This window comes from Trachypithecus francoisi, unplaced genomic scaffold (genome assembly GCF_009764315.1).
Source record: "Trachypithecus francoisi isolate TF-2019V2 unplaced genomic scaffold, Tfra_2.0 Lachesis_group4, whole genome shotgun sequence".
In the NCBI taxonomy this organism is placed as follows: Eukaryota; Metazoa; Chordata; class Mammalia; order Primates; family Cercopithecidae; genus Trachypithecus; species Trachypithecus francoisi.
The window spans coordinates 7,378,252-7,889,199 of record NW_022681469.1 but is presented as its reverse complement, the minus strand read 5'-3'; the positions used below and the strand labels follow the sequence as shown (position 1 = coordinate 7,889,199).

The window sequence follows — 510,948 nt, the reverse complement described above, 5'->3', positions numbered from 1 at the left end:
TGGGCTCCAGAGAGTTTCTTCTATTGTGGTGCAGGAAAAAAAGAACTTCTATCTTAAACATTTTTCTTTAAAAACAAAAAAATTGAGCTTTGCTACTTTGGGAAGCCAAGACGGGCGGATCACAAGGTCAGGAGATTGAGACCATCCTGGCTAACCCAGTGAAACCCCGTCTCTACTAAAAAATACAAAACAAAAAACTAGCCGGGCGAGGTGGCAGGCACCTGTAGTCCCAGCTACTCGGGAGGCTGAAGCAGGAGAATGGCGTAAACCCGGGAGGTAGAGCTTGCAGTGAGCTGAGATCCGGCCACTGCACTCCAGCCTGGGTGACAGAGCGAGACTCCATCTCAAAAAAAAAAAAAAAATCGAGCTTTGCTAATATGTAATATATGGACTGACCACAGCACTCTCAGTCTGTGTGGTGGATGGTGGCATGTGATGACTGGTACATGTATCACAACAGAGAGGCATTAGCACCATTGCCTTGAGTGTTTAGTGTTGAGAATTTTTTTTTTTTTTTTTTTTTTTTTGAGACGGAGTCTCGCTCTATCGCCCAGGCTGGAGTGCAGTGGCCGGATCTCAGCTCACTGCAAGCTCCGCCTCCCGGGTTTACACCATTCTCCTGCCTCAGCCTCCCAAGTAGCTGGGACTACAGGCACCCGCCACCTCGCCCGGCTAGTTTTTTTTTGTATTTTTTTTTTTAGTAGAGACGGGGTTTCACGGTGTTAGCCAGGATGGTCTCAATCTCCTGACCTTGTGATCCGCCCGTCTCGGCCTCCCAAAGTGCTGGGATTACAGGCTTGAGCCACGGCGCCTGGCCGAGAATTTTATAATCTATTGCTTGTCACATGCTTGGTTATGAGGAACTACAGAATACATTACTTAATTTCTGCTAAATTAAACCAAACCTCACAAAACAGCCATTGGCCTAAAAGATTACTTTCAAAGAGACCATGAATTAATGAGAATAAACATGCAACATAAGCATATACTAAGAAAAATGGCAGAGCTGCCACGTCTTCCTGTGTGAGCTCTTTGTAGCTACATTAAAGGTAAACATGATGGTCTAATCATATCTGACAAGAAAATCACCAAAAAAGTGAAATATGACAAGAGCATTTAAAATATGAATTCACATCCACTATTTCTGATGACTAAGTGTAGCTACACTTTGAGATACTTGCTAATGATATAGTGTCTCTTACAAATAGCAAGATGTTTAAAAACTAAGCCTCCAAAACATGAAGACAGACATGATATACACATTTTACTGCCGCCCTTTTTTTTAAAAAAAAAAATGCATATCAAAACCATATTAGTGCAATAAGCTGCTGCACCCATCACCTGCTTCAATATTTACTGAATCACAGACAATCCTGTTTTTTTGTTTGTTTGGTTAGTTGGTTGATTTTTTTTTTTTTTTTTGAGATGGAGTCTCACTCTGTCGCCCAGGCTGGAGTGCAGTGGTGCGATCTTGGCTCACCGCAACCTCCGCCTCCCAGGTTCAAGCGATTCTTCTGCCTCAGCCTCTCAGGTAGCTGGAATTACAGTCATGTGCCACTGCACCTAGCTAATTTTTTGTGTTTTTAGTAGAGATGGGGTTTCACTGTGTTGGCCAGACTGGTCTTGAACTCCTGACCTTAAGTGATCCATCCACCTCAGCCTCCCAAAGTGCTGGGATTACAGGCATGAGGCACTGCACCTGGCCAACAATCCAGTTTCTTCTTCATTTGTACCCTACCCATTTCCCCATCCACACATGGATTGTGTTTAGTTATATTTTTTAATTTTTTTTTTTTTTTTTTGGAGACAGAGTCTTGCTTTGTTGCCTAGACTGGAGGGCAGTGGCATGATCTTGGCTCACTGCAACCTCCGCTTTTCAGGTTCAAGTGATTCTCTTGCCTCAGCCTCCCAAGTAGCTAGGCTTACAGACACGTGCCACCATGCCCAGCTAATTTTTGTATTTTTAGTAGAGATGGGGTTTTACCATGTTGGCCAGGCTGGTCTCGAACTCCTGGCCTCAAGTGATCCACCCACCTCGGCCTCCCAGAGTGCTGGGATTACAAGTGTGAGCCACCATACCCATGCCGAAGATTGTTTTGAAGCAAATCCTAAATATTATATTTCATTCATAAATATTTCAGTATTTTCTTAAAGATGACTTTAAAACCATAATATCCATGTTTACATGGAAAACAAAACCAGGTAAGGAATGCTTTTTTTTTTCTTTTTCACCATGGACAGCACACTGGACTTTTTTTTTCTTTCTTTAGAAAAATGTATTTTATTTTTAGTAGAGACAAGGTCTCACTATGTTGTCCAGGCTGGTCTCAAACTCCTGACCTCAAGCAATCCTCCCTGCTCAGCCTCTGAAAGTTCGGGGATTACAGGCATGGGCCACCAAGACCAGCTAAGGAGTCCTTAAATACCATCAAATATCCAAACTATTCACATTTCTCCTAATGTGTTTAATTTTTATTTATTTATTTATTTATTTACGTATTTATTTATTTATTGAGATGGAGTCTTGCTCTCTCACCCAGGCTGGAGTGCAGTGGCACCATCTCAGCACACTGCAACCTCTGCCTCCCGGGTTCAAGTGATTCTCCTGCCTCAGCCTCCTGAGTACCTAGGACTACAGGTGCGTGCCACCACGCCTGGCTAATTTTTTTGTATTTTTAGTAGAGATGTTGTTTCACTGTTATTAGCCAGCATGGTCTCGATCTCCTGACCTCGTGATCCACCCTCCTCCGCCTCCCAAAGTGCTGGGATTACAGGCCTGAGCCACCACTCCCAGCCTTTTAATAATGTTTTTAACATAAATAGAGATGGGGTCTCATTATGTTGCCCAGGCTGGTCTTGAACTCCTGGACACAAGCCATCCTCCCACCTCAGCCTCCCAGAGTGCTGAGATTATAGGCGTGAGCTGCCACACCAAATTTCTCCTAACGTATCACAGTTTTGTTTTCTTTTTTTTTTTAATTGAGACGGAGTCTCTCTGGGTCACCCAGGCTGGAGCGCAGTGGCACGATCTAGGCTCACTGCAACCTCCGCCGCCCAGGTTCAAGCAATTTTTGTGCCTCAGCCTCCCAAGTAGCTGGGACTACGGGCGTCCGCCACCATGCAAAGCTAATTTTTATATTTTTAATAGAAATGAGGTTTCACCATGTTTGCCAGGCTGGTCTCAAAGTTCTGACCTCAGGTAATCTGCCCACCTTGGCCTCCCAGAGTGCTGGGATTACAGGTGTGAGGCACCACGCCCAGCCAGGTTTCATAGTTTTCTTTACAATTTGTTTGTTCAATTCAGGATCCAAATAAGATCCATATATTGCAACTGTTTGCTATGTCATTTAAGTTTCTTTGTTATTTTTAATAAATTTTATTTTTTGGAACACTTTTAGATAGATATACAGAAAAATTGCAAAGCTAGTAGACAGAGTTCTTATATACCGTGCATCCAGTTTCACCCATCATTGACACCTTTCGTTAATGCGGTACATTCGCTATAATTAATTAACCAATACTGATGTTATTGTTCACTAAAGTTCATACATTATTCAGATCTTCTCCATCTTCCCTGATTTCCTTTATTTGCCCAGGATCCCATCCAGAACACCCCTTTACATTTAATGGTCCTGCCTCAGGCTCCTCTTGACTGATAGTTTCTCAGACTTTTTTTTTTTTTTTTTTTTTTTGTTGAGACGGAGTCTCGCTCTGTCGCCCAGGCTGGAGCGCAGTGGCCGGATCTCAGCTCACTGCAAGCTCCGCCTCCCAGGTTTACGCCATTCTCCTGCCTCAGCCTCCCGAGTAGCTGGGACTACCGGCGCCCGCCACCACGCCTGGCTAGTTTTTTTTTTTTTTTTTGTATTTTTTAGTAGGGACGGGGTTTCACCATGTTCGCCAGGATGGTCTCGATCTCCTGACCTCGTGATCCGCCCGTCTCGGCCTCCCAAAGTCTGGGATTACAGGCTTGAGCCACCGCGCCCGGCCGAATTTTTTTTTTTTTTTGAGACAGAGTCTCGCTCTGTCGCCCAGGCTGGAGTGCAGTGGTGGGTCATCTCGGCTCACTGCAAGCTCCGCCTCCTGGCTTCACACCATTCTCCTGCCTCAGCCTCCCGAGTAGCTGGGACTACAGGCGCCCACCACCATGCCTGGCTAATTTTTTGTGTTTTTAGTAGAGACGGGGTTTCACCGTGTTAGCCAGGATGGTCTCGATTTCCTGACCTCATGATCCACCTGCCTCAGCCTCCCAAAGTGCTGAGATTACAGGCAGGAGTCACCACGCCTGGCCTTGATGTTTTTTTTTTTAGGTCTAGACCAGGATGGGAATATTTTCTGGGAGGGGAAGATCCCAGAGGTGGAGTTCCATTTTCATCACACCGTCTCAAGGGTACGCTGTCAACAACCGTATTACTATTGATAGTAACCTTGATCATCTGGCTGAGGTAGTGTTTGCCAGATTTCTCCACTGTAAATACACTCTTTTATACTCTTTTTCCATAGCGTCCTCTTGGGCAGGAAGTCTTCCACAGCCCTCACATAAAGAACAGGGACTTATGCCTTCTGTACCCCTTTTACCTTCTGCCTGACGTTTCCCTTAGTCTTGTAGTTTCCTGGAAACAAGTTCAGCATTTATTTATCTGCAAGTGTCTTTATTTCATTTCTTTAACTTTTTGTTTTAAAGATTATAGATTAATAGGTAGTTTCAAAAATATTATAGAAAGGTGCTGTGAACCATTCCCAATGGTAACATCTTACATACATACAGTACAATTTCAAAACCGAGATTGAAATTGATCTTACTCAGACTTCACCAGCTTTACATGTACTCACTTGTGTGCATATGTATATGTAGTTCTGTTCAATTTTATTACATGTGTAGATTTGTGTAACCAAAACCACAACCAAGATACAGAGCTGTTCTAGCTGGGCACAGTGGCTCATGCCTGTAATCCCAGCACTTTGGGAGGCCAAGGCAGTCAGATTGCTTGAGTCCAGAAGTTCGGGACCAGCCTGGGCAACATGGTGAAACCCCGTCTCTACAAAAAATATGAAAATTTTGCTGGAGATAGTGGTGCATGCCTGTAGTCCCAGCTACTCTGGAGGCTGAGGTGGGAGGATTGCTTGAGCCTGAGAGGCAGAGGTTGCAGAGCCTGTCTCGAAAAAAAAAAAACACAGTACTGCTCCATCACCACAAAATCTTCCTCATGCTACCCTTTTATTCCTCTTCACTTTTAAACTTTTTAAACTTTTTAAAATTTTAATTATTATGGTTGTATATATTTATGGGGTACATGTGATGTTTTGGTGCAGGCATACAGTGTGTAATGATCAAATCAGGGCAGTTGGGGTATCCATAACCTTATGCATTTATCATTTCTTTATGTTAGGGTTTTTGCTGGATTTAGAATTGTAGGTAGACAGTATCTGTGTGTGTGTGTGTGTGTGTGTGTGTTTACTTTTTCTTTTTATTTTATTTTTAATTAAAAAAATTTTTTTTGAGACAGAGTCTCGCTCTATCGCCCAGGCTGGAGTGCAGTGGCACGATCTTGGCTCACTGCAAGCTCTGCCTCCCGGGTTCACGCCATTCTCCTGCCTCAGCCTCCTGAGTAGCTGGGACTACAGGTGCCCGCCACTACGCCTGGCTAATTTTTTGTATTTTTAGTAGAGACGGGGTTTCACCGTGTTAGCCAGGATGGTGTCGATCTCCTGACCTTGTGATCCGCCCGCCTCAGCCTCCCAAAGTGCTGGGATTACAGGCGTGAACCACCACGCCTGGCCTTTTTATTTTTTTTGAGATGGGATCTTGCTGTATTGCCCAGGCTGAGGTGCAGTGGTGCAGTCATGGCTCACTGCAGCCTTGACCTCTCCAGCTCAAGCAACCCTCCCACCTCAGCTTCCAGAATAGCTGGGACTACAGGTGCACACCACCATGCCTTCGTTTTTCCTAGTGAGAAATCAGCTATCATCGTATTGTTGTTCCCTTACTGTGTTTCTTCCCACTCTGACTGGTTTTAAGGTTTTCTCTTTATCTTCAGTGTTCAGCAATCTGACCATAATGTGACTGGGTGTAGTTTTCTTTGCTGTTATGCTGTTTGAGGTTTACTGGCCTTCTAAGTTTGTAAGTTACTGGGGTTTTTTATACAATTTAGAAAACTTTCCAGTCAGTATTTCTTCAAGTGTGTTTTTCTGCTTATATTCTCTCTTCTCATCTGGGGGCTCCAATGTCATGTATGTTAGACAGTTTGATAGCATTCCACCAGCCACTGAGGCTCGTTCATTTATTTCCTCAATACTTTTTCTCAATGTTTAAAAGTTCAGTAATGTTTAAAAAATTAGGATAATGTATTTTTCAATTCTGGGATTTCCACTTGGTTTTCTTTTATATTAATAGTTTTCATATCTCTCCTGAAATTCTCACATCTACACCCAATATACCCATATTTTCTATAGATTTTATAACATAGTTAAAGCCCTTATCTGCTCATTGTAATGTCTGAATCATCATAGGTCTGCTTTTATTGAATGGCTTTTCTCTTGACTATACGTATCTAGTAATTTTTATTGCATAGTGGACATTATGAATGATATGTTGTGGAAATTCTGAATTCTGTATTTTCTGACAATTGTTGAGGTTTATTCTGAGTTAGTATTTGTATGTGGTAAAAGTATGGATTGAAGTTCTTTTTTTTGTATATGAATATCTAATTGTTCCACCACCATTTGTTGAAAAGACTCTGATTTCTCCACTGAATTGCTTTAGCACCTTTGTCAAAATTCAGTTGCCCATGTATGTATGGGTATGTTTCTGGGCTCTCTTGTGTCTCATTGATTTATTTGTCTGTCTTTATATCAACACTACACTGTGTTGATTACTGTAGTTTTATAATAAATCTTGAAATTAGACCAGGTGTATTAGTCTATTCTCATGCTGCTATAAAGAAATACTCGAGACTGGGTAATTTATAAAGAAAAGAAGTTTAATTGACTCTCAGTTCTGCATGGATAGGGAGGCCTCAGGAAACTCCCAATCATGGCAGAAGGCATCTCTTTACAGGGTGGCAGGAGAGAGACTGAGTGCAAGCAGGGGAAATGCCAGACCCTTATATTAATAAAATCATCAGATATCATGAGACTCATTCATTATCATGAGAACAACATGGGGGAAACTGCCCCCATGATTCAGTTACCTCCACCTGGTTCCATCCTTGACACATGGGGCATTATGGGCATTACAATTCAAGGTGAGATTTGGGTGGGGACACAGAGCTGAACCATATCATTCAGACTCTGGCCCCTCCCAAATTTCATGTCCTCACATTTCAAAACACAATCATACCCTTCCAATAGTCCCCCACAATCTTAACCATTCCAGCATTAACCCAAAAGTCCAAGTCCAAAGTGTTATCTGAGACAAAGCAAGTCCCTTCTGCCTAGGAGCCTGTAAAATCAATATCAAGTTAGTTACTTCCTAGATACGATAGGGTTACAGGCATTGGGTAAATACACCCATTCCAAATGGGAGAAATTGGCAAAAACAAATGGGCTGCAGGCCCTATGCAAATCCAAAATACAAGAGAGCAGTCATTAAACCTTAAAGTTCTAAAGTGATCTTCTTTGACTCCATGTCTCACATCCAGGTCATGCTGATGCAAGAGATGGACTCCCACGGCCTTGGGCAGCTTTGCCCCTGGGGCTTTGCAGGGTACAGCCTCCTCCCAGCTGCTTTCACAGGCTGGCGTTGAGTGTCTGTGGCATTTCCAGGTGCATGGTGTAAGCTGTCAGTGGATCTACCATTCTGAGGTCTGGAGGATGGTGGCCCTCTTCCCACAGTTCCACTAGGCAGTGCCCCAGTGGAGACTCAGTGTGGGGGCTCTGACCCCACATTTCCCTTCTGCATTGACCTAGCACAGGTTCTCCATGAGGGTCCTGCCCCTGCAGCAAACTTCTGCCAGAACATCCAGGCATTTCCCTACATCCTCTGAAATCTAGGCAGGGGTTCCCAAACCTTAATTCTTGACTTCTGTGCACCCACAGGCTCAATACCATGTGGAAGCCAAGAAGGATTGGGGCTTGTACCCTCTGAAGCAATGGTCTGAGCTGTACCTTTGCCCCTCTTAGCATGGCTGGAGCTGAACCAGCAGGGATGTAGGGCAGCATGTCTTGAGGCTGCACAGAAGAGGGCACTCTGGGCCCAGCCTACGTTAACTGTTTTTCCCTCTTAGACCACTGGGCCTGTGATGAGAGGGGCTGCCTTGAAGGTCTCTGACATGCCCTGGAGACATTTTCCCCATTATCTTGGTGATTAACATTCGGTTCCTCATTATGCAAATGTCTGCAGTGGGCTTGAATTTCTCCCCAGAAGATGAGTTTTTCTTTTCTATTTTTTTTTTTTTTTTGAGACGGAGTCTCGCTCTGTCGCCCAGGCTGGAGTGCAGTGGCCGGATCTCAGCTCACTGCAACCTCCGCCTCCGGGTTCTCGCCATTCTACTGCCTCAGCCTCCGGAGTAGCTGGGACTACAGGCGCCCGCCACATCGCCCGGCTAGTTTTTGTATTTTTAGTAGAGACGGGGTTTCACCATGTTAGCCAGGATGGTCTCGATCTCCTGACCTCGTGATCCGCCCGTCTCGGCCTCCCAAAGTGCTGGGATACAGGCTTGAGCCACCGCGCCCGGCCCGAGTTTTTCTTTTCTATCACATCGTCAGGCTGCAACTTTTCCAAACTTTTATGCTCTGCTTCTTCTTGAATGCTTTGCCACTTAGAAATTGCTTCTTGGCTGGGTGCGGTGGCTCACACTTGTAATCCCAACACTTTGGGAGGCTGAGATGGATGGCTCTCTTGAGGTTAGGAGTTCGAGACCAGCCTGACTAACATTAGTGAAAGCCTGTGTGTACTGAAAATACAAAAACTAGCTGGGCATGGTGGCGAGCACCTGTAGTCCCAGCTACTTGGGAGGCTGAGACAGGTGAATTGCTTGAACCCAGGAGGTGGAGGTTGCAGTGAGCCGAGATTGTGCCACTGCACTCCAGCCTGGGTGACAGAGAAAAAAAAGAAATTTCTTCTGCCAGATAGCCTAAATCATCTTTCCAGTTCGAAGTTCCACAGATCTCTAAGAGCACAGGCACAAAGCTGCCCGTCTCCTTGCTAAAGCACAGCAAGAGTGACCTTTGCTCCAGTTCCCAAGAAGTTCCTCATCTCTATCTGAGACCACCTCAGCCTGGACTTTATTGTCCAGATCATTATCAGCATTTTGGTCAAAACCATTCAACAAGTCTCTAGGAAGTTCTGAAGGTTCCCATATCTTTCTATCTTCTTTTGAGCCCTCCAAACTGTTCCAACCTCTGCCTGTTACCCAGTTCCAAAGTCGTTTCCACATTTTCAAGTATCCTTATAGCAGCTCGCCACTCCTGGTAGCAATTTACTGTATTAATCTGTTCTCACCCTGCTATGAAGAAATACCTGAGACTGGTTTTTTTTGTTTTGTTTTGTTTTGTTTGTTTTGTTTTGTTCTGTTTTGTTTGAGATGGAGTTTCGCTCTTGTTGCCCAGGCTGGAGTGCAATGGTGTGTCTCGGCTCAGTGCAACCTCCGCCTGCCAGGTTCAAACGATTCTCCTGCCTCAGCCTCCCGAGTAGTTGGGACTACAGGCTCCCACCACCACGTCCGGCTAGTTTGTTGCATTTTTAGTAGAGATAGGGTTTCACCATGTTGGCCAGGCTGGTCTCGAACCCCTGATGTCAGGTGATCCACCTGCCTCGTCCTTCCAAAGTGCTGGGATTTCAGGCGTGAGCCACCGTGTCCAGCTGGTCCTTTACATTTTCATGTGAATTTTGGAATCTGCCTGTCACTTTCTATTAAAAACAAAAGTCTGCTGGGATTTTAATTGGCATTGTTTTGAATCTATAAATTAATTTTGGGAGGATTTACATTTTAACACTATTCAGTCTTCTGACCCATGAATGAGGTATATCAGTCCATTTATTTAGTTCTTCTTTAATTTCCCTCAGCAATATTGAGTACTTTTCAGTGTATAGGTTTTTATATGTATAGACAGATTTATCCCTAAATATTTCATATTTTGATGGTATTATAAATTGGATTTACTTTTTTTTTCAGTATTTGTTTGCTTGTTGTTAATATATAGAAATTCAATTGGTGGCTGGGTGTGGTAGCTCGTGCCTACAATCCCAGCAATTTGGGAGGCTGAGGCGGGCAGATCACTTGAGCCCAGTTGTTCGAGACCAGCCTGGGTAACAGAGGGAGACCCCATCTCTGCAATAAACATGAAAAATTAGCCAGGTGATGTGGTTTGGCTCTGTGTCTCCACACAAATCTCATCTCGAATTGTAATCCCCATGTGTGGAAGAGGGGACCTGATGGGAGGTGACTGGATCATGGGAGCAGTTTTCCCCATGCTGTTCTTGTGATAGTGAGTGAGTTCTCATGAGATCTGATGGTTTAAAGGTGTTTGACACTTCCCCCACTACCCCTTCTGCCACCATGTGAAACGTACTTTACTTCCCGTTAGCCGTCTGCCATGGTTGTAAGTTTCCTGAGGCCTCCCCACCCTTGTAGAACTGTGAGTCAATTAAATATCTTTTCTTTATAAACTACTCAGTCTCAGGTAGTTTTTTTTTTTTTTTTTAAGATGGAGTCTCACTCTGTCGCCCGCCTAGGCTGGAGTGCAATGGCGCGATCTCGGATCACTGCAACCTCCACTTCCTGGGTTCAAGTGATTCTCCTGCCTCAGCCTCTTGAGTAGCTGGGATCACAGGCATATGCCACCATATCCAGCTCATTTTTTTGTATTTTTAATAGAGATGAAGTTTCACCATATTGGCCAGGCTGGTCTTGAACTCCTGACCTCATGATCTGCCCACCTCAGCCTCCCAAAGTGTTGGGATTACAGGCATGAGCCTTGTGCCTGGCCAGGTAGTTCTTTATAGCAGTGTGAAAGCAACCTAATACATCGGGAGTGGTGGCATACCTATAATCCTGTCTACTTGGGAGGCTTAGGCAGGAGAAGGAGGATCGCTTGAACCCAGGAGGTTGAGCCTGTAGTGAGCTACAATCTCGCCATTGCATTCTATCCTGGGTGACAGAGCAAGACCCTGTATGAAAGAAAGAGAGTGAGAGAGAGAAGAAAGAGAAAGAAAGAGAGAGAAAGAAAGAGAGAAAGAGAGAAAGAAAGAAAAAGAAAGAAAGAAAGAAAGAAGAGAGGAAAGAAGAAGAGAAAGAACAAAAGAGAGAAAGAAAGAAATGAAAGAGAGAAAGAAGGAAAGAAAACGCTTTTCTTTGAAAAGGTAATGGATTTCATATGTGGATGTAACATAGAGCTAAGTTACACTTTAACACTGAATATAGTCAAATGGTCATAAAAACAAATACCATTTCTTTGGTCTTTATTATGGACTGAATGTGTCCCCCCAAATTCATATGCTGAAATCGAATCCTCAGTGTGATGGTATTTGAAGGTGGGCCCTTTGGGAGGTGATTAGGTCATGAGGGTGGGATTAGTGCCCTTAAAAAAGGCCTGAGAGCTAACTCACCTGCTTTCCACGATGGGAGGATACAAGGAGAAATCGGCCATCTGCAACCCAGAAGAGGGCCCTCATCAGAACCAGCCAAGCTGGCACTCTGGACTTCTAGCCTCCAGAACTGTGAGAAATACATTTCTGTGGTTTATAAGCTACCCAGTCATGGTACTTTGTTACAGTGCCCAAAGAGGCTAAAATAGTCTTAAACATGAACTTCCATTTCTTTGCAAATATGGTCATATCCGTCTCAGAAGTTGGTGTTTCTGACCTTGTTCTTTTCTCATGGTGTGACGCTTGTACTGGTCCATCTGATCCTGATACTTACTGGATTGATAAGTAGGTAATTGTCCCTGGAAAAATGGCAAGGTGGGGTAAACATGCCTGAATGTATAAAACATTTCAGAAGAGGAACAACATCTCTTCAGAATCCTTTTTTTTTCTAAGGCAGGGTCTTGCCCTGTCACCCAGGCTGGAGTGCAGTGGTGTAATCATGGTTCACTGCAGCCTCAACCTCTCAGGCTCAAGCAATCTTCCTGCCTCAGCACCTGCCCCCCATTAGCTGAGACTACAGGCACACACCACCATGCCCTGTTAATTTAAAAATAGTTTGTAGAGACGTGGTTTCACTGTGTTGCCCAGACTGGTCTTGAACTCCTGGGCTCAAGCAATCTGCCTAGCTTGGCCTCCCAAAGTGTTGGCATTACAGGTGTGAGCCACTGCACCCAGCCAGAACCCTATCTTTTTATAAAAGGTTTTTGCACATTTGATGACTAACTGCCAATCTTGCTGCTTTGCCTAATTTGGAAGGGGGATGGTATCCACCACAAGGACAAGATATACAATTGGCTCGGTCTCTCAGACTTTAGCAAGGGAGGTTTGTGCCTTAAATCATTAGGAGAAAAGAAAAGCTGACGGATATGCCAGTTTTATTCCAGAAATGGCATCTCACCAAGGAAGTGACTTCAGTTTAGAAACAGAACCCCTGGGTTTGAATTCCTGCTCTGCCATTTAGATCTACATAGCTTTGGACAAGACACTCCACTTTGCCATGCCTCAGGGCCACTCTGAGACAGAGGGCACTCACCCACAGGGAGGGGTGTCCTGCCTGCAGTCTTCTCCCATCCCTTGCCTGGTCTCCGTCTCTTTTGGGACTGGATTTAGTGTTTGATTCTGTCCTCAGTGTGACATACAGTATGTGATATGACACTGAATATGAAGTTTCCTTTCAACTTGTCTTCAAATTATTCTATGATATTTACTTTCCCCTGAATTCTTTCATAACAGTAGTTCCTTTCTTGTTACTTGTTCTTTAATGTGGTTTTTGTTCAAGTTTTCATTCCCCAGCAAAGACCAACTTTCCTTTGATTTTGGTGGAGGAAAGATTAGCTACATAAATCATTTGAAATTAAAGCAAACCAAACACAATACAAACATGAAAGGAATATCAAATGCTTCCCCGAATTAAAAGGGTTCCAATCCCAGCACCTCTGAAGTTGGGCAGCGTCTTTACTACTTGACCTGAAAGAGGTAACCCAGAAGAAAAAAGAACTTGAGTTGTTAAGAGAAGAGAGAACAGCCAGCTGGAGAGGAACCAATGAGAAGCATTAGAGGCAGCTCTTGGCTGGAGGAAGAAAGCAGTCTGCCTCCAGCATCTCGTACAAAAGTCTCCTGGTGCACTGTGCAGAGCCAGGCTGGATTTAAAGTCTCTATTGTTAGTCAGATGTCAGCACGACCAGGGTCAGGGTCAAACAGGGAACTCACAAAATGAGTTGAATATTAAAAAAATAAAAATAAAAATAAAAAACTACAAGAAAAAAAGCCATCTTTAATTGATGAATAAGAAATGTCAGCTGTTAATTTCCATGAGGATTACAAATGTTAAGATTACTGCAAGCATAAAATTAGCCAACTGTCTATAGCTCAAGAAAATTTGCCATTCAGTATGCCACATATTAAACAGTAAAAATATTCAAACAGGACACTTTTGAAAATAAGCTTCATGCCCTGGTGGAAGAATGGATTATCTCAGAGAACTGAGCTCAGCAGTACATAAATTCTTACATGAAATATCCAATCCTTATTTGGGAGTGTAGCTTTATCTTAGTGTTTGCTGAGATACAGAAGTTCATTAGTAACTTGCCAGCTGATGTAAGATACAGAGAGGCCACGACCTTAGCATACTGTGTCTGTATCGATAGTTTTATTTCCGGTGGTACTGAGATCAAGCACCCTGCTTGCTGGTTAGTTATACGGCTTTTTTTTTTTTTTTTCCTGGGGAAATTTTAGAAGGCTTTTTGTGCCCTAAGGGTCCCTCTGGGGTTTTCCTGCTGCAGATTGTCATGTTCTGTGCAATGTGACTCTGAGATCCTGGTCCACAGCTGATTGGGTCAGAGAGCTGCACGTGACCCTAGGGCAGCCAGTTTCTAAGCTGGCCTGTGGCCGACTCAGAGCTCTGTTCAAAAGAGCCATCTATTCTGTGTGGTGATTGGCTCGCTCAGCCAGAGGATGTTTGAATATAAGATGCGAGAGTCTGCAGTCAGAAGCAGGGTGGAGGCTGAAGGACACCCAGGGAGACTGGAACCACAAGGCAGCAGAAGCCACGAAGCAGAGCGAGCAACCATGGATGCCGGGATCACGGAGGAGTGGGGTGATGGGGAGCAACCACTGCCCACAGTTGCTCTTGGGGTGATGGCAGAAACAGCAGCAGAGCAGGGCTGTCTCCCCAGCAGGGTTCCTGTTCTACGCACATTTGTGTGCGAGAGGCTGGCTGTGCAGCTGTCTGACCGTTCTCTGTTTCTTTTCAGTACAACCCTGTCACTAAGGTAACCAGACTATAGCTTTTCCTAGGGAGCTAGGATACCAAGCAAAGCCTTCGTTTATCAAACTGACTCGTTCTCACTAGGGGCTCTCAGAGTCTCTGAGTGAGTTCGGCCAAGTGCTGGTCTTTGCATGTCGGTATTCAGCCAGAATACAGGCAAAGGGAGAGAAGGGTAGGCCAGCTAGTAAGGCAACCAAGAGAAGTATTAGGGAGTAGATAATTCAATTCTATGAAATCGAAGGATATGTCTTAGAAAGTATTTATGTATTTATTTCTGAAACAGGGTCTTGCTCTGTCACCCAGGCCGGAGTGCAGTGGCACAATCATAGCTCACTGTGACCAAACTCCTAGGCTCAAGGGATCCTCCTGCCTCAGCTTCCCAAGTAGATGGAACTACTGGTGTGGGCCACCACACCTGCCTAATGGTTTTATTTTCAGTAGAGACAAGGTCTCACTATGTTGCCCAGGCTGGTCTTGAATTCTTGGGCTCAAGCGCTTCTCCTGCCTCAGCTTCCTAAAGTGCTGGGGTTACAGGCGTGAGTCACTGCGCCTGACTTGTCTTAGAATTTATGGTAAATGACTACAGTAGCCCTCCCTTAACCGCAGTTTTGCTCTCTGTGGTTTCAGTTACCCATGGGTGACCCTGGTCCAAAAATATTAAAAGAAAAATTCCAGAAACAATTCATAAGTTTTAAGTTGCATGCCGTCCCTGAGTCGCGTGATGAAATCTTGCTCCATCCTGCTTTGTCCGGCCCAGATGTGAATCAGATATCCCTTTCTCCAGGTACCCGCACTGTACACACTACCTGTCCTTTAGTGACTTGGCAGCCATCCCAGTTATCACATAAGAAAAACATAGTCTATATAGGACTCAGTACTACTCATGGTTTCAGGCATCCACTGGGGGTCTTGGAACACATTTCCTGTGGATAAGGGGGAACTACTGTTCTTTTACAATTTGGGATTGTATAAACTGGGCACAGTGGTTCACCTCTTGTAATCCCAGTGCTTTGGGAGGCTGAAATGGAAGGATTGCTTGAGGCCAGGAGTTTGAGACCAGCCTGGGCAACATAGGGAGAACCTGTCTTTCCAAAAAAGCAAAAAAAAAAAAAAAAAAAAAAAATTAGCTGGGCGTGGTGGTACACATCTGTAGTCCCAGCTACTCAGGAGGCTGATGGCTTGAGCCCAGGAGTTCAAGGCTGCAATGAGCTATGATGTTACCACTGCACTTCAGACTGGGCAACAGAGTGAGACCCTGTCTCTAAAAACAAAATTTTAAAAATCTTGGGATTGTGTAAATAAATTTCCATTAAACAAGGATTGTTGATTATAACAATGGCCAACATTTCATCTTTTTAGTTTTGTGGCTTTTCTACTCTTGAAACCTCTTTTTGCATTTAAATAATTTTGCTTCAAATAGGGTAAAGTATTAGCAGAGACAACAAAGACTACTCTCAGTTACCAGTAGATCCATGCAACCAAAGCTTCCTGAAGAGTCAGGTTTTTTCTTAAGGCACTCACTGGTAAAGTTATTATTATTATTATTATTTTGAGATGAATTCTTGCTCTGTCCTCCAGGCTCGAGTGTAGTGGCGCAATCTCGGCTCACTGCAACCTCTACCTCCCAGGATCAAGCGATTCTCCTGCCTCAGCCTCCTGAGTAGCTGGGATTACAGATGTGCACCACCACACCTGGCTTATTTTTTTATTTTATTTTATTTTTTAGTAGAGACAGGATTTCACTATGTTGGCCAGGCTGGTCTTGAACTCCTGACCTCAAGTGATCCACCCACCTCAGCCTCCCAAAGTGCTGGGATTACAGGCGTTACAGGCGTGAGCCACCATGCCTGGTCAAAAAATTATTATTTTGTATGCAGGTGTAATAAAATGCATAAAAGAAATCATATTTAAAAATCTCTTGAAAATCTATTATCCAGAGGAAACTGCTATTAAAACTAGACTTTTTCTAATCACGTTTCTATGTATTTAGAGCCAACAAAAATGAAATCATACTGTCCATACCTTTAATGCCATCTGTTTGGCAAATATGCATCTATCCGCAGCACAATTTTGAATGTCTGTGTAGTATTCCATTATATGGAATACTACATAAGCTACTCCAACGATAATAGCAATCTATGGAGCTTTTACTTGGATTCAAGTGCTTTCTATGCATGACCTCGACTAACCCTCACACTGACTCTAAGAGGATAGGTGTGATTTAGTGTCTCCATTTAACAAGCAAAAACCTGAGGTTTAGGGCTGCTGGCCTGCCCAGTCGCTCCCGTCACGTGGCAATGGCAAGGCAGGCTCACTGGCTCCAGAGCATGCACCCTGACAACCACTTTTGTGCTTCCTATTGTTAGACACTCTGGAAACCACTTTGGTGGTTTCCAAGGAGCTACATGCCAATTGTTATTTTGGTATAAATATCATTTTTTAAATTAAACCAGATAATCATATAATATGATAAATGTCATAAAATATGTTTGAAAAGTAAAAGCAGTCCATTTTTATACCTTTCTCACTAATGTTTAACTAACTCAAATGACAACTTACACTAATTCTATTCTTAGAGACATTAATGAAATTGCTGTGTTCATTCCCTCCATTCCTCTCCTGCGGGTCAAACCGCCCCAGACAGGGACACCACGTGGTTTAGAGAGGCCTCTGGCTGAGCTCCTCACCTGCTGGCAGCTTCTCGTCCTCCCCAGACCCAGCCAAATGAGAAGCCACAGCCTGGAGACAGGAAGGACACAGTGCCTCTCCTCCCCGCAGTTCTGTTCCTAGGACTTCTACCATGCCCTATCCTCATGTTTTGTCCCCATGCTGAAGGCTGGGGATTAAATTAAAGAGCATCTCTACACATGTTGCATAAGACCCACTCGGTACATATTTCCCCAATAGGAAAGCAGCACTGTACCTTTCCTTACAAAGGCTATTTCTAGAAACTGCTTGCTAGGTGTAACTTGAACCTGATACTGGTCAATACTTCTCCTGGAAGCAGAGTGAGCTCATGAGCTGAGGGAGGGCTGACTTTCAACTTTATTAGATTGTGATGCCCAGTGAGGTTGGCAGATATTTTCCAATTTGATTCAGATGTTCTCTGAGAAATGGTCAGTTTAATCTGGATTTCCTAGGAGGAAGCTCTTGGCACCTCATTCAGTCTTCTATATGGTTACATGCAGGGCTAGAGTCCAGGAGATGTACTCAGAAGAGGCACAGATGGATTCTAGTCTCCTGTGGGATCAGGACACATTTAAAGAATTCAAGGTCTTCAAAGAGGAACACAGGTGCCCCGGGAGTATGAAAAGCTGTCCAAGAGGCTGGGCGCAGTGACTCACCTCTTAATCCCAGCACCCTGGGAGGCCGAGGCAGGAGAATCAGTTGAGGTCAGGAGTTTGACGCCAGCCTGCCCAACATGGCAAAACCCATCTCTACTAAAAATACAAAAGTTAGCCAGGTGTGGTGGTACATGCTTGTAGTCCCAGCTACTCAGGAGGCTGAGGCAGGAGAATCACTTGAACCCAGGAGGCAGAGGTTGCAAAGAGCTGAGATCACACCACTGCATTCCAGTCTGGGCGACAGAGCAAGACTCTGTCTCAAAAACAACAACAACAACAACAACAACAGCAGCAGCAGCAGCAGCAGCAGCAACAAAAAACTGTCCAAGAGCTACACAGGAACAGGCAATGGAAAGAGAATCAATTTCCAGGTTTTCAACTGACATGGACATGCCCTTTCCTAGATGGGTCTGCCTGGAATGCATCTGAGTTTGTTGTGGCTCTTTTCCTACCCAGAAAAGAAAGGTAGACCCCTCGCCAGTCCTAAGTCCCGCTAGGTCTCATTGTTCCTGGTGCACCGAGCACGGGGACACCACATCAGGGAGCACTCCTTTAGTGCTCCACGGGAACATCACAAGCCCTAATGCTTCCTGTGCTCTTCCTTCTCATTCACATTTACCTTCAGGCTGCAGCCTGCACACTTACAAGTGTGGTATTGAGTTGGGAAGTCCAGAATTCAGAAGCGGGGCAGAGAGGGGTGGTGAGAAGAGCACTTTTCATGGACTCCCCTCTTCCATCCCTGGACTGTTGCCAATAAATCTCAGTTTTTTTTTTTTTTTTTTTTTTGAGACGGAGTCTTGCTCTGTCGCCCAGGCTGGAGTGCAGTGGCCGGATCTCAGCTCACTGCAAGCTCCGCCTCCCAGGTTCTCGCCATTCTCCTGCCTCAGCCTCCCGAGTAGCTGGGACTACAGGCGCCCGCCACCTCGCCCGGCTAGTTTTTTGTATTTTTTAGTAGAGACGGGGTTTCACCGTGTTAGCCAGGATGGTCTCGATCTCCTGACCTCGTGATCCGCCCGTCTCGGCCTCCCAAAGTGCTGGGATTACAGGCTTGAGCCACCGCGCCCGGCCTAAATCTCAGTTTTGAACAAGAGTTTCATGAGAGCAAAACAAAGAGGACATTGAAAAGAAATAATGTATCTGTATATGACAACCACTTTTTTTTTTTAACAGAGACAGGGTCTCACTGTGTCACCCCGGGCGAAAGTGCAGTGGCACAACCATAGCTCACTGTAGCCTCAACCTCCTGGCCTCAAGCAATCCTCCCACCTTAGCCTTCCAAAATGCTGGGATTACAGCACTGAGCCACTGCAACTCGTCTAAAAACTACTTATTAAAAATAGTTATCAGAACATAATTCTTTTCCACTGCTGTCTCTTAAAACTCCCTCTCCAGCATGCATTGTTAACTGGAAAGAAAAGAACTTCATTTTATTATTTTATTTTTGAGACAGGGTCTTGCTCTGTTGCCCAGGCTAGAGTGCAGTGGTGCAATCTCGGCTCACTGCAACCTCCACCTCTGGGTTCAAGTGATCCTCCTACCCCAGCCTTCCCAGTAGCTTGGACTGCAGGTGCGTGTCACCAGACCCAGCTAACCTGTATGTTTTTAGAAGAGATGGGGGTCTCACCATGTTGGCCAGGCTGGTCTCAAGCTCCTGACCTCAGGTGATCCACCCGCCTTGGCCTCCCAATATGCCAGGGTTACAGGTGTGAACCAACACACCCAGCCCAAAAGAACTTTAAATAACCAAAGCAGTATATGATGATTAAGCTAATTCTATTTATGCAAAATAAGTTAAGCAAAACTCAACAGAACTGAAAAGACAAGTAGAAATCATGTGGCAACTTTTAATACTCTTCTCTCGGTAATTGGTAGATTAAGTAGTTTTTGAAAATCAGTAAGGATAGGGAAGATTTGATAACAAAGTCATCAAACTTGTTAACACACACCTATAGAACATTGCACTCAACAAATGGAGAATACACATTCTTTCCAAGCATATATAAACCACTTATGAAAATTGGCCCTGCAATGGGTCAGAAAGCAAGTCTAGACACATTTCCAAGAGTTTCTCACATCGATCATGTTCTGTGACCACAATGCAAATGAGTTAGAAGTCCATAACAAAAACCTTACCTAGAAAAGAGAACTCTACACTTCTGGAAAACAAAAAGTTCACATCTACATAATTCATGGGTCGAAAAATCAGAAAGAAAATTAGAAAATATTTAGAACTGAATAAGAAAAATGCTACAAATGAGCACTACAAGTCAAAATTTATGAGATGCCATAAAAGGGAAAATTTTAAGCTTAAATGCTTACTTTAGGGGGAAAAAGGACTGAACGTTAAACAACTTCGTAACCTATTTTATAAGTTAGGACTGGGCACGTCTGCTCACGCCTGTGGTCCCAGCACTTTGGGAGGCTGAGGAGGGCAGATTGCTTGAGCTCAGGAGTTTGAGACCAGCCTGGGCAACATGGCAAAACCCCGTCTCTACAAGAAATTAGCTGGGTGTGGTGGCATGCGCCTGAAGTCTCAGCCACTCAGGAGGCTGAGGCAGGAAGATCACCTGAGCCTGGGAGGTTGAGGCTGCAGTGAGCTGTGATCGTGCCACTGCACGTCAGCCTGGGCGACAGAGTGAGACCCTGTCTCAAAACAACAGCAGCAAAAAATTAGGACAAAGGATAAACTCAAGGAAAGCAGAAAGGAGAGAAAAGAAAGAGCAGAAACCGAAGATACCGAAAACATAAGTTAAGTATCCATAAGGCAAAGTGTTGCTTTTGTTTTTATTTTTGTTTTGAGTAAGAGTCTCACTCTTCTCCCAGGCTGGAGTGCAGCGGCACCATCTTGGCTCACTGCAACCTCCACCTCCGGGTTTCAAGCACTTCTCCTGCCTCAGCCTCCCGAGTAGCTGGGATTACAGGTGCCTGCCACCATGCCTGGCTAATTTTTGTATTTTTAGTAGAGATGGGGTTTCACCCTGTTGGCAGGGCTGGTCTCGAATGATCTGCCCACCTCGGCCTCCCCAAGTGCTGGGATCACAGGCGTGAGCCACCGCACCTGATGGCAAAATGTTGTTTTCAGAAAGAACTAATCAAATTGGCCAGCCTCTGGCTGGGCAGCAGGTCTAGAAAAGTCATTCATCCAGATGGAAGCAGGAGGATGGGAAGGTGCAGGAGGGAGGTCTCTGAGAAGAAGAGAAACACAAAGTACCTGAGGTGCAACTCACTGTGAGGAGACGAACGGGTTTCTAAAAAATTTCCATCGCAGCTGTGCCATTTTGCTTTTCTACCAACAGTGTACAGGGTTCCCTTTTCCCCCACGCTCTTGCCAACTCTTGTTGCCTTAGGTCTTGACAACAGCCATCCTAACAGTAGTGGGGTGATGCCTCACTGTGGCTTTGACTTGCATTTCTCTCGTGGTTAGTGATGCTGGGCCTTTTGTATATCTTCTTTGGAGAAATGTCTATTCACGTCCTTAGCCCATTTTTGAATCAGGTTGTTAGTTTTTTTTGCCATTGAGTTGTAGGAATTCCTTTTGTATTTTGTTATTAACCCTTTATCGGATGTATGGCTTACAAATATTTTCTTGTATTGCATCGTTGCCTCTTCACTCTGTTGGTTGTGTCCTCTGATGTGTGGACGCTTTTTCGTTTGTTGTAATCCCATTTGTACAGTTTTGCTCTTGTGGTTGTGCTTGTGGTGTCATATCCAAGAAATCATTGCCAGGACCAAGGTCAAGGACCTTTTTCCTTATGTTTTCTTCTAAGAGTTCTGGGGGATGAATTAGTGATAGAACACGAATGGAACACTAAGCAAATGAAAAAGTGATTGCTGAGGTCATCTAGGGATAGGGGCTTTTCAGGTGAAGAGGAGCACAGGGCGGTTGATGATGTTGGCCACAAACATTGGAATCTGAAGTAGAAGGAAGGGAGGGAAGCCAGCGAGTGTTCGGAAAAGGAGGGGTTGTGGGTTGGCCGTCTCCTTTGGGACTTGAGCAAGGGGGCTGGAGAAGGAGGAGTTTGCCCTCAAGATCAGCGCGTTCTTTCCTTCGACTTTCACACACTTGAAATTAACGGTGGACAGGCAGGGGTGCGAGGCTGCCACCCTGCCTGTCATTTCACTTTCCAAGAACGTGCTCCCTGGATCCTCAGACAATCATTTAGTTTCACAAACAGAGGAAGGGGCATTTGTTCTCTAAGATACTTTGCAAATAAGAGAAGAAAGTGCACCTTATTTTCTTTTTTAAAAGGGTTTACACTTCCTAAAAAACACTGTATTTTTTTAAAAAAGCATTTGGGTCAACTAATTTATAGCGTAAATAGGACTTTATGGGGGGAAGTATTATGAGCACATCAAAAATATTCATCACTATGTGTTATGCTAAGATGCCTGAAATCTATAATATGGTTACTTTAAGTGAGTTTCCTTTCAATGCGCTAATAATAGTAGCATGCCCTATTTCTAATGAATGCATTTTAAAGTACCAGGAAATGAATCTCTGTTGCCATTTGAAAAATCTCAAGTGCCTGTTTTTAACTCTCAGCCATATTTTTCCTATCAGATACATTTTAATTTTAATATGTCTCAATTAAGATACAGTTACTTTAAAAGGAAAGAAAATGGTTTACTTTTCTAAAAAAATGTTATAATCATTTAGTAACAACTTTTTATTATGGAACATTTCAAACACATAGTCAGCACTTAGCTCTGTCACACTAATCAATGCCTGGCCAATCTTGTTACTTCTGTCCCCCAGGCCACTCTCCCACCTCTATTCCTCTGATTGATTCTAAAGCAAATCCCAAACATTATATTAGTTCACGGGTAAATGTTGCAGTGTATGTCTCTAGCAGATGATAACTTTTTTTTTTTTTTTTGAGACAGGGTCTCACTCTGTTGCTCAGGCTGGAGTGCAATGGCATGATCTCAGCTCACTGCAGCCTCGTCCTCCTGGGCTCAAGGGATCCTTCCACCTCAGCCTCCTGTGTAGCTGGGACTCCAGGGGCATGCCACCATGCCCTGGCTAATTCTTTGATTTATTTGTAGAGATGAGGGTTCACTGTTGTCCAGGCTGGTCTCGAACTCCTGGACTCAAGCGATCTTCCTGTCTTATCCTTCCAAAGTACTGGGATTACAGGTAGGAGCCACTGTGTCCAGCTAAGGACTGAGGAGGGGGGACTCATGTTTTAAAAGGACAAAACCGTATCCATAATACCATGATCCTACCTAAAGAAATCCTGGAATTCCTCAGTGTTGCCAACTACTCAGTCGCTATTCAACTCTCTCAATTATGAAATCATTTTAAAAAGGGTCTCCACATTGAATTCGGCCCATGTAATTGCATTCACTCCCCCTGCCCCTACTTTGTTTCCTTACAAAAAATTGGTTGAGGAATATGGGTTTTGTGGATTTTGCCCATTGTGGGCTCATTGCTTGGGTTCCTCTGTCTGCATTTCCTGTACACGAATAGTTAGACCTAAGTGGCTTGATCTGATTCAAGTTTGATTTTTTTTTTTAAGGAGACAGGATAGGTTTGACCACTGTTTGATCTGAGGTCTTTCTTTCTTCCTTTCTTCCTTCTTTCTTTCTTTCTTCCTTTAAAAACATTAAATAGAAGGCATACGGGAGGAATCTACTGTGGGAAAGCCTCGCAGAACGATTCGCATCTCCCAGGAGCAAGGCCACATCCAGCTTGGGGAGTGGCAGTGAACATCTCTGTTGATTGTGTCCTTGGTTGTGCAGAAGCTTTGTATTTTGATGCAGTCCACTTGTCTACTTTTGCTTTTGCTGCTTGTCCATCTGTTTTATTTACATGATCTCACTGAACATAAGTGTTTTTATGTGCCAAGTGTTTTACTTACATTATTTCACTTAAGCCTCCCAAATGCCTTCACAAGAAGGTGCTCTTATTCCCATTTTACAGATCTGGAAATTGAGATCCAGAGAAGTGAAGAACCAGTTTTGAGGCTAGAGGTATAGAAGGGAAGGATCAGGGGCAGCCCATGCTCATCACGGCGACTGCACATCCACTGACCTCTAGGATGCACCTGGAGATCGGCTGCCCCCCGCTTTAGCAGTCAGCCCAAAGGGCAAACATAAGAAATGTTTTGGGAGGGAACAAGGGCCTCTGTCCTTTCCTGTGTGGGGCTGTTGCTCTTTTAGCTTGACATGCATCCCCTTGTCTTCTTGATGAAGCATTTAAGATGGACACACTCAAAGTGACACGTTCTGCTCCCAACGAGGAATCTCTTCTCTCCCTCAGGGCTCCCTCTGGGAGGAGACGGGCTCCTAAGTTGTTACCTTGGGTGTCCTTTGTGCTTCCTAGGTCTAGTCTCTCTGTAATTAAGATTGAGGCTTTGATCTCACCTAATGGTGAAAAAAGGTAAAAATGTCAAAACTTGTATTGAAGAAAAAAAAAAAAATCAGTAAAATAGGGTGCAAAGAGAGGCATTTGTATTAACTTCCTGGGGCTGCCTTAGCAAAGTGTCACAAACTGGCTGGCTTAAAACAAGGGACATATATTCTCTCACAGTTTTGGAGGCCAGAAGCTGAAATCAAAGTGTTGCAGGGCCACGCTCCCTCTGAAGGCTCTAGGGAGGATCTGTTCCACGCTTCCTTAGCTTTCGGGGTTATGCCAATCCTCGGTGTTCCTTAGTTTGTGCATGTGTCACTCCAACCTCTGCCTCCAATGTCACATGCTGTTCTCTTTGCGGATCTGCTGTGATTCAAAATATCCCCTAAAGTTCATGAGTCAGAAGCCTAATCCCCAGTGTAACAGCACTGAGAGGTAGGACATTTAAGGGGAAGAATGGAACGGATTAATGTCTTTATGGTGATAGTGGGTTTGTTATAAAAGCAAGTTTGGGGCAGGCGTGGTGGCTCAGGCCTATAACCCTAGCACTCTGGGGGGCCGAGGCGGGTGAATCACCTGAGGTTGGGAGTTCGAGACCAGCCTGGCCAACATGGCAAAACACTGTCCCTACTAAAAATACAAAAAAATTAGCTGGGGGTGATGGTGGGCGCCTATAATCCCAGCTACTAGGGAGGTCGAGGCAGGAGAATTTCTTGAACCTGGGAGGCGGATGTTGCAGTGAGCCAAGATCACGCCACTGTACTCCAGCCTGGGTGACAGAGTCAGATCCATCTCAAAAAAAAAGCAAGTGTGGGCTCCCTCTTGCCTTGTGATGCCATTGGCCATGCTATGACTCAGCAAGAAGGCCCCCACCAGATATGGCCCCTTGATTTTGGACTTCCCAGCCTCTAGAACCATGAGCCAAATAAACTTCTCTTGTTTATAAATGATGCACTCTGTGGTTTTCTGTGATAGCAGCACAGAATGGACTGAAATAGCATCTGTGTCCAAATTGCCCTCTTCTTCTAAGGACATCGGTCACAGTGGATTAAAGCCCACCCTAACGGCTTCATCTTAACTTGATTATATTTACAAAGACACAATTTCCAATAAGGTCACATGCATAAGTAACCAGGGGTGACAATGACATTATATATTTTGGGAGGGACACAGTTTAGCTCACAGCAGCCATTTGGAACCGGGATTAAGAGCATAGGCTATGGCCAGGTGCAGTAGCTCATGCCTGTAGTCCCAGCACTTTGGGAGGCCAAGGCGGGAGGATTGCTTGAGCCCAGGAATTTGAGACCAGCTTGGGCAACATAGGGAGACCACATCTCTACAAAGAAGAAAAAACACACACACACACACATTAGCTGGGCATGGTGGCACATGGCTGTAGTCCCTGCTACTCAGGAGGCTGGGCTGAGAGGATCGCTTAAGCCCAGGAGGTCAAGTCTGCAGTGAGCTGTGATTCCACCACTGCACTCCAGCCTGGGTGATAGCGAGCTCGTTTCCAAAAAAAAAAACAAAACAAAACATACATACACACACACACACACACGCACGCACACACACACAAAACAACCAAAAAACGAGCAAAAGGATTTGGTATTAGACTCTTTCAAAGGTCTCAAATTTGGCATGGTATGAACTTTGCCAAATTAGTTAACATTTCTGGGATAATAAAGACCACCTCATGATATTGTGTGAAGATTAAAAAAGATCATGTGTAGAAAGCACGTGGCTGAGTGCCTGGCAGGTCTCCTCCCCTTATTTTTCTTTGCATTATTGCTATTGGCAGTAGTAGTAATTATTAACAGTCTGTGGTCTAAGCAGGCCTCATCATGAGGGTGAGGTTTCAGCAGGACTTGAAGGAGGCAGGGGAGCTGGCCCAGCTGGTATTTGGAGAAAATATTCCAGGGAGAGGAAACAGCTGTAGCAAAGCTTCCAGATCCTTCTTACATTGCTCTGCTTTATAATATTTTTTTCTTTTTCCTTTCTTCCCCCACACTAGAATGCAAGCCCTTGAGCATGAGTTTACTGCCTCCTAGATGAGTCCTAAGCCCCCAGAACAGTGCCTGGTGTGGAGCAGGGCACTCTGTGCACAGTGTAACAGTTGTTAAAGAAATCAGTATTGGAGCCCAGAGGGATTGGGGATGAAACATCTCTTTTGTGTCTTTTTTTTGAGACAGAGTCTCGCTCTGTCGCCCAGGCTGGAGTGCAGTGGTGCAATCTCGGCTCACTGCAAGCTCTGCCTCCTGGGTTCACACCATTCTCCTGCCTCAGCCTCCTGAGTAGCTGGGACTACAGGCATCTGCCACTATGCCTGGCTAATTTTTTTGTATTTTTAGTAGAGATAGGGTTTCACCATGTTAGCCAGGATGGTCTCAATCTCCTGACCTCGTGATCCACCTGCCTCGGCCTCCCAAAGTGCTGGGATTACAGGCGTGAGCCACCGTGCCTGGCCTCTTTTGTGAAGTTCTAAAAAGTCATGAGATGATGTGGACTGTGAGCCTCATGAGAGCCCCCTCATTGCAGGCCAGTTTGTTGGTGCCTGTTTTTGAGAGACTCCTCCAAACCAGGAGTACCACCTCCCCCTCTTTCCACCGGACACTTCTGATTAGAACTTATTCCAGGGGCTGGTCCTAAAGCAGTATTTTTAAATTAAATTAAATTATTTATTTAAAGACAGAGTCTTGCTCTGTAATGCAGGCTGGAGTGCAGTGGCACGATCTCGACTCACTGCAACCTCCGCCTCCCAGGTTCAAATGATTCTCCTGCATAAGCCTCAGCCTCCCTAGTAGCTGGGATTACAGGTGTGTGCCACCACAACTGGCTAATTTTTGTATTTTTAGTAGAGACAGAGTTTCACCATGTTGGCCAGGCTGGTCCCAAACTCCTGACCTCAAATGATTGCCTGCCTCAGCCTCCCAAAGTGTTGGAATTACAGGCATAAGCCACTGCGACCGGCCTACTGTTTGTTTGTTTGTTTTTTTTAACAGACAGGATCTTGCTCTGTCACCTAGACTGGAGTGCAGTGGCGCCATCTCAGCTCACTGCAGCATCGATCTTCTTGGGCTCAACTGATCCTCCCACCTTAGACTCCGGTGTGGTTGGGACCACAGGCACACATCACTACAGCAGTTATTTTTTTATTTTTTGTAGAGACGGGGTCTCACTGTGTTGCCCAGGCTGGTCTTGAACTCCTAGCTTCAAGTGATCCTCCTCCCTTGGTCTCCCAAACTGCTGGGATTAGAGGTATGAGTCACAGCAGCTGGCCCCTAAAACAGTACTTTAAAAAAGTTTCTGGAAATTGTTTCATCTGGCAAAAGTAAGACAAGGACCAGCGATGGTACAGGAAATTCTCGAAACATCATGGAATCGCAGGTTTGGATTTCAAGAGGCCCAGGAATGAGCCCATCAAATGTCTCCCTCAGTGGAGGTGAGGCGCAGTCTTTTGTACTTCTGGCTCCTGGAGCCAGCCTTGCTTTTCTTTCTGAGCAGGCACTGGGACACTTTCCTCCCTTCTCCTAAAAGGCAAGGGGGGCTCCCTCCACACACGGCTACATCGTGTTCCTTGTGCACGGTTGGTCTGTGCACTTGGCCACCTCTGGATTTGTCTGTAACGCTGCAGATTATGTGGCATCTCTCTAACTTTATCAAGTCAACTGGCAATCTAGAGGGAAAAGCTTTGTGCGATGGGGACATTGCACCAGCGCCAAAATCCACGTAGATGTGCTGGCCTTCACCAGTCACTGTCGACTCTGAACAGACATCAGTCGAGCACCTGCCACATGCCGGATCCTTGCCAGAGCTCAGAGCATCGAGATGAACAGGTCACCCTCCTCAAAGGACTCAGGGGACTACCGTGTCAACTGCTACTAACATTTATATGGTCCTTTAGAGCTGCAAAGTGCTGTTGCCTATAAACAACTTGCCAGGTGAGAAAAACCAGTCTAAGCAAGGTAAGGGATTGCACAACAGCTTTCTGGCAGTGACAGCAGTGCTGGGTAGCAAACCCTCCTCTGACTCCAGATGCCAGCTGCTTTCAACCACTGCTCTCCACTGGCCAGGAGGGAGTGAGGGTAGGGTAGGGACAGTGACTTACAATAAACACAGCTGTGTGCGTGTGGCGGGTCTTGTGCAGCACAGAGGGAGGGGGCCTCTGTTTGCTGGGGAGGGTCACAGCAGAAGTCGTATTTGATTCAGGCCTTGAGAGATGAACAGAATTGCTCTAGATGGAGAATCTGGAGACAGGGGGCAGGCAGGCAGGTGTGGAAGCTGGGGATCCTTCTGGAGTGCAGGGGAGTGCATCAGAGTGGGCAGAGGCCAGTGAGGGTCTCCATCTCCCAGCTCAGGAGATAAGGCTGGATTCTCTAGGCAGTCAGGGCTTCCCAGCACTGAAGTGATTCAATTTTGGTTTAAAAATGCAGCCAGGCATAGTGGCCATAATTTGGAAGGGACACCTCTTAAGGCTTACAACTCGAATGCATTCAAAGCTGGAAATGCTGCCCTCTTAGAGGTCTTTTCAAACGGGTGGGGAGGAGGATTTAAAAATGCACAGAAAACGAGGAGGTTCCTAGCTTTTCTGCTTTGTGTGTGGAGGAGCAGAGGTGAAGGAGGCTGTGTTGGAAACAGGAGTGAGGTGCCCAGGGGCAGGGCTGTAGACAGAGGTGAGTGCTCGTCTGCCACCCTCTCCCCTTGCCTGGCGGGTGAGTGAGGCCCCTGGGGGAGCATCGCTCCGTGTCTCCTCTGTTCTCTGCAGCTCAGACAAGTCGGCCACAAGCGCAGGGCTGGCTCTGGTCGCTTCTTCCCCACTGGCCCAAAGGGCACAGGTGAGGAGAGGGACAGTAGGAAAGGAAGGAAGCTGCTTGGAGTGCAGCGCCAGCCTGGCTGAGAGCCCGCCGCTGTGTGCCTGGGACAGCTCCCATCCAGTCTTTTGCCCCCCAGTGCCTGCCAGGCCCAGGAGGTGGCTTGAATGAGCGAGCTAGGGGGCCTCGGCATGGGCAGAGGAGCAGGGCCTGGCCCATCGCAGCCCCCTCTCCCCACCGGGAGTTGTGACAACTGAAGATGTTTCTACATTGCCAAATGCCCCCCGGGGAACGGAACCTCCCCTGACCGTGAAGACTGTCTGCTTCCCTGAGTTTAGAACACTAAACCCTCCTAAGAAATGTTCTAGGAAATTCTATCAGTTCAATACATTTACATTATAAACTCTTCTTAGAGATTAGAATGCGAAACAGAACCAACGTCCTTGATTTGTGACATGCACCTGCCCTTATCCACCACCCAGGTGACATTCAGGACAATCCTCTCAAGTGCTCTCAGCTCTGCCTCAGGGCGGGGGTGGGACAGCACAGGGAGCCAGTGCCCACAGGGTCCCTGCGAGCCTCACCATGACGAGGTCAGGGCAGACACCTGGGGGTCAGCCAGCAAGGGTTTCTCTATCTAGAACTACTTAAAACGTATTCCCTTCAAATCTCTCCTTCAATACATATTTACCAATGCGTGGCCTTTAACTAGGCTTGGCCTCTTTCAGGGCCACTTTCCCTTATTCCTACAAAGGCACCGAGCAGGAGGAGCACACTCCCCACAGCCAGGTCTTCCCCATGTGCGAGGCACAAATGCCAGCCCTTCGTTGGAAGAGGGTACAGGCCTTTCTTAGTTGTAGTCTGACAACAGGAAGAGAATTCTTCAAGGCCAAGCCCCAGCAAGAGGCCTGTGGTGAGCCATGCTGTGCCTGGTGCCTCTGCGCCACTCAGGAGCCGGGAACAAGTTGGCTTGAGGGAGACCAAGCTCTGCTGAACGAGCCTCGCGGGAATAGGAATCGCAAGGACCTTTCTATTGGCCCAAAACCCTTTTCTAAAACAAAACATGCTGTGTCACCTACACATCTAGATAAAGGCCACATCATCTGTGTAACTATGCACATAGTTTTGCTTCCCCATGGGAATGCACTGAGAAATGTGTTGTTAGGTGATTTCATTTTTTTTTTTTTTAGATGAAGTCTAGCTCATCACCCAGGCTGGAGTGCAGTGATGCGATCTCAGCTCATTGCAACCTCTGTTTCCCATGTTCAAGCGATTCTCCTGCCTCAGCCTCCCAAGTAGCTGGGATTACAGGCGCCCACCACCATGCCTGCCTAATTTTTGTATTTTTAGTAGAGATGGGGTTTCACCATGTTGGCCAGGCTGGTCTCGAATTCCTGACCTCAGGTGATCCACCTGCCTCGGCCTCCCAAAGTGCTGGGATTACGGGCGTGACCACCGCGCCCGGCCTAGGTGATTTCATCTTTGTGTGAACATCATGGAGTGTACTTGCACAAACCTAGATGGTGCAGCCCACTACACGCCTGGGTTATACGGTATGGCCTATGGCTCCCAGGCTACCAAACTGTACAGCATGTTACTGTAGAGAGTTGTAACACGGTGGTATTTGTGCATCTAAACATAGAAAAGGTACAGTAAAAAGATGGTGTTATAATCTTGTGGGGCCACTGTAGCATATGCAGTCTGTCCTTGACTGAAGCACCTGTCCACGGCCCATGGCTGGACCTGTGTGTGTACCACATCACTTGTATATAGATATGTAGTCTGCACACACACTCGTGTTGGGCACACAAACAAGGAACAGATTGATACATTCTTTGAGTTTCAAAATTGTGTTGTTTTGGCAACTTTGTGACTTTTTCCTCTCTCCCAAATATTACCATTAGCTTAAATCATAACCACTATCGTTTCTGTGGGGAAAACATATACATTTGCTGTCTCTCTCATATTTGGCCTACTAGGAAATGAAAAAACTGACAACTTAGCACACATGCAAAAACCGTGTGTGGCAATTTTAAATTAAACATATTCATACTCGGCTGGGTGCGGTGCCTCATGTCTGTAATCCCAGCACTCTGGGAGGCTGAGACGGGTGGATCGCCTGAAGTCAGAAGTTTGAGATCAGCCTGGACAACATGGTGAAACCCCATTTCTACTAAAAATACAATTAAAAAAAAAAAATTAGCTGGGCGTGGTGGTACACACCTGTGATCCCAGCTGCTTGGGAGGCTAAGGCAGGAGAATCGCTGGAACCCGGGAGGCAGAGGTTGCAGTGAGCCAAGATCGTGCCACTGCACTCCAGCCTGGGCGACACAGCAAGACTCTGTCTCAAAAAAAAAAAAAAAATATATTCATACTTAACAGTGGAAAGAGATAGTTTACGAATTAAACCCTGACTCTTTTTCCTGATAACGGAAAAGAGATGAAATTCATGTACTTCTTTATTTGGGGAGAAATAGCTAAGGGAAAACTGCACGTAGAATTTTAATTGATAAATGCTGAAATACAAGGCATTTAAAATAACTTAACAAAATGGTAGATAGTAGGATTTATTTTAATTTTTCAATCTGAAAAAAAAACCCCAAAACAAAAAAAACCCCAAACTATCCTCATATATATATATACAGTGTCAACATTTTCAGAGCACTTACATTAGGAAACATTGTTTCTCTTCAACTGTATGACGATACTGTATATGCCACAATAAAATTTACAAAAACATCGCATCAGCAGTCATACAAACATCATGATTTTACATTTTAATACACAAGAAAAAAATAGACATCTTCCCGGCACTTGGCTCCTGCCTGACGGCAACGTCTCCTACACATTTTGAGAGACCTCAGCTTTGAAAACCCAGCAGCGGCTGTTTCAGAAGTCATGTCCTTTCCAGATCTAAACTTAAATAATGAGAAATTTGCCATTTCAAAATAACTGAGAGTTTATTCATGGATGTGGTGAAGTTTACCCCACCAAAAGATGTGTAAAAAAATGGCATGAACGTAAAAATAAATAAAGCTGTGGTAAAGCAGCCTCGTTTACACGGTAGCCCAGAACAAAACACTTACGTGTAAAAGTGTCATTACAGTTTTAAAGTAATTAGTTATATTCAAATGACAACTTTTTGACAACTCTAATGAAAACAAACTGATTTGGTGAAAGGTTCAAAGACTTCCACATTCAAGCTCGGTGTGGCTTCGCACGCGCGTCCCGGCTGCGGAGGTGACGTATTGCTGTATTTGGACATAAGGCACTGTGATCTGAACATGCCGCGCACTCACCTTATGTCGCACCACCTGTTCCATACCAGTGAACTCTTTGAAATGAAAAATAATGAAAACTTCAGGACACAGTGCACTTTAATGACATACAGCATTTAAAACCCGTCAGACAAAGGTCTGAAAACAGTCTTTTAATGCAAGCCTGAATCTTCAAGCACATAAACCTCTTTCTTTTTTAAGCTTAATTCCAACATCACTGGAAGAAATACCCATCATTAAACCCTGATATACATTCTTAACCACGTGCAGCCAGTGTTCATGAGGCAAAACGTGACCCAGAAACTTTGTTCAAGTTCTCCTCCTAGGGCGTCTACATTCATGGCGGTCACTCTGTTTCCGTCTCCTTTTGTTTGGCACCTGTCAGTGGATGGAAGATGAAAGTTTCAAAGCTCATGGTAATAGCAGGGTTCTCTCCCCCAGGGGTTTCTACCTGTGCCTGGCAGTGCCTTAGGAGGATGATCCAGAGGCTTCAGAGGAGGGCAACGTGGGAAGGAGCAGGTGGCCCAAGCTCCCATCTCCCACCCAATCGTTCCTGCAGCTTGGATCCATGTAACATCTTGTCATTTTAAATATGTTAGATTTAATTTGGAAAAAAAAAAAAAGAGTTCCACTCCTAAAAAAATTTACTAAGATATATGTAGGTGTGTTTTAGTGAAGGTGTGAAGTATTTCAGTTGTGCACACTTACAAATATGTGTTAAAAAAAGCTTAGGCCAGGCGCGGTGGCTCACATCTATAATCCCAGCACTTTGGGAGGCCAAGGCGGGCGGATCACCTGAGGTCAGGAGTTCAAGACCAGCCTGGTCAACATGGTGAAACCCTGTCTCTACTAAAAAGACAAAAATTAGCTGGGCGTAGTGGTGGGCACCTGTAATCCTAGCTACTTGAGAGGCTGAGGCAGGAGAATTGCTTGAATCCGGAGGCAGAGGTTGCAGTGAGCCGAGACTATACCATTGCACTCCAGCCTGGGTGACAAGAGTGAAACTCCGTCTCAAAGTAAAACAATAAATGAAATAAAATAAAATAAAAGCTTTATAGTATTCCTAAGGATAACTTCACCTAACAAGTATCTGGCTAGGACATTCCACAGTGGATTGGCAGGAGAGCTACTATTTTTCTCATCACAGGAGTTTCTCTCCTATTTTTTCACCAGATGCTAGACCCCTGAAAGACATCGGCAATCTATTAGAATATGTGGCTAAAACATCGTAGTTCCTAGCATCAGACTGCCCACGCACTGGATGCACGCACACACAGGTTCCTTCGGGCAGTCTAAGTTTGACAATGAACTATTGCTAAAAACTTTCTGAAAAAGAGAAAACGTTATTGTGTTGAACCAGCATCCCTATGGGGAACGGTGGCCATTGCCTAGTGGAAAGAGTCACCACTAGTACCTTTCAATCGAGTAACAGCAGACGCTTCATCAAATTGCCTCTTACTGACTCTTCCACGCACAACCACCTAACAGTGCTGGTCCTGGGCACCGCGCTCATCGCACACACATGGCTTTCATGCACGGCTTTCAGCTTTTCTCATAGCATCCTAGGAGGGAGACTGGCCTGTATCAGCCCGCTCCTTCTCCACTGAAGAAATTGAGGCTGAAGGAGGTGAAGTGACTTGCTTACGTTCAGACAGTGCTCGGGTGGGACGGCTGGGACATGGCCTCACAGTGGGGGCCTCCTCGTTCACTGCTTGTAGCCGGCTGTCTCCCGCACACGGAAGCACGTCAGCGACTGTTGATCAGATGCAGGCGTCCCACTCCAAAAGTTCACATGCAATCCAGTTATTAGTAATGTGGAATATTTTCCTCAACGAATCGTGTTGTATACACTGCATCATAAGGAATTCCAATCCAGCTACCCCCATCTTCACGGCACCATTTCTATGGTAACATACATTCCAAATTCCAGCTGGAAATAGATTCCTCCCTGCGCCAGCAGGGATGGGAGGGGCATTGCAATGACTTAGAATTTTTGAAATACCAAATCTGGATGGAAATTTGAACTCATCCAGTACAACCGGCTCATTCTTATGGGTTGAGATATCAAGAAACAGAGAGGATGAATCACTTAACTTGTTTACTCTTTTTGTAATGTCCAGAGACAGCCAAGAGCGGACATTCAGCCTGACCCTGCTGGGCAGACTGTGTCCCTTGGTCCAGGGCTGGAAACGGGCTTTTTCTGAAGGTGCTAAGTTATATACCTGTGGGGATAAATCTGCCCAAAGAGGACTTTTTCTAGTGAGCACGAATGTGCTGTGCAGTTATGCCAGCTTGGAAATTTATATGAATTTAATACGATGGTCTGGGTGAGTCGGGTTCCCTCTGTTCAGTGTTGCCTGTGAGATTCCTCCACAGCTGCACTCTGTTCGTTTTCAATGCTGTGTCGTATTCCATCGAATGAATGTGACACAATTTATCCATTCTTCTTTTCAAAGATATTTGGATTATTTCCAGTTTTATGGCGTTGACATGCATTTAGTTCTTAATATTTCATGATTATAAAGAGTACTGTGAGATTCAGGTCTTTCAAACACTTGAAGTTTGCAAGTGACTGCACCAGGCCCCATTTCTAGAGTTTCTGATTCAGTGGATTCGGGGCGGGGCCCCAACGTGAACATTTCCTAAGAAATTCCAGGTGGCGGTGATGACGCCTGGCCTGAGGACCACCTCTGAAAAATCACTGCCGTCCTGGAATTTCTCTTGGTGTTCTCATTTAGCGAATGAGACATGTTTCTTGCAGGTGGTGAAGATTCCTTTAGGGTAGGTATTTTTGGGTTACAGACTGTAGAAACTAGTCTTAGCTGAAATTTCTGAACTAAAGAGAAATCAATACTGTAGCACACACACCATTTAATATTTGATTCTGAGAGTTCAAAGGGCATGCTGTTTGCTCCCACACTGGGTCCATGTGGCCCTGACAAAGGCTGGGTTGTTCATATTTGACTGGGCTGGGGAGGTGCAGGGATGGGAAGAGGAGGAAGAGCGAAGGGAGGGCTGGGGTTTTAAGAACTCTGAAGCCCACCTCTTACTACTGAGTGTGTGAAATGAGAGGAAGGCCAGCTCCTCTTGTCTAAAGCCCTCTCCTCCTCTCTTTGCTCCTCGCTGTCTGAGACCCTGGGGGCTTGCTCAAAGTCAATCTGTCAGAAAATGAGTTGAACCACACTCTACTTGAAAGTGAATGTAATTTCTGTACAATATTCATGAATAAAAGTTTGTGTAAGTATTCTGTTTTATCCACTCAAAATATAAGGTTTTTTTTTTTTTCTCTTTAAGGAAAGATGAAGTTATCAGTAGAAGCCAATGACATTCGCTCTATGTTTCCTATGTTTCACTAGTTCTCCCACAAAGCACAACTGAAGAGGTCTTTTCAGTGGAAAAGGTTATGATGAACATGGCAATGGCTCCCAAGTCATTTAGGGGCCACTGGACCTTGATAGGATGCTCTTAACTTAGAATACGTTCTATACGCTTTCCTCACTCACGCAGAACACTTAAACTTCCCAACTGAAAAGAAAACGAAAACGGTTTACAAAGTAATATAGTCAAAGCCTTGATCTGTAGGTGGGTGGTGGAGAAATGATGGTTTACATGCTGCACTTCCTGTTCTGCCCCCCACCCTTCCTAGATGCCGATGGCAAAGCTCAGAAACCAGCATTTTACCTGCTGGTGTGAGGATCAGGGCTTGCAGAATATCCGACAGGGAAATAATACCCACGATACTATCTGCTTCATTGACCACCACCAGCCGATGGACCTGCGAAGAGAAAAGCAGGACACGTGAAAATTAACATTTAAAAAAAGTTTAAAATGGACATTAGGAAAAAATGTCAGGTCATGTTTTTATATGATAAACACATCCCTCCAGCCTGGGGAACATAGTGCGACATCATCTTTTAAAAAATTAGACAGCGGCTGGGTCTGCTGGTGCGCACCTGTGGTCCCAGTTACTTGGGAGGCTGAGGTGGGAGGATTGCTTGAGCCCGGGAAGTGGAGGGTGCAGTGGGCCAAGATCACACCACTGCACTCCAGTCTGGGTGACAGAGTGAAACCTTGTCTCGAAAAAAGCAACACACACACATACACATCCCATAAATGAATAAATGAGGGAAAGTAGCAGCAGACAGACCCATACGATGACGCTGGGCTCTAATATTCAATGTATTACTGTCTGATTACTTGGAAGACCCACTCCATACCCAACAGTCACAGCCCTGGTGGAAAACAGGAACACAGGCAGGAGAAGGAAAGAGGGGAAAACTATCTATCTACCGTCTCTAATGATACTGATTTGTCTCTAATTCAAGCTGATTTGCTTGATTACTTTTAAGAAAAAAGAGCTAGCTATACCCTGCTGAGTTTTCAATTTTCAAAATATTAATATAGAAAAGACACCTCAAAACACGAAGCACAATGTAGCTATAACATGCTCTTAAACATAACAGTTTTAATTTCTAAAAGTTGTATGTCAGTTTCTAATAACTATCAGGTACTTGTCTTATGAATACATGGGAAGGAAGTCCAGATGATGACGGAAATGAAGAAACAAGGTTGTGGCTCTTACAAGGGTTTTATTTTCTGCAGTGTCTTTTCTCTGTGAAGTTCATATGTTAAGAATCACATTCAAGAGGATAAACGAGCTATAATGAAGTGGGATAGATTGCGTTCATCTCTAGTTTTCTACTCTGAAATCTCTGATGAGTGACTGTAGAGTGTTTTGCGATGTTTCCGTAACAGGCATTTTATCCACAGGAAGGGAGCAGCGTCGCTATTCTCTTAAAAACTTCAGAACGGCTGGGAGCGGTGGCTCACGCCTGTAATCACAGCACTTTGGGAGGCCGAGGTGGGCAGATCACAAGATCAGGTGCTCAAGACCAGCCAAACATGGTGAAACCCAGTCTCTACTAAAAATACAAAAAAATTAGCCGGGCATGGTGGTACATGCCTGCAATCCCAGCTACTCAGGAGGCTGAGGCAGGAGAATTGCTTGAACCTGGGGGGTGGAGGTTGCAGTGAGCTGAGATCGTGTCATTGCACACTCCAGCCTGGGCAACAGAGTGAGACTGTGTCTCAAAAAAAAAAAAACCAAAAAAACAGACGTTGGAACTTGGGCCGGTCGCGGTGGCTCACGCCTGTCATACCAACACTTTGGGAGGCGGAGGTGGGCAGATTACAAGATCAGGTGCTCGAGACCAGCCTGACCAACATACAAAAATTAGCCGGGCGTGGTGGTGCATGCCTGTAATCCCAGCTACTCAGGAGGCTGAGGCAGGAGAATCGCTTGAATCTGGGAGGTGGAGGTTGCAGTGAGCCAAGATTGCGCCATTGCACTCCAGCCTGGGCAACAGAGTGAGACTTCATCTCAAAAAAAAAAAAAAAGGGCTTCAGAACTTGGGCCAAGGCAGCTCTGTGCCAGCTGTGCCCTGGGAGACCCTCTCTGTATTGAACAGCGATACCCTGGTAGAAAACAGGGACACAGAAAGGAGATAGGAAGAGGGGGAAATCCAGTTTTTATATTTTGTCTCAAATAATACTGTGTTGGTGATGTTTCTGTTATAGCTTGCTTTAGGTAAATAATAATAATAATGGCTTGGTCATCTTTCTCATGGCAGTCAACATAAATTTCTTTTAAACGTTTCTCTAAAAAAGCTTTTAGGTTCATCAGTAATCCTGTGATATAACACAGCACAATTATTTGCTAACTATAATCACACATTAAAATGATAGTTCACATTTGTCTTCTACACTGAATACATTTTATTGGTTACATTCAATAGTGGATATTAAACAGTTATCTCTTGAACTCTGAAGGTCAAGGGAAACCATCTCACCCAGAGAATCAAGTTAGTTCTTTCAGATTGAAAGGACTTCCCAAATATTTTCTTGTCATCTGCTGCTGAGTCAAACTTATGTATGTCCCTTGTTGGAGGTACCTAAAAGTTAGTGCTCTATTTATGTCATATAAATAAATGGAATCATCACTGATACTGTACACCCTTCTCCTAGCTACATTAAAGCTAAAAACTTATTTTTTTGGTCCTTCTGTGTGGAGTCATCTTGTGAAGGAATTTTTTTTTAGATGGAGTCTTTTATTTAGAGTGTTACACAAAGTATATTTTAAAATCCTATAAGCATTAAAGTCTAAGGAAATCGGACTGCTGAGGTGCAGGAACCTGGGAGTTACTAGATTACTTGCTATTTATCTAATTGAGGAAAAAGAGATACTGGTGGGAAGAGAGAAAAAAGTTTTATTGATTTATCATTCACTTTGTTAAAATATACATTTCGCACTTTAGATTTTGAATTCATAAATACTCAAATGGAACTTAAAGCTTCCGGGACAACTTTTGTTTTCTCAAAACAAAATGTATCTATAGATATAGATACACAGATCTATTTAGAGACAGGGTCTGGCTCTGTTGCCAAGACTGGAGTGCAGTGGCACCACCACGGCTCGCTGAAATCTCAAGCTCTTGGATTCAAGTGATCCTCCTTCCTCAGCTTCCCTATTAGCTATGACTACAGGTCCAAGCCACCATGCCCGGCTAATTTATTTTTATTTTTAGTAGAGACAAGGTCTTCTTATGTTGTCCAGGCTGTCAAACCTATATAGTTTAAACTATGAATGTATCTTACCAGTTTATTTGATTCAGCTATGATATCATGACTCTTCAATTCAATTCAACAAATCTTTAGAGATTGCCTATGTGCCACTAGTGTGCCAGGTTCTGGGACAGGAGAGAATCCCATCCGACTGAACTTGGAGGCTGCCTCGCTGGGCCCTTCCTGAGAGTCAGGCTTCCGGAGGCACCATTCACTACTGGGGACTTGTTGCAGTGGCCTTCGGGGGAGCAGGACTGGGAAAGCCGTCTCACCTCAGCTCTCACTATTCTGTCCACAATGGTCTCCAGTATTTCCAGCTTATTGCACTTCACAACACCTTCAAAATACTGTGAACGGTGCTGAAGAGCCTGGGTCACTGTGATATCTAGGTTATTGTACGTTTTCTCAGCAGCAAGATTCTGTAATGAAGCAAGAGAATAAATGATATCCTTTCATTTCAGTTCACTTCAATGACCAAAATTAGTGAGCTTAGGACAGCCTGATTTCTAAACACTTTCATGCTTATCTGCATGTAGTACCTGCATACACCAGACGCTCGTTCTGGCTTACAACATACCATTGGCACTGTTATTTCATCCATGTATCAATCACAGTTAAAGATCATCATGTTACGAGGTCTACCTTCCTGACGAAGCAACATTGTTAAACTTTGATAGCATATCCTGCCAAAGATTGCCCCCCATTTTTACCCTCTAATGCTCTCTACCATGCACGGATAAAATCTCTGGCAAGGTGGGCTGACACCTGTAAAGGGTGGTGAGTGCCACAGGACTGGAGATGCTGCAGCAATGGACCTTCTCAATGAGCTCCCTGGGGAAACAAGGTTTCTGCTGGGAAGAATTCGGGGGGCTCAGGGGGATCAAGCAACCATGGAGGAAGAACAGGCTTGACGAGCCCCATGGATCCAAATGGCTGCATGGGGCTCTCATTCATTTTAGTGGGTCCCACTCAACCAAAATGCCCATCAGCATATTTCTCGGTGACTATTATGTTTAACATAACAGAATAGTGTGAAGCAAAGGGTTTGAGACGGCTGCAAAAGAATGTTCAATGTGCGGTCAGCATTGTGGCAAAAAACGGCATGCATGTTTGGGGCTATGAAGTGTCAGTCCCCTTTTCTTCTTTAGAACAGTGGCTCCCAATCAGTAAGCAATGGGATGTGCCCGACAAAGGAGTCATGAGTCCACGTGTGCACTAGGCCTAGGGCGAGTAAATCAGGCCTCCTTCTGGGAAACAAGAACATTGAAAATACATACACACACAGCAGTGCATAAAATATGCACATAAAATACATAAAATATGTATTGTAAAGACGAGGAATTATAAAATGCTGCTAATATATAACTAATTGCTAAACCAATGCATATTAAAAGTACGATTACTATAGAAGGTCTATAAAATTCTGATAATATCCTCACACCCCAAAAGGTTAGAAATTATTAAATTAAGAAACAAAAGAAAAACATAAAAACACATTACATGAATGTTTAAAATGCATTCTAGGTGACAGATCGAACAAAATTAAAATACTTACAATTACATCAAATTTGGAATAAATATCTACAACTTTTCCTAAAAATGAAAAATATATGTTAGAAAAATGTCTTAAAAAAGAAACTCATTTAAAATCAGTTTTAATGACATAACTACTAAAAGTTAAACGCTGATAAATAACCTTGTCTATTTTTAAATGGAAACTTAGATATAAAATCATATTTTAATGGACATATGAAAATAAACCAATTAAACATTTGTATGATCCTTTGTGCCCCTTGGTGCTGAATTTATTCACCATATCCAAGTTTTCGTTTTCCCCACGTATCTCCTGTGCCAGGTCATCTCACAATAATTGCACCCTGAGATAAACAATTATTTCTGTCTGTCAGCGCCAAACACACAAACCTGACTCATCCACAACAGGCAGAGCTGATATTCGTCTTTCCACAAATATGTTCAAGGCTTTAATGATGGGAGTGTCTGGATGTATGAAGGCAATGTTGTGGTATGTCCCTATTCCAAGCTCATCCAGGTTCTGCTTCATGAAGGCAGGCTTTGGCATATCAGACATCTAAACAGGAAGATAAGCGCAAATGCTCTAGACTCAGAACACACCCTTTTCATGTTCAAATGTCCAGATTTGAATGAAAAAGTATGTTCAACAAATTCAAGTTAGTTTTTTCTAAGTCTACCTGGATGCCTGAATTCACATGAGAAATTACAAAGAACTGTATCTTTTGTTTGAACCAGTCTGCATGTCTATGCTTATATTTAACCACTCACAAACTCTTGCAAAGCATGAACACTGTAACATTTTTCCATCTCTCCTTCACTCACTAAAAACATGCATAGAACCAGGGAAGAACAGGTCTATTTGGGATATTAAGACCTGTAAGCCACCAAGAATTGAATCCTTTATTCTTTATTGTTCATGTTAAATTTCTGGTCCTGCTGTCAGGATTAAGTAATATTTATTAAGAACCCGCACATTTCCAAACCCAAAGCATTTGACAGCAGCTGTCTGAGCCACTGCTAAGCTAGTCCTCACGCCACCCGCCTCTACATCCTGAATTCTCCTTGGAGAGCTCCAATTTTTATCTACTAGGAACAAAGAAGCCAGCTGAACAGAATTAAAAGAATCTTTAAAAATTAACTTTTCTTTTTGGGGGCTGTTTTAAAGGAGGAGGGATATGGCAGGAGAGAAAAGTCTAGGATCATGTTTGAGTATAACAAAATAAGGTCTATGGTTTCAAAAATCCACCTTTTATAAAGGGTATAGTTGATTCCATCCTCCTGGTGTACCTTATAATTATCAGGAAAAGATGAACAATTAGAAGAAACAAAATGTTCAAGTCAAAGAGTTCATCAACATTCAAATCATGAGACTCCTAGAAATTTAGAGAAAAAAAAAGAAAGACCTATTAGGTCATCTAGTCCGTGTCAATACAGCTAATCCCCTGTTGCATACTACATGCTTAGGCTAATTTTCAAATGTCTTGAAGGAAAATGCTCCTTTTTTTTTTCTCAGAAAATGATCTCATAATTCAGTAAAAAACAGGCTCTGAAATTTCTTTAAGTTCTCTATTTTTATCTGAAAACCTTTAGTTAGCTGAATATTCTGGTAGCATGATTCTAATTACCATATTGGCCCAAATATGAGGCAGTACTGGGCAGAGGCAACTTCCTCTCCTTTTTATAGAAGATAAAAATCTAAAGCAGCTCTGCGAAAGAATGATCTCACGCTTTGACTCCCTCTTGTGCAACAGCACACTAGCAGAAATAGTTTGGGCTTGGGAGTCGGAGAGACTCCTGGGTTTGAAATCTACCACTTAATATCCACGTAACTTGGGGCAGGTTTCCCAGCCAGGTGTTCTGTGTATGCAAGGTGTGCAAACACCTCCCTCCCACGGCCCCTGCATGGAGGAAAGCGTCAGGAGTGAGGAACGCTTGGCGGGGATGCTGGCTCTACCGCTCCCTAGCCACGCAACCTTGGCAAAGCTACTTAACCTCTCTCAGCTGCATCCCTATAAAATAGGATTAATAAAAATACCTACCTGATAGGGTAGCAGCAAGGATGAGATTATGTAAAGTACTTAGAACAGTGTTGGACATACAGTAATCAGCTCTCATGATTAATATTATTTAAAAATGACTCTAAGGATTAAGTGAGTTGCGGGCCTGGCACATGGGGGCCCTGAATACATCCTTCCCACTCCATGCTCCCTCTGTTCCTATGAAACTTCAACTACTAACGCGGCTGCATTCCCAGATGTACGGTATGATAATGTGGATGCATCCCTAATCCTTTTTTCCTAGATTATCGCCTTTATTAAACTTCAAACTTTAGTTTTTCGTAAATTATTCTTCCCTACCTTATTTCTTAGCATAGCATGGTTAAATAAGTTATTTATATATGTAAATGATTAAAATATAACACTGGGTTGATTGACAAGGTATTTCTCTCAATCACTAAGCCCTCTGTGCTTCTGTAAGCAAAAGGGGTCCCTCCAGCTGCCTCCAGGGCAGGGGCTTCAGCTCCTTCACACTGCACCGGAACGCTATTTTTTAGGTCCTTAGGTGAAGCCATGGGGAGGAAAATGGGAAAGCTAATTTGAAGTACATTTTTAATATCTGTTACATTCTTTAAAAAACAACTCTTCAAATTACCTCTTTAGAACCACTAAGACCTTCTACTGGTTCTATTTGACTGATTACTTATAACCTCAAATTCCGTACGTGTAATTAAAAGGAAAACATAAAAAAACCTCTTATAAACTCTCTGTTCTTCCTGAGTCTCTTTTAATGTTTCCAACCAAACAGGCTCCAAGTTCTGGATGACTATGAAGGCAGCTCGTTTCAAGTAGCTGAGAAAACCTGCAGGTAATACAGGCCTTATTTGGGCCAACATGGTATTCTTGTGTCAAAATTTTATTTGCTTTGGGTTTTTCTATCACTGCTGCAGTTTATTATAAGATAATCTTGAGGACAGTATTTTTTTTGGAACATGTTTCTAACACTGTGACACCAATAAAAGCAACATAAAGCAATTTTTACTCTAAATATTAGTTCAATTTATCTTGTACAACAGTCCTTAATTCGACTGACTTGCAGATTGCCTTCTTTCCCCATGTTGGTGATAAATGTTTAATTTAAAGAGAGAATGCCGAGTTTTGTTTTTAAAGTTATTTTGATACTTGCACTAAAAGGTGATTGCCTTTAAATTGGAATCAACTTTAAGAAAGTACAATTCAGATAGTAGTAAGTTGAGAAACTGAAGTTTAGAAAGGGAGATCTCAAAACTAACAATTTCCTCTATTGAGGGTAACAGGAGCCAATTTACTTGAAGTACATTATTTAATAAGTAAATGCAATTATGTCTTTAGAAACGCTAAAAACAACTTACAAAAAGCTGGAGGAACTTGAGGATTCTTTTGTGGGTGAGTATATAAAGTGCATTCCCACTGATAGGGTCAATAACTGGCAATCTGTGGATTTTATTTTTGATCAAGGAGTATACAGCATCGAAGAGGCTGTGGGAAAAGTCATTAAAGTTGTTAGGAGGCTTTCAATACAAATCAGAACATTTGGACTACTCCTGCCTTAAAGCACTTCCAGTGTTTCTATCATTACAATAATTACAGTGTTTTGGAAGAGTTTTAAATTAGAGATCTCAGCAAATTTTTCATTTTTCACAATCTATGTTAACATATCTCAAATACAAGTGCAAGCTACAAATCTCTAGAAGAGGAGATTTTTTTTTTGGTTTGTTTTTTTGAGACAGGGTCTTGCTCTGTTGCCTGCTGTCATGGCTCACTGCAGCCTTGACCTCCCGGGTTCAGGTGATCCTCCCACCTCAGCCTCTGGAGTAGCTGGGACCACTGGCATGCTCCACCTTTATTTTTTGTAGACATGGGGTTTTGCCGTGTTGCACAGGCTGCTCTCGAACTCCTGAGCCCAAGCAATCCACCGACCACGGCCTCCCATAGTGCTGGGATTACAGGCATGAGCCCTTGCACCCAGCCAGGAAGAGGAGTTTTTTTAAAGAGTGTATTTAGTGATTTTATTTGAAAGACAATATAACCTAAAGCCTTAGAAAAGCAAACAGATGCATCATATTAGCAAGGGAGCAAAGGCTGTAGCAGCAAGCCCCCTGCATTGGTGAGTGGGCAAACTGGCTCTACCCTGGGCCGGCCTGGCTAGTAGATATTGTAGGGCCAACACTTCTGTTCTACTTGGTGCCTTTCCTGGGACTGCCAGTAAGAAGGTTGTTACATCTTTTTGTTAGGACTTGTAAATAAAATGAAAGTAAATGCGTTAATCTTTCTCTGTACTGGATTTGAGTTTGAAAGATGCTTTTACACAAATGTGGAAATGTATCACAGCCAAACCAGAATAAAAAAGGATGGGCCAGATGACTACACAGAAGGCAGCTCACGCTCTAACCCATCTGAACCGACATCTCACATACACTGATGTTTAAACACTAGTGTGGAGCTGAATTGCCACGGGAGTTGTTTAAACGCATATTCCCGGGCCCTATCCTGATGGAGCAGGTCAGGGGTAAAAGCTCAAGAATCTGCAATTTCAACACCCCCCCCCCAGATTGGCCGAGATCTTCATGATGGTTCAGTATGACCCTATTACTAGCCCATTATCCATCCTTAGCAACAGCAGTGGCTGTGATTTTTCTAGTGCTGCTAGGTTTACTGAATGCATACGGTGTAGTTGGAACGAAGGAGGCCATGGGCCCTGTTTAGAATGAACAACATGTTTGTTCTTTCTTTCTTTCTATCATGGTGATAAAACACATACATCTGAATCAATGTTTTCAAAGGAAAAAAAAGTTTACCTTGCATCTGGAGATATATTCACTAAAGGCTTAAATGTTTCTTGTAAATAAAGCTCTGTATTTATAGAAAGAAAATATGAAGTTAGTAACACATTTGCTGTTTGCAGTTATTACATAAATTCAAATACCCTTCAGTTTACAGTTAATAGAAGGATTAAAAACAAATAAAAAGAAATTTAATTTGCCTAAAACTCCTGCATTAATGACAGTTATGGCTATTTTAAACAACTGCCAAACTGTTTCCAGGATGTTGCATTTGAAGAAAAATGAAATATTAAAAGCCATTTGACAGCAGGGGTTCCTAAAACCAGGAGAGAAGAAATCTGATAAAAGAGCAGTGCCAGCAGAGGCCACCAGAATGCTATCCGGCTCATATTACTCTCAAGAAATGAAGCAATGATGAAATTAAAAAAAACTAATTTCCGTAAGTTATAAGAGAAAATCAGTTATAACAAACTTTGTTCGTTAAATATTCTTAAGTATGATACCAAATTAATGCTCAAAACCTACTGCATTGTGGGCACCTTTCCAGCATATAAAAACTTTTTTTCTAAAGATATCAACTGCAATTAATTTGCTTTTCCAAAGTTTCTTTTTTTTTTCTGAGACAGAGTCTCACTCTGTCGCTCAGGCTGAAGTGCAGTGACATGATCTGGGTTCACTGCAATCTCTGCCTCCCAGGTTCAAGCGATTCTCCCACCTCAGCCTCCCAAGTAGCCGGGACTAAAGGTGCACGTCACTACACCTGGCTAATTTGTTTTGTATTTTTAGTAGAGAGGGGGTTTCACGATGTTGGCGAGGCTGGTCTCGCACTCCCGACCTCAAGTGATCCACCTACTTCGGCCTCCCAAAGTGCTGGGATTACAGGTGTGAGCCACCACGCCCGGCCTTGCTTTACCAAGGTTTCTATACAGAAGGTGTTTAAGAAGATTTTGGCATTATTATTACTACCAAATACTATGTAATGTCAAAATGTAAATATACTTAAACCTTGGTCTAACAGTACTTGTACAGTAGAACTGGATAAGAAGTATCTATCTTGGTGTTATACAATCTCTATACAACAGGCCGTACAGATCCCATGACAAATTTGTTTAGCTTGGTTTGACAAAGCCGTAATAAACCAAATCCATCACTCAGTGAAACTTCTAAATCACATGGATTTGAAAAGGCCCCTGGGGTGTAAGAGAACTCCAAGAAGAGTTCTGATTTCACAGCCAGTTACAAAGCTTGCTTCTCCTATCAAGCATATTATGGGAAACACAGAACCAAACTCTTCAATTTTGAATTCAAAATGTTCCTGTAGTTGGTCCCTCCATTTCTACCAGTGTTTCCTTGAGCACCCTGCAGACTGGCTCTGCCTTGATTCCTACCCCCGGTCCTCTCCACCAACCCACCATGACAAGTCTCAGTGAGACCACCACCGTCACAATCATGAAATGCAAATTTAAGAAATGGTTCCATGGCAGAAAAGAGTATTATGATTTTATAGGGTGAATGTCAATGTGACAAAGAAAAGAACATGGTCTTCAAATTACTTCCATGCTATTTGCTCCAAGCCATCTAGTGTGAGTTCATTTGTCCTAAGTTTCTCCATAATTTGTAAAGAAACAATTATTAGGTTTAAATAAGAACAGATGCTTGCTTTGGTTCAAGTTAGGCACGCCTCGGATGCATTTCTTAATACCAAGGCAAATGTCTGAGGGTTGGACTTAGTAGTGAACGGCGGCCCCACTGTGGGCAGCGAGGTGGAGCTTGGTTAGCTCATTCATCTTCACATTCCCGGCCCTAGGATAAGGCCCTGCCTGTTGTAGGTGTCCTATACATGTCTATAAACAGAATGGACAATACTTGTATTGTTCAGCTTTAGTACAGTAGCATACTAACAAGATTAAGACAGAAATAAAGAGAATGTTTTAAATAACATTTTATGATGGCCAGTGATGATGAGCATTTTTTCATGTGTCTGTTGGCTGCATAAATGTCTTCTTTTGAGAAGTGTCTGTTTGTATCCTTTGCCCACTTTTGGTGGGGTTGTTTTTTCCTTGTAAATTTGTTTGAGTTCTTTGTAGATTCTGGATATTAGCCCTTTGTCAGATGAGTAGATTGCAAAAATTTTTTCCCATTCTGTAGGTTGCCCGTTCACTCTGATGGTAGTTTCTTTTGCTGTGCAGAAGCTCTTTAGTTTAATTAGATCCCATTTGTCAGTTTTGGCTTTTGTTGCCATTGCTTTTGGTGTTTTAGTCATGAAGTCTTTGCACATACCTATGTCCTGAATGGTACTACCTAGATTTTCTTCTAGGGTTTTTATGGTTTTAGGTCTAACATTTAAGTCTTTAATTCATCTTGAATTAATTTTTGTATAAGGTGTATGGCAGGGATCCAGTTTCAGCTCTCTACATATGGCTAGCCAGTTTTCCCAGCACCATTTATTAAATAGGGAACCCTTTCCCCATTTCTTGTTTTTGTCAGGTTAGTCAAAGATCAGATGGTTGTAGATATGTGGTATTATTTCTGAGAACTCTGTTCTGTTCTGTTGGTCTATAGCTCTGTTTTGGTACCAGTACCATGCTGTTTTGGTTACTGTAGCCTTGTGGTATAGTTTGAAGTCAGATAGCATGATGCCTCCAGCTTTGTTCTTTTGGCTTAGGATTGACTTGGCAATGTGGGCTCTTTTTTGGCTCCATATGAACTTTAAAGTAGTTTTTTCCAATTCTGTGAAGAAAGTCATTGGTAGTTTGATGGGGATGGCACTGAATCTATAAATTACCTTGCGCAGTATGGCCATTTTCACAATATTGATTCTTCCTATCCGTAAGCATGGAATGTTCTTCCATTTGTTTGTGTCCTCTTTCACTAGCCATCAGAAAAATGCAAATCAAAACCACAATGAGATACCATCTCATGGCGGTTAGAATGGCGATCATTAAAACGTCAGGAAACAACAGGTGCTGGAGAGGATGTGGAGAAACAGGAACACTTTTACACTGCTGATGGGGCTGTAAACTAGTTCAACCATTGTGGAAGACAGTGTGGTGATTCCTCAAGGATCTAGAACTAGAAATACCATTTGACCCAACCATCCCATTACTGGGTATATACCCAAAGGATTATAAATCATGCTGCTAGAAAGACACATGCACACGTATGTTTATTGCGGCACTATTCACAATAGCAAAGACTTGGAATCAACCCAAATGTCCATCAATGATAGACTGGATTAAGAAAATGTGGCACATATACATCATGGAATACTATGCAGCCATAAAAAAGGGATAGGTTCATGTTCTTTGTAGGGACGTGGATGAAGCTGGAAACCATCATTCTCAGCAAACTATTGCAAGGATAAAAAACCAAACACCGCACATTCTCACTCATAGGTGGGAACTGAACAATGAGAACACTTGGACACAGGAAGGGGAACATCACACACTAGGGCCTCTTGTGGGGTGGGGGGAAGGGAGGGGGGGAGGAATAGCATTAGGAGATATACCTAATGTAAATGACGAATTAGTGGGTGCAGCACACCAACGTGGCACATGTATACATATGTAACAAACCTGCACGTTGTGCACATGTACCCTAGAACTTAAAGTGTATATATACATATAAAGTATGTATGACCACACACACTGCAGTCTTTCCTGCTACAATTATGATTCTCAATGGAGAATAATGTCAGCACATCAAAGAAGTTGTATTATGGCTGGGTGGCACATGCCTGTAATCCCAGCGCTTTGGAAGGCTGAGGCAGGTGGGTCACCTGAGGTCAGGAGTTCAAGACCAGCCTGGCCAAGATGGTGAAACACCATCTCTACTAAAAATACAAATATTAGCCAGGCATGGTGGCAAGCACCTGTAATCCCAGCCACTTGGAAGTGTGAGGCAGGAGAATCACTTGAACTCAGGAGGAGGAGGTTGCAGTGAGCCGAGATCGCGCGACTGCCCTCCAGCCTGGGCTACAAGAGTGAAACTCTGTCTCAAAAAAAAAAAAAAAAAAAAGGAAGTTTTATTAATAAATCAAGTTCATACCATTTTACTTTTTTGTACTATAATGTAACAGCAATTGAATACAAAGTACATTAGATCAACTAAATGCAGAAAACCAGGAGAAATCGTGTTTTTCATGGCTCCGTTTAACCACGTCTTCTGGTTTGAAAGTGCTTAAAGAGTGTTACTCCCTGGTCTTTGTTCATTTTGTTCTTTTCTCCATAACTTTACAGTCTCAACTCTCTCTCATACCCCCATTCCATCAGGACACGTTTGTCTTTTTTAGGTAAAATCTTTTACTTTTAAAATTTTTAAATTATCATTAAAACAACTTTTAAATGTTCAAAAAAAATAACATTTTATGGAGCAGAGAGAAAAGGATCTGCAAAATTAAAACACACTTTTCATACTAAGCATAGCTTTCCTGACACTAAAAGATTTTAAACGTCCAATAGTGCTTACCCCTCCAGGTTTCAATTTTATGTTCCTCTAATTCATAAATCTGTACCTGCAAATAAAAAAATTCTTATTTATAAATATATATATACAACATAGAAAAAATATTTGGAAAATGAAACAAAACATAGCTTTCATAATAGCATTTTCTATTCACAATTAGAAAATGAGGTGGCCAGGTACGGCTGCTCACGCCTGTAATCTTAGCACTTTGGGAGACCAAGGTGGGCAGATCACCTGAGGTCAGGAGTTCGAGACCAGCCTGGTCAACATGGTGAGACCTCATCTGTACTAAAAATACAAAAATTAGCCAGGCACAGTGGTGGGTGTCTAGAGTCCCAGCTACTCGGGAGGCTGAGGCAGGAGAATTGCTTGAACCCAGGAGGCAGAGGTTGCAGTGAGCCGAGATGGCACCACTGCATTCCAGCCTGGGCAACAGAATGAGACTCTCTCTCAAAAAAAAAAAAAAAAAAAAAAAAAGAAAGAAAGAAAATGAGGTGAGATATAGAGAAAAAAATGTATCTGCAAGTTTTTCTTTTTTTTGAGATGGAGTCTTGCTCTGTCACCCAGGCTGGAGTGCAGTGGTGCGATCTCCACTCACTGCAAGCTCTGCCTCCCGGGTTCACGCCATTCTCCTGCCTCAGCCTCCCGAGTAGCTGGGACTACAGGCGCCCGCCACCACACCCAGCTAATTTTTGTATTTTTAGTAGAGACGGGGTTTCACTGTGTTAGCCAGGATGGTCTCGATCTTCTGACCTCATGATCCACCCGTCTTGGCCTCCCAGAGTGCTGGGATTACAGGCGTTAGCCACCGCGCCTGGCCTTTTTTTTTTTTTTTTGAGACAAAGTCTTACTCTGTCACCCAGTCTCACTCTGTCACCCGGGCTGGAGTACACAAGTGTGATCATGACTTACTGCAGTCTCAACCTCCCAGGCTTAAGTAATCCTCTCAACTCAGCCTCCTGAGTAGCTTGGACTACAGATGCACACCACCATGCCTAGCTAATTTTTGCGTGTGTGTGTCTGTGTGTGTTTTGTAGAGATGGGGTTTCACCATGTTGCCCCACTGGTCTCAAACTCCTGGGCTCAAGTGATCCACTCTTCTTGGCTTTCCAAAGTACTGGGAATATAGGCGTGAGCCATGCCTGGCCTGTATCTACAGATATTAGAAAAACTTTGGGCTGCATATTTAGATATAACTGCTTTTTTGCATTTTTGATATCATAATCTACTGCTGAGATTTCTTATATGGGATTTGATGCATGTCATAGAAATCTATCTATTCAAAAATCATACTTGTGCTGATTTTGCTAGTTCAAAAGCAGAGGTATGACCATTATAAGGAAAGCCAGTATTCACTTGCATTGGTAATATTTAAGAAATAATAGATTTCATGGGAAATAAATACAAGATATTTACAAAATCTTCAGTAAAACTTCCTAAGAGTATGGTTTTTTGTTTTGTTTTGTTTTTCGGAGACGTAGTGTCACTCCGTCGTCCAGGCTGGAGTGCAGTGGGCACGATCTTGGCTCGCTGCAACCTCCACCTCCAGGGTTCAAGTGATTCTTGTGCCTCAGCCTCCTGAATAGCTGGGATTACAGGTGCCCGCTGCCACACCCAGCTAATTTTTGTATTTTTAGTAGAGACAGGGTTTCACTATGTTGGCCAGGTTGATCTCAAACTCCTGACCTCAAGTGATCCACTGGCCTCGGCCTCCCAAAGTGTTGGGATTATAGGCATGAGCCACTGTGCCCGGCAAGAATATGTTTTATGAAGAAACTCATTTTTGTATTTTATGTAAGAATTTAAATTGGATAATACTGAGCATTATGCATAAAGCAGTATTAATTGAATTAACTTATACCTTTTAAGCACCCCAAATAGGGCCAGTTAAATAGAGTATGCAATTCTGTCCTTCCCCCCACCCTCATGAACAAACAAACAGAAACTAAAAACACAAAACCAAGCAGGCCGAATCTCAGATACCACCAAGTTAGATGAAGGACAAAAGCGGTTTTGAAGCTACGCTCTTCCAGAACCACTGTACCAGGGACCAGAGAGTTCTGCTACTAAAATTAGCCAGTAGCTGTCTTTTCCTAATTAGCAGGAAAATGTCAAAACTGAATTTCATTTTAATGACTCATTTTTTCTTCTTTAAAATCACAAAGTACATAGAATTCTTGTTCTGCAATTGCTGGGATAACGGAATTAAGCTCTACCACATCAACAGGCCTGTAGAGATAAGCAAAACGTACAGAACGTCTAGCTAATAAATAGAATTCTGCTAAGCCGAGGAATTCTGAAAGCTGAATAAAGAATCTATTTCCTTTTATTTTTCCTGAGAATCCCTTCTCTGAGTTTCATATATATGACTTACGGTAAAGATAGTTTTATACTGAAGTTCCCTGCACGTTATATATATTTGGAAAATCAACCACCACCAGCACTCCATACCAAAAAAGAAAACACTGAAAACATTAAAAATCTTAAAATACACACATATACCTATACACATACATAGATATGTACAGCTCCAACTACTGACATAGGAACTGGTGCCACTTACCATAGGCGATTTATAGTATCTATGTAGTATATTTATGAAATCTGTAATTGTTAGCATTCCTGGAACAAAGAATTATATGTTAAAAACAAAGCTATGAAAACATTTTAAAAAATTCCAAATGACAAGTGAGCTTAGAATATATACTAGAAGAGCTTATAAAATACATTTTGAAGATATCAAGCAGAGTTTAATATATTATTTAAAACTATTGATGTGTTAATTGTGCATACCAAACTGGATATACAAATTTAGCTGAAATTAAACCTGACAGTAAGTACTAGGGAACTAACCACAGAATTTGGAAATTGATGAGAGAAAACTTATTAATTGATATAAATTTGAAAAAAGAATTGCAGTTACATGTAAATAATTTAAAATACTTTAAGATAAAGTATTCCATAAGCTTTAGAAACGTGACAATTCTGGGTACTTGGATTGTTTCCCAAGAAGTGTTCTAAACACAATGGTTTTAACAAACAGGTGCCATCTACTGAGTGCTTTTGATGTGCTAGACACCAGGATGACAGGGATGAAAAAGACATGAACTTCCTCCCTGATGAAATTAAAACCTAGAAGCAGGCAATCATTTCAAAATCATGTGAAGAATACTAAGAGAGACAATGGCATTGTCTGCTGTGATTCATAGGATAAGTAACGATGGCATTTAGATAGCTGTAAGTTACACAACAGTTTTAATAGTATAACAATGGTCTGGCAGAGACATCAGTCATGTTTACAGCATCTAATTTGCCCTGCCAAAAAGGTGTGCACCAGCGAGATGAGTGTGAGGCCCAGGGATGCTGTATGCCATGTACGGCCCAAAGTGGGGCGGCTGGCTCACATCTGACTGTGGCGTCCTACGCGGGGTTTGTTCGTTGGGCTGGTAAAGACATATAAGCTCTTCAGAGAGCTAAAAAGTTGCTAAATTAAAAGAAATTCAACAACAACAAAAGCTCCATAAAAATTACAACAGTGTGTATTCTCAATGAGGAAGCAAAGAAAAAAAGGACAACCGTGTTTGGACCTTACTAGCAGTTCCACCTTCTTACCCAGTACGTAAAAGCAAGGATTTGTGTGTGTGTGTGTGTGTTTGTTGTTGTTGTTTTTTGACAGGGTCTTGTTCCGTCACCCAGGCTGGAGTACAGTGCAGTGATCATGGCCTCGACCTCCTGGGCTCAAGTGATCCTCCCACCTCGGCCTCCTGAGTAGCTAATTTTTGTATGTTTTTGTAGAGGTGAGGTCTTGCTATGTTGCCCAGGCTGGCCTTGAACTGCTGGGCTCAAGCGATCTCCCTGCCTTGGCCTCCCAAAGTGCTGAGATTATAGGCATGGGCCACTGCACCCTGCCAGCAAGAAAGTTCTTTAACTTGGAAACATGTTTACTAGGTTGAATTCCAAACTGGCATCTATTAAAATACTTCAGGCTTTCTGCTTTCAAGGTTTCCATTTTCGGTTTTCCTCAGGCCCACATTGCTTACCTACAAAACTTTGCTTTTTACTCTCCCACAGTGGCGCTGCTCGGACACCGTTGGCTACCAAAGCAAAGAAGGCCTTTTTAACCTGAAGAAGAAGAGGAGAAACAAAACACACTTTCAAAGTCCAGGAAGAAAAATATCTTTTTTTTTAGACAAGGTTTCACACTGTTGCCCAGGCTGGAGTACACTAGCACGATCTTGGCTCACAGTAACCTCTGCTTCCTGGGTTTAATCAAATCTCTCACCTCAGGCTCCCGAGTAGCTGGGATTACAGGCATGCACCACCATGCCTGGCTAACTTTTGTATTTTTGGTAGAAACAGGGTTTCACCATGTTGGCCAGGCTCGTCTCGAACTCATGACCTCAAGTAATCCACCCACCTTGGCCTCCCAAAGTGCTGGGATTACAGGCGTGAACCACCGCACCTGGCCAGAAAAATACCCTTAACTAACACATTTGACCAAGTCTTACCAGTTATCTTCCACAGTAAGTTTTGTAAGTTTAATAAGCTAAAAATAACGGAATTTACTAACATTACACCTAAAGGCATACAGGGATTAGAAACTATTTTTTGAAACTGAAATAATGCAATTAACTTCCATTTTTTTCTTATTGTATCTGAAGACTCTTGTCTGCATAGATACTTTATATAATTAAAACCATACAAAAGAATTAAACTTCAGGGTCTAATATCTCTTATAAGTGGTTATTAATTCATCTGAAACACTGAAATTGTATAAAATTACCTGAAATAAAAATTTTATTAATTAATTTTCAGCTCAGTGCTGAAAATGATCCTGTAAATTCAGACAGCAAATAAGTACAGGGAAAATGTCCAACCTTATTAATAACCCAAGAAATGCAAATTAAAACAAAGTATCATTTGTAGATGCTAAATAAGCCAATATTTTAAAGTTGTAGCTCCTAATACAAGGGCTACTATAAAACCACTGGTGGCACTGAACATTGAGAAAATATTTTTTCTAACACAGCTTGTGTCAAGAATCCCAAAAGTATTCATATTGCTTGTGCAACAGCTTTTTCTCTTTGAATTATTTTAGGAGTGGGATTCCTGAATCAACAATGTTCCATGTGACATTACTTCTAATCTTGAAAACTGAAAAAAAATCCACCTCCCAAACAAAAGAAAACATATCAAGTGCTAGCATACCAATGAGAAAAAAATCAAATAATTAACATAATTATGATGTTTTCATAACTATATCAAGAAAGGTCAATGACAATAAAAATATAACTGTAAAATTATACATTATGATACTTATAAAAATAACGTCTTTAAATGGAAACAATGAGAAATGGGCAAAAAAAAAATTAAACTGATATATTAAGAAGCTGGGATGGTAAACTGTTTCTTTAAAAAAAGTGTTACATTACGGTATGGTATAGTTTTTTTTTAACTAAAAGTAAATTATTCTCTTCTCACTCACTACTTAAAAAAAACTCTTGTTGGCCAGGCATGGTGGCCCACGCCTATAATCCTAGCACTTTGGGAAGCCACTCAGGCAGATCACCTGAGGCCAGGAATTTGAGACCAGCCTGGCCAACATGGTGAAACCTCGTGTCCACTAAAAATACAAAAATCAGCTGGGCATGGTGGTGCACACCTGTAATTCCAGCTACTTGGGAGGCTAAGGCACAAGAATCACTTGAACCTGGGGGGTGGAGGCTGTAGTGAACCAAGATCACACCATTGCACTCCAGCCTGAGTGACAGAGTGAGACTCTGTCTCAAACAAACAAACAAACAAACGGACAAACAGAACAAACAAAACCCTTGTTAACTTAATAATGAAAACAATTGCAGGAACCTGGGGCAGATGACTTTAGGACTAATAACTTAGTACCTATTTATTCCCTTATTGTGATACACTTTGCCTTATGTGGAACTACTCATGATGTATCTAGTTCACCTACACAAGAATATAAGGACTACTGGTGCATCAGGGGAGCTCATCGATTATTTCATGCATTTATTTTAATCCATCCAGCACTGAGTCCTGAATATATACAACAGGGATTCTATATATTAGTCAAATGAACCACAAGAGAACAAAGACGGGGAAATGAGCAGAGCCAGCCCAGGGATGTGGGAGAGCAACAGTAACTGAGTGGCATCCAGAAACTCATCAACTGTTTCTGAATCACACCTTTATCAAAAAGGCACAAACATACACTGTTTCTGTAACTAAATGGCATCCAGGAAAGGTGTGCCCATTTGAATGGTTTGCTATTTGTACCCTGGGCATCTCTGATTGTGGTCCTAGAATATATTACAGAAGAATATAGTGGAGAAGTCGCATGTAAATAGACTTTAAAACACACTGAATATCTGGTACGTTTGCTAAACTGGCTGGAATAGAATGGGAATGGGGGCACCTTTTATGTTTTATTTGTATTTTATTTTTTTTTGGGGGACGGGGTCTCACTTTGTCACCCAGGCTGGAGTATAGTGGTGTGACCTTGGCTCACTGTAGTCTCACCGCCCCCTGCCCGCCCCCGCCGGGCTCAAGTGATTCTCCCACCTCAGCCTTCCAAGAAGCTGGGACCACAGGCACATGCCACCATGTCCAGATAATTTTTTTCTTGTAAAGGCAGGATCTTGCTCTGTTGCCCAGACTGGTCTCACACTCCTGGGCTTAAGTGATCCTCCTGCCTCAGCCTCCCAAAGTGTTAGGATTACAGGCATGAGCCACTGCGCCTGGCCAGGGGCATCTTTTAAAAGCACAAATTGCTTACCGTTTCCTTCAAAATGACAGATTTAGCAGAGAAAATAAATGTTAAAAAACATTCATGAGGATCATTCATGAAACCCTAAGTAGCCATAGGTATTGAAAAGCTATTCCAGAAAGTTCCGAGTTTGGCATAATGAAACAGTTGAAAACAACTATACAAGCTGTACAAAAGCCAGGAAACACTATTTGAAGGCTCTGGAGGGCATCAACGCAGGGAGGATTCTGGGAGCCACAATTCTTGAAAGAAAAGAAGGCTATGAATTGAGCACCACATTCATTCTGCAATTTTTCTGAGGGCTTTTCCCACATCATCTTCACACAGGTGAATTTCAACAAGAAGCTGAAATTTATCAAGAAGAATCAAACAAATCCCAGGTAAGATAAACACAAAGAAAACCATAACTAAGCATGTCATAGACAAGATGCTAAAAACCAAAGGTAAAGGGAAAATCAGCCAGAGGGAAAAAGACATATTGACTTTCAAAAGGGTAACAATCAGGCTGACGGCTGACTTTCCAGCAGAAACTGTGAAGGTCAGAAGACAACAGAAAGAAAACTTTAAGATGCTAAAAGAAAAAACCCGCCAAGCTAGGTCAGAGCATACATCCAGTGAACACATCCTTTAGAAAGGATTGGCAAAACAAGGTTTCTCGGATAAACAAAAGCAGAGAAAATTGTCACCAACCAACCAGCATTAAGAAATACTTAAGGGAGGCCAGGTGCAGTGGCTCATGTCTGTAATCCCAGCACTTTGGGAGGCTGAGGCGGGTGGATCACTTGAGGTCAGGAGTTCAAGACCAGCCTGGCCAACATGGTGAAAAAACCCCGTCTATACCAAAAATACAAAAATTAGTCAGGTGTGGTAGTGCGCGCCTGTAATCCCAGCTACTTGGGAAGCTGAGGCAGGAGAATCGCTTGAACCCAGGAGGTGGAGGTTGCAATGAGCTGAGGCCATGCCACTGCACTCCAGCCTGGGTGACAGAGTGAGACTCCGTCTCAAAAAAATAAAAAGAAATACTTAAGGGGGTCCTTTGCACTGAAGGAAAGATTCTAGACCTGCACAGAACTGTAGGAGGGAACAAAGAGCACAAGAGAGGGCAGAGATGTAGGTAAACATAAATCAATACTGTGTAAAGCCAGAGTAACGATATCCTGTGGGATTCATAACTTATATAGAAGCAAAATATACAACAATAGCACTTGGGGTAGGAGAGGGTTTAACTTTTGTATACATTTTTTTGCATTGTTTGGGAGATGGCAAATTATTAAAAAAAGATGAAGAGTAGTAAGTCAAAGATGCTATGTAATCTGTAAGATAGCCTCTGAAAGATTAACAAAAGAATGTATAACTAAATTCACATGTTCTCATTCATTTGTGGGAGCTAAAAATTAAAACAACTGAGCTTATGGAGATAGAGAGTAGAATGACGATTACCACAGGCCGGGAAGGGTAGTAGGGGTGGGGGGGTGGGCAGGAAGTAGGGACAGTTCGTCGATAAAAAATTATAGTCGGGCCGGGCGCGGTGGCTCAAGCCTGTAATCCCAGCACTTTGGGAGGCCAAGACGGGCGGATCACGAGGTCAGGAGATCGAGACCATCCTGGCTAACACGGTGAAACCCCGTCTCTACTAAAAAATACAAAAGCTAGCCGGGCAAGGTGGCGGGCGCCTGTAGTCCCAGCTACTCGGGAGGCTGAGGCAGGAGAATGGCGTGAACCCGGGAGGCGGAGCTTGCCGTGAGCTGAGATCCGGCCACTGCACTCCAGCCTGGGCGACAGAGCGAGACTCCGTCTCAAAAAAAAAAAAAATTATAGTCAGCATGAATACGATCTAGCATTTGATGGCACAACAGGGTGACTACAGTCAACAATTATTTATTGTACATTTAAAAATAACCAATAATTGGGATGTATGTAATGTAAATAAATGATAAATGCTTGAGGTTATGGACACCCCATTTATCCTGATGTGATTATTACACATTGTATGCCTGTATCAAATTATTTCATGCACCCCTTAAGTATATACATATGATGTACCCACAAAAATGAAAAAAGAATGTATAACTAAAAAGCTAGCAGAGGAGAAAAATGGGTTAAACATAGTTTGTTAAATCGAGCGAAGACGGAAAAAAAGAACACATCAATAGAAAACATAAAAAACGCATAGCAAAATGGTAGACAAACCTAACTATAGCAGTAATTGCATGAAATGAAAATGGACTAAACAGTAATTAAATGTTATTCTAGGCATTTATCGTATCGTTTAATTGCAATTGTTAATATAGAAAGTAAATGAACCTTGTAGATGACCTAAGTCCTGGGATCCTATCAAGGACTGCCTTTCTCTAACAAGGGCGGATGAGTCCAATGGATCTAAACCATAGATGAGACCATGTAAGAGCCAAACAAGAGGCCTTCCTTTAGTGGACACATTTCTAGAAGCTTCTGGAAGAGACTATTGTATCCAGCTTCAAGACATAAATGACTGAGCACAGTGGACATCTACAATCAAAAATCTCTGGTCAAATGATGTAGTAATTTAAAAAACCCAAGAATAAATATTGTTATTAGCTTAGTTTGTGAATATTTTGATATTTTGATATTTAATGTTTACACCTTGTACAAATGATCACATGTAGATCCAACAGATTTTAATGGACATTTTTACACTACAGTGAGACTCATCACACCTCAAGCTTAAAAGAATGATACCAACAAAAGCAGGGGTTTAATTTTAACACTCAAATATGATGACTGTTACTTCAGACTCAGAAAAAAACACCCTGCTTCCCCATGATAAATTCTCAGACTAATCTGCTACGAAAACGTTTAGCCCCCCAAATGCTGCAGTTACTGTTTACAGTGAGGCCACTGTGAACACCACAAACAGGAAATAACTGCATAACACCAATTCTTAAGGTGGCAAATATATGTATGGAAACTATACGGGGTAATAATACGGATGTTAGACACTGATCACGCATGCTGAACCAAGTTAATTCTGAGATGAAAGACACTGATGCTGCATGGCCAATGGCAAGGAGGGATGGAGGGATGGAGGGAGGAATTAATTTCAGACAGTATCAGTCCAATAGAGGGATCGATGTATGTATGTATGAATGACAGGGTTGCCCAGGCTGGAGTGCAGTGGCAGGAACATGTCTCAATGCAGTCTCAACCTCCTGGGTTCAAGTGATTCTCCCGCCTCAGCCTCCTGAGTAGCTAGCTGAGACCACAGGTACACACCACCACAGCCAGCTTTTTATTTTGTTATTTTTTGTAGAGACAGGGTCCCGCTATGTTGCCTAGGCTGGTCGTGAACTCAAGTGATCCTCCTGCCTCTGCCTCCCAAAGTGCTGGGGGATTCCAGAGGCAAGCCACTTCACCCAGCCCAATGGCAAGGTTTATAGAGAGAAAAGTCCCAGCAGTTCAATGGCAAAGAGAATGTTAAGAATTTAATGTGAAAAGTGGTATCTCTTCTGCAACAGAAGGTAAAACAACCAGGGCTCACGGAAGCACGTGGAGGGAACTAAGAGGCCATCCTGCTGCTTGTCAATGAGCTAAGGTGCTACTGGACTTCAGCTTCTCGTTTTCCACATAAAATGCATATTTCTACAGAACAGGGACACTGCTTCCTTTCTCAAACTGAAATCACACGCACAGCAGCTCACTTCATTTTCCTGATGGCCTCAAGCACCAAGGCTTTCCCGCAGGCCCCTTGGCCCGCCAGCTGGGTGGTGGCCACTCAGTCACTTAACCCTCTGTGAGCCTCAACATTCTGTTATAAAATGGGGCTCATGGCTATTTCCTCACAGGTGTAGGGTGTGGATTGAATGGACTAGTATTTGAAGATATTCAGTATAGTACTCAGCACTAACAGCCAAGAAGAACAAACGCTTAAAATTTCCACCCTATACTGACCAAACCAGAAGCCAACAGAAATTTATTTATTTATTTTTCATTTTGGAGACAGGCTCTTACTCTGTTGCCCAGGCTTGAGTATAGTGGTATGATCACAGCTCACTGCAAACTCAACCTCGTAGGCTCAAGTGATCCTTCTGCCTCAGCCTCCTGAGTAGCTGGGCTCACAGGCATATGCCACCATGCTTGGCTAATTTTTAAATCTTTTTGTAGATATGGGGTCTTGCCATGTGCCCAGGTTGGTCCCAAACTCTAGGCCTCAAGTGATCCTCCTGCTTTGGCCTCCCAAAGTGCTGGGATGAAAGATTTATTCTTTTAATTTCACCCACATACACCACTGACCTGTCTGCAGGTCACTGAGGAAGTCTCAATTCCATCCTTCAAAGACCTCATATAATATTCCAAATGGACAAGATACTCATACAATGCACTGAAAAGCAGTGTCCTGGGCGAGCTCGTGAGGGGCCTGACACTTCTGTGGTTTTGCTGACCACCTTTGCAATAATGAAACCTTCTAAAATTTGGCTTTCTTAAGAACACATGCATGGAGCCATTTATAAAGCAATTTAAAATTACACTTGGAAAATTCTCCATAATTACAGATGGCACAGGGTGTTCCAATTAACCAATAAACAGGATACAAAGAGGACTAATACAATCTGGTTCTAATTTGTAGGAAAAAACCTGTCAGGGGTCTCAAGTACCTTTGAAAAGTTCTTTCCTTTTAACTGATATGCAATTTGCTCAAACTATGATTAATTTTAAAATTTACATTTTAATAGGATTTTCAAACAAGCAAATGTGATAATTAGGTAAGAAAAGATGGGAAATACAATTTTCATAGAGAGGTAAGTTTTTAGAATAGTGAGCAGGCCCGAGCTGCTCTAAGGGACTCTGGCAGTCTCTACCAAGGTGCACGTCTGTGTTCCCCAGAATGGGAAGCCGGTTCCTCTGATGCCTCACTGCTTTCTACACAGCTTCACGCTGATTTTCAGTAATTAAGTTGATTGTGAAGCTTTTAAAATTAATGCTGATATCTACTGCATCAAGAAGGGTCCAGCTTCTGAAATATGGTCCTCGAGACTCTTCTCCGTCCAGGCCCAGCCCTCCCTTGCCAGCTGCATGACTCCTTCCTCCCTGAACTCATCTTCCGTGCCCCTCCATGCCCCAGTACGCCTTCAGCTTCAGAGGAACAGCTGTCCACCATCGTCATGGAAGGACTGTTTTCTGGAGGAAATGAACAGCTCCAGAAATAAAACAGACAGGAACATGGGGCCTCCAGTGAAAAAGACGGCTGGCCTACTGCTCTTCAGTGAAGCCCACCAAGCAAGAAGCCCACGTGTGAACTCGGTGCGTCCATGCCAACTGTGAGCGGTCACTCTTAATTATGAATGAATGGGCAGCCATCTGACAGGGCCTTGAATGCTGAAGTCACACAAGTTCCAGTTTTATACAGATCTCACTAGAATGGTGAGGGGAAAAAAAAATCTTCCAAAAAGTGGAACAGAAAGAAAAATGGAAAAAACGATGGGAAAAGAGTATTAAAGACCAACTCAGGGGGTCTCAGAGCTGCTCACTGAAGTTCCAGAGAAAAGCAAGCACTGGGAAGAAAATGATTGAGGAAAGAATGTAAGGAAGGCTAGGCACGGTGACTCTGGGAGGCCGCAGTGCTGAGGATCGCTTGAGCCTAGGGGTTCAAGACCCATCAGGGCAACATAGCGAAACCCAGCTTCTACACAAAATAATTAACTGAATGTGGTGGTGCACGCCTGTAGTCTCAGCGACTTGGGAGGCTGTGGCAGGAGGATCACTTGAGCCCAGGAACTGGGGGCTGCAGTGGGCTGTGACTGTACTACCATACTCCAGCCTGGATAACACAGTGAAACTCTATCTCTAAAATACATAAATAAATAAAAAATTTAAAAAAGAAACAATGCAAGACTTAGGCCTGGATACTAAGAGTGTCAGGTTCCAGCGGGAAGTCACCTGCCTGGCACCATGAACTGACCACAAGACACATGATGATGGAATTTTAGGGTACCAGGTAGAAAGCGAGAGCCACAAAAGCTTCAGGGGGGAAAAATAATCACATATAAAGGTTGGGAATTTTAATAAAACAACAGATTTCTCTTTATCGGCACTGGTAGCTAGAAGGAATGGAATGATATTAGTATCTTCTAAATTCTTAAAAATGATTTCTGTTATGGAATTCTAGCTGTAGCAGTCTACAGGTTGAACATAAGTGATATATAAAATTTCAAGTAATACATTCCCACACATCTTTTCTTGGGAGCTTTTATGGACTCAGTGTGTTTGGTTCAACGGCTCAACGGGTTTTTTCTGTGGAATATGACAAGAGTAAGTAAGGCACAGGAGCAAGAGACTACGTCTTCATTGTCAGTTTTTTGGTACCACTTGACAGATATTATTAATACTGCTTGGAAAAACTCTCAGCCACTAGCCTGCTCTGCTCCAGCACATTCCTGAGCCCGAGCCCATGCGTGGCAGGGCCTGCCATTCTCCCTCCCTGGTTCTCAGCCAGTTTTCATCTTTTCTAGAATATTCACATGCTCTCATTTCTTCTGTCCTTGATGTCATATCAAGTGATCCTATGTACAATTTTGCATACTGAGGAATCTTTCTGCATTTCCATTACTATCAGTTATCCCACCTGGTTTCAAGTCATCTGTAAATTAGATGATGCCATCAACAAAATCAATATTCAAGTCATTGTTCCAAAGCTGAAGAGCGTGGGGCACAAGAAAGCTCTGGCGTACCCCTAGTTTCTCAGCTGGGGCTCCCCAGAAGGCAGAGTGTATTTGGGAATGTGATGCCAGGGAGCAGAAGTGCAGGAAGGGAGGAAGGAGACAGGTGGGCGGGTGAGTCAGTGCAGGACGCGTTCCTGAGCCACCGCCGCGGGGCCCACTGATGCTGATGCCAGTGAGATCTTCCTAGGACTGCATGTAGCTGCTGGCTCCCGTCCTCCCCTGGCGGAGGAAGCTGGGGCACATGGCATGGTCCCGAGCTGAGGGCCGCCCCACTGGCCCTGCACAGAGTGAGGAGCACTGGACTATGAGGTGATGTGAATGGATTTGGAAACGGCCCACGAGAGGCATCCAACACAATTAGAAACCTTGCTCCAGGTTGACTGAGATTTAAACATTAATTGATTTGCTTGGCTGCCAAGCTGCAGCTCTGCATCTCATCCTCTGGGACCTTGTGCCAGGCTCTGCCAGCCTAGTCTAGCTGGAATCCAGACGTGCCTGTTGTGCACGGTCATCTATGCAATAGCCACAAAAGAAAGGCAGGTGAATCTCCTGTGAATTTTATTTTGGTCAATTCATGACAGATTGCATTCATTCATAAATCTCAGCTGGGATTGAGACTACATTCCCCAGCCTCTGCTTTTTGAGAAATCTATCTGCTCTTTCATCTCTGGCCTCCGAATCAGATCTCTTCTCCGCAATTCCTCCAACACCACGGACATCAGGAATCTCCTTTGTGAGTTCCCTTTAACGCTAGAATGAGATTCATCTGGAGCAGAAATGAGACAGGGTTTGTGCTGACAGGTGCTCTCCACAACTATTGTGGGCTTTAGTTTCCTCAAATCACTATTACTTTATCTCTACCACTTTGAAGATCATTTTCCTTGATAATGAACACAGTATAATTTGAGCTGAACAGTTCTGTTTTCTCTTTGTTGACATCAGCAGCATCAACCTGGAACAATAGGACCGGGGCTCCTCTTTCCTTCTTGCTTTTAAAATAATCAAGCACCCCTTCCCTCTGTGCCTCTTAAGTTTAACACTAAACTAGGATTGTCCTGGGCAGCTCCCTCCTATTCAAGCCCTCCTTTTACTTTACTTTTGATCATGTGCTCTGCATTCTATATTCTCTACTCATTCTTTGAGGTGGGTGGATCACTTGAGGTCAGGAGTTCGAGACCAGCCTGGCCAACATGGTGAAACCAAGCCTTTACTAAAAATACAAAAATTAGCTAGGCATGGTGGTGCCCGCCTGTAATCCCAGCTACTCTGGAGGCTGAGGTGGGAGAATTGCTTCAAGTGAGCCGAGATTGTGCCACTGCACTCCAGTCTGGGCGACAGAGCAAGACTCTGTCTCCAAAAAAAAAAAAAAAAAAAGTGCTTGGCAAACAGCCACTTATTTGGATACCTGCTTGGTTTTTATTATTGGCATTATTCAAAATCACATTGCCTGGAATAATGTAAGCAACAAAATGAATTTGTTCTGGATTATAACTCAAAGTATAAAATAAATATCCATAAATCCATACTGAAATAAATGACTGAATAAATAACTAGATGGAGAAGAGACAAATCTCCCTTGCAGAAAAATCCCAGTGAACTCATGGAGCTGCTCAGCCCTCATGGAGGTGCAGTGTCACTCCCCACTGGCTAAGTGTGGGCTGTAGGTGGCGACTTCTTTCTTGGGACTACGGCATGGAAAGGAGCAAGAAGAAGAATCTCATGGTGGAAAAATCTGGCACACCTCAGCCAGGTAATGGAGAGTGGTAAGTCCCGCAGGCAGTAAGCACCCTGGAGATGGTGTGATGAAAAGGGCACTTTACCGCTCTCTGGTCTTCCTCCTCCAAAGCCACATTCCCAGTCTAATCATGATAAATCATGCAAATCTCAATAGAGGGCATTCTAGAAAATACCTGACTGACACTCCTCAAAACCATCAAGGTGTCAAACACAGGGAGCGTCTGTCTGAGAAGTTGTCTCACCTAAGGAGGCATGATGATGATGAGACGTGATGGGGTAACCTAGATGGGATCCTCCAACAGAAACGGCATTATGTAAAAATTAAGGAAATCTGAAGAAAGCATGGACTTTAGCAAATAATCATGTATCAATACTGGTTCATTAACTGGGACAAATATAGACCCACACTAACGCAAGATGTCAAAATTAAACTGGGTGTGGGGTATATGCAAACTCTCTGTACTAGCTTTGCCATGTTTCTGTAAATCTACAACTCTTATGAAATAAAACATTTGTTAAAAAAAATAAAGCTATCATTTGGCCGGACGCGGTGGCTCACGCCTGTAATCCCAGCACTTTGGGAGGCCGAGGCGGGCGGATCACGAGGTCAGGAGATCGAGACCATCCTGGCGAATGTGGTGAAACCCCGTCTCTACTGAAAATACAAAAAAAAAATTAGCCGGGCATGGTGGCGGGCGCGGTGGCAGGCGCCTGTAGTCCCAGCTTCTCGGGAGGCTGAGGCAGGAGAATGGCGTGAACCTGGGAGGCGACGGAGCTTGCAGTGAGCGGAGATCGTGCCACTGCACTCCAGCCTGAGAGGCAGAGCGAGACTTCGTCTCAAAAAATAAAAAATAAAAAATAAAAAAAATAAAGCTGGCCAGGCGCGATGGCTCAAGCCTGTAATCCCAGCACTTTGGGAGGCCGAGGTGGGCGGATCACAAGGTCAGGAGATCGAGACCATCCTGGCTAACACGGTGAAACCCCGTCTCTACTAAAAAATACAAAAAAAAACTAGCCGGGCGAGGTGGCGGGCGCCTGTAGTCCCAGCTACTCGGGAGGCTGAGGCAGGAGGATGGCGTGAACCCAGGAGGCGGAGCTTGCAGTGAGCTGAGATCTGGCCAGTGCACTCCAGCTTGGGTGACAGAGCGAGACTCCGTCTCAAAAAATAAAATAAAATAAAATAAAGCTATCATTTGTAGAGTGTTACTAAAAGAAGTCACAATGCCACTGTGAGGAAAAGCCTAGATCGTTCCTAATGCTTCCCTCACCAATCCTAGGGTGTGAGAATTCCATTATGAAATTTTATTTATTTTTGGGCCTCTCATAATTCTCAAGGTGTCATCTTTTGGAATCACTAACTGATGTGGTTTGGCCGTGTCCCCACCCAAATCTCATCTTGAATTGAAACTCCCCTAATTCCCACGTGTGGTGGGAGGGACCCAGTGGGAGGTAACTGAATCATGGGGGAAGTCTTTCCCATGCTGTTCTCGTGGTAGCAAGTCTCAAAAGATCTGATTTTTTTTTTTTCAAGACAGATTTTTGCTCTGTTGCCCAGGTTGGGGTGCAGTCGTGCAATCTTGGCTCACTGAAACCTCTGCCTTCTGGGTTCAAGCTATTCTCCTACCTCAGCCTCCCGAATAGCTGGGACCACAGGTACCCACCATCAAGCCCAGCTAATTTTCGTATTTTTAGTAGACAGGGTTTTGCCATGTTGGTCAGGCTGGTCTCAAACTCCTGGTCTCAAGTGATCCACCCGCCTCGGCCTCCCAGAGTGCTGGTATTACAGGTGTGAGACACCACACCCAGCGATCTGATGGTTTCATAAAGAGGAGTTCCCCTGCACAAGCTCTCTCTCTCTGCTTGCCACCATCCATGTAAGACATGACTTGCTTCTCCTTGCCTTCTACCTTGATTGTGAGGCCTCCCCAGTCACATGGAACTGTGAGTCCATTAAACCTGTTTTCCTTTATAAATTACCCAGTCTCAGGTATGTCTTTATTGGCAGCATGAAAATGGGCTAATATACTGATACCTCTCTTTCTCTGAATTCCTGGGCTTGTCTGGAAGGGAATGGGATGTCCCCCCCTCTACTGTGCCAGTCATTAAGTTACTGTCTCTCGGTTCCATGGCCACCCCTCTAACTTGGCTCGGTGATGCTGCGACTTTGCAGGCCCTGTTTCAGTGTTGCTAGGTGGCTCTATTTCAGGCTCTGACAATAAAGGAGTCTAGGGAGGGACTCAAAGCTGGAGCAGGAGGGAGCTTGCTCCTCCCGTCAGCGGCCAGCAGGGTTCCTGTCTGCCTGCAGCTCCCGTGAGCTCCACCCAGCCAATGCCTTACCTGGGCACTGTAGGAGCAGCAGCTGAATACAGTTTGTTGTTTTCCCATTTTGTGTGAAATGAGCTTCCTCAAGCCCCACTCCCACTCAGAGACACAAGCACCAGCTAGAAGGCACATGCCAGGACGCCCTTTCCTCCACGATACTGTAGAGTACACCAGACTCAGCATCATGGTAAAACATGGGTCACTAAGCCTCATCCCCCCATTTCAGATTCGGGTCTGAGACTGGGTCCGATGAACTGCGTTTTTATAAGTTCCAGTTGATGCTGAAGCTACTGGTCTGGGAACCAGACTTTAAGAACACTGTCTTAGAGGTCTTTATTTATCCTTTCAGTTACAAGTTAACTTAGATCCAGTTACCATTTGCTTATGTTCTTTTTCTGTTCAAATAACTGGTGTGGCTTCTGTCTCCTGACTAAACCTTGACTGATCAAGAACTGGCACCATGGCCGGGCACGGTGGCTTATAACTGTAGTCCCAGCACTTTGGGAGGCTGAGGCAGACAGGTCAAGAAGCCAGAAGTTTGAGGCCAGCCTGGCCAACAGGGTGAAACCCCGCCACCTCTACTAAAAATACAAAAAATTAGCCAGGTGTGGTGGCGGGTGCCTGGAATCCCAGCTACTCGGGTGGTTGAGACACAAGAATTGCTTGAACCTGGGAGGCGGAGGTTGCAGTGAGCCAAGATCATACCACTGTACTTCAGCCTGGGTGACAGAGTGAGACCCTGTCTTAAAAAAAAAAAAAAAAAAAAAAGAGGAAGAAAAAAGAAAAGAAACTGCCAAGACTGGTTCCTAGAAACAGAGGACTTGGAATCGGTTTCCCATCAGTGGGTTTAACACAGTGTTGAGGTCTTTGTCAGTGGGAAATCAGATTCCTGTAATCCAGGGCAGGCCATGGCACTGTGATTAAACAAGTCATCATCTGTGACTGTGGTGACATACGGGTGCCAGGGCCCACATGGCCACTGCACCGGCCACTGAGGCAGAAGCCAGGACCAAAGGACTCAGTGTGAGAGCCTCCTGTGAGTGCACTGGGGCCTCTGAGAAAACCACAAGCCCAGGTACGGGACCTGCACTCACAGACAGAGAACCCAACAGCTTCTATGGCAGTCCCCAGAGAATCTATTTCTTGTAGCTACAGGGCTGTTTCCAAAATCAAACACAAAGCATAACTCTGCGGGGTGTGGATGCACAGGCAGAATTGGCGGCATCTTTGGGTTTGATGGGAAAGCCGGGCATGGATCTGGAAGGAGCGGGACCCCGGCACCGGACAGAGGGACATCTGACTGGACTCAGATGAAGGTGAAATTCCAGATCCGGAGCCTCCCATGGCAGTGGGAAAGGCTGGCTCTCCAGTGTCTGAGAATCACCTTTCTTTACTGGAAAGCCTAGTGACAGGCTTTCCTGGGGCAGATGCCTAGTGCAGGCCTCTCACCCTCCCAAAGAAAACCCCAGCCGGCCACTGCCGCCCCTTGACCTGTAACTGGGGACAGGTTTCTGTATGCTGCACGGGACGAAACCACTTATACGCCAAACAAACTGTGAGATCTTGCCATTTCACAGTTGCAGAAACCCAGGAGGTATGTATGGGAACAGTGCTAGTAATGTCAGGACAAAGATGAGAAATTTAACACCCGTTTGGTGGGACTGATTGCTATGAGTGGTCTTACCAGTAATTGTTTGTTAACATTTTGCGCAGGCAGCCGGCAGTGGCTCTAACCGCTCACTTGGTTGACTGCCTGAAGAGCGGGGCCCTGCTGAGTCTGTGTTTAATAAGGCTGAGATGCCAGGCTTCTGTGGCACAGTGAACTATACAGAAGGAATCCACAGGCTTAGGGAGACAGGGGCACTGGCATGGATTTGTCACGTGCCACCTGCACATTCCATATCCAGAGGACACTCCTCCTGGAGCCCCTGAGGAACATATAGGTGAGGGACCCCTTCAATCGGAGAAGTGAACTTGTCACTGCAGCAGGTGTTCCCAATGTAGTATCTTGGGGGACCTACAGCCCCTGCCTGGGCACATACTCCTTTTTCTATACCAATCTACAAGGACCCCTAGACAGAGTCTGCTTTACCTGGCAACAGGACACTTTCACCCATGTGTCTCAAGGCTGCAGCACTCCCGCTCTCTACCTTATTATGGTCTGCAGAGAAGCTGGCCATCTTCACACTGCACATTGCCACACTGGCCCATGCGCTGATGGCAGTGTGGGCTGGACTGGACAGGCAGGAAGTAGCAGAGCTCTAGGTGCCTCTGTGAGATATGTGCAGGGCAGAGCGTGAGGGACAGACCCCAAAGAACCAGCGGTCTCACACCCCAGAATGGCCTGAAACACTGGAGACACCCCTCCAATGGGAGCTTCAAGTTGTCACTCCACACTCCACCTGCCACTGCAACCACCAGGCAGGTGTTTTGGAGGCAACGTGCAGCACATGTGTGCGTGCTACTCTGACACAGGTACTGAGGGACACTAAAAGCTGTTTTCAGAGAGGCCCGGGGCAAGATCAGGCATGTGGCAAGTCCAGGTTGCTCTTCTGTGTGGCCTTAGGACCCAGCAAGGTTGGTATTAGGGATGCTGTAGGAAGCCTCCACCAAAAGGAAATTTATAGAGTAGACATTGAGGGTTTTGAGGGAAGATTAACCCCAAAACAACCATGTCTTCTCCTGCAGATGACTTTCCCGCTGAGAAAGAGTTCCTGCGCCAGGCCCTTGCAGAGACTGAACAAGCTAACTATGAGACGCGGAGACCACGCAACCTGAGCTCCCCATTGCGAACGAGGAACTACCAGGCCCTCCAAGCCGAATGCTGAGGGTGCACAGCGACCCTCTCTCGCCAGGCAGAGACGGGGCTTGCCCAGGCCTGTGAGGTACACGGATGCTGCACGGGTACATGAGGCAGCTGCTCTGCCACTGGTGCCTCCCCTATCTCGATCCACACGCAGACTCAGGGGAGCTCCTTATGAGGCCCTGACTGATGGAGAAAAAGCAGGGCTTGGTTCATAGGTGCTTCTCCTGCTGGGCTGGTCGCTGCGGGCACTGCAGAGCGCGGCTCTTGAGGACAGTGGGGATTACATCCCCCAGCAGGCAGACCTCCCAGCTGGACATCTGATTTCCATTTTATCAGGGCTGAGACGGCCAGGACATATCTACACGGATCCCCAGGTGATTCCAGCATTAAACCAGGGGAATTTCACGGAACCCAACTGCAGGCAGTCCAGCCGGCCTCTCAAGAGACTGAAGATGGAAACAGAAGAGCCAAGCCCGAGACTGCTCGTCCCCCTCATTCTGGCGGCACACCCTCCCATTCTGCTCTCCTCTCGCCGGCTCTGTTCTACTCCTGTCTGCACACACTCTTTCAGCTTCCCTGCGAGTGGCTCGCCTGGGTCCCCAGAGCAGTTATGGCTCTGAGGATGTCGCACCCTCAGAGTAACGTGGTCATTTTGAGTACTGTTCTGCAGCTTACTTTTTTTTCCTAATAAATGAATATACTGTTGACAAACATTTTCTGCGGTATGCAGTATTCTGTTATACGCCTATGCGAGGATTTATTTAATCTCTTAGGTTGTTTTGGGTATGCGGCTATTTTCTGTTTGCTTTCTTAGCTCTTGAGGGTGTGTCAATAACTATTACTGCAGCCTGTGTCTAGAAAATACTCAAATCACCCCTTTTCAAATATATCTTTTACTGTGACTTAACCAATGCCAAACAACTTTCTCCCCCTATTTCCATGGTAATGCATCTCAGCTCCTCTCAAACTCAGAGCCTCACAGGATAAACGACTTCCTGGAGATGATGCTCACAGCTCCTGTTAATTAGGGAAGTGATATTTACTGGATCAGTGATCTTGGACATCCATAAGGTATCGCATTTTTCATGTATTGCTCATTCGACTTTCTTTAGGGTTTAGCCAAAACGATTAATACGTGGAAAGCTGGGTAAAAGTCAAACCAGCTGTTACTTGTTACTGTTATTTTTTGAGAGTCTTGCTTTGTTGGAGTCTCACTCTGTCATCCAGGCTGGAGTGCAGTGGCACGATCTCGGCTCACTGCAGCCTCCGCCTCCTGGGTTGAAGCGATCCTCCCGCGTCAGCCTCCTGAGTAGCTGGGACTACAGGTGCCTGCCACCACACCCAGCTAATTTTAATTTTTGTATTCTTAGTAGAGACGGGGTTTCGCCATGTTGGCCAGGGTGATCTTGAACTCCTGACCTCAAGTGCTCTGCCCGCCTCGGCCTCCCCAAGTGCTGGGATTACAGGTGTGAGCCACTGTGCCCGGCCCACTGTCACTTATTTTTATGTTGGTAGAAATGCCGGTGGTCAGAAGATCTGGTATTTTACAAAGTAAACCTCCTGGGGGATGGGGGTGAGGCTGAAATCGGCTGGGCCAGTAGTTCCTTTATCTTGGGAATTCAGAACTTCTCATTATTTTGTTATTGAAACACGTGGTCACAGTTCTCCAGACCGCATCTCTTAAAACGACTGCCTACCATTTTCCCTACTATAAGATCGTATTTGCATGCTTCCCTCTTTGTGTCAAATCATCAGAGAATCTTAGGGTTTTAATAGTGGCTCTGAAGGTCACCTGGTCCAAAGTGAACTCAGCAAAGACAAAGGATATAAAGCCAATTTGCAAAGATCAATTGTATTTCCATATGTTAACACGAAACAATTGGGAAATGAAATTAAACGAAAGCAACATCATTTCTGGTCATCCTGTAAGTCCTGGGTGGCAGGCACAGAATACAGGTAAGGGGCTCCAAGAACCCGGGGAGCCCTCTGAGGACGCATGGCAGGTGTGGGGCGTGGGAACAGAAGCAGGCCACACCTGGGGGTTCCTGGGGCGGTCTAAAGGGCCTGGTGGAGCAGGGAAGAGCCTGGGAGGATCACCTGCGGCAGGGCTATGGGAGGGGCTGGACACGCTCAGGGCACCTTTCAGCTGGAGCTCCCGAGGGCTCAGGCTGAGGCCGCCCTTGCAGGGCCCTTGCTGGGTGTCTTCCCCTGCCCTGCTCTTCCTCTGATCCCTTCACGCTTCCTCCTGGGAGTGCATCCTTCATAAACCACTTGCCCATGAACTCTTGGGTTAGCATTTACTTCTGAGGAACTCGACTGAGGACAATCCTACTTGGAAAGTATTTATATAGAAACAATACACTAAATGTATATGCACAGATATGTGGGTAGACACACATTTGATTACATTGAATGTAGTTTGATCACTGTATTGAGTGTACTATTTAGGACTTTTCATATGTGATTATAAGTTACATTGACATAAAGTAAGTTGCAACAAGCATAATTTTAATACCAAAATGTTAAGATTCAAATTTTCTGTGAAAAGAGATTGGTAAGGTTCTTCTCTCAAGAGATCGCCCATTTTAGTGATTTTCTTCTTTTTCACCATCATTATTTCAAATTTATGTATCATATGTTCAACTACATAACTAAGAAAGACCATGAGGATATACTGAGTGAGGCTATACAGTTTAATAATGAACAGCTTAGGTTCTAACACACACTAGACAGCCCTGTGTTCAAAACCCCATCTTGTACTAGCTCTGTGGATTAGGTCCTTAAATTCCACAACAACAACTTGTGGACTAAGCTTGCTTTCTTTCTGTCTTTTTTTTTTGAGATGGAGTCTCGCTCTGTTGTCAGGCTGGAGTGCAGTGGCATAATCTCGGCTCACTGCAACCTCTGCCTCCTGGGTTCAAGCGATTCTCCTGCCTCAGGGTCCTGAGTAGCTGGGACTACAGGCATGCACCACTGCACCCGGTTAATTTTGTATTTTTAGTAGAGATGGGGTTTCATCACGTTAGCCAGGCTGGTCTCCAACTCCCGACCCTCAGGTGATCTGCCAGCCTTGGCCTCAGAAAGTGCTGGGATTACAGGCATGAGCCACTGCACCTGGCCAAAGCTTTCTGACTTAAGTTCTTAAACTCTATAATTTGAGCTTCCCCGTCCTCAGGAAGAAGACAGTAATAGCACATGTCTTACAAGGTTGCCACAGATGTTGAGAATTCAGATAAAAGCTCTGCACAGTGCCTGATAGTGCAAAGGACTCAATAAACGTTTGCAGGCATTGCTGGTTTTAAATGACTGCATAAAGCAGTAGCCATCCAAAAGTGAAACAAAAAATTCATGAAAACTGAGTACACTTACTTGTAATGTAGTATCAAAGACGACAAGCTTTGAACTGGTTGGAACGATGTCATAACACTTGTGTGACCTCATGAATCGCATGTAAACACCACTTTCTGAGTCTTCTGCTATAAGAAAAAAAGGCAAAACATCAGTAATAATAAAGAACACCCTCAATCGGATGAAGAGCATATACATAAACCTACCACTAACAGACTTAATGGTAAAATATGAAATGTTTTCCCAATATGACTCAACGGCCAGAAAGGATGCTCACTCTCACTAATTCTATGAACACTGTACTGGAGGTCCCAGATGGTACAATAAGGCAAGAGAAAAAAATGAAAGGCATACATGTTGAAAAGGAAAAAGCAAAACTGTCTTTACTTGCACACTGTATGATTTTCTACACAGGAAATACCAAAGAATCTAGAAAAAGTTCCTAGATTTAAAAAGAATGAGTTTAGCAGGGTCACAGAATTAAACACGGGGTTAATAAAACAAAGACAAAGCTAATCGAATGGGGAAAAGTTGGAAGCTTTCCCTTCAAGATCTGGAACAAGGCTGGGTGCGGTGGCTCACACCTGTAACCCCAGAACTTTGGGAGGCTGAGGTGGAAGGGTCACTTGAGCCCACGAGTTCAAGACCAGCCTGGGTGGCAGAACAAGGCCCAGTTTCTACAAAAATAATAAAATAAAATAAATATAAAAATAAAGGGGGGGAGAAAAAAAAAGACCAGGAACAAGACAAGAATGCCTGCTCTTGCTACTCTGTTCAATGTAGTACTGGAAGTACTTGTCAGAGCAGTTAGGCAAGACAAAGAAATAAAAGGCATCCAAATATGGAAACAAGGAAGTTAAACTGTCCCTGTCTGCAGATGACATAATCTTATATATGGAAAACCCTAAAGACTCCATCAAGAAACTGTCAAAACTAATAAATTTGGTAAAGTTACGAGATATAAACTCAACATAAAAAATCAGTAGTATTTCTATACACTAATAGACAACTATCTGAAATAGAAATTTTTTAAAATCCCATTTACAAAAGCTACAAAAAACCAAAATACTCAGGATTTAATTTAACCCAGGAGGTGAAAGATCTCTACAGTGAAAACTATAAAACACTGATGAAAGAACTGAAGCAGGCCAGGTGTGGTGGCATGTGCCTGTAATCCTAGCACTTTGGGAGGCTGAGGTAGGCAGATCACCTGAGATCAGGAGTTTGAGGCCAGCCTGGCCAACATGGAGAAACCCCATCTCTACTAAAAATACAAAAATTAGCTGGGCATGATGGCACGGGCCTGTAATCCCAGCTTCTCAGGAGGCTGAGGCACGAGAATTGCTTGAACCTGGGAGGCGGAGGTTGTAGTGAGCTGAGATTGCGGCACTGCACTCCAACTTGGGTTACAAAGTGAGACTATCAAAAAATAAAAACAAAAAAAAAGGAAGAATTGAAGAAGATACACATAAATGGGAAGATATCTTGTTTTCATGGATTGGAAGAATATTGTTAAAATGACCATACTACCCACTGTGATCTACAGATTCAATGCATGCCTATCAAAATACCAATTCTTCTCAGGACAAGAAGAAAAAAATTCTAATATTTGTATAGAACCACAAAAGACCCCAAATAGCCAAAAGAATTTCGAGCAAAAAGAACAAAGGTGCCCCGGCGCGGTGGCTCAAGCCTGTAATCCCAGCACTTTGGGAGGCCGAGACGGGCGGATCACGAGGTCAGGAGATCGAGACCATCCTGGCTAACACAGTGAAACCCCGTCTCTACTAAAATATACAAAAAATTAGCCGGGCGAGATGGCGGGCGCCTGTAGTCCCAGCTACTCGGGAGGCTGAGGCGAGAGAATGGCGTAAACCCGGGAGGCGGAGCTTGCAGTGAGCTGAGATCCGGCCACTGCACTCCAGCCTGGGTGACAGAGCGAGACTCCGTCTCAAAAAAAAAAAAAAAAAAAAAAGAACAAAGGTGAAGATATCACACTACTTGACTTCTAAATATACTACAAAGCTATAATAACCAAAACAGCATGATGCTGGCATAAAAACAGACACACAGACAAAGAGAATCAGAAAGCCCAGAAATAAATCCACACATTACAGTCAAATGATTTTTGACAAAGGTTCCAAGAATACACACTGGGCAAAGCGTGGTCTCTTCCATAAATGGTGCTGGGAAACTTAGATATCCACATGCAGAAAAATGAAGCTGGACTCCTGTCTCTCATCAGATACAAAAATCAATGGAAAATAGATTAAAGATTGAAAAATCTAAGACCCAAACTATGAAACTACTAGAAGAAAACAGGGGAAATGCTTCATGACTTTGGTCTGGGCAAATATTTTATGGATAAAACTTCAAAAGCACATGGAACAAAAGCAAAAATGGACAAATGGGATTATATCAAACTAAAAAGCTTCTATCCTGCAAAGGAAATAATCAACAGAGTGAAGAGACAACCTACAGAATGAGAGAAAATATTGGCAAACTATACATCTGATAAAGAGTTAATATCCAAAATAGATTAGGAATTCAAACAATTCAACAGCAGGAAAACAACAACAACAACAACAAAAAACAAATAATCTGATTAAAAATGGGCAAAAGAACTGAATACACATTTCTTTTTTTTTTTTTTTTTTTTTTTTGAGGCGGAGTCTCGCTTTGTCGCCCGGACTGGAGTGCAGTGGCCGGATCTCAGCTCACTGCAAGCTCCGCCTCCCGGGTTTACGCCATTCTCCTGCCTCAGCCTCCTGAGTAGCTGGGACTACAGGCGCCCGCCACCTCGTCCGGCTAGTTTTTGTATTTTTAGTAGAGACGGGGTTTCACCGTGTTAGCCAGGATGGTCTCGATCTCCTGACCTCGTGATCCGCCCGTCTCGGCCTCCCAAAGTGCTGGGATTACAGGCTTGAGCCACCGCGCCCGGCCCTGAATACACATTTCTCAAAGAAGACATACAAATGGTCAACGGGTATATGGAAAAATGTCCACCATCGCTAGTCACTGGAGAAATGCAAATCAAAACCACAATGAGATATCACCTCACTCCAGTTAGAATGGCTATAATAAACAAAACAAAACAAAACAAAACAAAAGATGAGTGTTGCTGAGGATATGGAGAAAAGGAAGCCCCCCTCCCCCGCTTTTTTTTGAACTATTGGTGGGAATGAAATATAAATTAGTATAGCCATTATAGAAAACAGTACAGAGGTTCCTCAAAAAAATAAAAATAGAATTACCCCATGATCCAGCAATCCCACTACTGGGTATATACCCAAAGGAAATGAAATCAGAGTGTTAATGACACATCTGCACTGCCATGTTGAGTGCAGCACTATTCACAATAGCCAAGACATGGAATCCACCTAAGTGTCGCCAAAAGATGAATGGATAAAGAAATGTGGTACCCATGCACAAGGGAGTACTATTCAACCATAAAAAAGAATGAAATGCTGACATCTGTGACCACAGGATGAACCTAGAGGACACTGTGCTACATGAAATAAACCAGGCATGGAAAGGCAAATACCATCTCAATCATCTGTGGAATCTAAACAAGTTGATCTCACAGGAGTAGAAAGTAGAGAGTGGTTATCAGAGGCTGGGGAGGGAATAGGGTGGTGGTATGAGAGGTTGGTCAGTTACAGTCAGACAGGAGGAATGCATTCTGGTGTTCTATTGCACAGTGGGGTGACTACAGTTAACAATAACGTATTGTATATTTCAAAATAGCTAGAAGAGAGGATTTTGAATGTTCCTGCCACAAATGATATATGTTTTAGGTGACAGATACACTAATTATCCTGATTCTATCAGTACACTATACATATATTAAAACATCAAACTGTATCCCATAAATATGTACAATTATGTGTCAACAAAAAAACAAAAAAAGTACAATAAAGCACATGCAAATAGAAAAAAAGGCTACTATATTTGTATCTACTAACTCATTGCTAGCAGACAGAAATTTAAAAAAATTTTAAAGGTACTATTACATAAATGCTGTATGGAAATACGGACCTACACAGGGAACACAGAGCACTGAAAATGGTAACGATGTGGACAAATACATAAATGCTTTCAAAAATTATTTAAATCTCTCTAAAAGCTAATTGGCAATTTATTTTTTATTTTTATTTTTTTTGAGATGGAGTTTAGCTCTTGTCACCTAACCTGGAGTGCAGTGGCTCAATCTTGGCTCACTGCAACCTCCGCCTCCAAGGTTCAAGGGATTCTCCTGCCTCAGCCTCCTGAGTAGCTGGGATTACAGGTGCGTGCCACCACGCCTGGCTAACATTTGTATTTTTAGTAGAGATGGTGTTTCACCATGTTGGCCAGCCTGGTCTTGAACTCCTGACCTCAGGTGATCTGCATGGCTTGGCCTCCCAAAGTGCTGGGATTACAGGAGTGAGGCACCGCACCCGGCCCTAACTGACAATTTAAACCAAAATAATGACAATGTATTGTGGGGTTGATACCATGCTGATAAGGAAAAGGCAACACTGTCTAACTGATGATGGAAATGTGGGAGTCATCCTCGCCATTGTCCTCTTGTCACCCTAACCAACTTATCATGATGCCTTGATTTTACACCCCAGATCCCTCAAATCCACTCATTTCTCTGCCTCCATGGCCACCCCACTAGATATCCTAACTTCCTCACCAATCCTTCTGCCCCCGTATCTTCACAGCTGTCCACACTGCATCCAGGAAGATTTTGCTAGATGCAAATATAATCTAATCCAGCTGCTTTAGAATAAAGGCAAAACCCTTGAAGTCACCTACAACAGCAGTCCTAGGACTGGTTTTGCGGAAGACAATTTTTCCACGGGGGTGGCAGTGGGTGATTTCAGGATGAAACTGTTCCACCTCAGATCATCAGGCACCAGATTCTCATCAGGAACACACAACCTAGATCCCTCATGGACACAGTTCGCAACCGGGTTTGGCCTCCTATGAGACACTAAAGCTGTCCCTGATCTGAGAGGATGCACAGCTCAGGCCATAATGCTGGCTCACCCACACCTCGCCTCCTGCTGTGCAGCCCATTTCCTAACAGGCCAGGGAACAGTACTGGTTCATGGCCCCGGGATTGGGGACACCTGACCTATAAGACCTGGGAGGCCTGGCCCCCCCCCTCCCACCTCCCTGCCTCTTGTACTAAACACTACCACTTTGTATTTTCTCCAACCCCTATTTTTTTTTCCAGTCCTCCATCAGTGCTCTGCTGTCTCTTCCACAGGGCCTGACACTACTGCATCCTCTTTCTGAAATACTTTCTCCATCTCTTTGTGGCCCAGTGAACTCCTTTATTAGACCTTGGCCCAAGGATATGACTGGTGAGTCATGGAACCTGAATTTGAACTTGAAGCCTCTGGATTCCAAAGCTATGTTCTTAGCCAAGCTGATCCCCCTCCTTCCCTCAGCCTGCCACGACTGCTTTCCCTGTTCTGTCGAAATCCTTCCCTATCTTCACGGGTCAGTTCAAATGATGCCATCTGCAACACACATCCTTGACAGCTCCATTCAGCCCACACCGATCTGTGTATTTTAGGAAGATCTCAACTACAAGGGAAATATCTGAGGAGAAAAAATTGTAGTGTATAAGCTAATTAGCAAAACAAGTGCTAAGCAAGTGATACTAACCAAGCTCCTTGGCTGTGGAAAGGAGCCCCACAATTCTGTGTATTTCCTACTGTGGACATCCATGCAGCTGGTTTGCCAATTTCATGACAAATGATGTGGACCACTCCCAAGTCTATTTTCATTCTGACCTCTCTTTGGGATATTCCAGTTTATAATGCAGAGTTTTGTCACTGCAACTGCCTCCTCGATATTTCCCTCTCAAATGTCTCCCTCCTGATGTGGAATAAAGTCCAGATGCCTCTGTGTTTCATTCATGAATCTCCACGTCTGGCTTCTCCGCAGCCCTTATTTCCCACCTCCTGGTTTCACGTCTAGGCAGATGGGCCCCCTATCAGTCTCCTGTAGCCTTTGACCTCTCCCTTGTTCACTCATGTTACCTTAAACATCCTCCTCCTTGACTTTTCCTTGTTCAATTTCAACCCAGCCTCAACTGACATCTTTTCTCACAAAAGAAGGGAACATCTGAGTGCTCATTATGGACCAGGTACCACAATAAATCACCTCACTTAACTGATGTAACAACCTTAAGGAATACAGCTTCATGTTTTTTCTTTTACCTCTGAGGAAACTGAGGCTAGGAGAAGCTGTGTCACAAGGCCCAAATCAGATGGTGAAGAAGTGACCCAAGCAGGATTTGAAGCTCTGTCCCAGGCTCCAGTAGCTCCTTATTAAGCTCACTTTACTGACTCAATGGTGCACTCATCTGAGCGCACCTGGGGAGGACCCGTGTCCTGGGCCCTGTCCTGGGGTCACTCACAGGGGGACACAATGAGCGGTTCTCCACCCTCAAAGCTTATGCATCAGCCCAGGGTGAGCACTGGATCACCTGAGATCACACAGGTGGGTCACCAGCCCTGACCTGGAAAGGGTAAGGAAATCTAAAATGACTTCTTCCCCTGAACGCTAATGGCATTTTGCTTCTGTCTCATCAGTTATCGCCTTCTATCTCGTTAACAGTGACTGTGTATTTCTAATATTTTTTCCTTCCTGGGTGATAATTTATTTGAATGATCAGTATCTTACCCAAGTAATCCATAAATTAATTCAGTCTATAAATATTTATTGCATATTGTCTTAGTCTACATTCCTCCCAAAGCTGATCCCAAGACCAGGGAAAGTTAGGGGAGGAAAAATTCAAAAGAAAGGGTGCCCAGTAAGCAGGTTACACCTTCATGACCCTGGAGTGAAGCTACAAGGGAGGATGCTCTGAGGCTGTACAGACCTCAGAGCTGTCTCGGGGGAGGACCACTCCTGCCCTGCCTGGGTTCCAGGTAATTCCTGGGACATGACCCCTGGCATTTCTACCCACAAGCCCAGTTGCCAAAGAATGTCCTGGGGCACAGATGTTGAAATATGAGAACTTGGGTGTGACAGGAGGATTCTGGTGAGGCGCCCGCGGCATCCACTGTGTGAGAGGTGGGAAGACAACAACCACAACCCTTGCCCTCACAGACACTGCAAACCAATGGAGGGGACACTGACTGTCATCACACTGCCACCAGCACTACCAAGGACAAGCTCGGCGTTAGTGAATGAATAGCAGCGGCTATTAGGGAGGGAACGGATGGATGGATGATTCCCATATTTCTCAAAACACTGATAGACTAGACAGTGAGGGCCCTGCTAAAGAAAGGCCTGAAACAGCAAGCTCTCATCAGAGCGGCGCAGAGAGCTCTGGTCTGGGTCGGCCATCGCCGCTAAGGATGATCCTCCCTACGCAGCCGCATGCGCAGTCTCCTCACGCCTACTGAATGTGGGATTTGTGAAATGCAAAAACCAAAGATCAGGGCAGTCAAGCATACATTCAACCAGTATTTAAGTTACAAATTGCCTGCCAAATCTATCATCCTAAAATTCAAAAGCAAGAAGTCAAGAGGGAGGCTAAGTATAGCAAAATGTAACAAACCATCTCCCAGAAAGGAAACCTCTGAAGATATTTTGTTAATTAAATCAAGAATTTTCACAAAAGAGGTACACATATTATAGACATATTATACATGTTATTACTATATGAATATGTGAAATAAAAATGGAAAATAATATAGGATTGTTCAAAGTTACAGAATTTTTGAAAATTTAAGTTTGGTGTTAGATTATATTTTTAGTATACCATTTTAATGTATTGATTTCTAAATTATTTCAATGAACATTGTATTTTGAATAAATGTATGTTCCAGATTTACAAAAAAGTTGCAAAGCTGGAACAGTTCCTATATACTCCATATCAGGCTCCTCCAAGTTTATCATCTTACATTATTGATACGGTTTGGCTTTGTGTCCCCACCCAAACCTCATTTTTTTTTTTTTTTTTTTTGAGACGGAGTCTCGCTGTGTCGCCCAGGCTGGAGTGCAGTGGCGCGATCTCGGCTCACTGCAAGCTCCGCCTCCCGGGTTTACGCCATTCTCCTGCCTCAGCCTCCGAGTAGCTGGGACTACAGGCGCCCGCCACCGCGCCCGGCTAGTTTTTTGTATTTTTAGTAGAGACGGGGTTTCACCGTGTTAGCCAGGAGGGTCTCGATCTCCTGACCTCGTGATCCACCCGCCTCGGCCTCCCAAAGTGCTGGGATTACAGGCTTGAGCCACCGCGCCCGGCCCCAAATCTCATTTTGAATTGTAGTTCCCATAATCCCCACGTGCCCAAGGGCAGGACCTAATGGGAGCTGACTGGATCATGGGGGCAGTTTCCTCCAGGCCGTCCTTGTGATAGTGCCTGAGTTTTCAGGAGATCTGAGGGCTTTATAAGGCCGTTTTCTCTGCCCTTGCTCTCTGTTGCCTGCTGCCACGAAAGACATGCCTCTTCCCGTTCCGCCATGATTGCAAGTTTCCTGAGGCCCCTCTAGCCATGCAGAACTGGGAGTCAATTAAACCTCTTTCCTTTATAAATTATCCGCCCAGTCTCAGGTAGTCTATTTAAAGCAGTGTGAGAACAAACACACGGTTTTTCTCAATCTTTGGGTTACGCAGTTTCGTTCTCATCATCACATGGAGGAACACGCTCCATCCTCTTCACACACGGAGGGACACGCTCCATTCTTGACACACGCTCCGTCCTCACCACGCAGGGAGGGACACGCTCCGGCCTCACCACGCAGGGAGGGACACGCTCCGGCCTCACCACGCAGGGAGGGACACGCTCCGGCCTCACCACGCAGGGAGGGACACGCTCCGGCCTCACCACGCAGGGAGGGACACGCTCCGGCCTCACCACGCAGGGAGGGACACGCTCCGGCCTCATCACACGCGGAGGGACACGCTCCGGCCTCATCACACGCGGAGGGACACGCTCCGGCCTCATCACACGCGGAGGCACACGCTCCGTCCTCATCATCACAGGAAGGGACACGCTCCATCCTCAGCATATTGAGGGTACACATGCCTTCTCATCCCATCCTATCTAGGGTATCTAAAATCAACATTACTCATCACCTTAATCACCTGAGTGAAGTCATATTTGTCACGTTTCTCCAAGTAGAGGTACTTTTTCCTTCTTTATGTACAGTAACCTTTTTCATAAGGTCACTAGGACCCCCCACTTAATGGCCAGGAGTTATGCGCTACCTCCTTGTTTAAAATAATTATGTACAGGAGAGTTATTTATTCATTTATCTGATCATTTATTCATGTCAGTGTAGACTCATGGGTATTTATTTAAAACTCTGAGTTATAATCCAATCCTAGGTTAGGAGTGGTCAGAGGCTGTGCCCCCGCCAATTAGGCCCCCACCTGTGGCTGACAGACCTGTGGGTGGCTTGTGGAGCCATCTCCTAGTTAAGACAGTTTCCAAGCCTGCTGTGGCTTGGACTTTCTAGCAGGTCCTCCAGCACTGCCTTCACACACAGGCAGCCCCCTAGTTGGCTGGGGAGCTGTGGGAGTGCGGCTTGGGGCTTCCTGCGTGGGCTTCCTCCGTCATCCAGGGAGGTGTGGAGAGCTGGGCTCTTGTGCCTGTCCTGCATGCACACAGCCTCCAGAGCAGCTGGAAATGTGTTTCCCCATCATCAACATCTTGCATTAGCATGGTGCAGTAGTTACAGTTAACTAACCAAGAAAATAATAATGAATGTGTCCAGGCACAGTGGCTCCCAACTGTAATTCCAGCACTTTGGGAGGCTGAGGCAGGAGGAGCCCTTGAGGCTAGGAGTTTGAGACCAGCCTGGGCAACACAGTGAGACCCCATTTCTACAAAACATAAAAAAATTAGCCAGGTGTGGTGGTGCACACCTATGGCCCCAGCCTACTCAGGAGGCTGAGGTGGGAGGGTCTCTTGAGCCAGGAGGCTAAGGCTGCAGTGAGCTGTGACTGTGCCACTGCCCTCCAGCCTGGGTGACAGAGCAAGACTCTGTCACACACACACACACAAAATAAAACCAACAATGTATTAACAAAAGTCTCCACATTATTCAGATTTCCTTATTTTTTCCTTAATGTCCTGTGTCTGTCCCAGGATCCTGTTCAGGATTCCACATGATGGTCGGGAGCATCTCCTTGGGCTCCTCCTGGCTGCCACGGTTTTTCAGACCCTCCTTGTTGTGATGGCCTTGGAAGCTTTGAAGTTCTGATCAGGCACTTTGGAGGATGCCCATTGGCTGGAAGAGGTCTCATGCTTTTCTCAAGATTAGAACCTCTGTAACTGGGTTCCAGGTTTGGGGGAGGATCTACAACATTTTTAAAAAAATATAAAGCACTTGACTACAGTAAAATTAATTAATTAATTAATTAATTTTGGAGACAGGGTCTCGCTCTGTCACCCAGGCTGGAGTGCAGTGGCACAATCTCAGCTCATTGTAACCTCTATCTCCCGGGTTCAAGCAATTCTTGTTCCTTAGCCTCCCGAGTAGCTGGGATTATAGGCGTGGGAAACCAAGCCTGGCTAATCTTTGTCTTTTCAGTAGAGACAGGGTTTCACCATATTGGCCAGGCTGGTCTCAAACTCCTGACCTCAAGTGATCTGCCTGCCTCCCAAAGTGCTGGGATTACAGGTGTGAGCCACCACACTCAGCTGTAAAATGTTAAATATTTAAATTGTAATAAATCCTCTTTGAATGTCTCAAACTAGTTAAAAATAATTTAAAAAACAAATAAAAATAAAATTTATAATAAAATTTCTTTAAAAAGATTTTTTAAAATTAAATTTTATGACTGGGTGCAGTGGCTCACGCCTGTAATCCCAGCACTTTGGGAGGCCAAGGTGGGTGGACTGCTTGAGAAGCCAGGAGTTTGAGACCATCTTGGGCAACATGGTGAATACAAAAATTAGCTGGGCATAGTGGCGCATGCCTGTAATCCCAGCTACTTGGCAGGCTGAGGCACAAGAATTGCTTCAGGCCAGGCGCGGTGGCTCATGCCTGTGATCCCAGCACTTTGGGAGGCCAAGGTGGGTGGATCACAAGGTCATGAGATTGAGACCATCCTGGCCAATATGGTGAAACCCTATTTCTACTAAAAATACAAAAATTAGCCGGGCATGGTAGCACACACCTGTAATCCCAGCTACTCGGGAAGCTGAGGCAGGAGAATCGCTTGAACCCTGGAGGCGGAGGTTGCGAGGATGCAGTGAGCTGAGATCACGCCACTGAACTCCAGCCTGGGGGACAGAACAGTACTCTGCCTCAGAAAAAGAAAAATAATAATTAATTTTAAATAGAGATGAAGTCTCACTATGTTGCCTAAGCTGGTCTCCAACTCCCAGGCTCAAGTGATCCACCTGCCTTGGCTTCCCAAACTGCTGGGATTACAGGTATAAGCCACCTACAAATTATAATAAAATTTTTGTTTAGTGGGACTAAGGACAGATTACTACTAATGTAATAAAACAACATCAATCACAACAAAAGTATAAGGTTTTTAAGTTAGGAAAAGAAAGTAAAATATAAAATGTTCCTTTTTAATGTTGCTTTTCTACTTTTAGTATAAACTTTACGATTATAGGTGGCACCATCTGTGTTAGTTACATTATGATGAAGTTTCACATTGTACTTGGAGAAGAAATATATTGAAACAGAGTGAAAATGAGTGTCATTTGGAGTTACACAACAACAACAACAAAACTCACCCAAATTATTCAACAACAGGCTGTTTAAAATATATTCTCAAAATTCCTTGGCCGGGTGCTGTGGCTCACGCCTGTAATCCCAGTATTTTGGGAGGCTGAGCTGGATGGATCACCTGAGGTCAGGAATTCGAGACCAGCCTGGTCAACATGGTGAATCCCCATCTCTATTAAAAATACAAAAGTTAGCCAGGTGTGGTGATGTGCGCCTGTAATCCCAGCTACCTGGGAGGCTGAGGCAGGAGAATGGCTGGAACCCGGAAGGCGGGGGCTGCAGTGAGCCCAGATACTACCACTGCACTCTAGTCTGTGCAACAGAGCAAGACTGTCTCAAAAAATAAATAAATAAAATAAAATATATTATCAAAATTCCTGAGAGGGCAAGAAGTTCCAACTCCATATTCAAAAGCTAACTGGGGTTAAGATATTAACACAATGCTCCCTTCTTGCTTTTGATATTTTCAGTGTTATAGGATAGAAGCATAATTACAGAGTATCACACTGGGACTTGAGTTACTGCTCTACAAAAGGAAGAAACCTGCTTGCGGACTGACGTTAAATCTTACTACTCTTTAAATCGATGACAACCCAACATTATTATGCAAGGGAGTTGCTAAAGAATATCAATAAGTAGCAAGTTTATATTAAAGTGTTTCATTCATAAAGGTTAATAGCAAACGTCCACAAATGCAACATCTAAGTTTAAATGCAAGCAATTATAAACACTAAATTGAAATACTGGAAGTATTTCTCCTATTAAAAACAAATCTGATTACATAATACACTTGCTCAGTACCGTGGTTTGTTTTTTTGAGACAGGGTCTCACTCTGCCACCCAGGATGGAGTGCAGTGGTGCAATCACGGCTCACTGCAGCCTTGAACTCTTGGGCTCAACCAATCCTAGTAGCTGAGACTACAGATGCATGCCATTACATCTGGCTATTTTATTCTGTATTTTTTTTTGTAGTGATGGGGTCTCATTATGTCATCCAGGCTGGTCTTGCACTTTTGGCCTCGAGCCTCAGCCTTCCAAAGCACTGTGGTTACAACCATGAGTCACCGTGCCTGGCTGCTGGGGAACTTCTGACATGTCCTTTCTACCTACACAATATACCCTGTATCATTCAAGGTTCTAGAAATCGAACTCTAACCTACCTTTCCAGCCTCATCTCCTATCACATCCCCTAGGAATCTCATACTCTAGGATCATTTCAACACATCCTTTTCAAAGGAAGGGTTTGAACTGTGGGAAATCCAATTTTGAGAACGTGTTCCCCATGCTTCTGTTCTGTGCCTCTGCACACACTATTCTTTCTTCCTCAACAGTGCCTTCCCTGTTCTCCTATGGTCTCCTGCCATCCTGCTTGTCTTTCTGCAGTGGGCTGAACAGTGGCCCCCGCAAAAAGACAGATCCACTGGAAACGTCAGAATGAAACCTTATGTGCAATAAGGGTCTCTGCAGGTGTAACTAAGGTGAGGATCTGGAGATGAGGTTATCCTGGATTAGGGTGGGCTCTAAATCCAGTGACAAGTGTCCTTATAAGAGAGAGAGAAGATGCAGAGAGGCACAAAGGGGAGGGCCACGTGAAGACAGGTGGAGGCTGGGGCGATGCAGTGGTGAGCCAAGGATGCCAAGGACTGCCAGCAACAGCAGGAGCTGAGGGCAGCATGGTGTGGATTCTCCCTCAGCCTCTGGAAGGAACCACCCCTGCTGATGACTTACAGAATTCTGGCCTCCAGACTAGAAGGAAATAAACTTCTGTTGTCTAAGCCACCAAGTCGTGGCAGCCTGGGAAACTAATAGACCTTCAAAGTTCAGTTCAAAGGCTACTTCCTCCCATAAAACCTTCCGTTTGAGCCCCTCAGGTTGGAATTAACTGTTCCAGTTTTGACATGCCTTAATGCTTTGTGAGTCACACACACCTTCTACTGAAGTTACAGGTCTGTTCTTCCCTTAGACATGTGCTCCTGGGGCAGTGGATGCCCCTTGCTCTTCTCTATAATCCCAGGCCCCCGAAGGGTTCCTTGTAGATATCAGGCATGAGTAACGCCTGGTACCTTGCAAGTCACTGAAAGACGCACAGATCAAATTCGAGAGGGGCAAGTATGGATCTGAGACAACTATATTACGTTCCTGTCCTCAGAAAGGAAACGTCAGCAAATGAAGCACGCAGGTTTCAAAGAACACTGGTGAATCTAGATTTAATAACCAGTAAAAACACAAAACAAAACAAAAATTTTATTTATATACCTTTATAAGATTAAAGGATTAGACTTTTTTTTTTTTTTAAGAGAAATAACGCACCTATGGAAGTGCCTCATGTGATTTTTTTCTCTTTCTTTTTTTTTTTCTTTTCAAGATGGGGTTGCACACTATGTTGCCCAGGCTGGCCTCAAACTCCTCGGCTCACGGGATTCTCCCACCTCAGCCTCTCACATAGCTGGGACTATAGTCATACACCACTGCAGTATTTGTTTTTAAGTGAAACAGCATTGATCTAAATAAAGCTTTAAAATGTTCCCAAGTATATTTTATATTGAAGCTATTTTCTAACTCTATTAAGCAAAAAAATGCAGTTGAATAAGATTGCAGAAGACCTTCAAGCGTTCATTCAACCATATACGTTTTAAAAACATCTGCAAATACGGCAAACAACTGGACAAGCATGTTTCAGAGATAAGCACTACAGTCACCAATTACTTCTTCTGAAACCCATTTACATAGAATTTTAATTTTGAAAGAATTTGTAAAAAAAAAAAAAAAAGTGTTATAAGACGATGTGATTCTTTGCTCTTCTTGGCCTTAATTCTATGAAAATGGACAAGACAGACTATCACTAATCATTTATTAGTCAGGCAAAAATACTAAAGGATAATTTAACAGACAGATACCAGTATGAAATTCGTTTCACTATACACCTTAATCAAACTAAGAGCAGGACAGTAGATGAGACAATGACTCAAAATGGATTTCAAGGTGTCCTATTTATAAAGATAACAACTGCTAAAAGAATCCACTACTAACCAGACAGTTACTATCAATCTGCCCGTCCCAGGTTCTCTCCCCACTGATACTGGAAACACCCACACAGTGAGGGAACTGGACGCCCTAAGAAGCAGAGCTTAAGGACTCACCTCCCACCCTCAAGTTCCACATTTCTTTTGGTCCAGTCCTGTAACTCTTGTTTAGTCTAAAAGGAGGCTCATCCCATCACTCCTGGGAATGGTTACTCCAATTTCAGAAGGGGTTGGCCTCAACTAGAAAGGGAAGCTTCTAACGTGAAAAGAAAAAAAGACCTTCTGAGAAAACAGTCCATGCTTAGTGGTTCCGTGCCCACCATTCGGGGCTCCCCCGCCACACAATCTGGGTGACTGACTGCAGACACACCTCTCCCGTCACGAGCAGCCCGAACTTGCTGACCTAGCCCTATCACCTGTGTAGCTCGCTCTATCCTGAAGGCTGCCAGCGCCACCTTTATCTCCTGCTCCACATTTTCAAATGTCAACATACACAGGGACTGCTGCTCAATCTCCAGACTATAAAAACCTTAGTGTGGCTCACGTCTGTAATCCCAGCACTTTGGGAGGCCAAGGCGGGCGAATCACGAGGTCAGGAGATGGAAACCATCCTGGCTAACACGATGAAACCCCATCTCTACTAAAAATACAAAAACAAAACCAGCCGGGCGTGGTGGCGGGCGCCTGTAGTCCCAGCTACTCAGGAGGCTAAGACGGGAGAATGGAGTGAACCTGGGAGGTGGAGCTTGCAGTGAGCTGAGATTGCACCACTGCATAAACAAACAAACATCTCCAAACAAACAAACATCTTAGTGTGGGCTGGGCATGGTGGCTCACGCCTGCAATCCCAGCACTTTGGGAGACCGAGGCAGGCAGATCATGAGGTCAAGAGATCAAGACCATCCTGACCAACATGGTGAAACCCTGTCTCAACTGAAAATACAAAAATTAGCTGGGAGTGGTGGCGTGCACCTGTAGTCCCACCTACTCGGGAGGCTGAGGCAGGAGAATCGCTTGAACCCAGGAAGTGGAGCTTGCATTGAGCCGATATCGCACCACTGCACTACAGCCTGGGTGACAGAGAGAAACTCTATCTCAAAAACAAAAAACGAAACCTTAGTTAGCACATTACAGATATTTTTTCTTTTCTTTTTTTTTTTTGAGATGGAGTCTTGCTCTGTTGCCCAGGCTGCAGTACAGTGGCTCGATCTTGGCTCACTGCAACCTCCATCTCCCAGGTTCAAATGATTCTCCTGCCTCAGCCTCCAGAGTAGCTGGGATTTTAGGTGCTCACCACCATGCCCGGCTAATTTTTGTATTTTTTTTGGTAGAGATGGGGTTTTACCACATTGGCCAGGCTGGTCTTGAACCTCTGACCTCAGGGGATCCACCCACCTTGGCCTCCCAAAATGCTGGGATTACAGGCCTGAGCCACCATGCCCACCCAATATTTTCAATTCAAAGTTGTGAGAATGGCCACAGGGACCTGTAAATAAGTCATTTTTGATATTCTCTGCTTTTAAGTTAAAAGAAGGAACAGAGAAGAGATGCCTGCAGGGTGGGAGCAGAGCGCACCGGGGTCAGAATGCCAAGGAGGAGTTCCTCATCTGGAACCCACACACTGAGGGCAGGGGAGTGCTCATCAATGGTTACACCCCTCAGCATCTTCCTCTTTGTATTCTATACCATGGCAAAAATTTTGTCCACAGAACCACCTTCATTACTAAGCAATGCTTGCTGCAGTTTCAAAGGTGCTCAGATCCAGGGCAGTGCAGTGCTTGCCAGAGGGCGCCCTGTTCCAGGATCCATTCCTCAGCTTCATGCTTAATTTTGTAACCATCAGTCTTCTAGAGACTTGGTGATTCAAGCTAAATAAATCAGTAAGTGATGAGGAAACTGCAATATCAATTAGATGATACAGAGATGGAGGCCAGGTTACTAAGCACAGACGGAAAAAGGAATGATCTGATCCATGAGTGAGGCATGGATCCCGCAGAGTGGAGCCCACCCCATCCCACCAGGACAAGCAGTGGGAACTGCAGGGAAGGCTGGCAACACAACAGCTTTCTTAGAAGAGACACTGGCGCACTTCTTGGGGTGGTCTAGATCTCACACTCATCATCTGAGATGACATTAAAATGGTAAAAAAGCAGTCTTGGGCCGGGCACGGTGGCCCATACCTGTAACCCCAGCACTTTGGGAAGACGAGGCGGGCAGATCACTTGAGGTCAGGAGTTTGAGACCAGCCTGGCCGACACGAAACCTCAGCTCAAATACAAAAATTAGCTAGGCGTAGGGGTGCACACCTGTGATCCCAGTTACTTGAGAGGCTGGGGCTTGAGAATGTCTTGAACCTGGGAGGCGAAGGACGCAGTGAGTCGAGGTCATGCCACCGCACTCCAGCCTGGATGACAGAGTGAGTCTCTGTCAGCACCAATGTTTTACTCCCTTCAGCACTTTCTGTGCTCCCTTTTGTGGGAGGACAGCGACACCAGCATCACTAAAGGAGATGAATTAAATGCATTGCTTTTGACTTTGGACTTATGTGTAAAGAGAAAGAGGAGAGAGGAATAACACACTCAGCACGCCTCTCCCCAGGGTGCCCAGCCTCTGCTGAACCTGCCTTCAGGTTTGGGAGCCGCTGAGTGCGCTGCAGAGTGAACGTCAGCTAGCAGAGTCCCTTCTTGCAGGGTGTTCCTACTTTAATCCTTACCTGTATTTGTGAAACGGAAGAGAGCTTTTAGGTATAAGGCTTGTCAACTCTAAAATCACACTGCAGAGACCTGGAGTGTGCCTCTCCCCCACTGACCTACACAGGTAGGGGACAAAGCCAGAGACCCCAAGCACAGAGCCCTGCCTAGGCAGGACACTGCCACTGCTGCTCACTGTGAAGCAACCTGGGCACCCCCCTGCTTCTACCTGTTCTGTCCCATCAGCAGGCGCAGGGGCTGCTGCTATGGTCTGGTTCTGACCCCCATCACTCCAACTCTGTGCACTGCCTGGCAGTTGTCACCAGTCCAGGGGTCTGACCAGCATACCCACCTCTGCCTGCTCAACTTCATGGTGTGCAGTCCCATTTCTAAGAGGATGCTCAGCGAGTGACTGTCTATGGGACCGTTCCCAAAGGCACAGGTGCACAGGGAACCCCAAGAAATAGTGCAGTAGCCTGAAGCTGTTACCAGTCCTAGACCTGGGGTGAGGAACAGTTACAAAACCCAGAAGGAGAGAGAATCAGGTAGAGCCAGTCCCCTTGGGTGGGGCAGCGACCTTCATTCGAGGAGTCCAGCCCGGCAGAGGCAGCCTCCCAGGATGAAGGAGCCGCAGGAGTAACCACCTGCCTCTTCTGGGGGCTCCCCACTGGCTAAGCTCAACAGGACCCCAGAGTATGGAAGCCCAGCCAACGTGTCCTACACTCAGCCTCCCTGGTGAGAAAGATGGGTGAGGTAGGTGAAAATGGGACCTGGGGGCAAACAGGAGCTACCTGGGGTGCTCTAAGACTGGGCAGATGGAAGAAAGACAGTTGGGGTTGATGCAGTATCTTCTACAATAACGCCTGAAATAATTTAAACTTTGTTTTCAGAAATTATTATCTGAAATAGCAGTAAGAGGCATGAACACGTTTTCTAAAAATAACAACAGTGATATATACAGGTTGAGTATCCCAAATCTGAAAGCCTGAAATCTGAAATGCTCCAAAATCCACAACGTTTTGAGCATCAATACAACACTCAAGGGAAAAGCTCATCAGAGCATTTTGGATTTTGGATTTTTGGATTAGGAATGGTGGACTGGTATGTGTGATGCAAATACTCAAAAATCTGAAAAAAATGCGAAATCTGAAACATTCCCGGTCCCAAGCATTTTGGTTTTTATTTTATCTTTTATTTTTTTGAGACGGAGTCTTGTTCTGTCACCCAGGCTAGAGTGCAGTGGCGGGATGTCAGCTCATTGCAACCTCTGGCTTCCGGGATCAAGCGATTCTCCCGACTCAGCCTCCCGAGCAGCTGGGATTACAGGTACCTGCCACCACACCCGGCTAATTTTTGTATTTTTAGTAGTGATGGGGTTTCACCATGTTGGCCAGGCTGGTCTTGAACTCCTGATCTCAGGTGATCTGCCCAGCTTGGCCTCCCAAAGTGCTTACAGGCGTGAGCCACCGTGTCCGGCAGCAGTCCCAAGCATTTTTTGTTTGCTTGTTTGTTTTCTGAGATGGAGTCTCGCTCTGTTGCCCAGGCCTGAGTGTAGTGGCACCATCTCGGATCACTGCAACCTCTATCTCCCAGGTTTAAGCCTCAGCCTCCCGAGTAGCTGGGATTACAGGCGCACACCACCACTCCTGGCTAAGTCTTGTATTTTTGGGGGTTTTGCCATGTTGGTCAGGCTGGTCTTGAACTCCTGACCTCAGGTGATCCACCTTACCTCCAACTCAGACACCCCCGCTCCAGTGACCAACTCTCTGGTCTCACTGGAGCCGACTAGGAGGCGCCCTGTTCCCACAGCTCTGCCGAGCGCTCTGGCCAGCACCCCAACACGGCCTCTCAGGGAAGGTGACGCTGTCTCCAGCTGTATCTTGAAGGCAGGAAAAGGGATTCCAGGCAGATGCCTGAGCCCCTCAGATCTGAGTGTGTCCTTAGGAGCTGGCAGGGGACACGGGGGCAGGGGCTGGCACCCTACGGCGATGGGGTAGCAGCAGCGGGGTAGCAGCAGCAGGGCAGCAGGGAGGCCGTGGGGTCAGTTACGTGGGGCGCTTGGCATGTGCTCTGTACTTTATCCTGGAGGTGACCAGGAGCCATGCAGGGGCTCACACAGGAGGCTGAAAAAATCAGGGCTGCGTGGACACTGGGTCAGAGGAGGAAAGAGGCAGCGCAGTCAGTGGATGACTCTGAGAACGCTGCTCCCTCCATCGTGACTCTCCGTCCCATCCCTGTGTGCTCTCCTTCACCTCTGCCCCTCACCAGCTTGCTTCCTGCTCTCTCTCCATCTCCACTTGACCTTGTGGTGGCTCACTCCACTCCACTGCCTTTCTTTCAGAGTAAACAGCTTGCAGTGATGATCTGTGACCCTGAGCCCACTTTGCCAGGACCAATCCAGTTCAGCGCCATGGAATGGAACTCCACCTGGGCCCCCTGATCCCCCATCACCAGCAACCGCCTGGCACTAATCACAGTGGCTTTTCCACAATCTCCTTGCCGACCACCAATCGCTTGGCACTGGGCTCTCAGCCCCAGTCTCCTCACCTTTACATTGGAACAAAAGATGCCTCAAAGGGGTCATGTGGATCCAGAGGGAACCGCCAGAGAGGAGCTGTGTGGATCCAGAGAGGACCCTGAGAAAGGAGCTGTGTTTTTTTTTTTTTTTTTCCCTTTTATTAGTTTGCTAAAGACAATGGCTTCCAGCTCCACCCATGTTCCTGGAAAGGGCATGATCTCATTCTTTTTTTTATGCCTATATAGTATTCCATGGTGCATATTTACCACATTTTCTTTATCCAATCCACCACTGATGGGCATTTAGTTTGATTCCATGTCTTTACTATTGTGAATAGTGCTACAATGAACACACACATGCATGTGCCTTTATGGTAGAACAATTTATATTCCTTTGGGCATCAACCCAGTAATAGGATTGCTAGGTCAAATGGTAGGATTAAAGACTTAAATGTAAAATTGAAAATTATAATAACCTGGAAGACGACCTAGGAAATACTATTCTGGACATACAAATGGGCACAGATTTCATGACGAAGATGCCAAAAACAATTGCAACAAAAGCAAAAATTGACAAGTGGGATCTAAGTAAACTTAAGAGCTTCTGCACGGCAAACTATCAACAGAGTGAAGAGGCAACCTACAGAATGGGAGAAAATATTTACAAAGGATACATCCAACATAGGTCCAATATCCAGGATCAATAAGGAACTTAAACAAATTGACAAGAAAAAAATCAAACAACCCAGTTAAAAAGTGGGCAAAGGACATGAATGGACATTTTTCGAAAGAAGACATACACATAGCTAACAAGAATATGAAAAAAACCTCAACACTACTGCTCATTAGAGAAATGCAAATCAAAACCCTTGATTCTCTAATGATGTTGCTGTACCTTCAACACCACTGGCAACTCTGCCTGTTGCAAGCCAAATGCCCCCGTCTACCACTCACACACCAGCAGGATAAACACAGAGCAGGATCAGAGCCTCTGTGTATAGAGGAGAGTAACTGCTCACTCACACCAGCTCCTGTAGTTGTGGGGCCCTGACTTAGTCCATTACTGACGTCCTCCTTGGCAAGCAGATTTTGCCACTGGTCAGAGGGTTCACTTTAATAGTGCTGTGGGTGGTGGAGGTGTGAAGACCAGGCGGAATGTATGTGTGCCTTGCAGGGCGCAGTGGCTTCTCCTCAGGGTGGGCTTTTGGAGCTGCAGTCCAGCTACCACAAGAGAGAAGCTCGCTTGGCCAGAGCAGGCAACGAGGTCCGGAGGAAGCAGGTCCATGTGCATGTACACACACACACGCACACAGATAGGCACACACACACATGCACACAGACAGGCACACACACACACCCACACAGACAGGCACACACACGCACACATGCACAGACAGGCACACATCCACACACATGCACACATGCACACACACTCATACACCTGATAACAAGTTAAACCTCCACCTCTTTTATCACTACCACTGACTATTGTATTTTAAAACACATATTCAAGGGAAAATAGTGGATAGGAAGCAGGACTGGGTTGCAGCTCCCACTCGGATGGACAGAGCAGTGTGTGGAAACTTGCACTGTGAACTTTTGGTCCAGAACTACTGCAGGAATAGACCAGGAAAGCTGAGAGAATCCACAGACTCTTGAAGAAGGCAGATTGCTTCTGCAGGACCCAGGAGACACCCCAAATACTGCCCCATGGCAGGCTGGTCCCCGCCCTGCAGGAGTGTTTGGACTGTGCAGTGTGATAAGCACTGTGGGTGAAGTACTGCAAAGCGCTACAGGAACACACACAGGAGGAGCCAGAGAAGCCTTCACGGCCAAGGGGATGTGAGCTGGATCCTGCGAGGAAGTGTTTGAGAGAGAAGAGAAGAAGAAACATTCTAGGAAGATGCAATAGCACATACAAAGACAGAGGTCCTAAAGAGCATGGCATGTTTGAAGAATGATGTAGCCGTATCTTAGTCTGAAACAGCTGCCGTCTAGCACTCATGGGATGTGGCTGCAGATGCGACAGGAAAGTTACTCAGGACCAGACCGCCAAGGGCCTTTAGAAATGCACACTACTAGGCTGGGCGCGGTGGTTCACGCTTCTAATCCCAGCACTTTGTACACCTGAGGTCAGGAGTACAAGACCAGCCTGACCAATGTGGAGAAACCCTGTCTCTACTCAACAAAGGCAAAATTAGCCGGGCGTGGTGGTGGGTGCCTGTAATTCCAGCTACTCGGGGAGGCTGAAGTAGGAAAATCGCTTGAACCCGGAGGCAGAGGGTGCAGTGAGCCAAGATCATGCCATTGCATCCCAGCCTGGCAACAAGAGCGAGGGAGGGCGGGCGGGCAGGCACACTGCTTCGTGAAGCACCACTGGACCTGGGATTCACCTGCAAATAATCCGAGCGTGGGGGCGCGGGTGAGGGTGTTGATGAAACAAGGCTGTCCCAAGAACTGATGTGTTGAAGGTGGACGGTGGCTATTTGGAATGCACTGAACCATTCTCTCTACCATTGAACCATTCTCTCTACCATTGAACCATTCTCTCTACCATTGAACCATTCTCTCTACCATTGAACCATTCTCTCTACCATTGAACCATTCTCTCTACCATTTCACAGGTTTAGAACTTTTCATAATACAATTTTGAAACAAAAAATATCATCTTATGCAAGGACATTCTTTGATGTTATGTAATATTAGAATATTTTTGTTGTTATTGTTGTTAATAGCATTGTTGAGTTTTTTTAAAAGAATCATGTTAACAGAAAAAAAAGCACATATTCATTAATCACAGGTCATAGTAAAAGATTCAAAATTTGTCTTAAAGACTAAGTGCATAAGAATAAAATGCATTTTAAAACAAAATTTACACACTGTCCCAAACTTCACTTAAAAACTCCCCAAACCAAAAAAAAAAGCAAAAAAAACCCCGATTCCTTATTCACAATTTTAACTTAATATACTGAATTTCACTGTAATTCCAAAAAAATTATCAATGTTAAAATGTATCTTTATACTTTATTCTGCATTTAGAAATACAAGTTTACTATATTCATATAGTATTTTCTCTTTTTAGAAAACTGTTAAAAATATCTGAGTAAGAAATAAGCAAAGAAGAGGAATGTGAAAGTCAGAAGTATATGGAAGAGAAAAAATTAAACTCATAAGTTGGCTGGGTGTGGTGGCTCATGGTTGTAATCTTAGCACTTTGGGAAGCCAAGGTGGGAGGATCACTTGAGCTCAGGAGTTCAAGACCAGCCTAGGCAACACAGTTAAACCTCATCTCTATTAAAAAATATAAGGCCAGGCACGGCGGCTCATGCCTATAATTCCAGCACTTTGGGAGGCCGAGGTAGGCAGATCACTTGAGGTCAGGAGTTCGAGACCAGCCTGGCCAACATGGCGAAACCCCATCTCTACTAAAAGTACAAAAATTAGCCGGGCATCTACTGCCTGTAATCCCAGCTACTCAGGAACCTGAGGCAGGAGAATCGCTTGAACCCAGGAGGTGGAGGTTGCAGTGAGCCGAGCCCATGCCACTGCACTCTAGCCTGGGTGATAAGAGCAAGACTCTGTCTCAAAATAAATAAAAATAAAATAAAATAAAGTAAAATAGGCGAGGTGTGGTGGCTCATGCTTGTAATCCCAGCACTTTGGGAGGCCGAAGCAGGTGGGTCATTTGAGGTTGGGAGTTTGAAACCAGCCTGGTCAACATGGTGAAACCCCGTATCTAGTAAAAATACAAAAATTAGCCAGGCATGGTGGTGGGCACCTGTAATTCCAGCTACTTGGGAGACTGAGGCAGAAGAATTGCTTGAACCCAGGAGGTGGAGGTTGCAGTGAGCTGAGATCGCACCATTGCACTCCAGCCTGGGCAACAGAGCGAGACTCCATCCCAAAAAATAAAGTAAAAGTCCATAAGTTTTTCTAAGGTGCCTAGAAACATGAACAGAAACAAAGGCAAATCTTAAACATAATTTTACAGGATTTACAATTATAAGGTAGCAGAGTAAATGAAGTCTGTTAGTATTTTTCCCCTTTCCATGCTTTTTGCATTTGGCTTTGTGTGTGTAGGCAAATGTGTACATGGCAAGAAAACACACACACTCTTCTAAATAAGGGAGCAGTAGAAGAGTTATCAGGAAAGAAGAAAAAGCACAGGCAGGATCAAGGCAGAGTTTGCCCAATTAGTTCAAAGTGAGTTGCAATCAATGCCAAAGGAAAGTCAAGGACAAAGCAATGACCTTGAAATTATATGTGGCTCCCGTCAGAGTTTTAAAATGGCTTTGCATAGACTTCTAGGAACTACTAATACATAATTGAAGCATCTACTATAGCCAATGATCCCTTTCTCAGGGAAGAGAACCCAGTGATGAAGCTGGAGCAATGGTGATGGCCAAGGAGAGCTCACAGGGATGAAGCAGCAAGCACCAGCCAGGCCAGGAGAGTGAGAATCACCTTGGCAGGTACAGTGGAGCATCCATAATCCAAAAACGTAAAATCCCAAATGCTCCAAAACGCAAAACTTTCCGAGCGCCAACACGATGCCATAAGTTACCCTCAACACATCGGTTTTTCACTGTATTTATCAGTAGCATATAAATTCAGAGTCAGGAACCATGGTGATGCCAGACTGTTCACAGGGGTGGCTGAGACAGTGGCACCTTTGCTTTCTGATGGTTCAATCTATACAAACTTTGTTTCATGCACAAAGTTATTAAAGACTTGTATAAAATAACCTTCACACTATGTATATAAGGTATATATGAAACATGAATTTCGTGTGTAAAATTGAGTCCTCATCCCCAAGGTATCTCATTATGTGTATGCAAATATTCCAAAATCTGAAAAAAATCAGAAAACCTGCTAGACGCGGTGGCTTACGCCTGTAATCCTAGCACTTTGGGGGACCAAGGTGGGCAGATCAGCTGAGGTCAGGAGTTCAAGACCAGCCTGGCCAACATGGCGAAACCCCATCTCTACTAAAAATACAAAAATTAGCTGGGCGTGGTGGCACATGCCTGTAATCCCAGCTATTCGGGAGGCTGAGACAGGAGAATCACTTGAACCCAGGAGGAGGCAGAGGTTGCAGTGAGCCGAGATCACGCCACTGTATGCTAGCCTGGGTGACAGAGCGAGACTCTGTCTCAAAAAAAAAATTAGAAAACCTAAACATTTCCGGTCCATGAATCTGGGAGACTCCACCTGCACCAGGAATTAGACAGCTGCTGCCCCTGCTGGCTGTCAGCAGGTATACCTTTAGCAACTTAAAGAAGTTTCCTCATATCCCTGGTTTATTAAGGATTTTTAAGAAGGAACATATGTTGAATTTTATTAATTGCTACTTCAGTATCTACTGAGATTACTACCAGTTTCTCTCCTTTATCAATGACATTAATTCCTTAAGCAATTTATTCTTTTTCTTTCTCTCTCTCATTCTTTCTTTAGAGATAGGGTCACATTATAATGCCCAGGCTGGCCTCAAACTCAAGAGATCCTCCTACCACGGCATCCCAAGAAGCTGGGACTAGATTTCTTTGGTTTTTTTTTTTTTTTTTTTTTTTTGAGACAAAGTCTCACTCTGTCACCCAGGCTACAGTGCAGTGGCATGATCATTGCTCACCGCCATCTCAAACTGCCAGGCTCAAACAATCCTCCTGCCTCAGCCTCCTGAGTGGCTGGGACTGCAGGCATCTGCCACCATACCTGGCGAATTTTTTTTTTTTAATTGTTTGTAGAGATGGGAGTCTTGCTATGTTGTCCAGGCTGGTCTTGAACTCCTGGCTTCAAGCAATCCTTTCACCTTGGCCTCCCAAAGTGTTGGGATTACAGGTGTTAGCCACCACATCCAGCTCCTTAATAGATTTTTTAAAAATTATTTTTTAATTAAAAAAAATTAAAGACGGGGTTTTGCCATGTTGCCCAGGTTGGTCTCGAACTCCTGGGCTCAAGTGATTCACCCACCTTGGCCTCCCAAAGGCCTGGGATGATTACCTGATCCGCCCATCTTGACCTCCCAAAGAGCTAGGATTACCTGAGCTGCCCACCTTGGCCTCCCAAAGGCCTGGAATTACCGGCATGAGCTACCTCACCCAGCCTAGGTTTCTTAATCTACAGAAGAATACTTGTATTTCTAAGATAAGCCTTACCTGACCACAATATATTAGACTTTTAATACTGCATACCTAGTGTTTGTTTAGGAGCTTTGCCCACATTTTAAATCTAAGACTGATCACCTGTTTTCTTCTTCGTGTGCTATCTTCTTCTGGCTTTGATTTCAGGATCAAGCTAGCCTTACAGAAGGAGCTGGGAAGCTTTCCGTATTTCCCTATGTTCTAAAATAATTTAAATAAGGCATTAACTGTTCCTGAAAAGGTTTACAGAATTCATCCATAAACAGGCTGAATAGAATAGCATGCTTTTCTGTAGCAGAAGAAGAATAAGACCTTTCAATTACCTTATTTAAAAAACAGCTTTATTGGGGCTGGGTGCAATAGCTCATGCCTGTAATCCTAGCACTTTGGGAGGCTCATGTGGAAGGATGGCTTGAGCTCAGGAGTTGGAGACAGCCTGGGTGACAGACAGACACAGACACAGACACACACACACAAAACCTACAAAAATAGTTTGACATATAATTCACATTCATAGAGTTTGCCAATTTAAAGTGTACCATCTCTGTTGCTCTGTGCAGTGATGTGGTCTTGGCTCACTGCCACCTCCACCTCCTGGGCTCAAGCTATCCTCCCACCTCAGCGTCCCAAGTAGCTGGGACCACAGGCGTGCATCAGGACACCCGGATAGTTTTCATATTGTTTTTGTCGAGGCGGGGTTTTCCCATGGTGCCCAGGCTGGTCTTGAACTGCTGGGCTCAAGGGATCCTCCTACTTCGGCCTCTAAAAGTGCTAGGATTACAGGCGTGAACCACCATGCCCGGCCAGTGTGCTTTGATCAACATTACTTTTTTTTTTTTTTTTTTTTTTTGAGACGGAGTCTCGCTCTGTCACCCAGGCTGGAGTGCAGTGGTGCGATCTCGGCTCACTGCAAGCTCCGCCTCCCGGGCTCCCGCCTTTCTCCTGCCTCCGCCTCCTGAGTAGCCGGGACTACAGGCACCGCCACCACACCCGGTAATTTTTTGTATTTTTGGTAGAGACGGGGTTTCACCGTGTTCGCCAGGATGGTCTGGATCTCCTGACATTGTGATCCGCCCGCCTCGGCCTCCCAAAGTGCTGGGATTACAGGCGTGAGCCACCGCGCCCAGCGATCAACATTACTTTTAAAGATCTCTGCATTTATAGTTAAGAAGCTTCTCTTCTTTCTAAAGCTTTGCATTTTCACCCATTTTTTCCTGAACAGACTTGACAAAGGTTTATCCACTTTGACTTCTCCAAAAACTAAGTTTTTGTTTGTATTAAGCATCACTACCTTTGTAATTGATTTCATTGATCTATGTCATTTCAGCAGACTTTAGGAGGGAAGAGAGGTAAGTGAATGTATTTAGCAAACCACCGAGTCACAAGAGTGGCAGAGCAATTCGGTGAATTTATTCTGAGGAATTCAAGATGGGCAATTCATCCAAGTCCCCACAAGAGTCCTGAAGTTTGAGGCTCTGACAAAAGGCTATCCTAACTCATAATGAAACACTGGAGTTCCGCAGAGATTACACATATGTCCATAAATGTGTGCACCTTTGGGATTTTGCAGTACGACGGATCTTTCTGTTGTGCGTCCTCTGGCGGTTTCTACCATGGCGTGCCATTGTTTTTACAATGTGTGACAGCACTGACAAGAATTACTACTGCAAATCAAAACACGAAAAAAACCACTGGCAGAGCCATTACAATAAGTCACCGATAGATGTCAGGTAGCAAGCCAGTGTTCACCAAGGGGGACTACCGAAGGTACTCCGAGTTCAAATGGGAGGCAATGGAGAAGACAGACAGAAGCATCTAGACCAACCCTAGATCAGAACTCTTACTGCCCTTCTTGTGAGTTTGAGCAAATTAATACCCTTGAGCCTGAATTTCTTCATTTGTAAAATGGTGACACATCATTTTTCCTGAGGGCATTTCTCAGGAATAGGGATAAGCACAAATACCCAATCGCAAAAGCTGCCAACTGTATGTGGCATACACACCTGTGTTCACACGGGGCAAAGTCTGACAGTGCAGAGGAACAGAATCGCTGGAATCACTGAAAAATTTTGCTCGGTTTCTTCTTGTCTTCCTAGTCATCATCATAGTTACTGCTGACGGAGACTGTACTACATCCCAGGCCCTCTACTGCAGTGGTCCCCAATCTTTTTGGCAGGGACCGGTTTCGTGGAAGTCAATTTTTCGATGGATGGGGGAGCGGGGGAGATGGTTTCAGGATGAAATTGTTCCACCTCAGATCATTTGACATGAGTTAGAGTCTCATAAGGAAGGCCGGGCACAGTGGCTCACGCCTATAATCCCAGCACTTTGGGAGGCTGAGGCGGGCGGATCACGATGTCAGGAGTTCGAGACCAGCCTGGCCAACATGGTAAAACCCCGTCTCTACAAAAATACAAAAATTAGTTGGGCATGGTGGCAAGCACCTGTAATCCCAGCTACTTGGGAGGCTGAGGCAGGAGAATCGCTGGAACCTGGGAGGTGGAGGTTGCAGTGAACCAAGATTTCACCACTGCACTCCAGCCTGGGTGACAAAGCAAGACTCTGCCTCAAAAAAAAAAAAAAAAAAAAGAAAAGCTCATAAAGAGTGTGCAGCCTAGATCCCTCGCTTGTGCAGTTCCCAGTAGGGTTCGTGCTCCTATGACAATCTAATGCTGCTGCTGCTCTGACAGGAGGCCGAGCTCAGGAGGTGATGCTTGCTTGCCTGCTGCTCACCTGCTGTGTGGGCCGCTTCCTAACAGTAGTGGTGTGTGGCTAGGGGGTTGGGGACCCCTGCTCTAGTGGATGTCATGCCCATGTTATTTAATCCACATATAATCCTCCTGGCTATGTACTATTATGTCCAAGTTACACATGAAGAAACCAAAGCTTTAAGTACCTTACTAAAGGTTTCACTTTAAGTAACTTACTAAAGGTGTCATTAGGCAGAAGAAACGAGACTCTAAGGTGAATCCGACTCATGCTCTGAATTGCTATGGCTCTAATTACACATGCATTAAAAAAGGGGGTACATTGTATGTATAAGCTTCAAAGCTAGAGAAATCAACGTGAAGAGTGAGAGTCAAGAAAAGGGGGTAAATAAGCGTGTTAGAATGCGCATGTGTGTCCTGGGGAGGAGGTCCTGATGGAGCAATGAAACATTCCACTTCCAAGAAAATGTGGAAAAGGATTCATAAAATAACAATGTATTGCTAGCAACTTCCTGTTAGTTACAAATGACCAAAGTACAACCTAAAATAAAATGAATCAGTTACCATGATATTCACAATCTTTATTGATGTTATATAAATTCAGATACGTGGGAAACAGCTCCAAGTGGGACAGAAGGCAGTGTGTGTGTGTGTGTGTGTGTGTGTGTGTGTGTGTGTATTTTTTGAGACAAGGTCTCGCTCTGTTGCCTCAGCTAGAATGCAGTGATGTCATTATGGTTCAGTGCAGCCTCAACCTCCTGAACTCAGGTGATCTTCCCACCTCCCGTGCCTGGCTAATTTTTTGTATTATTTATTTATTTTTATAGAGACAGGGTTTCACCATGTTGCCGAGGCCAATCTCAAACTCCTGGACTCAAAAGATCCATCCACCTTGGCCTCCCAAAGTGCTGGGATTACAGGGTGAGCCACAGCACTCGGCCAAGGCAGCATATTAAACAGATTAAAAAGTGACTAAAATTTAGCCAGAAGGTTCCCAGACGAGTTCCCTTCCCCAAAATCGCGCTTCCCTTTTCATATCAGAGATGAACCTGACTCTGTTTCCCCTAACCTTAGCACGGCCATGAAAGGAAGGTGTCAAGGTGCTTTCCTTGGATGCCAGATTCCGCAGGCGAGCCGTCCCCCTCTACCCACTTGCTACTGCCTTCGAGTTACTCAGCTGTCAACGTCACAAGCCCTGACGTCACCGTTGGGTGGAGAAGGCTTCCACATCTCCGGAGTTCACTCAGTCATTTCACTTCCTCTGTTGCTCCGCCCTCACTGCTCTTTGATTCGTGCACTGTCAACATGGCAAATGCATTCTCTCTCATTTCTCCAATGCCTCAAATAGAAATGCCTTAGATCTTTGTAAGAAATAACATTAACCACCTGAAGTATGGCAAGCCTAGGTGCCAGAGTAAAAGCATAAGCTCCAAAATATATACGTTCATTTGTGTGACAAGTGTTTACTGAAAACCAAGTTTCACTCATTCCGGTAGCCTCAAGACCTGGCAAATACTAAGTTTTCAGTCTCCATCCTCACAGAGCTTACCATGTAATGGCAAAGAAATAGGAGGAGTTAGTGGGAAATACAAAGAAGTGCATCCCCCCAACAGCACCTATCAATTGTGAGGGATCATGAGATAGCCCGGGAAGTCCTCATCGGGGCTTCTGGGAAGGCTTCCCTGAGGAAGTGACATCTAACCTGAGACTTGGAGCAAAAGAGAGGAAGGAACGATCCAGAGAGCAGGCGCTGTCTGTGTAAAGTCTGGCAGGCCTGGAGAAGCAAGGCAGTTTGAGGAAGCTGACAAAGGCCAGAGTAGCTGGAGGGAAATGCAAGGACAGAGGCACCAGGTGAGGCTGGGGAGGGAGAAGAAGGGGGCAAGGAGGGCGTGCCGGGAAGTGCGGACTCCTACAGGCGAAGGAGAAGTACCGGAGGCGACGGGATTAGAAATATGTTTGAAGGAAATATCTCCAACAGCAGCACGGCAAATTAATTGGAGGGGACAGAGCAGGCGCTGGGAGAGCTCGGCTGCTAGAATGGTTCATAGGAAGATGACACTGGCTGGGAGTGAGGGAGAGAGGTGAACAAGCCAGGAGCAGCAGCAAGGAGCTGTTCTCTTGGACCTGGAGTCAAACAGCTTTCCTGTTAGAACAGCTGGGAGGATGCGGGCATTTATGGAATCAGCCTGGTTAAAAAGAAAGAAAACAAACCGAAGAAGGAAGGGGAGGGAAGGAGATGGGCACAGAAAGATCAGTGTCAGGGGAATCCGAGCCCTGAAGGAGAGCACAACGTCCAGGGTGAGGGCACAAGATGAGATGCGGGCCTTGGACAGGACAGCGAGAGGTCCATACCCAGCGCTGCAGGAGGAAAGGGAATCACATGGGATGTGAGTTGTATCACAGGGGTCCGAAGCGTGGGTAAGGACTCAGCTCAGCTGGCTGTGGGGTCGGAGCTGAGCAGCAGTAGAGGCAAGAGGCCATTCTTCAACACATCCACCAGGAAGCAGAGAAAGTTCTGAGATGGGAGGTTTTGTGGCCCTAAAGCAATGGCCAGAGGTGCTCAATGCCCTGGGCCCTGATGATTTTCCAGCTGGTTCCAGTTACCTGTGAAGCCTGGTGGCGAGGCCCACTTACAGATACCCCCGAATCCTCCCAGCATTGTCCTCTGCTTAAAGTAGTCGGGGATCTTCTGGCGACAAAACCTCTATCTACTCCAAGACAACTACCCTACCTCACCAAGTTGGAGACACCACCAAATGTGAAGTCACATCCTGACTTCAGAGATACTGAAATGTGTACCTAGACCCTACGGAATAGGGCAATATGTTACACACAGGGCCAGCTCCAGAGGAACAACTTTAATTACAGGGATGTCATACAATTGTAACTACTCATAATCCAGAAACAATAAGTCTCTTATCTACCAAGAGTGTGTGAACTCAGCAGGGAAGGGTAGAGTTTGGAAAGCAGATAATCACCTGAGCCTTCTCGTGTCCTAAGTAATGATCAGCAAGTACCAGGCTGAGCCCACACATCTGCCACTTTGGTATCTCCACCAGCAGAGGTCAGTGCCCCACAGCAGAGTCAAGAAACTTGCAAGTTGACTCTTGTCTGTGAGAGCCAAGAGACAAGGGAATAATTCAATAGATGACCACAAATACAGACAGGCAATTCTCCCTTTAAGCAAGTTCCAGCAGCTTCTAAGCCTTGTTTTCACTATGCTCCCCGCCCCGAGTCTTTTTTATACATTCTCCCCCTAACTGTCCTACCCCCATGACATTTTAATAGCACAGATATACAGGGTATTTATTCACGTACCGTGGCCCTTCGGGTGGCCAAAACCCACTGTGACAGCTGCAATGTTTTTGTCTCCCAACAAGAACCGATCTTCGCTTACTCAGGGTTTTATGCACTCCAGTTGAGAGTGAATGAGTTTTGAGTGAACACACATTTTTGTTTTGTTTATTTATAAAGAGTGATTATTGGTTGCTTTGAGGTCTGATTTTGGAGCTAGAGAGAAAAGCAAAAGATCAGCGCATGCCGGCCCCCTGGGTTTACAGAGAAAGCTCTTAATGACAGCAGCAACAACAGAACAAAGCCCCGAGACCTCACCAGTTGTCCAGGAAATACAGGCACTTTATCACAGATCTGGGCCTGAATCCCGAGATGCCTCACTGAAAAACAACGCTTCCTTTCCCTCCTACGAAACGTGGCCCTACTTTTACCTATTTTGATCACTATAGGTGAGGTTGACCAGTTTTGCTAGAAACAAGCAAGACTGGCTGGGTGCAGTGTCACACCTCTATAATCCCAGCACTTTGGGAGGCTGAGGCAGGCAGATCACTTGAGGCCAGGAGTTCAAGACCAGCCTGGGCACCATGGTGAAACCCCATCTCTACTAAAAATACAAAACTTAGTCAGGCATGGTGGCGCATGCTTATAATCCTAGCTACTCAGGAGGCTGAGGCATGAGAATTACTTGAGCCTGAGAGGTGGAGGTTGCAGTGAACCAAGATTGTACCACTGTACTCCAGCCTGGGCAACACAGCGAGACTGTGTCAAAAAAAAAAAAAAAAAAAGAAGGCAAGATTGAGGCAAGTTCTGGAAAGAGGATTCTACTTCATTGTTGTTGTTGTTTGAGACACGAAATTACTCCGGGCTGAAGTACAGTGGTGCAACCATCGGGTGATCCTCCCATCTCAGCCTCCCGAGTAGCTGGAACCCCAGGTGTGCACCACCATGCCTAGCTAATTTTAAAAAATTTTTAGAGTCTCATCATGTTGTCCAGGCTGGTCTTGAACTCCCCGCCTTAAGCAATCTTCCTGCCTCTGTCACCCAAAGTGCTGGGACTACAATGGTGAGCCACCACGCCCAGCCTGGATTCCACTTTGGAAAATCTTTGCAAGTGAAGAAGAATAGGACAGAATGGCTGAAGTGGGATGAAATAAGTGGCAAATGAGGAGGAAGAGGAGAGACAGTCAGTCTGGTAAGACACTCTCTGCTAAGAAGCAGGTAAAACCGCCACAGCAAGTTATCAAAAACTTGGAATAGCCCAACTCCTACGGCAGCTGGGAGAGAATGCAGACAGCTCTGAAGAGGCTGCAGACTTCGTGAAGTGGTGCCAGAGTAGAGCAGGTTTATTAATCATAGATAAAACTGCTGAATAATTACCTATTTCAAAAAGCATTCGTGAGTTGTGTTTAGGTGCTTACAAAGTACTCTGTGCTTGGTCCTGGCCAGTAAGTTAGTTCAAGGCAGTTAATACAGATAAACACAAACACAGCGAAGATGGGGTTGGTGTAACAATCACAAACGTAAAAAGCAAACACAGAAAGGGATTGCTGGCTGGGCACCATGGCTCATGCCTGTAGGTCCCAGTAGTTTGGGAGGCTGCAGCGGCCAGATCAGTTGAGCCCAGGAGTTTGAGATCAGCTTGGCCATCATAGTAAAACCCCATCTCTACTAAAGTACAAAAATTAGCCAGGCGTGGTGGCATAAGCCTGAAGTCCCAGTTACTTGGGAGGCGGAAGCACTACTTGAACCCAGGAGGTTGAGGCTGCAGTGAACTGAGATCGCAGCCCTGTACTTCACCCTAGGTAAGAGTGAGACCCTGAGGGAGGGAGGGAGCAAAAAAAAAGGGGCGGGGGATTGCTACGGGCAAGGCTTCTCATACACAGAACCATTTCCTCCCCCAATATCCCCACAAAGTAACTACAAACACTTAATGAAATCATTGAGATCCGAAGCACTGCTGAGAACTTGCTATGTGCCAGCTGCAGCAGCAGGCACGGGGGAGAGAAAGGTGAACGCCAGAGAAGTACAGAGGTTATTCAGGGAAGGCCTCGGAGACCAGATAAGACTTGAGCTGCGCCCTGAAGTCTTACTAAGATCGGTGTGGCACGGAAAGCATGCAGCCCTACTCACGTGCCACCTCCTAAGGCACAGACACAGTGAAGGAAACACAGAGCAGGAGGCCGGCACACTATGAGGGCCAAATCTGGGTTTTGGTAAAGAAGTTTTCCTGGAGCCCAGCCCCGCCCATTGGATTGTGTTAGCTGCTTTCTGCTTTCTTGCTACAAGGGTAAATTGAGTGGTTGCGACAGAAACTGAGACCATAACACCCGCAAAGGCTAAAATCTTTACTATCTGGCCCTTTACAGAAAAAGTTGGCCAGCCCATGTCCTGTTATTCCAAGAGGGGTCTGTGAACCGGCAGCAGCAGCAGCCCCTGTGTTGGGCATGTCCCACCCCAGACCTAGAGAACTGAATCGGCCTTTTAAAAAGATCTCTGGCTATTCTTATGCACAGAGAAGGAGGGGCACTGAGCCTGCGGAGTAAGAGAAGTCTGCACATAACAGATATACAGACAGAGGAACTTGGTCAAGACTTTCCCATAGAGCAGTGAGGTCATTAAACCCACCCTTACTTACAACGTCCCTCTTGTGGTAAGAAGAGTTGACAGCAGAAAAGGGATGGCAGCTCCTGTCATAACCCAGGCCAAAGACGACCCAGCTAGGTAGGGTAGAACTCAATCTTTCTTCCTAACTTCACCAGTGCTTCCAAGATGTTTCTAACAAATACAGTATCAGTTATAACTTCTTAGGAAACAGAAAAATCTTGGTAACGAAAATATGAATAATCATGTGTTTCCGCGTACAGGGAATATATCTTGGTTGAAGCAATGCCTCCAGACATCAATGCATACATGAAGACATTAATAGGGTATGACGGATGCTGAAAGATGAAATGAGGATCTCATCAAGGGCTCTCTATTATGTAGGCTATTTAGAGGTGTAATATCTTACTGTTGGGACTTTTGTCCCTGCTAAATAAGTGTGAGATTCTGCTTGATACTCAATTTTCCTGTATTTTGGATGAATAAGCAATTTAAAGTTCAAAAGAAACAAAGCAGCATTTGGACTACCACGCCAACACTGTTCTTTCTTCTAGCTCAGCTCAGCTTCCAACTCACTGGTTAACATTCTGCCTCCTTAAGAATCTAGAAAAGTTTGACAGGGTTATTCGTGGGATTCAGTGTGCTTCAAAGGAATGACAGACAGCAATACAGATAAAAATAGATGGGTGAAGAGGGGAAATTCCTTTCTTAGATGCTTAGGTTTAATACTTTACATTCATTACATTGGCAGACACAATGCAAAAGAAAAAAAAGAGTATATATCTGCTTAGAGAAATGCATAATTAAATTAATAAATCTCAAGTAAGAAGAAGAAAAGGGACAGGACACCAAATCTGTGTTGAGAAAAATCTCTTGTGTTGAGATTCATTACTAAAAGTCTTAAAAAGCTCATGAATTCAGTACAAGCTTAATGGCACTTAAGCAATAATAATAACTAACATTTATGAAGTACTCACTATGGGTTTGCACTGTTTTTAAATGCCATGATACGGATTGTCTCATTTAATCCTCAAAACCCTGATATTAGCTCTATTTTAGATATGAGAAAATCAAGGCACAGAGAGGTTAAGTAACTTGTCCAAGGTCACATAGCTAAATAAGTAGTAGAGGTTCCTCTCGAACAGAAGCTGCTCTCTAGTCTCTTCTTGCCTCCCTGTTAACATGCAAAAATTGTAAATGTAAAAGACTGTCATTCTTACTAACATAAGAGACAAAACCCTGGTGATTTAGACATTCAAAGTCTTATGGAACGGGCACACCATTCTACCCTGTGGACAGTGGCCAAGATTTGGCCTGCAATACAATAAAACTGAGGAATAGTGAGATGGGTTCGAATGAAGACCCTGGATTATTTTTCTGTAGGATGAAATGCAAATTAAGTCCAGTAAAATTCTGAAATGCATCATTTGTTACCAATAAATATGGACAAACACTTTTAATGACAATGACTATGAATGTATTCTCTTCCAGCTAACATGTTTGTGAAATGCTGCAGTGAATCTAAAAGATAACAGGCACCCGGCTATTTCTATTGGGTTAACACGTCCATGCTGGCTGTGCAGGCTTATTTAAGTAATTGCCTGACTGTGAATGAACAGAGGTATTAAAGTAAAGTTGGCACAAGGGACAGCATCCACATGGCACATTCTTTGTTTCGAGAGCTTTATTCTATCCATACTCCCGGAAAAAAGAGAAGTTGCTAAATAAATAATGGAAGCACACAAGATAGTGTGAAGAAGGCCTTTTCAAGTCCTCGAATTGTCAAGCATCTTATATAAAGTTCTTTCCCGACTTTGAGCTCATCACATTTCATTTTACATATTAATTTCGCATAAGAGCAAGCTCATCCCCTTCAAATGTTAACAGCTTCAAAATAAGATCCCGGTGAAAGCTCATCACATTCCATTTTAAATATTAATTTTGCCAAAGAACGACCTTGTGCCTTTCAAATGTTGACAGCCTCAAAATAAGATCCAAGTCATTTACCTGTAAGACACAAGAAGACAGGAGAGGGAAAGAAACAACCGAGAGGAGAGGCGACAGAAATGATGGAGTGAGAGGGTCGCCTGAACTCAACACCGATTCAATAAGCCTCTTCAGGTTTTCCTATTTAACTTTCCCCATTAAAAAAGAAGACACACCCTGCCGGTGGTATCTTCACAGGCACAGATAAGGGCACCAGTCTACGATTAAGGATCTGGACTGTGGGTATGATTCGGGGTTGCCTCCCAATGCATGGTGACAAGCACAAACAATTAGCGCTCCCTGACACCTTGCTCTAATTCGAGTTCTGCGAGTAAGGACAAAAGGGCCGCCCATCCGTGCGCATGCCGGGCTGCGGGCTGCGCTCTGGGAGCCCGGCTCGCGTCCCCTCCGCGGACGCCCGGTACCCCGCAGCCCGAGCTCGCCGGCGCCCGCCTCCCGGCCTTGGTCCCTGCCCCGGCCCCCGGGCTTCCGCAGAACGCAACTCGCCATGGGGCTGCGCCAGAGACCGGGCGCGGGGTCCCTGGGGGTCCAGGTCCTCGGGCGGCCGGGCCGTGGGAGCGCCGGGCCGGCGGCGGGCGGGGCGCACTCACCTTCGTCCTCGAACTCCAGCTTCTCCAGCATGCCGGCTTCCGCGGGTCCCGGGGCCGCCGCCAGCGCCGCCTGAGGGGGAGGAGGAGGACAGCGATCAGCATGAGCTGCGGCGCTCGTCCCCGGCCCGGCGGGCTCGCGGCCGGCCGAGCTCTCGGGCCTGGCTCTGCCGCGCCGCCGGGAGGAGGGGCCTGGAGAGGGACGCGGGCGGCGGGGGCCGGGGGCGGAGCGGGCGCGCGGCCCCCACCCGCCCGAGGCCGCCGCCGCCGCCGCCGCCGCCGCAGGTGGCGCGGCCGCGGCCCGCGTGCCCCTCCGCGAGTGGGACACGCCGCTCCCCCCCGCGCCTTGGTACGGCCCGCCCGGGAGGAAGCGTGGGAAGGGACCCGGGAGCCCGAGGGCGGTCGCGCCTAGGCCCGGGGCGCCCCCTTCCGGACGCGGCCCGCGTCCTCCCCACCGCGCGGCCATTGGGAGAGGCCCGCGGGCCGCCCCCCCGCTCCCACGCCCCCCAGTGCCGCTCACCTTCTCAGCACCGGCGGCCGCGCAGGCTCCACCTGCGCAGGTGTGGGCTCTGCGGCGCGGGGGCGGGGAGAGGGGCTGGAGGCTGCAGGACGCCCCGGGGCGCCAGCTAGGGAAGCCTTTCTCGCTTTCCTCTTCCCTTTCCAAATTTTAGATATAACTGCCCATCCCTGGCCCCCTTAACAAAAATCGTTCCGTTGGCTGCACCTACTGTAGATGCACTTTGTCGCTATCCATTTTTTTTTTCCCCCAACATGAAACTCTTAACTCGCGTCCTCTCTTCGCAGCCGAGTGTCTTCTCGGTTGGGGAACCGCTGCCAAAAGCGTACACACCCTGAATCTGGCCCTGGCCGCTCAGGAGCTGGGTATCTGAGTCTCTACTATGGCCAACTCAGGTTGGCAGGCGGCGCGGCCAGCAGCCACTAGCTGCCTGGAAGGGCAGGACAGGCCCAGAGGGGACCGAGGTCCCTGACCCCACGGCCCATCCCTGCAGAGTGCACTGGAGCCGCGAATGCGATTAGCTCCAGCACCGATTAGGGCTGAAAGGAGCTTGGCCCTAGCGCTCTTGGAAGCCGGGCCTGAAAGAGGAAGTCCTGAAAATGCCTCTTGTTTTGCTTTGTCATCTTACTTGCGCCAATCCCTAAGTCTTAAACCCCTTTAAATAAGAAAAGGGGTGGGGAGAGAAAAAGAAAACAAAGCTAAGATGTTTCATGGTAAAAAGCTACAGCAGACATCATCCTTCATAGTGCAAGACTGCTTTCCCTATGAGGTTCAGAAACCAGGCCAAGGTGTCTGCTCTCACTAATCCTATTCAACATGGTTCTAGAAGTACTAGGCCCTGCAATAAGGCAAGAAAAGGAAAGAAAACGCATACAGATTGGAAAGGAAGAAAAACACCTATGCAGATAACATAAGTTATCTACATACAAAATCCCAAAGAATCTACAAAAGAAAGAAAAAACTCTCCTGGAACTAGTGAGTTTGGTAAGATCATAGCATACAGGATAAACACAGAAAAATCAATCACATTTCTATAAACTAACAATGAACACATGGAAAAATATTTAAAACAATATCACTTATTAATACAATCACTTCAAAGAAAATTAATACTTAGGCATAAACTCAAGAAACCATATATAGTAGCTGTATGCTGAAAATCACAAAATATAATGAGAGAAGAGCTAATAAATGGAGAGACATTCCTGAGTTGGAAGCCCTAACATAGTAAAAATGACAGTTCCCCAGATTAATCTTTTGGTTTAATGCAATTGCTGCCAAATTCGTTTTTTTTCTTTTAACATAAATAAGCTTATTCTAAAATATATATGGAAAGGTGCAAGCTCTGGAATTCTTTCCTTTATTTATTTATTTATTATTATTTTTTTGAGACGGAGTCTCGCTCTGTCACCCAGGCTGGAGTGCAGTGGCGTGACCTCAGCTCACTGCAAGCTCTGCCTTCTGGGTTCACGCTGTTCTCCCTCCTCAGCCTCCTGAATAGCTGGGACTACAGGAGAATGCTTTAATCTTGAAATAGCTCAATATTAAAGCAAACTATATAGATACAGCAATCAAGACAATGGTATTGGCAGAAGAATAGATTTAATAATCAATAGAAATAAATAGAAAACTCAGAAAAAGACCCATGCAAACATGGCAAACCAATCTTTGATGGAGGTGTAAAAGCAATAGAACTGCAGTAATTGGATATCAAAAGGTAAAAAGACAAAAACAAACCTCAGCCTAAGCCTTGCGTTTTACACAAAAATGAGCTCACATTAGATCGTGAACTTAAAATTATGAAACTTTTTGGAGAAAATCTTTGGGAACTGGGGCTAGGCAAAAGTTAGACTTGACACCAAAAACAGAGTCCATAAAAGGAAAAACTGATAAATGGACCTCATTAAAATTAAGAACTTTTGCTCTGCAAAAGACCCTGTTAAGAGGATGAAAAGAAAAGCTACACAGTAGGAGAAAATACTTGCAATCCACATAGCCAACAAATTACTAGCACACTGCCTATGGGTTAGCCCTGCTTTCTAATAAATAGCAAAAATAAAATTAAAATGTCTGGAATACATAAACACTATCAATATTAAACAGAAAAAGGAGAAAATAATCAAATTAGAACATAGGCAAATGACACAGAGCTATTTCACCAAAAACGATACACAGATGGCAAATTAGTGTATGAAAAGATGTTCAAAGTCATTGATCATTATATAAATGTAAATTAAAACCACAATGAGATACTACTACACAACTGTTAAAATGGCTAAAATCTTAACAGTAACAACACCAAATGCTGGTGAGGATGTGGAGAGACGGGATCACTTCTACACTGCTGGTGGGAATGCAAAATGGAACCATTGCTTTTTTTTTTTTTTGAGACAGGGTCTACCTCTGTGGCCCAGGCTGGAGCACAGTGGAATGATCTCAGCTCACTGCAACCTCCGCCTCCCAGGTTCAAGCAATTTTCTTGCCTCAGCACAGGTCAGCTAATTTTTGTATTTTTAGTAGAGATGAGGTTTCACCATATTGGTCAGGCTTGTCTCGAACTCCTGACCTCAGGTGATCTGCCTGCCTTGCCCTCCCAAAGTGCTGGGATTATAGGCATGAGCCATTGTGACCTGTTAGGAACCACCACTCTTAAAAACAATTTGGCAGTTTTTTATAAAACTAACCATGCAACTACCATATAACACATCAGTTATACTCTTGGGCATTTATCCCAGGGAAATGAAAATTTACATTTACACAAAAACTTGTACATGAATGTTCATAGCAGCTTTATTTGCAACAGCGCGAACTGGAAATAACAGATGTCGTTCAATGCGTGAATGGTGAAGCAGGCTGCGGTAGGTCCATCTATACCATAAACTACTACTCAGCAAGAAAAAGGAAGCAACTATTGACACATACAACAACTTGGATAGATCTCCAGGGAATTATGCTGAGGGGGAAAAGCCAATCCTAAAAGGTTACATACTGTATGATTCCATTTATATTATAGTCTTGAAATAAAATGGTCAAAATGGAGAACAGATTAGTGGATGCCGAGGATCAGGGGCTGGGGTAGAGGGCCAGAGGTGCGTATGGCTGTAAGAGGATAATGTAAGAGATCTTTGTGGTGACTGAACTGTTCTACATCTTGACTGTATCAATGTCAATATCCTGCTTGTGATATCACCCTGTATTTTTCCCTATGAGCCAGGCCAAACTGATTTAATTCTATGGAGGAAATGACAAAAAAATCTTTTTTTTTTTTGGAGACGGAGTCTCACTCTGTTGCCCAGGCTGGAGTGCAGTGGTGCAATGTTGGCTCACTGCCAGCTCTGCCTCCCAAGTTCACGCCATTCTCCTGTCTCAGCCTCCCGAGTAGCTGGGACTACAGGTGCCCACCACCACGCCCGGCTGATGTTTTGTATTTTTTTTTTTTTTTTTAGTAGAGATGGGCTTTCACCGTGTTAGCCAGGGTGGTCTTGATCTCCTGACCTCAAGTGATCCACCTGCCTCAGCCTCCCAAAGTGCTGGGATTACAGGCGTGAGCCACTGTGCCTGGCCAAAAAGTCTTTATTAAAATATAATTCACATACCATAAAATAACTCACCATTTAAAGTGTACAGTCCAATGATTTTCAGAATTTTCAGAATTGTGCAACTATCTAAGTTTACATTTTCATCATCCCAAAGAGACAGCTTGTACCCATTAGCAGTCACTTCCCATTACCTGCTCAACCCCGACACCCATCCCTAGACAACCATTTCCTGTCTCTATGGATTTGCCAATGCTGGGCATTTCTCATCAATGGGATCATACCATAGGTGGTCTTTTGTGACCAGCTTCTGCTTAATGTCAGGGCCCGTTCACATGGTAACACGGATCAGCACTTCATTTCTGTTTACTGCTGAAAGATACTCTGTTGTGTGGACACACCTGTTGTTTATCCTTTTGTCACTGATGGCCACTCAGGTGATTTCCACTTTTTGGCTATGGTGAAAATGCTCCTATGGACATTCCTGTGCAAGTGTTTGTGTGGACACATGTTTCATTTCACATACACAGGAGTGGAATTGCTGGGCCATAGGGTAACCTTATGTTTTATATATATATATATATATATTTTTTTTTTTCATTTATTTTTGAAATGGAGTCTCACTCTGTCCCCCAGACTGGAATGCAGTGGTGCGATCTCAGCTCACTGCAACCTCTGTCTCCTGGGTTCAAGTGATTCTCCTGCCTCAGCCTCCTGAGTAGGTGGAACTACAGGTGCGCACAACCATGCTTAGCTAATTTTCGTATTTTTAGCAGATATGGGGTTTCACCATGTTGGCCAGGCTGGTCTCAAACTCCTGACCTCGAGTAATCCACCCACTTCAGCCTCCTAAAGTGCAGGTGTGAGCCACCACACCCAGCCTCTCTACGTTTAATATTTTGAGGAACTGCTGAACTGTTTTCCAAGGTGGCTGTACCATTTTACATTTTGACCAGCAATGTATGAGGGTTCCAGTTTCTCTTGTACTGTTTAGTTTTGCAAGATGTTACCACTGCAGGGAACTAGGTAAAGGGTACACAGGACCTCTCTGCATTATTTCTTACAACTATATGTGAATATACAGTTATCTCAGAATAAAAAGTTTAATTTTTAAAAAGTTTGGTGGCACACAGGAAGTATCTCTTGTTCTATTTTTAAGTCTATGGTTTTGTTTCTTGCAATAATTTTAGTATAATTTTAAAAAATTCTTATCGGTGTTTATGATAAGCACCATCAATTTCACCTGTAATCGTGATGGGTTGTTTTTTGGGAGGCAGAAATGGGCAGCAAGTGGCAGTATGTCAGGAGGACTGCAAAAGTGGTTCACAGACTGAAAAGACCTATAAACCATCACTACGAGGTTGGTAGAGAGTAGAAATTGAAACAATTAATGTTTTATGCAATTCCACTTGATAATGGGTGTACAGGAGTAGCCTAAAATAAAAACGTTTGTATATAATGTGCTAGTGGGATTGAATTTATTTCCACAGGTTTTTCACTTAATAAGACATCTCATGTTTTCTTCCTTAGAAAGGAGGCTAGTCATAGAACAACAGAAAAAGTCATGAGTTTTTTTTTTTTTTTAACACACTAAGTCAATTTCAGGAATTTGAGGGCTTTTACTTTTTAGGTATGTACATTAACGTGCAGAGTCAAAAGACAGATGGATTTGTCAGCACACAGAACTTGAAGCTGGTGGTCGTCAGTTGCCCTTTTATGGCAATGTTTTCTTAAAGTCTTAACAGACTTATGCCAGACTTAATTTTAGCTATTTCAGGCAGGCAGGGAAAGCCGGGAGAAGAGGCGAAGGGAGGGGAAGGGCGTGGGCAATGTCATGCAAGCAAAGAGAAGGGGCTTGCACTTGTGACACCAACTCATGTCTCAAGCCATCAGCATCAGGGATGTTTGATGTAGCAAAAACAGACCAAATCCACCACCCAAACCCTCCTGATAGTACAGACCGATGTCTCCAGGGAGAACAAAATGGGCCTACCATGGCAGGGAGGCACCGGGTTCTGCTAACAGCCTGGCGCAGTTCCACCACAGGGAACATTTCTATTTGGATAACATCAGCCAGTCTGAGGTTACTGGACTTTAGTGTGGTGGGAGGGAACAGAGGGACCCAAGTTGGACTTTATTGAGAGAATGTCTGAGAAACAGGAGCCACTACAAGTGTGACTTCTTGGTTGGTAAAAAATGCTAAATTATTGGCCGGGCACGGTGGCTCATGCCTATAACCCCAGCACTTTGGGAGGCCGAGGCGGGCAGATCACAAGGTCAGGAGATTGAGACCATCCTGGCTAACATGGTGAAACCCTGTCTCTACTAAAAATACAAAATTTAGCGGGGTGTGGTTGCACGCACCTGTAGTCCCAGCTACTCAGGAGCCTGAGGCAGGAGAATCACTTGAACCCGGGAGGCGGAGCTTGCAGTGAGCCGAGATCGCACCACTGCACTCCAGCCTGGCGACAGAGTGAGACTCTGTCTCAAAAAAAAAAAAAAAAAAAGAAAAGAAAAAAACATCTAAATTATTAAGGTGTGTCTCACATAATTGTGCCCAGGTGCAGCAAAACACTGTATTTTGAATGACTATCAGAAGGGAAAACTTCAGCCTGAAAACTTAATCATAAAACGACTGCCAAAAAAGCACTCCTTTATGCACAGAGGTCGGATATGAGTTTGCTTTGCCTCTTAAAAAGAAGTCTTAAATAGCTCCTGCAAGAAATAAATCAACCTCAAATATTGGGTAAGGAGCTCCTGAATAATTTAGCGTACAAAACTCTCAGTTTCTGTGCATCCTGCTGTCTTCCTTGAGCTCCACTCTGCTCTGCAAGGGTGTCCTCCAAAGGGGAAGGAAGGACGTGAAACCCCCTGGATGCTGGACAGAAGCTGCACATGCACTCTGCTCCCATTCCCACTGGGCATTCTCCAAGCATCTCCAACCCACCACTGTGCCTGACACGTCCAGGTCTCAGTCCCAGCCTAGCGCTCTCCTGAGCTCCACACTGCCTCCTGCTCCATCTCCACAGGAGTTTTCTACACCAACGCAGATGCAGTTCATCTAAAACTGTGCCCCAGTCCTCTTGTCTTGTCGTCTTGGTTTCTTTTAAGGCAATCCACTTGTCTCTATCCCCACTACACCTACCCTGGTTCAGGCTTCCATTTTCTCAGGCTTGGCCAGCGGGGCAGCTTTAACTCCTCCAGTCTTGCCCCCTTTCCAGTCTATTTGCTTCTGTGTAGCCAGAGTGCCTATGATAGTTAAATTTGAATCCAGTCATCTTTACTGGATTAAGGAACCCCTAGAGAACTGGTAAAGCATTATTTCTGGGTGTGTCCCTGCAGGAGTTTCCAGAGACTGGCATGTGGGTCAGTGGACTGAGTGGGGAAGATCTGCCCTCAATGTGGGCGGGCACCATCTAATTAGCTGGGGGCCTGGAGAGAACAATAAAGGTGACAGAGGATTTCCTTGCTCTTTCTCCTGGAGCTGGGACACTTTCCTCTTCCTGCTCTTGGGCATCAGAACTCCAGGCTCTCCTGTCTTGACACTGGGACTTAACAGCAACAGCCTCCTGGTTCTCAGGCCTTTGGCCTTGGACTAAGAATTACACCACTGGCTTCTCTGGTTCTGAGGCTTTCAGACTTGGACTGAGCCATGCTACCATTACCTGCATCCCAGGGACTCCAGCTTGGAGATGGCCTGCCATGGGACTTCTCAGCCTCCATAACTGCATGAGGCAATTCCCCCAGTAAATCCCCTCTCACCTATCTATCAATCAATTTATCTATCAATCATCTATTATCTATCTAGCTACCTACATACCTATCATCTATCACCTGTTGGCTCTGTCTCTCTGAAGAACCCTGACTGATAGAGTGACCTTTTAAAAATGCAGTCTTGGCCAGGCATGGTGGCTCACACGTATAATCCCAGCACTTTGGGAGGCCAAGGTGGGTGGATCACCTGAGATCAGGAGTTCAAGACCAGCCTGGGCAACATGGTGAAACCATGTCTCTGTCTCTACAAAAAAAAAAAAAAAAATAGCCGGGTGTGGGGCATGCACCTATAATTCCAGCTACTCGGGCGGCTGAGACACAAGAATTGTTCGAATCTGGGGAGGCGGAGGTTGCAGTAAACTGAGATCATGCCACTGCACTCTTGCCTGGGTGATAGAGTGAGACTCTGTCTCAAAAAATAAAAACAAAAACAAAACAGACTTATTATTCTCTCACTTAGAACCATTCAACGGCTCTCAGCAATCTTTAGGATTTTCTTGGCAAACTCCTGAGCTGGGGGGAAGGGCCTGATTATTTATTCACCTTCTCTTGCCATGTCCCTCTGTGCACCCCACACCTGAACCTTAAGGCATTGTCCTGGAATAGACCATACACTCACTGCTGTAAGGGTTTCTGAGCATTCTGGCCTCCCCCTGTTACTTCCTCCATTCCTTGGCTAGCTCTTACTATTTTAAAAGATTCAGCTCAATCTTTCCCTGAAAGCCTTCCCTGATTCTTTTCTTTTACTCTTCTTTTCCTCCCTCCCTCCGCTTCCTTCCTTCCCTGATTCACGACCTTTTCTCACAACTTGCCTGGTTAATTACTTCTCTGAACCCACATGCTTCCATATGGCATTTAACACACTGGCTTGGGATTTACTTTTCTGTTTCCTCTTAAGTCCCACATTGCTCTCTGAAGGGAAAGAATGACTCATCATCTTTGTATTGCCTGTGTGTGACACATAGTAGGCACTCAAAAAATATTTGAGTGAAATGAATTGTTCATTCAGACATCCATTAAAACTTGGTAGGAAAACAGTTGAGTTTAGTAGCATAAATGGGTTTAGAAGTTACTTCACTGAATTTACTCATGTTTCCCTTGGACCTCATTCCTGTTTGGAAATCATTATAGTCACTTTCCGTTTAGTGTTGGAATTAACATTTTGAAGGAAAAAAAGTGACTGTGCTAAGAAATGATGGCAGGACAGTTTTTATTGTAATAGATTCTATCTGAGGACCAAAGTTCGCTGGCGGTATGAGATCCTGGCATGGATACTGGCTGAGAGATTTGCCAGCTCTTGCCACCACCCTACAATTTCAATTTCCTTGTTTCCTTCTTTCTTCTCTCTCTCTCTCTCTCTTTTTTTGTTTTTTAGATGGAGTCTCCCTCTGTTGTCAGGCTGGAGTGCAGTGGCACGATCTTGGCTCACTACAATCTCCGCCTCCCTGGTTCAAGTGATTCCCCTGCCTCAGCCTCCCAAGTAGCTGGGACTACAGGCACGCACCACCACACCCAGCTAATTTTTTATATTTGAGTAGAGACGAGGTTTCACCATGTTGGCCAGGCTGGTCTCAAACTCTTGACCTCAAGTGATCCACCCACCTCAGCCTCCCAAAGTGCTGGGATTACAGGCGTGAGCCACCAGACCTGGCCCTTTCTTTCTTTTTTAAGAGACTGGATCTTGCTCTGTCATCTAGGCTGCAGTGCAGTGGGGCAATCATAGCTCACTGGAATCTTGAACTCCTGGGTTCAAGTGATTTTCCCATCTCAGCCTCCCAAGTAACTGGGAGTGCAGGTACGTGCCAACATAACCGGCTAGTGTTGCCCAAGCTGCTCTCAAACTCCAGGGCTCAAGCAATCCTCTTGCCTCAGGCTCCCAAAGCACTGGGATTATAGGCATGAGTGACGTCACCTGGCCAACTTTAGTTTCTGTTAAGGGAAGACAATTGATTTTTAAAAGTAGTGTAGAAATTTGAAAAAAATCTCAAATATATATTCAACACTATAAGCATTAATTCTTGGCCAGATGCAGTAGCTCATGTCTGTAATCCTAGCACATTGGGAGGTTGAGGTGGGAGGATCACTTGAGCCCAGGAGTTTGAGACCAGCCTGGGCAACATAGGGAGACCCAATCTTTTAAAAAAGGCCGGGCGCGGTGGCTCAAGCCTGTAATCCCAGCACTTTGGGAGGCCGAGACGGGCGGATCACGAGGTCAGGAGATCGAGACCATCCTGGCTAACACAGTGAAACCCCGTCTCTACTAAAAATACAAAAACTAGCCGGGTGAGGTGGCGGGCGCCTGTAGTCTCAGCTACTCGGGAGGCTGAGGCAGGAGAATGGCGTAACCCGGGAGGCGGAGCTTGCAGTGAGCTGAGATCCGGCCACTGCACTCCAGTCGGGCGACAGAGCGAGACTCTGCCTCAAAAAAAAAAAAAAAAAAAAAAAAAAAAGGGGGGGGGCTGGGCACGGTGGCTCACGTCTGTAATCCCAGCACTTCGGGAGGCCAAGGCGGGCGGATCACAAGGTTAGGAGATCAAGACCATCCTGGCTAACATGGTGAAACACCATCTCTATTAAAAATACACATACACATACACACACACACACACACACACACACACACAATTAGCCAGGCGTGGTGGCAGGCACCTATAGTCCCAGCTACTCAGGAGGCTGAGGCAGGAGAATGGCATCAACCCAGGAGGCGGAGCTTGCAGTGAGCCGAGATCGCCACTGAACTCCAGTCTGGGCGACAAAGCAAGACTCCATCTCAAAAAAACAAACAAAAAACAAAACAAAACAAAATGTAGCTGGGCATAGTGGCTCATGCCTGTAGTCCCAGCTAGCTACATAGGATACTGAGGTGGGAGGACTGCTTGAGTCCAGGAGTTCAAGGCTGCAGTGAGCTGTGATCACGCCACTGCCCTCCAGCCTGGGCAACAAAGTGAGACCACCCCACTCCCCAGAAAGAAATGTATTAATTCTGCTGATTGTTTTTAATCAATATATTTGGAGAAAAGGTTTTGGTCATTTTGATACCTTTCTAAATAACAATTTCAGATGCTATAAAAATTAGTTCCTCCCTAACATTTATTTATGATTTTCTTTAAAGATAATTTATTCCACAGTATCTTTTCAGAGAGAGTGGCAACCACTTTGTACAGCTCAAGTCAGCTGAAAACATGTTTCAAAGGAAGTGTTATTAAACAAAAGGTGAAGAAAATTGATTAACGTAAAAAGTCCTTTGTCTGGATTCTCTATGTTAAATTATCTTCGAATTTCCAAAATAGGAGACAATGGTAAGCTTCTGAAGACAGTCATTCATTCAGCACTTACTTACTTAATATGGGCTATGTGCCAGGAACCAGGGTAATTGGTTAATAAAATAACTGTTGAACGAACATGCCCTGGCATGCCTAGAAACTGGCATAGAAGATATCAAGAAGGAGCTCGACAAACATGGAGGATCAGCATCATTGGCTTGCTACCCTTCAAATTCATTTGTTACAGTCTGAAATGTATACATCTCTTGCCTTTCACAAATAAATCCTTTTTTTTTTTGCCAATCAAAATATTTTATTGTTAGCTTTGTGTTTAACATGACTTATTGGGAGGTGAATACTTATATTCTCTTAGAGGTTGATAACTCTTAGTCTTATAATACTTCGCAAATAGAAAAATAAGTATTGCTCACCAAGTTCACCTAACCTTTCAATTCTTAATGCAGCTAAGTCACAAACTTTGAAATATGTTGTATTTATATTAGAATGCAACGCACAGAACGATATAGTGTCACAAGGCAGTCTCTCTTCTCTATTCTCTACTCCCTCCCCTGCAACTGACCTATTATTCATTAACCCTTTCCAGAACAGATTACTGTTAACTGTTTTTCAGTCCCTTTAAATCCCATATTGGGTGGAAGCTCTATTCCTAAATTGGTGAAAAATTACAAACATGATTGAGACAGAATACTTCCACTTCGGTTCTGCTCTACATAACGTGATCAAAAGGAAGTACAATATTCCAGCTGAAATTAAAGGGACCTCCTGATGCCTCCACCACATCTTCTACATTCTGGAGACTTCTGTGGTCTTCATTTACTATCCAGTGTTACGTAGCTACTTACGGTGGATTAGAGTGAACTGCGGACACAGAGCCAAGGAAATGGAGAAGCAGGATCTTCATACCTCATAATGTAAATCCTTTAAAGAATGACTTGTAGTGTCCCTTTTCATTGTGGTGCAATTTACCTATAATAAACGATTTCTATTCCAAGTGTACAATTTGATGAGCTAGGATGAAATCACCAGTATACGTATATGATGGAATACTATTCAGTCATAAAAAACAATAAATTAACAGCATTTGCAATGATCTGGATGAGACTGGAGATTATTATTCTAAGTTAAGTAACTCAAGAATGGAAAAGCAAACATTGTATGTTCTCACTGATATGTGGGAAGCTAAGCTATGAAGACGCAAAGGCATAAGAATGATACAATAGACTGTGGAGACTTGGAGGGAAGAAAGGAAGAGGGGCGAGGGATGAAAGACTACAAATATGGTGCAGAGTATAGTGCTCAGGTGATGGGTGCACCAGGATCTCACAAATCTCCACTAAATAACTTACTCATGTAACCAAATACCACCTGTATCCCAATAACTTACGGAAAAATAAAATTTAAAAAGTAAATATTAAAGAGAAAATTAAAAAAATAAAATATAGAGAAAAAAACATTTTTTATCACTCCAAAAGTTTGCTTATGCTCCTTTGTGCTTCATCCCTTCTTCTAGGCAACCACTGATCTACTTTTTATCACTATGTCACTATAAATATTTCCTAGAATTTTGTGTATATGGAATCATACAGTATATGTGCTTTTGTTCTGGGATTATTTAACCTAGCATAATGATTTTGAGATTCATGTTGCTCAGTATACCAGTATTTTGTTCATTTCTATTGCTAAGTAGCATCCCATTCTATAGTTAGACTCCATTTTGTCTATTCATTCACCTGTTGATGGACATGTGGGATATTTTCACTTTTTGACCATTGGGAATAAGGCTCTGAACATTTGTGGTCAAATCTTTGTAGGAACATGCTTTCATTTCTCTTGGGCAAATACCAAGGAGTAGAATGGCTGAGTCATTTGGTAGGTGTGTGTTTAACATGACAAACCGCCCATTTCGCAGACTAGCTGTACCATTTTACATTTCTGCCCACAGTGGTCAAGAGTTCCAGTTGCTCCATGTCCTCATCAACGCTTGGTATGGTCTTTTAACATTTTTTGTCATTTTAGTCATTCTAGTGGGTGTATAGGTTTCTTGCTATGGGTTTAATTTGCATTCCCTTGAGGACGATGATATATTTTTGTGTTTATTGGTAATTCATGTGTTTTCTTTTGTGAAGTGACCGTACACATCTTTTGTGTATTTATTTATTAGAGGTTTTGTTCTTATTGAGTTGTATGAATATGGCAAGCAGACTCTGAGATGGCCCCCAATGAATGATCCCCACCTCCTGGCATTCATGTACTTGTGTATCCCTCTTCTTGAGTGTGAGCAGGACCTAGCGACTTACTTCTAGCCAACAGAATTCAGCACAGGTGATGGGACACCACTTCCATTATTAAGTTTCTGTCTATAAGACTGTGGCTTGTCTTTCTAGCAGATCACTCTCTTGCGGGCTTTGGTGAAGCAAGCTGCCATGCAGGAGAGGCCCATGTCGATGAACTAAGGCTCTCAGTCCAACAGCTTGCAAGGAACTGAACCCTGCCATTAACTACATGAGCTTGGAAATGGATCCTTCACCAGCTGAGCCTTCAGCTGAGACCCTGGTCCTGGCCAACATCTTGACTGCAAGCTTCACAAAAGAGCCTGAAGCGGAGGACTCAACTAAGCTGTGCCTGAACTTTTGACCCACAGAAACTATGAGATAATCAATGCATGATTTCAGCCACTAAGTTTGTGGTAATCTGTTACACAACTGGATAATACAATGGGTTTTAAAAAATGCATTTAGGATGTAAGTCCTTTGTCAGATACATGTACTGTGAATAGTGAATATCTTCTCCCCTTCTGTGGCTTGCCTTTTCATATCCCTAATCATGTCTTTCAAAGAGCAAAAGTTTTTAATTTTGAAAAGATCCCATTTATTATTTTATGACTCATGCTTTTTGTGTCCTATCTAACAAATCTTCGCCTCCTCTCCTTTCAAGGTTGTGAAAATTGTCTCAAATGTTTCCTTCTAGAAGTTTTACATTTTCCTTTTACATTAGGCCTAGGATCCATTTTGATTTAATTTTTAAGTTATGATATGTGGCAAGGATTGAGGTTCATATTTTCCACACTGAAATCCAATTGTTCCACATTGCTTGTTGAAAAGATTTTACTGCCTCATTGGATTCCCTTGGTACCTTTATTTAAAATCAATTGACCATATATGGGGATCTATTTCTGGATTCTCTATTTTATTCATTGATTTATATCTATACTTTCATCATGACCACACTGTTTTGATTACTGTAGCTCTATAATAGGCCTTAAAATCAGGGAGTGGACATTCTCCAACTTTGTTCTTCATTTAAGAAATGGCTGTGAGTCCTTTAAGTTCCTTATGTTTCTATATACATTACAGAATTTAAAACAAAATCTACTGAAATCTTGGCTGGGGCTGCATTTGATCTACAGATCAATTTGGCAAGAAATGACAACAGTATTAAGTGTTCCAATCCATGACCATGGAATATCTTTCCATTTGTTTAGCCCTTTGATTTCTCTCAGCAATCTTTTGTAGTTTTCACCATAGAGGTCTTAGATATCTTTTGTTAAATTTATTCCTATTTATTTTTTGACATTCCCATAAATGAAATTGCTTATAAAATTTCATTTCCCAATTGTTTGCTGTTAGCATAAAAAGATACAGTTGATTTTTATACATTAACCTTGTATCCTGTGACCTTGCTAAATTCACTTGTAAGTTCTAGTGGTTGTTTTGTAGATTTCTTAGGATTTTTCTGCATAAGTAATCACATCATCTAGTGCCTCTTAAATTATTTTGCAGTTCCCCGATACTGTATAATTTTAGCTATGTGTTTAGTGTATTACATATAACTCTGATTCTTATCTAAATGTATCATTTCAGTTATTCCTCAGCTCATACATATAAAATATGTACTATATGTTACACATATATGTAATATTACAGATTACCTATGTCATATTACACATGGATAGATGGATATTTGCCGCTTTCGGCTCGCCTGTGTAACCTCAGTAGTGGTATCTACCATTTGACGTGTGCACACTGGAGCCAGTTGGACTGGGTACTCATGGCTGCCTACTTGGCATCTATTCCTCTTCCTCTACCTTCCTTCCTAGAATAACCCAAATGCTGTTGCAGCATATACGCTTTCATGATAGTGACAAGCTCTCTTGAGCTACCCTGGGCTACCAGGGAGGACTCAGGGTTGGAGACAGCCAGGTCCCATATGCATGTGTGCACAGCCCCCTCCATTCCCTGTTCTTGCCACAAGCAAGCATGCAGCCCCGACTGCTATTGAGAAATAGTCTTCCGATGAAGCCACTGCAGACAGAGAGAAGAATGTGGGTCCTAGGTAATAGCATTGAGAAGGGCTGTGTCTCACCTTGCCTGGGGCCTAGCCTGCTTCTGTACCTGTATAAATGATGCAGTAGATGTCCTTATCCTTCAAGCCAGTTTGAGTTGGAGTTCTCTGCTGCTTTGCAGCCAGAAACATCCTAGGTAACATTTGGGTATCCAATGAGATACAGGGTCTGCCTACAGAAGATTATATTCTAATTAGGTGACAGCTATAACTGGGGAAACCAGATTTCTGCAGATATCACACTGTAAAAAATTACAAAGTAATATAAATAATAAAAAACTATAACAACTGCATAGTGGGCACCAATGCTGAGGAAATCTTGAGAGGAAGGCTTCCCATAGAGATGTGCAGAGGCAGATTTTGAAGGGAGCAAGGAAAGGTGGGCATTCGGGTGGCGGCTGTGGCAGAGGAAGAGCCTGAAGGTGAGGATGTGCCGATGGCCTTTATCTGAGAGTGGAGCATTCTTGTAGAGAAGTGAAAGAAAGATTGGAGGAGACCACTGGGAGTGAAAGGAATGGAATTGGATTTCGTAGGATTGCATGTAAGAAGTGAATGTAGATATTCTCAAATCGTTTTTGGCAATATAAAAAAATCGTAATATCTGCATACAGTAGAGAGGGTTGGCTGCGGGAGAGCCTGGAGTCAGTGGGGATATTGAAGACGTCTTTACAATGAATGTAAAAATTAAGTGAGCAGGTCAGAGGTACTGCAGAGATAAGAACAGCTTCAACTTTGTGGATTAGAAAGTAAATACGAAAGAGATTGGGAATGTCAGGGAACAGGGATGGAATGGGCCTGTGTGAGGTAAGAATAAAGGAGGAATGCTGCAATAAATCTGTTAAACTTCAGATATTACTTGGCTGTCCAAAAAAAGTACCTTTGGTGTGTAACCAGAGTAGCTTCCAGCGTCATTTGGCGGAGAGGAGGGGTGGGTGGTGTGGATCATGCTGAGGAAGAATGACAGAGGTTTTTGATTCATCAGCTATGCCTCCCAAACTTTGGGCAGTTGTCATTCTATCATATCCCCATACAACCTACAATTATTTAAATTGACTTTAAAAAACCCCCAAGTCTTCCCTTAGGCAACAATTCCATGAAATCATAGGTTTTGAGGTTCTAGATGTATTTTTCCATGATATACAAAAACGTCGCTATGAAAACATTTATCCTTATACTGCCTGAAAGCATCCTGCATCCCACCGTGGTCCTCATGCCCCCTGCTTTGGGAAAACTGGTGTGTGAGAACGAGCAGAGTCAGCACGAAGGGCTGGGGGCACCCGGGAAAAGTGCGGAGACATTGCTAGGAGGGGCCGGTGTCTTCTCGAAGGGTAAAAGGGAAGAGACATCAATTTAACAAGCAACCCCAGTAACTGCAACAAAAAGACATTTGCTATAATTGGAATGAGAAACCAGGCTTTAGGGAATGAAAATCTCAACCAGTGTTTTTAAAACTGTAAACTGTGACCCACTCATGGGTCATGAAATCAATTCGAGTCAAGTACTGTAAAATAATAGTTTACTTTAAAATGAAATGTAATAGAGGGCTGGGTGCAATGGTCCGTGTGTGTAGTCCCAGCTACATTGGTGGGTGAGGCAGGAGGATGGCTGGAACCCAGGAGTTTTAATCCAGGGCAACACAGTGAGACCCCTATCTCTTAAAAAAAAAAAAAAAAACAGAAAGAAAGGGGGAAAATCAGGTATGTGAGTAGAGGGCCAGGATTTTTTTCTTTTTTTTTTTCCTTTTTATGATCAGAGACTAGATAATAAGAAATAGAGGGTATATCTTCTGATGCCCCTTGCCTGAAAGACGTAGTCATTCATATGGGATATGAGTTAAAGGAATGTTCTTGTCACTAAATGTGCTCAAATTTCCCTTCACCCGAAGAGCAAGTAGCCAGCTTCTGTACTAAGTTAGGCCTGAGGGAAGGAATGATTTAAACCATTTATTTTATTTTACTTTATTTTACTTTAATTTTTATTTTATTTTATTTTGAGACAGAGTCTCATTCTGTTGCCCAGATTAGAGTGCAATGGTGTGATCTTGGCTCACTGCAACCTCCATCTCCCAGATTCAAATGATTCTCCCACCTCAGCCTCCTGAGTAGCTGGGATTGCAGGCGCCTACCACCACACCTGGCTAATTTTTGTATTTCCAGCAGAGATGGAGTTTCACCATGTTGTCTAGGCTGGTCTCGAACTCCTGATCTCAAGTGATCTGCCCACCTTGGCCTCCCAAAGTGTTGGAATTATAGGTGTGAGCCACCGTGCCTGGCCAAGACTGCATTTTTAAGTTGCAAGTAATATGATGAAAAATTAGTGTGTACCAACTTTTGTCACGTTGGTTGTGCTTGATATGGTTTGGATCTGTGTCCCCACCCAAATCTCACACCCCACTGTAATCTCCATTGTTGGATGTGGGGCTGGTAGGTGACTGGATCATGGGGGTGGTTTCTCATGAATGGTTTAGCACCATCCCCTCAGTGCTGTCCTTGTGATAGTGACTTTCCATGAGAGCTGGTTGCTGAAAAGCATGCAGCGCCTCCCCTCCTTCTTGCTCCTACTCCCGCCACATGAGGTATGTGTGGCCCCTTCACCTCGCCATGATGATAAGTTTCCTGAAGCCTCCAGAGAAGCCGAGCAGATACCAACATCATGCTTCCTGTACAACCTGTGGAACTGTGAGCCAATTAAACCTCTTTTCTTTATCAATTACCCTGTCTCAGGTATTTATAGCCGCGAGAGAATGGACTCATACAGTGCTTTTTAAAGGTATATGTAGGTATCTAATTCTACATATCTGGAGGAAGTGTGCCCCCCCAACACACATCCCCATATGGGAGTGGCAAAGCGTAATGACTACTTGGTATTTCTATTTTTTTTAAATAGCAAAAATTAAAAAAAAAATAAGTTAGCCAGACATGGTGGCACACGCCTGTAGTCCCAGCTACTCAGGAGCCTGAGGCGGGAGGATTGCCCGGGAGGTGGAGGCTGCAGTGAGCCGTGATCACATCACTGCACTCCAGCCTGAGTGATAGAGTGAGACCCTGTCTTAAAAAAAAAAAAAAGTCTAAAAGAAAAATGGTAATGGTTGACTATTTTCCTGCTGAGAAGTGGGCCTGGGTGACAGCGAGACCCAGTCTCAAAAAAAAAAGTTTAGAAGAAAAATGGCAATGGTTAATGATTTTTCTGCTGAGAAGTGGGCAATTAAGCAAACTTTACCTCTAGGGAATGGTTTGCATGTTAAGACTGGAACCACAGCAGGGGGAGGGGTTATGGTCATAAATCCCACCAAATTCAGCAGTTCCTGTCTCTGTGTTCCTAAAGATCTGTGGATGACAGTAATGCTTGACAACAGTGACATACACTGACACGCTACACTAGCAGTTTGAAAAGTGGCCAGAGGACTCCTGAGGTCCATGAAACCTTTTCAGGGAGTCTACAGCTGGAAACTTCTTGTGCCAACACTAAGGCGTCATTTGCTTTTTACCCACCATTGCTTTTCCCCATCAATGTCAGCACCGTGGCAAATTCTGGTGCCTTAATTCACATCAAGGCAGTGGCAAACTGTGACAGCCTCCTACTCCAGGGGAGAAGGCCAGTGTCATTTAAGAAGGTCTTTGATAATGCCATACATTTATTCATTTTATTAAATCTCAGCTCTTGAGTATGCGTCTTTTTAATATTCTGTGTGACGAAATGAGTGGTGCACATAAAACATTCCCATTGCAACCTATGATGATGTTCTTGAGGAAAACACGTGCAACTGAGCTGCTTTTAAAACCCTGAAAAATTGTAGTTATTTGGACCTGAGTATTTGGTAGACAGTTTTTTCCAAAATGAATAAACTGAGCCTGTCACTGCAAGGAAAATAACTGACATATTTGTGGTCAAAGTTTGAGTTTTCAAGCAAAAAGTAGAATTTTGGAAACCTACTTGACAATGAGCTTGACAACTTCCCCATACTTAGAGATTTCTCTGGGGAGATAAATGGTGTTATTAAGAAATGCTTCGTAGTTATTGTGTAATAAAATGTGTTCCTATTTGGAAGATCTGCATTAGTCAGTGATCCAGTATTTTCTAAATGACTAACGCATGGTATTACAAAATCATGCACGGGTGAAAGATCCATTCGAAATACAAGATAGGATTAGGCATGGTGGTTCATGCCTGTAATTCCAGTACTATGGGAGGCCAAGGTGGGCGGATCACTTGAGGTCAGGAGTTTGAGACCAGCCTGGCCAACATAGTGAAAACCCATCTCTACTAAAAATACAAAAATTAGCTGGGCTTGGTGGCAGGTGCATGTAATCCCAGCTACTTGGGAGGCTGAGGTGGGAGAATCTCTTGAATCCAGGAGGTGGAGGTTGCAGTGAGCTGAGATTGCGCCACTGCATTCCAGCCTAGGCAACCGAGCAGGACTCCACCTAAAAACAAACAAACAAAAAACCCAAAATGCAGGATAGATGGACAGATTCTAACATAACAGACTCTAGTAACCAGGCTCCGAAAAGCTCATTGATATGGTGTCAGATTTCACATTGCTGCTAACCTTCAAGGAACTACCACTTGTCCTCTGGGTTCATCCATGTTGTCACAGATGACATCATGCTAAGTGAAAGAAAGACAAATACTGCATGAGCTCACTTGTATATTATCAACAGTGAAACTCATAAAGGCAGCGAGTAGAATGGAGGTTCCAGAGACTGGGGGTGGGGGTGGATGGGGAAAGGTGGGAGGTTGGCCAAAGTGTACAAAGTTTCAGTTTCATGGGAGAAATAAGTTCTCTTGGATTACACAACACTGTGACTACAGTTAATAATAAAAAGTGCTAAGTGTAGATTTTAAGTGTTCCCACCACAAAGAAATGATAGGTATGTGAGGTGACAGATACGTTAATTAGCTTGGTTTAATCATTCTGCATTGTAGACACATATCATAGCATCACAGTGTACCCCATAATTATATACGATTGTTATTTAGCAGTTAAATATTTAAAAAACCCTACCGCTTGTCAAGAAGGCTATCCACAATTATCTGAAGAGGTAACCAAAACACTCCTCTTTTTTTCCAACTGCCTATCTGCCTGAGGCTTGATTTTCTTCATGTACTTCAACCAAAACAACATATGGCAACAGACTGGGTGCCGAAGCAGATCTGAGAATCCCACCGAATTCTTCTACCCTAGACATTCAAAAGCTTTGTAGCAATGAAAAAGGAGTTCGTTTTCATAAAGATATATTTATGCTAATATGTAACGAGTTTATTATTGATCTTTTCACAATAATATTTAAAAACAGTTTTAATTTATAATATGGTAATTTTTTTTGTTTTGCTAATCTTCTCTGTATCATTCCAATTTTAGTATATGTGCTGTCAAAGCAGCACATAATATGGTAAATATTAGTAGATGGAATCCATACCCCCAAAAATCCCACTGGGGCTCTCTTTTTTCTTTTTGACATCGGGTCACCCAGGCTAGAGTACAAGGGCATGATCAGGGCTCACTGAAACCTCTTCATCCCCAGGCTCCAGTGGTCCTCCTCACCAGAGGCTGGGACTACAGATGCGAGCCACCACACCTGGCTAATTTTTTTTTGTAGAGATGGGGTTTCACCATGTTGTCCAGGCTGGTCCTGGACTCCTGGGCTCAAGTGATCTGCCCACCTCAGCCTCCCAGAGTGTTAGGATTACAGGTGTGAGCCACCACACCTGGCTTGTTTAGGTCTCAATAATCCTGAGTACACAGGGTTCCTGAAACCAACTGATTTGATAACGACTGAACTGCCATACAGCAAGACCTCAAGCTCAGAAATAACTCAGGCGCTGATAAAAGGTAAAGGAAATACCCCTTGCCTCCTTTCCTCCGAATGTACAGCCATAGAATTGTGTTAGGTAGGCACTTCTTTCCATTTTTATTGAAACGGAAATCTCACTTTGATTATTAACAGAAAAAACTTTAATTTTAATCATCACAGTAGAGCCCAGCACAGCTATAATCCAAATTTCTACTACCTTTTATAAACCAAGAGGTCCTGTTCCCTTTATCTCAACCACAGCATTAGTAGCGTTTTCAATGTGAAAAAATTATCATTAAATTTGCTCGTTAAAAAAAAAATACAGGCCGGGCGCGGTGGCTCAAGCCTGTAGTCCCAGCACTTTGGGAGGCCGAGACGGGCGGATCACGAGGTCAGGAGATCGAGACCATCCTGGCTAACACGGTGAAATCCCGTCTCTACTAAAAAATACAAAAAACTAGCCGGGCGAAGTGGCAGCGCCTGTAGTCCCAGCTACTCGGGAGGCTCACTGAGGCAGGAGAATGGCGTAAACCCGGGAGGCGGAGCTTGCAGTGAGCTGAGATCCGGCCACTGCACTCCAGCCTGGGCGAGGAAGCGAGACTCCGTCTCAAAAAAAAAAAAAACCAAAAAAAAACACATTAGCTTTTTTGCCTAAATACTTTACCACATACATATCTTAAAGTGCAAGGGGTTTTATTTAGACTATTCTAGTGCTGATTAATATAGCTTCAGTCCCCTTTAGATCGAAAACAGGAAAAAAAATTGCCCTTATGAGTTCTGGGTAATTAACAAAATGTACATAATTCAGTTATTCCCACCCACCGATACGACAACCTGGATAACCTCAGGCTACCAGAATCTGAATCATGGGTTGGAATGCAACAGAGAAGCAAACAGGAATGGGTTGAAAATTCTTTTTTAACATCTTACAGACTTGGGGCTGGGTGCGGTGGCTCATGCCTCTGATTCCAGCACCTTGTGAGTCTGAGGCGGGCGGATCACCTGAGGTTAGGAGTTTGAGATCAGGCTGACCAACATGGTGAAACCGAGTTGCTACTAAAAATACAAAAATTAGCCAGGCATGGTGATGGGTACCTGTAATCCTAGCTACTCGGGAGGCTGAGGCAGGCGAATCACTTGAACCCTGGAGCTGGAGGCTGCAGTGAGCTGAAGTTGTGTCACTGCACTCCAGCGTAAGTGACAGAGCGAGACTCCATCTCAAAACAAACAAACAAAAATCATATAGACTTGGTATATGTCTCACTGCAGATGAGCCCAATCCTTTCATGTACTCATAATGACAGAAATCTGTCAAATTTCTATTCCTCAAGAGACTGAACCCTACTTAAGTTGATAAATACCTTTATATGCAATATAATTTCACTTGTTTAAAAATTATCATAATTATTTTAGATGTTTTAAATCATGATGTTTTCAAAATGAGGATAATTTCTTTGTGGTTTATAGATACTGGGGTTTTCTTTATCTGTTGCTAGAGAGACAAACCCATCATTTTGAAATAGTCATACAGTGCTCATTGGCTGATCATGGATACGCCAACCAGGAAAGCCTTTCTTCCATTTAACTTTGCCTTCAAAGAAATATGTCTACAGGATGTCCCATGGTGAAGGGTGAGGGCGAAGCTTGTAGCAAGCCATCCCCCAGCCTGCCTTCTTGCAGTCTTCTTGCACCCCAGACACAATCACAGCATTGCTAGCTTCTCCTCCTTAACTCATGCGGCTCACTGATGTTAGTCATTTCTATTTTTTTCCCTATGCCAATCAAGATTACCACTCTCGAATGCACCTTGCCCCCAAACCCTTCCTCCCACTGTCCATACAGTTATGACTTCTTTTGCTACGTCAATATTCAGGGTTTCGACTTATTACGACTATGCAACTACTACTGACACCTGAGCCAAACCATACAGTGTACTATAATTCATTCTCCTTTTTGTCATCTTTCTCCTGTGATTTTACTATGCTCAGTCTGATACTGGAGAAAGTGCCAGAGACAGTAAATGGAGACAAAGTAGAGGAGGATGAGAAATGTCAAAGTATCTCAGGATATGCTGGATTTTTTTTTTTTTTTTTTTTTTTGAGACAGAGTCTTGCTCTATGGCCGAGGCTGGGGTGCAGTGGTATGATCTCGGCTTGCTGCAACCTCTACCTCCTGGATTCCAGCTAGTCTCATGCCCCAGCTTCCCAAGTAGTTGGGACTACAGGCGTGCGCCACCACGCCTGGCTGATTTTTGTATTTTTAGTATAGACGGGGTTTTGCCATGTTGGCCAGGCTGGCCTCGAAATCCTGGCCTCAAGTAATCCATCCACCTTGGTCTCTCAAACTGCTGGGATTACAGGCATGAGCCACCATGTCCGGCTGGGATATGTTGTTGTTGTTGTTGAATTCACTCTTGAAAATGAAATATTCCCAAATTTAACCTGAGGAGAGGGACTCAAACTGCAAGTATTACTCAGGAAATATGTGAACAAGTCATTATATTTGTATTTTTTTACTTGTTATTTCTTGGGTATTCTTTCAGAAAGAAACAGCAACATTTTGTATCCTTGAAGGACATCAAATCAGAGAAATGAAAGAGTGTGCCATCTCTGGACAGACAGCCCTGCAATGCCATTCAAAGGTATTCGGCCCAAAAGTACTCTGTGAGGCATTGCTTTTTCCATTTTCCTCTTCAAAATAGCCTATTAGATACGAGCCGATCGCCCCTAAGAATCGTGAGTCCTCCTTAATCTCTCTGCTGCTGGACCCTAACACAGCCCATGCAGGATCACCTGTGTGCGAAGTCGCACCCTGGGCAAGAAGCCCACAGCCGCTTGGTGGCTTGGCAGCGTCTCTGGGACTAAAACTCAGTTTCCAAGGGTAGTTCAGCAATGGTAAGGAGTGTGGATTCTGGACATACTACTTGGGCTTAACCCTGGCTTGAGCAATGTATTAAATTGCTCCAGGACTGGCTACATAATTTGCCAGGTCCAGAGTAAAAAGAAAATGAGAGGTCCCTTGTTCAAAAATTGGGAATTTCAAGACTATGACAATAGAGCATTAAATCAAGGATGGGACTCATCTAAACACAGGGCCCCGTGTGCTGTGAAACATCCATGAAGCTGCCTGTGCCTCAGTTTCCTCATCTGTAAAATGGGATCGTAGCAACACCTACCTCACAGAGCGGTAAGGAATATGCGAGTTAATGACACAGAAAGCACTTATAAGAGTGCCAGCACTTAGTAAGAGCTCAGTAAATTACTGTCACACCCCACATAGCCTACACTTTCAGTCAGCCCATCTCGAACATACTACCCAAATCTGGTGAAAATTCATTTAGTTATTTCTCTGTGACATGGTAAAAGTCAAACAGGCAAACTTAATTTATAAATTTCATTAACAGCAATACAGCTGTTTGAAACCCTGGAATTTTTATCAGTAAACAAAAACTCAGTCTAATTTTTTAAACCTGAAACCTGAGTAGCACTATATTGTGCTTTATTATAGTTAAGTTTTAAAAATTTTAAGTACATAATCATTTATTATAACCATTGATAACTATAAGTTTGTTATCTAATGAGTCAAGAAAAACTGGAAATAACTAAAAATTTTAAAAAGATGACAATACAAACTACACTTCATGACAATAAGAAAACCCAGAATTTGGCCGGGCATGGTGGCTCATGCCTGTGATCCCAGCACTTTGGGAGGTTGAGGAGGGTGAATCACCTGAGTCAGGAGTTCAAGACGAGCCTGGCCAACATGGTGAAACCCCATCTCTACTAAAAATACAAAAATTAGTTGCACATGGTGGTAGGCAGCTCTAATCCCAGCTACTTGGGAGGCTGAGGCAGAAGAATTGCTTGAATCCAGGAGGTGGAGGTTACGGTGAGCCAAGACTGTGCCACTGCCCTCAAGCCTGGGCAACAGCAAGACTGCATCTCAAAACAACAACAACAACAACAAACCCTAGGATTTATTCCATATGCAAATATCTTAATCCAACAACACATTTAGCTAAACATAAACCTTTGAAGGATTGAATCCATTTGTTAGGATGTAGGTAGAGGGATGCCAATGTCTTAGGTAGCATGTGTAAATAAATCAAAAATGTGTTTCCTCTTTTGATGTTGTTGTTTCCTGATTTGAGAATGAAAGGTAACTTGATTATATTGGATCAGTAGTTTGATTCAAGTAACATTGTGGAATTCAAAAGTGCAAAGGTAAAATCTCAAAAGCATATTTAGGCCAGGCTCGGGGGCTCAAGCCTGTAATTCCAGCACTTTGGGAGGCCAAAGCAGGTGGATCACTTGAGGTCAGGAGTTCGAGACCAGCCTGGCCAACATGGTGAAACCCTGTCTCTATTAAAAATACAAAAATGAGCGGGGCATGGTGGCACACGCCTGGAATCTCAGTTACTCGGGAGGCTGAGACAGGAGGATGGTTTGAACCTGGGAGGCAGAAGTTGCAGTGAGCTGAGATTGCGCCACTGCACTCTAGCCTGGGTGACACAGCGAGACTCCATCTCAAAAAAAAAAAAAAAAAAAAAATGGTGTGGGAGGGTATTCATCAGCTGTTAACTGATTTTAATTAAGATTTTGAAGAATATTCTCAAAGTCAAATCATGTGACCAGAGCGTATATAAAATGAAGAAAGCAAACAGTGCCTATGGAAGAAGACATAGGTTGGGCTCAAAGCTCGTACCTTTCCTCTCTCAACAGTTCTGGCTCTGAGTCCCAGCTACGCCAATGACTCACTGCTGGACTGTTCTATGTGTCAGTCTCTGAGCCTCGTGCCAATGTCTACTGTGTGCCTGGTATAGGTCTTGGCTCAGGCTAGGTGGCAGGCAATAAATGCTTTTCTTGGTTTGGGGGTGGAGGGTGCCATTTGGTAAAGTGAAAAGAATGTGGATTTCAAAGGTAGGTCTCAATTTGAATCCTATCTCTATCATTTACTACATACAATCTCCAGTAGATTTTATTTTTCTAAGCCTTGGTTCTTAACTTGCAAAATGGAGGTAATAACATCTCCTTTGCAGGACTGTCGTGAGAATGAACTGAACTTGTGTATGGCTGGCCCATAACAGGCACCAACAAGTGGGTTTGAATCCAGGCCCCTACCTTCATAGTCTAGACACCAGACAGAAGAGACTAACTGCATTGGGCTGTGAGGATGAGACAGAAAAGCAGCTCCATCTACTTTGAGAAGTCAAATGTGTCAAATGCTTGTTTTTATTTGTACAGTAAGACACATAAACAATACTGTGTTTAAAGAATGATGGAGGCTGGGCTCAGTGGCTCACACCTGTAATCCCAGCACTTTGGGAGGCCAAGGAGGGTGGATCACCTGAGGTGAAGAGTTTGAGACCAGCCTGGTGAACATGGTGAAACCCCGTCTCTACTGAAAATACAAAAATTAGCCAGGCAGTGGTGGCAGGGACCTGTAGTCCCAGCTACTCTGGAGGCTGAGGCAGGAGAAGCACTTGAACCCAGGAGGCAGAGATTGCAGTGAGCCGAGATTGCGCCACTGTACTCCAGTCTGGTGACAGAACAAGAGTCCATCTCAAAACAAATAAATAAATAAAAATAAATAAATAAGAACAATGGGGCTGGGTGCGGTGGCTCATGCCTGTAATCCCAGCACTTTGGGAGGCCGAGGTGGGTGGATCATGAGATCAGGAGTTTGAGACCAGGCTGACCAACATGGTGAAACCCCATCTCTACTAAAAATACAAAATTAGCTGGGCATGGTGGTGCATGCCTGTAATCTCAGCTACTTGGGAGGCTGAGGCAGAAGAATCGCTTGAACCTGGGAGGCAGAGGTTGCAGTAAGCCAAGATTGCGCCATTGCACTCTAGCCTGGGTGATAGAGCGAGACTGTCAAAACAAAACAAAACAAAACAAAACAAAACAAAACAGATGGAAAAATGTATTCCATAGATCCCAGAGCACCTATAAAGCAAGAGTTGTTCTATGCATTTGCCAAGTCCATTGAAAATTATTTTAAGGCTGAAAATGACATTTTCAAAAATTATTTGCCACCAAATATGCCTGATCTAATTCAGTATTGGGGTGCGAACACACACCGAAACAGTACAAAATAAGCTTATCCCAAGCACATTAATGAAGAACATGTTATAAGATGATTTTAAAATAACCTACAGCTCTATCACTAAGCATCTAGCAGAACACATTATACGTGTTCTATCAGGTTATTTCTGGTGTAGACAAATGAAAAGCCAGTGTCTATTATTTGACTGGTGCCCATTTATATTAAAGGACTAAGCTGGAAATGAGGCAAAGAATTTCCTAATTACCGATGACGATGATCTGCTGAGTCAACTCGGAATGTAATTCAGTAAGATTGGAGGGGAGGGAATGAAATATAACGGATGGGGACAGTATTGCTGGTACCGTGTTGAGCTGCGGGAAGATTTTGCTGACTTTCTTGAGAAGTGAGGGGATCCGATGCCTGAGCAATCAACCATGATTCAGAGTAACTTGTGACAGTGCTGTTTGAACAGAAATAAAATTTGATCTTTTTCTATCCACCAAGCCACTCAGTGAAATATATTTGTAAATACAATTCCATCTTCTGACATTTGATCTAGGTGGATTATTTAAAAAGCTGTGTCTTTATGATTTTGTTTTGCACAGACTTAAAAAAATTATTTGTGTTTGTTTTATCCAGGCCATAGATTCCTGTTCTACTGCTCTTTCTGCCTCCTGCTTCTGTTTCTCAGAAAAATAGAAAATTGACTTTGCTTTGTTCAGGGGAGTCCATGGCATGTACACCACTCCCATTTAAGTCAGGTTAACAGGGTAAATGTTCATGATGTTCTGAGTCTACTGGTTCTAAAAGCCCTTTGTATTTGCTTTTACCACCTTATAAAAGGGCATGGATCAGTATTTGTGTTGACTTTGAAGCTTTTCTTCTCACACCACACAGATATCTTAACACAGGGGTTCGCACATGGTGACTGGGCAGACAGATGCGTGTGAAACTATTGTGTAGACTAAATGCAATATATAGTTAATGCCTGATGGGAAATAGAATTTTTCTTTAATTGGTCATTTGTGAGATTGAATAAGTAGGCAGGCAGGCTGTAAACACAGTCCCATCTATAGACATGTGTCCTGGGAACAGAAAGGATCACACATTCTTAAGCTAAGACAAAGGCTTTAGTTTGAAGACAATGTCTGTGATTATTTCAGCACGGAGTGCTATTATAGATATCCTCTTGGAGGCTATACTAGAAAAAATTCTGAATGAATTAAGTATATATTTTCCCACTAGCTGCGTCTGAACATATCACCCTTGGCTCATGAAAATTATTTCTCTGCCAGGCATGGTAGTGCATGCTAGTATTCCCAGCTACTTGGGAGGCTGAGGCAGGAGGACTGCTTGAGGCTGGGAGTTCGAGGTTACAGTGAGCTCTGATCATGCCACTGTACTCCAGCCTGGGTGACAGAGTGAGACCCTGTCTCAAAAAAAAATTATTTCCACAATTCATTCCTACATTCTGGAAAAGAATAAACCATATTAATACCACATCCCAATGCTAGTATTATTAGATCTGAGTAGTGAACACATAGACTGGTATTCAGAGATTCCCCAAATCAATCTTTAATTGTTAGACATAATAAAAGTGAAAGGGCAGATTCAAGTCCAGGAACATGGACAGATCTTAAGAAGGAAAATCTCCTTTCTTTCAATCTCCCAGCTTCTCAAACTGGCAGCTGAGTCTTGGGCAGGCAAATGACTCAGAAACTTTTACAGCCTCCCTGGTACTGAAGTACTATATACTTAGTTTTTTTTTTGGAGACGGAGTTTCCCTCTGTTGCCCAGGCTGGAGTGCAGTGGCCGAATCTCAGCTCGCTGCAAGGTCCGCCTCCCGGGTTTATGCCATTCTCCTGCCTCAGCCTCCCAAGTAACTGGGACTACAGGCGCCTGCCACCTCGCACAGCTAGTTTTTTTTTTTTTTTTGTATTTTTTAGTAGAGACAGGGTTTCACCGTGTTAGCCAGGATGGTCTCGATCTCCTGACCTTGTGATCCGCCCGTCTCGGCCTTCCAAAGTGCTGGGATTACAGGCTTGAGCCACCACGCCCGGCCTTTAGTTTCTTAAAAGAATCTGATTCATAGTGAACCATTCCACTGAAATTGCACGATTTTTATCCAAATAGCAATACAATCTCTATCCAATGGTTTTGGTATACAATAAATGCTCTCCAGGCTATATGTAACATTTGTTGTTTACTATATTAGACCCAGTAGTTTGCTTTATAATTTGAATTGTATGGAGCAGTACTTATACTGTGTTGCCTACTAGATTTTATGAAAATAATACTTTAAAAAATGACATTCCTCCAACAATGAAACCATGTAAATTGAAGACAGGGACCTGATTATACTATTAAGTGAAAAGCTAAATTGCTAAACAGTCTCTAGCAGGGTCTACATCTGTTATCTGTCCATTTCTATATTTGTGTATTACAGAACAACAAAAGCTGGGCAAAAATGTGACACCGGAATTTATCTATTTGACTCAAAGTGGCGGAATTCCAGGAAGTTTTAATTTTCTTTTTTGTGTTTTTCGTTTTATAATCAGAGGAAGGTCATTTTTAAAAAGTTTGAGTTGTGGTGTAATACACAGAGCATAATTTGCCATCTTAACCATTCTCCAGTAGACAGTCAGTAGTATTAAGTATGCTCACACTGTGGTGTAACCAATCTCCAGAACTTCTTCATCTTAGAGGAATGTTGTTTTTAAAAGAGAGAACCAAATACTTCTCTAGACGTCTGTGATTTGAAAAAATCAAATGCAAAGTAAGTAATGGCTTAATCAGACCAAACCATCATAATTGAATAGCCTGACCAATTTGTGAAAGAACTAGCCATGGGCTTTTTTCACTGTCTTTTTTTTTTTTGAGATGGAGTCTTGCTCTGTCGCCCAGGCTGGAGTGCAGTGGTGCAATCTTGGCTCATTGCAACCTCCGCCTCCTGGGTTCAAGCAATTCTCCTGCCTCAGCCTCCCGAGTAGCTGGGACTACAGGTGCACGCCACCACACCTGGCTAATTTTTGTGTTTTTGGTAGAGACGGGGTTTCACCATATTGGACAGGCTGGTCTTGAACTCCCGACCTCTTATGATCCATCCCTGTGGCCTCCCAAAGGGCTTTTGATTCAGCATGTGAAGAGGAAATCATGGGCAGAGCTGCAGAAATCATATTAGAATTTCATCTGTGTAGTTCCTTGGAAAGCTTTTTATTGAACCACCTGTTTCAATTTCCATTTTTTAAAACATAAAATATACCACTGTCTGTAATCATGCCATGATGAGCAGCTGACATTCTTACTCAGGACTTAGAATAACAATGCTTTAGAGTCCTGCACAAAGCCTCCAAAAGGGTGGAAAAAATACACAACCCTTTGAAACAGGTTTACTCAAGCACGGTGAGAGAGGCTGGGCGGTCATTTATTAACAGGGCATGCGTTCCTTCTCAGAGAGATGGCAAAGGAAGCTTGTTCTAAACTTTTCCACCATTTCAATGGCTACTTTCTCCTGAGTCATTAAGGGAACACTGGTATTAGGTTTTGTGTCACAGTCATACCAAGGATACCTCGCCAGCAAAGTTAATGCTTTTCTAAGCTTATGAGTTAGGGGACAGTCCCGGTTCTGAGCTGAAGGAATTCTCATCTAAATGCAAATCAAGACAAGCCCGTCTAGGATGCATAAATAGGTACAGTAATTTTTCCACCATTTAATGTTCAGCCCCCCAAATGCATTTTCACACAACCCTATTGGTAAAGAAGTGTCCCTTATTAGAATTAAACGACATTTGTTTTCTTCCCCACACCGGCAGTTATACAGGTAGAAAGTGTTCAGTCTTTTTTTTTTTTTTTAGACGGAGTCTCGCTCTGCCGCCCAGGCTGGAGTGCGGTGGCCGGATCTCAGCTCACTGCAAGCTCCGCCTCCCGGGTTCACGCCATTCTCCTGCCTCAGCCTCCCAAGTAGCTGGGACTACAGGCGCCCGCCTCGTTGCCTGGCTAGTTTTTTGTATTTTTTAGTAGAGACAGGGTTTCACCGTGTTAGCCAGGATGGTCTCGATCTCCTGACCTCGTGATCCACCGTCTCAGCCTCCCAAAGTGCTGGGATTACAGGCTTGAGCCACCGCGCCCGGCCAAAAGTGTTCAGTCTTGATTTGGTTAATTTAACGCATGGGAAATAAAATGGACGAAGAGAATCATTTTTCTAACCTCGACTTCTCCACACCAGACTCCTAAACCCACGTCCCTGCCATTTCTATTTGATGTCCCAAAGGAATGAAAGAAAATGTGCCCCAAATGGAACTTAGGTTTCATCCCAGCTCTACTTCTCCTTTCAGTGTTTTTCTAATTTAATGACACTGTCATCCTTCCTTTCATGCCAGAAACTGGAGAGTCCCCCTCGAGTCCTCTTCCCACACACCACATACCCAGGCTGCACTTTTATAATGAATCCCTTCCTCTAAATCTCCACTCCTGTGACTTTAATTCAGCCTTTTGTCACCTCTCACTGGGCTACTGCAGCACTTTACTGGTTTTCTGGTTTAGTCTTTTCCCCATAAATTCCAGCCTCTAGCCTGTTACTGGAGTAATCATTCCATAAAATGCAAGTCTGATGCTGGGCGTGGTGGCTTCCAGCACTTTGGGAGGCCAAGGAAGGAGGATGGCTTCAGCCCAGAAGTTCAAGACCAGCTTGGAAAACATAGGGAGAACCTACCTCTTCAACAATATAAGAAAACGTAGGCGGGCATGGTGGTGTCTGCTGGTAATCCCAGCTACTCAAAAGGCTACTCAGGATAACTTGAGCCCAGGAGTTTGAGGCTGCAGTGAGCTATGATTGTTCTCTAGCATGAGTGACAGAGGGAGAGTCTATCTCTAAAAACAAACAAATACATAAAACACAAGTCTGGGCTAGGCACAGTGGCTCATGCTTGTAATCCCTTTGGATTTGGGATTACTTTGGGAATCTTTGGGAGGCTGAGGTGGGTGGATCACCTGAGGTCAGGAGTTCGAGACCAGCCTGGCCAACATGGCAAAACCCTGGTCTCTTCTAAAATTTAAAAAACAAAACAAAACAAAAGACACAAGTTTGAACAAGTCACTCCTCTGGAAACCATGGCAAGAGAGGCAAGGGCAAGTTTATGATGTTCGTCTGTGCCGCTTCAAATGTGCAGCCCTTCCTTACTCAAGGAGGTTAAGGGGAAGAACAAAGACCCTTCCACCTTAACCTTATGCTACTTCAAATCTCCTCAATCAGCCCAAAAGCAGAGTGTATAATTTTATAATGCACTGAGGGTGAGGAGTATAATCTTCAAGTCCCAACTCTGCTGGATTATTTACCACTTTGCCAACATTTTTTGTTGCTGTTGCTTTTGTTTTTCAAACAGGGTCTCAGTCCTATCGCCCAGGCACAATCATGGCTCACTGTAGCCTCGACCTTCCAGGCTCAGATGATTCTCCCACCTCAGCCTCCCAAGTAGCTGGGACTACAGGTGTGCACCACCAGCCCAGCTAATTTTTTGTAATTTTAATAGAGATGGGGTTTGGCCATGCTGAGGCTGGTCTTGAACAACTGGACTCAAGTGATCTGCCCACCTCGGCCTCCCAGACTGCTGGGATTACAGGCGTGAGCCACCACGTCTGGCCCACTTTGCCAGCTTAGTGGCCAGTCTGGTTTCTGGTCCTCATTAAGGGCAAGACCAATGACTAATTCCACTGCCCTCTCCAGTGGAACGCACTCCACGTCTTTAGGGAGGCAAAGCACTACTGCTTGTGCCTTGCCTTTCTGGGGATGAGACTCAATCTGCCCCTTTGCATTGGATGTTCCAACAAGCAATCGGCTAGCAGTATAAAGAGAAGCTCTGGCACAGATTAGTCACGGATTGGCAAACTTTCTGAAAAAAGCCCAGATAGAAATATTTCGGCTTTATGAGCCATACAGTCTCTGTTGCAGCAACTCACTCTGCCATTGCAGCATGAAAACGGCGTGGACAATACATAGATGAATGCATGCGGCTGTGTGCCAATAATACTTTAATCACACAACCAGGTGGTGGGCCAGACTTGGCCCATGAGACACTATGTGCCAACCCCCTAATCAGGTATATGAGCTAAGATGCTGCATCAACCTTGGATCAGCTGAGAATCTCGGACCTCCCCAGAGGTGATAGACAACCATGCTGAGAACGTGGGTTCTGGAGCCCAGCTGCCTTGGTTCAAATCTTGGCTTTAGCGTTTGCTAGCTGTTGAGCCTTTGGGGGAGTAACTTTACACGATTGTCTCATTTGAGCCTCACAGCAACCCTGTGAGATAAATCCGATATTCCCATTTAACAGAGGCCTGGGTGCAGTGGGATCCAAGGTTCAGGAACTTCCCATCAGCACAGGAACATGCTGAGTCACTCTCATCTTTTAAAAGAGGTGCCCTCCCTGGGTCCCCTCCTCCTCCAGCCAAGCCCTCACTCACATCTCCTCTTCACACCAAGCTTCTTGATAAAGCTGTCCACATCCTCCACCCATACTTTGTTATCTCACACTCACTTTGCAACCCTCTGCAACTGGCTTCTGCCCCTGGCTTTGAAACTGGTGACAGTTTTATCATGATGGTTTCTTAAACAAGAAATACACATATTTAATGTCTACTGCATACCTAGGCTATGTCCTTTATCGACATTGCCAGCCCAAGTTAGGGAAAAAGATAATCACGGTGCACTCTGCCTCCCAGTAGAGGTGCTATATGTAGGTTACCTGTGATTCACTTTAGTGAACATCCCAACTCTGCAACACCAATATTTGAGCCCCAGCCTCATCCAGGTGAAGGCAGGGTTGCCTCTCTAGGGGGGAAAAATTCAAGATGAATCCTAAAGTGGCCATTGTCATGATTAAGGGATGCAGATTTTATCTTGAGAACTCTATCAACCAAGAGAGTGAGATAATACACTACTGGACATCTCTATTTTTCACTCTACACTTACATCCCTGTGACCAAAACGATGCTAATCCAAGGCCATGCGACCTGTGGATCTGTAGGAGTAGATATTTCGTCTGTTAGTTTTGCTGCCCAGTGAGCGAAGTGGCAGGATGCACCCCCTCAATGGCTTTAGCTCCAGGGTTCTGCTGCGACAGGATGTACCCTCTTCTTGCTGGGGAGACTCTCAAGGACAGGGATGATCTCAACTGTCTCTGAGTGCTCAGTGCCTAGGACAATGCCAGGCAGATAATAAGTTGTTAGGAAATGACGGCTGAACAAGTGAGTCCCCTCATGGGTGGGAGATGACAGAGGCAGGGTGTTTACCACATTAAAAAGATCCAACATCTTTTCTTTGGAGCTTGGCTACCCTGGGGAACAGAATGAATAAGAATCCCAAAGAACCCGGTCACTGCTCAGAAAAAAGGGCCACGCTCCCAGTCGTGTGTGTCTCTCTCTCTGCCTTCTTTCTGTTCATTGAGTCATGATTCCAACAGTGCAGGAACATAGGAAGAATGCCAATTATAATATTTTTTTGACAGCTGGGAGGATAGACACTCTGCCTGTCTCTTCAGCACACAGGCAGCACTTGTCTAAGTGCCAGCTCTCGTGATAAGCAATCCCACTGAGAATCAGTTCTCTCTGTAGCTCCTACTCCTTGACCCAATGTGAAATTTTTCCAAACTATTTTTAAAGTATCTAATCTGCTGTGAGTCACAGACTATGGAGCTGCTAGTTTACCATTTCTGGGCAGAGAGCTTTAACATCAAGACCTTATGAGGTTGTAACTTGCTATTTAAAATGGCAGACAGGAATATAAGAACAAAGTAGTGCATATAAAATCTTTAACTGTTCCTTTATGTCAAGAGATTTGAGATATTTATAGATTTTTAAAGTGCCTATCTTTGAAAGAAAAGGTAATTATTTCACATAACAACTTTGAAAGACTGGTCAGTGATCGTCTCCCAAATTTTCATAATAGGAGAACTAGGGGTCTTGGAGATTGACTGAATGGCAAAAGACAGTCCATTTTTAAAAACAACCCAAAGTTCTTGAGTTTGTTACCCATGGCTCAATTCACTGAGTTATGCTACCTCCCCTCACACCGGATGAAACAAGTATTAGTTATCTCCTGATCCATAACAATTCACCTAAAACTCAGTGGCTTAAGACAACAATAATTTATTATCTGTTATGGACTGAATTTATGTGTTATGTGTTTCCCCAAAATTCATACGGTGGATCCCTAACCTCCAATGTGACTGTATTTGCAGTCAGAGCCTTTAAAGAAGTAATTAAGTTTAAGTGAGGCCATAGGGTTGGCCCTAGTCCAATAGGACTTGTGTCCTCATAAGAAGGGGAGGAGACACCAAGGATGAGTGCACACAGAGAAATGGCCACATGAGAGCACAGTGATGCCTCTGTAAGCCAAGGAGAGAGGCCTCAGGAGAAACCAAACCTGCCAACGCCTTGATCTTGGACTTCCAGCCTCCAGAACTGTGACACATCAACTTCCATTGTTTAAGCCGCCCTTTTTCTCTGAGCAATGGCTGGGGTCTTTGGGATTCTTATTCATTCTGTTCCCAGGGTAGCCAAGCTCCAAAGAAAAGATGTTGGATCTTTTTAATGTGGTAAACACCCTGCCTCTGTCATCTCCCACCCATGAGGGGACTCACTTGTTCAGCCGTCATTTCCTAACAACTTATTATCTGCCTGGCATTGTCCTAGGCACTGAGCACTCAGAGACAGTTGAGATCATTCCTGTCCTTGAGAGTCTCCCCAGCAAGAAGAGGGTACATCCTGTCGCAGCAGAACCCTGGAGCTGAAGCCATTGAGGGGGTGCATCCTGCCGCTTCCCTCACAGGGCAGCAAAACTAACAGATGAAATATCTACTCCTACAGATCCACAGGTCGCATGGCCTTGGATTAGCATCGTTTTGGTCACAGGGATGTAAGTGTAGAGTGAAAAATAGAGATGTCCAGTAGTGTATTATCTCACTCTCTTGGTTGATAGAGTTCTCAAGATAAAATCTGCATCCCTTAATCATGACAATGGCCATTTTAGGATTCATCTTGAATTTTTCCCCCTTAGAGAGGCAACCCTGCCTTCACCTGGATGAGGCCGGGGCTCAAATATTGGTGTTGTAGAGTTGGGATGTTCACTAGAATAAATCACAGGTAACCTACATATAGTACCTCTGCTGGGAGGCAACAAACTAATATAGTATCTCTTATGGTTTCCATGGTTCAGGAATTCATGACCAGTTCAGTTGGACAGTCCTGGTTCATGGTCTTTCATGAGGTCTCAGTTAGGTATGGCTGGGGCTGCCTAATCTGAAGGCTCGATTGGGGCTGAATGATCCACTTCCATGGTATGCTCTCCCATCGCTGGCAAGCTAGTGATGGCTGTTGGCAAGGGGCCTTAGTTCCTCCCTGCCTGGGTCTAATGAAACTTCTTCATTCAGTCCTAACCAACCATCCTGCAGCCTTCCCTTTAGTTTAGTTATATATTAAATATATAATAGGAAGAGAAATAGGACAGCCCTTATTTTCTCCTATCAGGATTTTGGTATCATAAATTTAAAAATGAAGGGGAGAAAAATTCCATGTATTTTCCATGGAGCACTACCCAGATCCCCTTTCAGAAATGAAGGGTATTTCCCCAGCTGTTGAGAGTCCTGCCAACTGACAACCTTCAACTATTAGCCAGAAATGACCTTGGCTGAAGAGAGTTGCCTTGCCCAAGGTCAGCTCCCTGCCCAGGACAGCTGTCATCTACTGACTGGCTGGTGTCAGAGTATAGAGGTCTAGTTTCTTTGCACCAACCTGGGACAACTCTGATGAGCCGCCCCTGCTTAGTCCTCCCTGTGGGTTAGCTGATGCCTTTGTTGACACTGCATTGCATCACAACCTCACCCTCCACCCAATCTTTCTGCCTTCCCTTCTTCCACAGGTGTCAATCCTGAGAGCACTTCCTGATAAACATCCTGCACACCAATCTCTTCCTAGAGTCTGTATCTCAGGGGATGCAAACTACAATAATCTACTTTACAGGAAGATTATTCTCAGAGCTGTCAACCATCTAATTATAGCCACATGAACCTCCAGATTCTATCTAGTACATCATGTGTTCAACTGTAGACCCAGCTGTTGAAACCAAGTGATAAGGCAGATTGTCTTAGTAGAGATAGAGGTGCCCAATCCTCCATTTCTTCCTGTATCCACTTCCTCTGTGATGTGACTGTCACTTCTGCTTCATTTTGTTGGCCAAAGCAAATCATAAGGCCAACCCAGATCTGGGGAGGAGGAAAAAGATTCTGCCTTGGATAGGAGGAACTACCGTGCATGTGCCTGCTCTGAGCCTAGGCCTCAAGGGACCTTACACATGCTTCTCTCTCTCCTGGAACCCTGTCCCAGGCATCTGAACGAGCTGGGACTAGCCTGCTGGAAGAGAGACTATGTGGAATTGAGACAAGCTAGCTGTTCCTGCTGAGGTCACTCTGGTCCAGCCAGTCCCCAAGTAACCTGGTAGGTGACCAAAGATGTCATATGAATAAGCACAGTCAAGACCAGAAGAATGCCCACCCAAATTGCTGACCCACAGATTTGTGAGTTAAGTAAATGTAGTTAAGTTTTGGGGAGGTTATTGCTATGCAGCAATAGAAAACCTGATGTAGTACCAGCTATGGTTTGGATGTGGTTTGTTCCCATCAAAACCCACGTTGCAATTTGATACCCCAATGTGGCAGTGTTGAGAGGTGGGGCCTAGTGGGAGGTATTTGGGCCAAGGGGGCAAATCCCTCATGAATAGATTAATACCCTCCTGCAGGGGTGAGTTCTCACTCTCACAGGAATGGATTAGTTCCCTTGAGAGCAGGTTGTTAAAAAGTGCCTGTCTTCCTCAGTTTCTCTCTCTTGCCAGGTGATCTCTTTGCAGATGTCTACTCCCTTTCTGCTTCCATGAGTGGAAGAGGCATGAGGCCTTCATCAGATGCAGCTGCTCCATCTTGAGCTTTCCAGCCCCCAGAATCACGAGTCAATTAAACCTCTTTTCTTTATAAATTACCTAGCCTCAGGTATATTGTTACAGCAACATTAAATGACTAAGATAGTACTCAAATCTGCTGGATACATGAATCAGCTGGCAAAAGACGAGCATGGAGAATTCAGACTATAGGAGATGTCCTGGATTCATTTTAATGGGCTCTGGTACCCAGCTGCTGCAGAAGCTGCTGCTGATGGGTCACACCTGCAACATTTTTAGCAGGATTGTTCTTGGGTGACAGAAGCCATCTCAGCTGGAGGTGCATCTCCCTTGTCCTGGGACATTCTATCACAAAAGGCTGTGTTGTATGAAGGCACAAAATCTAGCTGTCTTGCCTCAAGGTAGGGCAAATTCTGGTGCAATTTATAACACCAATCTCCTCTCCTGTCATCAGGTTGAGAGTGGATCTCATCTGAAACCACATCTTTGCTCAGCTTCTTCTTCCTTTCACCCTCTTACAGGTTCCTTTTGAGAGCACTCCCTTAATAAACAAACAAACTTGCTCCTGAAACCCCAGCTTAGGCTCTGCTTCCAATAAATCAAAAGTGAATTCCTAGGAGAAAAAGACGGGGAGCATGGGAGTGACTGCTGTGGAAGGAAATTGGAAAAGCACGGATTATCCTAACACCTTTGCAGTAGAAGTTTTCAAACCAATAGAAGATGACTCTCCCGTTGGTCCAAGACAAACATCTCCATCGCAAGTGCTTGATGTGCTCCCACCACCTATAAGGAAACACACTCCTTTCCTTTGTAAGACCGGGCGTGACACTTTCTTTTCCCTCCTATCTTTAATGTTTCCCTCCACTCACTCTTTCCCCGGTAGAGTTTGAGTCTATTCCTCTTTGTAGGAAGATGCCATCATCTCCATTCTTCTAGCTACAGCCCCCATCCTCTCCCTCGCATCAGGATACTTGAGCTACCTACACTAGAGATCCCCACTTCTTTATCCCTTAATCATCAGCCCACACTATATGGCTTCTGTCAACCCTGCCACTGAAAGTATCCTTGCCGCAGTCACAACGACCTCAGTCCTTATGTTACACAACGAGTTGGCTGCATTTGATGTCACTGACCGCTCTTAGTACGTGAAACACGATGGCACACTTTCCCTTTGCTCCTGTGATGCTGTGTTCACTTGGATTTCTGCCTACTTTCCAGGGAAGTCAGAATCCGCTTCTTTCGATTGTGCCTTGGATGTCCACGTGTTTTCTGGTTCTCTTTTCACCATACATTTCTATGAATTATTTCACCTACTATTATAGCACCAATTGCCACTTATATTTGAATGATATTCAAATTGAAGTTCCAGCTCCAGACTCAATATCCACTTACCCTTTGGGCACCTCTACTTAAATGTGCCACAGGCGCCTTATTGGACTACCACCACCTGAACACACACCTGCATGCACACACACCTGCATGCATGCCCACACACACCCACATACCTGCATGCACACACACCTGCATGCACACACCTGCATGCATGCCCACACACACCCACATACCTGCATGCACACACACCTGCATGCATGCTCACACACACCCCACACACCCACACACACCTGCATGCATGCCCACACACCCCCACATACCTGCATGCACACACACCTGCATGCATGCCCACACCCACATACCTGCATGCACACACACCTGCATGCATGCCCACACACACCCACATACCTGCATGCACACACACCTGCATGCATGCCCACACACACCCACATACCTGCATGCACACACACCTGCATGCATGCCCACACACACCCACATACCTGCATGCACACACACCTGCATGCATGCTCACACACACCCCACACACCCACACACACCTGCATGCATGCTCACACACACCCACATACCTGCATGCACACACACCTGCATGCATGCCCACACACCCCCACATACCTGCATGCACACACACCTGCATGCCACACACCTGCATGCATGCCCACACCACCCACATACCTGCATGCACACACACCTGCATGCATGCTCACACACACCCCACACACCTACACACACCTGCATGCATGCTCACACACACCCACATACCTGCATGCACACACACCTGCATGCATGCCCACACACACCCCCACATACCTGCATGCACACACACCTGCATGCATGCCCACACACCCACATACCTGCATGCACACACACCTGCATGCATGCCCACACACACCCACATACCTGCATGCACACACACCTGCATGCATGCCCACACACCCACACACACCTGCATGCACACACACCTGCATGCATGCTCACACACACCCCACACACCCACACACACCTGCATGCATGCCCACACACACCCACATACCTGCATGCACACACACCTGCATGCATGCTCACACACCCCCACACACCCACACACACCTGCATGCACACACACCTGCATACATGCCCACACACCCACACACACCTGCATGCATGCTCACACACACCCCCACACACCCACACACACCTGCATACATGCCCACACACCCCCACATACCTGCATGCACACACACCTGTATGCATGCCCACACACACCCACACACATGCACTCACATATACACCCTGCTCCTCTTCCTCCTCTGTTCCATACCCCCACAGCTGGAACTATCATCCATCCACTTTCCCATGGCAAAACCTTTGGAATCACCCTTGATTCGTCTGCTTCCCCTTCAATTAATCAACCACTACCTTCCAAATTCCTTTCCGTTTTACCTCCAAAATAGCCCTCTACTTTTAGACACGATTCCATTTCTTTCTACCTTCAGCTGCTACCCAGGCCTAGATTATTTCACACGGCATCTCGTCTGGGCTCCTGTTCTAACCACATCCAGCCTAATTTCCATACCCAGTTAGGGGATCATCCTGAAATGCAGAGCAGATTATTGCTCTTCCCTGCTGAAAACAATTTTGACTTCCTCTGGGATCAGCTCTTCCACTCACCAAGATAGGATGGGGTTTCCTCCCACAGTAACAGAACGGGTTCTATCACACTCCATTGTAATGAATTACCTATCTGTTCTTCCCAAAGAAACACAAGTTCCTTCCTTTGTTCAATTAGTAGCTATTCACTGACGCCTTCCTATGCATAATGCACGGAGCTGTTAATCAAGTGGTAAGTAAAACAAACATTGACCTTTTCCCATGAGCAGGGCTCACAGATTTGTCATCCTGTTACCCATGCTAGCACAGTTTTAGGCCCATAAGTTGCTTAATAGGTATTTGCTGAATAAATACATGATAAAATGAGTGCTGTTGGCCGGACGTGGTGGCTCACGCCTGTAATCCCAGCAACTTTGGGAGGCCAAGGTGGGCAGATTGACCTGAGGTCAGGAGTTCGAGACCAGCCTGGCCAACATGGCAAAACTCTGTCTCTACTAAAAATATAAAAATTAGCTGGGTGTGGTGGCACATGCCTGTAGCCCCAGCTACTTGAGAGGCTGAAGCAGGAGAATTACTTGAACCCAGGAGGCAGAGGTTGCAGTGAGCTGAGATCATGGCAAGATACTCCAGCCTGGGTGACAGAGGGAGACTCTCTCAAAAAAAAAAAAAAAAAAAGAAAAAGAAAAAGAAAAAGAAAAAGAAAAAGAGTGCTGTCTTTTAAAGACTAATTTTCTCCATTCCTTTCCCTATTTTAGAATGAAATTCATGGGAACAGATTTTATAAAAATGATCTTCATGGTCCATGTTTACAGAGAGTATCTTTTTATTACAAAAGGCAGAGATAAATTATATCTAAATATTTTCAGACCATCAAAAGTCTTTAACTCACATTCCTCCACAGAGATTATCCTGGTAGCCAAATTAACAGAATCAGCCAAGCTCCTAAGGAACTTACCACATAAATTAAAGATACTCGATCAAATCCTATTATAAAGGAGCAAATTTCTATGAACTTGAAACTACCACCCACCCTGCTGCCAGAACATAATGATATGTTCTCTGCATGCCAAACACATCTTCTCCCAAAAGATAACAACTGTTTTGGGTTGAATTGTGTCCTCTGAAAAGAGGTTGAGGTTCTAAGCGCTGGTACCTGTGACTGCAACCTTATTTGGAAGCAGAGTCTTTGCCGAGTAATCAGGTGAACCTGCTGCCAGGACGCTGAAAGCAGAAAGCGCTTGAGCCAAACTGTGGCCACAGAGGTTGTGAAGGGTGCAGGCAAAGGCAGCCCTTGCACGCCTGAGGGCTGAAACTTACAAGTGGGGTGAGGGGCTTGCTTACCATCAGGTAACCAAAGGGGACATTCTCTTCCACTCCTTGAAATACATTCTTTCAAAATTTAAATGGGGAGCCTTGGGCCATCAGCCTGATTTTCAGAAGCTCAAATGACATAAAAATTGGACTCTTGACCAGATCATTCCTTTTATGGTGGTAAATATACATAAAAGTTACCATTTGAACTTTTTTTTTTTTTTTTGAGACAGTTTCACTCTTGTTGCCCTGGGATTACAGGCGTGAGCCACCGCTCCCGGTCACCATTTGAACTATTTTTTATTTTTTTTGAGGAGTCTCGCTCTGTTACCCAGGCAGGAGTGCAGTGGTGCAATGGCCCGATCTCAGCTCACTGCAAGTTCTGCCTCACAGATTCAAGTGATTCTACTGCCTCAGCCTCCCAAGTAGCTGGGATTACATGTGTCTGCCATCACGCCTGGGTAATTTTTTGTATTTTTAGTAGAAATGGGGTTTCACCATATTAGCCAGGATGGTCTCCATCTCTTTGACTTCGTGATCCACCTGCTTCGGCCTCCCAAAGTGCTGGGATTACAGGTGTGAGCCACCATTTGAACTATTTTCAAGTGTTCAGTAGCAGTAGATACATTCATATTGCTGTGCAGCCATCACCACCATTCATTTCCAGAACTTTTTCACTTTTCCAAACTGAAACTCTGTCTCCGTAAAACACTAACTCATCTTTTCCCCTCCCTACAGCCCCTGGCACCCACCATTCTACCTTCTGTCTCTGTTTGGATGACTCTAGGGACTCCCATAAGTGGCATTATGCAGTACGTGCCCTTTTGTGCCTGGCTGATTTCACTCAGCACGAGGTCTTCAGGGCCCCTCCGTGTCACTGCCTGTGTCGGAACTTCCTCCCTTTGTAAGGTTGGGTACTCTTCCATCATCTGTATACACCACATTTGTTTACCCATTCACGACATTTGGATTGTTGTTGAAATCTCACTCGACGGCACACTCCTGCTGCCAGCCGCATGCTTGGCCCAGGGCACGTGCTCTGGGTCAGCTGCTGAGTGTGGGACACAGCTGAGCACACTCACTCCCCCTCTGACCCCAGGACACTCCCTCTCTGACCACCGTGGCAAGCCTGGAAGGACCTATACTTGTTGGCCTTGACCGAGGGCTGCATGGTTGTATGAGGTATAAACGGTTGGGTTATAAAGAGTTAAGAACATCACTTTCCTGTTACACTCCCGGGGAGGAAGCTGACGGCAAATCCAGAGCACTCCCTGGATTCTCTTTTCTTTCAACTGGGAAGGCTCTGGGCTTGTCCCCAGCACAAAGCTGCTGCCATGAAACATCAGGGACTCGTGGAAGAGCCCCGCATCTGTCACCATCACTTCAAATGATCTCAAATAAATCGTAGTTTTCTCGTCAAACCACTGTCTCTTCTTGAATGGGGTTATTCTAATCATTGATCTCTAGTCAAAGACTAATTTTCTTTTCTAGAAGGTTCTCCCTTCCCTCTCCCTTCATGTAAACCCTGACAGTACTCCAGGCTCAGCCGAGCTGGTGACATGCCTTGAAGCCGTCATCGCCCTTATCCGACCAGCAGTTTTCCCGTTTCTCCCTCCTGTAGGGCCGACTGTGCCACTTGCTATCCCAGCCAAACTGCTTTCCCCCTTTACTGAGCTGTTTCGCCCTAGTACTGTTCAGTTCCCAATCAGATTGTAAGCTCTAGAAGGCAGGAACAATACCTTGCAGTTTAACCTTTGGCACCTAAAACAATACTTTTCTACACCTGTGTTTAATAAAATAACTGAATGAACAAGAAGAATAGGAATATGTTCTCAGCACGGCAACACATCTTCTTCTAAAAGATAACAGTTGTTACAGATTGAACTGTGTCTCCTAAAAAGAGATGTTGAAGTTCTAAGTCCCGTACCTGTGAATGTGGTGGCTTTTGGAAACAGGGTCTTTGCAGATACAATCAGGATAAGATGACAGGGGTGCAGGCTCATCCAATGTAGCTTGTGTGTGTGTGGTTTTTTGTTTTTTGTTGTTGTTGTTGTTGTTTTTTTTTTTTTGAGACAGTGTCTCGCTCTGTCACTCAGGCTGGAGTGCAGTGGTGCAATCGCAGCTCACTGCATCCTCTGCCTCCGGGTTCCAGCAGTTCTCATGCCTCAGCCCCCCAAGTAGCTGGGATTACAGGTGCCCACCACCACGCCAAGCTAATTTTTTGTATTTTTAGTAGAGACAGGGTTTCACCATGCTGACCAGGCTGGTCTCGAACTCCTGACCTCAAGTGATCCACCCACCTTGGCCTTCCAAAGTGCTGGGATTACAGATGTGAGCCACCATGCCCAGCTTTGTGTTCTTATAAAAAGGAAATTTGGATGCAAAGAAAGACAAAGGGAAGATGGCTATGTGAGAATGGGACAGAGAGTGGAGTAACACTGTCACAAGCTGAAGCTGGAGAAGGCAAGGAAGGACCCTCCCTAGAGGCTTTGAAGGGAGTGTAGCCCTGCCAACACCTTGCCTTTGGACTTTTGGCCTCCAGGACCAGTGAGACAGTAAATTTCTATTGTTTTAAGCCATCCAGTGTGTGGCACTATGTCATGCTCCAGGAAGCTAATGTGACAACTGAATGGAGTGGTTCCAGCCATACAGGTTGACTCAGGGATGTGGCTCTCACATTGTTGCTGGGCACTGGAATAACACAGGGTACCTGTGCTAATTAAACCAGCAGTGACAGCTGGGGTCTCGGTAGAGCCCATTGTGTTGAAATGGACGGTGCTTAGTGAAGCTGTGGAGATTCGCTGCCTCGGTCTCAGGAAGTGCTGGAGGCTGCACGGGTCTGTTGCTCCATCCCACTCCTCTGTGAAATGCTCCCCTTCCGAAGAGCGCATCCTAAGTCTGATGATGTCAGACTCGAAATCTTAAACCTCTAGAATAACACTTCTGTTTACTTTTTTTTTGCTTTCCCTGTGACATTTTGCAAATACTGAAGTATCCCAATCAAGGTAAATTCAAACAAAACTTTCAACGAATGATTTTTAAGAAGCCAAGGGGAAAAAACCTCCTCCGGGTCATGTCCCAGATGTTATCATTTCTCATTTTGTTTCTTTCTCTTTTTTTTTTTTTGAGACAGAGTCTGCCCTGTTACACAGGGCTGGAGTGCAGTGTCACGATCTCAGCTCACTGCAGTGTCTGCCTTCCAAGTTCAAGCAATTCTTGTGCCTCAGCCTCCTGAGTAGTTGGGATACAGGTGCACGCCACCACACCCAGCTAATTTTTGCAGTTTTGGTAGAGACAGGGTTTTGCCATGCTGGCCAGGCTGGTCTCAAACTCCTGGCCTCAAGTGATCTGCCTATCTTGGCCTCCCAAAGTGCTGGGACTACAGGTATGAGCCATCACACCCAGCTATTTTTTATTTCCATTTGCTATTGTGCCCTCACCATTTCTCCCTCAGCCTGTGATTTATGATACGATATCCTGAAGACGTCGGGAGCACACAGCCTTGGTCTCAGCTGCAGATAGACTGTGCGGCTTGGGGCAATCACCGCTCTGCCCTCCCTCTGCCACCCGGCAGCCCCACCCACAGAAGGGCCCAGACTTACGGCTTTGGAGGGAGCATAGTGTGTCGGTGATGCCAGTGGAGGCCTGGTCGGGCTCTGGAAGGAAGATGGGCAGAACCTCTGCCCTGTATCCGGAGGGGAAGACGAGGCATAGATGCGATTCTCTAACCGTTCAGGCTCGTGCTTATAGGATTCCAGGGGAAATGTGTGCTGCTTGGTCACTTGGGTGGGTGTTGACGGAGAGGAGGAGAGGCCGGAGGCTGCAGAAGAAACACCAAGGGTGGTCAGAGGTCTGGCCTCCAGGAAGGGACATTGGGGGCAGTCAGAGGTCCAGCCTCCAGTAAGGGACATTGGAGGCAGTTAGAGGTTCGGCCTCCAGGAAGGGACATCACGGGAAGTTAGAGGTCTGGCCTCCAGTAAAGGATGTCGGAGGCGGTCAGAGGTCTGGCCTCCAGTAAGGGATGTCAGAGGCGGTCAGAGGTCTGGCCTCCAGGAAGGGACATTGGGGGCAGTCAGAGGTCTGGCCTCCAGTAAAGGATGTCGGAGGCGGTCAGAGGTCTGGCCTCCAGGAAGGGACGTCAGGGGCGGTCAGTGGTCCAGCCTCCAGGAAGGGACATCAGAGGCAGTTAGAGGTCTGGCCTCCACAATGGGACATTGGGGGCAGTTAGCGATCTAGCCTCCAGGAAGGGACATTGGGGGCGGTCAGAGGTCTGGCCTCCAGGAAGGGACATCAGAGGTGGTCAGAGGTCTGGCCATGGCAGAGGGAGGCTCTCACCATTCCTGGTGCCCAAAACCTCAAATGGCAAGAAGCCAAATTATTCTGAATGTTGAGGAAAAGCTTTAAAAACCGATTTCTAGTCTCTTAGAATCAGTGTGTCTAGAAACGCCTCACTATCCACCGTCGGTTGTGGACAGCATCCCCTCGTTGGGAAGGGGGTGCTCACACAGTCCCAAGTTTTCTGGTGAATTTTTACACACACCCTCCAGATGCTATTGTCCTCCATTCAGCCAAATATCGTTTGATCTCCTCTCCTTCCTTCCCCGGCATGGTGCCAAGAGCAAACGCAGTGGTGCCATATTTATTGAGGTAAAACATGGGAAAGTTCAGAAAGTGTGCAGCAGAGATGCCAGCCAATGCTGCAGAAGCCACTGGACCATGTACCTGAGAAGGGGGAGGAGAAGGGAAGGGGGAGGAGGAAGGGAATGGGGAGGGGGAGGAAGCAGGGGAGGGGGATGGGAGGAAGCAGGGGAGGGGAAGGGGAGGAAGCAGGGGAGGGGGGAAGGGGAGGAAAAGAGAGGGGAGGGGAAGGGGGAGGAGGGGGGAGAGGTGGGAGGAGGAGAGGGAGAGTGGTGGGAGGAGGGGAGGGGGAGAGGTGGGAGGAGGGGAGGGGAGAGGTGGGAGCAGGGGAGGGGAGGGGAGGGGTGGGAGCAGGGGAGGGGGAGGAGAAGGGGGAGGGGAAGGGGGGGGTGGGAGCAGGGGAGGGAGAGGGGAAGGGGATGGAAGTGCTATTCCTACCAAAACGTGCAACACGAACATTACCACTGTAAGTTCCCAGCGGCAAGACTTCACTGTGAAGATAAATACCCAAGAAGACTTCAGGGAAAGGGTAGGACTGGGATGGGGTCTAAAAAGTGAAACAGATTTAGATGGTCAGGAAAAGGGAGGGGGCAAATGCTGGGAGGGGCAATGGTGCTAGTGGAGGCCTGAAGGAAGACTGGAGACATGAATCTTCTGGGAGTTCAACGTTGTCCACTTCAACTTATTTCTAACTAATAGAAACAAGTCTATTTCTTCTATAGACTTACTTATGTAATTGCTAAGTGGCGAGTGTATGCCTTATTCATTACCATGCTGCTTTTGAAAGCAGAGCTGGAGATGCAGAGGCCCGTCGAGAAGAGGTTAAATAAATCATGGCACGTTGCACAGGCAGAATGTGACCTGTGAATGTGACCCTATTTGGAAACAGGGTCTTTTCAGATCAACCAAGTCTAGACGAGATTTTGCTGGACTAGGGTGGGCCCTAATGCAACATGACTGTGTCCTTATGAGAAGAGAAGAGACACCGAAACTGATACACAGAGGGAAGGCCTCGTGCTGGCAGAGGCAGAGATCGGAGCAATGCCGCGGCAGCCAAGGCGCGCTAGGGATTGCTGGCAACCCCAGAAGCCAGGGCGAGGCAAAGAGGATTCCTCCCCTACAAGTTTCAGAGGGAGCGTGGTGCTGCCAACACCTTGATTTTGAACTTCTGGCCTTCAGGATGGGGCTAAATTTTAGTTGTTTTGAGCCACTCAGTAGGTGGCACTTTGTTATAGCAGCCTGAGGAGACTGGTACAATCCTGGATTGTGTTCTCAGAGAAGCAGAATCGGGCTTTGGGTCTGATATCGCAAATCTTTTTTTTTTTTTTGAGACAGAGTTTTCACTCTTGTCTCCTAGGCTGGAGTGCTGTGGTGTGATCTCAGCTCACTGCAACCTCTGCCTCCCGGGTTCAAGTGATTCTCCTGCCTCAGCCTCCCACATAGCTGGGATTACAGGCACCTGCCACCAGGCCTGGCTAAGTTTTTAAAAATATTTTTAGTAGACCTGGGGTTTGACCATGTTGGGCAGGCTGCTCTTGAACTCCTGACCTCAAGTGATCCACCTGCCTCAACCTCCCAAAGTGCTGGGATTGCAGGCATGAGCCGCCGCACTCATCGTCTGATATCTTACATCTTACAGGTAGAAAAACTTTTAAAATAAATTTTGAATTACGCAAGTCAAACCAAAGATGCAGTGGACATGGCCTGTTAGATGACATTTAGCCTGGAGCTGACTCCGTAAATATTTTAAGTTTGGCCCAAAGGGTTTTCTGTACATTGTGAACTGTAACAGGTGGAGGTGTAAACAGACGGTAGCCTACACGTGCGCCAGTCACTGAGTTTTGGCAATCACATGTAGCCAACTGCTCCAACTGTGTTCAAATAAGACAAACGCTGAGCTGTAACCAATCCAGCTGTTTCTGTGCCTTACTCCCGTTTTCTGTGGTCACTTTCCTTTTTCTGTCCATAAATCTTCTTCCACCACATGGCTGAGCTGGGGTCTCTGAGTCTACTCTGGCTCAGACGGCTGCTCAATTTGCGAATCGTTCATTGCTCAATTAAACTCCTTTAAATGTAATTCAGCAGAAGTTTTCCTTTTATCAGGCCCAAGAGTCACCAGTTACTGCTTCTGTCTGGATGAGGCTGGGTCACCTACAGAGCTGCAGGCCTGGTTCACCCTCCCCAGGCACCTCTGCTGGGTTCCTCCTCCTCACAGCTTCCAGACCCACCTGTGCCCCTCCTGCTCCATCCTCATGGGGAAGGACCTGTCCTCCTGTCCCTCGTGTCACCGAACTCACAAAGCCTTTTCACTGTCCCGTATGTTATCACTTAATGACAAACTGTTTAACGTTCAAACCAAATACAAAAGTATGTAAGTCCCCTCTCCCCACCAAGATCTGCCGTCTATCTTGGGGACGGGGGTCCTGTCACACTCTCTGGGCCCCACGGCACCCAGTGCTGTCCTGAGCCAAGGGGTCTGGCAAATGCCTGCCGCCACCAGGCAAGGAACAGAAAGAACAGTGAGAGGGCCGGCTCAGGTCAGGGTGAATCTGCTCTCCCTCTGTGGAGAGCGGGGTGCATGTTTTGTTTTGTGTGTCGGGGGGAGGTTTGGAAGTTACCTATTAGAGAAGGAGCCCCCTTTTCCAGGGAGTCCCTTCAGGAGACTGAGCAGTGTGAGTGGAAAGCCCTCTGGAAGCCCCGGGCTGGCACTTGGGAGCCAGCTCTGGGTGGAAGCAGGAGATGGTTAGGACCCGAAACTTAAAATGTAAAAGGCCCTCACAACAAAGCCCCAAACTCTTCTGAAAAATAGAGGCCAGGTGCAGTGGCTCATGCCTATAATCTCAGCATTTGGGAGGCTGAGGCAGGTGGATCACCTGAGGTTAGGAGTTCAAGACCAGCCTGACCAACATGGCAAACCCCAATCTCTCTTAAAACTATAAATATTAGGCAGGCATTGTGGCGCGTGACTGTAGTCTCAGCCACTCCAGAGGCTGAGGCAGGAGAATCGCTTGAACCCAGGAGGCGGAGGTTGCAGTGAGCCAAGATTGCACCACTGCATTCCATTCCAGCCTTTCCAGCCTGGGTGACAGAGTGAGACTAGGCCTCAAAAAAAAAAAAAAAAAAGAAAAAGGAAAAGAAAAAAGAATCTTTTTCCTAAAAGGTCTTGAGAAGAAAGCCCTGCTTTGAGGTGGGGCGGGAAGGAAGGAGAGGGAAGAGGACGAGTGGGAAGGTCCTGATGTGGTTTAGCAGCTCTTCAGAGATGGGGGGTGTCAGCAGGCAGGACCACGAAGGGGATGCCGGACCGTCCGGACCCTTCTCAGGGCCAGGCTCCAGCTGCTTGGCACTGAGAAACGGAGACAGTAGCCAGGGCTCGGGAGGTCCTGCCTGGGGCCTCTCAGGGGAATCTGCAGGGGCAGAGCAAGGAAGCCTTGTGTGCTGTTTTGGGTGTAGTGTGGGGCACCGCCTGGGGCCTTAGACTCCACAGCCACATCCTTCAGTGGTTCCTGCAGCGAGAGAATCCCCAGCAGGGGCCTGTCCAGGTCCCACAATGCACCTAGGACAGGCTATTTCCTCTCCCGAGAGTCAAGAGGGAATGTTCTCATCCTCCTCTCCCAGCCCCTTCCCCCACTGGACACAGGGCCCCTTCAGTGACGCTTCCCAAGGGCTGTGCCCCCGTTTCCCGTAGGCATGTGTGGGGACCTGACGGGGCAGAGCTGAATAGGATATAGTGGTGGGCACTTTAGGTTCAAAACTCTGTGCCACCCCCCACATCCTCACGACCTGCGACAGCCCTGTAGGCAAACCCCTCTGGGGGGCTGCGGTCTTCGTGTGTAAAGGAAGGGGCCAGCCACAGAGAGCTCTAACGCCTCCTCCATGAACAATGCTGAAAAGGACCTATGTCTGTCCCTGAGCAGAGCATGATCAAAACTAGCCCTGGCCAGGTGCGGTGGCTCATGCCTGCAGTCCCAGCACTTTGGGGAACTGAGGGAGAACGATCGCTTGAGCCCAGGAGTTTGAGATCATCTAGGGCAACATGGCAAGACTGTCTCTATTAAAAACAAAATTGGCCAGATGTGGTGACATATGCCTATAGTCTCAGTTGCATGACAGGATTGCTTGAGCCCAGGAGTTCAAGGCTACAGTGAGCTAGGATAGCACCACTGAACTCCAGCCTGGGAGACACAGCAAGACCCTGTCTCACAAAACACAACACAACAAAATGAGCCCAAACAGCACCCATGCAGGCATTGGGCAAAGGCCCAGAGGAAACAGGTACTCTGTGGTACCTACCTTGGCAACACCTATCAAAACCACAAGCGCGCATGATCCTGGACCCAGTCATTCCATTTCTGGGGCTTTCTTCCATAGACTTATTTGTGTAATTGCCAAGTGTCGAGTGTACAGCTTATTCATTACCATGGTGCTTTTAAAAGCAGAGCCTGGAGACACAGAGGCTCCTCAAGAAGAGGTTAGATAAATCACGGCCCATCTGTAGGCACGGGCAGCCGCCATCCCTGTCGGAATATGACAGGCATCCTCGTTCCTTTCATCTCCAGGATGCAGCGGTAAGTGAAGAAAGCCACTGCAGAGCCATCTGTATCGAACGATACCATTTGTAGTTTCAAAAAAAGGAAAGAGAATATCTATATTCTGCCTGTCTGATTTTGCCTAGACTATCTCTGGCAGGATCTGGAAACGCTGGCTGTCTCCAGGGAAGGGAACAACTGGCAGGGAGGGCTTTCATCATATCCCCTTTTTGATTTTTCAAACTTTCTATCATGGGAATGGATTATCCATTCAGAAAATGACTTCTTTTCAGCCACTGTTTTGCTTTTGAGCCAAAAGGCTGGCGAAGGCCGTATTTAAGCACTGACCTGCCTCCTGCCCTGACTGCCCCAATGCGGCCCCCAGCTCTGTGCAGGGGTGTCTCCCACGAGGACCGGGACCAGGACCTCTGTCCTGTCTCCTGCTAGAACCAGGCCCGTGGCTGTGTCTTCCTGAGCTCCTCTCTCCCTTGCTTTCTCTCTTTGAGAAGCGTTTCCACTTCCAACATTCCTCAGGGATGAAACTTAGTCACTGTTGTGCAAGGGATATTCACAGACCATGAAAACTCCTTGCTAGTTCTTTGGGGACAGAATGTTCATCTTTCGAGTAAATAGTTTACAGAGAATGGAACTGTGACCAAGCCCCCTGCCTGCCTCTGAGGGCTCTTAAGAGCACAAACCATGGCGTCTGCTCCTCCCGTGGCCCTGTCCCCTTGCAGACCGCCCCCGTGTGAGTACTGGAATGATCCTAACCCAGTCCCAACGGAGGTGAGAGAGGGGGCGTGATGCAGGAGTGAACCTCTGGGGGCGAGGCGATGAGAAGGTGGACTGTTCATCTGGGGGTGGGAACACCTCATTTCTGGTGGGGCTGAATGATTCTCTATTATTACGATCTTTCCAAGTTCAGAAGCTGCTCCCATCTTTCCACCTGGCCTTCCTGCTCCTTCCTGCTCCTTCCAGAGCTGGTGACTCCTGTGGGGAAAACAGGTGACACTCTGGACCACAGAGGGGGAAGGGAAGCTTTTAGGGGAACAGACAGGTGACATGCTAAGACTCACAGTGTGTGCATTAGGGATGTGTGCATAGTTTAGGGGCACAGGGAGTGAATCTTCCTGGAACCAAACATACGCCCTCTCTGTTGACTGATATCTGAAATGTTTTTAAGAGGGAGTAGAGTCTTGCAGCATCAACGCTTTTTTATTTTTTTGCACAATGCCACCCTGTTTACAGAGGGTTTACACACTCTGGCAACACTTTTTTTTTTTCCACAGTACCACCCTGTTTACAGAGGGCTTACACACTCTGGCTCCATCTGCCCCTCACAGATGAAGAAACTGGTGGCTGGAGAAAGTTCAGTTACTTATCCATGGTCCTTTAGCGAATACACGGCAGGGGCCACACCTCAGCTCCTTTCCTGACTCTAAAACCCAGACACTTTCTGCCACAATCAAACTGGGGTATCACCAAGAGAAAGAACATGAAGACTTAAAATTACATTTCAGCTGTATGAGTTACTCTCCCAGAAGTGGCGCTTCACCGGCCAACAGGAAGGAGAGCTTGGATGACACTGGGTGACTGCACAGGGAAAGAAGAGGTGCCACCTCAGCCTCCTGAGGAGCCGGGACTCCAGGCAAATACCATTACACCAGCTAAGTTTTTTATTTCTTATTTTTGTAGGGATGGGGTCTCACTGTGTTGCCCAGGCTAGTCTTGAACTCCTGGTATCAAGTCGCCTCCTGCCTCAGCCCCCCAAAGTGCTGGGAATATAGGTGTGAACCGCCATGCCTGGCCCCCCATTACTTTTAAATAGACCAATTTATTTCTCAATCATAGGGTCAACCGGGGAACTCAACCCTGGGTCCGATCAGGAAATGAACAGCTCCTGGACAGCTGCCGTGGGCCACGCATGCTGGGGGTGTTGAGGAAGGGGGTGCGAAGATGGATGAGAGCAAGTCCCTGTAGTCTGGGGCGGGGAAAATGGGGATGAAAACAAAAAAGCAACCCCACCACCACCATGCAATAAAGCTGTGAACCAAGAAAGCAGGGGGAGCTCAGGGAAGAGGAGAGAGCCTGAGGGTGGGGGTGGGAAGGTGGCTCAGAAACCCCAGGAAAGAGCTGGGCCCGGATGGTGGAGGAGGACACAGATCTGCCCCAGCCCAGGGGCCTTTCCTAAGGCCCCAGGCAGGACTGGGCCATGGCAACTGTCACCCAAGAAGGCTCTGGCCAAAGGACAGACAGCTGCCCCCTTTCTGTTCCTTCTGAGAAGACATCTCCTCCTTTCTCCTGCTCCTTAAGGGCTTTGTTTAGGACACGGCCAGCCTCTGTGGTGAACAATGCCTCTGATTCTCCCAGGGCGGTAGCCAGGCCCAGTGAACAGGCCCAGTGAGGTAAAAGAAACCGCTCCTGGCAGCCACACAGAACACCACGAAAGGGGCTCCAGACACTGGGGAGCCATGGGCTGGTGACTTCACAGGGCCTGGCCCTGCTGGCAGGCACTGGAGAGGAGGAGAACAGAGGTGCCACCGAAGGGAACTGAGCCCTGCTGGCCGTGGAACAGCCGTGCGGGGTGGAAACGGAGGCCTGGCCCTCAGAAGCCCCAAGCTCTAGACCTGGTTTTACCACCAAGTAGCCATGGGCTCTGAGACAAATCCACCCCTTGCCTTGGTAAAAATAAACCAGGTAGACCAGATGCCTATCTGGTGCAATCCGTCCCCTGTACTGCATACATGGAATGAGCTGGAGCCTCATTCCTGCCTTTTACATGCATAAGGTCTGGAATGACAAGAAGGAAATAATGTATTCTGCTGACTGTTGTTTCAAGAGGCAAAGTGAGAAGAGCAGCCTTTCCATGGACACTGGAGGGAGGCTTTGCTTATACAGGGTTTTGAAACCTCCCTCCACTCATCAGAGAGTGAGGAGTCGGGTGTCGTTCCCCACTTTGGAGGGAGGATAGCGAGCATCGTGAGGGGAAACGATGGCCCAGGGAGGTGCCTAGTGAAAGTGTCACAGCCAGAGAGGGACAGGAGTACCTGAGCTGAGTAGCTGTAGCACACAGAGGGATGTGACCAACAGGCAGGCGGAGACCCTGGGCGGCGCAAGTTCAGGCCAGGCAGGTGACCCAGAACCCAGCCTCTGATGTCTGCTTAGGACTCTCTTTTCTCCAGGAGCAAATCCACTGCTTCAGTGTTTTGGCCCTTCTCAGGTGCCCTCTGGCCTGGCTCCTGCACCTTCTCCCTGCATGGCCCCCATCTCCCGCAGGTTTTACCTTCTCCTACCCCTCATTCCAGAGCCCTACCCTCCAGGGCCGCTGGAGCTGAGTGCTGGGCCCTCTCACTCCAGAATGGCTCTGGGCAGTGCAGGCACCTGCGGGAGCCTGGTGAAGAGAGGGGCAGTATTCTCAGGGCCCCAGCTGCCTGCTCCTGCCTGCCTCGCCTCCAGCGACTCCTCTTCCCCTGGTCCCTCCAGGCCTGGGCGGTGATGACTCCTGAAACCCTGCCCACAGCCCTGGGAAAAGCCCCTTCAGAGCTCCAGCTGCATACCCTTGTTTCCTGCCCCCAGTGATAGTTTCCAGCCTCCACTCCCAAACCAGGATAAGGACTGACCAGCACTGTGGAAGGAGCTGAGCTCTGGGGCCAGAAACCTGGGCTGGACCCTAAGTCACCACTTGCCAGCTATGTGGCTCAGAGTCGTCAGCTCAGAGGTTTGGTTCATTCTTTGAACGTATGAGCTGCCCGTGGGATTTGTGTGATGAGCAAGAGGTAACAAGCAAAGCACCCCGGGACAATGAACCATAGGGCCTGTGTTCAGTATGGGCAGCTGCCATTGATAGCAGGTGACGTCTCTGGGAGAAGACCCTGCTTGTTGGATGCTCAGAGCTGGCTCTAGCTTCTGCCTGGCCTGGGGGACAGGAGTGTAACACACCTGAAGTTCAAGCTGCAGCTCCCCCTGGCCGACTCCACCCTGCGGCCCCTCCACATAGGCGCAGAGTGGAGGTGAGAAATCCCAGTCGAGCCCTCTCTGACAAGTTGGGGTCTCCTTCAGGCAGTTCTGGCCGTAGCCATCCCAGCGCCCCCAGCCACAGTCGGCCATGATGCACTCTGAAAGCTATTTCTGAGGGCATGGAGGCCAGTCCCTGGTTTCTCATCACCTGGAGATGTAAGAAATTTGAAAAAGCTGGACACCACCAAGACAAGCCCCAGGTGCCACATGGCAGTTCGCTGAGCAGCGCCTGGCCCAGGGCGGCGTTAGGTATCACATCACAGTACCGCTTAGGCCCAGGAGTCCACTGCTCTGGAACCCACTGCAGGCTGCTGTTCCGTTGGCACAGAGGCAGGAATACCCTATGCAGAGCCGGCCTGCCTGGGCCTTCAGCCATTTCTTCTCTTTGCCCTGAGCCCAAGGTGGGTGTGGCGAGGTCATCTTCGAGACCATTCTACCATTCTCCACCCTCTGTGTTGGTGGATGCATTCCAGAGTGATCCATTCAACCTGAACGATCCTACTTCCTACAGCCCCAACCGCCCAGTACTTCTCTGAAGGCAGCCTGTCCTCAGGGCCGCGCCACCAACACCCCTACCCATGCTCAGCTTCTCTTTGAGAACCGCGGCGGTAGACAAACCCTTCAGCTTCAGCACCCCTTTACGCTCTTGAAAAACAGGTTAACATATAATACGTTTATGGTTGTCATTTATAAACGAATTAATGTTTAAAATTTTCTCAGTTTTAATTTCTAATATAGGCTGGGTTTGGTGGCTTAGGCCTGTAATCCCAACATTTTGGGAGGCCGAGAAGGGAGGAGCTGGGATCCCAGGAGTTCAAGATCAGCCTGGGCAACAAAGTGAGACCCCCATTTCTGCAAAAAAATAAAAAATTAGCTGGGCATGGTGGCATATGCCCTTGGCCTCAGCTACTCAGGAGGCTGAGGAGGGAGGACTGCTTAAGCCTGAGAGGCTGAGGCTACAATGAGACATGACTGCACCACTGGACTCCAATCTGGGTGACAGAAAGACCCTGTCTCTAAAAAAAAAAAAAAATTCGAATACGGTGAATATTGATCCATATGACCCACAGAAACAAACAATTCGAATACGGTGAATATTGATTCATGTGACCCACAGAAATAAACAATTCGAATACGGTGAATATTGATTCATATGACCCACAGGAACAAAAGCTCTTTGGGATCCTCATTTTTTTAAAAGTAACTTCTCACCAGTCTATATTTTTTAAAACGAAACAAAAAAGGGATGGCATTTTCACTTTTTGCAAATGTCTTGAACAGCTGGCTTAATCGAAGATGCTAGGTTTATGTATCTGTGAGTGCCCTCATTCCCTGTGGGATGGTTTTGCTCTAAACCTTTGTCTGGGCAGTCCCCAGTCCCGGTCCCCACCGAGTCTAAGCCGGCATGCTGAGGAGAGCATCTGAGCCACAGGGACAGTCGGGATGCTTCTCAGGCCGCACTTCCCAAACCTGGCTGGGCCGAAAATCACCCGGGAGCATTAAGAACACATGTGCCCATAGGCCTGAAGATCCTGAGCGATGGGGCCAGGAGGAGCCTGGGGATGTGCTATCTGACATTCCCCAAGTGATGCGGGTGGCCAGACATGTTTTGGAACCATTCATTTCATCCAACTCCCTGTTTCATAGATAGGAAACTTCTACAGTAATTTTTAGTTCCCATTCTTTATGGTCACGCAGTGCCAGTGCCTCCGTCCTCTGTCTCACAGCTCCCTTCTATGGAAGAGCAAATTCCCTTCCTTCTGAGTCCCCAGCCCCCTGCCTGGTCTCTGATGCGAATGACTCTCCCTGCAGCCAAGGTCAGCCTCATGTAGAAACGCCCTGGAACAACGCCTCGTCCCCGGGTACCAGGTGTGTATGCAGCCGCCGGCCAGGCCAGCTCTCCTGAGCTCTGCTGCTCCTTTCCAGCCAGCTGCTTTGAGACCTTGCTCTGAATGTTCCTGAAAGACAAGTTTCACACCCGCCTGCTGTCCTCCCCACCCCACTCCAGCCCTGACCTTCAGGTTCCCCCATCTCAGCGGGAGTTTCTGGACTCTGGCCCCTTTATAGCTGAATGGCCCTGGCCCTGGCTGAGCCCACTCTCAATTTGCATTTTAATCTGGAGTGAGGTTTCAGGCTGCAGATTTTGGTTCTAGGCTCTAAGAATCTGTTTTATGATCTTTTGTCATTGAAACTATTCAAAATATGTTGGAAAATAATCTGAGTGATCTTGGAGTCAAAGCATCATGGTAATGTGGAAGGTGAAAAATTATTTCTATTTAAAAAAAACTTTTAGGAATTTTTCCAAGGTTCTTATTCTCCTAAAAGGAATCCAGAAAATATCCAGTTTTATAGGGCTTTGTATACCCAATAACATTCTGCACCTAGTTATTACATAGTTGGCTCTAGCACGTGGGTATTTCCACGGGAACAAAACAAAACAGAAATGGTGGTGGAGGGGAAGGAAACGAGAATCTCACAGAGGCTAATTTTAGATCAGTCCCAACTCTGACAATGTGGTCCCAGCCTCTGCTGTCTGTCCTGTTCCTTCTTCATGCTTGCCTGGAGGTCAGAGTTCTACATCATGGACCCAAAACGTAACCCTAGATACTTTGCTTGAGCAAAAGACAACAGCAGATGTGCGTCTTGATGTTGCCACTAGAAAGCAGTCCTGGGGAGGCACAGGGGAGGCCCCTCTGCTGCTTTGTGTGAGAGAGAAACTCTGCAACAGAACTTTTCCTGTATACAGCGGTTTTGGAAAAACAAGTTGCTAAGAATTTGTCAATGAAAGGGAAATGTTAGCAGCCTCCGTCCCTCTAATTATCAGTATTTGTGGAATCACAAAAGCAACAGGTATTGTTTGGTGCTGTGGAGATGAACCCTGCTGAATGTGACAGAACTGGGACGAGCCCCAGCACGAGAATCATAGGTGGCAAGAATGGGCATGACCTTGGGGGACAAAGGTCTCAGAACCTCATTTTCGGTGGAGGAAGTGCAGGCTCTGAGAGGTGCCGTGTGAAGCCGAGGATCTACCCCCGACCCCAGAAGCAGGTCCATGGCCATGACTCAGGTCTTCAGGCCGCAGCCCACGGTGCTTGCTCCATTCCAGGAGGTTTCCGATGGTGACTTTATCCCTGTGGAATGTTGGGGAGAAGACCGCGTGTGTGGGCAACAGGAAAAAGCACACGGTGCGTCGCACCAGGCGAGGTGGGTGCCTGAGGTCAGAGGTGTGTCTGCCTCGGGCTGCCGCTCTGTGTCTGCCCTCCTCCCCAGCGGGGCTCGCTTGGCCAGGTGCCAAGGGTGTACAGGGTGGAGTGGGTAGTGCAAGGCCAAGACTTGGCACTTTGGATTTGGAAGGGGAGGGAGGAGGAGGAGGAAATGAGGCCACCCTGGGCTCCTTGCTGAGTCAGCATGGTGACTCTCATTTCCTAGAAGGAAATAAGGAAGGACACCAATTCAGTAAGAGACCTGGGGGACTTTCATACTCTCAGCTGATGCCAAGGTGCCCAGTGAGCAGGGGAAAGGCCTCCTGGCACTGGCTGCAGGATGGGGCCAGAATATTCCTGGGCAGGAGCCCCCCTGGTGGCCCGTCCTGCCTGAACATGTTCTTAGATCAGGACTAGAGTTCAAGATTTCAGAAAGGTCATTCTCACCTTGATCTCTCTAAGATGCCTGTTCACGCCAATTGTTCCGGCAAAGCCAGTATACACGGGTATCGCTATGATGTAAAACAGCAGATCTGATGTGAGGGTAAACTTGGCATTTACCCCGATGAGATGGGGTGTGGGGAGGGTGCAGTGGCCGCAAGGCCCTGCAGGCATGCCTCTTCCAGGGAGGCCCCCATCATCAGAACTTCCGCCTGCAATGTCCCTGCCCTGTGCTGGCCAGGGAACTCCGCAGTGGGCTCCCGCACTGTGCCTGGGATTCGGACACTGCTTGCTTCGGACTGTTTCCAGTCCCTCTTGAAATTTCTGATTGTTGACAAATTGTTTATTATTCTAGCTCTTGAGGAAACTTCCTAAAAGTGAGGAAGAAGTAGTTCTTCAACTTTCTTGAATCCCAGGACACTTTGATCATCTGATGAAACTGATAAATGAAGCGTCGGTACAGATTTCCTGTCTCTCAAATCAGTTTGGGGCACTTCTAACTCCCCAAAAGTCAGGTTTTAGGAATCTGTATTCTGAGGGGTCTCAAAATGTTTTCGTGGTTTCCCTCTCCTCCAGGGTGGCCTGCCTCCCTGTTCCAGCGTCTGAGAGGAGCTATGCCTATTTTGCACCCTGAACCTCCAAACTCAGAAGTCTCTGAGGAACCCTGAACAGGAGAAAACGTGGCTGAAAATGAAGTGGAAAATCAGTGTGATAACCAAATCAAGATCACGCCTTGCTGGGACCCTATCACACTAAAGCTTCTAGAGCATAATACTTTTTTTTTTTTTTTTGAGGCGGAGTCTCGCTCTGTTGCCCGGACTGGAGTGCAGTGGCCAGATCTCAGCTCACTGCAAGCTCCGCCTCCGGGTTTACGCCATTCTCCTGCCTCAGCCTCCCGAGTAGCTGGGACTACAGGCGCCCGCCATCTCGCCCGGCTAGTTTTTGTATTTTTTTTAGTAGAGACGGGGTTTCACCGTGTTAGCCAGGATGGTCTCGATCTCCTGACCTCGTGATCCGCCCGTCTCGGCCTCCCAAAGTGCTGGGATTACAGGCTTGAGCCACCGCGCCCGGCCGAGCATAATACTTTTTAAAATCCGTAATAGCACCTGGAGTTTTTTCCTGTGCTTTCTACAATTCAGCTCTTTTAGTCTGCTCTGAACCCTTGGTGGCGGTGGCTCACTGCTCATGAACAGATCCCCTCCTGGGGGGCTCCCTTGGCCCCCCACAATGGTCCCATTCTGAGCTGTTTATCCTCACCCTGGAGGGCCCCCTCAGATCACCCAGGCTCACTGCTCTGCATGAGGCACAGGTGAGAAGGGCTGTGGGTGAGGCAGGGAGGACTTTGAGCCACCGCCCCCTCCTGGAAGTGTATCCTAGGCCATTTCCAGGTGTACAGCTCTCAGGGGAGACAAGAATGCATTGTTCTACCCGGCACGATGGGGTGTGGGCCACAGAAGCACATTCCCAAACCTCCACTTTGGAGAGCCACGTTCAGCAAAGCAGGAGAAGGTGGCAGAGGCTGGGGTGGGGAGGCCATCTGCGAGTGTGGTTCCTGCCTGGCTTTCCCCTTCCTGCCAGGTCTCCCAGGAGGCCAGGTGGCGGCTGCAGCTGGTGGCAGACACTCCCTTCCTGGGGTGCTGGCTGCAGCCGGCTGCCATGGGACTCCAACCAGGGCTCTCCTGGGGCTCTGTTGACTCAACACATCATCTGACGCCACCCCGGCAGGCCCTCTGGGTGTCAGGTGCCAATGAGACGGGTTGGGGAGGCTGGGATGGTGTCCAGACTGCCGCCTCTGCCCCAGAGCTCGTTTCCATGGTGCCGTTCCCAGCTCTGAGCTCTCCTCATTCACATCACGAAGGCAGGGATCGTGAGCTCTAGTGGTTGTCTGCCTCCAGTGATTAATCGGTACAATTCTCCATGGAGGAGGAAGAGAAGAGGAAGGAAAGCTGCAGATGAAAGGGAATTAAGTGTCTTGTGGTGGAAACAAATGTATTGGTTGCATCCTTTCAAAGATGATCTGGAATCTCAAACCTAGGGTTTATCTCTGCCCCTTGAGAGCAACAACAATTCTGGGAGTTCAGGGCCACGACAGAAAATGACAGCATCACACCTGAATTGCTGCTAGTGTTTTTAATAGAGAGGTAGCCACTTACCCCGAGGGAGGTGGGAAGGGAGCCCTCTTGCTGGTGAGCTGGGAATTCCTAATACTTCTTGTGTCTGACACACAGTCACTACCACCGGTAGAGCTCGCTGGGGAGGGAGAACTCAGCCCTCTGTTTGCATAATCTGAGGGTCTGGAAAGCCCCCTGCCCGCTTCCAGATACCTCGTCTACTTGACAAACTTCCAAGACGCCCTGCCTCCCCTTTCTACACATCGCTCTTCCCTGGAAGATTCCTGCTTTGTTATTCTTGGTCAATCTACAGAAGGCAGGCTGGATACTCCACAAACGACCCAAGAGAGGAGCAGCCATTAGGAAGGTGTGAGGCTGGGAGGGAAGAACAGGGCCAGGGTTCCCGGATTTAGTTGTACCACATCATACATGTTGCCTCCATGTATTTTTCTCTTTGGTGTCAGGTTTCTAGAATCAGGGCATGAAAAATGACATCTGAACACGGTGCTTAGGGGAGCCGAGTTTTTTCCACTTATCTTCTGATTCACTCCACAGCTTCCACATCTATTGTCAGCTAAGCTCATCGTCTGTGAAGCCCTCACTGGTTTCTAGAGTGAATCATTCCTCCTTTTCATGCACTTAGCACATTCCAACGTTATCCAATGATGGTGTGCTGCGTTGTTTCTTGATGTATCTCGATCCTTCCACTAAGCATGAATGGCCGTGAGTCTCACTTAGCGCTATCCCATGGCGCCTGGCGCGCTGTCCCAGCTCAAGAAAGATTTGCAGAGCTTGCTTTGTACATAGTGCTCAACAAGTAGACAAATCTAACTTTAAATCTTAAGTTCTTTAAAATACACCGTTAGGAAAATGAAACAAGAAACACGGCAGAGGGAAAACACAATTATCCCTCTGTGTCTGCAGGGAATTGATTCCAGAACCCCTCTCAGGCACCAAAGCCTAGGATGCTCAAGTCCCCGATATAAAATGGTGTAATAAGTGCATAGGACCTATATACACCCTCCTGTATGCTTTAAATTATCTCTGGATTACTTATAATACCTAATATAACAGAAATGCCATGCAAATAATTTTTATGCTGTGCTGGTTTTTCATCTGTATTTTTATTGTTGTACTATTATTTGTATTATTATTTCCCCTGGATATTTTTGATCTGCGGTTGGTTGAAGCTGAGGAGGTGAAACCTGCAGATATGGAGGGCTGACCGTATTGCAAAACACATATATGATAAAGGACCTGTAGCAGAGTATATAAAGAACTCTCAAAACTCAGCAACAAGAAAAAAAAAATTCTCAGTAAAAAAAAAAAAAGTAGACAGAAGATTTAAACAGAGACTTCAGCAAAGAAGACATACAGACGACAAATAATGATATGACGTTCACCATCATTAATCTTTAGGGATATATAAATTAAAACTACAATGAAACATCACTATTAGACCAACTAACAGCTACAAAAACCTGACAATACTAAGGCTGACAAGGATTTGGAACAACAGGAACTCTCATATGTCACTGGTGGAAATACAAACTAGTATAGCCATTTTGGAAAAATGGTTTGACAGTTTCTTCCGTAGTTAAACATACATTTACCATACAACCTAGCCACGCCACTCTTAGAAGATATGAAACCTTGTTCACACAAAATCCTGAACGCAAATGTTTTCAGTGGCTTTATTCATAGTTGCCCCAAACTGGAGACAACTCAAACATCCTTCAACGGGTGAATTAATAAACTGGTACAGCCCTTTGAGAGGTGGAAGCAGGAGGATCGCTTGAGGCCAGGAGTTCAAGACCAGCCTAGGCAACATAGTGGGACCCCATCTCTACAAAAAATAAAAAAGTTGGCCGGGTACAGTGGCACATTCCTGTTGTCCCAGCTGCTTGGGAGGCTGAGGTGGGAGCATTACTTAAGTCTGGGAGTTTGAGGCTGCAGTGAGCCATGACTGTGCCACTGCACTACACCCTGGGTGACAAACTGAGACCGTCTCAAAAAAAAAAAAAAAAGAAAAACAAAAAAACTGGTGCATCTATACAATAGAATACTACTCAGTAATAAAAAGGAAAGAACTCTTAATATATGCAACACAATGAATTAATCTCAAACGCAGTTTTCTAAGTGAAAGAAGCCAGGTCCAAATATATACATACTACATATTTCCATTTATACAACATTCTGGAAAAAGCAAAATTATAGCGGACAGAAAAAAACGTCAGTGTTCGCTGAGGATGAGGGGAGAAATGGACTATAAAAGGGGATGTGGAAATTTCTCTGGGTGTTGGAATTGTTTTGTCTTGACAGTGGTGCTGATTACACAACCGCAGGTGTTTCTCAAAACTCTCAGAACTGCACTTTGTTTTTTAAAGGGTGAGTTGTACTCTATGTAACTTATAGCTAAATAGTCCTGACTTTTAAAACAGTGCTCTAACATGAGTTCGGGGGGTCGTCTCTGCAAAGGTGCTCTTCCCCCTGGGCCTTGAAGGAGCGACAGGCAGGACTCGGATGGAGATGCCCCAGCGTGATGGTGGAAATCTTGCCTCCACTCTGGGGCCCAAGACCCGCTCGCATCAAAATAGCAGCTGAAATCCCTCTCCCTCTGGCGCAAAGGTCATCTCCTGAAGGTGACAGAATGGAGCCACTACCAGGGGGCGGGCGAGGGCAATGGGGAAGGAGTGAGGTCTCAGAGGCTCAGGCAGCCCGGGGCCTGTCACCCTGATACCTCCTCCCCTCCTGGAGACAGCTGTGCTCAGACAGCCTGTGCCCCGCCTTCCCCTGCTGTTGCAAGGGGAGGGGGCAGGAGAGAGCTGAAAGGTTAGGCTGGAGCAGACATGGAGATCCCATTCCTCCTCTGTGAGGCCCTGGCTGGAGGCTCACCCGCCCTCACCTTCCACCAGACTCAGTCACCCAGCGCTCCCGAGGACAGGGGTCTCTGGTGTATCTCCGCATATCCTTGAAAGGTGTGGACAAGTCAATGAGTCTTCTCTACAGGGGCTCTTGGCACAGGTCCGAGCAGGCAGAAACCTGATGATGTCCTGCTGCCCAGGGCAGGCCTAAGACCCGTAGCACAGGAGGCCCAAGGCAGCCATAAGGAGACCCAAGGCCCTCTGAGGGGCACACGAGGGGTTCCAGGGAAAAGTGAGAGGGCGAGGCCCTCACCAGGAGGCTGCTCATCCCAGAGATGCATTTGCAGGCCTGACCATGCCCCACCCGTCCCTCCTCCAGTCCCATCACCTCCCCAGGCCATCAGCGGCCACGCCAGGCCCACGAGAGGGTTCTATGCAACGGCCGCACCTTGAGAGCTTGCTTTATTTTTAGCTTTAAAAGTTGTATTTTAAAGAAATCTATATACTGAGTATAAAAATACCTAAGAATACCCAAGAAATATGTTAGTAAAACTTTCTGAAGGCTGTGGTCTGAATGTGTGGGTCCCTGCCAAGTCCTTATGCTGAATTCTACCCGCAAGGTGATGGTGTTAGGAGGCCGGGCCTTGGGAGGTGAGGAGGGTAGAGCCCCCATGCCCTTACAAGAGGGACCCCAGAGAGACCCCTCCTCCTTCCACCATGTGAGGATGCAGCCAGGAGGAGCGGAAGCGGGTCTTCAGCAGACACAGAATCCACTGGCACCTTGGTCTTGGACTCCAGCCTCCAGAACTGTAAGAAAGAACTTTCCATTCTTTTTTCGTTTGAAGACGGAGTCTCACTCTGTTGCCCAGGCTGCAATCTTGGCTCACTGCAACCTGTGAACCCCAGGTTCAAGCAATTCTCCTGCCTCAACCTCCCGAGTAGCTGGGATTATAGTTGTTTGCCACCACACCCAGCTAATTTTTTCTGTTTTTTGTAGAGACAGGGTTTTACCATGTTGGCCAGTCTGGTCTTGTACTCCTGACCTCAAGTGATCTGCCTGCCTCGGCCTCCCAAAGTGTTGGGACTACAGGCATGAGCCACGATGCCCGGCCACAATTTCTGTTTTTTTGTTTTTTTTGAGACGGAGTCTCACTGTGTCTCCCAGGCTGGAGTGCAGTGGCGTGATCTTGGCTCACTGCAAGCTCCGCCTCCCGGGTTCACGCCATTCTCCTGCCTCAGCCTCCCGAGTAGCTGGGACTACAGGCGCCCACCACCTCGCCCGGCTAATTTTTTGTATTTTTAGTAGAGACAGGGTTTCACCATGTTAGCCAGGATGGTCTCGATCTCCTGACCTCGTGATCCGCCCATCTCGGCCTCCCAAAGTGCTGGGATTACAGGCTTGAGCCACCGCGCCCGGCCCAATTTCTGTTCTTTATAAGCCACCCAGCCTGTGGTATAGTTGTGGCAGCCTGAACAGATGAAGACACCGAGTTAGTTAATTTGTTGATCCAAATAGTCCACTCTTTTTAAACATTTTTGATTTTGTTAAAATGCACACAACCTAAAATTGACCATCCTGACCATTTTTAAGTGCACAGTTCAGTGGCATTAACCACACTGCTGTGCAGCCGCCACCACCACCGTCTCCAGAACTGTTTTATATTCCAAAACTGAAACTCCGTCCTCATAAAACATAACTCATTTCTCCCCACCTGCAACCCCTGGCAACCATCTTCTACTTCCTGTATCTGGGAATCTGGCCACTCTAGGGACTTCGTATGAGTAAAACCTGGCAGCATCTGTCCCTTCATGACTGTATTCTCTCACTCAGCACAATGCCCTCAAGTCTCATCCACAAGGTAGCAACTGTCAGAATCTCCTTCCTTTTGAAGGCTGAATACTATTCCACCACATATACACACAGCACGGAGGGCTTTCTCTTACAATTCCCTCCTGGCTTTGCCATCGCTTTGCTATTGCTCTGTTTCTCCCAGGAGATCGCTGCCCCTCCTAGGTCTGCAGCTTCCCTTTCCTGTGGTGACAACAACTATGGTTGCCATCTGCATGGCCTGGTGTCCCCATGTGCCCCCAATGCCGAGGGCCAGAGCAAGGAGTAGGACATCCGATGCAAACACTGTGCCCACACGTTTCCTGGGGATTCCCCAGTCCCTCTGGGTCAGAATCCGTCAGTCTGTGCCCATGCTGGTCCCTTCCTTCTGGGCCATGGTCACAGGACTTGGGTCAGCAGGCCCAGGGAGGGAGCCCGGGACTACGCCAGACATTCCTGCCCTCCTGCAGCCAAGTTTCCGATGCGCTGTTGGAGGAGTCCTGCCAAGGGTAATGTGACATTTACATGATGCCTGGCGGGGCTGCCCAGTGACATAACAGGGGGGTTGGGGGTGTGTCTCTGGGCACAGAGCCTGCAGCCCAGCAGAGTCTGATGACACTGTGTTGTGTAAATTAAAGCAACAGTCACCTGTTTCTCTAAGTCATGGCTCAAACCTGTTTCCTCCGACGTGACCATAAAATCACACCGCCTGTCGCCTGGATTTGGGACTCTTCTGTCATCCTTCTGAAGAAAGCTATTTGATAAACACCCATCCACTGCCTGCAGGAGGATAAGGCCAAATGCCCTCATGTGCATTCTTTTGAGAGAGTCCCGAGAGGATAAGCCCAGCCGGAAGCAGGCATTCGTGATGGCCTTTCTGTGCACTTGCACATGCAAACATTCTCGTGTGGGTGCCCTGAGTGCCAGCGTTGTGCTGGGGGCTGGGAGCACACAGGTGGCAGACACCATCCCTGCCCTCTTTCGACTGATTTTGCAAGGACTTCAGGAACACATTTTAGCACTATCACTAACCAGAGCTGCTCACTTATGAGCAGAGCCTCAGTTCGGCCATCAGTGCAATGGACAAATCCAATAGGAACTCTTGAATGCGCCACCTCCCCCGGGCAGCAGGGTGGTGCTGCTTCCAAGGTGTGCTTCAAGCGGGCTCTCCTCTTTGTGGTCTGAGCAGAAGCTGTAAGGTTAGGCACTGGCCTTGTTCTTAGCTGTCCCTGGCCTACAGACCTTTGAACGAATCCCACTTTGTGGTCTAAATTATCTGTAGATGGCGGAAATCGTAGGCGCTGCGTCCTCCAAACCTTAGCACAGCAAGAACACTCTGGTGTTCATCCGGGTGGAGGAAGCAGACCCCACCCTGTGTTTACATGACACCAGCTCTTCAGGGGTCTGAGTGGGTGGGCCTGATGCTGGCATAAGGTTTGATGTTGCCAGCTAGAATCGCCAACACATCCCCGAAAGCCCAGTGGCTTAGCCTCCTATCGGTGCCTTCTCTGCAGCCCCTGCCAGGGCTGCCAGGAGCTCAGCCGGCCTTTATTCTATTTCATCCCCACCAAATACCTCCTCCTCCTCCCTATTCTTTAAAATTCAGCGCATGATGCTGGCAAGCTTCAGGGGCAGCTCACAGCACTTTCAGAGGGAAACGTGGCGTGCCCAGGGCCTTCTCACAGCCATCGTGCAGCGGGCTGGGCTGCTCCCAGCTCCAACGGCAACTGGTAGCATTGGGAGAGTACGGGGTTCCCCAGCGGGGCTCCGGGGCAGCGCGACGCCACAGGACCTTGCTGTGGATGTGGAAAAGCATCTGCTCTGGTGGCCTGGGGCAGGTGAGGAAGTGAGGGCTTCTCAGGAACAGAGCCAGGTGGTCTCTGTGGGCCCAGGCCTGCCGGCACCTCAGCCTGATGCCATCATCTCTCCTTTGACTGAGAACAAAGACCTCTTTCCTTGCCTAAATATCCTACAGCTAAGAGGAAATCACCCCCAGTTACAAGAGGTTTCAGGAAGCCCCCTCAACCTTCCACCCACCATCATCAAACTTTCAAAAGCAGAGAGTCTGGGATTTTAAACCCCTGTCTGAAAAGCAAGTTTCAGATCCACGGGAAGGCAGGGTCAGGGCAAATCTCTCCTCTCCTCTCAAGTCAGATAAAAATGATCATACCCGGGAGGAGAGGCCTGAAAAGGGGCAGCTGAAGGGAAAAAGAGCTGGAGAGAGGGGAGCAGCCCGGAGTGTCTCCTCTGGCTGGGAGGGGCCCTGTGGAGCTGGGGAGCAGCAGCTCTTGTGAGCAGACGGAAGGCCGCTCCTCAGGATGGGGCGCTGCCACCTGCAGGCTCAGGCCCTGTTCACCTGCCACAGATTCCCTGAGAGCCAGGCAGAAAAAGTGGATCCTGCTCCCAGAGTGCAGGCCCAGGGAGAGGCAGGCAGGTGGCCAGTCTGAGTCAGCGGGATGGAGATGCCTGGCATGGGGAGGGGGTGTGTAGCCTGGGAGGGGCCTTGGGTGGGAGCATCCCTGGGGAGAAAGCCAGAGCCAGTTCCCTAAGGACACGTGATAACTGGCAGAGGAAGAGCAGCTGCTGGGGAATGGGTGGCACATAGGGAGCTGCACACCCTGGGGTGGTCAGGGCAGAATGGGCACCAGCTGCGGCCCACCAGGCCTGCTCTCTGGGTCCCGACAGGCAGGGAGAAGTGGTGGACCTGTGTCCGAGCATCAGGGGGCGCTGCAAATGGGCACGCTGGGTGCCCAGCAGGGGCACCATCACTCTCCGGGGTGTAGAGGGTGAGCAGGGCCCAGGAGCCCCCTGAGGAGGCTCTGCGGCCACCTGGGGGACAGCAGGACGAGCCTGAACTCTGCAGCGCCTTGGATCAGAAAGGACCCGCTGGAAGTGAGGGTCACAGGACAAGGGAAGCCCAGGAGCCCCTGGTTCTTGGCTTGGAGAGCTGGGTACACAATGATGCCCAACCCTCATGGGGTCCACACACGACAGGGTGTCTCCAATCGACTTTGGACGGGGACAGGTGAGCAAGGGTCTGACATAACTCCTTGGCTGTGGGGGGCACACAGGACGGGCATGACTGGGACACAGAGGTGCGCTGGGTGCAGCAAGTGAGTGTGGACACAGGCAGGAGGCAGGTGCCAGGAACAGACAGCAGAGCCCAGAAAATGCCACAGAAATTGAGCCTCTCTCCACCCTCCCTTCCGACCTCATCCACCCAATGGCTCAAGGCTGCCAGGATAAAGAAGGACGGGTGTAACGGGTCAAGGCGAATCCAAGCTTTGAGGTGTGCAGGTACAGAGGCCTCTTGTGTGGTCCCCACAGCCATGGGAGTGCAGGTGCATTCAGGAGACACGGCAGGGGGAGGCGCATTTTTGTGCTGTTTTCCTCTCTGCCAACCCCCTGGGAAGCAGGCGCTGTTGATGCCCTGTCCCTAGGTCTCACTTCTGAGTTCGCCTGCAGTTGGGAGGCAGTTCCCATGGGCACTGCGGCTTCCCACCCACCTCAACCCTGCATGAGAGTTTCCTTTGGTGCCCAGGAGTTCCCTCAGGAGTACCGCCAGCTTGGGGAACGAGGGGTTTGGTCCCCACAGGGCCCCCTGGGCAGACAAATGCCCCTGGGGGCACATTCAGCCAGTACTTCACCAGGTCCCTTGTGAGGCCTCAGCTGTCCCCACTGGTCCCTCTGAGACTCCACCTGGTTTTTCCCTTCACTGTCCCATCCCCACCCCCTTGCTCGCGCTTCCTGGGGTCATCGCTAGTATGGTTTAGGTGTTTTGTCCCCTCCGAATCTCTGTTGAAATGTGACCCCCCGAGTTGAAGGTGGGCCTGGTGGGAGATGTCTGGGTCATGGGGGTGAATGTCGTGGCGCTGTCCTCGTGGTAGTGAATGAGTTCTCGCTCTAGGAGTTCACATGAGGCCTGGTTGTTTGAAGGAAACAGGCACCTCCTCCCTGTCTCTTGCCCTCTCACCATGTGACACCCCAGCTCCCCACTTTGCCTTCTGCCATGACTGGAAGCTTCCTGAGGCCTCACCAGGAGCTGACGCTAGCACCACGCTTCTCCTACAGCCTGCAGAATTGTGAACTGAAATCAACCTAGTTTCTCCATAAATTGCCCAAACTCAGATATTTATAGTGACACAAATGGACTAACACAATCTCCCAGACCAACTCCCTGACCCTTGTCACCAGCTCTGCTTTTGAGAGAATCCACATTACAGGCAGGAGAATGGGTGCAACGGATACCAGCATCAGCCCCTTGCTGACCTATCCAGATGCAAGGACTTGGCCCTTTGGCCCGCTCCAAGCCACCCCGAGATGCAGTGTGGAATCCTAGGGAAACCCACCTCTGCAAGAAGGTCCTGAAATCAGGTCACCTCTCGCTACAGTATAAATGACTGACAGGCTCAAATGGGCCTTGGCAGGGTTTCAGGAGAGGGTACAGGAAATGACCTGCAAGTCTGCAGAGCCAGTCTGCAAACTCCGGGGAGTGCCCCTCAGTGCCCTAAGCTGTGTCTCCTTGACACCTAGGATGTAGGCTGTGAAAGCTAAACTGCACTGTAGCTGGAGACTCTTGAGGAACCAAATGAACAATATTTCTGAAAATCTCCCACAAACATTGCCTCCCTCCCTGGGGTGAGGCTGCCTGTGGGCCCAGTCCCAGCTGATCTCGGGGAGATGCTGACTGCTGGCTGGATGCCCGTGTGGTTACGGTCCAGTTACATCTCAGCCCCCTGCTGAGAAAGAGGCGCTAAGGTGGCTCCAGAGCCGTGGATTCATTTCACTGGGGCTAAGATCATCTCAGCAACTTTATCATGAAGGCCAGCACAGGAGGCCCCTCCTTCCTGTTGAAGATGTTTATTTTTATGATTAAGAAATGGCAAAGGGCCTTTCAGACTACTTTTACTTTGAAATAAATCAGTGAATCAATGAGATGAGAAGTATTGACTAGGCACCGGCTGTACAGGGAGGATCTGGAAGTGGAATACACAGGACCTGGGCTTGGGGTAACAGAACCCAGCCTAGGGGCCAGAAAGAAATACATGAGCCATTAAGACAGTGCAGGAAGCGTCTGATGGAGGACACATCAAGCCTTTCGTCAATCACTGAAAGCAGGACGAGGAGACTGGGACACCGCAAAGTGCTTAGGCCCTCAGAGGAGGCAGTGGGGAGGTTCTTGAAATTGGCTGGTCTTTAAGAAGGACTAGGACTAAGATAAACTGGGGACATAGGGGAGGAAGAAGGGAGGAGAGGGGCAGTGGTCTGCTGCCACAGGTGGCCACAGATGAGTGCTCCCACATTGCAGAAACAGCCTCAATAGGAGCCTTGTGTACCGGCCAACATTTTGCTGCCTATGAGATGAATGAAATGGTTGCACTGAAACCTGGTGATGGAGTTCTTGGCAACGTGGTTTTTGTCTTGTCATTTCTTAGGAAACAGGTCTTTGAATAAGTCATTGTATCATTGCAGAGTGATGTTTCCTCCCTAACAAAGGAAATAGGAGGTGATGTTTAGCAGCTCCTTCTGTAGCACCCCAGTGTTTTGAGAAGCTAGAAAAGAGGCGTATTGGGTTCTGTTCTGGGTGCTGGGGATAGTCAATGTGACAGAGAAGAGCCCCAGGCCTTGTGGAGCTCGGGTTTGTAGACTCTGGCTCCCTGGAGTATGGTCTGAGGACCAGCAGCCTGTTTGTTAGACATGCAGACCTCCAGGCCTCCACCCCATACCTATGGAGCCTGAATCTGCCCTTTGACAAGACTCTTCAGTGACCGACAGACATGTCAGGATGAGAAACGTGGCTCTAGGCCAGGAGATCTGAATTTTAGCAAGAATCAGGACCACCTTTTCAAGGCAGGCTTGTGAATCTGTGGATTTCTGGGTCCCACCCCCAGAGATTCAGATTTGGGAACTGGGATAGAGGTCCAGAAATTTGCTTTTCAGACAAGGTTTCAGGTAATGCCAGGCCTGCCAGTCTGGGACCCACACCCTGAGAGCCACCTGCTGTAGGAGATCATCTGAGTTCTGAGTGAAGACTGGGGCTATCTCGGCCACGTGTCCCAGGCCCTGGAGAAGCCGACAGTAGCTTCCACACTTCCCCTATGTGGCCAGGCCATGGTTCCCTTGACCTCCCACACCCATCCCCTCCACGCAGGGGGAACCCGGCCTTGTGCTGAGCCCCAAATAATCCTCAGTGCTTGGCCTGCCCATTTAGAGGCCAAATATCCATGGAGAACCCATCCAGCCTGCCAGGAAGTCTGAGCAGGGATCACACAGGATGTCCCGGGTGCTTCCACACAGGCAAGGCCACGGAGCATTACACAGCCTTGATGTGCCAACTGAGTCATGCAATGCGCTGCACACGCGAGCACCCAGCAGACGCCTATCCTCTCCTCCCCTCAGTTGTCAGGTGCGAGAGACCACCCCTTTCCACCTCCCACTCCTCAGCGGCTGTCGCCCAGGGAAGCCCCATTGGAGCAGGCACCTGACCTTGACATAGGGCCCGAGTCACTGGGCCAGGGGAGGGTCTGAACAGAAACACTAAATTAGCCACCTTCTCCCTCCAGTCTCTAGCTGTGCCATCCAAGAGGCAGCCACTGGCCTCATATAGCTATTTATTTATAAAATTAAAGTTCAGCTCCTTAGTTGCTATTATGGGTTGAAATGTATCTCCCCAAAAATATACACTGAAACCCTCACCCTGGTACCTGTGCATGTGACCTTAGACATAGGATCATTGCAGATATAGTCAAGTTAAGATGAGGTCATACTCGGGTGGGTCCTCATCCAGTGGCTGGTGTCCTTATGAGGAGGAGGAAACGTGGACACAAATCCACAGGGAGATGGAGGCTGAGATTGGGAGTGGCGCATCTTTAAGCCAAAGAATAAGGATTGTTGAGAACTGCCAGAGGCCAGGAGACAGGCGGGGAGCAGGTTCTCCTTTGGGACCTGCAGTAGGAACCAACCTTCCCACACCTTGACTTCGGCTGTCTGGCCCGCAGAACTGTGAAAGAGAGTCAGTTTCTGCGTGTGAAGAAACCCAGTGTGCGGTGCTCTGCTATGTACGGTAGCCCTGGGTGTGAACCCAACTGCACTGTCCATATTTCCAATGCTTAACAGCCAGATGTGGCTAGCGGTTACCAAGATGGACAGCACGGATAAGAACACTTCCCCCTGTGCAGGGAGTTCGATTGGAGGGTGGTGCTCTGCAGAATGCTTTCTAAGAAAGAAGTAAAGCTTAAAAGTTTAATTTTCAGAAAAAGTTGCTGGGGTAGCCCAGTTGCATCTTCCACATCCTTTATGTCCCTAGTGCCAGTCCCCCGGAAGACAGAGGAGGCTTCATCATCAAAAGGACATAGCAGGCACATACTGACTCTCCTCCCTGACATGAGAAAGTCCACCTAGACATTCAGGCCAGAGCTTTCATCCATGCCAACAGCAGACGGGCGGGGATGCAGGTCCACACGGATCCCGAGAGTCCCATCCACAGAGGGAGCCCCCACAGCAGTCTCGCCAGGTCCCTGCCCACCCGCTTGCCTTCCTTCCCCTTTGTGCAGGCCTATCTCCTCTCCCCATCTGCCAGGAAGCCCATCAGGGCACTGCCGGGTCCGTGCTGTGCACAGACAAATGCAACTTTGAAGTTTCACGCTCACCAGCTAACGATGTATCCCTTAGGATGGAGGCATTCACAGTCCCAAGTTAAAATACTCTCACCAGCTAACAATGTATTCCTTAGGATGGAGGCATTCACAGTCCCAAGTTAAAATACTCTCACCAGCTAACAATGTATCCCTTAGGATGGGGGCATTCACAGTCCCAAGTTAAAATACTCTCACCAGCTAACGATGTATTCCTTAGGATGGAGGCATTCACAGTCCAAGTTAAAATACTCTCACCAGCTAACAATGTATTCCTTAGGATGGAGGCATTCACAGTCCCAAGTTAAAATACTCTCACCAGCTAACAATGTATCCCTTAGGATGGGGGCATTCACAGTCCCAAGTTAAAATACTCTCACCAGCTAACGATGTATTCCTTAGGATGGAGGCATTCACAGTCCCAAGTTAAAATACTCTCACCAGCTAACGATGTATCCCTTAGGATGGAGGCATTCACAGTCCCAAGTTAAAATACTCTCACCAGCTAACGATGTATCCCTTAGGATGGAGGCATTCACAGTCCCAAGTTAAAATACTCTCACCAGCTAACGATGTATCCCTTAGGATGGAGGCATTCACAGTCCCAGTTAAAATACTCTCACCAGCTAACGATGTATCCCTTAGGATGGAGGCATTCACAGTCCCAAGTTAAAATACTCTCACCAGCTAACGATGTATTCCTTAGGATGGAGGCATTCACAGTCCCAAGTTAAAATACTCTCACCAGCTAATGATGTATCCCTTAGGATGGGGGCATTCACAGTCCCAAGTTAAAATACTCTCACCAGCTAACAATGTATTCCTTAGGATGGAGGCATTCACAGTCCCAAGTTAAAATACTCTCACCAGCTAACAATGTATCCCTTAGGATGGAGGCATTCACAGTCCCAAGTTAAAATACTCTCACCAGCTAACGATGTATCCCTTAGGATGGGGGCATTCACAGTCCCAAGTTAAAATACTCTCAGGAGAAACACCAAGTCCCACTATTGGATAATAAGACTCTAGCATGAATTAATGATCAGAGTGAAGGCCTGGGGGGCACAGCCCCGAGGATAGCAAAGTTTTGGTTGAGGGGATGAGGTGATGGCAAGGAGGGCAAGGACCAGAGGCTAAAGGTCTCCTGGGAAGGGTCCAAGTTCAGGGCCGTAGGTCTGGAATGCCAGAAGCTGGGGGTGACACCTCTCGCCTTCCAGTTCTGAGAACTGGAGCAAGTAAAGCGAATGTCGAACTGCCAAAGGCACAATTTTGCCGCTGAACATCCGTCCATGTACTCACCGCTGCTCATCTCTCCAGGCACCCAGCCTCTATGCTGGGCTCCCTAACCTGCCTATCCAGAGAGAAAAGGGAACACCTGGCAGAAGATACCTCTGCCAGCCCTTCAGCCTCTCACACTGCCTGCTGCTCAAATCGCTCATCTTTCTTCAAGGCCATGACACCTTCTTTGACTCACTCATCAGTGTACGCGAGGCAAAGAAGGAAAGAGGAAAAGCTCCCCTTTTCCGTCACAATGAATGGCGCCCTGCAAAGGACTGCAGCTGCTCTCAGAGCGGAAATCTGTTTTCAGAGCTCCTCCGGCTGCTTTTCAGTGTGTCTTCAGTTTATTTTACCAATGAGCAAATAAACGGGTGTTTCCCCTGCAGTGTCTTCTGCCCAGATAGCAGCGATTCTGCTCTCCGCCGTGGCCGGAGCACTGCATGGCTCCATCAAGCCCTTTGGGTGTCTCACTGATGAAAATAACTCAAGGGGCCGGGCGCGGTGGCTCAAGCCTGTAATCCCAGCACTACGAGGCGGGCGCCTGTAGTCCCAGCTACTTGGGAGGCGGAGGCAGGAGAATGGCGTGAACCTGGGAGGCGGAGCTTGCAGTGAGCTGAGATCGGGCCACCGCACTCCAGCCTGGGCGACAGAGCCAGACTCCGTCTCAAAAAAAAAAAAAAAAAAAAAAAAGAAAATAACTCAAGGGACTTCTCCCACATCATCTGGCTGCTTGGGCTTTAAAAAATGTTTTACTGGAGCATAATATAGAAAAGTGTATACATTGAGAGAGTACAGCTTGACATCTGCACAAAGTTCATGTATCCATGTAGCCAGCACCCAGAGAAGGAAAGGAAGGTCACTACCCCCACGGCAGCCCACTTCAAACTCCCTGCCGGGTACCACCTGCCTCCTCAGATAATCATCACAATTCTTTTTCTATTTACAAATTTTTTTTTTGGCTGGGTGTGGTGGCTTATGCCTGTAATCCCAGCATTTTGGGAGGCCGAGGTGAGCGGATCACAAGGTCAGGAGTTTGAGACCAGCCTGACAATATGGTGAAACCCCATCTCTACTAAAAAAAAAAAAAAAAAAAAAAAAAATTAAATTAAATTAGCCAGGCATGGTGGCACGTGCCTGTAATCCCAGCTACTCAGGCAGCTGAGGCAGGAGAATCGCTTGAACCCAGGAGGTGGAGGTTGCAGTGAGCCGAGATCGCACCACTGTACTCCAGCCTGGGTGACAGACCGAGACTCTGTCTCAAAAAAAAAAAGGGGGTACATAGTAGGTGTATATATTTGTGGGGTATATGAGCTATTGTGAAACAGGCATGCAATGTGAAATAAGCTCTTCTTGGGGAATAGGGGATCCATCCCCTCAAGCATTTATCCTTTGAGTTATAAACAATCCAATTACACTTTTTAAGTTATCTTAAAATATACAATTAAGTTATTATTCACTACAGTCAGCCTACTGTGCCATCAAATAGTAGGTCTCATTCATTCTTTCTAACTAATTGTCATGATTCCAACATCACACGTTTTGCCTGGCTGTGTATTTTGTGACCCGGAGCCACACATTTTGTTTTCTTTTGCTTCAGGCTTCTCTTGCTCAGTGCTGGTTGTGAGATGCAGCCACACTGCTGCGTGTGACTGTAGACCGTTTCTCCTTATGGCTGCAGGATGTTCCATTATGCAAATTTACCACCATGTGTTTACCATTTCGACTGCTGATGGGCACCTGGGGAGCGTCCACTTTGGGGCTATTATAAATGATGCTGTATGAACATTCTATACATATGTTCCCCCAGAATTGCTGCTTGCTTTCAGTTGATGTATTTATTCAGCACAGAAGACATTATAGAGAGATGAGGAGAAGGGAGGGGCCCAAGTTTGAGCATTTGTGGAACATCTGCAAAGCGCTGGGCCTGCATATCTGCTGTAATCCACACAGCGCCTACCGGGTAGGGATTGACAACTCTCTGCCTCCCGGGGTGCCATGGCTTAGAGAAAGAGAGTGAGTATTGCCAAGGGAGGCACAGGAAGAGCAAGGCTGCTCAGCAGTGCACCAGGTTTTGAACCCAAGTGTAACCACCCCAAAGCCTATGATTTAGTGGACAGAGCACATCCCCAAAATGTTAGCGCTTAGAAGTCCTGCCCCTGGTAGCCTCAACAACGGGAATAAAAGAGCCATGAATGAAATGAGGTTTCTTTGGTGTGTCAGATGCTATCTTCTATCAGAGATACCACTTAAATTACCAGCCAAATGCTGAACACATTTTTGACGATTAGCAGGTTAATGAGAATTTTTCAACCTTCTGATAAAATGTAAATGCAATTGAGTTATATACTTCCAGCTGCTCTGAACAGAGGCCTGGTGTCTGAAACGTACAGGATAAAACGTTCAGGTTATCAAGCTGCTCTGGAAATCCCTCTGGTCTCAGAGTTGGCTGAGAACATCAGGCTCCCTTTTCATTCCTACCGATAAGCCCACTTCCTCTTGAGCAACACCAAGGAAACAAGGGATTATGGTGTTTTTTTCCCTTTTCTCAATCAGGTTGTAAAACACACACACACAGATGTACACGGATTGGAAATTAATCCAGCCGGGAAAGCTGGCTGGCGAGCACTAGGTCCCAAGCAGATTCACCCCGGTATGCCGAACACGTAACCGGCATCTGGCCGCAAGCATCTGTCTATCACACACCGCTGGGTGAGGAGGCAGTGGACTGTGACAGACACTCCTTAGGGAGACAGATGGCGGGGGGGCTACGTCTTTTCAGAGAGAAAGAGACATAAGAGGTAAGCACAGTTTTCCCAAGGGCCCATAAAGAAAACAATTCTATGTGTCCAAGATCAGCTCACTAAGATCCTCCTAGAACAGGGAGTTTGATGGGAGGGTGGTCTGCTATTCAAATTAATTTCAGTCTCCCTGCTTAACTCTCCAGAATCTGGGGTCCCCTCCTAGAGCAAGAGCCTTGACTCGTCCTCACACTGCCGTCTGCAGGCACTTCCTTGTAGAAGTCTCGTGGACAGGGTCAGTTCTATAGTGGCCCTTCTTAGCCGACCTCATCTCACCCGCTGTGTTTTATACGACATTCCTACATGTTTTATGATTTCACAACCCCCCACTCCCTATCTCTGCACCTGCAACTCCCAAGTTCACTGTTGTTGAGGGTAGAATTTAAAGCCGGGAGCCTGGGTCTCTCAAGTCCTGCTGGTCAGGGTTAAGATGAAATGACAGGTATGTGAAACCACGTTGTACCCTGCAAAGCATGTTGAAAATGCTTCCTGGAGTAAAAGGTTAGGTGCCAGCTACTAACACAACTTCAGTGTGACTCAGCACAGCAGATCTGCAGCACAGAGAAGACCCTGGGACATGCCCAAGGCCACACAGCTGGCTAGTGTCAGTCAGAGCTCCAGCCAAGCCTTGAAGTCTGGCTCTGGATCCAAGCTCATGACTGCTGTCTCCTCCTGCCTCTTTGCCCTGTGGCACCAAAGGAGAAATTAATCTTTCCTCATAGGTGGTAATGACTTGTTGCAATCAAGGCTGCAGAGAGACCCACTCATAGCCCGGGACCTGGAGGTCAGGCTCCTGCCTTGCCCTGCCTTTAACAAGTCAGATTCTCCAAGACATCCAACTCCACTCCTCTCCCAGACCGTGAAACAAGGGGCCTGCAAGGGTCAGGACTGTCTCCCTGCCTGGGACAGCACCTTGCTGTAAAGATTAAGTCCCAGGAAGACACCGAGATCTCCCACCACCAAGCTTCTTGCTGGAGGCCAGAGTGCGAGCAACCAGCAGCTTCAAGCAGGTGTGCACTGGAAATGCAAATGATGGTTTTTATAGAATTTCAAGCTGAAATCTTCTGACTTTCTTCCAAGGAACGTATTCAAAGGAAAGATGCAAACCCATTGTGGCTGTCTCCCAGACTAGGCGTTAGCTGTGGCAGTAACAGCAGCTTCAGCAAATGCTCAACACAGGCTGTGTCTAGAAAATGTTCCGGCGATGGCTTCTGCTTCTCCAACCTGAGTCAGAGGCCCCAGTGGTTCCCCACACATCTCAGTCCAATTGGAGCCACCTGGCCTGACCAGGGAAAGACGGAGTAGAGCACTCAAATACGCCCTCCAGAGGCATCTACCATGAGGGAAGAGGGTGCCTCTGGCCCAGCGCTGCATCAGCCTCAAATGTTGGGACCTGCCGGCGGTCATGCAGAGGAGGCCTTCCCCCTTGGCTGCATCCTGGGTGCCCTGGGCTTACTGAGCTTAGCACTGTCTCAGTTTCAGAAGGAAATACTCACAGGGGACCACAAGTCCCCAGGACATTTAGCACCTGGTCAGAGGACAAGTCCAAGCACCTGGATAGCAACTGGACCATGTCATGAAACCCAGTCCTCCTCCCTCCAACGCTGCCCAAACTTGAGCTGCCATTGTCCAGGCTGGATGGCAGCCTGGCGGCAGGAGAATGAAGAGCAGTGTCCCATTCATTCAACAGATGAGCAGGGGACCCCAATAAGGCAAGTCCCTGATAGGGCAGTCCCCAAAATGGAGCATGGAGCAGGGTAGCTGAGGTGTGGCTGCAAATTCCCAGCAGGTCCCTCCTACTAAATGGTGGTCGGAGAAGCCACTATATAATAACCATTCAGTGATATTCCTAGAAATGTTTCTTGCTGCCTGCGAGCCTGCATTTCAGCTTCCAGAGCTCTCCAAAGCGCGGGAGGGTGACACTGTTGGCTCTGGGGGAGATGAACGGGAATTTGAAGGCCAGAGGCTCTCTGACTCGCACCCATCACCCTCTCTCCTCTCTGGTGGGGTGCTCCCAAAGGCGACTCAGTTTTCCAAGCCAAGTGCAGCCATCTGAGGTCACCACCTCATCTCCGGAAGGAGTCCTGAGAGAGGACTGGGTCCTCGCCACTCCTGCAGTGGCAAACAAAGGCCACAAAAATGATTGAGTGGCTGGTTGAGAACCAAATTAAACCGGCCAGCCAGGGAGCTGGGCCTGCGTCAGTAGGGGGCTCAGAATAGCCACAGAGCCTGTGATGTGCTCAACTCCCCCCAGGACCACCAGGGCCAAAGAAAGCCCAGTTGGGAGCCAGCACCAATCCCAAGGCAGGAAAGCCCAATAGCGAATGTGGTGGACATTTACCCAGAGAACTCTCGGCCCAACCCAGATAGGGCGGGGGAGGATGCGCAGAGAAAATGTGCAGACGGTCCACCTGCAAAGGCCCCCGGACATGACCACTGGGTGTGAACTGGCCTCCACCATCCACAGGGGTGGTGCTGTCCCGGTTGAAAGCTGGGGAAATGGAAGTAGGAAGAGATGAAGGGACTTGCCCAGCATCATTTGGCTGACCTGGACCTGAACCCAGGCTTGTCAGACTCCAAGCCTCAAATTGCTTCTCACCTCAAACTCTCCATGCAGCCAGCTACTGTGAGGTATTGTGAAAGGAAAGTCTGATGAATCTTATTATCTTTTCTTTTTCGGTTTACTAGACTCCAAGAGGCCGCATTAGTGAACTCGGGACTCTAATAACTCCTGGTGTCAGGCCTCACCCTCAGAACGATCGTCCAGTGAGGCACGGTGTGGCCCCTCAACCCATGCCAACCTGTCGCCTGCTAGCCATCGAAGAGAGTAGAAGCAACAAAAATTAAAAACAGTAAATGTACCCAGTATCCTCTATGCAGTGTAAAGATGGTGTTCACTCTACAGCCTTCTCTGTTTAGCAAAGGAGGGCATTTGTAATGATGGATTTTCAGCCACCGAGCCAGCCAGGTAAAGGGAATTTGGAGCTGGAGGGTCCTCATGGTACACCTAGAGGGGCCCGGCAAGTGAGGATACACTGTCCACACGGACGGCTTTCCTCTTGTACCCCATGTTAGCCATGTCATGTGGGCAGTGACTAGAGGGGATGACAAAGGTAAAATGTCCAGCAATTCATAGGGAACTTGAGCACAGCAAAGTCACTGGGTAAGTGCAGTGGCTGGCAGCTGCCTCTCCAGGGTGCCCTTGGTGATGCAGGGCCTTTTAAGTTCCATGTGAGCCAACAGCCTGATGTGCCACCTGACACTAAACCCTAGCACAGGTTCAGCTCGGGGCACCCATGGACAGAGCCGAAAGGAAGCCTCCAGGGCACACCACGGCTCCCATCGGAGCCCAGCAGACCAGCTACCCAGTCCTGTGAGAATACCAGAAGCAGAGGGGCCGGAAACCATGACGCTGTGTGATGGGTAATGTGACACTGTGTGACACTGTCACATTGCATGACATTGAGTGACGTGTGTGACACTGAGTGACACGTGATATTGAGTGATATGTGTGACATTTTATGATGGTATGTGACATTGTGACAATGAACAATGTATGAACTATATGACATTGAGTGACACTGTGACACTGATGTATGAACTGAATGACATTGTGTGACAGTGTTGTGACACTTTGTGTGACATCGAGGTGTGACAATGTGTGACACTGTGATGATGAGGGATGTATGGTACTGTAGGACATTGACACTGTGACAATGATGTGTGACACTGAGTGATGTGTGACATGATATGCAATGTGTGACACTGATATATGATACTATATGACAGTGATGTTGAGTGATGTATGTGATATTGAGTGCAATTTGTGACTGTGTGACACTTGGTGATGTTGAGTGATGACATTGAGTGATGTGGCATTCTGTGACATTATGTGTTGGTGACATGAGATTGACACTGAGTGACCTGTGTGACAGTGTGACATTGAGCGACTTTGATATGTGTGATATTCTGTAACACTGATGTGTGAGTGACATGTGATACCGAATGACATGTGACACTGACACATGTGACTGTCAGTGACATGTGATATATGTGACATTGAATGACATGTGTGTCATTGTGTGACACGTGCATAACATTGAGTGACACTGACATGTGACATTGCGTGACACCAAGTGAAGTGCACGACATTGTGATATTGGATGTTTCTTACACTGTGACACTGAGTGATGTTAAGTGATATGTGTAACATTGACACTTAGTGATGTGTGATGCTGTGATGTGTGACAGTGAGTGACAATGACGATGTGAGACTGACATTGAGTGATGTGACAGTGACACTGACATGTGATACGGTGTGACACTGAGTGACTTGTGACACTGTGTGCCTGGGGGACTCAATGGCCACTTTGCTTTCCAGTGGGCTTTCAGGAGGAAAAGCATTTACAGTAGAGCCCCACAGAGCACTCTTGAGTCTAGAAGGACGACCGGAGCCCAGCAAATAGAAACTGCACTGGAGTCTTCAGCTCAGTTCCCAGTCGGAGCAGCTACCTCAGCAGAAGGGCCCGTCTTTGGGTGCCGCCTCCCCCCTGAGCTGAGGTTTGGATGCACCAGTGGAGAGACGGCAGAGGCAGGTGGAGACTCAGGAGGCACCTCTTACATCAGGATTGAAACCAGAACCCTAGGTCCGGGACTTTCTGCCACCTGCGCCCTGCCCAGCCTGTCTCCATCTCAGTGCATGGCACCCCTGTCCGCTGGCTGCCCAAGGCTTCGCTCTCGCCCCCCGACCCCGAGGTAGCACACCACGTGGTCACCCACCAGTGTCCCCACCACAACAGACTCCCCTCCCCTCTGCTCCGCTGCCACACCAAGGCCACATAAACCTTCGTGGGAAGAGAAGATCCCATCACTCCTCTGCTTGAAGCTCTGCAGTGACCCCATCACACTTAGAGGAAGATTCAAGGGGCAGCCCCTTCAGGGCCCGTGCATGTGCTGTTCTCCCTCCCCGGGACCTCTGCCTTCTTCCTGCTCTTGCATCTCTCCCAGGGCCCAGCCACCAAAGTGAGGCCTCCCTAAGCATGCCATCTAAGAGGGCACCACGCATACACCCTATTCGCCACATGCTCATTCAGCTTCGCTTTTCTCTGTTCACTTGTCACTACCCGCCCAGATACACACATGGAGATGTCATGACGTCTAACATACTCTGCCTGCCCCTACAAGCAAATAGGCTCCACGAAGCCAGGGACTTTGTCCTCTGTACCTCTGTGTCAGCAGAATCTAGAATATTGCTTGGCACAGAGCACTCATAGTGGTAGGCAGAGAGTGCCAGCGGAGTGCCAGCAGTGCTGGGTCCAGAGTACTAAGAGTGCTGGGCTTACAAAGTACTAATAGTGCTAGGCATGCCAGCAGTACTAGGCCTAGAGTACTGTGAGTGCTAGGAATAGAGTACTAACAAAACATGCTAGAGTTAGAGTACTGAGAGTGCTAGGCTTAGAGTACCAACAGTGCTCGGCCTAGAGTATCAACAGTGCTAGGCTGAGAGTACTAATAGTGCTAGGCTAGAGTACTGAGAGTGCTAGGCTTAGAGGAGCAACAGTGCTAGGCTTAAAGTGCTAAGAGTACTAGGCTGAGAGTACTGAGTGCTAGGCTTAGAGCACTAACAGGGCTAGGCTTAGAGTATTGAGGGTGCTCAGCTGAGAGTACTAATAGTGCTAGGCTAGAGTACTGAGGGTGCTAGGTTTAGAGTGCTAAGAGTACTAGGCTTAGAGTACTAACAGTGCTAGGCTTAGTAGTAACAGTAATAGGCATAACAGTACCAGCGATTACTAAGCACTTTAGTGTATGCACTTCAGAAAACAGTCAAAGAGTTAATATTCAAAGAGGTTAATATATTTCAACACTTTAAATCTATTGCTTCCTTTAATCCCCATCCACCAAGGAGGACAGCAATATTATCCCCATTTTATGGAAGGTAAAACTGAGGCACAGGAAAGTTAAGCAACCTGTAGATATTTATCAAATGTGTTGAAGAAATGAGGAAGAGAACAGGCTGTCCATCACAGAAGTGTTTAAACTACTTGTTAGGGTCACTGTGAGAAGATTAAACTTGGATGCAGGTTCCTAAGAGTTGCTAACCTGTCTCAACTCAGATGTGAGTTCTACAATCTAGAAATCTTTGGACCCCAGGACTCCTCCTAGCCACAGCCTGGTGCTAACTCTAGACATGGGGACACAGGTCCAGTGTTGGTGGCCTGCCACCGAGTGGGTTGGCACCATCACCGGGAAACCACCCTCCTCTGGGTTTCCCAGGAGCCCTAGGTAGCTGGGCTGTGTCACAGGTGACGGAGGAGCTGTACAGATCCCATGTCAGGGTGTGACTGCCCGCAGGCAGTGGTGGCAAAATGTCAGGTGCCACCAAGGACTCTGGGCCTTCCTCTGCAGCGTGTGCATCACGTGGTGTAACATGACCAGGCGGCTCAGTGTGGCCCCCATCCTCACGTGCCCTCCTGGCACCCGGCCTCTGCCCAACACTCGGAGAGCTCTGGGTAGTGTGAACAATGGGATGGGCTCAGGCTCACTCTCCCGGGAGGGGCACGTTGCTGGCTCAGCAGGAAGGGGCCTGGCACCCAAAGCCTGGACATCCTGTGTGGCCTGGAGTGAGAATCAGATGGGGTGGCCACTGCGGGAGAGTGGGTCCCTCTCTTCCACTCCCTGGCGGTGACTCTACACTCAGGCTCCACAAGGTGGCTAATGGTAACCACAGGGACAGCCCTGAGGGGGCCTTGCTCTGGTCCACTGTGAAAGGGAAAGTCCCCTTCCTCCACTGATGTAACAAAACAAATCTGCTCTTGTTGGCCCTGATGAGCTGACACCTGGCCAGAGCCAAGCCCAGGGATGGGAGGTGCCTGCTGGTCTGACCTCAGACACCAGCTCCTGGGCTTCAGTTCTAGGAAGGACCCAGGCACAATCAGGCTCCTGTTGCCAAAAAAGGGAGTGCATGCAGAGTAACCAAAACGAGTGTGCCCCATGGCCACATTCAGTCGCCTGGGGCCACACTGTGCTGAGGCCTCCATCTCTTGTCTTTCCTGGGAGGGGTTCTGAGGCCTCCTGGAGATTTACACACAGCGTGATGCTTGAGAGGGGAAAATGCTCTGGCCATGCAAATTCATTCCGTTTTCCATCACTCATTTGGGTGCAGGATATTTTCAGCACTTTCCCAGCATGCAAAGCAAAGACAGGATTGTCATGGAGAGCCAGCCCTGTGTGCTTGGAACGTGCCAAGAGCAGAGGGGCGTGAGCTGGGTTGGGGCGTTCTCTCTGCTTCCCTGCCAATGCCCGGTGGATGGCCCTTCTGCGGAGCTGAAGCAGTTCCCATTTCTCCTGTATGGCACTGTCAAATCGAGGCAGAGAGATGGGAAATGGTGAACAGAGAAGGAAGACTCCAGGGCAAAACTCCCAGGAGGACAGGGGGCCATGGAAAAAGGAATTCTGTGCCCGACATCTTAGAAAATGGACACGCAGTTTGCAGACCTATACCCCTCACACTGTCTTCTGGGAACAGCAAGAATTGTGGACTTCGTTTTCTTCTGCTCTGGTATCCTTCCCCCCAACAAAAGTAGACCCTTTTGTTTAATTCTGATGTGGTGGGACACATCCCGGCTTGCAAGTCAGGCTGTGAATCAGCAGTTTTTAAAAAGGATATGGTACCACAGCTCACACATACATGTAATGCAGATTTTTTTTTTTACTTTTTTAGTATGGAAAAATTTAAACACATACATAAAAGTAGACAGAACAGAATAATGAACTCCACTTCTCTAGCATGCCATTTCAACTACGGTTAACTCATGAGGATGGTGTTTGTTTTTGCTTTAATTTTTTTTTTTTTTTTTGAGACAAAGTCTCACTCTGTTGCCCAGGCTGGAGTGCAGTGGTGTGATCACAGCTCACTACAACCTCAGCAGGCTCAATGACCCTCCTGCCTCAGCTTCCTGAGTAACTGGGATTACAGGTGCATGCCACTGCACCCAGTTAACTTTTAAATGTTTTGTAGAGAAGGGGTCTATGTTGCCCAACCTGGCCTTGAACTTCTGGCCTGAAGTGAACTTCCTACCTTGGCCTTCCAAAGTGCCAGGATTACAGGCATGAGCCACTGCACCTGACCCCGTGTTTAAATGAAGCTACCATGACGTATGCATCAAAATCACTTACAAGCCTTATGAAAAATGCAAATTTCCTGGATCCCACCCCAGATCAAATATACCACAATTTGGGGGTTCAAGTCCAAGAATCAGCACATTTCCCCAAAGGATTCTCACAGTCAAGTGTGGGGGACTGGTGACTGGTAGGAGTTAGATAACTCGGGCTGGGGTGCCAGCCCTGCCACTTACTAGCTGGGTAGCTGAACAGGTGTCTCCAGTGGAACATGGGCTTTACGTGGTTGTCATGCGGAATAAACAAGATCTCATGAGAAGGGCACCTAGCACAGGGTCAGCGCTCATTAAACATCCTACGAGCCACTCACCAGCCTAACTTACATTTGACTCCTAAGCCTTGAGGAAAATTTGTGCCAAGGTGGGGAGGTGGCAGGGCTTCCGGAAGAGCCGTCTTACCACCCACACGCTGCCGTCCTCCCATCTGCGCCCGGCCGTCCTCCCATTCACGTGCTGCCGTCCTCCCATCCGCACCCCGCCATCCTCCCATCCACGCGCTGCCATCCTCCCATCTGTGCCCCGCCGTCCTCCCATCTGCACTCAGCTGCCTCTCCCTGGTGGTCATGCCCTTCGTGTATCTGTTTAGGGCCACTTGCCAACAGAGGAAAAAAACTACTCTAGGGGCCACACGAGTAAAAAGCAAGTTTCCTTTCATTTTAAAGGAAAGTGAAATAGCCGGGCGTGGTGGCTCACGCCTGTAATCCCAGCACTTTGGGAGGCTGAGACGGGTGAATCACGAGGTCAGGAGATTGAGACCATCCTGGCTACCACGGTGAAACCCCGTCTCTACTAAAAATACAATAAAACTAGCCAGGCGTAGTGGCAGGCGCCTGTAGTCCCAGCTACTCGGGAGGCTGAGGCAGGAGAATGGCGTGAACCCAGGAGCGGAGCTTGCAGTGAGCCGAGATCGCGCCACTGCACTTCAGCCTGGGCGACAGAGCAAGACTCCATCTCAAAAAAAAAAGAAAAAAAAAAAAGAAAAGTGAAATACATTGTTAAACCTCTACGTCTAAAATTAAGAATAAGTGGGCTAGGCGCAGTAGCTCACGCCTGTAATCCCAGCACTTTGGGAGGCTGAGGCAAGTGGATCACCTGAGGTCATGAGTTTGAGACCCGACTGGACAACATGGTGAAACCTCATCTCTATTACAAATACAAAAATCAGCCGGGTGTGGTGGCATACACCTGTAATACCAGCTACTTGGGAGGTTGAGGCAGGAGAATCGCTTGAACCCAGGAGGTGGAGGTTGCAGTGAGCCAAGATCGTGCCACTGCACTCCAGCCTCGGCAACAGAACGAGACTCTGTCTCAAAAAAATAAATAAATAAAAAATAAATAAGAATAAGTGATGTTAAATTCTACCCAATTAAAAGCAATTTTTTTTTTTGAGATGGAGTTTTGCTTTTGTTGCCCAGGCTGGAGCGCACTGGCATGATCCTGGCTCACTGCAACCTCCGTCTTCTAGGTTCAAGTGATTCTCCTGCCTCAGCCTCCCAAGTAGGTGGGATTACAGGTGCACGCCACCATGCCCAACTAATTTTGTATTTTTAGTAGAGATGAGGTTTCACCATGTTGGCCAGGCTGGTCTTGAACTCCTGACCTCAGATAAGCCACCCACCTCAGTCTCCCAAAGTGCTGGGATTACAGGCATAAGCCACCACACCTGGCCTAGAAGCATTTTTTTTTTTTTTTTTTTTTTAAGACAGAGTTCCTGTCTGTTGTCCAGGTTGGAGTACAGTGGTACAATCTCAGCTCACTGTAACCTCTACATCCCAGGTTGAAGCAATTCTCCTGTCTTAGTCTCCCATGTTGCTGGGACTACAGGCACATGCCAACACACCCAGCTAATTTTTTTATATTTTTAGTAGAGACAGGGTTTCACCATGTTGGTCAGGCTGGTCTCAAACTCCTGACCTCAGGTAATCCACCTGCCTTGGCCTCTCAAAGTGCTGGGATTACAAGCGTGAGCCACCGCGCCTGGCCAAAAGTAAATGTCTTTTAAACTTCCAATTTGAGTTGGGATCTAGAAAGGGAGGAGGATTGAGTGGAAGAAGAGAAAACTAGGGGGGAAGGCTGAAGAATTAAAGATCATGCCAGGGAGGCAACGAACAGGAAAGCCGAGACCACAGAAAACAGGTGCTCAAGGCGAAAGGTAAAGGCTGGAGAGAGGGCGGGGCGGGGGCCTCGGTGTGGGTCTCCTCCACTCTCCTCGCTCACACGGTGGCGGGCCTATCTCACGGCGTCTTAGGATTCCAGGAAGGATTTTCGAGAGGCACTTTCATATATTTATAGATGAAATGATATGTCTTGGATTTGCTTCAGAATAACCCAAGGGGCAGGGGAGGTGGGTGTGTGCAGGGATGGAGCTTGATTGCCCTTGAGTTTGTAGCTGTGGGGTTGAGCGGAGGACACGCAGGGCTTCAGTTCGCTCTTTTCTCTTTGATATGCGCTGGAGATTTGCTTAATACAAGTTTAAGAAGTTTAAAAATTCACAACTATACACAAATCAGGAAGCTCACAGGCTGATGTCAGCCCCATGGGTCAGATGTGGTGCCGAACCTGAGGTGCCCTTGGCCTTTAAGAAAACCCAGAGATTAGAGGAGGCTGAGTGTGAAAGTGTTGATTATGACACGTCAGGCAAATGTTTGCCAACTGAATGGATAGAGACCTCCGTCAGGTGAAAATACTTTGTATTCAAGCCCCCTTTGTGACCCTGGGCATCTGTTAAAGAAGCAGGAGCTGGGCAGGGGTCCGTGTGTGGACTCCCAACAGAGCAAGCCCACCTTGTCCAGGCAGGGCTTGGATCCACAAGTCCTGGCCTCACTGCTTCAGGCTCAAAGAGCAGCCAGCCAGTTACACACTTGTTCCCACACTCAACACACACAGAACTCCGCCCAGCCTTGCACTTAACAGGTGCATAATAATCTCTTAGGAAGGAGGGTGCAGGACATTGTTTCCCCATTCTGTAGATGTGGAAACTGAGGCTTAAACATAATCAACCTAAGAATGGGACTTCATATAAATTCATTCTGCAAAGAACAGAGACCAGTGAAATTAGCAGTCAGTGTTTTGAATTCCTCTACGGAAACAGTGTCTGAAACACAGAGTCCTGCAGAAAGCACGTAGGCCCGAGCCATGCAGCTGGCTCCAGCCCCCAAGCCCGCATGGAGCAGAGACGGGTACACACCCCACACCTTCAGCTTCCAGAGCATTTTAGGGAAATGAGTGTTGGCAGGAAGGGGAGCAGCGGTGACTTGCCCCACAAGAATCTGAGGCAACAAAAGGAGGAAAGAGGCGGGCCAGGTGCTGTGGCTCAGGCCTGTAATCCCAGGACTTTGGGAGGCCAAGACGGGTGGATCACTTGAGGTCAGGAGTTCGAGACCAGCCTGACCAACATGGTGAAACCCTGTCTCTACTAAAAATACAAAAATTAGTTGAGTGTGGTCATGCATGCCTGTAATCCCAGCTACTCGGGAGGCTGAGGCAGGAGATTTGCTTGAGCCTGGGAGGTGGAGGTTGCAGTGAGCCGAGATCGTGACGTTGCACTCCAGCCTGGGCAACAGACCAAGACCCATGTCAAAAAAATAAAATAAAAAGAAGCAGGAAAGAGGCTGCCTTCATAAAGATGTAGAATCGCATAAAAAGAGGATGCAACCAGTCATTGATGAGAGTTACCCAAGAGACTGTAATTACATGGTTAAAGAATCTGGAAACACCTAGGACTCCACTCAAGGTGACTGGGGTCATTTGCAGGGAGGCAATAACAACATTTGACTTGAATTTCATATGCAGGAACTGTTTGGAGAAATGCCAGGTGAAGAGAATGGCAGAAAGGTGGTGACCCAAGGGCAGAAAATAGGAGGCTCCAGATGCCTTTTAAGAGAAGGGCTGCCCCGGCCCCAGACTCACCGGCTGATACAGTGACCACGAGGCAGCTCTGGTCTGGCTCCCGTGTGGCCCTGCCAACAGGATGGGGAGGCCTTGGCATGCGTGGGTAGCCACGCCCACCCACATATTTGCCCACTATGCCTGCCAACTGGGATGAAAAACTTTGGATCTAAGTTTCAGTGAACCAAGTAATAAATCTGTTCTTGGTGTGCTGGAAATTGTGGGTATTTTGAGCCTATAAAGCTGATGAGCCATCCTGAGCCTTGGTGACCCACCAGGGAAGAATCCCCTCATGAGAAAGGAGCTGGCCTTGACCTTGCTGGGGACCTGCCTCAAATTTGCTATCTCTGTGTGGGTGAGTGCTTGTCATCCTTTCTGCCCCCGCAGCGTCTTTTTACACCTTCCCTATGTCTGGCCTTGGGAGTAGGGGGGAAGGAGCTCTGATGTGAGGGTCGTCCTGGGCCAGACTCAGCTTCTGCTACTTGGCAGCAGATGCCAGGCAAGAGGTCCTGGCTTCCAGAGTAGGCTTAGTCATCTTGGGCTGGCAGAACAGAGCACATAGATGGGATGGCTTACACAACAGAAGTTGATTTTCTCATGGTTCTGGGGGCTGGAAAGCCCAAGGTCAGGGTGCCAGCATGGTTGGTTTCTGGTAAGGACTCTCTTCTTGACTTACAGATGGCCACCTTCCCATGGTGGTGGGTGGAGGGGGGTAGATCTCTCCCTCTTGTTATAAAGCCACAGTCCTATCAGATTATAGCCCTACCCTTATGACTTTATTTACCCTTAATTACCTCCTCAAAGCCATATCTCCAAATAAGCCACATAGAGGATCAGGGCTTCAACATATGAATTTGGGGGACACAATCTGGTCCATAGCATGGCACAAGTCCTCCAGCTGCATGCAGGTCATGGTGGCTGTGCCCAGTGCCACACGGGCCTCCATGTCCCCGCTCCGGAAGTCACGGTGGGCTCCTCTCGGAAACCCACCAAAGTCCCCAGTAAAAGTACTGAGTAGCTCACAAAGTCCCCAGGACACAAAACAAAACAAAACAAAACAAAACAGGTTTTTTGCATCCTGGGGACTGTGTGAGCTACTCAGTGCTTTTAACACATTTTTGGGATCCACAACTAGCCAGAATGAATCTCTGGGCCCATAGCTAAGAATACCTGACGGGAGGCACCCCTTCCGCAGAGTCCAAAGATGACTGCTCAGTGGGATTCTCTCGTTCTTGTCCATCAAATCAGAAAGCAAGTCTGCCCACCTCCCATGGCCCTACTGTCCAAGAGCTGGCTTCATGTCTCTCTTCAGCATCGGCCTTTGAGACCTAAAGGGCTGCCTGTTTCCCTGTGTTCCTGAGGTGCCAGCCTGCATCTTGCCAAGTGGTTTCTCAGACTCGGATGATTCCTGTTCTCTACATGCTCAGACTTTCCAACCCACCCACAAACATTCATTAAGCCCCCGATAAGTACAAGGCCCCAAACTCAGGGAAATGGAGGGGACCAAAGGAGATGCGTGCCACCCTGTTCCCTGAGCGTTGCTCTGGGAGATGAGATCTATCTTGCAACCAGCTCAGTGGTGGAAGCAGAGCAGGTGCAGACAGAAAGCCCTATGGCAGAGGGGAGAGAGGTCCCGCCCCACTCCTGGTCTCTGCAACATGCTTCCCAGCCCCGGTACGCTCAGCCCTGGCCCAACTTATCACAAGTTCTCGGGCAAGTGGGACTTTATGAAGGAGGTGGTCACAGAAACCCACTGCTCAGGCCTCCTGCTGGGGGAGCTGGGCTACAACTTCTGCTTCCCTCCTCACACAGAGACCATCCTCCCAACCCACCCAAACCTGCCAGCACCCTCAGCCCCCGCCCTGGGCTGCTCCCAGCCAGTGCCTAAGCGCCGGGTGCTGGGCCACCCTGAGACTCTCACTGTCCAATCTTCCCTGCCACCATGGCCTCAGGGGTCAGAAAGAAGATGCTCCCTGTCTTCTGCCTCCTATCCTCACCCTTCCCGGGCAGTTCCCCCAATGAGTCTAGTGTGTGTTGAGTCCGGTCCTGGTGCCTGCCTCTCAAGGGACCGGCATTCCTACCTGGGTCCCGTCCACAGCACCAATGTCTTGCGATGGGAGCTGTCACTCCCACCTGGCTTCCCAGAGCCTGTGTGGTCCTGGCACCCTGATCTGATCCCAACAAGAAACTGGAGCCTGCCCCTCCCCCTGAGTTTGCCAGGCAGCCTGTAAGTCAGGGCTCCAAGTAATGCCTTCCCTGGTCCCTGTGCCTACTGAGGTAGTCCTGTTCTTTCACTGGGGCCACCACACTCGATCTGCACCTTCCTATGGAACTCTTCCGATCGGCTGTGCTTGCTCTCCCCAGGTCCAGCCCAGGGGCAGCTCTGGCCCAGTCCTGGGCTCCTCCAGGTCTGTGAGCACCCCCAGGGGATGTGCTTAAGTCAGGGTGAGGCCTGGTTGCTAGCACTGGCCCAGGGGCAAGCCCTTCCAAGATGGTCCAATCAGAATCAGGGAAGGACCCTCATTCCATAGTGGAGGGAAACGCCCTTTCTTCTTTCTCTACCACCTGATCATAAATCTACAAACTCCTCCAGCAGCTGTAGATAGCCGTTTGTGACCATGAGGAAAGGTAGTGCAAGCCCAGATGGACAGAGAGAGAAAGAACACGGACTTGCTGGTCTGGGACAAGTATTGTTGTTCAAGCCAGTTCGTGTTCCAGTTTCTGTTACTTCCAGCCCCAAAAGCACCCTAGATAGGAGAGTCTACCTAATACAGCGAGACCATGGCCCTTTCCAGAACGGGTGGAGGCTGCTAGCTCAGGAGGTCGGTCTATAGGCAATTAAATCTCTGTGGGTGTAACACAGACTGCGTTCTTACTGCTATTTGTGGAAAACAGTTTTCTTAAAATAGATAACTCAGAACAGACCTTGACACCCTGAAGTCAAGCACTGACAGCCTCTGTTTTGAAAACAAAGCACTGTCAAGCTCTAGAAAATGCATGCAGGGCTCTAGAGCCCATCCAGATGAGCAGAAATGGCAGAGGGGGACAGAGGGGGATGAAGGAGGACAGAGAGGATGGAGGGGACAAAGCAGGCAGAGGGATGGAAGGGGATGGAGGGGGACAAGGGATTGAGGGGAGAGAGGGCATTGGAGGGTTTGGAGGGGATACAGGGGGACAGAAGGGGATGGAGGAGAATGGAAGGGGATAGGGGGGCCAGAGGGGATGGATGAGGACAGAAAGTGGTGGTGGGGGGCAGGAATGGGAGATGGAGGGGGATGGAGGGGGAGGGGGATGGAGGGCGGTGGAGGGGGATGGAGGGGGATGGAGGGGGATGGAGGGCGGTGGAGGGGGGTGGAGGGCGGTGGAGGGGGGTGGAGGGGGGTGGAGGGCGGTGGAGGGGGATGGAGGGGGATGGAGGGCGGTGGAGGGGGATGGAGGGGGGTGGAGGGGGGTGGAGGGGTGGAGGGGGGTGGAGGGGGATGGAGGGCGGTGGAGGGGGGTGGAGGGGGGTGGAGGGGGGTGGAGGGGGGTGGAGGGGGGTGGAGGGGGTGGAGGGGGATGGAGGGGGATGGAGGGGGGTGGAGGGGGGTGGAGGGGGATGGAGGGGGGTGGAGGGGGGGGAGGGAGGGGGATGGAGGGGGGTGGAGGGGGGTGGAGGGCGGTGGAGGGGGGGGAGGGGGATGGAGGGGGGTGGAGGGGGAGGAGGGGGGGGAGGGGGATGGGGGGGGTGGAGGGGGGGTGGAGGGCGGTGGAGGGCGGTGGAGGGCGGTGGAGGGGGATGGGGGGGATGGAGGGCGGTGGAGGGGGGTGGAGGGGGTAATAAGTGCAAAAGGAACAGAAGGAGATGGAGCAGGCAGAGGGGATGGAAGGAATGGAGGAGAATGAAGAACAGAGGGGGATGAAAGAGGACACAGCAGGGTGGAGGATGATGAAGGGGGCAGAGGGGATGGAGGGGACAGAGAGGGCAGAGGAGGACACAAGGATAGAGGATGTCAGAGGGCTGGATGGGGCAGCCTGGCCGCCTACCTGGGCACGGGAGCCAGAACCCTGTAGCCAGAAGCAGCCACCCAGCACTCAAGCTTTTCTGCGGTCCCATCCCTGCAGCCACCCATCCTGCATCCTGAAGTGGGGGCCCTTCTCCCCTCTCTGCATCTCGAAAATGCCCCTTCCTGCTTCCTCTGCCATCTCCTTGGTCACTGTGGAGCTGCCTTCTGTTTACAACTGGAGCTCCAAGGCCAGCAGGAAAGGGCTGAAGACAGGGCCAGGGCCGGGGCCAAGGCCAGCACAGCACTATGGGGCCCAGCTTGGGTGCCTGAGGGCCTGGCTCCCCCAGAGCACGTCCTCCTTCCAAGGCCTCTCATGCAGAACCGAGGGTGACCAGCCACCTCCCACAGGAGGCGTGCTGCCCCTCTGCCCCACAGTCACCTAATGTCCCCCTCCAGTCCAGGCCTCCCCCTGTGACAGTGGGGGACATGCGCTAGGACCCTCTGGGGCAGTCAAGGACATTCTACTCTGTTACCCAGGGAGCAGCAGGGCAGGTCCCTCTAAAATCTGAGTAGAGATTTAGTTTGTCTGGAGCAGGCTGACGTTTTGGCCTCTGGTATTCACAGTGTCAGGCCAATGTCCCATCAAGCATGTACCAGCCAATTACGTTTGCTTTCATAGACGTTATTTGGCCTTACCATTCCTCTCTGACCCATGTCCCCTAGTTCCCATGGCGACTCTGTACAAACACTACACATACTCCTTGTCCTAGATTCTTTCCCCTTATCTGCCTATGCCAACCCTGCTACTCCCTCGAGGCCCAGTTCAAGGCCACCTCCTCCATGCAGCCCACCCTGACTACTCCTTCCCACACAATCACCTTGCAGAATTCCTCAAGTGTGGCTGTGGCATTCTGTCTTGTAGGTGAGCTGGCTATTGTCTCCTCCCTGTGAATATGATGGATGTTGTCGAATACTTCCTAGCACAGCTCCTACAGGAGGCCTAGTGCCCACAGCACAGTGAGCCTGTAACCCGTATTTCTCATTAGCTGGCTCTCTCATTTACCCCTAGAGACATTCTTTACCATGCAGGTGTAGACTCAGATGTGATCAAGACCTTGCTATCTTATAAAAGGGGTTCAGTCCATTGCAGTCTGGTTTTCCTAGCACCCTTCCTCCTGACGAGCTATGGTCAGGGGAGCGTTAGTTCGCTATCTGCTTGACATGGCACTGCCTGCCAACCTCGCCTTAGGAAAAGGGGAAATCAGTTTACCAACATTAGGATAGGTGAAAGCAGCCATCTTTCAGCCAAGGATGTCCTGCCATTGACATCCTTTCCTCTCCTACTCTCGGCATCAAAACTTCAGCAAAAGGACTATCATCACTTACCCCCGCTCCGTCCCCAGGGGCTTGGCTTTGATAAAGGAATGCTAGACTTCAGCAGGCCAGTGGCGGGGGTAGGATCCTGTCTATTCTCCAGAAATGCCATGAGACTCCAGTGGGGACACGCGGACACACAGCCCCATGCTCTGCGAGGTTTGTGTGCAAGGGAAGCCGAGAGTGTGCACCGCTGCCTCCCCACCTTCGGCCAACAGCTCAACACTGATTCCCAGTCCTGGCTGTCACGGGCACTTCTTATTATGGACGTGCTACTAACACACAGCAAAACTGATTAGACAGGCACAGGCCTGGCAGGTCCTGATTAAAGGACATTCCTCCTTGCCCCAGGGGCCTTTTAATCCTCCAGCTGCTCCCCGCTTCTGAGCACCCCAGCCCCACAACTCTTTTCCTAGGTCTCTGCCTCCCAAAAAGTGGAAAACGGAAGTCTGCAGGTGGGAAAGACATCCCGCGCAACCTGCCCACTCCTCTCCTCCACGGAGGAAGAACTGCAGAAATTCTGTGCTAGTCACTGTCTCTTTCTGCGTCCACAGCCCTGGCTCTGATGGGTGGACCACAGTGACGTTGTGCATCTCCTTGGCTAAATGTCAGTTTAGAATTGGTGTTCTGTCATCTCCAATATCCTTTCCCTAATGCCCAGTTGCCCTGGTAAAAGCCATAAGTCCCTTTGGGGAAGAATGGGAGAGGTTAACAGTATACATTTTTGGTAGTGCAGTAGAGTCCTTCTTCAAGGGTACCCAGCCTCCCTTCCACTCAAAGCGTTCTGGATCTGGAAACTGGCTCAAGCCTAAGAACTGATTGAAGGACCACGACGCATTCGAGCTAGACTTTTGTTCACTTGGCCTACTCTTCTGCTTATACAGATCAAGTTAGAATGTAGTAAGCGTCCCATCTATTTCACTTCTTTTTTTTTTTTTTTTTCTTTTGAGACGGAGTCTCGCTCTGTCAACCCAGGCTAGAGTGCAGTGGTCAGATCTCGGCTCACTGCAAGCTCTGCCTCCCGGGTTTACGCCATTCTCCTGCCTTGGCCTCCCGAGTAGCTGGGACTACAGGCGCCCGCCACCTCGCCTGGCTTTTTTTGTATTTTTTAGTAGAGACGGGGTTTCACCGTGTTAGCCAGGATGGTCTTGATCTCCTGACCTTGTGATCCGCCCGTCTCGGCCTCCCAAAGTGCTGGGATTACAGGCTTGAGCCACTGCGCCTGGCCATCGATTTCACTTCTAAGAACATGGTGGTGAACTGGCCCAGGCCCTAGGTCACATGACCCACCCCGAGGCGTCCAGTCTGACGCTCTTGATGGCTGCTTGGCCTCTGCTTTCGCTGATGGGCCACACCTGCCTTGCCTTTGGTGATTGTTTCCACGTGGCCCCTGCCACGCTGGGACCCAGATCCTTCCACTTCATTTAGGATCCCCCTGGTCAGTGGCAGTAGGTCCCCCTGTGATTTCCAACCTACAAGGAGCTCTTGCAGGGCACTGGGCTCCCTCAGCAGAGTCTTAGTGAAAGGCGTGTGAGTGGTGGGTGAGTTGATCTCAAATGGCAAATCCTCTCCAGTCTCCCTACGCCATGACGCCTCCCTCTGCAGCAGACCCAGGCGGTTCCGGTGTTTCAACTCCATTCAACATGGGCCACCTTCGGGTCCACGTTTCCGCCAACCCACCCGTGGAGCCTGAAGCAGCTCCATCGTGGGGGTGAATCCTCCACTTTGGTTTCTGATCAACCCCGGTTCCAGCTGATCTATTGTTCCTGTGTAAGAGCAGGTACTCCCCATAAATCCTGCCCTTAGGGCAAATCAACCTTGATAAACTCCACGGTAAACCCTGCCCTTAGGCATATTCCTACACCGTCTCTCTGGAGCACCATACCCTTGCCCTATGTATAGAAGCCCTGGGTCTGGGGGGTGATGGCGGGGACCTACCTGTCTTGTGGTCGCCCAAGACCACACTTCTGCCAAGTTCCACCCCAAAAAATCACCCTGTAACAACATACATGAATTTGTCTTATCTTGTTCTTTGGTTTCTGGGCTCTTTCTGCATTTGGGGGTCACTTTGCATACAGGGCCCTTTCACAGACACAGCCGGACAGACTGCAGGGCCCTTCCAGCTCCCAGTCCCTTTGTCATCCTCTCAGCAAACCCAAGGATGGGCGTCTCCACAGTGAGTCTGTCGGCTCTGTTGTCCCTCAGAGGTTGCACCTGCTCCTGTTCTCCCCTCCTGAGGAAGGGGGTGACTGGTGACTTGCCAAGGCAGGAAGGTTCCCACAGGCCATGCTGCTCAGAACCCTAGGATGGGAACTCCTGCGTGGGTCCTTGGAGGGTAGAGATGGTGCTGGCTCACTTCTGTCTCCAGGTCCCGACGTTGCCCTCCCAGGCACTCCCTCCCAGGCTTCTTGGGCACCCTTGCTTCCCTCTTTCCAAAGGATCCTGTGTTCTCGGCCCCTGCGCAGGCTATGCTGGGGTTCCAGAGCTTGCACACTCCCTAGCCAGGGCAACTGCCTGCCCACCCCACAAGTACTGCTGTCTGCGCCGCGCTCCCTCCTGCTCGGGCTTCAAGTGCCGACTTGCAGAGCCCTTGGGAGTGACAGTGGAACAGAGGGTGGCACCGGGACCAGAAAGCAGCCCCTGAGCCTGGACTTCTACCTTCAGAAACTCCGACAGTGGGGACTCGAGGCGCGGCGGGGCTGCGTACTGTGTCCCCGCTCCTCCTCAGTGCCCAGAGGGGCTGCCACCGTGGCCGTGAGCTCAGGGGAGGCCTCCCAACCCTGGCCTGTGGATGCATCGATCCCCTTCACCGCGCCTGACCTGACTACTCCTGCCCCTTCAAGGGCCAACAGGAGCCAGGTCCGCCCTGCCTCAAAGGGCCTGTGATCTCCCTGCCAAGCGCAACGATACAAAGAGCAGGCGGGAAGCAACCCACGCGTCCATGGACGGATGAACAAAATGGGGTCCACGTGCACGCAGAATATTAGCCTTCAAAAGGAGGGGATCCTGCCACCCGCCACACACACACGAAGCACATCCGTGTGGACATGATGCTTGAGGGAAATAGGCCAGTCACAAACAGACAAATACTGTCTGATTCCGCTGACGAGAGGTCCCTGGAGTCATCGAATGCATAGAGACAGGAAGTAGAAGGGTGGTCTCCAGGGGCTGGGGAGGAGCATGGGGAGGCAGGGTTGATGCGCCAGAGTTTAAGTGTTGCAGGATGAAAAGGGTTCTGGGGACGGATGGATGGCTGCACAGCCATGGGAGGGTACTTAATGCTACTGAGCTGTATACTTAAAGATGGGTACGTTGGTAAATTTTATGTTATGCATATTTACCACAGAGGGAAAAAAAAAAAAAAAAAACCAGGCTGGGTGTGGTGGCCATTTACCATTCCACAGAAGAGCTAATATCAAGAAACCAAACAAAACCTAGGCAAAAATACAATTATTTATCATTTGTATTCAATTGTATACAGACAGTTCATACCAGACAGGAGAAGACAGACAAGGCTTGAAGCGTGGGGAAGACCTCAGTGCCCCAGGCCCCCGAGGCTGCACAGGGGCTGGTCTGCACCCTGCCTGTGCCCTTTCTGCCACTGGTGGGAGAAGAAAGAGGCCGGGAGGAGCTATGTCACTGTACCTCGAAATGCCGGCGGCTGAGCAGGTTGGGCCCTCCCCCACTTTGATTTTCTTTGATTTTTTCTATCCTAGGGATGAAGGTGATCTATTTTTAGTGTAGAGGCTGGTATAAGGAGTTGCTATAGCGACAGCTGGTGGTTACAAACCAGGTCCTGCTACATTTCCCATGAATAAATCCCAAGGCTGAGCCCGAGGAAGGAGGCAGCCTCAGAGACAGAACGCCCTCTCCATGGGGTCCTACCTGCTATCTTCATGGTGTGTCCTTCATAGGCAGCATCTAAGTCCTGCTAGTGGGGAAGCAGCTCAGGATATGGGGCGCTGGGCACTGCCCATCAGAGGAACCGAGGGCTTCAGCAGAAATACATGCTGAGCCTCTACTACCAGGTGAGGCAAAGCACCTGCATGTGTGCAGAGCCGGATGGTGGCAGAAGAGGGCTGGCGTGCAGGGCGCCAGGTTAGGAAGCCTGGGGAAGTGAAGACACAGCACCTGCTTATAGAATCACCAGGGAGGCAGGACACACACACACACACACACACACACACACACACGCAGAGCTGATGCCACATTATTTACTATGGCTGCGTGCGTGCATACCCTACTACCAGCAATCTTAGTACAAGTCCAACAGAAAGGCACGCCAATGCACAAGAGTGTGCTTCACAGCACTCTGTCACAGCCCCGACTGGAAACCACGGAGTCCATTAACCACTGGATGGATGCAGGAGTCGTGGTCTGTGCAGACAGTGGAGCGTTCCGCAGCAATGAAATGGAGTTGATGAACTTCAACACCATGCACAGGCATGGCTGCATCTCACAAAGTGCAAGTGAAAGAAGCCAGACAAATAAAAAAGATCACGTACATTCAAAACCACACAATGCCAGTCTTGAGGGGACGTAGCTGGGAGAGTGTGGGGAGCTTCTGGGGTGCTGGCTCCATCAGTGTGTTCAGTTTGTGCAAATTCATCATCTATGATCTGTGCTCTCCTCCCTATGCTTAATACTTCAGCAAATTTTGCCTCAAACATTTTTAGAAGTTAGGATGGCATTGTTAGTCAAGTATCAAAAAGGTGATACTGGCCGGGTGCAGTGGCTCATGCCTACAATCCCAGCACTTTGGGAGGCCGAGGTGGGCGGATCACCTGAGGTCAGGAGTTCAAGACCAGTCTGACCAACATGGTGAAATCCCATACTAAAAATACAAAATTAGCCGGGCATGGTGGCACGCACCTGTAATCCCAGATACTCAGGAAGCTGAGGTAGGAGAATCGCTTGAACCCAGGAGGCGGAGGTTACGGTGAGCCAAGATCACGTCATTGCACGCCAGCCTGGGCAGCAAGAGTGAAACTCCATCTCAAAAAAAAAAAAAAAAAGTAACACTTAAAGGTATTTGGTGTTGGTGGGCTTTGAGGCAGACCTGCCTGTGGGAGACTGGGACCTCCAGGAGGAGGCAGGGCCCTATGCCCCTCCAGGCTGTAATGAGTACAGAGGCAGAAGCACCCAGCCGTTGGGATGGGGGGGACCTCCAGGCGAGCCACCAGCAGCCATAGGAGCCCCGTGGTAGAGGAAGGCAGGCTGGGGTAGCAGGAGACCAGAGCTGGGGTGACCCCGGGCGGGGACTCCGGAAGGCTCGGAAGCTGAGGCTGATCACCCTCCAGGCTGGCACACCTCGGGGATACCCGGCCCATGGGTGCCCACCTGGAGACACAGGGGTTTGCTTTTTTCTGTGCTGCCAACTGGACATCCCTCCTCAGGGTCACTGGCCACAGCTGATCAGAGGTCACCCCAGACTGCAGCCACTCCCTTTCCATCAGCCTTAGCTATTCTGTGATCCAAACCAGGGCTGGCCAGGCCCAGGAGCGAGAAGCAGGGAGGGCAGAGGGGCCTTCAGGCCCTGTATCCCCTGGGAGGCGCAGGGCAGCCCAGGGCAGCAGCTGGAGTGTGGGTGAGGAGTGTGGCAGACGGCGTATGTTCTGCTGCTGCTGCAGGAGAGGGGCCTACCTCACGGGAAGCCCCATAGGGAACAGTGACCATCACCCACTGCCGGGAGGTGGGCTGAGGGGCTCCTCCTCTTCTGCCCATCTGCTGCTGCCAGGTGTCACGGACACATCTCTTGGCCTCTCTGGGCCTCAGTTTCCCCATCTGTAAGAGGGGAGCACCACCTCCACCACCGACTTGACCTGCCTTAACAGAGTTATCAAAGGTAAAAACATAGTAGAAGCTGTGCCATGTGGTGTCGTCATCAGCGGCTGAGGGTGGCGTCGACCCAGACCAGCACTCACGGCCCTGGCCACATTCTGGTCTCAGCCTCCCTTCCCCAAATGGCCTTCCTTCCTCTGCATCCCTAAATGATGGACTCCATGTAGCCCCCAGTCCTCACCTGGCTGCTGCATAGCCTCTTCCCCCTCACGTCTGTCTCTCAAGGCACAAAACGCAGCTCCCCACATGTGGCCTGGGCTGGAGTCACGCCAGCCCACAGGGATCACCAAATGGCAGGAGGTACAGGGAGGGCTGCTCCAGGGGTCCCTCTCTCAGGGACAGTGAAGGAAAAGTGACATAGAATCTCTGGAAGATAATTGCTCACAGGAGAGACCGCCCTTGGTCCACATAAGGCAAAGCCCGTAGCTCTCCCACACCACAATCTCCTGACACTCCACCCCTGCTCAGACCCCTTCCCCAGCCTGGCAATCAAGGGTTTCTAGAGCCTGGCCTTGTCTTCTCTTTCTGGACTTTTCTTTGACTGCTCCCCTCCTAGGTCTCTACCCATTCAGCCTTACCCACAGGGCCCAGCAGAGATGTCATCCGCAATCTCACGGAGCCCCAGAGCACGTCACATCAACAGCTATTGCTGGGGCCTTCTCTTTAGCCAGGTGTTCCTTAACCCCCAGCTAAACTACAAGCTGCTATGAGCCATGTCCTGTAGGTCTTCATTTGCAGAGCCAGCCTGACACACAGGCATAATAAATATATTTATCAGACTAAGTATTCTGTAGGCGTTTGGCTTATCCGATGGTATGCATGCAGTCAGATACATGTCACAAAGGCACCAGGTTGATAAGGAGCCTGTCCTTCATGGCCTACTTCCCAGCTAGACACAGGTACCCAAAAAGCCAGTCTGAAGTTCACCGTGCACCTGCAGCTGAAACGGCATACCCATGTCTCCATGGGTGAACGCTTCTCAAACCAAGTCATTTAAAAGTCCCCAGAGAGGGATACGGCAATTTCAAGAAAATGATCTCTTTGTACACTGGTAATGGTCTGGCTCTGTGTCCCCACCCAAATCTCATCTTGAATTGTAATCCCCATAATCTCTACGTGTCAACAGCGGGACCTGGTGGGAGGTGATTGGATCATGGGGGAGGTTTCTCCCATGCTGTTCTCGTGATAATGAGTGAGTTCTCACAAAATCTGATGGTTTTACAAGTATTTGACGGTTCCTCCTACACATAGGTTCTTCTCTCTCGCCAGCCACCATGTAAGACGTGCCTCTTCCCCTTGCTCCATGATTCTGTTTCCTGAGGTCTCCCCAGTCATGCAGGACTGTGAGCCAATTAAACCTCTTTCCTTTATAAATTACCCAGTCTCGGGTATTTCTTTATAGCAATGTAAGAGCTGACTAATAGATACACTAAGGCATCAACTGGTCTAATTTTATTTTAGTCTAAATTTGGAATGTCAGAGTTTTCTGAAAGTGAGTCTGCTTGTGCAGTACAGTGTACACACAGCTCTAGGTCACATGGAAGGGGACAAAGGTCCCTGGGGGTGACCTCAGAGACCAGCCTCCTCCCAGTCCTGGCATCCCTCACCCCGCACCTCATCATCCTCAGTCTAAAGGAGCCGAGACCACACATGGGGAGAAGCTCAACACCCCAACCCCACTTCATCCCACCTCACTCAGTGGTTCAGTCACCAAGTAATTATTAAGTGCCTAGTATGGATCAAGTTCTGTGCTAGGCTGTATCAGTTAGGATAAAGTTTGTCTGCATTTAACAAAGGAATCCAAAATTAAAACAGCTTAAGGAAGAAAGATATTTCTTTTTCTTTCACATAAAAGACACCTGATAGGTAGGCAGTCCAGGACCACGATGGAAACTTCACAGTGGTAACCTAGGCACCTATCTTTTTCTCCACTAACCTCGGCATGTGCCTTCTCTTCTTGGCAGTCACTCTAAGGTCCAAGGTGGCTGCTGGAGCTCCAACCATCACATCTACATCCAAGACAAGGGGAAAAAAAGTGACAAGGAGGGACTCACCTCTCTCCTCTTTTAAGAGCTTTCCCATAAGTCTCAAAAGCTCACTGAATACTCAAGTCCCATGGCCACTGGGCCACATGCACTGCCACACAACACACATGAAACCTGGGGTCTTGCTATTGAAGAAGACAGGGAACATGAATGTGGATAACAAATAGCAATCTGGCACAGGCAGAGGGAAGAATGAGACAGTCTCCACACCTGAGGAGTTTAACGAGGGGCCCCCATTAGACAGACCTGATGCAAGTTATCATTTAACCGCAAACATGGCTGGCACAGTGGCAGGCACTGGAGTGCCCAGGAAAGTCTGGAAACACTGGGAGGGGTGGTGGACTTGGAGGAGGAGGGCAGCAGGAAGGGCCTTCAGGCCAGGGGAAAGCACACTCGGCCCCATCCTCCTTTATGACCTTCTTAGGCTGGTGGCGAAGCTGGAAGGGACCCCTCTCAGCCACGTGACCTGAGCAGTGGCTCTCCTGAGCCTCCCGCAGATGCCTGGGGGGCCGCTGGAATCTCGGCCCCAGCACTTAGCACCAAGCAATGCGGAGGTGGAGTGGGGACCATGCTGGGGCCAGGAACCCTGGAAGGGTAGCTGTGGGCCCGATGTCGCCGAGAAAACCCACTGTGCCCTTCATCTGCTGCCCTTAACCAGCCCCTGCCCTTCAGGCTGAGCCCACGCTTACAAGCCCAGACTCATTTCCATAGGAGAGTCGGGAGCAGGGACACCCTGGGGGAGGGGTGTGACTGGATAGGCACCTGCCGAGGACACACCCGTGCTGTCTGGGCAACTCCTTTGAGTGGTCCCCACCTACCAGGCTGTCTCTGCTACAGGAATGTCCCCAGGGCTGTGTTCCCGCTACTCCGTTCCCTCCCTCCTGCCATGGCCGCTTCGCTCCTCAGGGCCTGCTCTTGCCCAGACCTCGACTGGCCTTGGGGCTTGTGTGTCCCCTGCCGCCTCCACGGTGCACCCTCTCTTCCTGTTCATGGACAGAGGGGAAGCAAGACTTGTTCTATCAGGCACCTACCCTGGATATGGATCTGGGTGCTAGGAATATGGTGTGGAACCAGGATGAGAACCAGGGAGAAGAACACAGAACTGAAATTCCAGGGAGGGCTGAGGGGCTCGAAACCAAGCTGGAGTCGGGTGGTAAACTGAGAGCCCGCTGGAAGGATCCTTGGCATCACAATGTCTCTTCTGCACCTTGCCAGGTTCACAGGGTGACGCCTCATCTTCAGTGGGCCCTGTGTTCAGCCTGGCCTCGCCTTCCTGTCACTCTCACGCAGAGAGAAGGCCACCATTAGGTGCGTCCCAGACTCCAGGCAGCACTGCGTTATGTTTGTACCCACGGTAGCAGGGTAGTTTTCAGAATGCCTCCATCCCCATCCCAATCCCTGGCCCATCCGGATCCCTGACCCATCCTCCAGCCACTGTCAGAGCGGACTGCGGGTGCCATGAAGCGGCATTAGCGGCAAATGGGAGACAGAGGCACCCACAAGCCTGCTGCTGCGCTCACATTGGCGTTTTCTGCAGCCTGGAGCTGGGTGGGCGAGGACCTGAGGCAGCCCTGCCAGGAGCAGACAGCCCTTTAGCTCGGTCTCAGGCATCAAAGGCATCCCCAGGCCACACAGTAGGTGTCTTTAAAGAAAGGGAACTGGTCTCATCTTGGCTGAGAAACACGTCCCCGGAGGAGAAGGGCTGAGCTGCTGGGGGTGTGAGGCCCAGAGCAGAGTCCAGAGCATCTGGGCTTAGGGACACCAGCCCCGCTCCCTAGGCCCTCCCTGCCTGGAGACTCGGCTTGGCTCAGAGGAAAGTGGACTCCCTAGCCAGCCGGAGCCCCAGACACTCAGAAACAAAAGGTGAAGAGAACAAGTGAGCACCGTGGGGAGCACCATGTTGCATGAACTCTGTTTCCTTATTTTCTGCGTTCTTGGTGCTCTGGCACCTTGGAGCCCTGCTGACTGGAGAGCGATGGGTGCTCCCAGGGTCAGTCAGTTCTTAGAGATGGCAAGGGGCTCACTGGGAGCCCACCTTTGATGTGCAAACCAACCAACCCAGAGCCCGTGCTGCCACTCGCCTATCTAGCTCTTACGGCCAGGAGGCAATGCTCCCTGCGTAATCATGCCAGGGCCCGGGACCAGATAACTCGAGATGGTCCCCACGCCCAGAGCCCACCAAAATGATCCACACTCGCCAGTTCTAAGCCTGCACACTCTGCCTTGTTGTCCCTTCAGACGCCACAGCAAAGACTCTGGCCGCACTCTTGCCTCACTCCTGCCTCTCGACAGACCCTGCTGATTCCCCAGGCCCCTCCCCCTGCCATGGCATGGCCCTTGGGAACTGTGAGTAACAAGCTATCTTTTTCATGGCAGCTGTCTCCTGATCTGCTGGCCTCACCATACCTGAATAACAAAACCTCTGTTTTAGAACACATCTCCCCATTGTCCATACCAGGCAGCTACCTTTTCCTTTGCTCTGAACTAGCAGACATTAACATGTTCTAAAACACACAACATACTCACTCACTCACTCACTCAATAAACTACTTGTCAGGCATGGCGTGGTGGCTCACGCTTGTAATCCCAGCACTTTGGGAGGCCAAGGTGGGCAGATCACTTGAGGTCAGGCATTTGAAACCAGCCTGGCCAACATGGTGAAACCCTGTCTCTACTAAAAATACAAAAATTAGCTGGGCATGGTGGCACATGCCTGTAATCCCAGCTACTCGGGAGATTGAAGCAGAATCACTGGAATCTGGGAGGCGGAGGTTGCAGTGAACCGAGATCGCGCCATTGCACTCCAGCCTAGGTGACAGAGTGAGACTCCGTCTCAATTAAAAAAAAAAAAAATTGCTTGTCAAAATAAGTGCTTCAAGGAAAACATGCATTTAAATCTAACAGGATTTTTGGAAACCCTGGATGGAGCCCACCCTGCTGACACGGCTTCCCAGAGCCTCCCTTTCCCGGGTGCTGGCTACTGAGACACAGTCAACACTAGGCCACCAGGAGCCCAAAGCTTAGAACTCAGCCATCGGGGGTATTGTTCTCTGGCTGTTTCAGGCTTGTCTCCTGCACAAAGCAGGAAATGTCTGGAAGGGAGGAACCAGACGTTATTTGCATGATGGACACAAAAGTTACGGAAAGGCTGAAAATACATGAAGCTGAGCCCCAGTCGTGTAATCACTCATTTGCTGTTCATTGATGAACTCACTAGCATTAGCTGATTTGTTATCTCTTCCAGCCAAAAGTGGGGCCCAGTCAAGCATCTTAGTGACGTGAGTCATCAAAACTTCCTCCTGGGTCTGCTTTGAGCCCCACCTTCTTCCTCCTGCAGCAGTGCTCTTAGCCTTGGGGCCCTGGGGCGGATGCCCGGACACTCCCCCAGCAGGCTGCTTTCCAGAGGCCACTGCGCTGCTCAGCTCCGGGGGCCGTCCTCCCTGAATCCCTCTAGGCCCAGCAGAGTGTTTGACCAGGGGCCTGACCAGAAGGGGAGATGCCACCTCCTGGGGGCTTGCACCCCAACCAGCACCACCGTCATGAGACACCCGGAGGCCAGCAGTCCCGGGGCCTGGGCGGAGAGCACACAGAAGCACCAGAGACTGCCTCGCCCTCAGGGAACATTCACGTTGATTTATGCTGAGAGCACCAGGACTTTGCCTATTTTTTTTCTTCTCAATCACTAAAAGACAAATTATTACCGCAGGGCAGAATTCATCTTGCTCTCTGAATGTACCAAGTGCTCATTCTCATCTGGAAGTTGGAAGCTTGAGTGACCATCCTCAGGTGCCGAGGCTCCCTGGGCCCATGCACATGCCCTGAGCGAGGTCCTGTCTCATAGGATGGGGGTGACAGAGCAGCCGGGGCTGGCCAGCACCCAACCAGGCTGCAGCCCCAACCCCAGGTCACCAAGCCATGGGGGTTTCCCTGTCACCGTCCAGAGTCACTATTTTAAAAATATACCCCCTTTTGAATCTCCTTTCTCCCTGTTTCATTATTTACCCCTTCAAGCTCTGAAATCTTGCCCTTTCGTCTTTGGATCCTTTCAGACGCTGCAGTCCTGGAACCGTTTGTCCAGTGTCCAGCTTCTCTCCTCAGAACCCGGGCTCTCCCAGAGGGCGGCTGCTCCCAGAGCCACGCCACTGTCAGGACAGCTCACCTCTCACAGCCCTGATGAGCACTCCTGCGAGAGCATGTACCTCGCTGATGCCCCACCAGCGCCCAGCCCTGTCCACAGGCGATGCTCACCTGTTTGTGAGGCTTTAGTCTTCCTGATACACAGAGCAGCAGCTCTGGGTGACTGGGATGGAGGCAGAAAAGGGAAAGGGGCACTTGACCGTGACATCCAAGGACACGCACCAGAGCTGCTTTGCTCCCCTGCCATCCTGTGAGGTGACAGCTGCCTGACCTGCTGAGTGACTCCAGGAGTCCTCCGGGAGCAGCACCTCCGGGAGAGCTGGGTCACTTGTCCAGGGCTCCTCTAGGCAGCGCTTGGTGATGGTGACGTAGGGAGAACAGGCAGATGGGTAATGAGCTTTTCCAGGCATGGATGAGAGTGGGGCGGACAGGGGGTGGCAGGCGGGCCTCACGGAATCCACAGCTGGGAGTAGAACGTCCTCAGATTGTGTGAACACTGCCTCATCATCCCAAATGCCTCTCTACTCACTGGCTACAGTGTCCGAAATCCCCCAAAGACCCATCCTCACAAACAAGGATGCCACACGCCAGGAGTCTTCTGTTTGGACACATCCAGCAGAAAAACGGGCACCAGGGCTGGACGGTTTTGGGTAGGAACTGGCAAAAGGAGAGGTGGGTGGGGGCTAGGGCAGGGCCTTGGAGCTAAAGGGGTTGGGGGAGGGACAGGCTCAGCCCCAGCTCTGTCCTCGCTCCACTGTGCCTTGGGCAGGCCCAGTCCTCAGCCTATCCATGCTCAAGACCCCAGAGGGCCTTCATCTCAAGGAGGTGTGATCCAGAGCCCTCCCATGATCCACAAGAGGGGCATACGCTGGCTGCTGTGCCTGGCCTCAGCCTCATCTCCTATCTGCCAGAGACAGGCTCCTGTGGCTCTGCCTCCTGCCATCCAGCCCCGCAGGCCTCTCAGATTCCCTCGAACACACCGCAGGCTCCCTCCTGGGGCCTGGCCTCTCCAGCTCTCAGAAGGGTCTGAGCAGAGGCATCCACACAGCCCCTCTCCTCATCACCCAATGAACTGACCCCTCACTCTGCCTCCAACGGCATCACCACCACCTGACCTGACAATGAAAACACGTTTCCCATCGAAACAAAGCAGACTCTAAGGACAAACACTATGTGACTCTATTTCTATGAGGTCCCTGGAGTTATCGCATTCGTAGAAAGTAGAACGGTGCTTGCCAGGGGCTGGGGCCAGGGGAGTCGGGAGTTAGGGCTTAGAGGAGACAGTTTCAGCTGTGGGTGATGGAAGAAATGGCAGGTGGGAATGCCTACACAATAATGGGAATGCATACGTGAAATGGCGAAGATGGTAAATTCGTGTTATGTACATCTGACCACAGTTAAAATCCTCTCATTCATCTGCCCACCCTCACCAGCCCGTGTGCCCCCGAGGGTGCACGTGTCTCTCACTCACTGCTGCCCCTAGTATGGAAACAGCAGCTGGCACAAAGACCCTGAGGACGCATTGTTAACCCTGGAAGACGGATGCTTTTATACTATTCTCCCTACTTCTGTATTCTTTTGAAAATTTCTGGCCAGGTGTGGTGGCTCACACCTGTCATCCTAGCACTTTGGGAGGCCAACATGGAGGATCGCTTGAGCCCTGCAGTTCGAGACCACCCTGGGCAACACAGGGAAACTCTCTTTTTAAAAATAAATTTAATAAGTAAAAAAGAAAATTTCTATTGGAAAAAGACAAACATATATTGGGATATTTCAGGGCAAAACCAATCGAGATACCAGCAGCCAGGTCAGCAGATGGGCACCAGACGCAGTGTGAGGACTATGAGGGGTGAGGAGGAGCAGGGGGAGCTGGATGGGGGCAGGATAAACCACAGGCTTCTCAGCCCTGTCCTCTGCTGAGGTGAAGAGCACGAGATAGTCCCCGCAGGGCCACACTCAGCCAAGGGTGGGAGAGCCATGGCACATGGTATTGGGGTGACCTGAATGTTCTGGGCCAGGAAGGATGCTGGCGTTCTGGTCAGGAAGCCATTGCATAGTCATGTGGCATGGGCTCATGGAAGGGGAGGTGGGTATAAGGTGCAAGCGTCCTCAGAGGATGTGGTCTCCAGTCTTACTGGGACCCTGGGCACGCAAGGATGAAACACCAGCTTCCTGACACACTCCTTGCACTCCTGGCTCCAGTGCTGGCCTGCAGAAAGGAGCCTTTAAGACGCTAAATGGTTTTTATTTAATTACTGTCCTATAATTGCAGAGGGTGAAAGTGCTACTACAGTTATTGCTCTTTGATCTGATTAATATAATCCTTTCCTAATCTTCCTTCTACATTTTTATTATTGTTGCCACACACCCTTTGTCGACATAATCTGGATTTCTCTTTGCCAAAGAGGCCGAAAGAAAGGCTTAGCCAAGCTCGTCACTTGTCTATCGCCTGGAGCCTGAAAGCTGGAGTGGGGAGCTTCCCTTCTGTGCCAGACACAGCCTCCCTGCCTGGCTCTGCAGCCAGAGAGGGGTAGGGGCTGAGTGCTTCTGGGTCAGAGCTTCCAGGGGGCTGTCACAAGGCTGGCGGGTGAACATTTCCAGCGAGTGTCATGGGCTTTCCAGTGGAAATGCCATCTACAGCAATTACAAATGGACCTGGTGACTCTGGGGCTGCGGGCCTTGATTTGATGGTTGTGGGGAGAGCTGTGTGTGTGTGTGCACAGGTACATGACATGTGTGTGCGGATGTATATCTCTTGACCTGGGGAACCGCAGGGAAGCCCCCGGATGAAACAGGGTGCACCTTGTCCCCGGGGGAGCAGCTCCACGCTGAGTTAAGGTAGAGGAGCCTGCGGTTCCTGGATAAGACACAGCCACAGAGGACACCCAATGGATGGGAGGGACCTGTGCTGACTGCCTAGGTGGGTGTCCCGTGGAGAGGAGGGACGAGAAGTCAAAGACAGGGATTTCATGACCCTCACAGAAGCTTTCTCAGGGAGAAGAGGTCTCATCTAAGATTTTTGTTTGTTTTTGAGACAGTGTCTCGCTCTGTCTTCCAGGCTGGAGTGCAGTGGTGCAATCTGGGCCCACTTCAACCTCTGCCTTGTGGGCTCAAGTGATCCTCCCACCTTACCCTCCCCAGTAGCTGGGACTGAAGGTGCACACCACCACACCCAACTATTTTTTTTGTAGAGAAGGGGTTTTGCCATGTTGCCCAAGTTGGTCTCAAACTCCTGGGCTTAAGCACTCCTCTACCTGCCTCAACCTACTAAAGTGTTGGGATCACAGGCAAGAGCCACAGCAACTGGCTTTTTTTTTTTTTTTTGAGACAGGGTCTAGTTCTGTCACCCAGGCTGGAGTGCAGTGGCATGATCACTGCTCACTGCAACCTTGACCTCCCCAGGCTTAAGCAATCCTCCCAACTCAGCCTTCCAATTAGCTGGGGCTACTGACATGCACCACTAAGCCTGGCTAGTTGTATTTTTTGTAGAGATGGGGTTTTGCCACATTGTCCAGGCTGGTCCCAAACTCCTGGGCTCAAGCGATCTATGCACCTCCGCCTCCCAAAGTGCTGGGATGACAGGCACGAGCCACTGAACCCAGCCCTGAGATTCCTTTAGCTCCAGGAATAACTGTATGAAGGAGAGGGCGTTGCTGAGAGGGAATTTAAAACACAAAACCCTGAAGCAATCCTTCCTGGCGAACAGGGAGTGACCCTGGGCTGGAACATTTTCCAGCCATGACAGAGCCAGGGATTTTTATGGAGAAGCTGTGATACTACAAGGCCTCGGGTTAGAGCTACAGACCGAGCTCCTGAGACATCGCCCCTGTCCACGAGCAGCCAGGAGATCACAGAAAAGGCACCCAGGGTGGTTTTTCTTTTCTTTTTTTTTCTGAGACAGAGTCTCACTGTTATCACCTGGGCTGGAGTGCAAATGGCACAATCTCGGCTCACTGCAACCTTTGCCTCCCGGGTTTCAGCAATTCTCCTGTCTCAGTCTCCTGAGTAGCTGGGATTACAGGCACCTGCCAACACGCCCGGCCAATTTTTGTATTTTTAGTAGAGACAAGGTTTCATCATGTTGACCAGGTTGATCTCAAACTCCTGACCTCAGGTGATCCACATGCCTTGGCCTCCCAAAGTGCTGGGATTACAGTTGTAAGCCACCGCGCCCGGCCCTCAGAGTGGTTTTCTAGACAGTGATCATTCAGCTGGGTCTTGAGAAATGGGTAAGGTTTAGACAGGCGCAGGCTTGGGAGGGAGGGTTTGGTCAACACTCTTGGACTGTTTTTCCTCACTCAGTGTATCCACACCCAACACTGTCTGTGCAGCACAGGGCTCCCGCCTCCCACCCAGCCTAGCTCTTGGCTCTTCTCACTGGGACACTAACCCAAGTCAGACATACTATTCACCCAGGTCCCTGGGCTCCTGCCGCCTAAGAGGAGCCGCAGCCTGAGCAGGGGCTGTGGTCTCTAGCTGCTTCCCAAATTCCAGAGGAAGGCTCTGGAGGGACCTCCGATTTTCTCGACCCTGTGGTCAGAGCTGGCATCTGCATCCAGGCTCTTACAAAACTTGGTTGAGATGCAAATATTATTTTTGATCTCAGAAGCGTAGGAGACAGGATGACAGCCAACCGTTAAACACAAGTGAGGAAGCCACTGTCTGGCACATAATAGGCTCTTAATAATGGGCCTGTCCATCCCCATTAGCAAAACCAGATTTTTAGTTAATAACAGGTTCTGGTTTAATTCTACAGTATATAAGTGTTTATTACTTTATTACTTAAATAAGAGTCATCTTTTTAGACCATGTCAATGAGCCTCCCGTCTAGGATTCCATCCCTCCTCTTCCTGCTCAGGGCTGGGCGTCCTATTTCTGTGCACAGTCACTTTTTTTTTTTTTTTTTTTTGAGGGTCTTGCTCTGACTCCCAGGCTGGAGTGCAGTGATATGGTTAGAAATCACTGTAGCCTTCACATCCCAGGCTCAAGCGATCTTCCCACTTCAGCTTTCTGAGTAGCTGGGGCCATGGGTGTGCACCACCATGCCTGCCTAATTTTTTATTTTTTTTGTAGAGAGGGGTCTCATGACGTTGCCCAGGCTGGTTTTGCAACTCCGAGGCTCAAGCAATCCTCCCACCTCAACCTCCCAAAGTGCTGGGAATGCAGGCTTGAGCCACCGTGCCTGGCCTATACTCACCTACATGTGATCCCCCCGCCTTAGCCTCCTGAGTAGCTGGGACTCTACTTGATTAGACGTTGCTCTCTAGTTCTCTTTATGAGACTTTCTTCTTCACAAGATTGAACACCCTCTGGGTTCAAGAACTGCTGCCTCTTTCACCTGCTCCCCCCAAGGACTCAGCACGCTCTGAGCCTGCAGAGGCTCCCAGGAGTGCTGGCTGAAATGGATGTAGCAAGAAATACAGGCAGATTTTAAATTTATCTTTTTCTTTTTATGCTCTTCCAGTTTTCATTTACAGTTCAGAAGTTTTGCCAAAGTCACCTCCCTGTTACACATAGTGACAATATTTTTCCACTTAACACATCACATTCCAGTCAGGGGACATGGCTTCATGTACCCCCGAGCCTCATCTTTACTCATCCCCTGGGTTGTGTCTCCCCAGCCCTGGTGAAACTGAGCCGATAAATGATAGCACTGGCCTGGGGGTTCTGCTGTTCCATCTTGCAGTGGGCTCTTCAGAAATAACCTATGCCATGCAAGCAGTAATGCCAGAAATGGGCCAACTCTGATTTCTTTTTTTTTTAGACAGGGTCTAGTTTTGTCACCCAGGTTGGAGTATAGTGGCCTGATCGCAACTCACTGTAGCCTCGACCTCCTGAGCTCAAGGCAGCCTCCCATCTCAGCCTCCTGAGTAGCTGGGACTACAAGCATGTGCCACCATGCTTGGCTAATTTTTTAATTTTTTTGTAGAGACAAGGTCTCACTATGTTGCCCAGCCTTGTCTCAAACTCCTGGGTTCAAGTGATTATTCCTCCTTGGCCTCCCGAAGTCCTGGGATTATCGGCCCAGACTAAATCTGATTTTTTTTTTTTTTTTTTTTAGGCCGAGTCTTGCTCTGTTGTCCAGGCTGAAGTGCAGTGGTGTGACCTGGGCTCATTGCAACCTCTACCTCCCGGGTTCAAGCGATTCTCCTGTCTCAGTCTCCCAAGTAGCTGGGCCTATAGGTGCATGCCACCATGCCCAGTTAATTTTTTGTAGTTTTGGTAAAGACAGGTTTTCACCATCTTGGCCAGGCTGATCTCAAACTCCTGACCTCAGGTGATCCGCCTGTCTTGGTCTCCCAAAGTGCTGGGATTACAGGCATGAGTCAACACGCCCGGCCTCTCTGATTCTTAATAAATGAAATCTGCCATCTAATTTTGAGTGGGCAGGTCTTAACCAGGTGTGGAGCTAAGAAAGCTTTGGAATTGACCTGTGTGGCTGCAGACAGACAAGGGCAAAACCCACTCCAAGTCTGCAGGTCCTTGGAAATACTGAACCACACATGCTTCACCACCTGTTCCATTTGCCCAGACCCCAACCCCCTGCACATGAAGGAGCTGCAGAAGTTGCCAGAGACCAGGGAGACCACAATGCAAGCTTCTCCCTATGGGGCGCAAATTAGGCAGGTGTTTCCCCTCCCACATTAGCCCATGATCTGTCAGATTACCCCGCTACAGAACCTGGGAAGAAGACCTCTTTCTTCCTGACCTCCAATAGATTCCTCTAAACACGCACGTTTCATTTTTAACCGCTGAAAACAACAGTGCCAATCCACTCTTACTTTTCCCTGAGCCACAGTTTTTGCATAAATGAATGACAATCCAATCCATCACTAGCCTCCCGGGGCCAGGTGAGGCAAGAAAGGAAACAGCTTCGGAAAGAGTATCGTCAGGCGGCTCTCCACAACAGCACTGCTAACAGCAAGGAAACACTTCCCACGTATTCCTCTAACCACTGCCTGACGTTCTACCCCCGCTGGAAGGGAGTGGCTGGCAACAGCTACTGCTTAGGAGGGTGTGCACACACGCCGTGGGGTTCCCTCCCAAGGACAGACCACCAGGGGCTCGGGAATGGGCAGAGTCCTACCGAAAAGGCCATGGGGCTCCGACTGGCGCCTCTCCGTGCTTCGATTTTGGTCCTTGTGTTTCTTGTTGCTCCTGAGACTCCCAAAGCGCCTCATGGGTAGCTGTGGCCACAGCAGTGGCGACAGGTGAACATATCAGGGCCCACAGAACCGGTGTCAGCCCCAGGTGGCAGCGAGCCAGAGGAGCATCAGCCCGACAGGCACGGGGCACCCCAAAAGCTCACAGTGGCAGCCTGTGCTCAGGTGACAACCCGGGTCCAAGCGTCCTCACCAGGGGGTCTTCAGGGCGACCTCACCGCAGCCCCAGAGTCTGTGAGGCGCCAGGGCGTGGAGCCGTCCTGACCGGGCTGCACCTCCGGCCACAGCAGCTGGAGCGTCAGCTCGGCTGTCCTTAAGTAGCAAGAAGCTGCCGGAAGCGCAAACAGACCTTCGCAGGGGATTTGTTGATGTAGTTAAGGTCAGCTGCTCACTGATACTCTCCAGGGCTTTTTTTTTTTTTCTCCTTAAAATTAAAAAAAAGGAGGGAAGACCAGATAGGCAAAGGAGGCACAAGCCTGCAAGTCATGTGCAGCCGTGCATGATGTCTCTTTAAACAGACTGTAAAAGGAAACCACCCTGGGCAGACAATTCTTGGCACCAATTGGCCGGAGCACATTCCCATTGTGACATGACATCACACAACTATTTTGATTCATGGGTTCCAGGGCCCCACGGGGTCAGAAGGCTCCGGCTGCTGCTGGGTGGAGAAGCCACACAAGTCCCTGGGCTGGAAATTGCTGCATCTACTTTGACTCACGGTTCCACTCAATGGAAGCAGCAGCGCCGTCTTCAAGGAGGGGATACGGCTGCCCGACTGGAATTTAACAGAAGGCCTTCAGCAAATGCGTAATTTGAGCTCTGGACTTGCTGAGAATTGCAGCATGACAGAGCTGGAAGAGATTTTAGAGAGATCTAGTCCAACTCCCTTCTATGACAGATGGGGAAACAGGCTCGGGACAGGGAGGTGACTTCCCCAAGATCCTGTGGCCAATGGTAGAACCAGGACTGGCGTTTTAATCTCCTTGACTCCTAAGCCAAACCGCTGATCAAATAAAACCTAAAACATTTATAATTTGTATATGTTTTGCAACTAATAAAACAAACTTTGGAAGCACAAGACAGAAAAAAAAATCCTCAACTTTTTGGCTGATAGCCTCACTAAAGTTGTCTGCTTTGCTACTAACCAGCTTTGTGACCATCAGAAAGTTATTTCCCATTTCTGAACCTCAGTTTCCCCCTTAGTGAACTAAGACAAGACCAGGTCGTTTTAGGATTTAGTCTAGGACCACGCACAGTGGCTCACGCCTGTAATCTCAGCACTTTGGGAGGCTGAGGTGGGAGGATGGCTTGAGCCTAGGAGTTCAAGACCAGCCAGGGCAACATAATGAAACCCACATCTCTATTTTAAAAAAAAAGGAGAGAGAGAGAGAGATTTAGCCTAGTTCCAACAGTCTGAACCTCTCACGGTAATTGATTCTTCTCAAATGACTATGCACACGAGGAGGAGACGATGTCAGACCAGTTAAATAACCCCCGAGCTAAAGATTAGTAGCCCCGGTTCTCCTGGCCGCCCATTAGGGTGGGATAACCTCCCAAAACGGCAACGCCATCAGTTTCTTCAGTGGAATTGTTATTATCTACGGTTCATCCGAAAACGAGGGGATGGGGTGTGGGGTGGAAGCACCCCAGCAACTTGCCACTGGAGCCCAGGCCTCCTCAGGAACCACGGGTCCAGCCTCCCAACTTGGGTCTGGCTGCTTTTCATGCCTTTTCTCTCGCCTCTTTCATTTGCAGGGCTCAGTGCCACCGGAGTTGTTGGCCCAGTCACTGCAGATGCCTGATGAGATAAAGATGGCTCCAGGCTAGGACAGTAGGAGGGAGACCAAGGGAAGTCTTCGATTCTATCCCTGTGAGATGAACCCCTGGAATCTCAGCTCCCACCCTAGATCTGCCACTCCCATGGGGCTTCCATCCACAGAAGCCAGAGACGCCTCAGATCTGCCATTCCCACAGGGTTAGCATCCACAGAAGCCAGGGATGTCCCAGATCTGCCACTCCCAATGGGGCCCAGCATCTACAGAAGCCAGGGACATCCCAGATCTGCCACTCCCACGAGGCCTCCACCCACAGAGGCCAAAGATGCTCCAGATCTGCCATTCCCACAGGGCCAGCATCCACAGAAGTCAGACATGTTCCAGAGCTGCCATTCCCACGGGGCCACCATCCACAGAAGTCAGAGATACCCAGATCTGCCACTCCTATGGGGCCAGCATCCACAGAAATCAGACATGTCCCAGATCTGCCATTCCCATGGGGCCACCATCCACAGAAGTCAGAGATATCCACATCTGCCACTCCCATGGGGCCAGCATTCACAGAAGTCAGACATGTCCCAGATCTGCCATTCCCATGGGGCCACCATCCACAGAAGTCAGAGATACCCACATCTGCCACTCCCACAGGCCCAGCATTCACAGAAACCAGACGTGTCCCAGATCTGCCACTCCCATGGGGCCACCATTCACAGAAGTCAAACATGTCCCAGAGCTGCCACTCCCATGGGGCCACCACCCACAGAAGTCAGAGATACCCAGATCTGCCACTCCCATGGGGCCACCATCCACAGAAGCCAGAGATGCCCAGATCTGCCACTGCCATGGGGCCTCCATCCACAGGGGACACACTCCAGCTCCCAAGAAGCCTGGTCGGCCCTGGCATGGCTCCTGTGTGGCTGGAGCTGGTTCTAGCACTTCAGATGCCATTGACTGGTAGAGCAACTGCTCACATGATTGGACCTGACCCATTCTGTCGAGATGTGTGAGTCTGTCCTTCCCCGCCTAGGGGACCTGGCCCATCTCTGTCTAGAGTGACCTCATAGTCATACCATTGCTTAGCAGATCAAGAAACTACGGTCTCAACTTTTCTCGTGCAATTTCTACCAAATGGACCAAGTGACAACTGTCTACTTGGTGCTGTGCTGAATGTTGTAAGGTCAGGAAGTCCTACAAGGCATGACCCAGCCTTCATTCATTCATTCATTATATTGAGACAGAATTTTGCTCTTGTTGCCCAGGCTGGAGTGCAATGGCACAATCTGCAGCCTCCGTCTCCTGGGTTCAAGTGATCCTCCCACCTCAGCCTCACAAGTGGCTGGGACTACAGGTGCACGCCACCACACCCAGGTAATTTTTGTATTTTTTGTGGACATGGGGTTTTGCCATGTTGCCCAGCCTGGTCTCAAACTCCTGTGGATGGTGGCCCCATGGGAGTGGCCTTAAGTGATCCACCTGCCTCGGCCTCCCGAAGTGCTGGGATTACAGGTGTGAGCCACCACACCTGGCTGGAATTTTCTAACCTACCCGCTTTCGTTTACACCATTTGCCCTGCCTCCTAAGCCCGTGGTTTTCAGCTCTGCCTGCTGAAACCCTGTAAAACCCTTACAGCCCAATTCAGAGACCATGCCTTCCCCCAAGTGAAACCTCCCTCATCACTCCCCAAAGAAGGGACTTTTCCCTCCTTTGAAAGACTTTAGCTCTTCAACTCTATATGTGAATGTGGCCCTTACCACAGAGAAGACTGGGAACCCCAAAAAGGTAGGGGCCCAGGCCTCACTCATCGTGAGGATCTCCCAAGCCTCCAGCAAGGCATCTACTTTGGGAGGCACTGGACAGTCACCCTGAACCCCTGCAGTCCCTCCAGCTGCCCCTGCTCCCTGGTGGAGCCAACTGGAGGGGATACATGGCCAGGCTCCTCCCAGGCTGCTGGTTAGCTGCAGCCAACAGTGGGCACAGCAGACGCCAGAGGGAGGGAGGAGCTGAGGCTGTCATAGCCCCCTACATCCCTGCAGAGTCACTCTGGCCTCACTGCGTCATCTCCCAAGGGAAGAATTCAGCTCCTCTCACAGAAACCCTTCCCCAGCCTTCTGTCTTGGGTCAGGGACCCTCTCCTTCATCGTTCGGGCACAGCACTGGCAGCAGCCCTGCTGATACGAACCCGAGTTACTGCACCAGCCCTGGGGGTTCCTGGCAGCCTGCCCACACCTTTGAGAGTAGTGTCTTTACTCAGTTCTCCTCCAATGATCCAAAAAGTTCAGTGTGCCTCCTTTCTCCTGCTGGGACTGATAGATATGGGGATCAGATATTTGTAGCACGGATGCATGAATGAACACACAAAATAGGTCTTGCTCTCAGTGACTTTGCGAATGAGCCGGAGACAAAGATAAACAATGCTAAATGCATGCAAAAGCTGTTAAGTATGTGAGCCGTGGCTGCAAGTGTCGCCAGCTCAAAGGAAGGAGAGGAGAAGGCCTGTGTGGCCCTGCCTGGAGAAGGGGAACTTGAGATGGGCCTTCGGGGTTGGAGGGTGTGAAGAAGAGGGGAGAACCCAGGCCAGACCAAATCAACACCTGGAGTGGGGGACCCCAGCCTTCAGAAACAAGCCACAAAATCTACCGCCAGCTGGGTCCTCGATATACTGTTGGATTATTTCTGTTGTTAAATACAGTAGCCCAAACTTACTGTGATTAAATTCTGGAAGTAGGTAAGTTTAGGAGTTTCATGTTTAGATGTCTTTTTCTTTTCTTTCTAAAAAATCAGCTTCTAACAAAAATTGTTTTCTCAAGTTAAAAATAAAATAACACCCAGTGCGGTGGCTTACACCTGTAATCCCAGCACTTTGGGAGGCTGAGGCTGAGGCGGGAGGATTGCTTGAGCCCGGGAGGTCGAGGCTCTAGAGAGCCATGATCCTGCCACTGCACATCAGCCTGGGTGACAGAGTGCGACCCTGTCTCAAAAAATAAAACAAAACAAAACAAAATAAAATAAAACAAAGCAAAACATCTTTATGAAAAGACCTGAACAAGTATCCCAATAAGAAAGAGGCAGATTTGATTAAAAGGAAAATGAAGAGGTTTTGTTTAAGCCAGTGTACTATTCTTACACTATATAATACAACGGACAGCAAGAACATTTCAAGGCCGGTTGCGGTGGCTCACACCTATAATCCCAGCACTTTGGGAGGCCGAGGCAGGCAGATCACCTGAGGTTGGGAGTTCAAGACCAGCCTGACCAACACGCGTCTCTACTAAAAATACAAAATTAGCTGGGCATGGTGGCACATGCCTGTAATCCCAGCTATTAAGGAGGCTGAGGCAGGAGAATCACTTGAACTGGGAGGTGGAGGTTGTGGTGAGCCGAGATCGTGCCATTGCACTCCAGCCTGGGCAACAAGACCAAAACTCTGTCTCAAAAAAAACAAAAACAAAAACAAAAACAAACAAAACAAAACAAAAAAAGAACATTTCAAAGTTTAGTGACTGAAGGTAAATGTATTTAAATTTGTGTGGAAAATAACCAGCAACTTAGGCAGGCCTGATGGTTCCGTGCTTGAGTTTAAATGGTCATTCATTCAACAGGTAGTTATTAAACCTCTAGCAAGTGTACAGGGCAGTTGTTGATTGAAGGGATGAGGTACTACAAATAATTCAGAGACATTCCTGTCCTCTAAGAACCATATTTTATTAGTAACATAATAACTCCCATTTACTGAATGCCTACCATATGCCAGCTGGGGTGCTGGTCACCTTACAGTTATTATTTTATTTCATTCTTCCCACACATGAGCAGGGCAGGTATAATTAACAACATTTCATTGAAAGACGAGTAACTGAGGGTCAGAGAACTAGTTTGACCAGGATGGTACAGTTGGCAAGTTGACAGAAGATGGACTTGCCCCCTCATGTGGACCCCTGATTCTCAAATTCACATCCTTCCACTATTCCATACTTTCTCATCGATGTGCACAGGAAAATTCGGCAGCCATTCAACACCCTAGCCTGAATCCCACAGGACTCCAGAGGACCACTGTGGACTGAAGGGATTTGGAAAATAATTTATCTCTACATCTTGAGTTTTGATTTCAGGCTGGGAAATTAAAAGGCAAAAGAAGCAGCATGTTTAAAAATCCTGACTATGGCGCATGCCTGTAATCCCAGCACTTTGGGAGGCCGAGGCGGGTGGATCAAGAGGTCAAGAGATCGAGACAATCGTGGCCAACATGGTGAAACCCTGTCTTTACCAAAAATGCAAAAATTAGCTGGGTATAGTGGTGTGCACCTGTAGTCTCAGCTACTCGAGAAGCTGAGGCAGGAGAATCACTTGAACCCGGGAGGCGGAGGTTGCAGTGAACGGAGATTGTGCCACTGCACTTCAGCCTGTGCAACAGAGCGAGATTTCATCTCAAAAAAAAAAAAGTCCTTATTTGCATTAAAGCCATCTCGTAACACAGACTGGACGAGTCAGGTGACCTGCCACGTGGGTACAACATGCTCTGGAAGCACAAAGCCAGCCGCTTCCTCCCCGAGGCCACTTCTAGGTGGCCGAGCATAGAGGTGGGGCACAAAAAACTTCTCACTGCTGGGGTCTTTCTGTTTGAGTCACACATGCCTGAAATTCCTTACATGAGGGACAAATCTTTGGATCCCATGATTAGTGATGAACACTGAAGGGCTGGGAGAGGTGGCGCCTTCCCATTGCAGGGCAGGGGCTGAGGACCCTTTCTTTGGCACACGTGGGTGGGGGAAAGTTGACCACTCACAGGCGGACAGGGACGCCAAACCCCCTCTTCTGTTTCCGCCAGCCGATGGTCCCACATGAATACAGGGGAAACTCGCTGCCACACCTGTGACTCCGCTCAGAGTTCGTTCTGACAGAATGCTTTCCACACTCAGAATTCTTTTTTGAAGGGAGGGGCTGAAAAAGGAAGGAAGGAATGGCTCCCAAATAGGAACTGTATTTTCTAATGTATTTTTAAAGGGCCAGGGCCTTTTTGGATCACAGTTTGAAACTCACACCCCTGGTTGGTGCTGCAACCCAAAGCCTGGCACGGGACCAGGTAACTGGGGTGCCAGATGCCTTTATCTCTTAGCAGTGCCCCGTGCTGTGTGGCCAAGGCTTCCAGGTCACCATTCCGACACCAGGTTTATAAGATCTGGGAAGGGGTGACATCAGAGTTCAGCTCATTCAACGCATGTTCTTTACATGTGTCTTCTGGTGGCTGTTCTTTAGATTTCTGACTACAAACCTACCTTCGACAACTCGAAAAATAAAACAGTGTGGAAGAACACCACCACGAGGCATTTCATACTGTTAGTGTGCTTCATTGTTTTCTGGCTTTTGGTTTAATTTCCTCCCCAGCGAGACTGAAAGCTCCCCCATGGCAGGGATCTCACCCACAGAAGAAAGGAAAGGAGCGCTTACTGAGTTCCTCCAGGAACAGGAGCAGCACGGTGGGCCAGGCAACAGCAAGCCAGCTGCTGCTCCACGCTCAGCATCCCTGGGAGCAGCATGTCCTGTTCCTGGGGGACACTTTTGCGGCTGTTCTGGAGCCGGGGAGTTTGTGCTGACTGCACCTCTGCCCTCGGCAGGGCTTCAGGCTTGGCCAGCCAGGGCTGGGCTGCAGGAGGCCATGGCACTGGGTCCCGTTCACTCTAATACTTGGATTTTACCAGGTGTGCCAGCACCCCCCATCTGCATGCTGCAAAACATTCCACAGCCAGACTGTGCACTATACAGCGGAGCTGGGGCCGAGAGAGGTGAGGAAGGAGAAGTCAGGGGAACTGCAGATGGGCTCGCAGATGGAGCATGGTCACCCCTGCTTCCTGCGCATTAGGATAAATGGTGCGAAGGTGCCCACCCTTCCACGAGAGAGACGTGATGGCGCTCCTGTGGCTCTGATAGGTAACCCCCACCCCCAGACTCTGGTGACCCAAAACGTGTGAGTAAACCCTTTAATCGCTGGAGGTTCTCCACCGGTGCCCCGGGGGCCACGATCCAACGGCATGAGAGAAGTGCCAGGACATGTGGCACGTGTTGTCCCACTAACCTGGTGCTAGTCCAGGCCGCAGGTTGGAGCCCCACCCCAGCCTTGTCACCTGGTGAATGGGACTCTGGGTCTCTGTTGCAGACACCATGGTTGGTGCCCAGCCTCCACTTGTTCCCCACCCCACCCCTGCAGTGGGTGTCTGAGAGCTGAGGGCCTCATCAGGCCAAACTGTCTCCTCCTCCAGGCAGCCCATGAGTACCCACAGGGTCAAGCCCCTTGAAGCTCACCCTATCTCTGGACTTCCAATTATATCAAAACCAAATTTTTGAAAAGACCTCAAGCTTTCCTTCTCATCAAAGCCACTTTGCATGTTATGTGAAGCTGCAAATAGTTTCCTTGAAGTTGTCACTGGGGACCCAGATGAGAGAAAAGTCACTGAGACTCGATGTAACCACCCTCCCTCCACACGCCTCCATTCATTCATGAGACTGGCGCTTCCCAGGGCAGGGCTGCTGAGGCCTGGGAGCCGACCGAGAGATCTGCCAGCAGAGCAGGGCAGCGGGACCCCTAGTCACCCACACCCTGCAGCTGTACAGAGCTGGAGACTTTGCCCACAGCGGTTTCCTACATTCTTCTCAACCATGCTGTATGGTAGGGAGGCCAGCCATGACTATTCGGTTCAAGAAATAAAATTTTTTAAAAACCCAGGAGTTCAGAGGTGCTCAATGATTTGCCCAGTATCTGTGGGCAGCCTGTGGGATTGTAGGGGTCAATGCTGGCTCTGCTGGTTCCTCATCCGGGGGGGCATCAGGAGCCGGGCTGCCCCTGCTCCGACACACTCATGGTCACTCACAGCCTCCTGGTGACCACAGGAACTGGAGCCTGAGTCTCTGAGTGACAAGAGGGTGACTTTTTGGGTGGACGGCTGCAGAAGCAGGTGAGGACGCACCACTCAAATACTTCCGGCTCCTCCTGAACCTTTGTGGATCATGAGGCAGTACCTGAAAAGCACCCTGTCCCCTGCACGGCTGCATTCCAAACCACATCTCATTATGTAAGAGGGCACAGGTCCCCTCCAGGCCGGGGAGCAGCAACACGCGTTAGCACATATTTGCTAGAGCTCTCCTGCCGGTTGCAAAATACTGTGTCATATTTCATGGAAAGTTCTAAAGGTCACTGCTGCACTTGACTCTGAGATCGCCACATCACCTCCCTGGGGCCTCCCTGTCCCTGCCCCAGGAGGTGTTTATGAGCCGGCACCTCTGCGGAGCGCCCTCCGTCCTGACTCAGGCCCCCATGCCTCTGTTCCACGTCAGCCCGACACACTCATGGTCATGCACAGCCTCGTGGTGACCACAGGAACTGGAGCCTGAGTCTCTGAGTGACAAGAGGGTGATTTTTTTGGCAGAGACAAACCACCTCAGCTCACACAGCTCCACTCACACCAGCGATATCTAACGCCACTGAGAACTGGCAGAGACAACAGGGGCATCTTGATTTTAAAAACACAGATAAGTACTAAAAAGGCACAAAACAATAGCAATAATTATTTTTAGCATGCTGAAATGCAGCACCCAAAAAGTAAGAAATCCCTGGATCTCCTTAAAATCTTGAAGGGGCATCGCATTCCCCCATGAGGGGTCAGTGGGGCCATTTGCAGTCCCTTCTCACGGTGCCTGGCATCCCTGCAGTTGCTCAGCATCCAAGAGCACACCAGGCCAAGAGCTCTGAAGGCTCTACCGGCAAGAACCTGCCCTGATTCCAGCTGCTCCATGGCCCAGAAGCTGAGCCCTTGGCTCAATGGGCTGAAACTCTGCAGGCCAGCCATTTGGGTTTTCTGTTTAATTCTCTTTAAGTTATTCAATTCTCTTACAAATGCTGAAGTAAGCTGGGAATGCACTGAAGCCTTGGAGAAGGACCCGGTTAACTCCCGGGCTCAGCAGAAAGCCAGTTTGGTTTGTGGTCTCTGACTTCCAGGTGATGGGGCAGGATTTCCAGTGTCCGGACTTGGGCTGGTCATACAGCAATCCACCTGCTCCTGCATGTCACTCATGAGGAAACCCCTAGCTTAGATTATGAGGCGGGCTGAGCTGAAGTTTGCCTCAGATCTGTTTCTTCTTAGAGTGAAATATATTTGAAAACAGGGTGACAGGTAGAAAGGTTTAAAACACCTAGGTCAAACATAGAACCTTAAAGCAACATCGGTTCACCCATTGGCATGCAATTCTGAGCTAGTTTATTCTTCCACATTTCTCCCATAAGAGAGAGCATTTTACAGGGTTTCAAGGTGATTAAATGAGATAGAATAGCAAAAATATCCTGTGAGCTGCAGAGCATTTCACAAACAGAGGACATGGCCAGTCTCTGTCCCTGAAAGCAGGTTCTCAGGAGCTCCACTAGTCAATGTAGAATTCATGATACATTTAGAAAATCACCTTTTGGTAATTACTATAGTAACAATTCAGGCAAGAAATATGGATCGATCCTAAAACTAGCAAGTGAAAGTCTGATGAGAAAGAAGATATTTACACAATCCCAAAGTAGCTTCCCCTGAAACCCTGACTGGTGACAAGGGGGAAGTACTTTATTCAAGTAGAGAACTTTATAGCGGCAGACACCCCCTTCACCAAGCGACTGGCACCCACTTCACCAGGAAGGTGTCGCGGCCGTATCGGGTGCCCCGGCTGAGATGCAGAAGCCCAGGGTAGCACATGGACGGGTGGACGCCCTCCTGAGGGTGCAGGCTGGCTCTGATGGTGAGGAAATGTCATGCAAACACAAAGCCAAGGGCAGGTGACACAAGAACTGGCCTGTGTCCCCCTGAAAAATGCTCAGGTCGCGACAGATGAGACAGGACTGAGGAGCTGTTCCCAATGAAGGGACTGAAGAGAAAGGGCAATGAAACAAAACGTGTGGCTGGGGGTCCTCTCTTCCAAGAAATGACGCCCCAGAGACAAGGTGCAAAATGTGAATGAAGCCTGCAGCTTAGCTGATAGCATGATATTAGCGCTAATTTCCTGATTTTGACAATTACACTGTGGTTAGGAGAATGACCCTGTTTTTATGAAATATCCACTGAAATATTTAGGGGTAAAGGGATACGATGTCTGCAAATTCCTCTCAGGGGTTCAGGGTTCATATAAACACACAGTGAGAGATGGTGAGAAATGAGATATGGGCAGATCTGCTGAAATGCTAACATCAGGCAATGTGGGTGAAGAGGATACGAGAACTCTTTGTATTATTTTTGTGACTTTATGTTTGAAATTGTCAAAATAAAATGTTATTTATTATTTAATGATTTGTTGTTGTTGTTAGAGACAGAGTCTCACCATGTTGCCCAGGCTGGTCTCGAACTCCTGGACTCAAGTGATCCACCTACCTTGGCCTCCCAAAGTGCTGGAATTAGAAGCGTGAGCCACCTTGCCCAGCCCTAAAGTGTTATTTTAAAAAAGGAATTAAGAAATACAGGCTAAGCACAGTGGCTTGTGCCTACGAGGCCAAGGCAGGAGAATCGCTTAAGCCCAGGAGTTCGAGACCAGCCTGGGCAACACGGCAAAACCCTGTCTTTACAAAAAATGTAAAAATTAGCTGGGCATGATGGTGTACACCTGTAGTCACAGCTACTCAGGAGGTTGGGGTGGGAGGATCACTTGATCCGCAGTGAACTGTGATCGCACCACTGCACTCTAGCCTGAGACAGAGCAAGACCCTGTCTCGAAAAAAGAAAAAGAGCTACAGTGAGCCTTACTTGCAGGTCTTACTTACTAACACTCCTACTTACAGTGTTAAGTGAGAGCACGTGTTAGCGCTGCCTTTTACTGTCTCCCAAAGTGGGAGCATCACTGAAGCAGGCCCTGAGAGAACTACAGGACTCTCTGACTCGCCGAGGGCAAGGAGAGTCTTCCGGGAATTTTTCCTTGGCTTCTCCAAACAATAATAACGGCCTGGACACAGGAGGTGCAGGCCAGCCCTGGTGGGGGACATGTGCCAGGCTGGCGCCAGAGGGCGCTGTCCCCAGGGACCACACAGGGTGCCAGGCCACATAACTCTGCAATGTGTTGGCTGAACTTTTCAGGAAACTTGGATGCCACGCATACTTCTCCTTTCTTTGTGGGCAGGCGAGATGAGTCACGTTTTTCTGGAGTCTGCTCAGCCCCAGGATTCAGACCTCATCAGCTGCCCTGGTCCGGAAGGCTCCAGCGGGGGCCAGTGAACGGGGGACCAGGGTGCCCGCATTAGCTGGGCCAGCACTGGGGCTTAGGGGTGGCCTTGGGCAAGCCAGAGTCAATCTTTTTTGTCGGGTAAAGGGTAAAGCTTGCAGTAATTCTGGATCATGGCAACATTTTCGGACAGACCCAGGGCCCTTCGTACAACTCACAGGGCACAGCCCCGAGGGAGGCTGGGCTCTGGCTTCATACGGTCCCTGTTCTCCCACCCACCTGCCGCCACTCTGCTGCACCTCACTCCCCAGCACCTCTCCAGGCCCTACCTTCGGGACCCCTCCGTTCCCCTGCCTCCCTTCCTTCCGAAGGCCACTGTGTTATTGGGACGATGGAGCAGAGACCTAAGGAAGGGACCCCACCTGTGTCTATCTGCAGGAAGGGTCGCTGCAGGCTCCCTGAGAGGCAGGCTCTGGGATGGAAATGAGCACATTGGACGTACATCAGGGAGTGCTCTTGGGCCCGACAGAGGAGTGATGGAGACCCCGTGAGGCCCTGACAGAGAGTTCTGGCGTTCGGATGCCCCTTCAGAGCTGTCCTGAGTGGGGGTTGGGGGCTGGTCCTTTATGTGCATACATCGGCCGGTTATTGGGCACAGACCGGCTCTGGGAGGGGCTGAAGGCTGGCGACTTCTTAGCTGAGGGCCCTCTGTCTGTCACACCCACAGCTGGGAGTGAGTTCCTCATTCTTGAAGGAATCGGGAATCTGGGAGGCACAGCACAGCCTCAAGGGTGTTCTGGCTCCAAGGTGTTTTGAGCAGAGGGCCTGGAGACATGCTCAGCATCTCAGGGTGTTTCAGGCAGAGGGCCTGGGGGACACGCTGAGCATCTAAGGGAGCCTGAGCAGAGGAAGACGGGGGGTGGGTGTGCACCAGACGAAGTCAGAGCCAGCCCAGGGTTACCTCAGAGGCTATGTGTGGTGGAGTTTGGAGACTTAATTTAAATGTGCTGGGGAGGCGTCAAGGGGTTGAACAGCGGATGACATGATCAGATTTATGTTTTAAAAACAGGAGTTGGCGGCCGGGCGCGGTGGCTCAAGCCTGTAATCCCAGCACTTTGGGAGGCCGAGACGGGCGGATCACGAGGTCAGGAGATCGATACCATCCTGGCTAATACGGTGAAACCCCGTCTCTACTTAAAAAATACAAAAAAACTAGCCGGGCGACGAGGCGGGCGCCTGTAGTCCCAGCTACTCGGGAGGCTGAGGCAGGAGAATGGCGTAAACCCAGGAGGCGGAGCTTGCAGTGAGCTGAGATCCGGCCACTGCACTCCAGCCTGGGTGGCAGAGCAAGACTCCGTCTCAAAAAAAAAAAAAAAAAAAAAAAACAGGAGTTGGCAAATTACTACCCAATGGCCCAATCCTGCTGGCCACCTGCTTTTATAAATACTTACTGGGACACAGCTGCACCATTAGTTTATACTTTGTCTATGGCTTCGTAGTTGCAAGAGAGACCACGTGGCCTTCGAAGTCTAAGACATTTACCGTCTGGCTTTTTACAGGAAACATTTGTCAGCTCCTGTTCGAAGAGACCCCTCTCTCTGCTGGGCAGAGTCATTTCCAAGGCAGCAATGGGGCTCCCACGGGGGCCACGGCCCCTCACGAGCCTCCCCAGCTTCACAGCCATGCCTAAAGCTACTCAGTTTAGCAGTCGCTCGTGTTCTTTGGTATTAATGATATAAATCACCTGTGCACGCCACGAAGTTCCTGCAGGAGGCTGCAGGGCCCTCCCAGGTGGAAGTGGAGAAAAGTCCTCAGTGTCTCTACTTGTGTGCAAACACAAATACTTCCACTGCCCTCTCCCGCCTCCTCTCCCATCCCCCGTTGGTCTCTTCCTCTTCTCAGGCCTCTCCTTCTGGACCAGCAGTGATGCCAGCAGCCACAGGTCCCTCTGTCCCCAAAGCAGGTCTCACCTCTGCAGCTTCAGTACAGTCCCACAGGCCCCAGTGGCCTCTCTGAAAATGAGGAGTAAAATGACTCATGTGGGGCACGTGAGCAATGCCCCAGGAGCACACATCACACATGTGACTGCAACGAAGGAAGTGTGGGTTCCTTTTAACGTAGGAGCTGCCAGAGCTCCTCTAGGAACCTCTCTGCCTCCAAGGCACCAAAGGTTTCCTGTCCCTGCGATGCTGGGAGGGACCCTAAATGGATTTGTGGGTGCATCTCCAGCACCCAGCTCAGCACATGGCTCAGGCACATGCAATGACTCAGTGGTGCCTCCAGGCGAGCAGGTACCCTGCGCTGCTCTCACGCTCAATCCTCACCCCTACTCTGCCTAGATGCAGGGGCTGACCTCTGACCCCTGCTGCCACGTGTCCAGGCTCCCACTGGGCAGGGGACAGGGAGCCACCTTGGGCAACATCCGACCTTAGCTACAGTCCCTTTGGCTCCCGTTCCTGCCAGACAGACCAACTGCAGCTCCTGGTTCCAGCCCCGCCAGGGCTCCCAGCGCTGCCCTCTTCACTTCTCCCACCTGGGGTGGGAAAGGATTTTCCTTACTCATAGCTGGGTCGCTTCCCAAACTCTAGTCTGGAGTCTCAGCTCTTTCCTCACCTTTATAACCACACAGCGCAGCCACATAATCAGAACTGTGACGTCCTTGTATTAAACTCCATCTACTTTTAGTATGTAGAGTAACCCTATTCCAGGTAGGCCCCGGCTGACAGCTGAGCTAGGGCCATCTGCAGGAGACGATTCGGAAGGGGTCAGTGCTGCGATTGTGCAGAGTAATCAGCAGTGAGCTTCAGGTCTAAATTCTGGAGTTCTAAAATTACTCGAGTCTGACCCCCTGGTTTTTGGTCTTGCTCTGTATTTAGGGACAATGGCCCTATTGATGCCCGCTGAACCACTGCCTGGCGTTTGTTCTGCAGGGAAAGCTGGAGTGGGGTGCTCCTCAGCCTCAGGAGCCCGCGGCATGGAAATGCAAGACTCAGAGGCTCTAGATTAAAGTCTTAAAAGCTTGGGCTCATTCCTCCACACATAGCATAAAACCTTTGGCATTTTATGGGAAAACAGACTTTTATTTGAAAAATAAACTCGAGTTGCTGGGATATAAAGGAAGAGCTGTCTGTGATCCAACGCTGAAATGGTGTGAAAGGACTCGAAGTTTTACAAGTTAAATAAACTTCTCTGAAAGACTCATTCGAATTTCAAACAGCTCTCAGCACAGACCCTCTGAAAAAGATCCCCAGATGTAGCAGAATGAGATACAGCGCCCGCTCCAGGGTGGGGGTCAGCCATGTGGAATGGGAGATTTGGATTCAACCACAAACAGAGAAAATTAAATTTCTTTTGGATGTTCAAAATACACATGACCTCGGTCACAGTTGTGAGCTAGTCTTGGAATGGACAGGGGGACCATGTACCATTCCACATCTCTGGCAGAAACCCAGCACTTACTTCCATCCAGTGGATTCTCCGTGCCTTAAGAACCCCCCCACCAGACTCGCCTCAAAGACATTCCAGATGCATTCTGCTGTTCTCTGACCATCTAGGGTGGTGTTTCCCAAACTGCAACCACTGCCCCCGCCACCCATCATGAAATCAACCGTGTGGGTCAGATAAAGCAGCTGAAACAATAGAATCGAAATTAAAATACATCGTCGGGTGTCAATATTGTTTAGTAAAAAAATGGGGTTTTTGTTGATGTGTTGTACGTGCTGGATTATGACATCAGATGGATTTGTTACTGTGGGCTGCAGTCAAAACGTTTCCAAACCACTGCTGCGATGAAGCCCTGTGGCCCTGCTTTACCATCTCAGTGCTACAAATCTTCCCTCGGCAGCGGCCAATTCCCCGGCTGTCGGAGTATATTCTCCACCTTTTGCTTTGTGCTTGTCCCTACCAGACACCACGGTCATCACGTAGAGTAGCCTTCAGTGTAATCAAAGTAGTGATTTTCAACTCTTTTTTTTCTAGTAGGACAGAGAAAATGTCCCAATGTCCAGCAGGGCTGAGTCCATCAGCAGTTACTGGGTGTGCCCTGCTGCCCCCATCAGACAAGATGCCATTTCTTGCTCCGTGGGGGCCAGCTGGCCAAAGGCCACCTTGCCTCACTCCCTAAAAGCCACCACTGCATGATTTTAGGGTTCTGGGAAGACAGTCGCTTACAAAAAGAGAATCTGTGGCATCTGGTTTTGATGCTAGGAATTCTTTCTGAGTTATGAGATAAATGTGTCAACTACCCCTGAAATATGTCACCTTTAAGTTCTGTAATGTCCATCTTAAATATCTTTGCCAGAACCGTTTCCATCTGAGGGAGGAGGGTAAAGGATAAGGGCATGTTGAGCTCTAGGAGCTGGGAGCCCACAGACAGGAAACCAGAGCAGGGAGATCCAAAGTCCCCAGAGACATGGCGTTCTTTCCACGTTGGGTGACCATCAGTGTACCCCGAAGGTACCAGACCCCAAAGGCACTGACTAGTCCTGGGGGGATGAGGAGGCAGGAACTGGAAGAGCTTGGGAAAATAAGAGGCAAGTGCATGAAAAGCTCAATACGTGATTTTTAAAGAGACAAGAAGCCAATAGGAAGTTATCACGAGAGAACACAGACTGCAAAGAGACTTAAAATAACAGCTGTATTTCAGGGCTCTGGCAGATTGCTCAAGGCAAACAGAATCCAGTAAGGCTTTCTGGAGCGGGCAGGACTTGAAGGAGGTCGCTGAGGAGGTGGGAGGTGGGAGACCACACTAATGTATCTCCAGATCCACTGCAGACACCCCTCGCTGTTCACCCCAGCCTTATCTCTACCATCTCTTTCCTGCACAGCTGCCAGACATCTCTCTGCATTGCATCCGATCAACATCTGATGGCTTTCTGTATCGCTCAATTAAAACCTGGAATCCTGACCTCTCCTGCAAGGCCCCGCCCCACTCCCTGACCTCACTCCTGCACCTGTTCCCTCCCCACTTGGTTCTGGCCACACTGACCAGCTCCCTGCAAGCTCAGAGGCCGCTCCCGCCTCCGGACATTTGCACTATGGGTCCCCCACCAGGCGCGCCATGGCCTCCACCCGTCCTCTCCCTGGCTGTATCTCACCACTGGCCAAACGTCTCCATGTCAGAGACTGTTGCTGACTTGCCCACATAGAGCAGCACCCCTGCAGCCCCTCTCCTTTGCCTGTTTTTCCTCTTGGCACTTGGGACATATAACACTTTTCCACATATGGTACCGATTGTCCCTAGAATGGAATCCCCATGAGGGCAGCGATGGGCTCATTCACTGCTGCATCCCCAGGTCCCAGCACTTAGCAGGTTCTCACGTAACATGGTGCAGGTGAATGTCCTCCGTGCCAGACAACTCCCCTTTGAAAGGCCTGGGCAGGCAGGTATCCTCATCTGCTCCTAACACTAGCTTTCTTCTGTCTGGGAGGCACATTTGACGGTTCACACGCTGGAAAAAACCCAGGCAGGAACGACCCCTGCTGCTTTCCCCCAGGCGGGAGCAACCTGCTCCCAGCACCAGACTCAGCATGTGAGGCTATGTCACCCCCTAGTGGTCACTCTGTCACAAAGCCAGAAAAACCAGAGATGTGCTCAGCCTAGCCAGCTGTTCCCAGGGCCAAGGGAACTCAGACCTACTCTCTCACCCAGACTTTTTCTACAGGTGAAATCAGATGTAAACAAACATTCAGAAAATAAAGGTGAAAAGGCGTCCAATATTGAGGCAACATTGTCTTGAATGAGGGAGAGACTGAACATCGACGTTCTTCCTTCTAGTACGGGGTTCCAGGTTGAGCGGCTGTCCCAAGATGTTGACTGTGGTGGGGTAGCATCAGGTCATTCCTACAGAGCTTCTCCGTTCATTGCAGATTATGGGGGAATTTATCAAAAATTAGCCTTTCCTTTTTTTAAAAAAGGAAGCTGAGATGGGAGGTGTGCCAGAGAGAACCTAGAAGTGAATATACAGCAGGCAGAGCTCAGACCTGAGCAGCTGGGTCTCCCAGAAGCCTGTCTCCATCAGCTTGCTTGCTTGCTTACTTCTTCGAGAGAGAGTTGGGTGTTTTTTGTTTGTTTGTTTGTTTTGGAACAGAGTCTTGCTCTGTTCCCAGGCTAAAGTGCAATGGCAGGATCTCGGCTCACTGCAACCTCTGCTGCCCAAGTTCAAGCGATTCTCCTGCCTCAGCCTCCCGAGTAGCTGGGATTACAGGTGCACACCACCATGCCCAGCTAATTTTTGTAATTTTAGTAGAGATGGGGTTTCACCATGTTGGCCATGACCTCAAACCCATGACCTCAGGTGATCCGCCCACCTCAGCCTCCCAAAGTGCTGGGATTACAGGCATAAGCTACTGTGCCTGGGTGAGAGAGTTTTTTAAAAGCTGGGGACTGCCCTACAGCATGAGGCTTTTGCTAACATGCACTTAGCATTTCCTCTGCCCCAGACCTCTGAGTGGCTCTCTCTCTGGCTCCACTGTGGTCTCCTTACCACAGAAGACTTCCCTCGCCATTCTATCCAAAGCAGCACCCACCCCACTACCCACTCTCTTACTCTGCTTTCCTTTCCTTGACAACAGGGGGGCAGTTAAAGTCTATCTGTGCTCCCGTGCTCCACCCCTCCTCCAGCCCTCTGTCTGGAAGATTCCAGACTAGCTCTACCAGCTTGGCCATGATGGCCTTCAGCCAAACAGCACACCTTGTCCATAGCTCACCTGGGGCAAGGAGATGTGTCAGGATAAAGTTAGGATGGCTTAATGGCATGTACAGAAAAAAATAACTGGAAGGAGGCTAAACCACAAGGATGCTTATCACCTACAATCATGACCAGTTAGTAGGTAGGCAGTTGCAAAGCAGGTCAGCTTAGTGAAACTGCCTTTGCAAAATTATCACTGTTAAGAGAAATCTGACATAGCTGATTCCATATTGCTTCTCACCTCCAAGTGTCCTTGGTCATTCCTGGGCACACACAGGCCAAGCTAATTTTGGGAGAAATTTAGTTTATAGTTTAACCTTAAAGCAAGGATGATACTAGCCTTTCCCCAAACTAAAACACCATTGCAACACTACTGAGAAGCCGCAAGGTTAGGATTATGAGAGGGGCCTAAATTCTGCTACGATGCAGGTGTAGTTAAATGATACGCAGCGGTTGTCCCGAAGTCACAAGATTTGTAATTTCCCCAATTACTCCTGTAGATAACATCATTATTGGAGAACCTAAGATTGGCCTTTTGAGATGTCCTTCCAGACTTCTGCATTTCTGGCAACCAATCGACCTCATCTGGACTCCTGACTCACCACCCAACCGGTCCTGTGGCCCCACCCAGAGGCAGAGTCAGTGTCATTTTCCACACCCCTCTGAAGGCATCCCCAACCAATCAGCAGCACCCATTCCCTAGTCCCTGCCCACCAAACTATCCATGAAAACTGCTAACCTCCAAGCCTTCAGGTAGACTGACTTGATTTGATAGATAACTGTCTCCTACATGGCATGGCCGAACTCACGTCAGTTAACTCTTTCTTTGCTGCGATGCTGTGGTCTCAGTGGATTGAGTTTCCCTGTGCAACAGGCGGGAGGACCCATCAGGCAGTGACATCAGTGCTGCCAACTGTGTGGAGAATCACCTGCCCAACTTTCTGCTCAGCCACCTTGTGCCTTGACCTTTGTCCTCGTGGCCCTAGAAACTATGTCCCCACACCACAGTCAAAGGAAGAAAAGGAAATTTATCCTCGTGTGTCTTTTTTGTTGTTGTTAGAGGAGGCACGTTTTTCTTAAAACCCTAGCCGACTTCTCCCATTCACTGGCATGTGGGAAAGGGATACTTTTGACTGAACTAGACCAACTACAGCTCATGGCCTGGGGCCAGGCCCTGAGTAAAACCAGGTTCTGCTACGAAGAAACAAGAGGCAGCCACTGTCAGACGGGTTAGCACAGTCTGCTGCGCACCTCAGTGAGGAAGAAACTGTGCACACGGAGAAATGTGATGGACTTAGGGGAAGAAAGGGCCCAGGACAGGTGGGGAGAAGACGAGAGGAAGGCCCCGTATGGTAGCCCAGGGCAGCAGCTTCCCCCACACGCATCTCCAGGGTGGAAAATGACTTTCTGCAGTAGGCACGTAAATGCTGCAAGAATGCGGCCAATGAGAAGGAGCCTTGGCTATCTCACAGCATTGACACACGTGCTCACACATGTATGTCAATTCTTACATATACAATGTATATGGAAGCTTAAGGAGCAGGCAGGCAGGCAGGCACAAGAAGCCTAGCTGTGGCCCACTGGGAGCCTCTAAGGGAGCCACCACTGAGAGACAGTGTCAGTTCAGTGAGGACAGGGGCTAGGGAGGCTGGCATGGGCAGGTCAGCTATTCATGGGAGCAAAATACACGGGTTTGGTGGAAAAGAGGCAAACTATGCCAAGCATCCTGTTTGGGGCAGACTAGCCCATGCACATCGACCAGCACCCCTGAGCTGTGTGCTGTAGAACAAGCCACTTGCCTTCTGCCAGGACGAGAAGCTGCCTTGCAGGATTGCCATGTGTTCAGAATTGGACTCAAACCCCACTGAAGCTCACTGCTAAACACTGAGGGGTGAGGGACACAAGAGAGGACCATCTGTAACCCTAAGAAGCATCCTTTACAGAGCAGACGGCACATTCAGACGCATGCCCAAAGCGCGGCTCCCTGACTGATGGCTGGCTGGGGTAAGGGCAGGTCTGGGAGGACAAGCAGCCTCATCAGGACCATGGAAACAAACGGGAGGCATCCCCTAAAGCAAATGAGCCAGCAGCCTGAGCGGGACAAAAGCCAGCACTAGAGCTGGGCAGGGCTCCCGAGTCGTGACAGCTCTGTCCCTGCTCCCTCTACCAGCTCCTCCCATCTCAGCTTGCATGTGGTTCTCCCATCTTACAATGAACCAACTGAAAACGTCCATGAACGTGAATCCATCCCCTCGCTACCAGCTCGCCTTCATTGTCAGATGGGCTCGGAAGAGCCACAGAAAGAACTAAGCCCCAGAATCTCGGCTGTTTGACTTAAAAAGGCCATGCACAGTTGGACGCAGCCAAGGCAGGTCTCACACTGAGGCAGGTCTCCTGCTGTCCTGCTCCCTCCTCACCTGTGTCTCCGCCTCCAGCCATCCCGGCACAGAGTCGAGTGCACAGGTTGCTCTTGATGTCTTGGGTGGGAAGTGACAACTGTCCTCTCCCTTTGGTGAGACTCCATCGTGTGGTCCCACCCTGACCGCAGGGATGGGCTGGGAGAGGCAGAGGAGCTCCTGGCTCTTGCACAAGCACCAAGCTCCTGGCACAGATGCATCCATCTGCACTTCTGACCCCAGGGTCTTGAAAGAAGTTTGCTGGCTCCTCAGCCACTGCCCCATGCGCTTTCTTTCCCTTCCTGGCTACTGAAGCTGCTCTCTCGGAAACCACCAATGACCTGCCAAGTCCACAGCCTGGTCGAACCTCCAGGGCTGATCATCCCCTCTCTTGAGGGACTCTTCCGGGCCTCTGTGACCCACATGCCTTCTTGGCCTCTTTCATGGACCCTGGGCCTCTGCCCTCCCTCGTGTGCCAGCCATACCCAGCTGTCTGTCTCCAGCTGCCATGCCCGGTCTGTCTGATACCATCCAGGGCTATAACTGCTGCCTGTGTCACCTGATGAGCTCTAACACCCATCTGCAGCTGACAGTGCTCTGAGCCCAGGCTCCCCTTGGGGCTTGCAGGTTGGAAACCCACAAGCTCTGGACAGAACATGCAGCCTCATTGCTTTCCTCCTTGTGCGTCTCTACAGGAGTTGGTGTCTAAAAGGGACAAAGGCACACTCCAGGTGGAGAGGGGCAGAAATAAAGTTAAAACCAAGTTAGACAGGGCTGGGACAGGCAGAGAGCCTGGCAGAGGAGGGAGGCAGTGTCTGTGCAGGTGGACGGGGTCTGAATTGGGGGGTGAGGCTGGCTCTGATCTGGCAAGCAATTCGAGTTTTCTAATGTTGCCAGCAAGGGAATGACATAGTAAAAGTGGTGATGGAAACATCTGTGCAGCAGCCGCTTGACAAATCTGCAATCACAGCTCTAATGGCCACAGAGGACACTTCAGGCCACTGCCCTGGGCCAAAGCCAGAGCGCGGCCCAGCCCAGGAGAGTGATGGAAAGACCAGCACTCTAGGAGGGAGAAAAGCTATCCAGAGACCCAGAGTGGCGCCCTTCCCTGGGTGCTTTTTCATGTTGCTTTGTCCTTTAAGCTAATGAGCACTCAACTCCAGCTCCGATTTGCTGACACCTGGGCTGAAGGCCTAGGGACCTGCTACCACCACCCAGTACTTTCTGACCATCCACCCCCAGTGCCAAGAGCTCTCCACCTGTCAGATGACCCAGGGAGAACAGGGAGGTGCCTAGGGACATCCCAGGACTGCGATGGCTACATAGGTGCTGTCAACTCCTTAGTTGATGAGTCCCACCAGGAGTCTGCAGACCTCATGACCCACTGACACTGCCCTCCCTCTCACCCAACCGTGCTCCCAGGAGCAAGTGGCTTGGGGCAGAGCCAGGAGGTGGAGGCGGTGCCAGGATGGTCAGGGCTTAGCCCCAGGATGTGGGGGCAGGGCCAGCAGGTGGAGGCGAGGCCTCAAGGTTGGGGAGAGACAGGGACTCCTTCCCCATCTGTGAAGCACGGGGAGGCTGGAGTGGGGACACCAAGGTAACACACCTGCCTTCTGCCTCACTGAAAACAAGAGAAGATCATGGCTGAGAGGCCGAGCATCCTGTCTGCTATGCAGCCATAGCTTTCCCAGACATTTGCTGTGTCTGTTCTCTGACTGCTATCTACAGCCAAGGGGGGCTTAAGCAATGGGATTTATCCCTTCATAGCTCTGGAGGCTGGGAGCCTAAGTCAAGGTGTGTGTGGGCCCGCAGTCCATCTGTATTAGTCCATTCTCACACTGCTAGAAGGAACTACCTGAAACTGGGTAATTTATGAAGAAAAGAGGTTTAATTGACTCACAGTTCTGCAGGTTGTACAGGAAGCATGGCTGGGGAGGCCTCAGGAAACTTACAATCATGGCAGAAGGCAAAGAGGAAGCAGGCACGTCTTACATGGTGTCAGGAAGGAGAGAGTGAAGGGGAAGTGCTACACACTTTTCAACAACGAGATCTCGTGAGAACTCATTCACTATCACAAGAATAGCAAGGGGGAAGTGTGCCCCTATGATTCAATCACCTCCCACCAGGCCTCTCCTCCAACATGTGGGGATTACAATTCAACAGGAGATTTGGGTGGTAACAAGAAGCCAAACCATATCACCATCTGAAACCTGGTGGAGCCCTTCCTGCCCTGCAGCTCCAGGGATCACAGGCACCAGGGCATCCCCATCTCAGCGCCACCAGCGACCTGGGTCTCCGTCTTCCTTGGGCCTTCTTTTATGGACACCAGTCATTCTGGACTGGGGGCCCACATGAATGACCTCATCTTAAATAATTACACCTGCCATGACCCTATTTCCAAGTCAGGTCACATTCTGAGGTCCTGGGGGTCACGACTTCCACAAACCATTTTTGCCGGGAACATAGCACAACCCGTAACAGTTACTGTAGGGTTAAATGAAATCCTACAGTGTATTTTAAAATCCTACCTAATTGCACCTAAAATAAATTCTTCATCTTGCCTAATTCCCCAATTAGCCCTGGCCTGATAACTTGATTTTCATTCCTGTGTGACCCCTGGCACTCCTGACCCACTAACTTGATGCTGACGACGGCATCATGTGTCTGGACTGGGACCTCCCTAACATTGACAGGCGATTGATTTGATAATGGTTTTGAGTAGCTATTGTGTACAGATCCTACTCAGGTATTATAGCATCTCCAGGAACTGTAATAAACAGCAATTTCAGACTCAATTCATCTCCTTTATCTGTGACACTGTGTGAACAGGAACACAATGGACCAAAAAGCACACTCAACCCATGCCAAAGTCTCCCAAAGGACACAGAAGTGTCATTGTAACTTCTCACATATGCGCTGCACAAGGACTTGGCTGAGCTGCAGAACTGAAACCTCTGTTCTTCCAACTTCACTTACAGCAATAAAGCCCATTTATCAAAATCCATTTCCTTTACATGATGATGGGGAGGGGGAAGAAGTGAGGTGGGGGAGAAACTTACAGGAAGAGTCTTGTCAAAAGGAGACATTTTGGAGTCAACAGTGGTAGGTGGGAGGTTGGTGGGAAGTGAGGCTCAAACACAGTTCACTTAACAACCTGTATTCGGTCACAAGAGACATGTTCATCTCACTAAAAAGGAGGAAACCAAAGGCGAGGAGCCTGGATCATGGATAAGTCCCAGGAGAGAGTAAAAGCAGAGTGCTGAGACCAGCAATCACTCTGATGCGGAACACTAGCTTGGGCCACTTTAGAAAGGAGAACTGGCGATGACCTATTCCCAGGCACTAGTGTGTTTCAAGGAAAAGACGTCAGAGGATTCCAAGTTCACGGACACCTGAAGACAGTGGGGTCTGCTACTGTGTGGAAGGCTCCCTCTCATTTATCCTTCAAGGCCCAGCTAAAGTGTCTTTGTTTATCACAACACCTTTCCTAGCCAGTCTGGCCTACCACAAACTCATCTTTCTCCAACTCTGTCCATACCTACCGGCTGTGTTGTTCCATTCAGCACATCAATCGTGGAGAAGGCAGGACATATCCATTCCTTGATAGGCCTATGTCATGGGTTGAATTGTGTCCCTCCAAAAGTCACATGTTGAAATCCTAACTCATAGCACCTCCAAACATGACCTTATGTGGAAGTAGGGTCATTGAAGATGTAGTTAGTTGAGATGAGGGTTATACTGGAGTCAGAGGGTCCCGTAGTCCAATAGGGATAGTCTCCTTAGAAAAAGGAGAAATTTGAACACAGAGATATGTGCATGGAAAAACCTCTGTGGAGATGAAGGCAGAGACTGGGTGCTGTGCCTCCAAGCCAAGGAATGGCAATGATGACCAGCACAGACCAGGAGAAAGAACAGAGGCGTGGAACAGACCCCCTCACAGCCTCAGAAGGAGTCAGCCCTCCCCACACCCCGATCCCAGACTTCCAGCCTCTTGAGATAATAAACTTCCATTTTGTTTTGTTTTGTTTTTTAAAGATGGAGTCTCACTCTGTCACCCAGGCTGGAGTGCGTGGCCCGATCTCAGCTTGCTGCAATCTCTGCTTCCCGGGTTCAAGCGATTCTCCTGCCTCAGCCTCCCGAGTAGCTGGGACTACAGGCACCTGCCACCATATGCGGCTAGTTTTTGTATTTTTAGTAGAGATGGGGTTTCACCATGTTGGCCAGGCTGGCCTCAAACTCCTGACCTCAAGTGATCTGCCTGCCTTGGCCTCCCAAAATTTTGGGATTACAGGCGTGAGCCACCTTGCCCGGCCAACTTCTGTTGTTTAATGCACGTGGTTTGTGCTGCTGTTATAGTGGCCCCAGCAAATGGATACACCTGTCATGATTTCTAGTCATCCACATTCACTCAGATATCAGTGCATATGAGTGAGGCTCAAAGAGTACCAGCTAATTGTTAAATCCTGTGGCAAGTCACTTTGTGACGTGAGTCATTACTCACTGACTTTTTTGAAACCAAATGTTTCTTAGATCTGCTCAAAGGAAGAACTGACTGAAGCTCCGGTTCCTTCTTATTCTGATTATGGAGCCACAATTAAGTGTTGCTGCCCAGAGATTCTCATTTCTCCACAGCCTCCTTTTTCTCTCAGCCATTTTCCTCTAGAAGCAAAGCCTAAGGCAAGGATTAAGATCAGGGTGAGGTAGGGCAGGAGAAGCAGCAATGAAATGAGTTGTCATGCTGGCTGCTGATGCATGATAAGCTGCAAATAATAACATAACCAGAATAAAGAGCAGGGGAGCTCAGAAAGTGTGTTCACTTGTCCCATGGGACTACTCCAGGAGGGCTCAAGAAAGGAACTATATCTGGGGGGATCCACAGCCATCATCAAGGAGAAGGAGGTTTCTGCCCAGCTTCCTCAAAGCCACAGTTTCTACTGGTCAAATATTACTCTGTGGAGAGCTAAACTACCCCATAGTTCTAGACTGTGTCATCCAGCCCCTCGCCATCACTCAAGAGGCCAAGCTTCCTGCCCATATTGTAGGATATTCTTGAGGTAAGGGGAATACGGCCTACAATGACCCCACCAAAACCCCATTAGCAACGGCAAAGCTTAAATAAATAAATCAGAAGTAAGTCTTCATCAAAAAAGCTTAGAACCCTTGGTCTTCAAGATCTCTCTTCTCTCCTTCCTTCCTCCTTTCCTCCCTCCCTCCCTCCCTTCCTTCCTTCCTTCCTTCCTTCTCCTTCCTTCCTTCCTCCCTCCCTCCCTCCCTTCTTTTTTTTTTTTTTTTTTTGATAGAGTCTCACTCTATTGCCCAGGCTGGACTGCAGTATCACTGCAGCCTCTGTCTCCTGAATTCAAGTGATCCTCCCGCCTCAGCCTCCCTTCATAGCTGGGATTACAGGCACACGCCACCATACCTGGCTAATTTTTATGTTTTAGTAGAGACAGGGTTTCGCCATGTTGGCCAGGCTGGTCTTCAACTCCTGGGCTCAAGTGATCTGCCTGCCTCAGCCTCCTAAAGTGCTGAGATTATAGGCGTGAGCCACTGCACCTGGCCAGTTTTCAAGATTTTTCCAAACAGATCAAGAAGGCTGCAGGTGGTGCCAGGAGTCAACTGGACAAGGACAGCCTATGCCAGAAGAAACAGCAACTCTGTAGCCTTGCTCCTTCCTCCCATCCTGGGCCACTGTGTCATGATTCTTACCCACTCCCAATCCAATCCCCACTTGAAAGACCTCAACAGACTTGGAGTTCTAATGCACTGTGGCCTTCCTGTCGCCCTGAGATGCTCCAAACTCCATGGAGGGTATTCCCCCAGTGCAGGGAGCAATAACCCTATCTGGTTTCACCAAAGGGCTGTGTCAGCTGTGCTGGGCAGGCAGCTTTCCACAGTGTTTTGCTGCATTTAAGAGTCACAAGAAGAAACTAACCCAGGCAGAAAAGCTGAGAACAAGCCTCGGTCAAGCAAAGAAGAGAAGACAAGTGAAAGTAAACATCAAAGAAAATGGCCCAGGAACTTTGGATGCAGTTGACGCCGTGGTTGTGGACTGCGCTGGGTTAGATAGTGCCCCCCACCAATTCATTTCCTTTCCAGAACCTCAGAAGGTGACCTTATTTGGAAACAGAGTCATTGCAGATGCAGTCACTTAGGTTGAGGTCACAGTGGAGTAGGGTGGGTTCTTACTCTCCTTTGACTGTTGTCACTTTAAGAAAAGGAGAAGAGACAGACACACAGGGAAGGCCACGGGATGATGAAGGTAGAAGCTGAAGTTACGCATCTACGAGCCAAGGAATGCCAGGGTTTGTGGGCAACTGCCAGAAGCTAGGAGGGAGGCCTGGAACAGAGCCCTCCCAGAGCCTTCAGAGGGAGCATGGCCTTGCCGACACCCTGGATTCCAACTTCCAGCCTCCAGAATTGTGGGAATAGGAATCTGGGTGGCTTAGGCCATGTAGCCTGTGGTGCCTGTATGGCAGCCCCTGAAACTAACCTGTGGGCCATGAAGGCAAGGATGCTGCAGCTGTATCTGGGGAGGTGTGGCAGAAACACAAGGTGGGCAGGTGGCACTGCTTGCAGGGCTGGGGTGCTGGGCTGACACAGCAGAGGGTGCACCCCCACCCCATAGAGTGGGCACTTAACCTGCTGGCCCCAGAGTGCGTGTGTCCACTGCCAGGGACCACGGAGGCCAAGTTCAGTACCTTTTGAGAAATAAAGCTAAAATCTTAAGCCCCCAACCAACTGAAAGAACCCCCTCTTGGCCATGGGGACCCCAGGGAAACCTTAAAATTGAATTCTCGGCCATAATGGGATGAGAGGTCAGATGTGCCTCATTATATCCCCTCCCTTGCTAACCACCAATAGCCTTCCTTCCCCAAGGGTTAAATGGAAACCAGCCCTTTTGAAATATTTGTTCTGTTCCTAAGATTAGCCGGCTGTCTAACGCTGCCCCTTCCTTTTGCAGGTTCGACACAACCAACCAGATTCCTTCCTGGTAAGAGACCCCTGACCATGAGGTGGCTCTGACCAGTTGACGGAGGCTGCACACAGACGGTCTTCACATCCTCAGCTTCACTCTCTGACATATAGGGCCTACTGTAATCCATTTAAAGGTTAAGTCTCCACCCCAGAGTGAACATGGACACATGCTGCACACACATTAGCCAGTTATGCATGTCTATGCTTCCTCTTTCTGAATATTCATAGCTCCTCCTATAACCTGTTGAATATGTATATTTGACCACCCTGTTCAGCATCAGTCTCTGTCTTCCATTCTTGAGGTGCCTGCCTCCAGCATTTGGCTGGAGCCTTCCCAGCCTGTCAGAATGGAGACCTGCTGGCTGCAGCCTTTTTTAAGAAGTGATCCTTTCCAAATGTAGGAACCTCACCATTCTTCATTGACACTTTGCTGGTCACTGAGCAAGGTGTGCTGGGAGGAGTGAGGGCTCTGAGGTCTCGCAGGTTTTCTGGGGAGCTTGATTCTTGGGGAGTGACCTACAAATAGCACACGTATTGAAAACACATCAACCAGTCTCAGACCAGCCCTGTCTCTTGGGTTTCAAGAATTCTACCTGGAGCTGTAGGGGGGTGAGATAGAAACTGGCCTCCTTCCTGGAGAACCCAGTGAACAAACCACCATGCCCTACGCCCCGTCCCCAGCTTGAGCACTAAGCGCTGCAGAGGCTGAGAAGTAGGGGTTCCAGCCACGGTTGAGTCTTGTGTTGACCATTTTCTAAATCAACTACAGGCTCCCTAAGATTCAAGCAGCACTGTGGGCTTATGATGTCACATATTGACCATGCTGCACGTGGAAATTATGCCAAAGCATGATCGAATTACCTGCCCAAAATGTATAGGTTGTTTACAAAAATAACCAGCCCTCCTCTGTTCCTTACTTCAGGCTCTAAGATCTGCCTGATTTCTACCACTGTAAGAACACAGAAAGTAACCTCATTACATGCATGATTTTTACCCTATCTTCATTCCAGCTATGTTATTCTTTATGCTTTTCCTTTAGGTAAAATTTCAATTTCCGCTTTACATTTTTGGCATTTTGAAAGAAAACATTATATCACTTCTACCAGCACCACATTTCTTGTCTTTCCCAAGTCTGCCGATGCTTTCAAAATCCCCACGTCCCAAACTCAGCGCCATTAAATTGCAGTGAACCTGGTGGTGGAATGGGAGGTGGGTTCTTAGGGATTATTCCACTTCCTCCCTCCCTCCTGCACTCTGCTCCAAAGCCAGAGAGCTCCATGTTCTTTTGCTGTACCTGAACAACTGTAGGGGGAATCATTTCGTACACATGCCATACATACAATGCCATGTTCCCTAGAAGTCTCAAGCTCCGGGGTATATATCAGTGTCACTTGAGGAGCCTGTTAAAACTTTTGATGCTAAGACTCAGGACATTGAGTCATTCGTTTCACTGGTATGCAAATATCTTTGTACATTAGGGATGTTAGTCCTGCATCAATTCATCATTTACTTCTGGTCTAGCACGTGTTCTTCACGTTTATATTGCTGTTTTGTTTCATTTTCCATTTGGAGTGGGAGGCTGTATGGAAGTGGTCATCTTGATGTCATCAATGATATTACCTCTGTCCCTTCTCAGTTTCTGAACCTGGTCAGGCTTACACATGACCCACTGAAATCCCTGGTCAGTACAGCCATCATCTTGTATTCAGAAGCATCCGCCCACATTTTAGAAAGCATTGAAAAACAAGTTCAGTTATTGGTGAATTAATTTCAAACAACTTGCTCAGTGCCTTCGGGTGCCATTCTAGACCCTAAGAAAGCTTTGAATAAAACAGAATCTCTGTCCTTAGACAGTTTACACTCTGGTGGGGAGAGACAGGCAAGTGAACCAGTAAATAGACAGTATATCCTATGGGGAATCAGTAGTGTAGATGCCTGCAAGGAGACTGCTACTACTTTATCCAGGGTGTCAAAGGAAGGCCTTTCTACTAAGGTGAGTCCTTTTCAGGAAATCTGAAGAGCTGTCTGGAGAGGCTGCCTGGGAGCCAGCAGTGGGCTTATATTCCCAACACACATAATGCCCCTTTCAGTGGGTCATCTCTTCTATCCCTCTCCCACCATCCTACACAGCACAAGAACTGGGCTTCAATCTCTGGTATGACGCTCTAAAACTCTCCAAAATCTTCTCCAACCAAAACTCACCTTCTAGAATCTTCCCTTCACTCACCTGGACCCCAGTTATGCATTTCTCTCTTAGGTAGCTCTTCATTCTTTCTAACAGGAATGCATCCAGTTCTCCTCTACCTCATCAATATAGCAAAGCTCTGAGAATCAAGCCTGCAAACTTTGAAAGAAGGCAAGAAAGGCTGTGGATATTTATATCACAAACGTAAACATATTTTTTGCACCTTCTAGAAAGGTCTGACATCCCAAGATTTAGATATTCAAACGTTTTGGAGGTACATTACTTAAAACATTTAAAGTTTAGTTCCACACGGAAATTATCTTGGTGTGACCAAGAGCCAGGTGTGGTGGCTCACACCTGTAATTCCAGCACTTTGGGAGGCTGAGGTGGGACGGCCGCTTGAGTACAGGAGCTCGAGACTAGCCTGGGCAATACACTGAGACCCAATTTCTACAAAAAGTTAAAAAATTAACCAGGCATGGTGGTGTGCATCTGTAGTCCCACCTATTGTGGGCTAAGGGTGGGAGGATCGCTTGAGCCTGGGAAGTTGAGGCTCTGCAGTGATTCTGCCACTGTGCTCTGGCCTGGATGACAGAGACCCTGTCTCTAAATGAAAGAAAGAAAGACAGAAAGAGAGAGAAAGAAAGAAAGGGAGAGATAGAAAGAGAGAAAGAGAGAGAGAGAAAGAAAGAAAGAGAGAAAAAGAGAAAGAGTGAGAGAAAGAAAGAAAGAGAAAGAGACAAAGAGAAAGAGAGAGAGAGAGAGAGAGAGAGAAAGGAAGGAAGGAAGGAAGGGAGGGAGGGAGGGAGGGAGAGAGGGAAGGTTAGGGAAATGACCAAGGAGCCACTTTTATCTATTTTTTTCGTAAATGGCGAGCTGGTTATCCCATTATTGGTTTATAGATCCCTAAGATCTATTCCATTAAAGCAGAGTCTCAGCCCCTGGACTAAAAGTGGACTTGGGAGTTCAACCACCTGACTTCACATTTTGGCTTTACCACTTGGTAGCTGTGTGGCCTTTGTTCAACAACTTAAGCCCTCCATGCCTCAGTTTCTGGTTTGGTAAACATTGTACAAATACAAGAGTTGCTACGAAGATTGAAAGAATTATATACAATGCACTTAGAACACACACAGATTTTTATAAGGAGCAAAATTTAGCAATACGTGAAATTAAACCATTCTGGAGGTCATGCCATGCTGACTATGTGAGATTCTTTTTGCTTTTTAAAAGACTTTAATCTTATTATTTGCAGTTCATGAACACACAGACATGCACTTTCCTTCCCTCATCTTCAAAGGCAAGATCACCCTAAACCAACTTGCAAAATCTTTTGAAGCTAAAGATTCACTGTTCTGGAAGCTCCTGCAGCCACCCGGCCACTTAAGAATTCTTGTGGCACAAGGTCAGCCAGGTAAACATTTCAGGCTTTGCAGGCCATGGGGTCTCTGTTGCACCTGCTCGGTTCTGCTGTTGAAGTGTGGAAGCGGCAGGAGAGGAACACACAGATGGGCATGACTGTGTCTCCATGACAGCTTTGTTTACAAAAAGAGGTGGCAGGCCAGATTTTGTCCTGGGGCTGTCATTTGCTGACCGCTGCATTAGAGGGAGAGACGGAAAAGTGGGGCATTGTTTTGGTTGGGGTGTTTGATCATCAAAGGGAAGTAGGTTTGATACTCCACGGTGCCAGAAGGAGTATGATGAGAATGCCAGCCACACCACGAATCCTCATGCTACTGTTCCTCTGTCCAGAGGCAAATGTTAGTGAAAGACTACGGCAACTCCATACAGGCAGCCTCCGAGAGGTAAGATCCTTCCAGAAGAAAGGTCTGGTTCTCTTCCCTGGGCAAAAAACACCAGCCAACCTAGGTACTTGCTGGTCCCAAGACCAGCTGTGGAATCCAGAACTGTGGTCTCCGTGTTCCCCCTCCTGTCTTAGAGTATCTGAAGATTGAATTATCTCTTTTTCCTTTTTCATTTCTCCTTCTGAAATGATAGTGACCATAATTTCCATCTCTCTGCTTTCTTTCCCCTTAATAATAGAAAACAGTGTTTATCGGCCAGGCACAGCGGCTCATGCCTGTAATCCCAGCACTTTGGGAGGCTGAGGCGGACAGATCACTTGATGTGAGGAGTTTGAGACCAGCCTGGCTAACATGGCAAAGCCCTGTCTCTACTAAAAATACAAAAATTAGCCAGGCGTGGTGGTGGGAGCCTGTAATCCCAGCTACTCAGGAGGCTGAGGCATGAGAAATCGCTTGAACCCAGGAGGCAGAGGTTGCAGTGAGCCGAGATCTCGCCATTGCACTCCAGCCTGGGTGACAGTGAGATCCTATCTCAAAAAAAAAAAAAGAAAAAGAAAAAGAAAGAAAACAGTGTTGATCAAGCTCTGGTGTATGTCAGTATCACCTGAGGAGCCTGTCAAAACTTTAGATTCTACGTTTGTCCTGTAGGCCATACATTATAGGACAGAAAGATGAGATGGAAACAGAACTTGAGGAGAAGTGGGCATTACTTTGAGACTGAAGACTCAGAAAACAGGGGGTCACAACCACATCCTCCTTCATGTCAAGGCTGGATGTGACACTGCATCACCCTCCATCGGGGAAGCAGCTCACACAATTGTATGTAGGCTCACTGGGCCACGTGTGATGAGGGCATCCTTGCATGCATGCACACATGCTGGCCAAGGAGGGCGGAGTGCCACAGTCCCCTTTCGGTTGCCAGCTGGAACACTCTTATCCTGGAACTTCCTGCCCTGCCTCCCGGTTCCTGGTCATTCTGCTTCTCCTGTGTGATCCTATCCCCCAACCCCCACCTGACCCTGATTGATTCAGGGATCCTAACTGGGCTAATCAGATATCCTGCGACAAGGCACTTAGGACAGTAAATGGAGAGACACACAGACTAGGACTTCTCTAGATCTCTTGTAAAGATCCAAGAATTCTTGCTGCTGAGGCCTCAGGGCCAGTCTGGTTCCTTCCCTTTCTGAGTCCTGAGGGTTCAGCTCTTTTATGAATTCCATAAATGACCCCAAATCCTTCCAATACATTGTCTGCTTATTAAAAAGTAGTCTTGTGAATATACAAGAAAAGGGAGCGAAACCGGATTCAGAAAGGCTGGAAATGCATTCCTAATGCCTTTTGCCCAGATTTGGTTCAAAGGCTTCTAGCAACCAGTGCAGACAGAGGAGACTGTGCTATTACACGATTCATGTCTGCTAGAGACAAAAGCAGTCCCGTTGATCAGAAGTTCAGCTATTCTTGGTACCAAGACCAGACAGCAAGTTCCTCCCAGGGGCCCTGTGTAATGAACGAAATCTTCATGGCATCCCCTAGTGGACACAGTGGCTTTCATGGGGCTGTTTCTTCCTGAGACCCTCCAGATGGGCTGATGGCATTACTCTCAGGCTCAATTTCATGAAGTTAGTTCTGGGGCAGTGGGGGAGCAATCTATAGTCTGGGAACCTTGATTCAGGAATGGATTTTCAAGTGCGGAGGAAAGCAGACAGATTGTGCCTCCTCCAGGCCAGCCTCATGCCAAGCACAACTGAAGGGCCATCTGGAAGGAGCTCAGGGTGACCTCCCAGTCAAGTAACACCACAGCACAGAGACCTGGAGCTTCGTGCCTTATCAGCCATAGGGCTGGGGGAGGGATGGCTTCTTTCAGGGAAAGCCAAGGAGCTGGGTTCGATGAGTCTCAAGGGCACCAATGTGAGCAATGCCCTGGGGACCAGGCTTGCTCTGTTCTGAACCCCCATGCCAGGAGGCTTCTCTGAAGACGCATGCCCCCACCCCAACCTAATCAACCCTTGCCCTTGTGAGCGGCTCAGAGCCATGCCATCGCCTTCCCAAGCCCGACCCTTGGCTGTCTACCCCGACGGCAAAACTGGGCTGTAACAGGCTCTACCTTCTCCATGGTACCTGAGAAGCCAGAATGGTGAACCTGGGATTTTCTAGCCAAGGACACTGAAGGGCCTTGGAAATACGCAACAGAAAAAGGCAGCTGAAGGGAGCCAGGAGTCAGGCCCATCTTCCGTGCCCAACGTCCCACCACGTCCACCAAGAAAGAGCTGCAGTGCCTGACTCCCTGCGTCCCAAGGGAGGGCCCAGGCCCTGGGTGCATACGGGCCCCAGCAGGCAGCCCCAGGTCCCTTCGTAGCTGTCTGCACTTCTGCCATAGGAAAAAGCAATTTGCAGGCTCACCGAGCTCATAGACTGCACTCAGGCCTGGAGGAAGGTGCAAATGGCAGGCCCAGCCTGGGCAGTGCAGGCCCCCTCGGTGAGGAAGCAGCAGTTTTAGGTTTCTGGAATGAGAGGTAGCTGAGGGGCTCATATACCCCAGTGTGTGGATTGGGGGCACAGGGGTGCGGAGCTATGAGTGGACTGTGGGCCCCCACTCAGCAGTGAGGCCTTCATGTGCATGGCTGAGGAGGATCAGGGGCCTCACCGTCTCTGCTTCTGAGCCTCAGCCTCATCCCCAGGACCCCTTGGGTGCTGGACACTGCCAGGGTGAGGCCTCCTGAAGGTACAACCCCCACATTCCTCAGCCTGCAGCTGGAGCTCCTGCAGTACGGGAGATGGGTTTGCGGGCTCACTCTCCGACTCCACCTGCCTGTCTTGGCCCCTGGCTTTAAGGAAAGGGTGGAGGGGAGTCTGGGGAGCATCCTCCTGTGCAGACCACAGGCCCTGATGGAAGGGGCCATGGCCAGGTTCAGCTTGGGCCCCAAGCTCTAGCTCTTCACCGCTGCAGCACCCCATGCGGACATCGGCAGAGTCCGCCCCAGGCCCATGCCTGCGTTCCCTCGCTGTGAGCACAGGGTCTGCTGGGATCCGCTCAGATCCAGAGGTGCTGGGAGTCTTGGATCTGCCTCTGATAGAGGTTGAGTGTTTGTCCCCTCATCTCAGGTTGAAACTGGATCCTGGTGTTGGAGGTGGGGCCTGGTGGGTGGTGTTTGGGTCTTGGGGGTAGATGCCTCATGAATGGCTGGGTTGCCTCCCTGCAGCAGTGAGTCCTGCTGTCTTAGCTGGGTGTTTTAAAGACTCCAATACCTCTCCCCTCTCTTGCTCCCTCTCTCGCGTGTGAGCTCTGTACACCCCGGCTTTCCTTTGCCTTCCTCCATGAGTGGAAGCAGCCTGAAGCCCTTGCAAACACCTTTGCAGAGACCATGACAGCAGGAGAAGGTCCAGCCTGGCTCACTTCATCCTGCATCCAGCCTCATAGGCTGGCTGGCTTTGCTCTTTACCTGGGCGGGGGCCAAGCTAACCCAGGGAGAAATCAGTTTATAGTTTAATTTGAAAGCAAGGATGATAATAGTATCTGCCTGAAACCAACTCCCTCCTTGCTCAGGGACCAAAAACCAGCTTCATGAGATGAACGAAAGACCACAGATTAGGATTACGGGAGGGGCCTGAACTCTGCGGACATGCAGGTGCAGTTTCTATGATCTCTTACTGCTCTGGGGTCATGGGGCCAGAGGTCACAAGACTTGTGACTTCCCCAGTTGCTCCTGTAGATAACATCACTATTTAAAACTTAAAATTGGTCTTCTGAGATAAGATTTTAGACTTGAATTCTGGCAACCAATGGACCCCACCCAGACCCATGATTCAACTGACCCTGTGGCCCTCACCTAGAGGCTGACTCAGTGCTGGAGGACTGTTTCCACACCACTATGATCTCGTCCCCCACCAATCAGCAGCACCCATTCCCTAGCCCCCTGCCCATCAAATTGCCCATAGAAACCCTAAGCTCTGAGCCTCTGGGGAGACTGACCTGAGTGATGGCTCCATCTGCCATGTGGCTGGCCTCATGTTAATTAAACACTTTACTACAATACCACGGTCTCGGTGAATTGGTTTTATCTGTGCAGTGGGCATGAGGCTCCCATCGGATGGCTATGCCCTCCCCAGAAGCAGATGTTGGCACCATGCCTCTGTGCAGCCTGCAGAACCATGAGCCAAATAAACCTCTTCTCTTTATAAATGACCCAGCCTCAGGTCCTCCTTTATAGCAATGCAAAATGGAGCAACATCGCCCCCCAGCCTGAACCTCCACACTCAGCCATCTGCAGGTTCTCCCCATGCCTTCTCCAAGCCCTGCTACATCTCAGCTTTCCCCAGCCAGCCCTTAAGCCTGAGCACGGGGCCTTGGCTGTCCCCAGGCATTTCTGGTGGCTCTCTTTCTCCTGCTGCTACCAACACCCACAACTTCTGTTCCACATCTTGCCACTGCCCCAAGGCTTAGGTCTAGGAGCTTGACATTTTTTTCAGGATGTATTCATTTTTAACTACCGATAAGTGAAGATAGTCTTAAAAAATTGGAATGTCATCTAAAGCAATATTTTCCTTCCACCCATCCACTCTTAATTCTTCACTTAGAAGCTGCTGCTAGCAGTCCAATGCATGTCCTTTAAAAAAATAAAAAGGTATATGTGTGTACCCACATACATATATGCACATACATACACACATACATCTATACAAATCCAACATACACACACACACACACCCCATATATGCTGTGTTCAAATTATTATATGCATATGCTTTCTTTCCCCATAAATGGTTTCCTTGCAGTCCCTTCTAGCTTTGATTATCTGTCTGCAATTCTGTCAGTTACTGGAAGAAAACATTTGAAAGAGGATAAATAACAATGAAAGATAGTGAAAAGGAGGAATACTTTAAGAAATTGATATGGTTTCAAGAGGAGATCTTTCTGGACTCAGTTTCTAAAAGAACAGGCCATTTCCCAGGCTGGACAGTGGGCAGCACCAAACCTCCCGCCGAATGCTGTACTGAGCTGCAGCCCAAGCCCTGGGGACCAGACAACTTCTCCTGCACCTTCTGGTGCCACTGCTGGGCTCCCAAAAGGGACCCTCCGCCTGCAGGGGCCCCTCCTCCTTCTCTCCCCACTCCTCCCTCTTGCCCTCTCCTCCCACCCCTGTGGAGGGCTCTGTGCAGGAGAACAATGTAGAGGGAGGCAGAGGGTGATGGTTCCTGCCAGAGCTTCAAGACCTTCCCATGGGAGCCAGCTCAGAGCTCCGACACTCCTTTGGGCACCCTTTTAATCATTAGGTTCCCTGTGCTGCTGTCTGCCCTGCTCAGCAAGCCTGCCCTGTCCTAACTCAGCACAGGCCTCACCATGGAGACAATCTCATCCTTTCTTCTAAAGCCTGCTTGCCCCTGACTAGGAGCCCTTGAAGGCAGCAATTCTGTCTTTTCATCCACCAATTCCAGCACTTTCAATCTACACAACATCGCAAGTTCCCCAACAAGGCAAACTGTGGACCCATCCTCTTCCTCTTCGACAAATCCCACCTGTGTGACGTGGAACCCTCACCCAGCTTTCCCATCAGGCCAGGCCTGATTTCCTTCCTCTGCACAGCATTTGAGCCCTCATCTCTAGATGATGTTTATACAGAGAGATGGGGGAAGAAAGGGGCATCCTAGGGCTAAAGTGCACAAACTTAAAGGAAACTGTGACAACCCACAGCGTTGAGGGGTGTGTGCAGAGAATGGTCAGGACCTGCCCCCCAGAACACACACACAATCCACATGCAGGAGCACCTTCATTTGTTTTACGTAGAAAGACAAAGTACAAAATCTGTCCAAGAGATAGATCTGCTCCATTCACACACAATACGACGCACGAACCCCTCCGCCTCCAAGGTGGTGGATGAAGAAGCGAGGCTGACAGAGACCTGGCTTCTCATCCTACGGCCAACGCTGTCTGATGGAAGAGTTTGAAGTCAGAAACACTGAAATTCCCCTCTTGCTGCCCAAAGGCAAATTTGTTTTCCACATCACTATCTTCCCCATTACAAATGTTCTAAGTCAGTAGAAAGAACTGGAAAGAATAGACAAAGGAAAGGAGAAAGTAAACGCCATGAACTTTATAGTTCGTGGTATATTTCACATTATCATCGACGGCGCTCGAGTGAAAATACCTTATCCTCAGATCACAAACACTCATGAGCCTACGGAACTCTTTCTTCAACACTCACATTTCCTTCTTCCGTTTCTCCAGCTCCCTCCTAGCTTCCATTCCCTGCTGCCCAGAGCCCCAAACAGAAGAAGTCAGGATTTGCCAGAAACAGTGTAGTCAAACCCCTAAATACCAACCACGGAAAGCGGGAGCCATATTGGGCTGACCAAAACAGTCTGGTCTCATGGCTCCGGGTGAGGGCCTAAACTTGGCTCTATGCCTGCAGTCTCCAGAGAAGGCTGGAGGCAAGTGTGTCATCCGATTGTCCACACAAGCCGTACTGTGAGTATCGGGGTATTTACAGTTAACCCAACAACTGTGCCGGACCAGAAGGATTACGCTTTGATAGACTGGCATAGGAAGAAAGTGACAGGTGGAAACTGATGTTCTGGAGACAGACTTGTTTAGTGGGGTATCGGTGGGGAGAAACAGACACAGGCACTCAGCACCAAGCCGCTCACAGCCACCTGGCAGCTTCGGTGCCACCATGGATGTTTGGCTGCAGAAGAGGCCCCCAGCATCCCAGCACCCACCTGAAACAATAGCATCAAGGTCTTACTTTTTCTGGAGCGGGAGAAAAACCTGATGCCTCCGGGCGAGGTAGCAGGGTTGGAGTTGGGGGAAGACTCTTTGGAGGAGGAGCGGAAGATCCCGCTGAAGCTCATGCGTCGAGGCGAGCGCGGCGGGGACTCCTGGTAGGAGAACGGGAATACGGTTTTCGGAGAGCCGGGGCTGGTCTTGGGCCTTACAGGTGCAGACATGGGGCTGGAGGGCCGGGGCTGGGGGCCTCTGGAGAAGAACCCTTTGGAAGGGCTGCCCGGGCCAAAGGGGCTGTCCACCTGCAGAAAAACAGACGAATGGATGCAGTCACTCCACGCCCCGGACACGCTGCCTCCTGCCCTGTATGGAACTTCTCATCATTGTCCCCTCTCACCACGTGGGCCCCCCATAGTACTCTCCCCGAGAAACAGCCCTAAGCTCTTCCACAGAGGTGGCCACTGAACGGTCTGCAGGTAGCACCTGCCCCAAGGACAACCCCTCACAGGCTGGCAGCACCACATCCTGGAGGTCCACTAACCATCCTGTCCCACTCCTTAGAAGGGGCTTCCAGGAGGTCGAGGGGAGGAAGAGAAGCAGAGCTCAAAATGAGCATCTCCCTCCTTTATTACAGGGCTGCCTGCTTTCACCTCTCAAGACCTCACGTCCAGCCAAGGTCTGACCACACAGGACTGCAGTTCTCTTACCTGCCTATGAGATCCCTATGTTCCAGAACAGAGTGGGCCTAGAACTCTATCCTGGGACCTCAGTCCTAGGAGATGAAATTTTCACCTCTAAGCTGCTTCAGCATTTGAAAGACTGAGGCTGCCGACAGAAGTCAGGAGAAAAGTTAACAAAGCTGGCCAGGTACGGTGGCTCAAGCCTGTGATCCCAGCATTCTGGGAGGCCGAGGCGGTGGATCACCTGAGGTCAGGAGTTTGAAACCAGTTGGGCCAACATGGTGAAACCCATCTCTACTAAAAATACAAAAAAAAAAAAATTAGCTGGGTTTGGTGGTGGGCACCTGTAATCCCAGCTACTTGAGAGGCTGAGGCAGGAGAATCTCTTGAACCCGAGAGGCAGAGTTTGCAGTGAGCCAAGATGGCACCATTGCACTCCAGCCTGGGCAACAGAGGGAGACTCCACTTCAAAAAAAAAAAAGAAAGAAAGAAAGAAAGTTAACAAAGCCCAACACCTCTGAGACTCACTTCACCGACGATTTAAAATTCTAGTCATGGCTTAAAAAATTATCAGACCCCGTAACTTTAGGCCAAGGCACACAGCTCATAGTAGACTTTGAGAAACATCCCACGTGTCCGCAGCCGTGTTCCTGCTGGGTGCGTGGAGGAGCTCGTGCCCTCCCTCTGGGTGCCTGTATTTGGCCCCAGCTCTGCCACCTGCTGAGCCAACCTGGGCATGTTACTTGGTCTCAGGAAGCCTCAGCTCCCTCACCTATGAAATGAGGATGGTCATGCCTTCACCTCGAGGGCTGCTTAAACGTCAGATGAAGCCACGTGAGGCCAGGAAGCACACGGGCGTGGTAAACAGCTCTTGCCCTACCACTTGGGAAACTTGCAAGCTACACGGAGTGGAAAGGACCTCAGAGATGACCCAGTTCAGAAGTAAGAAGGGCGAGTAACTCGTCCGCAGGGCTCACAGGGTGCCAGGACCAGAGCAGACGTGGGAAATGCTGCGTTCCGGCGGCCGCGCTGGAGCACAGGACACCCCACAGGCAGCCTCGGTGCCACTTCAAGGTCTCTCTGTCCCACTTTGGGGTGCGCTGTCCGGACCGCAGCCTGGGGACGTTCTTCCGCCACTAGAGGGCGGCCCAAGCCCCGAGCCCGCAGCCCCGGGAGGACAGGATGCCCGTGGCGTGGACCTGCGCAGCACAGCCTCCCTGCGTGGCCTCTCCAGCCCAAAGAGCCGGCGCCGCCACGTGGAGGTGCAGGGCTCGGTCTGGCGCGGACACCTTCGTGAGTGGGCCTGGCAGGAAGAAGAGTGTGGTTCTGTAGGACCTTGTAACTCAAATTCTCCTGGCTATAAAGAAGTTTGAATTTTTATTTTTTTGTGTAGTTCTTTTTTGTTTTGTTTTGTTTTGTTTTTGAGAGAGGGTCTGCCTCTGTGGCTCAGGCTGCAGTGCAGTGGCTCAATCTCAGCTCACTGCAACCTCCACCTCCGGGGTTCAAGCAATCCTCCTGCCTCAGCCTCCTGAGTAGCTGGGATTACAAAGGTATCACCACCACCACGCCCAGCTGATTTTTTTTGTGACCATTTAATATGAAAAGCATTTAGATTCTCTGTTTATAGAATATTCCATTTAGCCACTATTCCACCTAACTATGGGAATCAGAACAAATCCTGAGAATAAATTTACAAACAAGAGATTCTTCAGGCGGGGGGTGGTGGCTTACACCTGTAATCCCAGCACTTTTGGAGGCCAAGGTGGGTGGATCACCTGAACTCAGGAGTTCGAGACCACCCTGGGCAACATGGCAAAACCCTGTCTCTACAAAAAATACAAAAATTGCCAGGTGTGGCCGGGAGCGGTGGCTCAAGCCTGTAATCCCAGCACTTTGGGAGGCTGAGACGGGCGGATCCCGAGGTCAGGAGATCGAGACCATCCTGGCTAACACGGTGAAACCCCGTCTCTACTAAAAATACAAAATACTAGCCGGGCGAGGTGGCGGGCGCCTGTAGTCCCAGCTACTCCGGAGGCTGAGGCAGGAGAATGGCGTAAACCCGGGAGGCGGAGCTTGCAGTGAGCTGAGATCCAGCCACTGCACTCCAGCCCCGGCGACAGAGCAAGACTCCATCTCAAAAAAAAAAAAAGGCCAGGTGTGGTGGCCTGTAGTCCCAGCTACTCGGGCGGCTGAGGTGGGAGGATCACTTGAGCCCAGGAGGTGGAGGTGCAGGCTGCAGTGAGCAAGGTGACACCACTGCACTCCAGCCAGCCTGGGTACAGAGAAGACCTTGTCTCAAAAAAAAAAAGGTTCTTCTTCAAGAGGTGGGTGCTGTGTGTGCAGATCTAGGGTGGGGTGGGGGCTGAGAGAAGCCAGTAGGAACAACACACACAGGGACCAGGGTGGTCCTATCACAAGGTGATACAACAAGCTGGTCCTGGGCGGAGGCCCGGGTTTGGTCACAGCTCAGTTTCCTGCAATGTGGACAACGCCTTGGTTCTCTAAGCTTCGTTCCCAGGGCTGTGACAATCATGACAGCAGCCTGGAGGGTATGAACCAGAAGAGGAGCCGAGGTCACATGGGAGGACCGGAGGGAGGGGCGGGATTTTGGAGCTGCTGGAAAGGTGAGCCCGGACTTGGTGCATGGATGTGCTCTGTGTACCGCAGAGCCAGCTTGCTGGGGAGCTGGGGCAGAGGGCTGAGACAATGCAAACGTCCAGTCCTACAGGGAAACAGAGACACACAGGGAAGCAGGGCCCCAGGAGAGCCTGCAGAGTGCCCGCAAGGCCGAAGCACCATAAGCACCATGCAGATGGATAAAGGGCCCAGAGCTGAAACCTGCCCCTCAACAGAGGCCCCAACGCGGAGAAGGCCCTGACAGCTAGCTGGGCTTCAGAGAGGCGATGACAGGACCGGGGAGGCGTCCAGTGCCCAGAGACAGAGGAGAAGGGGTGTGAAGCACAGAGACAGAGGATCATTCACTTGGGCCACCATGAGGGTGGGGGTCATGGGGGAAGTTGAGCCACGAGCCCCTAGAGAACCAGTCACGAAAGTTCAATTTAACCATATATGATGGGCAAGGGGGATCCCAGGATCATCCTGAATGGGGTTCCATTCTGTATTCTGAATCCAGGCCAGTGGAGTTGGGTGCCCAGTGATCAGGGCTGAGGAGGGAGCCCTAGGAAGCAGCCCTGCTAGTCCTGTCCCTGGAAAATAGCCGAAGCATGGTGGATGCTGGGCCCTGCCTGACCCCTCTCACCAGGAGCCTCGGGGGCCAGCTCACACTCCCAGACAGTGGGAAAGCCAGGCGGTGGGACAGGCCTGCTGGGGTGAGCTGTGTGGTGGTGCAGATAACAGGTGCCGGCTGAAGCCACCAGGGACAGGGCCTCAGCCCTTGCTCTTGGGCAAGCTATAGCTAAATGATATGTTGGTGAATGCAATCGGATGATTCCCCGGGTATTGACGAGACTCCCAAGTGTGTGCCTGGCTCCACAGAGCTAATGGAGAGCAGGCACTCAGTCATCTGCGGAGCAGAGCTCTGCCTATGGGGCTATTTGTCATGTAGCTGCTGGAGAGGAAGGTGGGGCCAGGGCCAGGCTGTGGCCTGTATGTCTCTTCCGCAGTCTCAGATCTTCTCTGCAAGGTTTTCACTGGAAAGCAGGGTTTTGCAGAGTCAAACAGGAGGAAGATGACCCAGCGCCTGTGGGGCTGGTCCTGCAGCCTTGCACGGGGCTTGGGCTTGGTGGCCCCTTCCTGCCACTCCACTCTCTGCTGGCCCAGAAGCTCAAGGCCATTCCCTGTCAGTCTTTGCTGGATGGGCCACAAGAGCTGCTAATAAGGTTGCTTGTTGAGGACAGGGCGGAGAGGGCACTGGCACCAGTGCAGCCCTACAGGCCGACACCAGTTTGATTCAGTTGTGTGTAATTCAGATGATTAAAGAGATTTGCTTTTTCCAGCATGGGAACTCGTGCCCTCATCCCAGGCTGGCCGGCACCCAGAACCCATGCCTAGATCCTGCACGCAGCCCCCAGATCACTAGCTCTGTCTGCTGTCACCTGCCGGAGGGGTCTGTGGGTGGCAGAATGCCAGGAAGCATGTCCCCTACCAGGCCTCCGCCCACCCTTACTTCCCGGCTGCAGGAGAAACCTGCAAGAAGCCTGGACCTCTGTGCCCTGCCATGGCCACCTTGACCCTCACCTGATGCTGTGCCTCCCTCTCCAGAGCCCCCCACCCCACCCCACACTCTTTCCTGGCCACTTGACCCTACACAGTCAACAACCTCCTTGAGACACTCGTTTCCTAATGGGAGGGAAATTCACCAGTAGGGGAGGGACAGCGAGGAGCTAAAGAGAGAAAAGGAAAAGTGGAAGGAGAGAAAAAAGCGTGTGGAGAGGGTGCAACACGAGGTGGAAGGAAAGAGCCCAGAGCTGGGGGTGGGTGCTGGTGGACAGCAGGGCAAAGTCCTGCCAGTCGAGTTCAGCCCAAAGACCACAGATGGTCTGCAGGGACCGATACCTTCCACTGGGCTTAGCTCATTGCTCATCTTCCTCCACTGCCTCTGCCCACATTAGGGGGGTCTAGTGGGCCACAGTCAGTGCCATGCGAGGAGCAGTAAAAGGAGTGAAGCCCAGGAGGCTCTCCAGTTGGACAGCCCGGCTGATACGCCAGGCTTGGCCATGGTAGGTGAGCTGTCCCAGGATGGGCTCAGCTATGGCCAGGCATGCAAGCGGGCATGCAGGTGGGCGTGTGGGTGAACACACAGGTGGAAGTGGTCTCAGGCTCTGCCTGCCTCCATGGCATCTCAAGTGAGCTGTGAGCAACTTTCGGAAAGGAGGCCTTACCTTTCGAGAGGAATGCTTTCCGGAACCCTCCAGGTCTCCGTCCAGGAGCGGCATGGCGAAGGAGCTCAGGTCCTAGGGTGGACAGACAGCACATGGTCAGTGACAGTGGCCCTCGGACCCAGGGGCTGCACGGAACTCTGTGGGTGTCACCTCCACCTTCCCAAGTCCTTATCCTCCAAATCCACCATGAATAAGGGACGTGGATGTGTTAGCCACACCCAGCCCCCAAAGCCCCTGACTACCATGCACATTTGCTTTCAGAATGTGCAGTCAAACTTCCAGTAGCAGCCACAACCTCCCATCACCCCAGGGAAGGAAGAAAGGAGAAATGGCTGGGACTCAAGGAGACAGGCAGGGAGGCAGAAAGGGTGGAGGGAGGAGAGCCTCGTCTCAGACTGTTCTGCTGATGGACATGATTTTACCTCACAGCACGGAACATGGGTCCAGGGCCATGTGTCTGCCTGGGAAGATGATGGGACAGGGATGGGGAGGGTGACACTGGGGTGGCGGCTGAGGCAAAACTATCAGCAGAGTCTAATGACATCGTGGCCAAAACAGAGTCTAAAACAGATTGGGGGAAAGTAGCTCACTACACACTTATTGCGTCTGAAACAGCCCTGCCCCTTCTTCCTCTTGAATCTTGCCTTGTGAACGCCTCCACACCAGGCAGAAACCCGCCCAGTCATCCTCAAATTGAGCAGAGCTGCATCTCTAACCTTTCTTTTTTAAAGTTTTTAGTTGCGGTAAAATACACATAACATAGTATTTGCCATCTCAATCATTTTAAGTGTGCGGTTTGGTGGCAGGAAGAACATTCACATTGCTGCGTAGTCGTCACCACCATCATCTCTAGAACCTTTCCATCTTCCCAAACCAAAACGCTGTCCCCATCAAACACTAACTCGCCATCCCCCTCCCCACAGTGCAAAGAGATTCTTCCTATGTCTTTGAATCTGACCACTGTAGGTACCTCAAATAAGTAGAATCAGACAGTATATGTCCTTTTGTGACTGTCTGATTCCACTTAGCATAATGTCTTCAAGGCTCCTCCACGTGGTAGTGTGTGCCACAGTTCCCTTCCTTTCGAAGGCTGAATAATGTTCCATTGTATGAGTAGACCACATTCTGCTTATGCATTCATCAGCTGATGGACATTTGGGTTGCTTCTACCTTTTGTCTATTGTGAATAACGCTGCTATGAGTATGAGTGTTATGGTATGAATTAGTGTCTCCCTTCCCACCAAAAAACTTCATATGTTGAAGTCCTGATCCCCAGGACCTCAGAATGTGACTGTATTTGGAGATAAGGTCTTTAAAGAGGCAATTAATTTAAAATGAGGTCATTAAGGTGGGTCCTAGTCCAATATGACTGGTGTCCTTCCAGGAAGAGATTAGGACACAGGCACCTACAAGACAGAGACCACACATGGAAACACAGGGAGAAGACAGCCACCAACTCCAAGAGATGGGCCCCAGAAAAACCAAGCCTGCTGACACTTTGATCTTCGACTTCTAGCCTCCAGAATCATGAGAAAACACATTTCTGTTGTTTAAGCCACCCCACCTAATCTGTAGTGCTTTGCTATGGCAGCCTAGCAAACCAATATAACAGGTGTAAAAAGATTATCTCTTCAGGACCTTGCTTTCAATTCTTTTCATTTATCCCCAGAAGTGAAACTGCTGGACATCAGGTCATCCTACTGTCAATTTTTTGAGGAGCCACTAAACTGTTTTCTGCAGCAGCTACCTCATTTTACTTTCCCACCCACAGTACACCAGGTTTCAATTTCTCCACACCCTCACAACACTTGTTATCTTTGGTCTTTGTTTTCTGATAGCCATCTTAAGTGGGTGTGAGTTCATATCTCACTATGGTTTTGATTTGCATTTCTTGGATAACTAGTGATGTTGAACATCTTTTCATCTGCTTATTGGCCATTTGTATATCATCTTTGGAGAAACATCTATTCAGGCCATTTGTCTATCATCTTTGGAGAAATGTCTATTCAGGCCATTTGTCTGTCTTGTTTGGAGAAATGTCTATTCAACTTCTTTGCCCATTTTTTAATTGGGTTGATTATGGTTGACTTGTAGGAATTCTTTATATATTCTGGCTATTAACCCCTTGTCAGACACATGACTTACAAATATTTTCCCCCATTCTGTGGGTTGCTGTTTTACTCTGCTGACTGTGTCCTTTGATGTACAGAAGTCTTTGATTTATCTAATTTTCCTTTTGTTGCCTGTGCTTTTGGTGTTGTATTCAAGAAATCACTGCCAAATTCAGTGTCATGAAGATTTTCTCCTATGTTTTCTTCTAAGAGTTTTATATTTTATGGTTTTAGCTCTTATATTTAGGTCTTTGATCTATATAAATTTTTGTATATGGTATAAACATAAGGGTCCAATTTCATTCTTTTGCATGTAGAGATCCAGTTTTCTCGGCACTACTTGTTGAAAAGATGGTCCTTTCCCCATTGAATAGTCTTGGCGTGACTATGGAAAGTCATTTGACTATATCTCTGAGGGTTTATTTCTGGGCTCTCCATTCCATTCCATTGGTCTACGTGCCTGTTTTTTTGGTAGTATCACACTGTTTTGATTATTGTGGCTTTACAGTAAGTTTAAAATTGGGAAATGTGGGACCTCCAACTTTGTTCTTCTTTTTTTCAAGATTATTTTGCCTATTTAGGGTCCCTTAAGATTCCACGTGAATTTTAGGATAGACTAATTATTCTATTTTTGGGAAAATTGATAGGGATTGCGCTGAATCTGCAGACCACTTTGGGTAGTCTTGACCTCTTAACAATATTGTCTCCCAATCCATGCACATAGGATGTGTTTTCATCTATTTGTGTTCTTTCATTTTTATCTTTCATTTCCTTCTGTAGTGTTCTGTGTACTTAACCTTTTTTTTTTTAACCCACTCCCTTCTCTCCATGTCCTTGTCCCGGGGGTCCAGGCCTATACCCATTCTCACCCAGTTCCCTCTTGGGCCACCTAATTATTGTCCAAATCGTTCAGCCTTACCCATTTGGATCTGTACTCCAAATCTCTGCTTAAAGAGCGACCCCTGAAAGGGTGAGCCCCATCACATCAGTCCCCTGCTAAAGCCCCAGCCTTAGACTCTACGGTCACCTCGGCAATGGCTTCCAGGCCTGACTGACTGAGACATGCTGGTGAGATCTCAGGTGTGCAGATTCCAGACTCAGTCTTTCTGGTGGTGTTTATCTCCAAAGTTCTCAGCCCTGGCTGCACATTGAGATCACTTGGGGAACGTGGGTAGAGTGCACTGGCCTCGGTACAGCGAGGACATTTGGAAATTCTACCACAGTCCAGCTGGAGAGCCGTGTGCCTCCCATGGAGGAGTCTCGGGAGTCTCAGACACAGTCAGGAGCTCCCAGCCAGCCCTGCAGACTGCAACCCAAGTCCCACAGATGAGCTGACCTCTACAGCCTTATTTCTGATGTTCTCTGTTCCTGTCTCCTCCTTTCAGCAACAGCCCAGGCAGAGGGTTTGTCATTTTCCAAACACAGCTATGCATCCATGGACATCCCACCTGGAATGCTGTCTTAACTCCTCAGACACTTCTGTTCGTGGCTACCATCCACCCCTCCTGTGAACTGCCCCCACTTCGCCACTCAGGGACAGCTCCAGGGTCCCATCCCCAGCCCCCAGCATATAGCCCAGCCCATAGCAATGCAGGAACCACCCTGGTGCCGTTCACCAAACACCCCTAGCCCTTTCCTTCTTCTGAGCTCTCTTTCCTTTCTCTTGCTCCTCCTGCCCCGTGCCCCCAAATCCTGGCTCACAAAGTAAACTCCTATGTGTCCTGCAAAGCCCAATTCAAATACACTCTCTTGCTGAGAGTCACCCTCAGACAGAATTAATTATCTCTTATTATTCTAGACTGTGTCCCACAGTACTTCAGACACACCTTTATTACCGGACTCATAACCCTGTATTATCCTCATCGATCAGTGTATTTCTCTAACTAGACTTTGAATCCATCACTGGCAAGAGGAAATCTACCCGCCTGTCCATTCTTGGCCTCGTACTGTACCCAGCAGGCAGCAGGTTCCAGACATGTTTGAATTAACTCCCCGACCAAGCACCCTTTTGTGCCTGCAGCCAGCATGGGGGCCACAGAGTCTGTGCCACTGGGCCAGTGAATGATCAGGCTACACGCAGTTGCACTTCACTAGGAAGTGACGAGGGACCAGGGTGGGTCTCTTATCGCCCATTTTAATGAGCACATTCCTCCCTGGTTTCAAATTCTCATTACCCTCTAACATTCGTTCAGCAACAGCAGTTTCCACATGCAGAAGCTTTTTCACAAATCCTCGCTGGCTCCTCATGCAACCCTAAGCAGCATCCTGCTCTAACAACTGAGGCTGAGGAGGTTCAAAGGGACTCACGTCAAAATGGTGTAAAAGAGCTGAGGGCAGGATGCAGGGCTTGCTGCTAGCTCAGGCTGCCCACGGGCCCCAGGCAGCTGCCCGGAGTGGCGGAGGCAGGTCCCGTGCAGGTGTCTCAGGCCGGAGTGAGTATGAAAGCATCAAGTCAAGTCCAACATTGTGGCCTGCTGCGTGGCTGCTGGACTCAGGTGTGTGTGCCTGCCTGGTCATGCAGCCCGACAGGGAAGTGCCCTGGCACAGATGGCAGGCTTTGCTGGAAGGCTCCCCACCCCCAATCCCACCTCCCAGCAAGTCCCAGTATTCTAATCTTGGCTCTCATCTCCAGAGCTCACCAGGAAACATCACGCACCTTGGGGCCGGTGTGGGAAAATCTCTAACTGCAACTATGGCAACTAGAGTCTCGGCTTGTAGAATACTTAGGACCTGGCCTCTTAGGTGACATGCCAGAAGGCCCAAGCTCCTGGATTTGCCCCATTCCTGTGATTTCTAAATTTAAAACTCCTGCCAGAGCTTTGGGCCTTCCCCACTACCAGTCTCCACTCCTATTCCAGTCCTTCACTTCCTCTTCCTTGTCCGCCGGCCACTCAGGCCCTCACAGGACTGGGAGGGTATTTAGGGGACAACACTGAGGCACCAAGAGATGCTGAAGTCTTGGCTAAAGCCAAGAGACAGCTTTAGCACTCTGATTTTCATCTGCTGCACAAAATGTCAGTTAGACTTTGACCACATGTGTTGGAGATAAAAAAGTTAATTTTCAGGATTTGGACTGATAAAGTCACCTGTCAGGAAAGCATCAGGACCAAAGAGAAAAGCCCCAAATCCGAGAGAATTCCTGAGATGTAAGCGGACCTTAAAAGCAACTCAGTTATCCATCTCACCGCCTTAGAAATCCAGGCAAAACCCAAAAGTCTATCACAAAAAAAGTGAGGTATTAACAACAGAGCCATCATTAATCTGACATTAGTATGTCCTTCTGAAATCTCCCAACTGTTGCCTCATGTGGTCCTTACAGCAACCCATACAAGTAGGAAAGAAAAGCGGTATCATCCCCAACTACAGATGAAGATACTGAGGGTCAGGGCGGTTAAGTCATTTGCCCAGTGCCAGAGAATCAGACAGTAGAAGGCATGTCCTGTAACCAGGTCCACCTACTCCCAGCTCAGAACTCTTTCTAGGAAATTCCACCACCTCCTTGGAGTGGCTCAGTTCCAGTAACAGAAAAACAATTTGGTATCAGAGGCTATAAAAAGAGAGCTTTTCTTCCTAAAACAAGTATCCTTGGCACAGTGAGACCTTAGGGGAAGGAAGGAAGGATACATAAGGATTTGTATAGTCCTGTGATTCATTCCCCAGACAGCTTACCATACTAACTTTCTCTTCAAGTTCTTCTTAACTAAAAGTAACTCATGCTGGTGTTGCAAGGAACAGGAAAGTCTAAAAAATCCCACCACCAAATGCAATCACTCACGTTCTTGCACTATCCACATTTTGGAGTCATATACAGCTCCTCCTGCCCCCGGTCCCCTACTTATCCCAATATTTCCCCATAGGATAACAGACTTTCTAACGTTTGCAATCACCTCATTTGTGTATTCTTGAAGGATGGGGATGGTTTTACTCACATCTTAGCCCTGACAGCAGGTGCTAAGTGTGTATCGATCAGATTTAGTTCTGACCTTCCAGCGTTTCTGATGTTTTGTCTTACAGAACTCGTTTGTTGATGCAGCTGGGATACCCCAGAAAGAAGACAGACAAGAGTGCAAATACAGGACAAATAGAAAGGCTGCCAGTGGCAGGGGCCCACAATGGCCCCCACCTCAGGGTAAACCTGAGGTTTAAAATATCAGGATCATGATACAACATTCCTGTTTGATTCCAACCGAGGGAGCAACACATGGAGGATGGTTTGCATTCTCCGCTCCTGCTGAGCCGACCCCAGCACAGAGAGCACCATCTGGAGCTGCTAGGCCGTGCGTCCGCCGGGGTCAGGGCCCCTGCCTGGCATATTCAAGCCCCTGTGTCCCTCAGGCCCGCGAGAACACAGCCTGCAGCGGGGAGGGAGCCCAGGGCTGAGCCGGAGCCCCAGCTCTGTGATCTGCAATCTGGGGCATCTTGGGCATGTCTGGACTTCAGCTTTTCATCTGTCAAATGAGAGGGTTGAACTAGAGACCCTGTGAAGACGCCTTTTAGCTCACACGTTCTCTGTTTTTACCTGCTGAACTGGACAACAATAGGTGAGATCAGGAATATTGTAAAGGAACCCCATTAGATTCAGAATAAGATGCACATTCTCATCTCCTATCTTCATCATCAAAATAATTCCTCCTACTCTCAAACGACCAAAGACTCTCCACTGCTCTCAGAGCCACAGGGCCTTCGGGTGGAGTCTTGGGGCCTGCACTGCGGGGGAAGGAAGGAGCTTCCTCCGCTGCCTTCACAACGCTATCTAGGTGAATGGCCAGGACCCTGCGGCATTTCTGCCTTTCCATCTTCACATGTGTCTTGATATGCTTCTTAGGTTCTAACCCTTAAGGTTTCTCAACTGATTGTTCAGCTCCCTCAATCCTAAGGGCCTGGGCTGTGGGATCGAGTGCTGGGTGGGTTCTATCAGATGCTTAGTGACCCCGGGACAGCTGCGTGTGGCATCTCCAGCTACAGGCCCGAGGCCCGCAGTTCCCACCTGGACCCTGTCCTGCCCACCTTGCCTGCCCTCAGTCACTGCCCGGGGAGTGGCCCATAGGCTCTGACCATGGCTGAGTGGTGACTGTGGCCTGGAGCTCACCACAAGTGGTGATGGCCTTGGCAGGCCCCTCTGCTGGGAGGCACAGGGGAGGTGTCTCCGGACAGGCCGGCCTTGCGCAATCCCCAAAACCACCAAACGGGCAATTCTTGGTACTGATGGGCGGCAGGAGGTGACCAGAGCCAGGTCAATTGGAGCCTTTGAAAAACATTCATGTTATATAACCACTCTCAGAAAAATAAGGAACAAATATTGAATCACTGGAACCAGGCAGCAGGGGAGGGACAGTGGCCAAATCCGGGAAGGCCTAAGCTCCACTCTCCGAGAAGTTCCAGAGCCATTTACTTTCCACAGAGGACACAGTAGTTTCTCACTGCAGCCTAAGCAACTTCCCGATGTCAAAAGAAAACTCCAACTGTTTTTCACTCCTGCGGCCACCCTTCCTCCCCGGCTCCTTCACCTGGTGGTCCTGGTTCCCACAGCCGCCTCGGGGCTCCCCCTCCCCACCCCCCAAGGCCAAGGACCCCGGTCTGGCAACCTGAGCCTCCTCTGGCTTTGAGTAAGTCCCCTGCTCCACCGTATTCCCAGTTCCTCATCTGGCCCGAGGCCCCCTGGGGCTTCCCTAGCTCCATATCAGCACCAGACATGAAACTCCTTTTGCTCAAAACCAAATAGCTGCAGAATCCCTGGCTCGGAGTGCCCAGGAGTCCTCGATCCTCCCCGCAGTTCTGTATTCACGTCTTACATGGAGTGCACCCTTGAAAATCCAGGAGCCTCCACTTTCCAGTGTGTAAAATAAGCCATCATCCTTCTTACCATGGGCTGGTGGGAAACCAGACCAGAGGGTGTAATCAAAGGCCGTTCCCGCAGTGTGAGCCCCCATGGCACTGGGGATGACAAGGGCCGCTGGCCGAGGGCACACGGGGGCCTGATGATGGAGGCCGTGGGGAGCAACAAAGGCATCATCACTGGGGCAGCCAGGCCCCTCGTGTGGCTCCCCACGGAAGCCAGGGCAGTTGCTCACGCTCAACCAAGGCCTGAGATCGGGTTTCAGAGGCTTCTGCAAAGACACTGGCTGCCCCCTTACAACTAGAGAGCTGTCTTGATCCCTTTCCCAAGGTGAAAGCCAAGATGATTCATCAGGTATGCACGGCAGTTCTACAGAGGATCACAGCGTGGCTGCTGCCGGAGTCTCCGGCTCTCTCCTTGTACAAAGGGCAGCCGAGGTTTTCCTTGCCCACCCCGGGCAGCCTTTACTTGACCAGAGCTCCATGGAAGCTTGGAAGGACCCCACTGGCCTCCTCACGTTGTGGTGGAGGATGCTCTGCAGGGGCCAGCAGTGCCTCTTCTGACCAGCTGGGGGTGGCCATCCTGACCGTCCTGACCTCAGGGCTTGTGCTGTGGGATTCTTGAGAGCCCCTTCCTAGTTCAGGGCCCCAGGGCAGGCTCTTACAGGCAGCTGCTCCCAGGCCAGGTTGAATCCAGCCTCTGCTAACCACACACGCTTGTCTTCTTCCAGCCTGAGATCCCCCAGAAGGAGGGAGAGTGGGGGACGGGGCACTACCTAGAGACTCAGGTTGGGTGGAGGCTGCAGGAGTCTGGGTCAGCTCACAGTTCATGAGGAAGGAGACAAGTAGCCAGGAGGCCCCAGGACATGCAGGTGTGGGGGCGTGTTTGCATGGTCCATGCAGCCGTCTCCTCGAGGACCAGCAGCAGGCAGCCTCCCAGCTCCCTTCCAAGGGTGTGGCCTGGGCTGCAGGTTGCCGCCTCCATCCGGAGTAACTGTGGTCTCCATAGGTGGCACCCTAGGCCTCAGCCAGGGGACAGGGGAGGGGATGTTATGGGACAGGGAGCGCTGGGCTCCACTGACCACATCCCATCGTGGGGTTGGTAACGGCTAATTTGATGTGTCAGCCTGGCGAGGCCATAGCACCCACTGATTCAATCAAACACCAGTCAGGTGGCTGCCGTGGGCGTATTTGCAGACGTGGTTAATATCTACAATCAGTGACCTGCAGTGAAGCAGATCATGCTGAATGATGTGGGTGGGCCTCCCCCAATCCGCAGCAGGCCTGAAGAGGGAAAACAGAGGGTGCCGGGATGGGAAATTCTGCTTCATGACTGCAGCATCGACCGCCTGAGCTTCTAGTCCGTCTGCCCACTGGATTTGGGACTTTTCAGTTCCAATCAACGCATGAGCCAATTCCTTCAAACAAATCTCATATATACATATATATATAACAATAATGTATATATTAATCATCTTATATGCATTATATATAGTTAATATGTGATTATAGCTCCTTAATATACATATTTTTCTTTATATATGTAATTATATACATATAATATATGTATATTAAGAAAAATAGGAGATCTATATGCTTGGAGCTCTCCTCTTGGTTCTCTTTCTCTGGAGACCCCGCCTAACACAGAGCCCCAGGCCTCCTCACCCCAGCTGGTGGGGACAGACATGGGGAGAGTCCAGGGTAAAAGCAGGCCACTGTTTGGAAGCTCTCAGCCTTCCCTGCATAGATGGATGGGGTCCACTCAGTCATCAGCTGGGCTCTCTGTCCACACTATGAATCTCTGTCCACATTATGGAGCCTTCACTTTGCCCAGGCCCCAGTGAGACACCCAATGGCCCCAGCTGGACGAGTGGACAAAGACCGATGTGAAGGGCCATCATCCTGGCAGTGCTTGGAGAACAACAGGAAATAGCCAAATACCCTCCTTTGACTGTCAGAGAACATTCATGGTACATGAAGGGCAATCACAGGTTTAGAAAAGCACCACGATCGCCTTCTAGCCTCATCTCTGAGCCTTGGCAGCAGAGTGGGGCAATCCTCTTGCCTTTGCAAGCTGGGTAACAGTCACGCAAGTGTCTGTCACGGCATCTTGTCACCCTGTCACTGAGGACCTGTCTCCTTCCACACCCAGTTGGAGTTCGGCAAGGACCGCGTCTCATTCACCCCTGAGTCACCGGCTCCTCCCAGGGCTGGATTCCATGAGCCTCTGTGCTTTCCCCTTGCAGAGCTGACACTGGGAGAGTGGTCATAAGCTGGGGTGTAAATGACTGAGGATGGCCCAGGGGCCAGTAAACACCAAGACCTCGGGATAAGGGAACGATGTCCTCATGCGCCACTTCCAGCCCCTGGACGGAGAGACAGCCCTTCACTTCCAGGGCTGTCTTCAGCTCTGACATTATGATGCTATTAAGACAGGGTGTGAAGAGGCCAGCTCTGGGGTTCTGGGGAGGTTTTATTGGCTCACAAATAAAATGCCAAACCACCAGCTAATACCAGCATAGAGCCCTCTGTGGGCACTAAAGACTCAAGGGAGAGGCCCCGAGGCCCCACACCCTGCCCGGCCGCCAGCTGTAGCCACACCCTCCAGTCGTCGGCTGCCCAGACTTCAGAGAGGAAAAAACCAGCCACGAGGTGAAAGTGAGATGGCCCCGGCCTGACCTCTGCCGCATAGGCCCAAATGGCCCTGGTCAGATCTGAGGCTTCCCCCACAGTCAGCTTCCTGCCACCCCCCACCCCCCACCGCCGCCTGGTACTCCCCGCTGGGTACACATCCAGCAGTTTTGGTTAATGCTTGAAGACAAACTGCAGGAGGGATACCGTGAACTACAATAAAATTGGGCACCCCGGGGACATTTTTGTAAGGTCACGGAGTTGCTGGCTGGCTCGGAGACACACCCTCCTCTATGTAGGAGGCCCTTGTGTGAGAGAGGATACCTCTGAACGAGGGCTCAGGGACCTCATTTCTGCTCCCAAACAGCTACCCAAGATGTGGCTTTGGGATTCGGCCCAGAGCTGAGGCCTGCAAAGGCTTCCACATCAGTGCTTTCAGAATCTCAACTGTCCATATTTACAGAGCCATATATCAAAAGATTCTTCCCCAACACTTTCTACGGGTACCCAAGGATTCCTTCCACTCCGTCTTGTTTCACCCACTTGCTCTGTGCCAGGCACATTATAGATCAAAAGGTACAGGGAGTTCAGAGGAAGGAGGAAATACCACGGACTTAAAAAGCACGCCAGGGCTTCCCACGCTGAACGTGGTGAATAGAGGACCTTTCACGTGTCTCCTCACTTCCATCCCGGGGTGAGCCGGCCACTCCCGAAGCATCTGGCCACAGCTCTTCACACTGACAGTCCCAACTTGTTAGTGGATTATGAAATCAATTTAGTGGATTGCACAACCACCAAAAACTGAATTACAATAAGAATGCATCTCGTGGTTGCATGAAGCCTGTGTCTCAATGATTCACACACACATAGAATAAAATGTACCTTCTGTTTGTTTTTTTCCCCGAGACAGAGTCTTACTCTGTCGCCCAGGCTGGAGTGCAGTGGCGTGATCTCGGCTCACTGCAACCTCCGTCTCCTGGGTTCAAGTGATTCTCCTGCCTCAGCCTCCTGAGTAGCTGAGATTACAGGTGTACACCACTATGCCTGGCTAATTTTTGTATTTTTTAGTAGAGATGGGGTTTCACCATGTTGGCCAGGCTGGTCTCAAATTCCTGACCTCATAATCCACCTACCTTGGCCTCCCAAAGTGTTGGGATTAGAGGCGTGAGCCACCACACCCGGCCTGTTTGTTTGTTTTGTTGAGATACAGTCTCACTCTGTCACCCAGGCTGGAGTGTAGTGGCGCAATCTTGGCTCACTTCAACCTCCGCCTCCCAGGTTCAAGCGATTGTCATGCCTCAACCACCCAAGTAGCTGGGATTATGGGTGTGCACTACCATGCCCGGCTCATTTTCCTATTTTTAGTAGAGATGGAGTTTTCTCATGTTGTCCAGGCTGGTCTTGAACTCCTGGGCTCAAGGGATATACCCGCCTTGGCCTCCCAGAGTGCTGAGATTACAGGCATGAGCCGCTGTACAGGGCCGGAATAAAATGTACTTCCTCTTGTGTTGTGGGTGAAGAAGTCCGAAAAATCCTGTGTTAGATGAGCTTTGAAATTGTGCAGGTAGATTTCCGGGAACAGAGAGGAGCTGACCTTCTGTCCCCAAGGTGTCACCAGAAGTGTGAAACAATGGGTACCATCTGTTCTCCTCTCCTGGCTGAAGCCCTCTACCCCTCTCCATACTTTGTGCCCAGAAATATGCATGGAGTTAAGAACACAGAACATCACATCTCTTTATTACCACAAGGATGTGGTGATTCCCTCCCTCCTCACCTCTCACCCCCCGCATCTGCTCCTGCCCTGGCCCTTTGACCTGCAGGGCAGCTTGGCCTTGTCCCCAGGCCACCCCAGACCCAGAATAGCAATTACACCTTTGGGGACAACCACCCGCCCCAGCCGCCTGCCGAGCGGTGCCCGTTCCCAACTGGCCCAGGCCTGCTGCGGATGCCCTCGTCTCTAACACCCAAACCCAGAGAACTGGGCAGTCACGGGGTATTAGGATGGAAGTGGTCTCAGAAATTCTCCAAGGCCCTTGTGTTACAGGTGGGGTAACAGAGGTCCAGAGATTCAAGCAAGTTGCTCAAAACAACATGGTAGTGCCGTGACTCAGCCAGAACCAAATCCTGGTCTTGCAACTTCTAACCAAGGTCTCTTTTGATTATGTCATGCTCTTCTAGCTGCTTCTGACTTTCTAGTTTATGTTTCCATGACATAAGCCGGTAACAGCAACTCTTACAAGATTGCAATGGGCTTGCCATCCCTCACATGGGCCTGGCTATACTGGACATGTAGCAAATGTTATAATTCTACAAAGCCATGCTCTGACTTGGGTTCTGTGGGCACTTTTGCATCTTGTCTCCAGCGACAGGACAAAGCCTGTGCTCCAAATCCCTTTCTGGTGTCATTCACCGTGTGTGAATCTCGCACTTCCCCAGAGCCCTTCAGCCTGTGATCTCAGCCATGCAGGCAGCAGCTGCTCCAGGAACTTCCCAGGAGCCATGGAACCTGTCATGTCCTCCAGACTGACGGGGCGTCGACACTGCACGGAGGGGCTCTAGGTGCCGCCGGCCAGCATCTAGCCAGCAGCAGATGCGTGGAGACCAGCCAGGACGGGAGAAGGTGTCTGCCACTCCCCATTCCAGGCCACATCACCAGGGCCACTCTGCAGGCAGCTCCCAGGTGGGATGTGAAGACGCCTGGCAGGTATGCCGCCCCTCCAGAACCTCACACCAGCCAGAATCCCTCACAGACAGGCTGATGACACTCGAAACAGCCACGCTGCTAGCTCTTTTACAATTTTGTTTTTTGGTCTTTTTATAAGTTTAACTCTTGTTTAAAAAGATAAATTGAACCTCTCCCCTCTCAGCGAGGCAGGCCTGGATATAGATTTCTGCCTAACCAGCTGTGTCTTTTGAAAGTCACCTCCCATCTCTGGTCATCAGTTTCCTCCTCTGAGACAGGAGGTGTCTAGACTCTACCCCTCCAGCTCCTCCAAGGCCTTCCCAGCACAGATTCTGTTCCAGGCCTTCCCTCCTCCTAGCACTGCAACGACACTCCTTCGAACACATCCAGGTGGGCGCCAGGGCTGCGCTGGTCACTGCCACCTGGTGGATACAGCCTGTGTTCAGGCTCCAGGGCATGAGCAGTTCCAGGACAGCAGCAGGACAAATGCCGAAGGAAGTGATGGCAGGCCGGGCTTGGGTGAGGGAGGGAGGGATGGGCAGGTGGTGCACAGGGGATTCCTAGGGCAATGAAACTGCTCTGCATGTGAGTGTAATAGTGGACACGCAACATCACACACACAACATCACACATTTGTCAAAACCTACAGAATGTACAACACCAAGAGTGAGCCCTAAGGTCGACTATGGACTTCGATTAATAGGAAGGTATCAATAGAATCTCAATGGTAACAGACATGCCATCGTAATGCAAGACACGAACAACAGGAGAAATTGGCATGGGGGCTGCAGGGTCAGGGAGGGGCAGATGGGCACCCTCTGTACTTTCTGCTCCATTGTTCTGTAAACCTAAAACTGCTCAGAAGTAAAATCCACTGAATTTTTAAAAAGCAATAGCAGCAAATGGCCAGAGATGGCCTCAATTTCATCTGCCAAACAACTGCCCATCACGCCAGGCCTGGACCACCCACCCAGCTCCTCGGAGATGCTGAAAATCATAGGCTCACCAGGAAACGGGAGCTGGAGAGGTCAATTCTTCCTGTGTCCATGGCTTCAGGTCCTTCTAGAACACAGAGGAAGGTGCATGCCATGCTCCCAGGCTCAGGGTCAGAAGATCGGTGGGATCCGGTCTGAGGCTCAGTGCTCAGACCAAGAAGAGAAATGAGATTAGAGACACTCGGAGATGAAACACCTTGCTGGGCAGCAAGGAAGCTGGGAGAAGGGTCTGAGAACCCAGGTCCCCATCTCTCAGGCCCAGGCCCTTGGCCCCCCAGGCTGGGACAATGACGACCAAGTACAGAGGGCTCCAGATGGAGGCCAGGGACCAGCTGCAGGCACCAGGTGGCCTCAGAATGTCTGGGGCTAGAGGACCCCTCACAGGGCTCACTGGGCAGCTGGTTCTTTGGGGGAGACCACATGGTGCAGAAAAGCTTGAGTTTCTTGGTTGGGGATTCAAGGCTGCAAACCATGGCGCTAATGAACCTAAACAAGGGAATTTGCTAGGTTTTCTTATTTTTTTGGTGTTTGGTTGCCAAGAAACTCATTCTGTTTTAGAGGGGCTTGTTACATAAGGAGGAGAGGGAAGAAAACTGCTGAGATGTGAGGCCAGAGTCACCAGAGGAGGAGAGACTTCCAGATCAGCTGCTGCGCCAGCGGGGAGTCAGGTACAAAAAACAGGGGGTTGTTTGCGGCTTTGTTTTTCCAAAAAAGGAAAAGCAAAAAGCCTGCATCTCATGTCCTAGGAATGGGGTTAAAAGTCATCATCTCTTAGGACAGAGTTTGGACCCCTCCGTGAGCAGGGCCTGGTCACTGAGGTGTCCCTGACTCGTGTCCTGTGTGCAGGATGCAGTCCCCGTGCAGCCCAGGCCTCTCTGCAGGGCCTGGTGGCTGCTGAGAGGCAGGAGGAAACCCCTCCCTGAGTGTGGCCTCCGCGTGTGTCACCTACATCTGTCAGAAGGGTTTGGAAACTTTCTTTCTCATGGAGAAAGCGCAGAAGGTTCTGGGTCAGGTCCTGGAGGACATCCCTAGAGCCAGAGGACCATCCCCTTTGTGTAGTTCATCCCGGCACTGCCAGAGCTTCTGGCTTCACTCTTGGTTCTCACCAGTGGATCCCGGAAGCCCCCTGGATCATGAACCTCTGCCCTTTGCACTCATGAGGCCCAGGGAGACCTCCCCCTGCTTGTGCAACACGAGGCTGCCACGTCCCAGGTCTTTGTACCCAAAGTGAGTGGACTCTGACCTTCCAGATGGCCAAGGGTGCCAACATTTCCCAAAGACCTGTTTTCAAATGAATCTGGGAGACAGCCTTTGGAGAGGTCCATGAAGAAGAAAGGGGAGCTCCACAGGTGGAGGGAAACCGAAGCTACCTGGGAGATACTCCCCGTGGCCCACCTGGCCCTCTCTTACTCTGCACTGCCCTATTTTCAAGGCTTAAAGGGCAGAGTCAAGAGATCACAGTAGGTCAGTTCTCCCCAGGCAATCTGCGTGCCCAGCCTAGAGAAAGGAATGAACATTGAACACTGGGCTGGGCTTTTGCTGGGTTGGTGAGAAGTGGCATCTGTGTAGCCCAAATTGACATTTGTTTTCTTTAGTCTGTGATGTTCCATCGCAGCACAGAGTTGGCACTTGAGGTAGCATCGTGTGAACTGCTTCTCAAACTGCAAGTAGGACATAGGTCATAAAATCCACTGACGACACACAGGTTTTGCTGCAGCTGCTGTTCATGGAACAAAACCAGAGCTCCAGGAGTTTTCTGGGATGTGAATATCCAATAGGTCATGATGTGAAGTTCCTCGCGTGGCTTTCTGTCAAAGTCTGAAAGCTGTTGCAGAAGCGGCTCAAGGCATGGTGGGCACAGGGGCTCCATGGCGTGAGTGGTCCTCAGGACAGCCACTAGGAATGTCGTCCCACCCTGCGTACATATGCTGTCTTCTGTTGAGTGGGTGAATCTGTTCTTCCATCCTTGAGTTTGGGCAGCTGTGCTCAACAGAAATGCAGCAGAAACCACACCACCTGACTTCTGGGTTAGGTGAGAAGGAACCTCGCAGTTCCTCCTGGATCTCTTGTAATGTCTGCCATGGGTAAAACCAGCTGCCACGTTAGGAATCTGCACCAAGACCACCATGTTATCAGGAAGCTCAAGCCAGCCACATGCAGAGGCCGCACGGATGGAGGAAGAGCTGCACAGCCAGCCCAGGGGCCCAATATGAGAGTGAAGGAGCCTCTAGGATGAGCCAGGCTCAGCCGCCACCTGACTTTTCAAATAGGAGAAACCCCCAGTGAGAACTCAGCTGAGCCAGATGACCCCTAAATCCATGAAAGATGATTTCAAATCATATTTTTAAGTTTTGGGGTGGTTTGCTATGTAGCAATAGGTGATCTTGTGACTATGCAACCCTGGAAAGTTACTTCATTTCTCTGTTTTTTAATCTAAAAACTGGGAATCATAGGAGTTCCTACTGGAAAATGAGTTGGCATATAGAAGTATAGAAACACATATGAGTTAACAAAGACATGGCTGTGATGCCTGGGACTCATCTGGAAAACATGAGTTATCACTTTAAAATACTTCGCTGAGTTTAGGGGCAATATGCTATAATTACTGAACCCCGGGTTACCACAGAGGCTTCCTTCTCAGAGATTTGATGAGAGGAAAGAGGCAGATTCCACCTTACCCTCAGGTTTGCCAAGATCCTTCCCCAATGTACAAGTGAAAGGAAGCTCAGGAAGGCAGAATGAAGGGACACATCAAATCCTTGGTGACAGTTTGGGACAGGCCGGGCACAGTGGCTCTTGCCTGTAGTCCAAGCACTTTGGGAGGCCGAGGCTGGCTGATCACCTGAGGTCAGGAGTTCTAGACCCGCCTGGCCAACCCTGTCTCTACTAAAAATACAAAAATTAGCTGGGCGTAGTGGTGGCCGCCTGTAGTCCTAGTTACTCAGGAGTCTGAGGCAGGAGAATCGCGTGAACCCGGGAGGTGGAGGTTGCAGTGAGCCGAGATCCCGCCATTGCACTCCAGCCCGGGCGACAGAGCGAGACTCCATCTCAACAACTACAACAACAAGAAACAGTTCAAGACAGAGAAAAATCCCTGTAAACTTCAAGCCTTTTGGGGTGCTCTCGGGTGAGCTCCTAAATTGCTCAGGGGCTAACTTCCTCATTTATTATTAAAAGAAAAAAGAAAAAGGCAGAGGCCAGTGATGAAGACTGGCGATTTCTGGTCTAGGGTGAGAGATAACCAAAAGTAACAATGGAAGGTCTGGCAGTGCTCAAGGAGTGGAAAGGAAATTGCACATTTCACCCGTGACTGCATAGGCAAACGAGAACAGCAAGTCTCTGCTTTCAGCTGGAATGTTATCAACTTCGGTCACGCTGATTATCTCATGCTGATCAGGAAGCCTGGTACCAGGAGTGAGTGACTAAATGAAGAAATTACTAATTAACAAACGCTTGGGTGGACAATCTTTCAAAACTTAGGATCAATGGAAGGAGACAGAAGGAGTCTTGGGAGGATTTTTAAAATATGCCAGAGCTGGCTGGGTACAGTGGCTCACACCTGTAACCCAAGGACTTTGAGGCTGAGGCAGGTGGATCACCTGAGCTCAGGAGTTCGAGACCAGCCTGGGCAACATGGTGAAACCCCATCTCTACTAAAACTACAAAAAGTAAGCCGGGCATGGTGGTGCATGCTGTAGTCCCTGCTACTCAGGAGGCTGGAGCACGAGAATCGCTTAAACCTGGGAGATGGAGGCTGAAGTGAGCCGAGATCACACCATTGCACTCCAGCCTTGGAAAAAACAAAACAAAAAGCCAAGGTTCCTAATGTACTCATTTAAACATCACTTGTGTCCACACTGGGTTCGGAATTGTGCTGGGCATGGGATATACAAACGTAAGACATGGACCCACCCTCAAGTCTTAAGGTGGAGGTGGGGGAGGGCAGAGGCTGTAAAGGGTCAGAGGGACCTTCTGGAGCGGCCGAAATGTTCCAGATCACACCGTGGCGGTGGTCACATGACTGTGCACATTTACGACAATGCACCTAATTGTATACTGTCAATCGAGGGGCATTATATGTAAATTATACCTCAATAAAGCTGACCAAAAAGTGGCCAGTCAACTACCAGCAGACCCATGCGGTAGGGAAAGAAAAACAAGCAATATACAGAACGTGGGAAAATGCCTATATTAAGAATCCTGGAATACTCCATGTGCTTTTTCATGCAGTGGGAGCGGAATTTTCAGGAAGCAGCTGTGCTGTGGGTGATAGTCACACTTTATTCTCTAAAACTCTCCAGTTTCAATTGGCCTCTTGGTGCCAAAGCACCATGGCGTGTTACACCTATCAGATCGGGCACAGTGCCCCTTCTTCCCAACCTGTGATCTGAAATGGCCAGCACTGCGCCTTCCAGAACCCAGCTTAGATGCACAGTTGCCACGGAGGCAGGAAGAATGATTTGTTCGCCACCAAAAGCCCAGTTTCTCCAACAGGTAAGTCCCAGCAGGGTGTGATGTCCCAAACCTACACAACCGTTTCCACTGCCTATTCCCGGGCCCCTCACTTGGGTCAGGGCAGCATTTCAAAGGAAGCCAAGAGAGAGAACTTGTGCATCCAAACCCTTCTCTGACTTGGCCGGTTATTGGATTAGCTACTCTCTGAAGAAGACCCAAAAGGCCTAGGGGAGAGAAGAGATAAATCTGGATGCGGTGGAGATGATGGCCAAACAGAAAAATCACTTGGCGAAGAAAAGTCCGTGGAAGCCTGTAGTGGGAACCCGGGACACGAGGGAAGGGCCTGGAGGAGGGAAGGGGCTGAAGCCATAATTTCCTAACCCCTCCCTACAAACTATGCCCTTCCCTCTGCCCAAGTAAGTACAGGGACCGCCCTGCAGCAAGAAGACAGCAGATATTTAAATGTGAGGAACCCTGGCCACAGTGGGCTGGGCTCCCCACCTATCACCTAGTGTCCTCACTCACTGCACTCCAGACTTTGTCAAAGTGGTGGCAACTGACTCCAGCGCCAGAGATTGGGTGATGCTCAGGTTGATTTCATTGTCAAGTGTATCTGGCAGGACTCTAGTTTGTTGACAGTATTCCAGAAAAGGCGTAGCTGGCTGAACTGCAGTGCCCCGGCATTTGGGATCGTTGGGATCATCATGCTCTTTAGATTCTTTTTTCTTTTCTTTTTTTTTTTAATTGCACAAGGATTTACTTATCTCTCTTCATAGGTGAAACTGATTTGGTGGGAAACTGCTAGACTCAATGACCAATTGGACTGTAGGCAAGAAGGTCAATGATCTTGCTCTTCAGATAAAAGAACAGCAGGGAAACAGGAAGCCTCTCTCCTGCAAAGCCGGTCTGAAGTGCACACAAGGCACGGCTGAGTGCCTGGTGACGTGCATTCAGCAGGTGGGCAAGACCCAGGAATGTGTGCTGGAACAAGGGAGTCTAGTGCAGGTTGTGGGGAATTTGGAGAAACACGAGGGGCCCTGGGCCACCCATTGACATCTTTTCTCCCCACTCAGGAGAAAGTAGGGAGATGGTTTTCATAGATCAAGTCAGGCTTTGAGAAGGTGAACGGGGAAAAAAAAAAAAAAGAAGCCTCAGAAAGCCCCTCCCAAGACTCTCCTCGGAGGCGAACCACGACAGATGGCCGCGCGGCCTGAGGCTCGGCCTCCAGGCAGCCAGGGAGGAGCAGCTGCAAGTCCTGCAGCCTGTGAGACCCCCAAGGGGCCTGGGCCAGCATCCAAGGCTATCCTAAGCCTTGGCTATCCTAACGCCCCAGTGGGGCACTTAAAGCTCCTCACGCCCAGGCCCAGACCCAGGCCTGCTGGGAGCACAACTCTCTCCCGTGCTCCCCCCACTCCACTCCAGGGCCACCCTTCCTTCCAGTCTTCCCCGTGGAGTTCGTGTTGGAAGATGCCAGTGAGCACGTCTCAGGGCTCTACGCCTTGCTCAGATGAGTGTGGGGTGACTCAGAGGGAGGGGGTGGTGGCAGATGCCTGCAGCTGGCTCCCAGCCAGGCTTGGCCATCCTGCATAAATGCCTGACTTGGGTCTTGGCCTAACCTTAAGGGCAAATCCCAAGAGGGGCGAGTGGGCTTCTCGAATCTGAACAATTCTGCTTTCAAAACAGGTGAATCCCTAGGCCAGCCTAGCCCCTTCCCTCATACCCCCACCCCGAGATGGGTGCAGAATCAGCAGCGGGGATCATCCAGAAACTCTCGCATTCCACAGCAGGTGTCAGAATGGGCCTCATTCCAGGGTCGTGGTGGCCGCTCTACCTGGCGAGCTTCGAGGGGACTCTGGCGGGCCCTCGCTGCAGTGTCCTCCCACCAGTCTTCTCAGCACAGGAACGTTGCCTTCACATTGGTCTTCTGTTAAAAGCATGTCATTCTTGCTTGCTCTTCAGATGCAAACACCCACTCCAAGGATACTCCAGGTTCCCTGCCAGCTCACTCGACTCTGACGTGGCAGCACTCACCAGGCTGAGCCCAAATCAAGCACCGTTTATTGGGGGAAGCTCCGTTATCCAGAAAGCTCACCTTTGAAGAGCTACCTATTTCCTGCCAGAGTTGTGGCGGGAAGGCCTTAGGTACTAGAAAACCTCGGGGAATTTGGGGAATAGCAGTGAAAGGTTATCGTTCTTACCTATTTGTTTGGATAAGTAGTAATCACCCTTCAGATGCTTATTGGTGAAAATATTTCTAAAAGTGTCTCTGCACATTTCCCTGCTTTGATGAATGGAACGGGAGGGCAGGATCTAACCATCTGATGGCTACAGTTTAGGGAGAGTGCCAGAGCCTCCAGGTCAGCCACCCCAGAGCCACAGGCAGGGTACGAGCCACAGCAATGGGCCCCGAGAAAGAGCCCCACACCTACCACGGTCCACGGAAGATGCTGCTCACTGGCCCCAGGTTACCTGGAGTCTTGTGCACTCTCTTTACACCAAGTGAAGATAATATTTTGTTCCCTTCCCACTTTTTCGCTAACACAAGCCACCCCAGTTCTCCCTTCTGCAACATGCAAGTGGACCCTAGACCTTCTAGAAAAGCCTTAGAGCACCCCCAAATGCTCACATTTGTCAGCTGCAATTCCACCCCCAGTTAAAACATGATTCTGAATGTGACTTGGCCAACGCAGCTTGCAAAGCAAGAACGTCTTCATTTAAGGTCGAAAACATCAGCTGTTTGGGTTGTGAGAAAAGAAAAGCCCACGAGGTTTCAGAGGCTTGGTGCTGCTTCTCGTTGTCCTCAGCTCCTGATTCTGCAGCTGGTTCTGTCTCCAAGCACCAGCAAAACCCTGTCCTAGGAGCCCCCAGACTCTAAGAGCCCATGACCAAAAAGGAAAGGAAAGCCAAGTTGGGGAAGAACAGGGGCCCCCAACTCCACAGCCCTCCACTCTGCCCAGAGGGCCCACCCTGGGCTGCCTGGAACCCCCTAAAGTTGCCACCCCCACAACACAGTAGTGGGGCAATTCCTGGCAGCGCCTGCAGCCCATGGGCTGGCTCTGTCCCCACAGCCCCGCCGAGCGTCTGTTATCTTATTTACTGGAATCTGCACAGCCAGGCTCTAGCTCGCTGGTGACTAAGGAGCTGCAGCCATTATCACCAGGCAGATGGCAGACTCCCTAAAAGCAGACATTAAACAATAAAATGCCACCACATACCTTGCCCACAAAATAAAATCAAAACAAACCCCTAAGTCTGGCTTTGCTTTTCTTCTGCTCTCTCCCCACCTCCCCTGTGCCAGAGCACAGGGGGAGAGGTGCACGGGGTACCGAGGAGGAGATTTATGATCGAGGAAGACCATACGGACATGCCCAGTGACCTGCAGAAGGTGGCAGTAGCAGAACCACCATGGGATCCCAGGCGGCGGAGAGGGCAGACCCTATCCATGTATGACAGGTGGGGCAGAACCACCAGCTAGGACAGATGGGATTGGAGCAGCAAGGGAACTACAGGGACCCTGCAGAACCCAGAGCCCTCTGGCCCCCGTCGCCTGATGAATAATCAAAGTGCTAAGACCTGGAGAATTCCACCAAAAACTCAGTTGCTCCCACTGCTTTAGAAGGTGTTCTGCTGGGTCCTGCCAGGACAGGCCACAGCTGAAGGCTCACCTGAAGAGAGGGACCTCCTATTTATTAAGCATCTATTATGTGCTGCCAGCTGCCCCCTAGTCCTGTGAGGCAGGTACTGTCTCCATTCTTAGAAGAAAAATCAGGCTCCGGAGAAGGAAATGATTTGCCCATGGTAGCCAGGGTGTGAACAGCAGAATGCTCTGCCAGGCCCAGGCCACAAGGCCTCTGGGGTGAAGAAGGAACACCCCCTCAGTTCTTGGGGCCAAGGCCTCTGGAGTGAAGAAGGAACACCCCCAGTTCTTGGGCATCACGTGCTTTTGATTCCATTCTATTTTTCTCTTAACTCAGATTTTAGTAATTGAAGCTAGAGCTTTGCAGTCTCACATTAAACCCTTTTAGGACTCCAGGGTCTTAACTCACACTCGTGGGAAGGATGTTTGGTTCAGGCTGATGAAAGGCTTGGCTGCAAAGTGGGCAGAGCTGACAGGTGTGCAGAGCTGACAGGTGTGCAGGGCTGATGACAGGTCAGTGCACTGTCCCACTGGTGCCGGGCTGCTAAGGCCTCAGGACAAGCCTGCCCACTAGGAAGGGAGGGAAGGTATCGAACCTTGAACGAGCCACTTGCCTGTGGGTCCAACCTAGGTTTCCTGCTAAGTCACCAGCCCCCAACAAGAGCTCAAGGCAAGTTTTCACTACCAGACAATTTACCATGTGACTCATAAATGCAGTCGGAAGGACAACTTTGGAGTTGTCTGAGGGCCTGAGTTTGAGCTCCAGTTTGCCATTTACTGGTTATGCAATCTTAGTACATTATTCAAATTCATGGAGCCTCAATTTCCTTGTATAGAAGGGAAATCTCCCAGGATCATCATGAAAATTATAATAATTAACATTCATGAAATTGCCACACATGGTGCCAGATGCCTAATCAATCAATCAATATTTACCAGAATATGCAATACAGACAGCTAACAGCAGTGCAAGAGGTAACGTGGAGACAGATCCTTCTAAGAAAATAAGACTCCTACCTGACTGCATTAGGATTCATCAATTGAATCTACCGACAAGAAGTGAACACAACTTAATACAAAGTAATGCATAAAAGTACAGGCATTCACCTTTGTTAGGCCCGGGCTGAGTCTGAGAGGAGGTAAGGGGGTTTGTTAGAAGGGGGTGTGGTGAGACTGGTCTGTGGGGCATCTCTTGGGAGGAGGGACCTGAATACTTTTTTTTTTCTTTTTTTTTTTGAGACGGAGTCTCACTTGGTTGCCCAGGCTAGAGTGCAGTGGTGCAATCTTGGCTCACTACAAGCTCCGCTTCCTGGGTTCACACCATTCTCCTGCCTCAGCCTCCTGAGTAGCCGGGACTACAGGTACCCGCCACCACGCCCAGATAATTTTTTTGTAGTAGAGACAGGGTTTCACCGTGTTAGCCAGGATGGTCTCGATCTCCTGACCTTGTGATCCACCCACCTCGTCCTCCCAAAGTGCTGGGATTACAGGCGTGAACCACCACGCCTGGCCAGGACCTGAATACTTTTAAAGGAAGAAAAAGATCAATAGTTTGAAAGAGCGCTGTGAGGGAGTTGGATAAATCCAAGATGGATTCTATTAGTTAACAGCTGAGCTGAAAGAATAACACAAAATTAGAACCCGCAGTTCCAGTGACCCCTGGTTATCCAACACTATCAAGTGAGGAGGTCAAGCATCTTCCTCTTGTTGGAAAGGTCAATGCCTGGGACACAGGACTCAAGAGTTTGTTTTGCTAGAGTGCTGATGTTTAATTTCACCCTGGGACAGGACCTGAAGAGAAGCCAGAGCTGGGATAACAAACACAAAGACCAGGCTTAGGGACTGGGTCCACCCAACCTCAGTCCAGCAGCCTCCGTTCCCCTCCACCACCCACCCCACTCCCGACTTCAAAAGACCAGGCTGGACCGCAGGACACCTGGCTTCTCTTTCCAGCTGAATCCCTTTGTGACTTTAGGCAAAGAAGATTAAATATTTTAGATTTTCAATTATATTCACTGAATTTAACCATTGAACCCTCCGTTTCCTCTTTATAAGTGTGTGCCTCTCAAGATCTACTACTGCTGGGCTGAAAAAAAAACCACCTGAGATTTCTCTAGTCCTTGGAAGTTTCCATGCAAGCTGGGGAAGCAGTTGGAAGGTGAGAAGCCCCCAGACCTAAGAGGCCTACTGCGAGGCCTCTCTGGTGAGTCAGAGCCTGCCCAGTGCGTGTGGAGCCCCAGGGTGCCGGCTTACTCTGATTGCATCCCAGGGAGCTTCCCCCTCTCACTTACTCTCACCTATTCACACCTAGCAGTCCCCGAATTCTCAATTTATGTTTTGGGGCCTCCTGCCTGCATCCTGGTTGTATCCCTAGGCCTCTCCCCATCTTCCAGCACCTACAATCCTTAACGCCATCAACGCCGGATTCCCTGCTAGCCCAGGCTTCAGTTGTTTACTATCACCTTTGCTCTCCACCTGCGTTGAAAATTCAGATGCACAGAATCAAGCCTCCCCCAGGAGGAGGGTCGAGTGACCCCTAGGTCACTCCCAATCACCAGGACTCAAGGACCCTGAATCACAGACTTGAAGCAGACAGCCAGCCTCTGGCTTATGGAAGGCAATTGTAAGGAATGAAAAAAAAAAGGACATGGCTTACTCAAAGTGCCATGCATCAATGTCAGTGAGGGCGAGAAGAGGGATACTGGGTGAGCTCCGAATCTAGCACTTTCCAGCCTGCAGCTCTACTTGTTGCTGCAAATTCACTCAACAGTTAGGGTTTCTGGTTCCCAGCCTCCCCCTCCTCCTCTCCACCAGACAGCGCAGACAGCCCACGGTTCAGTCATTGAGGAGGCCATCTACCATCTTCTCTTCCTTCCCTTCCTCTCTCCCCCACTCCCCTCCCATCTGCTTTTTCACTGGATTCCCCACAACTTCAGCAAGCAACAAGTAAGCTGTTGGGCTCCACGATCTGCAGGAGGCCAAGATACCCTTCAATGTGTATGGGGTCAAGAGAGTCCCCAGAAAACGGTGGGCCATCCCCAAAGCCCCCACATCATCCCCAGTCTTTTCCGTTTGGGCCAAATGTAATAAGTGATGGCTCAGGAAAGGCAAGGCCTGGCAAAGAATGACAACTTCGTTAAGATTTCAGCTCCAGTAAGGGGAATTCAAGCCAGGGTGGGAAGGCAGGGAGGAGACCCCGTGCCCAGGACCCAGTGTGTGCAGCAGCTCTGCTCAGCCTGGCAGCCTGGCAGGGGAGGAGAGACAGACTCAGAGAGGAATGGAGCTGAACACGCCCACACACGTACCACCTTCACTAGTGATGCTCTTTAAATCACCAAGAAAAAGTTATGTAAGGAGAAAACATACAGCTGCCGTGGAGAGAAGGAACATTTTGTTCAGCCTTGGGGTATCTGATTTAATAAGAGGCTCGTGGAGAACAAAGCCACAATTCAGCATCAGTCTTGCACACCAAGGAGACAAAGCATCGTGAGGGGAAAAGCACACACCCAGGGATGCACAATCACCACGCATTTAGAAAGCCAGCTCCCACAGGTCTGCTTACTCAGCCCCAAGGGGTCCTGGAGGTCCTCTCTTCCAGATGCTAAGAAGCAGTGCAGGCTTGTAAGCTGCTGGATGGCAGGATGCGAGTGGCGGGGACGGGCGGCACTCCCAGCTCTGACAAATCCTGCTGCTTCACTCCAAAGGCCCATCAGAGAAGGGGTTTCCCAGCCCCTTCAGCACAGGCAGTTTCTAGGGTTCGGCTGTGCTCCGAGCCGCTGCCACTGCATGTCTGCAACAGATGGGGACTGGGGCTGGGTGTGTTCCCAGTCCCCAAGGCAGCGCAACAAGCGGCTGGCAGACAGCATGGGCTGGCCTAAGACAGCACAGGCAACGGTCTTGGTGGCTGGAGCTGGTTTGCTGCTCAAAATGCAGGCAGAACTCGGGCAGATTCCCTCATTGATGGGACTGCAGCAGACTGTCATTCCCACCTGTGTCAGGGGCTGCTGGGGAGGAAACTCCTTACCACACGGCAAGCCAGCAGGAGGGAGGGCTGGACCAGAGCTTTTAAAAAGACAGGCAGCAGGATGGAGGGAGGCAGGAGCAGAGGCCGATGATGCAGCAGTGGACAGCTCCGGGCTCCAGGTCCTCTGGCCAGCACAACCCCTGCACTGTTCCCATCTAACTTCAGGCAAAGGCTTCAGAAATCTGAACTCCCTGGGGATTCCTGTCCTCGGAGTATAAAGAATGAGGGTTTTTTGCCCCCTCTGGCCAGAAGGATGGGTGAGGCTTTCCAAAAGGCTCTGCTAGTGAAGTCCCCATCTACAATTCATTCCCCCAACTCCAACCAGACGGCCTACAAACATCCAGGAGACAACATGGTCTCTGCCCGTATCAGCCATGTCTCTGGTTTTCTGTATTCTGATGCTTTGATACCTAGCGCCTTGCTGATCCTGGAGGGACTGCCCTCCCACGCCTGGGCAATTCCTGGAGATAGTAAGAAACTCACCTGTGAGCTTGCTTTTGCTATGCAAGCCATCCGACACAGACCCCCTCCTCGCCTCCTCCTGGGGGCTCTCACACCCTGGGCCACCACCCACTACCCTAATCACCCCAGGGCAGGTACCAGACAGCTAGGGACAGCCCCTGTACCCACAGTCCCCTAAAATTCTTCACAGAAACCACAATAAAGGCTCTTGCCCACATCTCCCTCTTGCTCCCTCTGCCTCCTGCCCAACCCCAGTGCTTCCCCACGCGGCAGTGGTGTGCCAAGCCTCCTGCTTCCAGGGATCTGTGAGCATCCTCAGTTCCTTCCTTTGTGACACTCATTCCTGAGTCTGCATATCTTCCTGTACCTGATTACAACAAATCCCAGGTGACCTGAAAACAGGCTCTAAGGATATACAAGCTGGTGGGGCAGAAAATGAACTTGAATTGTTAGGAGAAAATGAGGATCCCCATTTCAGAATCCCACCATGTCCCTCATTAAATAAAACTTGCTCAAGAGTTGAACTTCTCAGCAGTGGAGGAATTGCTTCCAAAGATATCGAGTGACCTGTTCCTGCAGGTATTCAACACAAGGAGGCTTCTTCCACGAGCTTATGACTCAAAGGCAAATGTGTTATTCAGGTAAGGGTGATGGCAGCACAAGGTGGAAAAAGATTCATGTGGATGATATATGCAGGAAGGCTTCCGAGAGGGGACAGAAGGACGTTGCATGGCCGTCTACTAAGACTCATGGACAAAAAGGCAGCTGAGTCAGCTGGGACTTGGGGGGACTTCTATAAGGGTTGGAAGTCTGAAGCTTTCTTAAGATCACTTTCAGCCCAGGAGGGTACCAGGCAGTCATGGTCCATCCAGCTGTCCACCCAGAGACCTGACAAATCACAGGCCTGGAGTGCCATGGCCAGATAGCTCCAGGAACTCACAAGCCTGAGCTCTGGTGTTGCCTACCTGAGCAGGCCATTTTAAGCGGAAACTCTTTTTTTGTCTGTAGAATGAGCCATGTTTTATGTAATGTTCCTCAGGTCTCTTTCAGACCAGTGCACTAATATTCTGTGTCAACAAACCCAGTCCAAGTCCTGGCTCAGTCATTTCTCTGAACCTGAGTTCTTCCTCTGAAAAACCAAGCTGAGTGGAAATGCTTGCTCCGCACACCTCCCAGGGCTGCTGTTGGGATCATGGATGAACAAGCATCAGGACAGAAATAAGCATCATCTTGGGATGTGCGGGATTATTCTGGAACCAGAGGGCAGTGCTAGCATAAACCTGAGGTTTAGCAGAAAGCTGGAGCCATTTGGCGAAGATGGAAGGGCCAAACCGCCTGCAGCCTGCAGCCAGCCCCATGGGCACTGATGCAAGTGGTTGACCAGAGATCCGGCCAATCTCAGTATTTTCTCCTGCTGGTTCTGGAACTAGCCTTGCTGGGTGAGCTGGGCCTGTTTTATTTTCTGTGTGCTTTATTCCAAAGCATACATACAAGCCTGAGGAAAAAAGCCTAACTGGTTTTGCTTGGAAAAGCTGGAAATGTCAGGGATATGGGCACCGTCATCCAAAGGATTCAGAGGTTTGCTGCACTTGGAGACAAGCGTCTGAGAGTGACTTATGGGGTGTGATGACGCTGCAGTTCTCACGGCGGCAATTCCACGTCTCAGGGACTGGGATCATCCATTAGAGATTAAGGAACATAAACAACTCCGCTCCCGCTTGCAAGCTGCCCTCCGCAAACACGGTCACTGTCTTCACCTGCATTTCTCCTTGCTTCCAGAACCTCCACTGCACTCCGCATGCAGGTGGCTCTGAGCTTTCCACCTACTCTCCCTGGAGGGCAGAGTCAGCTGTCTTGAACAACAGAGCCCAATAGATCACAGATACTTAGCAAAGCCTGAAGACCATTTTGGTGCATCGGGCTGGTGTCAGAATCAGAAGTGGAAAGGAAATGCCTTCCTGAGGCACATCCCCTCTCACTCACCGCTCTAATTCATCCTCCTAAACTCTGTTTTTCAGGCATTACTCTTCGCACCCTCACCAGACAAAGCAATAACAAAACAGAACCAGAAAACCTTCACTGGCTCCAAGCCATCTACAGAACAAACCCCACTTCTTCAGCATGGGCTGCCAGGCCCACAGGAGCCTGGCCCACGGTCATCCTTCCATGCCCCCAAGCTTCCCAAGGTTGTCAGGCCTCATGGTCCCTGGGCCCCCCATGTAGGCATCCTCCTGACCCTACAGCTTGGCATCCCTAGAAAGCCCAGCCCTACCCCTAAAAGCCCCTCCCTGGCACCTGTAGGTTATTACCAGGCCCCTCTCCTGGAACTCATTTTTTGAGTGTATTTTGAGTGCTGAGTATTTTACACATCCTATCTCAACCTGCACAAAATACCGTCTACTGAGGCCCAGAGAAGTGAAGTCACAAAGGTTACAGAACATACAAGTTGCAAAGCCAGGATTCGATCACAGTTATGTTCCCCTCCCCAGCCTGGCTCTGTACAGCACGGCCTACAGGGCCACTGTCCCTTTATTCATTTTTGTTTATGTTTATCATCTAGTTTTTCTGTGGCCCATGCTTGTTTATTACTCGCATAATTAAAAATAAGAGGAAGACGCTCACATACCGCAAGCTGAGAGTCCCCCTTTACAGGTCCAGCCTATAACGTCCAAAATGAACAAAGTCTGCAGCAACACGGAAAAGATCAGGTACCACCTGAGTGTGCAGAAATGGGATACTGTCAAGTATGTTCTGATAGAGCCAGACACTGGGGCCTTATGATATTACATAACAAGTCAAAACAGTGACTTCAAAGAATTACAAATGGCAAATGTGACAGGAAAATCTTAAACGACGCATGGTACTGCCTGAGCTGTGTAAGTGGCCTAGAAAACTAGACATACGTGAGCACACATGTGTAAAAGGCGTGTCTCCCAGCCCCGCCCCCCGAGCCCCCGATTAACAGTCCCGGGTTAGATTTCTCAGCATCCCAGAAATCTAGCACAAATCCTTGCCAAATCCCATGCCGCCCTCAGCCCTTCACCTAAAAGTCAAATGCTGCATGCCAAGCTCACGTCCCTGCGACGAGGCACTGCTGTGCAGGACTATACTGCTGCAGGCCTAGTGGCAACAGGACCCCAGAACCCTGTGTCCACAGCCAATCTCGGCACCAGGCCAGCAGGGTAGCCTGCAGAGGGAGTATCTGTAAAAGGACTGATGGCAACTGCCCTGGGCAGAGACGCTGACCAATAAAGCCCATATTCGACCCTCCTTTTACGTGCCAATGTTGTCCCTGCCCTCATCGTCCTGCAAGATCTGTGCAGGGGAAAGCCAGAGGCCAGGGCAGTTGAAAGAAGAGGGAACCCCCTGGGCTCAAGGCCCAGCCTCATTGACCACACTTTTATTTCACTTAGGAGCCGGCAGCTGGGGATTCGGGGCATGAAATGGCACTGGCTGGGGCCAGCATTTGAGATTGACTGGGCCTGGTGGGATGTAGATGGTGTGGCATTTTACTTTGGAACCCCATTCCTACGACAGCTTGAGGCCAGTGCCCTGCACTCATGAACTCTACAATATGCCAGGTCCTGTGGTTGCTTCTGAAATATCCCGACTGGGAACCAATGTGCCAAAGAGGGCTGCTCTGCACCGTGAACATCCTTGTTGAAATCCACAGCAGAGGGCTTGTTAATTAGCTCCCTGGCAAAATGAGTGGTGTGCAGAGTGAGTCAGGAGGACGGCACAGGCTGCAGCCCCCTCAGATGAAGAGACAGAGAATCTGGCCGGCCCACAGCCCACCCAGCTGCAGCCCTGGTGACCTGGACGCTGTTGGTTTGCATCCTCCACCTCCACAGACCCAGCGGCTGCATCTGCGATGAGCTCGACCAGTCCTGCCCATCCTAACACCTCTGGATCCTGCTCAGGGTGCATCTGCCAGAGGGCGGCATTGAGACTTCCTCTGAGCTACAAGAACAGGTTGGGCCTGCCGCCTAAAATCGCCTGTAGGGATTTGGCAAACCCTGCTCTAGGATTTCCTGTAGTTGTCACAGACCACCAGTCCCGAGGCTGTTAGGGGGACACCCAGCCTCACCCACCTCCGGTCGCTAGAGACCGCCAATATTTACCAAAGTAACCAGATGTTTGCTGAGCGGCTGAGCTGAGCTTAGATTAGCTGAGAAGAGTTTGCCGCCCTGCCCCTCCCTGAGTACCTCCATCCAGGCGAAACTAGTGGTTCTAAAACTGCAGGACTGCAAAGACATTTGGAGTCATTAAGACCTTGTGTCCTGATTTTAATGGAGTGGAAACAAACACAAAGCAGCCTCCGCAAAGGGTAAGTTTCTCTGTCTTTCAAGGCCAAGTTCTGACACCTGAAGATCTTGAGATACTTGGGCTACTGCCTGGAGCCTTATGGGTGAAAACCGCTCCCAGGTCACAGGGTCCCCTGAGCCTCAAATGTGGGATGGGGCCCCAGAGCCCTCTGTCCAAAGAAAAGCCATGTGTACTGAGTGTGCACACAGCTCCTGCGGTGGCTGACTTGGGTTCAGAGCGTGTCACCTGCCCAGTCAGGGACCCACCTGTACCCAAGAAGCCAGCACGTCTATAAATGCTAAGTCATATGTGACCAATCAGTTTAAGTGATGTGCCCAAGGTCACACGGCTGTGTCCTTAGAGGGCCAAGGCTAAGACCAGGTGTTCCTGATTTTATGCCAGCACCTGATAAGGAAGAGGTAGGCCTATCCACTGGGAAACCACCTGAGACTTTGTCCCGTGACCCCACAGTGACTTGTCTAACTCCAGTCTGAACAAGCCCGATGTGTGCAGGGAGCAGAAGTGAGAGGAGGAAGGACTCGCCATTCATGCCGGCAGCTGGAACCTTTTTCTAAAAAATGGTGCATGCCAAAGGAGTGCTGATGGGCTTAGCATAAATTCAACAGGGACAGGCTTAAGCAGCTGTCAGAGCTTCACTCCTTCCAAGGACTTCTCTGACCTCGCTCCTACCCCCATCACGATGACTCCCCCACACCCATTGCCGTGGGCTCCTTTGACTTCCATCATTTTGATGCTTGGGGCCTGGCCCCTGTGGCTCCTGCAGGGCACACTCTACTCAGAACACTACTCCGTGGCCCGGCCCCTGTGGCTCCTGCAGGGCACACTCTACTCGGAACACTGCTCTGTGGCCTGGCCCCTGTGGCTCCTGCAGGAGACACTCTACTTGGAACACCACTCTGTGGTCTCCAACTTCGCATCTCCCACAGGGCCAACAGCCAGTCAAGGGAAGAGCTCCTAAGACCTGATAAGCAGGAGCCACTGTCTGGAGACAAGCGCCACCTTCAACAGAAAGCACTTGCCACTTGGGAAGCCCCATTTTCTTTCCTCTTCCATTTTTTAAACAATAATAAGCCAGGCTTCTCTCCTAACCCTGAGGCCCACCCTGCCCTAACAGCTCTCAGTGACCTATCGCCACTCCCACTCTGTCTCTAGGCACCCCCTCTCCAGGTCAGTGGATATTTTGAGGAACCCCCCAAGCCAGGTATCTGCCTCATGCTGCATTGCTAGGACCCAAGAAAAGTGGAAGAGCCTCCAACCTCACGGACCTCAGTCCTGGCCAGAAGGAAAGCTGTGGAGACAGGGAACAAGCAGGCTGAGAGGCACACAGCATCGTGTGTGGCACGGACAGCAGCCACCACCATAGAAGTTTCCAGAAGGAAGGGGCTACTTTGGAAGAAAGTCTTAAAAAAGAACTTCATGAAAGGAGTAAGACTGAGGCTAAGATAAGCAAGATCAAGTAAAAATCAGAGGCACTGAAGGGTCCTTGCATTTTGTAAGGCCCTAGAGCATCGTCCTCTTTTGTTCCCTAGACACACTGCCAAGGCTCTGGAAAGCTCTAGAAGGTTCTGGAAGGCTCATGGCAACTCGATCTTTCTTTTAAGCTGGGAACCAGGATTGGGCCCAGGCTTGGCACTGGCAGAAGGCCGACAGGCTGTAGCACAAGCCTGGCTAGTCTCAGGCAGGTGCTCCAGGGCTGAACGCTTGTGACCTAAAACAGCTTCAATGGCACTGCTGAGCAGAAGGTCCCGGGCTGCCCAGGTGGTAGAAGGCCAAGCTGTCGTTTAGCATGCACAAGGCTCCCCAATTTAATGGAAATCAACAGAAACCACACTGGTGCACAAAACCAATTTTTTCCCACAAGTTGCCCTCTATAACGATGCCCCTAAGAAGTCCTCTCTAAGACACATTGGATTCCTTGTCCTGAGCATGCCACGAAGAAGAAAAATGCCTCCACTCGCCCTTTGAAGTGGATGCTCTTTCTCTGCAAGTTCAAATTCCAGCTTTGCTTTGCCAGTGCTGGGACCTTGGCTAAGTCATTTAGCCTCTCTATGCCTCAGTTTCCCCATCTGTAAAGTGGGGTTAATAATTATGCCCACCCCACAGAGTTACTGAGGATTAAATCCGTATGTATGTACACGCACACACATACACACATACACACACGCACACATGTGCACATCTGTATGCTGAGTTTTACTGAGGCAAACAGGGCCTGGGAGCTGCTGGGAGCCAAGGATCTGGGAGGCACCCCAGTGCGTTCCAGTGCCGTGTGACTCAGGTGTCAGAGAAGCCCATTTAAGGAACTCACCCATGACAACTGCCACTGGGGAGAGATACAGAGACTCTGAACCTTAAGGCAAGGTAGGAAATGGCAGAAAGTAAATAATAGAATGTTCCAGAAACAGACACCTGTAGCCTCCCCTGGGTGGGATGATGTTCTGGCCAGGACTGGGGCCAGAGCGCAACTGCCACCACCCCAGGAAGCCTCAAGCCCAGGAATGAGGTGGCGTCAGGAGGGCAGCAGGCCAGGGTGAAGGCCGGGGGTGACTCTACTGTCCCCAAGGCCTCCTTTAATCAACTGACTGAGCACCACGTACCCAGCGCTGCCTGGGTGAAGGCGCTGTGGGAGTGAAAAGGAGCAAAAGGCAGGCGCGGCCCTGAGGAGGAGCTGAGCCAGTCTCGGGACTCAAGTGGGTGGCCCAGGTCCAGGGGCTCCCTTGGGGCTGGGCTGCACAGCTGAGACTGTGAAAAGCTGAGGGCCAGGGGGCAAGGGGAAGGCTGAGAGGAAGGGTGAACCGGCCCCGCTGCCCAGGCTTGGGCACCTGGGGCAGCTGGCCCGTGAGATGGTGCTGCTTCCGGTGGTGGAAGATGGACAGCTCCGACAGACACGCTCAGTGCAATAGCCTTGGCTGTGTGGGGCCAGGGTCAGGGGCGTAGACCCGTGTGGACGCCACCTGCACCCTGGGTCAGGTGACAGGGACCCGCCTCCACACACCCCCCCCCCGTCTCACTCCCTCCTTCCCCACAAAAGTCTACTGCAGAATGGGTGCCCAATGAGTCCACAACACAGAATGTTTAGCCCTGATTCAAAACTGAAACAAACAAGAAAACAACCTCCAGCAACTAACTAATCATCTTGGGGAAGCTGAGTGGCCGCCAAGCCCAGCTCTATCACTTGAAAATCTAGGGCTCCTAGAATTCCTCCCAGCGACCTGGTTTTCAGACCCCACCCTATCCCACCCCACCCCACAGTGGAAAACTCAAGCTCAGCTGCAGAACCTGCTCCCTGACCCCTGGCTTGTCACAGCAGCAAGGGCCAGGCTGCAGCCGGACTCTGCCAGGCGTGGCCCCTCTCCCCACAGCCGCCTGGGGACACTCTCTGTGAAACTCAGGAAGAACAGGAAAAATGTGTATCCAGTTTTGTTGGCTACAGGGATTTTGTATCAACATTTTTTTTCCCCCAAAACTTGAACAAACACTAAAACTTCAGCTGAAACTTCTTAAACGTTTTAATGATTTTAAAAGAAACATCTCAGAATGCATTCTACTCTGCTGGTACGGGTCAAAGTGCTCGCACCCGCAAAAAAGACACTGGCGTCTTCACCCCCAGAAGCTCAGAATGTGACCTTATTTGGAAATAGGGGCTATTGAATTTGGCCCCATTTGTGAGTGGTCACATGGGCCAGACACCGTGGTGGGTGCAGACCCCTCTCCCAAGTCAGTCCAGGGACAAGAAAGTAGACCCCAAGGAGATGGAACCTCGCTCACCCTCTGCCTAACCAGCCCTGGCCTACTGGGCCATCTGGGGGCCTCATCTCTGATTAAAACATCAAACTCCACATCAGAGGCTAGGGAGGGAGGTGGGAAAGAGATGACACCCTCCATCTGTTTCTGGAGCCTTCCGTAGCCTGATCCGATGATCCTTTACCAGGGCTGTGCCCAGGGAAGTGGCGCCCAGAGTCATTCCTGGTGGATGGGGGCTGAAAAGGTGGTAAAGTCCATACCTGGCTAAATAATTCATCTACCTAGAGAGAACATTAGAATCTCTGGAGCGTTTTCAAAAACTAGATCCCAATTAAGAAGTACTGAATCAAAATTTCTGGGGCTGAGAACTGAGTGATTGAAATATTCTGCTAAGTAAGAACCACTGATAGCACCCACCCACCTCGCTGTAAAGATGGGGCAGGCACAGAGGGAAAATGGCACGTGGGAGGCCCCCAGTTATTCTTGGTATGACTTATGGAGGCAGAACCCAAGGAGCCTCTGAGAAGGGAACTGTGAAGTCGGAAATCTGAGCTTTCCCTTTAAGAAGGAATCAGGTTTTGATTTCAAGTAAACTGGGAAGCAGTCCCTTGGACTTCGGGGACTCAAGGGCATGCCGTAAATTGCCCTTGGTCCAGAATATTCATAATATTCTATGACTTGGAAAGCTTCTTAGCTAGAAGCTTCGTAACTGGTTCAGGTCAAAGATCCCAATTCAGCCTGCGGTTTGCTCCCCTTGGCTTTTCCCCACTTCCTGTCATTCTGCCTGGTTCCTGACATCCACATTCTAAGAAGATACATGAGTGATTGGATTACGCTGCTTGTATTAACATCAAGGTTTGTGGAAGGTAGTGCAGATAGTTGCTGGCACTCCTAAGCCGTGGTGAATGGTATCGACTGATCCTTTACATCGTGATGAGACTGTAATGAGATCTTAGTAGCCTCTGTGTGGAGCCCCTCCCTCTAGGAGGGTTATTACCCCCATTACCCCCATCACACTTGGCCATGTGCCTTGCGTTTCCCAGAAGTGATGTGTGCCACTTTCCAGTGGAAGCTTTTAGAGCTGTCCCGTGTCTGACACCTCTCTTCTGCCCCTCTCACAGCAAGGACCCAGACAGGAACCGCTCCTTCAGCCTGGGTTCCCAAAATTAACAGGACACAAAGCAGAGCCACAGCTGTTGGCAATGCATGTACAGCAGTAGCGAGAAATGCACTTCTGTCCTGGCTTGCTGCTGAGGATGTGGGGCCACTCACTACCCCAGCGGAACTCAGCTGACCCTTGTGCACTATCTTTCTCCCGCCCCCTTTTCTCTCTTTCTTCTGAGTCTATTCCTTAATCCTAAATAAACTCAGTGTAACTTACAGCGCTTAAGAAGGTCATCTAGGCGGGGCACGGTGGCTCATGCCTGTAATCCCAGCACTTCGGGAGGTTGAGGCGGGCGGATCACTTGAGGTCAGGAGTTCGAGACCAGCCTGGCCAACATGGTGAAACCCCGTCTCTACTAAAAATACAAAAAAATTAGCCGGGTGTGGGGGCATATACTTGTAATCTCAGCTACTCAGGAGGCTGAGGCAGGAGAATGACTTGAATCCAGGAGGTGGAGGTTGCAGTGAGCCAAGATTGTTACACTGCACTCCAACCTGGGTGACGGAGCCGGACTCTGTCTCAAAAAACACAGAAGGTCATCTACTTGGTTTCTTTGCCCTGGCATTGCTATTTGAAACAAATTCGAATTAAAGGGCCTTTGAGAGTGAAGTCCTAAATCCAAATAGGACGCGATGCTTTGTTTTTCTTCATCAAATTCACTTTATATTATTCTCTGATTATAAAGACTTCAAGTATATGATTTGTACCCTCAACGATACCTTAAAATAATGTGAGGATGGCAGTCTTTTTGTATAATAAATACTCCCGACCCTGACACAGAGCCAGACACCAAACGCATGCTTCCTCTGGCCCACATTTAACACGCACTGGCCGTTCCCCGTGAACCGGGCACCCTAGGTGACAGGGGTACCAGATGAAGCACAAAGTCTCCGCCCTCCAGGTAACTCCCAGCACAGTGGGAAGAATACATTTGAAGTCTGTTTTTTCCCCTTTCATGTCAGAACAGAGAACTTCCTGCCCTTTTTGTCTCTGGGACGCTCCTCAGGCCCACGTCTCCTTTCATATCCCACCCCCTGAGCTGGGCATTTGTTCAGCGAGCTCTTTCCTGAGCACAATGCATCGAGTGGAGGGACGTCCAGCATTACAGACACCAGAGCATAAAGCTGTGTGGCTCAGAGCCAGGTCAAGCTTCCCATCCCAGCCTAAGGCTCCTTCACTCCCTTTCCTGGCCCCAGTTGCCTCCAAACAAAAATCAGCAAGCAAGCAGCCAATAGGTCCTTGGCCAGAGTCAGGGTGACCAACTAGTCTCGGTTTGCCCAGGACCGTGGGAGTTTAAAATAGGAAGTCCCACATCCGAAGAAGCCCCTCCATCCCAGAGAACTGGAGCAGCTCACCCTAACAGGTAGAGTACCTTTCCCCCAGTTGGTGTGCACAGCTGTGCACCTACCACCGCCCTGCCCTAAACACCCCACCCATCCATTCCTTCTTTCTCTGTCTCTCCTGACTTCCAGTTCCACGTTTTTTTTTGACTGAGTCTTGCTCTGTCACCCAGGCTGGAGTGCAGCGGTGTGATCTCGGCTCACTGCAAGCTCCACCTCCTAGGTTCAAGTGATTCTCCCACCTCAGCCTCCCGAGTAGCTGGGATTATAGGCACTGACCACCACGCCTGGCTAATTTTTTTGTATTTTTAGTAGAGACAGGGTTTCACCATGTTGGCCAGGCTGGTCTCGATCTTCTGACCTTAGGTGATCCACCCACTTTGGCCTCCAAAGTACTGGGATTACAGATGTGAACCACCGCGCCTGGCTCAGTTCCATTAATTTCACCCATTTCCTCTTTCCATTTCCAGCTCTTCATAAGGAGGAAATTCCCTCTCACCTTCCCTTCCTCTCTCTTTCCTTTATGAGGTGAAAATGTACCCTAATCATTAACAAGAAAAGAGCTGGGGATTTGTATGCTATCAAGGAAAAGTAATGACTATAAGTGAAAATAAATGTTCTAAAGGGAGATTAAACAAATATCAGAGGTGATAGATCCTCAAATATTCGGAACCCTCTTCCAACATTATCTATTTTTTTCCTTCCACTGATCAAACTTGTTTTTCACAAAATACCACTTCTGAGTTAAATAAAACACCATTGCAGTTCCATTTTCTCTCCTGCTTCCTAATTGCTCTATTCACTTCTTTATCCACCCAACAGAATGTGTTTCTGTGTTGCACACACACATCACAGAAGAGGCTGTGGTCAGGAAAGGCTGTATTAAAAAAGAAAAGGCCACCTTTCCATAGGCCGATGGAAATCAGGTTTGGAAAAAATTCAACATGGAAGGCTGGAACCAGAGAACACAGCTGTGTAGGAGGGAACACTACAGCTAAGTCATATATTTGGGTTCAGACTTCCTGCAGACCACTGGTTCTCAACCCTTGGATGCACATGAAAATCACCTCTGGAGTTCAAAACAACAACCACAAAAATTCCAATGCCTGGTCTTGGAGTTTCTCAAGTTTCTCATTGAATCCATTTGGGGTCCAGTGGGAACTGGGATTTTTATTTATTTTTATTTATTCATTCATTCATTTATTTTTGAGACAGGGTCTCGCTCTGTTGCCCAGGCTGGAGTGCAGTGGTGCGATCTCAGCTCACTGCAACATCTGCCTCCCAGGTTCAAGCGATTCTCCTGCCTCAGCCTCCCCAGTAGCCAGGATTACAGGTGCCCGCCACCACACCCAGCTAATTTTTGTATTTTCAGTAGAGACGGGGTTTCACCGTGTTGGCCAGGCTGGTCTCAAATTCCTGACGTCAAGGGATCTGCCCACCTCAGCCTCCCAAAATGCTGAGATGACAGGCGTGGGCCACTGCACCCAGCTGGAACTGGGGTTTGTTAAATGCCCCTCAGGTGATTCTAGCGTGCAGCCAAAACAGGTAGGCAGACCTAGAGAAAGACAAACACAGTGGGTTGCAGGATGTTTATTTTACATAAAGAGAAAATATGCTTTTTACCAGGAAAAGGTCCTGGGTAGAGGCACCGCTTTTCCAAACACACATTCCAGTAAGAATTTCTTGAGGTGGCCTTAGGTAAAAAACAAACAAACAAACAAAAAACTGCCTTACTATAGCCTGTCGTGGCATGATTTCCAATGCCAGAGCCTGTGTACCGCCAAGGACAGCCCCAGGAAGACCACGTGGCCTCCGTCTTGGTGCTGTTCTTCCTGAGATTGTAACAATGGATGCGGGGGCTTCCCTGGGTTCCAGCTTCGCAGCAGATGCTATGGCTTCCCCATCACAATGCTTCCTTTCCCTTCCCATCCAGTCCAGGAAAACTCCCAGGGGGATTACTCAGGTCAACATGAGGCTGGGGTGTGAGCTCCCCTTGGAACAAAGGAGGAGTCCCAAGTGGATACAGGTGTGCCGGGTCACCCACTCACTCAGCAAGCACACAGCAAACACCTGCTACCCAGGGCAGCCCCGACCCCAGGCTGGCCCTGGAATGAGTGCAGCTCCTTGTCCAGGGGTCTCCACGCATTTGTGAGGAAGAGCTACCTCTCCTTCCCACAGAGCCTGGAGATGGGTCCCTGGACAGAGTGGCATTCTGGGGGTTTTGAGAGAGTCCTGTGATGGATATCAAATCCTAGCCCACCAAGGGGTGAGGGCAGGACTCTCCCCGAATTCAGGTCGATGTTGTATTCATCTCTGCACAGTTCCTGACAAACAGTGCATGCTCAGCAAATATTTGTTGAAAGAGAGAATGAATAGTTTAATGCATGAAGAAAAAGAATGACCCTAAAAGCCATCTCACAGAGGTGACACTGCTATAAAGGCTAGCAAGGCAAACTTAGGAGAGAAAGGAAGGAATTTTCATAGTCTTAGAAGCCTGCAAACTGACCGTGACTTTGCCTCATCTCTTTTTCCCTTCTTTTAAGGGCCTTTGACTCACCACGATATCAATATAAAACTGCCAATACTTGGGCCTGGCATGGTGGCTCACGCCTGTAACTCTCAGCACTTTGGGAGGCCAAGGCGGGAGGATTGCTTGAGCTCAGGAGTTTGAGACCAGCCTGGACAACACAGAGAGACCCTGTCTTTACCAAAAAAAAAACTTTAAAAGTCAGTGGAGCATGGTGGCTACCCAGGAGGCTGAGGTGGAAGGATCACTTAAGCTCAGGAGTTTGAGGCTGCAGTGAGCTATATTCACATCAATGTACTCCAGACGGGGCAACAAACAGAGACCTTGTCTCTAAAAACCAAAACAGAATAATAAGAAATAATTGCTGATACTTGTGTTTATTTGACGCGTTCTCAATGTGTTAGAAGGATTCTTAAATGGGATACCGAAAGCACAGGTAACAAAAGAAAAAACAAAAGCAACTGGACCTCACCAAAATGAAAACTTTTACGCTTCAAAGCATACCATCAAGAAGATGGAAAGACAACCCAAAGAATGGGAGAAAATATTTTCAAATCATGTAATTGATAGGGACTTGTATTCATAATACATAAAGAACTGTTCAACTCAATAGTAAAAAGACAACCTAATTTAAAAACAGGAAAAGGATCTGAAAGTCATTTCTCCAAGAAAGATTCACAAATGACTCATACGTATATGAAGATAAGCTCAACATTAGTTATCAGGGAAATGAAAATCAAAACCACAATGAGAAACCAGTTCACACCGACTAGGACAGCTAGAACATAAGAGAGACAATTACAAGTGTTGACAAGGATACAAAGAAATTTCAGTTCTCATAATCCTGGGAATTGCTGGTGGGAATGTAAAACGGTGCTGCCAATTTGGAAAACTGCCTGGCAGTGCCTCAAAAGTTAAACATAAAGCCATGATACGACCCAGCAACTCCACTCCTAGGTATATTCTCAAGAGAAACAAAAACATATTTCCATACAGAATTTGTACACAAATGTTTATAGCAGCATTATTCATAACAGGTGGAAACAACCCAGATTTCCTTTAACTGATGAATGAACAAAACGTGGCATATTCATACAACGGAATATTATCCAGCCCATAAAAAGGAAGGACTGATACATGGTACAACATGGATGAACCTTAAAAACATTTCGTTATGTGAAATAAGTCATAAAAGACTGAATATCATGTAATTCCTTCCTGGGGACCCTGCAGGTGGGGAGGGCATGAGAGGACAGGGTTGACGGGAGGAAGCCAGGCAGGAGAGTCCTGGAGGGGGACCGTGGCCCTGTGCACAGCCTGAGCAGCTCCCAGAGTTCCTGGGGAGACCCAGGCGCAGACACCCACCTGAGGCCATCTGACAATGAGCCTGCCTCCATTGGTCATTAGTGATGTCAGCTGGTGAGGGGCCTGGACAGAACCACGCTGAGTTACAGAATCCAAGGTTATTGAGGATTTCATTCTAGACAGAGAAATCGAATGGAATGCCTTCTGTTCAAATGTTGAAGACTGTTCCACCTGGTTTTTTTTTTTGTTTTTTTTTTTTTTACCATGCTCACGAGGGGACACCTGAGGTCGCTGATAGAAGTTCAGCAGTTTGCCGTTCGCCATTCTCAGGCTTGAAACCCTGTACCCGGCCCAGGCTGAGAGGACCCCATCTGTCCACAGCCTGACCAGGAGCCACCATTCCTGCCACCTGCACGGGCCAGAGCCATGTCCCGCCACCTGCACTGTGCTATGTGGGCCACGGAGAGGCCAAGTGGCCCAGGGTGCCCTGAGGTGCAGGGAGCAGGCCGAAAAGAGGGAGGCCAAGGAGAGAAGTGAGCTGAGCCCTGAGTCTATGCAGGCTGCACTTGGCATCCGTCAGCACCTCACTCAACTTTGAGGTAACACACGGAGCTGGAAGGACCGGGGGACGGAAACTCTGAGCCCTGAAACGCCCCTACAGTGTGATCTGAGAAGATCTCTCAGAGAAGCTTCCAGAAATCTGGGCCTTCCCAGCCCTCCCTCGATGGGACTCATCAGGGGCAGCAAAGAGCCATGGGGTGGAGAGGAAGAGGAACCAGGGCCTGGCCTGAGGCCTCCTGCAGGATGGTGGGCAGCGGAGGCTGTTCTGGAAAACTCCCTCTGGCCAAACCTCCCTCTTTTATGCTTCTTAGGAATGGGGGGCGGGGGTGGTTGTGATGAGAGGGAGGAGCGTGGTCCTTTCTTCCACTATTTATTCTACACGTGTTGTGCTCTCTCACCTGGAGTGACTTGGAGTCATCCAGTGTCACTAAAAATCCTTTCTTTTAGGTGAAGGAGTTTCCCTCACTTAATTCTCCCAAGACGTGGTCCATTAAAGTGGTTTCTGGTCATCACACTTTAGAGTTAATGACTATGGTCAGTGGAGTTCTGGGCCGATCCTTATAGCAGGTTTAGGCAAACACATGCCCTCGTTTCACTGATATGGCAGGAAAACGTGTTGATATTCATTTGTATTTTGCCCCACTGCATGCCCTGCCCCTCCTCCAAGCTGGTCTCGGGTCCTGGCCTTGCCCCCTGGAGGGAGTTCTGTGTGCCCAACAGGTGCTGTGTCCCAGGCAGGTGCTGTGTCACTGGCCTGCTTGCACCGAGGTTGGGGCATCCTGGCAGGATCAGAGGCTGCTAGGGAGGTGAGGGAGTGGGGAGCAGAGGACACTTCCCCAGAACCAAGATGGGAGAGAGAGGCCAGATCTCAGAGCGGGCTGGCTGCTGCATCCACCAGAACAAACTCACACACTGGGGCCTCCACTCGGCAAAGAATCTCAAACTCAGGCCTGGCTGCCGCTGGAAACCTCCAAGATGGAGGAATCTCAGGAGTCTGGACTAGAAGAGTACAGGGGCCACCAGATGGCTAGAACCCAGACCCTTCTGAGGCCTGGGGGAAGGGGAGGAAGGCCCCTCCCAGAATGCTTGGAAGTGAATTTCCCCTCAACCCAATAAGGTGGACGTTAGTGACCGATTAGAGGGAGGAAGAGGAGGGAAGGAAGGGAGGAGGAAGGGAATAAATCTGACACTCCTTTCCCCACTGAGTTTGTGGACACCAGTCCCCACCAAGGAGACCTGCTTCTTGGGGGCGAAGCAGAAGCTCTGACTTCTCGACCGTGTTCACAGTACCTTCCCAGGCAGCCAGCAGACCCTCCATAGACTCCTGCCCGCTGTGGGAGGCTTGGAGCAGGGGCTGTCAGAGGTTAGGTCTGTGAGAAAGGGAGGAGGGTCAGGATGGCTGAAGACCCCCTCAGAGGAAGGAGCCTAGGGGTGCTCCCCGCTTCCCTTGGGGCTGGTCCGCAGGGCACCGACACATCTCTGGGGAGGCTCCCAGCACAGCCCACTCTGGGTCCCTTCCACAGCGTGAGACCCCCGTGCCTGCAAGGGTACGCGGAAATCACGTCCACTTCTGAAGGGCCCGCTCTCAGGTACTCTCCAGGTGCTACCTGGGACTGAGCGAACAAAACCTCAGAGCCCATCTCTGAGGCCAGTCCTCAGACCTTCCCTCCCTCGTCTCTAGATAATAAATGGGCAGCCTCCCAGAGACCCCTATCCCAGGCGAGCAGTTAGGACGGTGGCCGTTTTCAGGGAGGCCCCATGCCCTGACCCCATGTTGCAGGACCTGCTCCAGACTAGCCTGGTATTTCTCCCAGGACACCCACACCGTCTCCTGAAAAGTGGGGGGCATCTTGGAGGAGGTGGGCAGATCAGGTGTCTGAGGTCACTGGCACTCACTCATTTATGGCACATCAGCCCTGGGAGATTCAGGAACAGAAAGAGTGTCCCTCACGAAGCTGGCATTCTAGTGGAGAGGCGCATGTCAAAATCAAAAGCTAATTTCATTCCGGTAAGAACTGTTAAAGAGAATCAGGTGTGATCGGTGCAACAGAGAGCATGTGAGTCTTTTGATTAGATGGTCAGGGAGGGCCTCACGGAGATCTGGGGGGTGGACCTGAAAAGGGGAATTGACCACTTGGAAGCTGGGACAGAGCACCCCGGGCAAGAGGGTAGTCAGTGCAAAGGCCCTGAGGCAGGGCTTGGGAGTGTGCAGCGAGAAGGGTTCTCATCCCAGGGGCAGGACAGGGTGTGGCGAATGATGTTCAAAGGCTGTTTCAGCTGCTGAGGGGAGGAGGGCCTGGAGAGGAGAGGGTGGAAGCGGCAGGGAAGGCCCTGGGAAGTCTGCAGGGATGGTGTGGGTGACAGGGAGCCCTGTGGTTGCTGCCCTCACCTGTGCTCTGCTATGGAAAGGGGAGCCACAGCAGGGTGGCAGGAGTGTCTGTCTCAGCTCCTAAGCTGATGGACGCTCCAGAAACCCCTCTGGTCCCCACCCCGCTCCACCCCCAGCACCAGCCAAGGTCCTTCTAACTTCTGTGGGCTTTTCAGTTGTTGCGGGGGTGGGGGATAGTTTGGAGAAATAACACTATCCCTGTGATTGACACATTCAGAAAGGGGCAAAGGGGAGGTTGGCACGAGGCAAGCCCAGAATCCAGCTGGCATAAAAATAAGTCCTTAATGAGGAAAAGGTTCACAGCCTCCCCGCTGTGCCTTCCCCAGATGGCGGGGGGGTGCGTTCTGTGGGGTGCCAGCGCACTGGCACACAAGCACACGGCCCCTGCTGGGAGCCTGAGACCACAGCCAGCATTTCCACCTCACCGTCCATCTCTCCTTCCTCCAGGAGAAGGCCTTGCCCATGGCGGGGGCCAGGCAGGGATAAGAGAACAGCAAATCTACCTAAAAAGTTACCTTTGCCAAATACTCACCTTACTGACAGTTTCTGGAGGAAAAAAAAAAAAATAGAAAATGGCAGCAGGTGGATCATTCCCCAACAGCAGTTAAATGCACCTTGGAAAGAACAATGTTTCTGCCCAGCAGCCCCCAACAGGGCTGACTCTGAAAACTTAAGGTCAAATTCAAACAAGGTGTCAGCTCAAGTCACAGAATTTCATGATCATGATTTGTCTTAAACTGACTCCCACTTCTAGGAGAATGAGAAAGTACACCCAAGATGACCTGAGCCACAGTTTTCGGTAAATTAAGTCCTGTAACTAGGTACAGGTGATTCCCGTTAGTCCAGGCAGTTCTGCTCCACAAAGTCGTCAGACACACTGAGTTAGCAAATGCTGAGCCACTGTTTTCAGGGGAGGTGCACGGTTAGCTTCCTGGGAGCCTCTAGCCACAACGTTTTTGTCAACCAATCAGTGCATCACCGTGTTTGATGTGTGTTTCTGTTTAAAAGAAAGGCATGGGCGTCCCTGTTTGCAGGCACAGCACACCCTCAGGTGAGAGTCTTCCGGGCTGAACATCCCATCTCGACATGGTGGGAGGAGAAACACCCAGCACTACCCCTACTTGCTGGAATGTGGACCATCTGGGGTCGGAAGGGACCCTGGAAAGCATCTGATGAGGTGCAGAGAGGTTGAAGCCCCCACCCCAGGAACAGCGTGGAGGGAGTGGGGAGGGCTATGGCGCAGTGCGGCCCCTCTCCATCGCTGTGGGTGAGTCTCCTGGGGGTCTTCAAACAACAGAAACGCACCATCTCCCACTTCCGGAGCCCGGAAGTCCGAGACCAAGATGTCGGCGGGACTGGGTCTCTGAGGCTGAGAGGCAGAATCTGTCCAGGCCTCTCTCCCAGCTACGGGTGGCTGCCAGCCATCTTTGGGGTTTCCTAGCTTGTAGAAGCATCACCCCAATCTCCACCTTCATCCTCACAGGAGGTTTCCCTGGGCACGTGTGTGCAGAATCCCCCTCATACGTGGACACCAGTCATGTGGAAATGGGCCAGCCTGCTCCAGTGTGGCCTCATCAAAACTCATCACATTGGAAACGACCCTGTTTCCAAATGAGGTCACATTCACAGGTACAGAGGGTTAGGATTTGGACACATCTTTTGGGAGACATACAATTCAACTCCGAACAGGCTGCCCTTAGAAAGGCTTTATGTTCGTTTGTTTTCAGGGTCAGGGTCTTGCTCTGTTTTCCAGGCTGGAGTGCCATGGCATGATCTTGGCTCACTGCAGCCTCGACCTCCTGGGCTCCAGCGATCCTCCAGGTTTTCTTTTTTTTTTTTTTGTAGAGACAGGTCTCCCTGTGTTGCCCAGGGTGGTCTCGAACTCCTTGGCTCAAGTGATCCTCGCACCTCGGCCTTCCAAAGTGCTGGGATTACAGGCCTTAACCACCACACTCGACGCCCTTAGAAAGTTTTCAAAAATTGCTCTTCTCTGTCTGCCTGCTTACCCTTCTGAGGCATCTAACAGCATCCTCCCTGGCCTAAGCCTGGGAGCCTTTCTAAAGGTGTAAGCTTGCCCTTAGGAACCACTCTCGTTGTGGTTTTAAATTTCATCACTTGCCAGATAAGGAGAGGTTGCTGTATGGACAGACACACAAGGAGACTGACCCAGGTCCTGTTGCAGGACAGAGCTGCCCAGCGCCCCGGCCCCACCCTGGGCTTCCATTGGTCTGGGCTGGACACCCTGGGGGCTCTCATGGGTGGCCTGGTGATGCCAGGAGGAAGGACCCCCTGTGATGGCAGATTTCTGGCTGCTCACCATGATGAGAGTGCATCTGTCCCACAAAGGGCAGCCTTTCCATACTCAAGAGTGGGGCGCTGCTCAGGGAGGCATCCAAGGTGGGGACTGATGAGGCCGATCCACAGGCATTGATTGCTCCATGGACCAGCGCGTCCGTCTGAGCTCCCTGTGAATGCATCTAATTTAGGGGACTTGCAGGACCCAGTGCACATCCTGGGTCTAACTCACCCTGACATTTTTTGGTTTTAAACCAGTGAGATCTGGTTAAAATGAACATCCACGACCACTTCCCATATCCTGAGTTTTGTCTTCGGTTGTGTCTTTGCATCATTCCTTCCCCTATAGCATGATTTCTCTTTTATGTTGTGTCTGTCATCTCTTCCCCACGAGCCTGAGAGACTCGGAGGAGCAGGGGCTGGGTCGGGACCCCCTTTCTGCCACCCCCAGCACCAGCCCGAGACGGACCGTGGTCTGACTGCAGGCTGACACATCTGGGGCCACAGGCTGGATTCTCGAGAGGGGCGAGAGAATGAGGTGGTGGCTCCCCGGGCCAGCTGGTCCAGGCAGCTTCCTGACCTCTGCAGTGATGCTCCTGCTCAAGCTGAGAGATCCAGGGTCAAATCCCTTCACTCAGTCACCAAAACAAGAAACAAAACAATGATAACGACAAAAGAAAAGAGAAGCCGGACCCATCACTGGCTCCTCTGCCTCCAGGGGATCAGAACTTGGCCCCCTTCCCACTGTGAATCCCCTCCGACGGGGGTGGAGGCTGGAGTAGTCTCCAGGGTGTCCCAGCTGTGCCTCTGGCCTCCTGTCTGGGTGCAGACCTGGCGGGGAACAGGAGGGTGTGTAAGTGGGTCCTCCAGGGTCCTCAGGCCACAGCTCCTGGGCTGGAGAACCATGAGGTAGGACCTAGCCCCTAGGGTCCCCTGCCCTCTCCTCCTGGCAGGTTCTCTGGCTTTAGGTAGTAAGGTCCTGTGACAAATTCACTTAGGACTAAGAAGCCGCTCAGAATATTCAGTTCTTGGATCGCCCACAACAGCAGAAACAGAACAGAGTGGGCACTCCAGACACAAAAGGGCCCAGCCCAGCCAGCTTGTGGGGACCCCCCAGGCACGGTCCCTGCCTGACTGCCAGTGTCTATTTGAGGCTATTTGTTTAAATTCAGTTTGAACCCCGGTTACCTCCAGCTCAGCCCTGCCCTGGGCGCTGCGGGGAAAACAAAGCCACACCACACTGTGCACGGCCGTCCTCACATCTCTGGAAGACCTCTTCATGCAGGAGCAGTGGGGAGACGGACTGGATCCCAGAAAGTGTGGCCTCCTGCCACTGCCACTCACAGCCCGGGCAGAGTGCCCTTCGGGGCTCCAGAGCTCACCACCCCCACCCCCCGCCCCGATGATTACAGGAGAAGGCAAATTGGTGAGATCTGCTATTTTTCATTAAACAGATAAAGTTTATTTTCTTCAAATAATATCAGAAGTATTTTGAAATGGCCCTCAGTTCCACATTGGGGTCAATTATGAGGGAGGGAAAGGGGGAAAGTGGGCAGGAGATATAAAGGTGGAAGGAGAGGGAAAGGAAGAGGCAGGGCTGGTCTACAGGGACGGAGGCTGGGGGTGAACCCAGGCACCCCTCCCTCCATCCAACCCTCGGCGCTCCCAGGGAGTGCTTCACACAAACGCAGAGAAATGGTTGATATTGGTATAGTCATAGTTAATATAAACCTTAAATACCTTTTTAAAGATTAGAAGCTGAGCTGGGAAAGGGGCAATCAGGCAGCCGCAAGGGGGACTGCAGGGAGCAGGGGAGCGGCTTAGAGAGTTCTGAATGCCACAAATGAGGTGCTTTTCTCAGGGGCTCTTAAGCCCTAACACCGTTATAATTTCCCCTTAAGATGCTAATGATCTATTAATCACTGTTTCTGGCTGACGTCCCTTCATACCAGCACCTTCAGAAGCTCCCCTACGGAGTGGGCCTGTCTTAGGGAGGGATTACTTCCCACAGCGAATCCAGAGTTCCCGCCCCCTGGAACAAAACCCACAGCAGCTTCTCCTTGGGTAAAGCCGGGATCTGAGCAGACAGCCACTCCCGTGGGCAGTGCTGCCCAGACAGGACACTGGAGCAGGCCACACCTGGGCCTCGGAAACATGCACAGGACCCCGGAGGAGGCCACGCCTGGGCCTTAGGAACAGGTACCAGCAGAGGCAGGACTGGAAAGGACAGGAGAGGCTGGGCCCACATTTCATCTCTGTTCCCTCTCCCTCCACAGTGGTGCCTTTATTTCTAGAAGCAACGAAGGAAACACAGTAGACTCAGAGCCAGAAGAGGAAGAGGAGGCCAGCTCCCACTGCTGCAACACTCAGCCGAGGTCAGCCGGGCTGTGGCGTTGCATGACTCCATGAAGGGCCTGGTGTCCCTGGACTTGGACACCCTTGACCCTGCCAGGCTCGGCCCCACAGCCTTGCTCAGTCCCCTCAGCACCCTGGTCTCCAGCAGATGGTATCCTGGACACATCTCACCTGACTTACTGGATACAAGACCACCAAGACAAGGGGCAGGCCGAGTGCAGTGGTTCACGTCTGTAATCCCAGCACTTTGGGAGGCTGAAGCAGGAAGACTGCTTGAGCCCAGGAGTTGGAGATCAACCTGGGCAATATGGTAAAACCTGTCTCTACAAAAAACACAAAAATTAGCCAGGTGTGATGGTGCATGCCTGTGGTCTCAGCTACTCAGGAGGCTGAGGTGGGAGGATCGCTGGAGCCGGGGAAGTCGAGGCTGCAGTGAGCTGTGTTTGCTCCACTGCACTCTAGCTGGGGTGATAAAGCAAGACCCTGTTTCAAAAAAAAAAAAAAAGAAAGCAAGTAAAGAAGGCCAGGCACAGTGGCTCACACCGGTAATCCCAACACTTTGGGCGGCTGAGACAGGCAGATCACTTGAGGTCAGGAGTTAGAAACCAGACTGGCCAACATGGTGAAATCCCATCTCTACTAAAAATACAAAAATTAGCTGGGTGTGTTGGCTCATGCCTATAATCCCAGCTACTCAAGAGGCTTACACAGAAGAATCGCTTGAACCCGGAAAGTAGAGGTTGTAGTTAGCAGAGACTGAGCCACTGCACTCCAGGCTGGGCAACAGAGTGAGACTCCATCTCAGAAAAAAAAAAAAAAGAGAGAGAAAAGGGGCAGCTTCCTCTGAAGCCAGCTCTGCAGACTGGCAGCTGCCTGACATCTCAGCTGGGCCATTTCCTGAACTGCTTGGCAGGAGCACACTGGGCTTGACCTGCCCCCAGCCCCACCCCAACCAGGGCTTGCTGCACCAGAAGCTACCTAGAAAACCAGTTCTTTCCTATTAAGAGTCAGAAAAGTCGTGATATTCTCAGACATCAGCCAACTGCAGACTGGCCTGCAGAAGGAAGGAAAGTAGAAGGAGGAAGCCAAGTGATGATGGGGCCAGGCAGCGTGGCCAGGCACTGCAGTCGGAACTCTCGTGCTGGTTTGCAGCTCAGAAGCCGTCCGCAGCCCCTGCCATCCAGCCCTAACCCTGACCTCTTTGGGCCTCACTTTCCCCACCTGGAGAAGGATGATTGTTCATGAGTCTGTTATTTTTTCAATCAGCAACCTTGTACTCAATGCCTGTTTAGAATGAGAATAGTAGTGTCTACAGTTCCAACGCTTTCTCCACACCGTACTCATGTATTTAAATCTGGTCTGATGATTTACATAATGCTTCACCCACAAGAATTCCTTCAGCAGGGAACGAGGGTGTCTGGGAGACGCTGCCTCGGGCCTTGGTAGCCACTAGGGAAGGCGCGCCAGGGACACCTGGTCCTGACTTGGGATCTGGTGCTCCAGGCTCTAGCTGTCCATAGCCCAAGGGTGCTGAGCCCCAACTGGTCACACCTACATTGTCACTGAGCTTGGGGAGTGGTCCATCCAGGGCCAGCCAGCCCAACATAGCAGGGGCCCGTCTTCCCCAGGGACACCGTGTGGCTCAGGAGTCACAGCAGAGGAAGTTGAGCAGGGTGGCTCCCTGGGAGGTCACACCTGTGCCCCAGGGGTTCTTGGACAATTGGGGGCACGGCTCAAGAGGGAGGCCAGATATCCCCCTAACAAAGACAGCGGGGGCTGGAGTCATGAATGTGGACACTGAAAGAGGAGTGACTGTATTTGTACCCTGAGTGTGTGCGCCAGTCCTTGAGGGCATTACATTTTACATTACATTTGTAATCAGAAAAGTAGACTTTCAAAAGAAGATATCATCTAAGTTACTTGTTAGGAGTGGCAGATTCATCTCCCCGGAGCTGGTGGCAGTAGGGAGGCATTTGAAAAGGTGCCTGGACAGCACAGGCCCTGAGGGAGGACAGGTCCTCCATGCCCAGAATGCAACTGGCCGGCCAAGGTATCTTGGAGCTTCCCCAGGCCGCCTGTGTAGACAAAGCAGCAGTGGGACCAGCAGCCCAACTGCAAAGGGCCCCCACCATGCACCAGTTACTCATTCATTCATTTGGATGAGGTCTCGCTCCGTCATCCAGGCTCATTCATAGCTGGGTGGTGCAATCATAGCTCACTGCAGCCTCAACTTCCTGGCCTCAAGTGATCCTCCCATCTCAGCCTCCTGCCTCTGTGCACCGGTTCTGAGGCCCCAACCTGCAGTTCTGAGACTACAGATGCATCTGGCCCCCAGACCCGCACTGTGCAGATGTGGCTTCTGTCAGTTCACTGCCTCAGGAGCAAGAGTAGGAATGGGAGGTCCTCCCAGGACTGAAGTTTAGTGTTCTCTGAACTGTGAACCCCCCAGACCTCAGTCGCCAGAGTGGTCTAGCAGGGTGCACAAGGGCTCCAGCCCCAAGCCGGCCTGCTTCTGACAGAGGGGTGTACACCTGAGCGAGGACTGCCCACCCGAGCGTCAGGTTCCTCAGCGTCAGGTTCCTCATTTATCAACTGTGGGCATTAAGTTAATTCAAGAATATAAAATGCTGCCGGGCACAGTGGCACCTACAGTCCCAGCTACTTGCAAGGCTGTGGCAGGAGGATCCCTGGAGCCCAGGCGTTCAAGTCCAGCCTGTGAGACAGAGTGAGACCCCATCTGATTGACTGATTGACCGGTTAATTGATTGATTGATTGGTTGAGACAGGGTCTCACTCTGTTACCCAGCCTGGAGTGCAGTAGCGTGATCTCAGCTCACTGCACCCTTGGCCTCCTGGATTCAAGCGATTCTCCCACCTCAGCCTCCTGAGTAGCTGGGACTACAGGTGCCTGCCACCACACCAAGCTAATTTTTTTATTTTTTGTAGAGACAGGGTCTCCCTATGTTGCTATGGCTGGTCTTGGACTGCTGGGCTTAAGCAATCCTCCCATCTCAGCCTCCCAAACTTCTGGGATTACAGGCGTGAGCCACCATAGCGATGGTAGTAGTGGTGGTAGTAACAGTAGGTAGTGATGGTAGTGATGTTAGTAGTGATAGATAGTGATGGTAGGTAGTAATGGTAGTGATGGTAGTGATGGTAGGTAGGGATGATAGTGATGGTAGTGATGGTAGATAGTGATGTAGCGATGGTAGGTAGTGATGGTTAGTGATGGTAGGTGGTGATGGTAGTGATGGTAGGTGGTGATGGTAGTGACGGTAGGTAGTGATGGTAGTGACGGTAGGTAGTGATGGTAGTGATGTTAGTACTGGTAGGTAGTGATGGTAGGTAGTGATGGTAGTGATGGTAAGTAGTGATAGTAGCGATGGTAGGTAGTGATAGTAGCGATGGTAGGTAGTGATGGGTAGCGATGGTAGGTAGTGATGGGTAGTGATGGTAGGTAGTCATGGTAGTGATGGTAAGTGGTGATGGTAGTGATGGTAGTGACAGTAGGTAGGGATGGTAGTGATGGTAGCGACGGTAGGTAGTGATGGGTAGCGATGGTAGGTAGTGATGGTAGCGACGGTAGGTAGTGATGGTAGTGATGTTAGTAGTGGTAGGTAGTGACGGTAGGTAGTGATGGGTAGCGACGGTAGGTAGTGATGGGTAGCGACGGTAGGTAGTGATGGTAGCGATGGTAGGTAGTGATGGTAGTGACGGTAGGTAGTGATGGTAGTGATGTTAGTAGTGGTGGGTAGCGACGGTAGGTAGTGATGGGTAGCGACGGTAGGTAGTGATGGGTAGCGACGGTAGGTAGTGATGGTAGCGACGGTAGGTAGTGATGGGTAGCGACGGTAGGTAGTGATGGTAGGGATGGTAGTGACAGTAGGTAGGGATGGTAGTGAGGGTAGCGACGGTAGGTAGTGAGGGTAGCGACGGTAGGTAGTGATGGGTAGCGACGGTAGGTAGTGATGGTAGCGACGGTAGGTAGTGATGGTAGCGACGGTAGGTAGTGATGGGTAGTGACGGTAGGTAGTGATGGTAGTGACGGTAGGTAGTGATGAGTAGTGACGGTAGGTAGTGATGGTAGTGACGGTAGGTAGTGATGGTAGTGACGGTAGGTAGTGATGGTAGTGACGGTAGGTAGTGATGGTAGCGATGGTAGGTAGTGATGGGTAGTGATGGTAGGTAGTGATAGTAAGTAGCGATGGTAGCATGGGGATGCTGCTGAGAAGCAGAGGAGGCTGAGGAGTACAGTGGTGAAGGCAGGGAAGGAAAAAAGCACAGAAGTCATCTGACATGTGCTGCTAAAAAATGCATGGAGCTCATTGATAAGCACCTTGCCTGCAAATTTCCCTGTTAAGCAACTCTGATCTTCACAATTCGGGTGGAAACGTGTCTTTAGGACAGAAAACAAGTAAACTGTAGGATTCCCTTCAAGGTCCATTTCTTCCCTGTCCCTACTTTTGGATACTGCTGAACAGGCTCCATCTGAATTCAAGAATCTGGGTGCACCCGTGCAGGCCAACAAGCCAACACACCAGGCATTTGAAAGACACACATACAAGCAGGCCACACTTTTAGTCATGCAAACACACAGTGTCTATATATCTACGTGCACAGATTTCTGGGCGTGAATATATGTGTTCCAAGCCTCAATGTACCTACAAGTTTTTATATGAACTACACACAGACATGCAGTGTACACAGATAATACTTAAGAGTCCACGTGTCTAGAACCTGGAACAAAGCTGCATATAAAAGCAGATGGAACACAGCAGCAGGGCTATGTTTCACGTTGTCATTTTCTGAAGCTGATATACATGAGACACCTCATTCTAGTTCTGTGGTTTCTGCAAGGAACTGGTGGGCCAACCATTCCTAAGGAATGTGGTGTTGAAAAGCTGAAGATAGGCTGCGCCATCACACGGCTACAGCTGTTGTTCTGAATTTCAAATCTGGTGGCTTCGTTGTTGTTTTCCCAAAAGTTTCATGAATTACATCACCAAAAACCCCACTAATTTATGGAGTAAAGTTGAAGCAATATCTAGTTGGTGTGTTTTCAGAGAGAATAAATGGATTTCTGCTTGCACTCCTATTCCCAGAGCTAAGTATTTGAGTATTTGTTCTGGGATTTGGTATCACACAGCCTTATCTCTATCCACACTGGGGTGAGGCCTCCCAAGGAAGTTTAAACTGGAACTTGAGACCACTTATTACCAAATTAACAAAGTAGATTCATTTGGAATCAGCTGACTCAAATCAGGAAGCCTTGGACCCAATTCAAACATCTAGACCAAAACCTACACTCTCTTTGGTTAAGATCGGATGGAAATTCTTCCTCTTCACATCTCCCATCCATGGACACGTCATGGCAGAAGGCTCCATCGTCCTCAGAACCCAGCCAGGGAAGGTGAGGAGGAGGCAGGAAGCCACACAGCTGCCCCACTCTGTAGAATTCCGAGGAATGGAAGCTTTTTAAAAATTCAGATTTTAAGGCCTCAGCCTGGGCCTCCTGACTCCTGGCCTGGGTTTGGAGAGGCAGAAGGAGGTAGAAGGAGCAGGTCGAAGGAGGTGGTGAAGAAGGCACGAGTCAGTTTCCTCCCACCCCCAGGCCTTTCCCAAGGGTTGGGAAAGCCCTTGGGAAGCTCTCCTCTTTTGCTGCAGGGACGGAGAAAGAGCGTGGCTCGGAAGTTGTGGCAGTGTCCCTCAGAGACTGCTCACTCACTACTAGGGCCCCCAGGCAGGCCGGTGCTCCCTCTGGGCCTCAGTGTACTCTTCTGTAAAATGGGAAGATCATACTGGGTGACTTCATCCCTAACACCTCGTCTCTAGCTCTCAGCTTCTACCACTCTGCGAAGCCGTGTGGGCTGCAAGTCAGAGTGGCTCCCTCAAAGAGGTGCAAAAGTACCCATGATGTGAAGAAGGAGCTGGTTTGGCGAGGCAGAGGTGGGGAGGAATGGGGTAAAAACCCTCCTACCTGGGTGAGGGTGTCCATCGGAGCAGTGGTTCTCGAATGTGAGGCCCTTCCCCATGAGTGAATCACAAAATTATTTTAGGTGGGTCATATGAAATAGAAACAGATATGAAATACAGAACAGACCATAGCTCAGTGCCTGGCATACAGTGAGCACTATGCACGCACGAGTTACTATTCTTTCTATTGTGCGTCATGGTCCAAAAGTTTGAAATACACTAAGTTTCTGTTGTCTCTATTTTGTCACCAGCATGTAACCTCCATAAGCGAGGGATTTTTGACAGTTCTGTTCACTCTTAAAGCCCCATGTCTAAAACAGTGCCCAGCACAAAGTAAAGGCTCAGTAAGTATTTATTAGATGAATAAATCGGTATCATTCCATGCAATTGTTGTCATATATATATATTCCCTCTTGGGCTAGACTGCCTGGGTCTGAGTCTGGCAGATGAACTCTGTGCTCCCCAGCCCTGCAAGCTTCCCTGGGACCCAGGGATGTCACGGCTCCTCTTCTTGGTGCTGTTGAAAAAAGTGTATGAGGAGCTCTAGGGATGGCGGCAGACGGCCTCCGTCCCACACAAGGGTGCTAGGAGACATCTGTCCCCTCCCCACCTGCCCCTGTTCCCAGCTGTCCCCACATCTCAACCCCATAGTTCCCTTTCCTGGCAGGATCACTGCTCGGCATCCCTCTCCTGGCAGGGACAAAAATGGCCCTCTTCACCCCGACAACCTCTTCTCCTCGTCTGTGGCCTGCTTTAGCCAGGATGGGACTCATTTCCTTCTTAGGTGAAGACGTTGTTAATGGAGAAAATGAATCTTGGGCTAATGAGCTGATCAGAACTTTGAGCTGCAAGACGGCTCCAGCTCTCTTCAACTCCTGGCCCAGTGGTCCTCAGAGAGTGGTTCCTGGACGAGTAGGGTCCTGGTCAACCTAGGAACTTGCTAGAAAAGCACATTCATGAACCTGCCTCAGACCTACTGAATGGAAAACTCAGCGGTGGGGCCCAGCCCTCCAGGTGAACCCAGAGCTTGCTCAAGTTTGAAACCCGCTGGCCTAACTATCGTTGAGGAGGGAGGAAGCGGTGGTGGCCCCACTTGGAAGTCTGGGCCCTGGCAGCATCAGGACTGACTCGTGGGGGAGGCGCTGGGAAGGGAAAGGTGGTGGCTGCCATTTTCAGATGCCTGCCCCCCTTCCCAACGCCATCATCCTCACAGGGGGAGGTGGCTGCCAAGTCACCTAAATACTGAGGGCGGCAGATAGTGGGAGACACATTTCCCAAAACACTGGTGAGGGGGTGGGCGGGAAAGGCCCCACCTAGGAGATCAGAGCTCTTCCCGAATACCAACAGCAAACCCTAGCTCATCACAGCCACCAGGAATAATTCTCGTTATTAGCCCCAGAGTCTGCTGCTCCCTCAGAGTCCCTCTCCCTGCATCCGGGGGCTGGATTCTCACACACACCATGTGGATGGTCCTGGAGCACAGACGGGTGCTGTCCTCAGAGTGGGGGCTAGCAGGTTCTGGAGGGAGCCCTCCTCAACAGATGAGTCCCTGTGACATGACTTTCCAGAAGCTGGACCTCCCGGCCTGATCAGTGCTCACCCCCACTTGCAGTGTGTGAGCTGACACAATTTACCCTGATGGGCAGCTGTTTATTTTTACAGTTTATGGTGAACCATGTTAGAGGTTTTCCATTTCTACTAGTCTTAGAAAGTTTCTTTTAAAAATAAATGTAAGACTGGACGCGATGGCTCACAGTTGTAATCCCAGCACTTTGGGTGGTGGGCAGATCACTTGAGGTCAGGAGTTCAAGACCAGTCTGGCCAACATAGTGAAATCCCATCTCTACTAAAAATACAAAAATTAGCTGGGTGTGGTGGCGCATGCCTGTAATCCCAGCTACTCAGGAGGCTGAGGCAGGAGAATCTTGAAACCGGTAGGCAGAGTTTGCGGTGAGCCAAGTTTGCACCCACTGCACTCCAGCCTGGGTGACAGAAACTCTGTCTCAAAAAAATTTAAAAATAAAAAATAAAAAACTATAAGCTTAAAAATTGCACTTGGATATAAAAATTGTGCAGGTATGAATGACTGCAATTTGGGACTACCCTATCCCACAATGCCCCCTCTGTTTCTGAAGGACACCTTAACTTAGGACGCTGGCAGGAGGTGGCCTTTGTGCATGTGTGTCTGTATGTGTAGGTATGTACGCGTGTGCATGTGGGTGAGTGTTTGGATGTGTAGATAAGTCAGTATTCTTCCAGTTACCTTTGTAAAATGAATCCCTCTCTTATAACCACCATAGGGCTTCATAAATGCCACGTCCTACGGTAGTCTTCTGTAGTTGGAGTCTAGGGCATTGGCATGACTGTTCTACAAAGCTTGGTCATATATGAAGAGGAGGACAGTTCACTAACACCCACAGATGGGAATGAGATCCAGTTTTGCAAAGGGATTTGTGTTTTAGTGACACAAACGGTGAGTCCTCACCAAGGCTGTTACTAATGCAAGTGTGTATGGGGGTCAGCGGCGGGGTGAGGGACTGCTAGGTAAATGCTCTCAGCCTTGTACCTGTGCAAAGCCGGTGCTTGGCAGAGGATGCCTGGGAGGGAAATGGTTCTGGAATCTCCCAGTGTAAACCACCCGGACTTTGCGGGAAGACTGCAGCCCTAGGCTGGGGTCCCTGAAGTCTAGTGTTATTCTGGGTACACAGCAGTGTCCACACAGCAGATACCAGCTTAACCGTGTGGCCGAGATGGTACAGTTAAGGATATTCCTCTTGGCCAAGCATCCAAAGAGAGCCCCTGAGCTGCCGGTAATTTTCCTCCGGCCAAGGGTTAGCAGGCTGGGGCAACAGGGACCTGCTGGGAGTAAATTACGCAGGTGGCTGTTAGCTGACTTTTTCTCCCATGATCAGCTCTGTTCCTTTTCTCAAGCCACATCCTCATGGGACACCAGCCTTGAACTCTTGTCCCTGAGCCTCTCTAGGAACTTGTCCTTCCCATGGGCCCTCAATGCCTGAGACCCTGTGAAGCACCCCACTGAGGCTGTACCCCCCTGGCCTTCCCAGCCCTACCACTCGTCCTGGGGTGCTGCTCATCTTCTGAAGGCTCAGAGCCCTTTTCCTTCCAACAGGACAATGAGCTAACCTGGTAAACCCACGCGGCAAAGCACCGACAAGCTCCGCTGGGGCTGCTCCTGCCCTTGCTCCCAGCCTGGGCACCTGAGTCCTTCTAACCAGCTCTTTCTTGCAGACACAATGCTTCTGTCCTCTGGGGTTTCAGGTCTAGAGAAAAGGAGGCCACCCTCTGAGGCTGGCGCCCGGAAGCATCCATTTAGGCAGGTGAAGCTGGCAGCTCACACGGGCTCCCCGGGGCGGACTGGGGGTGTCTTTCCCCAGCTCCATTAACTGAGGCCATGTGGAAATCGTCCATGGCGGGAACACTGACACCACAGCAGTTAGGAAACACTATGAATCAGAGCTGCTCTTCTAGAGAGCCAGTTGGGAAACCTTCACCAGCACCCCACTGCCCACGGCCCAGCGGCTTTTAAACCACGCCACCCCCTTCCTCCTGCGCTGTGAAGTCAGATTGCAGAGATGAGGCTGAGGAACTCAGCTTTCAGGAAGGGACCAGATGAAACCTTGGATAAATACTGCTATGGTTTGAATGTTTGTGCCTCCTACAAAATTCATGTTGAAATGTAATCCCTTATGCCACAGTATTAAGACGTGTGCTTGGGGGTGGTTACGTCATGAGGACGGAGCCCTCAGAAATGGGTTACTACTCCTAGAAAAGACCTGGAAGGAACCAGTGAGGCCTCCTTTGGTCCATGTGAAGTCACAGTGTGCAAGGTGCCACCTTGGAAGCAGAGACCAGGCCCTCGCCCGACACTGAACCTGCTGGCACCACGCTCGTCTTGGACTTTCCAGCCTCCAGAACCGTGGGAAATAAATTTCTATTCTTTAGAAATCACCCAGTCTCAGGTATTTTGTTATAGCAGTACAAACAGATGAAGAAAATACTGCATGTCTTTTTTTTTCTTTTCTTTTTGAGACTGAGCTTTGTTCTTGTTGCCCAGGCTGGAGTGCAGTGGCGCAATCTCGGCTCACTGCAACCTCCACCTCCCGTGTTCAAGCGATTCTCCTGCCTCAGCCTCCTGAGTAGTTGGGATCACAGGCTCCCGCCACCACCCTTGGTGAATTTTTATATTCTTAGTAGAGACAGAGTTTCACCATGTTGGCCAGGCTGGTCTCAAACTCCTGACCTCAGGTGATCCTCCCGCCTCGGCCTCCCAAAGTGCTGGGATTACAGGTGTGAGCCACTGGGCCCAGCTTACTGCATGTCTTTTGATCTATCTAAAAACAAGAAAATGATAATAGGGATAATAAATAACTTTAAAAATTAAATTGGACTTCTGTCAGCAGACATCATCTCGTTTGATCTTCACAGCCCACAGGTGAGGGGAGTTGGGGAGGCCAGCCACCGAGCCGTACAGGCTGGCCCAGGCAGGCCCAGGGCCTGGGTACTGCTCCACGGTTCCTCTCCCAACGGCTGCTGCAGGGTGTTCTGAACGAAAATCAGTTCCTGTTTAGGAAGTTCTTTGTGATCCTGGAATACAGGGGCGTGGTGGAGACCTCGAGAATTCTAACTGTGTTGGGGAAAGGAAGACACAGAGGCAGTGCCCTCTGCCTGGCAGGCCGCAGGCCCTGAGATGCAGGCTGCCTGGGGAAAGGGACCTCCGACGCACGTGCTTTGGAGATAGTTTCTGGCAGGCCCATGCTCCCTTCCACGCGGGGCAGTCTGGCCAAGCCAGCTAGGCTCTATTTTCTGGAACTTGGCCCTTCCCTTCTGCAGGAATCCAAGCGATACCAGGATGATGGTGGGGAAGTTCATAGTCAAGAATCTCTGTGCCTCCGTTTCTCCATGTCCCTGTTAGTCTCTGTGTCTAGATGGACAGGAAGCCAAAGGCCTGCTCCCCACGGGCCTGTGTCTTCCGTCTTCTTGGGAGGATGCAGTTGTGCTGGATTAGGGCCCACCCTGCTCTAGGATGACCTCATCTTCACTAAGTACATCTGCCAGAGACGCTATATCCACACAAGGTCACATTTACAGGTGCTGGGAGTTAGGACCTCTCTATATATTTTGGGGGACACAATTCAATTCACGCCACTTGTGTACGCTGGGCTTGTTCCCACCTGGGGAAGCTGCTCCCTGCTCAGCCTGCAACACTTTTGCCATTTCGCGGAGCGTGCTGTAGCTAGCCACAGAGAGGTTTCGCTGGGCTGTGGGGACGGGGGCGAGACACACCAGGGAGACTGAGAACCCACACCCCCTAAACCGAGGGCCGTGCACACAGGTGGCTCAGTGTCTGCCGAACGAGGCAGGAGGAGGGCGCGGGGGAACGGCAGCACCAACTGCCCATAGTGGGCACATCGAATGATTATATAGGGACAGTGGGTGTGAATCGGGTGGGCCCAGGAGAAACCGGGAGGTACAGTCCCCTCACCTAGAACGCTGCTTGAGTGTTTAATGGCAAGGCGCCTGTCCAGAAGGTTTCTTCTGGAAAGAGGGATCAAATCTGCCTGTTTAAGCTCCGAAGTAACCCTGCTCAGCTAACGGGCTATTTCCTCATCTTAGAAAGGAAGAAATGAACAGGAGGCAGAAGGGCAACTTGTCCCATGCTCTGCCTCGAAGCACACCTCATCTGGTGAGCAGCCCTGCCATCGTGGAGGTGGGCAAACCCAGGTTCAGAGATGGCACTGGCCATGCTCATCAAAGCAGCCCAAGTTCATACTCAGCCAAGGAGCCCCAAGCCTGGATTAGAACCCTGGTGGACCAATTCCAAAATCCTCAAGTTCTGCATTCCTTCCGCCCGCCCCACCTCCATCATCCTGTGTCCAGGAACACGGGCCCTGAGCCCCACCAGGGTCCACCTGCCCCACCGGCTTCTGCCAGAGGGAAGAGTCAGAGGTGAGAGTCTGGTGCTCTGAGCGCTGCCTTGCAGTTGTGCAAATCAGTTCAGCTCAGTGAGTTTTAATTAAGTGTCTACTTTGATGCTGAAGATCTAGTCCCTTCACCCACAGTCACTGACGGTGTCACTGAAAGCCGAGTCTGACAATACGGAATAAGAAGTCCTCGATGAGCCGCCGCGATGTGACCTTAGGCCTGTCACTTGAGCTCCAAGGCACAGCCCGCAGGGGCACCCCTGCTCCCCAACCCGCAAATGGGTGGTGAGACCTGAGGGACTCTCAAGTTCCTCCAGCAATCCCGCCGTCTGTGTGCCTGGGCCCTCTTTATCTGGGATCGAGCCACTCACACCCTTAGTGTCATCTAACTTTTCTTAATGAACTGTTAGGGAAATATCACAAAACAAACACATACAAAGCAAAGAAAAAAGAAACGGCGCCCATGCCAGAGTTCAGCATGGCTCTGACATTACATTGGTGCCCCTTGCTGGGAGAGGCCAAAACCACAACTTTCCGGAACTGGAGTGAGCTTTCCTGCCATCAGAGCACACTTGAGCATTTTGCTAAGAACAAGTTTTCCCGGTTTGAGACCAACGAGTTTAGGGCCTCTGGCAAAAAAAAAAAATCACTTCTGCTTTTGCCAAGCAGCTTCCCTTTTTCTGGAAACTGCCCGATCTCTGCCTCGCTGTGGGCACCTCTGCCAGCAACAGCTGCTCCTGGCCGGCTCAGGCTGGTGCGGGGATCTGAGACATGGAGTCGCAATGGCCAGTGTGGGCGAGTGGCTCTTGTGAAGTTGGCCACGCTCGTCTCTCCAGAGTTGGCTACAGATGGAAATTTCCATATGCCTCTGTTCAGGCAAAATCACAGGCTTTTGGTTTCGTTATCATGTCAAACCATTAACCACTAACCCTTGACACCCAGGGGAGAGCGCTCCTGGGGCCCCACTCTGCATGCTGGTGAGCTTGAATGTCTTAGAAGTGGATGCTTCTGGAAAGAAGGATGGGAAGCCTCCCTCCCCATAGGTCCCCCTCCACAGCTCACGTCCAAAACGCCTTATTCTGTATCATCGTCGTCTATGAAATGTGCACATCCTCACTCCCATCACTGCTAAAACACTCCTCAGATTCAACCTCCACAGGGGAGTTCACAGGAGAGGGAGCCGGGCCCTCCTGCTCTGGTGAGGGGCTTCCCTCCACTCCCTCTCAGCTGGAGGGCAGGGGGCAGTGAGGGGAGAGGCAAGACTGAAAACAGGTGGCAAGCTCTTGCCTGTCCCCTGTGCCTGCTCCATCCCATGTCTGGAAGAATGCCTGCCTCAAAGCAAACCCTCAACAGTGCTGCTTACTGAGTGACAGGACAGATGCACAGGAACCCAGGCTCCTACACAAGCCTGTGCCCTGTGTGAGGTGCCAGCTCAGACCGAGGCATTGGTCGGGGGTCCCTGGGGCTGGCCTCTGAGAGCCTCTGGCCAGGACACAGCTTTCCCCGACACATCACAGGCACAAGGAGGCATTTGGAGCGCCTGGGGATAGGGCTGTGTGACATCCCTGGCAAGGGCCAGGCAACGGGAATCCAGCCGCCAAACTTGAGGGCCTCATGGAATGCTAATGGCTATGGACAGCGCTGCCACAGACTTGAGTGACGTCACCTCAGTTTGTACAATTGGGCTGGGACTGGAGCTCAGCCTTCCTGGATCCCAGTCCTTGAGCTCAGGGCATGAGTACGGCCACAGAATCAGGGCGCCCAGTTCTTAGGGCGCACCTCCTGTGGTTCAAACACAATGGCCTCAAGAGAAGGAGGCAGTGGAGGAGTCACGGAAGGAGGGCTCAGTGAAAGAAAGGACATCTCTGAGCAGAGGGATGGCCTCAGAGCCCAGCTCCAGGATGGCTGCAGGCTCCATACTCCAGGGCTGGAGCTGGGGGAAGAACACACACCATCTTACACACACACACCACCCTCCACACACACCACCTTACACACACACCAACCTCCACACACACCAACCTCCACACACACCAACCTCCACACACACCCTTACACACACACCATCTTACACACATACCAACCTCCACACACACCAACCTCCACACACACCACCTTACACACACACCATCTTACACACACACCAACCTCCACACACACCAACCTCCACACACACCACCTTACACACACACCATCTTACACACCTACCAACCTCCACACACACCACTTTACACACACACCACCCTCCACACACACCAACCTCCACACACACCACCCTCCACACACACCAACCTCCACACACACCAACCTCCACACACATCACCTTACACACACACCACCCTCCACACACACCAACCTCCACACACACCACCCTCCACACACACCACCTTACACACACACCACCTTACGCACACACCATCTTACACACATACCAACCTCCACACACACCATCCTCCACACACACCACCCTCCACACCACCCTCCACACACACCACCCTCCACACACATCATCTCACACACCACACTCCACACACACCACCCTCCACACACACCATCTCACACACCACACTCCACACACACCACCTTCCACACACACCACCCTCCACACACACCACCCTCCACACACCACCCTCCACACACATCACCCTCCACACACACCATCTCACACACCACACTCCACACACACCACACTCCACACACACCACCCTCCACACACACCATCTCACACACCACACTCCACACACACCACCTTCCACACACACCACTACAGACACTGGGATGTTTTTGCCAAGCAGAGAAGCTACAGGCAGACAGGCATGGGCTGTGCCACAGCAGAAAAGTGGGTGGGTGGGGGCGGGCAGAGGGGTTGGGTGGCAGGAACCACAGGGACGGGTAGAGGCGGAGAGCCACATCTGGACCACTCCCGACCATATGGACCTCACAGATGAGTCTGTGTCCCGGCTTAGGTGAAAGCTGAGCTCCATGATGCTATGTGCACCCTGTCTCCATTTCCAAAAGGATGCTTGCAGTGCAGTTAGATAAAATACCTTAAAAGGGGGAAAACCAGTAGCCACAGGAAGACAAAGTAAGGCGGTCTCCGGAGCGAGGTTAAGACACAAAAACCCGTAAGTCCTACACACTCCCCAGACACAGCCACACATTCTGCCCTTGGGTTTCTCCAATAAATGAAGAAAGAGGATTTCTTAAAAATTACAGCACACTCAAGTTTGCTCCATGACAAGCTCTTTATAGGACATCATTTAATTCTCATGACCACCTGCAGGCAGGTATTCTTATTGCTGTTTCACTAACAAAGCAACTTAGGTTCAGGGACATCAGGTCGCCTGTCCAAGGTCACACAGCCAGTGAGAGGTGTAGCAGGAGGGAAACCAGGTCCCCAAAGTCCTGGCTCCCCGTGGCGATTGTTCCAAGTCCCGCCCTGACGAGGACGCAAGCATAGGTGCCATGAGCACGCCGGGGGCGGCCCCGAGACGGGCCCCAGGGGACGCTTGCAGCTCTAGGGAAGGTATTTTGCCTTCTTTGTTGCCTCAAATTAGGATGTGGAGGGAGATGAAAAGACGTCCAGCAGGGAAGGGCATGGATTTTGGAGACAGCCACACCGGGTTCACACATTGGCCTTGCCATGGCCCTTAGGCAAATGACTCATTCTATCTGAGCCTCTGTTTCTCCAACTGTAAAAACCGGGTGAATACTAGGAACAGGCAGAGTTGCTGATGAGTTAAATGGCAAAATATGTGAAAGACGTGAGTGTGGCACCCGCACTGAATAGAACTCAGTGAATGCCCGCATCCAAAAACCAAGATCACCCACGGATACGGTCACGGCGTCCCCACCGGAGCACGGTGGCCTGCACCTCGTCAGCCACCGCGGCCGACACAGGGAACAGAACTGGATCACAAGGCAGGTGTTTCAAGCCGGGTGAAACTCAGCTCTAAGGAGACAAGATAAACGAGGAGAAGCCACAGGACAGAAGGCAGAAAACAACGAGAAGGGCGGAGAGAAAACGGAGCAGAAGAGGAAACAGAAAACAGTGACAAAAGAAACTACTGGACAGCAGCCCAAAATCTCCTGCTTTCAGCTTTGTGTAAAAGGTGGTATCTTTTACGGCTCCAGATACACGAACCGGTGTAATTTTGCAGGCAACATTAAAACAAACAAACAATCCTAAGACCCACCTATTTTCAGTGAGTCAAGAGCTCATCATTGCTGAAAACAAAACAAAACAAAAAGTCAGCAGGGAGTGTAAGAGGCGGACACAGAACGCACAGTATCCTGCGGAAGACGGTGTGGGAGATGAGAGCCGGAAAAGGTCAGTGCTTTTTTGCTGGGTGACATTCAGGACCTTTCTGCTCCTGCCAGCTCCCAGCTCTCAGGCCACTGAGCCCTACAGAGCTCTGCACAAATGAGGAATGAGGCCGATGCCCAAGTCTGCCTGTGAGAGGTGGCTGTGCCCAAGGTGGACCCATCAGCAACTGGAAGTACCAAAAAGAAAAAAAAAAAAAAAGACTTCATATAAATAAATGCATCTATAGTCAGCCTAGAAAAATGGCTGGAAATCAACAGCACGCTCCTCTCCACGCATTTTCTCGGGTTGCACGCTGCCTTCCGGCACCATCTGTCTGTTCAGCACAGTGGTTTTGTGTGGGCTCAGGCGCCAGACGGCTCCGGCTTGATGCCCGGCCGTGCCACCTCCTGCCAACAGCCTCTGCTGTGCAGATTTTCCCATCTGTAGAATGGGGCCAACAGCAGCACCAGCACACGGCTGTGTGGGGATGAAGTCGGCTGCGACCCACGTGTGCTGAGGACCTGCTGGCTTGGGAACGCTCGCTCTCTTTGTGGCCACTGTTGCTCTCCTTTTCCCTTCAGGTCTGACCTGGAAAGTCATCTGAACCAGGTGCCACCTCGCTGGAGCATCGGAAGGCAGGCATACAATTTCTAACACCTTCAATACAACCCTGAACGATGATTTTCTGTCCCTAGGAAGGAATGGGACATAGCAGACAAAGAGTTGTGGGTTTTACTCCTTTGGCTTCTCCCTAAGGGGTACAGGGTGCTGGGACTTGCCTCGCCCATCTCTCTTTGGGAATGAAGCGCTCCTTTCCCTACTGCTGGTGGTGCTGTGGCCCCTCGGCTGCCAGTCCTTGGGGGAACAGCCCAGGCTGGAGGAGCCACCTTCCCAAGGCCCCGGCCTCTTCCACAGAGAGCTGCATCCACTGATGATTGTCCCCAGCCCCTGCTGCTATCCAGCAAAGCTCGGAAGGGTGGGCTAAGGCCCTGGCTGAGACTGCGGGGCAGCCCAGCCTCTCCTGCACCGCGCCTACCCCTCCGCTTCCCTCCCCTCCCCTCCCCAAGGGCTGATCCCGAGCTCCCCAGTACTCATCAGCACCCTGCCAGCCTCAGCCACCGCTGTCCCCAGCCGGCTCATTCAGGAGCCCCATCTGTGCCACTTGGTGGGAAGGTGACTGAAGCTGCTGGCTCCTTGGAGCTTTACCCAGTATGGAGATTATTTTTATTTTTGTTTATGTATACCTTGTGCCACCTTCGGTATCCAGATGGCATAAAAATACGTGTCAGGGATTGCACTGGGTAAGCCTCAGTGGATATTTAAATACCCCTGTCTCCCACACCCCATTATTCCCCTCCCCTATTCACCTGCCCCCACACACACACACCACCCCTGCTCTACAGGAAGAGAGAGATTCACAGAGAAAGGGAAGTCCTGCCTCCTCAATGGTCCTGGACCATGGCCATGCCTGACGCCATCGCTGCTGGAAAAAGGGTCGACATCATCGTTCACTTCGGCCATTTCTCGGCTTCCTGTGATTTGAAAGTTTTCCAGTGCTGAGATGGGTTTGGTTTGAGCCCCCAATCCAAAGGTGCTTTGCTGGTAGCTAGGAGGTATTCAGCAAGCACCTACTATGCAGAATGCACAGTGTGGAGCACTTGGAGGGACCATAAAGACGAACCGAACACAAATTCTGCCCCCAGGAGTCTTGATGGAGCTGATGGGTGCCCAGGCTTTGCCTCGCCTCTCGGAGACCCCTCTTCCTGCTCTTCTGCAAGGCTGGCATCAACAGCAGCTCCAACCCCATCCCTGGCCTCAGTGACTCAAGGGGAGTTTTCAGAAACTTCTCAGATCAAGGAAAGCTCAGAAAGTCCAGTGTCTCCTGAGGAGGAGCCAGACCCTGGCCAGGTGTCTCTCGAGTCTGTCACAGAACAGACTCAGGAAAAACAGGTCTCTGGGGCCTCCAGCAAAGAGCCAACACCACACCTGTACACACCATCCTGTGATGCCACCACACCTGTACACACCATCCTGTGATGCCCAGTGAATGTGCTTCGAGGGCGCTGCACAGCTGTGGCACCAGAGAATGCTCTGTGGGGAACGGTGTGTCAACGGGGCGGGGCGAGGTGAGACCCACAAGCCAGCCCCTGCTGCACACGGTGGTGAAGACGGAAAGCTGCGGCAAGACCTTCCCACCATCTCCATGAGGCCTGTGGGTGGAGAGGGTGGGACGCGACTGCCAGCCCGGTGGAAAGGCATGATTCTCTAAAGAAGACAAAGGTGCTGGCCAGGAATCATGGTCTTCTGAGGGAGGGCAGTGCCCAGCACATCTCTCCATGTTCGCTGAGACACAGCTAAGGACACATGCTTAAAGGGCCATGAGATGAGCGAATAGGGAAGCCCCGGTGGCGAGGGCTGTGAGAGTGGAGGCGAGGGATCCGGCGGCACCTGCCTGAAGCTGTGTGCCCAGCCCCAGCTGGCTCTGCTGCCAGCCACAGTTCACAGTGCCAGAGCTGTCCCTTGGCGCCATCAGAAGCGGAGTGGACTTGGATACCTTCAGCTCCCCTTCTGCTCTCTTCAGTCACTTGCCAGCCATCCTCTTTTGTCCCAGGTGAGAGCTGCAGGTTAAGGCACCGAGGATGTATCTCCATCTCTGTCCAGGGCCAAGCAGTTGAATGATCTGATAAACAGCCATCCCCCACTCCCATTTAGACAGTAGTCATCTCGGTATCAGCTGGAAATCCAAGGCCATGGGACTCACCTGAGTCCATGCCACTGGAGGGACGCAGGGTTGTAGGACGGGAGAGCCCATCTGCTGATGTAGTCCAAGATTCCCTCTCTGCCACCTGCAGGTGGGACTGTGGGCTGAGCTGACCGAGGTGGCCAGGCACCTGGAGTTTTAGCAGATACCACAGAAGCCTAGAATGCTGGACCTGCAGGGGCCTTTCCAGTCACTAACGGGGCTCCATCTGCCTGTCGGACGCTTTCATCCACCTTCCATTAAGCACATTAACCGACAGCTGTGATGTGCCCAGCCACTGCAATATGCCCAGCCAGTGCCCCTTCTCCAGCCTCCATGGAGCCCCTCCTGCCAGAGGCAGGGCAGAAAGGGGGCACCAGGACAGGCCCACAGAGAGACAAGACCACAGGCTGGGCATGCTTTGCACCATGCTTTGCAGCAGAGAGAACCAGAACTTCTTGCAAACACCTCACTCCTCCAACACCACACACGGCCACCTGCATCTCTACACTGCTCGTCCTTCCCCACCCTCTCTCCTCCCTGGCGTCCACGCCTGTACTCGTGGACAATCAGAGACAAGCACTGATGGGTGCCACCTGTGGTGCCCAAGGCCTCAACTGTGGAAGCGGGTGTGGGTTTCATCTCTCACTGGGAATGAACCATCCACAAGACACGAGGGAGAGCACAGCCCCCAGCCCACCCCACCCCACCCGAGGCCCACTGCAGACTAGAAGGAGATGACTTGGGGCCCCCCCCAGCCCACCACACCCCACCCGAGGCCCCCTGCAGACTAGAAGGAGATGACGTGGGGCCCCCCCAGCCCACCCCACCCCACCTGAGGCCCCCTGCAGACTAGAAGGAGATGACTTGGGGCCCCCCCCAGCCCACCCCACCCCACCCGAGGCCCCCTGCAGACTAGAAGGAGATGATGTGGGGCCCCCCCCAGCCCACCCCACCCCACCCGAGGCCCCCTGCAGACTAGAAGGAGATGACTCGGGGCCCCCCCCAGCCCACCCCACTCCACCCGAGGCCCCCTGCAGACTAGAAGGAGATGACGTGGGGCGCCCCCCAGCCCACCCCACCCCACCCGAGCCCCCTGCAGACTAGAAGGAGATGACGTGGGGCGCCCCCCAGCCACCCCACCCCACCCGAGGCCCCCTGCAGACTAGAAGGAGATGACGTGGGGCTCCCCCCAGCCACCCCACCCCACCCGAGGCCCCCTGCAGACTAGAAGGAGATGACGTGGGGCCCCCCCCAGCCCACCCCACCCCACCCGAGGCCCCCTGCAGACTAGAAGGAGATGACGTGGGGCCCTGAGTGTTCTCTAAAAGCCTCATAATGTTTATTTTCTGGAGTCAAGGTGTAAAATCCCCATGAGTTCCCTATTAGACGGCAAATGCCCCAAGGAGAAGAGGACAAAAAGCATATATATTAACCTGAAGAACTGATGCCCAAGGATACCTGCTGTGCCCTGCCTCTCCTAGAGGGCACTGTTCTAGCCCAGGGAACACTGTCTCCCCTTGTCTGCCCACCTGTCTTCTGTGCCATGACCCTAGTGGGGTCACGATAGGCTTGTGGTAGAGGGAGGTGGAGGCAGACAAGACTCCAGGGACCCTGAAGTCCCAGTATTCTGCTTCTAGGTAGAGCTTGCCAGGTTAGATTTCTGCCCACCACCTCAACACTCAGCAGCCCCACCCCAAGACTTTGCCTTCAAGTTCCTGGCACGTGGACCCAAGGCCAAGGCCATTTCTAAGCACTCTCAGTTAAGGGCTCAGTACCTTCAGCCCTGGGGGCTCAAGCTGACTTCACTCTGGGGTCAGGACCTTGGCCTGTCTCAGTGTGAATAAGGAGACCTGTTCAACAAATTTGCAAATTATTCAGCCAAAGCCTTATGAGGGATTAAAAAAGAAATCTCATTCAAACTGCGATTAAAGAATCACCTGCAGGACGGGCATGGTGGCTCACGCCTGTAATCCCAGCACTTTGGGAGGTTGAGGCGGGTACTTGAGGCCAGGAGTTCAAGACCAGCCTGGGCAACATGGCAAAACCCCGTCTCTACCAAAAATACAAAAATTGGCCGGTCATGGTGGTGCGCGCTTGTAATCCCAGCTACTGCGGAAGCTGAGACATAAGAGTTGCTTGAACCCAGGAGGCCGAGGTTGCAGTGAGCCAAGATGGTGCCACTGCATTCCAGCCTGGGTGACAGAATAAGACTCTGTCTCAAAAAAAAAAAAAAAAAAAAAATTACCTCAATTGAAAAGAATAAAATTATCTTAAGCTGGGGCCATCCCCAGAAAACCTGGGATGTGCTGGTGGCCACAGCTCCATTCTTAGGATCCTCCCACGGGCTGCTTATAAGAGAGAGGGAGGCAACCTTTCCAGACACAGACATCCTGCTCTTTACTGTGGCCTCTCAGTCCTGCTCCCCCACGTCCTGTGAGGTGGGGATTGTATTCTATATTTTACCTGTGAGGAAACTGAGGCTTAGATTGTGCCAGTAAACTGCCCAATAGGACATAGGGGGCAATCAGTGGCACTGGGTTTGCGACCTTGGCTTATGGCGCCCGAACTCATGCTCCCTCCCCTGCAGCCACTCTTCCGTTGGCAAGATGAAAACCATCCCATTTTCCTGCTCACACACAGGACTCTGTTCTTGAGAATCTAGTATGAGGGACAGCTAGGTCCATGCCCATCCCCTCGGTGGACAGATGCTCCCTCCTCCAACGGCACCAGGAAATACAGAGGTCCCTGAAGGACATGAGGCCCGAGGCACTGGCATCTGGCCCCCGGGCTCTGCATTGCATGAAGGTCTAGGCGCCCGGCCGGTCTCCAGGTAGAGGACCATCCGCCATGGCAGATGCCTCCTGCCAGACACAGGATGCTGTTACTAGTCAATCAGCCTGAGCCAAAGCCCAAGTAACTTTCCCAAGTGGGAGGTGAAAGAAAAAAACAACACAACAATGTGCCTAAAATCTGCCCTTTTTATTCTGGTCAGTAGATTGGATGGAAAAACAATGCCTCTTTTTGAAACCAACAAGACATGATTTGTCTGAAAATTTTCTCTTTGAGATATGTGGCTCCCCTAAGATTTGTAAGTAGCGGGTGTACTCAGACTTTTCTAAATTGGGTTGTAGAGTTAACTAAGCATTTCCATTCTCAAAGATGGCCCATATTGTCTTCCTTTCCCCCTCTGTTAGTTCAGCTTCTGCATTTCCTCACCATCATCATCATCATCATTGTCAACATTCAGGTCGGCTGTGTGAGAGGTGGCTTCCTCAGGGCTGGGACATGACAAAGTGTAGATGCATGCCATCCTTAAAGGAGCTTATGGTTTAATTAAGGAGACGGGCTGGACACTTCAAAAGAAAAATCGTGAGATTTTATTATGAGAAAGTGACGCAGTGCTGTGGATGCCGTGGTGTGGCTCCTGGATCCCCAGGTGCAGGAAGCACTGGTAGGTCCCCAAGTGCAGGGGGCACTGGTAGGTCCCTGGGTACTGGGAGCACTGGTAGGTCCCTGAATGCAAGGAGCACTGGTAGATCCCCAGGTGCAGGGGGCGCTGGTAGGTCCCTGGGTACTGGGAGCACTGGTAGGTCCCTGAATGCAGGGAGCACTGGTAGATCCCCAGGTGCAGGGGGCGCTGGTAGGTCCCTGGGTGCAGGGACACTGGTAGACTCCTGGGTGCAGGTGGCACTGGTAAGTCCCTGAATGCAGGGAGCACTGGTAGATCTCTGGGTGCAGGGGGCGCTGGTAGGTCCCTGGGTGCAGGGACACTGGTAGACTCCTGGGTGCAGGGGGCACTGGTAGGTCCCAGGGTGCAGGGGGCACTGGTAGAACCCCACGTGCAGGGGGCGCTGGTAGGTCCCCAGGTGCAGGGGGCACTGATAGGTCCCCGGGTGCAGGGAGACTGGTAGGTCCCCGGGCACAGGGGGAGCTGGTAGAACCCGGGTACAGGGGGCACTGTTAGATTCCCGGGTGCAGGGGGTACTGGTAGGTCCCCAGGTACAGGGAGCATTGGTAGATCCCCAGGTACAGGGGGCACTGGTAGATCCCCAGGTACAGGGAGCACTGGTAGCCGCTGGTACTCAGCTGAGTGCCTGGCTGAGACTTGCCCTCACCAGATGGGATCCGCCTCAACCAAGTTTACATCCCTTTCCCAGGGACAGTGTGGGAGCCCTTTGCCTCAATCTGGTACAACTTTGAAGGGCCATCCCAGTTCCAGAATGCTCCAAGGGGTCAGCGGAGGACTCTGGTGTGAATGCTTCATAGCCCTTCCCCTCTGCTCAGTCCAGCTTGCTTCCCTCTTTCACCACTGAGTGGCCAAAGCTAGGGGCAGACTCACCAGCTGAACATAACCTTCAGGTGAAGGTGACAAAGGCCACTGGAGGGTAGACCATCATTTAACAAGGAATAGAACCAAATATGAGGCCAGCGTGGTGGCTCACATCTGCAATCTCAGCACTTTGGAAGGCCACAGCAGGAGAATTGCTTAAGCCCAGGAGTTTAAGAGCAACCTGGGCAAGATGATGAAGCCCCTTCTCTATGAAAAATCAAAAAATTAGCTGGGCATGGTGGCACCTGTGGTCCCGGCTATTCAGCAGGCTGAGGTAAGAGGATCGCTTGAGCTCAGGAGTTCCAGGCAGCAGTGTTCGAACCACTGCACTCCAGCCTGGGCTACAGAGCAAGACCCTGTCTCAAAAAAAAAAAAAAAAAAAAGGAACCAAGAACCAAATATGTCCACCTGCCTTTATGCTGTATTTTATCATAGTAGTAAACTCCATGCCTGCATGCGGAGCCTACAGAACATCGCTTTGAGCCTTTCCTGAGAACTGATGTTGCCACATCTAGAGGAGAGGAGAGAGAAGGGAGGTGATAGAGAATGGAGTCCGGAGCCCACAGCCCTTGTCTTGAAACAGCACGAAACAAGCACTGCTGTGAACCGGCTTCCTGACCTCCAGCCTGAAGAGCAGGCATCTCAGGCAGAAAGCCACAAGGCCGGCAGACGGCACTGCTGGCTCCCAGAAGCCCTTCCCTGACCATAGCCACGGCTGTTGGTCAGCCAGGATGGGATTCCTCTCCTTCTTTTTTTTTTTTTTTTTAGTAGAGACAGGGTTTCACCATGTTAGCCAGGATGGTCTCGATCTCCTGACCTCGTGATCCGCCCGTCTGGGCCTCCCAAAGTGCTGGGATTACAGGCTTGAGCCACCGCGCCCGGCCGGATTCCTCTCCTTCTAACACACCTCCAGTGCAAAAGCCTGGGTTCAATCCTTGCTTTGCCACTGACCAGCCATGCAACTTGGCAGGTCGCTTAACCTCCTGGGGCTATTTCCTCATTATACGGCGGTCCAGGGTGCAGCTTCCTGTTTCTCTACTTCCAGGGGCTACCATGCGTCCTCTGCGCCACTTCCACACCTGGCAGGCACCCTGCAACTCTAGGGGGGAGGTCACCTGGCCCAGTTCTTTCCCTAGACCAGGTTGTTATCACTGCCCAGCATTTCCCTCTGTCTTTGAAAATATTCTATTACCCGTGACCCAAGGTCGTGTCAGAAATCTCAAAATACACGTAACATGAAAGCAGGGTGGTGAGGAGACGAGTGGCCTCTCTGTTCTCCTGGTGCTGGCAGCTCCCCAGGGGCGAAATATCTCCTTAGACACTCACTCATCTTCAGTGGTGCAAACCGGAGGGCTCAGGTGACACTCTCAAAAGCCCAGCTTTGGAAGGACCCAGGCCCCATCACTACTCTGCACGCCCCTCACCCACAGCCCCTTAAAGGCCACTTGTCCCCAGGACAAAGCAGTTTCCATACAGCCGTGGTGCTTGAGCCAAACGGAAACTTAGGCTCCAGCCCTCTTTTTCAAAGTGTATATACGTATATTACATGTTATACATATCACATATAGGATATACTTTAAATAGCATATGATTAGATAACAATTTTATATAATATTAATTATATAATATACGAATGTATTATATATGTAAACAGATCTTGACAGGTTAAGTGACTGGTTCCGCTCAAATCCTTCCGGCCCTGTAAGCACGACCTTGCCACGTGACCTTGCTTCCCATCCACAGGCGGAGTCTGTCCCTCCATCCCTCGAGTCTCAGCCATGTGACTTGCCATGGCCAAGGGGCCTGAGGAGCCCCTGAGCTTCAGGCTGGCCCTCTTGCTGCTGCCTGGACAGCCTGCTGGACACACGGCCCAGTCATCCCCGTGGCTCGGCTGGCATGGAGCTGACTGGGCGACGGGCAGACATGCCGGCAAGTCTGTCCTGGGCCCCAGCTGCCAGCTGACCCCAGATATCGGCCAAGCCAGCCCCAACCGTGAGAACTTCCCAGCCAACAGAGAGAACAGTGACAAAGAAGAAATTCTGTGGCTTTCAGTCCCTATGTTTTTGGTGTTTTGGTAGCGGCAGATGTGAACCGATAGGGTGACGGCGTGCCCCAGGTTAAGCCTTGTGAGGGGAGAGAGGGGCCCATGTGGGTCACAGGGAGACCCCTGACCCTGGCACACAACAGGCTGCGGTCAATACTGGATGACTCAGTGAGAAGAAGCCCCTAGACAGGTGACAGAGGCAGCAGGCAGGACTTCCTGATTCCGAGTGTAGTGTTCATTCTAATATCCATGATTTAAGAAGCAAAAACAACAAACTGAGAAAGAAGAACCAGAGAATGGAACCTATGAAAGTGGAGAAGGCAAGTTATTTATTTTTGAAATAAGAAGGGTAAAGAATATCTTTCAATGACCTTCATCTAGAAAGGGGCCGAGTAAAGTGTATGGAGACCTGACCCACGCAGGGCAAACTGCAGGGAGGCAGCAGACACCGTCCTCTCTGGACCCACGGTCCAGCCTCAGCCTGACCGTCCAGCCTCATCCCCTCACCCAAGGAGGCACTGGCTGCTTGGGCATCTGGGCCATAGCCAAGCAGAGATATAAAAAAACCAACAAGACATAACAGAGACTTTTCTCAGCAGGTTGGGCTAGAATGGTTGTGAACCTCAAACTGTCATTTCTACAGTAAGGATAATAAGACTAATAGCAATACTAATATCTCACATATTACTTTAGAGATAAACAGAGACGGCTTATATAAAAGCACACATCTGGCATATAACAAGTGCTTCAGCAATATTAGCTCAATCTGATGACAACCGTGCCACCCAGATGGTATCTGATACAATCAAGAATATTAATCGGTCCTCAGCACCGTGAATGCAACTCCCCACCAAGCATATCCAGGTTGCATGGAGGGAGAAGGTTCTCTAGGGCGCTTATGACAACACACGCTATAGACCAGGACGGGGCCCCAGGGATGTTTCTTCAAGCCCACCACCCCACGGCTGCTGGCATGGCTGAGGTGGTGAGCAGGGTGGAGTCTTCAAGCCCACCACCCCACGGCTGCTGGCATGGCTGAGGTGGTGAGCAGGGTGGCGCCGGGTAAATGGTTTCCACATTAGCCCAATGGACAAATGGCTGCACGGAGCCTGCCTGCCTGCCCATCTTCTGGAAGTTCAGCAGGTGACAGAGCTGTCCTCCCACCCCCACCCCTCGTGCACACCTCTTCACCCCTGGCCCCAGGAGGCTGAGTCTTGGTGGCCACCCAGGAGGGGAGAGCAGGCAAAGAGGAGGTGCTCTGGACAGAGGGAGCAGCCCCGGGTCCCGGAGCTGCCACACCCGCAGCCTCTGACATGTCACGTTGGTTTTCTCACAGCCCCGCCACACTAGAACTTCCAGCAGTGGGAGGAGGGGACGCAAGGAAAGACCCAGACCTTGGAAGGGAGCATCAAAGCACTGTGGGCAGTGGGACGCTGGGACTCCTCCCTAGGGCCTTGGTCCCCTCTCCAGGCCATGCAAGCGCTGTGGGCAGTGGGACACTGGGACCCCATCCTGGGGCCTTGGCCCCATCTCCAGGACATGCTGTGGGGCCCCGCAGCACAAGCCCTGCCCTACAGCTCTATCAGGCGGAGGCTGCAGCCATGCTGTGCTTCGAGGGCAGGGCGCTGTTGGATGAGGTTTCGGGGCTGTGATAGCGTGGCACCACATACTGGGGGCTTTAAAATGGAACGGATTCTCTCATCGCTCTACAGGCCAGAGGTCTGAAATCAAGGTGCTGTGAGAGCCACACTCCCTCTGAAACCTCCAGGAGGATCCTTCCTTGCCTCTTCCACCCTTCAGCGGCCCGTATTCCACAGCTCGTGGCAGCAGCTCTGCAATCTTCTGCCTCCGCCCTCACAAGCCTTCTTGCCTGTGCCTCTGGATGCAATTTCCTACTTCTTAGAAGGACTCCAGGCATAGTGAACGAGGGCCCGTCCTAATGGCCTCATCCTAATTTATATGTTTATCACATCTGCAAAAACCCCATTTCAAATAAGGTCTCATTCACAGGTACGGGGTGTAGGGGGTGTGGGACTTCGACCATTTTTTTGAAGAATCCAATTCCATCGCACTGTTCATCTTTGTGTCCTCGCCACCCAGCCCAGTCCCTGGAAAGTACAGAGAAATGACTTGACTGCTTTCTGGTCCCAGCACTAACCCTGTGGAAACGGCTCTTAGCAATGGCTCTCTCTTTCTTTATTCACAAGTTGAGAATTTGTGTCCTATTTTCTCAAATTCTCCCCTCACCCTGTTGCATCCTTCCTCTTCCCCTCCCAGCACAGTGGAGGTCACTGCAGGGCTACCCCCTACAAAGAGCTCCCCAGAAGAAGGCCAGCAGAGCTGCAGGGCACCCCCCTCCAGGACCAGGCCTCTGGCTCATGGAAAAGACACTGGGAGACGGGGGTTACGGAGCAAACTGGTCTCTGTCGTACATTCATCAGCAACTTCACTGCCAGGTCAGAGTATATCAAAACACAGAGGCCCTGGCAGACGCCCCAAAGCCTGGTGATATCCGATTGGTCCGTGACCAGCCATGGTTGGCAGAGAGGGCTTCCTGTCAACAGGAAGTAAAGGACAGGGATTAAATTATTTTCAAAGTAGGTAGTGGAAGAAAGAGATGAGTGAGATTCCAATTAACCATTCCAAGGCAGGGCTAAAATACAGTTCCACCAAAGCACCTTCTTCTACTGGGGAAGCTCAGCCAGTTAATAGCTAACCCCTTCCTCTGGTCTGGGCGCACGAGCCGTGCAACGAGTAACAGTGCGGGCTTCTAAGAACTCCCTGTGGTTAAGCCCGAAGGACACAGCTTCACTCTCAGGTGGCCCCTCTGCTCATCTCAGAGCGAGTCACAGTTAATGAACCAAGCAAAGTCATGACTCTGTTTCAACATCACAGCTCAGCTGTCCATCGGCCTTTGTTTGTTCCACATTGTAAATGACGTTGACAGAACTGTGGGGTTATCAGGATGGGCTGGTTCACCGTCTTGAAAGGAACGAGAGACAGCTGGTGCTCCATTAGTGATCGCGCTCACTGGCCCCATTTTGGCCGAAGAGAGAGCGGAGGGAGGAGAACGGGTGAACCAGATTCTCACTCGGCTCCTGTCAGTGTCTGTAGCTCTACTCGGTAACCTTAGTGGCCCCCATAAATGTAAAAAGGTACCTAGAAACAGAAGGACACTGGCCATGAGCTGAACACACCAAAATCAGCTCTTATAGGAAAACAGGGAAAGCAAAAGAAAATAAACAGCCAAGAAACAGGAATATTTTAAGAGCACATGTATTTGCCTGAAGGTTTTAGAAGAGACAAACGGATTTACAAATTATGTAAGTGAAGTCTGAGTAGATGAAGAGGCGTTGGCCAAAAAAAGTGCTTCCAAATGATTTCTTCAGTCAGTCTAGTGTTTAGCACAGTAAAAATTGCAAACCCTGAGTGCAAACTAGCAATATTGTTCTGCTAGGTTTTATTGGCGGGCGGGGCAGGGGCGGGTAGTTCAAAGAGGCAGGAAAAGACACTGGTAATGCATTGAGAACCCTAACAAGTTGGTGATGTGTGAAAAGATGCAATATTGATTGAACTCACCAACTTGGTTGGGCTGCTGCTTCTGTTTATGTTAATTCAGTACTCGAGCTGGGAAATCATGATCCGAGATTTAACTCTTTGCATTCATCAGCAGGCTGCTCCTCTGCAGTATGTAGAGCCTTGTTTATACAAGAATCTTGGAACCCTCCACAAAGAGGTACCAGGACCTAGCGTGAGTAGGGCAGCAGGGGCCAGATGAGGGCAGAGATGCACATTTCACCTCCACTGTAATTAACCCTGTCATCTACCATGTCACGATGAACAGGCTTTTTCTCAGCTGGGCATTTGTGAAGTAGGGATAAGGGGATGAGGCCGCTCCAGGATGACTCCCGCAAGTCACTGAGCATGCGACTCTGCAGGCCCATGGGTTTGTGCAGGTTCTGCGCTACTCCCCCATGTGAGCTGCTCCATGGGCGTCCCTGTGCCCTCTGTGTGCCAGTCTTCGAGGAAGTGATCACGCATCACTGTTTAGCTGCCCGTTCCCTCTAGGACCAGCACTGGGCCGGGCTCAAGCGGCATTGAGCCAATGTGCTGTGCCCCACTGAGGACGCCCCCTCGCTGATGAGCCCTCTCACACCCCGCGAGCTGCAGAGCGGCAACCAAGCTTCGTCAAAAACCCTGGAGCCGCAGGCCAGTCTGAGCTCCCCATCACTGAGAAGTCTGACTACTGAAGGTCCCCATAGCACACTCTGGGCCCTACTGGAGCTTACGGCAGGGCACCTAAGATGCATCAAGCCACTGAAGGGCTGAGTCAAGAAAGCTTGCAGTGTGGCCTAACGGGCTGGCCCACATGGGCGGCTCTGGCTACAGGCTGGTTTGGGCATTCATCTTTATTTGGAAACCAAATGTTGAATTGCCTTTGTTGAATAGTCAGAAGTCAAGGATATCTCTTCTCAATGACAGCTGAAAAGGTGCAGATGATAGATAGATAGATAGATAGACAGACAGACAGGCAGACAGACAGAGGAATAACTCATGGGGGCAGAAGAAATGGAACAGTATTACACCAGGGAAGCTATTAATAGTACCCAATTGTTTTTAAGCCCCAGTAGGTACAAGAATCACTGGAGAACTTAAGAAAAATGCAAACTCATGGATCCCACCCTCAGACATTCTGATTCAGCGAGTCTGGGCTAAGAAGCAGGATTTTATATTCTAAACAAACACTGAGTGCTTCTACTTAAGCTAGTCCAGGAACCACACTTTGCAAAACATTGCCCTAAACCCTAATCCAGCAGATCTTGCTCAGGATCGTACAAACTGGCCAAGGTCAAAGCTGACGCCTCCACTGTGCCACACAGCATCCCCCTTCCCTTTGCTGAGGCTTCCATCCAGAGCATTTCAGTGGTGTGAGGTGCACAAAGCAGTCATGGTTGGATCCTCCAGCCCCGGGGCAGGACACAGCTCCCCTTCCCACCCTCATCCTGGAGTTCCTGAGTGGCTCATCCAGCCGGATAGAGGCTACAGAGCAGGAGCTGGGTGCAAAGGTCCTAGGCCATCACCAGCACGGAGGGTGCGTGGCCTTCTCACTGCACGTGGCTTCCCTCGAGGCCATGCAGCAGGGGGAGGCATGACTGGCAACAGACCCGCCCAAGCCCAGTCCCATCTCTGCAAACGTGACTGCCCAGCTGCCCTGGCTCTATTTTTAGTTTGTCTCCAGTGACTATGCAGGCTTTCTGGAGCACCTCTCCCCACAGGCCCAGAGACATGTGCATTCTGACAGAAATGCCCCACTCAGTAGCAACCATCTGAACTCCTCCAGCCTGCCTCAGTGTCCCCAAAGGCTTCTGCCTTGGGTCCATCTGTCTGACGTCTTCCCTCCCCCTGGGCCTCCTGCTCTGTCATTGGCTTGAAACAGTTCCAGAGATGCACAACATGCCAGCCAGCCTTGATTAAAGCATGTCTACGGGATCTATGAACTTTAGCATTAAAAGGGAAGCTGCTTTTTCTTACAGTGACATAAAGAAGGAACACGCTTGCTACCAAAGTCTCAGCAGAATACTACGCACAGCTATGCCCCCAGGGAGTTATTCCTAAAACCATTCCATCACCTTCATGATCAGCCATGGCTTACAAGAGGCATGGAGGCTCAGAGCAGGGAGCCGAGACAGGATGCCAACAGGCCAGGACTCTGACCTTTACGGGCCTTTGCTACTTTTAAAGGTCAGCATGGCCTCAGGATAGAATCTGCCTTCAGTCCTTCCCTTTCCCCTCCTTTGCATCCTCCTCTCTCCTCCTCCAAGACCCTATAACTGCGCCCATAAAGGTGACACAAAATGCCTAAGACTGAAACCAAGTAAGGCAACATCTTCATGGTCCAAGGGCCGTGTTCCCTTCCCCAGTACATAGCCATTAACCGAATTCAATTGATAATTAACTTGTAGCTCTAGGTCTCCACTATCAGCCACTACCCACTGGCCCTAGGCTGTCCCCTAAAATGGATTCTTCCTTCCTGGTGTCCCAAAGCCTAGACGGGCTGTTGACAGGAAGCGGGCAGTGGGGACATTCAAGATCATCAGAGCCCGAGAGAGGAGGTTTGCAATAATTGCCTCCAACACCCTAGGCCACAGTTCTGTTTACGGTATGGGCTGGAAGCTGAGGTCCCCAAAATGACTCACTCGAATTCAATGAAGAGACAAGCTGCTTGGGCACTAGGGGTCCCTGGAGGCCATCAAATGACCCCAGTCACAGGACAGCCAGCGCCACAGTGTCTTTCAAGAGTTACTCCTCAGAATCCAAGATGTCCTTGGCCATGGCAGTCCCTGGACACCACAATCCTCTGAGGCTGGGGTGAGGAAGCAAACGTGATTCCCCATGGATGTGCTGCCCTCTGCTGAGATACACTCGGGCTATGACCAGACTATCATTTCCCCCAAGAACCGGCCCGTTATCCCAAATACCTCCACATCAGTGCCTGCTAACTCAGCCCTCGCCATCCACTAGGTTGGCCTTCTCACGTCCCACGTCTGCTCTTCTGCATTCTCTCATCGCGACTGCAGTTCAGGCTCTCGGACCCTCACCCTGGGCTTTTGCCAAAGTACTTGAGTTGGTTCCCTTGACACCAGCCCCTTTTCCATCACTCCACTCTGCACTGGAGCGTTGTTTTCTTTACCTTTAATGGCTTCTTAGTTTAGCCCCCCAGAAAAGACACTCAGACAGGAACTTAGGTTCAGGAGTTTATCCCAGGAAGTGCGGGCAAGGGAATGGGGAAGCTGAGGCAGGAACTGGCCAGAAGGGCCAGTAAGGTACATTATTGAGTGAGTTACACTGTGGGTCCCCACCCTGCTAGGGATCCCCCCGAGGCACCCTGCAGAACCCAGGTCAGAACTTGCCACTGAGAAGCAGGGTGGCTGGGCCATTGGCCACCAACTGGACCTCTCCTGGGTTGAGGGTTGCCCCTCAGCGTATAATCCCAGCACTTCCAGGGGCTCCCGCACTAGGCTGAGCAAGCTGCCAGGGTCTGAGAGGGTTCCTTCAGGTGAGGAGGGAGACAAGAGCAAGACGCTGTTCACCGAGGCTGCAGGTGGGCTGGGCCCCGGGCACCAGAAGGAGGCTATCCACAGCGTCCACCGAAGCTTCTTCACGCCTTAAGGAGGGGGTCCTCACTCCTTGGGCCTGGCCTTCAAGGCAGCATTGCCAGATCAAATACAGGACACCCCCATTAATCTGGGATTTCACATCAACCATGGATATTTTTTAGTATATCCCAAATATTGCATGGCACATACCTATGCTAAAAGATGATTCATCCTGTATCTGAAATCTAGATTTAACTAGGCATTTTGTATTTTTAGTTACTACAGCTGGCAACCCTATGTCCAGGTGTTGCCTGATCCAGTCTCAAACCATTTCCTGTGACCCTGGCTCTCAAATCCTTTCTCCAGGAGGTGTGGCTCTTCACCCGGAAGCAGCCATCCCCTGCTGCCCGATTCTGTGGGGTGCTCCCACTGGTTCCTCAGTGAGAGTATCACCCCCACTTCTCCTACATGACTCCTGCCTGCCATCTCTGGGTGTAAAGTCTCTCTGAACACATCAGGCACTGTCATCACTCCTGCCTCTAGAAGCAGGTGTGGTCTGCACTGGCCATCCTATGCCCCTGGATCATTTGCTAGCCTTTGTCTGAAAACCTCATTTTCCCAGCGAGGTTATAACCGCCACCTAGCCTGGCACAACGATCAATAGGTCATGACCATTTGGCAGATGAGGGGACCTCTCTGGTGCCCCCAGCAACTGCAAGCCCTGTGAGGACTTGGGCCAATCTTCCCCAGATCTCACCCTAACCAGAGCCTGGGCACATGGCCACCCTCAGCCACTGTGGAATAACTGAATGAATACTACTTTCGCGGCGGGCTGGCTCATGCCAAGAACGTTATGAAAAACTGCCAGAGTCACCACTGGCAGCAAGAAGGTGGTCTAAGGACCCCAACTATAACATGGTTTTTCAACATTCACGGCCTGGCCTCACAATCCTTTTTCTGGTCCTGGATTTCGTCTCACATTACCGCTGGCACCACCCCACGGGCACACCCACACATCACTCACATCCTGCATTTGGAACCAGCCTCACCATGTGGCTGCCACACAAAATGGCCCAACCACTGGACAATGGCACGTTCTTGTTACTCCCTATACATTTTTTAAAAAACTAGGTGTCTGATGTATATGTATATGTATATGTATTCCCCATATATATATATACATTTGTCAGGAGTTTTTCCGGGACGGATGTGATGGCTCATGCCTGTAATCCCAGCACTTTGGGAGGCCAAGGTGGGCGGATCCCTCGAGCCCAGCCCATGTGGACCAGCTTTGGGCAACATGGTAAAACCTCATCTCTACAAAAAAACTAAATAAATTAGCTGGCTGTGGTGGCACGTGCCTGTAGTCCCGGTTACTCAGGAGGCTGAGGTGGGAGGCCCACTTGAGCCTGGGGAGGCTGAGGCTGCAGTGAGCCATGATTGCACCACTGCATTTCCAGCTGGGGAACAGAGTGAGACCCTGACTCAAAACAAAACAAAACAAAAAAACAAAAAACAACAAAGAAGAGTTTCCCATGAGTCATTTTATTTCAATATCCCTATAAAGCAGGAAAAACGGGTATTATTTCCTGCATTTCACAAATGGGAGAAAAGGTAGTTACAGGGTTAGCTCCAGTGATCGCTGTTTAAGAGGTCTGTGGCAGCAACATCTCACGTGTGTGTAATTCAAACACGGTTTTAAATGTCTTACATGAGAGATGTAAACAAGAATCTTTCATTTTCAAATAGAACACTTATTCCCGCATAATCGGGTCACCACCGTGGGGGCCACACAGCAGCCAGGGGTCCAGGTTTCCTGCCCCAGAACTTCCCAGCCAGGGAGGGCTGGCCCAGGGCCCGTGTGGGGCTCCTTGGCATCGGGTGTCTGGAACCCCGCCCCTGGACTCCACCTTCTTCATCCAAACGTTTAGACACGTGTGGGCCGGAATTTAGACAGGAGGACCTTAGCGGGGCGTCCAAAAGAAGGGTGGCTCAGCAAACACGGGGCAGTGCCCCCTGGAATTCACAGTGGGAAGTGAGTGGCCTGCCTCGGCCATGCCAGCTGCGCCTGACGCTGTCGGGAAGGATTAGCTTTAATGAGGGGTCCAGACAGCCCATTCACTGTGCACTCCCACCCTGCCCCCGGAGAGTAAAATAACTTTCTCCACGGAGCACTCTGCTGTGTGTGTGTGTACACAAACACAAACATTTACTTGGTTGGCTGAGGCGGAGGGCGTGACCCAGTGGGCCGCCACCCCTCCCACCACCCGACCCCCCTACGCGGAGGAGAGGAACAGTGGCCGCGGGCTACCTGGGCGCCGTCCCGAAGCGAGGAAGCACCACCCGGCCCGCCGCCCCTCTCGCTGGACAAAGTGAAGCCTCAGATAGATCCGAGTCGCCAATGTCCTCCCGGGCGGCCGTCGCGGCCGGGGCTGAAGTTCAATGCAGCCTGCATGGGTTAGGGAGCTCCGAGTCCCCAAATACCACAGAGACCCAAAGTACACTCCCGGGGCGGGGGAAGGGAACGGCTGCAGAGGACACCCCCGCTCCAGGCCCAGAAACACCCCGAGGGAAACTGTGGTGGGGTGGAGGGGGTGCATTGGAAGGCGCAGCTACACAGCTCCCCCCACCTCCCGCCCCGCTGCTTTCCCCACCCACCGCCCCTCCCCTCCTTTCCCCTCCCCTCCCCTCTCTCCTTCTCCGGCAGCCGAGCGCGGGCTCCACCTCCCCGGAGCGCAGTCCACACCGTCCCTTTTCAGCAAAACAACACAACGCACCGCCCCCCGCACCAACACCCGGCTGGATATCGGGCTACGCCCAGCCGCCCACCAGCCGCGCCCGGCGCCCCCTCTAGTCTGCAGCCGCCTAGTCCCCGCCCCAGGCGGAGTCCCAGCCCGGGCTGCACGCGGGCAGAGAGAGAGATCGAGCCCCGGCTCCGCCAGCCCAGCTCGGGCCCTGTCCCTCTACCCTTTCCCCGAGCCGCCCGAAGTGACAGGAGGGGCACGCACGGCGCGAGCGGGGCGTCCAGCGTTAACCGCTTCGGCGCCGGGGACCGGAGCGACAGGAGGGCTGGGGAGCAGGGGACCGAGTGCTGGGACTCACCGGAATGTGCACGCGCAGAGAACGCCTCTTCTGGCTGGCATTTTTCTTGCCGCCGCTCCCGCCGGGGCTGGAAACATCTTTTTTCTTCTTGGTGTCCATAACCGCGCTTCCCATAACTCTAACCAGAAGTTGATTCTGGGTAACTCCTCGGGGGTTCGGTCCCCTCCTTCCCTCCCCCGGCCGCTGCCGTCGGACTGGAGCCGCGCGCTCTGTTACACCCTGAAGCCACCTCGTGGGGACTTCCGCGGGGAGGGAGGGTGAGCAGGGAACTCGTGCCGCCGCCGCCGGAGCGCCGAGTTCAAGCGTCCTTTCCTACGGAACCCTCGCAGGCAGAATCAGTCAAAGCCCGTCCCGGTTCCGGTGTCTCGCGGCTTACGCGTGGCTGAGGTCTCCCGCTGGGTGACAAAGTTTTCTTCCTTTTGCAAAGGGAAGAAACATTTTCCACCCTCAGCTCCTCCCACAGATTCCCAGAGGTAATCTGAAAGGCAGGTGCAATTAAAACCAGCAATTTGGAAAACAACCCTCCTATGCCTGTGCCCAAGTGGGGAATCTGGAGCCAGTGAGACCGTTCGTGCATAAATGTAATCCTCGGCCGCAGAATAAACCAGCTCGGAGCCTGCAGCTGGGTCCGTCCTCCTTTCTGGGCGAAAGGGAGGGCGGCGGGGGAAGAGGAGGTGCAAGGCGAGCCCTCTGCGCAATTGGGCTACGGGCGGCCGCTGACAGAAGTTCTGGCGGCGGCGCTCGCGGCCCTGTGCGCCGGAGGGGGCGCCCGGAGCTCCGCGGGCCGAGAAGGGCAGGGCGCCCGCTTCTCGCCCCCCGCGGCGCGGCGGCCCCAGGGGACCGCGAGGGGACAGTGAGGGGCCGGGCCTGGCACCGACGCAAGCTCGGGGAGCGCGGGCGGTGGGAGGCGGCGCGTGTTGAACAGGAAGTGCGCGGCGTGCAGCGCCACCGTCCCTCTCCCCGCCGCCCCACGCCGCCCTAGTCGCCGCGCCCGGTCCCCTGCGGCCGCCGCCGCTCAAGACTCGCTCCGAGCTGGTTTCGGACCCATCCCGCCTCCCGGCGTCTCAGTGTGTGCTCGACCCCTTGAAACACGCCCCCGCCCCCGCCCCCGCCCTGCCGCAGACCGTGCAGCCAGGAAGCCCAAGGCCTCGGGGGGCTGCGCGCGGAGCAGCACGTGCTTCGCTAAACACCGCAGCCCCAGGTCCTGCCCCGCCCCGCGCGCGCACTCGAACCCGCCCAGAGAGCGGTGCGCGGCGCTGGGTGCGAGCAGGGTCTCCCCATCCCCACCCCCACCCCCACCCCCACCCCACCTGGCTTTTTTCAGGTTCATCAAGGTTTGCATAGTGGATCCGCGGTAAGTGCGTGTCCCCCCGCCGCGGGAAACGTGGGGCTTCTGAGACTGCGGAAAGAATTGGGAGAAGGAGGAGAGGGCTCGAAGATCCGGACGAGGGTTCCCCGTGCTGCCCAGGTCCTTTAGAGCCCCTGGTGGGCATCCGGTACCGCCTGCTGCCGAGGGCCCTAGAGGGGTTAGGGGAGGGGGCTGGTGGGTCCCCGTCCCCAGATGCGCCCCAGGATGGCGCAACCTCGGCTCCCGGGTGGAAAGTAGGGGGTCGCTTCCCCTCCTACTCTAGTTTCTGAGGATGTGATGACCCCAAAGGTCATTGACGCTCCCAGAATGCTGACGTCAGCTCAGCCGCTCCGAGTAATCAGTCATGCAGGGAGGCTACCCGCAGAGTGAACGCGACAGGGGTCGCTTTGGGGACACCATAGGGCCTTTACTCGTGTTGAGGTGCGTGCTTTCGCAGGACTCCCTCCTCAGGGGAGGAGGCATGATCAGCCCACCCGAAGGATTACCCCTTAGGAAGCAGGCGTGCACACCCTTCCTTTCAGCTGCTTGCGGGGTCGCTTTTCCAACCCAAGTTCCAGCAGCTTGCACAAAATCCTTACAGCTTGGGTGGTTCCCTGGCTCATAGGGGTGGGTTTATATTCTTTCTCCTTCTCCTCTGCTCTCTGGTCCAGAATAAAGCCAGCCTGGAAGATCCCCAGTCTCCAGACAGAGCCTGACAGGGGCAGATGCTCTGGGAGGACCCTGCCTGGGTTCAGCAACCAAGCAGCCATCCTGGCCCCACAGGTGTGGGCGTCTGGGTCTTCTCCTGGCTGGCTTCTTGCTAGAGGATTTCAAGAGACCCAGCAAGCCTGTATTGTCCCACGGAATGCTCAAGATATTGGTTAGAAGTAGAAAAGGGGAGGGGCTAGTATTTAGCTTCTGTCCCCCTCAAAATTATTCCCAATTGTCATTTGTGTCGTCTCTTTAGCTTACAGTTTTAATCCTTGTCAAAATGATCATTTGCCAGGGTGCATAAACCTGATGCAGGTTTGATGAGAACTGGTTTTAAAGGAAAATGGGGCCATCAGAAGAAAGCGGGTGGTGTGAAGAGACATCTAGGAAGAGCCCCTGGTGAGGGCCCTCATTCCGCTGGGTGACCCAGAAGAAGAAAACGGCGATGGCACTTCTCATTCGAAATGTTTTCTTTACGGACAGTGTTTAGCAATTGCTACAATGTGTACTTTTGTTGCTTGATCTGTGTAAATATGTAAAATAATTTGTTCTCTGAGTTAATTTTGTTGGAACAAAGACTTTAGTGCTTCCTAAATTAAAACATTTTACTGTATTTTAAGAGCCTTTCTTTTTTTTTTTTTTTCTTTTTTTCTTTTTTGGTGCTTGTGATATTACAAGGTATAGATACTGGGTTTTTCCAGGGTTCCTGGCTCAGCACTCCTGTCGTCCTCATCACAGTCATTGTTATAGCGTTGGGGTGCTTTAGGCCTCAGAAGCAGGCCCCAGGAAACAGTCTGTCCTCTGAACTTCCCCTGCCCCCTCTTCACCACCTCACCAGCCCAAGGCGGGACTCTAATCCTCCCTCATCTGTCTGACTGTGGGACTTAAGACCCTCTGTTCCAAAGGAGCCCTGCCCCATTCCCGAGAGGAAGAAATCTTGCACAGAGAGGCCAATAATGATCGGAATAGACAGGCCTTATTGGGTGTCCACACTTACTCCCTCACTATTAGATCATACCTTTTTGTTTGATCACATTTCTGCATGGTTGTCAATCGTGCCTGTCCAATGAAGTCTCCATAAGAAGCCCAAGAGGTCTGGGTTTGGGGGCTTCTGGATCCCTGGACATGTGGAGGCTGCTGGAAAACAGCATGCCTGGGGAGGAGTTGGAAGCTCCCTGCCTGTTCTCCCTGTACATCCCGTCATCTGGGTTCTTGGTAATATGCATTATAATAAACCTTTAAATGTACATTTCCCTGAGTTCTTTGTACCACTCTAGCAAATTAATGAACCTGAGAGGGGGTTATGGGAGCCCCAGTTGAGAGCCCAGCCTGTGGGTCAGAAGCTCCGAATGCCTGGACTTGCAACTGGTATGTGAAGTGGGATGGGGGGCGTGCCTTGGGGATTGAGCCCTCAACCTGTGGGATCTGCCGCTATCTCTAGGTAGACAGTGTCAGAAATGAGTTGGAGGACACCCTGGTGTTTCCTGCAGAACTGGTTGCTTGCTTGGTAGTGGGGAGAACCCCCCAGCACACACATTTGGTGACGTGAACCTTCCGCGTTGATGACTGTCGTGAGAGCAGAAGAAAAAACAATTTGGGATTATTCCCTTCAGGGTTCCGTATGTGAATATTTCTGAATTATGGGGGTTGCTTATAGATGATGTCAGAAGAAGCTTACCTGCCATTTTTTTCCTTCTAAAGATATATTAACAAATTGATCACAAATCTTCTGACTGGTGGAGTCTCAGAGTGGAAGAAACACAGTAATTGTTTTGGTTTGAGGTGTTTTCTGAAAGCCGCCATCTTCCCCTGCCGTTGGTGTGCACACAGTTATGTGTGTTATGTGGCGCGCCCGTGCGACGTTGTCCATCTAATGACCCCTGACATTCACTGTTTCTGTATGCCCTGCCTATGACCTCCTTCTCAAAATTAATGCAGTCAAATCTGTGCTGAACAAAAGGCCAATACTTTAAGTAAGGCTCTGACAATGTCACTGATTCTGCCTTTTGCCTCAGGTGCCAATATTTCTCGGCTCAGCACTGTTACTGATTCTGTCTTTATGTAGAATTGATGTTTAGAAAGATATTGCATTAAATATTTTTTATCTTGGTGAGTGAGTTTTTGGCACCCCCTTAAAATTTGCACCTGAGGCCAGTGCCTCATTCACCTCTCCCTCGTCTTCCGGGAAGGATGAGGAGAACCTGGCCAGGCCTGGAGCTGGGACTGGGGCTGGAGCTGGGGCAGGGGCTGGGGCTGGATCTGGGGCTGGGGTCGGGGCTAGGGCTTGGGCCAAAGCACCTAGCTTGCTTCAGCCAGAGGAGCCGCCTCTGATCAGCTATGCAATGGGGGCAGGCCCCTTAGTTCCCTATCTGTAAGACAGGTGGTCTTCAGAATATTTCTGTGGCCTCTTTAAGGAAGCACGTATTTTTGTCCTGATTGTATTTGGTAGGTCTTTGTTAAATGTATTGCTCTAGTAATTTATTTTTTATTGAATTTTACAAAGTATCATTCCACAGTAAGTTGGAAATTAAAAACAAACAGAAACAAATAAAAAACCACCCAAGGCCCTTCCTACAGGTGGTTTGGGATAGCTTGTTGGAGAAAGGGGCATGTATAGTATATTAGTCTGATCCCATGCTGCTGATAAAGACATACCTGAGACTGGGTAATTTATAAGGGAAAGAGGTTTAATCGACTCATAGTTCCACATGGCTGGGGAGGTCTCACAAAAGCAAGGAGCAAAGTCACATCTTACATGACAGCAGGAAACAGAGCATGTGCAGGAGGACTTCCATTTATAAAACCATGAGATCTCACGAGACCTATTCACTATCATGAGAACAGCCTGGGAAAGACCCGCCCCATGATTTCTCCCACAGCACATGAGAATTATGGAGCTACGATTCAAAATGAGATTTGGGTGGGGACACAGCCAAAGCATATCATCGAGGCGGCTTCCTTTTGGGGGCATCATTGGCCCAGGCTGGTGAGCATAAGAGTTAATAACATGCAGCTTCTATTAGGTGACAGTGCTAAGGGCTCTTAAACACGTTAGCACATTGAATGTGGGGGAAAGATATGATTGGCACGTTTTATACCACACGTGTTTGTGTCATTGCTGTCCCACCATACTAGTATCCCAGACCAACATCACCTGCAAATACTTGGGGTACCCATTTCTGAATGCTGTCACCTCCCAGGGCTCTAGCTCAACACACTGGCCTGCCAGGGTGAGCCAACTCTTCCCCAGCCAGGCAACATTTCGTTCAGAGGTGATCATTTAAAATGCTGCACCCAGGGCCAGGGCCTACAACCCGCTGAGATGTGAAATACCCAGAGTAGGAGAGTTAACATAAAGGAAATCCTCGATTAGAGCTTATGAAGGGGACACTGGCTGTTTAATTTCACTTAACCTGGTTTTCCAAACTTACTTGTTCCCTTACACCCACCCATGCTTTTTTTAAAAAAAAAAATAATAATTTTGTCTGTTATTCCATATAAATGAAAATGACTTTGGAAACCATGAGTCATCTTTATATAGTATTGACAACTTAGAAAGTCTTGGAATTGGGGGTGTCCTCATGGGTTTGAAGTCCACGTTTACCCTGGGTGCTTAGAATGTTGCAGTTAGAAGGAAGCTCTGTGATCGGGAGATGGATGTCTGTGTCTGATGAGTTCCCAACCTGAGTGACAGTGGATTCCACATTGCAAAGAAGAAAGGAACTTTTTGATCACCAATGACATGCCGGCACCATGTTAGGTACTTCATATCAACTATCTCTCCTAATTTCCACTAAAATCCCCGAAGAGAATGACCACATCCACTTTACAGATGAAGGGAACAGAAACCTAGTTACTGGAATCTGCACTGACATTCATTTCACTTCTGCCCATGAGTATGAATTGGCTGTGCCCTCTAGGAAAACATAAAAAATGTGGCCCCCTCCGCTTTTAAGAACTTTGCTGAAGACTCTTCAAGAAATGCCTTTGGGGTAACCTTGGACCGACTAAGAAGGACCAATGAACTGAGAACATCTTAGCTGCCTTGGTCTGTTTGCCTGTGACACAAATGGAGAGATCAATGGTCTGTATATGCAGGAAGACAGCGGCTCAATTTTACAACTCTTGGAAAAACTAAACAGCAAGGTCTGGGCTCAGGACTCTGTAAATACTTTGATAACTTATTGAATACCAAGCTAAGGGGGTGTTATCTAATCGTGAAAAACAGGGCAAAGAGTCACATTCCAGTTTTTATTTCCTTTAAGCTTGGGCAATGATTGTGTAACCTTGTGATGGCTTTTGCTCCCTGGTACAAATGGAGTCATTAGTATCGATCCACGCAGAGAAGTGGAGGCAGGGGCCCAGGACCAGTGGGAACACTGCTTTGGGACAACACATCTCCTGACTACCTCTTTCTGGGTCCGTTTTTATTTTCCCGGGCACCTGTGCCAGCCACCTCCTTGGACTGTGCTCCAGGTAGCTCTTCATCCATGATGCCAGTCAACCATAAGGCAGTCCTCATCGTGAAATCCAAGAAGTACTTTGGATGAAGGTAAAGATGAACCCTGCAGCAATGTTCTCCCAAACGACAGATTTGCTGTGCTATCTCTAGAGAATAGCTTCGTGTCTTGGCCAGCTCTGTATCTAAGCACACACTCAGCAGTTCTACAGAATGACAGATTCCCCCAAGCAGGGCATGTGTATCCACAAGCGCTGTGCAGTGAGGAGGTGTCTGTTTGACAAATAATAGAATAGGGAATCCCCAGCAATGATGCCCCCTTCCTGACTAAGGGTAGTAGTCATATAAACAGCATTAGTTGGGAATAAACTCCTTGGTTCTGCCAACAGCTGCCTTTATAATTGTTTTGCAGAGTGTCCCATGTGACTTTTATCCTAGTGATCCAGCATTACCTCCCACTGGGGTGGAAGGTTTGGTCTCCCTGGGTTGCAGAATTTGACTCAAGGTCTGTGTGTGTTGGTTCTTGACTTAGTTATTAGCTCTCAACATGCGATAAACATCCTGATTAACCTTGGGAAATCCAAATACTACTATTATCTGAATATGACTCTTGACTGGTTTCTGACCTCTCACCCATCTATGGGCACATGATTAAATAATGTAAATTAATTATAATAATTTCCCAAGCAAATAAAATTACTTTGGTAACGATATTGGCCTGAAAGGTCCTACATTGCAATGCAAATCTGACTGTTCACTTACATGTGAAGGTCTGTCTGAAGCTCTGGTTTGCCTGCACCACTGATACCATCCATTCCAGTGATATGCAGCTGATACCCAGACCTGTTCTCTAGAATGCCAGTCATGGCTTTTCAACAAGACTCCAGAAAAAATAGATTTGCATGCTATGCCTTCGGACTTGGTAGCATTTGTAGAGCAGAGAGGCAGCTCATGTTCCAGAGGACCAGGTGCACAGAGGCGGAGACCCACTGACCTCCAAGCCCTGCTAGAGAGGCACAGCATCATCCTGACTCTCTGCGGAAGCTGTGTTCCTCCCAGAAGCCCCTGACAAACCCTGAGTTAGACTCACGCATGACATTTCCAGAATTTATCTCTGTCCCTGTTCACTAGCACTTTATGCCATAATCAGTAAATGCCCATTTGGTGCACGCCAAAGCCCTCAATGATGGTTAGTTCAAAAACTCTAGGCATGCAGGTGGTCCTCAAGGACATAGTGGTTTATGACAACACTCCCTGTGCCATGTGGGACAAAAGGTAATTTGTAAAATGTTCCTAAATCTAACTCCTAAGAATTGCCTGAGGTCTTGGGACAGTGAGAAAGTTTCCAAGTAGAACTCCGTACCACGGGCTTGCATAAGGTTCTTTGAGATCATTGCAACACGTGCTCCTGATAGCACCATTGTATGAAAGGTCTTGCCTTGTTTTTTTCTAGCTCCAGTCATTTTAGCTTTTTACCCTCTAGGTCAAAAAATAAAGCATAATTACAAAACAAAGTTCGTTGTTCTTTGACCTGCATGAGAGAACATTTTCCTGACACCGTAGAGCTTATGCACCCATGACCTGAAGGAGTTGCCAATATCTTACAGGGATGGATGCAGACATTTCTTTGGGTATCCAAAAGATAATCTGTGTGCAGTGAAGGAGTGGGTGGGGTTCATTGCCAAAGCACAGCATTTGCCAAAGGCCCCCGGTGCTCACTGTGGTCAACACCGAGGCCGGCAAATTTGTCTGTGATTCTTGTAGTTAGGCTGCAAGGAGAACAGCTGTTTCTCATGGAGCTTCAAGGAGAGTCCGCCTCAGTAGGACCGTTGGTTTCAACCCTATTGTTTATCTTTGCAGGTTTAAGAAGCTGGTGCAAATTGTTCACCAAGATGTTCCCGACACATCTCTAGAATTGTGTCATGGTAACCATTTCCCCAAAGAGTGACTTATGGGCCAATATGGGGCTGTGCTCATTTGCATGGGAGGTCTATTTTTGTGTGGCCCATTGCCTCTGCTCTTAGATCCATTCCCTGACCTGCCCAGCTATGGACTGCCAGGGCCTCTAGTCCCAGGATCTTTCACCAACTGGTGTCCGGCGAGCTTTGGCCAATAGAAGAGAGTGGGAGAGTGGGGTGGAGGGGTAGGACGACAACAGAAGCCAGGGGGTTCTTCTGCTGTTATTTTGCCTTGAGCAGCATCATGGGAAGCATTTCCTGCCTCTGTGGCTGTCACCCCACTAGCCTGACCCTCCCTCAGTGGGCTCAGCATCTGCCGGGCAGCCTTCACTGTGACCCTAGAGTCCCGGAATATTTGAGCAGAACTCTGAAGGACATGGTGGAGTGAGCCATGTGGGTCGCTGGGGAGAGGATTCCATAATAGAAGGGTGAGATCGGGGTGTTTGAAGTTGGTGAGAGAAAGAGTGGTAGGACTTAACATATTGGATGGTAAGGGCCTTGGCTTTTATCTGAGTGAGATGAGATCATGTTGGGGAACACCAACTAGAAGAATGACACGATCTGGTTCAGGTTTTTAAAGGATCTTAGCAGCCTGGCTGCTATGGAGAGAAAAGGCTGTGCAAATGACAGGGAAAGAACAGGGAGCACAGTGAGAAGGCCATCGTGTCATCAGGCAGGAGGTGACAGTGCTCAGGCCAGGGTAGGAGAGGAGCAGTGGCGAGAAGACGTTGGTGTTTCTGAATATGTTTTGAAGACAGCCCAGAATTTGCTGATAGGTTGGATGTGGGGTCTGAGAGGAGGAAAGGGCAGCATGGGAGCACCTGGAATGATCCCTCTTACTGGGACAGGAGGGGCAGGGAGGGGCTGCGGAAATAGTTTGCTTTTGGATACAGTAAACTTCAGACATACATCGAATACCCAAGTGAAGAGTCCAGAGAGACAGGGGTCAGGGTGACAGGAGATGCTCGTTTGGAAGTCGCCCACCTAGGGATGGAATTTAAAGATGTGACATGGGAAGAGAAGATCTATGATGAGAGTGTAGATAGCAAAGAGGTCGGGACTGTACCTCACAGCCTCCAATAGCTGGAGGCTGGGGAGATAAGAAAGAGCCAATGAAGGGACCAGGAAAGAGCAGTCAGGGAGTCATCAGTGAATCGGGAGAAAGTGGCCGGCAGAGAGCAAGGGAGAGAAGAAGCAGTGAGTTAGAAGAGGAGGCCTGGAGGCTGCTGGTTAGCTTGCAGGAGCAGAGGAGCATGAGAGCAGTAGCCTGCTGGGACTGGCTCGGGACGTCCAGAGGAAAGGACGTGGTGAATAGTGAGAACTATTTCTAGGAACTTTGCTGTATGGGGGAGCAGAGAAATGAGGTGGTGAGCAGGGAAAAATGTGAGTCAAGAGAGGGCTTTTTTTTTTTTTTTTTTAAGATGAGGATATGGCCAGGCATGATGGTGCACACTTGCAATCCCAGCACTTTGGGAGGCCAAGGCTGGTGGATCACCTCAGGTCAGGAATTCAAGACCAGCCTGGGCAATATGGCAAAACCCCATCTCTACAAAAAAAATTCAAAAATTAGCCAGGTGTAGTGGCACACGCATGTGGTCCCAGCTACTCAGGAGGCTGAGGTTCGCATCGTTTGGGCTCAGGAGGTCAAGGCTGCAGTGAGCCAAGATCCAGCTACTGCACTCCAGCCTGGGTGACAGAGTGAGACCCTGTCTCAAAAAAAAAAACAAAACAAGATGGGGGATATTACAGCATGTTCGTGTGCTAACAACCCTGTAACATTCAGGGGAGGGAGTCATGTTGATGGTGCAGGAAAGAAAGGGGAAAACCTCAGACGAGAGATGAGCTGAACCAGTGGCGTGGCCAGCCGCCAATAGGTGGGAAGTGGGACAGCTCACCCAGGTGACCGGAAGGGACCCCGTCGAATGCAGCCTGGAAGACACAGCTTGTGAGGCTCTTTCCTGAGAATTTCTGTTTTCCCCGTGAATAAGAGGCAGTACCACCAGTGGATGGGAGGTTTGAAGGGAGAGAAAAGGTGAGATGGACTCTGGAGGGGCATGGAAGGGTGAGATCCATGCAGACATTGCCTGCTGTTGATGATGTTCTCTATCTTTTCCTCCAACTCAGCAGTAAGTCTTGAAGACTGTGTATATCCGTTTATAGAGAGCTGCTTCGTTCCTGAGAATGGCTGCCTAGTATTCCATGGTGCAGCATTACGTTATTATCATTGTTTATGTATTTATTGCATTTATGTGTGCAGTCCTCTGCTGAAGAAAATGTAGGCTGTTTCTAATGCTGGAATGCTGTGCATATGTCATTTTGGAGTGTGCCGAAGGACAAATGCTTAGATGGGGACTTGCTATAACAAGGCGTGAAGACATGATTCAGTTTCATAGGCAAGTGATTTGTTCTGCTGGGGACGTTCATCCGTTTGCAGTCTCAGCCACAGTGTATGAACATGCTTGTCTCTCCACACCTTCATCGACACAAATCTATTTCTAACTTTGTGATATTTGACCATCTCTTAGGTGAAAACAGTATTTCGCACTTTTACTGTGCATTTTTCTTGTGATAAGTAAGAATGCACATCTTTTTACACATTCGCGTGTCTTTTTTGAGTTCCCTTTCCATCCCTTGTCTATTTGTGATTTTTGCCTATTCTCCTATTGGGTGGTGGGTCATTTTCTTATCTACTTGTAGGCACTTTTTATATATAAAGAAATTAGCTCCTCATCAGTGGATGACAAATATTTCTCCCCAGTTATTTGTCTTCTGAGTTTGTTTATTATGCCTTTTTTCCTTGCAGGATTTTTTTCTTTTTATATGTTTTATTTTATTAATTTATTTGTTAAGGCTATTTGGGGTTTTCTGTTGTATTTAGAGAAGCCCTTCCTGCTTCAAAATTATTTTTTAAATCTCTCCCATATTTACTTCTGCATTTGTATGGTTTCTCTTTTTTTAACATAAAAATCATGTTACATTTCAATCTTTTTTTCTCTATACGGCATTTATTCTGGAAAAGATGTAAAGCAGTGGAGGAGGAGATTGACTTTCACAGTAATATCTGTCCTATTTATTGATGCTAGGCAGGAAGCCTGGGCCCTAGTCCTGGACGGGCGACCATCCCGTGCCAGACTTGGCAGGCACATGCCTCTCTGAGCCTCCACTGTCGTCGTCTGTGAAGTGAGACTGCCAGGCGGGGTGATTGTCAAGGTCCTTGCCCTCAGACCGTCCAGGAGTCTGTTGAGGACGCTCTCTCCCTTTCTCTCTGGACTCGGAGAACTGAGTTGTAAACCAGTTTGTGTGGTAAGTACAAGGAGTGGCTGCCTCTTCTTCCCGCACTCCGGCAATAAATATTTATTGAGCGCATATGCTATGCGATGAGTCACCAGAAATCCATCTGCACTGATTGAGCTGTCAAATGCCCATCCTACTGATGGCAGATCAGTAGGGCCCTTCCGCTACAGGAGCCTGGGAATGAGGATCCAGTGGACATGCAGACAGGAAAATACCAGCTGAACCCACTCCCACCACAGAGTGAGAAACACAGACGGGCAGGATTTCCCATTTCACGGTGTGTTCACGGATGTCAGCTCACTTCATTCTTACGGTAAGAATTATATGCCCCCTCCCTACCCCACCACACACAAATACAAGGTTTGAAAAGGCTGAGTGACTTACACAGGAGTCCTGTTGGAGATCAACAGGCTAGCAGCCATCAGCAGCAGGTCGGAGCCAGGGTGTTGTGGCTCAGCATGGAGCCTCCTGCCGATGTTATGGGCTCTGTCATGGCTAACGTTAAATGTCAACGTGGCCAGGCTGCGGCGCTCAGCTGTTTGGTCAAACGCCGGTTACATGTTTCCGTGAAGGTCTTTTTAAGATGAGAGGAACATCTAAATCAGTGAACTGAAAACAGATCACCCTCCATCCTCTATAGCAGGGTGGGTCACATCCAATCAGTTGCAGGCCATGGGAGAAAAGACTCGGATGCCCCAGGGAAAAAGGAATTCTGCCTCCAGACAGCCTTCTGACTCAAAGCCACAACCTCAGCTGACACCTGAATTTCCAGCCTGCTGGCCTATCCTACAGATTTCAGGTTTAGCAGTCCCCATAATCACAAGCTAATTCCTTAAAGTGAATCAGTCTTATCAGTGTCTCTCTCCTCTGTCTCTGTGTGTGTGTGTGTGTGTGTGTGTGTGTGTGTGTGTGTGTGTGTGGTGGGGGGAGGGGGGTAAGTTTAAGGAATGGCTGCGATATACTTATATATAAGTATATGTGTATACATGTAAATACACACATGTATATACACACACTATTGCTTCTGTTTTTCTGGAGAACTCTACTATACTTTTCCTCCCAGGAAAGTAATGACTAATGGTGGAATTTTAGCCTCTGCGGAAGAAGTAGGGGCTGAGGCTGCTTGGTTGCTTCCCTAATGACACCACCCAGGGCTCAGCTTCTGTGTACACTGAGCCTGGGCTCCGGAATCAGACCCGCCTGGCTGCTTGCTGCTGGTGTGACTGCAGACAAGCCGCGTAGCCACTGAGCGCAAAGTAGAGAAGGCTGCCTAGGTGTTTGCAGGCAGCAGGGCTGGCAGAGGCTCCATTCACATTCGTTCCTGTCTCTTCCTTGATGTCAGTGCAAATACCAGACACACAGCATTAGCACCGTCAATGTGGTTTGCTTTCCAGAATCTTCTGGAAAATTGCAAAAAGTCCACAATTTCCTGGGCACATGCCCTGTTGCCTCCTGAAGCTAATACACCTGGCCCCCAGAGGCCACCCTCACCACAGAGGAGAATGTGTTTCCTAGAAGGCTGTTCCCACGGGTCCAGGGCAGCCGGGGGCCTGGCACCTTGGAGTTAGGAGCAGAGTTTCTCAGAGTGGCCCTCAGGCCCTGCTTCAGAGGGCCCGGGTGGTGCCTGGGCTCCTTCCCCAGGCTGTGGTTGGGGGATTTGGGGTAGGGCATGTGTGTGCATGTGTGTGTGCTTGTGTGTGCATGTGTATGTGCAAGCGTGTGTGTACATGTATGCGTGTGTGTTCATGTGTGCACAGGTGTACATGTATATGCATGTGTGTGCGTATGTGAGCATGTGTGTGCATGCGTAAGCATGTGTGTGCGCACACATGTGTGCATATCGTTTGAGATCCACTGCCCTGGCCCTTCCTCTGATCCTTCTGGAAAGTATTTTGGGAACCAGAAAAAAAGCAGCCATTTGGCCGGGCGCGGTGGCTCAAGCCTGTGGTCCCAGCACTTTGGGAGGCCGAGATGGGCGGATCACGAGGTCAGGAGATCGAGACCATCCTGGCTAACACGGTGAAACCCCGTCTCTACTAAAAAAATACAAAAAATTAGCCGGGCGAGATGGCGGGCGCCTGTAATCCCAGCTACTCGGGAGGCTGAGGCGAGAGAATGGCGTAAACCCGGGAGGCGGAGCTTGCAGTGAGCTGAGATCCGGCCACTGCACTCCAGCCTGGGCAACAGAGCGAGACTCCGTCTCAAAAAAAAAAAAAAAAAAAAGCAGCCACACACTTCGCGTCTGTCTTTCCTGCTAGAGAATTGCAGGTGCCGTGTTGAGCCACCCTGCTGTCACCTGACAGGAGTGTGGCTGTCAGGGAGGCCGTGGAGAATGCCCTGCCCCACAGAGGCTCTGGGCAGCAGAACAGAGCTGCCTCCTACCACACTGCGTGGGCCGAGCTCCTTCCCCCAAGGAGGGGAATGTGGAGAGGGGATGCCAGCCTACTTCCCCTTTCCATTTTATGCAGATGATATTTGTTGTTATTTGGACTATTATTGACATGTTTGCAAACATCTTCAGATCTTTGCTGAGGAGAGACTACGCCATGTGAGGTGTAACGGTGGGGGTGTTGGTTGTTATAGGAATTGCTGATTGTATACGAGTCTTTCTCCAGTGACTTTTCGATAACTGAGTGACAGAATGAGCTCGAGGCCTGCAGATGCGATCTACTTCAGGGCCAGGCAGAAAGAAGGGACTTTTATACAGTCAGAAGAGGGATCAGCTGGGATTTGAGGAGCGCGATCCTTAGCAGAGCTGGGCTTTGCACAGGGGACTCTGCAGGGAGAGGGAACACAGGGGCTGTTTGGGTCAGGGCTCTGAGAAGAGGGGCACAAGACCACTACGGAGAGTGCTGTTTCCACCCGGAACTCTTGGAGAGGACTCTGTTTTGTGACAGCGGCCAGGGCTCCATGGTTGCTAAGCCATCTTGGGGATTTGATAGTTTGAAACAAACAAAAAAAAGACATACACTAAGATTTCTAGAGAGAAATTCCTGTTCGGTCGTAAACCAAGAATAGTTGTCTTTCTCCTGAACTCTTGGTCTGTTTGTATCTTATGAGTCCTAGAGCTGACTGGAACACAGATCATCCAAGCTGTGGCCCAACCACAGCAAGTGCGTGCTCCTGGCTTAACGTATGCACACATCTGGCATACACTAATTGATTTATCTTCCTTTTCGGGGAAATTACTTCTCCCAGCACAATATTTAGGTCTTGTAGGGGACGCCAGTATTCTGCCTTCCTGGTCCCTGGCTCAGCCTATCATAATCACCCCGGGTCGGGAGACTTGATCCTTGGTGGCCAATCAGAGCCTTCCTTGGGACTCTGGCACTGACAGAGCCCTTTCCATTCTTATCTCGAGGCGGTAAGACTTCAGCCTGGCACTACCCCGGCTCCAGGGATGGCCAGACTGGGAGCCAGGGTACAGTACTCAGAGATGGGAGGAACAGCAAAGCCTGGGTTCCTGTTGTTCTTAAGACCAGTCCCTCCTCTGCTTCTCCCTGTGAGTCGAGAACATTCCCGTATTTTCTTAAGATAGCATGAGATTCCTGTCTCCCGCAGGGCAAGAGTCCTAACGAATAAACTTCTCACTTTTGGTTAACTGAATCACGTTGTCATTTTTGTCCATTTGTAGGTTATTCTTTCTAGAACAAGTGGAGGAGGTAAAGAAGTGTGGCAGGGAGGAGAGAAGCAAATAAGGAAAGACACATTGTGTCAGCAGAGTTGTAACTAACATGAGTACCTGTTATTGAGCTGCTATAGCCTCTCCTCTGCCCCACAGCCCCCACAGACTTCACTGTGGTCCTCTGCCCCACAGCCCCCACAGACTTCACTGTGGTCAGGTAGCCCTACACTCCTGACGGGCGACCCCCCGGGCAGCATCAGGATGGGAGCAGTGTCGAACAACGGAGAACGACTTTGGTTTGATCACAAAGCCTCCATGCTGGGTGTCTGTGGGGATGGCAAACTTGGTGGTTCATGAAACCCCGAGTCTTTGGGTGGGCGGCCTTCTGACTCCAACTGGTGCTTGTGGGATGCCAGGGTCATTTCCAGGCTCCAGTAAAGCAGAGGCATTGGATCTTCTTGTTACTCTGGGGATTCAGATGAATAACTGGTGGAACCTGAGTGCCTTAATCTTCCCCTATCGGAAAAGAACTTTTCCCTTTGCAGTTGAAGAGAGCCTGACTAAAGCTTACTAATGACTGGGATTAGCAATGTCCATTAGTAATTTTTCAAGTTACTTGAGCAAGAAAAAAAATAGTGACTGCAGAAGCCAAGACTCAGAACCATCAGCTGATGTTGGTCACTTACTTTGACAGGCATAATTCAGATTCAATTTATTTATGGTTAAATTCCCACAGCACTGTAAGCAGATAACTCTGGGCTGAGGGTATGGGCTGAGGAGTAAGGAAAAAAAAAAAAAAACCTACTTTCCTTTTGGTGTACTCTTACCTCTTCCTCATTTTTTTGACCCTGGTATCTCTTTCCACTTTAAAATCCAGGTTCACAAAATGGGCCAGGTGCGGTGGCTCATGACTGTAATCCCAGCACTTTGGGAGGATGAGACGGGCAGATCACTTGAGGTCAGGAGTTTGAGACCAGCTTGGCCAACATGGGGAAAGCCCATCTCTACTAAAAATACAATAATTAGCCAGATGTGGTGGCGAGTGCCTGTGATTCCAGCTACTCAGGAGGGTGAGGCAGGAGAATTGCTTGAACCCGAGGGGCAGAAGATTCAGTGAGCCGAGACGGCATTGCTGTACTCCAGCCTGGATGACAGAGCAAGACTCCGTCTTAAAAACAAACAAACAAGACAGATTAGCAGAATGGTTGATCCTAGGACTACATGAAATTGCAAAGTATCCTATCTTGTGTTCACTTCTACCATTTTACTTTTATTGAGAGTGAGGGGGAGAATGTCACAGAATACAAACACCAGCATTATAATCTTCCTTTGGGAAGATCCATGTGTACTCAAATGATTTTCCCAATGCTCTAAATATTTTAAAACTTCTTCTTCTTTTTTTTTTTTTGTTTGAGATGGAGTCTCGCTCTGTCACCCAGGCTGGAGTGCAGTGGTACGATCTCAGCTCACTGCAAGCTCTGCCTCCCGGATTCACACCATTCTCCTGCCTCAGCCTCCCGAGTAGCTGGGACTACAGGTGCCCACCACCATGCCCGGCTAATTTTTTGTATTTTTAGTAGAGACGGGGTTTCACCATGTTAGCCGGGATGGTCTGGACCTCCTGACCTCATGATCTGCCCGCCTCGGCTTCCCAAAGTTCTGGGATTACAGGTGTGAGCCACTGCACCTGGCCTAGAACTTCTTTTTAAAAAAATGTAGCACCAGTTTGTAAAATGAAAAATAGCAAAAATGTCCATTTCAATAAACTTGTGGTGGAATATTTGCAAAGAAGCTTAGCAAAATCACCAGTATAGAAGAGGCACGTAAATGATCCTGTTGAAATTCCTGCAGCAGGTCAAAGTGAACTCCCTTTATTCCAGTCTCTGTCCACGTCTCTCTGGTTATGGATTTTCCTGTAACTGACCCTTATCAATGAAAAACTGGATCTGCTTCAGACTGAAATCCTAGCATCACAGAGATTGCTCAGTTCAGCTCTCTCTTAATACAAACAAACAGCTTGCCTCCCTGTTTTCCACTCTCTTTGTACAGTCACGAGGCCATGCCGAGATGGGATTAGATGTGCAAGAGATTTAATGGAAGTAATGCCTGTGAAGGGTAAAGGGAGGAAGAGCAGGAGTACATTCAGACCTCGGGGAGCCTGACACCTGGGAAAGGCACGGGAAGGAAGGATTGGGTAGGAAGGGACTCTGGCCTGCAGCTCAGTTCTGAGCAAGTCTCGGCCAGACCAGTGGGGTCACGAAGCACACTCTTCAGTTAGAGGATGCTGGGAAAGGGAGGAGTGGGCCGACTCTGGACTGCCACCCTGCCCTGTCCTCACCTGGGGACAGCTGGGGAGAGTGTGAAGGACCCAAGGGAGGTTCTGGGCTGTCAGTCAAGGATGCCAGACCCCCGGGTGCCTGCATTGTGATTCTCCCCTGGGCTGGCCGTGACCCCCACGCTGCATCACCCCCCACCTCTACCCCACCAATGCTGCGGCAGGTTCTCAGGGAGGAGACCCTGGTGGCCACTGCCATGGCTGTGGTGGCATCTTGGAGACAACCACCCAGAATTCTGTGTGCCTCACATCCTCCTCCAACCTCATTCCCCGGTGCTCCTCAGCAGTACTTCCCCAGAAGGTCAGGCAGGCTGGCCTCTCTGGCCTCTATTGATGTATAGGTTAAATTGTGTTCCCTAAAAAAGCATGTTGAAGCTCTACCCCCAGTACCTGTGAATGCGACCTTATTTAGAATAAGGTCTTGGAGATGTGATCATGTAAGAGGAGGTCACGCTTAATGAGGGTGAACTCGAATCCAATAGTCCTTAGAAGAAGGAAAAACAGACACAGACAGAAATCCACGGGGAGAAGCTTGTGCGATGACAGAGGTGGAGATTGAAGTGATGCTCTGTAAGCCAAGGGACGCCAGGGGCTGCCCGCAGCACCAGGAGCTGGAGGAGGTGGAGAGAACCCTCCCATGGAGCCTTCGGAGGGAGCGCGGCCCAGCCCACACATTAACTGCAGACTTCGGCCTCCAGAACTATGAGAAAAAGTTCTGTTGTTTTAAGCCACCTGGTTTGCAGTGCTTCGTTACCCAGGCCTTTCTTAGCTGCCCTCTGTGCCTTTGTCCGGGCCCCCTCCTGCCTGGAACACCCTCTCTTCTCTCCCACATCACCCCGGCATCTGTCTCCTTCCAGGCCCCACCTGGAAGCCCCCACAAGGGCTCAAGCCCTCCCTGATCACCTGCCCTCTCTGCTCCTCCGTCCTCCCCGTTCCTCTACCCTCCTGGCTCCTCTGCCCTCCCTGCTCCTCCATCATCCCTACTCCTCTCTCCTCCCCACTCCTCTGCCCTCCCTGCTCCTCCATCCTCCCCACTCATTCTCCCTCCTGCTCTTCTGTCCTCCCCACTCCTCCATCCTCCTGCTCCTTCGTCCTCCCTGCTCCTCCGCCCTCTCTGCTCCTCCGTCCTCCCTGCTCCTCCGTCCTCCCCGCTCCTCTGCCCTCCCCGCTCCTTTGCCTTGCTGTGTGCCCACCACTTTCATGGGCTGTGCCACACCCTTCAGGTTACGCTTAATTATACACTGCCTCGCCCCATTTATTTTCCTCTCTCACCTGGCTCTATAAGAGGCTTTTAGGCAACGACTCCTCCTATTCTTTGCGGAGAGGTTTGTTTCTGTTATAACTTTTCAAGACTGACTCGATTGTTTATTTTTGGAGCCAACTAGTCTCAGACCTCAGACCTCAGCACACACAACAGGCCTCAACATGATTTGAGGGCCTGCCGGAGAAGCACCCAGGCCTCAGCAGGGCAGGTCCTATAGAAAGCCAGCTATCTGAGAGCAGCCTCTGTCCACGCTCTGACACTGGTCAGACCACACCTGTGCAACACTCACTCCCGGTCCCAGGGGGCATTTGGTCTTTTAGGACTGACTACCTTATTTGACCAGTCATGGTCTCACACAGACTAAAGCAAAAGGTATGAATGGTGGGATTTGGGCAGAATCCCAGAGTTAAACCCCCTTTAGGGCTTTAGCGTCAAACTCCAGAAAAAAAATTCCAGATCTTGCCACATGACAGTTATGCACAGAAAGGGGACATGAGGACCCATTCCAAATGTGAATCAGAGGTAATTTGCATTCAGCATTTCAGCAGCCACATTTAGTCCCCGTAAGCTCAATTAAGGCAGACAGTAGCTCATCTCCAGTCACGGCCAGTGCATCACCAGGCTCTCATGACACACCGTGTAAGCTGGCAGAATGGCTTTAGAGGGAGCTGTAGGATGTGATGAGCCTGCCCGGGCCCAGCTGTGCTCTCCCGGCGCCAGGTGTCTATGTGCCCGGCCTCTGGGAGGGCTCCGGAGGGCTCCTTCTGACCTGTGACTTAGAAACTGAGGGTGCAGCATCACTCTCCTTGCTACAGGATCCCAGAGGAGCCTTGGGGACCCTCTGCTGTCATCCCCATCCCCACCCCCACCCCTCACTTTTCATTGAGGAAGATACTGAGTCCAGAGATGAAGAATGACTCATTCAAGGTCAGAGGGCCACAGAGAGCCGCGCTGAGCCACTACTCACAACATAACCAGCTTCTGCTAGACAGACACCCTGCATGAAGCCTCTCCCCGAAGCCAGGCGGGTTCTGGGCTCCAGTCACCCACCAGCCCCAGCACGACTGTGTGCCTGCCTTGGCTTCCTCAACCACACAGTCAGCACCCAGGGCACATGGTCCTTTATTTTTTTATTTTTTTATTTTTTTTGAGACGGAGTCTTGCTCTGTCACCCAGGATAGAGTACAGTGGCACAATCTTGGCTCACTGCAACCTCTGCCTCCTGAGTTCAAGCGATTCTCCTGCCTCAGCCTCCCGAGTAGCTGGGATTACAGGTGTGCATCACTACACCCGGCTAATTTTTATATTTTCAGTAGAAATGGGGTTTCTCACCATGTTGGTCAGGCCGGTCTCAAACTCCTGACCTTGTGATCCTCCCACCTCAGCCTCCCAAAGTGCTGCGATTACAGGCGTGAGCCACCGCGCCCTGCTTTAGTCCTTTATTTTAAGCCTTGAAGGAGGAGGCCCATGAGGCAGCATCCTTATGATCACTGTCATATCCCACAAATCACAGGAGCCCTCAGAAGGAAGGAACCAAGTTCCTTCATGAGGATATCAGCTTGGCTTTGTCATGCCTGCTGGGACGAGCATTTCAGAGAGCCACAGGGCAGGAGGAAAGTCCGGCCGGAGCAGAGGGAGGTGAGGGAGGAGCAGCGAGGAGGCTCAGCCCCAGGTATCTGGGTCCCATGTGATCTTTATGGTCACAGAAGCTACAGCAGATGTCACAACTCCAGTCAGGGGGCCCCAAGGCAGCTTCTCCCTGGATAGTTCCTTTGCCTTCTTATGCAGCAAAGGAGTCTTTGGGACTCCTTAGGAAGGGACAGCCCCCAACTTCAGGCACACCCACCACTGAGTTTGCTGGGGGGGTCCTGAAGGCAGGCTTCTGTGTCCCTCCCGTCTGTTGCTAATGGGGTGCTTGGGTGCCCCTTTTCCAGGAGGCTGCTCATTACTAGCCCAGAGGTAGGAAGGGCCCGCACCCCTCTTTACTTCACCATGAGTGGGCTTCAGCGGCAGAGTGGAAACACCCAGACTCTCAGGGGCTGTTCCCAGGGCCACCTGGAAGGAGTGTCTTAGTGTGTTTGTGTTGCTATAAAGGAACACCTGAGGCTGAGTGACTTAGAGAGAAAAGAGGTTTATGTGGCTCACGGTTCCGCAGGCTGTACCCAAAGCATGGAGCCAGCATCCGCTTCTGGTGAGGCCTCAGGCTGCTTCCTCTCATGGAGAAAGGCGAAAGGAGGCTAGTGTGTGCAGAGCTCACAGGGCGACAGTGAGAGCGAGGGAGGGGGGAGGTGGGGCTGGAAAGGCAGCGAGGGAGCTGGGAGGTGGTGCGGGCTCCTTTTCACAGTCAGTTCTCATGGGAACTAAGAGTGAGCACACACTCACTCCCTCGCAAAGGGCACTGAGCCACCCAGGAGGGATCCGCCCCCACCATCCAGACACCTCCCACCAGACTCCACCTCCAGCCCTGGGGATCACATTCCAACAGGAGATTTGGAGGGGACAAATATCCAAACAGTATCACCACCTCCCACCCGGACGAAGCTGTGCCCTAGACGGTACCTGAAACCTGCCATATTCTAAAACACAGAAAAAATAATCAAGGTTGATCTAGACAAAGATACTGCAAATGTAGCGTGCTGTCTTCAGTCGGATCAATGCACACCCTCCACCTCAGCAAGTCCAAGGTGCATGCACAGGGCGCCTCTCCCGCCGCCTCCAGCTCACTCGTCTAATCGTGTTTCTCACCCTTGTTTGAATGACTCTATTATATCTGTGCCTTGCACTGTAGGTGATCTCACACATTTTTCTTCTAAGTAGGAGAGATACAAATCATGCATTTTATTTATAACTGTGCAGTTAAGATCAGAATCAGACAGTTCAAAATGGCCGAGGATTCTAGAGGAAAAACACTGCTGGTGAAGCAGGCTGATGTGTTCTTTTGCCCTGGCCTGGGTTTTGATAGTCTCCTCACTCACACAAAGACAGATGCCCATTATGTAGCTCATTATTCAGCCGAGAGGCATTTATCGACTATAATCTCCATGTGGCCAGCACATAAGTGGCACGTTTTTTTGGAGGACACAAATAGAAAATACTGGTCCCAAACGCTCAGAGAGGGGAGAACACGGCTCCTTTCCATCAAACACGAACACTCCGGCCCTAACTCATTGGTCCTTATAGCTGTAATCCCAGCACTTTGAGAGGCCAAAGCAGGCAGATCTCTTGAGCCCAGGAATTGGAGACCAGCCTGGAGAACATAGTGAGACCCTGTCTCTGAAAAAATAATAACAAAAAAAATCCACCTCTGATCTTTAATGCATTTTCGGTGGTAAGTGTTGTCACTGCTTCAGAGATGAAGAAATGGAGACTCAGGGAGATTAAACAGCATGCTAGAGATCCCACAGCAGTAAATGGCAGCGCCAAGACCTCACTGCTCTGTGGACCCCAAAGAAGCCGCCCAGCAGGGGAGCCGCAGGGCAGCCAGGCAGAGTCATCCCACTTTAGATGACTAATCCCAAGCCTACGTGGCCCCTACGTTGCCCAGGACACAGTAGACTCCCCAGGACCTGCTCCCCCAGATGGCCACCTTGCTGCCTGAAAAAGGAATCCTGATCCAGATCGCAAGAGAGGGATCCTGGGTCTTGGGCAGGAAAGAATTCAAGGTGAGAATTCAGAGTGCAGTGAGAAGAGAGAATTTATTGAAAGCTGCTCAGATACAGAGTAAGGGGTCCTCAGAAAGCACAAGGAGGAATGTGCCATCTTGGTTTAAAACTCTTCTTACACAGGAGTCTTATCTCTGAAAAAGCTAAGTTATGTCCACGTGCGGGTGGGCGGACAGCGTGAAAAAGTGTATTACTTTGTTGATTTAGATAAAGTTATCCTTGGCATTTTAGCGCATAAGTCCATCAAAGCATGACTATAACTATCTCAAAAACACATATTGTTGGTCTGGGCATGGTGGCTTATGCCCAGCACTTTGGGAGGGCGAGGCAGGCAGATCACTTGAGGCCAAGAGTTCGAGACCAGCCTGGCCAACATGGTGAAATCTCGTCTCTACTAAAAATACAAAAATTAGTCAGGCGTGATGGCGGGCACCTGCAATCCCAGGTACTCAGGAGGCTGAGGCATGAGAATCGCTTGAACCCGGGAGGCGGAGTTTGCAGTGAGCTGAGATCATACAACTGCACTCTAGCCTGGGCGACAGAGCGAGACTCCATCTCAGGAAAAAAAAAAAAAAAAAGCATGTATTGTTATGTTATATCTGTGCATCTGGGCATTTTGTTGTGACAGGAGTCTGTCCTTGAAGGCATTTTTAAGCTGCTTCCTTAACCATAAACGCTTTACAACCACGGGTCATGACTGACAAGGAATGTGCCTTACTAGTTTTAAGATGCAGTTGATTTGTAGAATTATGTCATCCTGGCTCTCTGATGCTCCTGTTTCCCTAACAACCTCCAACTCCTCCCTTCCCTCACTGCCAGCTGGTAACCTTTGGTCCTATGTCTCTGACAAAAGGGACAACCAGAAGGGACCGTTCTCCAGGCCCCATGGCCCATGTCCCCTGCCAAGCAGCAACGCGTACAGGCTCTGCTTCTCTCCCACTGACAGAGGCAAACCATCCAAGCTCCCTTGAAAGACCCCCTTTTCTTTTCACTGGATGCCACCCCCTCTCCCTCATTCATGAAATTATTCCTGTGCTTGCCTGCTCCACCCATCCTTTTTTTCTCTAAGGCACTGGTTCTTCATCTTGGCTACATGTCACAACCATGGCAGGTTGTGTCAGGGGAGCTTTTAACAATACGGATGGAGGCCCTGTCTACAAAGATGCTGACTTCATTAGCCTGGAGTTCCACCCAGGCTTTGGGAGACTTCAGACTTCCCAGGTGGTTCTGGTGGGCAGCCCCAGGCAGGAGGACCCCTCCTAGATCCTTCTCAGCAGCCGTGATGCCCTACATGCTTTCCTCTCTCACCCCCAAAATTCCATCCTGGCCCCCATCCCCCTCCAGGTACTGCCCCCTTTCTCTGTTCCCTTTACAACAACACTCTTACAAAGTGCTCTCTAGCCTTACAGTCTCTTGGGGGTTTTTTCCTGATTTTTTTTTTTTAGTGGAGTCTCGCTCTGTCACCCAGGTAGTAGTGCAGTGGCGCAATCTCAGCTCACTGCAACCTCCACCGCCTGGGTTCAAGTGATTCTCCTGCCTCAGCCTCCAGAGTAGCTGGGATTATAGGTGCCCACCACCATGCCCGGCTAATTTTTTTGTATTTTTAGGAGAGACAGGGTTTCACCATGTTGGCCAGTCTGCCAGGCTGGTCTCGAACTAATGGCCTCAAGTGAGCTGCCTGCTGTGGCCTCTCTGGGATTACAGGCATGAGCCAGCATGCCCAGCCTCCTGATCTTTCTCTAGCCCTCCTCCAATAGGACTTTCTTATCAATGCTCCATTGGAAGGCTCTGACCATCTTATCACTAAATCTGCTGGCTGGTCCTTGACCCTCATCCTACACACCTCCCAGCACCTCCCAGCAGTGCCAATGGGTGGTCTCTCCCTCTTCCCTGAAGCCCTTTCTGTCCTTGCTTCCTGACGCCACGCTGTGGTTTTCCTTCTGCATCACTGGCTCACCTGCTTGTTCCTCCTGACTGACCAGTGATGGTGGCTCCAGGGTCCATCCTGGGACCTCTTGTCACTCGCTTGGTGCACTCATCCCATCTTGTGGCTTCATAGATCACCTCGTCAGTGATGACTCCCAAGAGGTCCACGGACTAGATCCGTCCATGAACTCCAGACCCGCATCTCCAAACACCTCCTTGGCCCCTCCCCTTGGGTGTCTCATAAACATCCCGGACTGGAACTCGGGACTCCCACCACACCCCCAGCTGGTCCTGCCCTCCACTTCCCGTCTCTCATGACCTTGCCAGCCTTTCGGGGACTCAGGCTATGGCGGAGTTACCCTGGTACCTTCTTTCCTCATACCCACTTCATTCCTTCTTCATGCCCGCTTCCAATCCATCACCAAACAGGTGGTCCTACCATCAAAGCACAGCCAGAGGCCGCTTGTCACCACCCCACCTGTGCCAGCGTGGTCCAAACTGGATCATCTGTCAGGTGGCAACAGGTTTCTACTTCCACCCCCGCCCCTGCTGTGATCTATTCTCAAAGCAACGGAGTGATCTTCTGTCAGAAACCCTCTGAAGGCTTCTTGCTCACGTAAAAGCCGGTGTCCCCGCAAGGCCCCACAAGGTCTTAAGGATCTGCCCTCCTCTCCTCTCCGAGCTTGTCTCCCCCAACTCAGCCCCTCCTTCCCTCCACTCCAGAAGCTGTCACTCCAACACACCAGGCTCCCTCCTACCTCCGGGACTTTGAGCTGACTGGCCTCTCTGCCTGGAACGTCCTTTTTTCTAGACACTCAGATGACTCACCTTCTCCTTCCCTGCAGTTCTCCACTCACAGGTCTCCTCTCTGTGAATCCTTCCTGGACCCCTCTTTAAAATAGAAATCCCAGTGCTCCCTGTGGCCGCACATACACTACAATTGGAACAATACGGAGAAGATGAGCACAGCCTCTGTGCAAGGATGACACACGGATTCGTGGTGTTCAAAAAATAGATGCATAAATAATGGAAACCCCCTTTCCTGACACTCCCTACCTAGCCTTTGCTTATTTTTCTCCTTGGCATGTTTCACCTTCTAACGCACTACCTGCCTTACCTATATACCATGTCTACTGTCTGCTCCACACAAGGTTTTAAGCCCCATGAGGACAGAGACATTTGTCTGTTTTGTTCAGGCTCCAGAACCCAGTACAGTTGCCTGGCACTTAGTGGGTGGTCAATCGATGTTGAGTGAGTGAGTGAATGAATGAATATGGCACAGGCCAAGAGCTGTGGGGCATCATGGAGGAAGCCGGAAGGCATGTGTTCCCCATTGAGAGAGCTTCACCAAGGAGGCTTGAGCTGAGCCTTGAAGGACGAGTAAGGTTCAGTGAAATCATAATAACGGTTGGGATAACTACTAGGGTGAGATTTGTGAAATCTTAGGCACTGCTTCCTCAGGGCTCCACTCTCAGGGAGAGGAAGGGGCAAGCCCTGGAGAAGCCAAGCGCAAGGTGGGGTCAGGAAGTTGGCAGTTGAAACAGGACTCTTGGTGCACTGGGGTTTGAAATGGAGCTCCGAGGACGTCCAGGGAATACCGCAAATCATTAGGTCCCTGTCATAAGCTGCCTTTGGCAACAAAATATCTTCCCTTGGCCCCAGTCAAGAAAAGAAAGTGATTCACATTGAGCGATAGGAATCACGTCGGCCTGAAGTGCCTTCTCTTGGCTACGCCTGTCTTCCAAGGAAATCTCTTGCAGGGGAAGAAAGGAAAAGCGTGCGGACCAGTCGTCAATGATTGGGCAATGACTCTCAATTCCAGTCAAGCCCTGGGAATTAGGCATTGCCATGACGACTGCTGCACTCCAGACGAAGCTGCTTTGAACTCCATCAGAGGCAGACGCACTCTGTGCACTTTTCAACCTCAGTCTGAAATGCTGAAACCACAAGCTTTGGTCTCAGGATCCCATGTAGAAAGCCAGAACTCCACCTTCAGGAAAGGGAGGGCTCAGGGGCACATTCCCACCCTGCTCAAAAACCCTCTCCAGAGCACTGCTTCCATGACTCCAGCGCTCCCATCCTCCTGCCTGCCATCGGTTCCCTCGCGCCCACACCCACCTCGCTTTTGCCAAATGTATGTGCTCATCCCTTTCTGAATGCACTGGGAAGGAGAGCAGTAGATAGACAAACTGAGGAACGAAACAGCACAGAATGTTCTGGAAATCGCAGCAAACCTGGCTTGGGTTGGAGCACATGGGGACGTCAGGGCAGGTGCTGAAGAGGAAAGACATTGGGGTCCTGGGTAGACTCCAGCTCTCCCACCGGCCAGTGACGTGTGAGGCAAGTTCCTCAGCCACCTAAGCTCGAGTTCCTCACCTGTAAAATAGAGAAGATAATACCTCCTTGCAAATCCGTGGCCAGAACTAAATGAGGCGAAGTGTGAGAAAGTGTCTAGCACAGAAGGAGACAGGAGGGGCTCTGGATGCTTCAGGGAGGTGAGGAGGGAAGTCCTGTCACTTCTCATCGAAGATCTGGGTTTTGTCAGGTGAATGGTGGGGAATCAGGGAAAGATTTAAAGCTAGAGAATGGCTGTTGTTATTATTAATCCCATTTTACAGATGACAACACTGAGGCACAGAGAGGTTAAGTAACTTGCTCGAGCCACATAGTTCGTGGGTGGCAGAGCTGGATTTAACCCCAGCTCCTAATCACCATCATGGTTATTCTTCCTTCAGCTGAACAGAGAGGAAGAGGAAGGACTTGAAGACTAAAGACATGTCAGGCATTGAGGTAGAAGAACTGATTGATATCCAGAGGAAAAAACTGAACTTGGCCGTGGTTCCAATCTAGTGGTTAAGCTGCCGGAAGAACAAGAAGAATTTACATAATCTGCATATTCATCAACGGAGCATCTTGAACAAAGATAGATCCGTGGAGCCAGTGGCAGATCAACCCCTGGCCAAACATTTCACACATGGGCCTATCTAAGCTCTGCTCATTCCCTAGGCCAACCACGAGGGCTTGCTGAGCTTGGAGAAGAATCTGAGTCAGCAGCCGTCACCCGTCCTCCAGCATAGCAGACTCTGGAAGGAAGATGTCCCAGTGTCAGGATTCAGAAATGCTCACCTGCACGTATACAACAAAGAAATGTGTGCCAAGAAAAGGAAAGCCAGAGATTCGCGACAGGGGAGCTGCCACCGGCACTGGTTACATAATCGGTGGGGCCCCTGCAAAACGAACATGCAGTGTCCCTTTGAAAATTATTAACAGTCGAAAATGACAGCAGAGCCTGGAACCAAGAGCAGGGCCTTTGATGACGTTCAGGGGTGATGACGCCCTCCCTTCCTCCCCACTGTGCCTCTGACCCTGTATTTTTCGTTTAATTTTGAAACAATGTCAAGCTATAAAAACGTTTCAAGTACTATGCAAATAACACTTTTTTCTTACTGAACTGTTTGATAGTAGATTCGAGGCTGAGACATTTGACTTTCTAGGAAACCTCAGTAGTTTAGGGGGACAATAGAAGAGTCTGTTTGATGCTGCGTTTTTTTCATTGCACCTTACCAGGTGGGGCACAACTGTGATGTGTCCCGTTTCTGATGTTCACGTTGATGACGTGATGAGAGTGGTATCCAGACTTCACTCTTCTGTCCTTTGTAGTTAGTTTCCTTATCACTATTCTGTAGAAGAGGCAATAAAGGCCTTTTGCATTTGTATTGGTGCCCAGATCATTAAGATTATTTGGAGAAAGATATTTAGCCCTACATGTGTATACGCACATGTAGATATAAAAATAGATGTGTAGGTCTATGTATGTTTGTATACATACACTTATATTGTATTATGTTATCTGGTTTCCAAAACAGATTTGCATCAGTTTAAGAAAAAATAACAGGACAGTTAAAAAATTGTGCAGCCATTTAAATACTTTTATTTTCTGCTGATAGGAGTGCCAATTAGTATAATGTTTCTGAAATTCATCTTATTATATCAAGAGTCTTAAAATGTTTAAATATTGGCCAGGCATGGGGCTCACACTCACTCTCACCCCACACACACTCACACGCTCACCCCCACACACACATTCACACACACACATCCCCTCCCACACACACATATGGGATTGTCAGCTGAAGAATGCCTAGAAAAATAAAAAGAGATCGAATAGAAAAGAGAGCTTAGAGACAGAGGGGGTAGAATGAGCACTGCGATAGGAGTTCCGGAGGGGAGACTGCCCTTTTCCTCACTTGTGCTGCTTGGAGTGTGTAGCCAAAGGCTGTATGCCCGAGATCTTCTCCAGAGTCATGTGCTCAGCCTGTGAGAGCTGCCCTGCTGAGGAAATTATACTCCTCCACCTAGGGCACGGCTGGTGGACACAGCGATACACAAGCCCAGTCCTTGGTGGCTCACGCCTATAATCCCAGCACTTTGGGAGGCCGAGGTGGGCGGATCACTGCAGGTCAGGAGTTCGAGACCAGCCTGGCCAATATGGTGAAACCCCGTCTCTACTAAAAACACAAAAACTACCCCGGCATGGTGGCACACACCTGTAATCCCAGCTACTTGGGAGGCTGAGGCAGGAGAATCACTTGAACCCAGGAGGTGGAGGTTGCATGAGCCGAGATCGTGCCATTGCACTCCAGCCTGGGCGACAGAGTGAGACTTGTCTCAAAATTAAATTAAATTAAATTAAATTAAATAAATAAAAAATAAAAAAACAATGCTTCAATGATGCCAGTTACAGCAGAAATTCAGAGCACTTCAAGACGAATGCATTGGGTAGGCAGATGACAGATGATTACGAAGTCAAATGACCTAGTGATCGGGAGCAGAGTATTATTTCGTCAAACACACACACGGAAAAGGTCAGTTGGAACGCCAGGATAAAAATCTACGAGAAATTTGTGAACTAATGAGAAGCAAACTTAAATGTAGCATGATTTGGAGCAATTAAAGGCATAAGAAGAGAGAATCCACTGGTGTCAGCTCTGGGCATAGCAGCCACAGGCATGTCTGTTCTCGCGCTGGTGGGTCCAGTGGTGCACCCTGGCTTTATTGCAGATACCTGGCATGGGGGATGGGATGGATGGAATGGCCCTCAGTGGAGGTCCACTGTCTTCTTACTGCTCCTCCCTGTTTTGCAGAGACTAAAAAGCAAAACCTACAGTTTCAGACTCCCTCCCAGCAGAGTTGCATTTGTGATTTATGTTTGGCCACCAGATGTGCTTCATGGAAGGCAGAAGTGGGGCGGATGTGTGCTTGTCTACTCTCTTTTTGTCTGCTCCTTTTGCTAACAAGTGTGGTCACCAAGGGACTGGGCTGTCTGCTGTTTTTCTGTGGCAGGGTTAACAGCACCATGACGCCTAGAGACAGGGCATCAGGCTTCTGTTTTCTTTCTGAGGTGGACGTTGCTCTTGTAGCATGGTTCAGGAGCCTATAGAAGCATGAGGGGCAGCTTCCTGACTCTTGTGTCACACTTGAACTGGCTTCCTGGAACCCAGAGCATGCCTCACTTCCCCGCTTTCCTGTTGGGGCAGAGACGGTAGCTGCCCTGGCTGGACACTGTGGGAGTCGTTCCTTAAAGTCCTATCTAGAGCCTTTCCTGCCAGCCCTTTGAAAACATTTGAAAGCATCTAGTTCCTTCTAGTAAATCTCTTTTGGTTTAAAATAGCCACCATGGTTCCTGTTAACTGCAACTGAACAAGTAAAATTAGTTTTCAATATTTTAGAATCAACCTGTATAAAAATATTTTAAAGTTACAGAACAGGATATAGAAGCTATAAATCTTAACTGTAAGAGGATTAGTGAGGCTGAGAGATTCAGGAAGGTGAGAAGAGGTAGAGAAAAGTGGGAAGTGCTCAGTCCTGCAACTTAACTATGTAGTTCATGGATGAAGAATAGATGTTTTGGTTTCTTTTATATTTTTTAAATTATAGATGCAATTAATGGATGAGCCAAAAGCAAAAATATAATTTAAAAAACTTGGCAGAGGATGAGAAAGAGGAGGGAAGATAGATGAAACCTCATTTCTGGCAATAATACTGTCTAAAGTTAATTAATAGAAAAACAGTGTTAGCACACACTTATAGTTAGAATGTAACCACTGGTTTGTTGAAGATTTGCTGGTTTTAAGCGTGTGGTCTTATTTCTGGGTTCTCTGTTCTGTTCCATTGGTCTATGTGTCTGTTCTTGTGCCAGTACCATGCTGTTTTGTTTACTGTAGCCTTGCAGTATAGTTTGAAGTTGGCTAGTATGATGCCTCCAGCTTTGTTCTTTTTGCTTAGAATTATCTTGGCTATTTGGGCTCTTTTTTGGTTCTATATGAATTTTAAAATAGTTTTTTTCTAATTCTGTGAAGAATGACAATTGTGGTTTAATGGGAACAGCATTGAATCTATAAATTGCTTTGGGCAGTATGGCCATTTTCACAATATAAATTCTTCTTATCCATGAGCATGGAATGTTTTTCCATTTGTTTGTGTCATCTCTGGTTTCTTTCAGCAGTGGCTTATAATTTCTTTTGAAGAGATCCTTCACTTTCCTTGTTAGCTGTATTCCTAGGTGTTTTATTCTATTTGTGGTAATTGTGGATGGGAGCTCATTCACGATTTGGCTCTCTGTTTGCCTGTTGTTGGTGTATAGGAATGCTAACAAACCCAGCAATCCCATTACTGGGTATATGTTCAAAGGCATATAAGTGATTCTATTATAAAGATGCATGCATGTGTATGTTCATTGCAGCACTATTCACAATAGCAAAGGCATGGAACCAACCTGAATGTCCTTCAGTGATAGACTGGATAAAGAAAATGTGGTACATATACACCATGGAGTACTATGCAGCCATAAAAAGGAATGAGATCATGTCCTTTGCAGGGACGTGGATGGAGCTGGAAGCCATTATCCTGAGCAACCTAACACAGGAAGAGAAAACCAAATATCACATGTTCTCACTTATAAGTGGGAGCTGAATGATGAGAACACGTGGACACACCGTGGAGGGGGAATGACACACACTGGGGCCTGTTGGAGGGCGGGGGCTCACAGGAGGAAGAGCATCGAGAAGAATAGCTAACAAATGTTGGGCTGAATACCTAGGTGACAGGATGGTTTGTGCAGCAAGCCGCCATGGCACACTTTTACCTATGTAACAAACCCGCGCAGCCTACACATGTACCCGTGAACTTAAATACAAGTAGGAAAAATAAATGAAAGAAAGAAAAAAATTTTTTTAAGTAATCACTGGAAGAACAGAAACAAAAGTTGTTAAAATGGGCTAACTCTGAGAGAGGGAGACTATCAATGTATTATAGGGAGAAAGATATTTACTTTTCATTTTATGCTTTACGTACAGTCAAAACTTCTATTACCTGCACATAATTACTTACATAAAATACATTAAAATTGTATAAATGTTCAGTTATAAACACAGTGATACCTGGAGTTTTTGGCAGAGCACTTTTCCAGGGTAGATATTTATGAGTCCTCGTACATCTGAGAGTGTGTCTTTCGGCTGCACTTGCAACTGAGTAACTTGGTTGGACGTAGATTACGGAAATCACAAGCTGTTGACCTAAAATTCTGTAGCTGTTGCTCCACTTGGCATTTCATGTTGTAGAAAAGTCTAATGTATATCTAACTTTTTCCCTTTGTAGACAAATTTTTTTTCATTAATACATGTATTTTGTTTCCTTTATCCTTAACATTAAAAACTTTCACCAGGATAAGTCTAGATGAGATATCCTTTACTATTTTTTTTTTAAATAATGGTTTCTTTCTAGTTGAAGATAAAGTCTTCCTCCAGTTTAGGAAATATTCCTTCTATTTTTTTCTCTCCTCTGGTGTCTCTTCCTTCTCTTTTTTTTTTTTTTTTTTTTTTTTTTTTGAGACGGAGTCTGGCTCTGTCACCCAGGCTAGATCTTGGCTCACTGCAACCTCCACCTCCCAGGTTCAAGCGATTCTCTTGCCTCAGCCTCCCAAGTAGCTGGGACTACAGGTGTCCATCACCAGGCCCAGCTAATTTTTGTATTTTTAGTAGAGACGAGATTTCACCATGATGGCCAGGCTGGTCTTGAACTCCTAACCTCAGGTGATCCACCCACTTCAGCCTCCCAAAGTGCTGGGATTACAGGTGTGAGCTACCAAGCCCAGCCTTTTTTTCCTTAGAATTCTTATTGTGTAGCTGTCTATTAACTTCTCCTTCCAGGCTCCACTTGCCTGGTTTCTCCATCTCTGATCTCAGCCTTCAGGCCCCTCACACACGAATATCAGATTTGGCTTCCTAAGGCACAGCATTCCATGTTCTGCATGCTTGGTGCAACCTGGCTTCATACAGAGCCTTCATCCAAACCAAACCAGCCTCCTTCCCTGAATTAAGCAAATCCATGGTAAAATAGTAATCAAATGTTATTTCCATAATGTGATAAAAAAAATACCCAACAGAGTCATTGAAGCAAGAGAGGTATTCTCATTAATTTCTGGATAAATCAATAATCATAAGTATTAAAAAGGAGTCAAGATTTTCTATTTGGTAATATAATCACCTACCCAGTAAACAAATTAAAATCTACTGAAAAACTCTTATAACCAGTAAGGTAATTCTATACAGTGGCTGGCTGGAAAATAAATACACAAAACTTTTGCTTTTTAAAACTGTAATAACAATAACCAGCCAGAAAGTTAAAGGGAAGAAATATGTGATTCACGAAATTAAGGCATAAGTGAGCAACATGCAGCTCCTAGATGTGGAAAATAACAAAAACTTCAGCTTGAGACTCAAAGAAAACTGGAATAAATGGAGAGGCAGTCACATTCTCAGGCGAGGAGACTTAAGGTTGTAAAGTCTCCATTCTTCCCAAAGTACTGTCCAAAGTGAACAGAAGTGAACCATATCACTCCCAGAGGACTTCTAAAGTTTTGAATGTGTACCTTTAAAGTTTCTCCAGAAGGCTAAATATAAGAGAAAAGGCATTATGGCTTGGAGGAAGAGTGTGTAAGGAGAGGAGACTTTCTTTTTTTTTTTTGAGACGGGGTCTCGCTGTGTCGCCCAGGCTGGACTGCAGTGGCGCCATCTCGGCTCACTGCAAGCTCCGCCTCCCGGGTTCCCGCCATGGAGAGGAGACTTTCTTTAGCAGGGCAACCAAATTACAAAGTGGGGCCACGAAAAGATGTGAAGTGGGGAGTGGGAAGCATTGGGCCAAGAAAACCCTAAAGAACTGTGCACTCAGGGCCTCACTGTGACATTTGAAATCATGACGATGTTCTGTATAATTTATAGAACTATCTAATAGTGTCCTTACAATTTAAAATTATATGTATAATTTAGGCCAGGCACGTTGGCTTACACCTGTAATCCTTGTACCTTGGGAGGCCGAGGCAGGCAAATCACTTGAGGTCAGGAGTTTGAGACCAGCCTGGCCACCACGGCAAAACCCTGTCTCTACTAAAAACACAAAAATTAGCTGGGCATGGTGGCACATGTCTGTAATCCCAACTACTTGGGAGACTGAGTCAAGAGAATCGCTCGAACCCGGGAGGTGGAGGCTGCAGTGAGTTGAGACTGTGCCACGGCACTCCAGCCTGGGTGTCAGAGTGATACCCTGTCTCCAAATAAATAAATAAATAAATAGTACTGTGTATGTATATATATATAATACTGTGGTTGAGAAGGTAACACTGGCTGCTGTCATTAAACAGCTTTCATAGGCTAACACTGTGTCCCCAATCCCTTCCAAAGTGGGACTGGGAGGGAAAGAGAGACTAGGAAATCTTGGGGGCCCAAAGAGATGAAACAGACTTCCTGGCAGGAATTCAGGCTCTTCTCTTCCATTAAAATGGAACTGCAGAAAGTATCCTGGGAGGTCATTATCAGCTCTGTGGGAACCACCATACTCCCTCCTAGAAGGGTTTGACTTTTCATAAGTCTTAACCTTCAAGGTGAAGAATCGGTGTCCAAGGAATAAAAGACACCTTTGGGGTGGGCCCTTTGCCCTGTGCTCCATGCCGTCCTTTTTGCTCAGCAGTAGTAGTTCAAAAACTGTCTTACAGGGGTATTCTCATGTCAAACACTACAAATGCTCCAACAGAGAGTATTTTAAGTCTGCAAAAGGCAACATTTTAAGAAAGAATTTAAAATACACTTTTCTGGCCAGGTGCAGTGGCTCATGCCTGTAATCCCAGCACTTTGAGAGGCCAAGGTAGGCAGATCACCTGAGGTTGGGGGTTTGAGGCCAGCCTGGCCAATGTAGTGAAACCCTTTCTGTACTTAAAAATACAAAAAATTTAGCCAGGTGTGGTGGTACACACCTGTAATCCCAGTGACTCAGGAGGCTGAGGCACAAGAATCACTTGAACTTGGGAGACGGAGGTTGCAGTGAGCAGAGATCATGCCATTGCACTCCAGCCTGGGTGACAGAGTAAGACTCTGTCTCAAAAATAAAATAAAATACAATACACATTTCCTGGACATTGACTCTAGTATTTCAGCTCTGCCTTTCAAACCTGCTGCTGTGGTTTGTCTGTGGTTTGTCTCTGCCTAAAATTCATGTAGTTGCCAGTATTGACAGCTAGTAGGACCTTTAAGAGGGCATGATCGTCATGAATAGATTAATGCTGTGTCTAGTGTCGTTGTGGAGTGAATTCTTGCTCTCCCGGGACTGGATGAGTTACTCTGGGCGTGGGATTTTTATGAAGTGAAGCTTGTCCTCGTGTTTCATTGCTTTTGCACACATCCATTTGCCTTTCTGCTTTTTCTGCCATGAGGTGGAGCAGCACCAGAAGCTGAGCAGACAGCAGCAGCATGCAGCTTGGACTTCCCAGCCTCCAGAATCGTGGGCCAAATAAATCTCTTCTTAAAACTAAATTACCTAACCTCAGGTATTCTGTTAGGGCAACAGAAAATGAACAAATACACCTGCCATGACAACTCTGAGTAATGAACTGCCATCATCTGGATATTTGTTGAGTACCTTGCCAATAGGAGATTTCTTGGCTGAATATTTAGAACTTTCAAAACTATGGCACTGGGTTCTTTTCTCTTTCAAAAATCATTGAATATCAAGCATTGGAAATTGGATCAGTAATAAAACGTAGAGCCACTTAACCTTGAAAAGCCCATAGAGATATGTGATATGGAGGTATATAGCTAAAGAACCCATTTGAAAAATGTTGTTAAAGTAGTTGCTCTTAGAAGGAGTTAGGAGCAAACAGCTTTTTGTTTATTTGTCTTAATAAGAAGTCTCTGTCCAACGTTCATCTCTTCAATTTGACTTTTCAACCAACTTGACTATATTTGTGTAATTATGATAAAAAATAAAAACTAGGCCAGGCACAGTGGCTCATGCCTGTAATCCCAGCACTTTGGGAGGCCAAGGCAGGTGGATCCTTTGAGGTCAGGAGTTCAAGACCAGCCTGGCCAACATGTGAAACCCTGTATCTCCTAAACATACAAAAATTAGCTGTGCAGTAGTGGCACGCACCAGTAATCCCAGCTACTCGGGAGGCTGAGGCGGGAGAATCGCTTGCCCCTGGGAGGCAGAGGTTGCAGTGAGCTTAGGTTGTGTCACTGCACTCTAGTCTGGGTGACAGAGTGACACCCTGTCTCTAAATAAATAAATTAGTTAATTAATTAAATAAAATTAAAAACCCACAGTGCATCATTTTCCCACTTCTGGCCTTCTAACTCCCAGTTTTCAGTTGCCTTGTGGTCACACTCACCAACAGACAGCAGTTCCTGGCCCTTTGCTCTGCTGTCCTGAATTGCCTTCTAATCACAGTGTTGTAGGGACTGCAGGTTGAAGGAAGAGCACCAGGCTGTTTAGCCCAGGATGGAAGACTGTGTGTTGGCTATTCTGAGGTCAGAAAGGAAACTGTATTTCCTTACTAAAATGATGAGTAAAACTGTTAACAAGAATCAAACCTCTGAAGAATTCTAAGCTGGAGTTAGGCACTAGCCACATAAGTAGGTGAGGATGTTGTTCTTTTTAAAGCTAGGTATTCTCCAAGTTCTTAAAAATTAATCACATAGGCAGTTAGGGCCCTATTCCTCAACCTAGACATTGTATGCAAGGATTGGGCTACTGGAAACCTCCACTCTCTTATTTTCTTGTCTCAAATTCAGCCAGTAAGAGTCACATGGGCATGAAGACTGACATCAGCAAATCGATGTCAAAACCTAAACTCCGAGGCAGAAAAATTCAAGTTTAACCTTATACTGGGCCAACTAATCCCCATAATATTTGGAAAGTCATCCCAAGGCGGGGTGAAGCCCAGCACTGATTATGCTTTATAGATGCCTTTACCCACCCCTCTAAATTAATAGAATAAAGTGGAATTAATTAGGTTAATAAAAATCAGTATGCCTGTATCCATCAGGGTTCTCTTGAGAGACAGACCCAATAGGACCTAGAGATAGATAGATAGATAGAGATAGATAGATAGATAGATAGATAGATGATAGATAGATAGATGTGATATCTATCTACTCAATCAGTATATCTCGAGTTAATAGAAGATTTTTATTTTCAGATTGAGAAAAAACAAGGTTTTTACTTAACCATTTCTATATTCCACTTGTATCTTCTTTCCCCCACACTGAGAATCCTACTTCTCAAAGATATGTGGGATAATAGAATTAAAATATCCCATAGTTATACATTTGCTTTACGCCACATACTATATTCTCAGAACAATACTAATACTACCACATTATCATTATTAAAACACTTAAAATGTTGTTTATATATGTTATCTCCATTCTTTGTCATAATTATCAGATTATACAGGTATCACATTTTACAATCTCTTCTTTTAAATCCTCACTCATGTTGGTTTTACAAGTAACTACATACTTCTCATCACCAGTCCTTCTGTTGATATTTGCAGAAATTTAGTTGTCTGAAACTTATTCTTTAGTAGATTCCTTCAAAATAAGTCAGAGGAACAATATTTTCTGAGTTCTTCCATGCTGATAATGATACTTAAAAAGGTTTTTTGCTTGATATAAAATCTTAGGTCCCAGGGCGGAGCAAGATGGCCGAATAGGAACAGCTCCAGTCTCCAACTCTCAGCGCGAGTGACACAGAAGACTGGTGATTTCTGCATTTTCAACTGAGGTACTGGGGTCATCTCACTGGGGAGTGCCAGACATTGGTGCTGGTCAGCTGCTGCAGCCCGACCAGCGAGAGCTGAAGCAGGGTGAGGCATTGCCTCACCTTGGAAGCACAAGGGGGAAGGGAATCCCTTTTCCTAGCCAGGGGAACTGAGACACACAACACCTGGAAGGTCGGGTAATTCCCACCCCAATACTGCGCTTTAAGCAAACGGGCACACCAGGAGATTGTACCCACACCTGGCCGGGAGGGTCCCACGGCCACGGAGCCTCCCTTATTGCTGGCACAGTAGTCTGCGATCTAGCCGAGACGGCAGCAGTGAGGCTGGGGGAGGGGTGCCCACCATTGCTGAGGCTTAAGTAGGTAAACAAAGCCGCTGGGAAGCTCGAACTGGGTGGAGCTCACAGCAGCTCAAAGAAACCTGCCTGTCTCTGTAGATTCCACCTCTGGGGACAGGGCACAGCTAAAAAACAACAGGGGAAGCAGCAGAGGCCTGTGCAGACGCGAACGACTCTGTCTGACAGCTTTGAAGAGAGCAGTGGATCTCCCAACACAGAGGTTGAGATCTGAGAACGGACAGACTGCCTGCTCAAGTGGGTCCCTGACCCCTGAGTAGCCTAACTGGGAGACATCCCCCACTAGGGGCAGTCTGACACCCCACACCTCACACGGCGGGGTACACCCCTGAGAGGAAGCTTCCAAAGTAAGAATCAAACAGGTACACTCGCTGTTCAGCAATATTCTATCTTCTGCAACCTCTGCTGCTGATACCCAAGCAAACAGGGTCTGGAGTGGACCTCAAGCAATCTCCAACTGACCTACAGCTGAGGGTCCTGACTATTAGAAGGAAAACTATCAAACAGGAAGAACACCTATACCAAAACCCCATCAGTACGTCACCATCATCAAGGACCAGAGGCAGATAAAACCACGAAGATGGGGAAGAAGCAGGGCAGAAAAGCTGGAAATTCAAGAAATAAGAGCGCATCTCCCCCTGCAAAGGAGCGCAGCTCATCGCCAGCAACGGATCAAAGCTGGTCAGAGAATGACTTTGACGAAATGAGAGAAGAAGGCTTCAGTCCATCAAACTTCTCAGAGCTAAAGGAAGAATTACGTACCCAGCGCAAAGAAACTAAAAATCTTGAAAAAAGAGTGGAAGAATTGATAGCTAGAATAATTAATGCAGAGAAGGTCATAAATGAAATGACAGAGATGAAAACCATGACACAAGAAATACGTGACAAATGCACAAGCTTCAGTAACCGACTCGATCAACTGGAAGAAAGAGTATCAGTGATTGAGGATCAAATGAATGAAATGAAGTGAGAAGAGAAACCAAAAGAAAAAAGAAGAAAAAGAAATGAACAAAGCCTGCAAGAAGTATGGGATTATGTAAAAAGACCAAATCTATGTCTGATTGGGGTGCCTGAAAGTGAGGGGGAAAATGGAACCAAGTTGGAAAACACTCTTCAGGATATCATCCAGGAGAACTTCCCCAACCTAGTAGGGCAGGCCAACATTCAAATTCAGGAAATACAGAGAACACCACAAAGATACTCCTCCAGAAGAGCAACTCCAAGACACATAATTGCCAGATTCACCAAAGTTGAAATGAAGGAAAAAATCTTAAGGGCAGCCAGAGAGAAAGATCGGGTTACCCACAAAGGGAAGCCCATCAGACTAACAGCAGACCTCTCGGCAGAAACTCTACAAGCCAGAAGAGAGTGGGGGCCAATATTCAACGTTCTTAAAGAAAAGAATTTTCAACCCAGAATTTCATATCCAGCCAAACTAAGTTTCATAAGTGAAGGAGAAATAAAATCCTTTACAGATAAGCAAATGCTTAGAGATTTTGTCACCACCAGGCCTGCCTTACAAGAGACCCTGAAGGAAGCCCTAAACATGGAAAGGAACAACCGGTACCAGCCATTGCAAAAACATGCCAAAATGTAAAGACCATCGAGGCTAGGAAGAAACTGCATCAACTAACGAGCAAAATAACCAGTTAATATCATAATGGCAGGATCAAGTTCACACATAACAATATTAACCTTAAATGTTAATGGACTAAATGCTCCAATTAAAAGACACAGGCTGGCAAACTGGATAAAGAGTCAAGACTCATCAGTCTGCTGTATTCAGGAGACCCATCTCACATGCAGAGACATACATAGGCTCAAAATAAAGGGATGGAGGAAGATCTACCAAGCAAATGGAGAACAAAAAAAAGCAGGGGTTGCAATCCTAGTCTCTGATAAAATAGACTTTAAACCATCAAAGATCAAAAGAGACAAAGAAGGCCATTACATAATGGTAAAGGGATCAATTCAGCAGGAAGAGCTAACTATCCTAAATATATATGCACCCAATACAGGAGCACCCAAACCCATAAAGCAAGTCCTTAGAGACTTACAAAGAGACTTAGACTCCCATACAATAATAATGGGAAACTTCAACACTCCACTGTCAACATTAGACAGATCAACGAGACAGAAAGTTAACAAGGATATCCAGGAATTGAACTCATCTCTGCACCAAGCGGACCTAATAGACATCTATAGAACTCTCCACCCCAAATCAACAGAATATACATTCTTCTCAGCACCACATCGCACTTACTCCAAAATTGACCACATAATTGGAAGTAAAGCACTCCTTAGCAAATGTAAAAGAACAGAAATTATAACAAACTGTCTCTCAGACCACAGTGCAATCAAACTAGAACTCAGGACTAAGAAACTCAATCAAAACTGCTCAACTACATGGAAACTGAACAACCTGCTCCTGAATGACTACTGGGTACATAACGAAATGAAGGCAGAAATAAAGATGTTCTTTGAAACCAATGAGAACAAAGATACAACATACCAGAATCTCTGGGACACATTTAAAGCAGTGTGTAGAGGGAAATTTATAGCACTAAATGCCCACAAGAGAAAGCTGAAAAGAAAATTGACACTCTAACATCACAATTAAAAGAACTGGAGAAGCAAGAGCAAACACATTCAAAAGCTAGCAGAAGGCAAGAAATAACTAAGATCAGAGCAGAACTGAAGGAGATAGAGACACAAAAAACCCTCCAAAAAATCAATGAATCCAGGAGTTGGTTTTTTGAAAAAATCAACAAAATTGACAGACCACTAGCAAGACTAATAAAGAAGAAAAGAGAGAAGAATCAAATAGACGCAATAAAAAATGATAAAGGGGATATCACCACGGACCCCACAGAAATACAAACTACCATCAGAGAATACTATAAACACCTCTACGCAAATCAACTAGAAAATCTAGAAGAAATGGATAATTTCCTGGACACTTACACTCTTCCAAGACTAAACCAGGAAGAAGTTGAATCCCTGAATAGACCAATAGCAGGCTCTGAAATTGAGGCAATAATTAATAGTCTACCAACCAAAAAAAGTCCAGGACCAGATGGATTCACAGCTGAATTCTACCAGAGGTACAAGGAGGAGCTGGTACCATTCCTTCTGAAACTATTCCAATCAATAGAAAAAGAGGGAATCCTCCCTAACTCATTTTATGAGGCCAACATCATCCTGATACCGAAGCCTGGCAGAGACACAACAAATAAAGAAAATTTTAGACCAATATCCCTGATGAACATCGATGCAAAAATCCTCAATAAAATACTGGCAAACCGGATTCAGCAGCACATCAAAAAGCTTATCCACCATGATCAAGTGGGCTCCATCCCTGGGATGCAAGGCTGGTTCAACATTCGCAAATCAAGAAACGTAATCCAGCATATAAACAGAACCAAAGACAAGAACCACATGATTATCTCAATAGATGCAGAAAAGGCTTTTGACAAAATTCAACAGCCCTTCATGCTAAAAATGCTCAATAAATTCGGTATTGATGGAACGTACCTCAAAATAATAAGAGCTATTTATGATAAACCCACAGCCAATATCATACTGAATGGGCAAAAACTGGAAAAATTCCCTTTGAAAACTGGCACAAGACAGGGATGCCCTCTCTCACCACTCCTATTCAACATAGTGTTGGAAGTTCTGGCTAGGGCAATCAGGCAAGAGAAAGAAATCAAGGGTATCCAGTTAGGAAAAGAAGAAGTCAAATCGTCCCTGTTTGCAGATGACATGATTGTATATTTAGAAAACCCCATTGTCTCAGTCCAAAATCTCCTTAAGCTGATAAGCAACTTCAGCAAAGTCTCAGGATACAAAATTAATGTGCAAAAATCACAAGCATTCTTATACACCAGTAACAGACAAACAGAGAGCCAAATCAGGAATGAACATCCATTCACAATTGCTTCAAAGAGAATAAAATACCTAGGAATCCAACTTACAAGGGATGTAAAGGACCTCTTCAAGGAGAACTACAAACCACTGCTAAGTGAAATAAAAGAGGACACTAACAAATGGAAGAACATACCATGCTCATGGATAGGAAGAATCAATATCGTGAAAATGGCCATACTGCCCAAGGTTATTTATAGATTCAATGCCATCCCCATCAAGCTACCAATGACTTTCTTCACAGAATTGGAAAAAACGGCTTTAAAGTTCATATGGAACCAAAAAAGAGCCCGCATTGCCAAGACAATCCTAAGTCATAAGAACAAAGCTGCAGGCATCATGCTACCTGACTTCAAACTATACTACAAGGCTACAGTAACCAAAACAGCATGGTACTGGTACCAAAACAGAGATATAGACCAATGGAACAGAACAGAGTCCTCAGAAATAATACCACACATCTACAGCCATCTGATCTTTGACAAACCTGAGAGAAACAAGAAATGGGGAAAGGATTCCCTATTTAATAAATGGTGCTGGGAAAATTGGCTAGCCATAAGTAGAAAGCTGAAACTGGATCCTTTCCTTACTCCTTATACGAAGATTAATTCAAGATGGATTAGAGACTTAAATGTTAGACCTAATACCATAAAAACCCCAGAAGAAAACCTAGGTAGTACCATTCAGGACATAGGCATGGGCAAGGACTTCATGTCTAAAACACCAAACGCAACGGCAGCAAAAGCAAAAATTGACAAATGGAATCTCATTAAACTAAAGAGCTTCTGCACAGCAAAAGAAACTACCATCAGAGTGAACAGGCAACCTACAGAATGGGAGAAAATTTTTGCAATCTACTCATCTGACAAAGGGCTAATATCCAGAACATACAAAGAACTCAAACAAATTTACAAGAAAAAAACAAACAACCCCATCAAAAAGTGGGCAAAGGATATGAACAGACATTTCTCAAAAGAAGACATTCATACAGCCAACAGACACATGAAAAAATGCTCATCATCACTCGCCATCAGAGAGATGCAAATCAAAACCACAATGAGATACCATCTCACACCAGTTAGAATGGCAATCATTCAAAAGTCAGGAAACAACAGGTGCTGGAGAGGATGTGAAGAAATAGGAACGCTTTTACACTGTTGGTGGGATTGTAAACTAGTTCAACCATTATGGAAAACAGCATGGCAATTCCTCAAGGATCTAGAACTAGATGTACCATATGATCCAGCCATTCCACTACTGGGTATATACCCAAAGGATTATAAATCATGCTGCTATAAAGACACATGCACACGTATGTTTATTGTGGCACTATTCACAATAGCAAAGACTTGGAATCAACCCAAATGTCCATCTGTGACAGACTGGATTAAGAAAATGTGGCACATATACACCATGGAATATTATGCAGCCATAAAAAAGGATGAGTTTGCGTCCTTTGTAGGGACATGGATGCAGCTGGAAACCATCATTCTTAGCAAACTATCACAAGAACAGAAAACCAAACACCACATGTTCTCACTCATAGGTGGGAACTGAACAATGAGATCACTTGGACTCGGGAAGGGGAACATCACACATCGGGGCCTATCATGGGGAGGGGGGAGGGGGAGGGATTGCATTGGGAGTTATACCTGATATAAATGACGAATTGATGGGTGCAGCACACCAACATGGCACAAGTATACATATGTAACAAACCTGCACGTTATGCACATGTACCCTAGAACTTAAACTATAATAAAAAAATAAATAAATAAAAAGAATCTTAGGTTCTGTATTAGTCCATTTACTCAGTCTTGGGTGTGTCTTTATAGCAGTGTGAAAACTCCTATAAATTAATAAAGAAAAGAGGTTTAATTAACTCGCAGTTCCACACGGCTGAAAGGCCTCAGGAAACTTACAATCATGGTGGAAGGGAAAGAGGCACATCTTATATGGTGGCAGGTGAGAGAGAGTAAGCAAGAGCAGGGAAAACTGGCTTATAAAACCCTCAGATCTCGTGAGAACTCACTCAGTATCACGAGAACAGCATGGGGGAAACTGCCCCCACGATCCAATCACCTCCCACCTGGTTCCTCCCTCATTGCATGAGAATTTTGGGGATTACAACTCGAGATGAGATTTGGGTGGGGACACAGAGCCAAACTGTATCAGGTTCCCATCTTCTTTCTTTGAATAACTCAAATTTGTTACTCTTGCAGCATAAAGTATTGCTGTTGAAAAGCCTTACAGTAACCTAGTATTCTTTGGAAGTCAGTTTCTCTCTTTTATCTAGATACTCAAAGTTTATTTTTTCTTTTTCTTAAAGTCCTGTAATTTTCCTAGAATATATTTTGGTGTTGATTTGTGTGGGTCAATATTTTCAGGTGTTCTCTTTCAATATACAGTTTTCAATCTTTGTTATTTCAGAAATGCTTTCTTTAGTTTTCTTTAGTTTTTTGAATTATAGTTTTTTGTATTTGTTCTGACCTCTTGGTTTGGTTTTCTTCTTTAGGGACACTTGTTATTCATGAGTTGGGTCTTCTTTGTCTGTCTTCACTATTTGTCACACTCTTGAATCTTCTTACTATTTGTCCTTTTTGGATTTTTAAATTTCCCTTCTATTTTCCTTATTATTGGTTGCATTTTTTCTTGTGTTTCTCCTAGTTTAATCTTCATTTCTAAGATGGTTGTTTCTAGTTCTTTTTTATATCTGTCAACTCACTTTCTAATTGTAATTTATGTTGTTCTTTTGCATCTATGTCATTTTCTTAATGCTTTTAGCTTTTTTCAATACATTCTAATAAGCCCCCACCTGTGTACATGCCATGCATAATTCCTTTCCCTTGAGCATGGGCAGGACCTATTAAATATGAAGGGGTATTACTGTCAAAATTAGGTTACATTATATGGCAAAAATGAGGGGACTTTGCAGATGTAATTAAGACTCTTAATCAGCTGGCTTTAAGTTAATCAAGATGGTCAGAGGGAGCCTGACCTAATCATATGACTCCCTTTAATGAGAGCCTAGAGGTCAGAGACAGAGAAGTCAGAGAGATTCAAAGCAGCAGAGACACTCTCCTGTTGGCTTTGAAGAAGTAAACTGCCGGGCCATGAAGGTGCTATGTGGCAGGGACTAGTGGGCAGCCTCCAGAAGCTAAAAGTCTTAGTTCTATAATCACAACAAACTGAACCCTTCCAATAACCAGTGAGCTTGGAAAACGCCCTGAGCCCCAGTGAAATTGCAGCCTCAGCCTTGTGAGACCCTGAGCAGAGGACTCAGCTAAACTGTGCCTGGGCTCCTGACCCACAGAAACTGTGCAATAATAAATGTATGTTTTAAATTTGTGGCAATTTGTTCTGCAGCAGTGGAGACGCAGCATTACAGCTTTGACCGGCCCAGTGAGCATGTCACTCCAGTGCACCTCACGGTTTGTAAGGATGTTATTCTACTCTTGTTCTTTTTCTAAATAGTACCTTTATATGGGATTTGATCTTGGTATTTTTCTGCTGCTCCTTTTTATATGAAGTTGGTTTTCCTGACTTTTATAAGAAGGCTTGGTTCGAATAGCTTCTTCTTTCTTTTTAACTTAACAGAGATCCTTCTGTGGTTTGTCAAGTAGCAGCTTGCTTGCCTGGGTTTACTGGCGTGGTTTCCCTGCTTTTATCTGGACGTTCTCTTTTCTTCACTTCTGTTCTCCCTCTTCCACTCAATCTTGATTTTACTCCAAGACATTTCTCCTTAGTGTGGGGCCCTATCCAGGCAGCGGCCCTTGTGGGACAGTTTCAAGAGTTTAGAAGGTTGGACCGATCCTGCCCTCGAAGGTTTTGCAGCAGAACCCTCATATTCTCTATTGGAATAGACAAAGCCCCTCCCAGTTTCAGTCACCGTCCTAAGTCCTCAAACCAACCAGCCCAGCCCAGCCAGGTGCTGCCTATTGTTTGGTTAGATGCCCCATTACTCCCATGCATTCTCCCACGCAGGTGCTAACATTGTTCAGGTCTTACGGCTTTAGTGATTGGTCCCACCTGCATGTATTTGGGGGTTGATGGGGATACTCGATATCTAATTATTTTGTAAATGCTGTGCATGGGCGTTTGCTTTTTCCTATTTAGTTGTTCTGTATGTTTTTAATTGGAGATTTGAGTAAATCCAAAGACTGCTGCTACCACCTCTGTGCAGCTCCCCAGAATTCCCCCGGTGTCTCTTTTTAGGGCTTGAGAAAGCTTAATTCCCAAACAGGTGAACTAATTTAAGTCACACAGCTAGTGAGTGGGGAAATCAGCATTTGGACCTGGTTCTAATTTCAGAGCCTTTGTTTTTTTTTTTTTTTTTTTTCCCTACATTTTGTTAAATAACTGCATTTGCTCTAGCAATTCCCAGCTTTAAAACTTAAATCAGTTTCCCATGAATAAAACCAATCAATCATTTTAAAGACCTTCAGCATTGAACACTTCATGCTGCCTGTCGAGCCTCATTTCTGCTACTCCCTCAAACATACCCCTGCTGTGGTCCCGAAAAGCCATCCTCATTTATTCCCTGATGGCCTGTACTCATGCTTTATCTCTTCTTCAAAGTCGGAATCAGCTGGTCCAATGGTGTTATTGGAACTTGTTAACATTAGTGTCACTAAAATTGGTATATAGCCCCCCACTGCTAAATTTGGCCTTAAAAAAACAAAGCCCAAATCTACTGTCTCTCTGCTAACCAACTAACTAGTAACTTCAGTAAATTTTTTTTTTTTTTTTGAGACGGAGTCTTGCTCTGCCGCCCAGGCTGGAGTGCAGTGGCCGGCTCTCAGCTCACTGCAAGCTCCGCCTCCCGGGTTCAGGCCATTCTCCTGTCTCAGCCTCCCGAGTAGCTGGGACTACAGGCGCCCGCCTCGTCGCCCGGATAGTTTTTTGTATTTTTTAGTAGAGACGGGGTTTCACCGTATTAGCCAGGATGGTCTCGATCTCCTGACCTCGTGATCCGCCCGTCTCGGCCTCCCAAAGTGCTGGGATTACAGGCTTGAGCCACCTCGCCCGGCCAACTTCAGTAATTTTTGGTTTTTTCTTCATGATTTGTGGAGATGAGGGGAAATATTTTGAGGCATAATCTGTACTTTTCAATATCTGTCTACATTAGTTTCTCTGGAGGGCCGTGCTCCCTCTGAAGCCTGCAGGAAATTCTTCCTGGCTCCTGGTGGTTGCTGCAACCCCTGGTGTTCCTTAGCCTTAGATGCATCACTCCAATCCTCCATCTTCACATGGGGATCCCCCGTGTGTCTGATCACGGCTCACCGCAGCCTCAATCTCCAGGGCTTAAGGGATCCTCCTGCCTCAGCCTCCCTAGTAGCTGGGACTACAGGTGTACGCCACCACGCCCAGCCAATTTTTTGTTTTCGGTAGAGATGAGTCTGATGATGTTGTCCAGGCTGGTCTCAAACTCCTGGAAGCAAGAGGTCTTCCTGCCTCCGCCTCTCAAAGCACTGGGATTGCAGGCGTGAGTCACTGTGCCTAGCCAGGCCATCTCCTTATAAGGACACTGGTCCCAATGCATCAGGGGCTCACCTACTCCAGGTTGACCTCATCTCAACTAATTGCACCTGCAATGGCCCTGCTTCCAAATGAGATCACATTCTGAGGTCCTGGGGATTCAGACTGCAGTATATTGGTATCTTTTGGGGAGGACCCACAGCACTTGTTCCCACTTTCCTTTCTCCCACTTACGCACGAAATCTCTTTTTTTTTGAGATGTAGTCTCACTTTGTCACCAGGCTAGAGTGCAGGGGTACAATCTCAGCTCACTGCAATCTCGGACTCCCTGACTCAGCCTCCCAAGTAGCTGGGATTACAGGCATGTGCCACCATGCCCAGCTAATTTTTGTATTTTTAGCAGAGATGGGGTTTCACCATGTTGGCCAGGATGGTCTCAATCTCCTGACCTTGTGATCCGCCCGCCTCAGCCTCCCAAAGTGCTGGGATTACAGGCGTGAGCCACCACACCTGGCCAATCTCTCTTTTTACTTTTTGCTTCGGGGAGGGATGGGAGAGCCAGTAAGCCCCTGTGGCTTTTGTGTTTTCTAGAAACCTAAGGACAATTGGGATGGGGACTAGCGCCTTGGCCAGAAGCAGAGAACACACAGGGGCTTCCCTCCAGATATGAAAAATCCCCAGCAGCGTGGCTAGGGTGGGTTGCAAGATACTGACAGTCCTGAGGGCCTATTTTTCTGCCGCAAGGCTTGAGGAATACCCAGGAAAGCTCTGGACTTACCAGGGGACAAGGGCCCCCCCAGGGCTGAAGGCCCATTATGGTTGCTTTAGCTTCCTCTTCTCACAGTGGATTTAGTGAAACAGATATCTTAGGTGACAATGCACTGGGGAATAAAGTCCACCCTATTATTCCACGTGTCTGAGACATTTCACCAACATCTCGTTTAGTTTTGCAACATCTCTGTGTAGTAAAGCAAGGGCAAGTTTCACTCTACAGGCATCAAGAAGTCAGATGACCTTTAGAAAAATCCCCTAAGTCAGCAGCAAACCTGGGAATAAATCCAGGGTTTTCTGATTCAACTTTTGTATCTGCGTGTGAATGTTTGCTCTAGACCTTGCTACCTTAGTAAAATAGAACAAAGTACTGTGTAAACAGCCAGCACCTTGTAAATTCTAGATAATGACCCTGCTCAGCCTAGAAGAGACGGTGTGTTCACAACGGAAGTATTCTCCCTTTGGGGTTCTACACCCATTCCCAATGCTGGTGGAGAAGGTGTGGTTGGACTGCTTGGGCACAGCTAGCCCCAGGCATGGCAGGAACGCCCTTGGCTGTGCACAGCTGCTGGGGTTTTATTGCATTTGTTTGGGAGACTCTTAGACAAAGCACTACTTCTTGAAGTCAAGTTCCAGGGAAAGCGCAGGGTAAGGAAATAGTTTTTTTCCTTTTCCTCAAATGGAACTGCATATTTGTCAAGGGGTAAACCCAGATCCACAGCCTCTGTTCACAACAGGCTCTGAGGCTTGTTCACTGGTGAATAAATAAATAATTGAGGACCTTCTATCTAACAGAGCCCAGGCCCTGGACTAGCGGGTGCACATGCTGCAGGGAACACAGCTGAGCCTCTGTCTTCAAGAAGCATTCCAGAAGCAGGAGTGAGACTCACTTAAGCAAACACATGCAGGGCCCATCAGACAGAGATAGGGCTACAGAGGTGATGTGTGGAAGCGTGGAGCAGAGGGGCTACTCTAGCTGTGGGACTGGAAGAGCCTCTCAGAAAAGACCAGAGAGACAAGAACAGAACCAGCAACTGCCTGGGGAAGCACTGGAAGCAGAACCAACACCCACAGGACTTCCTGTGAAAACATGAAATGGGACGTCTGACGCGCCGGCACGGCAAGGGTTTAGTGAACCACAGCTGCCTTCGGCGCTTCCCGCTCTCTGAGCCTCAGTTTCCTAATCTGGCCAATGGAGATAACAGACTCATACCATAAAATGCTGTTTTTGGATTCAAAAGAAAACAATAGATGTGAAAATAACCTGTAAATTGTAAAGTACGATAAAGCCAGGCATAGTCACGTGCACCTGTGGTCCCAGCTACTCAGGAAGCTGAGGAAGGAGGATTACTTGACCCCAAAGGTTGAGGCTGCATTGAGCTATGCTGGGGCCACTCCAGCCCGGGTGACAGAGCGAGATGCTGTCTCTAAAATTAAAAAATAAATAAATACAATTGTGAAGAGAATAGCTGTTACTGTCCAAAGAGGTGCTGGATGAGTGTTCGCCACCGGGAAGCATTGGCGGTACTTCTTTAGGAGCTTTTTTTTTTTTTTTTTTGAGACAGAGCCTTGCTCTGTCACCCAAGCTGGACTACAGTGGCATGATCTCGGCTCACTGCAAGCTCCGCCTGCTGGGTTCAAGCGATTCTCCTGCCTCAGCCTCCAAAGTAGCTGAGATTACAGGCACGCACCACCATGGCTGGCTAATTTTTATATTTTTAGTAGAGATGAGGTTTCACCATGTTGACCATGCTGGTCTTGAACTCCTGACCTCAGGCGACCTGTCCACCTCAGCCTCCCAAAGTACTGGGATTACAGGCATGAGCCACCGCACCCGGCCTCAGGAGTTTATTTAAATAGGAGAGCTGCACTTTGTCTCTCATCCCCCAATGGGACAGGAGTGTGGTCTCCCACACGGGCCGTCAGAACCAGCTTAACCCTAGGCAAGAGTCAGCGGGAAGGCCAGGCTGGTAGTGGGGACAGCAGGAAGTAGCAGCTCAGGGCCGCTGTCCTTTGGCAAGTACGTACCTTTCACCTCTGGGTCAGGAGAGGCACACTCCAATTTCCTCCACAGAACAGCCGCCCCAGCAGCTGCATGCGGGACGCCCTGTATGTGAGGAGTCCAAGCAGAAGCTGGGACACAGGAAGTTGTGCAGGTGAGAGATGATGGTCCAGGCCAGGGCTGATGGGGACCTGCACTGAGGTTCTAGCTTTATATCGTGGCTGGGCACAGTGATTCACACCTGTAATCCCAGCACTTTGGGAGGCCAAGGCAAGTGAACCACTCGAGTCCAGGAGTTCAAGACAAGCCTGGACAACATGGTGAAACCCGTCACTACAAAAAACAACTAAATTAGCTGGCTGTGATGGCGTGCATCTGTAGTTCCAGCTACTTGAAAGGATAGGGTGGAAGGATCCCTTGAGCCTGGGAGGTCAAGGCTTCAGTGAGCTGTGATTGGGGAACTATATTCCAGCCTGGGCAACAGAGCTAGACCCTATCTCAAAGAATGAAAGCAAAGAAAAGAAAAAGAAAAGAAAGATGATAGAAGTAAAGTAGGAGAGAACATGATGAGTTTTGCCTGAGAAATTACATGGGTTTTATTTACTGAGCAGGGAGAAGGCTTGCAGGGGGCAGATTTAGGGGCATTCAGGAGTTCTCCTTGGGCCATGGTAAGTTTGAGGCACCTTTTGATATCCAAAGGGTGATGCTGAGCAAATGGTTTGTAGTCCTCTCTGGAACTCAGATACAAGGAAAGCAGTGGAGTTATGTATTTTCAGTATCATCAGTGCAGAGATGGTAGAAGTCAAAGGATTACTGTGTTGGTTTCTTGTGACTGTCATAACAGAGTGCAAAACCTGGGGGATGTAAAACAACAGCTGCTTATGCTTTCAAAATTATGGAGGCTGGAAGTCCAGGACTGGGTGTCAGCAGGAGCACACCCGCTCTGAAAGCTCTAGAAGAGAATCTTTCCCGGCCTCTTCCAACTTCTGGTCCGTCTTATGCATCATTGGAAGTCCTCAGCCTGCAGTTGCGTCCCTCCATCTCTGCCTCTGTCATCAGATGGCCTTTTCCCCTCTGTGTATGTCCAAATCTCCCTCCTGTATGAAGACACCAGTCACTGGATGAGGGTCCACCCAGCTCCAGAATGACCTCATCTTAACCTGCTTACATGTGCAAAGACCCTATTTCCAAATCAGGTTCTGGTGGACAGGAATGTTGGAAGGACACTATTCAATCCTGAACAGTTAGCTAGGGATGGGGTATAGACAGAGATGAAACCCAAGTACAGGACGTTGAGGTCCCAAGTACAGGACGTTGAGGTCCCAGTGTGTAGAGGACAGAGAAGGAGCTCCCTGGTGACACAGGCAGGATGTTGGTGGGACTGAGGTCCGGAAGATGGTGAGCCCCCTTTTTTTTTTTTTTTTGAGATGGAGTCTGGCTTTGTCACCCAGGCTGGAGTGCAGTGGCGCAATCTCAGCTCACTGAAGCCTCCGCCACCCAGGTTCAAGCAATTCTGCTGCCTCAGCCTTCCAAGCAGCTGGGACTACCGACGTAAGCCACCACACCCAGCTAATTTTTGTATTTTTTGTAGAGATGGGGTTTCACCATGTTGGCCAGGCTGGTCTTAAACTTCTGACCTTAAGTGATCTGCCCCCCTCAGCCTCCCAAAGTGTTGGGACTACAGGTGTGAGCCACTGCGCCCAGCCTGATAGCACATATTTTATCTGTCAGCTTTGGTGAGGTCATCAACTGAGAGCTGGGAAGTGCAGCTGGGTCAAGCACCCATTCGAAACTGATTTGGAAGTTTCTCCAGCCATGTCCAGCAACTAATGTAGCATGAGAAGTGGCTGGGCTCGATCATCATTGAGGCTATGTGTCAGAGGGAGAAACGAGCAAGGGAGGTTAGGGGATTTGTGAAGCAGCAGTCAGAGTGAAACTGGGGCTTGACGAGGCAGGAGGTGATAGCAGGAATGCTGGGGAGTGGGAATACACGGGCTGGGGAGGGGAGCCTCACCTGGGTTGGGGGGGATGGTTGACGTGGGAGTGCAGAGCCAGTGAGTTGGGAGGACAAAAGGCGATGGCAGCGGATGCTGGGAATTGAGGTTTCAGAGGTGGTACAGGGCTTGGTTGTAACAAAATCTAGTGTCAGTGGTGTGAACAGGTGGCTAAGGCTGGTGGAGCTGAAGAATAGGAATCGTAAGGCTGAGGCAGCACACAGAACTCCAGGGGGAAACTGTTCTCCTGGAAGAAAACATGTGGCTTACTTGACTTCCACCCCCAACTCCAAATGGGAGGAAATAAAAGGCAAAGGAAAGAAAGTCAACTTTCATTGCCAGGACTGGAGGGCCAAGATCCCTGAGGCAAGGGAAGCCGGCCTGTTGTCTGTCCACCATCCAGGCTCCCAGGCATTGGCTAAGTCCTTCCTGCACACAATGGTGAGAGGCCAAGAAACCAAGAAGAGGGAAGCTGCAAAGAGGCCACACAGAGCTTCCGGCAGCCTCGCAGAGCCAGGAGGACCAGAGCCCAGAATTCTAGACCTGTCTGGGAGGAGGCGCCCAGGAAACACCTAAACTTACTTTCAGGGAGGGCCGACTGGAAATAGACCATTCCTCTGAGAGTTTGAAATTCAACTTGAAATGGGAATGGGCCGGGCGCGGTGGCTCAAGCCTGTAATCCCAGCACTTTGGGAGGCCGAGACGGGCGGATCACGAGGTCAGGAGATCGAGACCATCCTAGCTAACACAGTGAAACCCCGTCTCTACTAAAAACACAAAAACTAGCCGGGCGAGGTGGCGGGCGCCTGTAGTCCCAGCTACTCGGGAGGCTGAGGCAGGAGAATGGTGTAAACCCGGGAGGCGAAGCTTGCAGTGAGCTGAGATCCGGCCACTGCACTCCAGTCTGGGCGACAGAGCGAGACTCCGCCTCAAAAAAAAAAGAAATGGGAATGAAGGAGCTAGACACAGAAAGAAAAGTTTAACAGAAATAGGGACTGAGGTGGGAGAATCACCTGAGCCCAGGAGGTCGAGGCTGCAGTGAGCCGAGATTGCATCACTGCACTCTAGTCTGGGCAACTGGAGTGACACCCTGTCTCCAGAAATAAAAAATAAATAAAAGAAACAGAGGTTCCAATAGTTTACTGTTATCACAGAAGCAGTGAAAATTGGTGAGGCCCCGCCAACTCTTCCTCTTAAGCTGGCAGCAGTTTCACTTGTTTTATTATGATTATTCAGCTTGAAATATAAAAACCTGTCACTGGATAAGATTTTCTCAGGTGCATCAAGACTTCTCCAAGAAGCAGATTTGTTAACTATTGACCAATCAAAAATCTGTAGGAATTCGGCCAGGCGCAGGCTCACACCTGTAATGTAATCCCTGTAATCCCAACAATTTGGGAGGTAGAGGTGGACAGATCATGAGGTCAGGAATTTGAGATCAGCCTGGCCAACATGGTGAAACCTTGTTTCTAATAAAAATACAAAACTTAGCCGGGTGTGGTGGCGGGTGCCTGTAGTCCCAGCTACTCGAAAGGCTGAGGCCGGAGAATCACTTGAATCAAGGAGGGAGGCGGAGGCTGCAGTGAGCAGAGATCATGCCACTGCACTCCAGCCTGGGCAACAAAGCAAGACTCTGTCTCAGGGAAAAAAAAACAAAGAATGCAGGAATTCGAGGGGAATCTGACATGTGCATTTGTCTTGGTTCTGGGAGTCTTCGGTCACCGTTCCAGCTCCCTGTCTCCTGCTGGTGCCTCTGCCCTTTGGTTTCTCTCCATTGTCATCTTGCACTTTTCTTAATAGAGCACTTAGCTTGACCTTCTTTTCTGGTATTTTTCCCTTTTCTATCTCGACACAATTGCCTAACATATTCTTGGGTAATAATGCTACTGAAAAAGGGAAGAGAATAATAGCGACAGAGCTGTGAGGATTAGAAATACGGGGCTAAACCTGTAAGAACCTGTGCCCCTGTTATGCAAAGAGGGAACCGAGAGGCAGAGATATTAAGGAACGTGCTCTGAAAACCTGGGAAGTATAAGAGCGAAGCCCGACCTCTTTCCCTTGCAGCCTGTTGCCTCAACACCAAGCTGGGGTGGCACATTCTGGCACTTTCCTTGGCACCCTGGGGTGTACATCAAAGATGAGAGAAATTCACACCCCTGGGCCAGGATCCAGCCTTCACTTGCTATCTTGTTATTCGTTCATTTTCTTGTGTTCCGCAAATATTTCTTAAGTGCCTATTCTGTGCCAGGCATTGTTAGGAGCTGGGCTACAGAGACAAAGGAACTCAAGGGCAAGACAGTCTAGAAGGAGGCAGACAGACAGCAGACAATTACAATGCCAAGTGGCAAGTCTGTGGGGAAAGCGAGGACGTGGTGTTCTACAGCAGACCATTACCAAACCTGAAGATGTCGGGGTGAAACTTGGAAATGACCCAACTGCTAAATAAGAGAACAGCTCATTGTCACGACCCCATGGAAGAATGTTAATGAGTCATTTAATTTCTGGAGACATGAAAAACGTGTTCCCAATATGATGCTCTGTGAAAATGGCTGGCTGGGAAACAGGATCTAAATCTGAGACCCCTTAGGATTTTTATAAACCAAAATTCTGCTGAAGGTCGTTAGATGTACTGAATACCTTCTGTCTGCAGATGCATGAGCTGCCTCAACGGGCACCTTGACCTCTGGATTCTGGTGGGCTTGGACCGGTGGACGGCACCCCTGGGCCACTGACCCGAGGGATGAGGAAGACGGAAGTTGGGAATGTGTTCTCCCCGTTCCTTCCCTGCGGTGGCCTCAGTGCTGCTGTGTCCCCTGGCCACTGCTGGCAGGTCCTACAGGCTCTGGGAGCTGCTCCCTTCACCTCCTCAGGCTGGGGGAACTGAGGTGCCTTGCTGTCACCAGCTCCAGGACACTGCACCATCCTCTGGGGCTCCCTACACTCGTAAACAATCCCTTCATGAATCTCTCCTCAAATTACGTAAATTATGAGCGCCAACTATTTCCTCCTGGACCCCTGGTGAATAGGCACCTGGTGTGTGCGATTGTGGGTAATTTTTGTTGTTTTGTCATGTGTGTTGCCAGCTTTGTATAATGGTCACCTTTGGGGGTATGTGGCCAACTCATGACCCCTCATCTTCTCTGATAACTGTCCCCCAAATCACAGGGGTGGGCCCAGCACGCACGTTTGCACCAACTGCCTATAACCGATTGGGCTGGAGTAGAGATCAAAGGTCAACCAGGCCAGCCAGCTGCCCTCTCCTAGGTGCCCGGTCAAGACTGGAGAAAGCCCAGCCAGTCTCGATGGACAGACGTCCTGTGAACAAAGAAAGAGGAAAAGCCGGTCTGCAGAGGGATTAAAGGGATGGCCTTGGATCTTTGGACTGTTGTTTTGTGAGAGGCACATTTACAAGTTTTTCTAATCCAAATTAAGATAATAGCGTACATATTGTTCTGCCATCAGTTTTACAACTTGTTATGGTGAGAACAGTCTTATCATGAAATACGTTTTTTCAACATGATTTTTAATGACTGTGAGATTTTTGTTGTATGGTTACTATCATGATTTACATCTAGAACCTTGTCCAGGATGAAAATCAATTGTTTTGGTCTATATTTTGTTGAAACACCTGCCTCTTTTGGAACTCAGGACCACAGTTGCTTGTCTTTAGTTTTCCGACACTTTTGCTGTTTTCCAGCATTCTTTATTTTATTTTTTTTTTTTGAGACAGAGTCTCGCTCTGTTGCCCAGGCTGGAAGCGCAGTGGCACAATCTCGGCTCAACACAACCTCCACCTACCTCCAGGGTTCAAGCAGTTCTCATGCCTCAGCCTCCCAAGTAGCTGGGACTACAAGGTGTGCACCACCATGCTCAGCTAATTATTGTATTTTCAGTAGAGACAGGTTTCACCATGTTGGCCAGGCTATTTTCAAACTCCTGACTTCAAGTGATCCACCTGCCTTGGCCTCCCAAAGTGCTGGGATTACAGGCATGAGCCACCACACCCGGCCTCCTGCATTTCTTTAAAGCACACCATACATCCATCAATGTCTTCTGTATATATTACTGCCTTCACCCTCTGAAATCAAATTTGTTCAAATCAGATGGTCACATGACTGCCTCAATAAAAATGAACATTGGTTGAGTGTAGCTCTGTGCTAGATCTGAGCTATCTCATTATCACAACGTCATCTTGTTTAACCTTCAGATGGCCTGTGTGCTTGTTTTTATTTTCTCCTGTGAGCGCCAGACACCATCTTGGAGGACAAGTGTGGGTTTCCTGCATTAAAGCAGCTGGCCACGCAGAGCTGAGCAAAACCCAGGACTTCTGACTCAGAGTCTATGCATAACATGGCCTCCCTCAGACTGATGTTTGCTCTGCCCTTCATGGTTTGAAGATAATGATCCTTGATAGAATAGAAGCCAAATAAGAGTTCGGCAGCTCTGTTTTTTCATCTGTTAAATTTCACCATCTGTCCCAAGCAGGGAGCCTCTTGTTTCTTGTTCCTGTTTTTCTGAGCATAACTAAAATCTATTTTAAATGTTGGCTCAGCATGACTTGCAAGCCTTGGTTCAGGATGGCTCTTAGCTTTTGTGACGCGGTTTAGCCTCTGCCCCTCTTTTTTGTGTGTCCTGGGTTATGATCGGTTTAGCAGCAGGGAAGAATCTGGGTTTGAAGTTTGGCTGACCTGAATTTGAATCGTGAATCTTGGCAATAGATCAGTCAGCAGCTATGTGAACTCAAGTGACTCCATCTTCCTGAGCCTCTGCCTCCTTGGGTGACCACCACCCCAGCTGTGCTCCACGTCCCTGTGTGGCTCCTCCCACTCTGCATCTCGGCTGGCCCTGTGCCTCACTTTGCCAATAGAAAGTGGCAGAATGATGCTGTGCCGCTCCCAGTCTAGGCCATAAGAAAACCTGGTGGCCTCTATTTTTGTACTTTGGGAAGCTCTGCACCATTGAGGAAGAAGACTGTCTGCCCTGCTTCTCTACCTCCAGGTAAAAACACTACATGGAGAGGTGTGTAGAAGAGGGAGAGGCCCAGCCATCCCCAAATCCCAGCACAGCCTGGCCTTCCACCTGTCCCTGCCAGGGCTCCAGACCCAAGTGAGCAGTGCAGGACAGTCCCCAGGTGGCCGCAGCCTCAGTGAACACCACGTGGGACAGAAGAATGTCCCACTGAATCTAGTCAACCTTCAGAATCCTGGGGCGAACTGAATAGCTCTTTTCAGCCACTGAGATTTGGGATGGTTTGTACACAGCAATAGGCACCCAAACACTGTTAAATGGGAGGATAAACCAAGACTTATAGTGCTTAGCGTAGTGCCTGGCACACGACAAGATGGGAGCTACTCTTATTTGACTTTGTCAAAACTGTGCTGGGTTGAATGCTCCTTTGAGACTAATTCCTTGAACACCTACTTTGTTTTTTGAGTTGTTTAATTTTGTTTTGGTTTGGTTTGGTTTTTTTGAGATGGAGACTCACTCTGTCGCCCAGGCTGGAGTGCAGTGGCGTGATCTTGACTCACGGCAACCTCCACCTCCCCGGTTCAAGCGATTCTCCGGCCTCGACCTCCCAAGTAGCTGAGTAGCTGGGATTACAGGTGCCTGCCACAACGCCTGGTTAATTTTTGTATTTTTAGTAGAGATGGGGTTTCACCGTGTTGGCCAGGCTGGCCTTGAACCCTCGACCTCATGTGATCTGCCCACCTTGGCCTCCCAAAGTGCTGGGATTACAGGTGTGAGCCACCGTGCCTGGCCCTTGAACACACACTTTGAACAGGAAAGTCTTGAGTAATCTCAGAATCATCACTGTATCTCCACTTGGCACCATGGCCAGAGGGGAATTGCTCTCCATTCATTCCCCACTCTAAGATATTACACTGGCAGTCAGGGAGGTACAAGGTAGATCAGGGCCTGAACCCACTGCCCTAACAGTGTCCTTCTTTTGACATCTCTGTTGCTTTCTAAATCAGTGCTGGGGTTTCCACAGCTCCATGACCTATAACAGGGAGTTTCTTGTCAGCTGTGAGTCCCTAGGAAGATGACCCTCTCTGGTGAGACCAGCTTCCTTCCCCACCGCTTGCCTTGCCCGTGCAAGAAGGAGTGAGGCAGAGGGTCTACAGGCTCCACCTGTCCCTTTGCTTCACAGAGCACTTCCACCTGTATTCGTGAGGTCAACTGCTCCATCACCTGAGGTCTGCATAAGGAGAAGGTGGAGCTGGGACCTCAGTCTGGCTTGGCCAGGGCTCCTCCAGAAGTAGTGGCAGGCACAGAGGCTCACCCAGGAAGGTGCTGGGGCGCTGCTGTCCATCCAGTGACACTGGATAAGATTTTATTCTGAGCCCGTGTCACCTCCCTGGAACTGTCCCCTGACACACAGGAGTCACGACAAACCATACTATAGTCATGTTAAATTATTTGATAATTATAAAGATAAAACTCTTCTTTTGCAGTCATAGTTTGCAATTCACAGCTATTTTCATAGTTAAAATCACTTTCTTAAATGATTAACACATGTTGAGACTTTGACGCCCTGTGTTGGAGTGACAGTCTGTTTTATCTTTCACGAGCTAATGAGAAAAGAGCGGTGTAACATGTACATAAAGGTTTGCAGCAAGTAAAGTCCAATGATATTAACATCACTGAGCAAATGCACGTTTCCCCGCAGTTTGGATACTTTAATGTGAAGACAAAGTGAAAATGACAGTAAGAAAGCCCAAGTTATGGTCAGACCATGCTTGGAATTGCACAAATGCATCATTTCCAGCGTTCATTGCTTTCCTTCCACGGCCTATGCTGAACTGAGACTTTTTTTTTTCTTTCTACCAGGATTAATAACCAATTTTAATTTCTATTCCTGAGCCTGGCAGTATTAAACTAGATATTTTTTAATGTAGACAACAACATCACCCTTTTGCTAACTTTATGTGAGCAATGGTTTTACAGTGTGTAATGATATCTCACTTAAATTGACATTTCAGGTTGCCTGGTAGCAGAATCTGGTTAAATACAAGGTGTGATGAATCTAAACCAACTAACAAAGCCCTTACGTTAATCATGACATTTTGCACAATATACTGATATGAAAAGACATTATCTATATTATTACTAAAGCTAAAAATACTAAAGCAGATTAAATATTAAACCAGACCTATGACTGCATTATTTTTTCCCTATTAAAACAAACTTTAGAGATTGTGTTTCAGCCAAAGAGGATCATCCCCCACATTAAATTATTCCGCTCTACAGGATTTGAGGTTTTGTTTGTACATATGTTTCCCTGGTTAACTACAAGGAGTTCAACCTTTCACATACTTAAAGTACTTTGCATTTGCATATTTAAAGTACTATTGCCATAAAAATAAGTAAATCTACACCAGAGGTGCATTTCTGAGCCGGGGCAATGTGGTCATCTACAGGAGGGGTGGGGCATGGAGGAAAATAGCAGAGGGGAGGGACGATATCACCACCTGCCACCTGCCACCCCACACCTCCTTGCAGCTCCCAGGAAGCTTCAAGGACTGCCAGGGAGAGCGTTTGTGCTACCCAGGGGCCCCATCAGGTGGAGGGAGGTGTTTGGATGCTGGGATCTCAGGGATCCTCTGGACAGGGACTAAAACACAAGGAACAGTGTTTAGTTTTTGTTTTTGTTTTTTAAGATGGAGTCTCGCTCTGTCACCCAGGCTGGAGTGCAGTGGTACCATCTCAACTCACTGCAACTTCCGCCTCCTGGGTTCAAGCGATTCTCCTGCCTCAGCCTCCCGAGTAGTTGGGATCACAGGTGCAAACCACCACAGCTGGTTGATTTTTGTATTTTTAGTGGAGGTGGGGTTTCTCCATGTTGGCCAGGCTGATCTCAAACTCCTGACCTCAAGTGATCTGCCTACCTCAGTCTCCCAAAGTGCAGGGATTCCAGGCCTGAGCCACCACACTCAGCCAGGACTGGTGTTTTTATCCCTGTCATCATCGCCCACACTTCCCCGAGTGACCTTCCTTGGGCTAGCCCTGGATGTTGGGGCGAGGGTGTTGGACGAGGGGATTCAAATGAGGAAGCGCCCCTGGGCCCTAAGGCCGAAAACAGTTCTTCCTCCCGAAGATCTAACACGGGACTAGACAATGGGAACTGTGTCATCCCTTCTGCTTCCCATCTTTCAGAACTACCAGGAATATCGCACACATGGAATGCTCAAATGCAAAGGCACTGTTTTCTCAGGTTCTGGTGAAAATACCCCCTCTGTTCTCATTCATTCACTCAGCAACATTTGTTGTTGTTGATTTGTTTTTTTTGTTTTTTGTTTTTTGAGATGGAGTTTTGCTCTGTCACCCAGGCTGGAGGGCAGTGGCACAATCTTGGCTCACTGCAACCTCCGCCTCCCGGGTTCAAGTGATTCTCCTGCCTCAGCCTCCCAAGTAGCTGGAACGACAGGCGTGTGCCACCACACCTGGCTAATTTTTGTATTTTTAGTATAGATGGGGTTTCACCATCTTGGCCAGGCTGATCTCGAACCCCTGACCTCATGATCCACCTGCCTTGGCCTCCCAAAGTGCTGGGATTATAGGCATGAGCCAACGCGCCCAACCTCAGCAACATTTTTTTTAGGAGCACGCTGTTAGCCCCGTGGTCTCCCGAGGTGTGGGGACACGGGTGCCTCCTGGAGGAGCCACGGTCCACTAGGGCCCAGACACGGAACACGGACAGCAGCCCAGGTAACGGGGGACTGCGGGGAACACCCGGCAGGACACAGAGGACGTCCAACTGCGGACACTGGGGCGGCGTTTCCAAGAAGAGGCCTCCGAACTAAATCTGGGATAGGAGGACAAGAGGCACTGCAGGCAGAAAGGCACCCAGCCGGGGACGTGAGCCACTGCAATGCGGGACAAGGGAGCAGGTGGCACAGGGGCCATGGGGGAAGTACAGTAAGTGACCCAGCAGCAGGCCAAGGGTGGCAACAGAGGACTTCAGGCAGGCAAATGAGTCTCTACTTCGATGATGAGACCATAACCCTGGCAACAAAAGTGGAGGAGGAAAGAAACAGGGAGAAGGCAGTTTGGCAGCTGCTGGAATAGGTGGATGCGGAAGTGATGCAGGCTGGACCAGGGTGGCTCCATACGAGCCCATTTCTGAGGTCGCACCTAGGGCTCCATGACTCAGTGGGTTGGGAGGAAAAGATGGAAAAAGATAAGAATGATGCCAGGTTTTACCTTTAAAGGTTTTGACCTTTAAAAACCAGGTGAGTGCTGGCATAATGGGGGAAGAGAGAAAAGGGGGAAGGTTCTGAGTAGGAAGAGAAAGGGAAGAAAGTTCAGTTTGTACCTGTGAAGTTCAAGACACCTAATAGCAAGACTAGATGGAGCGGAATAGATGGGTAAGGAGGTGAGAGAGGGAAAGATGCCGGGATGTAGGCTTGAATCATTGGCATGAACATGAAAAGTGATGTCTTGGGAATGAGGGCAATTATCAGGGGAAACGTAGAGCAAAGATGGCAAGTGTGTAGTGCACATGACCCCATTCCTGCTCTCCATGCCCATGGCAGGCATTGTCAATCAATCACAGCACTCTTCTCGCACAGCCAAGGGCTGCAGACATCACAGGAAAAGGATTCCTGAAAGCAGGAATGGTCCGCAGCATCAGATGCCGCAGTTAGCTCAAACAGGATGACGTCTGAAACAGGCTGGGGGGGTCAACATCTGGGAAGGCATTGATCTTTTCTTACCTCTCTCACAGAAACTATTTTTTGTTGTTGTTTTAATATTATGTTTATATTTTCTTTTATGAAAGTAACCTTCTAAAATTTGAAAATACTGAATCACACAAAGAAATGGTAAAATTATAGGTGATAATATCCAGTCTTTTTTGTGTGTGTCTCTATAGCTACACATAGTTGCGGTCATACTATATACAAAATTTGTGTCCTGATTTTTCACTGGATATTATAGCATTTCCAATTATTTATTTACCTTTTCTCTTCACTGTTGAGCGTATGGGCAGTTTCCTAATTTTGTTGTTAAAATGATGTTTATAATAAACTATTTTAAAACAGTTTCATTTGACTTTTAATATTTACTTAGAATAGATTTCTAGAAGTGGTCAAAATAAACATTTTAAGACTCTTGATATAACAAAATGCATTTCAGAAATGTTATGCTGATTGGCACTCCCACCAGCAGAGAATAAAAGTATTTAAATGACTGCATGATTTTTAACTGTCTTGTTGTTTTTTTCTTAAACTTATGCAAATCCCTTTTACAAACCGGAATATAGTATAATAAACATACACACACCTAACATGTATTTATATATGTGTTATTTGTATACAATATATGTTTTTATATTTGTATACACATATATACATAGAAATATCTTTCTCCAAATAATTTTAGTGACTGGGGCACCAATATGAATCACCATCTCTTCTACAGGACAGTAATCATGAAACGAATTCCTTTCTCCCTTGTTTAGGGGAAAGGAAAAACAAACTAACATTTATGGAGCAAATTCTTTTTTTTTTTTTTTTTAAGACGGAGTCTTGCTCTGTCACTCAGGCTGGAGTGCAGTGGCGCAATCTCAGTTCACTGCAAGCTCCGCCTCCCGGGTTCATGCCATTCTCCTGCCTCAGTCTCCCGAGTGGCTGGGACTACAGGTGCCTGCCACCATGCCCGGCAAATTTTTTGTATTTTTTTTTTTTAGTAGAGACGGGGTTTCACCGTGTTAGCCAGGATGGTCTCGATCTCCTGACCTCGTGATCCGCTCGCCTTGGCCTCCCGAAGTGCTGGCAGTATAGGCGTAAGCGGAGCAAATTCTTGATCTGGAATACCGTCATTTCTTAAAAATGAATCCAGGAATGTGCCACTCTACTAGTGCCCATTTCACTCTTAGAGCAACTTGCACATGATGTAAGCAATATTTTCCCAGTTTTACAAAGAAAGGAAATAAACTTAATGAGGCTAATTCGCTTCCCCAAGGGCATGCAATTAGTAGGTGGTGAAACCAGAATTTACACACACCCCTGTCTTCGTTGAAAGCAGTGCTTAATTTCCTGTGAGCTACGTTGGAGAGAGCTCCATCCTTGAAAGGCAAGATTTTCTTGGTTCTTTCAAAGATGACATTACAGTGGTGGTGCCTGCTGTTTTCTAAGACTCACTTCTGGTTTCTGGTTGATCAGGTCTTTAGGTGAAGGCTCCCAACCCTCAATAGGAAGCCCAGTCTCCAAAGGTGGCCAGAACACAGTCCCCTCTCTTTGGGCATTAGCCCGGATAAAAGCCAGCTCTGAGGTCATGTTTATTATATGATTGTGCAATAAGAGCTCTTTACTGGTGAATTGGCCGCTGGCAGCCTTTTTCTGAGAATTCTAGAGAATCAAATGTACAGAATAACAAGAAAAACAGTGCCTTAGGAAGCGTCCCAAAGGAGTGGGGGGAGCACCCACCATAGGTGCCAGGGACACCCGGGGGTCGCGCCTGTTTGCCTGCACTCTCAACTCCCTTCCTCTAGCTCCTGGGTGTTACTTACTCTGCCAACAATTTGTTACATTGTGTATTTTAAAACACTGTTCAGGCAGGATGGGGTGGCTCACGCCTGTAATCCCAGGATTTTGGGAGGCTCAGGCGGGTGGATCACAAGTTCAAGAAATTGAGACCATCCTGGCTAACATGGTGAAACCCCTTCTCTACTAAAAATACAAAAATTATCCAGGCGTGGTGGCGTGCTCCTATAATCCCAGCTACTCAGGAGGCTGAGGCAGGAGAATCTCTTGAACCCGGGAGGTGGAGGTTGCACTGAGCCCAGATTGTGCCACTGCACTCTAGCCTGGCGACAGAGCGAGACTCTGTCTCAAACAAAACAAAACAAGAAAAAACAACACGGTTCAGATTGTCACTGTGCCCTGTGATGTGTCCTCTTTACCGTAAGGAGTTGTTCTGTAGGTTTGGGAACACGGGGTAGGAGCATTGCCTCTGGTGCCAGAGGACAGTGGGAGTGTCCGATGACACCTGGTTTCCATAGCACTCCTGCCAAGCCGTAGGAGGCTGTTCTTATTACACATAATTGTTCTAGATCTCCCTCTTGTGGACCATCTATGAAATAAAATACACCAATCTTTTTTTTTTTTAAACAGAGTCTTGCTCTGTTGCCCAGGCTGGAGTGCAGTGGTATGATCTCAGCTCACTGCAATCTCTGCCTCCTGGTTTCAAGTGATTCTCCCTCCTCAGCCTCCTGAGTAGCTGGGATTACAGGTGCCCGCCATCACGCCCTGCTAATTTTTGTATTTTTAGTAGAGACAGGGTTTTACCATGTGGGTCAGGCTGGTCTCAAACTCCTGACTTAAGGTCATCCCACCTGCCTTGGCCTCCCAAAGTGCTGGGATTACAGGTGTGAACCACGGCCCCCCGCCAAAACCAATCATTTTTAATAGCTATGATGAAGAATATTATAGGTTATAAGGAATTAACTTCTGTGAGTACTATGAGTTTCAACGTGTAAGACCTTTAGTTGTTTTTATTATGGAATATTACAGACTTTTTAAATGTATATAGAGAATAATGTAAAAATACCCATGCACCCACAAACCAGCTTTATCAGAGCTTAACATTTTGTCCCACATTTACTTCAGATCCTTTAAAAAAGTAAAATAGATACAGTTGAGGGTCCCTAAATATATCCTCTCCCTAAAGTAATCATGGTTCTGAATGTATCTGTATAATCCCATATATATGTTTATACTTCTCTACGTGTATGTGTGCCGATACCATCCACACGGCTGTTTTATCCGTTTGAAACTTAATAAGAGGTTACTATCACACTGCATGTATTATTCTGCAATCGTTTTTTTTCCCTCCATATTATACTTTTGAAGTTTTTCCTTGTGTTTCTGTTTCATTCATTTTCCTCTTCTGTATGCTATTGGTTGTATATAGATCACAATATATTTACTAGTTCTCTTATTCTGGGACATTTAGGTTATTTCCATTTTTCCTCGTAACAAACAATGCTGTAATGAACAGGCTTGGTCTTGCCTCCTTGTCTCTGCATGGGAACTTTTCTAGAATATCCTGAAAGTGGAGTGCGGGCTCATTACGCTTGGCTTCTTGAGCTTTACTGCTCATAGAGGATGGTACTATGTTACCTTCTGAGCATCAGCAGAGCTCTTTCCTGTCATCTGTCCTCCTAGTGGGCAGCCAGGTGGAGGGAGCAGTAGCCACCATCAGTTGAGCCTTCGCCATGTGCCAAGCAGCAGGTTACATGAATTGCATGAATGTTCTTGTTTTAAAAGGACAACAACGTTATGGGGGCAGCACTAGCAAGCCCGGTTTACAGGAAATCAGAGAGGTCCTGGACTCTAACCAAGGCCACACAGATGACGAACTGCAGAGCAGAAGTGAAACGGATGCAGCCTCACCTGTCTGACCCCAGAGCTGCTATTTGACCACCGGGCTATAAAGATGGTGAAAGACTCACCTGTAGAATGCTGGGATGGAGGAGGGCACATCTTCCTAGTGAAGCCTCTAAGCCAGGTTGCTGAGAGCTGAGAACGAAAATTAGAAGAAAGAGGCTGGGTGCGGTGGCTCATGCCTGTATTCCCAGCACTTTGGGAGCCAAGGCAGGCAGATCCCCTGAGAGGTCAGGAGTTCGAGACCAGCCTGGCCAACATGGTAAAACCCCATCTCTAATAAAAATACAAAAATTAGTTGGACACGGTGGCACATGCCTGTAATCCAGCTACTTGGGACGCTGAGGCATAAGAATCGCTTGAACCTGGGATGCAGAGGTTGTGGGGAGCGAAAATCGTGCCCCTGCACTCCAGCCTGGGCAACAGAGCAAGACTCCATCTCAAAATAAATAAATAAATAGAAATAATTTCAAGAAAGAAGGAATAAGCCATTTAAAGTTTTTAATTATGAAAATCATTATTATACATTCAAAAGAGTATATTTAATGTTAATGTATAAATAAGGAAAAATAATAAAATGAACAGATGGTAAGAAGGGAGTGAGAGAAATGGAAATTAAAGGTATCTAGATAACTAAGAAAAATAGACTTCAGTGTGAGAAAAGAGCAGTGGAGGATTTGACAGCGTTCTTTCGTTCTCCTTGCAATTACTAAGGCTCAGTGAGTGTTTTTCGACAGTGCCGGAGTCTAAAGCTGCTTTGCCGTGTGCTCAGAACAGCTGACCTAAATCTGGCATGACAGAGGAGCGGGGACCATCGCATCAACGAGAAAAGGTGGAGTGTGCACCTGCCTGGAAACAAAGCTGAAATGGAAATAAGGGCCTGGTGGAAGACAAGAAGACGGAAAAGGAAGTGGATTCTCCAGCTGGTCTCTCTGCTCAGCCCTGCAGGAGCTGGGGATTTCTCCTGAGCTCCCTGGGCAGCTGTCTGTCTTGCCCTGGTTTGACCAGAACCTGACTTCACCTGAGCACTTGGCTTTTATTTCTCCCTGTTGTGTGTGTGTGTTTGTTTGTTCGTTTGTTTTTGAGGTGGAGTCTTGCTCTGTCTACCAGGCTGGAGTTCAGTGACATGATCTCGGCTCACTGCAACTTCTGCTTCCCAGGTTCAAGCAATTCTCGTGCCTCAGCATCCCAAGTAGCTGGATTACAGACATGTGCCACCATGTCCAGCTAATTTTTGTATTTTTAGTAGGGATGCGGTTTTACCATGTTGGCCAGTCTGGTCTCAAACTCCTGACCTCAAGTGATCCACCCGCCTCAGCCTCCCAAAATTCTGGGATTATAGGCGTGAGCCACTAGCCCCGATCTCTCTCCTTTTATTCTTAAGAGAGGGAGCTAAGTAATGCAAAAATCAATGGGCCTAGTATGCCGTCTAGTAGTGAACATCTGGTTGAATTAGAGAAGAAAAGTGCTAGGGTGTTTGTATCGTTTTGACTAAGACACAGAGGTGTAAGTTGTATTTTAGAGTTGTTCATGTTTACTTTACTTGAAAACGAAACGACTTCCAAAATAGAGGAGTCAAAGCAAACCAGAAGTGAAAGTTAGCAAGTATTACAGGAAGTCTAGAGGAAGCAAGTGTGTTTATATGAAAGGGAAACTGCTTTTTAAACAGCGCATCAAGAGCAGAGTGGGCAAAGCGGGTAGTTTTCTTGGCATGGGTAAAGGATATAGGTTGTCTTATGTGCTTTTACACAATCAAAGTATTACTGATGCCTTGATCTTAACTTTGTTAAACTGTGAAAAGAGAAAGAAGTTGGTAATGTTAAGATACCTCGATACCTTTAGCTTCATCAAAAATGGGTCACGTGCCTTAACCCTGACTTACTCATGTTTCCTACCTTCACGCCTATCATTTCCCCACTTAGAAAGTTTTTATGCTACTCACATTTCCCATCAGAATTTCAAGCATCCTATTAAGGACTTTGAAAACCTGACTTGTTTGTTTTTGTTTTTGAGACAGTCTCATTCTGTTACCCAGGCTGGAGGGCAGTGGTATGACCTCGGCTCACTGCAACCTCTGCCTCCCAGGTTCAAGCGATTCTCCTGCCTCAGCCTCTGAAGTAAGTGGAACTACAGACATGCGCCACCACGCTCGGCTTATTTTTGTATTTTCAGTAGAGATGGGGTTTCGTCTTGTTGGCTAGGCTTGTCTCAAACTCCTGACCTCAAGTGATCCGCCCGCCTCGGCCTCGCAAAGTGCTGGGATTATAGGCATGAGCCGCTGTGCCTGACCCTGACTTAAATGTTTTATGGAAGAATAAAAACCCATGAAATGCTAAGTCAAACTTGCCCAACTAGGAATTAAGATATAATACAAAACCAAGGACAGACACGCAGACCAGGGGGACAGGAGAGGGAGCCCAGAAAGAGACTATTTTGCATGGGAATCATTACACGATTAAAACAGCCCAGGAATCAGTGGAGAAAGGATGAGTTACCTGTGGATATTTAGAAGTAATTTCAGTGTCTGCAGGGGAATAAAAACCAACATCACGTACATAGGACTACTCAAAATGAAGTCAATACTGAATATGAACAGTAAAGTGGTAAGTTAACAGAATATGATGATGACACACTTCCTTGCAATCCAAGGGTGGTGAAGGACCTCAGAATTTCAAAGCACAAGCCATAAGCAAAAAAAAAAAAAGGAAGATGATTTTTAGTACATCAGAATGAAAAATTTCTGGTCAACTAATGGCCCACTGACAAAGTTAGTTCAGGCTGCGTTTCAGCGTGCTTGGCTTTATTGCACCTCACAGATGTTGTATTTCTTATAAACAGAAGGTTTGTGGCAGCCCTGTGTTGAGCAAGTCTGCTGGTGTCATTTTTCCAACAGCACATGCTCTGTTTATGTCTCTGTGTCATATTTTGGTAATTCTTGCAGTATCTAAAACTTTTTCATTATTATGTCATTGTGATGATCTGTGATCAGTGGTCTTTGATGTTACTGTTGTAGTTGTTTTGGGGGTCCCATATAAGTCAGTGAACTTAATCGATAAATGTTGTGTGTGTTCTGATTCGTCCACCAGCTGGCCATTCCTCTGTTTGTCTCCCTCTTCTCATGCATCCCTGTTCCCTGGGGATTGAAATTAGGACGATTAATAACCCTGCAATGGCCTCTAAGTGTTCAAGTGAAAAGGAGAGTCGCAGGCCTCTGACTTTAAATCAAAAGGTAGAAGTAATTAAGCTAAGTGAGAAAGGCATGTCGAGAGCTGAGATAGACCCCAAGCTAGGCGACTTGTGCCAAACAGTTACCAAATTGTGAGTGCAAAGAATATGTTCTTGGCCAGGCATGGTGGCTCACGCCTGTAATCCCAGCACTTTGGGAGGCCGAGGTGGGCGGATCACTTGAGGTTAGGAGTTCAAGACCAGCCTGGCCAACAAGGTGAAACTCCATCTCTACTAAAAACACAAAAAATTAGCCAGGCATGGTGGTGTGCACCTCTAATCCCAGCTACTTAGGAGGCTGAGGCAGGAGAATCACTTGAACCTGGCAGGTGGAGGCTGCAGTGACCTGAGATCATGCCACTGCACTCCAGGCTGGGTAACAGAGGAGACTCCACCTCAAAAATAAAAAATAAAAAAAAGTATTTGAAGGAAATTAAAAGTGCTACTCCAGGGAACACAAAAATGATGAGAAAGTGAGACTACCTTATTGCTGATACAGAGGAAGAATGAGTGGTTTGGACAGAAGATAAAAGCAGCCACAGCATTCCTTTAAGCCAAAGCCTAATCCAGTCCCTAACTCTTTTCAACTCTTTGAAGGCTGAGAAAGGTGAGGAAGCTGCAGAAGGAAGTCTGAAGCTTTTGAACCCCATTGTTCATGAGATTTAAGGAGTGAAGCCAGCTCCATAAAAAAGTGTAAGGTGAAGCAGCAAGCATTGATGGAGAAACTGCAACAAGTTTTCCAGAAGATCTAGTTAATTAAGATCACTGATGAAGACAGCAGCACTAAACAACATATTTTCAATGTAGACTAAACAGCCTTCTATTGGAAGAAGATGCTGTCTAGGACTTTTCATAGCTAGAGAGAAGACATCAATGTCTGACTTCAAAGCTTCAAAGGACAGGCTGACTCTCTTGCTAGGGGCTGATACAGCTGGTGACGTGAAGCCAGCGTTCACTAGCCATTCTGAAAATCCTAGGGTCCTTATGAATTATGCTGAGTCTGCTCTGTCTGTGTTCTAGAAATGGAACAACAAAGCCTGAATGACTACACAACTGCTTACAGCATGGTTTACTGAATATTTTAAGCCCACTGTTGAGACCTACTGCTCAGAAGAAAAGATTCCTTTCAAAATATTACTGCTCATTGACAATGCACCTGGTCACCTATAAGCTCTGAGGGAGATGTGCCAGGAGATAAATGTTGTGTCCCTGCCTGCTAACGTGATCACCATTCTCTGCCCATGGATCAATGACTAATTTCTACTTTCAAGTCTTATTACTTAAGAAATAGATGTACTAAGGCTATAACTGCCATAGATAGTGATTCCTTGATGGATCTGAGCAAGGTAAATTGAAAACATCTGGAAAGGATTCACCATTCTAGATGCCATTAGAAACATTTGTGATTCATGGGAGGAAGTCAAAATAATAACATTAAGAGGAGTTTGGAAGAAGTTAATTCCAGTCTTCATGGATGACCTTGAGGGGTTGAAGACTTTAGTGGAGGAAGTCACTGCAGACATGATGGAAACACGAGAGAAATAGAATTAGAAGACAGGACTGAACTGCAATTTCGTGATCAAACTTGAAAGGATGAGGAGTTGCTTCTTTTGGATGAGCAAAGAATGTGGTTTCTTGACATGGAAACTGCTCTTGATGAAGATGCTATGAACACTGTTAAAATGACAACAAAGTAATAAGAATATTACATAAGCTTAGCTGATAAAGCAGTAGCAAAGTCTGAAAGGATTGACTCCAATTTTCAAAGTTGTTCTACTGTTGGTAAAATTCTGTCAAACATTATCACATGCTACAGAGAAAGCTTTCGTGAAAGGAAGATTCAGGGGAAGGGCAGGGGTAGAAAAAAAAATTTTAAAGAAGAGTCAATGGATACAGCAAACTTCATAATTGTCTTAGTTTAAGAAATTGCCACAGCCACCCCAGCCTTCAGGAACCACCACCCTGATCAGTCAGCAGCCACCAACATTGAGGCAAAACCCTCCACCAGAAGGAAGATTACAACTCAATGAAGGCTCAGATAATTGTTAGCATTTTTTAGCAATAAAGTATTTTTAATTGATACAGTACATTTTACACATAATGCTATTGCACACTAAATAGACTGCAGTATAGAAGCAAAACTTTTTTCTTTTTTTTTTTTTTTTGAGGCGGAGTCTCGCTCTGTCGCCCAGGCTGGAGTGCAGTGGCCGGATCTCAGCTCACTGCAAGCTCCGCCTCCCGGATTTACGCCATTCTCCCGCCTCAGCCTCCCGAGTAGCTGGGACTACAGGCGCCCGCCACCTTGCCCGGCTAGTTTTTGTATTTTTAGTAGAGACGAGGTTTCACCGTGTTAGCCAGGATGGTCTCGATCTCCTGACCTCGTGATCCACCCGTCTCGGCCTCCCAAAGTGCTGGGATTACAGGCTTGAGCCACCGCGCCCGGCCAGAAACAAAACTTTTATATGCACTGGGAAACCAAAAAAATGTGTGACTCACTTTATTGCGATATTTGCCTTATTGCAGTAGTCTGGACTGAACCACAATGTCTCTGAGGTATCCCTGTAGACAGAGGACAGAATGGTAGAACACACTTGGAATATCCAACGCTGACAAGGGACGAGTGCCTAGAACATTCAAGGAACTCACGCAAATCAACAAGAGAAAGACAGAAACTGGAAAAAGGGATAAGATGTAGATACGCAATTCATAGAAGAAGACACCCCAGAGGCCACCAAACAAGAAGAGAAGCTTAGCTTCATCTGAAATCAGAGAAATGCAGATGAAAACCACGTTCCTTTGCATCCGTTCATGGCTGGGTCCCTGCCAGAGCAGCCTGGACCAAGTACTGGAGCTGGACTCAGGACAGCCCGTAGATGAGGCTGCCAGCAACAGTGGAGTTGTCTCGTCTGGCTCAGAAAGACTTTTTTAGTGCGAATCTGTTTGGCAAATTGAAAATTAGATGAGTGAGTTTGAAGGGAAGAAAGATAAGAGGTAGAGCCAGAGCAAGAGGGCCCAGGAGGGTGCGGGGCGGGGTGTGGGGTGGCTGGGCAGGGGCACATGCTGGAGCATCCAGTGGGGGCTGCGGGAGGTGAAAGCCAGGGGCCCAGAAAGGACAGTCAGAGATGCTGGGAGAGTGGCCACCAGTCCTGGGCCACTTCAGTGTTTCTCAGCTCTGCTCTTGGATTTTTAATATAATTTTGTTACTGGTGGAGGGTGTCCAGGTTCTTGGCATTTTGAACAAAGAATTGGACAAAACGTACAAACAAAGCAAGGAAAGAATGAATCAACAAAAGCAGAGATTTATTGAAAAGGAAAGTACACTCCACAGGAGGGGAGTGGGTCCAAGCAGTGGCTCAAGGGCTCTGGATACAGAATCTACTCAGGTCTAAATACCCCTTAGAGCTTTCCCATTGGCCACATTCATGCTCACCCCATGTCAATGAAGAGGTGGCCCGCAACCAATCAGAGGCTGAAGTGAAGTTACAAAGTTGCTCTCTTCTTCAAACATCTGATTGGTTGCAAAAAGCAACCAATCAGAAGTACTTTCAATTTCCCATCTGTGGGGCACAAAAAAGGTGGGGGTTTGCAAAGGGAGTAGCCCCTGGTCCTTTTGTTACTTAGGCATGGAAAGTTAGGGTTTTCCTTTCAGTCTAGTTCCCAGAAGTCAGCGTGACACAGCTTAGGCTCCCTGCCTCCAGACCCTATTCTCCTGCCTTGATTTTCCTGGCTATCTTCAGGAACCTTCCTACCTCCCCGTCCCATGCAGATATGCCCCTTTATTGGAATTAGCTTAGTGGATACCTTTTCCTTGCACCCCTAAAGAGACAAGAATTAAAGGGCCAAGGATCCAGAACACAGGACTGGGTCTGAAGCAGTGTGGAGGGAAGAACTTGCAGTTATTGGAGCAAGGCCCTCAAATACTGAATACAAATCAGTCAAAGACTTTTACACCTAGGCAGTCAGTGATGTTTTAGGACTTGTAGTATCTAAAATATCTTACCTCCTGTTCCATAGGGAGGGCTGTAAGTGCAAAGCATCCCCCAAATGCAGAAGGAGCCAAGAAACCAAAGGAGGGGGCAGACAAATAAGTTTGTCAGTTTGGGGTTATTTATTAGGGGAACTAACAAACAGAAGCCTGGTCATGGGCAGCGCAAAACAGGTAGATCTCCGCACTGCAACCCCCCAGAGCCAGGGCAAAAGTAGACATCGGGGGAAACGTAGGTGCTTCGGGCATCACAGTGTATGATTTCTACAACAAAATCAAGAGTTGTTTTGGAGGAAACTTCACAATGAATGGATGTTCTTACATAAAGAGTAACACACCAGCCAAACGTATTGTCTCACACCTGTAATTCCAGCACTTTGGGAGGCTGAGGCTGAGGTGGGCAGATCTCCTGAGGTCAGGAGTTCGAGGCCAGCTTGGCCAACATGGTGAAACCCTGTCTCTACTAAAAATACAAAAATTAGCCAGGCGTGGTGGTGCACACCTGTAATCCTAGCTACTTGGGAGGCTGAGGCGGGAGACTCGCTTGAATCTGGGAGGCAGAGGTTGCAGTTAGCTGAGATCACGCCACTGCACTCAACGCCCCCGCACTCCAGCCTGCGTGACAGAGCCAGACTCTGTCTCAGAAAAAAAAAAAAAGTAACATATCAACTCGACATTTTGGAGGCATTCTCAGATTTGGGGTTTGCCAGGTGGTAAAATAATGTCACTCTTGTGCCCATACCTCCCATCTCCGTTTCTTAGAAAAATTCTGGAGTAGATGCTACACTGAAACAAATGAGTAAACTTAAAAGGTAGAAGTCAAGACAGGGAATAAAGTACAACACACACACACACGCACACACACACGCACATGTGCAAAAGGAAGTACAACACAGGAGCAAGGCAGGGGGACGACGGAGAAGGGAGATTCTGTAGTGACACCGGGGCAGCCTGTCTAGACTGGACTCTGGATGGAATGTTTATGAAAAGAGAAAAAGGAAGGGGGAGAGAGAAAAGGAGAAACGGGGAAGAAGGAAAGGAGGAGGGGAAAATGAGGATCATCCTATTCGATAGCCCCTGTTCTAGCTGCTTCTATTATTTTATTGTTTTTTTTTTTTTTTTTCTTGAGACAGAGTTTCGCTCTTGTCACCCAGGCTGGAGTGCAATGACACGATCTCGGCTCACTGCAACCTCCACCTCCCAGGTTCAAACGATTCTCCTGCCTCAGCCTCCCAAGCAACTGGGATTACAGGTGTGCACCACTATGCCCAGTTAATTTTTGTGTTTTTAGTAGAAACGGGGTTTCATCATGTTGGCCAGGCTGATCTCGAACTCCTGACCTCATGATCCACCCGCCTTGGCCTCCCAAAGTGCTGGGATTACAGGTGTGAGCTACGAGGCTCGGCCTGTTCTTAAATTGTTTTGTTTGTTTAACTCAAGGCATGACTTTCCCGGAGGCAATCAGTTTGTCAAAGGGATTGGTTGGACCTGGGAAGACAGTCAGTGTTGTTCTGAGATATTCTCGCTGGCAATGTAGTTAATTTTTGAGATTTGATAATTTGATAATTAGGAATATCTGAATTACTGACCAGGGGGAGTCAATTACTGATCACGGTCCCCAACGACTCTTCCAGCTTGGATGTTGTATTACTTTAAAGGAAAGCTAGAGAAGATTCAAGAAAATATGACAACATGACTCTTTTAGAAAAATGTCCGTGGAGGATGGAGGTTCATCCCAGCTTCCATGGAGATTTCATTAAAGCAGACAAAAGCAACACAATGGTCAAAGATATAGAAGACCTCTTGGGTTCATTGGAATTCTGTTTGACCACATCCCACCAGACCAGCTCCCAGTAGCTGAGATCCTATTTGCTTTAAATACATTTCATTTTGAGAACAGTCCTCAAGAATGTACTTATCACTTTCATCCACTTTCCTTCATTTGTCTGATTTCTCACAGTGTTGTCTGAAAAGATGATTATTTGGCACATGAACAAAGCTATCAACATCAAAAGTTTCCAAATGGACTACTTCTCATTACATTATTCATATTTTGAATAACTTACCTGGGGTCCTAGGGTTTTTCTAACTTTCATCTTTAGAGTATCTTCATTCAGCAGATGCTCTTTCCATCCCATAACCAGAGTTTGCTAGTTTTTAATTAATTGCAGACAAAACTGATCATTCATTCAAGAGGCGACTGATTAACATCTACCAAAAAAACCCCACAATTTTTGTATGAATTATCAGGGAAACCGCCCTCTTTTGATCAAATCCATCCATGGGAACTGAACTAAAGAATGTGCCTTGAAAAAATGTCTCTTGCCCTTTTGAAGACGTAGGCAGCTCTAGAAGAGGACTGTGGACTCTCTTCCTGTGTCCCTGGCATAGCCTAGCACAGGGCTTGGTACACAGTGCCACTAACTAGTGCAACCAGGTGTCACATAGGAGGTACTTAAAGATGAAAACAGCATCTTCCCCCTTCCTCAAAAGATTCACATTTTGCTTTTTCTAGTTTGGAATAGAAGCAATCAGCATGCGGTCTATGAAATAAGATGATCTTCCCTGGATATTAGCCAAGGGAAGTCCTCTGCCTGACACTTGTGATAGATCCCCCTCCTCCCCAGACCCACACCCCCAGCCCCGGGGCCCACACTTTGAGATGGTAAGCCCTTAATTTCTAATGAAAGCCTCTGAAATTACAGCCCAGTTGGTGAGTTTCCTGAGATAACAGCCCACCTCCACAGAGAACGTTTACTACACGGTTATTGGGGAAAATATTGCTTGTACCCTGAGATGATCAGATCCCACATGATGGATGGCAATGGATTACTGGAATGGCTGAGTACCCAGAGTGGGTGAGAACTGGATTCTTCCAAACGGTTTTTAAGACAAAAAAGAACATGGGTTGGGAAGGCTGACGACTACAGAGGAACTTGGAGGTCAGAAGGAACTTGGAGGTCAGAAGGGTGTTTTGGGAACAGGAGAAGGTCTGCAGGCCTTTCCCACTAGAGCAGAATCAGACAGAATGCACTGGAATCTTTGCATAGATGCGCCCATAGTGGTTGGAGGGAGTCAGAACTAAGAGTAAGGCCATTTTAGTAAACTTTTAATTCCCTTTTTTCCCTTCTCCTCACTTTGATTTTTCCTTTTTCCCCTATAGATAGTCATATTTGGCATTGTTTACCAATTCTGTTGTCTTGTTCTAAGCATTATAATTATTTGAGAATGTGTCTAGCGAGTGTCTGTTAGCACCTGTCATACGCCAGGAGCGTGTCAAAGAACATGTCTTAAAACAATAGAAATGTATCCTCTCTCAGTTGCAGAAGCCAGGAGTTGAGACCAAGGTGTCAGCAGGGCTATGCTTCTCTGAGACTCGGGGTGGAAAATCCTTCGTCACCGCTTCCAGCTCCCGGTGTTACCAGCCGCGCATGGTGCTCTGCGGCTTGTAGACGCACCGCTGCAGCCTCTGTTCATCACCGTAGGGGTTTCTCCTTGTGTGTCTCATTTCACGTGGGAAGACAAGAGACAGACAAGCCTGGGGTTCTGCCCTCCAAGAGCTAACAACTCTCAAAAATGGGTGGAATGGTTTGCAAAAACTGGCAAATTTTATTCCTAAGTGTTTTTTCCTGCTTGCTTTCTCTTTCTCCCTCCCTTCCTTCCTTTCCTCTTTTTTTTTTTTTTTTTTTTTTTTTTTTGACAGGGTCTCGCTCTATCGCCCAGGCAGGAGCGCAGAGGTGCAATCACAGCTCACTGCAGCCTGGATTTCCCAGGTTCAAGCCATCCTCCCATCTCAGCCTCCTGAGTAGCTAGGACTACAGGTGCACACCACTATGCCTGGCTAATTGTTTTTATTTTTTGTAAGGACAGGATCTCGTTATGTTGCCCAGATTGGCTTGGAACTTTGCCTGCTTTCCTTTAGCTTGCATCCCCTTTTCCGCTTCTCTGCCCTTTGTTAAAAGTGTTGCTTTTCTTCCTCAGGAGACACAAGACCAGAGACGGCTTTCCTGGCTCACAGTTTGAAGTTTGATCTGTTTCCTTTTCCTTCTCAACCTGAGAATAAAGCTCATGGGTGCTTTGTTTCTCTCCATAATTGTTAAGTTAGAACTGGCTAGGATGGAGCTTGCCTACTAATTAGAGAGAAAATGTACAGGGTCCTCTTCCTAATCCTCTTTTAGCTACAAGGAAATTTCCAGTCTTTGTGGTCACTACTGCAGAACTGACCTCCATGGTTCACTTTTACCTATTCTCTCCTACCTTCTCTGCCCTCCATAACTTTTATCTTTCTCTTCCCAACCTCCTCCCTTCAGCTCCCGCCAGCTACCTGCTTTGTGACATGACTTTATGCTATGCCTTTTTTTTAACATTATCCTTTCCCCTTATGAACTGATTCCGGCAACTACATCCCCTGACATTGGCCCAGTGTTCTTTCCTTGACACCAGGCTGCAGCAACTCAAGACTGTTCCAAGTAATTCAGCACTTTTAATCTTGTGTCTTCCCCTAATTCCTTCACATGGTTATTCTAGCTTCCCAGTAACCCTTAAGCAATTCCTGGGCAGCATCCACATCTCATACGTCCTTCGTATCACAGAAAAATATTGACCATCTAGCTTGTTCTCAGTGTTGAATTGTTTATTTCACTTGACACCATTCAATTCTTTTTCATCTTTATCCTTTTCTTTCACGTCTCTTGTATTTGGGGTAGGCTGAAGTCCTTTTCAAGAGTATCTGAAATACAGTGAAGCAACTAGATAGGACTCTATTTCTTGCTCACTTAGCTCTCCAGGGTGGATATTCCAGGTTGCTCCACATGGTCATTCAGGAACCAGGCTGATGGTGGCTCTGTCATCTTGAACACGTGGTTTCTGGTGCTGTGTCGATTGTCATCATCCCAGATGGAGCATGAGGGGAAGCTCCGGGGAAGCTTTCGGGTCAGGCCTGGCAGTGGTGCAGGGCACTTCTGCCTGCCTGCCATGGAAGAGATAGCAGTCATGGTCACCACCAGCTGAAACAGGGGACCATATGCCCAGCTTGTAGGAGAGAAGAGGAGAATAGGGTAGGAGGAACAACCAGCATTCTCTTCCACACCCCTGATCCTCCCCATCTCATCATGTTGTTCATTGTATTCTACAAAAGTATTATTCTTGAATGCAGCTCTGTTGAGCAGCTGCATGTGAGAAGACATGATTCCGCAACAGAGAGGTGCATTGGGCAGCCCAGGCTGCTGTAATAAAGACCTCAGACGGGGGCTTAAACAGCAGAAACTTATCCTCTCACAGCTCTGGAGGCCACAGGTCCAAGATCAAGGCTTCCACGAGTTCAGCTTCTTCTGATGCCTGTCTCCGTGGCTGGTAGACGCCATCTTCTCCCTGTGTCCTCACAGGGTCATCCCTCTGTGTGCGTCTGTGCCCTGATCTCTTCTTATAAGGACACCAATCATGCTGGGTCAGGGCCCACCCATTTGGTCTCATTTTAATTGTCTCTTTCAAGACCCTGTTTCCAAATACAGTCACATTCTGAGGTACTGGGAGTTAGGACTTCAACATATGAGTTCTGTGGGGGAAACGGTTCAGCCCATAACAAGATGACCTCTAGAAGAATGAAATGCAAGCGGTATAGGCAGGAAAAATGCTATGGGCTTCTCCTCTCTCCCTTCTCTCTCTCGCTCTCTGTGTGTGTGTGACTGTGTGTGAGAGTGAATGTGTGTAAGCGTGTGTATGTATGTGTGTGTATGTGTATGTGTGATTGTGTCTGACTGTGTGTGTGAGTGTATGTGTGTATATGTGTATGAGGGTGAGTGTGTGTCAATGTGTGTGTGTGTGTGTGTGTGAATGTGTATGTGTGTCTATGTGTGGTGTGTGTATGTGTATGTGTGTGTGAATGCATGTGTGTGTGTATGTGTACGAATGAGTGTGTGAGTGTATGTGTATGTGAATGTGTGTGTATGTGTATTTGTGTGAGTGTGTATGAGTGTGTGAATGTGTGTGCAAATGTGTATGTGTGTACATATGTGTGTATGTGTATGTATGTGTGTATATGTGTGAGTGTGTGTGTGTGTGTGTGTGTGGAATCTCCTACAGTACTTTTACTTGCTAACTACCTTGATAGTATCCTCAAAGTCCTCTTTATAACTGTCTGAAAGGCCCATTGAAATTGGCTCTGTAAGGAGAGCTAAGAGAAGGCCACACGGCTAATTCACCCTGGCCATTCCTCAAAAAGGGTGGCCACCTGTCCTGCTCCTGAGCAAGGAAAGGCGCGACCTGGTACCGTGGGTTCTTTGGCACCCTCTCTCTGCAGGTGTGGGAGCGGATGTCTGCAACTTCCAATCACACTTCTGTTTTCACGATTCAGTTCAGGATTCCCAGCTTTGTGCCAGAATTCCAAAAAATACAATGATGAACACCACAGTCCCTTCCCTCCAAGAACTCACAGGCTGGTAGCAAGGACTGACCAGCAGTTGTTACTGGTTTTGCGGTTAAGTGGAAGCACATGTAAATTATAACAGCTCCACATAATAGCGGGTACACAGCATGACAGGCCTGTCCTAGGGTCTCCCTGAAAAGACAGTGGTTCAATTTTCTTACACGGCCCTCTCCAGATTGTTCACCCAGCCCCTCTCTTGCAGGTTTCCTAAGAATTACAACACACCTGAAGACTTCTCTAAGCTCTCCATCTGTACAAGCACCTAGGAAGTCAATACGATTACCCCCTCTTAGAGATCAGAAGCTCAGGCCCAGAAGGGGTTACATTTGCCCGCGTTTTTAAAACTGAGTGAGATCGTGTAGTTTCCCAGCTCTGCAGATGGCTTTTTAGCTGAGAAATTTTTCCTCATATGAAGTCTTAAGTGGAAGCCCCATACAGAAAACAGATAAAGGCAGAGATGTTCTGGCTGAAAGAGGAGGATGACCCACCCCCCACTCCCAGGACCCAGAAGCACCCAGGCCAATCCCGAGGGACCCAAAGAGTACGTCTGAAAACATCCTCCTTTGACAAGTGAGGCAACTGAGTCTGGAATCTGAGCAGCACAGGAGCCCTGACTTGCCCTCTGGTGTGATATCCACAGCACAACAGACCCGGCCACACAGTACATACAGTACATAGTGCCCAGCTACTCCCCAAAAGAGCCTCAGCCATTTGTCAGTTTGACTGTGCCTTGGAAAAAAGAAAGGGAAAACCCTGACTTTTCAAAAACGGTTAGGGGCTGGGCGTGGTGGCTTATTCCTGTAATCCCAGCACTTTGGGAGGCCAAGGCAGGTGGATCACCTGAGGTCAGGAGTTCAAGACCAGCCTGGCCAACATGGTGAAACCCCATCTCTACTAAAAATACAAAAAAATTAGCCAGGTGTGGTGGCGCATGCCTGTAGTACCAGCTACTCGGGAGGCTGAGGCAGGAGAATCACTTGAACCTGGGAGGCAGAGGTTGCAGTGAACCGAGATCATGCCATTGCACTCCAGCCTGGGCAACAAGAACAAAACTCCATCTCAAAAAGAAAAAAAAAAAAAAGAGGTTTGATATATCAAGTTCTTCTGTTCTGGGGGGATAAAAAGGAAAAAATGGTTGGGCATGGGATCTACCAGGAACTGATAGATAGGGTGCCTAATCCTGATTTCAGAGCATCCAAAACAGTATCACAAGCCCCTATTAGAGTGGGGACTTGAAGTGGCCAGGTGATAAATGGCATTTTACCTAAGTCTGAATGACAATGAGTCGATGGGCCCACAGATCTTCTCTGCGGTTATTCCTCTGGTCCCTAAGTGTGTAATTTGGATAGACATACCTAGCAGTTGGTAGAATCCTTAAATTGATTCCCTCACCTGTGTAAGAAGGACCATTACAGAAGAGTCAGCCAAGAGAAAAGCCCCTGAAACTTCCCGTCCTGACTCCTTGCACACTCTTCCAAGACAGTCAATCAGAAGAAAAACCCACCACATTCCAGGAGCAGTTACAGAGATTAACACATGAAAGACTTAAAGGATGCAGGAGTAGCGATCCCATCATATCCCCATTCACCACACCTGTGTGGCCCCTATCAAAATCAACTAGACCGTCACTTAATGACAGTAACTGTCTTAATCAGTTCTCCTGCCATCAGGTGGTAGCCCCAGTAGTAGATGTGCTGTCTTCAGTGGACTTGGGCACTTGGTATAAAGCAATTCTTCTGGAAAAGTCATTCTTCTCTATCCCCATCCATGAAACAGTCTGCCCTTACATGGTAGGGATAGCACAGTCCACTAGACTTCCCCAGGCTGTGTAACCCTCTGCTCTCTGTCACGTGTGATCTACAGGTACACTGCTCATCCAGACCATCCACAGCACATCATGCTGTTCCTCCATATTGATGATGTCACGTCAATTAGAGCTGGTGCCATAGCAAGACACTCAGGAAGACGCATGTGTACCAGTTGGGAGATACACCCTATGAAGATTCAGGAGCTTTAACACTGAAGCTTTTAGAGGTCTATAGTCTGTGGCATGCCAAGACATCAATTCTAAGATGAAGGACAAATTGTTGCCCTTTGAGGCTCCTACCAAGAAAAAGACACAGCGCAGCGTGAACCTCTGTGGATTTTGTAGGTAGCACAGACTTCACATAGGAGTACAGATCCAGCCCATTCCGGGGGTAACTTGAACAGCTGCCGATTTCAGGTAGGCTCAGAGAAGGAGAAAGCTCCACAACAGGTCCAGGCTCCAGGTTGCCCTCCCACTCCGGCTGCATGACCCAGAAAATGGGATGGTGCGGGGGGGACCTGTGATGAATGAGGACACTGTTGCGGGTTGGCGGGTGGTTCCTGGCAAGCCCCGTAGGAGAGCTATTCTGCAGACTTACTAGAGTTTGAGAGCATGGATACGCCTCTCTAAAAACAGCTCTTGGCTTGAACCCTGATAGAGACTGAGCTTCTGACCATTAGATAGCAAGTGGCTGTGTGACTAGAGCTGCCCATTGCAGGGTGGGTTTTATCAGAGTCACTGAGTGTTAAGGTCAGGTGGGCAGAGCAACAATCCACCAAATGATGGGAAATGTTTTACATCTGAGAGAGTGAGTTGGCCTGAAGTACAAGGATACCCGGAGCCTTAATAAGAAATGTCTTGGGATTGGAAAGAGTATGATGGAAAGACCAGAGGCAAAGAAGTCTGAGGATGGACCCATGCTGGTGGCACAAATGGAGCATTTGCCTCAAGTTAATGCTCATCGGAGAATGTACACCTGAGCCTCTCCTTGGTCACCAGTGCTGGTGCAATGCTCCTGCAACAAATGACACAAGTAGAGACCATTCATGAACTCAACAACATGGCCTCCCTCTCACCAAGGCCAATTCGGTTACTATCGCTGCCGGATATCCAGCCTGTCTACAGCTAAAATTAAAAAGACTGACAACGCCAAATGGGAGCACACATAGCACTACCACTTTAGTAGAAGGTCTGACCACTTCTCAAAAGACTAAACACTCCTGGGTGTTTACTCAGAGAACCAAAAACATCGGTCCATAAAAACGTGAACGGGAATTTCAGAACAGCTAATTCCTAGAAGCTCCAAACTGGAAATAGTGTGGTGCTATCAACTGAACTGCATTCCCCCAAATTCATATATTGAAATCCTGACCCCTGGTACTTTAGAATGGTACTGACTGTGTTTGAAGATAAGGCCTTTAAAGAGGCAATTAAGTTAAAATGAGGTTGTTAGAGTGAGCCTTAGTGCAATCTCATTGGTGCCCTTTTAAGAAGAGGAAATTACAAACATCCAGAGAGAGAACCTCATGGGTGTGTGCACACCTAAGAAAGAGCATGTGAGGACACAGCAAGAAGGTGGCCAACTGCAACCAAGGAGCGAGTCCTCAGAGGAATCCAACCCCACTGGCAGCTTAATCTTGGACTTACAGCCTCCAGAACTATGAGAAATTAATTTCAGGCCAGGTGCGATGGCTCACACCTGTAATCCCAGCGCTTTGGGAGGCCAAGGTGGGTGGATCATAAGGTCGGGAGTTCAAGACCAGCCTGGTCAACATGGGGAAACCCCATCTCTACTAAAAATACAAAGATTGCCCACGTCTATAATCCCAGCTGCTTGGGAGGCTGAAGCAGGAGAATTGCTTGAACCCAGAAGGCAGAGTGTAGTGAGCTGAGATCGCGCCACTGCATTCCAGTCTGGGTGACAGAACGAGAGACTGTCTCAAAAAAAAAAAAAGAAAAGAAAAGAAAAGAAATTAATTTTGGTTGTTAAACCACGAAGCCTGTAGTACTTTTTTATGGCAGCCTGAGCAAACTAAAATACCCAGGTATTCATGAACAAAATAATGAAGAAACAAATGGTATGATTTTAATGATAAAAATCTGCTCATCAATAAAAAGTAAACTACTGATACATGAAACAGTCAGTCTCAAAAATATTACGCTGAATGAAAGCAACCTTACGCAAGGTTTCCTACGACATATCATATCCTTTCGGTTACATGAAATTCTACAGCAGGTAAAACTCATGTATGGTAAATAAAATCAGAATAGTGCTTGCTTCTGGGGCCAGATTGTAATGAGCACTGACAGGGAAGGAGCGTGCAGGAACTTTCCAGGTTCTGGATTTTTTAAAAGGGTTCAGTTACACCGGAGTATAGGCTTGTTAACCTGAGAAACAGAACCAGCAAGAGATACATATGAAGAAATTTATTGCCGGGAGTTGGTTGGTGCACAACGGTAGAGGCTGGCAAGGCAAGTCTGAAATCGGTAGGGCAAGTCCTAAGGAAGGGCTGTTCGTGACTCGTTTTCCTCTTGGAAATAAAAGTTCTACGGTGCAGCTGCTTTATAAAACAGCCTGGCAATTACTCAAAAAATTAAACATAGAGGTACCATATGCAATTCTACTCCTGTGTGTATACTCAAGAGAACTGAAAACTTACGTCCACACAAAAACGCGTACAGGAATATTCACAGCAGTACTATTTATAACACCCCCAAAGTGGAAACCAGCTAAATGTTCACCAGTTGATGAACAGATAAATAACGTGGTATTTTCAAGCAATGACTTGTTATTCAGCCATAAAAGGGAAACAAATACTGACAAATGTCACAACATGGATGAAAGGTGAATTGAACGATATGTAATATCTCAATTAAAAAATAAAGTTCCAGGCTGGGTGAGGTGGCTCGTGCCTGTAATCTCAGCACTGAGGCTGAGAGGAGTGGATCACAAGGTCAGGAGTTCGAAACCAGCCTGGCCAACATAGTGAAACCCCATCTCTACTAAATATACAAAAAGTAGCTGAGCACAGTGGCATGCACCTGTAGTCCCAGCTACTCAGGAGGCTGAGGCAGACGAATTGCTTGAACCCAGAGGTGGGGTTTGCAGTGAGCCGAGATCTTGCCACTGCACTCCAGCCTGGGCAACAGAGCAAGACTCCGTCTCAAAAAAAAAATGTTCAGGTACAGTGGATCATGCCTGTAATTGCAGCACATTGGGAGGCCAAAGCAAGCTTCTCTCTCAAATAAATAAATATGAATATAAATAAACGCAATTTGAACTATTGTCCTTGAACATGGTCGATGTGCACCTTTCTCAGAAAGGAAGATTTTACTTTATTACAGCAACCAAACCATGTGAATGGTTGCAAAATTCCCACAATAAAATCTTTGTCCAAAAGTTGTGTTGACTCACTTTTTTTCCTTTGTGTTTTGAGGATATGACATACATACAGTGAAGAGTATACACTTTCAGTGACCAGCCCAATGCATGTTTGTACAAGTAGGCTCCATGAAGCCTTCACTCCCCCAGATCAAGGAGACACAGAACATTCTGGCACTCTAAAAGCCTCTCTCTTGCCCCCTCTCAGTAACCAGCAACCCTGTTCTGGCCCCTAAACAGAGCTACTGGTTACTGAGAGACAGATAAACTGCTCTATCACTTTAGAGTGGCTTTACCTTTTCTTGCTCCCTTCCACATGCTGTGGGAATTTGGGCTGTGACATCAGCAAGCTCTCGTTCTGCAGAAACTTCACAGAAATAGAATCGTGCTCTCCCATGGGCTGCTTTGGTCTCACACCATGTCTGCGAGAGGCATCCATGTTGTATGCAGCTGCAGTCTGGTCTTTTCCACTGCTGCTTTGCACTGCATTCTATGAATATGCCACACTGGGTCCATTCTACTGCAGATGGACATTTGGGTTGTTTCCAGTTTGGGGCTATTATGAATAAAAGCTTACTTTAATATTAATATTATTAATGGGCAAGAAGGACCTTCCCATTGAGCCTGCAGAAAGGAGGCTCACGAGTTTGGATGGGAAGTCATTGATGCACATCTGTCTGTCCCAGGAGGTCATTATGGCCCGTCATGTTGTTATTGAGCAAAAGAGGTCACTGACCCGTGCGCTAGAAGCCGATACTAAGACACTGGGTTTTAGAGAAAAGAAAAGCTTTTCACTGCAAGTTGACCAACAAGGAGACCGGAGTCCCGCTCAAATCTGTCTTGCTGTGCTGTCTTTAAGGAAATAATTTTGTTAGAAAATGGTTAGAGGGATTATGTGCACATAAAAACGCGTACAGGAATATTCACAGCAGTACTATTTATAACACCCCCAAAGTGGAAACCAGCTAAATGTTCACCAGTTGATGAACAGATAAATAACGTGGTATTTTCAAGCAATGACTCGTTATTCAGCCATAAAAGGGAAAGAAATACTGATGAATGCCACAACATGCATGAAAGGTGAATTGTATGATATGTAGTATCGCAATTAAAAAATGACGTTCCAGGCCAGGTGAGGTGGCTCGTGCCTGTAATCTCAGCGCTGAGACTGAGCGGAGTGGATCACAAGGTCAGGAGTTGCTGGGACTAGCAAGAGATTGGTGGAAGGAAAGAGGCGGTCTGGCAAGTCCTCAGACATGTGCAGTTATCTCTTCCTGCCTCCTCGTGGGTGCTGTGTGCAAATTAAATTCCGGAGCAGTTAATAAGAAACATGTGTGGAAATTCAGGCTGTGATATCAGCAAGCTCTTTCTACAGAAACTCCAGTTGGCCATTTTGGGTCCAACTAATTTCTGCCAGTTTTGTTATCACTTGGCGTAGTTTCAGTATCTACCCCAGGAGGTCACTATTACCCATTGTGTCTGCCCCAGGAGAGGTTGTAAGAGGTCCCCACCCATTCCCCTTCCACTCACAGACCCTGAAGCAGAGCTTGTCTGGTTTCAGGCAAAACAGAGTCAGCATCCTCAAGGCGGGAGGGTCAAGTCTCCTGGGATTTGTTCAGAAGAAATTTTTCACAAGCATTTGGCTGAACTTGTGTTCTAAATGTTATGTACTCTAAAAAAATTTAGAAATATTTGTGTTCTAAATGTCTTAATGTACTGACATCTAAATGCTGAGTAATGTAAAGAATTAAAAGGCAATTAAATAACCCTTTGGCTCGTCTGTAAGTTTCTTCATGTTTTCTGAAAACTTGTTCTTTTTCTGAAGTTTATTTCAAAAATGCTAAAAAATTAGCCGGGCGTGGTGGCTCACGCCTGTAATCCCAGCACTTTGGGAGGCCAAGGCAGGCCAATCACGAGGTCGGGAGATTGAGATCATCCTGGCTGACATGGTGAAACCCCATCTCTACTAAAAATACAAAAAATTGGCTGGGCCTGGTGACAGGCGCCTGTAGTCCCAGCTACTCGGGAGGCTGAGGCAGGAGAATGGCGTGAACCCGGGAGGCGAAGTTTGCAGTGAGCGGAGATTGAGGCACTGCACTCCCACCTGGGCGACAGAGTGAGACTCCATCTCAAAAAAAAAAAAAAAAGCTAAAAATTAGGCCTTGCCTAGAGAAAAGAGTCACCCTGGATTCTAACCTCACCTAATATGAGGCTTTCCCTATATTCTCAGCTGAGGGGTAAGGACCTTGGACCTTGGAACTCCTGGATTCCACCTGCTGGTTGCAGCTGACAGGCAGGGGCCCCTGGGGGGCTGTGACGCCCTGTGTGATGTCATCAGGCTTTGTGAAGTGGCCTGTACTGCCCTTTGAGTACCAATGTGTGACCCAGCAACCCAGCACAACCAGGCATCTGCTTGGAACCCAGCCACCATAAAGCCTGCTAACTAAAAAAAATTTTACGTCTCTCAGTTCATTCAGCACAGACCTCTGCCTCATTCACCTATGACCCTGCTTGGAAAATACATCAGTCACAAAGCAGTCAATGCAATTATCTCAAGGGTAGGTGAAGTACACTCCATGTGCTAGAAGTGGGAACAAAGATGGGGGAACGTCTTTCACTTCGAATCAGCGGAAGTAGTACATCAGATCCCTGCGTCTTGAAGGAGATGATAGCTCTGGGGATTAGGATTAAGAAGATTTATTTTTTAAAGGAGGAGTAGTCTCCAAGCTGGTTACACCACCCTAAACATGGACTGGGCATTGTAATGGCTTTAGTTCATGAAAAACAGGGAAAGTTTTCATTATATGCGTCTTTATGCTGTTAATGTTTATACAGTGAACGTATTACTTATTTGAAAAAAAAATATAGGGAGAAAAGGCTCTTAGCAGTGTCATAAAGTCCTAGATCCTATATGGAGATCAGTATTAAGATGGTCCTAGGAAAGCCAGGGGTTTAAAAATGCTGATTACAAACTGGGCATGGCAGCTGGCATCTGTAATCCCAGCTCCTGGGCGGCTAAGGTGGGAGGACCGTGTAAGTCCAGGAGTCCAAGATCAGCTTGGAGGAAAGAGTGAGACTCTGTCTCAAGGGTAAAAAAAAAAAGAAAAAAGTGTTGATTATTTACAGAAAAATAAGTTGTGATATTATCTAAAGCATGTTCATGTTTGAGTTCCTGACTCAACAGACTCATATTTTTTTAAAAACTTGGCCAGGCACGGCGGCTCACGCCTGTAATCCCAGCACTTTGGGGGCCAAGGCAGAAGGATCACTCGAGCTCAAGAGTTTGAGACCAGCCTGGGCAACACAGCAAGACCTCATCTCTATTAAAAAAAGAAACAAATTAGGCATGGTGGCACTCACCTGTAGTACCAATTGGAGGCTGAAATGAGGATCATTTGAGCCTGGGAGGTCGAGGCTGCAGTGAGCTATAATTGAGCCACTGCACTCCAACCTGGGCAACTGAGCGAAATCCTATCTCAAAAAAAAAAAAAAAAAAAAAGAAGAGAAAAAATAAAGAAACTCAATGATTGTAAATGCAGATTTAGGCTAGGGTTTTGGGGTGTGGTGTGGGTGTGTTGGTGATTAGCTGCATCCTTTTCTCTACAGGATTTTTAAAATCATCTGCTAAGTCTCTTTAATGCACTTAAAATTTTATTTGCTGTACATATGAATCCTCATTGAAATATATTTTACAAATTTTGTGCTTTTCTAGCATTGAATTCAGCATCTTTTACTGAAGAAGATAACTAAACATGGTTGTCTTCTGAAGACACAAAGTCCAAAGGCCAATCACACACCTCTTATATCGATCTCTCAGTAGGAGGGGTTTTCTGTGTTTTGTGGGAGTGTAGGGGGTGGGTTGGGAGGTGAGGTGCTTGTCCCAGAGAAAATATAATATAAGAACTCATATTAGTAACATAAGAAAATTAAGGAGGTTGGGGATATGTTCAAAAGTGTTCACATCTAAAGAGAATTCCCCCCAAGTTTTCCTGATGTATTAGAATCTTTCTAGAGAAAAATTTATTTTTCAGTAACAATCCTATTGACACAGGAGTCTTTCAGTGCCATTTTGCCTGCCGGAAATTTCCCAGCTGGCAGCACCCCTCCCTGGGCCTCGCTTGGCTCTGGGCTCACCTCTGGGCTCACTCTGCCCACTCGACCCAGCAGGCTACACTCGGCTGGCACTACCGACCGAGATTCCGCACACGCAACTGCTTTGTGCTTAGTCCATGGCTGGTCTGGGTGTGCCACAACCGTCTTCCACCTTGGGCACCAGCATCTGGATGAGACGGAATGTGGTGGTGCCTGAAAACTCAGAGATGCCAACAACCGCAGAGCCTCAAGGGGTGTTATGGCTCTCACTTGGGGAGTCCCAAGGTCTGAGCCCCCAAGGACTGTTACAGCTCTCTCTCTCCTTCCTGCCACCTGCAACATGGCGAACGGGGTCAGGGAGGGGGGTGTGTTATGGCTCGTTTTGTTGTGGTGAACAGTGCAAGGGGTGTGTTACAGCTCATCTGTGCTACAGCTCATTCTGTCCCACCTGCTCCAGTCCACTGCTCCTGGGCTGTCTCAGCCCCACCACCACTTCCCATCATGCGGGGTGGCCACCTGGCACTGATGGAAGGTGAGAAGGCTATAGTGTTCCAGCTCTTTTTGCACCTGCCATTTGGTGGGTCCCAGGTCCTTGTCCTGTGTCCAAGAAGAATGAGGTTACACAGACACTGGAGAGTGAGCAAGGCAGAGGAGGGTTTTACCGAGCAACAGAACAGCTCTTGACATAAGGTAGCCCTCTGTGTGAGAGGGGGCTCAAAGGCAGGTAGTCCCAACATGTGGCTGAGTCTGGGGTTTTCATGGGCTCAGAATGGGGAAGTGTGTGCTGGAAAGAGCACCAGTCCTTCCAGGTGGGTCTGGAAATAACACCATTTGATTGGCTAAAAGGCATTGAGAAAGTTCTCACTCCAGTTGTGGACTCTGGCAACTCAGTTGTGGTAAAGTAAATTAAAACAGTTTTATTCTCTTTTCAGGTGTCCTAATCCACATTTTCCCTACTTTGCCTTCATATATTTGATACCTTTAATTAGCATAATCAAATATTTCATTCGTAAAGTGCTACTTATTCAGTCAATGAATCTCTATTTTGCACCCAGGATCTTGGCCAGAGTGTCCTGGGGGAATATTTCTGCTGTAATAAATGTAAATATTCTGTTGTAATACATTCCCCCTCCCTTAATCCGTATCCTCTGGACTCAGTCCCATATGTGCACCCTGGGTGCCTGCTGGTTCAAGATGGCTGATTCTGCAGCTCCTTTGGGAATACTCTCCTTCCCTCAGCAGGGTAGGACTTTCCCACACCGGCTAAGTTGGAATGTGACCCTACTTATTGATCTGGTGGCAAGGAGGGTACCGGGGGGAAAGTCCTGAGGGAGGGCACGTGTTGCCTTGCAAAGCAGAGAAGGAGAGCTAGTCTTCTTGGGGAGCAGTGGGCCATTTCTGTAGGCTCAGAGGATTCCTTTAGACCTGGGCCTTCCAGGTCTCCGGCGTGTCTCTACCCAGATATCCCCATCCCAAATGTCAGAGCCTGCCTCCTTCCCTGGATAGAAGACCAGGCAGGCTTGAGAATTCAACCTGCCCTGGAGCTCTGCTGCCCTGATAATCAGGCCCTGAGCATGACCCTCAGCTCTACCCGCCCTTAGGTTGTAGGAAATGAGATCCTTCATATGCTAACAAGGGCCTCTGACTCTGATACTTTGCTTTCAATTGGTGATTACCACCCTCAGCCTTCCTTGCTTTTTTCAAATGCAACCATAGCATCCGACAATAGCCGTCTATCCTGTAATATTTATAATTACTCCTCCCTGTTCCTCAGTGAAGTGCATGAACCAGAACATTCCTTTCCACCTGTATTTCATCCTGATTCACAGCCAGTGAGATTTTAACAAGCATATATCAGCCATGGCATGCCAGGGGCTTTCAGAACACCACCTTTCCACCAGCGATGGGATGCTCAGGGCCAGCCACCTGGAGGGTGGTCTAGCCCTAAAATCCCCTTTACAGCCCATTTTCCTGGACCATTAGCAACCATCATACTAGGTCAAGTTGCCCAGGAAAAAGACTCTTAGACGAAGATTTGCATGGAAAAGTTTATTAGGAGTGGATCTGGGGACCAAACACTGTAAGGCAGGGAGACAAGTAGGTTCAATCAGAGTAAGAGGCTAGATGGTGATGCAATTTCCAGAAGAGACTCCACCCACCCCACAGGCAGCTCTCATTGAGGGCTCTCCAGATTCCCCCAGATAGACAAGGGAGCTGGATCCATTGACCAGTCGTTGAATGTGAGATCCCCAGGGCGGGGGACACTTGGACAAAACGGCTTGACTAGGTCATGAGCTGTGAGCCTATGGCAGCTACTTCTTGTGGCAGCTAGAAGAAGGGGTGTCTCTGCCCTGAAGGCCGTGTCTGGGTGACGCAGCACAGCATCCCATGCACAAGACATTTTGTGCAGGTGTGTTCAAGTCTCTTTGAGGGGACAATGTCCTGTTCTGGTGGTTTGATGCCATGGAATTGTTCTGGATACCAGGTTCTGTCAAGCAGCGTGGGTTTCCTACTGAAGCTACAACGTATATGCAAGCCAGTTCCTGGGACATGCCTAAGGTCAAAACTGTAGAAGCCAAAGCCAAGCATGGGGGAGCGGAATGTGCCTATAGCTCCAGCACTTTGGGAGGCCAAAGACAGAGGATCACTTGAAGCCAGGAGTTCAAGGCTGCAGTGAGCAATGATCATGCCAGCTGCACAGCCTGGGTGACAGAGTAAGATACCAACTCACAAACAAAACAAGGCCAGGCACAGTGGCTCATGCCTATAATCCCAGCACTTTGGGATTAATCCTTTGGGAAGCCAAGGCAGGCAGATTGCTTGAGCTTGGGAGTTCGAAACCAGCCTGGGTAACATGGCAAAATGCCATCTCTACAAAAAAAAAAAAAACTAGTTGGGTGTGGTGGTGGGCGCCTGTAGTCCCAATTACTTGGGAGGCTGAGGTGGGAGGATCACTTGAGCCAGTCAAGGCTGCAGTGAGCCACGATCGCACCACTGTACTCCAACCTGGGTGACAGAGCTAGACCCTTTCTCAAAACTGTAGAAACCAAATTACGTTCTCAAGTCAGAGAGAGGACAAAAATGGGAGACAATACTAAATGTTTAAAGGTCAAGAAGACACTTGAGCAAATCAGAGTGTGGGATGAAGGAGGACAGAAGCTGAGGGTCCTAGAGCTTGGACTGACCTGCAGGGCCTAAGGCTCATTTCAGCGATTACCTTTTCCAGGTGCCGGGATGACATGTGATGGAAAGGGGCAGGGTCCAGGGGACAAGTGGCTGATGTATTCTTGTGTTTACCAGTATCCAATGCTGTTTGATATGGTTTGTTTGCATTTCTAATCTGTTTAGACAATCTTTATTTTAAAAATATCTTTCAGTGTAATACACACATATAAAAAATAAAATAAAAACAAAATATTATAAAGAAAATTAGCAGGTCCCTGCCCAGTTCCTGTCCAGTCCCCAGTTCAACTCCCTCTTACAATCACTTTTGACTCTTCAATCTATTTCTTATGATAGTTACCCTCTTTTTTTTTTTTTTTTTGAGACAGAGTGTCACTCTGTCACCCAGGCTGGAATGCAGTGGCACGATCTCGGCTCACTGCAACCTCCAACTCCGGAGTTCAAGCGATTCTCCTGCCTCAGCTTCCTGATTAGCTGGGATTACAGGCACATGCCACCACGCCCAGCTAATTTTTGTATTTTCAGTAGAGACAGGGTTTCATCATGTTGGTCAGGCTGGTCTTGAACTCCTGACCTCGTGATCCACCCACCTCGGCCTCCCAAAGTGATGGGATTACAGACATGAGCCACAGAGCCTGACCCACCTTCATATTTTAAAAGTGGGTTGTTAGAGTTCTATTTTTTTATTAATTTTATACATCAACTTCATTTGTATTATATGACCTCCATTTCTTCTAGTTTATTTTTCCTAAAAAAAAAAAAAGGTCTGTGATTTTTTTTTTGTGTGGTTAATGTAGTAATCAGTGTTTGCATCTTACCAGTCTGTAAATATTGTTCCTTAATTTTTTTTTTTTTTTTTTTTGACACAGAGGCTCACTCTGTCACCCAGGCTGGAGTGCAGCGGCACAATCTTGGCTGTCTACAAGCTTCGCCTCCCGCGTTCACGCCATTCTCCTGCCTCAGCCTCCCAAGCAGCTGGGACTGTAGGTGCGGGCCACCTTGCCCAGCCAATTTTTTGTATTTTTAGTAGAGACGGGGTTTCGCCGTGTTAGCCAGGATGGTCTCGATCTCCTGACCTCGTGATCTGTCCGCCACGGCCTCCCAAAATGCTGGGATTACAGGTGTGAGCCACTTAATTTTTACCATCAACTGTGTCATCCACCTAAACTTCTCCATCCCACATACTTTTCCTCTCAATGGTGTTGCATTCACCGTCCTGGGTCCATGTTTGGGTTTTTGTTTGTTTGTTTAATAGACAGTCTTGCTCTGTCTCCCAGACTGGAGTGCAGTGGCATGATCTCAGCTCACTGCAACCTCCACCTCCCGGGTTCAAATGATTCTCTTCCCTCAGCCTCCCAAGTAGCTGGGATTATAGGAGCCAAACATTCCCAGCTAATTTTTGTATTTTTAGTAGAGACAGGGTTTCACCATGTTGGCCAGGCTGATCTCAAACTCCTGACCTCAAGTGATCCACCCACCTCGGCCTCCCAAAAGTGTTGGAATTCCAGGCGTGAGCCACTGTGCCCAGCCCATGTCTTTATTTACTTTTTCCTTTATTTCCATTTGCAATCCACAGGTAGTTTCCCAAAAAAGAATACATGGAGAGTACTTTTTCTGAGTCCTTTATATACCTGAAAATATTTTTATTCCACTCCCAAGTTTGATTAAATTTTGACTAGGTTGAGAATTCTAGGTTGAATAACATTTAACATAAAATTTTCAAGCTGTTTATAGTTTCAGAATCCAGTGTTGCTGTTGAGAAGTTTGATGTCATTTTGATACTCTTTCTTGTCTCATTCATTATATGGGGCATTCTGTGGGCCCCTTTCATTCTGGAAATGTTTGCGTGATTGCGTTGACGATTTCCCCTCCACTTTTCTCTCATCACCTTGCGGAACTCATTACTGGGCAGATGTTCTTTCTATCTTCTAGAATGAAACACCACAGGTCTCAACTTTCTCTTAGGCTTCCCTCTGCCATTTTCTTGTGCATTTCAAAATATTCCTTTCTCACCATTTTTCTAATAATTTTTATTATGTATTTCTTTATTTTGAGACAGAGTCTCACTGTGTTGCCCAGGTTGAAGTGCAGTGGCGTGATCTAGGCTCACTGCAACCTCGGCCTCCCGGGTTCAAGCCATCCTTATGCCTCAGCCTCCTGAGTAGTAGGGATTATAGACGTGGACAATCATGCCCAGCTAATCTGTATTTTTAGTAGAGATGGGGTTTCACCATGTTGGCCAGGCTGGTTTCCAACTCCTGACCTCAACGAATCCGCCTACCTTGGCCTCCAAAAGTGCTGGGATTACAGGCGTGAACCACTGCGCCCGGCCATTTATTCTAATTTTTAAATGTGAACAATCATGTTTTAAATTTCAGCTTCCCCTTATTCTCTCAATGCTCCTTTTTCATAGCCTGTTCCTCTGGTTGTATGAGTGTAGCATCTTCTTTGATCTCTCTGAGCAACCAACATTATGTTTTGATATTTTCAAAGTTCTCATTTCTTTCTTCCCCTTTCTGGTTCTGTTTGCATTTTCTTGCTTTCTGGAGGCTTTCCTTAAATGTCTCAGGCAATCCTTGGCAGCTGTAGGAGTCAGCTCCGGCTGCCATAACCAAGTCCACAGACTGGGAGGCTTGGCCAACAGACACTGATTTTCCCACAGTTCTGGAGGCCGGACTCGGCATCCAGCTGCCAGCAGGCTTGGATTCCCCGAGGCCTGTCTTCAGGGCTTGCAGGCGGTTGCCTTCCCGCTATGACCTCACAGGCCTTTTCTCTGTGCAAGCACCTGCCTGCGGACTCTTCCTTTTCCCATAAGGACGCTGGTCCTATTGGATTAGGGTCCACCCTGTGACCTCATATAACCATGATCACCTCTTTAAAAGCTCTGCCTCCAAATACAGTCGCATCGGGGCTTGGTGTTTCCACATGTGAGTTGCGGGTGGACACAGTTCCGTTCATAACAGCATTCGATTCTGATATGGTTTGGCTGTGTCCCCACCCAAATCTCATTTTGAATTCCCACATGCTGTGGGAAGAACCCAGGGGTAGGTCATTGAATCATGGGGCAGGGTCTTTCCCATGTTGTTCTCGTGAGAGTGAGTAAGTCTCACGAGATCTGATGGTTCTATCGGGGGAATTTCCCTGCACAAACTCTCTCTGCCTGCTGCCATCCATGAAGGTGTGGCTTGCTCCTCCTTGCCTTCCACCCTGATTGTGAGTCCTCCTCAGCCACGTGGAACTGTAAGTCCATTAAACACTTTTTCCTGTATAAATTACCCAGCATTGGGTATCGTTATCAGCATTGTGAAAACAGACTAACACAGATTCCAATCCCAAAGTGAGATGCCAACCAGCTGAATGGAATCACTGAGTGTTGGGCCGACCTTGGCCACAGGTGTGCTGTCTTCAGGGGGACGGCCCAGGGAGCCGGCTGCTTTATTGGAAGCTCTTACATTTCAGCACATGGAGGTCTTTTCTCCGGGCCCTGGCTTCTCATCCCAGAACGATTCTCCTATCAATCCCACCTCAGACATAGCAACCTAGCTGCCAGGATCCTGTGTGGGAGGAGGGAAAGTAGACAGATGGACCCAGACACTCCACATCCACACATTCTAAGTGACACTCTTGGTTTTAGCCCCAAGCTTTCCTTTGTAGAGGCTCAGCCTCTACCAGTCTACTTCTTCAAAGAAACCACTCTGACTCCTGCCTGGATTTTGCTGTGCTGGGCTGGGCGAAGAGAGTTGACTATTCTGAATACTAACATGTGCCTTTCCCCAAGCCCGCAGCCATGTGTCCACTGACTCACCAGGGGCCTCCAAGCCCCAAGCTGCTCCAGGGTTAGCAGCCTTGTTTCCTCATCAGAGTCCTCTGTCTCTCCACATTGTTATCACCCGTCTAATAACGTTCTCTCCTCCAGATGTGTTAAAATCTCACGTGCATTGATGTTCCCTCTACCACTCTCTTTTCCCATGAGAGTTTTTAGCTTTATTCTTATTCACAGCTGAGTCAAGAGGGAGAGCAGACACACACACATTCAATCTATCATCTTTAAAGGAAACCTCTCAAGACTTTCTTCTTTCTTTTTAAAATAAATTACAATTTCAAACAAGGAAAATATAGAGAAAAATATGAGCACTCTGAGTTCTCATTTATCAAGCTCAATCAAATCACATCATTTGCCACATTTTCTTAAGAGCTTTTAAAAAATGTCAGCATTAACAGTAGGAGGCTGGACATGGTGGCTCACACCTGTAATCCCAACTCTTTGTGAGACTAAGGCGGTAGAATTGCTTGAGTCCAGGAGTTTGAGGCCAGCCTGGGCAACACAGTGGGACCTTGTCTATACCAAAAAAAATAATAATAATAATGATAATTAGCCACACATGGTGGCATGTGCCTGTGGTCTCAGCTATTCAGGAAGCTGTGGTAGGAGGATCACTTGGGCCCAGAAGGTTGAGGCTGCAGTGAGCCATGTTTGTGCCACTGCACTCTAGCCTAGGTGAGGGGAGTGAGACCCTGTCTCAAAAAAAAAAAAAGGATACAGTAGGATTCTTTATTCTCCTCCCCTCCACCATGAAGGTAATCACTGTTATGTAAATTCACTATTTTATATATATAATCACTATTATGTAATTTGTGTACATCATTCACATGCATGGTTTTTTTTTTTAACCATGCATTTGCTACATGTTGGTGTACCATAAATAATTGCACTCTTTTTCATGTTTTCCTGATTTATATCCCACTCTACTTGCTTTTCGCACATGATGTTTTTAGACTTTACAGCACCAGTGCACATAGCTCCAGCAGATTCATTTCCATCATTGAAAGAGTAGCATCGCTTTATTAGTTCCCCTGTTCAGGGAAACTTCAGCTGTGTCTAGTTTTCTTTTTCTCTTTCTTTCTTTCTTTTTTTTTTTTTTTTTTTGAGACAGAGTTTCGCTCTTGTTGCCCAGGCTAGAGTGCAGTGGTGCGTTCTTGGCTCACTGCAATCTCTGCTTCCCAGGTTTAAGCGATGTTCCTGCCTCAGCCTCCCGAGTAGCTGGGATTACAGGCGCCGGTCACAATGCCCGGCTAATTTTCTGTATTTTTACTAGACACAGGGTTTCACCATATTGGCTAAGCTGGTCTCGAACTCCTGACTTCAGGTGATCCACCTGCTTTGGCCTCCCAAAGTACTGGAATTACAGGCATGGGCCACCACGCCCGGCCAGTGTCTAGTTTTCACTATGACAAACATTACCTCAATAAACATTCTTGTACCTGTCTCATGATACATCTATTTAGATGAGAGCTGCCACTTATGAGTCTCTTTTTTTTGTTTGTTTGAGACGGAGTCTTGCTCTGCTCTGTTGCCCAGGCTAGAGTGCAGTGGCGTGTCTCAGCTCACTGCAAGCTCCGCCTTCTGGGTTCACACCATTCTCCTGTCTCAGCCTCCCGAGTAGCTGGGACTGCAGGCGCACACCACCACGCCTGGCTAATGTTTTGTATCTTTAGTAGAGACAGGGTTTCACCATGCTAGCCAGGGTGGTCTCGATCTCCTGACCTCATGATCCACCTGCCTCGGCCTCCCAAAGTGCTGGGATTACAGGCGTGAGCCACCGTGCCTGGCCAACTTACAAGTCTCTTTAGGATATATCCCTAAGGATGGAACTGCTTCATCATATCATATACATATCTTCAACGTGACTAGATGTTGCCAAAACGATTGTACCATTGCGCCATCCATCAGCAGTGGGTCACGGTACTCGTCGCTCCCTTTATTTCTAGCATGTGACATTGTGTGTTTTTACGTTTTTAACAAGCTGCTTGATGTCAAATCAGATTTTTTAGAGATCCATACTATCACTCCGAGGTGGATTGGATATGGATAAGGGATGAGAAAGCCTTCTTTGATGGTATTTCCTTTATGTACAGGAGTATGGGCCAATGTCTTGAAATGACACTGTGTGTTTTATAAGCATGTTATACATTTTTATGTCAAGTAATCTTAGGAATATCAGTTTTAGGAATTTGTGCTAATAGAAATAAGGACACACTTTATGTATATGATAAGGACAATCAACGTGGTTGTTTTTAAAACACTGAAAATGGAATTTAAGCCAAGTAGGTGATTTACAAACCATTGGAATATCTAATACTGCTTCTCTTAAATCATTCTGATTTAGGAAATTGAAAAATGGACCTTTGAAAATGCTAGGTTTACAATGAAAAACGCCATAATTCGATGTTTATTCTATGGGTCCTTGACATTTGGGATCTGGACAGCTCTGTTATTCATATATTTGCACCATAATCATGTGAGCAACCGGCAGAAGGAAAGCCATGAGCCTCTGTCAGCTTGGTCTCCTGGAAAAAAAGTGCATCAGCAAATTATCTATGGCTCAGACCAAATACCAAAACCGCATGTAATAGTCAAAAGGACTGATGAAGATAAAGCAAAGTCTACGTTAGGTAAGTATTTGGATTTTTTTCCGTGAGCCATTTGAAGGGAAAAATATACCATAATATTTAATATTTGGGAGAGTATGAGAATATCCTTTTCAAAGCAATTTACTTTTTAAGTTATAAATTATTTTATATACCTGTATATATCTATACATAGAAAATAATAAAACAAGTATGCGTGTATTTACCACTTAAATTTATCATTTTAAATATAGTTTTGCTATATTCGCTTCAGATAGCTTTCTGTTTTTCCAAGAAATAAGTTGTAATAGTACCATAAAAACTCTACCTCCCTCCTGTCCCCACGCCACCCTCAGAGGTTGTCTGACCTGAAGTGATGAGTTTCTCCTGCATGTCTTTCCACTTCCTCTGTATATTATCCCTAAGCAAAATATTGTGTTCTATGTTTTTAATATATTTTTAGATATTCTGATATACATACTATTTTGGAACTTGCTTTTTTCCCTCATCACTATGTTCGTAAGATTATTTTCCCATGTTCCCACACATGAAGATCTAATTTTGCCAGGCGTGGTGGCTCACACTTGTAATCTCAACAATTTGGGAGGCAGATGCAGGAGGATCACTTGAGGCCAGGAGTTCAAGACCTGCCTGGGGAACATAGCAAGACCCCAACTCAAGAAAAATAATAATAATAACTAGCCAGGTCTGGTGGTGCATGCCTGTAGTCCCAGCTACTTGGAGAGTTGAGGTGGAAGGATCGCTTCAGCCCAGGAATTCAAGGTTACAGCGAGCTATGATTGGGCCACTCCAGTCTGGGCAACAGAGTTAGATGCTGTCTCAAAAAAATAAAAAATACATAAAATACAAATGTGAAGACCCAGTTTAACAAAATAAACCCAAAGAAAGATGAAGAAAATAAGAGTAGAAATTAAAGCCTTAACACACAGGCCTACTATTTCTGTGGATCCCTGCTCTGAACGGCCCTCCCACTAGATGACCAGGTAGGTGTGGGCCTGAAACCCTACCCTAAGCACTACTCCAGCGTGTGACACACGACAGCCCCTTAGCAGGTCTCCTGCTCATTGTCCCGAGGTCACACTTTAATTCTGGCTCTCAGTCTTACCTATCGGATGGTGACAGAAAGGAGAGAAACAGCAAACCAAGGATGAGTGCCAGGGGGACAGTGTTGCTTTCTGGGATGTGAGTAGAACCTGATTCTCTGCCAAGTGAAACAAGTATTGGGATGGCCAAACTGTTTCCCAAAGTAGCTGGGCCACTTTATATGAGTGTGCGAGAATCCCATGTTCTCTGGATCTTTGCTAACACTTGACATGGTCCAGTTTTTAAATTTTAGTTAAGGCCATCACTTTGGTCTTAATTTGTATTTCCCTGATGACTAATGATTTTGAGCACCTTTTCATGTGCTTGATAACCACTCATATACCTTCTTTTGTAAAGTATATTTTGGAGTCTTTTGTCTATTTTTAAATGGGATGTTTTTCTTCTTAATTTTTAAGACTTCTTTATATATTCTAAATTCAAGTTTCTTGATATGTGAGTTTCAAATGTTTTGGACAAATCTGTAGCTTGTCTTTTTATTCTCTTTAATGGCGTTATTCGAAAAGCACAATTTTACATTTTAAAATTTGGGGGTTTTTATTTCATAAGTCCCCAAAATGCCTCACAATGTTACATTTTGATGCTTTTCTTGTATGATTTATGGTTTTTATGTTTCATCTGAGAAACCTTTGCTTACCTCAAGTTCACAAAGATTTCATTCTGTTTTCTTTTGGAAATGAATTTAAAGTTTTAGGTTTCACATTAGGGCCATGATCTATTTTGAGTTAATTGTTGTGATGATGTAGGGTAAGAATAAATGCTCATTTTTTCCACGTGGATATTGTGAGAAACAAACTCGCCCATCTAACCCCAAAGAATGGACTCAGAGACGCAGAGAACAGTGGAAGTGAGACTTGTAATGGCAGTGATGCAAGATCGGGTGTCTGGCACGCAGACACACCCAGCACAGTTTCAACAAGCAATTTATCCCCTAGTGCGCAGATCCCTCCCCCTTCCTCACAGACCGAGTACTGTGGGGTCACGATCTTCCCGGACGTTGCCTATTGATTGTTAGGCAGGGACTTCAAGTATGTTCTTTAGGGTCTTTGTGCTGCATTTTATTGCAGCCCACAATGCATTGCAACTCTCTCAGGACTCTTCAAACATTTGATTTATGGCCCTAGTGGCTGCACTTAGCTGATAAGAAAGGATACAATTACGTATGTTGCAAGCTAACCAAAACTAAATTCTTTTTTTTGTTTTGTTTTGTTTTGTTTTTGAGACGGAGTCTCGCTCTGTCGCCCAGGCTGGAGTGCAGTGGCGCACTATTGGCTCACTGCAAGCTCTGCTTCCTGGGTTCACGCCATTCTCCTGTCTCAGCCTCCCAAGTAGCTGGGACTACAGGTGCCCGCCACCTGTAATTTTTTGTATTTTTTTGTATTTCTTTACTTTTATTTTATTTTATTTTTTGTTTGTTTGTTTGTTTAGTAGAGACGGGATTTCACCGTGTTAGCCAGGATGGTCCCGATCTCCTTACCTCGTGATCCGCCCACCTCAGCCTCCCAAAGTGCTGGGATTACAGGCATGAGCCACCGCGCCCGGCTCCAAAACTAAATTCTTTGGTGTGTGGGGAGGAGGTAGACGCCCCGACCAATAGACGCCTGGCTGCTGGGGGAAAGGGAGAGCAGGAAGGGGCGGGGGACGGGGGTGGCTCAGTACATTCTGCTGCTTTATCTCTCTATTTCCATGTAGCCTGCTTAAACCTATACTAGGGCACTTAGAATTGAAAATGGACCATCACATACAGATTATTTTCTACAGATATCCAGTTGATCCACCACCTTTTGTTGATAACTCCCCTTTCCCCACTGATACAATCAGAATATTTATCCCTCCACGTCTCATGTTGAAATCTGGCCCACAATGTTTAACATGGAGCCTGGCAGGATATGTTTGGGTTACATGGGCAGATCACTCGTGAATGGCTTGGTTCCTGCCTACAGTAATGAGCTCTCCTTCTATTAGCTCATGGGAAAGCCGGTCATTTCAAAAGCCTGGCATCCCCCGCTCCTTGCTCCCTCTCTCACCATGTGACTTGCCTGTTTCCTCTTTACCTCCTGCCAAGACTGGAAGCTTCCTGAGGCCCCCACCAGAAGCAGATGCCGGCCCAATGCTTCTTGCACAGCCTGCAGAACTGTGAGCCAAATACATCTCTTTTCTTTGTAAATTACCCAGTCTCAGGTATTCCTTTATAGCAATGCAAAACGTACTAAAACATTCGCCTTTGCCAAGAATTATTTGACCATTTTTGCACAGTTTGATTTCGGAATTCTATTCTGGTTCTTTTAAAAAATTGTTTTGGTTATTCTAGATCTTTCCTTTCCTGCATCACTGCTAGTAGGCCTTTACTTGTATGACTCTAATTACTTTTTCTTGCAGGTATGGATTTTAACCATACAAACCCAGAACTTCATAAAGAACTTTAAAATACGGATTTAATGTGATTATCAGTAGAAGCTTGGGCATCGAAAGAGAAGTGCCAGATACCAGGAGTAAAATGTATGTTCTCTCTCTCTCTCTCATTCTCTAGATAGCTAGGTAGGTAGGTAGCTAGGTAGGTAGGTAGATAGATAGATAGATGATTGTTGATTAAAAAGTTACCAACCAGATTTTAATTTTAGCATACTAGAAATGTCATAGATTCCTATTTTTAGGACTTGAAGTCAGATAATGTCAAGATTCTATTTCAAGATTCTAATGCTTATAGTGTAGAGAGTATCTTCTTCATGGGCACAAAATGTGTTCTAGAGGTTTCCAAGAATTGAGTTAGCCACAGATCTTTTTATTAAATCACCAATAAGGGCTTCTGCCCAAAGGGGCATTCATTCCTGATAGAAAATGCTCTGGACAGCTACCTTTTTTTCCCCAAAATTTACTTTTTTCAAAAAAATTGTTCCTTCAATTGTTGAATTAATAATTATTATGTTAATGATTAACATAATCATTAATTATGATATAAAATAAGCATAACAAAATTTGCCATTTTAATCCTTTTAAAATATACAATACAGACATTCATGTTGTGCAGCCATCGATACCATCCATCTCCAGAACTCTCTCACCATCCCAAACTGAAATTCTGTACCTGATATGGTTTGGGTCTATGTCCCCACCCAAATCTTATCTTGAGTTGTAATCCCAGGTGTCAAGGGAGGGACCTGGTAGAAGGTGATTGGATCATGGGGGTGGTTTCCCTCATGCTGTTCTCATGATAGAGAGGGAGTTCTCATGAGATCTGATGATTTTAAAAGTAGTAGTTCCCCTGAATTCTCTCTCTCTCTCTCTCCTGCCACCATGTAAGACGTGCCTTGCTTTCCCTTCACCTTCCACCATGATTGTAAGTTTCCTGAGGCTTCCCAGCCATGTGGAACTGAGACAATTAAACCTCTTTTGTTTAGCAATTACCCAGTCTCAGGTAGAATCTTTATAGCAGTGTGAAAATGGATTAATACAGAAAATTGATACCAGAAGTGGGGCACTGCTATAAAGATACCTAAAAATGTGGAAGCAACTTGGGAACAGGGTAACAGGCAGTGGTTGGAATAGATTGGAGGTCTCAGAAGAAAAGAGGAAGATGTGGGAAAGTTTGGAATTTCCCAGAGACTTGTTGAATGACTTTGGTCAAAATGCTGATAGTGATAAGGACAATGAAGTCCAGGCTGAGGTAGTCTCAGATGGAGATGAGGAACTTGTTGATAAATGGAGTAAAGGTGACTCTTGTTATGCTTTAGCAAAGAGACTGGTGGCATTTTGCCCCTACTCTGGAGATCTATGGAACTTTGAACTTGAGGTTTGGAAAATTTGCAGCTGACCATATGGTAGAAAAGAAAAACCCACTTTCTGGGGAGAAATTCAAGCCCAATCCAGCTGTGAAAATTTGCATAAGTAATAAGGAACTGAATGTTAATAGCCAAGACAATGGGGGAAATGTCTCCAGGACATTTCAGAGATCTTCATGGCAACTCCTCCCATCACAGGCCCAGAGGCCTAGAAGGAAAAATGATTTTGTTGGCCAGGCCCAGGGCCCTGCTGTTCTGTACAGCATTGGGTCAAGGTGCCCTGTGTTCCAGCCACTCCAGCTCCAGCCATGGCCAAAAGGGGCCAAAGTATAACTAAGGCTGTGGTTTCAGAGGTTCCAAGCCTTGGTGGCTTCCATGTGGTATTGGGCCTGTGGTGCACAGAAGACAAGAGTTGAGCTTTGGGAGCCTCCACCTAGAATTCAGAGGATATATGGAAACACCTGGATATCCAGGCAGAAGCCTGCTGCAGGGGCAGAGCCCTCGTGGAGAACCTCTACTAGGGTAATGCAGAGGGGAAATGTGGGGATGGAGACACCAAACATAGTCCCCACTGGGGCAACGCCTACTGGAGCTGTGAGAAGAGGACCACCTTCCTCCAGACCCCAGAATGGTAGCTCCACCGACAGCTTGCACCATGCACTTGGAAAAGACACAGGCACTCAACACCAGCCCTTGAAAGCAGCTGTGGGGGATGTACCCTGCACAGCCACAGGAGCAGAACTGCCCAAGCCCTTGGGAGCCCACCCCTTGCATCAGTGTGCCTTGGATGTGAGACTTGGAGTCAAAGGAGATCATTTCAGAGCTTTAAGATTAAGGGGCCAGGCACTGTGGCTCTTACCTATAATCCCAGCACTTTGGGAGGCTGAGGCAGGCGGATCATGAGGTCAGAGTTCAAGACTAGCCTGGCCAGCATGGTGAAACCCCATCTCTACTAAAAATACGAAAAGAAATTAGCCAGGCATGGTGGTGCATGCCTGTAGTCCCAGCTACTCAGGAGGCTGAGGTAGGAGAATTGCTTCAACCCAGCCAGCAGAGGTTGCAGTAAGCCGAGTTCAAACCACTGCACTCCAGCCTGGGTGACAGAGCGAGTGCCGTCTCACACACACACACACACACACACACACATACACACAGACACACACACACAAAGATTTAATGTCTGCCCCACTGGGTTTCAGACTTGCATGGGGCCTGTGGCCCCTTTGTTTTGACCAATTTCTCCCATTTGGAATGGGAATATTTATCCAATGCCTGTACCCCCATTGTATCTTGAAAATAACTAACTTGATTTTTATTTTACAGGCTCATAGGAGGAAGGGACTTGTCTTGTCTCAGATGAGACTTTGGACTTGGATTTTTAGGTTAATCCTGGAATGAGTTAATACTTTGGGTGACTGTTGGGAAGGCATGATTGGTTTTGAAATGTGAAATGAGATTTGGGAGGGGTCAGGGGCAGAATGATATGGTTTGGCTCTGTGTCCCCACCCAAATCTCATGTTGAATTGAAATCTCAGGTGTCGAGGGAGGGAGCAGGTGGGAGGTGATTGGATCATGGTGGTGGTTTCCCCCATGCTGTTCTCATGATAGTGAGAGACTTCTCATGAGACCTGATGGTTTTTAAAGTGGTAGCTTCCCCCGTGCTCGCTGTCTCTCCTGCTGCCATGTAAAATGTACCTTGCTTCCCCCTCACCTTCTGCCACGATTGTAAGTTTCCTGAGGCCTCCCCAACCATGTGGAACTGTGAGTCAGTTAAACCTCTTTTGTTTAGAAATTACCCAGTCTCCGGTGGTATCTTTATAGCAGTGTGAAAACAAAGTAATACAGTACCCAATAAACAACAACTCTCCATTTCCCAACCCCAACACTTCCTGGCAATCACCATTCTACTTTGTGTGTCTATGAATTTGATTACTTTAAGTACCTCGTATAAGTGGAATCATTCAGTATTTGTCTTTTTTTGTGACTGGCTTATTTTGCTTAGCACGATGCCCTCAAGGTTCATCTATGTTGTAGTGTGTATGTGCTAATGCGTTTTTAGTATGATTTAAGTTCTGATGGTTTCCAGAGAAAAAGAGCCAATATTCTCCTTTAACTAAATGAGAATTACTTACATTAAGGAATATCCACGAAACAGGAGAAAGCAGGGCCACTTTGCCTTGTTGCAACTTGTGCGCAACACAAACATTTGAAGCCACAGATATCACTTATGATGTGGTACACTCAAGAGACGTGGAGTTTGTACATGATGACACAATGTATCTGGGTCATGATAAAATAAAAAACTTAAATTTACTCAAACCATAGAACATGGTATTAATATGGAGAATAATATTTCACTGAACTGAATATTTACTACAAAGGTCAACATTTTAAAATATCTTTTATGTTATGAATTTCTCTCTGTATCATCATTTGTTCTTCCTAAATCTCACCTTCTAAAATAGTGTGATTGCTTTTGCTTCCCTTCCCCCATCACATGATTACTGTTCAGAAAAACAGAAAGTTTAGAGAGATTTGTCCAAAAAGAAAAGTGGACTTGGCAGTTTTAATATTTAAACTATAACTTTATTTAATAGGAAATTCAGTTCTGTACAAAGAACCCACTACTATGTTTAAAAATTAACTTCTAAGAGTAGCTCCCACTATCTGGAGTCCAACCAGGTTTTTAGCCATTATTGTAATAGCCATATTATTTCATTAAATGGAATTTTCATTTTAGCTTTGCCTGACTTTTCAAAAAAAATATAATTTGGTCTCATAAAATGAGTTTGAAGTGTTTCTTCCTCAATTTTTTGGAAGCGTTTGAAAATAATTGGTATTTATTCTTTAAATAAATTCAGCAGTGAACCCATTAGGTCCTGGGGTTTTCTTTCGTAAGAAATTTTTATTCCTGATTGAATGCCTTACCCATTTTCAGTCTGTTCAGATTTTCAATTTCTTCTTGATTCAGTCTTGATGTGTTATATGTTTCTGGGAATTTATTCATTTCTCCTAGGTTATCCAGTTTGTTGGCATATAATTTTCCATAGCGGTGTTTTATGATTCTCTGTATTTCTGTGGTATCAATTAGGTCTCCTCTTTCACTTCTGGTCTTATTTTTTTAAGTCTTGTTTTTTCTTAATTAGTCTAGCTAAAGGTTTGTCAAATTTGCTTATCCTTTTAAAAATCCAACTCTTTGTTTGGTTTGTCTTTTCTATTGTTTTCCTAATCTCTATTTCATTTATTTCTGCACTTATCTTTGTCATTTTCTTTCTTTTACTAAATTTGGGCTTAGTCTGCTCATCTTTTTCTTGTTCCTTCAGGTGTAACATTAGGTTGTGTGTTTGGAAACTTTCTTTTGCTTTGACATAGGTATTTATTCCTATAATCCCCAAACTTAGTACTGCTTTTGCTGCATCCCATATGTTTTGGTATGTTTTTTCATTTCCATTTGTCAAGATATTTTTAATTTCCATTTTAATGTCTTTTTAAAAATTTCTTCTTTGGCCCACTGGTTGTTTAGGAACATGTTGTTTAATTTCCATATATTTGTGAGTTTTCTGAAATTTGTCCCATTATTGATTTCTAGTTTTCATACCATTGTGATCAGAAAACATACTTGATGTGATTTCAATCTTAAATTGTTAAGACTTGTTCTGTGGCCTAATATTTGATCAATCCTGGAGGATATTCCATGTGCACCAGAGAAGAAATATATGCTCTTCAGCTGTTGGATAAAATGCTCATATGTGTCTGTTAGTTCCATTTGATCTAAAGTATAGTTGAAGCCCAGTATTTCCTTATTGATTTTCTGTCTGGATGATCTGTACATAGTTGTAAGTGGGGTATTGAAGTCCCCTACTATTATTTTATTGCAGTCTATCGCTTACTTCAGATTATTAATATTTGCTTTATGTATTTAGGTTCTGTGATGTTGGGTGCAGACATATTTACAATATGTCTTCTTGACATTGTATCTTGGTATTATATTACCAACTGGCAATATAATATTGTTATATTTTCTTGATGAAATGGGCCCCTTATCACTATAAAGTGACCTGTTTTATCTCTTTTTAAAGTTTTTGACTTACTATTTTACTTCAGTATAAGTATACTCTGCTCTCTTGTGGTTTCCATTTGCGTGAAATATCTTTTTCTGTCTCATCACTTTTAATCCTGGTATATCCTTAAAGGGGAAGTGAGTTTCTTGTAGGCAGCATAAGTTAGGTCTTGTTTTTTTAATCATGTTATTCGAATTGAGATTTATGTATGTATTTTCAGAAGTCTGCAATTTCTTAATGAGATTCTCCATGAGAATTCTAAAATTCCATCTTCCCACTTACATATATATATTTTTTGAGATGGAGTTTCGCTCTGTCGCCCAGGCTGGAGAGCAATGGCATGATCTCGGCTCACTGCAACCTCTGCCTCCAGGTTCAAGTGATTCTCCTGCCTCTGCCTCCTGTGTAGCTGGGATTACAGGCATGTGCCATCACACCCAGCTAATTTTTGTATTTTTAGTAGAGATGGGATTTCTTCATGTTGGTCAGGCTGGTCTCAAACTCCTGACCTCAGGTGATCCAACCACCTTGGCCTCCCAAAGTGCTGGGATTACAGGCATGAGCCACCGTACCTGGCCTATTATTTTTAATTAATATACACTTATACAGGAGGACAGCCTGTTACTATTGTCACTGAATTTCAGTAGGTAATGAGAAAAGTATTAGTAAACTTAATAGGTACATTATACAAATGATGTCAAACAGAGGCAGACCAAATGCCTAAATTATATGTTATGAGAAGTTACTTTACAGTATGGCCAATAGAATTTTTTAAAACAGTATTTCAAATACAAAAATAGGACTGAGAGATTTAAGCAAACACACACTACATACTAGGAAAATCTAGTCAAATTAAGAAATAAACTTTCCTAAAGCAAGTAGAAAATAAGTTATAAGTGGTGATGTCATTTCAGCAAAACCCAACCTGAAATTAAAATTGATTTATTAATTTGATTTTAACTCTTCTAGCCATATTTCATTATTTTTAACTGTTTTATTTATAGCTGTGTACAAACTTATGAGCACAAGGAGATTCTGAGCTCATAAGTTCACATATTTAAGAAACATTAAAGTAACAATTCATCTCTGGAGGTTAAGAACTTATTTTCTCTCCAAAAAAAGTCTATGTATGATTCAAGTTTTTAAAATCCTGATTTATGTTTTTATTTTTTGTGTTGTCTTCATCAGATTTTGATATCAGACTTATACTGGCTTTATAAAATGAATTTGAAAGTTTTTGACTCTCTAAAATAGTTGGGATAATATGATAATTACCTATTATGTTGAAATAGCACTTGCTTGGTAATTATGAATCACCAGTGCATTTTTTAGTGGTAGACATTGATAAACTTGCAGATTACTCTAAGGTTATTGTTCTACTCAAGCTTTCTATTTCTAGGGGCTTTTTAGGACACTATTGTAATAAAACTTTTTTCCACCTATTTTTCAAATTTATTGGCAAACAGTTGTGTATCTTATTTCCCTAATTATTATTATCTCCACTGGTACCATACCTTCTTTCTCATTTTTTATTGTATATTTTCCCACTCTCTTTTTAAGTTTGATGTGCATTGTTTTGTCTTTCAAAAAACCAACTTTTGATTATGCTTATCAGTTTTACTTTTTTGTCTTCCAGTTCATTAATTCCTAGTTATCTTTATTGGTTCATTTTTATTTCATTTGGTTTATCCTGTTTTTCTTGCTAGTTTATAAGGTTAGTTTAATTATTTTACCTCTTTGTGGTATAATAATGCATTTATAAGTATTCATTTTATTCTGATTTAAATTTTAGCCATAGCTCTTAGATTTTAACATGATAGGCTTTCATTTTAATTTCTATATAATTTACAATTTGTAACTTCCTCTCACCCAAAAATTATTTAGAAAAATCCGTTTTTTTAAATTGGATTTGAACAAATGAATAGCCATTTACAAATTAGTTTATCAGTCATCTGTCACCATGTTTTTCTAATGTACTTAAAAGATTGTCATTGTAATAGTGCCTGTGCCCGCTAGAGTATTTCTACTCAAAAACGGCCTGAAAACCAACAGCACGGACAGCCCCTGGAAGCTTGCTAGCCATGCAGAATCTCAGGCCCAGCCCAGATCGCCTTAATCAGAATCTGCAGTCAGCAAGAACCCCAGCTGAGACCGATGCATGGTAAAATTTGGTATCCAAATATTGGTTTGGTAGGGCTGCTATAAGAAAGTACCATCAGCTGGGTAGCTTAGACAACAAAAATTATTCTCAGTTTTGGAGGCCAGAAGTCTGAAACCAAGGTGTTGGCAGGATTGCTTGCTTCTGAGACCTGTAAACAAAGGCTCTGTTCCAGACGTCTCTCCTTGGCTTGTAGATGGCCGTCTTCTCCCTGTAACTCTTAACGTCATCTTCCCTTTGTATATGTCTGCCTCTGTGTTCAAATTTCCCCTTTTTGTACGAACATGAGTCATATTGGATTAGGGCCTACCTTGATGAGCTAACCTTACTAATTATCTCTACAACAGTTCTTTTTCCAAATAGGATCACATTCTGAGGTCCTGGGGACTAGAACTTCGCCATATGAATTTTGGAGGACACAATTCAGCCTAAAACAGTGCTGCTTTGTACTGAACTATTATTAATGTATAATGGTCAGCAAAGTATAAAGTTAGCAAATTTATAACATCAGCTCACTGAGGACAACCAAAGGCCATCCAAATTACTTTTACTCTTTTTTTTATTATTATTATTATTTTGAGGCGGAGTCTTGCTCTGTTGCCCAGGCTGGAGTGCAGTGGTGCCATCTCGGCTCACTGCAAGCTCCACCTCCCAGGTTCACACCATTCTCCTGTCCCAGCCTCCTGAGTAGCTGGGACTACAGGTGCCCACCACCACACCCAGCTAATTTTTTTTTTTTTTTTTAAAGTAGAGACAGTGTTTCACCATGTTAGCCAGGATGGTCTCAATCTCCTGACCTTGTGATCTGCCTGCCTCAGCCTCCCAAAGTGCTGGGATTACAGGCATGAGCCACCATGCCTGACCTTTTACTCTTAAAAATAGCTTACTTAGGTCAGGAAAGATTTTTTTTGGCGGGGAGTGGGGCAGAGTTTTGCTCTTGTTACCCAAAGTAGAGTGCAATGGCATGATCTCGGCTCACTGCAACCTTCACCTCCCAGGTTCAAGAGATTCTCCTGCCTCGGCCTCCCAAGTAGCTGGGATTACAGGCACCCGCCACCACACCTGGCTAATTTTTTGTATTTTTAGTAGAAATGGGGTTTCACCATGTTAGCCAGGCTGGTCTTGAACTCCTGACCTCAGGTGATCCGCCTATCTTGGCCTCCCAAAGTGTTGGGATTACAGGCATGAGTCACTGCACCTGGCCAGGAAAGTTTTTATAGACATACCGCAGCAACATTTATTGATCTGTTTTTGAGAAACCCACACACACCAGGTTCTCTTGGGGTTCTAAAGGGTCCTCATGTGAGTTTCAGGCTCCTCCACCAACATCAAACTGAAGGGACGCAGTGTATTTCCAGTTTTCTTAAAGTGATACACCCAGGACTGACTATAACATCAGAGATGTGATTTTAGCAGCACAAGTCATCCTGGACCACCACTTCTCTTATTCATGGTATTGGTCTTCCGTTAATTCAGTCTAGCATCATATTTTCTCTTTCTCTCCTACTTTCTGTCTCACAACTCAATGATATTACTGGAATATTTTTTTGAGACAGAGTCTCAATCTGTCATCCAGGCTGGAGTGCAATGGCACGATCTCGGCTCACTGCAACCTCCGCCTTCTGGGTTCAAGTGATTCTCCTGCCTCAGCCTCCTGAGAAGCTGGGATTACAGGCGCGCACCACCATGCCCAGCTCATTTTTGTATTTTTAGTAGAGAAGGGGTTTCACCATGTTGGCCAGGCTGGTCTCGAACCCCTGACCTCAGGTGATCTGCCTTCCTTGGCCTCCCAAAGTGCTAGGATGACAGGCGTGAGCTATTTAAGCCTTTTAATTATTTTTCCACATGTTTCTGCACAGCCGCATTTTCCCATTCACCGTTCCAGACCCAAGTGCAGATGGTGCAGGTGCCCTCATTCCCATCTGTTCTGGTGCTTCCTTGGCCCTGTCCCTCAGACTCTCCATTCCCTTGAATCTGATGTCAGTTCCACTCAGTGGACATGACTTCTCTGTCTTCATCTTGTCTTGGATAAAAATGAAGACCAGGACAAGGCCCTCTCCTTCCCTGGTGACTTCATTCTGTGAGTGCCCTGAGGGGACTGTCCAGGATGCCTGTAGGATTGCCTGCCCAGCACTCCTTTCCCACTGTTGTTTCCCCCTTTCCACGGGATTGCAGTGGGAACAATGATTTTTTTTATTTCGACTCAATTTTCTGGCTCCAGTTGATTAACCCAGGGATGGGCACCTATGGCAAGCTGGGCCAATGAATCTTTTCTGGTCAATATTTGATCTTGGAAAAGGTAAAGTCCCATCAGTTTCTCCTTGGGTACTTGCCTATGAGATATGCTGATGTCAATCACATTTCCCACTAAAGAAGTGGAAACAAGCCCAGTTGCAAAGGAAGATGATAATCATGTAATGAGCCTTCTATCTGAATACTTACTGCATGCCAGGCACTGCTCTAAGTGTTGTAGATATGTTAATTCATTGCATCTTCACAGCCCTTGGAGGTAGGTTGTTATTGCTATTATTATTTTTCCCAGATATAAACACAAAAGCAGAGATGGAGAGTGTCCCGATGTCATTCAAGCCTCTAGTTTTAATCATTCCTTAAGGCTCCAGCTGCTGCAGTTGCTAGGTCCTATGAGGCATTTGGGTCAGCTCACAATACATCTCTCTCTTTCCTTCCTTCCTTCCTTCCTTCCTTCCTTCCTTCCTTCCTTCCTTCCTCCCTCCCTCCCTCCCTCCCTCCCTCCATCCCTCCCTCCCTCCCTCTCTCCTTCCCTCCCTCTCTCCTTCCCTCCCTCCCTCCCTCCCTCTCTCCTTCCCTCCCTCCCTCCCTTCTCTCTCTCTCTCTCTTTTTTTTTTTCTTTGGAGGCAGTGGTATGATCTTGGCTCTCTACAACTTACCTCTCCCAGGTTCAAGAAATTCTCTGCCTTAGCCTCCTAAGTAGCTGGAACTACAAGTGCACGCCACCACATCTGGCTAATTTTTGTATTTTTAGTAAAGACGGAATGTTGCCATGTTGTCCAGGCTGGTCTCGAACTGTGAGCTCAGGTAATCCACCTACCTCGGCCTCTCAAAGTGCCAGGATTACAGGCATGAGCCACTGTGCCAGCTACACCTCCCTTTCTTTTGCTAAAGTTAGCTCTTTAATTTCTTTAATTTACAACCAAAATATTTCAGAATACAACCAAATAATATATCAATCTAATAATTAATAACTAATATTACTAGAATTCCAGAATTCAGCTTCTGTATTTCTCTCATGTGCACAAAAAAAATAAATAAATAAAGCATTTTTGAGCCAGGCACATTGACTCATGCCTATAATCCCAACACTTTGGGAGGCTGAGGTGGGTGGATCACCTGAGGTCAGGAGTTCAAAACCAGCCTGGCCATCATGGTGAAACATTGTCTCTACTAAAAACACAAAAAATTAGCCAGGCATGGTGGTGGGTGCCTGTAATCCCAGCTACTTGGGAGGCTGAGGCAGGACAATCGCTTGAACCCAGGAAGCAGAGGTTGCTGTGAGCCAAGATGGCGCCATTACACTCCAGCCTGGGCAACAAGAGTGAAACTCCATCTCAAAAATAATAATAATAAAAATAAAAATAAATGAAATAAAGCATTTTGTCAAATATTCAGAAGAAATCCAATTAGACCATATCTGCTACACTTTTTTGTTGTGATGGACTCCACAAATACGAGAATAAAGTTGGAGTTTTCTCTGAAGATAGCACAATAAAGTTAATGTATACCTTTTAATGTGCGAGCTTAATAATTCATTTTTATCTGTTCTGCCATGGTGACAGCAAAAAAAGAGAGCTAAAACTAATTCATTTTTATAACAGAAGCTAATATATGAATATAATTTGTGTTTATACTATGTTTAAAATAGAACTAAGATTATCAACACAGTCTCAGGAAAGAGCAATTATTACTGACATTAAGAAGGGGGAAATGATTCAGAAAATACTAGAACAACATAAGAAGTTAAATACATTTTTGTGTTTTTAGATATACCATCCCCTACTACCATAATGATCAGTTGGAGGAAAGAGTCAAAAAGATGCAAATAAGAAGAGGTGTTTGAATGAGATGACAAAATATCCAAGGCATTTAGATGGATTGTTTTCTTCATATTACTTCTGCCTGCAGGTGTCTTCAAAAACATTACCCAGCCCGCCTCCCGACTGCCAGCGTTGTCATTTGCTTCCATAATGAAGAATTTAACGCCTTGTTTTGGACCATGTCCAGTGTCATGAACCTCACACCACACTATTTTCTTGAAGAAATTATTTTGGTAGATGACATGAGCGAAGTTGGTAAGATAGAACACTCATTATCTAATCTACTTTGTTGTTGTTGTTGTTGTTGTTGTTATGGAGTTTCACTCTGTCACCTAGGCTGGAGTGCAGTGGTACCATCTCGGCTCACTGCAACTTCTGCCTCCTGGGTTCAAGTGATTCTCTTGCCTCAGCCTTCTGTGCAGCTGGAATTACAGGTGTGCGCCACCATGCCCAGCTAATTCTTGTATTTTTAGTAGAGACAGGGTTTCACCATGTTGGCCAGGCTGGGTCTGGAACTCCTGACCTCAAGTGATCTGTCTGCCTCAGCCTCCCAAAGTGCTGGGATTACAGGTGTAAGCCACTGTGCCCGTCCATCTAATCTACTCTGAAGGTAGTGCTCTCCCTGATGGCACTTGAGTATTTTGTACAAAGAATCTTTTTGGTGGGTGTTGGGGCAGGCACTGCACTAGGGGACAAAGAATCTTTTTGGTGGGTATTGGAGCAGACACTGCACGAGGGGCTCTTGGTGCATGGTGGACATGTGAGACCTGGGCCCTGTGCTTGGGCTCATGGCAGAGGGGTGGAGGGGCGGTGCTTCCACAAGCTAAACATAGGGGCACTGGCCACATCCTTGGAGATAACTTCAGGAAGAAGTGACATGTCAACTGAGGTCTGAATGATGAGTTGTAATGCTCCAGGTGGAGAGGAAGGAAAAGGTGTTTTAGGTAGCTTAAGCAGCACTGTAAAGGCCCACGGGCAAGAGAAGACATAGTGAGCTTGAAATACATGCTACCATATTTTATGTAGTTTATATATCAGTATAGAGTTGCAGGAGGAAGGTGGGCAAAACCAAAGTTATTAAAAGGGAACTCCCAGCCCAGCCTGGTGGCTCACACCTGTAATCCCAGCACTTTGGGGGGCCAAGGTGGGCAGATCCCTTGAGCTCAGGAGCTCCAGAGCAGCCTGGCAACATGGCAAAACCCCATCACTTAAAAAAAGGCGGGGCGGGGGATAACTGCTCATAAAGGGCATTATTTGAATTTTTATCTTGAAGCTATGAGGAGCTATTAAGGGCTTAATGCAGGAAAATGAGATGATCTAGGAATTCCATGAAAGAAATGGAATCAGACCAACCACTGTTAAGAGCATATTCTTTCATGCTTATGGGTTTTAAAGAATCGTGATACTAGCACTAGTTAGCTACACTTAGAATTTGAAATCACTCATCTAATTTACAATGGAGTACAAACCTTAGGCAAGCTAGGAGTACTAAAGCAATGATGCAATATTAAGTAAGTTTCAGGCTGAAAGTCAACCCAATCCACTGTAAATGTGACCCACTATGAGCTCAGAAAGAAAAAGATGAGGAGAAGCAGTAGGAAGAACAGGCAGAGAAAGAAGCCATCCCATGAGGTTCACCCTGCGGGAAAGTGACTCTAGGTGACTCGCGAATGTGACTCAAGTCACTGGCAGTGGTGTGGTGGAAATGTAGATGTTGGCCAGGCACCTATCGTAAATAACACTGTTTCTAAGGGGGTCACCAATGTCTGAGGGCACAGGACTGTCTATTTCTAGCCTCGTGCATGGGAAGAGTGTGGAGTGAGGGCCTGGCTTCCCTGCTGCCCCTGTGACTCATGCTGTCTCCTCTGTTCAAAAGACAGAGCAGCATGTTTGGCAACTTGCTGGGCAAGAAGTTACCGGGAAAGCCACCAGCAGGGGACAGGTTGGGATAACCTGACAGATTGTGGAATTCTAACTTTTCTCCCAGAAGTACAAGGATGCTGCCATGGGGACACAGTGCCAGGAATGACCAGGGGATGGATACCTCCCCCGGCCTTTCAGAAGCACACCATGAATTTAGAGACATATCTGGTGTCTTAGTCAGCTTGGCTGCTGTAACAAAACACCACAAATGGGGTGGCTTAAACAACAAACATTTATTTCTCAGAGTCCTGGAGGTTGGAAGTCCGAGGCGAGGGTGCCAGCAGGGTCGAGTTCTTAGAGAGGGCCCTCTTCCTGGGTGCTAGACAGCCATTTTTTGCTATGTCCTCATGTTGTCAAGCTAGCTCCATGACCCAATTATGCCCCTGCAAGGCCCCACCTGCAAATACCATCATACTGAGGGGCACTTTGAATTTTGGTGGGGACACAAACATACAGACCATAAGATCTGTCAACCTTCTTATACATTCATCATACATTGTGGTCGCCTTTATAAGAGACTAGGGGGTCGCTACTGCTAACATGTGGTTGTACTGCCCAACCAGACACCTCTGCTTTCTCCTCCTTGATCTGAGCCTTTGACCCACGCAAAGCCTCAAACGCAGGATTAGGGTGTTCTAGGCTCTGCTGGAGATCAGGTTGACACCTTCCTCCTTTAATTCACGGTGACTTCATCATGGGTTTAAGGACAATTTCTTCAACAAAACCCTGTCTTTCCCAGCTGACACTCATAGGTCAGGCCGATAGACTCCTCAGCTTGGGGGAGCAGGGCCAGGGGCCCGGGGAACTGCCCCCACTGAGTTACACAAATGGCCTGTCCATGACCTGCTGCCCTCCACTTTTCCTGTAGTCCTGGTCCCTCTAGACTGCAAGCCAACAACATGACCATCTTCTGAAAAACCCACACCCTCTACTTCATGTCAGTGACTGCTGCTGCCTCAATTGCGTTTATCTCCTCCAGGGTCTGGCTCATGGCGTCCCACTTCTCCTTCCTCCCACTGCCTCCTGCATCCTGGATGTGAGTGAGGTGTCTGCAGACCTTTGAGCTGAGATGCTGCCCAGGCCTGCAAGCACAGCCTTGCAGCCCGTATCCCTGCCTCTTCTTAAAAACAAGGAAGGAGATCCCCCCTTCTGCTGAGATTACCATGAACTTGTTCCCGTTGAATTTGCTCCTGACCCGGATTGCTGGGACTTAGGAATTTAGACCTCTGAGGCACCTGGTCCCAGCCTCCTTTATCATCATCATATTAACCTCCAAATATTAAGTGACTGTTGGGTGCCAGGCTCTGTGCTGGGTGATATATTTCTTCTTCCTCATACTAGAGTACTGCCAGGAACACGATGGCCATCCCTTCTCTGAGCTGACGAAACTAAGACTCTAGTGGTTCGATAACTTTCCAAAGAGCTACTACAAAATTAGAAGCACAGATAGTAGCAAACCCAGATTGCGCCAAAGCTCTGTAATGCATGCTTTTTCTATTAAAATGTTAATAGTCATTTACTAAAATAGAGATATTTCACTAGAACCGTAGAATATTATTTATAGGGCCAGGCATGGTGGCTTACACCTATAATCCCAGAACTTTGGGAGATCAAGGTGGGAGGATCCCTTGAGGCCAGGAGTTCAAGACCAGCCTGGGCAATATAGCAAGACTCTATTGCTACAAAAAATTAAAAAATTAGCCAGGTGTGGTGATGCACACCTGTAGTCCCAGCTACTCAGGATGTTGGGGCACAAGGATTCCTTGATCCCAGGAGATCAAGGCTGCAGTGAGCTATGATCATGCCACTGCACTCCAACGTTGGTAACAGAATGAGGCCCTGTCTCAACAAAAACGAAACAGAAAAATACTTACAGTTGATTTTTATAATGAATCACTTTTGTTTCTCTCCCTTAAATAGGATAAAAATTCTATCTTTTTTTTTTTTTTTTTTGAGACGGAGTTTTGCTCTTTTTGCCCAGGCTAGAGTGCAATGGCGTCATCTTGGCTCACTGCAACCTTTGCCTCCTGGGTTCAAGCGATTCTCTTGCCTCAGCCTCCCGAGTTCCAGGGATTACAGGTGCCCACCACTACGCCTGGCTAATTTTTATATTTTTAGTAGAGAGAGGGTTTCACCATGTTGGCCAGGCTGGTCTTGAACTCCTGACCTCACGTGATCTGCCTGCCTCAGCCTCCCAAAGTGCTAGAATTACAGGCATGAGACACCACACCTGGCTCCAAAATTCTCTTTTAAAGTTAGAACTTCTGTGGAATAGCATGGATTTTAGGAATAAGTCATAATGATGATACACCATTTCAATTTCTATAGTTGTAGTTTATACATTCTCATGTGTTCAATATTTTTCCAGATGATTTGAAAGAAAAACTAGACTATCACCTGGAAACTTTTCGGGGAAAGATTAAAATAATAAGAAACAAAAAGAGAGAGGGGCTGATCCGAGCAAGGCTGATTGGAGCTTCTCATGCTTCAGGTAGGAATATTCCTGGGGACAAGAGCCAGTGACGGCATCACAGAAATCTTCCCTTCTGAGCTGGACTCCTCCGCAGGGAGACCTTCTGTGTCTCTGTCTGCTTCATCAGAAGATTGGAAATCTATTCCAGCCATATGAGCCTTTAATCTTCTTTTGCCTCTGAAAGCGTTCTGCTTTAAAATGTGAATTTGCTATTTTGGGTTGAAGATATTCTTTTGCAGGGACCTTAATGTCAGCCCTTCTCACAGGCTGAGTTCCCCAGTACAAACTCTGAGATGGAGTTTCAACCACAGGGGACCCACTGGGAGCCACGGGAGTGAGGAGAGCAAGACTGGGGGTGGGGCGGTCAGGAGGGAGCTGCACGCTCATCCACGGGGAGCTCTGAAGCCAGGACCCCACAATGAAACGACAACAGAAGGAGTTTATGGGGCAAGAGATAGGAGAACAGAAGAAAAAGTGTGAGCTGATGCTTCTGGCCTGACACACATGGAGGAGGAGAGAGAAGGAAGGAGGTTTACCTTGAAGAGCTTCAGACAAGGTGCGGGTCTCAGAAAGGCTCAGTGGGCTAGTGGGAGCCCCATTGCAAAGGTTACCTGTTAGGGAGACCTGCATTGGGACTGGGTGGCACATCTCCATTTCTTCCCCACCGCCACCCACACACTGTGCTTAGTCATTGGGTGGGAGCACCCTGGGAACGGCATGACCTTGGCATGAGCTTCAGTAGATCCAAAAGCTTTGGCGGGGGGAAGCATTCAGATCCATCCACCACAGCAGGTTCTTGTAAAGGGACATCTGAGCAGCACACTCCCAGAGCTGCCCCAAGAGCCATTCAAAGGGATCCCAGTTCCAGGTAAGGAGACCAGGCGTGGACCAGTCATTGGATATGAACACCACCCTCCCCTGGGAGCAGGTATGACCTTGGATATGGTAGCCATGGCTGGCCAAGGACAGCTCCTGGGGAGGGACTCTGTTGTGAGCCATTGGCTGTCAACGCTGCTGGGCGGCTGAGTCCCAGGGGCATCTGAGCAGCTTGCAGGGCCCATGCCTCCTACGATCATGCCTCCGGCCACATGTAGGTTAATGTTGGCAGAACACTGAGCTGGAACCACAGGAGGTGAATCATTTGTAAGGGCATTACTCAGGCTGCACTGCATTGCATTTCTGATGCAATGTCCCTGCTCCTTAGCAGGAAACACCTCCTTAAGGAATGGAAGGCCAAGCAAAATTGGATTCTCTTTTTCCATGTTGGCCTGATCGGTGGACACATTCTCTTATTTAACTGCAAAGATAATACATGTTCATTGTCCAAAACCCAAGAGAAACCAAACACAATATGGAGTGCATCTTTTCAGACCCTTTGTTTTTATGCATTTATATATATATATATATGCACACGTACATACACAGGGTTAAGGATTTTTGTTTATTTTACTTACTTTTTTTTTTTTTTTGAGATAGTTTCCCTCTGTCACCCAGGCTGGAGTGCAGTGGCGCAATCTCTAACCTCCTCCTTTTGGGTTCAAGCAGTTCTCCTGCCTCAGCCTCTCAAGTAGCTGGGATTACAGGTGCCTGCCACCATGCCAGCTGATTTTTGTACTTTTAGTAGAGACGGGGTTTTGCCATGTTGGCCAAGTTGCTCTTTAACTCCTGGCCTCAAGTGATCTGCCCACCTCAGCCTCGCAAAGTGCCAGGATTACTGGCATGAGCCACCACGCCTGGCCTGGGATTTTTAAATATATGGAATCATACTATCTGTACCGTCCTGAGACTTACTCTTTTATTTTTAATTTTTGGAACTTTTCCCATGACAGTACTTAAGACTGACTTCAGTTTTGAATTGCTGTGTTTTATGATATTTCTTATGGATTTTCTTTTTCTTTTTTTTTTAGATGGAGTTTCGCTCTGTCTCCCAGGCTATAGTGCAGTGTGCAATCTCAGCTCACTACAATCTCTGTCTTGCAGGTTCAAGCGATTCTCCTGCCTTAGCCTCCCCCAAGAGCTGGGCTTATAGGTGGACGCCACCACGCCCAGCTCATTTTTTTGTATTTTTAGTAGAGACAGGGTTTCGCCATGTTGGCCAAACTGGTCTCTAACTCCTAACCTCAAATGACCCGCCCACCTCGGCCTCCCAAAGTGTTGAGATTACAAGTGTGAGCCACCGTGCCCAGCCCATATGGATTTTATAATTGATTGTCATAACTTCTTTAGCCATTTCTGAATAGGTTATTTTTCTTTTTTACTATTATCTAAAAAATGCAGTAGTTACAATTCATGAACATATATCTTTGTGTGATTGATTGTGCCTATAAGATAAATTCCTAGGCCGGGCGCGGTGGCTCAAGCCTGTAATCCCAGCACTTTGGGAGGCCGAGACGGGCAGATCACGAGGTCAGGAGATCGAGACCATCCTGGCTAACACAGTGAAACCCCGTCTCTACTAAAAAATACAAAAAACTAGCCGGGCGTGGTGGCGGGCGCCTGTAGTCCCAGCTACTCGGGAGGCTGAGGCCGGAGAATGGCGTAAACCCGGGAGGCGGAGCTTGCAGTGAGCTGAGATCTGGCCACTGCACTCCAGCCTGGGCGACAGAGCAAGACTCCATCTCAAAAAAAAAAAAAAAAAAAAAAAAAGATAAATTCCTAAAAGTGGAATTGCTGGGAAAAAGGGGATTTTTATTTTAAATTTTGAAAGATAATGCCAAATCGTCCTTGAAAAGTTTCACCAATTAACAGTCTCATCACACAGACAAAGTGCCCTTTCTCTGCAGCTAGAGCTGAATATGACCCGTCTTTCTAATGTTTGCCACAGTTGGCCAAAAAATAGGCTACATTTTCTTTTCTTGGTATTACTGGCCATCGACTTTTTTCCTATTTTCATAGATTGCTTATAGATCATTTTTCTGTCGATTTATCTGTTCATATCCTTTGCCACTTTTTCTAATGTGTTGTTTGTCATTTTGTTATTGATTCACACATGTCCTTATAACAGAAATTCTATATTATGAATACTGAGAATATCGGTCCTCAGGCTACAGCCTATCTTTTCTCCTTCTCTGGGGGTGTCTTATGTACAGCAAAATTTTATTTATTTATTTTGAGACAGGGTCTCACTCTGTTGCCCAGTCTGGAGTGCAGTGGCACAATCTTGGCTCACTGCAACCTCCGCCTCCTGGGTTCAAGTGATCTTTATGCATCAGCCTCCTAAGTAGCTAGGATTACAGGTGCCTACCACCTCAACCAGCTAATATTTTGTATTTTTAGTAGAGATGGGGTTTCACCATACTGGCCAGGCTGGTCTTGAACTCTTGACCTCAAGTGGTCAGCCTGCCTCGGCCTCCCAAAGTGCTGGGATTACAGGCGTGAGTCGCTGTTCCTGGCCAGAAATTTTTAAGTATTTAAGTTCACCAAAAAGCCCACTTGCCTGGCTAACACAGTGAAACCCCGTCTCCACTAAAAATACAAAAAATTAGCTGGGCGTGGCGACGGGCGCCTGTAGTCCCAGCTACTTGGGAGACTGAGGTAGGAGAATGGTGTGAACCTGGGAGGCGGAGCTTGCAGTGAGCCGAGATTGCACCACTGCACTCCAGCCTGGGTGACAGAGCAAGATTCCGTCTCAAAACAAACAAACAAACAAAAAAGCCTACCTCCTCTTGCTGGGCACTAGACTGAACTTCCTAGCCTCTCTTCAATAGGAATAGCCTTGTGACTAAGTTTTAACCATGGGATGTGAGTGCAAGTAACATGTACCATTTCCCGACCAAGGCTCTTAGGAAGCTGGTCTGTCCCCTCCACACTCATTTCCTATTCTGGCTGACTGGGGCAGAGATGACTAAGTGACTTTGGGGGCTCTGGGTTGAAGAGCCTCTGCCAGCCTGCATCCCTGAATGACCACAGGGAGGGCTTCCCCCAGTCAGCAGCACCCATCTTGGATGGCTAAATGCGTAGAAATAAACTTCTATTGCATTTGAGCCATTATCATTTTGGAATCTTATTATTAGTAGCTAGCTTTAACATAATAAAACAACAAACATATTGATATTTTTTCTTTATGTTTTTTGGGTTTTGTCTCCTGTTCAAGAAATTTTTCCTTACCCTGAGATCATGAGGATACTGTTTTTTCTGGTTTGTTGAGATGGAGTCTCGCTCTATCAGCCAGGCTAGAGTGCAATGGCGTGCTCTTGGCTCACTGCAATCTCTGCCTCCCAGGTTCAAGTGATTCTCCTGCCTCAGCCTCCTGAGTAGTTGGGATTACAGGCACCCACCACCACATCTGGCTAATTTTTGTATTTTTAGTAGAGACGGGGTTTCGCCATGTTGGTCAGGCTGGTCTGGCTGGTCTCAAACCCCTGACCTCAGGTGATCCGCCTGCCTCAGCTTCAAAGTGCTGAGATTATAGGCATGAGCCACTGCACACGGCCTGATACTCTTCTCTAGTTTCTTCCTCATGTAAAAAAAAAAAAAATTGGTTTTTACATTAAACTTTGAGTCTACCTGGAACTGTTTGTTCTGGGAATGGTGTAAGTTAAGAATGTAATGTAATTTTTTCAGAATGAATAGCCAATTTTCCCCACACCATTCATTGAATAGTCCACCGTTTCTTCATTGGTTACAATGCTATTTTTATCGTTTTATCAAATGTCTGTGTATTCCTGGGTCTATTTCCAGCATCTCTCTTCTGCTCTATGATGGTATTTTTGTATTTCTAGGCTAATCACGCTGTCTCTTGATTAGGACAGCTTGATAAGAAGTTTTTATATCTTCTTATTTTCTTGATAAGAAGATTTGTAGGACAAATCTTCCCACTTCGTTCTGCAAAAGTGTCTTAGCTAGGATTGTCTTATCAAGTTCCAGGAAAAACGTGTTGAGATTTTCACTAGAATTATATAGACATGATAGATTAAAATAGGAAAGAATTTACATCTTTTTGATGATAAATGTCCCCACCCACGGGCATTTATTCAGATCTGCTTTTATATTCTTTTGGTGGTTTGTCATTTGCTCTATAGATAATATGTACGAAGATTTATTTCTGTTTATCTTGATTTTTCGGTTGTTGTTTTAAAAATTGTGATTTGGGACCTTCTTGTTATATTTTTTAATTATTACTGGTACATAGGAATGAGATCTTTTGGTATATTTGATCTTGTAAATAGAAACCTCAGTAAACTCTTAATTGTTAGTGGTTGGTGGGTAGAGTTGCTTGCATTTTCTATCAGCTGAAGATAATTTTCCTTCTACCTCTCTAATGTTGATTAGAAATGGCGGTAGCAGGCATCCTTTCTGCTTTTGACTTTCATGGGAATAATTCTGACTTATCATTTAGTTACTATATTGATGTGCATTCGTTTCCTAGGACTGCTATAATGAAGCAGCACAAACCAAGTGGCTTGAAATAACAGAAATTCATATTTTCCCAGTTTTGGAGGCCAGAGGTCCACAATCAAGGTGTGAGCAGGACCTTATTCCTTCTGAGACCTGCAGGGGAGGCTCCTTCCCCGTCTCTTCAGCTTCTGGTGGTGGCTGCCAGTCCCAGGCTGCAGCAGTGTCACCCTTGGCTCCGCCTCTCTGTTCACAGGCGTCCTCCCTGTATGTCTGTGTCTGTGTCTCCCCCAACCGAATCTCAGAAGGACACCAGTCACATTGAATGAAGGGCTCCCTCTACCCCGGTATGACCTCATTGCATCTGCAGAGACCTTGTTTCTAGATAAAGACACATTTTGAAGTTCCTGGGACTTGAAAATATCGTTTTGGGGAGCACAGTTCAACCCATAACACTATGGTTTGGATTGGTTTTGTTTAAAAGGGGAATCTTATTTTTTTTATTTCGAAAAATTTTAAACCCACATAATACCCATAGAAACGCTTCCCTAGAGTCGCTAGGTGTAGACGTAAATATCTCCCAACACCCACTCACACACATGCTCTCCACCCCTTCTCACCCAGGGCACATGCATCACATCTGTGTTCAAAAGTAAGATGTGGATCAGACACAATGGTTCATGCCTAGAATCCCAGCACTTTGAGAGGCTGAGGCGGGTGGGTCACCTGAGGTCGGGAGTTCGAGACCAACCTGACCAACATGGAGAAACCCCATCTCCACTAAAGATACAAAAATTAGCCAGGCGTGGTGGCGCACGCCTGTAATCCTAGCTACTCAGGAGGCTGAGGCAGAAGAATCGGTTGAACCCAGGAGATGGAGGCTGCAGTGAGCCAAGATCATGTCACTGCACTCCAGCCTGGGCAACAGAGCGAGACCCTGTCTCAAAAAAAAAAAAAAGTAAGATGTATTTATGATTTTCTTTGTACCGTATTCCTATACTTTTCACTTTACCAGACTCATAGAACAAATCGTATGGTTTTTCCTTGTTTCTAAAACTTTACGTAAGACAGAGATTAACTGTGTTTGGGAACTTGCAGAGAACTGGCCTGTAAACTTCCCAGGCACTGGTGTCTTTTTTGGTTTCCTCTTTAATCCAGATTGTTTTCCTTTCTTTTAGGAGTGATTTTGAAAGTTTCCAAACAATTTTAAGAGATTTTTAAAATTATTTTTTGTTTATTACTACTTAACTGTATTGTGGTCAGAAATTTTAAATTTCTGTTGTGTCTTAAGCTGGGTCAATTTTTCACAATGTCTATGTGTATTTTACACTTTTTTTCTTTTTGAGACACGATCTCTCTCTGTCACCCAGGCCGGAGTGCAGTGGAGTAACCGAAGCACACTGTAGCCTCGAACTCCTGGGGTCAAGCGATCCTCCCACCTTAGCCTCTCAAATGTTGGAACTGCAAGCATGAGCCACCACACCTGGCCTATTTTCTTAACTTTTGGTAGAGATGGGGTCTCACTATGCTGCCCAGGCTGGTCTCACGCAATATCCTCCCACCTAACCTCTCAAAGTGCTGGGATTACAGGCATGAGCCACCACACATAGCCCTTCTATGTGTATTTTCAAAGAATGTATATTTTTCCTTTTTGGTTGTAGGTTGTGAGTGTGTGTGTGTGTGTATAATTTTGTTCATATCTTTGATATTCTTACTGATGGAATTCGACTTTATTTCTATGTTTCTTAGAGTTGTCCTGAAACCTTCAGCTGTGACTGTGAATGTGTGCGCCTGCCTCTCCTGGCCCTTTGCCAGTGCTTGCTATCTGTCAGCCTGTCTGTTCCCCACACCCCCAAGTGATGTAGGTGGCTGCCTGAGCCAGACATGCTCCTGAGTCACAAGTGTGGGATCCTGTTGTGTGGGCAGGTGAGGCAGCAGCCAGCAGCCCAGCCTTCACGTATCCAAGTATTCACTCATCCCTCCAGGATTTATCTCTTGCCGGCTGTGTGCTACCCATGCACGTTTATTCTTTTTTATCAACTCTTTTGAGATGTAAACTGTACCTACTGAGGCTGGAGACGGGTTTTCACATGATGTTCATGTGTGCACACTTCTTTGGAGCCAGGTCGACTTCCTGGGAGCTATTTGCATTATTACAAAGCGACACTGTCTCTCCAGTAGGGCACGCAGTGATGTGTTCCCTGCTTTCCCTGACCTTTCTCTTCCTGCCTCCCTCACTCACCCCACAGCTGCACCGGCCTTCCTGCTTCTCTCCCAGCCTGCCAAGCCTCATCCTATCTCAGAGCCTCTGCACATGACTGGCTTCCCCTGGAATGTTCTTCTGCCAGGCATCTGCATGACCTGTTATCTCACTTTGTTCAGTTATCTGATCAAATGCCACTTTATCACAGTGGTCTTTCAAACCACCCCATATTAAATAGCAGAACCCTATCCCTCTCTATCACCTTTACCCCCAATTTTTTTTTTTTAGATGGAGTCTCGCTATGTCGCCCAGGCTGGAGTGCAGGAGCACGATCTCGGCTCACTGCAAGCTCTGCCTCTCGGGTTCACGCCATTCTCCTGCCTCAGCCTCCCGGCGCCCACCACCATGCCTGGCTAATTTTTTGTATTTTTAGTAGAGATGGGGTTTCACCGTGTTACAGGATGGTCTTGATCTCCTGACTTCGTGATCCGCCCGCCTCGGCCTCCCAAAGTGCTGGGATTACAGGCGTGAGCCACCGCGCCCGGCCCCCTCCGTTTCTTTCTCTTCATAATTCTCATCACTATCTGTCCATTTCTTTGGGCCCAGTAGTGCTGTCCACGTGGCTGTTGAAGCCGGCCACAGATTGCAGGAGCTGAGGTGGACAGCCTGCGGTGAATGCTGTGCGGTACCTGCAGGGCATGAAGGAAACCGCCTGAGATGCAGGCAGATAGATAACCTCAAGGAGGAGAATGAGAAGGCAAAGTGAAGAAGAAAGAGTGTTACAACCAGACGGCTTCAATCTAAATAAATCTACAATCAGTTGGCATGATTTTTTTTTTTTTTTTTTTTTGCATGGGAGCAGAAGTGTCATGGTTTGGAGGCAAACATGCAAACTTGAGTGATGATTAAACCATGGGTAATGATGAAATGCTAGTGATGCAGGGTTCATGCAGTTTGGGAGAAGGAGTTTTTTTTTTTTTTTCTATCAGTAACATTGCAGGGAAGCAGTATCTTCCAGGGAGAGTTAGACAAGCCATTCTTCTGAGCCTCAGCCTCCTAATCCAAAATATGGGAATGATGCTATCAAACTAACATGGCTGTTACAATGATCAGATAAGGATATTACCTACATTTTTTTTTGCAGTATATACTAAATAAATGCTTATTATACAGCAGTTAGTACAAATAAATAATTAAAACATAAACATTGAATTTTATGCTTCAAAATGATAAAATACATACAATTAAAAGACAGGGTAAAAGTAATAAAATACAAAATGTTAATGGTGGAAAGGCTCTCAGAGGTTTTAGAACTCATCAGCCTTTTATCCCAGTTAAAGAAGCTAAGCTCCCGAAAGATTAGAGACTGGCTCTAGGTCATGTCACTCGAGGCTCAAACCCAGGAATTCTGGTGCCATCTCAGTAGACAGCATCATGCCACCACCAGATTATGAGGATGTAGCATACAAACCAAATTTACAATGTTTAATAGTGTCATTGCTTTGATTTCTTTTTACAAAATCCAAATGGCTAGGTTTAACAGATTTATAGTGAGTTAAATAGAAATGCTTATGTGTTTTACAAAAACTGGTTATATGCTTAAGCACAGATTCTCTGTAAATCCCCTGACATAGATTTTGCACACCACATTCTTAAACACCAATACCAAAAAATTGGAAAGACATAGCAATAACAGGCTGGGTGCAGTGGCTCACACCTGTAATCCCAGTGCTTTGGGAGGCTGAGGAGGGAGGATTGCTTGAGGCCAGGAGTTTGAGACCAGCCTGGGAAACATGAGAAGACCTCATTTCTACAGAAATAAATAAATAAGTAAAAATTAACCAGATGTGGTGGCCCGTGCCTGTAATCCTATCTATTTGGGAGGGTGAGGGAGGAGGATCACTCGAGCCCAGGTGCTCAGGGTTACAGTGAGCTATGACGATGCCACTGCACTCTAGACAGAGCAGCACATCACAACCCCATCTCAAAAAACAAATAAGAAAAAGATATAGCAATGACATAATGTGTAGGTAAAAAAAAAACTTTTTTAAGACTTTAAAAATGCTTGGTTGTAGAGACCAAACAGAATTTTAATGTTATGTAAAATAAATTATATATAATGAGTTATGTTTAAAGGTAAAAATATGGACACTAACCAAAGAACAAAAATAAATACAAAATAGAGAAAAACAGGAAATACTGTGAAACTGATACATACGATATTTGTTGATTTTCAAAAAACAAGGTAACAAACCTTGCAATCCACAATCCCTAGAGAAACGGTGCAAATAGACTACTACAGGAGAGCAGAAAATAAGCTTCTACACAGGGTAAGATCGAGAATGTAGCTCCCAACTCCAGACTTTAGGGAGCAGTGGAACTGTTTAGAATATTTCCACAAACACTCTCTAGGAACATACCAAAAGAATTCAAACAAATGTATGTATGTGCATGGTCACAGCAGTACTATTGACAACAGCCAAAAGATGGAAACAGCCCAAATGCCCACCAGTGGATGAATGGAGAAACAGCCAAAAGATGGAAACAGCCCAAATGCCCACCAGTGGATGAATGTGTTCTGTCTCTTTCTAGATATTTCATACCAATGGAATCATGCAATATGTAACTTTTTGTGTTGGGCTTCTTTCACTTAGCATAATATTTTTGAGGTTCATCCACATGGTGGATGTATCAGTACTTCCTTCCTTTTTATGGTTGAATAATATTCCATTCTGTGATATACCACAGGGAAGCAAGTAGGGGAAAAATCCCTGTATCAGGCAGGCTTGACCTCATTCCCTTTACTCGTTGCAGGCCCGAAAGAGAATCTGATGAATGTGTGATAGGTCATCTAGCACATGAATGATAGGCTATCTCTAAAAACGATAAATAGCACAGTCCTTTCCAAAAGTCTCAAGGGCGGCAGAAGTAGAGCAACTGTCCTTTCCTGGCAAGAAACTTCAGATTCCCACAAAATATTCCTGTGAAGGAGAGAAATCAGCTGAAGAGGGACCCTCACCACTACTTTACTATCCTTATATGATATAAGTTTCCCCCATTAAATACTTTATGATGAGTGAAAATAAAATCTCATTGAAATGTAGGTGCTAGCTGGCCTGTTCCCACATGTTTTTAACTTAAATCAGCATTCAGGAATACCTGAATAAAGGTATAAATAAAGTATATTTTAAATTATTTTGCAATTTTTAATACTGCATTTATGGTCTTTCTGGGTCAGAATCCTCAAAGTTGCAAATATTTAAATTTTTCACATTAAGGGTACAAGTGTACACCATATACATTAAAGAGATACTGCAAATCTGTATGGGAAAAGACTTTTAAAATGTTTTTGTTGTATTTGTTGTTTAATGCTGCTTAAACAGTTAGCCATTTGGGAAAATTCTAGGTCTTTATTTCATACCATAACCCAAATAAATAATAACTGGATTAATGTTAATTTTATTTTAGAAAATCAAACCATGGTCAGGTGTGGTGGCTCATGCTTGTAATTCCAGCGCTTTAGGAGGCGAAGGCAAGAGGATTGCTTGAGGCCAGGAGTTCTAAGACCAGCCTGACAACACAGTGAGATACCATCTCTATAAAAATTTTTGTTAAAAAATTAGGCGAGTGTGTTGGTGCACACCTGTAGTCCCAGCTACTCAGGAGGCTGAGGCAAGAGGATTGCTTGAGTCCAGGAGCTGGAGGTTAAAGTAAGCTATAATAGCACCACTCCATTCCAGCCTGGGCAACAGAGTGAGACTGTCTCTTTAAAAACATCACCATCATAAACTTCTTAAAGGAGAATTACAAAATATAAAAACATAGATTAATACTTGTCTGTTCTATGAATAAATAAGAAATTTCGAAGCTTAAAGCCAATGGAAAAGACAGCTGAAAAACGTCTATTTTTTTAACCAAAAAAATGTAAAATTGCTGCAAATAAAAATAATAAAATTAAATAACAGTAGGCTTGAGGAAATATAACAAGACAAAAAGTTAATATTCTTAGTATGTAAAATGTACATTTAAAATCCATTAAAAATACAACTCCAAGCTGGGCATGGTGGCTCACGCCCATAATCCCAGCACTTTGGAAGGCCGAGGCAGGTGGATCATATGAAGTCAGAAGTTCGAGACTAGCCTGGCCAACATGGTGAAACCACATCTCCACTAAAAATAAAAAAAATAGCTGGGCGTGATGGCAGGCGCCTGTAATCCCAGCTACTTGGGAGGCTGAAGCAGGAGAATTGCTTGAAGCTGGGAGGTGGAGGTTGCAATGAGCCAAGATCGTGCCCCTGCACTCCAGCCTGGGTGACAGAGCAAGGCTTTATCTCAAAAAACAAACAAACAACAACAACAACAAAACTACTCCAATAGGCAAAGCACATGAAAATTTTATTTACAAATGGCAAATTGTGGACAATTCAACCTCATCAGTGAAAATTTAACCAGATTTTTAAAAATTGAGGTGAGATTAATATAAAACGAATCGTTTTTAAATGAACAATTGAGTATTTCACACCTTCACAATGTTGTATAGCCATGACCTCTAACTCCAAAACATTTTCATTACCTGAAAAGAAAATCTTTTACCCATTAAGCAGCTTCTTCCCTCCAGTCCCTGGCAACCACCAATCTGTGTTCTGTCTCTTTCTAGATATTTCATACCAATGGAATCATGCAATATGTAACTTTTTGTGTTGGGCTTCTTTCACTTAGCATAATATTTTTGAGGTTCATCCACATGGTGGATGTATCAGTACTTCCTTCCTTTTTATGGTTGAATAATATTCCATTCTGTGATATACCACAGTTTGTTTCTCCATTCATCCACTGATGGGCATTTGGGCTGTTTCCATCTTTTGGCTGTTGTCAATAGTACTGCTGTGACCATGCACATACATACATTTGTTTGAATTCTTTTGGTATGTTCCTAGGAGTAGAATTGCTGGGTCTTACGGTAATTCCAGCTTTAAATTTTGGGGGAGCTGCCAAGCTCTTTTCTTCAGTGACTGCACCATTTACGCTCCCATCCGCAGTGTGTAAGAGTTCAGATTTCTCCATGTCCTTGCCAAAACTTAGTTTTCATTTTTTAAGTTCTCGCCATCCTAATGGAAGTGAAGTGGTCCTTCACTGTGGATTGATTTGTATTTTCCTAATGGCTAATGATGTTGCGCATCTGTTCGTGTGCTTGCGAGCCGTTGGTGCATCTTCTTAGGAGAACCAGATGTTACTTTTCACCTATCAAATTAGTAGACATGATTTTAAAATGCTAATCATGTTATGTAATATTATAGAAGCTATTTTAGGTGAAAAATGGGAAGTATAAAACTGTGTGTGTGCTGCCAATAGTATGAAAACTTTTATGTGTTAAAAATGGGACTCTTCTTAGCTTAGTTTTGGTTAAGGCATGAAAATCAAAGCTGTCATATTCCAAAGTGAGTTGTTAGACTGACCACGATAAAGACATTTCAAAATAGAAATCTGAGAACCGATGAGATGGCTCAGCCACATTGAGTCATATTGTCAGAGATTAAAGGAGATTTTTGGAGAAAGCTACTGCTCAAAGCCTGGTGAGAGAGACTTGATATGAATTCAGCACATTCTCAGACATCAATACAATAAAATTGGAAATATATTGGGATTGAGGAGAAGTGAACTGTTAGTTCTTTGCCTGAAAATCAAAAGGATAAAAGGACTGTGACCAGCTATAGAACAAAGGACACTTGCTTTTAGGTTAGTAGCTGTATTTGTGGCAGGGTTTGCTTTGGCAGTGTTGGAGAGAGAGAGCCATAGGCATCATCTTAGATGGTGTCTGGTAGGACTATCTAGAAGAATGGACAGGTCTCAGCAGAGAAGCTGGAGGCAGAACACAGGAGCTTAAGGAGCTGAGAAGACAGACTGAGTCATCAGAATAGAATGCACTTGCCCAGTTTGTGAGAACTGCCAACAAGAGACCACCAGGGATGGGAGGGGAGGTCCTCAAAATTACTATGCCAGCCACACCCTCAGAGAACTCAGCCCAGAGAGTGCCAAGTCCAGGCAAGAAAGAACTTTCCTGCTCCCTGTACTCCTCCCCTCTCACCCATCATTCCCAACAGCATTGGACAAGTGTTTCAATTTCTCTACAACATCCCCAACACTTGCTATTGTCTGTCTTTTTCATTCTTGCCATCCTAGTGGATGTAAAGGGATACCTCATTGTGATTTTTATTAACGGTTTTCTGATGACTAATGATGTTGAATGTCTTTTCACATCAGTCATTTATACATCTTTGAAAAAATGTCTATTCAAATCTCTTGCGCATTTTAAATCAAGTTGTCTTTTTATTACTAACTTGTAAGAATTCTTTATATATTCTCATACAAGTCCTTTATTAGATGTATGATTTGGAAATACTTTCCCCCATTTTGTGGACTCTCTCTCTCTCTCTCTCTTTCTTTTTTTGACTGAGTCTTGCTCTGTCGCCCAGGCTGGAGTGCAGTGGCACGATCTTGGCTCACTGCAACCTCCACCTCCTGGGGTCAAGAGATTCTCCTGCCTTAGCCTCCTAAGTAGTTGGGATTATAGGCACCCGCCACCACACCCTGCTAAATTTTTTTGTATTTTTAATAGAGACAGAGTTTCGCTATGTTGGCCAGGCTGGTCTTGAGCTCCTGACCTCAGGTGATCCACGCGCCTCAGCCTCCCAAAGTGCTGGGATTACAGGCATAAGCCACTGCACCCAGCCATTTTTTTCGTTTTCTTGATTGTGTCTTTTAAGCACAAAAGTTTTTGCTTTTGATGAATTCCAACATATCTATTTTTTCTTATGTTCCCTGTATTTTTGGTGTCATATCTAAGAAACCATTGCCTCACCTAAGGTCATAAATGTATGCCTATGTTTCCTTCTGAGTTTTATAATTTTAGCTCTTACCTTAGTTCTATGACCCATTTGATTTGATTTTTAGAGTGATATGAGTTAGGGGTCTAACTTCATTCTTTTGCATGTGGATATTCCATTGCCTCAGCACCATTTATTGAAAAGACTATACTTTCTCCATTGAATTGTCTTGGCCCTTGTCAAAAATCAATTGACCATAGACACATGGTTTATTTCTGGTTTCTGTGTCTATCCTTATGCCAATGACACATTGTTTTGATTATTATCACTTTGTAGTAAGCCTTGAAATCAGAAAGCCCTTCAACCTTACTTTTTTTCAAAATTATTTTGGCTAATCTAGGTCCCTTGCCTTTTTGTATGACTTTTAGGATCAATTTCTTTAAAAAGAGGCAGCTGGGATTGCAGTAGGGATTGCACTGAATCTGTAGATTAGTATGGGGATTATTGCCATATTAAGTCTTGATCGAAACATGGGATTTTTTTATACCTTTCTAATGATTTTACATTGGCTGCAAGAAAAAGTCTAAACTCTGCTACTTGGAGTTTGGGGTTCCTTCTACATTAGGCCCCTAGTGTAGTTCAATAATATACCTTCTTTATTTTATGCCAATTATTCCCATGTCCTCTAAGCAGATAGGTCCCCACTAAAGCTTGAACTCAAAGGCTGAGGTGGGCAGATCACCTGAGGTCAGGAGTTCGAGACCAGCCTGGCCAACATGGTGAAACCCCGTCTCTACTAAAAATACAAAAATTAGCTGGGTGTGGTGGCAGGCACCTGTAATCCCAGCTACTTGGGAGGCTGAGGCAGGAGAATTGCTTGAATCCGGGAGGCAGTGGTTGCAGTGAGCCAAGATCATGTCACTGCACTCCAGCCTGGGCAATAGAACAAGACTCTATCTCAAAAAAAAAAAAAGTTTGAACTCGAGCAAAAGTCGTGATGCATGTCTGCATCCCATGCACCAAACTCAATGCCTAAGACGGTGTCCTCTCAGTAAAAATTTGCTAATTTTAAGCTGATCAGTCAGGACCAAGTTAAAATCATTTTTTAAAATGGAAGTCCAGGGCCGGGCGCGGTGGCTCAAGCCTGTAATCCCAGCACTTTGGGAGGCCGAGACGGGCGGATCACGAGGTCAGGAGATCGAGACCATCCTGGCTAACACGGTGAAACCCCGTCTCTACTAAAAAATACAAAAAACTAGCCGGGCGAGGTGACGGGCGCCTGTAGTCCCAGCTACTCCGGAGGCTGAGCCAGGAGGGAGGCGGAGCTTGTAGTGAGCTGAGACCCGGCCACTGCACTCCAGCCTGGGCCACAGAGCGAGACTCTGTCTCAAAAAAAAATAAAAATAAAATAAAATAAAATAAAATAAAATGGAAGTCCAGTTCAGTTCCACCTGCTCCTTTAGAATTCTCCCCGAAACCACTCTCTAACCCACAATTACTGGCTTCCTCTGAACATCTATAGCACATGATGTCGCATATTTTTGCACATAATAATGTATTTCTTGTTTCCTCCCAATGAAACTGAAATCACTGTAGGAGCCAAACACACAGTAAATGCTCAAGAAATATTCATTGCATTGAACTGTGATTTGGATTGCCGTATTTTTCAGCTATGTGGACTAACATTGCCCTGCTCTTGCCTCCCCAGGGGATGTTCTGGTGTTCCTGGACAGCCACTGCGAAGTGAACAGAGTATGGTTGGAGCCCCTGCTGCATGCCATTGCCAAGGACCCCAAAATGGTGGTGTGCCCCCTGATAGATGCCATTGATGATAGAACTCTGGAGTATAAGCCCTCTCCTGTTGTAAGGGGAGCTTTTGACTGGAACCTACAATTTAAATGGGATAATGTTTTCTCTTATGAGATGGATGGACCAGAAGGACCTACTAAACCAATCCGGTGAGATTTCTTCTGGTTTTGGAAAAATATAGCATATGTGTACTGAGACCCAGGGGGAAAACGCCTCCAGAGATTATTCTTTCAAGTTCTTGGGCTTAATGAAAATGTTCTGTTACTTGTTTCTAGAAGTCTTTAATACAGTAATGGAATTATTGTCAATAGAATCACTTAGTACTCAATATATAATGTGATATGACATTTATCTTCACATGATCTTTAACTCTTTGATTCGCTGGTACTGAACACAATCCTATATGGATTCAATCATGACTCTGAGGAGCAATATTTAATTTTGACTAAAAGCTCAAGTCAAACAGACCTAGTTTGCAGGAGGGACTCCATCATTTGTTAGCGGTTTAGGGCTGCCATGTACAGTTGCACCAGCTGTGCACTGCACATATCCAGGAGATACTGTTCACATAAAGACCATAAGGTCAATAGCATGTCTGGAATTGTACATTAAGACAGCCCTCAGTTGGCACAGTTACCTCTCTCAGCTTCAATGTCCTCATCTGTAAAACAGTGATAGTAATAATTAACACATGTCTCTTAGGATTGTCAAGGGGATTAAATGAGCCAATACATGTAAAACACATAGCTGAAGGCTTGACACAGAGGAAGTGATCTGATCAAGATCAACATTAGATAGGGTATTGTCACAGACTTTGGAACAAAGGTGTACTTTATTTTAATAACATGTAATATGTAGAAATCTCAATAAAAATAAAAAACAACTCCAGCCCGGGCGACAGAGCAAGACTCCGTCTCAAAAAAATAAATAAATAAAAATAAAAAATAAAAAACAGCATCAATCTTTTGAGTTATCTCAAAATGATTTTAAATAAAATTACTTTTAGTAAGAAATAGCTATGGTGTTCCAATTACACAAATTTGGTTTATAATTTTTGTAATATTTCCATCTCACATATAAAACATGTTTAGGCTCTAATGTAAAAATAACTGATATTCAACATGGAAACTATTTCTAATATTTATTTGCTAAATGGTAAAATGTTTAGAATTCTAATACACGGCTCATGTGTATATACATTGGTTCATCCTTTTTGAAAACAATTTGGCAATGCAAATTAAGGATCTTATAAATATCCTTATTCTTTGATGCAGTAATCCACTTACTTGATTTTATTTGAAAAGAGTCAGAAATAAGCAAGGAGATGTATATAGTGTGTCAATATTTATATTAATAAAAAGCTGAAAACAACATAAATACTATTGAGATCGGTAAAAAATAAAGTATATTCATTTTTTTTTGGCTGGGTGTGGTGGCTCAAGCCTGTAATCCTAGCACTTTGGGAGGCCGAGATGGGTGGATCACGAGGTCAGGAGATCCTGGCTAACACCGTGAAACCCCGTCTCTACTAAAAAATACAAAAAACTAGCTGGGCGCGGTAGTGGGTGCCTGTAGTCCCAGCTACTCGGGAGGCTGAGGCAGGAGAATGGCGTGAACCCGGGAGGCGGAGCTTGCAGTGAGCTGAGACCCGGCCACTGCACTCCAGCCTGGGCGATAGAGCGAGACTCCGTCTCAAAAAAAAAAAAAAAAAAAGCATATTCATTTTTATGGACTATCACATAATCATTAAAAGTAAAGTTTTCAAGGGCTAACTAAAAAGAAAACTTCTCACATGTTAAATTAAAAAATCAAACCATACAACATTTTCTGTTAGTATGATACTTTTGTGTGATTATATATGTACATATTATATGTAATATATATTATACATATTACATATATTATAATCGTATGTTACACTAAAATATATAATAATATGTATAAGAAAAAAAGTTATTTTTTAAAGGTTAAAAGAAAAAATAAATTTTATGTTATTATTTTATTGTTTTATTATTTGTATAAATATAAGGGGTACAAGGGCAATTTTGTGACATGGTTATATTCCCTAGTGGTGAAGTCTGGACTTTTCAAGTATCCACCACTCAAACAATGTACACCGTACCCATTAAGTCACTTCTTGTCATCCACTGCCCTCTTGTCCCCACGCTTCTGTCTCCAGTGCCTGTCAGTCCACACTCTATGTCCATGTGTACACATTATTTAGCTCCCACTTATAAATGAGAGCGTGTGTATTTCCCTTTCTGTTTATGAATTGTTTCACTTAAGATAATGGCCTCCAGTTCCATCCATGTTGCAGCCAAAGACATAATTTCATTCTTTTTTATGGTTGAATAGTATTCCATTGTGTACATATACCACATTTTCTTTATCCAGTCATCCATTGAGGGACACTTAGGTTGATCCCATGACTTTACAATTGTGAATAATGCTGTGATAAACATACAATGGTAGGTATCTTTTTGATATAAATGATTTCTTTCCTTTTGGGAAGATACCCAGTAGTGGGAATGCTGGATCGAATGGTAGTGCTACTTTTAATTCTTTGAGAAATCTCTGTACTGTTTTCCATAGATGTACTAATTGACATTCCTACCAACAGTGTGCAAGCGTTCCCTTTTCTGCTTATCCTCGCCAGCATCTGTTACATATTAATCATAGTATTAATTAGCATTCATATCTGAAGATACATTTTTCCCATAGTTCTAATGATGACCAAATAAGCTAGGTGCAGTGAGTTTTGGAAAACTTACAGAAAAAAAAGAAAGAAAAATCATGCCTAGGGCTTATGCCAATGATAACTCAAGACCTGCCCAACTCCCTGACATGCAGGCATCACCATAACCAAGGATCGTGTCCTTTCGGGCAGAGCAAGGCCCTTTCACTTTTTCCCTGCTGTCTCAGACTACAGCCTTTACTAACCACTACCCAACCTTTCTCCTGCTGAGACAGACGCACACATACGTGCACATGTGTGCAGGCACACACACACACACACACACTCAGTGACTTCAAGATTTTTAGAGTGAACACTTTCTCCCCTGAAAGGAAGATATAACTCGAATCCTTTGAGCCACACATCTTTTCACCCTATTTTCAATGGTACAAAATGGCATAACTTAAAAAAAAAAAACTGTTTTGTGAAATTACTTAATTTGTAAATTTAATGAGATTTATTGATTACCTATCATGTGCCAGGCATTGTATTGATAGGAAACATGATCCCAGTCCTCAAATGTGTATCGTCTAGAGGGGAGGTCAGGCAGGTAAAAACAGACAATCAGGACAGTGCTATGGCAGGGGAGTGAGCATTTTCTTCCAGGCTTTCTGGGCTGCCTGGAATCACAGTCTCCTTCTAGTGTACCAGTGCCAGATAGAACGCATGTTACCCAGCACACCAGACAGGATAGACAGCACCTACTGCACCAGATGTGATGCACATTGCCCAGTGCACCAGGTAGGAACATTCCTATCAGAATATAGTTATCCTGTTATCTCTGCCAATTGCAACATTAAAACTACCTTATTTTGACCCCACTTCCTGTCAGTTATGTCCTCTTTTCTCTCTTTTGTATTAAAGCCTTAGAAAGATTTGTCCATCACTATCTCCAATTCCCTTAAACTCACTTCCATCAGGCTTCGCCCCCTGCCATTCACAGTTAAGACTTGTTCATGACCTTCTTATGGTTCAGTCCAATGCTCAGTTCCGGTCCTTATCTCGCTGATCCAGCCACCATGTTGGATGCTGCTGGCTATGCCCTTCTCTTGGACACCCATGTCTCCCTGGGCCTCCAGGGAACCAGAGTTTCCTGGTCCTTCTCCTCCCTCCCTGGTTGCTCCTTCCTATCTCCTTTGCCAGTTTCTCTCCTCCTCTCAACTGTCAGTGTTGAAGCACCCAGGGCTCAGGGCTGGTCCTCTATGCTTCTCCACTCACTCGCACAGTGATTCTCATCCACTTCATCCATGACTCCCAAAGGACGTCTCCAGCCCTGACCTCTCTCAGAACTCCAGACTCATGTATCCAACTGCATCCAACTACCTACTTCATAGCCCCACTTGAATGCCAAATAGACATCTCAAACATACCCTGAAGAGAATCTTCCTGCCAAAAACCGGCTCCACCCGTAGTATTTCTCATCTCAGTGCACGGCAATTCCGTCCATCTGGTGTGCAGGCCAAAAACACTGGAGTCAGCCTTGACTCTTCTCTTCCTCCAACACCCACACCCCGCCCATAAGCAAATCTGTTAGCTCTGTCTCCAAAATATACCAGGAATTCAACCGCATCTTACTATCTACATTGCTGCATTCTTATCCAGGATCCCATTATTTTTCTCTGGGACCACTGTTACCCCTCTAATTGGTCTCCCTACCCTTTCCCGTACACATGGGTCTTGCTTTGTGTGTTGAGTGACTCATATCCCTAAAACATGGGTGCTCAATATATACTTTTTTGAACAAATGAATGTGAACTCGTGATTATTTTCTCTTTCTTGCTTTTTTTTTTTCTTTTTCTTTCTTTCTTTCTTTTTTTTTTTTAGACAGATTCTCACTCTGTCGCCCAGGCTGGAGTGCAGTGGCATGATCTCAGCTCACTGCAGCCTCCGCCTCCCAGGTTCAGGTGATTCTCATGCCACAGCATCCCAGGTAGCTGGGATTTACAGGTGCAGGCAACCACATCTGGCTAATTTTTGTATTTTTAGTAGAGATGGAGTTTCACCATGTTGGCCAGGCTGGTCTTGAACTCCTGACCTCAAGCGATCCTCCTACATCGACCTCCCAAGTGTTGGGATTACACGTGTGAGCCACCGCACCCAGCTGTGACTATTTTCAAATGACTTAGTTTGGTATTATTTGGCCCTACTATTGGTGGACAAAACAAGATGCTTTTTAATATTATGGTTTGTCCAGAAGTAAATATTATAATTCACCTAATATCTTTAGAAAGGGAGAGCTCTGAACCCTACTACCCAGTTCAATTGTCATCCTCATGGGAAACTCATATTCCAAGTATCATTTTCCTTCTCATTACGAAAACATTTAGAATATATCGCATACATATTTTGGTGAGAGCTAAGTAAAAGTTATTGCCTACTTTTGTTAGTTGTGGTTTTTGGTAATTTTATATACTTAAATGTATAATAAGATAATTTTAGTATTGTTTTCTCTTTTTTTTTTTTTTGAGACAGAGTCTCACTCTGTCGTCCCAGGCTGGAGTGCAGTGGCATGATCTCAGCTCACTGCAACCTCCGCCTCCCAGGTACAAGCGATTCTCCTGCCTCAGCCTCCCAAGTAGCTGCCACCTCACCTGGCTAATTTTTTGTATTTTTAGTAGAGATGGGCTTTCACCGTGTTAGCCAGGATGGTCTCGATCTCCTGAACTTGTAATCCACCCGCCTTGGCCTCCCAAAGTGCTGGGATTACAGGCATGAGCCTCCACACCCGGCCTGTTTTCTCATTTTAAACTATAAGTTATTAATAATTCAATGTAATTTTGAGGAGAATACAGAATGACTTTCTCTGTGAAATTAATTTCATATTTATGTCCCCTTTCTAGGTCACCTGCAATGTCTGGAGGAATTTTTGCTATACGTCGGCATTATTTTAATGAAATTGGACAGTATGACAAGGATATGGATTTTTGGGGAGGAGAAAATTTGGAACTTTCACTAAGGGTAATTCAGATTTTATTTTTAAAATAGCTATAGAGAGTGAAACCTAACTTTGTCACATACAATGCTGTGGTAATTATGCTGCATTTTCCTACATGAACATCCCATACCATTCCAGTGGCACATGCAATAAACAATTTATGGGGCTTCTTATAAAAATGGAAAACATTTAATAAACTATTAGATTCTTGGCCTGGTGTGGTGGCTAATAACTGTAATCCCAGCACTTTGGGAGGCTGAGGCAGATGGATTATTTGAAGCCAGGAGTTCAAGACCAACCTCGGCAACATAGCAAGACCCCCATCTCTACTTTTTTTTTTTTTTTAAGTGAGATGGGGTGTCGCTATGTTGCCCAGGCTGGCCTTGAACTCCTGGGCTCAAGTAATCCTCCCATCTTGGCCTCCCAAAGCACTGGGATTATAGGTGTGAGCTACTGTGCCTAGCCTCTACTTCTTAAAATAAATATATTTAATTTTAAAATATTAGGTTCTAATACCATATGTTTTGTTATTTCTGATGTATGGTATATGAAATTAATATAATATTTTAAATCTATTATTTTTACTGTCTCAGTAGTTGTTTTTTCCAGTTTTTTCTGTTTTCGATTTTATTTTCTCTCTCTTTTCCTTCCTTCTTTTGGCCAGTTATTTGTTCACTTTTAAAGTTCCCAAGCAGACTTCTTTCATAATGCTTCAGATACTTGATTATGCATATAAAAATATCTAGAATAATATCATTTCCTCCAAGCCTCTATTTGATGGTCCCTCTTAAGCTTGTTAGTTTTTTTTTTTTTTTTTTGCTTTGTTTTTTTCATTCTCAAGTTCCCTTTGGACCCGGGCATTATTCATAACACCGATGCCTTTGGCACATTTTATTCTGTTTGGTTGATTATTCCTTGTTTTATTATATTGCACTCTAAGAAAATGGCTCAAGGAGTTTACCTCCTTTCATGATCTAATAACTGGGATCAGTTTTGTGTATTATACAGGCAGAGTTGGAGAGTCAGTATATTCCTTTTTCTGGCCCTACATTCCCTATAGATAGCAAATGACAACTATTATTCGAACATTAATTATTCCTACTCCAATATTTCAATGGCGCCTTTCCTGATAGCCCATCATATCTTTTAAGTATACTTGGATGTCTTTTTATAAAGAAATATGTAAATTAATAAGTAGCTGAAATAGTCTCTTGACACCGGCAGCTGTCACTACCCACGACAAGTAACCTTGTCTTTCCTGAGGAAGAATGATCTCTGCACCTGCATACACCTCTTCATTTCTCGTTTACTCCTCATTCCAGTAAATCGACATCCTCGAAGGCCCTCAGCTTTCTGTGACATTGTTCCAGGAGCTGCCACCAGTTTCATGTTGATGTCCTTAATGGATGGCTTGTGATCTTCCATCTGTCTGAGGTCATTGCAGCATCTGACACTGTAAACCGTCTTTTCCAGAAGTTTTCTTGGATGTTAGAACAGTATTCCTGGATTGCTTTCCAGCGCTCAGTTGTTCTCAGTTTCTTTTGCAGGAATTTCTGCTGCTGCTGCTCATCAGCTAGACACAGATGTCCCCAAGGTTTCCATCCTTGTCAGACTTTGCTTCTTACACCATATGCTCTTCAGGGCCCAGGGCTAGCATCCAGGTCCTCTGCACCTGTGAAGCCATGCTGGTAGTTAACATAAGGCCGTCTTTCTGCATCTGGTGTGAAAAAACCTCTACTCGGAGCCAGCCAAATACCTTCCACTTGTAGCCCAACCATAGGTCCAGGCTCTCTGGACCTTCCCATGTTCCAGTAACTAAGGGAATAGCACTTGGCAGGGCACATCTACTCTGATTGCCGAGGGTCTGTGCCACACCCTTGTTGACATTTTTAGTAGGATACTTGCATCAGTCCCCATGGCTGTAACTAATACCTGCATCATGATAATATCCAACTCTATAGTTTCAGTTTAGGACTATCTCTTGAGAGTAATATTTAAGCTCAATCTAGCCCTCATTTAAGGAGCACCTCCTTTGAGTCAAACTGTGCTGTATGCTGATCACTGAGAAGAAGACACAGTCTTCATTAATTCATCCACACAACAATATGTATTGAGTACTCTTACGTATGAAGCACTGTGCTGGGTGCTAAAATACAGCAGCACACAATACAAAAGTGGCTTTTTTTTTTTTTTTGAGATGGAGTCTTGCTCTGTTGCCAGGCTGGAGTGCAGTAGCGTGATCTTGGCTCACTGCAATCTCCGCCTCCCAGGTTCAAGTGATTCCCTTGCCTCAGCCTCCCAAGTAGTTGGTACTACAGGCTGCTTGTATTTTAGTAGAGAAGGGGTTTCACCATGTTGGCCAGGATGGTTTTGATCTTTTGACCTCGTGATCCGCCCACCTCAGCCTCCCAAAGTGCTGGGATTATAGGCGGGAGCCACCGAGTCCGGCCAAAAGTGGCTTCTAATGTCACGAACCTTCTATCTATTGAGTAGGGTGAGATTATCAGATATTTAATTTTATTTTTGGCCCAGGTGCGGTGGCTCACGCCTATAATCCCAACACTCTGGAGGGCCGAGGTAGGTGGATCACCTGAGGTCAGGAGTCCGAGACCAGCCTGGCTAACATGGTGTAACCCTGTCTCTTCTACAAATACAAAAACTAGCTGGGCATGATGGTGCACGTCTATAATCCCAGCTACTCAGGAGGCTGAGGCACGAGAATTGCTTGAACCTGGGAGGTGGAGGTTGCAGTGAGCCAAGATCGTGCCACTGCATTCCAACCTGGGCAGACAGAGCGAGACTCCGACTCAAAAAACAAAAAAAATTATTTTTGGTTAGTGCAGCAGAGAAATACAGAGTATTATGGGACCCTCTAAAAGGAGAACCTAGCCTTCTCTTGGGGGATGTATGTGTCTTAGATGACTTCCCTGAAGAACTCACATTTAAGTTACATGTAAAGGATAAAATGTATTTTAACAAGTTCTTATATCTGACACGCACTGCTCTAAAATCTTACAAATATTAACCCATTTAATCCTCCTAACAAACCTGTAAGGTAAGTACCACCATTATCTCCGACTTGTAGTGAAGAAACTGAACCACGGAGAGGATGAGTAACTTGCCCAAATTCACGGAACTTGTAAGCACTCTGCTCCTAACCTGTCGTTTCCTGCCTCATGCTGTCTACTCAGCTTCAGGTCTTGAGACCCCACCAGCTCAGTTCTGCCCTCTTTCTAAGTCACTTCCATCTGAGGCTGGCAATGCATTGGAAGCCTCCAATGCTCTGGTTTTTTTTTTAGTTGCCCTGAACTCGGTGCTACTCTTGCTCGTGGAAAGTGGTGGTTCGTGGATGCCTACAAAGCTACAGGTTCACTTCTAGTCTCTGAATCGTTCTCCTAACTGAGCTTCAACATGGCATTTCAGTTTTCCTGGCAAAGCAGAGGCTGGCCTCCAACACTCCCAACAATCTGCAGTCTTGGTTCACCTGATCTCCCCCACACCTGCAGTCCATCCCGCCATCCCCAGATGCTGGCAAGGTGTGCTGCTCCAGGAACTGGGGCCTCGCCCTGCACTTGAAAGATTATCCCTAGAGAAACCCTTTTCTCTGCCTCTCTCCCATGCTGAACCTCTTAGATATCAATGCCAGTTTAGATTCCACCCAAGGTTGCTAACTCTCCTTGATGCTGTGGTGTGAAAACAAACCATGTGTTCTGTAATAGAGAGTCAAGCAAATTCTCAAAAACCTGCATGAGGGAGAATTAGGCAAGTCACTCAACACTCTCCTCCCTCTCTGCCTGGAACACTCTAGTACCTCAGTGGGTTACCCTTGGCCCATCTGCTCAGAATTTCTATTTCTAAGAGTTTTAGGAATCAGGTAGTTACTGTCACAGCAGTAGTCGGCTATTGCCACCATGATGTTACGTAATAAACTACCTCAAAACTGAGTGGTTGAGAGCAATAAGCATTTACTTTTTCTTTCATCTGTCCATGGTTGGCCAAAGTGGCTCTGCCTCAGAACAGAGGTTGTTGGGCTGGGCTCTAGTCTCTGAATTGGATCCAGATCTGATTATCATTCTAGGAGTAGCAGCGACTCACAGCATATTCTTCTCACGCTGAATGGCAGGAATTCAAAAGTCAAGCCAAACCACACAGCACATTTACACCTCTGCACGCGTGACGTGTGCTCACGATCCATTGGCCAAATGTGTCGAACAGAGAAGCCCAAATTCAGTTGGTCAGGGAAACGTGCTGTGCCCCAAGGTGAGGGACGAGGAATGAGCTGTTTATTGAACAAGGTTTCAATCTATCACACCAAGTTTCTGGAATGACCAACTAAGTGGACGGAGGTCTTATTTACTTGAGTAAATAAAACTGGTGTTAGCCAGTCAGGATGGCTATTATTAAAAAATCAAAAAAATAACAGATACTGGCGAGGCTGCGAAGAGAAGGAAATGTTTATACCCTGCTACGGGAGTGTAAATTAGTTCAACCATTGTGGAAAACAGTTGGGAGATTTCTCAAAGAATTTAAAACAGAACTAGCATTTGACCTAGCAATCCTATTACTGGGTATATACCCAAAGGAATATACATTGTTCTACCATAAAGACACATGCATACATATGGTCACTGCAGCACTTTCCACAATAACGAAGACATGGAATCAACTTAGATGCCCATCAACAGTGGACTGGGGCCAGGCACGGTGACTCATGCCTCTAATCCCAGCACTTTGGGAGGCTAAGGTGGGCAGATCACTTGAGGTCGGGAGTTCAAGACCAGCCTGACCAACATGGTGAAACCCCGTCTCCACCAAAAATACAAAAATTAGCCAGGTGTGGCAGTGTGTGCCTGTAATCCCAGCTACTCAGGAGGCTTAGGCACAAGAATTGCTTGAACCTGGATGGCGGGGCATCCAGGCTGGATGACAGAGCAAGACTCAGTCTCAAAAAAACAAAAACAAAAACAAAAGTCAGTGGATTGGATAAAGAAAATGTGGTACAGATATACCATGGAATGTTACACAGCCATTGAAAAATAATAAAAGCATGTCCTTTGAAGCAAAGTGGATGGAGCTGGAGGTCATTATCCTAAGCAAATTAACACAGGAACAGAAAACCAAATACTGCATGTTCTCATTTATAAGTGACAGCTAAACACTGTCACATGGACACAAAGCAGGGAACAACAGATACTGGGGCCTTCCTGAGGGTGGATTGTGGGAGGAGGATGAGGATAGAAAATTACCTAGTGAGTACGATGCTCATTACCTGGGTGATGAAATAATCTGTACTGTAAACCCCCAGACATGCATTTTACCCACAGAACACACCTACACATGTACCCTTGAACTGAAAACGTAAGTTGGAAAGAAAAACAAAACAAAACTGGTGTTAGGAGGAAAATGCTCCTTCATGTATCAGCTAGCTTTTCCTGTATAACAAACCATCCCAAAAACACAGTGCCTTAAAACAACAAGCAATGGCTATTTCTCATAATCCATTGTATCGCTAAAGTGGTTCTTCTAGGCTTAGCCAGAATGGCTGAGTTGTGCTGGTGTGAGAACTACTCATGGAGTGGTTAGAGTAATTAAACAAAAGAGTTATGGCAGCCGGGCATGGTGGCTCATGCCTATAATCCCAGCACTTTGGGAGGCTGAGACGGGTGGATCACGAGGTCAGGAGATCGAGACCATCCTGGCTAACACAGTGAAACCCCGTCTCTACTAAAAATACAAAAAATTAGCTGGGCACAGTGGCAGGCGCCTGTAGTCCCAGCTACTCGGGAGGCTGAGGCAGGAGAATGGCGTGAACCCGGGAGGCGGAGCTTGCAGTGAACTGAGATCCGGCCACTGCACTCCAGCCTGGGCAACAGAGCGAGACTCCATCTCAAAAAAAAAAAAAAAAAAAAAAAGAGTTATGGCAAGTGTACTGTAAGATGAGAAATCAGGTGCAAAAGATTTATATCATAAGCATGTTCTTTGGGGTATTATTTTTAATAATAAAAATCAGAAGCTACCAAAATGTCCAAACAACTTAAGACTTTGAAAATAATTTCATACAACATCAAATGACAAAAAAGCAAGTTATCTTAATGTTGTTGTGTCTACATGAGTTTACCTATGTATCTGGGTTAATATTGACTCACTCAGAATGTTAGGACAAGAAGTGAATTATGTTTTCGTCTGTGTGCTTTCCTGTATTTGCCAAGTTTTCAATGGCTATATTTTACTTTTGTGTAGTAAAATCAATAGAGATTAAAAGTGAGCAACATAAGGAGTTTTAGGTATTAAAAAAGATGAATAATTGAATTCAGTCACGATCAGCATTTCTCTTGTTTCTTGCCTACATCCAGCAATTCCTGTAGGTAATTATGAGAGAGGCAGAACCCCTTTGTCTTCATTGCTGGCTCTCAGTCAGGCTTTCTAAATTTGAAACTTGCACTCTGCTGTGAAACTTCTGTGTCACTGGGCAAACTTCTTAACCAATGTGTTAGTTTCCTCATCTGTAAAATGGGAATAATCACAGAATCTGAATTATAAGACTGTTGTAATAATTAGTCATTTTTATGGGTTTTTGTTGTTGTTGTTTGTTTTTTTTGTTTTTGAGGTGGAGTCTCGCTATGTTGCCCAGGCTGGAGTACAGTGGCACAATCTCGGCTCACGACCTCTGCCTCCCGGGTTCAAGTGATTCTCCTGCCTCAGCCTCCCAAGTAGCTGGGATTACAGGTGTGAGCCACCACACCTGGCTAATTTTTGTATTTTTAGTAGAGACGCAGTTTCACCATGTTGGCCAGGCTGGTCTTAAACTTAACTCCCTTCCTCAGGTCATCTGCCTGCCTCAGCCTCCCAAAGTGCTGGGATTACAGGCATGAGCCACTACACCTGGCCATTATATTTGTTTAAAAGCAGCTGCCTATTATCAGTAATAATGCATTCATATGTTTTTTATTCTTCTTATGCCTAGATCTGGATGTGTGGAGGCCAACTCTTTATAATCCCCTGCTCTCGAGTAGGACATATCAGTAAGAAACAGACTAGAAAAACTTCTGCAATCATCAGTGCCACGACACATAACTACCTAAGACTGGTGCACGTTTGGCTGGATGAATATAAGGTGGGGAACACATCCTTGACTTGGAAAATGCATGTGAGGCCGGAGCAGGACTTGTTCTGAGGAAGCCTGCTGCTGCCTTTCCAGATCCAGCGTTTGTTCTGGAGGTCATTATCCTCAGCAAATTAACACAGGAACAGAAAACCAAATACTGCATGTTCTCATGTATAAGTGAGAGCTAAACATTGTACATGGACACAAAGCAGGGAACAACAGGTGCTGGGGCCTTCTTGAGGGTGGACTGTGGGAGGAGGATGAGGGTAAAAAACTACCTATTGATAGTTATTGATAGTTGTTCTTTTCTCTGTTTTTCTCGAATACAGCACCCCTCTAACCCCTCATCAATCCATCCCCAACCCTATTCTCAGTTCATCCTAAGCTGCTACTCTTACACCTCATTATTTTTGTTTTAATTTCTGGGAAAACTCAAGTCTCTCAGAAGTAAATCAACCAACATGAGCAGTCATTTTATGGAGGTGCTGATCTATTCCCTCCGTTCCCACCTCCAGGGAATTGTCCCACACCTGAAGCAAACAGCTTCTCCTTGCCCTGTCCCCACATGCAACTCTTTTTTTTTTTTTGAGATGGAGTCTTGCTCTGTTGCCCAGGCTGGAGTGCAGTGGCGCCATCTCACCTCACTGCAACCTCCACCTCCCAGGTTCAAGTGATCCTCCTGCCTCAGCCTCCTGAGTAGCTGGGACTACAGGCACATACCACCATGCCTGACTAATTTTTGTATTTTTAGTAGAGACGGGGTTTCACTATGTTGGCCAGGCTGGTCTCAATCTCTTGACTTCATGATCCACCCACCTCGGCCTCGCAGAGTGCTGGGATTTACAAGCCTGAACCACCGCACCTGGCCCATGTACAATTCTTGAGATTCTTTTTCTTCCCCGCTGATTTCCCAAGCGATGTGGATGCTGCTGGTCATGGGACTGTGTGAGAACTTCCACTACCACTTTTCGACCAGCAGCCAAAGATTTCCGTATCAAAGCTGTACCCTATTATCTGTGCATTTCCCCAGGAGTGAAGTACCTTGCCAGGACTTACAAGGGTGCATGTCCATCCAGAAGCTATGTATAAATAAATACAAAATCCCCAGCAAAATCTCATTTCAGACAAACAAATGGAAATATGTAAGAATCTCTCTGACAGTGTATGTCCTGGTCTTCATCTTATGTTTCTCTAATTGAAAAAACACACTTTAATTATGAAGGTAATAATGCTCCATTTCTTTTGTAATTAGAGAAATGTGAATTAAAACTTCAAAGAGCTATTTCAACATCACCGCTTAGATTGGCAGAATTTTAAAAGTCTGACAGGCCTGGCTGGGCACAGTGGCTCATGTCTGTAATCCCAGCACTTGGGAGGCCGAGGCAGGCAGATCACCTGAGGTCAGGAGTTTGAGACCAGCCTGGCCAATATGGAGAAACCCCGTCTCTACTAAAAATACAAAATTAGCCGGGTGTCGTGGCACACTCCCATAGTCCCATCTACTTAGGAGGCTGAGGCAGGAGAATCTCTTGATCCTGGGGGGAGGAAGTTGCAATGAGCCAAGATCGCACCATTGCACTCCAGCCTAGGCAACAAGAGCAAAAGTCTGTCTCAAAAAAAAAAAAAAAAAAACTTATAGGCCCAAGTGTCAGTGAGCAATAGGATCTCTCAGCTTTTGCTTTATGGGAGTGTTGACTTTTACAAAATTGCATCTGAAAACAGCATGGCAGCATCTACTAAAGTAAAAGATCTGAATACCTTGTGATTCAGCAGTTCTGCTCATGCATATGCTACAGAAGCGAGTGCTTTTGTGCACCAGGATGCATGAACAAGAAAACCAGTACACAGCATTATTTCTTTTAGCCAAAACTTAATACAATACAAATACTCATCAAGAGTAGAGTGGACAAATGTGATATATTTAGTTGCTATAATCCTATACAGCAATGAAAATTAACTGGACAGGGTGTGGTGGTTCATGCTTGTAATCCCAGCACTTTGGGAGGCTGAGGCGGGTGGATCACCTGAGGCCAGGAGTTCGAGACCAGCCTGGCCAACACAGTGAAACCCCATCTCTACTAAAAAGACAAAAAAAAAATTATCCGGGCATGGTGGTGGGCATCTGTAATTCCAGCTATTCGGGAGGCTGAAGCTGGAGAATCACTTGAACCCAGGAGGTAGAGGTTGCAGTGAGCTGAGATCACAACACTGCACTCTAGCCTGGGTGACAAGGGCAAAGCTCCATCTCAAAGGAAAAAAAAAAAAAAAAGAAAATTAACCAACTATAGTGTATAGTCATGTCTCACTTAACGACAGGAATATATTATGAGAAATCATCATGAGGTGATTTCATTGTTGTGGGACTATCATAGCGTGTACCTACACAAACTGGGATGGAGATGGTATAGCCCATTACACACCTTGGCTCTATGGTATAGCCCATTGCTCCCAGGCTGCAAACCTGTATGGCACGTGACTTTACTGAACACTGTAGGCAGTTGTAACCTAATGGTAAGTATTTGTGTATCTAAACATATCTAAACAAATGGCAAAGTAAAAATACGGTATTATAATCTTATGGGACTACCATGATGAACGTGGTCAGGCATTGACTGAAAATCATCACATGGTGTGTGACTGTACCTACAAGAGCATAGGTAAACTTCAGAGATGTGATGGTGAATGAAAGCAGCCAAACACAATAGAACTTATACTGTATTATTTCCTTCCTGTAAAGTTCAAATGGGTAAAATTAAACCATATAATTTGTGCATGAATAATCAGATATCAAAGCTAGAATGAAAAGAAATGAATTTGTAATCAAGATAGCATTTAAAACAAAGGAAAAGGGTTATGATCAGGAAAGAAAAGGCAGGGGGATTTCAAGTTATCCTTCAAAATTAGAATATATAAACACATCTCATTCTTTTAAATAGTTCCTTTAACTGGATCTACCAAAATTGATCCCATAAATAAATAATAAATTGATCTACCAAAATTGATCCCTTTAACTGGATCTACCAAAATTGATCCCATTAATAAATCCCAGAATGCTTACCAGTTGATAAGCATTCTGATTTCGCCGGCTTTTTGCTATTTTCTTCACAATCCTCAAACGAGAATTCTTTTTTTTTTTTTCTTTCTTTTGAAACAGAGTCTTGCTCTGTCACCCAGGCTGGAGTGCAGTGGCACAATCTCGGCTCACTGCAACCTCCGCCTCCCAGGTTCAGTGATTCTCCTGCTCAGCCTCCTGAATAGCTGGGACTACAGGCGCATGCCACCACACCCAGCTAATTTTTTATATTTTTAATAGAGATGGGGTTTCACCATATTGGCCAGGCTGGTCTTGAACTCCTGACCTCATGATCTGCCTGCCTTGGCCTCCCAAAGTGCTGGGATTACAGGCATAAGCCATCATGCCTGGCCTTGAAATGAGAATTATTGACATAATTTTTTGTACGTATTTTTGCAAATACATCTTTGGAATAAATTCAAGACATGAACTTGTTGGGGCAAGAGTTAGTGCATTTTAAATCCTGATGGGGTAACATCCAAATGATCTTCACTGTGTGTCTCGTCATCTGTGCTGCCATCAAATGTATATGAAAGTGCCTGTCTTCTCATATTGGTTAGAATCGAACTGTTCGTTTTAATCAGGTAGGTTAAAAACATCTCATTGTTTAAATTGTATTTCATTACAACAAATCTTGAGCTTATTTTCATGTTTGTTGATTTTTTTTTTCTGTGAATGCTGGTCATGGATCTAGATGGTTGAACTGAATATAGCTATTTCTGCATGGTTTACTGAATTTCACAAAGCATATAGTGCCAAAAAGTTAACTTAAAGGCATATGATGTTAAGTATAAAAACCAATGGATTGCATAATACAGCACAGTGGGAAATTTAGTGACTGATTGGGACAAGAGAGGGCTTTGGACAGGAAGATGTGCCTAAGGTCATCCATGCTGTCTTGTCTCCAAAATGATGGCAACCTCCCCCATCTGCAGGTTCGTCCCCTGCACCAATCCACCTTGGGGACCTAGGGGTGGCAGAATGTGATGGTAAAAAGACCTACGGTGGCCATGGATCCCCAGGGAGAATCCAACATGGCATGCCCATAATACATTAATTTGGATGAGCAAACTCCTTCTGTCATTCAACACTATCACTATCCTGTCTGCCAGGCCTGGGAAAACACAGATGAAAAGATAAGGGTTCTGTTTGCAAAGGGCTTCAGTCTACTTAGAATACCTTTTTTCAACAGGGGGCCAACAGAGTCCATTAGACATTCATTCTTGGGGCTTCCTCAAGTCAGAGCACACAAAAAACTAACCAAGTGTGGTGATAATAATGACCATCTCAGGCATGACGGTTAGTATGTGCCAGCCATGCTCGCCCAGGGGCTTTGCATGTCCCCATTAGACTGTTCAACCCTCACAACCACTTCGCAAGTGGAGGACTTGCCTAAGGTCACGCAGATCCTGAATGGCAGAGCCAGACTTTGAACCCAGGCTGTACTCCTGCAGGATCTATTCTCCCTTTACTACATCATCCCCCATTTCTGAAAAGACAAATATACTGATCAGGACCAGGGAGTAAGGGGGATTGTCCTTGGGTATTGTTGAAAAAACAGGAGAAAGGGGATACCACAATAGGTGGCTGTGATTCTTTGGCTGAGAAACAGGACCCAGTCTTCCTGGATCCCGCTATGCCACTTAGGGTGCCGTGGCACGTGCTGTGAACATGTGCATGGTGGGTAAATCCGGGGTCCCATAGTATGTCTCTGCCTTCATTCCTTGGAGAGAAAAAAATTGGGATCTGGAGGGCTTTTTTAGTTCACATGATGAAAATACCTGTGTCTATGTTAGATATAATCATTTGATCACCAAAGATTTGTTTGGCTGAACATAATGGCTGACTCTATATTTTCACGTAGGAGCAGTTTTTTCTTCGAAAGCCTGGTCTGAAATATGTTACCTATGGAAACATTCGCGAGCGTGTTCAGTTAAGGAAACGACTGGGTTGCAAGTCATTTCAGTGGTATTTGGATAATGTCTTCCCAGAGTTGGAGGCATCTGTGAACAGCTCATGAGAGGAAAACAAACACTTTGATTAATAAAGGGTTAAAAGTCTCCTAATCATTCAACATAGTGGCACAAGAGTGTAAGATTGGAACATCGTGGAATTATGTGAAATGCAATTAAAAAAATATGACCAGAATGGTCTATGATGTGGGCACCTTTATTTCCCCTTTAATGAAAATTCTTAATACTTTGTTACTCCTCTGCTACTGAATTTCTGAGGTGACAAGACCTTGAACATTAGAAATGTCCTCAGTGGTCACACAGTTACGACTCTATCATACAGCTGACTGAGGTAAAGTGCATTTGTTTGCCACACCCACCTGGCCCTGGTGGACTGTAGGGGCTGCTTTCCCTTTGCCAACCCAGCTTCTGCCCCAGACAATCTGTTGCGATTGCCTTCTTAGGGAGCCATGCTCTGGTGACTTTGGCTGAGCTGCAGCAAGCTCCTTTCTTCCTGCCAGGGTAGATTCTGGTAATGACACCTTGCTCAGCTGCACACCTGAACGTCTGGTGTCCAGTCCACCTGCCTGGGTGTCTGGTCAGCTCTCCAGGCCAGCTTCCCCATCTGTCCCTGCCAGCCCTTCTGTCATCTGAAGATACTCCCTCTTCCAGGAGTCTCACTCTGTCACCAGGCTGGAGCATAATGGTGTAATCTGGGCTCACTGCAACCTCCGCCTCCCGGGTTCAAGCAATTCTCCTGCCTCAGCCTCCCAAGTAGCTGGGATTACAGGTGCGTGCCACCACACTCAGCTAACTTTTGTATTTTAGTAGAGATGGGGTTTCACTATATTGGCCAGGATGGTCTTGATCTCTTGACCTTGTGATCCGGCTGCCTCGGCCTCCCAAAGTGCTGGGATTACAGGCATGAGCCACTGTGCCCAGCCGATTTTGCCTTTTTCATGTCTGTCTCCTCCTATGGCTCTGGCCTCCAGCTCTCCAGACACTTCTTGACTCTTGGTAAACAGTTTAGCTAGGATCAGGGAAGCAGCAGCTATGTGCCTTGTCTGTCCTGTGTAAACACATTCTCAGATGTCCAAAGTACTTCTTTGGCATCTTTGGGGTTAGACAGATCACTGTTGGTTTCACGCTGATGACGGTGGCTAAGAAGGTGAAAGACACTGAATTCAGAAAGACAGAGACAGATAACGAGAGGAAAAAACACATTGAAAGGGGCCAAAAAAAAAAAAAAAAAGTGGAAGAGAATATGCTGGAAAGAAGGTAAGTTAGTTTTTACTGCAGAAAAACAATTTGAATCATCTATTGAGCTCATCCAATCAACAATAAGTGTTTGCTTGAAGCCAGGTATTTTTCTAGTTGCTGGTATACAGCAAGGAATGAAGTTTTTTGTTTTGTGTGTTTGTTTTTGGAGACCGAGTTTCACTCTTGTCGCCCGGGCTGGAGTGCAGTAGCCTGATCTCGGCTCACTGCAACCTCCACCTCCCAGGTTCAAGTGATTCTCATACCTCAGCCTCCTGAGTAGCTGGGATTACAGGCACCCACCACCATGCCCAACTAATTTTTGTATTTTTAGTAGAGATGTAGTTTTGAGAGGTGGCAACATGCTAGCAGCCCTCACTCTCGGCGCCTCCTCGGCCTCAGCGTCCACTCTGGTGGTGCTTGAGGAGCCCTTCAGCCTGCCACTGGCACTGTGGGAGCCCCTCTGTGGGCTGGCCGAGGCCTGAGCCGGCTCCCTCTGCTTGCGGGGAGGTGTGGAGGGAGAAGCACTCGGAGCCTCAGGCCAACACCGCCGGCCCCAGGCAGTGAGGGGCTTAGCACCCAGGCCAGCAGCTGCTGAGGGTATGCCGGGTCCCCCAGCAGTGCTGGCCCGCCGGTGCTGTGCTCGAATTCTCGCTGGGCCTCAGCTGCCTCCCCACGGCGCAGGGCTTGGGACCTACAGTTGCCATGCCTGAGCCTCCCCCCGCCACTCCCCCCACCAGGGCTCCTGCCTGGCCCGATCCTCCCCGATAAGCACCGCCCCCTGCGCCGCGGTGTGGGTCCCATCAACGGGCCAAGGGCTGAGGAGTGCACCTGGGCTGAGGAGTGCAGGTGCAGGGCACGGGACTGGCAGGCAGCTCAGCCTGCGGCCCCGTGCGGGATCCACTGGGTTCCTGACTCTAGTGGGGACTTGGAGAACCTTCATGTCTAGCTAAGGGATTGTAAATATACCAATCAGCACCCTGTATCTAGCTCAAGGTTTGTAAATACACCAATCAGTACTCTGTACGTAGCTAACCTAGTGGGGACTTGGATAACTTTTCTGTCTAGCACTCTGTGTCTAGCTAGAGGATTGTAAACGCACCAATCAACACTCTGTCTCTAGCTCAGGGATTGTAAACGCACCAATCATCACTCTGTCAAAATGGACCAATCAGCTCTCTGTAAAATAGACCAATCAGCTATCTGTAAAATGGACCAATCAGCAGTATGTGGGTGGGGTCAGATAAGGGAATAAAAGCAGGCTACCCAAGCCAGTCAGTAGTAACCTGCTCAGTCATGTTACACAGACGTTGTTGTTTGTAATATCTCTTGCTGCTGCTCATTGTTTGAGTGCATATCATCTTTATGAGCTCTAACACTCTTTGTGAAGGTCTGCAGCTTCACTCCTGAGGTCAGTGACACCACGAACCCACTGGGAAGAATGAACTCCAGACGCCCCACCTTAAGAGCTGTAACACTCACTGCGAAGGTCTGAAGCTTCATTCTTGAAGCTAGTGAGACCACTAACCCACCAGAAGCAAAAAACTGCAAATACATGTGAACACCTGAAGGAACGATACTCCAGACTGCCATCTTTATGAGCTGTAACACTCACCACGAGGGTCCGCAGCTTCATTCTTGAAGTCAGGGAGACCAAGAACCCAACAATTCCAGATACGGTTTCATCATGTTGGCCAGGGTGGTCTTGAACGGCTGACCTTCCCAAATTTGGCATTACAGGTGTGAGCTACCGTGCACAAGTGCTGCAAATAACATCTTTATACCTATTTATTTAGGAAAATACTGTGTAAAATCTATTGCTAGACCGACATGGGGTGATCTATTACAGCTTCTTGGCAGACAGACATGGGGTGATCTATTACAGCTTCTTGATTCATCCTTTAAAAGGTTGATTGGGCAGCATGAAACAGCTGCTACGCTGTGATTGTATTCTTGGCCCATACATTATACTTTTCCTGTTTGTAGAAAGTCATTTAAAAATTAATCATAATAAACCCATGCGTCTACTAAAATTATGATAAAATGCAAAACAGGCCACCCGTGGTGGCTCACGTTTGTAATCCCAGCAGTTTGGGAGGCTGAGGAGGGCGGATCACGAGGTCTGGAGTTCGAGATCAGCCTGGTGAATGTGGTGAAACCCGGTCTCTACTAAAAATACAAAAAGATTAGCCAGGTGTGGTGACGTGTGCCTGTAATCCTAGCTACTCGAGTCTAAGGCAAGAGCAGTGCTTGAACCCAGGAAGCAGAGGTTGCAGTGAGCTGAGATCACACCACTGCACTCCAGCCTGGGCGACGGAGTGAGACTCCGTCAGGGGGAAAAAAAAAAAGCAAAACAGAACCTGGGCTCAGTGGCACATGCCTGTAATCCCAGCTACTCGGGAGGGTGAGGCACAAGAATCGCTTGAAGGTGGGAGGCAGAGGTTGCAGTGAGCCCAGACCAAGATTGCGCCACTGCACTCCAGTCTGGGTGACAGACTCTGTCTCAAAGAACAAACAACAAAAAAAGCAACATAGAAATCCTGTGGCTGAAAAAATAAAAGAGAATTATAGTAGTATAAATATGGAGTATCTTTTTTTTTTTTTGAGATGGAGTCTCGCTCTGTTGCCCAGGCTGGAGTTCAGTGGCCGGATCTCAACTCACTGCAAACTCCGCCTCCCGGGTTTACGCCATTCTCCTGCCTCAGCCTTCAGAGCAGCTGGGACTACAGGCGCCCACCACCTCGTCCAGCTAGTTTTTTGTATTTTTTTAGTAGAGACGGGGGTTTCATCGTGTTAGCCAGGATGGTCTCGATCTCCTCACCTCGTGATCCGCCCGTCTCGGCCTCCCAAAGTGCTGGGATTACAGGCTTGAGCCACCGCGCGGGGCCTGGAGTATCATCTTAAAGCAACAACTTTTTTCTAGTGTTGAAGTTTGAGAGTATATATGTGTAATATATATAATGATATATATGCAACATTAAAAAATATATTTTTTATGGTAAGCATAAAGAATGGATGCTGTCAATATCAACTTTCCCAAAAGCAAAAGACAAGAGTGTTCTCTTTTGTTAAAAGCCATGAGCATAATATTAAGTCTTAGTAGATAACACACGTAAGTCCTAGAAATTGTTTAGCATGTCCCTTGGACAGTATCTTCTTAAATATTGCTTCAGTTGACCCTAACAGAAAAATCAGAATCAATATCCAAATATTTGGTGTGATTAAAGGGAAATTGATACTGGCCTATAGGTGGCAATTTTTTGTTTTTGTATGGAAATTAAAAAATCTGATTTGTATTCTGAAGCTAGTTGAAAAGTATCTGGTAACCTGTTTAAGGTTTTTTACAAAACAGTTTTTGGTATGATGAAGTGCTCAAACAAGTTTTTTTTTTTTTTTTGGAGACGGAGACTTGCTCAGTCGCCCAGGATGGAGTATAGTGGCCCAATCTCGGCTCACTGCAAGCTCCGCCTCCCTGGTTCTCCTCATTCTCCTGCCTCAGCCTCCCGAGTAGCTGGGACTACAGGCGCCCACCACCACGCCTGGCTAATTTTTTGTATTTTTAGTAGAGATGGGGTTTCACCCTGTTAGCCAGGATGGTCTGCGATCTCCTGATCTCGTGATCCAACCGCCTCGGCCTCCCAAAGTGCTGGGATTACAGGCGTGAGCCACCGTGCCCGGCCATCAAACAAGTCTTAAGCCCGGGAGTTCTGTAACTGAGACATCCTTCTAGGAATTTATCCTAAGATACACCAGTATGAAATAATAACTAAGAAGAGCTGACATTTGCTGAGCTTTTACTATGTTTCATACTCTGCTGTAAGTAGTCTGCATGGATCATCTCGTTTCATTCATACAACAACTTTAAGAGTTCTGCTATCCTCATTTCATAAATAAGAAAATGATGGTTAGAATTTGCCCAGGTTAAGGTTACCCTATTTGGCTAATAAAAACACAGGATGCCTGGTTAAAACTTGAATTTCAAATAGACAATAACATTTTATTGTACATATGGCTATATTTTGAATATGTCCTCTGTGATTCACGTTGAGACAACTGACAGTGCAACAGTGCTACAGTTTGAATACCTTTTATCCCCACCAAAATTCATGTTGAGGCTTGGACCCCAAGGTAACAGTGTTGAGACAGAGGAGGACCTTTAACAGGCTTTGGAGTCATGAGGGATCAGCCCCCATGAAAAGATTAATGTAGTCACTGAGAGTTCCCAGTCTCTTGGGACTGGATTAGGTACCTTGAGAGCGGGTTGTTAATAGGTAACATTGTAACACTGCCCCTTTAGCCAGTGCCCGCTTCCCCTTGGATTCTCTGCCACATTATGATGTAGCACAAAGCCCTCACCAGCAGCCTACCAGATACGGCTGCTGGATCATGTACCTCCCAGCCTCCGGGAGAGTGAGAAAACAAAT

The 510,948-nt window shown here is 47.6% G+C and overlaps 4 protein-coding genes, 2 long non-coding RNA genes, 1 other non-coding gene and 1 pseudogene across 14 annotated transcripts; 4 read left to right on the top strand and 4 right to left on the bottom strand.

The window, feature by feature from the left end:
• Positions 1–31,409: 31,409 nt before the first annotated feature.
• On the bottom strand, positions 31,410–354,487 carry PRKAG2 (protein kinase AMP-activated non-catalytic subunit gamma 2). Of its 8 annotated transcripts, none has more exons than XM_033193595.1 (16): positions 353,596–354,487; positions 269,219–269,290; positions 263,720–263,999; positions 156,635–156,852; positions 110,542–110,611; positions 73,287–73,390; positions 53,614–53,695; positions 52,137–52,195; positions 49,577–49,622; positions 45,125–45,179; positions 43,679–43,805; positions 40,681–40,846; positions 40,313–40,350; positions 39,030–39,176; positions 35,818–35,911; positions 31,410–32,514 (listed from the first exon to the last, which is right to left on the bottom strand). In XM_033193595.1, the coding sequence occupies exons 1-16, from the start codon at positions 353,707–353,709 to the stop codon at positions 32,483–32,485; spliced, it is 1,704 nt and encodes a 567-aa protein (XP_033049486.1). In that variant the 5' UTR covers positions 353,710–354,487; the 3' UTR covers positions 31,410–32,482. The 8 variants fall into 8 exon arrangements, with proteins under 8 accessions (XP_033049486.1, XP_033049485.1, XP_033049487.1 ...); XM_033193594.1 differs by having other exon boundaries at positions 73,287–73,393; positions 353,596–354,486; XM_033193596.1 differs by lacking the exon at positions 353,596–354,487 and adding an exon at positions 295,128–295,659 and having other exon boundaries at positions 73,287–73,393.
• On the bottom strand, positions 131,280–131,375 carry LOC117073835 (annotated as a pseudogene).
• LOC117073336 lies at positions 287,221–287,988 on the top strand. The gene is given in 3 exon segments (XM_033194148.1): positions 287,221–287,328; positions 287,330–287,368; positions 287,704–287,988. Coding segments are annotated over 3 exon segments (432 nt in total).
• LOC117073384 (translation initiation factor IF-2-like) lies at positions 354,123–356,267 on the top strand. Its single transcript, XM_033194207.1, has 4 exons — positions 354,123–354,154; positions 354,247–354,320; positions 354,454–354,949; positions 355,615–356,267. The coding sequence occupies exons 1-4, from the start codon at positions 354,123–354,125 to the stop codon at positions 355,826–355,828; spliced, it is 816 nt and encodes a 271-aa protein (XP_033050098.1). The 3' UTR covers positions 355,829–356,267.
• A 22,820-nt stretch (positions 356,268–379,087) lies between these two features.
• Positions 379,088–379,194, top strand: LOC117073816. The gene has a single exon (XR_004433381.1). It is a non-coding gene; the product is annotated as a U6 spliceosomal RNA (small nuclear RNA).
• A 25,242-nt stretch (positions 379,195–404,436) lies between these two features.
• On the bottom strand, positions 404,437–408,598 carry LOC117073002. The gene is made up of 3 exons (XR_004433054.1): positions 408,453–408,598; positions 405,836–406,062; positions 404,437–404,918 (listed from the first exon to the last, which is right to left on the bottom strand). It is a non-coding gene; the product is annotated as an uncharacterized LOC117073002 (long non-coding RNA).
• Positions 408,599–418,147: 9,549 nt separating this feature from the next.
• On the bottom strand, positions 418,148–426,766 carry LOC117073125. The gene is made up of 3 exons (XR_004433121.1): positions 425,859–426,766; positions 424,925–425,364; positions 418,148–419,338 (listed from the first exon to the last, which is right to left on the bottom strand). It is a non-coding gene; the product is annotated as an uncharacterized LOC117073125 (long non-coding RNA).
• Positions 426,767–440,376: 13,610 nt separating this feature from the next.
• GALNTL5 (polypeptide N-acetylgalactosaminyltransferase like 5) lies at positions 440,377–505,462 on the top strand. Its single transcript, XM_033193492.1, is given in 11 exon segments — positions 440,377–440,584; positions 441,739–441,842; positions 451,469–451,754; positions 455,211–455,249; positions 455,252–455,330; positions 466,991–467,157; positions 471,194–471,316; positions 487,368–487,617; positions 493,043–493,160; positions 500,102–500,251; positions 505,180–505,462. Coding segments are annotated over 9 exon segments (1,329 nt in total). The 5' UTR covers positions 440,377–440,584; positions 441,739–441,842; positions 451,469–451,507; the 3' UTR covers positions 505,336–505,462.
• The last annotated feature ends 5,486 nt before the right edge of the window (positions 505,463–510,948 follow it).

What these genes read in the sequence shown, in the direction of transcription:
- PRKAG2 (XM_033193594.1), bottom strand. Translation starts at nt 353,709, where the DNA reads ATGGGAAGCGCGGTTATGGACACCAAGAAGAAAAAAGATGTTTCCAGC. An exon ending in CTCTGCGCGTGCACATTCCG is followed by an intron (nt 269,291 to 353,595) that starts GTGAGTCCCAGC and finishes TGTCCACCCTAG; the next exon opens with GACCTGAGCTCCTTCGCCAT. An exon ending in ACTATGCTCCCTCCAAAGCC is followed by an intron (nt 110,612 to 156,634) that starts GTAAGTCTGGGC and finishes CCTCCCCCTCAG; the next exon opens with GCGGCGCTGGCGGCGGCCCC.
- LOC117073384 (XM_033194207.1), top strand. Translation starts at nt 354,123, where the DNA reads ATGCCTGTGCCCAAGTGGGGAATCTGGAGCCA. An exon ending in AAGTGGGGAATCTGGAGCCA is followed by an intron (nt 354,155 to 354,246) that starts GTGAGACCGTTC and finishes TCTGGGCGAAAG; the next exon opens with GGAGGGCGGCGGGGGAAGAG. An exon ending in GTTTGCATAGTGGATCCGCG is followed by an intron (nt 354,950 to 355,614) that starts GTAAGTGCGTGT and finishes TCTCTGGTCCAG; the next exon opens with AATAAAGCCAGCCTGGAAGA.